Source organism: Triturus cristatus, chromosome 7, assembly GCF_964204655.1.
Source record: "Triturus cristatus chromosome 7, aTriCri1.1, whole genome shotgun sequence".
In the NCBI taxonomy this organism is placed as follows: Eukaryota; Metazoa; Chordata; class Amphibia; order Caudata; family Salamandridae; genus Triturus; species Triturus cristatus.
The window spans coordinates 30,027,042-30,603,757 of NC_140590.1; the positions used below are offsets into that span (position 1 = coordinate 30,027,042).

Sequence of the window (576,716 nt, forward strand, 5' to 3'; positions counted from 1 at the left end):
ACTCATGTAACTTAGATAAAATTCTGACTAACCTGGCTGATGCCTTACCAGTGCCATTACCATTGAGGAGGTGCAACAAAGGTTTGTGATCACTTAGAAGAATGAAGTGCGAACCCCAGATATACGTTTTAAATTTTTCTACTGCCCAAGAGCAAGCTAACGCTTCTCTCTCAATAGTGCTATAATTTCTTTCAGCACTACTCAGAGATCTTGAGACGAACCCAACAGTATGCTCTTTTGAACCTATCCATTGGCAAAGTACCGCGCCCAATCCATGTTGGCTTGCGTCAACAGATATACATTTTGCTCCTGGAGTAAAAGATAACAAAACAGGAGCCTCAATTATGACTTTCTTCACCAGATTGAACGCATATTCAACCTCACTTGACCAAATAAATTTCTCATTTTTCTTGAGAAGGGCGCGCAAAGGCTGAACAATTTGGGAGTAACCCTGGATAAATCGAGAATAATACTCCGTCAATCCTAAAAAAGATTTCAGGGAATCTTTATCAGAGGGAATTGGTACATTTGATATCGCCTGAGTAAGAGAAAATTTTGGTTTTATTCCATTTTCTGACAGTGAGTGTCCCAAATAATCTACTTCTTTTGCAAAAAATGTGCATTTATCTTTCCCTAAAGTCACACCAACCTCCTTGAAGCGGGACAAGACTGCCCTCAAAGTGTGTATATGATCACCCTTGGTATTTGAAAAAATAAGGACATCATCCTGGTATGCTTGTACAGATGGTATATCTCTAAGAAGGTCATCCATAAACTTCTGGAAAACACTGGCTGCAGAAGCCAATCCAAAAGGAAGTCTTAAATATTGATATGCTCCGAAAGGAGTGATAAATGTAGTAAGCTCAGATGACACTGGAGACAAAGGAATTTGATGATAAGCACTCCGCATATCACGCAAAGTAAAGAATTTTGACCCAGATATACCAGTGAGTAAATCTTGGATTTTAGGGAGAGGATGGCAGTCAATAATAATATTCTGATTCAATGAGCAAAGGTCAGCACATAAACGAATACTAGAATTCTTCTTCTTAGCAATAACTATAGGGCTGACCCATTGTGAAGAGGTGGTTGACTCAATTATGCCTTCAGAGACCATTCTATCTAATACTTTTCTAAGATCATCTTTAACATTTAAGGGTATTGTCCTTAATTTGTGCATAACAGGGATTGCACCTGGTTTAAGCCTGATTAAGTGCTCATAGTTTTTAATTTTCCCAACAACTTCTTTGAAGACTTCTGGAAACTCTGAAATAATACTACCAGCTAGATCATTTAAGTCTTCTGACACTAATGAAACGGAGACATCATTAACCTGTACTGGTGAATCAGAACCTGGAACTAGCTTTAGTCCCATTTTTGCAAGATCTTGCCAACCCACAATACATTTTCCCTCGATTGCAACATATATTTTCGTACAAGTGCACCTTCCCAAACATTTCACATCACCCATAAAATAACCCAACATGTCAATGTCTTTACCACCATAACCCTTTGGAACAATATCCAGAGGATGCAACTTCATAGAATGAGATGGCCAATGAAAATGAAATAAAACATCAGAAATGATGGTTACAGGTGCACCAGAGTCTGCCATCATGCTAAAGGAAATGTCATTAATCATCACTTCACACGTAGGTTCTTTTGCACGACTATCTTTTGATGACTCTACATCAGTATCAATTGCAAGAATAATCTTTTTCTCCAAAGACTGTGATGAAATATTAACAGTGTTAATATCCAAGTTTTGTAGAGCTGCATCCACAGAAGCAATATTTGTGTCTGGATATTCCTCCATTGATGAGACAGCACTGACTTGAACAAATCTCTTGCCCCTACATACCGGGTAAAAATGTCCAATCTTTTGGCAATTTGAACATTTCTTTCCAAGAGCCTGGCAAATTGGACTGTTCCCAAGATGCGTTCTTGAACCACATCTATAGCATGAAGAAGTCATTCTCCTTTGAAATGGCTTTACAAACGGTCTAACAAACTTGCTTTTTGCGGAAATGGCATTGACTTGCGATTCATTCTGTGAACTTGCAGTAAAACTCACTTCTTGTGAAATACACTGTGATGACACTATAGATCGCTCAATGCTTTTAGCCATATCTATCACCTCTGGTAATGTTGGATCACGGCAGCTTAATATTCTTTCTTGTATTTTTTTATGATTACATTTGTAAACAAATTGATCCCTGATGACTATATCAAGATATGCACCAAAATTGCATTCTGCTGCTAAATTTCTGAGAGCCGAAATAAACTCTTCCACCGTTTCATTTGGAGCTTGTTTTCTTCTCATGAAATTATATCGTTCAAGCATTACATTTGGTTGTTCCAGAATTTTTTTATTTAGTCTCTGGACTGCATCAGAAAAAACATTCCAACCATCTCCATTACCAGGTGGGGGAATACCGGGAGGAAGATTGTCAAAAATTTCCCGTCCCGCTTTTCCCTAGTGACTATATAAAATTGCCAACTTTCTTTTAGCTGAATAATCATCTGCGTCAATTGCAACCAAGTAACTCTGGAAACTGCGAAACCAGGTTTTCCATATTTCTTTTGGTTTTCCAGATAAAGGCAGAAATTGTTCAAGTAAGACAATTCGTTGATTTGCTGCCATTTTCTATGTATCTTATTTACTCTGCTTTTAATAAACTTGAATTACAAACCAGCGTTATTCACCATATGTATTTTATGTAGCTATGAATGTTATATTCATTTATTTATTATTATATTTTTTTTAATATATATAAATACTTGAAAACGAGGAAAATCAAAAATTCAATAAAGTTAAAAGTACCTTTTTTTAAAAAAAAATTTCTTCCTTCTTGACACACCTTTCTCTCACCAAATGTATGCTTTTTCTCTCGTTTTATTATATTTAGCGTGTATATCGCTGATGAATATACACTCTTTGCAAGCTTGTGCAAAGTAATCTCCTTCCCGTAAGCTCCATTGCCATGGAAACAGACTTGTTGATTTCCTAAAATGGCCGCCGGTTCGGACTGTGCGTGACGAAGCACAACGTTGTATTGTTTCGGAGTGTTGCTATGTTACCACGTTGGAGCGTGTGGCGTCAGAAGAGTGCGTCTTGAAAACTTGTAAATCACTCAAAATTCCTCCGATTGCTCCCACGTGCAGATAATTGATCACCGGCAAGCACAACCAGTACCACGCATCGATGCCAACATCAAATTGAGCTTTTCTTTTAATTGAGGAGAGCGTGCAACTTTGGTGAAATCTTCCTTTCTTTTAAATCGTCGCCAAAATGTGAAGTACAGATCCAAGGAAATGCAAGCAGAAAGTAAGTGAAATGTCCACAAAAGTAATCCTTGGTTTTCATGAAGTTTATTCTTCTTGTTCAAAGGAAGTCACTGGAGCACGTCTGTTGCAGCAGAAATCCAACCGAAGAATCACATTCTTCCGTTTGGAATCCTCGGCCACAACAGAGGCAAGACACGAGCACTACTTGAAAGTAAACCTTCTTTCAAGAAGCGCACGCCACAGAACACAGAACGTACATCAAGAAATGACAACAATGTAAAACAAAATGCAACATATCAACTTACGTACTCTACACTCTCTCAGTACTGAGTACCAGCACTTTTAACTTTGAAATGAATACTGCTGGCATTTCTCAGCACATTTAACTTTCGCGGCCCGGGGGCCAGACTTATGTTTCAGCGCTTGTGTTTGAGCGTTTTTTTCTTCTGTGCCGCCGGTTTCCATAACTACGGGCGAAGGGACGTCTTGTCCCATTTGCCTTGAGACCAGACCACACTTTCCACTCGCTGGTCTCGTGCGGCTCCTTGGAAGCTGGAACTTTCTTTCCTTTCACACCGTGGGATTTAACTACATTTCCCAGCAGCCCTACTCTTTTTCATGCCGTGGGCATTGGAACTACATCTCCCTGCGCTCCTTAGCATGATACCACATTTCCCAGCGTCCTCAGCGGCCTTCCGGTCATTCAAACAATTTAAACACCGGCACCCGGTAGCTTCTTTGCATCTACCGGTCCGGACACCTTCCTCGGGGGACAACGGTCTCCTACTCACGTGGGTACCCACACTTCGGCTATCAGCTCGGGGCTCTCCTCTGCTTCATGCCACCCCCCAGGCCCAGTGTACGTCTCACGTTACTGAGACTTCCAGGTTCCGCCTACCTGCTCAGGGCTCTCCTTCGCCTCATGCCATCAATTCCAGTCCCAGCTGCGCCATCTCACTTATTAAAGACTCCTTTTGACTGGCAGCATTCGAGCTCCGGGTCCCTTGGCCCACGCCACACTCAGGTTGGGTCTTTTTATTCTACCTTCATTTTCTTTCAATTTCACATCAGAACTGTGGCCACCGGGTCTCTTGGCCCTTGCTGCCTATATTTGCGGTCTATATATGCGGCCTATATATGCGGTCAGATGCGGCACTTCAGTGCCAGTAATCTCTCCTGCTCGGTGCATATTTTTTAACTGCTTTTCAGGAAGATTCGACGCAGACTCCCATGTTCTGCATTGACCAGGCTTGCGTTATACCTGTTTCTGGGCCCTCTCATTTCCTTGGCCTAAGATATTTACCAGTAATCACAGCCCATGTGGGTTGTTTCCCATTCCCCCTCCCATGGAAGCACGTTCTTCCTTTTAAAAATATGTCTGGAAGGGCACCACTTCAGTACTGTGATAAAATAACTGAAAATGTCACCAAATGGTTACGCCTCCCTCTGTCCATGGCGGGTAGGATATCCTTAATTAAGATGGTGTTGTTACCAAAGCTTTTGTATCTCTTTGTCAATATTCCATATCATCCAGGGAGATTTTTTTTTAACACACTTAGAACCCAACTCACGAGGCTCATTTGGGGCGGGAAGCAAGCACGCCTCAATCTAAACACGCTCATGCTACCATACCATCAAGGAGGGTTTGAAGTTATAGATTTTGAACTTTATTGCTATTGTGCACAGGCTCACTTCGCCACCTACTGGTTTCATCCACCGCCCTTTATGCCGCATTTGGCGGTTGAGGACGGATATATGGCTCGTACCCCGCCGTCCGGTTATCTGGTCACTGAAGTGACGGAGAGGGCTCGTGATCCATACACTGTGGATTGTACTATACTAGCCTGGCACCGGATAGCCCGCAAGCTAGGGAATCCTATGCTATATTCACCCAGGATGTCTTTGCTGCGCAACCTCCTGATACGAGTCACGTGTGAAGCAATATGTCGCAAGATGCTCGATGGCCTCCAATACTCCACATGGGGTGATCTGTATGTAGCAGGACAGTTCCGCTCAAAGGAGCAGTTTTTTGGAGCGCGCACGCCCACAATTATGGACACGTTTTTATATACCAGACTACCAGACTCCGACAGAGTATTAAGGCGGTGACCCCAGATTTCCCCGCAGAGCCAGCTACACTAGCCCCTTTGCATGCTTTTTTGCAGAAAGAACCCCCCCCAACACGCTATATCTCTACTGTATAAGCATGCTCAGAGGGAGGAGTCTACCCGCCTTCTACGGGCCAGAAGTGAATGGGATAGAGATTTAGATTCCCCGCTGACTGATGACCAGTGGGAACTCAGCTGCACACAGACTGGAGCTATTACCAGTAACAGTCGGCTGCGTCTTATTCAGCTTAAGTTCCTACACCGATTGTATTACTCCCCGGCCAAACTTTATAGACTTCGCCTTAGAGATATTGATCAATGTGTGCGCTGTAGACGGGAGGGGGTGGATTTTTTTCATCTGGCATGGAGCTGCCCTTTGGTGGCGGAATTCTGGGCACAGACATTCAATGGTTTATCGGGTATGATAGGGACCTGGGTGCAACCCTGCCCTCTACTAGGCCTCCTGGGATTGATTCAAGCGGTTAATACAAAACAGAAAAAAATTCTGGCAATGGGACTGCTATTGGCAAAACGGCAAGTTGCATGTCGATGGGGGAGGGGTCGGGCCCCCAAGTTTAAAGATTGGATTCACTCGATGACCACCTGGCAAGAGCATATGCATGAGTATGCCGATCTCCTGCCCACTAAGTCGCGCCCGAGGGATATTTGGGGCCCATTAACCTCTTTCCTGACAGAATTGGCAGCGAGAAATGATGAGTTGGACGGGGAGGGTAGCTCAGGTCCGCTCGTGAGGCCGAACCTGCCTCCAGATGCTTGACCCTGCAGGAGGGACACCCTGGGAGATGAGTCTTTTCATTGCCAGGATGGCTGCACTGGGATTATGGATTATGTAGTTGCCTAGTACCCTGGTTGTATGCGATGGATGTCCTTGCACACTGGGAAGGGGGGGGGGGGGGTTTACGCATGGAAGCCCTGAGTATTTAAGGAGGTTTTGACCTAAGCACGTTCTGTGATAAAGGGAGGAATATGTTAGATGCCAATAGACTGTGCCGATTGCTATTGGACTGCAACATGGGACTATCGAGACTGCATCGTCGTTTGTAAGAAGGGGGGAAAGTTTACTACATGTTTATTTTGGTACCGGAAGGTGTTCTATCCAACTGACCTGATGTGTACTATGCTTTGGTGTTTTCTATCACACTGATGTACCGTACTGATTTCTCAATAAAGGTTTTTCAAACTTAAAACAAAAAAAACAAAATCTTTGTTTATTTCAGTGAATTTCCAATGCTGTTTTACGAAAAACATATATTTATTGAACACACATAACTATAACATTACTTTTATCTTAGGTTTTTTGAAGTTATTTGAATCTAAAAATGTTTAAGGCAAATAAACAATGTCAAAATATTAAAAAACATATTTTTTTAATTGTCTTTGTTTTTTAATGCTTTTAGGATTTGCGAAATTGCCGCAAGCCTAACCCATGCATACTTCCTGCCCTGGGCTCCACGGGGGGACCACTGATCCGGCGTGATTGTTAACATTTAAACACATAAATGTACACTACTAAATTGATGTTCGGGGTTTATTAAAATAACATAGAAACCTATATTCCAATAAGTAAATCTAGCTTAAAAGGTTGTTTTAATACATATTTCAAGTTTTGCAATGAAGTCACAGCAGTGGCATGATGGATCCGTGAATCTCATGTGACAGAGCAGCAAATCCATTTGATTGTTGGGAACATCTGCCATCCTCTTCTACAGGAAGTTCCTTCCCATTTCTTCCCCTTTGGTTGTGTTTCCTTAGTTGTCACACCTCTGCAGCTCAAGTGGAACTCTTTCTTTTTTTATGGACTTTCTTACAAACCATCATGCAAAAGGGCATCAGGAGGAGAAATAGAGAAGACAGAAGAGCAGCAGAAAGAAGAACAGACAAGAAAAAAAGAATCCATCACATAGAACTTTTTCTCCATACCTCATGGGATGAGCAGCACGTTAAAACATCTGCGGACCATCCACCCCAACAATTGCCAGGAGCGTAGATCCAGATGCATCAACACCAAGTCCTGCAGCTCAGCTTGCTGTTGCTGTAACTGCAAACATTCCAGCAGTGGTACCACAGATGCTAAAAATGTAATTTTATTGCACAGTGTGCAATATAATTTATAGTAATGTGATCAGTGATTTCACTGACCATGTCATGAGTGATGTAATATGTGAGGTCATAAGTAGTGCATTGCAAGGGCATTAGTTATAGTCAGCTAAGGTAACTCTAACTTCAATGGTTTTGTAGGAGTGAAAACCGAGCCTAACTATAATGACCCTGTAACCTTTGGTTTTTTAAGAGAATTTCTATGTTTTTTTAAGTAGTAGTTGAGTTTGCTTGGTGGTGGAGAAAGGGTGCTGTTCTCCGACCAGCACTCAGGAATCCCGCTGGAAGGAACTTACTGTATATAGGAGAGCATCTTGGCCCAAAGGTCCGTCAGCAGCCAAGGAGACTTCATCCCCTGACCAGAAGTGCACCAGGAGGCACCTTTTCAGAGAGATGGAGGAAGGGGGCGTGGCCTCCAACAGCCTCTCAGCAATCCTGCAGTGTGAAACTTAATAGAGGTAACAGGAGGACTTTTTGGCCCCCAAGGATCCTCTAGAGAAAAGGGGACTTCATTCCCCAACCAGCTGTACACCAGGAGGTGTGTGTTAAGAGTGGTAGAGAAAAGGGGCTTGGCATCTGAAGTACTCTCAGAAATCCCACTGTGTGGGACTTACTGGACACAGGGACCCTGTGGAGCCAATGGGCTTCATCCCCCAACCAGCACTGCGCCACAAGGTGCATTTTCAGAGTGGTGAAGAAAGAGGCCGTGGCCTCTGAGGTCCTCTCAGCAATCCCGCTCTGTGGGACTTCCTGGAGGTAAAAGGAGGGGTAATTGGCCCCCAAGGACCCTCAACTACTACTAGTGCACCAGGAGGCATGCTTGCAGAGTGGTGGAGAAAGGGGACATGGCCTACAGCAACTTCTCAGCAATCCCACTGTGTGGGACGTACTGCAGGTACCAGGAGAGGTAGTTGGACCCCAAGGACCCTCTGGAGCAAAGGGGACTTCATCCCTCAATTTGTAGTGCACCAAGAGGCGAGTTTGCAAAGTGGTCGTAAAAATGGACGATACCTCGGCGACTTGTCATTTTTTTTAATAAATAGGAGAGGGGTATGTGTGTTTTCAGCTGCGGGGATCCCATTCCCCAGGGCCTGGCCCTTTTAAAAAAAAATCGTATTACATTCAAAGGAATGGGGCCGAGTGGCCACCCTCCCTGGCTGATTTCAGCCCTGAGCCCCATCCCCTGGGGCGCTGCCTTTGCATTTATTATTTTTAGGAAAAAAGATTAAGGGGAGAGGGGCCACTTGGCCCCCCTCTAGGGCCGATTTGAGCCTTGGAAACCCCATCCCCCTGGACCCAGCCTCTGTGGTGGATGTCCTAGTCCCACCCAGGGCAGCAACTCGACAATGATGGAGACCGGGGAGGGGGGCTCAAGGCCCCAGGGGTACCTGCCGGCTCCCTGATGCCTGTGGGAGCTGGCATTGTTTTGACAAAGAGAGAGCTGCTAACATGCATCTCCCTCTCTGTCAAAGCAATTGTGCTAGCTTTCAGCAAGCAAGAGCATTTTAGTGCTCTTGCCTGCTGGAAGCAAGCACAGTTTACTATGGCATGGCAGGAGCGGTAAAGTTCCCACCAAACCATAGCAAACAGCTATGTCCTGGGGAGGGCCGCCCGGGACATAGCAGGAGCCGGCCCTAGAGGATGGCAGTCCCCAGGTTGATCTTTGGCTCTAGGAAGGGGGCTCGGCTGCCCCCTCCAATCTTTACTTTAGCCCCGCAGAGGTAGTGGTCCCCGGCTCAGTTTCATTATTTGAGCTCCGTGGCGATGCCGATCCCTGGGGCTGCAAGACCCCCTGCATTTTTATGTGAATTGCCTCGATTGAGGTGGTGGACTGGGAGGGGTCTGCGCGCCCACCTCATTAATTAAAGTTAAAGTCCTGGGGCTGCAGGAGACTGCGCTGCCACCGTATTAACTTTAGCTAAAGATCCGGGGCGTGGCAGTTTCCGAGGCTGTGGGGAGTCCATGCAGCCCTCCGCATCATCCAAATTTAAAATTCCAGGGAGGTGGGGGGATCTGTGTGCCCAGACTTTGTTCATATATAAAGCCCCGGAGAGGTGGCTGTCCCCAGGGCTGCGGGGGAGGCCATAAGGGCCTCCCCAGCACTAATTTAATCAATAACCCCGGAGAGGTGGCAGTCCCTGGGGCTGTGGGGGGGGGGCTGTGCGGGCCCCCGTATCAGTTTATTATTGTTTGCATGAGCACCTCCTGAAAAATTATAAAACACTGCCCCTGGGATTTGGCCCACCCGGGGCTTCCTATAAAAGATGCGCGGTAGCCTGCACGTCTTTTTTTTCCAATTTTGCCAGGGATCCACGGTTTGACCTGCAAATTTACAGCATCATTGAATAAAAAATATATACTTTTAACTGGGGGGCCCTGCGGGATCCTCCCCCATCACATCTGTGTTGTTCCTACCATGCCCCCTTTTCTTTATTTTTAAGTCGAGCCTACAGCGCTTGGGCTGAAGGATCATCTTTTGTTTGTACTTTTTGGCCTCTGGAGTATTGCCGAAGGACTTGTCTGCTTCCGCTTATTTTGCTTTCCGCTTAGGTACTTTTTTCAGCATTTTCATAGTGGCCACGTGCGACAGGCGGGCCTCCCATTATGCCACAAGCCTGGCTTCCAACCTTCAGTGCTAGAGATGTGACGCGAGGGGTCGCTTGCCATTACCCCTATAGCTGGCATCAGTGCTTGTTTTCAATTTTTTGTTACAGATCCAACTCGGATTGGGAAAGAAAAATAAAAGTTCTTGTCCTGGGCTGGATGAGACGGTGTGCACATAGCGCGCCACTGACATTTATTCTGCTGCAGGAGGACATTGCGTTCGGTAATACGAACACAGGCGGCAGACATTCCCCCAGAGGTGGCCTGTAAATCTGACCTTTTACGACTCTCACTAAAGCAGCAGAGCTCACACACTCCCCGTTTATTTGTTTCTATTTTTTTAACCCACACGTGTATTCAGCAGCACGAGGGAGGGAGGGCAGGGTATAGTAACTTTCTGGACTTGTTTTCTGCTCTGGAATAGTCCTTGTTGTTCCGAGGTTGCTGTCAGAATGCGCTTGGCCTCTACATAAATCAATAAAAGAATGTGCGATGCTGCTTGAAAGGGCACACTTAACTTCCAGTCCTCATCACTGGTCTGTACATTATGTACTGCACTATTGATGTTTGTACACCTCTGTCTTTATATTGTCACTAAGCAGCTTAAATCAGACTTCTGGGCGCTGGTTAAAGAAAAATGCATATGTAAATGTGTAGTCCTTGTATTCAACATTTTTTGTGCTTCTGTCTTAATCTCTTTTTGAATGCTTTTGGCACTGCAAATTCTCCGGAACATGGTCCAGCACTCTGTTTTCAATCTAGGGGCCAAAGTGAGGCTGAGTGGGTTAAAGCATGCGCAGCATAGAATTGAACTTTGCACACGACTTGGAAGACTAGTTCAGGCTCTCATCCTTTTGTGGAAGGGAATAAAGGAGACATGCCCTCTGTCCCATGGTCTGCATTGAGAATCTATACTGTACTTCCTCATGGATAGGAGAGGGCTCTGCTGTTCAGACTTTGCCTGCAAGATGGTATCTGGTTCCTTTGCAACATCCATTACTGAAAGCCCACTGCAAACTGATGTAACAAGACCTGTGTTTTATACAACTGCAAACGGATACGATATGACCAGTGAAATGTACAGCTCCAAATGATATGTTATGTTTTTTAAATGCATTGCGCAGGGGGGGGGCGTGGCTTGAGCCGCTCGAATATGGCGGTGCCTGCTTGAAGATCCATGTCCTGTACGGAGCCTCTTTCCTTATCGGAGCCGTCTTTCCAATGTCAGGAGCTTTGGACGGTTTGCTTTGAGGGGGCGAGGGCGGGGGTGCAGGCAGCTGCTTTCTTTTTCTTTTTGCTGCCTTGTATCGCCCTCTGCCCTTCGCACTCCGTTCCCCTCATGATTGTCGGTGGCGCCCACCATTTTGTCTGCGGTGCTGCCTCAGTCCTCACAGGGATTTCACGATGTCTCCTGAAGTGCGGTGAGGGGACTGAGCAGTATTATTCTATTGTTTGTCTATGGAGCAATTTCCTCATTGTCACAGATTCAGGAGCCTTCGGTTTCCTCTACATTATCATACAGTTCAAGACATATATATCCCTCCTACGCTCATCCTTGCTGAGAAGACCTGCCTTTTGGTCAAACCATATTGTTTGGAACTGCCTTTTGCATAGTTGCCTGAGACTTTTGATGTACTGTGAGTTTATGGTATCAGATAGTTATACATACCTGCGGCCTCATTAATGGAGCTGGTTTTGCCTTCAATTGAAATACCCAGATTGCGTTGGCACAATATGCTTTAAAGGCTCACTCCAGTCTTCTATGTGCCAATTAAGTACTCTTTATGGTATTGGCTTGCTAAGGTGATTTTCAGAGGAACTTTCTTCTTGTTTGTCTCCCTCTCACTGTCGATTTTGGATTCTCTCTGGGCTAACGCAAACTTCACTTATCACCTACTTCCCAGTAGTTGTGTTTCCTCTGAGGGATTTACGTATTGTTGACACAGGTTTTCCAAGATAGCGACTGCATTACAATTTTATTTTGTCGATTTTATGAAGTCTTTTTACTCTCTGGGTCAAACGATTGCCTCAACAGACATGTCGTCTACGCGCAAAGACTCTAACATGGCTGCATCTTCCAAACGTCCCAAAAAAGATCCTAATTCTCCCACTAAATCTCCGCCACCTATAACAATGGAGGACCTTATGGAAGAACTTAAACTTATTAAACCTTTCGGTATTGATACTAATGCTACTATTCAGTGGCTAGAAGAGAAATGGTCTAGTTTGGATGCCAGAGTATCTGCGGTGGAACAGAGGATTAGTGACACTTAGAATGTGTTGCCTCAAGTTGCAGCTATGTCAAAGGATATCGCTCTCCTTAAAATGCAAGCTGAAGATTTAGAAAATCGCAACAGGCGCAACAATCTCAGGATTTGTGGCATTCTGACATGATTGCATTTTTAAAACTACACATTCCTAAAATTGTCGGTCTCAAGGATGGCATCAGTCTCAATCTGCAGCGAGCACACCGTATCGTTCCTAGATCTGGAAGTTCATTCTCCACCTCAATGGTCAACCGCCCTAGAGGGATCATTGTTCTATTCTTGGAGTACACCGAGTTGCTTAAGGTCCTTTCAGCAGCAAAGGAGAGAAAGCAGATATTATGGTCTAAACATAAAGTTTTCTTCTCCCAGGATGTGGACCGCCAATTGCTGCTCGTCGTAAAGAATCTTTGTCTTTTCGCCCAGCTCTTCGATCTATGAACGCTTGTTATGGCCTGTTGCATCCCTGCTTTTTTAAAGTCACCTACAAGGACCGCTCATAATCTTTTGATCGCCCTGAGGATCTACGACAATTTATTGCTTGCCATAAAGGAGATGAGATGGACTTTGGAGGGGCCTGAGAATTGTTTGTTTGGTATGTCTCATTTATTTGAATATTCTTTTTTCACTCCAATGTTTTGATGTTACTGGTTTTATCTGTTCCTTTTAGTTCAGGTTTGGTGTTGAATTGTTGATTATTGTTGTATGTTTATCTTCTTTGGAAGTTTGTTCTTATTTCATCCTCTGTTCTCTCCACAGATGTCTCCCTTCCCATGCAAACTCATTCCCCCGATGCTTCTTCCCTGATATTTCCCCATCCTGCTCCTACTGTTAGCGGTTAATTTCATTGTTTGGTAAGTGTTATCCTTTTTATCGGATACTCATGTTATTGTGTTGGACTATTTCCCTTATATCACCATCATATGTTTTTACTTTTTGTTCCATCTATGTTATTTTTCCTTTCTCCTGTTTTATCTATTACTTGGCTCCCTGCTCCTCATACTTCCTTCCTCTTTGGTTCCTGTTGCTTCCGCTTGTCTTTGCAGGCCCGCCGTCTGTCTTTCCTTTGAGGCTCTCTGCCTCTACATGTTATCCTTTCTCTTTTGGATCTGTATTCCGTCATTCTTGACTGAAGTTTTCCGGCTCCTCCAGCTTCCTGTCAACCTCTCTTCCTCTAACATGTCTCTTTTTCACCTTATCTTCTTTTTTCACCTCTTCCTTTTCTGTTTTTTCTTTTCTGTTCTTTCCTCTTTAAACTCCATTTCTGATTTTTTATATTTTTCTTTCCTTGTATTTCTACAAAGTATCATGCATTTAATAGACACCAGTTTACTTGTGGGTGGGGATTGCAATCAGGTAATTGACCCTTTCACGGATAGGAAGTCTAACGCTAGGTACACTCCCAACAAAATGCAAAAAAACTTCACAACTACAATTCAATTGAAGGGTCTGGTTGACACATGGAGAATATCTCATCCAGACACGTTAGAATACACTTTCTATTCTCCTACTCACAAATCTTCTTCTAGAATAGACTATATTTTTTTGAGTCCCCATCTCCTTCCTAACTTAATCAATGCTGATATTGTGTCAATTCTTATTTCCGATCATGCCCCAGTTTTGATTAGTTTGGATCTCCCATCTGAACCTTCCAAGCCACGCAGATGGCACTTCAATAACTATTTACTCAAGGATCATACGTTTTTGGAGCATTTTAAAGAGTTCTTGCCAGAGTTCTTCCCTGGGAACGCTACTCTGGATTTTCCTTTTCCTACCGTATGGGATGCCTTCAATGCGACAGCCAGAGGATTCATCATTGACTATGTTGCAGCTAAGAAGAAACAGTGTTAGAAAGATTCCGCTTCCTTGTTAGCCTCCATTAAACATCTTGAACACGCCTACTTTACTTCTAATAATGAAGATACAATAAAGAAGTTAATTGAGGCTAAGTTGTCTTTCAATAAGAAATCAACAGATGAGGATTCTGGCACCCTACGTAAAGTTAACTCTAAATTCTATGGTAGTCACAATAGAGCTGGCAAACTACTGGTGAATTATTTGAAGGTTAAATCCCAATGTTCTAGGGTAGTCAAAATTACTGATAACTGTGGTGTTGATCATTTTAAGGACGATTAAATATTAAATTGTTTTACAGCTCTTTATAAGACGCTATATACTCCAGAATCTTCTCCTTCTGAAGAAGCACTGGATTCTTTTTTTGAAGCACTCACTCCACGTCCCTTTTTACTTCCTGATTGCTCCGTATTGGAAAAGGATCCATCCCTTTCTGAGATTAAGTCTGCCCTAGCCCTATTACCAAAAAATAAGTCCCCTGGCCCGGACGGCTTCATTGCCGAGTTTTTTTCTTGTTTTTCCCAGATTTTACTTCCTCACCTTTTAACTTTGTTCCAACATTTTATGTCTCACAAAGAGGCTTGTGGTTCCTTTCTCAAAGCTATGATTTGTCTAATTCCTAAGAAGGGCAAAGATCCCTCCTCTTGTGCTAATTATCCTTATTTTACTCTCCAACGAGGCACTTGTCAAGGTTGCCCTCTGTCTCCTTTGCTTTTTATTCTGTCTCTTGAACCTTTTCTTCACTCTCTTAGGAACTCTCCTGCTTTTCGGGGTTTTACTCATAAATCTATTTAAGTCAAGTTCACGGCCTATGCCGTCGAAATTTCGCTATATATGTCTGATTCTTCTATCTCTTTACCCACTTTTATCGATCTTTTGTCTTCTTATGCTGCTTTGTCTGGCTACAAGTTACATTTTTCTAATTCTGAAATTCTTCCATTAAAAAAACACTGCCTTAAAGTCAGTATGTTTGAAGGGACTGACTTTAAATGGAATACTAATAGTACTACTTGTTTAGGGATAAAATATTCTTCTTCAATTGCTAAGACAGTTCAACTCAACTCAGATGATATTTGATCAAAATTGTCTTACATGGCAGAGAAATGGTCTCCTCTATTTCTGTCTTGGTGGGGCAGGTTGGACACTTCTAAGATGAGGATGCTTCTATTAATTAATGTCTACCTTTCCATGTTACCGGTTCGACTTCCTTTAAAAAATGTTAAGAATCTTAATAGTATCCTGAGTAAATTTCTCTGGAATAACCGGAAAGCTCGCATCTCCCTGTCTGATTTGTCTGCCCCTAAAGATAGAGGTGGGGTTAATTTTCCCAATTTTCACCAATATCATTCCTCCTTCTTAATTCGTCAAGTTTTGCCTTATATTTCTTCTTCAGATGACCCTCCGACATCAGTATGGTATAAATTGGAGGAATCTGTTATTCATCCATTCTCCTGCTCGTCGTTAGCCAATTTTGTTTACCCTCCTTGATCGTTCAAATCCCCTACTATGCCATATCTTATATCGACTCTCAATCCGATTCTTTCCAAATCACGCTCACCACTCCAGCTATTCCTGGATTCCTCTATCTGGCATAATAAATCCATTAAAATTTCTAATCATACTATCTTCTGGAAAGACTGGATTATCAAAGGGATTATACAGGTTAAATACTTAATGCATAATCAGCAGCTTTTATCTTTCCAGGAAACCCAATTTAAAATAATTTGCCTGTCACATCTCTCTCTAAATTTGACTCTTTGAGATTGATTTTAGCTCAACAGCTTTCTCTTTTCTCTGCTACTTCCTCCTCTTCACCTGACCCTTCTTCACAAACGTTACCTACCTCCCTTTCTGTCTGGGCCTCTAATAAATATAAATTCCTCTATTTTTCTCTCCCAACTTGTCCCAAAAGCAAAATTGAACTTTTATGGGAAAAGGATTTACAACTTACTCTTTCTATACACACATTTGGGCTTGGATACACCATACTTCATGCAATGCCCGTACCAATCAAGTGCTCTATTAATTTTATCAGAGATTATTTTTAACCCCATTAACTGTTTCTAAAGTCAGCTCTGACCTATCTCCTAATTGTTGGTCCTGTAAGAATACTCCTGGTACATATATACATTCCTTTTTTCTTGGCCCCAATATCTCTACTTTTTGGACAAAAGTTTGCAAGTCAATTGCCTCTATTTGCTCCACTAATTTTCCTTGCAAAATTCAGTCCATATTTTTGGGTAGTAATTCCATACGCTGGTTGGGTGCTCGTAAACATGGCTCATTTATAGATTTATCCATTGCTATTGCTATTCAAGTTATAACTTCTAATTGGAAGGATGCCTCCAAAGATTCCTTTTCTGCCTGGTGGAATCTTTTATGTCACCATCACAAGCTTGATAGAGTTTATGTTACCACCTCACTAATTATATTTCTTCCTCTGCATTGTAAGCCAAGGACAGTAACTTTGTTTTTCAGCCGCCGTGAAGGCTGCGCTTATTTCCTTTTTTATAATGTTTATATATTATAGAGTATATATTGCTATTTGCGATTCTGTTTTATTTGTTATTGGAAAGTTTTACCCGATTATATGATAGGTTTGCTGATACCTTTTATCTCCTTTCCTCCTTTCCTTTTCTTTCCTCCTCCTTTCTTTCTTTCACCCATTTTATGATTTTTAAAACTCAAAAGCAAAAATGCAAATTTTATTATGGTAGTCTTTGATTTTATTTCAATCTTATTATTGGTTTTTAATCCTGACAATGTATGATGTAACAAGTTTTTCACCATTTGTTTCTCTTTTTTATTCTTCGTTATCCTTTGGATTTGTATTTTATGCTCTTTATTATAATTCTGTACCATGTTTTCTTTATTTGTTTTAATAAATCTTTCTAACAAAAAAAATAAAGAAAATGTATTACGCACACGAATCACCCTGGGAGGGGTATCTCGCCGCGGAAGCCATGGGGACAGCAGAACTAAAGCAGTTGCAATAGATTGCTCTTAAGTACATTTCTAAATTGCCAATGGTCCTTGCAGATTTGCAGTTAAAGAATATACAGTGCGATTAGAAAGCAGAAAGTGAGACAGTACTGTGAAAATAAACCCAAACCTAACAGACACAAGAAAATGGACAGGAATTGTTATGAGCCCCAAGGTACCCCAATATAGGCCTAGGTAGCTGGACAACCTTTTACCTATGTTTATCCTACCTTGCCCTACATAACAGTTCTGGCCCTGACCTTTAACCCTGAAGTTACTTTTCGGGTATAAAAGAACCACATATTCACTGGGCTTGCATCTTAGGAGTACTCATGATTACTGCCTTGGTTAGATATGCCTGCATATATTTACCGTTTTAGCAACATGGTAGGATTCTACCTTGTATTTACTCTGTTGGTGCTTGTAATCTTATATATCTGTTTCTGTCTAATGATTGTCGCAGCAAACACATTTTACACTAGAACGATGCTGGTTCAATAAATACTTTTTGAAGCCATCCCCTTCGTTTGTTCTGTGTATCTCTCAGAGAATAATTGAGCATGAGCGACTGAGCAAAAAGTACTGCACTGTTTCCACGATCTGTGAGGGGTTCGAGAGTTGTCATGTTCAGTAGTTGCCAAAAACTATTCGCTCCTTAGTAAAGGTTGTGGGCTGATAGTGACACTAGGCCCGATTCACAGAACTAACTTAAGACAAAATCCTAAACTTACTACCATTTTGGTATTCACAGAAGGCACTTACTAATTTTGGTATTCACAGAAGGCACTTACTCATTTCGGTATTCACAGAAGTTAGGAGTCCTAACTTTAGGACTCCTAAACTGAGAAAAATCCTAACTTTAAGACTTTCGGTATTCACAGAAGGTATTTAGGAGTCCTAAAGTTAGGAGCCCTAACTTTACTACTCCTAAACTGAAAAAAATCCTAACTTTAAGAATTTCGGTATTCACAGAAGGCATTTAGGAGTCCTAAAGTTAGGACTCCTAACGTCTGTGAATACCGAAATGAGTAAGTGCCTTCTGTGAATACCAAAATTAGTAAGTGCCTTCTGTGAATACCAAAATGGTAGTAAGTTTAGGATTTTGTCTTAAGTTAGTTCTGTGAATCGGGCCCACTGTGAGCTAACTGGTCTAAAGGGTAACATATCCTGCGGGGGGTGTCAGGAAAGAGTCCAGAACCTTGGGGCATATTATCAAGAAACGGCATTAAAATTATCGCCGCTTTAGCAGCAGAAAACTGCCGCTAAAGCGGCGATAATGGGCTTGATAATTTGTCCTTGAGAATTCCAATACAAGCCCATGTTCTAGGTGTTCTATTCTTGCTTTAAATTACCATCTGCGGATTCACATACACTTACGTTTCATTCTTATACTACAAATGAAATACCAGAATAATACTCTCCATACAAGGACATAGACCGCTGACTTTCTCCCCCATGCCACTGAAAAAGTGAGACTCAGTCCGCTCAGCAGAGACGGAGCGACTTGGCCGGTCCTAGCTGCTTACACACCACATCCAGAGATTGATACATTGCCATTGCCAGTTGTGATGTAGATTTATGTCTACATCACAAAGAGATCATGAAACTATACAGAAACCTTACACAGTTCATGATGCGTTCACTTACAATTCAACCTACAAAGATCACTCCTGCGGGTCAGCTACAAGGGACTGCAACAAAAATCACCCCACAAATGCTGAACGTGATCATGGGAAGAATGCCCACTAAGTGTGAGCAAATGCCATTCTGGATAGCATATAAAATAGCACAGCTTGAGGCAGTTTTTCCGCACACAGGCCTGAAAGAAAATCACAGGATACTGACAATTTGCTTGCCAATGGGGATAGATCCCCCAAAAAAGGATTTTACCACTTGGGGTACAGTTGTCGCTGTTGTTTATACCAGAACTCATGGTACCCCCTAAATAGCAGTCATACCTGAAGTATTAAAACAAATACAGAACGAGTACGGGCAGAACCTGCCCTGGACTTAGGGATGAAATTGATAGGCAATTTTACCCAGGTATCAACAATTATGTTTGCTATCATAAAAGGGGAGGCAGTGGCGGTGGCTATATGCCAACGCCTGAGGGAATGCACTTTTGCACAACAGGAGCATGACTTACCTAAAATTATCAAAGGTACCTATGCTTCACTGGGTAGGGATAATATGGGAGCTAGACCGGTGAAGCCACAATTAATTGGTAATCCTTAAAAAGATAACTTGCAGCAAGCCCCCGATTCTTCTACAAAGAAATGGGATAATAAACAATTCCAAAACAAGCAAAATGCATCCAAATCATGTGGTGGGTCTCCTCAACAGGAACCCTCTGACAGGAAATATAATCTTAGGAACCGTGATAATATTAAAAAACCTGACATATATCAGGATCGTTCCTTTCAGGGCTCATCCAAAAACTCTGAGAGGGAAAGATGGTCAGAACACAGATCAGAAGAACGAATCAAGCCAAGGGACATACATTGCTCTTCAGACTACATTATCAAAAAAGAAGATAAACAAAAATCTAAACCTCAATTAAAAAATGAAGAAGGCAGCTGGCATTAAAATAAGAGATGCCCAGGCTGCTGAGGACTCAATTACTGAACGGGGAATGGGCTCTGAAGATACTAGACAGAGCAGCAGAAGTAACAATAGCTCACCAGAACCTGATGGAATTTCCGGTGACAGCAGCATTGAATGAAACTATCACAGTAAAAACACCTGATACAAGGGTAAGCGTCCCACACAAGTTATACAAAATACCATTACAAATGGAGGAGGACATACCCAGAAAGGTGAAGGGTCTCTTTTGGAAGAACCTGACTTTTGGATACAATATCCTTTTGGCTGAAATAGATTGGCCGCCTGAGTTTGTCATAAATGCCCAAAGGGGGAAGAGGTAATTTTTCCGTCTTTCTCCAACTTCGTTCCAGAATCACTAAAACACACGAGCAGGAGTGGGTGATAGCACTAGCTCCTGCATTGTACCATAATCATGAGGGGTGGGATGCTGAGTCACCTCATCATGAAATCCCATTAAAAACTACTCCAATTCCACAGAGGCAGTACCCAATAAAACATGACGCAGGAAACAAGTCAGGGAGATCTTAGATCAACTTGAATACCAGGATGTGATTGAAAATTGCACCTCTTCAATTAATAATTCTTTGTATCGCGCAATGACACCCGACAATTCATCTAGTTTTAGACTACAGGTATTTGTACACATGCACAAAAACATTTGCAGTACAAAATGCACACAGTGTCACATTAATGAATAACATTGGGCGGAACAAAATGCAAAGCAACATTAGATGTCTCAAATTGATTTTTCTGGCAGTTAGCGCCTGGAAGCAGGTATTTGACAGCATTCTCGGCCCTAGGCTCTCAACGCTAATTTTGTAGACTGCCCCCAGGGCATAAGAATAGCACCGAGTTGTTCTCAACAGGAGTCACGGAGTTACTTCAAAATTGTGATGTGGAGGCATTGTCCTACGTAGAATATATTTATTTGATGCACGATGAGTTATTGGATCGCTTGAACAGGGTGAACAGCATAAATCTGAGGTTCACCTCTGAGGGCTACAAATGTAACTTTAAAAAATTGAAAATTGCCTACCTCGATGTCCTATTTTTAGTATATGAGCTCTCAAGTGAAGGCAAAAGCCCAGCAGCTAATTTTGATAAAAATGTGTGCTGCTCCAACCTCCAAAGACTCTGAAAAACTTACAGTCCTTTTTAGGATTCCTAAATTTTGGCAGAACATACATTTTGGATTACACAGAAAAAATAAAACCTTTCTACGAGTTAATTAGACCTTTTTTTCAGTTTGACATTGGACACAGGAACACACAGAAGTTCTACGTTCCTAACAAGCAGACATGATAGCTTCTAAACATTTACACATACATGTCAATACTACAAACTTGGTGATCCGTATTGTTGCAGGTCAATCAGGGTACACTTACCTAACATTTAACGAAGGTGAAATTGTACCCATTGCATACAAATCACATTTGTATACGAACGCTGAAATGCGCTTCACATCAACAGAAAAAATACTGACAGCAGTACAAACCGCTGTAGTGAGAGAAAGAGCACTGGCTCAGGGGAAACAAATAATTGTCATGACTCCAGTACCAACCTTAGAGGCTGTTACCAAGGCATGCATTCCAAATGCAAAAGCATTACATCCACGATGGATACAATGGGCCAATTCTCTCACTGCAACAGATGGAGAAATTTGATTCTACATTAGAAACACAAGCATTCCTACAGTACAAACACAAATATCCTCTCCCAAATGAAATAATGCCTCTAGATCAGTATGAATACATCATTTACACTGATGGGTCTGCCCAGGCTACCGTAGGGAGTAAACAGCAATGCTGAGCTGCATGTGCAATTGTAAAGGGACGTATGCGGGATGGAAAGTTCCGTCCTAGCAATACATAGGCACAGTCTCTGGGAGATTGCATGACACAACTGGCAGAACTAAAAGCCATGTTGCTGGCACTAAAAAATAAGGATCGGGAATTACCCAGTCTCATTGAGTGCTATTCGGTTTACCGTGTCCAGTCATTCAATGAATGTATTCACTATTGGGGCCAAAATGGGTTTAGAGATTCCAAAGTTTGCACAATAAAGCGCAAGATGCTTTAGGAACAAGTGGAAGATCTGAAAAAAGGCTTGCCATGGACTCATTGAGTCATCAGCGTGTTGGCGTGCATGTTGAAGGGAATTCAGTGTCTGATGAAGACGCCAAGGCGACAGTGAGAACTGCTGCCGTTGCTGCAATCACTCCTTCTAGTGTAAGGATAGACAGACAGATAATGATAGTTGTGAACACTATGCACAACAGCTACTCAGTCTTGCCAAAAGGTTTTCCACTCAACTACTCCTACAAGTTAGATGTGCAAAACATTCCGTAAGCTCAAATTCCTGGAGTGGGAGATAGAGTAATACCAAATATGGATTGCAGATTAGGTCTAATCCTAGCTGCACACAAGGGTCTGGGTTCAGCACACGCAGGTATTACTGCAACGGTTTCACTACTGAAACAGCATTATTGGTGGCCGGGTCTTACAAAACAGACTAAAGGCTTTGACCTTAAGTCCAACATCTGTCAGCAGATGAAGAGTTCCACCGTAGCACGTCCACCGCAAACACCATTACTGATATCAGACAGACCACTCGTATTGTCTATTTGGTCCACTGTGGCCCTTTACAATCTGACAGGACTTACAGGTACATCCTGGTGTCAGTTGATTCATGCTCTAGATTCATGTGGGTTTGGCCACAGCGCTCGGCTGATGCTCAAACTTTTATAAAGGATTTGCGAGTCTTTATAGGGACATACGCAATTGGCACATTACATTCTGACCTGGCCCTGCGTTTAGCTCACAGGCTTACAAAGAAGTCATGGGAAGTTTGGCTGTGGTCTTGCGGTACTTCTCTCCATATCATCCCAAGGGAAATTCAGTTGTGGAGAGGATTTAAAGCAATCCTTACCAGCAGGGGTATTAGGCTTGGGTGGCAGTTGGGTCAATCAACTATCTGGGGTCCAGAGGGTACTTAAAAACATGCCAAGAAATTCCCTAGGGGGCTGTATTCCATATGAGGTCCTTTGTGGGATTAGAATGTGGGTACCTGACTTGATTGTGGCAGTGCAGTGGCGGATGAAAAACCTTTTGACATCAATGATCGTTTGGCTGTTTTACAGGAGCTCAATGAATTCCGGGCATTACAAAGCAATGTCCAAGTAAAACACACCACCACTGGGGAAGTGAAAGCAGTACTGGCAAGACCTGCCTGGGTCCCGAAGATTGGGGACCTGGTCAGAGAAAAATTGTGGACAAGAGACAGTTTGGGCCATCTTAGTAGAGCACCTGTACCTGTCCAGACTGTCAAAGGAACAAAAACAGAACCTTTTCCGCCTCTTACCGGCAAGAAAGATAAGAGATTTGTCTCAATTGATCTGACCAAACAATACCGATACTTAATAGTAGGCCGTTTGGGCTCCTGGGTAGCCGCCGATCTCCTCTCACTACCATACAGGAAGTTCAGACAGAAAGATTATTAACATTTGAAAATTCTACTCTACGAAGTGAAGGAGTTACCAACAATGGAATGGAATTTGTGTCTGTTGAAAGTGAACAACAACAAAGTAAAAATGAAACGCAGAACTCAATTTGGCACAATACCGACATCTATGTGAATATGTCTCACAACAAGTCATCTGCCAGTTCTACGAAACCTGCTGAGCTACCAAAGACAGATCGAACTGCGTCTGGCTACTTCTTCGATTTCGATACCTTAACTTCAGCCCGAGAGACCTTTGATCTCCAGGTTGGAAGGTCTTTGGCTGAGATACAGGCGCTAGACCGTACAAACTTCCCTCTCCATTTCAGAGAAATGGTACATCGTATCTTTAACATGTCTGATATGAATGGGGTAGTACAGCTATTTAAGAGCATTGGCTCTGGACTATTGAGCACCTTTCAGACAATCTTCGAAGTTATAACATCATTAATACACTCTGTTTTAGGAAGCGTTTTTGGAGAGCTTCCGCTGGTCCTGCTACTTGTAATGGGTATCCTGGTTTTAATTTTCGTTATACGCAATGGATGGCCCAACTCCTCGAGAGATGGAAAAGGCACTCCTGGTGTGAAGTTGCCGTAATCCCATGGTACTCCATCTGGGCGCACCTTGGCTTCGGGAGCTAAGCGAGCATTGATTCCTCCTATTTAGACCAGTCTGGGAAGACTGCATCTTTCCTGTTCTTTGCTGTCTATTCTGTGGATACGAATGTGTGTTGGACCCATCTGTTGTGCCACTGGACATAGATGTACTACTGGACCTCTTAAGGCCCACTTTTTGCAGTGTCCTCAGCATATTCCCTTGTTGATTAATGCATTCTTAGAGCCTCCACAGGAGACATCAGCTCCAGTCGGATCGGACAACGGCTCTACTACAGGTATATCAGTGCCAAGCGTTTCTTCAGCGACTTCTGGGGGAACCAGAGATCACCTTTGCTCCACTAACCTGATAAAAGAGGTGTTTCATGAGCCGTCGTCTGTGGATGCAAGAAACAGCAATGTAGCGTCTCCCACACAGGACACATAAACATTGGCTCTCCGTGTGATGGGAACAATTCGGCCTTTTTTTCCAAAACAAATTTGAATGCGGCAACATCGTTTTTGTTTTTAAAACTTGCTCTCACTGAGCACCATGGATTTAGAAGTACTAGGTTCGTCTCATGGTATATTAACTATTTCGAGGACTCAGAGTTTTGTTTAACTTTCGCATCATTCTACCACATGCCAGGTTTTTTACTTTTTAGATGTTGTTTTTACTCATAGTTTAGCAATGTTTGTATGCTCTTTTTAAACAGGCATATTTTAGCATTAGTTAATATAGTCGTCCAGTCGGATGAGGAGTGGGTGTTATGAGCCCCAATTTAGGCCTAGGTAGCTGCATGACCATTTACTTACATTTGTCCTAACTTGCCCTACATAACGGTTCTGTCACTGACCTATTACCTAGTTATGGGCCGTATAAATGTTGTGTGGTTTTTTCGATTACCATCTTCTGTATAATAACTTGTTAAAAAAGTCCCAGCTATCGTCATCCTTGCACGAGAGACCCACAGTACCATTTCACATCTAGGTAGAAGCTCCGAGGATACTTTTCAGGTATAAAAGAACCACATCTCACTGTGTAGCCAGAGGAGAAAGCTTCCACGCTGGCATGAGACGCGGAGGTCCTGCACGCAGTTCCAGCACGCAATGGTCTCACATCCCTTGCGGGGTGTCTTACTCGAGACCAAAGACGTGGTCCTTAATTCTCTCCCATTAGGTAATGGGATTGGCTCTTTCCTAGGGGAATCTTGGCTTTACACCCACATACCTGCTAGATACACTTAGATTGGGGTTGCATCTTAGGAATACTCTTGATTACTGTTATGTATCGATATGCCTGCGTATATTTACTGTTTTAGCACCATAGTAGAAGTCTACATTTTACACTAGAATGACACTGGCTCAATAAATACTTATTGAAGACGTCCTCATCATTTGTTCTGTGTATTTCTCTAAGAATAAGTTAGCACGAGTGACTGAGCGAAAATTACTACACTGTTTCCACGATCCCTGAAGGGATTGAGAGTTGTCATAGTCAGTGGTTGCCATAAACTATTCACTCCTTGGTAAGGGTCGGGGGCTTATAGTGGCACTGCGAGCTACCTGGTCTATAGGCTAACATATCCTGGGGGGCGAGGGGTGTCCGGAATCAGTCTAGACACCAATCCCTTAGTTTATGGTACCCAAACAATGCCCAGATCCTGAAGATTTGTAGTAACTACACAACAGAACCACAAGGATACACTGCTGTTCCTCAAAAGCCTGCTCCATTACCGAGTCAGGTTTAAGTTCACATTTTTACAACTTTGACTAATTTACAGCACAACCTATTACATCCTTCAGAACGAACACTTGCATATTTTCATCTGAAATTTCTCAGACCCATTACACAAATTATGCTTCCCTTATAAACTTTCCCCAACATTTGCCATTGATGCATTTTCTCAATATCTGGGCGGACTGACTAAATCGAATGGGTCTCTCCTTAGCCAGGGAGTTCCTGTGCCTTAGTGAGACTGTCCACTCTGTCTGTCACTCTTGGGTGTGTTGTATCTCTAGCATTACCTCTATATCCACGACCAACCATACTTGCCTCCTGCGACAACATCTACTGCATATTAATCAATCCCCCACTCAATCCTCTCCATAACTGCTGCTTCCCCCTGCCGCCAGCAGACTGGCGGTGAATACTTCCAGACCCCTTACACAACAGAATGTCTTCCATTGATGCAAAACCTGTTGTGTTGTGCTCCAACTAAGAAAGCGGCCGGCTTGCCTATGGCACCGCATCCTGTGAGGGTGACCTACTCTCTCTCAGTGAGCCCTTGAGGATTGAGAGGCTGCCCCCTGCAACTCACTCAAGCCACACTTTTGTAGATGCAGTTTTCTGCTTCCCTTGCCCTGGGGGATGCACATGAAGACCAGCAGAGATTTTGGCTTGCACTGTAGACTGTTATTTGCACAGCTACACTTCCCTGATGAGCTCTAGTAGATGCACCGAAGCAAATGTGAGCCAATGCCAACCACCTGAATATAGGAATGGCCATAACTCATTGGGACATGATCATTTGGGCCCTGTGAATACACAACGCACAATGCAATGTGAGATCAGAAAGAAAGGACTACTAAAGGCAAGGTAGATTTAGAAGTAAATAAATAGATTATGCGGCATAGCAATAAAGGGCATACACAAGAACATCATAGAGGGAAACTGCATCAATAAAGGAATGGGGAATTGATGGTCATTACTGACACATCAGCCTACTTTCCCCATAGTCTTTTATGAAAATATTGATATAAGGGGAACCATCGCCTTAATAATTTCTGCTTAATGTGAAATATATGGAGGGGATTGACGTGTTCTTCGAAATGAAATAAAAAACATACATCAGAAGTGCCAGAACAATAGTTTTTTCTAGTTTAGATACTCGTTTTAGTTGCGTATCTAATCCAATTATGTAGCGACCTGTGGCTGTGTCAGGGAGCTAGAAATATTAGTCTAATTTTACACTTTCAAAAGTGTAGGCTTGGATGCAACACTATGGACCAGAGATTCTAGCCAGTGGCATTTGACATGAAGGTAATTTTCTCAGTGACTGTCGCTTCCTTGATGTCTGTGCTGTTTTTGATGAGGTAGAGATTGCAACAATTACGTCCAGTTGGAAGAGATGAGGAGGCTGATGGCATTCACCCCTCTCAGTAAAGTGGGTACAGTTGGACATTGAAAGATGCTGCCCGGAAACCAAACTAATCTAGTTACACTCTGTACAGTTTGACTGCTGGCAAATGTCTTTTATAATACTGTGTCTATTTTCTCTCGCTTCTCTTAATGCTTATGTCTCCATTATTTCAACTTCTCCTTTGTCTATTGCTCTGGTTTCTTTATAGGATAGATCACCGTTTGTTGAATTTACTGCAATTTTAGTTCAATATACCAATAATTATGTTTGTTTGTAATTTTACATATTAGAGTGGATTTGTTACAGGAACTAAACATCCTATTTCCTGTCTTAAAATTAAAAAATAGTCAACTTGATGTTTAATTACAAAGTATAATGATTTCTGTAACAGAATTCATCATTGTCACACATCACAGAAATGAACCGAAATCAGTCTCAATATAAGTGGTCACATTTGCAGCACCTGTAAAACAAAACCATTTAAATCTGAACACATTGTTACCAAAACATTTTCAATTATAAGCTTTGTCTTTCTGTCCATTGATGCAAGAGGGGATCTTCTGGTTCTTAATAGTATTAAAGTTTCTTCTCCAATGCGCAGAGTCCTCTCAGCCGAAGCTTCAGGGCCTAAAACGAGGAAACAATTAAAGATTAACATTTTCAAATGGAATTTCTTTTGTCTTCCATCTCAGGTAAGACCCCCGATGGTGGACACTGTGGTCTATGGTTTCTTTCATTTTTAGGTGTGGCGTCAAAAGCAGCTTTACCGATCCCATAAATACTACTACTACTGCTATTCCTACTACTACTTCTTCTCCTTCTCCTCATCTTCCTCCTAATACTGTAGTGAGGACATGGGATTAACTGCGGACATTGCTAAATTAGCATAAATTAGCATATGCATGGCCGCCATTTTGCCACTTTTGCACAAGTTCCTACATGGCTCTGTTCTCGTAAATATTCTGCTTGTTCTTTTTCACATGAGAACTGTCTGCCTTTCTCACATCTAGCTGTACACTGTGCTCCTCATCTGCACACCGTGTTCAACAATGTGTGCTGTTGATTCACTTTGGTCAATCCCACCCCCATAGACATAACATGGAACACAGCTGCACTCCTGAAACTAGGGCACTTTTAATATGGCATTACATGCATGAAAAGGCACTTTGAGAAAATCATTCCCACAAAGAAGAGCTATGCTTGTTCGGGGATGTAAATCCTTGAATCTAAACTTGGAGGCATGGGGTCCCCCTGACAAAGCCTAGAGTTCTTCTATAATTATAATAAACTAGCTCTTAGCAAGAGGAGGGTGGCAAGGCGAAGCAGTCTTGTTTCCACTGTCATTCTAATATGCTTTCCCCTTTTGTGCTATATGGATTGTGCCAATGTTGATTATATTGTTCTTATGCATTTTGCTGCTAGTATTGGCTCGTGTACTGCATTATAGAGCACGTTAGTTAAAATAAACATTTTAAACTAATCCATGTCTCTGTTTACTCACGTTGTGGACAAGTATAAATGTTTGAACAAAAGAGTGTTCTTATTCCCGAAATTCCTGAGAGGGTCGAAATGACATGTTCTAGGATTTCTAATCATTGGTACCTTCGCTGTAGTATGGAGAACGAATGAGACACTATAGCTAGTTGGATTGGGGTACTGGGCACCATGGTGGTTTTTTTGTTACACCACTACACACTGAGGTCCTGGTTTCCTGCGCATAGTTCTGTGTATGTGCAGAATCCCTACAACATGGCGCACCTAATGTTTGGTCTGGTACTTATTCACGAGGCACTTTAGTAGTACTTGTCCTTGTCCACAATACCCTCGCTTCTGATTTCCGGAAGACAGTTGTGACGGCATTACCTACCTATATTGATGTTTTTGTAGGTTTTTTCAAGCTTGATACAATTAAATGGTTTTATTATTCGTTTGAATTACTACCCTATTGAGCTGCCACGCTTTATGTTGTTATTCTTTCTTAGTACTTATGGCTGATGTCAACATTGCGGCACATAGCCGCGCAGCGCTTCGTCAGCATTTGACTAATTATGGAGTGCCTGACGCGGGTATCGCACTTATCTTTGTGGTTGGAGCTGATCCAGCTTTCCATTTTGAGATGTTTTATTCTTGGGAAACGTTTCAAGCAGTAAATGGAGATGATAACTTGTTCCATGTATACACTCACACTGCAACACCTCATGTATATCGGCCTTATAGAACTCTTGAAGTTCCGATTTCGGCATAGCAACACCGTATTTGGTTAATGGTGCCCTACCCTACCCTACTCAGTGACTTCGATCCGTTTAGGTCCTTTATCAATACCGGGGGCCATTTGGCCAGTTTTGGCCGGTTACACAGCACATCCACGTTATCTAGCAGTCCCAGTAGACGAACTGTGCGTCTTGCACACCTCCTTAATCGAGGTGCATAGGGCTCTAGTACAGTACGTCTCGCGCAATCTCCAGGTGGGAGCACCTGGGATTGCTGCGCAACCAGCTGGACCTACCGGACTGACTGTCAGTCCCATCATGGAAAATTCGGTTATGGGCAAGCGTCCACAGAATAAGGATGATTTACCTTACTGACTTGCTGGGAAATTTGACCAGCTGAAAACGGTATTTCCGAATACCACTCCACTCTTAAACTAATCCGTGTCTCTGTTTACTCACATTATGGACAAGTATTAGTGTTTGAACTAAAGAGTGTTCTTATTCCCGCAATTCCTGAGAGGGTCCAATGTCCTGGCTTCCTGCGCATAGTTCTGTGTATGTGCAGAATCCCTGCAACACTACTACTAAAACTACTACTACTGTTACTCCCATTACTGCTACCACTACAACTACTACAACTACTACTCCTTCTCCTCCTCCTCCGCCTACTACTACTCCCACTAAAACTACTGTTACTCCTACAAGTGGTACTACTACTACTACTACTACTACTAATAATAATAATAATAATAATAATCGTTAGACCTGGTATCCTTGGCGTGCTTTCCCATGACTTTTTGCCTTCAGAGCTCCTATTTTTACTGTTCTTTCTGACTTCCTTTTTACTGAATCTGGGCACTTTACCACTGCTGATCATTGCTAAAGAGCATCTGTGCTATATTCAGAACATGGTAACATTGGTTTATCCACATTCGGTATACTTAATTAACTTATAAGTCCCCAGTAAAGTGCATTACCTGTGCCAAGAGCATCTAAATTAAATGCTACTAGTGGGCCGTCAGCACCGATTTGCCACCAACTTAAGTAGCCCTTTAAACATGTCTGAGGCCTCCAACTGCAGGACCTGTGTGTGCAATTTTAAACTGCCATGTCAACCTGGCAAGGTAATCTACTTGCTAGGCCCCAACCCTACCTTTTATTACATATAGGTCACCCCTAAGGTAGACCCTGGACAGCCCATGGGCAGGGTGCAGTGTATTTGAAAAGTAGGACGTCTACTTTTAAGTTTTAAAAGTCCTGGCAGAAAAATACTGTTAAAGTTGTTTCACTACTGCAAGGCCTATCTCTCCCTTAGGATAACATTGGAATTGCCTTATTACATTTTATAAGTGTAATTTCTCATTGTAAGGAGATTGGACCTCCAAATTTATTGACTCTGGAATCACAATTTAAACACAAAACATATTGCAAAGTTGGATTTTAAATTGTAGTTCTGAAAATGTCACTTTTAGAAAGTTGGCATTTTCTTACTGTAACTTTTTGATGCCTTCTGCCTTTCTCTGAATACATGTCTGAGGTGGGTGGGTGACAGCTGGCTTTGTGTATTCTCAATAGACACAAAGGAAGTTCAGGTGTGACGAATGGGCCATCCACATACTAATGGACTATCCTGGGTAGGATGGGAGGGAGGAGCTATACTGCCTGTGCAAATAACCCAAAAGTGCTAATCGTCACTGAAATAAATAACGCATACATTAAACGCTGGCCTTCCAGTTTTGTATGATGTACAATGTGTAAAATATGAAAATGGCAATAAAAATAAGTTTAAAAAAAAAAATGAAATGCTGGCCTTTCAAGATGTAATACACAGGTACATTGGGTACAAAAATATCCAATTTATTCAATAAATGTCACATAAAAATTGTTTGAAAACAAGATTTATAGTACACAATAAATAAGCCAAGCACATCCTACACCACAAACACACAATCATTCACACAAGCATGTGCATACCCACACATACTCATATGTCCTGCAAAATGGGGGTTCGAAACTCACGTTATGTCAACAGGAAGATAAACCACCCCTTATTTTTGACATGTGGCAATTGATAACTCTGTTAGATCCACAAAGATAGAACAAGTTAGCCAGTTCCAGAATTAATCAATAAATAAGCAAACAGTAGATTATATAATTCATAGTTCAAGCACAATTTAAAATTCACTTGTACATGAATCTTTGGAGGGGAGAAAACAGGTTGACATAGAAGCTCCATCACTGACGCGCGTTTCGGTCGGTGACCCCGGTGTGAGTCTCACCTTCTTCAGGGCAAAATAGTCAAACACAATCAAGGGAGGAAGCGCCTGGTTAAACAACTAGAAAGATTGCAGCCAATGTCACTGGTAACTAGAACGAAAAAGGAGGCTTGTGGCCAGAGCCGCAAAGATGAATGGACAAAACCCTGGAATCAGGTGGAGCTAATGTACTATTCACAGGAGAGAACCACCTAACCCTGCAATGGAGGGTCCAGGGACACAGATGAGCCCAAAATCAAAATAAGAGGCCCTCTACCGGATAGAATACAGCACATGCGATGGCTAAGAATTCATATATAAGATGCTTCCAACACATCTCTGACTTGGGGTGGCTCGCAGCTGACGCATTGCTTCGTCCGGCTCGCATCATTTTCAGCCCAGCTGTTAGATGATGACACATCTCTCTCGTGTTCTACGTATCTTGACTCTTGACACATCCTCGATGGTTCTCAGACATTAACACATCTGAGGTACTTACTAACGGGTCTAGGCTGGTCCCTGTATCCAGCCCACGCTCCATCGCTGTCAGCCTGAACTTTTGAATTTGACCTGGACAATCACAACCAGATTGTCCCGGTTAGCACTATATGTTTTAAGCACTATAAAACATTTTATTCTTTAAAACAAATCATATCCAGACTCCTCATTATTAGATTTTTGTCATTTTGGTCTTGTTTTTCTAAAAAAATATGTTATTTTTATAAACTCATGTGGAGTTAATTGTGGTGTTTTATCTGCGTTACTGTTTGAAGAGTTGCACAAATACTTTACACATTACTTTATAGGTTAAGCCTGCCTGTTCTGTGCCAAGCTACCAGGGGGTGAGTACTGGTTGATTTATGGTGTGTATCTGACTTACCCTGACTTGGATTTTGATTCCTGCTTGGACAGGGTGCATACCTCTGCCAATCAGAAGACCAATTTCAAACAGTGAGGATCAGTGGTGAGGATAGTACTTGTATTTGTGCAGTTCCATACAGTAATTGGTGTACAGTACTATCCATATCAAAGACTAATTCAAATCTTTTTCAATCTTCCCAAAATCATGTCTCTGACTGCAGGAGCAACAGTTGCGCCTGCAAACATTTCTTTTGAGGCTGGCCAAACATTAGAGTTACACTGTAGCCCAGCTCAAGGATTTCTGAAAAGGGACTGCGCTTTCTACTAAAGGCTTCATATGGAAGGTGGAGCTGCAAAGGTGCTGCAGGCCTGGGCAGCCGCTCGTGATGCGGCATCTGTAACACCAGAGGAGGATGACGAACTGGATGATGATGAGGAACTGGACCAGGATCAGGCCCTGCATTCTGACTGACAGCGACCGCTGCATTATCTGAAACTACAGCCCTTTGAATGCACCTTGCTTCAAGAGGAATAAAGAGATGACTCCCAGAAAGCTAAAGGTTAAAAGAGCTCACCTAGACCAACACCACCAACAATCCCAGGCCTGGAGTTCGTCCAGTGGATTTGTAAGGGTTTTGTACAGGTTCAATATGGGACTTGTGGTCCCAACCTTTCTAGGACTATCTTGGAAATTTCAGACCCTTGGATTGTGTTTTGGACACTTTGGACCCTTAAGAGAAACTTCAGGACTAAGTTCCAGTAGTTTGGCGAACTTTAAAGCAACTTAAAAAAAAGACCTCATAAGGGGACCAACTCAATAGCGAGAGCCAAGCCAGCCACCTTCAGCTACGAGCCTGCTTGACCTGCTGCTTTGTCACACTGAAAAGCTCCAGAGGTCCGACTTCCAGAGTTCCATGCATATTTGCCACTACGAATAACCCACTTTGCAACACCTCTTTTGAAAACCATTGATGCCTTCTTTGTAAATTGATGCCTACTTTGTAACCCATTGATGCCTCCTTTGTAAACCATTGATGTCACCTTTGTAAACCATTGAGGGCTCCTTTGTGAACCACTGATGTCTCCTTTGTAAACTATTGATGGCATCTTTGTAAACCAGTGATGCCTCCTTTGTAACCCATTGATACTTCACCATGCAATCAGTCACTTGGGGGCTTGTATAGAACAGCTACTCACCCATGAGGGTCTCAAGGTGCTGGTCATTCTGGGTGCAGGATAATTCAAAGAGCTGGGTCTCGAGGTCCTTCTTGAATTGGGTCGGCGACGCGGATTGTCTGAGGTGGACAGGGTGTTCCAGGTCTTGGCAGTGAGGTAGGAGAATGATCTTCCTCCGGTTCTATTCTTATTGATCTTGGGGATGGAGCAATGGTGAGTTGGGCAGAAAGGAGTGATCTGGAAGGTGTGTGGAATGCAATGTGGTGGTTCAGGTATGCTGGTCCTTCGGCATGGAGAGCTTTGTAGGCTTGTGTGAGGAGCTTGAAAGTGATTCTCTTGTTGACTGGGAGCCAGTGGAATTGTTAGAGGTGTTGCATGATATGGCTGTGGCGGGGATGTCAAGGACCCGTCTGGCTGCGCCGTTCTGGACCTTCTGTGGTTTGAGCTGTTTCGCGGTGATGCCCGCGTAGAGTGTGTTGCCGTAATCGAGTCTGCTGGTGATGAATGTGTGGGTGACCGTCTGTTTCTGGATTCTGTGGGGAGCCATCTGAATGCCTTTTGAAGCAGGCGGAGCATGTGGAAGCAGGCTGAGGAAACTGCATTGATTAGGTGGTTAATTGTGAGCGATGAGCTCAGTATGGAGTCACAGGCCAACAAAACAGCCAGTGTCTATTTTTCACTGTTTCGAATGCTTCGGCAGATCCTTCTGTTACTGCCTAGTGATACTCAACCTCTTGTAGTAAGGAGTATAATTCTGAGCAGACTGGATTACTGCAACTCCCTGTTTTTGGGAGCGCCACAATTCATCTTGCAGGGGTTCCAGAGAGTCCAGTCCATGACAGCAAAACTGGTGTTAAATAGGCAGCGTAGGTCCTCTACAGCATTGGCCTTGAGAGATCTCCATTGGCTGCCTATTAAGGAAAGAGTCTGCTTTAAATCGCTCTGCATTGTGTTCAGAGCAGTACATGGCTTGGGCCCAGTACCACTGCAGGAGAAGTTCACCTGGTACAAGCCCAAGAGGCAGCTCCGTTCCTCTAGTGCAAATCTGGTAATGACTACAAGATTTAAGAAATCCAGGATGGGAGGCAGGGCATTTGGTGTGGCTGCTTCACGTCGATGGCACGAGCTGCCCCAGAATATTAGACAGGCTAACTCCCTGACTTGTTTTAGGAAAAGCTTGAAAACTTGGCTGTTCCCAAGGGCTGAACATTAGGCCCTCCCACTGATAAATTGGTGTATTCTCGTGGTTGGATATCTTCTAAATCAAAGCGTCAGGATACCCATAGGGTGACAGTTCGCGCTATATAAGTTTTATATACAATACAATACAATGAAGCTGAGGTTGCATAGGTGGTCCGACGAGGTGGGAGGGGATCCCAGAGCAGCTGGCCACCAAGAGTCATCCCAGGCTTGTTCGAGTTGAGCTTTAGACAGATATCTTTCATCCTGGTGGCAATGTCCTTTATTCTGTTATGGAATTTGGTTCTGGCAGTTTTCGGGTCGTTGGTGAGGGAGAGAATCAGCTGAGTGTTGTCGGCATAGAGACGATCATGACTCCATTGCTTCTGATGATGGCTATGAGGGGTGCCATGTAGAGGTTGAAAAGGGTGGGGCTCGGGGAGGAACCCTAAGATACTCTGCAGCTGAGTTCTGAGTTTGGCAGGTAAGGAAGAAGAAGATCCAGTCCAGTGCCTTGTCGTGCATGCGGCGTCGTGGAGTCGTGTGATTAGGGTGCGGTGCAAAATGGTGTCGAAGGCGCCGAGAGGTCCAGTAGGATGAGGGATGCCTCCTTTGTAAACCATTGATGCCTCCTTTGTAAATCATTGATGCCTCCTTTGTAAACCATTGATGCCTGCTTTGTAAACCATGTAGGCCTCCTTTGTAAACCATGTATGCCTCCTTTGTAAACCATTGATGCCTCCTTTGTAAACCATTGATGCCTTCTTTGCAAACCATTGATGCCTCATTTGTAATACTTTGATACCTCCTTTGTAAACCATTGATGCCAGCTTCTCTTTGCCTTTGAGGGTCCACCTGCTTCTATCCCAACTTCTTTATCAACTGCATGTGTGCTTTCTTTGATTGGATGGAGAGCAACCAACTGAAATGCAATGTAGAGAAGACTGAAATGCCCTCTTTTGACTCACATGTCCAACTGGTGGGAAGATCATTGGCCCTCTGCATTGCCAGCCCCGCCACCCCCTTCTCCAGTGGTAAAATACTTAGGACTACAAATGGACATTATCTTGTCTACGAAGGCTCAGTTCTCTGCGGTAGTAGGTCAATGATTTGCGATTCTCTGTACTATCACACAATTGTTTCTCCTCCTGCCTCTGGAGGCAAGGAGAGTAGTGATTCATGCCTTGATCAATTCTCATCTCGACTACGCAAATGTCCTGTTTTTGGGGGCTTCCGAAGCCCAAGTGAAGTGCCTGCAGGTGGCTTACAATGCAGCATCCAGGTTACTTCTCTGCCTGCCTAGACATTCCTCAATGACAGCCGCTCTCAAGTTTTTACGTTGGTTGTCCGTTAAGAAATGCATACTGTTCAAAGCACTAGTGATGGTCCAAACATCAGTGTTCTCGTCCAGCCCCCGATATCTGGCCAATAGATTCTCTCAGTATATTCCCTCCAGAGAGCTACACTCCACTTCCACTTCTCTTCTAGTTATTCAATGATTTAAAGGGTCAGTAAGGCCTTTACTTTCTTGGCTGAAAAAGCATGAAAGGAGCTCCACTGTGAGCTCCACTGGGAGCTGCGACTGACTGCTTAAAAAACGGCTTTTTTTCTTGGAAGAAGAAAATCATCTGGTCTGGTATGGGTTGTGCACCTGGTCTCACCTGGTCTCACCTGTTAGTGCCAGGACACTCCCTGGAGTAGCTGTGCACTCTATAAATCTGTCATTCATTCATTCATTCATCCTATGTAAACCATGATGCCTCCTTTGTAATTTATAATTCCATCTTTATAAACCATTGATGCCTCCTTTCCAACCTATTAATGCCTCCTTTGTAAACAATTTATGACTTCTTTACAACCGATTTTGGCCTCCTTTGTAATCCACTGATTGTTCCTGTGTAAACCATTGTTGCCTCCTTTGTAAACCATTAATGCCTCCTTTTTAAATCATTGATGTCTCCTTTATAAACCAATGATGTCCCCTTTATAAACCACTGATGTCTCCTTTATAAACTATTGATGCCTCCATTGTAAACCATTGAAGCCTCCTGTGTAAACAATTGATGCCTCCATTGTAAATCATTTATGCCTCCTTTTTAAATCATTGATGTCTCCTTTATAAACCAATGATGTCTCCTTTATAAACCACTCATGTCTCCTTTATAAACCATTGATGCCTCCTTTGTAAACCAGTGATGCCTCCATTGTAAACCATTGATGCCTCCTGTGAAAACCATTGATGCCTCCTTTGTAAACCATCGATGCCTCCTTTTTAAACCACTGATTTCTCCTTTATAAACCATTGATGTCTCTTTTATAAACCATTAATGCCACCATTGTAAACCATTGATGCCTCCATTGTAAACCATTGATGCCTCCTATGTAAACCATTGATGCGTCCTTTATAAACCACTGATTTCTCCTTTATAAACCATTGATGCCTCCTGTGTAAACCATTGATGCCTCCTTTTTAAATCATTGATGCCTCCTTTGTAAACCATTGATGCCTCCTTTGTAATTTATAATTCCATCTTTATAAACCATTGATGCCTCCTTTCCAACCTATTAATGCCTCCTTTGTAAACAATTTATGACTCCTTTACAACCGGTTTTGGCCTCCTTTGTAATCCACTGCTTGTTCCTGTGTAAACCATTGTTGCCTCCTTTGTAAACCATCAATGCCTCCTTTTTAAATCATTGATGTCTCCTTTATAAACCAATGATGTCCCCTTTATAAACCACTGATGTCTCCTTTATAAACTATTGATGCCTCCATTGTAAACCATTGAAGCCTCCTGTGTAAACAATTGATGCCTCCATTGTAAACCATTGATGCCTCCTGTGAAAACGATTGATGCCCCCTATGTAAACCATTGATGCCTCCTTTTTAAATCATTGATGTCTCCTTTATAAACCATTGATGCCTCCTTTTTAAATCATTGATGTCTCCTTTATAAACCATTGATGCCTCCTTTTTAAATCATTGATGTCTCCTTTATAAACCATTGATGCCTCATTTTGAAATCATTAATTCCTCCTTTGTAAACCATTGATGCCTCCTTTGAATTTCCTGATTCCTTCCTTATAAACCATTGATGCCTCCTTTGTAAACCATTGATATCTCCTTTATAAACCATTGATGCCTCCTTTATAATTCATGATTCCTTCTTTATAAACCATTGATGCCTCCTTTATAAACCATTGATGCCTCCTTTATAATTCATGATTCCTTCCTTATAAACCATTGATGCCTCCTTTATAAACCATTGATGCCTCTTTTATAATTCATGATTCCTTCCTTATAAACCATTGATGCCTCCTTTGTAAACCATTGATGCCTCCTTTGTAAACCATTGATGCCTCCTTTGTAAACCATTGATATCTCCTTTATAAACTATTGATGTCTCCTTAGTAAAGCATTGATGCCTCCTGTGTAATCCATTGATGGCTCCTGTGTAATCCATTGATGCCTCCTTTCCAACCTATTAATGCCTCCTTTGTAAACAATTGATGCCTCCTTTGCAACCGATTGTGTCCTCCTTTGTAATCCATTGATTGTTCCTGTGTAAACCATTGATGCCAGACAATGTCCTGAACCTTTGCCTGAAGTCAGTCTGATGCATCTTTCACACTGATTTACAAATTATGTTTGCTTGCTAGTTGGGCTGATCATATCTGTTAGACCTGGCACCTTGGCGTGAGTTTCCCTTCCACTTTTTGATGGTGTGCCTCGACTGTTTTGCTGGTGTTGTCCGCTCAGGGCACTGCGCCACGGCTAATCCGTGCCGCAGTGCAAGTGCTCCCTAGGTAAAGTGTACCTGTAATTGATGTTCATGATTGGTTTATTGGATTCACTGTCAGTCCCCAGTAAAGTGCACCAGGGGTGCCAGGGCTTGTGAATGCCAATGCTGCTGGTGGGCTTGCAGCGCTGGTTGCGCCACCCACAGAAGGCGGCCTTGTAAAATGTGTCTAGGGTCCGCCACCGCAGACCCTGTGCGCGGTCCGGGACCGTCGCGCTGACTGCGCAAGTGCCCCCACTTGCCAGTCCCTAAACCTTCCCTTACCTACATATTAGCCACCCCTCTGGTAGGCCCAAGGGCAGGGTGCATTGTAGGCATAAGGTAGGACATGCCCTGGTGTGTGTGGCATGTCTTAGTAGTGAACTACAGCCCTTTCCGTTTTTCACTATTGAAGGCTACCTGCTCTCCGTAGGCCAGAATGGGCTGCTGGGATCACGCCAACGCTGTGACCCCAGTGGACTAAGAGAGCATGGTAGAGTGTCAAGTTTAGTATGCCTGAACTCAGAATAATAAAATACTTCTTGTAGTCAAGTTTATTTTAATATCCTGGGTTTGTAAATACTACTTTTAGAAAGTTAGTATTTACTGACCTGACCATCTCAGTCCGCCTCTGGTGTGTGTGTGTGTGTTCTGCCTAGCAACAGTAAGGAGCCGGGTGGGGGGATCCCCAGAGACAGGTTGGCTGCCAGGTGGTGGGCCGGGAGATGACACCAGGATGGGTGGGAGGAGTACACCTTGATTCTTGAAAAGACCCGTGCTCTGCCACCACAAAGCCGGCGCCGCCCCCTGTGGGGCGGCTGATGTCTCTGCCCTGCTGCTGAAAGGAAAGAGCAGAGTCACCACAACAAAGTGCTCCAGAACTGGACTGAGCCAGGCCTAGGCCCCCTGGCGCTAAAGAACAAAAGAATCATGGTATAAAAGTAGGAGACTGGCTCCTAAGAAATGAGAATCCTGTTTTACCACAAAGAACCTCTGCCCGACTAGAAGGAGAAGGAGACGCTGGAGGAGCTGGCCTGCTGCTTGCCTTGCTGAGAAAGGAGAGGAAGAGACTACTGAAAAGACTTTGCTGCTTTGTGCTTGAAACATTCTCCAAGGGCTTGATCTGAGCTTGCCCCCTGAACTGAACCCCAGGACCAGTGGGTTCTCTGTGCTTTTGCTCGTCCTCCGATTCGAGCCGTGTGGGCATCCCGCTGGAAAAGAGACTGCGCCCCTCATCGCCCCTCCTAGGGCCGTGACACTCAGGAGCTCGCCTGCCGCAACCCCGTGAGAGCCCCGCTCCGTCCGGAGCCGCTCTCTGTCCCCGGGCTAGGCCGCCTGCACCCCTGTCACCGCCTGCCACTGGAGCGCGCTGAACGCGCTATCACCCCTCCCGCCGGAAGCCGTCCGACGACTGTGATCTACGCCGGGTCATCCAGCTGCACTGACTGTGCCCTGTGACCCCGCTTCGCTATCCCCGGACATCTCAGGCCGCGCCGCCCCCGCTGTGGAGACCCCCCCGCACCGCCGTGCTGAGGGTCGCTGGCCGTGCCTGCCTACCTGCCCACACCCGCTGATCGAGGACCCAAGACCACTTCTCAAGCTGAGAGTCGCACCGACCTGTGCCGGCTCTCCACATCACGAAAGAAGTTCCAGTATCGGGCTCGGGGCCCGCAACGCCTTATTTCCCCGTTCGCAGGAGCCGATCCCTGTGAGTACTGGAACTACAAGTAACATTTGCGAGAGACTACAAAGTATCCATTTGAAACTACGAACAAAGAACCTTTGCCTGCTTTATAACCTGGTGGCCTAGCGAAAACGTTATTGGTCTTGTGATAAGTCTGCTGAGATATATATACCTATTTTTACATAAAGAAGCGTATTTTTATATATATCCAAGTCTGGTGTCCGTTTCTGGGGGGATTGATGTATTTGCTGTGTGTATGATTGTAGGTGCTTAACCAACAACGCCTGAGGAATCGCCTTGGCTGCTCACGCCACGCACCTAGAGGGTGAGCAAGGGTCATTCGCAAGGGGTTATCCTGCGCCCTGACGTGGAGGAGATGGTTCCTGCTTGACACAAGGGCAACCTTGCGCCAACCAGAGATCCCCGACTCTAACAATATCTGACTGGTCAGAGAATTTAGGTGTACCTCTAAGTTCTCATTGAGCTCTCTTTAGGGCCATATGTATGAAGCTGTTTTGCAATCGCAAACACTGCGAATCGCAAGAAAAGGTGTTTGCGATCGCAAAACAGAGATACCCCATGTATGAGAGCCATAGCAATCGCGAAATAGCTAATCGCAAAATTAGCGATTAGCAAATTTGCGAGAAATCGATTCTGAAAATAAATTTGCAGAATCGCAATCTCAGCCATGTAAATTGCAAAAATCGCAAAAAAGGAATTTCAAATTGTGAATTCGCAAAATTAAATGCATGAAAAAAATCGCAGTTTGCGAATTCCGATTTAAAGAGTCCCACTCCTGAATCCTGCCACCGCTGGGGAGCGGAGGTACAACAGTGCCCACACAACCACCCGCTGTACCATTGAGAGGACCTTTGGAATACTCAAGAGCCGTTTCCGCTGCCTACATAAGAGTGAAGGGGAACTGCAGTACAGCCCCGAGACCTGTTGCAAGATCGTGGTTGCGTGTGCCATGCTGCACAACATCGCCACCAGGAAAGGCACCCCAGTGGAGCCCACAGATTCAGAATCATCAGATAAGGAGGGGCCAGCTCCAAGATGCAGGCCATCCAGTGTGATTGGCACGGCTGCCGGGCGCCAGAGGCGAGATGAGATCACACAGAACTATTTCTCGGTAAGTAATAATGACACAATACTACAGATTGGTGCAAGACTGTGTTTTTATTTCCTTATGCTCAGGAAAGTTACCATCACACATCCTGTGTTGCACACTGTGTTGGTCTAAATGTCCCGCACATGTTGAACACACAGTGCAAAAAAAACTCATAACAAACATGGGGATGTGTGCAATGGGTTAGCTCACCCATTGCCATGTGGTAGTCAGGGAACCTCAACGCCGGCATTGATGGCTCGTAGCCCCTTACTCAGAGTGCACAGTGCCCTCTCCTGAAGCATCAGCAGTCCTACCCTGATGCACACTACAGCGCCTGTCCTGTGGGAGGGGTGGAGTGATGCTGCTCCTGCTTGATTGCCCATCCTCCTCCAGTGAGCGGAGGGCTCCTGTGCCAGCAGTGGCTGCTGCCCGCAGCTGGTCCTGCGCACATGTGACCTATACTAGTCCCCTAGCCATGTCCATGCTGCAGTGTGCCAACTCATGATGCATGCTGATGCAACGACGTGACAGCACTGAGGTGGCAGAAAACAGGCGGTTAACGGCCCTCATATATAAGACCAGGCGTGTGTGGAGTCTCTCCCTGCGCCTGGCTGCATGGTCCTCTCGCATCTCAGCGCACAGTACCCCCAGGGCACCCGTCAGGCCCATGAAGCCCATCCTCATTTGTCGCTGGATTGATTTCATTGTTTTTGCCAGCAGGTGCTGTACCTCAAGCATGTTGCCCTCAAGCCCTCCGAAGACCGTGTCCTCTCCTGCTGCAACTGGGCTTGTGGACAGCCGTGCCCTGTGCCTGGTTGGAATAGCTGGAATGGGACTTGCAGAGGACTGTGCTCTGTGGTGTGCATCAGACTGGCCCTGGACTTGATGCCCATCCTCATCTGTGCCCAGTGTTTCCACCTCCAGTGGTGGCAATGGTGGTACCGCGATACACCGTGGGCGTTTTGCTGGGATCACTGGGCTGCCTTCCTCCTCCTCCCCTTGCCCAGACACATCCACACTGCGGGATTCATCCTCCCCTCCTGCCAATGGTCCCTGAATTTCTGGGTGTGCTGTGGACATAAATGCACACATTAATTTGGTGTCCTGTCTTGTACTTGTCATGCAATAAATTACACTGTTTGGAGTTACATGGGTCCTGATTGTCTTTATTTTGCCTTTCCTGATACACTCATACTGATTGACCCTTGCTGGGTGTCACTGCTCCACTGTTTGGTGCATGTGACTACATCTCCCATAATGCATTGCTGTGTGTGCTAGTATGCATGTACTGGACTTGCATTTCTGTTGGGTGCCTGGGTCTCTCCTGGGTGTGGGGGTGAAGGAGGGGGGTATCAGGGGTGTGATGGCATGCTTCTTAACTGGTCTGGGCTCTGGGGGGTCGGAGCTGTCAAGGTCTGCCACGACACTCACACTCTCTGGCAGCAGGGTCCCCTTGGCCAATTCCTCCAGTGGCGTGGAATCAGTGGCAGTGGACGTCCCAACATTTCCTTAGACCGCTGGCGCATATCATACCAGCGTTTACGCAGGTCTTCTATGCTGCGGTGGGTGACGCCAATGGAGTTGACCTTTTCCTGGATGTCAGCCCAGATTCTGCATTTGCGGGTCTCTGGCACACGCAGGGATTTTTTTCCAAATAGCAGCTCATGGCTCGCCACCATCTCCTGGATGAGCACCTCCAGTTCCCTTTCAGAGAACTTTTTCTTTTTTCTCTTCTTGGTTGTTTCCCCCTGCTGATTATCCTGTGTGGCCATTTCTCCTGTCTCTGTAGCAGTGCACTGGTGCCTCAGCCCTCCTTCCAGCTCTCACTCTGCTTCTGAAACTCAGGTGCAGCATGGGTAGTCACACTTCCTGGTTGTGATGTCATCAAGCTGCACCTGAATTTCAGATTCGCCGATTTGCGATTCCTTATTTGTGAATTAGCAATTAAGGAATCGCAATTTTGGTATTCGCATTAACTTCTACGAATTTTTGGGAACCACTAAATATTAGCAAACTTTTATTTACATCGGGTATTGCGATTCTCAAAATACAATTTGCTAAAAATCGCATATTTGAGAATCGCAAAATTTGAGTTTGGCACATATGGCCCTTACTGTGCTCTCTTTACTTCTCAGCATGCTCTATTTTTTTTTGATAATGCTGTGTCAGCCTTCTCACATACAAAGGTATAGAGGCACACATAGGTAGTCCATACAATAGTGCTGGTTCGTAGCTATGAAAGTTATACAAAATCAGTCCGGAATAATTTTTCTTCTTTTTATTGTCCAGTATTTTCGTACAAAACAAGCACAACGGCAGCCAACACGAGTTTCCTCCTACAGACTTATGAAGGCTGCAAACAACATATACACATATGTAAACAAATAGCTATTAGTCAGACATTCTGTATATATGTGAAGAATTAAAAAGACACATAGGGCCTCATTTATGAAAAGTGACGCATCACTGCGTGAAAACAGTGATGCGCCACTTTTCACTGCGCCCTCCCTGCGACTCCAGTGATGCGTCATATTTACAGTATGACGCATCATGTCGCAAGGAGTCACAGATACGTCAGTATTTCTGACGTATCTGTAGGCGCAAAAGTGACCCATCGCTGGAGTGTGTCACAAAAGTGACGCAACTCCAGCAATGTGTCCTTTCACATGGGGCAAGCCCCATGTGAAAGGGCCTGCGTCAGTCTTACGCCTGCTGTGAGGCAGGCGCAAGAAATTGACGCATTTGCACACTAGAAGTGGCGCAGTGAAATCTCGTAGATTTCACTGCGTCACTTCTACGACCCTTTGTTGCGTCAAAACGCCCCCCTTGCATACATTATACCTGGCGCAGGTATAATGTGGCGCAGGGGTTTACAAAGTGACGCATCTACCTAGATGCGTCACTTTGTAAATATGGCGCAACATGGCGCATGTTTTCTGCCACTGGTGCGTCACAAAAAGTGACGCACCAGCGGCGCAAAAGTGACGCAGGGGCTCATAAATGAGCCCCATAGAGTCTGTGTCCAACTGCAACCTTATTTTCTTATTGAATGCGATTTGATGGAAATAGTGTGATTGACAGAGACAGACACAAAAAAGGTGATGTTGATACCCGGTCCTACCAACGAGACATAGACCTTGCATACCATAATGGAAAGAAACAAAAAACCCAAGTGTTAATTCTGAACCAAATAGTGTAAAAACTTGTGATGCTTCATTGAACGTACCATGAGTGACAAGTGTACCCCCCTCCGTGTCGTCACATCAAATAAAAAAATGCATGCTGGAAAAGACACAAAACAAAGCCTCTAACACATTTTCTTACCAAGCAGTAATGAGATGTGAGTTAAGGCTGGAATGGGTCAGAAGTAACTAGTCCCAGTAAGGTCTGACCTCACACACACGTTCTTATGTGCGTAATGCGATCTGTTCTATAAAACAGAATTGAAAGAGGAATAGTTTTCAACCGTCACTACTGCAGTAAAATAACCAACTAGCACTGTGCATACACTGCACATGCCTCAAGACAACAGAGTTCGAAAGGAATTCATTATGCAAAATTTAAATAGCCAATCATAAAATTGTGCAGCATGAACAAAATATTAATGCACATAATTGGCTCTACAGAGGAGCTTGCTAACCCAAACTAAAGAGTCCAACTTCAAGGTCCATTAGACCCATGCTGTATCTCAACACTGTATGAGCTCACTATCGTGCATCATGACCCGGGAACTTTGATACTCATTAATCAGAATGGGGCATATTTATGTAAAAAACACCTCTGGTATAAACCAAGTATAGAAAATAGACAAAATCATCCATATATTAAACTATTAAAAACAAAGATTATATATACAAGGGTATGGTACCTGTATCACCAGCCAACGGCAAAAAGTAGTAATCTATGACTCCCCATCAATGCAGACCATCAGACGTATGTATAGATAGTTGAATAGCAGGGCACTTCATTGGAAGGCGGTCCAAACCACTAAGTTTGCGGTGGACCTATTTCAGGCTTTGATAAGCCTAAAAGCAAAATATAATGCCCCGTCGTTTCTTCCTGCTCCTGCTTTTCCACCCGCCCACCTTCCAGGAATCCTTATGGAGGCTGAGCGGAGCCTCCAAGGAGTAGCCCTTACCCCTGGTCTTGTGTGCGGCTCCCACTGACCGCTTATTCGCTCCACAAGCTTGTTGATAAAGCCGCGGTTCCTGCCCTCAATGCACTCCTGTTCAGTTGTGCCTGCTGCGGGCTCATTTCCAAGGTTCCTTTATGGCTAATATTATTTTTATTTATCTGGTTTATTTTGGCTAACATTAATTTAATTGTTGTGCATTTACTTTTACTTTGTATCTCAGTCCACTAGGCCCATTTCAGTGCTGGTTTTTGGCCCTGCCCACTTCTGCCATTTCTTCCCACTACTGCTTTCCTGCTGGTTCCCGACCCGGCGCCTCCCTCGCCCACCTCCCAAGACTACCTATGTAGGCCGCTACGCTACTGCGTGTAGGAGGTGCACCGCTGGTGCGCCGAAGGTGCACCAAAAGCAAACCCATCTGCACCTGGACTGCACCCAGTGCCAGGACCCCTGGCCCTCCCACCATCTGCTGCTACCTCGCTGAGGAAATCCTGGCCCTGACCCTAAGACACTGGAACAACAGCTGCTGCGCGTCCTCCCTGCGAATGACCAAAGGACCCTTCAAATTCCACCACTGCCCTTTTTCCTGTATCACGGGACCGTCAGCCCACACTGAAGTTGGCACTGCTCCAGCCCAAAAGACCACAGACAACCTGGAACCACTTCAATGCATTTTGCTCAACGCCCGCTCCATCTGCAAACATGCCATGGAAGTCTGAGACACCATCACCTCCCTCTTCCCGGACGTTGCCTTCATCACTAAAATGTGTCTCAACACCTCCTTGAACCCCGACATCACAACAGCTACTACTGATGGCTACAAGATGATACACCAAGTCTACACCAACAAACAAGGTGGGAGCATCGCTAAAACCATCCATTTCACCACCACCAATGACAACCAAACGCCTCTGATGGAACACCTCAACTTCCGACTACAGACCAGCATCAAGACCACAATAAGAGGAACCCGTGTGTATAGACCCTGGGACCCCGACTAGCTTTCTGCAATGCCATCTCCAACCTCATCGCCTGCCCCTAGGGGTTGACTCCCACCACTATGGCCTACTCAGTGAGCTCAATTTCCATGTTGTTGATCCGCACAACACCAACTCCATCAACCTACTGGAGAACATGAACAACATCGGCCTCACCAGATTGGTCAAAGAACCGATACACAAAGGCGGGCATACACTGAACTCCATTTTTGCCTCCAGCGACAGAATCAAGTCACAGAACCCACCTGGACTGACCACGCCATCATTCACTTTAAAATCTCCGAGGCCAAGCTTGCCATATCCAAGCACCACAGCTCCTCCCACCACAGCTGGGTGAGGTAACTGGGACCCAGTGGACACAGGCCCTCACCACCACCCAAACCAAGGCTTCAGTAGACTTTAACCAGGTCGTCCACAACATCTCTGCCTGGATCATCAAATGCGCCAATAATAGCCCCACTGAAACTAGCAAAAGCCCAATAATATCTCTAAACAAGTCAGCTGGCAGGCCCCAGAGCTTAGAACCATCAAGCGCAACTGTTACAAACTTGAGAAGTGATGGCGCATCACTAAGAACCCCTCCAACAGAACCACACACAAAGCAGGCCTCAGCAACTACCACCTGTGCATCAAGGAAGCTAAGAAAACAGCCATCATTGCCCACATCAACACTGTGGCCAACCACACAAAGAGACTGTTCAAGTTAGTCAAGGAATTCTCAAACCTAACCGCACAAAGAACACCATCCACCCCTCCCAAGACCTCAGCAACACCCTCTGGGACTACTTCCACAGCAAGATCCCCACCATCTTGTTGTGTTTCGATTTATATGCCCGTACATAGGTTTCCTTGAATCATGTCCTTATATAGGCACAATTCGCATTGTCCTTATTTAGGCATAGAATCCAAGTCCTTATTTAGGCATTAGCCATGCTATCCAAATACAGGCATGGCCACCTACATCCGTCCATCCCACGTCACAAAGAGTTCTTAGAAACCAGACCCTTAAGCCATCTGGACTTTCCCTAGCTAGGATTATTGATTTCTCCAAGAACTCATCTATCATGCATGAACTACTATTCCTTAGGGGTTCATTCATGACGTCTTCCTCTGCCCGACTTTACGTCAATGCTAGCATTCCTAAGCACCTTCCAGGTATAAATATACCTTCCCTTACCATGGCAAGCACGGCACGGCTCAGCTCGATACGGCTCACCACGGCACGTTCGGAAGGAATTTGAGTTCCCGCCTGACACACTGACCAGACGCTGTGATCCCTGCTCGCAGATAATCCAGATTCCATTGTTCTGACTCCCTTCGCGGGGTGTTGGAGTTTGAGATTCGGAAAGAGATTCCCACCTCTCTCATTCTAAGGTATGCAGCGGACTAGAACCTAGAGGGACTCTTGGCATATAAACTTAGTATATACCATACTATAGAAAACAGCACCTACTTCTTACCTTGTACTACACTTAGGTTAGGTACACTGGGGTAGAACTATTTAGAAGCGTCAGACGAGTATTCACTTTTTAGCCTGTGTTATTTATGTATGTATATATGAATATATGTCATAGCTAAAAGACAATGCTATTGCAGTATTATTTCTTCTTACTGCTTACGCCGTGCATATTATATCTTGCTTACTGTCTAATGATTGTAACAGCTCATATCTCTTACTCTAGAAACAAGACTGTTCAATAAATCCTTTTATTGAAACGCCCGTCTATCTATTTCTGTGTAACTCTGAAGAAACTAAGCATGCATGATTGACTGAGTGAAACTGTTATCTATTGTTTCCACGATTCTGAGACACATTACGATTCTAAGGGAAACAAAGTTGTCATGTTTATGCGGTTGTCAGAAACTACTCCCTTCTTGTTTATTTGAGAAGTTTCTAGTGACCTCTGAGTTATCTGGTACACAAGTAATTAAGTTTAATGTACTCGATAGAGGCATACTGACCTTGGTCCTATGCAAAAACTATAGTGTATATTATTCCAATGCGCAGAGCCTATTAGATAAATAGGAACTACACTACATGGCGCCCAATGTTTGGTAAGGCACTAATTTAACGCTAGATACTGAAGTAACTCAGTCGTGCTTTTCTCAGAGACCCCTATTCATAATTCTCCATAAGACGTCTGGAGTGGGAAAGATTAGTATCCGCCATAGCTGAGTAGGACGAGAATCCTATGTATTAGCTGTTTGGTTTGTTCAACGTTGAAGGATACAGTGTTCCAAAATATTGTGCACCTTATCTTTGTTTCCTTGAAACTTGTTCTACATTTTCATTAAACAAATGTCTCTTAACGGGGAAACAGAGGCTAAGGCTGATCCAGTCATAACAGCTTTAAATAGTACAGGTTTAAATGTAACCCTGGTCGTAGTTTGCGTAGTATCACTACGTGTAGCTACGGGAAGTGCACTTCGCACTACTAGAGATACACATAGCGCTACGCGAACTGCGTAGTGTGCTGTTCGGAATGATTGCTCCGTGCTGGATGCTTGTCCGCACTGTGCAATCATTGAAAACGGCAGCTTGTTTTCTCAACGCGGACTGGTAGTTTCTCATCGCGAGCGGTCGCAAGCATACGCGACCACTCGCAATGAGAAACCTGACCTCCCCACATTGAGAATCTCGCCGGGAGGTTTATTTTCCACGCTCGCGATTGCCAACTTGATGTTGCTGATTGCGAACGAGGAAAAAGTCTCGCCGGGATGTCTTTTTGCTTGATCGCGGTCGCCAACTTGACGTTGAGGACCGCGAGCGAGCAAAAAATGCCAACTACGCTACGCTACGCGTTATTGCACTGTGCTACGTGCAATTCGCGTAGTGCGAAGTAGCACAAACTACGCGAGCGTAGCGTAGTTGGCCACCCAGGGTTATTTAAATGAAACTGATGAGGGTGTTATAAACATACCTCCAAACTTAAGGAGAGCCATCACTCAAAAATATATAAAACATGGCCTAACACCAAGAGGTGGTAGAGCAGTTTTTGTGATAGAGGCACATGAATCTTTTCAGACAGAGGTATTCTATTCATGGGTTACATTCCCAGAATCACATCCAGTAACACATATGTTTCACTTCTTCAAAGAAGATGAACCACCTGAGGAATACATTCCCTTCGAGGATGTGGAAATTCCACTCACATACCAGGAGCATCAGCTCTGGTTTAAAGGTGCCCTAAAACATTACAATCACATTACCAGGCTCAGTCCACTAGGTAGACCAGGAGCAACATGGCCGATTTTAGGAGGCTACACACCTCATCCTGATATTGAAGAGATGTCAGGCGATGAATTACTCACTCAACTTAAAGAGTTAATAAAAATGTACAGACAATTATTCCAATATGTCATGCAGACTTTTACAGTCCAACCACAAATAACCATTCCAAATCAAACCCCTTATCAGGAGAATACACTAACAATTACTCCACAGACGTTACACGCCGTCATGGGTAAAATGCCCACAAAACGTGAACAAATTCCATTCTGGATAGCTCAAAAAATTACTCAAATTGATGCAGTATTTCCTAATACTAGCCCTTATGAGAAACACAGAATCCTAACAATCTGTCTACCAATGGGGATCACACCACATCTGGAAGACTGCACCACTTGGGGCACAGTCTTTGTTGCCATCTATACTAAAACACATGGGGTTCCGTCTATTGAAGTAATACCTGATGTCCTGCAACAAATTCAAAACGAATACGGGGCAGAGCCTGCTCTGAATTTAGGTATGAAATTACAAAAAAACTTCGACCAGGTCTCAACAGTAATATTATCTAATATTAAAGGGGAGGCAGCGGCAGTGGCGATCCACCAACGATTAAGGGAATTTGATGTAACAGAACATCAACAAGAACTACCCAGAATAATAGAAAAATCCTATGAAGAATTAGGTAGAGACAGTTTAGGTAGAAAAACAGTTAAACCACAACTGTCTGAAGGTCCCGAGTAGGTCTCAATTAAACACAATCCTACATCCTCAAAAAAGAAGTGGTGAAATAACAAACAACATTAAAAAAAGAAACGTTTCTCAATCCCGAGGTAGGTCTCCTCAAAAGGAGCCCTCTGAAAGGAGGTATATACAGGGTAAATACCATTATACTGGGCTATGCCTCTGAGGGCTACAAATTCAGTTTAAAAAAAACAAGTATTGCCCATCTCAATGTCCTTTACTAGGATATGAGCTTTCAAGTGAAGGCAAAAGCCTGGCAGCAAACCTTTTAGAAAAGTGTGCACTACTCCAACCTCCAAAAACACTGAAAAATTTACAGTCGATTCTAGGTTTCCTAAATTTTGGAAGAACTTATATTCTAAATTATGCAGAAAGGGTTAAACCTCTCTACGAATTAATCAAACCTGATTTCAAAAACAAGAATTGGACACAGGAACACACAGACATCCAGCATTCACTACAAGCTGACATGTTAGCAACAAATCACTTACAAACACGCGTAAATACACGCAATTTAGTGATTCGAATAATTTCGAGTCAATGTGGATTCACATACTTAACTTTTAATGAAGGTGAAAAAGTACCAATTGCATACAAATCACATATGTATACACAAGCGGAAATGCGATTCACTTCGACAGAAAAAATTCTGACAGCAGTTCAAACCGCTAAAGCAAAAGAAAGAGCTCTAGCTCATGGGAAACACATTATTGTCATGACTCCAGTACCAGCCTTAGAGGCAGTTACAAAAGCGAGCATTCCAAATGCAAAAGCTTTATATCTAAGATGGATACAATGAGTTAATTCTCTTGCTGCAAGAGATGTTGAATAAGTTTTTGATCCTAATTTAAAAACACAAGCATTCCTGCAATACGAACACAAATGTCCTCTGCCTATTGAGATTCTCCCTTTTGACCAGTATGAATTTCTAATTTATACTGATGGATCAGCACAACCCGCTACGGGGAGTAAGCAAGCTTACAGTGCAGCATGCACGATCGTTAAAGGTCGTATACGCAATGGTTAATTCAGACTGATGGTCACAAAAACACAATCTCTAGGAGATTGTACAGCTCAGCGAGCTGAGCTCCAAGCATTCAAATTGGCACTTGAAAATACGGATCGCGAATTCCCCACACTTATAGTGTGCAATTCTTTTTGCTGTGTTCAATCCTACAATGAATATTTACAGAATTGCCTTCAACATGGTTTCAAAGATGCAAAAGGTGGCACAATCAAGCATAAAATACTTTGAGAAAAAGTAGTTCAGTTGCGAGATGGACTACAAAACACTCACGTGATACACACGCTGAGTCATCAATGTGATGGCGTTCATGTTGCAGGGAATTCATTAGCTGACGAAGCCGCAAAGGGGCTGTGCAAACAGCTTCCCTAGCTGCGATCACACGTTCAAAAACGAGAATAGACAGTGAGATATTGTTGGCTGTCAATGCTTCAAGCAAAGGCAGTGGTGCAGAGTTACCTAAAAAATTTCCACTCAAAAACTCGTATATAATTGACGCGAACAACGTTCCATTTGCTCGAATCCTTAGAGTGGAGGATAGGGTAATTCCAAACATGGAACGTAGATTAGGACTAATCCTAGCAGCACATGAAGGGATAGCCTCTGCCCATGCAGGTGTTTCCACCACTGTATCATTATTAAAACAGAGATATTGGTGGCCCGGCATTAGGAAAAAGGCCAAAACTATGTTTTGGAATGTGAAATATGCCAAAAGATGAAAGTCTCTACAGTGAAACGTCCTGCGCAGACGCCCCTGTTAATTTCAGATAAACCTTTAGCTTGTGTTTACCTGGATGACTTGTGTCCCTTGCAAAGGGATGGTAACTATAAATATATCTTGGTCGCAGTGGATTTGTGCTCAAGGTTCGTATGGATGTGGACTCAGTGCTTGGCTGACGCTCGAACTGTTATAAAAGATTTGCGAGTCTTTATCGGCACATACACAATAGGCATGCTACACTCTGACCAGGGCCCTGAATTTAGCTCTCGGGCTTACAAAGACGCCATGGCCAGTTTGGGCGTTGCATTGCGGTACTCCTCTCCATTCCATCCTGAGGAAAATTCTGTAGTGGAAAGGAAAAACCGGTACATAAAGCGATCTATAACAGCTAGAGTATTAGGTTCAGGTGATGGGTGGGTCAAACATCTTGATGGGGTCCAACCCTCATTAAACAATTTGCCAAGACGTTCTTTAGGGGGGTACTCCATATGAGGTCCTATTTGGGACAAGAATGTGGGTTCCTGATCTCGAATTTAAAGGCACAGTGGTGGAAAATAAAACATTTGAGATCAGCGATCGTTTGGCTGTTTTACAGGACTTAAATGAACTAAGATCGAAACAAAGCAACGTGTTCCTGAAGCCAACCACCACTGGGGAAAATCCAGCCATTTGGACACAGGAAGTAAAACTGTATGAACTTACTTTTGAATCCACACAAATCATCCCATCGTGAAGCAAGAGACTTGTCAGCAGTGAACATCACAGCCGTTCCTATACAAGATGGCATAGTTTGGGACAAAACGGATTATGATATATTCGGCCCTTCGGAACTATTGAAGATTCCACACTTATTTAAAATTTCCTTAAGTGACTTTATTACCTCCAGTACCTATTCTGATGATTGTGACTTTGAGACTGTTAATAACATGATGTCTGATCTAGAAATGTCTGCTGCATTCTCTTACCACGAATACTTAGGGGGTTCAACAGACTATGAAGAGCTTTTTTGTTACAACCACTATGGTCATCATTTCTTGCATAGATCTGCAACACTTAGAATTATATTTATGTATAACCAATGGGTACATTGTCCTACACCTCCAAGGGGTAGCTCGAAAACGTTTGCAATGAAATTTGTATATTTTCAGGGTACAATACATCCAATTTAGAAACGTTTTACTTTATAAATGTGAACAAAACAGGAACGGAAAATATGTTAACCAATACGAAACAGATTTATTCTGCAGCCTTTATTGCCCAACTGTCTAGACAGGGTTTTGAGTTTTGGAAAAACACAATTGACCCAAAATCTGTCTGGGGTAAAAAAGATTGGCAAGTGCAGGGGATAGAAGCTTTGCTTAGACCCTGCATCATCCCACAGCAGATAATGTTTTGAATGACACTGTCCAACAAACATCTTGCCTTGGGTTAGTCAAGATCAGAGTCATGAACACACCTTCTGTACTGCCTCCGGCTAGTAATAGCACTGAACAGGGAGCGGTGACAGTAGACACAATTTTACAAAACAACAGATCAGATTCCGAATGGAAAAAATGGTTGCTCTGGCTCACAGACAAACATCTGTCAAGAAAGATTCCTGAACAAAATACAGGGTTTTACTATCAATAGGCCAGACCCACACTATGTTCAAAGACAGTATTCAGGGGTAGTAACAACATACAGTGTAGGAAAATTATGCCTTGATTGGCTACAGACACCTACACTAGAGGTTGTGAAACAACACATTTCTTTACTTAAAGAAGGCGCAGACCTTAGGGATTTCTTGCTAGGTCCAAGAAAACCGCATCAAAAACGTTTCATATATGCGGGCATCTATGATGCTTATAATGAAATATGGAAGGTTACCCAAGCAGATGCCACAGAAAGAATATGAGAAATTGATTGTATTAATTTAGAGAAATCTCTCGCTGTGGTAGACAATGGGTTAAGGACGCCGCCGTCATCCAGGATATATTCATTGGGCAACATTGTATCCTCTGCTATAGATCTTGTGGAACAAGATTTGGTCCTGCTGCGATAAGACCAGTCTCAATTACGTTCTATTCTGTTATTAGGCTGGGCACTACAAAACTTGTGTGCAGGCTATGTGCCTTGGCGTTTCATCAACACGTCGTCTATGTTTTCAGACTACAATCTCACTGATAAACAGATTGAACTGGCACAAAGGGGAGCAAATTATACAGTGCTAAACATTGAAAAACTGGACAAATTGCCATTTACGGTAGCAGAAAAACTGGCTACAGAATGGATCATTCATGGCAAACTAACTCTGCCTGTTACAACTTTCCATTTTCAGTATTGCCTCAAACACATGCCCGCAGGCAAATATGAAAGGTTGGGTAAAGAACACATCAGGACATCCTGGGATTTACCTTACACACACAGATGTTGGAGTTGGGGGTGTGAAATGTTTCTTAGAGGTACACACTGTAAAAATACACTGAGCGGTTCACTCATATGTCGGGATATTAGTTTACACGGGCCTGTAGCGGTTCCACTACAAATTTATCCTGCCACCTGCAAGGTTCACCGGCCGCTGTGATTAATCCAACGTTTGGACAACTTTCAAATGGGAGTTACCTCATGTTGAATGATCATGGCTGTTTTGGCATGTTAATTCGTTTATTTATCCATCCGGCACTCTTATTAACGTTTTCTGGTAATTTCGTCTTATTTATGGTGTGCTGCTCCCTCTTTTAGTGTTTTGTCTAGGAACACTATTTATGAAACATGAAATCAGGGGAAAGTGACGTCTCTCACTTCCAAGTAGCAGGTGCGCACAATTATCCTTAGACCCGTTAAGGTCTAGTCATATTTAATCTGTTTTATAAAGAAATCCATTTAATCCATTGTGTTTATGTTCATTTCATTTATTATTCTTATTCTTCAAATTGTCACGTTTACTCATTTCTTTAGTAAAGCAACTAAATCTTTTTACATATTCACATGTTCACACTACCCAATGCATTTCGGGTCAATGAAAAAGACCCTTCTTCAGGGGTCTGTAACAGAAAAATAAAGGAAATATAATGAGCAATTCAGTCGTCTAATCATACTCTTTCAGTATTTGACTCTATCTAATGTACAAAAATTGTCAATGTATCTCGTTTATAATAAGGTTTTCATTATTCTGTCAGTTGGCGAAGTCTAAAAATCTTTACAACTCTATACCTTGAAAATCCAGTGCCTGTATTACCCCTGTCAATGTTTAAATAAAACACCTGAAAAGATAATCCTAATGAAATAAAGTTCGTGCTAACTACAATTCATTAACATTCAAATTGCAAAAAATATATCTGAAAAATGAAGACTAAAAGCTAACATATCTAAAAGATGAAGGCTGAAAGCTAGCGTAACTATTCTTTGCAAGTCTGCCGGTTACTTACTTCCATGTGCAACACGAAGTTCCCAACTCTCCTTCAATGCGAGTTCAGTTTACAAAACAGCCCTAGTGTGTGATATTTATACATGACTTAATTGGTTGAAAGCATGATGACACATCGTGCCTACAGCCAATCATATGTAGTGGTTACCAGAACCTATCAGATTCTCTTATTCGTGTAGGTGAAGCTCCCGCCTAATTTCAACCTATCAAAAATCACTTGTCAATTACACAAATGTTGTTGTAACTCGGTAGAGGCGCGCTCATTGGTCGCTCCTTTACGAAGTCAAAAACAAATTATACCTATAGTAATGGTGATTCTACATAAAGAATAAATAAATAAATGTTGTGGAAAACGAACCATTATTATAAAAATTAGAATTTAAACATTCTTCAACAGATAATAATAAATTCGAACTACTGATATCTATAGTAAATGACCAGTTTTGTCAAACATCTTCAAAGGTGTTCTCTATGCAGGATGGCAAACAATATATCCTCACAGGTTTTACAAAAAACACGATAGTTCAATTCTGTCATTAATTCCTTCCGGTTGCATGCTCGCCATTTTTCTGATCCAAAAATATTCTGCTCTTAATCTCTGTTTGTGAGTGTCCATCGATGAGTTTGGTTTGATCACTTCTAATATGGTGAATTGTAATTGCGCAATGTTGTGTCCAGCCTCTATCCAATGCATAGCCAATGTGGACTTGCGGTTTTTATTTCTTATATTGCTTTTATGTTCTGTGATCCTGATTTTTATTTTTCGTTCCGTCTGCCCCACGTATAATTTACCACAGGGGCATTTTATTCCATAAATCACTCCTTTTGTGTCACACGTGCTTGAATGTAAAAGTGGAATCATTTGTCCAGTCATCGGATGTCTGAATTGTTGACCAGTTATCACATTATTGCAATGTGTACAGTTCTCGCATCTTTTCATGCCTTTGTGAATCGTCTTAACATCTTGATTTAATTGTTTCTTGATTAATTCTTTTAGATTTTTTGATCTCTTATATGCAAAAGTGATTTGATTGGCTACTATGGGTTGTAAGTCAGGTTCTTCAGTGATGAGTGACCAGTGTTTTCTCATGATGGTGGTGATCTGTTTTGATTGAGCTGAATATTTAAGTACACATACTGTAAGTTTTTTCTCCAATCTTTCTTTTTGATGAAGTAGCAATTCTCTGTCCATGGACTGAACTTTGTTTTTGGTGTGTTGTAATATACTTTCAGGATATCCTCGTTTTAAGTATTTCATGATCTGATTGTCGATGGTGGAGGATAAGTCATTCGGATCTGATGTTATTCTTTTAAATCGAATGAATTGGGATAGTGGTAGGTGTGTCTTTAATGAGTAGTGATGAAAGCTGTTGAAATGTAAACTACTGTTCCTGTCAGTTTCCTTTATGTGAACATTGGTTGTTATTTTGCCGTCTCTAATTGTTATCTTCACATCCAAAAATGCCAATTCATTGGAGTCAATTTGATAAGTGAACTTGATTCTGTCATGTACCTGGTTTAGTGTGTGAATGTTTTCAATAAGTTGATCTTTGGTGCCTTTCCAGATTACAAAGATGTCATCTATGTAACGTTTGAATATCATGATGCCATCCTTCCATTGTGAATTATTCAGTATGTGATCATGTTCAAATTTTGCCATGAAGGTATTAGCGTAGGACGGTGCCCCCGCAAAACCCATGGAAGTTCCGCTACATTGCTCATAGAAACCATTCTCCCATTCTAGATAGCTGTGGAATAACGCAAAATGTAATAGTTCCATCAAAAAGATTTTATCTGTTCCTATGATGTCATTTTCCAGTAATATCCATTCCATTGCTTCTAAACCCTCATGATGGGGGATAGAGGTGTAAAGTGATGTCACATCAATAGAACATAACCATATTTGCTCATCTTTTGGGATTGTTATTTCATTTAGAAGGTTTAAGAAAGCAGTGGTGTCTTTGATATAGGTGCTCCAATTTTGAACCAATGGTTGTATGAACCAGTCTAAGTATTGACCTAGTGGTTCTGAGATTGATCCACAGGCTGACACAATGGGTCTAAAAGGTGGTATGGTGGCATGTTTATGGATTTTCGGGAGCATATAAAATTGAGGCCTCCGTGGATATTTGATGTTTAAAAAATGAAAAGTCTTTTCGGTTATCCACTTCAACTCTAGTGCTTTTTCCAAAATTGATTTTAATGTTTCTGCGAAGATATCAGTGGGATCCTGTTCAATTTTTCGGTACGTGTTGATGTCTTGTAGATGTGTACGTACACTTTCCATGTAAAAATCAGTGTTCATCACTACTATAGCTCCACCTTTGTCTGCTTTCTGTATTGTGATGTTTGTCATCTCTTTTAAAGATCTCAGAGTGTTCCAATCTTTTTTGGAGAAGTTGCTTTTGTTTCCACTCGAATAGTTAATTTTTTTCATTTCAGTGGTAATTACTCTTTCAAACGCATCAATGGTCTTATGTGATGTAGGTGCACAAAATGTACTCTTGACTTTAAATTCTTTCATCTCGCTTTCAGGCTTATCAATCGATTGAAAATTTGAAAAGAAATTCTTTAATCGCAGATTGCGTAAGAATTTAAAGATTGCAATTTCTGTTTCTTGGGCGTTTGATCTGTAGTGAGGTACGTAAGTGAAACCTTTATTTAGCAGTTTGGTTTGAGCATCTGTTAATTGAATTCCTGAGATATTTATGACAAGGTTGTCTTCTTTTTGGTCGACCGGAGTGCTCTTTCTGTCTCTGTTTCTTTTGTTTTTTCTTTTTCCCCTCCTTGTTTTTGGGGTTCTCCCGTTGTTGTTGAGCCTGAAGGAGCATTGTTGGCGGCCGGGCTGGTCTCTAAAAAAGTCACCTTATTTTGTTGATCTCTACGAGTTGTTTGTAAATTGCTTCCTAAAGGTTTCCTGCTTTGTGCAATTTCGGATTCTGAAATAACACTCTCTTGTGATGAGCTCATTTCTGTTTGTGGTCTCTTCCAATTTCTCTGATGATAAACCTCTGCCCAACTATAGACTTCTTCCAACTTATAATCTATAGTGTCTCTTTTATATTTTTTGATTTTCCTTTCTTCTATTTCTTTAGCATATTTCTCAAGTTTTGTATTGATGTCTTCCAGTGTTTTTGTCAAATCTTCATGAGTGTTTAATTCGCGTTTGATTGTTTCCAATTCTTCTTCCAAAGTCTTTAACTCTTTTGACAATTCCTCCACGATCAGTAAAATCAGATCTAGACTGCATTTGTTAAGTATTTGATACCATTTATTGAGGAAAGTTTTGTTGCTCCTGCATAGCATAGGTTTTAGAGCGATTCTTAGACCTCTGGGGATACGTTGATTTTTATGGTAATGAATTAGGGTTGTAGCATGTAAACGCTGGTTGATCTCTCGTTTACTGACATATTCCAATTGTTTCAGTAATTGACTGATGGTGTTCAACTGTGGGCTGAATGCTCTTGTTTCCTTTATTAATCCATAAATCTGTTCAGCTTCCTCTGTGCTATAAGCCAATGTCTCTGCCTTGTTTTTTGTGATTTGCGCTATTTCTTCAAGATTCATTTTTGATGGTGCTCCGATGGGGGGTAGACAAAAAATAGAATAATTCGTTTATTTATCCATCCGGCACTCTTATTAACGTTTTCTGGTAATTTCGTCTTATTTATGGTGTGCTGCTCCCTCTTTTAGTGTTTTGTCTAGGAACACTATTTATGAAACATGAAATCAGGGGAAAGTGACGTCTCTCACTTCCAAGTAGCAGGTGCGCACAATTATCCTTAGACCCGTTAAGGTCTAGTCATAAACACTGGTCACTCATCACTGAAGAACCTGACTTACAACCCATAGTAGCCAATCAAATCACTTTTGCATATAAGAGATCAAAAAATCTAAAAGAATTAATCAAGAAACAATTAAATCAAGATGTTAAGACGATTCACAAAGGCATGAAAAGATGCGAGAACTGTACACATTGCAATAATGTGATAACTGGTCAACAATTCAGACATCCGATGACTGGACAAATGATTCCACTTTTACATTCAAGCACGTGTGACACAAAAGGAGTGATTTATGGAATAAAATGCCCCTGTGGTAAATTATACGTGGGGCAGACGGAACGAAAAATAAAAATCAGGATCACAGAACATAAAAGCAATATAAGAAATAAAAACCGCAAGTCCACATTGGCTATGCATTGGATAGAGGCTGGACACAACATTGCGCAATTACAATTCACCATATTAGAAGTGATCAAACCAAACTCATCGATGGACACTCACAAACAGAGATTAAGAGCAGAATATTTTTGGACCAGAAAAATGGCGAGCATGCAACCGGAAGGAATTAATGACAGAATTGAACTATCGTGTTTTTTGTAAAACCTGTGAGGATATATTGTTTGCCATCCTGCATAGAGAACACCTTTGAAGATGTTTGACAAAACTGGTCATTTACTATAGATATCAGTAGTTCGAATTTATTATTATCTGTTGAAGAATGTTTAAATTCTAATTTTTATAATAATGGTTCGTTTTCCACAACATTTATTTATTTATTCTTTATGTAGAATCACCATTACTATAGGTATAATTTGTTTTTGACTTCGTAAAGGAGCGACCAATGAGCGCGCCTCTACCGAGTTACAACAACATTTGTGTAATTGACAAGTGATTTTTGATAGGTTGAAATTAGGCGGGAGCTTCACCTACACGAATAAGAGAATCTGATAGGTTCTGGTAACCACTACATATGATTGGCTGTAGGCACGATGTGTCATCATGCTTTCAACCAATTAAGTCATGTATAAATATCACACACTAGGGCTGTTTTGTAAACTGAACTCGCATTGAAGGAGAGTTGGGAACTTCGTGTTGCACATGGAAGTAAGTAACCGGCAGACTTGCAAAGAATAGTTACGCTAGCTTTCAGCCTTCATCTTTTAGATATGTTAGCTTTTAGTCTTCATTTTTCAGATATATTTTTTGCAATTTGAATGTTAATGAATTGTAGTTAGCACGAACTTTATTTCATTAGGATTATCTTTTCAGGTGTTTTATTTAAACATTGACAGGGGTAATACAGGCACTGGATTTTCAAGGTATAGAGTTGTAAAGATTTTTAGACTTCGCCAACTGACAGAATAATGAAAACCTTATTATAAACGAGATACATTGACAATTTTTGTACATTAGATAGAGTCAAATACTGAAAGAGTATGATTAGACGACTGAATTGCTCATTATATTTCCTTTATTTTTCTGTTACAGACCCCTGAAGAAGGGTCTTTTTCATTGACCCGAAATGCATTGGGTAGTGTGAACATGTGAATATGTAAAAAGATTTAGTTGCTTTACTAAAGAAATGAGTAAACGTGACAATTTGAAGAATAAGAATAATAAATGAAATGAACATAAACACAATGGATTAAATGGATTTCTTTATAAAACAGATTAAATATGACTAGACCTTAACGGGTCTAAGGATAATTGTGCGCACCTGCTACTTGGAAGTGAGAGACGTCACTTTCCCCTGATTTCATGTTTTGGCATGTTGCCAGGTATCCCATATATAGTAACGGGTAGTTCCAGGGTCACTTGCTGCATGCAAGTCTTGTTCCCCCAAATAGACACAATCAGGGAGTCACCTTTATGGCCTTCACTGAACATCTCTTCTATACAAATTGATACTTTAAGCAGAATAAAAGCCATTCTTTTACAACAAACCGTGCCTTTGACCTCGGCCAAAGAAACCTATGACCTACAAATTGCAAGGACTTTGGCTGAGATACAGGCTCTGCTAAGGGCAAACTGCCCTACACATTTCACAGAAATGTTGGGACGTATCTTAAACATGTCTAATACGAGCGGTATTGTGCATGTATTTAAGACCATATGTTCAGGACTGTTAACACCTTTTCAAGCAGTCCTCGGAATCATTCCAGACTTGATGGTGTTTGGTGGTCTGCCGCTAATTCTAGCACTCGTTGCAGGAATCCTATTTTTATTCCTACTACTACGCTATGGCATCACTCTCTGTAACTTGGAGAAAGCTCTCCTGGAGAGGAAGTGTCGTGAGCGCATAGGACAGCTATTGGGTTTACCTCGTCTACAAGAACTAAATACCACATGGTTTCTGTCGTTCAGACCAATCTGGCAAGATTGCATCTTACCTGTTCTACGCTGCCTACTTTGCGGTGAAGAATGCGTGCTAGACATCTGTCTAACACTCCCATCAGTCATGCCAACGGATATTGATACTCTCCTGGACCCGATAATGACCCATACTCTGTGTTGTCCCCGGAGGCTACTGATCCTGATGACGGCATTCATTGGGATCTCACAGATGCAACATGCTACTTCACGAGTTGGATCAACAGGCACACAGGTAACATCGGTAACGAACACTGCAACTGATGATGCGCCACATCTATGTGCAGTTAGTCTTCTAAATGACGTAAATGACCTATAATCTACATCGGTAGAAGATTTTTTGTCTACAGGAATAGAAGATTTCATGTTTTCACCAGCATCTTACACTGACTTTTGATTTGGCTCACAGTGTACCAGATAATCTATGAATTTGGCCTTCATTTTTCAACACAAAAGACAAAATCTGGAACCTTTTTCAGTTGATTGACTTTTTCTTTTATGGCTAAAAAAAACTCTGATTACAGTAGAACTATTCATAGAGAACAGACTTCTTTGAACACTTCCAGGGACACATTGTCACCTTTTCTTCGCATTTATGTAATCATGACATGAAATGGCTCTGAACTATTTGTTTCCTTTCTGTAAAAATAGACCATTTCATTATATATGTGTATATTTCTCTGCATTCTTTTAGCATTTAGCATCCATTGTAAACATATGCTTCGGATGAAACATTACTTTAAATATGTACAGCACCTTTGCATTCCATATTTAGCTGAGAGGTTTTAACATGAACTTATTTTTAAGTTTGCTTTTAGAAAAGTTTTTAGTGAACATGTGATACTCAATTTTATGTGTTTAGCATTTTTAGCATTTAGTAATATCGATCATTCGTCAATTGAGTGGGTGTTGTGTTTCAATTTAGATGCTCGTACATAGGTTTCCTTGAATCATGCCTAACCCTGGGCGTAGTTCGCATAGTAGCGCTACGCGTAGCTACAGGAAGTGCACTTCGCACTGCGCAAGTTACGCGAACTGCATAGTGCACTGTGCAAAATGCTGTTCGCACTGATTGCACAGTGCCGGAAGCTTGTCTGCACTGTGCAATCATTGCAAACAGCATCTTGCACAGTGCAAGCGGTCGAGTAGATTTGTACTTGAGCGGCAGCTTTCTCAAGGCGGACTGGTAGTTTCTCATCGGGAGCGGTCATGAGCATACGCGACCACTCGCAATGAGAAACATGTCCTCCCCGTGTTGAGAATCTAGCGGGAGGTTGATTTTCCATGAGGAAAAAGTCTCGTCGGAATGTTATTTTGCTTGACGGTGAGGGCCGCGAGCAAGCAAAACATGCCCGCTATGCTATGCGTTTTAGCACTGTGCTACGTGCAATTCACGTAGCGCATAGTTGCGAAAACTACACAAACTACGCGAGTGTAGCGTAGTCCTACGCCCAGAGTTAATCATGCCCTTATATAGGCACAATTCGCATTGCCCTTATTTAGGCATAGAATCCCAGTCCTTATTTAGGCATTAGCCATGCTATCCAAATACAGGCATGGTCACCTACATTCATCCATCCCACATCACCACGAGTTCTTAGAAACCAGACCCTCAAGCCACCGGGACTTTCCCTAGCGAGGATTATTGATTTCTCCAAGAACTCATCTATTATCCATGAACTGCTATTCCTTAGGAGTTCATTCATAACGTCTTCCTCTGCCCGACTTTACATCAATGCTAGCATTCCTAAGCACCTTCCAGGTATAAATATACCTTTCCTTACCATGGCAAGCACGGCACGGCTCAGCTCGATACGGCTCGCCACAGCAAGTTCGGAAAGAATTCGAGTTCCCGCCTGACGCACTGACCAGACGCTGTGATCCCTGCTCGCAGATAATCCAGATTCCATTGTTCTGACTCCCTTCGCGGGGTGTTGGAGTTTGAGATTCGGAAAGAGATTCCCACCTCTCTCATTCTAAGGTATGCAGCGGACTAGAACCTAGAGGGACTCTTGGCATATAAACTTAGTATATACCATACTATAGAAAACAGCACCTACTTCTTACCTTGTACTACACTTAGGTTAGGTACACTGGGGTAGAACTATTTAGAAGCGTCAGACGAGTATTCACTTTTTAGCCTGTGTTATTTATGTATGTATATATGAATATATGTCATAGCTAAAAGACAATGCTATTGCAGTATTATTTCTTCTTACTGCTTACGCCGTGCATATTATATCTTGCTTACTGTCTAATGATTGTAACAGCTCATATCTCTTACTCTAGAAACAAGACTGTTCAATAAATCCTTTTATTGAAACGCCCGTCTATCTATTTCTGTGTAACTCTGAAGAAACTAAGCATGCATGATTGACTGAGTGAAACTGTTATCTATTGTTTCCACGATTCTGAGACACATTACGATTCTAAGGGAAACAAAGTTGTCATGTTTATGCGGTTGTCAGAAACTACTCCCTTCTTGTTTATTTGAGAAGTTTCTAGTGACCTCTGAGTTATCTGGTACACAAGTAATTAAGTTTAATGTACTCGATAGAGGCATACTGACCTTGGTCCTATGCAAAAACTATAGTGTATATTATTCCAATGCGCAGAGCCTATTAGATAAATAGGAACTACACTACATGGCGCCCAATGTTTGGTAAGGCACTAATTTAACGCTAGATACTGAAGTAACTCAGTCGTGCTTTTCTCAGAGACCCCTATTCATAATTCTCCATAAGACGTCTGGAGTGGGAAAGATTAGTATCCGCCATAGCTGAGTAGGACGAGAATCCTATGTATTAGCTGTTTGGTTTGTTCAACGTTGAAGGATACAGTGTTCCAAAATATTGTGCACCTTATCTTTGTTTCCTTGAAACTTGTTCTACATTTTCATTAAACAAATGTCTCTTAACGGGGAAACAGAGGCTAAGGCTGATCCAGTCATAACAGCTTTAAATAGTACAGGTTTAAATGTAACCCTGGTCGTAGTTTGCGTAGTATCACTACGTGTAGCTACGGGAAGTGCACTTCGCACTACTAGAGATACACATAGCGCTACGCGAACTGCGTAGTGTGCTGTTCGGAATGATTGCTCCGTGCTGGATGCTTGTCCGCACTGTGCAATCATTGAAAACGGCAGCTTGTTTTCTCAACGCGGACTGGTAGTTTCTCATCGCGAGCGGTCGCAAGCATACGCGACCACTCGCAATGAGAAACCTGACCTCCCCACATTGAGAATCTCGCCGGGAGGTTTATTTTCCACGCTCGCGATTGCCAACTTGATGTTGCTGATTGCGAACGAGGAAAAAGTCTCGCCGGGATGTCTTTTTGCTTGATCGCGGTCGCCAACTTGACGTTGAGGACCGCGAGCGAGCAAAAAATGCCAACTACGCTACGCTACGCGTTATTGCACTGTGCTACGTGCAATTCGCGTAGTGCGAAGTAGCACAAACTACGCGAGCGTAGCGTAGTTGGCCACCCAGGGTTATTTAAATGAAACTGATGAGGGTGTTATAAACATACCTCCAAACTTAAGGAGAGCCATCACTCAAAAATATATAAAACATGGCCTAACACCAAGAGGTGGTAGAGCAGTTTTTGTGATAGAGGCACATGAATCTTTTCAGACAGAGGTATTCTATTCATGGGTTACATTCCCAGAATCACATCCAGTAACACATATGTTTCACTTCTTCAAAGAAGATGAACCACCTGAGGAATACATTCCCTTCGAGGATGTGGAAATTCCACTCACATACCAGGAGCATCAGCTCTGGTTTAAAGGTGCCCTAAAACATTACAATCACATTACCAGGCTCAGTCCACTAGGTAGACCAGGAGCAACATGGCCGATTTTAGGAGGCTACACACCTCATCCTGATATTGAAGAGATGTCAGGCGATGAATTACTCACTCAACTTAAAGAGTTAATAAAAATGTACAGACAATTATTCCAATATGTCATGCAGACTTTTACAGTCCAACCACAAATAACCATTCCAAATCAAACCCCTTATCAGGAGAATACACTAACAATTACTCCACAGACGTTACACGCCGTCATGGGTAAAATGCCCACAAAACGTGAACAAATTCCATTCTGGATAGCTCAAAAAATTACTCAAATTGATGCAGTATTTCCTAATACTAGCCCTTATGAGAAACACAGAATCCTAACAATCTGTCTACCAATGGGGATCACACCACATCTGGAAGACTGCACCACTTGGGGCACAGTCTTTGTTGCCATCTATACTAAAACACATGGGGTTCCGTCTATTGAAGTAATACCTGATGTCCTGCAACAAATTCAAAACGAATACGGGGCAGAGCCTGCTCTGAATTTAGGTATGAAATTACAAAAAAACTTCGACCAGGTCTCAACAGTAATATTATCTAATATTAAAGGGGAGGCAGCGGCAGTGGCGATCCACCAACGATTAAGGGAATTTGATGTAACAGAACATCAACAAGAACTACCCAGAATAATAGAAAAATCCTATGAAGAATTAGGTAGAGACAGTTTAGGTAGAAAAACAGTTAAACCACAACTGTCTGAAGGTCCCGAGTAGGTCTCAATTAAACACAATCCTACATCCTCAAAAAAGAAGTGGTGAAATAACAAACAACATTAAAAAAAGAAACGTTTCTCAATCCCGAGGTAGGTCTCCTCAAAAGGAGCCCTCTGAAAGGAGGTATATACAGGGTAAATACCATTATACTGGGCTATGCCTCTGAGGGCTACAAATTCAGTTTAAAAAAAACAAGTATTGCCCATCTCAATGTCCTTTACTAGGATATGAGCTTTCAAGTGAAGGCAAAAGCCTGGCAGCAAACCTTTTAGAAAAGTGTGCACTACTCCAACCTCCAAAAACACTGAAAAATTTACAGTCGATTCTAGGTTTCCTAAATTTTGGAAGAACTTATATTCTAAATTATGCAGAAAGGGTTAAACCTCTCTACGAATTAATCAAACCTGATTTCAAAAACAAGAATTGGACACAGGAACACACAGACATCCAGCATTCACTACAAGCTGACATGTTAGCAACAAATCACTTACAAACACGCGTAAATACACGCAATTTAGTGATTCGAATAATTTCGAGTCAATGTGGATTCACATACTTAACTTTTAATGAAGGTGAAAAAGTACCAATTGCATACAAATCACATATGTATACACAAGCGGAAATGCGATTCACTTCGACAGAAAAAATTCTGACAGCAGTTCAAACCGCTAAAGCAAAAGAAAGAGCTCTAGCTCATGGGAAACACATTATTGTCATGACTCCAGTACCAGCCTTAGAGGCAGTTACAAAAGCGAGCATTCCAAATGCAAAAGCTTTATATCTAAGATGGATACAATGAGTTAATTCTCTTGCTGCAAGAGATGTTGAATAAGTTTTTGATCCTAATTTAAAAACACAAGCATTCCTGCAATACGAACACAAATGTCCTCTGCCTATTGAGATTCTCCCTTTTGACCAGTATGAATTTCTAATTTATACTGATGGATCAGCACAACCCGCTACGGGGAGTAAGCAAGCTTACAGTGCAGCATGCACGATCGTTAAAGGTCGTATACGCAATGGTTAATTCAGACTGATGGTCACAAAAACACAATCTCTAGGAGATTGTACAGCTCAGCGAGCTGAGCTCCAAGCATTCAAATTGGCACTTGAAAATACGGATCGCGAATTCCCCACACTTATAGTGTGCAATTCTTTTTGCTGTGTTCAATCCTACAATGAATATTTACAGAATTGCCTTCAACATGGTTTCAAAGATGCAAAAGGTGGCACAATCAAGCATAAAATACTTTGAGAAAAAGTAGTTCAGTTGCGAGATGGACTACAAAACACTCACGTGATACACACGCTGAGTCATCAATGTGATGGCGTTCATGTTGCAGGGAATTCATTAGCTGACGAAGCCGCAAAGGGGCTGTGCAAACAGCTTCCCTAGCTGCGATCACACGTTCAAAAACGAGAATAGACAGTGAGATATTGTTGGCTGTCAATGCTTCAAGCAAAGGCAGTGGTGCAGAGTTACCTAAAAAATTTCCACTCAAAAACTCGTATATAATTGACGCGAACAACGTTCCATTTGCTCGAATCCTTAGAGTGGAGGATAGGGTAATTCCAAACATGGAACGTAGATTAGGACTAATCCTAGCAGCACATGAAGGGATAGCCTCTGCCCATGCAGGTGTTTCCACCACTGTATCATTATTAAAACAGAGATATTGGTGGCCCGGCATTAGGAAAAAGGCCAAAACTATGTTTTGGAATGTGAAATATGCCAAAAGATGAAAGTCTCTACAGTGAAACGTCCTGCGCAGACGCCCCTGTTAATTTCAGATAAACCTTTAGCTTGTGTTTACCTGGATGACTTGTGTCCCTTGCAAAGGGATGGTAACTATAAATATATCTTGGTCGCAGTGGATTTGTGCTCAAGGTTCGTATGGATGTGGACTCAGTGCTTGGCTGACGCTCGAACTGTTATAAAAGATTTGCGAGTCTTTATCGGCACATACACAATAGGCATGCTACACTCTGACCAGGGCCCTGAATTTAGCTCTCGGGCTTACAAAGACGCCATGGCCAGTTTGGGCGTTGCATTGCGGTACTCCTCTCCATTCCATCCTGAGGAAAATTCTGTAGTGGAAAGGAAAAACCGGTACATAAAGCGATCTATAACAGCTAGAGTATTAGGTTCAGGTGATGGGTGGGTCAAACATCTTGATGGGGTCCAACCCTCATTAAACAATTTGCCAAGACGTTCTTTAGGGGGGTACTCCATATGAGGTCCTATTTGGGACAAGAATGTGGGTTCCTGATCTCGAATTTAAAGGCACAGTGGTGGAAAATAAAACATTTGAGATCAGCGATCGTTTGGCTGTTTTACAGGACTTAAATGAACTAAGATCGAAACAAAGCAACGTGTTCCTGAAGCCAACCACCACTGGGGAAAATCCAGCCATTTGGACACAGGAAGTAAAACTGTATGAACTTACTTTTGAATCCACACAAATCATCCCATCGTGAAGCAAGAGACTTGTCAGCAGTGAACATCACAGCCGTTCCTATACAAGATGGCATAGTTTGGGACAAAACGGATTATGATATATTCGGCCCTTCGGAACTATTGAAGATTCCACACTTATTTAAAATTTCCTTAAGTGACTTTATTACCTCCAGTACCTATTCTGATGATTGTGACTTTGAGACTGTTAATAACATGATGTCTGATCTAGAAATGTCTGCTGCATTCTCTTACCACGAATACTTAGGGGGTTCAACAGACTATGAAGAGCTTTTTTGTTACAACCACTATGGTCATCATTTCTTGCATAGATCTGCAACACTTAGAATTATATTTATGTATAACCAATGGGTACATTGTCCTACACCTCCAAGGGGTAGCTCGAAAACGTTTGCAATGAAATTTGTATATTTTCAGGGTACAATACATCCAATTTAGAAACGTTTTACTTTATAAATGTGAACAAAACAGGAACGGAAAATATGTTAACCAATACGAAACAGATTTATTCTGCAGCCTTTATTGCCCAACTGTCTAGACAGGGTTTTGAGTTTTGGAAAAACACAATTGACCCAAAATCTGTCTGGGGTAAAAAAGATTGGCAAGTGCAGGGGATAGAAGCTTTGCTTAGACCCTGCATCATCCCACAGCAGATAATGTTTTGAATGACACTGTCCAACAAACATCTTGCCTTGGGTTAGTCAAGATCAGAGTCATGAACACACCTTCTGTACTGCCTCCGGCTAGTAATAGCACTGAACAGGGAGCGGTGACAGTAGACACAATTTTACAAAACAACAGATCAGATTCCGAATGGAAAAAATGGTTGCTCTGGCTCACAGACAAACATCTGTCAAGAAAGATTCCTGAACAAAATACAGGGTTTTACTATCAATAGGCCAGACCCACACTATGTTCAAAGACAGTATTCAGGGGTAGTAACAACATACAGTGTAGGAAAATTATGCCTTGATTGGCTACAGACACCTACACTAGAGGTTGTGAAACAACACATTTCTTTACTTAAAGAAGGCGCAGACCTTAGGGATTTCTTGCTAGGTCCAAGAAAACCGCATCAAAAACGTTTCATATATGCGGGCATCTATGATGCTTATAATGAAATATGGAAGGTTACCCAAGCAGATGCCACAGAAAGAATATGAGAAATTGATTGTATTAATTTAGAGAAATCTCTCGCTGTGGTAGACAATGGGTTAAGGACGCCGCCGTCATCCAGGATATATTCATTGGGCAACATTGTATCCTCTGCTATAGATCTTGTGGAACAAGATTTGGTCCTGCTGCGATAAGACCAGTCTCAATTACGTTCTATTCTGTTATTAGGCTGGGCACTACAAAACTTGTGTGCAGGCTATGTGCCTTGGCGTTTCATCAACACGTCGTCTATGTTTTCAGACTACAATCTCACTGATAAACAGATTGAACTGGCACAAAGGGGAGCAAATTATACAGTGCTAAACATTGAAAAACTGGACAAATTGCCATTTACGGTAGCAGAAAAACTGGCTACAGAATGGATCATTCATGGCAAACTAACTCTGCCTGTTACAACTTTCCATTTTCAGTATTGCCTCAAACACATGCCCGCAGGCAAATATGAAAGGTTGGGTAAAGAACACATCAGGACATCCTGGGATTTACCTTACACACACAGATGTTGGAGTTGGGGGTGTGAAATGTTTCTTAGAGGTACACACTGTAAAAATACACTGAGCGGTTCACTCATATGTCGGGATATTAGTTTACACGGGCCTGTAGCGGTTCCACTACAAATTTATCCTGCCACCTGCAAGGTTCACCGGCCGCTGTGATTAATCCAACGTTTGGACAACTTTCAAATGGGAGTTACCTCATGTTGAATGATCATGGCTGTTTTGGCATGTTGCCAGGTATCCCATATATAGTAACGGGTAGTTCCAGGGTCACTTGCTGCATGCAAGTCTTGTTCCCCCAAATAGACACAATCAGGGAGTCACCTTTATGGCCTTCACTGAACATCTCTTCTATACAAATTGATACTTTAAGCAGAATAAAAGCCATTCTTTTACAACAAACCGTGCCTTTGACCTCGGCCAAAGAAACCTATGACCTACAAATTGCAAGGACTTTGGCTGAGATACAGGCTCTGCTAAGGGCAAACTGCCCTACACATTTCACAGAAATGTTGGGACGTATCTTAAACATGTCTAATACGAGCGGTATTGTGCATGTATTTAAGACCATATGTTCAGGACTGTTAACACCTTTTCAAGCAGTCCTCGGAATCATTCCAGACTTGATGGTGTTTGGTGGTCTGCCGCTAATTCTAGCACTCGTTGCAGGAATCCTATTTTTATTCCTACTACTACGCTATGGCATCACTCTCTGTAACTTGGAGAAAGCTCTCCTGGAGAGGAAGTGTCGTGAGCGCATAGGACAGCTATTGGGTTTACCTCGTCTACAAGAACTAAATACCACATGGTTTCTGTCGTTCAGACCAATCTGGCAAGATTGCATCTTACCTGTTCTACGCTGCCTACTTTGCGGTGAAGAATGCGTGCTAGACATCTGTCTAACACTCCCATCAGTCATGCCAACGGATATTGATACTCTCCTGGACCCGATAATGACCCATACTCTGTGTTGTCCCCGGAGGCTACTGATCCTGATGACGGCATTCATTGGGATCTCACAGATGCAACATGCTACTTCACGAGTTGGATCAACAGGCACACAGGTAACATCGGTAACGAACACTGCAACTGATGATGCGCCACATCTATGTGCAGTTAGTCTTCTAAATGACGTAAATGACCTATAATCTACATCGGTAGAAGATTTTTTGTCTACAGGAATAGAAGATTTCATGTTTTCACCAGCATCTTACACTGACTTTTGATTTGGCTCACAGTGTACCAGATAATCTATGAATTTGGCCTTCATTTTTCAACACAAAAGACAAAATCTGGAACCTTTTTCAGTTGATTGACTTTTTCTTTTATGGCTAAAAAAAACTCTGATTACAGTAGAACTATTCATAGAGAACAGACTTCTTTGAACACTTCCAGGGACACATTGTCACCTTTTCTTCGCATTTATGTAATCATGACATGAAATGGCTCTGAACTATTTGTTTCCTTTCTGTAAAAATAGACCATTTCATTATATATGTGTATATTTCTCTGCATTCTTTTAGCATTTAGCATCCATTGTAAACATATGCTTCGGATGAAACATTACTTTAAATATGTACAGCACCTTTGCATTCCATATTTAGCTGAGAGGTTTTAACATGAACTTATTTTTAAGTTTGCTTTTAGAAAAGTTTTTAGTGAACATGTGATACTCAATTTTATGTGTTTAGCATTTTTAGCATTTAGTAATATCGATCATTCGTCAATTGAGTGGGTGTTGTGTTTCAATTTAGATGCTCGTACATAGGTTTCCTTGAATCATGCCTAACCCTGGGCGTAGTTCGCATAGTAGCGCTACGCGTAGCTACAGGAAGTGCACTTCGCACTGCGCAAGTTACGCGAACTGCATAGTGCACTGTGCAAAATGCTGTTCGCACTGATTGCACAGTGCCGGAAGCTTGTCTGCACTGTGCAATCATTGCAAACAGCATCTTGCACAGTGCAAGCGGTCGAGTAGATTTGTACTTGAGCGGCAGCTTTCTCAAGGCGGACTGGTAGTTTCTCATCGGGAGCGGTCATGAGCATACGCGACCACTCGCAATGAGAAACATGTCCTCCCCGTGTTGAGAATCTAGCGGGAGGTTGATTTTCCATGAGGAAAAAGTCTCGTCGGAATGTTATTTTGCTTGACGGTGAGGGCCGCGAGCAAGCAAAACATGCCCGCTATGCTATGCGTTTTAGCACTGTGCTACGTGCAATTCACGTAGCGCATAGTTGCGAAAACTACACAAACTACGCGAGTGTAGCGTAGTCCTACGCCCAGAGTTAATCATGCCCTTATATAGGCACAATTCGCATTGCCCTTATTTAGGCATAGAATCCCAGTCCTTATTTAGGCATTAGCCATGCTATCCAAATACAGGCATGGTCACCTACATTCATCCATCCCACATCACCACGAGTTCTTAGAAACCAGACCCTCAAGCCACCGGGACTTTCCCTAGCGAGGATTATTGATTTCTCCAAGAACTCATCTATTATCCATGAACTGCTATTCCTTAGGAGTTCATTCATAACGTCTTCCTCTGCCCGACTTTACATCAATGCTAGCATTCCTAAGCACCTTCCAGGTATAAATATACCTTTCCTTACCATGGCAAGCACGGCACGGCTCAGCTCGATACGGCTCGCCACAGCAAGTTCGGAAAGAATTCGAGTTCCCGCCTGACGCACTGACAGACGCTGTCATCCCTGCTCGCAGAGAATCCAGCTTCCAGTGTTCTGACTCCCTTCGCGGGGTGTTGGAGTTTGAGATTCGGAAAGAGATTTCCACCATTCTCATTCTAAGGTATGGAGCTGACTATAACCTAGAGGGACTCTTGGCATATCAACTTAGTATATACCATACTATAGAAAACAGCACCTACTTCTTACCTTGCACTACACTTAGGTTAGGTACACTAGGGTAGAACTATTTAGAAGCATCAGACGAGTATTCACTTTTTAGCATGTGTTATTTATGTATGTATATATGAATATATGTCATAGCTAAAAGACAATGCTATTGCAGTATTATTTCTTCTTACTGCTTACGCCGTGCGTATTATATCTTGCTTACTGTCTAATGATTTTAACAGCTCATATCTCTTACACGAGAAACAAGACTGTTCAATAAATCCTTTTATTGAAACGCCCGTCTATCTATTTCTGTGTAACTCTGAAGAAACTAAGCATGCACGATTGACTGAGTGAAACTGTTATCTATTGTTTCCACGATTCTGAGACACGTTCCGATTCTAAGGGAAACAAAGTTGTCATGTTTATGCGGTTGTCAGAAACTACTCCCTTCTTGTTTATTTGAGAAGTTTCTAGTGACCTCTGAGTTAGCTGGTACACAAGTAATTAAGTTTAATGCACTTGATAGAGGCATACTGACCTTAGTCCTATGCAAAAAGTATAGTGTATATTATTCCAATGCGCAGAGCCTATAAGGGAAATAGGAACTACACTACAAGCTACAACAACTTCGACCCCCAACACATAGCTCTCAGCCTTGGTAACCTCAACCAACCAGCCAACACCAGGCGAACAATCACCACCTGGTCTCCACTCACCAATCTCACCACTACAGCCATCATGTCATCAGTTCACTCTGGGGCGCTCACCGGCCCCTGCCCCAACCATCTCTTCAACCTTGGAACCAACCCAATCACTCTGGAACTCACCAGTATCCTCAACACCTCCATCTCCACAGCAAGCTTTCTGGCAGTTGGAAACATGCAGAAGTCAGACCCCTCCCAAAGAAACCCTCGACGAGCCTAGCAATCTCAAACATTACTGACCGATCTCCTTGCTCCCCTTCCCAGCCAAAGTACTCGAGAAAGCCATCAACCAACAGCTCACCTAAATACCTGCAACAAAACCACCTTCCCATGCCTCCCAATCAGGATTCCTTTCCAACCGCAGCACTGATACCGCGCTGATTGATTCCACCGACGACAGCAGATCTCTCCTCGACCATGGAGAAACTGTGGCCCTGATCCTACTAGACCTCTCTTATAAGTTCAACATTGACTCCCACCACACCCTCATCAACAGACTCTACAACATCGTCATACAACAGAATGCCAACAAGTGGGTCGCCTCTTCCCTTACAAGATTAACACAGAGCAACCGACTGCCTCCCTTCATCTCCGCACCATCATGTGCAGTGAACCCCAAGGATTATCCCATATTCACACCCTGTTTAACATCTACATGACCCCCTCACAGACGGCATCAGATCCCACAGACTCAACATAATCTCTTATGCAGATAACATTCAACTGATCCTTTCAATCACAGAGGGCAACTCCAATCCCCAAAGCAACTTCTGCACTGCCATGACCAACTTAGCCAAATAGATGAGAGACAACTACCTCAAACTCAACTCCTATAAAACAGAAGTATTGATCTTCGGAAATAACTCCTCCTTATGGGACCACAGCTGGTGGCCAAGAGAACTCATACCAAAACCCACACCAACAGCCCATGCACACAACCGTGGCATAATTCTCGACAGCCAAATTACCATGAAATGACAAGTCAGCGCAATTGCCTGCTTCTGCTTCCACTACCTAACCTTCACTGAATCTTCATATGGATCCCAATCAACACCAGAAAGACTGTCACACAGGCCCGCGTGACCAGCCGCCTTCACTATGGTAACACTCTCTACATCAGAATTTCTACCCAGCTCTTCAGAAGACTCCAAACCATACAGAACATGGCAGCCAGACTTATCCTGAACCTCCCCAAATGGACCCACATCACACCCCACCTCAGAAATCTCCACTGGCTCCCTATCCAGAAGAGATGCCAGTTCAAGATCCTTACGCACGCCTACAGAGCTCTACACGATCAAGGACCATTGTACATCAACATCGGTTGAACTCCATATGTCTTCAAGACACCTGCCCTCTTCCTCGTTCTCCTTTGCACACACCATCCGCATCCTTTGCTGTAACAGTGGGGGCCGCTCCTTCTCCTACATCACTGCCAAGACCTGGAATCACCTGCCCCTCCACCTTTGAACAGCATCCTTTCTGACGGACTTCAGAAAGAAACTCAAGACCTGCTTTTTGATGGAGACACGGTAACCTCAGTGCCCAGATACCCCTAGGGATGAATTTGCTGCTGTATACAAATGCTGTTTGATTGATTGATGTTCTAGTCAATAACAACTTGTTTTTAACACAGCACCAGCTTTTGCCACTGGGTTGCATTCTACAGTCCTGTACATAACAGATGCTAATGTTATGTTGCTGCTCCAATATAAATTTACCTTAAATAAATGAAAAGGCATGAGGCATTTTGCAAAACAGCAACAATTTGGTTTGATTAAATGCTGCTTCTGGGAGAGCCTCGACAAGAGTGTGTTTGTTGAAAGTCTCTTGGTTTACAAAATTTTGGCCGCTGTTATATACAGTCCATGAGGAACAATAAAGACATTTCTACATTCTAAAAAAGCATCGCAGTTGTAAATCAACAAGTGCTTGCATCTGATAAGGACACAGATGGCTCTTGACCTCAGGAGAGCTAATGTGGGCCAGTGTGTATGTGTTCAGATGTCAGGCATGGGGAGCGTATGATCACTGCATGTGGTGTGCATGTTGTGTCCTGATTGGTTGAGAGTTTATATCTTCATATGGTATACGCTTTATGGTATTTTTTTTAGGCCTGGTCATATAACTCTGTTCCGCTCAAGGAGTTTGTGGAATTCAACAACCCTGCGTTCGATGGAGAATGCGGAGCTACCAACAAATTCCTCACTCTGCAATGGAGCCGAGTTTTTTTTGTTGTGCACTTGAAATGTCATTTTGCACGTGCGGGGGTTCCATGAGAGACTTGCCGGGGGCTCACTACCACCCACGACATTTTCTATCTGCTCGAGAGCTCCAGAGATATTTTGCTGCCGCTAGCGCAATGCGACTTCCACTGGTTCTTTTGTGACACATGCAAGCGCAAATGAGTGTGAGCAACTATGGCTCCAACCTGGGGAAGATTCTCTTCTCTAGAAACAGCTAAATATCCTCAAAAAGACAATTTGGAGTTAAAAACCTTCTCAAATGAACCATTTGCATTGTTTTTTTCTGCAAGGATCCTTTAATTTTTTTTACAATTTTTCCAACAGGAAGGAAGTGCCCCAGAGTCTCAAACTTCCTGTTTCTGTCCAGCAGGATCCTGTAAGTGCTATGTCCATCTTCTGGTCACTTTTCATTTGGATTTGAAGCTGGAAGGATCACTCTCCTTGTCTACTGCATATATACTATTGGAATTAACGACTTTGCATTTGAGATTTCACAAGTAAGTTAAAAAACTGTTGTAAAAGGGTGTTTGTTTAATAGAAGACATGCACCAATAATTATTTGTATTTTTAAAATGTATTAGCAGTGGATGGCCTGCAGTTTCCGTAGGGCTTAGTTGTATTTTGCATGTAATTTTTCTTCTTTTATAAAGGAAAAATGTTGCACAGTTCAGTACATTTTCTCAATGGTTTTTTAAATACATTTTCAGTATTTATTTAATTCACTATGTGGCCTAATCTGCTAATGGGCCTTCCAGCCAGTAGGCCCAGTACAAGTCATGGGTGCATGAAACAACTGTGGTGTCTGTTGAATTGAAGCATTGTTTAGGCTATGGATGGGATTGGATTAAATTGCGAAATGTGTTTTTTTGGGGCATTTCAATGTTTTTTTGCAAACACCGTATATGTGAGGATATACATTTGATACCTTTGGAGGATGTGTATTGTAAAAACGTTTAGTCCATTTAATTTTTGATTTTGGCATTGCTGAATTTATGCTGTTTTCTGCTATGTTAGCAAACCTCCTTTGTCTGGCCAGTATGTGAGTGTGTTTGCCACAGGCCACCATTTGTCTTGGTTCCCCATGCCATGTGGCCATAAGCCATTTTGTATAGTCAGTGTCCATAGGCCTGCATGTGCTCTTTGTTTTTCATGCCTGCTGCTTGTTGTTTGACCATGTGGCTGGCGGCCATTTTGTGTAGGCAGCCAGTGTCCTTTTGCCATAGGCCTGCATGTGTTCTTTGTTGTGGCCATGCCTACTTGCTTGCTGTTTAACCATGTGGTCAGTGTCCACTTTGTGTAGCCAGCGAGTATGTTTTTGCCATCAGCCTGCATGTGTTCTTTGTTTGTGGACCTGCCTCCATGCTGGTTGCCGTTGTTGTGACAATGTGGTTGGTGGCCATTTTGTGCAGGTAGCCAGTGTGTTTTTGCCCTAGGCTTGCATGTGTGCTTTGTTTGTGGCCATGTCTCCTTGCTGGTTGTTGTGGACATGCGGCTGGCAGCCATTTTGTGTAGGCAGACCATATGCTTTTGCCATAGGCATGCATCTGTTCTTTGTTGTGGCTATGCCTCCTGCTTGTTGTTTGACCATGTGGTCGTGGTCATTTTGTGTAGCCAGCCAGCGTGCTTTTGCCATAGGCCTGAATGTGTTGTCTGTTGTGGCCATGCCTCCTGCTTGTTGTTTGACCATGTGTCTGGCGTCCATTGTGTGTGTTATGCTTGAGGCCTAGTAGCTCACCGCTCATACTAAATGCACTGTATGAATAGTGTTTTATATATTATTATATACTTGTTTACATTTTTCATCTGGTCCACACCTTGCCTCCCAAATTTCAAGCGGTTTCAATCCTCATTGTAGTTCTTTCCCTTAGTACATCAGCAATTATATTTCTAGAATTTTTATTTTTTTGACAATTTTTTTCACAAACTTTTTTTATTTGATTTTACTTTTGTCTTGTTAATTTTTCTAATCCATTTTAATCAATTTTTGTGCAAATTTTTTTCAAACATTTTAATTTTCTTTTTCTTAAATTTAAAAAAAACTTTTGTATGACTTAAAAAAAAAATATTATAATGTTTTAACCCCTTCGCTGCTAGGGCATTTCCCCTCCTGTGCTAAGCCTTTATTTGGCTATTTGTGTGGGGTGGTGGCGCTTAGGCCCCTGTAACTTTTTGACCACAGAAGGTATCCATGCCAAATTTGCGACCTTTTCTTTCAACATCCTGGGGATTCTAAAGATACCCAGGGTTTGTGGATTCCCCTGGAGGGACCCAGAAAATAGCCAAAATACAGCAAAATTTTGTGTTTTTGGGATAATCGGGAAAAAAGTGATGCAAATGAAAGCGTCTGGGTATTTCCCTACAAATGGTATCAAAAAAGGGTTTGTGGGTCTGAAATCACCATTTTCCCAGCTTTTAGGGAATGTCAGACTTTTGTCAGAAAATCAAAAGAATTTACACAGTTTTGGCATTTTTCTGGGACACAGCCTATTTTTGCTATTTTTGTGCTTTCAACCTCCTTCCAGTTAATGGTAGACATGGGTGTGAAAGCAATAGTGGATCCTGGAAAGCTATACATTTTTGAAAAGTAGACAATATTTTTAATTCAGCAAGGGGTCATTTGTGTAGATCCTTCAATGTTTCTTTACAGAAACTAACAGTTAAATATAGGAAAAATTGAAAATTAGTTGAAAAAACAGCCTTTTGTGTCAACATTTTTACCTGTAACTTCTTCTAATTATGACAGCTCTTTGAAAGCAATATATTGTTACATCCGCTGGACCTTACTGGTTGTGGGGATATATAGGACTTGTAGGTTCACCAAGAACCCTACAAACCCAGAGCCAAAAACTGAGCAGCGACTTGCAATGGTTTTTTATTATGTAACAGGTATATAGCAATTATTCTGGGAAAAGGTAGACATGGAAAAATCGGTATGAAAGACACCTATGTATTTCTGAAATGGGAACAAAATATAGAGTTTAGAAACAGTAGATATTTGCACATTTCCGAAATTGGGTATACTCATACTAGCATGAGAATTATCGATCATTTTTCAAAATGTATTCTTTTTTACACATTGTCTTTCATTTGGAAGGCAGAAATGCATCAAAAGTCAATAGGTAATAACAGTTGCTTTACAATTCAGAATTAGCTTAAGTCTCCCGATAAAAATGGTACCTCACTTGTGTGGGTAGGCATAGTGCCCACGACAGGAAACGGCTCAAAACGCGATGTGAACACACCACATTTTCACAATGAAAAATTACCTTTTTTCTGCAAAGTGCCTAGCTGTAGTTTTTGAGCCCTAGCTCTGTCGGCATCTAGGGAAACCCATACATTTTTTAAAACTAGACACCCAGGGGAATTAAGGATGGGGTGACTTGACTGCCTCCCATCAGGTTCTGTTACCCAAAATCCCTTCCAAACCTTACAAAATGTAAATAAAACACATTTTCCTCACATTTCTGTGGTAGAAAGTTCTGGAATCTGCATAGATCCACACATTTCCACCCACCGCACGTTCCCCAAAGTCTTCTGAGAAAAATGGTACCTCACTTGTGTGGGTAGGCCTAGTGCCCGCGACAGGAAATGGCGCACAACACAACGTGGACACACCACAATTTCACAGTGAAAAATGACCCTTTTTTGACAAAGTGCCTAGCTGTACATTTTTAACCCTAGCTCTGCCGGCACCTAGGGAAACCTAGCAAAGATATACATTTTTGAAAACTAGACACCCAGGGAAATCCATGATGGGGTGACTTGACTGCCTGTCACCAGGTTCTGTTACCCAGAATCCCTTGCAAACCTAATTAAAAAAAAATTAAAACACATATTTTCCTCACATTTCTGTGGTAGAAAGTTCTGGAATCTGCGTGGATCCACAAATTTCCACCCACCCCGCGTTTCCCGAAGTCTTCCAAAATAAATGGTACCTCAATTGTGTGGGTAGGCGTAATGCCCGCGACAGGAAACGGTGCAAAAACGCAACGTGGACACACTACAATTTCATAGTGAAAAATGACCCATTTTTGACAAAGTGCCTAGCTGTAGTTTTTGAACCCTAACTCTGCCGGCACCCAGGGAAACCTAGCAAACCTATAAATTTTTGAAAATAAGACATCCAGGGGAATCCAGGATGGGGTGACTTGACTGGCTCTCACCAGGGTCTGTTACCCAGAATCCCTTGCAACCCTAATAAATTGTAAAAACAAAACACATTTTCCTCACATTTCTGTGGTGGAAAATTCTGGAATCTGCGTGGATCTGCAAATTTCTACCGACTCCGCATTCCCCAAAGTCTTCCGATAAAAATGGTACCTCACTTGTGTGGGTAGGCCTAGTGCTCGCGACAGGAAATGGCGCAAAACGTAACGTGGACACACCACAATTTCACAGTGAAAAATGACCCTTTTTTGGCAAAGTGCCTAGCTGTAGTTTTTTATCCCTAGCTCTGTCAGCACCTAGTGAAACCTAGCAAACCTATACATTTTTTAAAACTAGACACCCAGGGGAATCCAGGATGGGGTGACTTGACTGGCTCTCACCAGGTTCTGTTACACAGAATCCCTTGCAAACCTAAAAAAGTGTAAAAAAAACCCACATTTTCCTCACATTTCTGTGGTGGAAAGTTCTGGAATCTGCGTGGATCCACAAATTTCGACCCACGCCGAGTTCCCCAAAGTCTTTCGAGAAAAATGGTACCTTACTTGCTTGGGTGGGTCAAGTACCCGCGACAGGCAAGGACCCACTATTGATGCGACATCAAAATTACCTATCACAAACCAACCTGGTTTTGCAAGGGGGGTCCCATGACTTTTTAGCCTGGGGCTCGGCGGCCACCTAGGGAAACCTACCAAACCCACAGAATTTTGATAACTAGACACCTGGGGGATTCCAGGGAGGTATGGCTTGCAGGGATCCCCCAACGTTTTCTTACCCAGAATCCCCTGCAAACCTGAAACTGAACTGAAAAAAATCACTTTTTTCACACATTTTTGTGTGGGAAAGTTGTGGCATCACCGGGCCGACACAAATTTCCTACCACCCAGAGTTCCCCTAGGTCTCCCAATAAAAATGGTGCCTCACTCGTGTGGGAGGCCCATGTACCCACGACAGGCAAAGGCCCAAAACCTCTATAAACCCCACCACCCACCCGACATCCACCCGCCTGCTAGCTGCAACTAGCCGGGTCGTTTCGCTTACCCCAAAGAAGATCGTCCAGCGCCCCGTCCTGCCTCGACGAGTGTACGTGGGATCCTCGCTGGAAACGCTGGAAGTGCTGGAGCGTTATGGAACCTGTGGTGTCGCCACAGCGCTGTGGTTGTCGCCAGGGAGCCAGGAACAGGATTGTCCCATCTGCGAGGAATGGAAGGCATCGCCGCAGCACTGTGATTGTCGCCAGGGAGCAATGAACAGGATTGTCCTGTCTGCGAGGAATGGAAAGCGAGTCCCTATGAGCCGAGTCGCACTCATTGACCGCGAGTGGCATTGACGTTTGGGACCCCACTGATCACGTCGCACACCCGCTGTTGGAACTTTCTCGGGCCCCAGCGCCCTCCTGCAGGGTCTTGCGTCTCGACTCGGTGATTGCCTTTATTCAATCTTATCCCAGCTGAGACCCCGCTGGTAGCGCCAGACATTCTCCGATGCGTGGGGATTCTCTCACTCTATCTCCGCTGATCGGATGCCCCCAGGAGCCATGGAACTGATATTTTTTGGTGAGTGCATTTGATCTCCCCATAAGGTGGCAGCGCACCACGTTGCTGGCTGCGGCTGCTGACCTAAAAACGATGTGAGGCAAACACAAGGCAGACAATGCACAGCAATCATCATCTACCTTGATACACAAGTACGCAAGTGGTGCTTGCTTCCTTTTTCCACCGACTCCCTCTTTATATACGTGAATTGCCTTCTTTTTGCTACATACTGCCCTGGCCAACTTGAGTGAAGGTCTACTCCCCCCCTTAATGCTCAATCTCCAAAATGGCAGCAACCTGGATAGGGCAACAAAAAGAGGACTGGGTGTAGAAATAGAAAAGGACCTTCGGCGGCCAGACTTGGAATGACTAAGTATAACTCCAATAATTACAAATGGGGTTGTGAAATATCATAGAATAATACGTTCTCCTTACGCCCTAACCTATTCCAGAGAAGGATAATTTCCAAACGATCACAATTAAAAGCACGACCCAGGGGCGAGAGGATACATCATTTTGGGAAACAAGGAAACAAAGGAGAGGAAAGACATCTACCTACAGGAACAACAATAGACCCGCAAACAACGAGAGACTGGTAAAGACATCATAGTGAGACAACCAATGCAGGAACACACAGAAGAAGTATTTAACATTACTCAGTAAATATGAACGAATGTACATTTAAATTTAGCAGGCATAAACTCCTATGTCATGAAATACCCAACAAACCTATCTAAGAATGCAGCCACAAAATTCAAACACAACCTAATTAGAAAATACCCAGACATGCTGATCTCCGACCCCTACTTCAATCTAAACAAAGGCATAATTGTTAATGACTTGATATTTTACACCAGAAAAGTGGCTAAATGGCGCATGGCCATTACGAAGATGTTCAACATAAAAAATATAATTAACATCCCACATGGAACAAAACTTATGATCGCTCCATCACCAAGATTAAGATTAAGAGCGAAGCTATGCATAACTATCTACAAGAACGGAATTGTACTCATACAAGCAAATAACGAAGAGCTAGAAAAGTTTGACAACCTGTTTTCAACGTTAAAAGAGTGTGTAGATAACTCAACGTTATCTAATCAACACCAAACCACACAAATAACCACCCAACTCACCACAGACACTACCACCACAGAGTTCACAACACTAAGAGACCCTCTAGAACCTCAACCTACAATGATACCAGGAGACACAACATTAATATGAGACACATGGGACGGAAGTGATACAGAGACAGGAGATAATTCTATTCCATATGCCATTTCCGCCCGACGCCACTACAGCGGGAAGACTCAGTTCCTTTACCTCAAGATGTGACCTCTCCAACATGCAGGCCAGTCAACAGGAACCTCCAGACAGAAATAAAGAAACAACCTTACAAATTACATCTATGACTTTACGAAAATCATATCCTACTAGCGTAGGATCAAGATCTCAGAACATAAGGAGCGCATCCCACTCCACAAATAGAGAAGTTCTAAAGCAACAGCACTCAAACAAAACCCTAAATAGGCAGATGCGTACTCCTAAGACATCACTTCAGACTCAGAGAGAAATCGAAGCTCTCCAAACACAAGTGAGAAATATGTCACAGGACATATTAAACACACTACAAACTATGGAAAAAAAATACTACAAATCACGATAAGCACCCACTCCAAAATCGAACACGTCCAAAAATTAATGTATAATATTCAATAAAGGAGTGGAGAGACAACCATGACATTATTAAACAGGCAAAATCAACCAAACAGAAATCTTAAATACTTATCAGACGATGAAACCCTAACCATACTACGGTCGTATGAGAATAAAGTTAGCAGCAGAGGTGAGGAAATTAAATCAGTTCCGATCGATGCAAATCGAACATGCTGTCCTAAGAACAGGAAACCCAACCTTAACAACCTACAACAAGTCCAGCTAACCGCCAATACTCAAGAGATGAACTCTAGTATCTCAGGGAAACCGCTACTATCCCTACTGCTCAACTGTCGATCTGCAGCAAAACATGCCTCTGACATAGCTGCCCTCATTGTAAACCAGGAAATAGACATAACAATCCTAACAGAAACATGGCTCACGGAATCCTCTTTCCCTCTCATGGATCTACTGGTGCCCCCTCGTTATAACATTGTGAGATTAGACCGACAAAAAAGGACAGGTGGCGGGATAGCCTGCATACATCGATCGGAGATAGAGGTCAACCAAATACAATCAGACCCTCTCGAATCATGTGAATACCTAGGTCTCAATATAAGAACTGCAGACAATCAAAAGTGCAACCTGCATGCGCTTTACCCTCCACCAGGCAATAATGCTACTTTCATAGATCAGTTAATGGAGATCATCACGACGAACTCTAACAGTCACGCCAATAACATATTCCTAGGCGACTTCAATTTACACTGGGACGACAATAATGACAAACAGGTTAATGCACTTAAAGGCTTTTTAACAGAGCTAGACCTTACTCAAGCCTGCACACAGCCAACTCACTTGAAAGGGGCAACCTTAGATTGGGTAATTTCGAAGAGTAAAGATATTACAGTCCACTAAATTGTTCCTTGCGACTGGTCAGATCACCATGCCATAACCTTCCTGATACCAACCATAAAAAGAGCAAGACCGCGCAGCCTGTCAAACCTAAAAAGTGGATTTGGGACACCAAAGACCCTAATATTCAGCTACTAGTAGAAAGATGTGAGAAGGAACTACATCCGCCCAACAACTTGCTGAACATTAATGAACTCACTGAGCACTACAATAAGTCAATGAGGAATATAGTCAACGCCACCATGCCACTAAAACTGAAAAGAATAGCAGAGAAAGATAAAAATCCATGGTTCAACGAAACACTGAATGAAGATAGGCGGAAACTGAGACTTGTAGAAAGAAAATGGAGACAGCACCCATCATCCCCCCAGCTTAACACTCTCAGAAAAATCAGAAACCAGTACAACAAAAGGGTACTCAACTCCAAAAAAGATTTTTTTAGATCGGAACTGGACAATGCTAAAAACAGACCGTGGAAACTATTAGAGATGTTAAAGCAACAATCAAATAAGTTGGCCAAATCTGCCCAAGAAACGGCTAAACCCCAACTGAGCTGCGAAGAATTCTCTACATTCTTTACTGACAAGGATAACTCGCTAGAAAAAGAGCTCAGGATGGCAGCCGACAACCTAACCAGCCAACTACCACCACAGAACATTGATACCATGACAAACATTCACGATAGATTGAAAAACAATGCACAATGGGCAACCTTCAAGTTATATGATCAGAATACCATTGACAAAACTCTATCGGATATAAAACCTAATAATCACTACAATGACCCCCTCCCCTCGAAATGCCTAAAAAGAATCAATCATATCGTCGTCCTAATATGGACAGAAATAATAAATGCCTCACTATCTCAAGGGATCCTTCCAGAGTGCCTAAAAACAGGTCAAGTCCTCCCCATCCTCAAAAAACCTACCGCCGACCCGGCAGAGCCAAATAACTTTCGCCAAGTAACCAATATTCCAGTACTTGCCAAACTAATTGAGAAATGTGTTCAAAATCAGCTGAGCAATCACATCGCCAATTTCAAGCTGCTGGACGACTGCCAATCCGGATTCAGACCAGGCCACAGTATGGAAACAGCAATCCTACATATAGTGGCCGATGAGCTAAAGGCCCTAGATTACAATCAAACATGCTTACTTGTCCTTCTTGACCTGTCATCTGCGTTTGATACGGTAAATCATGAAAAATTGCTAGCCAGACTTCAAGACAGGATGGGACTATCTGGAATTGTTCTGATATGGTTTGAATCCTTCCTTCAGAACAGAACACAAAGATTCCTGGTCAACCAGACGCTATCAACATCATGCCCAAATTCGATTGGAGTCCCTCAAGGATAAACACTATCTCCGTCACTATGCAACCTTTACGTCGAACCCCTTACAGAAATTCTCTGAAACGCAAACATATCTTATCACATGTACGCGGATGACACTCAGATCTACATCAAGATCACGTCACTGGAAGACATCAAGATAATGAATGAGGCCTTAAAAGTGTCAATACACTGGTTAACTAGCAATCACCTGAAACTAAATGCACAAAAAACGGAATTCCTATATCACCACCTAAGAACCCCACAGAAGCGAAGGAGTGGACCAAACGGATCACAGCGCTAAACTGCGCCCCTACTCTAGTTGAATCTACAAAATCACTGGGAATCACGCTTGATAAGAACCTAGACATGAAAGCCCACATCAAATCATTGGCAAAGAGTGCCCGGTTTCACCTGAACTATATTAGAAAATTGAAACCACTCCTTTCTACGGTGGACCTCAAAATGGCAGTCCAGTCCTTAGTTATTTCAAGGATTGAACATGGATGTACTACTCTAGCAGGTCTATCAAAAACTTCCACTGCACCACTAAAAGCATGTCTCAATGCGGCCGCAAGATTCATTACGGGATCAAGAAAATACGACCACTTCTCCCCTCACCTGAAAGCATTAAACTGGATACTTAATGAAGCCAGAATTCAACTAAAACTGGCATGTACTACCCACAAAGTGCTCTACTACAAAACACCAAGGTACCTAGCTAAGAAAATTAAGCTATCTGGAGGAAGCAGACCAGCTAGGAGTGCCAGAGAGCTGTTGCTGAAACCTCCCATCTTTCGGGAGAAGAAAACGCGCCTTCTCTGGAGCAGCCCCCAGAATCTGGAACTCACTCCCTCCAAACATCAGAAAAATTCCAAATACAGCAACATTCAAGAAGGAAGCGAAGCTTTTCCTAATGAGCAAATTCCTTCCTTAGGCTAGACTGTTCATCATTAGCATCATGATTAACCATTGTGATTAGTTAATGTGATTAGTGATTAGTACCTAAACGTGGATCATGAATAGGGCTCCCGGTTTTATGGTATTTCTTTTTTTGCCATTTCCGTCTGTATTTATCCATATTTATTTTTCGGGCATTTTTTCTGTATTTATCCACATTTATTTTTGCCACAAGCAAAAGACGACGCTACAGCTAGTATTTTTCCACATTTATTTAAATGGACAATGCACACATGCGCTCAGTTTTTATTGGTCAACACTATATATTCACCTGAAAACTTTGCCATTTGCAAAATGTCCCAAATATGCTTAAAAGTGCTATCACAAGCCATTTGTCTCAGAGCCTTACAGTTTCTGTCATACTCCCCACAGAGAGAAACTCACACGGACTTCAACTGCAACCCAATTGTGCCCCACTAGCGCTAAAAGCTGTCCCTGGCCAGGTGTAACTAGAAACACCTAAATGGTGCTATTAGAAGTGCTGTATCCATAGCGGAGGATGTCCAACGTGAGTTTAAGAGGGCCGCACTGCGCCAGACGGCTGCCTCTCTGTGTCAGAACACAGCGCTCCTGTTTTGAGTTCCCTCCCAGCTCACAGCCCGGTCTGCTGCCTGCATTCCCACACCCCCCTCCCCTCTCGAGATATCCACGTGTCAAGCACCGGCTCTGCATCCCCAGAGGCAGCTGCTGCCTCCCAGACCTGCTAATTCCATCAGGGAGAAGAGTCCCACCCAGTGGCGTCACTAGGGGGGTGCGGACCGCACCGGGTGACACCATCGCATGGGGTGACACCAAAGCAAGCAGACGCAGTGACAGTTCCACAGGCCCACACTAGGAGACACTTGCAGAAAGACAGTGCCCTGTGTGACACAAGGCTTCGGCACTCATCACGTGTTCTCTCGGGCCGGTGAGAACCGTGTGACACATGGTTAACTGTGGGGTGAGCTGGAACCACCGCGCATTGTAGGTTCCCAGCTCGTTCGTGAGCGCGTGCTCCGAGCTGCACTAACCCATTTACACATACCAAACAGCCTAGGCAAGATAGGCAGCTGCAGAGCACTTCTTAATCAGAGGTGCGGAGTTTCGATTAGTTATGGCTATCTGTGGGTAGAAAGGCGCACCCCTCATCATCGCCCTACCCCTTCAAAGCACTATTTCCTCGTTCTCCCTACCGTCACATAGAGGAAATGATTTCAAAGTTGACAGGCTCGCACCTCTTTTCACCCACACGATGCGCTGGCTCGGGCATGTGCCACCTTCGTGGGCACCGTATTCCACCAGCTGCATGTTGTAGGATTACTTAGCGCCAACAATCTTATCGGAAGAGAGCGATAATTCACTTTATATGCAAGCACTCAATCTCTGCTCTGTAAACTGCATTGCGCTCCTGCAGAGAAATGTCTTCCCTGGCTTATTACATTAAGTACAACTGTTGACGTTTTCTAATTAAAGCTATTATGACACTGCATCCACACGCCCTACGGCACTATATGCACTTTACCGCCTTGACATTACAAAGCGCTTCAATGCCTCGTCGAAGCTCATAAGCGCTAAATGAATACATTTACATTTTACAATTACAGGATGGTAAACACTGGTACGGTTCTGTCAACAGACTTGGGGGCATATTTACAATAAACCAGTGGCGTCACAAGGAGGGTGGGGGGGGGGGTGCAGACCGCACGTCACCATCAATTACCGCACTGGGTGACACCAATCCTAGTGACGCCGCTGGTCCTGTCACCAAATGCTCCATTGCTGTAATCGTCACAGCATGGTGCAAGAGCCACAACAATGCTGTGAATAGAGGCTCCTAATCTGACTCTGGCAGGGGCTCTAAAAGAGGTGAAATAAAACCAACGCCTCATTAACCTTTCAAAGACATGTGAAGTACTCGGGTGCGGCCGGCAGCTCTGTGTGTGCCTGGGAAGCTTTCTCAGCCCGGGCTGTCACCTCTTACCCCTTTAAGGAGGGGGAGACACCAGACGGCAGCACAGCAACATTTACTAGTATTTTCCCGTTTTTTATATATAAATACAGATAAAGGAAAACTTGTTTTCCGTCTGTATTTATATGTAAAAATCCGTAAAAACGGAAAACCGGGAGCCCTAATCATGAACTATCTATGATGTAGAACCCGCGGAAAGAACAACTTTTATAGAAATACTGTTTACACCTTGTTCCTGAGGAGGTTCCTAGAAGAAAAAATATATATATATATCTATATATATATATGTTTTTTTTTTTCTCGAAACAGCTAGGAGAATTATGTACCGTATTTTTAAAAATATTTTTTTTTATATATGTTAATGCTGCTATACCCGCTATAGTCCAAATGTACCTCATGGTACATTGTATATTGTATATAATTGTATAATTGTTTTGCCGTAACTGCTAGGATAATTCTGTACCGGATTTTATATATATTAATGCCGCTATACCCGCTATATTCCAAATGTACCTCAGTATACATTGTATATTGTATATAACTGTATATAGCTATACCCGCTATATTCCAAATGTAACCCATGTAACTGTGAAGCGCTCTGATACCCAAGGGTCACGTTCGGGTTATATAAAACTCTATAAGTAAATAAATAAAATATTGAGGCGACATCAAAATTGCCTATCACAAAACGACCTGGTTTTGCAAGGGGGGTCCCATGTCTTTTTGGCCCGGGGCTCGGCGGCCACCTAGGGAAACCTACCAAACCCACACATTTTGATGTTGCCTCACTACGGGCCGATTCACAGAACTAACTTAAGACAAAATCCTAAACTTACTACCATTTTGGTATTCACAGAATGCACTTACTGCTTTTGGTATTCACAGAATGCACTTACTACTTTTGGTATTCACAGAATGGATTTACGACTACTAACTTTACGTCCGCACTCGTGCCGGAAATTCCGGCCCGGAGGCGGAGCTTCCGGCCCAGAGGTGGAGATTTTGGCCATGGCTAAATTTTCACCACTGGCCGGAATCCCCACCTCCGGGCCGGAAGCTCCGCCTCCGGCCCGGAAGCCCCGCCTCTGGCCCCGAAGCTCCGCCTCTGAGCCGGAAGCTCCGGCCCGAGTGCAGACGTAAAGTTAGTAGTCGTAAATCCATTCTGTGAATACCAAAAGTAGTAAGTGCATTCTGTGAATACCAAAAGTAGTAAGTGCAGTCTGTGAATACCAAAAGTAGTAAGTTTAGGATTTTGTCTTAAGTTAATTCTGTGAATCGGGCCCTACGTTTTGGACCCTTGCCTGTCGTGGGTACTTGGGCCTCCCACACAAGTGAGGCACCATTTTTATCGGGAGACCTGGTGGAACACTGGGTGCTAAATTTCAGGTTTGCAGGAGATTCTGGGTAAGAAAATGTTGAGGGATCCAAGCAAGCCATGCCTCCCTGGAATTCCCTGGGTCTCTAGTTTTCAGAAATGTGTGGGTTTGGTAGGTTTCCCTAGTTGGCCGCCGAGCCCTGGGCCAAAAAGTCATGGGACTTGCAAAACGAGGTCGTTTTGTGACAGGGAATTTTGATGTCGCCTCAATACGTTTTGGCCCCTTGCCTGTCGCAGGTACTCGGGCCTCCCACACAAGTGAGGCACCATTTTTATCGGGAGACCTGGGGGAACACTAGTGGGCGTTTTGCTCCCCCGGGGGTGCAGATTGGGGGCTAATGCCCCCATCTGCCCCCCGGGGAGGCGGAAAGCCTACTAGATGCCAGGCATTTCTTTTGGGCAAATTTTAATTAGGGTGGGGGCTGCCCAAAATGGGCATGCCTATGCCCCGACCCTAATTAAAAATTGACCAAAAAAATCCCTGGCGTCTAGTGGGCTTTTTGCCCCCCCGGGGCAGCAGATTGGGGCTACTACCCTATTTGCCCCCCAGGGGGGGCTGAAAGGCTGTAATTTGTGAGGGGAGGGGGTGGGGGCATGGGCATGCCCATGTTGGGCAGCCCCCACCCTAATTAAAATGTTCCCAAAAGAAATGCCTGGCGACTAGTAGGCTTTTTGCCCCACAGAGGGCAAAAAGCCCACTAATCGCCAGGCATTTCTTTTGGGCAAATTTTAATTAGGGTGGGGGCTGCCCAAAATGGGCATGCCCATGCCCCCACCCTAATTAAAATTTGCCCCAAAAAAATCCCTGGCATCTAGTGGGCTGTTTGCCCCCCCGGGGAGCAGATTGGGGCTACTGCCGTGTTGAATGTAAGAGAGGTGAGAGAGAGAAGAATTGATTTACTTTCTGAAGAGCGCCTGGATAAGGGCTCCGCCACTTCCTTGCACTGTTGGGTGTTCGAGGGAGCGCCTGGTAAAGGGCTCCCATCACTCAGAAAATATCACTTGCCAACTGTTTAATCACCTGTTATATTTTAAAATTGCACTGAAACTATGATTGTTTTTTAAAACAAACACGACCTTGCACCATATTTTACATACCGCTACAGCCGCACACAATCCCCGGTCCACCACCGATCATTCGGGTTGAGTGGAGGGATATACGTGCAACAGGAAGGGACTGGCACTTCCGGTAAGCCCTCCAGTCAGCGGCTTGCAATAACATTCAAAAGATCGACGCCACTCGCTTCGCGCAGCGGACGCGCGCAGCGGGCGCGCCGTTAGCGCGCTGAAGGCGCGCTAAAGGCAAGCCCGTCAGCGCCCGTCCGCGCCTGGACCGCGCCCAGGGCCCCCCCCCTGATCCATGTAACCCAGTTAAACTACCATGTTTTCGTAGTTACACCAGGACACATTTATGCCATATTGCTGCCACCTCTAAAGAGTCACAATCATGTCCCTGCTTTACTTCAGCTGCAACAAGAACCCATATTGTAATACCATGCAAAAATTTTAACCACATGTCTAGCTCTAGTAAACAGCCTGCTTCCACTAGTGCGCATTCATCTACTCATAAAAAAAACATCGCCACGACCGCACTTATCAATGTCCGCTCTTTACCTAAGCATAAATACGAAACACTCGCTTTCATTGAAAATTACAATCTCGACCTTCTATTTCTGACTGAGACTTGGGCCGATCCTTCCTCGGGGCCTGATTTTGCCACCGCAACCCCGGATGATTTCTCTGCCAAAAGACTAGATAGAAACAACAAAAGAGGCGGTGGTCTAGCTATCATTTATCGTAACCACTACACTGTTAAAACAGAAAGTATCCCTAGCAAAGGTTGCAAAGCTTTTTCTTTTTCTATATCACTTACCAAATCATATACATTTAAAGGCATTCTTCTATATCGTCCTCCCGGACCCCGGACAGACTTTCTGTCTTCCCTATCTCTCCTAGCAGAACCATCAGCAGGAGAAGCTAACTTTACTATCCTGGGAGATTTCAATTTAACATCAACACTGAACATAATATACACAACCAGGTCAACTCCCCTGCACCCTCCCAATTGAAAGCTTGGAATAGCATTTCCCCCGAAGACATAAAATTACATCTGAAATCTACTCATCAAAACCTCCCAGACAATCCCGAACTAGCAGCCATGCACTACACACAATGGCTCCACTCAGCATTTGATACCCTAGTGCCAATAAAAAATACCTCTAAAAATAGAATGACACCATCTGCTCCCTGGTTTTCAGAGGAATTAAGACTGGAAAGGCAGAAATGCAGAAACTTAGAACGTCATTGGCGACGAAACTACGACTACAGTATAAGGAAGCTCTTTCCAAATATAAAACCTCTTAATAAATGAAATTAGCATATTTTACACAAACCAAATTGAATCCTCTCAGGACTCTATAAAACAACTATAGAGAGCCGTCACCAAACACTCAGGACCTGACACTACACCAGCGATAACACCTACACAAACCCTCTGTGATGATCTTGCCAGTTTCTTTCAAAATAAAGTTATGCACATTTACTCTAATTTCTCTGCACAACCCACCACCTCCAACACAGACTCCTTGTCTAGCAATTGTGCAACATCACAAATTAAAACCCAAGATCCCTCCCCCTCCTTCCCAGAATTTACAAAGATCACAACAGAACACATAATTGATCTTATCTCCACCTCCAAATCCGGATCCCCTAACGACCCCTGCTCGCCTAACATAATAAAATTTTTACCAGAAATCATAGGTCCCGAAATCACTAACACCTGTAACTCGATGTTCTCAACAGGAATTTACCCTTCCATCTGGAAAGAGACAGTGATCAAACCTCTACTAAAAAAACACAATCTCAATCCCACAGACTCTAACAACTACAGACCCATAGCAGGTCTGCCTCTCCCCGCAAAAATCATAGAAAAGGTGATGAATACTCAGCTGGCTGACTACATAGAAAACAACAACTTCTTAGACGACATCCAATTTGGTTTCCGAAAGGGGCATGGGACAGAGGCAGCTCTTATTAAAACAGCTGACGAAATACGAACTATCATGGATAAGGGAGGAACCGCAGTCTTGGTGCTGCTGGATCTTTCAGCAGCATTTGATATGGTCGTGATGAATACAGGCCCCAGCTAGGCCCGCAGGACACAAGGGTTCGCTCTCCTGCAATGAAATCTGTAAGGAAGTTGGCACGGAAACTGCAAAGTACAAAGACAAGATTTATTAACCCTTAAGGGTGGTCCTACAATCCATACAACACTCTTCAGTATTGCATAGAGTAGCACAAAGAACTTGCATACATGGTCCCCTTTTATACACAATAGAGGGGCTCATAAGTGGGTGGATACAACATGAGGGAGAGAATATTGCCTTTTATGGTCATTTTCGATACTGAATCAATATATGGGCGGAGCTGACATACTCCTTGAGCCCGCGAAAACATGGTCAAGCAAGGCTAACTGATAACAGATGTGATCAAGTCTGGGCATGCGCCAGATGGACAAAGGAGCTATTTATAGACTGTTACTAGGCAGATTACAAGAGCAACTAACACAGAGGTCGGACTCTTCGCGTGGTGAGCACGTGGAGACATGATAATACAAAATGGAGTCCGAACTTCAGTCAACATAACAGAAGAAACATACTCTAAGGTAGAGAATTCATGTCTTTAGTAAATGCTTAATCACATCGTTGTTTCAATTTACAACAGACGACCCTTTCAGCATTTACTGAAGACATCCGGTTTGTTAGGGTAATCATCATATATGTCAATTGTCATCATTTCTTCGACTTCTTTAGCTAAACGCTTCTGTTGAGCGACATCGGCAATAGCTTTCTTATCGGGAATACAGAATGATACACATAAGGAACAGAGCAAGGGACCACATTGAACACAGATACAACAAGAAAACAGAACTGCCACAATGATACAGAGACCAGTTAAGACCTTCCACCCCAAGGCAGTGATCAATGCCCAAAACCATCCAGAAAAGGACCAAGTGCCGTTTTCTGTATGGATTTCAGCTGCAATTTTATGTAATTTATTAATGGCATTATAAACTGACGGCGTATGATCAGGAATGAACACACAGCAACTACTTCCGATAATTTTACATGCTCCACCTCTGTCAGCTAGCATAACATCTAATACCATACGATTCTGCAATGCAACAATTCTAGTAATTTGCAATTCTTCCGTAAGATTCCCAAGAGCAGCAGCAGTTTGATTCGTCACGGCCTCTACAACTCTTGTTAATCTTCGAACTTTCCTACTATTTAAGGCAACTCCAACAAAGAAAAACAATCCTAAATTAAAATCAATATACTGTTGCAGACTGGTATCAGTCTGATCTACATCATCAATTGATAGAGTACGTTTATACCTATTTACAGTCACATTATTCAATAATTTCAGATCTTTATGATAAGATGCTGGTGCTAGGAATACAGGAGGTAATAGGAATGCCACATAGCATACCCCAGACCAACCAGCCGGCAAACGGTAATAACCTTTATTTCCACACACAAAGTATGTATTATGAGACGCAAGAAAGGTACTATTGTTCAACCCATCAATGTTCAGAACGGTGACACAATCACTAACGCCAACAGGAATAAAACCCACACTCTGGACACACAGGTCCGCTTGAGCTTGTGCCACTTGAATCACAAATTTGTCCTTTCCCACAGTGTCTCTAGTGTTCGTGAAGATGTAGGGAATGGATTCATTGTCCGGTCGGTACTCTTCCCATTCCCAAATTGTCCCATTCGCTTGCGGATACCCATTCTTATCCTGGTGACACTCTTTGTTGAGCCTAAAGAGTAATCGTCCCACTGTCGGTTTCCGAGTAGCAAAAAGCAAAGTGTACCAGGCTCTACAAGAGCCATTGTGAGAGAAAGGAAGTGGTATGAATGGCGTTCCTCCTTTCTTCTGATGGGCTGGCATCATCCCACATATCCAACAGTTCGTAGCGTTCGTAGCAACGTGGGTATGATGCAGCATCTGGATGAAAGTGTTATTCAAGTAAGACTGTCGATGCTTCAACTCTTGATACGGTAATGTATAAAAGTAGTGCTCCTCAGGCACCGGAGTTGTCAACACAAGTAGTTTTCGAGCGGGAGTCACATCCTCCACAAACCATGTGGTTATCCCAACAATAGCTACTGTCAGCATGAACCCTGATGCACAAAGAATCTTTTTCCTCTCCATGATAGAATAAAAGAAAACCCAGTATCTTCCTGAAACTAAAGATTTTGTCAGAACTCTTCTCCTTGGGCAGCGGTCGATTTCTTCACCAACGGGCCAAGACGGGTGTCGCTACACTAATGCAGGGCTGATCCCCCCCCCTTGCCTCATTGGCTCTCCGTTTCACTAACCCAAGGGCCGTTCTGACAATATGTCCCGGTACTGAAGAACTCACTTCCTTGGTCTAAGATGATATCGCCTTCCTCCAGGAGTCGCGTGGTCCGGAATGAGCTCCTCAGTGGCGCTTGGCTCCGCAGCACGGCCTGTCTCGGCAGCCAGGATTTCTCGTTGATCGGTCAGCACAGCAGGTTCCACCAATCCAGGCGGCACCTTCCGACAATGCAGGGAATGGATCCAATTCTTTCTGTTGGAAACTCGCACAGCCGTCCTCGTTGCAAGGAGGACCTGCTCAGGACCCACCCATCTTGGTTCCAAGCTGCTTGTCCTGTCGAAGATTTTTACCATCACATGGTCACCAGGTCGGAGACCATGTCCTTCACCGGTAGACCGATCAGGGAGCGCCTCTCGGACCTGTTGATGAATAGAAACCAAGTTATCCGTTAACTGTGCCAGATAATCGCTCATCATTACACAAGGTACATCGTACACAGCCTTAGGTTTCGGTGGACCCCAAATATTCATTGGGCGTCCAAAGACAATCTCATACGGTGTAAGACCGGTTCGAGAGTGTGGTACCGACCTAATTGACAATAACGCCAGCGGTAAAGCATCTGGCCAAGTCAAAGACGTCGAAGCTTGAATTTTAGCGATCTTGAGCTTCAGTGTACCATTATACTTCTCAACTAGTCCTGCAGACTGAGGGTGGAATACTGCGTGGAACTTCTGGGTGATGCCCAGGCCCTTCAAGACGTACTTTATAACATCCGCTACAAAGTGGGGCCCATTATCACTCCACAGAAGTCTACAAACGCCATATCGAGGGAAGAACTCCTTCAACAGCAGCTTCGCAGTAGTCATTGCAGTATTATCTTTCGTAGGGTACGCTCCAACCCATTTACTGAAGGCGCAAACCACTACTAGAACATACTTCAAATTGTTACAGCGCTCAAGCTGGATGTAATCCATCTGCAAAACCTCGAAGGGTGCAGTAGGTGTCACAAATCCTCCTGCTGGAGTTCGAGTACCCTTTCCTGGGTTGTACCTCAGGCAGATCATACAGGTCTGCACCACCCTCTTTGCCGTGCTAGCAATCTCTGGATGCTCCCAAACTTGAGTAAGCAATTTCACAATTGCGGAAGCCCCAACATGTGCTAGCCCATGTGCCATCTGAACCATAGGCTGTACAAAAGCCGTGGGTAATTTCCATCTATCCATCTGCTTATTCCTCCAGCAGCCTTCATCATCCAATTCTCCCTCGCTAGCCCATTGCTCCCGCTCTTTATCAGAAGCGGTCCTTTGCATTTATCGCACTTCCTCCTTCGCATCATGCCATCTTTCCACCTGTGACTTTACTACATACATGGCAGTAGCACCGGGCTGCATCGCAGTCTCCCGTGCCACTCGGTCCGCTAACGCATTCCCTTCTCCAACTTTATCAACTACTTTCCTATGGGCGCTACATTTAACGATGGCAATTTTCTTCGGATATGTCAATGCAGTTAAAAGGTTATGAACTAACTCTCCATGCATTATCTGTACTCCATGTGACGTTAAAAACCCTCTCTCCTTCCAGAGCAGGCCAAAGTCATGCGCTACTCCAAAGGCATAGCGGCTATCTGTATAAACATTCACACACAATCCTGTACTGAGCTCACATGCTCGTGTTAATGCTATCAGTTCCGCTGCTTGAGCTGATTTCTGCGGTATGCGTGCTGTCTCCACTATCGTTTGTAACGTGGTAATTGCATACGCTGCTGAAGTCGTACCATCCGGTAGCTTCAGGCATGATCCGTCCACCCACAGTTCTCCATCTACATCTGGAAAGGGTGTATCCTGGAGATCAATACGACCCTTTGTTTGTTCCTCAGTCACAAGAATACAATCATGTGCTTTCCGTGCTTCAGACTGAGTCTCGGGGTATGGCAACAATGTGGCCGGGTTTAACGTTACGCACCTTTTCAACGTAATATGAGGAGCCAAAAGCGTCAACTCATATCCCGTTAAACGGGCACTGGTCAAATGCTGCGTCTTTGTTTGATTAAGCAGGGCATCAACAGCGTGGGGGACTAATACCAACAACTTATGAGATAACACAATTCCCTCGCTTTGGCGTATTGACACAGCTGTCGCCGCGACCGAGCGAAAACACCCTGGTAATGCTCGGGCGACAGGATCAAGTACAGCCGAAAAATATGCACAAGGGCGCTGCTTATCGCCGTGCATCTGTACTAAAACTGATAATGCACATCCATCTTTCTCATGCACATACAACGAAAAGGGTTTCGCATAATCAGGGGTCCCTAACACTGGCGCTGAACAGAGGGCCTGTCATAATTGCTGAAAAGCAGCGTCACACTCATCTGACCAAGGGATCGGGATAGGCGTGTCTTTTGTCAAAAGGGCTAACAATGGCTTAGCTATATGTGAAAACCCCAATATCCACTGCCTACAGAAGGAAACAAGACCCAAAAATGCACGCACGTCCTTCTGCGTGGACGGTGTTGGTGTGTCCAAAATTACTTGAATACGATCCGGTGTGAGTGCACGTCCCTCCTTAGACAAAAGGTGACCCAGATAAGTCACCTTTGGTCTACAGAACTGCAATTTCTTCCTAGATACCTTATGATTGTGGGATGCCAAAAAGGAAAGTAAGGATAACGTACTCTTCTCACACAACTCCAAGGTGTCAGCCGCCAGCAAGATGTCATCGACATATTGAATGAGGGCGACCCCCTCGAGCAGAACAAAGGAATCCAATTGTCTTTTCAAAGCCTGACTGTAAATGCTAGGGCTCTCTGTGTAGCCCTGAGGGATCCTACAAAAACTGTAAGATCTATTATTTAAAGTAAACCCAAAAAGATATCGGCTATCGGGGTGAATGGGAATGGAAAAGAAGGCATTTTTCAAATCGATAACTGAGAACATGGTCGCCGTAGGCGGGACCAAAGTAAGCAATGTCGTGATATCAGAAACCACTGGGTACTGAGGTATCACGATCTTGTTTACTTCTCTCAAATCAATTATAAACCGATAAACTCTGGCGTCCGTATCCTTTTTCAAAATGGGGAGAATCGGGCTATTACAGATGTTATAGGGAACTTCTTCCACTACCCCCACTGTAATCAAATCCTGCACAATCTGTATGAGAGCCTCCTCCCCCTCCTGGGAAATGCGATACTGTGGGAGGCGTGGTAACACCGCCCCCTCCTGGACACTAATGTGGACCGGCGGGATCACCATTTGTCCCACATCAGTATCCGAAGTGGCCCACAAAGCACGTGGGAGGGTAGCTAACAAAGCATCCTCTGAGACCACACACATCCGTTCAGACCGGGGGTAATTGTCATTCAATATTACCCGCACACCAGCAGGGGAGCAGCGGATCGTAGCCCTAAAATGCTTTAACATATCAAGGCCCATAATGTTGTCCGGTGTGTACGGGGCAAGCAGAAACGGGCAGGGTGCAGAAAAAGAATCAACCTGAAATGTGAGGGGCTGCGAAAGAGGGCTTCGGGAGAGTGTACCGTCAAACCCTACCGATGTAACCATTAAGCCAGATGGGGGAGCCCTCGGAACCAATTGCTTAGACAGCGCACTACGTGTCGCTCCTGTATCCACTAGGAACTGATCAGTAGAGCCCAAAACTTCAGCCAATACATAAGGACCCTTCTGATCAACCGGCACCTCAACTGATTCTAACCCCCATCCAACGCATTCCTATGCATGCTGAGAATCATGGTACCCCGAACGGTCAATCCCCGATACTTGATACTGATGCTGGCGATCGAAAAATTTGATCTATCTCGTTGCTGCCCAGCAGAGTCAAAACGAGCGTGATCGTTAGAATTCCCTCTAAAGTTCGAGAAACCCCCTCTACCTCTCGGGCCACCCTGACTATGCCCCTGCCGCGGAGCGTGCAACGCCGGGCAATCTCTAGCCCAATGTCCCGATTGCTTACAATACGCACATTGATTCCTATTCAAATCAGATCGGCCCGAGGGAGGACCATAAAATCCACCCCTACCTCTATTAACACCCCGTCGGGGCGGGCCATATACCTGTGCCAACATCACCTTTGTTTTTAGATCTTTCGATTTCTTTTCCTCCTGGCCTTTTGCTTCTTGCTCCTGACGCTCGTAATACTGAGCTATAGTCAGGAGGGCCGTTGGTGTCGCGGAGGACCAAGAACTCTCACTCGCTTTTAGACGGGCCGCAACTGCCGGCAGCAGATTAGCCACATATTTATCAGCGAAAAGGTGTCGACCCGTATCATCCGTAAGCGACTGGCCACTAAAGTCATGAAACGTCTCCTCAAAGCGCGTAAAGAAGTCTGCAACTGACTCGTCAACTTTCTGCTTACATGAAGCTAACATATTCCAGTCAATCTTTTTAGGGGGGATAATTGTCTTCAGCTTAGTCAGAATAGCGGTGGGGAGATCTAAGATGCTCTGGGGTGGTTTCTGCGCGGGCTTCCGTTCCTTATCCTCATCCTCAAGGTCAGACCACCGAGCCTTAAAAGCAGCTATTTCATCCACTTTTCGGACAGATCGCCACATATCCGGTGGTAGAATAAGACCAAAGAACAGGTCTATATCCGCTAAGGTCATAACGCAAGAATTCAAGGCCCCCTCGACTTCTTCGTAAAAGGCCGCTGGATTCTTGCGGGGGTCAGGCAATGCATTCTTCAATGCCATAACATCAGCTCTATGCCAAGGAGTATAAACCCAATTATACACAAAATATCCCTTAGCATCAGCGGAAGTAATGTCCGAGCTAGTCCCCGCTCCTTTAGGAGGAACATACAAAGGCGCCGCCTCTCGCATTGGTTTAGCATGCACTATGACATTCTTATCTGACTGGGAGGTGGATGAGTGGCCCTCTGCTGTACACGAATCCGACTGCTGCTCCTCCCCCGTTTGTTGGCGCGCTTTGTCTTTAAGGCTCAGCACCGCGTCCCGTAATGCGAACAGCCGCCGAGCCGTATCAGGAGCCTTGGAGGAAGGAAAAACACCGTTACGCAATGCTTTAGCATCCGACACCACATCGTCAGGCTCAAAGACACTGGAAACTTTCCTGAAAGCAGCAATCACTTCATCAGCGAAATGGCCCAAAAAATAAAATTTCTCTCTATCCTGCCACAGCCCCCAAGTATGGAACAATTCATCCAGGGACACCTTGCCCTTCAGTGCACGGAAAGAAACGTGCCGAAGCTCACCCATTCGCTCAGCCGATAGCATGGACCGCGTATCTACCTTACCCGGAGCCGGGTCAGAATCTTGTGGCCTCGGGGCAGATGCGCCAACATAAGGGGGCGGAGAGCGATTTAGTAAATAAAAATCATCATCAAGATTATTAAGGACAGGATAAAGTGGCTGACGAACAGCGTATTGACCCGAGACTTGCAGCCTACGCTCTTTCTCTTGTCTCTCCGTCTGTTCTCTGTCCTCCCGACGCCTCGCTTCCTGTGCTCGCACATGATCATTCTTCCGTTGTTCTTTATCAAACAGCGCTTTCTCACGCTTCTCTCGCTCACGCACTTCCTTCACCCACAACCGCACACACTCAAACATATCCTGACGAGCACGCCGTTTACACATACACTGTTCCACATACTCAATCTTACGTATATCAAACGATCCATACAAAGGCCATCGCAACTCAGGATCCTTCTTAGTATATTTCCTCCATACTGTGCTGTACATTATGGAGGAAAGACCATGCTTCACATACATATCCCTATTAGGAGTCCCCTCTGGGGGAGCCGGAGCAGATTCCTCGAGGTTCAACCGGTTTCCAAAACAGCAGCACCACTTACGGAGTGCGCTAAAAGCAGGCATGCTCAAAAATAATGCAAAATATGCAATATTATAAAAAAAATGGCACTTAATCGTTGCGCCGTTCAAAGTTACACAGCTCCGGAGAAATCTCTCCACATTACCTGCCTATATGTGTTGCAACGCATATATTTTCACAATAACCAATACAAAATATGACCAGTCATCACAAATCAAACTCAAATAGCCAAACCAGGCTTCAAAAACTCGGAGCAAGTACCGTACAACGGTTCTTACCAATCAAGAGTCCAGATTCCAACTGCCAAGCTCCAAAATCGCCCAAACGGCTTTTCACGGCAGGACCGACAGAAGAGGTCTCAGTCGAGGACCGGCGCCACCCAGACGGTCAGCTCGGAAGGGAAGGAAGAAAAACCTCGGGATGCCAGGGCTAAACCGCCGCTGGCAGTGATCACATCCCCGGCCAAATTCCTCACCTTCGTCGCGACCAGTCCTTCGAGCATCCGAGTCGCCGATGAGCCCCACGTGACGGGCGCCAATTGATGAATACAGGCCCCAGCTAGGCCCGCAGGACACAAGGGTTCGCTCTCCTGCAATGAAATCTGTAAGGAAGTTGGCACGGAAACTGCAAAGTACAAAGACAAGATTTATTAACCCTTAAGGGTGGTCCTACAATCCATACAACACTCTTCAGTATTGCATAGAGTAGCACAAAGAACTTGCATACATGGTCCCCTTTTATACACAATAGAGGGGCTCATAAGTGGGTGGATACAACATGAGGGAGAGAATATTGCCTTTTATGGTCATTTTCGATACTGAATCAATATATGGGCGGAGCTGACATACTCCTTGAGCCCGCGAAAACATGGTCAAGCAAGGCTAACTGATAACAGATGTGATCAAGTCTGGGCATGCGCCAGATGGACAAAGGAGCTATTTATAGACTGTTACTAGGCAGATTACAAGAGCAACTAACACAGAGGTCGGACTCTTCGCGTGGTGAGCACGTGGAGACATGATAATACAAAATGGAGTCCGAACTTCAGTCAACATAACAGAAGAAACGTACTCTAAGGTAGAGAATTCATGTCTTTAGTAAATGCTTAATCACATCGTTGTTTAAATTTACAACAGTCGACCATTCCATCTTAATCGATCGTCTCTCAGCAATAGGGATCAAAGACAAAGCCAAGGCCCTACTAACATCCTTTCTGGCCAACCGTTCCCAACAGGTAAAACTGGGCAGCTTTCTCTCCCCTCCTTTTTCCCAACCGTGTGGTGTCCCTCAGGGATCCTCACTAAGCCCAACGTTATTTAATCTATATGTTGCAGACCAGGCCAATATCATCAAGACTCATGATATGCGGCTCACATCTTATGCCGAGGACACCCAGATTGTGCTAGAAATACATAAGAATGTCAATTCGGTCGCCAACAACTTTAAGAAGGGAATGTCTACCATCAGTTCCTGGATGACAAACAATTGTTTGAAATTGAATTCCGAGAAAACGGAAGTAATGATTTTTGGTAACCTAACACCAAGTTGGTCCACTTCCTAGTGGCCAGAGGAACTGCCCCCCCCCCCCCCCCCCGGTCCCCGTCACGAAGGTCAGAAACCTCGGAATCGTCTTTGACAATAAGTTATCATTCATTCCGCATGTCAACTCTGTTACCTCATCCTCATTCTACACGATTAGAATGATAAAGAAACTTCTACCCTACCTTCCGTCTAATTCAGGAAAAACCCTCATCAGCACCCTTGTTATGACAAATATAGATTATTGTAATGGCCTACTCATCAATGCACAAGAAAAAGTCTCACACAAACTACAGATGGTACAAAATGCCGCAGCTAGAATTCTTTCAGGCACACCCAAATTCAAATCCATCTCGGGAGTCATTCGACAATTACATTGGCTACCCATTAAAAGCCGAAAAAAATTTAAGGCATTGTGTATAACCTACAAAGCAATTCACAACTCAGGCCCAGCATTCTTTAAAAAGAACCTTTGCTTCTACAGACCAAATAGGACCTTACGGTCCAGCTCAGATCAGCTGCTAATAGTTCCTAGAACTAAGAAAGTCACTTGGGGTGACAGAAGATTTATTGTAGCTACAACTAAACTCTGGAACACTCTCCCGATACACATCAAAAACTCCCCCACCTTATTATCTTTCCGAAAAAATATAAAAACATGGCTATTTCAGTAAATGATTCCCTCCTCTCTTTTCTGCATCAACAGCAGTCCTCAAAGCGCCGAGACACCTCAGGGTATTTGTGCGCTCAATAAATTGCTTAAATAAATAAATCTGCCCTCCGGGGGGCAGGAAGGCTGTAATTTTTGCGGGGGAGGGGGTGGGGGCATGGCCATGCCCGTTTTGGGCAGCCCCCACCCTAATTCAAATTTTCCCCAAAAAGATCCCTGGCGACAAGTGGGGTTTCTGCCCCTCCAAAGGCAGAAAGGCTGTAATGGAGGTGGGAGGTGGGGTCATTAGCGTGGCCGTTTTGGGCAGCCCCCATGCAAACAAAATGGTGCAAAAAAATCCCTGGCATTTAGTGGGCTTTCTGCCCCTCCTGGGGGGCAGATTGGGGGCTACTGCCCTATCTCCCCCCAGGGGGGCAGAAAGACTGAATTGTGCCCAATAAATTATGGGGGAAGCTATGGCACTTGCCCATGGGGCCGCTCCCCCCTCCCTGGTGTCTAGCGGGTGGATCCCTGCTTGGGGATCGCCCTCCTGGGGGGATCCCCAAGTAGGGATCCACTGGGGAGGGGTACCATTGGAAAGGGGAGATTCTCCCCTTTCCAATGATACCTCTCCCGTCTTTCTATGTGCTCAGGGGGCTGAGATAGCCCCCTGAGCACGTAGAAAGTGAAACTGAAATGAGTTTTAAGGGTCATTTCAGTTTCGGTTACTGTGCAATGACAGCGCGACGTGCGCGCTGATCGTCATTGCACAGAAACCAGGGAGGCGGCCTCGAGAGCTGGGGAAGCACACAGGGGAGTAATAGAACTTGCCTCATGACGAAATGGTTCGGTCATGAGCAGAAGGGCACCGATGCTCATGACGGAACCATTCTGTCATGAGCATCGAAGGGGTTAAAAAAAACCTTTTGTATTCATTTTTTTTATTTTCTAATTTCTTTTTCCTATTTTTCTAACATCTGACATCAACCCCATGTCTGTGAAAGGGGCACAGCCGCACAACAGCACAACAGCATTCATTTTTGATGGATAATTCCATTGGCACCCGCACTTCCCTGAGTGCCACATCCCAACTTGATGCGCATAAAGCAAACAATTACATCTGCTCCTTCTTATCCTTTATATGTGTCCATGAAAGTTTATGTTGGTGTGGTTTTATGAATTGATAAACCGTATTGTTCATTATTTATAACTTAAGTAATCACATTAAATGATATTGTCTCTTTGTACTTCTAATTCAATTGCAACAAAGCCATGTTTCACTGATGATCTTCCTGCTTGTTTCCTTTTAGGTGCACATGAGACAACATCACCTGCAGTACTGCTAGACAGAAGGCCTGTGCATGACGCGACGCGTGGCCACACAACACAGACATCTCTTCAGCTTGTGAAGCTAAGTACCACTGACAAATGTCAGCTTCAAGATAGCCCTAAAGAAAGCTGCTGTCAAGAAAGTGGCCAATGTAGAGGAAAAGAAGAAGACAATTTACACCACTGGCGTGCCGACCAGAGCCTTTTTTGGCAAACTTGTGCCTGCCGCACCGGCCTTTGGTGTGCAAGCTGGGAGCAGCACTCTCGCATCAGCGGCCCAACCCCAAACTAGGCCCAAGCCCATGTATGGCACAGAGGCAGCCACTCTAATCATGGCAATGCTGAAGAGTAGTGACGTTAAATTGGACTTATCTCTTTCGCAAAGTAGTACCAAATTGTTGGCAGAAACACAGCTAAGCAGTCAACAACAGCCGCTGCCAACAATACTCATTCCTCCTGAAGTAGGAACAGTTTAGGAGATTGAGCTTAATGCTGAGGAAGATAAAGAAGGCCCTTTTTCATAAGATCCATTGTCTTCCAGGTCTCTAGCAACTTCTTTTCCAAGCCCCCTGTCTGATGATCAAGACTCCACATGGATGCTACCTCAGTCTGGGACACGCCAGGTGAGGCTAGGCAAAAGGAAGGTTCCTGAAAATGTTAGAGTTATTGTGAAGATGAGGAAGATGATGACGAGTTTGTCATCATGAATGTTAGCCCAGCTCCAGTAAAGACCAATGTTACTCAACCTGCTCTGAGGGACGTGGCACAGATACCACCACCAACGCCAGCTTCCATATTTGCAAGGCCCCGGCAGCGACCTAAATCCACAGCCACCTCAGTAGAAGTAGGCACTGCAGAGAGGCAAACATTGAAACGCCCACCTACCGCCACTTCCTTCAGCATTGGCAGTGACACCAGTGTCAGAAAGTGGACCAGCCCAATTTGGGACTTCATTATTGTTAACAATAAGGAGCTGAGAATTGCTATATGCTCCATGGAGCAAGTGTTAGTCGGGGTAAGCTTAAACAAACTATTGTACTGGAGGCCGAACAACCAATTTGAGAAAACACCATACAATCTACTTGGAGGAGCATGTTATTGTCCTAAAAACTGCAAGCGGTGTTGGTGAAAGGGGTAAGAGCAGGAAATATGGTCTGATCACGGTGGAAGGTGAAGGTGAAGAAGCGAGCGCCATTTTTGTTATGCAAACCAGCCCTGTCCACAGCAATGCAGTAGTAACGCCCACATCAGCAACATCACAATGGCAGAAAGACGCAGGTCGCGACACCAAGGTAAGAGCATACAGTGACTGCCCCACTAAGACGCACATTGAGCCTACCACCTTCTGCTCTCAAGACGTCACATGCATCATGGCAGAAGGAAAGAAAAAAATCCAGGCTACTATTCCTGGCATGTTTAGGCAGGAGGGGCAGTACGAACGCAACCACTCAATGGCACGTTTGTACAAAGCAAAGCTGGATTAAAATATTAGCGCTGGACCTCCTCCCTTTTTCTTTTGTGAAGGGAGTGGGTTTTCTAGAATTTGTGGCAACCATCTGCCTGGTTCCCAGCCTGAAATATTTGCCAGAGTTGCTGTTCCAGTGCTACATCATGATGTGCTAGAATTGGTTGGAAACATTTTGCAGAAGAGTGCTGTTCACACTGTCTGCCTGACAACAGACATGTGGACCAGTTGCCAAGCCACTGATTGCATGTGAATCACTGCACACTGGATCACTTTTGTGAGGGCTGGAGAAATGATATCTGCGGGTGTTTACACTGCTGACATTTTTTATGGTGCTCGGAAACATGCAACAGTGACAATGTTCTTCATGGAGAGATCCCATACTCCTGTCAACATCTCGGATGATTTTAACAACAAGGTCTTTGAATGGCTACGACAAAAAGGGCTTAACATTGGATTTGTTGCCAAGCACAAGGGCAGTAATATAGTTGAGGCCATGGCAGATGGTGGGTATTGCAGGGCCCTTTGTTTGGCACACTGCATCGCCATCATTGTACAGGACTTTCTCATAAAAGAAGACAGCAATTTACTGTCCACCCGCAGAAGAATCTGTACTCATTTCAGCCTTTATTTTAAAGCTTCGAAGCAGTTGAGGATCATTCAGAAAGATAACAGAATGCCAGTTAAAGCACTCATACAGGAGGTGCCAACACACAGGAACCAGACTTATTACATCTTGCAATGTCTGTTTGAGCAGTCCAGACCAATCAATGAATATGACATGTAAAGAGGGGATGCAACTTTGAAAGGCATGATCATTGAGATAGACAAATGAGGCCCAGTCAAACGCCTGACAGAGATGCTGCTTCCTTTTGAGGTTTTTACACGGGAGGTCAGCAAGGAGGACAGTACCATGGGCCAAGCTATTCCGTTGTTGGATATAGAACAGCTAAAGGAGGTGTCTCAAATGTACTCTGGATTTGTACAAAAAAATAGATGTGCATGAGTTTGTGGAGGGCTTAATCCTTTGCTTATATGTTAATAGAAAGGTGCAAAGGGACATGGTATCCACAGTACAAATAATTACTGGACACTTTTATTCATTTTTCAGACAGGAATGTTTCAAACTACAAAACGTGGATTGCTGAGCAAGCAAGGGACCTAGATATTGAACATCTGGGTATTTGAGGCTCATTCCAGGGCACAAGTTCTGTGGTGCAGCCTTCAACTTCAGTGCCTCGGGCACTGCTGTTGGCTCACAGCAGCCAAAACCAACAATAAGAAAACCATAAACAACAGGAACAGGAGCATTGGCCCCAATATCTGCATTTGATTGCTTTCTAGATGGCAGGACTTCAGTCCAGTGCAGAGGTGAAGGCAAAAAAGGTCAAGCAGGTTGGGGCAGCAGTGACTATTGAGTCACTATATCTTGCTTGAAGCCACATTTGTAGGTCTTAGTAAGGGAACATAATTAATATGTGACCGTAAAGAGAAAGAAAGATTTCAAGACAGAGGGGGCATGAAAATCAGAAGTCACCTATTCCCTCTTTCTTGAATCTAGGGACAGCCAGCAGAGACCCAGATGAAGAATGAGGCTACCGCTCTTGACAGTACTTAGGGCCAGATTATGGGTTTGGTGGTCCTGGAGTGGGCTGCCAAGCCAGCACCCCACTCAGGGACTGCCAAACTTGACCGCTGCCCGGCCACCAGATTACAAGTACGAACATATTGGAGACTCTGATCGTCGCACTACCACCAGGAATCGCGGATCCCTGTTGGCTGCGGTTGTCCTATGGCCATCTGACAGCCGTAGTTGTAATACAGAGGTCGAAACAACGGTTCGGCGGTCCCCGACTGCCACTGCACCTCCACCAAATATTTGGCGGTCCGGTGGACTGCCAAACTTGTAATTACTTCCTTCTTCTTCACCAATGGACTGTAACTTATCAACAGTGCACTTACCCAGATACTGAATTACTTTCTCACTCAACTAAGCAGGTGACTCCAAACCTACAGAGAGCAGCAGGCAGCCTAATCCCTCAACCTCCTACCATGCACACATCCTGCACCTCAAAGTTTCACTGGCTCCACATCCAGAACTCATTTCAAACTCCTGACACATTCAAAGCATTACACAGTACTGGCTTAGCATACCCCAAAACCGCTGCAGATTTCAGAATCCATCCAGACACCTTTGCTCAGCCAGATTTGTGTTCGCACACATCCCGGGCATATGCAGAACCAGAACAGGGAGAAGTGATGTCTCCTAATTTGCTCAGAAAGGGCAGAATAAGCTGCGCCAACATATTTGCGTCGTCTCTCAAATAATTGCACTTAGCTCTTCAACTGGGTAAATCCATGGATCAGACTTGACTGCTCTTGGCTCGGCACGAGGATACCCTTTCAGGTGATACTGCGCTTTACAAACACAAAGTACATTTTAGAGAATTATGCACCAAAACTGCATCTATGGGTGACATATGTGTCCTGCTTGCCATTTCCATCCTCTGTCAGAACATAGTGGATGTTCAGTTCGCTGTATGATAAGTGCATTACAGTCACAGCACTACACATAACGGCGGACAGGACATATGCCACATGCTGACTGCCCCGTATGTCATAAACGTTCTTCATAGGTTAGTTTAGTGCTCCTTAGGGAATTTAGGCAGTCTTCCGCAGCATGTTTGCCTTAGCTTCAAAGGTAGATATGCTCACTGAGGACTGTGGGCCTTGCATGGAAGTCTCAGACACCCCCAACATGTACCCATAAACTGGAAGGAGTTAGATTTAGCTTAGAGAGTGCACTAATGGTTCCTGATAGACACATATTCCTGAGCCTCATGTGGCTGTCATGGGAGCTGGTATTAAAGGTTCACTCCGCACGTGTTTGGTGATGTTCAGTATGTCGACAGAAGCAGATAGTTGACAGTAAAAAAGTGGTCAAACCTTTTATTCAATTGTGAAGGTTGCGGAGGCACCAACTGTCACAGTCAACATGTCTGGACATATGTGTTTATAGAGGTTTGTTTGTGGTATGTTTGTGTGCAGGATTGTTGATGATTGGTTGAGGAGTGCTTTGAATGAGAATTCCGTTGTGTGGGGTATGAATGTGATGGGTCCTTGAGTCGTGGCGGTATGCTGATGTGAGAGCACTGATCGGTAAGGTTGGGCCTGTGACTGGCTTGTGTGAGGTGCATGAATGGCATTTGAATGGATGGCGCTTTGACACAGCTTTATTGCTGACCTTCAGTTGGCTTGGGCTCAATATTCTGATACTGTGATTAGTAACTGTTCTTTGAAGCTAGGACTTCTGGAAGTTTCCAAAACAGCCAGTGGTGGGTTAAGTTTAGAAAGTCAGAGTGTCCTTACCTTAGTATTCTTACTGGCAAGATAATGGTCTGCCTACTTGATTTATATGCGGACAGACCATTTCTGTAACCATGGCAAAGAGCACTCTTTCTCTGGCATGGCCTGACTGAGTAGAAGCTGTGTGAGGTTGAGATCTATGTCCGTCCACCTACTTTAGTTGGGTAGACATACCGGTGAATTTTTCGCTGCCTACCACCACCTGGAAACCTGTTTGCGGTACGGGGCAGTGAGAAGTGTCTAATGCCCCCCTCTCCATGGGAAATAACTCCCATGGCTAGAGCGGCATTTTTGGGTTTTTTTTCTCCAAAAAGTAAATCAGGATTTGGAATTTTATTTCTAAAAATTAAAAAAAAGTTTGATTGACAGCTCCATCATGTTGATGGAGCCGTGTGTGAAAAATAAAAAAGCATTGACAGGAACCGCCGTGACGGTGGCTCCTGCCAATGTTTTGAAGGAGTAGTCACAGCATGGCGGACTTTAAGTCCTCTGCCAGGTCAAAAAAGTTTTCTCTGTTTGCCAAAATGCATATCTCGCCCATAGTAAGAACTCCTCTTTTTTGTAAACTAAACACTCAGCAGTGTCCATTGTTGTGTAACTTGAATTGATTATGTTGACTTTCCCATAATGCCCTACAAAACTTGAAAGTGCATATTTGGCTTGAAGTACTATGTTATTTACATTTTGTTTTGGAAATGTCTTTAACCCCTTCGATGCTGCGCAGATTCCGCCGCTGTGCTGACGGAATCTTGCGCGGGCGTGGTCATGACGGAATGGTTCCGTCATGAGCACAGCTCAACCGTGGGTCATGACGGAACCATTCCGTCATGAGCACCGAAGGGGTTAATTTGTTGAGATCCACAAATTGACAACAAACTAGCATTGCCATGTGTCCTCACATACAAACTGAACCCAGCTTTTGTGGGTGGCCCTAGTGTTCCAGATTGGAAAATGCTAAAAAAGCACAAAAAACACAGTTTTCACAATCTGGATAACTGTGAATTGTGTTACTTGTCTGTAGCACCAACTAGAGAAAACTACCAATTCCACACATTTCTGAAAACTAGACAACTGGGGTATTCAAGGAGTGTGTGACATGCATGGCTCTCACTAAGTCATTTTACCCAGAACATCCTGCAAACCTTGGTTTGGTTAAAGCACATACTTTTCTCAAATTTCTGTGACAGAAGTTCTAGAATTGCCATGTAGAACATAGGATCTGCGCGTTTAAACAACATAAACTAAGGGATTGGTGGCCAGACTGATTCCAGACACCCCCAAATGTTATGTCAACCTTTAGACCACCTAACTCACAGTGCCACCATAAGCCCCCTAACCTTACCATGGAGTGAATAGTTTCTATTGAACATGACAAACCATGATCCTTCAGGGATCGGGGAAACAGTACAGTACTTTTCGCTCAGTCACTCATACTCACTTTGTCTCAGAGCGATACACAGGATAAACGATGGGGACGTTTTCAATACATATTTATTGAACCAGTGTCATTCCAGTATAAAACATGTGTGCTGCGCCAACCATTTGACAGAAAGAGTTGTATAAGATTACAAGCACCAACAGACTAAATAAAAGGTAGACTTCTACCATGTTGCTAAAACAGTGACTATATGCAGGCATATAGATACATGACAGTAATCAAGCGTACTAATAAGATGCAAAGTGTACCTAAGTATACCTAGAAGGTATGTGGGTGTAAAGCCAATAATCCCCTAGGATAGAGTCAACCCCATCTTAATCTTTAATTGGACACCCCGAGGGATGTCAGAACGCTGCAAATTGTAGCTTCTGCAGGCCGTGACCTCAGTGTCTAGTGTCAGTGTGGAAGCTTCTCCTCTGCCTATCTAGTCTTGGTATGGTTCTCTTAATACCATAAAGATAGCCTCAGGGTTCCTTACATAATCAACGTGTTGCGAATATGATTATACAAATGAGCCTAGAACAGTACCTGCAATCATGCAAAGTAGTTCTTTCACCCTAGGATGAAGATGACCATGACTTATATGCAGAGTATGTTCGTGCTGTCATGTACGTCATGCACAAGGACTTTTCTAAGGATCCTCATGCATAATAAAAGAGGCTATTTTCCAAGAAACTGATCGACATTTATTCAGCACATAACTGGGTAAAGGTCAGATCTAGAACTGTTATGCAGGACAAAGGTAAGACAAATGTAGGTAAAATGTATTGCGGCTACCTACATCTATTGGGGTACATTGTGGAACATAACAGAATGAGTAGAGAGCCACTAATTTCTGACCACCCAGCAATACCTGAGCCTACAAATACAATTAGTACCTCACGTTTGTAGGTAGGCTTAGTGCATGCAACAAGAAAGGTCACCAAATGTAACAGAGACAAATCACACATTTGCACAGAAACCAGACCTTTTTGCAATGTGTTTAGCAGTGGATTTTGGGTCCTTGCTCAGGCAGCACCTAGGGAAACCCCAAGTAAACCTGCACATTTTTGATAAATAGACAATCGAGGCAGTCTAGGGGTGTGTGAAGTGCGTGGCTCTCACTAGGTTTACTCAGAAGCCCTTGCAAATGTCAGACTATGGTGAGGAACACACATTTTCCTCAAATTTCTTTGATAGACGGTTCTGGAATCTGTGGAGAGCCACACATTTCCTACCACCCTTAGTGCTCAACATAATAATAATATTAATAATAATAATAATAATAATAATAATAATAATACACATTTTATAGAGCCCACACCTACTCCTGTGAGGAGTGTCCCATCTCCCGAATAAAATGATACCCTACTTCTAATAAGCTATATATCCCTACAACCAGAACAGTTTAGCAGAAGTAATGGGATATTGCTTTTGCCGATTAGCCATTGTGACGAAATGTTACAGGTAAAAACATTGTCACAATTGGCAGTTCATTTTTTACTCATTTTCAATATGTCTCTATTTTAACAGTTAGTTTATTTGGTAAAAACTTGAAGGATCCACACGTGACCCCTTGCTGAAGTCAGAAGTTTGTCTACTTTTTAGAAGTCTGTAGCTTTCCTGGATCACTCAGGAGTTACTCACTGGTTTCCCCCGAAACTTGAAGTTGATTGAAAACACCAAAAACAGGAAAAATGGGCTATCCCTTTGAAAAATGCCAAAACTGTGGTAAAAAATATTCTTTTTGATTCAGTTCTGCATGTTTCTCAAAGCTGGAAATATTGCACCGCAAATTATTCATTGATGCAATTTTTATGGGAAGAAAATAAACACTTTTATCTGGGCACTTCTTTCCTATTTTTCCTACAAAACTCAAAATTAGATATAGTTTGCCTATTCTCTCAGTCCCCTTCAAGGGACTCCACAAACCCTGGATACCTTTAGAACCCTCAGGATGTATGAAAATTTAAGCCAAAGTGCAAAATATCTCAAAGCCAAAAAAGTACTAATGACTGGGAGAGGCAGGTAGGAAGACTTGCAGTTAACAGGTTAAGGTAAAGAAACTATAATTCATCTAAATAAAATATTTCAGCATTTACCTTTTTATCTGCTCGTAAGTTGCTCGATCTCCATGTTTCAACTCCTAGAAATCAAAGAATAAATTATTAGAAACAAAAATATTTTAGTATATTCCCTTTGTTCTAGGCCACAACAGCAATTTAAATGGCTGATTTATTGCAGAGGGCACCATCTGCCATTAGCATTCCACATTTTGGAGAAGCTGTATCCACCAACATGTGGTTCGTAGCTCGATCACCTTCTTCATGTCTCCGTGTCTCATGCAGAGGTGTGAACGCATTAACATCAGTCGGCTCAGCTCTCAGAACCCAGAGAGCTACACATTGGATTAAGGTGAGGCAATGTCCCCTACACCAGGAGCATATCAAGGATGCCAGGGCCCAGGTGCAAGCAAGGAAAATGCCCCCTTAGACTTCTGACAGCATTGTCAGGAACCAATGGTCCTCTCAGAGCTCTGGGTCCTGGTGCCACTGCACCTGCTCTGTCATTGGTAGCTATGCTCCCTGCCCAATGCATTTGGAAGAAACTCCCCAGTGAGTCAGGAACATTCAACCTTTTATTTTATTTAAAACTTAAAAAGAAATACCTGCCACAATGACAGGACGGACAGGTCCACATTGAGCAGTGACTATGGTGCTTACTAGCCTTCCGTCAGGTGGATAAACATTCTATCAGCATTCAGTAGGTCTGATGACTAAGAATTATTGGGGTTCACCAAAAATCAACTGCTGAACTCTGCAGATCATGATTCTGAATTCAACAAATGTTGCCATTTATTCTACCCACCTGCACACACAAATCAAGTATGGATAATGATGACATCTGCTATGAAATGGAAGAAGTGTACTATGAAGAATTCCATTAACATAAATATGTATTATTAATATTATTATTACAAATAGGTTCTCCCTAGCTCAGCGTATGTTCTTCACTGATACTCCTCATCTCCCTCAGGAACCTTCAAAGTTGAGGACCAAGCACATCTGCCCTGCCTCTGTTTCCTGTTTCTTTGTCCCCACAGTAAAGACATCTCCACTTCCTGTACCAGGGATCTGCTTCCTGTCTCTAAGGTGAAATGCAATAATAACTCTAAGGTAAAAGTCTTGTGATGTCACATGGTCATATCCTTGTACTGTTTCATGTACTTACCATGTACACTGTGGCGGCAGATGAGCCTTGATTCTGCAGGAGAGAGAAGGAAAAGACTTAGCATATTGGATTTTTTATGTATGTAACAGGAAGAGAGGCTTTGACATCAATAGAGCATCCCGCCCTGGAGGTCCCATGGCTCGAAGGATAGCACAAGAATGAACTGACGTCGGCGTCATCAATTATAGCTCACTGAGGGGGAGAAGCTCTGGCTTTTGGTCAGATACCATCAAAACCTATTTGAGAAACCTTCGTTGCTTCCTGTTGTTTCCAATCCCTGTCCACCTCCACCCTCTCAGCACCTTTTTATTTGCTTTCGTTCTCCTCTCACGTATCCAGGCAATTGGGGAAGAAGGGAAAGTAAAAGACCACAGTGGAAACTGCCATTTCCATTTGGTATAGGCCACAGCAGCAGTCTCTCCTTAAATCTTGTTCAGCAGGACCGTATCATTTAGGATTTAGCAATAGGAGCTCTGGTATGAGATTGCCTAGTACCCAGCCAAGTGGCGACTGTGAGAAGTTGGCCTGGCATATGCTGGTCACTAGTTATAGTGGCCACCTTGCACCAGTCCAATTCGACTCTTATGGTAGATAGGTTTAAAGACAACCTTTTAAAGAAAGCTATCCTATTGGTAGCTGTGGAGAGCAGCCTTCAGGCTAAGTCTCTGAGGAATGTAAAGCAGCTTGTTTTACCTTAAAATCTCTTGAATTACCAAATGGAAAGACACCACACAGGTATATATATCAAATATATATGTATTTATTACTAAATATACTCTACTAATCTCTTTATGAGATTAGAGCCAGGTAAACATTCAAAAGATCAACAGTTCTCAATAAATTAAGCACAAATATGGCTGTAGCCCTAGGGGCGTACCAGACCATATACTAAAATAGTGGGTTAACAAACTCGACTTGCAAAAGTAAGAGGCCTAGGGCCTTTGGAGTCGCTGGGGCTTCACTGCTGCAGTGTTTACAGGTAAGTAATCAGCCCACAGGAGACGCGTGCAGTGTCTAAACACACACGCGGGATTCTCATTGATTTCAATGGCAAAATGTCGCGGTTTGTAACTTACAGTTCTAGGGCACTTCGGAGTGGACAACAAGCAAACAACTTACAGGGTGTGTACTTCGATAGCCAATGCACACTTGGGCACCGTAATGCCAGAGTTACCTCACCCAGGGAAGCCGGGTGCATAGGTGTCCTTTGGTGTCGGGTCGCGATGCTGTTTTCAATGGAGATCGGGGAAGTCTTGCTGCTTGTGTCGTCGAGAGAAGTGTCCGCTTGAATCTGACAATGGATTGGAGTTGCAGGAGACCTAGAAATTGAGGGGACAGAGTTCAAAGTCATTTGCCAGTGACCGGTGGCCAGCAGGATAGATGACCACAGCTGTCGCGTCTCTTCAGGTCGCTGATGTCATTTTGTCTCTTCGCTCACGGGGTCCATGAGGGATCGATGAAGACCAGCAGCTGGATTCCGGAGGTCCCACGACGTCTGTAGCTGTTGGCGGTGTCGGCACTCGGATTGTAGTCAACAAACCTTGGCAACTGCAAGTCTTGTGTGGATGGAAGATTGTCGATGGATTTAACAACAGCCCACGGTCACTCGGGACGGGGTAGGCCGCTGAAGCTCGGTACCAGACCTCTTCAGGACTAGGACAACAAGTGGTCCAAAGCACAACTTCGTTGGACGTAGTTTAGGGCTTGGACTCGAAATCAGTGCACGGTTCCCTGGTATTGCCTTTCCTCGTCACTCGTGGGGTCCAGATGCCACAGCTTCGCTGGGGAGTCAAAATGGCCATCGAGAGGTCAGGAAATCCGCTTCAGGGGATGCAGGGACTTCGGGCTCCGGCGGGAGCGGTAAAGTTTGCAACCGTAGTTCAGTAGTTTTGGTGCCTGCCAAGCAGGGGAGTCACTCCTTGACTCCAAGGGAGATCCTTTGGTCTTCTAAAGGTAGTAGAACGTTGAAGGGCCAGGATTCTTCTTCGTAGAGCGTTGTCCAGGTGTAATCTAAATTGCATTGGAAAGCTGTGGTAACTTATAGTGAAAAGATGGGAGGGACTAGCTCTATGACCACTCCTCTAGGAGGGTCAGGGTAGTGGGTGGTTACACCCACTTCCCTTTGTCCAGTTTCGTGCCAGGACAGGGGCAGGCAGCCCCTGAACCGGTTTGAGCTGGCATATGCACAGAGGAGCTTACTGCTCCCCCTTTGCAGGACTTCAAAGCACTCTAAGAGTGCACCCACCCAGCTCCAATACACTAAATCCTGTCTGGGAGGTGGTGACACCTCCCTGTGACAGGAAACCCTTTGTTGGGCTCCCTCCACTGCGAGTTTCGGTCAGCAGCAGGAGGGCAGCCCGGTGTCTGTGCTGGTGGCATCCATTTTGTGATGCCAGGGCTCTGACAGATTTCTACCGGGTAGTACAGTGTGTACATGTCGTCCCCTCTAGAAGGGTGGGATCCTCCTCCCACACCAGTTACTGGTGTGGGGGTAGGATTCCAAGTTGTTTGACACCAAACACGACATGTTTTGATGCAGTCATTCCAAAGTTAGCATTTACCGCGAGGTTATTATGCACTTAAGAGTATATGGTTTAACCGCATCCACAAACAGCAGCAGAGAATAGACTCTGCCAGCTGCAGAGGGGTCCTGCTCAGGCAGAAGCACCCCCTCACATAGTAAACCAAGCACCCTGCCCTCAGGATTGTTAGGGCCTGATAGAGGGGTGACTGATAGGTTTATATGTGTGTGTATGGTGAGATATAGGAACCTATACCTCAGTGAGGAGTGCTAACACTACCTCACACAGGCTGCAGTAGCAGGCCTGTGGTGTCAGATTGTGAATGCTTCCCAGGGGTGGCATAATACATGCTGCAGCCCCTGGTAGGCCTGTGAAGTACCAATGCCCTAGGTACCTAAGGTACCATATACTAGGGGCTCACAAGGCACCACAGTATCCAATCACTAGTGCATCTAATATGCACACCAATCATTTAAGGGAGTAAGCAGATAGGTTGGGGTCCTGGATAGCAGGATCCCAGCCAGACTAGTCAAAAACCATTCAAACACCAGGAAAAAAGTGGGGGCAACCATATAGTCAGATTCCACCTTCCTACAGCGACCACATTCTCTCACTATCCTCTCAGGCCCCTAAAGACCTTTCCTGTGTGGCAGGAGTGCAAAACATTAAGTTCGTTTATCGCATTGTAGTCAATAGGAGAGTACCATTGAGCAATGGTGAAGGGGATTATTAAACAGTGAAACAACGTAATGTATTGCTTGTAATTTACCTACACATTAACACATGACCTTTGTGACTTTATACATAGATATAATCTCAAGCAGGAAAATATACACTCAGTGGTCTAAGTACAAATGCTGAGAGGACAACCCAGGTCTTCAGGTTCCAGTTTCAACAACTTAGGTACAAAAGGCCCGAGTTAGAGTTTGGCGGGCAAGGTACTCCATTGCAAAGGCCACCGAGTACAGAGTACCCTCTCTGCAAACTCTTGGTCCACTCACCCACCTTTGAGTCAGGCAGGGCACCAGGTCTATTGTGACAGAGTAAAATTGCCTTCATGGCTATAAACCTTTCTTAGATGCAAGCCATCTGATCTTCCACCCTATTTAGAGTGGATTGACAGATAGTTTTTTTTTACTGTTCCTCATCACCAGGAATATCCTTGCAGGGAGGGATAGTAAAAAATATAAACCCCACACCACTGGAGAAAACTACAAAGGTGTTGGTGCCATTACTTTTCAAAAACAAACTCCCACTTTGGGAGTGTGATTTTGGAAAACAAAATGGGGGGAAAAAAGTGGGAAGCGTCCATCATTGAGGACACATCAACCGTTCACATGGCTTTGTGTACACTGCATTAACACCAGTTCATACAAAGCCATAGACTGGCAGGAATGTCGGTGATTTCTCAACTTTCCTACAGTCTCCCCTAATTTTGGTGACAGGGAGGAGGACAGAAAGGAGCAAATGCATCATTGTAAATACCAGTCGCAAAGCGGCAGATTTGCACAATCTGCCCCTTTGCGACCAGTATTTTTGCATTTGTGATGCATCAACCCAAATTTAATTTTGCAATTTATGTAATTGCAAATGTGTGATTACCTAACTTGGAAATGCATTTAGGAAAATGCAATGCATGATGCACTTCAAAATTGCGATTTCACAATTTAGGATCGCAAATTACCATCAATTTACAGTCCCCCTATTGGTGTACCTATTTGGCACTCGCAAATTGCGCATGCAATTCCCATTCATTCCTATGGGCCTCTAACAACCAAGGAATGAATGGGAAGCTATTCCTTAATTGCGAATCGCAATTTGCAATTCACAATCAAGGAATATGTGGGCATCGCTAATATTTTTGCCTACATGTATAGGCAATTGCAACTCCATAATTGCGATTCCTTAATAATTGCAATTAAGGAATCGCAATTGCCTACAATGATGCATGTGCCCCAAAGACCTTATAGTATCCAGGCTGCTTTTACTCTCCATCAAATACTAAATAAGGCCCTAAATAATCTCTGTTCTGATTACATTCTCAATTCACTTTAAAGAGTGCTGTTCTCCCTTGGTGCACACATATTTCCATAAATAACTATACATATGACCATACATATGACCAGATATGTGATTGCTATGTACATACAAGATCGCTGTTTTACTCTGCATCAGCCAGGACAGGGCCACCCCATCAGAGAATCTAAAGACTGCGAGGAGTCTTTCCAGATCACTATCACACACATCAGTAGTATTTCAAACTATGAGCTCTGGTCAGGAGGTGGAGGAGAAGTTCTTGAGATTCCGAGGTAAGGCTGATGCCTCTCGATCCCAACACTATCACACGTTAAAGGACTGAATGTCTTTATAGAAGGTACATTGTCTTCTGGAGAAAATGCCAATTGGCATCACAATCTCCACTAGAGTGTAAAATGTGCGAGTTCCTACATGAGTGGCTATATAGATTTCCTAATGTGTGCCCCATCTGTGGATACTAGTACCCAAAGGGACATGAAGCCTGAGTGGATCTAAAACTTTGATTGACCCTCCACTCCTTTCCTCTCTTCCTCTCCTCCCCTCACCTCTCCATCCTCTTCCCCCCTTCCCTCCCTTATCCTCCCATCCTCTCTCCTGTTTTGGACTGCTAAATGCTTTTCATAAATTTCACTGAGTATACCCTGGCTTCTCTGAACCTTTGCTACCAGGAGGTGAGCTCAGACGTATTTAGTTAACTTTGTGTTTGACCAGACAGAACTGTGGACATATTACTTACATAGGATTCAAATCCCCCCAACCAATCACCGATTTCCTTATAATATACATCCAATTTGGAGCTGTCTTACATGGAGGATGTTTAGCTGGCGGAGACCCCTTTTATTCCCAGGATTGTTTTGCTAGCAAACAGTGCTAACTTAATCGATGGTGGAGGCATCTCCACCAACCCATTTTCAGTATACAATCTGCCGATATTTGCAGCAGACCTTCCTCCACCATTAAAGCAGGGACAGAATTTAAAGCGAGTGTGTGTTCCTTCCATAAATTGATAGGAAAGACCCTCCCCAACACACATTATATGATGGAGACTATGCATGTGGCCACTGACAACGTATGCAGAGATGCATATTGTCAGCGTCATGTAGACTCAAGAGCCAGGTAGGGACCGGGGTCATACCCTGAGGCCCAGTGCTGAGCACTCATCTTTATTACTGAATTAAAATTTAGTAAAGAGTGAGGAAAGGCTACCCTAAGGAAGGAAGATTCGCTGCATGATCTTCAGCAGATAGTAGTCACTCCCAGACTGTTAGCTTAGGGGCTCGCTCTAGAAAGTTGGTGGTAGTTTATCTACGTAGTATGTGTCAGGGCTCTGAACAACTCCCCAAGCTATGCTCTTCCTGCACAGTGCACCTATGCACTTTCTTCCAAATATTATGAAAATTAGCAAAAACATTATGAATTTTGGGGATTTGTTAATGTGAGGCATTATTTACATCTTTACTTGAAACATGACTTCATCCGTGCCTGCTACTCACCTCTGACTGGCCCTCGCGCCTATTCCTTACATTCTCATCTTGGGTATCGTGGTTGTTGATAACTCTGGGATTCTGGTGCACATTTTCATCTAAGGCAAAGAGTGATTAAAGCATTACTGTTGTGTTCATATAATACAGAGCGAGATCAAATGAGAGCTTTATTATGGACTTTTACCTTTATTTGTGCCCTTGCGGTTCAAGCGTCTCTCATAATGAACCGCCATCCCAGCCACAATGACTGCAGCTACGAGGAGAACTCCACAGGCCACGCCCAGGGTGGTCTGCCAGCAGGAGCAGGGGGTGGAAGAAGGGCTGCCTGTGGGAGGGAGGTCCACCTCTGCAGAAGGAAGGCAGTCAGTGAGTGTCTGGATTATGTAGACTTTTATCTGAGCACATGTGAGTTTGTGTCACTTTCAAAACATACATAAAAAGGAGAATATGGAAAGATATTTTTTCCAAATCCTTTCACCTCCCTGATGATTTTCATGCTCATCTTGATCAGCATTCTCTGCTCTCCATGGATATGAATGAGACTGATGCTTGAATATTTTGTTCTAATTCTTACTTGTAGTTAGACTTTTCTCCAATTTTCTCTTCTAGAGCATTGTCTATGCAGGTCACTCTTGCACATGAGCATGTGTGATTTTGGATTATTATTTATGTTTCTCTGTTTGTCTTTCATTTTCCCCTTTTCATCTATTTCCAGGGCCACCTTTTTTCTTGCAGATTATTATTTTTTTTTTTTCCTACTGTTTTTCTCTTTTATGAATATGGATCACTTTAATAGACTTAAAATTGTTTCTTTTAATGTTAAAGGTTTATGGCACCCTGTTAAACGTATTAAAGTTTAAGATTATTTAGCAAGACATAAAGCTGACATTTGTCCACTTCAGGAGACTCATATAGATGATACAGTTTTATCATATATGAATAAAAAATGTTGTAAAAGAATACATTTCCAAATACTAAACAAATGTTCTGATTCAGATGGCTATTTTCTTATAGTAAAAATCAAAATTTATAATACAATTTTTCACCTGATTAATGTGTATGGCCCAACAAATGATGACCCGAATTTTTGTTATCGCTTTACCTCTGAAGTGCTCAAATTAGGTAATGTTCCACTTGTTATAGGAGGTGACTTCAACCTAATATATGACCCTTATTGGCTAGAACCTTTCAAGCTAAATATCACCCTCCCAAATCCATTTTCACTCTTAAATCCTTTTTTAAGACCTACCAAATCGGTAGATATTTGGCACTTGCATCACCCAACGGAGAAGCCTTTTACATTTTTTCTAATCCTCATAATTCCTAATCTCCAATAGTTTATTTATTAATATTCCATCAATTCATTTATTCAATTTCTGATCCTATTATTCATAAAATTTATATTTCTAATCATGCTCTTATTCTATATGTTTACATCACAACTCCACTCAATAATCTCAATGTTGATGGCATATGAATACAAAAGTTGTCCTTAACGAAAAAAATAAACCAAAACTTTTGTCAGCAATACTTGATCATTTTTCTTTTAATCCATAAGGCTTTACTTCAAATGTAAACCATTGAGATGCATTTAAGCATACGTCAGAGGAAAAACTATATCTATTATGGCACATGAAAACAAATTATTGAACTCTAAAATTAAGTACTTAGATAAACAAACTGCAAAGCATGAATGCCTCTTTATCACAGCTAATGATATAAAGTCCAAATTACACTTACAAAAACATTATGAATTACACTCCCTATTGAGCAAAAGAGGTGCCATACACATTTCTAATAATAAGGCTACATTTTGTTTCAGTGCTAATAGGTCTGGAAGACATCTGGCAAGTTATCTTTGTATTAAAAAAAGATAAAATTCTAATTAATGCAATTCTTGGTCCAAGTGGTAAAATTGCACTCTCTCATAAGGAAATCGTTAATGAATTTTCAAATTAATATTCAACTTTGTACAGTAATCCAATGATACTTCTCATAGTGATAATTTTTGGGAGTTATGTGGATTACCTATAATTGCCCAATTTGTTAGGGATAAATTAGATATACCGATTTCTTTAGAAGAAATTGAATCTGCCATGAAATCCTCTAAAATGGCTCAAATCTTCTGGCCCAGATGGTATCCCGATGAATTTCTCTCCTCAGATATTTCCTCATTTCCTCATGCTATTTACCCATTTTAGAACTTCAGGATGAACTTCTGGGTCCTTTACTGAAGCTTTGATTATAGTTCTTCCAAAATCTGACAAAGATCCCATTATTGTTTCAAATTATGGCCACATATATTTGATTAATGAGGACTGCAACTTGTACGCAAAAATTATTGCAACCAGATTGACCTCTGTACTAGACACTCTCATTCATATGGATCAATCTGGTTTCATGAAACACAGAAATTCTGTTAACAACACTTGAATATTATTTCATGTGATCGAATCCGGGTCATCCTTGCCTCTACCCTCCGGAGTCCTGGCATTAGATGCTGAAAAAGCTTCCGACAAGGTCCATTGCTAATTTGTACCTTGTCTGCATTTAATTTTAGCAGTTCATTTATTCACATGATATCAGCACTTTATTCTGGTCCATCCGCCAGACTTTTCATTAACAATCAAATATCTACTATTGATTTCCTTTTCAGAGACACTAGGCAAGGGCGTACTTTACTACCTTTACTTTTTCCCCTTTGTTATTGAACGTTTACTCATTGCCATCAAAAACAGTGTGGGAATTGAAGGCCTTCTCGTTAATGATGTTACTATAAAAACCTCAGCGCAATGTGATGAAAAAATACTTCATATCAATAATCCTGAATCTTCCATCCCCCCCTCTACTGAATCTGATTCAAACATACTCTCAGATTTTATGTTACTCCAAACACTAATAAACAGAATTTTTCCTTTGAATGTTCATTGTACCTCCGATTTCCTCTCGAACAAAGAGATAATACGGCACAAGGAAAAACTTAGGGGCCCATTACGATGGGAGCCAGGGACCGACCACTGAAGGTGCGGCGGTCCCACCAGTGGCATCGGATTCCCGCATTGTTTGCACCCACCGCAATGTGAAAAATGCATGTTGTGCATTTGAATGCACAACGTGACAGGTACCATGCGGTTCCTGCCATCTGGTGCATTCAAATGTAGAGGGGTACCATCGGTACCCCCCGAGTGCACCTCCAATCCCTGAACACCCTTTTGATATGTGTAGTTGCCCTGAAAACCATCTTCTTCCCATCATTGCTGAAGCTTTACACACAATTTATAAATGTGTGCAAATCCATCTGTATAACTGCTAGATATGGTGTTCTTAATTTTATGTGATTCTTATGTATGTAGAATATTATAATAGTCTAAACGATAATGCTTATTCAATGAATGCTTTAATGTTACACGTATACACTTTCAAATGTAGATCCTAGTTATACTTACTATCATGCAGTTTCATTGCTTACTAAATGATCTGTGCAATATGAACTAAGGTACTAAAGAATTGCCACATTTGTGTATATTTAGACATGCACATTTATTTTAAATGTGCATTATTGTTTTACTATCCAAAGATAGCAAGGTTTCGCTTCAATGGCCTGAAACTTTGTCCCATGGGAACCTATGATTTCAGAATTTCTACTGACTCACTCTCTTTGCATGTGTTCTCACACATTGTTAGTTCAGATTAGATGCATTTCTTGTAACAAGCAGTAGATAATTGGCTGGGAACAGATGTCTACAACTAGCACACGAGAACCCTATAAATGAACAAAGGGCTGTTGCACTCAGTTCTGAGCGTGTGACCAAGATGGTGTTCTCATGTCCAGTGTGGGATTATTCTCCAATGTCTTTGTGCAACCTGTGAAACTATACATGCTTTGAAACAAATACAATGGAATTCTATTGGCGAAGCAACCAAAGGGGATTTGCCAATGGACAATTCTAATTTATCGTTTGCCTTGGTTGGAGAAAGCAGAGGACTTTGGAAATTCTCGCAGGCCACATGCTGGCTGCTTTGCTGACCCCTTTCTGTATATTCTATCCAGAACCTTCCTTGGACTATGACCTGAACCATTTCCCAAATCCCATTGCCCTTTGAATGGACTTTAAGAGACATTTCCCTATGGCTGTTAATTGCTCTAGGTGTGGTTTAGACTGACTCATTCCCGACCTATTGAAGTCTTCTCACCGAGCTTCCACAATGCTATTGCTAATACTACTTGTACTCTTTTTTCAGATTCCTATCATCTTTTTTAGATTTGTACTATGAGCTTTTAACTGCCTTAATTTGTATATGAGAGATTTAAATTGCTAGTGCTAGTTTGAATTGCTAGGACCAAGCTAAACTGCATTCTGAGTATCAAATCCTTATGTTGGTGTTCTGCATAGCAGCGACAGAACTGCTCATATGTTTGATTCTTGTTCACCTAAACATTTTTAGGATGCTTGGCCTTGGCTTCGCAATATTTTACTTATATGATCTGATTTTAAGAGTTACATACCTGAATTTGATCACCAATTTGTAATAAACAACCTTAAACTTGGCTACTGATTCCCGTTCCTCATTGTGTAGCCAAATTGGTTGCACTGTAAACTGAATTTGATTACACAAGATATGCTAACTCTCTTTCCCGTCAGTGCAATGGAAAAGGTCCATAGGAGGACAAGTTGGCAAGTAAGTAAGTGGTAGTAAATGATCCGGTAAAGGAGGTATATCCTTAGGTATCAAGTTGGGCCCAGAATGCAAGATCAAATCTGCTGGATTACTGCTGTTGCCCTTCACTCAAGTTCAAGCTCGACTGTTTCCATGGGGAGCAGGGCCAAGACTGATTTGCATATGGTAAGGTTTAAACTGGAATGGCATGGGGGGCAAAAAAAGTATAGATTTAGACCCAGATCTCTGTACTGGGGTGAATGTTTGACATTGTTCAGTAGTCTGTCCATCAATTGCTCTTTTTGCAATTGTAATTCACTCAGGCACTGCTCAAGGATACTTTGGCATGTGCTCAGGCAAAGGAACAGAGAAGCTGTCATATTGAGACAGGAAAATACTTGTAAGTTTTCGAAAGAAAGGTAAGAGATGGAGCGTGTTTTTTCCAGCTTTTGCCTCTGTCCAGTTCCCAGAAGCCCGAGTTAACAGGATAAAGCTGGCTCAGTATGAGATGCTCTTTGACTATACAGAATTGAATGCAGTCATGGGTTCAAGTATAGTTTAAGACATCTATACACAACAGGCAGCAGCAAGCTACATATATCATTGCCTACTCTGTAATATCCCCCACGTTCGAGGTGCTCGGAAAATGACCAGATTCTAAAATTAAGGTTAGCAAGAAGCACCTTACCTACTATGTTCTCTTAGCTAATTATTGGACATCGTTGGCATGTGTACTAGTCGGCCAGAATCACAGTTACTGCACCCTAATTCTAAAGGTCATGCATGTCTCAAATGATGACACCCAGACTTCATATGGGGCAAGCATATATCCACACATTCTTCCATGCAGCCATCTCAGCATTAATGCCATATCAAACTCATTCTTTTCCTTTCCTGTGCCCATCTATCCCTTCCTAAATTGTGCTCAACAGTGCCCCATTCCCTTACTGCTTGCTACTTGCCTCATAGCCATAATGTGGCTAGTCTAGATATGGCCCTCAAAGGGCTTTTTTACTTGTGCTATGGGGACATTCTTGTATCCTTCATATTTTTGTCTGCACTGACTCAAAGGTGAGAGGCGCTACTGACTGTCTTACATTTTTCTAGTTCTGAATCCTGCCAATAAGTTGCCTAGAAATGATCAGCTCCTGGATGCCTGTAAGCAATCGGGTTGTTAGATCAGGGGTGATTGCCCACCTTAAGTAACAAACCCAATCCTTGCCAGGGTGAACAACTGCATTCATTAAACTGACTTGAGCTCAACCCTCTGGGGTAGCTATGTAACAAAGTAGACAGGCTTAAACTAGAGACAATGTGTACAGTACTTATGCAGTAGCAAAGCAGTAATCAAGTCAAGACACAAAAAAGGAAACATAGCAATCCAAAATAATTAAAATCCAGGATGGGAAACTGGAGATATACATTTTCAGATTGTCCAATAAAAATATTGCTTAAAAGCGATAAACACAAACCACGGTCAAGTGCATGTGGTAGATCAGGGCCTAGGAGGGATTTGAGATCAACTGCGGTTGAGTGCGTATCGGATACAGGGACCAGGTTTGACCAGAGTGGAGGATTTACCTTGAGACATAGACTTAAAAGTGAAAGTCTGTAGACTTTAGCGGGGCAAAGAAGCAGGCTGTACCTGATCAGGGCTCCACAACGTCGAATATCTGTCAGGTGAAGTCTCAATGAAGCTGTTGGTCTTTGGTGGGAAAGCTCCTAGCAGGATAATTTCAAATTTCACGCTAGGGACTTGTCCCTCGGTGGTCAAATACTTTTGCTGGCTTCGCCCAGTCAGGATCTCTTCATTCACACTTAGTTACTTTTTGGAGCTCTCATTGCTCCAGTGGGGCAAGGCTGCAGGCTGTACCGCAAAAGGACTCCAGTTGGTCGGATACTGTCTCTGTGAGGTCCCAGTGAATTAAATTTGCTGCTGGGGAAAAGACCAGAGCAGGAGAAACATGAATCTCCAGCCTAGTGGAAACACACCTTGGTCAAATCAGCTTGGCAGTGTTATACTGGCCTTCTGGAAGTCTTTGAAGCCATAATGTTTCTAACTCTCGGGTGTTCAGGGGTGGTAAGAGAAGTCCAGCTGTATCAGCCAAGGGTTCCAGGACCTCAGGAACAGCACTTGGGGGTCAGGACTCTCTCCAACAGAGGCCACCAGCAGGGTCCAGTGCAGGGAATATTTCATTTCAAAGATATAGCAAATAAAAGTAATAGCTGGAGAATCCAGCAATTTACATTTGTTTTTATCACCACTGCTCATACATTTTCAAGGTCTGCAGCTCTGCTTAATGTCATTTAAAGAATGACATTTGTTACACTGAGGATGCGAAACAAGTTCACAATGGTTTTATCTACTGAATAAGTTTCAGAACAAGGGCGTTCTTTAATCTAACTGAATGAGTTCCTCAGGTGACTAACACAAACGTATTTTGGATTTGTGCCTACCTATGGAGTAGGGTGAACAGCACCATTCCAAATAGTCTGATGTCGGCGTGTCTTTGGGCCAGCTGATGCTCCTGTTGGCTTATTATCTCAGAACCCAGAGATCTTAATATATCTCCAAACCTCATCTGCTTAGCTTTGTCTTTTAGGCCGCCCACATTTACTAAACTTATGGATATTTTACCCATTTGAATAAAAGGGAAAATGTAACATTCTGCTGACTACCCAAGTTTTCTAATAAAAGCCTTCCTTGTGTCTTCTCTAGGTTTTTCCCCTCCCCATTTGTGTCTCCCACACAAACTCCCACCCAATCCCCACTTCTCCTCTCCAATCCCAGCCTCGAGCTCCTCCCTCCATCCCCTGCCCCCAACATTGCAAAATAGCATACAGGGTGGGAGGTATTAATTTATGAGCATCTTGTAGCACAGTGATCGAAGTACTGATAAACTGCTCCGTTGGGGAATAATCCCACTTAAGATCTATTCCCCCACTCATGTTCTGTCAACCTTGCTTTGTCGCCACTTTCCATGCTGTTGCAACTGAATCCACACCACTAGTATCAGGTAAGCTTTCATTTTCACTTGATACCGTGATTGACCCTGATCCATCTGCAGACCATGTCTCGTCTGACAAAGAAAATAAACTGTAATTTGCCTCGGGATCATGATCATTAGCCTCATTCGCTAACCCTATGGAGCGTGCCAATGACTGTCGACTTTTTCTAGATCTCTGATAGGGTTTAATGATGTTTAGAGGAGAGCCTTCCCACACCTCCACTGCCACAAGTTGGCCCATTTTAACATTGTCGAGCATACACCCTCTCGATCTGCGATAGCCTCAGGACCTGCTTTTGTGCGATATCTTTTGCTGTTTCCTTCGCTCTGACTCCCATGTAATTCTCAGATGACAGCAAACAAGTAGCAGTATTTACCTTATCTGCATCGAACAGTATGGGGGTATTTGTATTCCTCCTGGGGGCAGTGGCACACTCGCACTTGTGGGCAGAGTCTCCTTGCCTCCGTGAGATGCCTCACCACTGTATGGGTCCTCTGTAGCCTTCTCACAACAAGGGTGGGATGCGTCGGCCCCCACTGTAGATCCACAGAGTAACTCCAACACGGTTGAGCCAGGTGGATGCTGCTGGGGTGCAGTCCCGTCTTTCCCCTTCTCCTCTCCCAAGGTCTCCCTACGGGTCGCCATCTGCAGTCGGCGACTGGACTGTTGCCAGTGAGGAAGCAGCCACAGCCTCCGCTCCTGGCCCCCGCGGTTCCCGAGATGTGTGCCGACCCGCTCGGCAAGTTAGTATAGGCTGTTTTCCCTCTGTGATTGCCACCAGCAGTCTTAGGACACATCTGAAGGCCGGATACAGAGCGGCATAGCAATCAGCATCGTCCACCGCCGAGTCTTTTACAGGCAAGTAGCAGTTCTCCCTGTCTTAAGGCAATCTTGCAGCGAGCAACTCGAGCAGGATACAAAGCTATGTGAAGTCAAAGTCTGCAAAGTTGTGACAGTTTCTCGCAGCATTTCTTCCTGATTGCCAGTTGACTCCTGGTTAACGTCTCTGGTCAGAGAGCTGCAGAGCGGCCATCTCAAGCTTTGGTTGCTTGGGTCATTTTCACAGCTGCTGTACATGTTTGGCTTCTGAGGAGCAGATGTGCTAAAGTTGGTGGACTAGATATTTGTTTCTCAGATAGCTATAAATATGTGTAGATAATCGTTAACCTATGTATGAGGTATGCTCGATACTTTTAAGCTGTACTATAGGCATATCCCGTGCTACAGAGGCTGCACTGATACCTCCTGCCACAAACTGAATCAGACTCTATTCTTCAACTCTGAAAGTGTGACATGACCAGAGAGCATGGAAACACCCAACTAGAGGAACATGGAAACCATTCCTGCAGGACCAGTAGAGATGAGAAGAAACTCTGAATGTTGGCGGATTTATCTTCAAAATCTGATTTCTTTTTTCAGGTCAAAATATTTTATTGGTTTTTCAAAGTTAAAAGACAACACAAAAAACTATACATTAATGGTATATATAGTAGAAATATGCATGACAATAAAATTCACTTATTTTATAGTAAATATGACTAGATATGTAATTATGTAATTGTTGTTAATGTCATAAAAAATAAATGTTGAATAAGGAACAAATAAGAGCTACTTCTAATTTGATACGTTTCAAACTATGTCTATAAGATACAGCAAATTTAATCAATAGATACCTTACATTTGTGTAGCTATATAATCATTTATTGGGCTCCAGAGCTTTTGAAATAAAGGAGTATTTTTACGGTAACTAGACATAATATCGAAAAAAAAATATCGAGTAGCAAGAATATCGAGTTTTTAATATCGAATGGACAGAATATCGACTTGCAAAAATATAGTGGTGAAGAATATCGAAAAACAGGTAAGAAATATTGATTGCAATAATATAGAAGTAAGTAATATCGACAGTCATAATATAGTTGTTAAAAATATCGAATTTTTTATAGTGTTTTAAGTGTTAGTATATGTGTTAAAAGTATGTATTAATATTGGAATGTATGTTAGAATATTTTTAAATTAATGAATTTCATGTTTTTTTATTTTTTTGTAATTTAATTCCGTAGCGGGTTGTGGGTTTATAGGGGAGTAGGGTGGGAAGTAATTTAATTATAGCACATTAAATAATAATTTATAGGAATTATTAATTATTTTTAATTTAATTTTGCGTTTTACTTCTGTAGCGGGTTGTGGGTTTATAGGGGAATAGGGTGGGAAGTAATTTAATTATAGATTATTAAATAATAATTTATAGGAATTATTAATTATTTTTAATTTAATTTTGCGTTTTACTTCTGTAACGGGTTGTGGGGTTATAAGGGAATAGGGTGGGAAGTAATTTAATTGTTATTAGTTAATTATTAATTGGTATTGCAAATTAATTGGTTGTTGATTAATTATTAATTGGTAAATAATTAGTATTAATTGGTAATAAATTTTTATTAATTGTTTAATTGATAATTATGTTAATTGTATTTATTTAATATTTGTAGCGGGCAGTGTGTTTATAGGGGAATATGGTGGCAAGTAATATAATTGTAAATAAATAATTATTTAATTTATTTGTGTATATTGTTAATTAATATATCTTTAATTTAATTTTGCATTTTACTTCTGTAGCGGGTTGTGGGTTTATAGGGGAATAGGGTGGGAAGTAATTTAATTTTTATTAGTTAATTAATAATTGGTATTGCAAATTAATTGGTTGTTGATTAATTATTAATTGGTAAATAATTAGTATTAATTGGTAATTAATTAGTATTAATAGGTAAATTGATAATTATGTTAATTGTATTCAATTAATATTTGTAGCGGGTATTGTGTTTATACGGGAATATGGTGGGAAGTAATATAATTGGAAAAAAATAATTATTTAAATAATTTGTGTATATCCTTAATTAATATATTATAAATTAATTATTAATTGGTATTATTTGCATTTATTAATGTTTGTTATTGAAAAACAATTGTTTGTTAATTAATAATTAATTGTTAATTAATTAAACAAAAATGTATTGGTATTTATAAATAATCAATTCTTGTGTGATTGGTAATTAATTGTAATACTTGTTTTTGTATTAATAATTAATTAATTTAAAAATAAAAATACATTTATTATTTTCTCTACTATTGCACTTACTTGAGTGGGAATAGTAATTTTTACCCCTACGCTATCCAATGCTTTCCCTATTATTGCACTCTCTGGAGTGTGAATAGTAATTTTTACCCTCCCGCTATCCAACGCTTTCCCTACTGTTGCACTGACTGGAGTGGGAATAGTAATTTTTACCCTCCCGCTATCCAACGCTTTCCCTACTGTTGCACTCTCTGGAGTGGGAATAGTAATTTTTACCCCTACGCTATCCAACGCTTTCCCTACTGTTGCACTCACTGGAGTGGGAATAGTAAATGTTACCCTCCCGCTATCCAACGCTTTCCCTACTGTTGCACTCTCTGGAGTGGGAATAGTAATTTTTACCCCTACGCTATCCAACGCTTTCCCTACTGTTGCACTCACTGGAGTGGGAATAGTAATTTTTACCCTCCCGCTATCCAACGCTTTCCCTACTGTTGCACTCTCTGGAGTGGGAATAGTCATTTTTACCCCTACGCTATCCAACGCTTTCCCTACTGTTGCACTCACTGGAGTGGGAATAGTAAATGTTACCCTCCCGCTATCCAACGCTTTCCCTACTGTTGCACTCTCTGGAGTGGGAATAGTAATTTTTACCCCTACGCTATCCAACGCTTTCCCTACTGTTGCACTCACTGGAGTGGGAATAGTAAATGTTACCCTCCCGCTATCCAATGCTTTCCCTACTGTTGCACTCTCTGGAGTGGGAATAGTAATTTTTACCCCTACGCTATCCAATGTTTTCCCTATTATTGCACTCTCTGGAGTGGGAATAGTCATTTTTACCCTCCCGCTATCCAACGCTTTCCCTACTGTTGCATTCTCTGGAGTGGGAATAGCAATTTTTAAATACACAGAAAATATTGAATATTTTTAATTAATATCACGTTAAGATATATGTATTATTTTTTTTTTTTAATTATTCATTAAGTTTACTGTTATTTAAGTATTTTTAAGTATGTGTCAGTTAATTATATGTATTATTTCATTTATTTAACATTACTTTTAAAACATTTAAAAAATTCGATATTTTGACTAACTATATTATTTACAACGATATTTTGGATTCGATATTTTTGTAATTTCCTGTTTGGAGATAGGACTTCGATATTTTGGCATTCTATATTTTGGCATCGATATTTTTGTAAGTCTATATTTTTGTAGTCGATATTATGTCAGTGATCCTATTTTTACTTGTTCCCTTAAAGGACAGTTGGGCTCCAGATCTAATAAATTTAACATAGCCTGGATCGACAATGCTTTAGTAGATTTCCAATTAGACGTGATTTGATGGTTATAGAAATCAGGAAATCAAACATTTTAATTTGGGGATCTGATAATGGAATTTGGGCTTTGGAGATTAGGTGTAGCTTGTGCTTGGCCGAGGAGGGCCTGTGGTTGTCAAGTTGTTCCCTGTTTCTGCATAAATTGTTGTTATCTTTTTCCCTGAGCTGATTTTGACAGACTATCGGGCTCACTTATTCATGTGTACCGCGCAAAGCCTCCCCAGGTCATCGGGCAGCATGCGCTAAGGAGTGGGCTAAGGTATTTTTTTGACAATTCTTTTTCTCTTTTTCTTCATTGTGGTTATTAATTGATGCATTCTTGTTAATGACTTAATGTGCTTATGAAGGCGCCGCTAATTCTTACAATAGTTTGTCCATACCTGTTATTTTTCTGCTGAAATTACATGTTTTGAACTAACAATTGCACTTTCTTTCAATGTCTATTCTGATGCATCTATAGTGTGGATCTCGTAGAAGTAGTTGTAACCAGTAATACCCATGTATTTATTTCCCCAACAATCATTGCAGAATCTAATATTTACTGATACCGAGAAGCTAGAGCTTATCAGTCCCTTTAAAGGTTCCCAGTCAACATGGAGTGGCTGCTAAAAACATGCAAACTAAGGTACACGCGGTCCCCTGGCCAGAGGGGAGAGCCTTCAACACTAACATAATCAAACACACGAGCACACACATTCGGATCAAATATATAGGGCAAAAGAGGACCAGAATAGATGCATTGTTAGATATATGCCCCATGTTTGAGGAGGACCAAACTGACAATCCTATCCTAGAACCCGCAAGTAAGGCTGCACTAGGAATGTAGGAATGAAGGTGTCCTCTCTAATGCCTGCCATCGCCCCATTAAGTTATACCAATCCACCAGTCGCGAGATCCAGAGGGCCCCCCACGAGCAACAAACTACTGGATCTAGACAAGGGAGGCCAACAGGCCACCCGGCCCAGGCAATCCCAGCATCACCCCAGACTAGTGCCCTAACTCCCCAAAGCTCAACCACCAGTCCGTTGCATTCAACTCACCAAACCCCAACAGATCAGAGAATATGCACTTCCACCGTCCGAGTGAACACACTCGGGTGGATGGGAGATTCCTAGCAGTGCTGGACAGTGATACAACTAGTGGGGGTTCCAGTCTTCCGGGATCAGATGATGAGGGCGGAGCAACAGGGTTTGCTCAGACAGTTGAAGGGACAACGGAAAGTGAGTCTGAGCCACATTCCTACCCAGAAGAACAGCGCCTAGCTCAGAAAGAATTAGGCAACCCAGGGGGAGTTAGAGAGAGAGTTCTCACCCTGGAAATGCCACACGAGAACAGAGCAGCATGCCCTCCAACTGAGGAGGGCGGGGTAGGTATAGAGCTTCGCTCTGACAGAAATCCAAGGCAGAACTAGAAAGGAGGCTTCTGCCTGGGGCCCAAACCTCACCAGATCGTCAGCATAGGAGAGTGGCCGACCAGCTGATAAGGGATCAAGATAGCACTGGTACAGACTAAATTAAGAAGCAGGAAAACAAACATGGCACCTATACGTGTGCACAAGGAGAGCAGTGATGAAGATATCCGCTGTGCCCCCCAAACGCACGGTGTAGACAATCTGACCACACAGGAGATAGTGACAAGAAAGTTTCATGCATTAAGAACACAGTCCCCAAATTGAGTAGAATGCAAGAATCTAGGAAAGTAGTAATAGTTAAAACAAACAAGACAAGCCCTTAATAATGATACTGTCATGAAGTATGGGGTAAATGATGTTAAAAATTCAACAGGAGGGGGAAAGTTTGATATAGATGTTGATGTGGATGTATGCAATGATACATGTCTGCATAAAATGAAATTGATTCACTGTTGTCAAAATCACCCGAGATGACCTTTCCATCAACCCTAAGTAAGAAACACGTGGTTAGGCAGGCCCTGGAACCTAGGCCTGAGGCAACTGATTGGCAGATCCCGTGTGAGATGGCATATAACCTTCAGAACAAGCACACAAGCATGAAAAACCCAGATTAGTCCAATAGATAGGCAGCGACACCACAATTGTCCGGGGAGATTGTCCTCAATAAAATGCACATGGCCAAAGGAGAGTGCATTCCCAAAACATCATAAAGTTAGATGCCATGTGAAGTTAGTAACACTCAGCCAATCAGGATACAGCACACACAGCACATGCTGTGATCACACGCTCCCTCCCCATGCCAGACATCTGGACATATTATCCACTAACCCTCATTGTGTCCATGCAAGGTCAAGACCAACCTGCATTTGTCATAAGGTGGGAGTAATTTATGGCTCCATGACTAGGCCCACATCCCTCTCCCTAAACAGGATATACAAATTGTTTGATGATGCACCAAGAAATGCATATAAAGACGCTCAAAACTAGTGGACTTTGAGACAGTCCTCAGCCCCGACTCTGTAACTGTGCTCCCGGCCGAAGTGTTTGATTAAACCATCTTTTCCTGGTTTGCTAAACAACGCTTGTCTTTGATTTTTCAAGGTAAATTCATTTTTGGGCAACAACCTCTCAACACTGGCCATGCAGAGTCCTCCAAAAGGTAGTTTGGACATAGATCAGTTTGATGCACACGTTACCTGTGGTGCAATAACCTTTAAAGTATTCACCTTAGCGGGCAGCACATCTGAGGCCCTACAAGTGGAAGACTAGTCAAGCAGTAGCACTTTTAGAAACCTTTACTTTGTCATATTAGTTGAGGTGCAAGGAGTTCCACATGCATAAAAATTAGTATCTCTGGCTAGAAGTTAACTCTGCATTTACCCTTACCAGGCAGGAAGTCATAATGTTAGGAAAAAGACAGAAGTTTATTGTTTCCACTTTTCATATTTTTGTCTATTTTGTTCTCATATTCAGCTGCTTTCTCTTAGGTTCACCCCACCTAGAGTTCATGTATCTGAGCTTCCCACCTCTAAATTGCTCATTTCAGTGCTGACTTGTTAATCATCACTGTGTTCATCTCTTATGTTTACATCGCAGCAAGAAAGAAGGTGGAACTTTGATGGTGTCTTTAGATTGGAGTCTGAAGGCCTTTGTGGTGTCATCTCTTTTAACACTGAGATTATCTTTGTGGCTGGTGTTGCTTCTACTTGAGTCATATTAAATAGATGCATAAATTAGGGATTAATGTAACATGCAATCTTTTATGTTTATAATAAACTTTCATCGACATAGATTTTTCAAATGTTTAATTAATTGATTGTCAAAATATATTTGTATGAAAACAAGAATTAGAATGAATGATTTGGTAAAAATATATATACTGCCAATTTTGATTTATATGCACACTAATTGTAAAGGGTGCATTGCTACCACCGAGCAGGACACCACTGTTGTGTAAAGTATACATTACTAGCACTGGTAAGACACTACTGTTGTGTACAGGATAATTTACTACCACTGAGTAGGACACAACTGTTGTTCAAAGGATATATTACTAGCACTGAGTAAGACACTACTGGTGTGTACAGGATGCATTACTACCACTGACACAACTGTTGTGAAAGGATACATCATTACCACTGAGTAGGACACAACTGTCGTACAAAGTATAAATGCTATTACTGACTAGGACATTCTGTTGTGTACAGCAAACATCAGAATAAGCAGGACAAAAGTGTTGTGTAAAGGACACATCACTACTACTAAGTAGAACACTACTGTTGTGTAAAGGATGCATTGCTACCATTGAATTGGATGCAGATGTTGTGTAAAAGAAACGTTATTACCACCGAGCACAAGACAACTGTTGTGTAAAGGATACATTACTACCACTATGTACGACACTTCTGTTTTGCAAAGGATAGATTACTACCACTGAGTAGGATACAAACTTTGTGTACAGGATACATTATTACCAATGAGTAGAACACTGCTATTGCAAAAGGATACATTACTAACACCGAGTTGGATCATACTGTTGTGTACAGGATACATGAGTTCCACTGAGCAGGACACAACTGTTGCTACAAATATCTATTATATATTCTAACTAGGTTATTTAATTCATGAGCTCAATATTTTGTTTAGTCTGAGCAGCGGTGCTAACACACACTAGAGAGCGTGCTTTGACCAAAGGTCTTGTATATTTATTTATTCTCAAAAAGCTTTTTGACATCTGTTTAGCCAGTGGATTACCAAAGTACTTTTAGAAATTACCTCTCAAAATACGGCACTCACACCTTTTTAAATGTTTTAAATAGTTTGCATTATCTCCATGAGCATGTTAAAGACATTACTTGAGTAGCAGACAACTGAAACAAGCATTTGCAATGCAATCGGTCTCGCCTTTGGGAAACTATATGTATTTAGCTATATAGCACATTAGCCTGGGTGCTGAAACATCTACTGTTCTTTAAAATGGAGGGAGAGTAAGCACCAACTGTGTGACATGCCAGGTATGGGAACACATGGAGAGAAATATTGCCTTTCAGCTGGAAATGGTATAGTCCAAAGCTCTGTTTTTAATATGAAATCAGGGCCTTCGTTAGTCATATCACTGAAAATACAAGATTTGAAAAAAATACTTTTGTCTATGGGTGCTCGTGGACGATAATTTCTATGGACTGGAATCTAGAGCATGCTAAAGTGATTCTGGTATTTTACTGAATTCTGCTGGTCGTTTTATATCAAGACAAATAGAGGCAGTTGAACAGAAAAAAAAAGTCCTTAAAACGGAAGCAGACAACTCCTAGGGCTGATCTCCAGAGCCCACATAGTACATACACATAGAAGTATATAATAAGTATATACTAAAGTATATACAGGAGGTCTCGAATGCTCGACCTAAACAAACGAAGGGGAAAGAAGGAGGATAAGAAAGACTTCAGTACCATCACAAAGGGAGACAGCAGGAACCAGCAAGAGGAATAAATGAGCCAAGGGTGTCAGGTACTGGAATAAAGAGGCTTGGGGTGGTTTCAATTCCAGAGAGTCCTGGTATTCGGCCCGCCGACATTTATTTAATAGGGCTTCTGAGCAGAGCTTTGGGCACCGGAAATCATTATTTGACAAATTAAGCACTGACGCATCTGAAAAATACTTTTCCTTCAACGATGCACACAGCACTCATCCCACTGTGGCGCAGTGCTTCTCTTTTAACATTCCACTCACAGGTTCCAGCACCCCACATGTGGAAGTGCTTCGGGCTTGTGCCCTGACCTACTTGCTCCTTTAATGGACTGTAATGGAAGTGAAGTTCCTTGTGTGCTGCAGGGCTCGGGGTTTACTGCTCCGGTGTCCCGGTGGGAGAAACACCGAGTAGCTGAAGCACGAGGCAGGAAACGCGGAAATTACCCGAGAGCATAGCTGCCGAGGTTTTAGATTGGTATGTGTGACATTTTCATAATTTCTGTGTAATTATGAGTGCCATTAGAACCACTATGAGTGACACTTTTCTCGCCAGCAAAAACAACCAATAAAAGAGGAGGGAAACATTAATATCAGAAATCTGACCCATTTGAGCAACGAGAAACTGTAAGATCTTAATACTGCTGCAAATTCATGAGGTGGCGGAGTCATAATTACAATGAAATTATCAAAATGTCATACATAGCAATCTGAACCTTGGCGGATATGAAAGAGGGCGGGCATCACTTCACATGACATAGCATTGAAGGCCATGCCCATACTCCTGTTCTTGACACTGAGTCTTGTTTACTTAAATATTTCATAAAAGTGATAGGAAGTATGTGTTTGATTCTATTGCTATTTTATTGCTTATCTTGTACAATGCTGATCATATAATAAACTTGTGAATTTTGGTTGGCATAATGTATTGACTAATAATAATAAAAAGGCAGAAGCAATGTCGAATAGGCAAAAAGAAAAGAAAAGGAGCATGGTAAAACAAGGAGAATAAAACAAATCACTTTTACCAGGTGGTGTTTGTTGTCCAAGACGAGGCCACGCAAAAATGAATGTGATGGGAAAAGGTTTTTCACTTGGAGTGGGGTGCACTAAGTCGGTAAAGCTGTCACTGCAGCGGCCACCTTATTCAATAGCGATTGCTGTGAGCAGGAAAGTGTGAAGTAACTACTCAGATGTCACCACTAGGAAAAGAAAAAAAAACAGACAGCTAGAAAGCAGGTCACATGGCTCCGCTAAGAATGAAAACTAAAAGGAGCAAGGTCTTGCGTTTATACTGCAGAACCACCTAACAGCTTGTGAGAGGCCCTAACACAGAGCCCATCTGCCTCGGGCATATAGCATACATTAATTAGAGTCAGTTGACTCACGCCTTCCGGCTGGCGCAGTTGACAGTGTCATGGCAGCATGGTGCTGGGCAAGCCTCAGGAGAGGCTGGGAGATACACACAGCTGTCACAGCAGGCTGTATTATTTCAAAATGTAACACCAGTGACTTGAGCAGTCCAGGGGTCTGGCGCACCACAGCTACACAATTCACTTACTTGAACAAGTCAATAAACTAAGAGAACTGCATGTACTCAGTAGCAAAGAGAAACCTTTTAAGTCATTTTTAAAACATATTTACTGCATATTTGCTATGCCGTGGGTTTTAGAACAAGCTGCGCACGGTTCACCCTGCAGCAGAGCCTCTCTTCCTCCGAGACGACATCTTCTTGCCCCCGCTGTGACCTGGGAAATGTCTGGGAGCCCCAAGAGATTGTGACATACAGGAGACTGATCGGGCCAGGAGAGGTAGGGGACACATTTGTACTCAGCAAAGAATGTTCAAGTACTTAAATCTCAGATATTTTTTTATTAAATCCCAGATGTTTTTTTCCAGTGTAAAAAAAATTTAAGCCGCTATTTTTAACGAATGGATAAACCTTTTGAAGCAATATCGTGATCGGAACAAGAGGACAATACTCCCTGGGGCGCACAATTGAAAATGTCTGAAATCAGTTCTTAAGTGTGTTGGATTGCTGAATTTTACTTAGCCCACATGTATGAAAAGAGAGAATTTTCATATTCTGCAGCGTACATTGAAATTATGGTTCTGAGATGGACAGTTTGATTGTCTTGAAAATAAATTGCGACAAAGTCATTTTGTTTGGAGCTCTACTGCCCTCTTGTGGGCTCTGACGGCACTGACATTGGTGCAGCGAATAAGGGAAGCCGGAGAGCATAAATTTTCTTTCGTCTAATTGCTGAACCGCAGATATTGTCTCATTTACAGAGTAGGTCATATAATGTCGTGACCCTAAAGCACTGCGTGAAAAAGATTAGAGTAATACCAACAAGCATTGGCATGAAATAGGACTCGCATTTATGCAAGACCTATTGCATTACAAATAGCAATGCATGCGGGCAATGAGGTACGAGGGGGCGGCGGTGAGAAGGCATCGGACTGCAGGAGGGCGCCACAGGAAGAAAATAGTCTGTGCTGTGAAGGGGCCAGTAGCCGTGGAGGGACACAAATGACTGACATGGCTGTTATGAGGAGGGACTAACAAGCTTAAAACCAATCGGAAGGCAGCATTTAGAACCTAAGCCAATGAAGAAGATGAGTGGGTGGAGCTTTTACAAAGCTTCCACACTATAGTGTATACTGCATGCCTCGCAAAGCGATGGCAGCGCATTCGCGCTGCAACGCTAGGCGAGACCTAAAAAGAGGAGTTCTACCAACTGAAAGGCAACTGGTGAAGAGGTGAGTACACACTGTACAGCACAGAAATTGTACTGGAAGCATACCCTTCATGTGAAAATGCCTATGGCTAGACACACTCAGAAGCATTTTATGCATTTGTTGTGTGCTTCATTCTGTTGCCCACATGCAATGCATTTGTTTTTAGCATTTGTTTTTAGCAATAAGCACATATCTCCAGTTTTACACCTGCTTCACGGAGCTGTTAATCAATCAATCAATCAATCAATCAATCAATCAGGGGTTTGTAAAGCGCGCTACTCACCCGTGAGGGTCTCAAGGCACTCGGGGGGGTTGCCCTTTCCACTAGTTTTAGGTTAGATGATACACTTTTGTAGGCTTTAGTCCAATTTTTAATAAAAACACCCTACATTCACATGATTTAAACACGCTTGTTCTGTGCATGGGTGTGCGCCACTGCTGCTTTCAACTGATTTGATATCCGTGATTACCTGTTTGTGACTGCTGTGCTGAGTGATCGCCGTGGGTGTTAGTCAGACAGAAAACAGTCAAACAAAATTGCGCACGAAGCAGAAAAATTAGTTGTCAATTCACTGTAAAACTCACATCACAACACCAGAAAGTGAACAAGCATTTGCAATGCAATAGGTCTCTCATTAGCGAGAGTTTATGCTATTGGCATTGTAAATGACAATACCTTTTATTTATGTTTTGAAAACCAAACTATAAATAAAAGGCATTGTCATTTACAATGCCAGTAGCTCAATTTCTCGCGTAAATGCGAGACCGATTGCATTGCAGATGCTTGTTTAAATATATATCTTTGGGAGGGCCTGCTGCTGTTGGTTAAAGAAAGGGTGTTATGGAAACACACCAACAGGGCGGTGTGTAGAAGGAGGGCCACTCACTCTGGGATGCCTCACGGCTGGGTGAGTATGCCTGACAAAAAATTGGGGTAGCAAACGGAGACGGTTGCCAGATGGCAGGGCGCAGGAGAAACTAGCAAGGTAGCGAGTTTGGGCCTAACTCCGGGGAAAGGCTACCCCCCACTCGCAAAGGGGCGTGGAAAACAACACAGAACAATCTACGAGCTATCCGGTGATTTACGACCCTAGGAGATGCAAATGAGCAAAAGACAAACCAGTGATTTATGGCCAGCCGATGACTTATGGCTAATGATTTATGATGCTCATGCAGAATGATTTATGACAACAAAATGATGAGTTGTGACAGAATTATTTATGATACCCGATGATTTATGACCATGATTTATGGCAGCTGATTTATGACGATCAGGCAGAGCGATTTATGACAACAAAATGATGACAGATTTGTGACAGAATGATTTATGATACCCGATGATTTATGATGTCCAAATGACACTGAGTGACACCCAATTGTGATAATGTATGATAATGATTTATGACCCCGGCCCGAGAAGATGTCCAGGGGAGTTGTACAAATATGACGTATGTAATGAGTAATAAAACTGCGGCCAACGACCACCACAAAAACCATGCCTGTTGGCTGTGTGTAGTAATACAGATACACAGGTATGGTACGGTTCCGGGAATGGGCGCAGTGCGGCTGTTAACAGTATGAACCTTTTAACTGTAAAGACCGCATGAATGCCACCTTGCACTCTACATGGCAAACATTCTGAATGCCTCTTTAGTGTGCAGGGAAGAACTCTAATGAAGCCGGAGTGCATTATAGTGTAATGCTGAGAGGGGCAACAAAGTCCGCTGCGGGGCTCTGCTTCCACCTGCTGCAATAATGGGGGGGGGGGGGGGCGGGGGCAGGCAGGCAATGAGGCAAGTTAGTTTGTATTGAACATAACTGCTAGCCACCAGAGTGGCACTGTGAGGCCGCGACCTGCAGCCACAGTTTACAGCATTTCAGCCAGTGCGCTCACTGCCCATGTGCCCAGGAACTCTGGCCAAAGATGCCCTCTGCCTCAGTCTGGCACTGCAGGGAGAGCTTACCTGTGGTGGCACAGGTGAGTCCACACTCACTGAAGATACCTGCAGCACTGTCTGTGAGTTTGGGGGAGGAGTCAAGATTCTTTTTGAAGTGCATTGCTCCAAAGGGTCTGATTTCCATTATTAATCTCTTTCCGTGCACTTCATGGCTTGTTTTTACTTGCGAGAAAGTGTCACTCATAGTCCCTGAATGTCACCCATCATTGCACTGAAATTATGAACATATCACACAAAAACAACCTGAAACGTTGGCAGCTATGAAGAGAGCATTGACACATGTCCATCCCATCGACTGGAGTCCGCATCGAAACCTCCTCCTGGTGCAGCGTTATGAGCCTAACTGTTTCTGAGGTGTAAGAAACGTCCAAAAGTGGAAGCTCTTCTGCACCTTTAGACTCATGGCTGTGATTCGTGCTCTGTATGTGAGAGTAAAGATACCCCGCCCACTGGTCCCAACGCGGGGGTTGTGAGAGATTGTTGGTCCACAGTGGGGTCGAGCAGCCCTACCCCCGAGGCCTCGCCACACACGGAGGCGCACTCTGCCCGCCCCCGGGATGAGGAGGAAGAACAGCAAATACCCCGTCCAGTGATGCACTCACCGTAGACGCGCAGCTGTCTGTAGGCAGTTGTAGGTAATCCAATGTTGGCTATCACATTCACCGTGTAGTTCCCGGCGTCGCTCCTCCGCAGGTCCCGGATGGTCAGGGTCCCGTCGGGGGTCGTGCTCTCCCGGCCCGTGGACAGGGGGCCAGCGGTCTGTACGGAGCCAGGCACCACGTGACTCATGAGCTGTTGTGAAAAATCCACCCCCGTCCCTCTGTACCAGACGAAGACAACTATGCCCGTAGTGACCGGGGCAGTGAGGGCGGCCGTCTCTCCCGCCGCAGCTGTGACCACCTCCGCCCCGGGCCGCTGCCCCGCCGTCCGCTGGGTCCAGACCCCGAGCCAGGCTGGAAGGGAGGAGAGAAGGAGAGAGATGAACCTGCTGGACGGCCCTCGCTTCTAGTTATTTACAAAAAGGTGGGCGATAGAGAGAGGGAAAGACTGCAGAGAAGGAAGGGAGCACTGCAAAGGACCGAGAGCTGGGAGAGACACACCTGGAGAACAGAGGGGAAGGAGATGAGACAGCAGGGATGAACCGAGGGGTCGCAGAGGGGAAATGGCAGAGAGAGTTAACATTACTAGGGAAAGGAAAGAGCATGGAGAAACTAAACAGGTGGAGGGAGAATGGAAGACAGCAGAGAAGCAGTGGAGGAACCGAGGAGAGAGAGCAGGGAGAAGCTACAAGAGCAACGACAGCAAAGAAGGACTGCTGGATGAGAGTGCGGAGGAAATGAACCAAGAGGACCAGCAATGTTGGGAGGGAAAGGAGAGTCAAAGGGCAGAAAAGTGGGGCGAGAAAAACTGGCTGCGCTACACAAATCAACATGACATACTAATGTGCAACAACATTACATAATGTTCATAACATAGCAGCATAGCATAAACAGCACAACATGGCACAAAATAACAACTTTAGGAAGCAAGGTGGGTAAAGGAAGCAAGAGAGAGTAGGGGCCCAAAACCGGTCCTAGGATGCTTGTTTCCAGTCCAGGGAGGACCTGGCCTAGCAGTTCGGGCTGCACTGTTCCCATTCGGCACAGGGTCAAGACTGATTTGCATATGGCTGAGTCCAAACTGGAATGGCATGGTGAGCAAAACAACAATGGATTTAGGCCCAGATCTCTGTACTGGGGTAAATGTATGACATTGTTCTGCATTCTGTCCATAAATTGTTCTTTTTGTATTTATGGTTGTGTTATGGTCAGTATTGGCATTTGTGTTATGGTATGGTTATTTGAAATATGGTTATGGCCTAGCCTTACTGTTTATGGGCCTAATCCTATATAGTTTAGGACATATTCTGAATACAGCATGTCTCTATGAGACAGCGCAAACGCTGCCTAGGCGAGACCTAAAAAGGGCCGGATTCAGCAACTCTCCTCCTTTGTCTGCTTCTCTGCTGCAGCGGACACGTGGTCATTGTATCTCTGGACTGATTGGCAGAGTTTATAATGTACCCATCACACTTAAGTTTCCCCACAATGATCTTAAGTATGGCCTGGCCAATCAGCTCAGTCCTGAAGGTCATAGGTTATCTGTAGAGTCCAACAAACCCTCATGGGTGATAAGCCGTGCTATATGAATACTGATAGATTGATTGAACATCCGGGACAATGACCCTAAAGTTGAACTGTGAACTGAAAGCCCCCGAGACAGACCTGTCCAGAGCAGCCCACCCCCTTTCCATTCTTACTCGTTCTCTCTCTTTTGGTGTCCCAAGCTGTCTCTCACAGGCTCACTGGGCCCGATTCACAGAACTAATTTAAGACAAAATCCTAAACTTACTACTTTTGGTATTCACAGAAGGCATTTAGTAGTAGTAAAGTTAGGATTTTGTCTTAAGTCTGTCTTATGTCTGTCCTAAGTCTGTCTTAAGTCTGTCTTAAGACAAAATCCTAACTTTACTACTACTAAATGCCTTCTGTGAATACCAAAAGTAGTAGGACAGACTTAAGACAGACTTAAGACAGACTTAAGACAGACTTAAGACAGACTTAAGACAGACTTAAGACAGACTTAAGACAGACTTAAGACAAACTTAAGACAAATTTAGGACAGACTTAAGACAGACTTAAGGCAAAATCCTAACTTTACTACTACTAAATGCCTTCTGTGAATACCAAAAGTAGTAAGTTTAGGATTTTGTCTTAAGTTAGTTCTGTGAATCACTGTCCTTGTCTCACTCTGTCTCTGTCACTCTCTGTCTTTCACTCGGGCTCTCCATCTTTCTCACTATCTCAGTCTGTATCTGCCTCTCTCTATATCTCTCTCCCTGTCTTTCTTTTTCTTTTCCTGTCTCTGTTTGCTCTTTCCTCCTTCTTTCTCTGTTTGTCTCTGCCTCTGTCTTGTGCTCCCTCTCTGTCTGTCTCTCTCTCTCTCTCCTTCTGTGTGTGTGTGTGTCTCTCTCTCCCCCAATCTTGTGCCTCTCTCTGTCTTTCACCTGCTCTCTCTATCTTTCTCACTATGTCAGTCTTTGTCTCTCTCAATCTCTCTCCCCCTGTCTCTCTTTCTCTCACTTTCTCTTTTGCTGTCTCTGTCTATTCTCTCTCTTCATTCTCTCTGTTTGTCTCTCCCTCTGTCTTGTGCTCGCTCTGTCTCTCTATCTCTTGCTCTGTGTCTCTCTCTCTATTTGACTCTCTCTTTCTCCTCTGTCTCTCACAATCTTCTGCCTCTTTCTGTCTCTCTCTCTGTCTCTCTCTCTGTCTCTGTCTCTCTCTCTCCAAGTCTTGTGCCCCTCTCTCTCTCTATCTCTCGCTCTATCTTCCTCTCTCTCTCTCTCTGTCTCCCTGTCTGTCTGGCTTCCACCTTCCCTCTCTGTGCATGTCTCTCTCTCCCAATCTTGTACTCTCTCTATCTCTCGCCCTGTCTCTCTTTCAATGACTCCCTCTTTCTATCTTCTCTCTCTCTCCCAATATTGTGCCTCTCTTTCTCTCTGTCACTGTTTCTCTCTGTTTCTCTCTCTCGCTCTCAGTCTTGTACCCCTCTCTGTCTCTCCATCTCTCACTCTCTCTCTGTGCTAGTCTCTCCACCAATCTTGTACCCCTCTCTGTCTCTCTCACCCAGTCTTGTGCCCCTCTCTCTCGCGCGTCCCTCTTGCCCCCACCCTTCCTGTCTGCTCTTCAGTCCAATCCATGTGACCTGCACTGCCCATGATTATTCTCCCCTCATGGTCAGACTGATTTAAAGGGCCATTGGGTGAGCTTTGCCTTTTCTGTTCAGGTTACAAGGATGGGGATGGGATGTCCCAACTGTCTCGACAGATGGGTATGGGAAGGGGTGGCTGGCGTAAGCATTTAACAGCTATGCAGTGGATCTTCAAAGGTATGCAATTTAACATTGCCAGGCAGAGTTTTGATATTACACTGTCAGCCACTGCAGTAATGTCACACCGGCAGCCAGTGTAGTGATGTTACACCAGTAGCCAGTGTAGTGATGTCACACTGGCAGCCATTGTAGTGATGTCACACTGGCAGCCATTGAAGTGATGTCATACTGTCAACCAGTGTAGTGATGTGACACCAGCAGCCAGCGCAGTGATGTCACACCAGTAGCCAGTGTAGTGATGTAACATAGGCAGTCACTGCAGTGATGTCATACCGTCAACCAGTGTGTTGATGTCACACTGGCAACCAGTAAAGTGATGTCACATTGTTACATTTTCTTCTCTTCAATGATTTCTCCCTCTCTCTCTCTTTTCACTATTTCTACTACTCTTTCACTCTATGCCTGTCCACTATGGCATGAGCTATGTTTACCCTTAAATGACATTTTAGATTCTGTAGGGCCGTGTTATCCTGATGATTCTGTTTGGCTGCCAGTTGCATCTGGAGCTGGAACTGTATAGACTTGTTTGCCGTGCTGAAATAAACCTACTTTAAATTTACCCTTTGGATTTGGATATAATTTTAATTTTTGCGACGAGCGGAAGAAGAATCACTCTTGTCATCATCAGACAGCACGGGTGCAGAGTGTTTTCTTGGACCCATGGATTGAATTTCAAATTGCCTATTAATTGGAAATATCTTCAGGTATTTTTTTTTATTCACTTTATTCACCTACGTCTATTCATCGCAACCATTCAGGTTCCTGTTCCCAATTACTGTTATTAACTGTTAGACCTGGCACCATTGGCATGGGTCGCCCTTCCATTTTTCGCTTTTGTCTCCTCTGTGTTTGTTGGTGTTAGATTCTCTGGGCGCTGTGCCACTGCCATTCAGTGCCACAGCACGAATGCTCCCTATTGTAAAATGACTGTATGAATTGGTATAATCCTAATTGACCCAAGGAACATGATAGGAAAGTCAAATTTAGTATGCCTGAGCTCCAAATATTAAAGTGTATACTTTAGCGACGATTATTTTTACATTCTGTGTTTAAAACTACCACTTTTGGGAAGGAGGTATTTTCTTGCCTAAGCCTTCCCGTGTGCTCTGCTGTTATATGTATTGGCTGTCTGGTTTTGGAGGGTCAGGGCAGGCTGAGACCGACCTGGATTAAATAGAGAGATCTGTAGTTGGAGTATGGGGAGGGGTAACCCTTTGATCTGAGCAGGGCTGTGCCGGGCAAGGTGAATGATGTCTCCTCCTCCCACTGTGCGTCTGATGGCAGACCCCCTCTTCCTGAAAGGCAGGATGTAGCCTCGTAGATAAAGTGCTCCAGGACGACACCAAATTGGTTCTGGCTGGGTTCAGTTATTTGTGACTCTTTGAGAACGAAGACTTTTGGGGTATAAAGATCTGTGCAAAAACCCCTACACGGTGTGTTACTTCTGGATGTCAAGATGAACCTCTGTCCGTGTAACGAAAGGGAAAGGACTTTGAAACTTTCATCCATCTTTCTGAAGCAACTACCCAAGGGCCTGATTTGAGCTTACCTCCTGCTGAAGTCTCAGGGACATTAGACTTCACCCATCAGCCGTCCGGATTCTTATTTGAGAGGGATTCTACTCGCAGTTGAGGCCTCTGTTGAGCATTCCAGAGCCTCTGGTTCTACTGCGGGGAATGCGGGCTGAAAGTCATCGCACCGCTATTGTGGGCTGCCGCAGCTGAGGAGCTGTTGCCCCTGAGAGCCCCCATTTGCCTGTGATACCAAAGTCATCGTGATCGCTATTGTGGGCTGCCGAAGCTGAGGAGCTGTTGCCGCTGAGAGCCCGCATTTGCCTGTGTTACCAAAGTCATCGTGATCGCTATTGTGGGCCGCCGCAGCTGAGGAGCTGTTGCTGCTGAGTGTCCGCATTTGCTGTCCTATGAGAATCATTGCTATCGCTATTGTGGGCTGCTGCAGCTGAAGAGCTGTGCCACTGAGTGCCCGTGCTGGAGCAGAGTTTTCAGTTTGAAAATTCAGAGGCTTTTGAAGCTCTAGCATGTCTATGCGTTTTATTAATTTATTAATAATTAACAATTAATTATTCGTCTTGTGCAAGTGTGTTTATATTAATCAATCCGTTTGTCTTAACATAAGAGAGAGTTACACGAGGGTGAGCATAATCGTGCTGTTTTAAAAAAATAATGTGCGTGTTTTCATGTTTAAACGTTGCTGTGTGCTGTCTATTTTTGAGCACAAAACGCTTTCCGAATTAATACTTTTCTATGTCGCAAGAGCTAGATAAATACATACACATAAGGGTATTAGTGGGGTTAACACTGTTTAATCACTATGCTGTAGTAACGATTGTTTTTGTTTCTTTAATTAAGATGGTCAATTATGGCCTATGGTGGCCTAAGCCGAGTTGGCTGATTTATGAGCCTGCCTGTGATTTATAATATGAAAACTGTGACGAGGGAGACCCCTGCTGGAAATGGTCCTGAAGTCAACTGACCATAGTCCTTGCTAGAGAAACTTTCCATGAGGACAGCAGCAGTTTGGAGGATCTCCAAAAGAAATGGAACGTCCTTGGCAGCCTTGGGAAACAAAGGAGCCTTAGAGAAAGACTGTGAACTATGGCTCGATTGCTGAGGAGAAGTTGAACTAACTAGATACTTTTTTGGTTTCTTGGTTCCTGTTCCGTAGTCTTCATTTTGTGAACTTTTCCTGAGCGGAGATTTTCAAATGTAGCAATGTTACATTCCTTCCTTCTCGCTCTGCTCAGTGATTCAGCGGACATTACTGTTTTTTTTATATGTTTCCAATGTATCTTTCTATTGTCTATTACACTATAAAAAATGTTAGCCTAGGGAGGGTTTTTGCCACTTGCCACTTGCCATTTGCCTTTGCCGCGTACCGAATCTGCGTTGCTGAGGATCGATGCTGAAAGGACTTCGTCTTGAGAGACTTTTACCGAGAGACTTGTCCTGACCCGTTCTGACATTTAGCTAGAATAGGTAACTATGAGAAAAATGATTTACTCTGATTGATTTCTTTGACTAATTTTAGATAAAGCAATATCATTTTAAACATGGTGTTGGATATTCTTTCTTGTCAATTATTGGGTTTACATTTTTGATCATTATTGTATATGTTGTATAGATTATGTTTATTGATTAAGGACAGTCACAAAAACCAGATCTTATCGACCCTGATATAGATGCAGGGTGTTTAGGTGTTTCTTTCCACAGGTTTATTGCCGGTAGAGTATTTGAGCGTGTGTTAGTGAAATGGGCCCTAGCGTATGATGAATGTATGTGCGTGTAACTGTGGGATTACTCTATCTGTGATAGTGGGCATATTATAGATACCCTGATCTCTATCAATTTCCTGGTAGCAGAGTAGGATGGTTTTTGATGGTTGTCTTGATCTGATAAGATTGCTTGTACATTAGCTTATTGATTATTGATTTTTGGTCGATATTGGTATATGTACTAATACTATATGTTGGAGTCATCATGTTGAGTTATATGTAGTGCTTCTGGAACTTGGAAGCTGGTAGCAGTTCCGTAGTAGGGCAGAGGAAAGTATATGCTGCTCTCGGGAAAGACGGAATTGTAAGGAATAACGTGTGACAATTGAAGTTGCGCGTCACATTGTCTGGGTTCGGAATCAGTGACATTATTGTATGTTACTATTAGAATATATCTCTGGTATATAAGGAGTGTGTATGGTAGTGAAGGTTATCTGTGAAACTCTGGTCTTAAGTCCCAGGGATCCGTAAGGATTTCCGTTAAAGCTTATTGCGGGAGGAGTAATAGGTATTCTCTGAGCTTGTTTGAGGAACTGGGCAGAGGTAAGCTGCTTGGTTTTGTTAATGTATGTTATAATTCTGTAGAAGGACGGATTGTGCGCTGTTCTCGGGAAGCAGGATTCTGTGTGCATGTACTATTTTTCCTTGTATGAATGTGCGTGGATGCATATACATTTATTGATTGTAAGACTCTTTGGACAAGTCCTAGAGGAAACAGTTATGAGATGTATGAAAGTTTGTTGACTCTTGAGAAATAGACTCTCTTTTACTATTCTGTGGTTAGCGAAGCAGACAATGGAGATGTTTTTATGTTGTAACTAATAGATTTTGTAGAAATTTCGACACGAAGTCTACTGAGAGATTTGTAAAGGAGGGGTAGACGAGTGACAGAAGACAGGAGACAAGCGACTGCAGCGACTGTTGACGTCAGAAAGACCGCGCTCTGATTGGATAGTGGATCAGAATAGGGTTCGCGCTAGGTTTGGTGCGTTAGTGTGAGTCGCGCAGGGATTGGAAGAGCTGTTTAGTGACGTAGACGCTCCAGGATTGGTGCGTTAGTGTGAGTCGCGCTGCTATTGGTTGAAAGGCTCGTATTGTATATTTATAATACGGAAAGAGTAGGGAGTTTTGGTAAGCGCTAAAATGTATTACCAAGAAGAGAAAAAGAAGAAAACATTCTTTGGAAAAATTAAACAGTGGTTTAGCAAGGATAAAGAGGTTAAGACGAGAGAGGGTGAGTTGCTACCTCCAGCGAAAACACCTGCATCCTTCATGGCTGCGAAATATGGGTATCATACCTGTATATGGTTGGAGAACTGGGTTAGGTATACTAAAGAAGATGGTGTTCTAGCATTTCCAGAACATGGTTCATTTAATCTGGCCGTGTTGAGAAATTTACGGGAAAAGATGTTATGTTTAGACCCGAAGCCAAGACCTACACAGTTTGAGGCTTTAGTGGAATGGGAAGAGGAAGTTCATGAGCGAGAAAAACAGTGATCTGGAGGTTATTACAGGTACATGTTTGGGAGGAGACATGATCGTGAGACTCATCATGATCGAATGAAAAGATGGCGAGATGCTAGTATGTCAGAGGGATTATATCCAATGAGAACAGTTGAAGGGGGAGCAGAAAGGGTTCTTGAGTCAGAGATGAGAAGATATGGAGAGTATGAGGATGAGGTCTTGAATGACATGATTTACAAGAGACCACCTCCATATAGACCAGAACCAGATGGGAGTACACCAGTTGTTTCTCCGATAAGAGATACAGTTTGTAATATTGAGACAGAAAAAGTGACTCCTGAATCAAGAGGTAGTAATTCTTTCAGGGAGAGAGAGAATCGAGGTAATGATGAAAATGCCAGACAATTAGCCAGAACCACAACAGAGCTGACTGAGAAAATTAGGAAGTTAACGAAGAATCTGGAAGCTGTTACGGTGCCTGTAACTATAGGTCCGGTTATTCCTGTGTTTGACAAACAGAGGACAGGTGAAAATGGACTGGTGGTTCCATATGTTGGGAATAATTTGATAAATTCAGTTGGTCCTTCAGGAGATTCGAGTAAAAGAACAGAAAGAAGTGACCTGAGACAAAACAGACATGACACATGTAGTGAAATATTGGATGCTAGTGAACCTAGTTGTTCAGGGATGCCAATTTTAGAACCGCAGAAAAGAGTGGTTCCAGTGAGAAAAACTGCTGAAATAACAGTTGAAGATTTGAATGATTGGATGAAGGTTCTTCAGAAAAAGGATAAAGATTCACAAGTGATTGATGTGGCTAGGTTACGTATAGAATTAGAAGAGCTTGTTACAGGGACAGTTCCAACAGAAATTCTGAAGAGTCATCATGATGGGGAATTAATGTTTATGTGTAAAAACATCAACTGGAGAGCAAGGAATACACATGATAGGCTAAGAGCGATAGCGAATGAACAGGGAGTTGACATTGATAAAGTGAAGGCTTTACAAAAAACCTACAGGATGGATTTTACAGAAAAGGATATAGAAAATTTGAATGCTACTGGTAGAACAGGACAGATCAAGGAAATGGTAGCATTATTGCGAAGATGGGGTGATGTAGAAAAGTGGAAGGATAGGTGGTACAAGAAAAGAGAGGAATCTGATGATAGAATAACTTATTCAGCATTTCCAGTGAGAGAGAAGGGGAAACCAGTGGATAATTATCCTATGAGAGAAATACCTGGAGGAGGATATGTACATGTTCCATGGACCAGACAGGATATTTTATCATTTACGAATGATTTCCCTCGATTGAGAGAAAAGCCCGTCGAGTGGTATAGGCAGGTAGATAGGTTTGTGAAATTGTCAAAAGTGCTGTGGGTTGACCTGAATAGTCTGTTTGATATAATTGTTCCAGCAGACTTGTGGACTGAGTGTAAAATAGTTGTGAGTTGGCCTACTGAGGAATATCCAAGAGATCCAAGAACAGGGGCACCAGATCCAGAAGTAATGAGAAAGTATGATCAGGTGATGGTATACCTGAAGAGCAAAGTTCCTCCAAAAGAGACAGACTGGGTTAAAATAGATCGAACACAACAGGAAGCAAAATAATCAGTTCATGCTTTTTACGAGAGGCTGATACTGGCATTTAAACAATTCAGTGGAGATGAACACCTGGGTGACAAAGATTTGAGTCATTTTCTATACAGATTTGTATATGGCCTTAGACCTGAAATTGGTGAGAGAATTCGTGAGCATACAGTGGATTGGCAGAGTAAGAAAGTAGATGAGATTCTGAGACATGCAAAATACTTCAGTGATGAAATTGAAGCAAAACAAAGAAAGCTGAAAGAGAAAGCAATGTGGGCACAAGTGAAAGTTGCGGAAAGACAGGAAGCGCAGTTAGTGGAACAAGCGAATAATCCAGGAAATAATGCAGGGAATAGACCTAGATATGCAGGAAAAGGAAAGGGAAGTCTGGAGGAAGCTAAGAAAAAGTTTCCTTGTCACAACTGTGGCCAATTGGGGCATTGGAGGTCGGAATGTCCTAATCCACCATTAGTGAGTAATGAGAACAAATCCTTAAATCAACAGGTGCAGAACGAAGGAAACAATCAACAGCAACAACAACAGAAAGTTGTGAGACAGCAGAGTCAAGAGCCAAAACCGCCCTTGCCGCAGAATAGAGGGTTACAAAAGTATAATCAGGATTCAGGATTCTACAATGATGAGCAGGTAAACAAACCAAGACGTTCTAACAAGGTACAACAGTACTTGTTAAAGAGTGAAGGGAGTGAGTCTGAGGGTGATTATTGACGGTGCCGAAGAGAGGAGGAAGAGTGCATACTTGGTGCAACTCTAGAAATAGACCAGGCAGGACCATTTGTGGATGGGAAAATAAATGAGGAGAGTGTTACTTTTTTGGTAGACACAGGTGCGACAAGATCAACTGTCAGGTCAACAGATGTTAGAAATCTTCCTCTCTCGGATTAAGCAATCCAAGTAGTTGGTGTAGCCAATACACAAATCAGAACACGTCTTACTGAACCAGTAAGAGTACAGATAGGGACATTTTCAGATATGCACAGATTTATTGTCTGTGATACGAGTCCAGTGAATCTGCTAGGTAGAGACTTGTTGTGTAAGATGAACTGCACAATTTTTTGTACACCGGATGGAATAGCTTTTGAGACACCAGATGACGATGTTTTGTACCAAATGACTCTAGAAAATAGAGAAAGTGAGTTAATTGGTGCATTTGCTCTGTTTAATCCGGAGGATTTGCCTCGAGAGCTGAGAGACACAGTGAAAAGGGCAGTTTGGGATTTTACTGGAGAGGATGTGGGATTGATGAATAATGTAGATCTAGTGAAAATTGCAGTAAAAGAGGGAATTACATATCCTAACATTCCTCAGTACAAAATGACACCAGAAATAATTGAAGGGATAACTCCTATAATTGAGAAAATGATTCAGCAAGGAGTCCTGAGAGAACTACTGAGTAGTCCGTGTAATTCACCGATAATGGGACTAAAAAAGCCTAATGGGAAATTTAGGATCGTGCAGGATCTGAGAAAAGTTAATCAAATTGTGGTGGCATGTTGTCCTATTGTGCCAAATCCATCAGTGATCTTGTATCAAATACCACATGATGCTGAGTGGTATACAGTGATTGATTTGTGTCATGCGTTCTTTTCAATTCCATTACATCATGACAGCCAGCCGATTTTTGCATTTAGGTTTGGCCAGCGTATTTTAGCATGGTGTCGTATCCCACAGGGGTATACGGAGAGTCCTTCGATATTCAATCAGTTATTGAAAAGATCGTTGGAAAGTCTGATCATGCCCGAGAGTTCAGTGCTAGTACAATATATTGATGACCTACTTGTGGCATCAAAGACACGTGAAGCTTGTGAAGTAGATACCATAGCTTTACTGAATCATCTGGCAGATGGAGGGTTAAAGGTATCTCCAGCCAAATTGCAATTTTGCAAGAAAGAGGTGCATTATCTTGGACACAATATTGAAAAAGGTCTGAGAAAAGTGACTGATGACAGGATCAGAATAATCAGAGAAATGAAAGCTCCAAAAACCTAGGCTGCCGTTATATTCACGACACAGATAAACCCTTCACAAGCTGTACGCGCTGTTATCCAACCATCCAGCCCACAGCCAATCCTAGATTACAGCTAGGTCTTCTCAACTGTCGTTCCCTCCCCAAGCACGCACTCGAAATCAACGAGATGATCCAAGACCAAGGCTTGGATGCACTATTTCTTACAGAAACTTGGCTTTCTGACAGCTCCGACGCGGACGCTGTATCCGCCCTTCCCCCAGGCTACCTCATCCAAACCCTCCATAGACCAAGAGGTAGAGGAGGTGGGCTGGCCATAATCTACCGGGAAAATCTCACCTGCAGAACGAGTGACGCCCAAATTGATAATTCTGAAAGCTGCCACTTTTCTCTTCAGCCTTCCCCGACGCACTCCCTTTCGGGACTCCTGATCTATCGGCCTCCAGGTACTCTTGGGAAATTTCTCAATGCAGTCACCGAAACGGCTTCTCAACTAGCCGCTTCCGTTTCCAACTTCCTCATTTTGGGCGACCTGAACCTTCACTTTACAGATCCCACTGACCGGTCTGCCTCGGACCTACTAGCGGACCTTCTGTCATTTAATATCAGGTTAGTCAACAAGGAGCCCACCCACGACAAGGGACACTTGTTAGACCCCGTCCTTACCAATGCCAATATCACCACCAGTCCACCTTTGCCACTTCCATGGACTGATCATCTCTTAGTCCCCATTTCATGGGAGGCCCCTATCGTGACCACCCAGCCCGGGAAAATTAAAGTCAGTGACAGACGATGGCACAAACTCATCCCATCGGAATGGTCGGACATCCTCTCTAACACCACCCCAGTGCTCTCCTCAGACGCCATAACGGCCGATGAACAGTTTTGCTCCTGGATCACCTCCTCCCTCGACACCCTTATCCCCAAAACTCCCATCCTCAGACACAATAAACGTATACCCTCAGCCCCATGGTATACCCCAGAGCTCAAGCTGCTGCGACAGAACTGCAAGAGAGCTGAACGGTCATGGAGGAAGGAGAAATCCAACGCCAATAAGGACGCCTACTCCACCTCCTTATCAGCTTACAAATCTATGATCGACAAAACAAAGAGTCGATTCTTTCAGGAACGAATCGAAAAAGCGGCCTGTTCAAGTAAAGAAACATATACCATCCTCAAAGAACTCCTTAAGGTTCCAGACACAGCCCCTAGAAACCCCCCAGATCCAAAGGCAGATCAGGAAAAATGTAATCAGCTAGCCAGCTTTTTCCAAGGAAAAATCCAAAAAATCCTGGACTCCATCCCTCCGACTAATTCGAGCGAAACGGACGACCCCCCCGATACTTTGATCACCCCTCGTCTAACTTCCTGGGGACAAATAACCAACGAAGAGGTAGAGACTACGCTCACATCCATCAAAAGCGGATCCCCTAGGGACCCCGCCCCGCTACGAACCCTTAAAGAAGTCGCTCCCATAATCATCCCCCCCCTCACCCAGCTGATCAACGCTTCTTTTCAACAGGGAGTCGTCCCCCCTAGCTGGAAAGCGGCAGTCGTTAAGGCGCTGCTAAAAAAACCCTCCTTAGACGCAGCTGAACTGGTCAACTACCGACCTATATCCCTCCTCCCCGGGACAAGCAAGGTTGCAGAGAAACTGGTGAATAAGAAACTCTCCCAGTTTCTTGAATCTAATAAACTGCTAAAAAACTCGCAGACAGGTTTTCGCCCAGGACAGGGCACTGACATCGCCCTCCTGGCTGCAGTGGAGGAGGCCAGAGCACTCTTAGACGAGGGAGGATCAGTGGCAGTGATCCTCCTCGACCTGAGCGCGGCCTTCGACACCGTCAACCACCAACTCCTGGTTAAACGGCTTAAGAAGGTAGGAGTAGAAGGCACCGCTCTATCCTGGCTTTCCTCCTTTCTGGCCCAACGTTCCTTCCAGATCTGGGAAAATAACACCCGCTCCTCCGATACTCCCCTCCAATGTGGGGTGCCTCAGGGCTCCTCCCTGAGCCCCACATTGTTTAACATCTATATGTCCCCATTGGAGGAGGTCGTCATCCCGTTCGGAGTGAGCATTGTCAGCTACGCGGATGACACACAGCTAGTTGTCTCCCTCTCCCACCCTAGTCAACAGCCAGCGGATCTATTCAACTGCTTAACACAGATCCAAGGGTGGATGAATAACTCAGCCTTAAAGCTGAATGGTTCTAAAACTGACATTCTCCTTCTGGGTCAGAAAGGATGCACCTTCCCTCTGAACACCTGGCCACCCTGTCTGGGCCCCCCCCCTGCTCCCAAACAGGAAGTAAAAAGCCTGGGAGTATGGATTGAAACAGATCTCTCTTTCACTACGCAGGCCAAAAGAGTAGCAGGCACCTGCTTCGGCCTACTCAAAGCGATGAGAAAGATTCTGCCCCTCCTTCCACCCACATCGCAAAGACTTCTCATCCAAGGCCTTATTCTGTCCAGGCTTGACTATAGCAATGCTATATACTTGGGCGCACCCGAAGCAACCTTAAATAAACTGCAGAAAATTCAAAATGCTGCCGCCCGGATCCTCACACATACTCCTGCCAGAGCTTCAGCCAAACCTGCTCTGAAGCTCCTTCACTGGCTTCCAGTGAGAGTACGAATAACATTCAAAGCCTTAAGCCTGGCTCATAGGCTAGTGCAGAATCAGGGCCCCCCCATTCTGAGGAAATTCATACAACCCTATAAAGCCCCTAGATCTCTCCGATCGGACAGGGAGTCCCTCATCACCGTGCCCAGATTCAAAAAAGCCCGCACGGGTGGAAGACGTTTCTCGATCCACACAGCGCGCCTATGGAACGCCCTTCCTCGAGACCTGAGGAAAGAATCAAACTATTTACGATTCAGGAAACGACTCAAAACCCACTTGTTTCCTTAAAACAGCTTTTAACCACTTCTTTTTTGCTCTGTTTAAAATTGCTTTTGTCTAAAATTGCTGTACCCCCCTTTCCCCCCCCCCCACTGGTGTAGGGATTTTATTAGCGCTGGGATACCTCCGGGTGACTACACGCTCTATAAAAATTTTTAATAATAATAATTTACTAATAAGTAAGAATGTTCCTGGGTATGGTGGGATATTGTCGTCAGTGGATAATTAATTTTTCGCTGATAGCAAAGCCACTGATTAAATTGACAAAAAGTGAAATGACAGATCCATTGGATCTAGATGCAGAACAATTGGCAGCATTTGAAGAGCTCAAAAGTAAAATGTGTGAAGCTCCAGCTTTGGGTATGCCTGACTATGAGAAAGAGTTTGAATTGTACTGCAGTGAGAGAAATGGATGTGCACTGTCAGTGTTAATTCAGAAGCATGGATTACTGAGAAGGCCTATTGCGTACTTCTCATCGACACTTGACCCTGTAGCTGTGGGTTTACCAGGTTGTCTAAAATCTGTGGCTGCAACATGCAGAAGCTTAGAACAGAGTGAGGGAATAATAATGGGATATCCTGTAAGGGTATTCGTACCTCACAATGTGGCAATTCTTTTGACAAGAAGCAGAACCCAGTACATGTCACATAGTCGATTGACTAAGTATGAAAAAGTGATTCTGGGAGCATCAAATGTGACTCTTGAGAGATGTGTGAATGTGAATCCAGTGACACTCTTGCCGGATATTGAAAATGTGGGTGTGAGGATGGAAGATGATCATGATTGTTTGGATGTGCTTGCATACTGTACAAAACCGAGACCAGACATAAGGGATCTTCCCTTATCTGAGAATGACCATGTGTTGTTTGTGGATGGATCATGTCTGAGAAATGATAATGGTGTGCTATGTGCAGCATATGCGGTGTGCAAAGTTTCAGAAGTTATGGAAGCATCACCATTGAAAGGAGTGAAATCTGCGCAAGTTGCTGAATTGGTGGCATTGACAAAAGCTTGCGAAATTGGGAAAGATTTGAGGACAACTGTGATGACTGATAGTCAGTATGGATTTGGAGTGGTGCATGATTTTGGCCAGCTTTGGCTACAAAGAGGTTTCTTGACATCGAGTGGAACTCCAATAAAGAATGCTGAAATGATTGGTAAATTGCTTGAGGCGATACAGCTGCCTAAGGAATTAGCAGTTGTAAAATGTGCTGCCCATGGACAAGGGGAGGATTTTATAACGGTCGGAAACAGATATGCAAATGATGTTGCGCAATATTGCGCAAAGACAAATCAGTCAATTAATCGGGACCGAGAGGGTGAAATGTCTTTTCTCTCTGTGATGTTTACTAATGTCTTAGAGACATGAGATGAAGTGAAGCAGTTGCAGGTTGAGGCAGGAGAGGAAGAGAAAAAAGATTGGATTAAGGCAGGATGTGCTCCAAGAGAAACAGACCATGTTTGGGTCTACAGAGATGGCAGACCAGTAATGCCCAACTCCATCTTGTCGTCAATGGCAAGGATGTATCATGGCCAGGGACATTTGGGGAGGGATGCGATGGTCAGGTCGTTCAAGCAGACCTGGTACAATGCAAAGTTCAGGACAATTGCAGAAAGCATCTGTCAAAGGTGTTTAGTTTGTCAGCAATTTAACACTGGGAAAAAGACAGTGCTGAGTTTGGGAACAATTGGCAGAGAAGGAGGTCCTTTTACAAGAATGCAGATTGATTTCATTGAAATGCCCCAAGTGAACAGACTGAGGTATGTTCTAGTGGTAGTCTGTTTGTTTTCAAGGTGGGTGGAAGCTTACCCGACTAGAAGAAATGATGGATTAACAGTGGCAAAGTTACTGTTAAGGGAGTTGATTCCTAGGTACGGATTTCCAGTTACGGTTGAATCTGATAGAGGTAGACACTTTCAAAATGAACTCATAGGTTTAATTTGTGAAGCATTGAAAATACAGCAGAAGCTACATTGTGCATACCGACCAGAGGCTTCTGGTGTGGTTGAGCAGATTAATGGCACAATCAAGAATAGGATTGGAAAAATGTGCTTAGCCACTGGCATGAAATGGCCAGACGTATTACCTCTAGTTCTGATGACTATGAGATCTACTCCAGATAGAACTACTGGTTTGAGTCCGCACGAGATAATCATGGGACGTGCAATGCGCCATGCATTCGTGCCTGTAAATAAGTTGGTGACAATAACTGATGACATGATTTTGGATTACTGTAAAGGCCTGGCTGACGCAGTTCATTCTGTGTTTCACCAGGTTGGAGAAGAAGCTACCACACTTGAGAAGAAGCAAGCCGATGATCTGAGTCCAGGAGACTGGGTGAGGATTAAGGTGCACAGAAGAAGAAATTGCTTGATTCCAAGGTGGGGAAGGCCGAGACAAGTTATTCTGACTACAACGACTGCAGTAAAGTGTGCTGGAGTGAAACACTGGGTACATGCAAGTCATACTCTGAGAGTTCCAAACCCAAAAGAAGGGACTGGTAAAGAGTATTTTGAAGAGTCAGATTCCAGTGATGATGAAGATACAGAATCAGTGAGAAAAGAAGCAGAAAAAGCTTCAAGTGAACCACTGCGAGTATCAGAGAAAAGATCAGATTCTGTGAAAGAGCCTGAAGTTTCAAAAAGCAGTGAAGGAAAAAGAAAAGAAAAGAGAAATAACACAGAGACTACTCCTGAATCAGAAGAGGAGGAGATTGAAGAACCACTTGAGATTATACTTGAAGAAGCAGGGTCAGAAGAAGATAGAGAGGGACAGATTGCGGAAGACCCCCGAGGAGGTGTAGGGAACATTCATGACGAGCTAGGTGAAGGGACGAGTAGACAGCAAGAAGATTGCGTGTCGGAGACTCGAGGAGGGACAGAAGTAGGGAAGTCTCAAATAGTGGTGAAAGAATCTGTGGAAGAAAAGAAAACTGCTAGAAAACGAAAACAGAAGGCACTTGAAACAGAATTGGATGATGAAAATGAACAAACAGAGGGTCGAGTTCTGAGAAAGAGAACTTGGATTGGAGAAAGGAGTGATAAAGAATTAAAGCCGAAAAAGGTTGTGAAAGGAGATCGTTGGCCTAACAACAGAGTTAAGAGGCTGAGATACAGAATAATAAGAGCAAATTCATCAAAAGCTGAACAAGTAAATGAAATATCGAGTCAAAGTTCAAAGGCTGAAGGAAAAGAATCAAAAGAATCAAAAGAACCAGAAGAGGTCAAAAGAGTAAGAAAACCCAACCAAAAGTATAGGTCGCCGGAATGGATGTATGTGACACTGCCTGAAAGTGAAGAGGTGGAAAGTCAAGGAAATCCAGAGGAGACCGTACGAGGAGTGGTTGAAGAAGATACTGATGAAATCCTGAAAGTACTCTTGACTGACATTGGAGAAGAGTCGGATACTGAGGATTTTGATGTTGGAGATCTAATACAATTTGATGTTGAAGAAAGTGAAGTGAAGAATGACAAGTATCCAAACTGAATAAAAGGAAGGATTCGCTTGGATTAAGTGATCATTTGAAGAAACTGGAAAGAAAAGAATTTGAAAGAGTTGTTGAAGAATTTTTTAAAATTCAAATTTCAGTAGTGGAGTAGTAGTGGTTAAGTCAAGGTAGTAAAATGGCTAACATAGAGGATAATCAAAATAGATGTGCCTTCTTTAAAAGGTGGTGTAGGATGTGCTGCTGCTGTACTGGATTATTAATGCTTCTATGGGGTGTTTTAGTTTTATTAGTGACTTTTAAAGTTGAATTTGGGATGCATACAGAGAATGTGACAAATATAGAGAAGAATTCACAAAAAGTAGTTCCAATTAGAAGTAGTAATACTTACATACACAAAGATAGGTCAATTAATAATTTTTCTAGTAATGTTTTTTCTAAACTGTTATATGAATATGTGAAAACAATGGAAGTGAGGGATTGCTAGGTTTGTATGCAATTACCTGCATCCGTTTCAGAGGGTGTTACTTATCACCATTTACCAGCTACATATGGTATTTCTTGTAGTATTTTAAGTAGTGTTTTTTATTTGTTAGGGAAAATAGATTATAAGATGTCTAACAGAGATAGTATTTTTGGGCACTTGCCAATGAACAAAGAGCTGAATCCAGCTAAAGAAGCTAACACTTTGGGTGAGATTTTTATTGAAGAAAGAGGATTAACATTAGATTACATTTTTAAGAATAATTTAACTTGCAGTCTGAAAGAAGAGGAGAAAGCTTTCCTGGACATGGTAGAGGAAAGGAGATTGAACATGCATGAGAAAGCAGAGAAATATGAAGTGAGTGAGACAATTTGGGACATTGAGATGGGAAAAGAGTTGAAAAATGGGGCTAGTCCAACTTTAGCTCTAGATGCACCGCAGAAGGGTAAACTATGCATTACCAGAAGGAAATCCCAATATGATACATATTTTGTGGGGACTAGTGAGTGCCATGATACATACTTCGTTGCAACAGGTTGGGGTTTCAGAGGTGGAGAAGATACAATTTTTCCAGGAGTGTACTATGTTTGTGGGAACAAGGCTTATTACAAGTTGCCTGACCATTGGTATGGCACGTGTTATGTGGGCCTGGTTTTTCCTAAGATTTTTCATATAGATAAAATAGAAGATGTAGAGAATATTAATTCATTAACACGTTTTAATGAGAGAAACTTGGTCTGAAATTGTGGGTGATATTTTTGGGGTTTTGATTCCAGCAGTGGGAATTTCTTTAAATGCTTATGGAATTCGGAAACTGTCCACAGTGGTTGATCGCTTATCGACAAATACCGCAGGAGGGTTTCTTTTGGTGAATACGGAATTAAGTGCTGTATGTGCCATGTCTATGCAAAATCGACTTGCCCTTGATATTCTATTGGCCAAGGAGGGTGGAGTCTGTGGAATGCTGAAAGTTCAACATTGTTGCACTTACATTCCTGACGAAAGTAAAGACCTGAAGGTCTATATCAAAAATATTACTGATTTGCATGAAGAATTAGTACCACTTGAAGCTGAAGGGTTATGGACTAAAATAGCTAATAAGATGATAGCTGTTAAGGATTTTATTGCAAAAATAGGTAGTACTATTATAGGTAGAATATTGTTTCCCTTAACTTGTATAATTGTTGCTCTACTGATACTGAAATTAGTGTGTGTGTGTTATAAAAACAGGAGAGGGAAAAAGAAATTGAATAAAGAAAAGAAAGTCAAGAGGTTGAAAAGAGAACCACAAGAGATTGAATTAGAAGAATTGAGGGAGAGTGTTTACTTAGAGACAAAGAAGGATGATGAAAGAGTGACTGGTGTGTAATGTTGTGTAAGGAGAAAAAGACATTTCCGATTTCTCCTAAAATGGGATTACATTTTCACTAATTTTTTTTTTGGGTTTATTTGGTGATAAAATCACCAAAGGGGGATTGCTGGAGCAGAGTTTTCAGTTTGGAAATTCAGAGGCTTTTGAAGCTCTAGCATGTCTATGCGTTTTATTAATTTATTAATAATTAACAATTAATTATTCGTCTTGTGCAAGTGTGTTTATATTAATCAATCCGTTTGTCTTAACATAAGAGAGAGTTACACGAGGGTGAGCATAATCGTGCTGTTTTAAAAAAATATTGTGCGTGTTTTCATGTTTAAACGTTGCTGTGTGCTGTCTATTTTTGAGCACAAAACGCTTTCCGAATTAATGCTTTTCTATGTCGCAAGAGCTAGATAAATACATACACATAAGGGTATTAGTGGGGTTAACACTGTTTAATCACTATGCTGTAGTAACAATTGTTTTTGTTTCTTTAATTAAGATGGTCAATTATGGCCTATGGTGGCCTAAGCCGAGTTGGCTGATTTATGAGCCTGCCTGTGATTTATAATATGAAAACTGTGACGAGGGAGACCCCTGCTGGAAATGGTCCTGAAGTCAACTGACCATAGTCCTTGCTAGAGAAACTTTCCATGAGGACAGCAGCAGTTTGGAGGATCTCCAAAAGAAATGGAACGTCCTTGGCAGCCTTGGGAAACAAAGGAGCCTTAGAGAAAGACTGTGAACTATGGCTCGATTGCTGAGGAGAAGTTGAACTAACTAGATACTTTTTTGGTTTCTTGGTTCCTGTTCCGTAGTCTTCATTTTGTGAACTTTTCCTGAGCGGAGATTTTCAAATGTAGCGATGTTACATCTTTTCCTTCTCACTCTGCTCAGTGATTCAGCGGACATTACTATTTTTTTTATATGTTTCCAATGTATCTTTCTATTGTCTATTACACTATAAAAAATGTTAGCCTAGGGAGGGTTTTTGCCACTTGCCACTTGCCATTTGCCTTTGCCGCGTACCGAATCTGCGTTGCTGAGGATCGATGCTGAAAGGACTTCGTCTTGAGAGACTTTTACCGAGAGACTTGTCCTGACCCGTTCTGACATTTAGCTAGAATAGGTAACTATGAGAAAAATGATTTACTCTGATTGATTTCTTTGACTAATTTTAGATAAAGCAATATAATTTTAAACATGGTGTTGGATATTCTTTCTTGTCAATTATTGGGTTTACATTTTTGATCATTATTGTATATGTTGTATAGATTATGTTTATTGATTAAGGACAGTCACAAAAACCAGATCTTATCGACCCCGATATAGATGCAGGGTGTTTAGGTGTTTCTTTCCACAGGTTTATTGCCGGTAGAGTATTTGAGCGTGTGTTATTGAAATGGGCCCTAGCGTATGATGAATGTATGTGCGTGTAACTGTGGGATTACTCTATCTGTGGTAGTGGGCATATTATAGATACCCTGATCTCTATCACCCGCATTTGGCGTCCTATGAGAATCATAGCTACTGTGGGCCGCTGCAGCTGAGGAGCTGTGCCGTTGAGTGCCTGCATTTGCCGTCCTACGAGAATCATCGCTATCGCTATTGTGGGCCGCTGCAGCTGAAGAGCTGTGTTGCTGAGAGCCCGCATTTGCCGTCCTACGAGAATCATCGCTATCGCTATTGTGGGCCGCTGCAGCTGAGGAGCTGTGCCGCTGAGTGCCCGCATTTGCCATTGATAGAAATGGAGGTCTCTAGTTGGCAATGTCTGTCCGCTGTCCAAGTAGAGACCCTTCTTCCTAAGTCATAGTAAGCGGGCTACACACTTTGACAACCCCTGCTCAACCCTGTGATAACGTAGCACGAGCAGCAAGGCTTATCTCAGAGGCAGTGTGTGAAGCATTTATGACCATACACAGTAACACAGTGAGGAACACTACAAAGGGACACCACACAAGTAGTTATAAAAATAAGTATCTTTATATATAGACTTAACACAAGACCAATAACAGTAAAAATCCACAATACTAGGAAAATAGGGTTACTCTTAAAATGCTGCAAAAATAGTTCAAAGTGTGCAAAGAGGAGTTCAGTTCAAGGCAGTGGTCTCTTGCACCCTTTTACTCACAAAATACCTGGATTCTGTAGCAAAGCAACCAAAATGTCGCTAAGGAGCTGCAGTGATGATTTTCCTCACACATGACCAGCGATGCGTTGAATCCTTGCAGCGATGGAGGATGATGCACCGAGCTTGTTACGTGTGCGATCTTGTTGCAATGAAAAGAAATGGCGCTCCGCAAGGGAGCGACGATCCTGATGCGATGCGATGAAAATGGCGGTCGCTCTGCGTCCACGCTGCGATGTCGTGAAGCGATGAACTCGATGCGATGATCTCTGGTTAGCGAGCCTTTGGCAGCCCGCAAACAGGTAATGCGATAATCTTGAGGTCAGCGAGCATTTGACAGCCCGCAAACATGTGATGCGATGATCTCCGGTAGCGAGCACTCAGCGGCAGCAGTGCGATGATTTTTTGTACGCGCTTCAGCTGCGGCGGCTCGCAAACGGGCGTTAGAGACGATTTTCAGCACTCTCTTCTCCACAGTAGAACTAGAGGCTCTGGAACTCACAGGAGCCTCACCTGCAGATAGAAATCCTCGCTGGGAGGAAACAGGAGGCTGGTGGTGGAGTCTGCTGTGCCTGAAACTCCAGCAGGACGCTAGATCTCTTCTAGCCCTTGGGTGATTGCTGTGGCAAAAATAAAAGTTCCTTCAAAGTGCTTTTCCTCTTCTTCCAAGTCCAGTAGTAACCACTGCAGGCCAGTCCAAGAAACAGCACGCAAGCACAAGGACAGTCCTCTCCTGCAGATTCCTTCAGTTACACGGACAGAGGTTCTTCTTGTTGTCCAGGAGCAATACAAATTGTAGGGGTTTCAGCACAGATATTTATACCCCAAAAGTCTTTGTTGTCAGAAGCTACATGTCACTGAACCCAGCCAGAACCAGTTCTGCCCAGTCCTGGAGCACTTTGTTTACCAGGCTACATCCTTCCTTTCAGAAAGAGGGGGTCTGACATCAGACACACAGTGGGAGGTGGAGCCAGCATTCACCTTGCCAGGCACAGCCCTATTCTGGTCCAGGAGCTACCCCTCCCCATACTCCAATGCAGATCTCTCTATTCAACCCAGGTCTGACTCAGCCTGCTCTGTCCCTCCAAAACCAGACAGCCAATACACATAACAGCAGAGCACACTGAAAGGCTTAGGCAAGAAAATACCTACTTTCTAAAAGTGTTATTTTCAAACACAGAATATAAAAATAAACTTCACTAAAAGATATATTTTAAAATTCTGAGCTCAGGCATACTAAATTCGTTTTTCTACCATGTTCTGTGGGTCAGTTAGGACTATAGAATGTAATAGTCAAACTGCCCATTCTGGCCTATGGAGAGCAGGTAGTCTTACAGTAGTGAAAAATACAATTGGGTGCAATTCACTACCAGGACATGCTACACACATCAGAGCATGTCCTACCTTACACATACAATGCACCCTACCATAGGGGTGACTCACATGATGCCAAGGGAAGGTTCAGGGGCTGGGAAGTGGGTGCACTTCACAGCCAAGATGGCAGTTCTGGACTACACGCAGACTCTGCAGTGGCAGGTCTGAGACACACTTTACAAGCCGCTTCTGTGGGTGGTGCAAACCAGTGCTGCAGGCCCACCAGCAGCATTTGGTTTACCAGCCCTGGGCACACACAAGCCACGCTACTAGGGACTAACAGGTGACCCAAATAAGCCAATCATGGATATACCAATTCATATGTCATATTTACACAGGGAGCATTCGCGCATCTAATACCAGCAAAAACAGAAGAGATAACAACGAAAAATGGAAGGGAGACCCACGCCAATGGTGCCAGGTCTAACAGCCATCCTACGAGAATCATCGCTATCACTTACTGTGGGCCACTGCAGTTGAGGAGCTGTGCCGCTGAGTGCCCACGCTACTCACCACTTCGAGGATCTTGCTATCACCTGTGGGTGCCCGCCTTTAAGCTGTGTCCCAGGATTATCGACTAAGTTTGTTCCACACGCTTTTTGAGTGCCTCTATTGCTTTGAAGTGAATCTGTACATATGTGCATTGTGGTTTCTTGATCGCTTTTGAGCCTTGTGTTAAGCCTATATAAAGATACTTATTTTTCTATAGCTTCTTGTGTGGTGTCCCTTTGTAGTGTCTTCACTGCATTATTGTGTATGGTCATAAATGCTTCACACACTGCCTCTGAGATAGGCCTGTCTGCTCGTGCTACATTACCACAGGGTTGAGCAGGGGTTGTCAAAGGGTGTTGCCCCCTTACTCTGACTTAGGAAGAAGGATCCCTATTTGGACTGCGGCGCCAGCCGCTGCCAACTAGAGATCCCCATTTCATTGCTGGTCAGCGGTGAGGATCAGGACTTGCATTTATGATCCACATACAATAACTGGTGTACGCTACTAGTGAGTGTAGGCCTAGGCGCATCACAGACGGTCTGATTTTGTTCTATTGTTGATTGTAATTGCCAGTTATGTCTACAATGGGTAGGCCAATGTCCAACGCTTTGGAGGATCTCATCTTTGAGGAAGACAGGTTAGAAACCTACACTGCCAAACAGCTAAAGTCTTTTTGCAAGCGATTCACAATCCCTGTTGCAGGTCTCTCTAGGAAGGAGGAGTATCAGAAGGCCCTTAAGGCCTGCTTAGAAGCGAGAGAGTCCGCTAGGAATGAGGGAGAGAATGCTGGAGGGCAGCAGGGTGACAAAGTGGATTTAGTGGGAGGTAAAGCACTTTCCAATTCAGGTAGTAGTGCGTCCTCATAGGGTCTGTCTCCAGAAGAGATGGAGGACAGGGAGAGAGATAGGAGGCATAGTTTGGAGATGGACAAATTGGAAGGTCAGAAGGACCTAGAGAGTAGAAAGTTGGACATTGAGATTAACAGGTTGGCATTTGAACTTGAGAAAATTAAACTTGAGCTTCAGAGAGTATTGAGGGAGTTGGAGATCAAGGCTAAGCGTTTAGAGATCTCCCCCTCTGGTGGCAGCATACCTTTAGTACCTACCGAGAATAAGAGTGAGGATATTGGGCAATGGTTTGCCACATATGAATTAGCCATGGTGTCCCACCGGGTCCCTAAGAAGGACTGGGGAGCAGGGCTGTAAGAAGTTAGAGGGTACCACTTGGGTTGAATATGTCTATTTTTTGCAGAGCAATGGATCTCTGGGTAAAGGGTAGCAAAGTGGAGACTTTTGAGCAATTGTATGATTTGTGTGCATGGGAGCATTTATCTAGTAACTGTTTTCCAGAGCTACACCAGCACCTTATTGATAGTAAGCTAACTCACCCTAGGAAGCTGCTGATGAGGCAGACCGCTGGGTGAGCACCTGGGTTCGCAAGGGTCCGGTGGGAGACTTCGCCAAAGTCTGCAGGGTCTCCAGCAGAGAAGTGGGGGGGACAGGGGTAAACAGAGGGAGTTCCAGAGAGGGTCCCAAAGTAATTACCAAGGGAACCATGGAGTGGTGTTCCACCCTCCCCCTGAGAAGACGCCAGTGCCCCTGACAGGTAGGCCTGTTGAGAGGGGGCCTCTTACTTTTTTTACGTGAGGTCAAGTGGGCCACCGGTATTACGATCCCCAGTGTCCGCAGAGGGACTCCAGTGCACCACCCTGTGCGCCCCCCCACCAGATTGCTAGTGTAGTCCTGGGAGGGGAGGAGATGGGTGCCCAAGGTGGGAGGGATCCTGTAGAATTGTCATGCTAGGAGATTTTGAGAAGGTGTCGTGACCCCACAAGGCTTACCTTCTGCCTGTGAAGCGATCCCGCAGGGACGACGTGGACAACCACTACCGGCTCCCTCCTTCTCCCAGAGAGAACTAAATACTGACCAGGCTGAAGATGGGACGGGAGAGGCAGCCAAACAGAGGTAAAGACAGCGTAGAAGGAGGCTTGATGGATTTGCCCTCGGGTGTTCTTAGGGCCTCGTGGAACACACTGCCTGGGGGATGGAGCAAACAGGTAACACTCACGCCATTTACAGAAAGCACGCACAACAGACAAAGGACACAAGAATGATGTAGTAACCAGTAGTTTCCAGAGCTACGCCAGTACCTTATTGATAGCAAGCTAACTCACCCTAGGAAGCTGCTGAGGAGGCAGACCGCTCGGTGAGCACCCGGGTTTGCAAGGGTCCGGTGGGAGACTTCGCCAAAGTCGGCAGGATCCCCAGCAGAGAAGTGGGGGGGACAGGGGTAAACAGAGAGAGTTCCAGAGAGGGTCCCAACGTAATTCCCAAGGAAACCAAGGAGTGGTGTCCCAGCCTCCCCCTGAGAAGACACCAGTGCCCCTAACAAGTAGGCCTGCTTAGAGGGGGCCTCTTACTTTCTTTAAGTGTGGTCAAGTGGCCCACCGGTATTACGATCCCCAATGTCCCCAGAGGGACTCCAGTGCACCACCCCGTGCACCCCCTGCCAGATTGCTAGTGTAGTCCTGGGAGGGGAGGAGATGGGTGCCCAAGGTGGTGGGATCCTGTAGAATTGACCCTAATCTCGCTAGGAGATTTTGAGAAGGTGTTGTGACCCCACAAGGCTTACCTTCTGCCTGTGAAGCGATCCCGCAGGGACGACGTGGACAACCACCACCGGCTCCCTCTTTCTCTCAGAAAGAACTAAATACTGACCTGGCTGAAGAGGGGACATGGGGAGGCAGCCAAACAGAGGTGAAGACAGCATAGAAGGATGCTTGATGGATCTGCCCTCAGGTGTTCTTAGGGTCTCGTGAAACACACTGCCTGGTGGATGGAGCAAACAGGTAACACTCACGCCATTTACAGAAAGCACGCACAACAGACAAAGGACACAAGAATGATGTAGTCACCTGGGGTGTAGCGCCTAGGAGGTGGAGATGTACTGTCGGTTCTAGGGCTGACCAACAAGGTAAGTGCTCCTTCGACGTCCAGGAATCAAGGAAATGCAACACGGTGCATCCGCATGAGTTGCTGTAGCAGGGGGGAGAGGTAAGCGCTCCTGCGCTGTCCGAAGTTATAAGGGAAGCGACTCCGTGCACCTGCATGAGTCGCGGAAGAAGAGGAGTTCATGCACTCCTACGCTGGTTTGCAAAACAAAGGAAAAGCGACTCCGTGCCTCAGCACGAGTTGCAGAAGAAGAGGAGTTAATGTGCTCCTGCGCTGGTTAGCAAAACAAATGAAAAGCGACTCCGTGCCCCAGCACGAGTCGTGGAAGAAGAGGAGTTAATGCGCTCCTGCGCTGGTTAGCACAACAAAGGAAAAGCGACTCCGTGCCCCAGCACGAGTCGCTGTGTCAAGGAACTGTGGGTGCCCTTGTGCGGTCCGGATATGTTCTCCGGTTGCTGACAGAGCTTTCGCTAGCACTCCAGCGCTCCTGCGAAGCTCAGGACTTTAATACAAAGCGCCGTTTTCGGGCGGCTTCTCATCGGATATGCGGTCCTCCCCGGAAGTGCCGGTCAGCTGGTGGATCAGCTGCTTCCGTCACAGGAAGGCTAGACTGCCAACCTACCCGACGTGGTCCAGCAGTCAGGAAGCTGGTGCACACGCCACACACCGCGCACCAGCCATACCGTGAGCGAGGGAACTTGACAGAAGGTCCCTAACCCTGCACTGCCTGCTAACACTAAGAAGTACAGGCAGTGGGTGACCATCAATGGCCATAGGGTGGAGGCTCTGAGGGACACAGGAGCTAGTGTGACTGCTGTAAGCTCCCAGTTGGTGTCCAAAGAGCAGGTTGTCCCCCATGCATTCTGTCCAGTAGTGTCAGCCACCAACTCTGAGAACCAATGTGAGGTGGCTCAAGTTCCCTTTGAGTGGGGGTTCTCAGGAACTCTTCAAGTAGCTGTGAGGCCAGCCATGCCGGTAGACTGTCTGTTGGGCAACGATTTGGAGAACTCCCCGTGGGCTACGGTGGAGAGGAAATCTCACTTGGAAATGTTGGGTCTGCCTGAGTGGGCGTGTGTGACCACTCGGTCCATGGCAGCCAGTCAGGATGCTCAGAATGACCTGGAGCTTGAAAGAATGGCCCAGGCCCCTGCCTTAAAGAGAAGGGGTAGGGGGCTTAGGAAATCGAGACCCCCATAGTTCCCATGGTCCAGGAGGGAGCAGACCTTGAGGGGGATGCCCTGGAGCCTACAGGGGAACAAGTAGCCAAACTGGGGGACCTGCCTGAGCTGACCCAATGGCAGCAGGAAGGAGGGCCCACCAGGGAGGAATTTTGTGAACAGCAGAGAATGTGCCCTTCTCTTGAGGGGCTGTGGCGACAGGCTGCAGCCCAGGCAGCAGGTGATCAATCAGGGTCACATTTGATCTATTGGGAGAATGACCTTCTTTACAGCGAGCCTAAGGTTGCTGAGCCTGGGTCAGCCCATGTGCTGGTGGTACCCCAGCGCTTCAGAGCCTTCCTACTGGGGTTGGCTCATGATGTGCCATTGGCTGGACATCTGGGGCAGACCAAGACCTTTGAGAGGCTTGTCACTCACTTTTATTGGTCCCAGATGCGCAGGAGCTCCGATGCTCACTGCAGGACATAGAAACTTGCCAGGTAAGTGGGAAGAGTGGGGGGCAGATCAAGGCCTCACTCCAGCCCTTTCCAGTTGTCAGTACCCCATTCGAGCGAGTGGGCATTGACATTGTGGGGCCTCTGGACCCCAAGACAGCCATGGGCAACAGGTTCATCCTGGTCTTGGTGGACTATGCCACCCGGTACTCTGAAACCATCCGACTCAGGACAGTGATGGCCCCCGTGGTGAGACGTGCACTGATGGGGATTTTCTCCCGTGTGGGATTCCCCAGAGAGGTGGTGTCTGATAGGGGAACTAACTTAATTTCCAAATACATGAAGTCTCTGTGGGAGGAGTGTGGGGTGACTTACAAGTTTACGACTCCTTACCACCCCCAAGGTAATGGACTGGTTGAGAGATTCAACCAGACCCTTAAGGGCATGATTATGGGCCTAGAGAAGCCCATTAGGCGTAAGTGGGACTTTCCCATGCCATGCCTGCTGTTTGCTTACCGTGAGGTGCCACAGAAGTCCTTAGGGTTCATTTTAGACACTGTTTATTTTCAGTTTATTTACATCTCCTATTATTTATCCAAGCTTATTTATTGTGTGTGAGAAGTTGGCCTGATATATGCTGTCCACTAGTTATAGTGGGCACCTTGTATCAGTCCAAACAACCCCTTATTTTTTATAGGTTAAAGACAACCTTTATTGAAAGTTATCCTAGTGGTAGCTATGGAGAGCAGCCTTCAGGCTAAGTCTTGAAGGAATGTAAAGCAGCTTGTTTTAGCAGTCTATAATCTCTTGAGTCACTAAATGAAAGATAGCCACACCAGTTATATATATAAAATATATGTATGTATTACTAAACACACCCTCCTAGTCTCTTTATGAGACTAGAGGTCAAAACACATAAGTTACACTTCAAGAATCACAGTAAAATAGCACACATACACGTCAGGCCATAGGGGCGAGCCAAACCATATACTAAAATAGTGGTATAAGAACCACGACTTAACTAGACACAAGGCCTAGAGCCTGTAGAATCGCTGGGACCCCAAGGAACCACCCAAGGTAGTGACACAGGGGACCAACGGGGACCGTGTGCAGTGTGTGAACACAGCCGCGAGTTCCCGTTAGCTTCTATGGGGAAAGTCGCGGTTAGATTTTTAAAGATTAGGGACACTTAGAAATGAGTCAGGAAAAAACCCTTTTGGACTTAGGAAGTTCTAGGGCTAGCACCCACAGGAGCACCGGAGTACTCGTGTTACCTCACCCAGGGAAGCCGGGTGCATAGGTGTCTTTTGGTGTCGGGTCGTGTCGTCCATTTCAATGGGAGCTGGCGAAGAAGTGCTGCTGCCGTGAAGATGTGAAGTGTTCGAAGAGATCCAAGCCTGGATCGAGGATGAGAAGAACCTGAAAGCAGAGGGGACAGAGTCTGGGTCACTAGCCAGTGACCAGGAAGGCGATGAGCAGATGCCCACCGATGTCGGGTGATTTCAGGTGAAAGAGGTGAAGCTTGACTCTTCAGCCACGAGGACCAGGAGGCGTCAAGGACAACCAGGAGCTGGATTCGAACTGCCCCGCAAAGGATGTTGAGTGCTGCAACGTCAGTGCCCGGATTAGACACAACAAGCCTTGGCAACAGCAGCCCATGCAGAAACAAGAAAGATGCTTCGGTGCGGACCAGCAAGGTCAGGGGGACTCACCACTTGGTTGGGAGTCAGGGCACGAGCGGAGCAACCAGGGAAGCCCAAGGAAATACAAAGTTACACCCTTAGGGACCCACCAGTCAATGGACCAGGGACCGTGAAGGGACCTCGAGACGAAACACAAAATGGTGGCCCACGGGTCACTCGGAATGACCAAGCTGACAATCTTCGGAGGATTCAGTGCTCGAGGTGGGGGCTACAAGTCAGCCCAAGCACGACTTCAAGAGACGTTGAGAAGTCAATGCACTTGCAAAAATGCACAGAGACCAGGAGTTCTGGTTCCATGCTACTGACGAGGGCTGCGGGTCTCCGCTTTACTGGGGACTCGGGTCGGCGTCTGAGATGTCTGGAAATCCTCTTCCAGGGCTGCAAATACTTCGGAGTCCGGCAGGAGCTTCGATAATGCAGACTGGTAAATTGCTTCATTGGTGCCTGCCAAGCAGGGGAGTCACTCCTTGACCCCAATGGAGATTCCTTCAGTCCTCTGGTCTTGAGCAAAGCTTCGAGGGTCCAGGATTCGGCTTCAGAGTTTCGTCCAGGGTAATCTAAAGTCCTAAGGACTGGGGTCCCATACTTATACTAAGGTAGGGGGTTGGACATACTCTGGAGACCCACCTCTGGGAGGGTTTTGAAAGAGGGGTGGCTACACCCATTTCCTTTGTCCAGTTTCACGCCAGAGCAGGGGCTGGAATCCCCTGAACCGGTTTGAGCTGGACTATGCACAGGGACACCAAATGTGCCCCCAGTGCAGGACTTCAAAGCACTCTGAGAGTGCTCCCACCCAGCCCCAATACACATAATCCTGTCTGGGAGGTGGTCACACCTCTCTGTGACAGGAAACCTATTGTCCAGGCCTCCCCTGCCGGAGTTTTGGTCAGCAGTAGGAGGCCAGACTTGTGTCTCTGGCTGCAGCATCCATTTTGTAATGCCAGGTCTCTATTAAGTTTCTACCGGGTATACCAGTGCTGTCATGTCTCTCCCTCTAGTAGGGTGGGATCATACTCCCACACCAGTTACTGGTGTGGGGGTATGATTCCAAGGTGTTTGTCACCAAACACAACATGTTTCCCTGCAGCCAGTCCAAAGTTAGCATTTACCGTTTGGTTATAATGCACGTAAGATAATATGGTCAGGCTGCACTACTGACAACCCCGGAGAAGAGATTCAGAAGGCTGCAGAGGGGCTCAGATCATGCCTGGGCACCCCCTCACATATAACTAAGCACCCTACCTTCAGGATTGATAAGGCCTGCCATAGAGGTGACTGACAGGTTTGTATGTGCAGTATATGGTGAGATATAGTGAACCTATATCTCAGTAAGGGGTGCGTGCACCACCGTACTCAGGCTGCAGTAGCAGACCTGTGGTGACATTTTGGGTGGCTTTCCAGGGGTGGCATAATATATGCTACAGCCCCTGGTAGGCCTCTGGGGTACCTATGCCCTGGGTACATAGTATACCATATACTAGGGACTTATATGGGCACCTCAGATCCAATCTGAACTGTACCTAAAGTACATGGAATAATTTAGAGAGGAAGCAGCTAGGCTGGGGCTCAGAATAGCAGGGTCCCAGCCAGACTAAAGTCGACAAATAGTGAAACACCAGCAAAAAGTAGGGGTAAACATGTGAAGCAGATCCTGCTCTCCTACATTGTGTACTTCATCATCATTCTACTGTCAGTCAAAGTTTAAACTGCAGCCACAACAATGCAGTTTGACCCACCAGCGAAATTTCTTCAATTAAAAGGGGATCCACCTATGCCGTGGTCAAGGTGGAAAGAAGAATTTATTACATACATGAAAGCTATAGATGGGGAAAGCATGGGAGCAGAAAGAAAAAAATATATTTTCTTGCACTGTTTCGGCTCTGAGGGACAAGTCATCTTCAGAACTTTACCCCAAATTGTTGCACCTAATGATGGAGGTGGAGATAGCATCAATGTATATACAGAGGCTTTGATGAGGATAGAGAAAAGGTTTAAACCAGCCATGAGCATTGCGTTGAATAGATTCAAGTTCTACACTAGAGCACAAAAAGAGGAGGAATCTTTTGATGACTTTTTGACTGCTTTAAGACCATTATCGCGCTACACTGGAACTTTGGTGCGATTACGGATGAATTGATAAGGGACCAAATAATCGTACATGTCAAAAATAAGAAGATACAAGAGAAGTTATGGGTTATGGGTGATCCCAATTTAACTGAAGCTATTACAGAAGCTAAAGCCTTAGAACAATCCGAGAAGTGGATGAAAGTTGTCAACCAAAATTCTAGCAAAACCTCCATGGAAGAAGAGATGTGTTGTTAAATCTAACAAGCATTGGCATAGCCAATAGGTCTCACTTTTGGGACCTTATACGTATTTAGTTTTGCAGCCCAATATCCTTGGTGCAACAACATCAGCTGTTGCATGGCTAAACCTTGTACCTTATAAGTGTTTAGCCATGCAAAAGTTGATGTTGCACCAAGGATATTGTGCTGCATAACTAAATACTTATAAGGTCCCAAAAGCGAGACCTATTGGCTATACAATGAATAGGATTATGACAAGGACCCTTAACTTCAACACCTTCAAATTGAGCAATAAGTGAACCTTAAACTCATGCGAGCTAAAGAAAAGATTTCAAAGTAGGGCAGGGTAAGAACAACCAGGATTATAGCAATATGTTAAACCTGAGGTGCAAGAGCAGTTAGACTGAAATAGTCTGAACCCAAAGTCCTTAGGCTAACAGTCTTACAAGGTGCCCTCAAATTTCTACTGAAAACATCAGGAAATTCAAATTCTGAAAAATTTTAAGAAATTTATTTCAGAACGTTTACAGCTCTGTTGTACCAATGCTGAATTAATGATTTTATATTAATTACATATGCCTACACAGTTTCACTTAAACATTAGCATTGAAAGATATGCCACGGTAAGAAAAAATGGTAACAATATAAGGTAGGCTACATGTCACTGTACTGTAGTACAACAGCACGTGTAATTACCATGAGCAATATACGTGCCAAGATTTTCGAGATCCGTGGGTACTGCTGATCTCTGCTACTAACAAAGGTTCGATCAAATGCCCACAAAAATAAGTTTATTGCTGCGGTAAAACGACAGTGTTTATCCTACTTTTCACTTCGTGTACCACGGTTCTAACAGTAAACAGACAGAGGGCGCCCAAATTTTACTGAAATCAAGGATACAAGCTAGCTTTAGATAGAAGGTAGTATCTCTGATGCCTACAGCCTAACAGTTTAAACAGGTCTCTGCAAGATAGAAAGGTCTTTAGGGATGATAGGGAATGCTGTGGCCTAAGTAAATACAGAGCTATAATCACTGCTTTCCTGTAGTGTGACCCTAGGCAAAGGATTAAAATTAGGCTCTTTAAAACCTTGGGTGAACCAAGATGCAGGCTTCAACCACACAATGTACACTAGCAAACAACTCACCTGTTTCACAAATAAGAGAAACCCTTCCGAATTACAGTTTCCAAAAAGACTAAATAAATTATGTTCATGTCTGTGCATGTCAACAGGATAACAAGGACTGGATAGAGAGGAATGCAGCTAATCTATCTTCTATCCGCAGAATACTTAACCAAGGTTGACGGCACCCACTAATAGCACTGATCTATTTGGTTCTGCCCTAAAAAGTGTGGGACGGCATATACCAGTACATCCATTCTACATTACTAGCTTGTCTAGCTGGTCCTCCTTGCTAGGTAAAGCGTAAACATGCTACGTGACAGGAGAGAAAAGGAGTTGTTATATTAAAAATAAATATTGCCTTTTTAGGTTTCTATGGAGAGACATCAAGGCTTACCATCATGAAAAATAAGCGTTACTGCATGTACGTAGTTCGATTCTCAAAAGAATAATTCTCAGTGAACACAACAGAATTGAAAAAGACCAGCATGATCTGCCTGAGTGTGAGGACTTTTTTATACAATCAACAAGAGATGAAGTTTGATTAATCAAGACTAAGCCTATGCTGAACGACACATTAAGAACGCCAAAAGGTTTTGAGGCTGATGTGTTCCCAAATAGTGTATGTCGATGTTGGACCTGGCCTCGTGGCGTGGTCCTTAACCCCCTGGATTGTGGCCGTTCCCCGCCCCGGCCGTCACGGGCCACCCGTCTGGACTGCACCAAGGCCCTTCACCCGGAGCTACACGTGGTCGCATACTCCTCGTGGCTCCGCCATCTTGTTGGCATCCACGTCACACCGTGCCCCAGCCGGCGCGACCCCGCTCAACCCAGCCTCGCCCCCAACGAAGCCCCGACATCGAGGCACCACGAGCTGGCCAGGGGGTGCCGCAGGAACCATCCATCGCCCCGGCGGAGGACAGTATCGATGGGACCCCCAACTGTCCTCCCCTCTCGAGGTGTGATCACCCTGCAACCTCCCATGGGCCTGGCGCCTCTCCTGCTGGGCGTCTGGCCACCTCCACCCGGCCACTCCGCCCCCTCGGGCGCATAGGTCCGGACATCAAAGGGCTCCAGACCTATATCTGGGGCAACCCCACCACAGCTCGGCAGTTGTATCCCGGAGTCGAGAGCCCTGCTGATTGAATCGCGGCTGACCTACGGAGAAGAACCCTTGTCGGAACCATCACGAGCCCTGCTGACTGCGTCGCGGCTTCTTCTTGTGAACCCTTTAAAGCCACCTGGAACATCGGAGCCCTGCTGACGCTGTCGCGGCCCAACCTCGCTGGAACCTTCCTCGGAGCCCTGCTGACGACGTCGCGGCTCGAGCTGAACAGAGACCATCTTGAGAGCCCCTGCTGATTGAATCGCGGCTCCCCACGAACTGTACGCCAGAGCCCTGCTGACGCCGTCGCGGCTCGACCCCTCCGAGATCGGAGGTCCTCCAGCGTGAGGATAAGAACTGGGCCCCAGGTACCCTCGTACCACATTCCTGCCAAAGACTGTCCCGCTACCCCTACCCTTCCAAAGAGACATTGAGACTTTTGGTGGATCCCTCGATCCCTTCGTGTAAATATTGAGCTCGTAACCTTTTATTGATGATAAAGAATTGCTTGTCTTGAGACAACCCCCCTTGAGTCCGGTGTGGTGGTGTTACTGTGCTAGTACGGGATAGGAGAAGGATCTCTCAGGGGACTTCTCGGCAGCGCTCGGCTACTTCGTGCAGTGAGAGGGCCCCCCCCTTGGTGGTCTCGCCGACTCCTCGGGGTGCGCCTTCCAACATTTGGTGGCCAGCGACGGGATCCGAGCCGAACGCAGTACGTACCAGCCAGTACCCACTAGCTACCCATCCAAACGAATAGCATCATGAGCAGCCAGGAAAACAACGCGACAATGGAGTTCCAGCCCGAACGGCTGGAAGAATATACGCACAAAGAATTAAAACAGTTCTGCAGAGACAAAGGCATTGCAACCACCAGCCTCGGTACCAAGGAAGAGATGCAGAAAGCTCTGAGGGCATGGTTGGAGGCTGGGGCAGGCCCCTCCCAGGAAGAAGGGCCCTTGCCCCTGACGGAGACCACAGCAACCGCACTGACCTCGGCAACCGGAGGAAGAAAGAGCCTAGAAACCGGCCTCTCCGAGGAAGAAATACGAGAGCGGGAAAAGGTCCGGAGCCACGAACTAGAGCTCGCCCGACTGCGGCTGGACGGCGAACTCCAGCTGGCAGAAAAGAAACTGGCCCTCGAGCAGCTACGCCTTCAAGAAGAAATAGAAGAGAAGAGACGACACCGGGAGTTGGAGGAAAAGAAACTAACTCTTGAGCACGAGCGCAGTCTCAAGGAGCTCGAGATCAAGGCCAAGAACGGAGGGACCAACACCCCCAGTACTAGAGACACTCTACCGCCCCCCGAGACCAAGGTGCATATCCCGAAGGAGGTCGTCAAGGAGTATTACAAGAATGACGATATCCAACAATGGTTCAAGGCCTACGAGGTGGCCATGACCTCCCATCGGGTGCCCCGAAAAGACTGGGGCGCAGGCCTGTGGGGGCGATTCCTGAGTGAAGGGCGGGACACGCTGCTCCAGCTACCGGAGGAGGTGATGACCTCCTACGATCACATGAAGGAGGCCCTGCTCACCCGATACGGGCTAACAGCGGAGATGTACCGCCAGCGGTTCCGAGACTGCAAGAAAATCCCGGGTACCACATGGGTGGAATATGTGGACTTTTTCAGTCGGGCCCTAGAAGGGTGGATCAAAGGCAGCAAAGTAACCACCTACGGACAACTGGTCGACCTCATCGTCTGGGAACACCTTTCCAATAATTGCTTCGTGGAACTGAGACAGCACCTCCTCGACAGCAAAATGACCGACCCGCGAAAACTTGCCGTCGAGGCCGATCGATGGGTCAACTCCCGGGTCCCCCGGAGCTCAATGGGGGAGTACCAGCGGAACCCCAACGGACCCCCACGCCAGCGCGGTGGGGGGGGAGGGCCGAACAGGAACCGAGACCCTCCCGCTGGGGCCCCCAGGAGCCCCCCTCGAGGGCCACCGCAGCCACCTCTCTCCCCGAGCCTAGCGCGAAGGATGGGCCCGGCCCGACCCGGACCACGGCCACCCGTGACCTGCTATGGCTGCCAACAAACCGGACACTTTGCCAGCGACCCGGCCTGCCCCCTGAACCGAAGAAACAGGGCCGGCGGGCCTCCGCCCCGGCAGCTGACAGCCGCCGCCTTGGGGGGAGAGGAGGAAGAAGAGGCCCTCGACCGAGAAAACACTGAGTGGGAGCCGGCAGCCATGTCCCTGGTCTGCCTGGGTAGCCGAGAGATGGTACCCTGCACCCCCATCCCAACCAACACCCAGAAGTACCGGCAGCAGGTCACGGTCAACGGACAACGGGCCGAAGCCCTTCGAGACACCGGCGCCAGTATCACCGCTGTCCGCTGCCACCTGGTGACCCCTGAACAGATTCTACCGAATGTGCTGTGCCCTGTGCGGACGGCCGACAACAGTGAAAGCCTATGCCAGATGGCCCTGGTCCCCTTCGAGTGGGGAGGGGTGACGGGCCTGCTGAAGGTGACGGTGCGCGACGACGCCCCGGTCGACTGCCTCCTGGGGAACGACTTGGAGAGTTCCCCCTGGGCTCAAGTAGAACGACGAGAGCACCTCCGAATGTTGGGACTGGCTGATTGGGCCTGCGCCATCACCCGGTCCATGACCGCCCAGGCCCCCCGCTCCTCCTCGACCTCCGGGACGGCCCGACCCGAGGGGCTCACACCCCCTCCCGCCAGCAGCGAGGAGGAGGCGGACACCGACCCCGGGCCCAGCGAATCCTCCCCCGAAGAGATGACTTCTCCGAGCGCCCTGCCAGAACTGACGCAATGGCAACATGAAGGGGGCCCCGCCCGAGAGCAGTTCCAGCAAGAGCAACAGTCCTGTCCCTCTCTCGAAGGGGTCCGACAGCAGGCGACCGCGCAAGCCAACGGTGACCAGACCGGCACCCACTGGATCTACTGGGCCGAGGGCCTGTTATACAGTGAACAGAAAGTGGCAGAACTCGGGGCCGGCCGCGTGTTGGTGGTCCCCCTCCGCTTCCGGGAGTTCCTTCTCAACCTGGCCCATGATGTGCCCCTCGCCGGACACTTGGGGCAAGACAAAACGTACAGTCGTCTGGTGACCCACTTCTACTGGCCTCGGATGCGGAGAGATGTGGACAACCACTGCCGGTCCTGCCAGACCTGCCAAGCCAGCGGAAAGACGGGGGGTCGGGTCAAGGCCCCCCTCCAGCCCTTTCCCGCCGTCAGCACCCCGTTTGAACGAGTCGGAATCGACATTGTGGGACCCCTGGACCCCCAAACCGCCCTGGGCCACCGCTTCATCCTGGTCCTCGTGGACCACGCCACCAGGTACCCGGAGGCGGTCCCGCTCAGAACTATAACGGCCCCTGTGGTAGGCCGGGCCTTGATGGGGATCTTCTCCCGAGTGGGATTCCCCAGCGAAGTGGTGAGCGACCGTGGCACTAACTTTATCTCCAGGTACATGCGGTCCCTGTGGCAACAATGCGGGGTCACATACAAGTTCACGACCCCATATCACCCTCAGGGGAACGGGCTGGTTGAGCGGTTCAACCGAACATTGAAAGGGATGATCCAGGGCCTGGAAGAACCCCTCCGGCGGAAATGGGATGTCCTGCTGCCCTGCCTCCTGTTTGCCTATCGGGAGGTCCCGCAGAAGTCCCTGGGGTTCAGCCCGTTTGAACTATTGTATGGGCACCCGGTCCGCGGACCACTCAGCCTGGTCAAGGAGGGCTGGGAGATGAAGCCCCGAGGCGCCCCTCCTGACGTCTACCGATACCTCCTGACCCTCCGAAACCAGACCCGCAAGTTCCGAGCCATAGCCGAAGCCAACCTCGAGGCCAGCCAGGAGGACATGAAGCGGTGGTACGATCGCAACACTTCTACGGTAGAATTCGAGCCAGGTCAGAAAGTATGGGTCATGGCCCCGGTCGAACCCGGCGCCCTCCAGGACAAGTGGACCGGGCCCTTCAAGGTGGTGGAGAAGAAAAGTCCCGTCACCTACCTGGTCGATCTGGAGTCCCCCCGGAACTCCCTCCGGGTCCTACATGCGAACAGGCTAAAACCCCACTTCGCCCGGACCGAACTGAGCCTGCTGCTGGCGACCGACGAGGGGAGCGAGGACGACTCCGAGCCCTTGCCCGACCTCTTGCAATCCGACAGTCACGATGGATCGATCGAAGGGGTCCAACTCGCCTCGTCCCTGACCCCGGAGCAGCGCAACGACTGCCAGCGAGTACTGCGGGACTACGCAGCCCTCTTCTCTCTCACCCCGGGGGTGACCCACTGGTGCGTCCACGACGTCGACACCGGGGAGAGCCCCCCCATACGACACAGAGCCTACCGGGTGCCTGACCGAGTGCGGGCCTGCATCCAGGCCGAAGTAGCGAAGATGCTGGCCCTGGGGGTCATCGAGCCTTCCGACAGCCCGTGGGCCAGCCCTGTCGTCCTGGTGCCCAAGGCCGCGGCTCCCGGTCACCCCCCGGAGTTGCGATTCTGCGTGGACTACCGAGCCCTGAATGTAGTAACCAAGACAGACGCACACCCGATACCCCGGGCCGACGAACTGATCGACCGCCTAGGGGCCGCTCACTACTTGAGCACGCTGGACCTCACCGCCGGGTACTGGCAAATCCAGCTCACCCCCAGTGCCCAAGAAAGATCCGCCTTTTCGACTCCGGATGGGCATTACCACTTTCGGGTGATGCCCTTCGGAATGAAGAACGCCCCGGCCACCTTCCAAAGACTGGTGAACAAGGTTTTGGCCGGGCTTGAGGCCTTCAGCGCGGCCTACTTAGATGACATTGCCGTGTACAGCAACCACTGGGCCGAGCACCTCCTCCACCTGGAGGCCGTCCTGGCCGCCCTCCAGCGGGCCGGGCTCACAATCAAGGCCAGCAAATGCCAAATCGGCCACGGATCCGTGACCTACCTGGGCCATCAAGTGGGGAGCGGGCAGGTGGCCCCCCTCCAAGCGAAGATAGATGCCATCCAGACCTGGCAACCCCCCACTACCCAGACCGCCGTCCGGGCCTTCCTGGGCCTCACCGGATACTACCGGCGGTTTATCCGGGACTATGGGAGCATTGTTGGCCCCCTCACAGAGTTAACGTCCAAAAAACAGCCCAAGAAGGTACACTGGACACCCCGCTGCCAAACAGCCTTCGACACCCTCAAAACGGCCATGTGTACTGCTCCGGTGCTGCAAGCCCCGGACTACCAGAAGGAGTTCGTGGTACAGACGGACGCCTCCGAGTATGGGATCGGGGCCGTCCTCTCCCAAACTGACGAAAGGGGGCTCGACAGACCAGTGGCCTTCATCAGCCGGCGACTACTGCCCCGGGAGCAACGCTGGAGCACTATTGAGCGCGAGGCCTTCGCTGTGGTGTGGGCCCTCAAGAAGCTCCGGCCCTACCTCTTTGGCGCCCACTTCCGGGTCCAGACCGACCACCGGCCCTTGCAATGGTTAATGCGAATGCGGGGCGAGAACCCCAAGCTGCTGCGATGGTCCATCTCGCTACAAGGGATGGACTTTGACGTCGAACACCGGCCCGGCAATGACCACGCCAACGCCGACGGCCTGTCCCGCTTCTTCCGCCTTGACGAGGAGAATCCCCAAGGAGATGGGTGACTCTCCATGCCTTCGGCTGGGGGGGACGCCTGTTGGACCTGGCCTCGTGGCGTGGTCCTTAACCCCCTGGATTGTGGCCGTTCCCCGCCCCGGCCGTCACGGGCCACCCGTCTGGACTGCACCAAGGCCCTTCACCCGGAGCTACACGTGGTCGCATACTCCTCGTGGCTCTGCCATCTTGTTGGCATCCACGTCACACCGTGCCCCAGCCGGCGCGACCCCGCTCAACCCAGCCTCGCCCCCAACGAAGCCCCGACATCGAGGCACCACGAGCTGGCCAGGGGGTGCCGCAGGAACCATCCATCGCCCCGGCGGAGGACAGTATCGATGGGACCCCCAACTGTCCTCCCCTCTCGAGGTGTGATCACCCTGCAACCTCCCATGGGCCTGGCGCCTCTCCTGCTGGGCGTCTGGCCACCTCCACCCGGCCACTCCGCCCCCTCGGGCGCATAGGTCCGGACATCAAAGGGCTCCAGACCTATATCTGGGGCAACCCCACCACAGCTCGGCAGTTGTATCCCGGAGTCGAGAGCCCTGCTGATTGAATCGCGGCTGACCTACGGAGAAGAACCCTTGTCGGAACCATCACGAGCCCTGCTGACTGCGTCGCGGCTTCTTCTTGTGAACCCTTTAAAGCCACCTGGAACATCGGAGCCCTGCTGACGCTGTCGCGGCCCAACCTCGCTGGAACCTTCCTCGGAGCCCTGCTGACGACGTCGCGGCTCGAGCTGAACAGAGACCATCTTGAGAGCCCCTGCTGATTGAATCGCGGCTCCCCACGAACTGTACGCCAGAGCCCTGCTGACGCCGTCGCGGCTCGACCCCTCCGAGATCGGAGGTCCTCCAGCGTGAGGATAAGAACTGGGCCCCAGGTACCCTCGTACCACATTCCTGCCAAAGACTGTCCCGCTACCCCTACCCTTCCAAAGAGACATTGAGACTTTTGGTGGATCCCTCGATCCCTTCGTGTAAATATTGAGCTCGTAACCTTTTATTGATGATAAAGAATTGCTTGTCTTGAGACAACCCCCCTTGAGTCCGGTGTGGTGGTGTTACTGTGCTAGTACGGGATAGGAGAAGGATCTCTCAGGGGACTTCTCGGCAGCGCTCGGCTACTTCGTGCAGTGAGAGGGCCCCCCCCTTGGTGGTCTCGCCGACTCCTCGGGGTGCGCCTTCCAACAGTCGAGAATAAGAGTGAAAGATAATAGAATTTGAAACGTTAACTGGCTAAAGGTTTACAATTATCTTTGAGTAAAAAGTTAACACACACCGTTAGAAAATAGTTACAATTGTTGTGTTCCCAATCCCTAGTAAAGAATAAGTGAATTAGTTTAGACGGATAGTCGAGACCTCACACTCTATAGTCTATTTTAATAGCTAACGTCGGTCATGCCAAACAAGCACAAAAAGGAAAAAAATAAGTGACGCGGCCGCTATTGGTGCGAAAGCTGGCGAAAGTGAAAGCTCCAGATGGTGCCTCGGGCGCTGAAAGCTGCCGGCTGCGTGCGTGCACGCTTGCGTGAACGCAAGCGCTAGGCCGTGTGGCAGCACTTTGAAAAGCCGTACACTAAGGGGCCAGTTCCGATCTTGTATTTTTTTTTCCCGTACGACTCGTATCCGTATTTTTTTACGTACGAATCGTACAGGTACCGTACAAACGGTGAAGTACGATTCGTACGGGAAAAATACATACGAATCGCTTTGGGAAAAGTCTACGAGACGTCCCCGGACAGTTTTACGTACGAGTCGTAAAACTGAAGTCCGAGCACACAAGTCTGATCCGTACCTGCGTTCCGAATGCACAAGCGTATGGAAAAAGTCCCGTACGGAGCGAACTGTGTACGACCCCTACCCCGGGTACACTTGTGCCCGGGGTACGAGTTGTACGACCCCCCCACCCCAGCCCCGTATGTACGTGCCGTACCCCCAGCCCCGTACGTACGTGCCGTACCCCCACCCCAGCCCCGTATGTACGTGCCATACCCCCACCCCAGCCCCATATGTACGTGCCGTACCCCCAGCGCATAGCGCTGGGGGTACGGTGCGTACATACGGGGCTGGGGTGGGGGTACGGCGCGTACATACTGGGCTGGGGTGGGTGGGGGTACGGCGCGTACATACGGGGCTGGGGTGGGTGGGTGTACGGCAAGTACATACGGGGCTGGGGTGGGGGTACGGTGCGTATATATGGGGCTGGGGTGGGGCTACGGCACGCACATACGGGTCTGGGGTGGGTGGGTGTACGGCGCGTACATACGGGGCTGGGGGGGTATGGCGCATTCATACGGGGCTGGGGTGGGGGTACGGCGCGTACATACGGGGCTGGGGTGGGTGGGGGTACAGTGCGTACATACGGGGCTGGGGTGGGGGGGGCCTGTACGATTCGTACCCCTGGGGAATCAGCTTTTACGGCAGTTTTTGGCTCCCGTAAAAAAAGAGCCCTACGGAGTACCGTAGGGACGGATCGTACTTGCTGGTCCATAAAACGCTGCTTACATTCATACGGACGGCGCGTACAAGCTGTTCCGGAGATGATTCGTAGGGTAATTTCCCCTGTACGGTCTTTTCTACGATTCGTATGGAAATCGCCTTTCTGTACGAATCGTACTTCCTGGGTTGTAATGCAGGTTTACCGGGTACGCGTCGTATGGACAAAACGCTCCGTACGACGATTCGTAGGGCCTTTTTACCGGATCGGAATCGGCACCTAAAGGTCTCGGCCAGACCAGCGCATGCGCTGGATCAGCTGAGACCTAAAAATGAGGTTAAGAATGAACATCATTAATTATTACCTCAGTCAACACAAGATTTTATTATAACAGATTCAATGCATCTCATGTTCGTAAGAGAAATGATAATGTTCCTAATCATAATATATGTTATAGATGTGAAAATAGATCTCACTTGGCTTCTTTTCCAGGGTGCCAAGCCATTAATAGAGAATGCAAAAATTGTGGCAGAGTTGGACATTTTAGTAGTGTATTCAGGGACAATAGGCGTTATTCCACACAAACACGTGGTGCAGTATCCTATGTGGCTAATAGCAGCAATACCAGTGAAGTTAATGAGATTTTTTAATAGAACAAGGGTTTTGTTGTGTCTATTGCTGATGGTGTACCAAATAATCAAATGAAATCCCCAAAGTGTGATTTTTCAAATTTTAGGAAAGAATTTAATGCTCATGGTGGATTCTGGTTCACCGAGGACGATCATCACACACCAATACTAGGAAGAGAAATTAAGCAATGTTATTGGATATGATAATTTATTACCCTCTGATATAATTGCAGAGAGTTTTGATGGAACAAAAATTGATATTGATGGTTTCTTCCAGGTGGAGTTACATATCAAGAGTAGGTGTGCACATGTGAATGTATGTATGTGTGTATGTGTCTTGTAAAGCGCACTGCTACCCTGAGGCCTCGTGGCGCTGTAGACCGCTGGGGAACCCGTCCTGGCTATCCCTGTGAGATGGTCCCTCCTGGGTATCTCCAAGGTGAAACCAGGCATCCCCGGCGAATGTGGGGGGCTGTTGTGGAGATGAGGCAAGCTAATGCCCAGAGCTGCCGAGTGTGTTCCTGGTTAGAGTAGGTACCGAGGCGAGAATTATCGAGTCAGTTTTGACCCTGGTCCACGACCCTGGCGCGTCGGGAATTGAACCCTGGTCCCTGGCCGATTCTCTGCTTGCGGATCTGCCGCCTCTAACCAGTGAGCCACACCTCTATGAAGTTATATATAACTCAAAAAGGAGTGAACGTGTTAGGCTGGTGAGATCAGTGGAAACTGGGCTTGACACTAAATCCCCAGTCTACTGAAGCAGTGTCTTTAAGTGAAGAACATTTTATGAGCAACATTGCAGTGGTGATTACTGACAACTACAACTTGAGTAACAGAGAAACCAAACTAATTAACACGTTTGACAAAGTTTTTTGTAACAAGTTAGGTAAATTAAAAAAAATTCACACAAAATGGTGTTGAAAGAGAACGTCATCCTAGTAAAACAAAAAATCTGAGGTGTACCAATCAACATTAGGGAAGAATTGAAGAAAATGTTAAAGGAATTATCCGATGAGGGAATAATTGAAGCCATGGAATCCTCTGAATGGGTATCTCCCATTGTTCTTGTTCGTAACCCTGACCAAAAACTTAGAGTCTGTGTGGACTAGAGGGCACTCAATTCAAAGATTGTAATTGAGTGTCACCCTCTGCCGAGCATTAATGAGGTCATTTGCATGTTGGAGGGTGTCAAATATTTTCCATGCTAGATATGCATTCGGCCTATCACCAAATAGAATTGATGAAGGAATCTAAAAAATATACAGCGTTTATCACACCATTTGGGTTGTACCAATATACTAGAATGCCTTTTGGCCTGGCGTCAGCCGCGTCAGTGTTTCAGATGGTCAAGTTCTATATCTTTAGAGATGTGGATGTCTATGTGAAATGTTTCCAAGACGATATTTTGATATTTTCAAAAAGGGAATCAGAACATGTATTACTCTTAAATGAGGTTTGCAAAAGGTTAGAGAGTCATGGACTCACACTCAAGGCACACAAATGTAAATTATTTAAACGATCTGTCGAGTATCTAGGACATACATTGTCTGGAGATGGCGTTATCCCTAAAAAGTCTAACATTGATGCCATTGTCATCACCAATTAACAAGAAACAGCTCCAATCCTTCGCAGGTATGCGCGAATATTATAGTAAATTTGTGGAAGGGTTTGCGACTAAAATGGAACCATTAAGAAAATTGTTGAGATAGAATGTAAGATATGAATGGGAGGAAGAACAACAAAGAGCTTTTGAGTGCATTAAAAGAAATATTGTAAATGCTCCCACATTGAAACCATTCCGCATGAAAAAAGAATGTATTATCACGGTAGATGCGAGGTTATATGGACTTGGGGGGGTTCTTTCACAAAGAGAAGGTAAAGAGGAATGGAATGTGGCTTTTGCGTCTCGTACATTAAACAAGTGTGAACGTAAACATGCTGTAATAGAAAAATAACTTCTTGCATGTGTGTGGGCTGTTGAGCATTGTGAGAAGGTGGCCTGATATATGCTGTCCACTAGTTCTAGTGGGCACCTTGTATCAGTCCAAACAACCCCTTATGGTGATAGGTAAAAGACAACCTTATGTGAAAGCTATCCTAGTGGTAGCTATGGAGAGCAGCCTTCAGGCTAAGTCTTGAAGGAATGTAAAGCAGCTTGTTTTACCTGTCTATAACCTCTTGAATGATCAAATGAAAAGACAACCACACCAGGTATATATTCAAAATATATGTATTTAAGATAAATCACACATCTCTAGTCTCTTAATGAGACTAGTGTTCAAAGTACTTCAGTTACAAGTGTTTAAGCATCAGTAAAAGCACAAATACACATTTAGGCCCTAGGGGCATACCAAACCATATACTAAAATAGTGGTATAAGAACCATGACTGAGATAGGCAAGGTGCCTATCACCTCTAGAATCGCTGGGACCCGAAGGAACCACCCAAAGTAGGGACATCAGGGACCCACGGGAGCCGTATGCTGTGTGGAAACACAACCGTGGGTTCCTATTACTTTCTATCGGGAATGTCACAGTTGGAATTTTAAAGATTAGGGACACTTCAAATCGAACTAGGACCAAACACTTTTGGACTAAGACAGTTCTAGGGCTAGCACCCTCGAGAGTACCGGAGTACTGGAGTTACCTCACCCAGGGAAGCCGGGGGCATAGGTGCCTTTTGGTGTCGGGTAGCGTCGGCGATTCCAATGGAAGCCTGCAAAGAACTGCTGCTGCCGAGGAGAGGAGAAGTGTCCGGAGAGATCCAAGCCTGGAACTGTGATGTAAGGAGCCTGAAAGCAGAGGGGACTGAGTCTGGGTCACTTGCCAGTGACCTAGGGCAGGATGGACCAATGCCCACAGATGTCTGGTGCTTCAGATGAGTTGTCGAGTGTCTTGACTCTTCAGCCACGAGGACCAGGAGGCATTGACGAAGTCCACGAGCCGGATTCGAGCTGTCCCACGAAGTCTGTCGAGTGCTGCGGTGACCAGAAAGGACCCAACAAGCCTTGGCAACGGCAAGTCTCAGGAAATCAGAGAAAGGGCTGCTGGACTCACCCAGCAAGGGTAAGTAAGTACAAGTCTGGAGCAAACACAAAAGCACAAGTAGAAGGGGAATTGCCTTCATGGGGACCTGCTAGCCTACGGGCTAGTGATCGCGAAGGAGCCTCAAGCGGTCACACTTTGAGCTGGCCCACGGGTCATTCGTGGAGTGGAGGCCAACAATCTTCAGTGCAGGAAGTGCTCAAGGCTGGGGCTACTCGGAGCCCAAAGCACAACTTCGAGGATGACCAGGAAGGTGTTGTTGCTGCAAAAGTTCACGGTGTCCAGGGGTCACGGTTCCACATTACCCACGATAGCCACGGGCCTCAGCTTTGCTGTGGACTCAGGGTAGCCTTGGGGAAGTCTGGAAATCCACCTCTGGTGATGCAGAGACTTCGGCGTCCGGCGGGAGCTTCAGCAATGCAGACCGGTCAGTTGCTTCTTTGGTGCCTGCCAAGCAGGGGAGTCACTCCTTGACCCCAAGGGAGATTTCTTCCGTCTTCTAGTCGTGATAGAAAGTCGAAGGTCCAGGATATATGTTTCAGAGGTTCGTCCAGGGTAATCTAAAGTCCTAGGGACTGGGTTCCTCTATTTATACTAAGTTTAGGGGATGGACTACCTCTAAGGCCCCACCTATGGGTGGGCCTGGGGTGGGGGTCGTTACACCCCTTCCCCTTTGTCCAGTTTCACGCCAGAGCAGGGGCTGAGTGCCCCTGCAACCAGTTTGAACTGGGCTTTGCACAGGGACACCAAGTGTGCCCCAGGCAGTGTCTCAAAAGCATTCTGTGAATGCCCCCACCCTGCCCCAATACACATCTGCCTGTCTGGGGAGGTGGTTACACCTCCTTGTGACAGGAAACCTATTGTCCAGGCCTCCCCTGCCAGAGTTTCGGTCAGCAGCAGGAGGCCAGACCTGTGTCTGTGGCAGTGGCATCCATTTTGTGATGCCAGGGCTTTGAAAGGATTTAACCGGGTTTAGCCAGTGTGAACATGTCTCTCCCTCTAGAAGGGTGGAATGCTACCCCCGCCGCCAGAACTGGCAGGGGGGGGGGGGTAGTATTCCAAATTGTTTGACACCAAACACGACATGTTTTGATGCAGCCATTCCAAAGTTAGCATTTACCGCGAGGTTATAATGCACTTAAGGGTATATGGTATGGCTGTATCACAGAACAGGCATAAGGAAGGGTTTCCGAATGCTGCAGAGGGGCTCAGCTCATGCTTGGGCACCCTCTCACATAAAACCAAGACCTCTGCCTTCAGGATTGTCAAGGCCTGCCATAGGAGTGACTTATAGGTTTATATGTGTCTGTATAAGGTGGTGATATAGGTAGCCTATACCACAGTAAGGGGTGCAAGCACACCCATACCCAGGTTGCAGTAGCAGACCTGTGGTGTCATTTTGGAGTGCTTCCCAGGGGTGGCATAATACATGCTGCAGCCCCTGGCAGGCCTCTGGGGTACCTATGCCCTAGGTACATAGTATACCATATACTAGGGGCTTATAAGGCACTCCATAATCCAATTAGATATGTACCTACTGTACATGGAAACCATTTTAGAGAGGAAGCAGCTATGCTGAGGTCCTGATTAGCAGGGCAACAGCCAGACTAAAGTCGAAAAACAGTGAAACATCAGCAAAAATTGGGGGTACCCATGTGAAGCAGATCCTACTCTCCTACACAACCCCCCCCCACCCCCCAAACGTCAGGACATTAAACTAACCTTGACCAGTTGAGTCTTCATGTTCTAAGTGGAAATACCTAGAGAGTCCATCTGCATTGGCATGGTTACTCCCAGGTCTATGTTCCACTGTAAAGTCCATCCCCTGTAGGGAAATGGACCACCTAAGCAGTTTGGGATTTTCACCCTTCATCTGTTTTAGCCATAAGAGGGGCTTATGGTCTGTCTGAAGAAGGAAGTGAGTACCAAACAAGTATGGCCTCAACTTCTTCAGAGCCCAAACCACAGCAAAGGCTTCCCTCTCAATGGCTGACCAACGTTTCTCTCTAGGGGTCAGCCTTCTGCTTATGAAAGCTACTGGCTGATCCTGACCTTCTTCATTCAATTGTGACAGTACAGCCCCAACCCCCAATTCAGATGCATCAGTTTGAACAATGAACTTTTTGGAGTAGTCAGGACTCTGCAGAATGGGAGCAGTGCACATGGCCTGCTTCAAGTCATCAAATGCCTTTTGACAGCTAGCTGTCCACTGAACCTTTTTGGGCATTTTCTTAGAAGTTAGTCATTCAAGGGTGTCACTATTGATCCATACCCTTTGACAAATCTCCTATAGTACCCAGCCCAGTCAGGCCTACGAAGGCTCTCACCTGAGTCTGGGTAGTTGGAGCAGTCCATTCAATTATGGTCTGGATTTTGCTCTGTAATTGTTGAACCTGGCCTCCACGTACAAGGTGGCCCAGGTATACCACCTGACTCTGCCCTATCTGGCACTTAGTAGCCTTGATAGTTAGGCCTGCTTTTTGCAGGGCCTCCAAAACATTCCTTAGGTGGACCAGGTAATCCTCCCAGGTGGAGCTAAAGACAGCAATATCCTCTAGCTATGCTGCACTAAAGGCTTCCAGGCCTGTGAGAACTGTATTCACCAACCTTTGGAAAGTGGCAGGTGCATTCTTCAAACCAAAGGGCATTACCACAAATTGATAATGCCCACTAGGGGTAGAAAATGCTGTTTTGGGCTTTGCATCATCAGCTAGTCTGATCTGCCAGTAGCCAGCTGTCAAATCAAATGTGCTAAGGTACTTGGCTGAGGCCAAAGTATCTATAAGTTCATCTGCCCTTGGTATTGGATGGGCATCAGTCCTAGTGACTGCATTGAGGGCTCTGTAGTCCACACAAAACCTCATCTCTCTTTTTTCATCACTGGTGTGAGGTTTTGGTACAAGGACCACTGGACTAGCCCAAGGGCTATCTGAGGGCTCAATCACACCCAGATCCAACATTTTCTGTACTTCTGTCCTGATACAGTTCCTGACATGGTCAGGTTTCCTATAAATCTTATTTTTAATAGGCAGACTGTCCCCAGTGTCCACTTCATGAGTGCACCAGGTAGTCTGACTTGGAGTCAGTGAAAACATGTGTCTGTACTGGTTGAGAACATGTCTGCAATCAGTTTGCTGCTGGGTAGTGAGGCTGCCTGCCAAGGCTACACCATCAACTGACCCATCATCAGGGTTCTGTGAGAGGAGGTAAGGGAGTGGGTCACTCTCTTCCTCCTGTCCCTCATCAGTTGCCATGAGCAAGCCCATGTCAGTCCTGTCCACATATGGCCTCAGCCTGTTGACATGGAGAACCCTATGGGGACTCCTAGGGATTCCAAGGAGTACCAAGTAGGTAACCTCTCCTTTCTGTTCAACAATAGTGTGGGGCCACAGGCTCCAACACCCACACTTTCTGTCCTGGCTGATACACAGTCAGTACAGCCTTTTGGTCATGCCAGGCTTTTTGCAGATCCTGGCTAGCCTCAAGGTTTTTGTTTGCCTTTTTCATATACTCAGCCATCCGGGAGCGGAGACCAAGTACATAATCCACTATGTCTTGCTTTGGGGGCTTGAGAGGTAACTCCCATCCTTCCTTCACCAAACACAATGGACCCCTGACAGGGTGACCAAACAGAAGTTCAAAAGGGCTGTAGCCATCCCCCTTCTGAGGCACCTCCCTGTTTGCAAATAAAAGGCAGGGCAAGAGAAGGTCCCTTTTTCGCCTAAGCTTCTCTGGGAGTCCTTTAATCATGCCCTTTAAGGTTTTGTTGAACCTTTCAACTAAACCATTGCATTGTGGGTGATAGGGTGTGGTGAATTTGTAGTTCACTCCACACTCCTTCCACATAGCAGTTAAGTAACTTGACATAACGTTTCCACCTCTGTCAGATACAACCTCCTTTGGAAAACCTACTCTTGAGAACACACTCAAGAGAGCTCTTGCCACTACAGGTGCTTTAGTGGTCCTTAGGGGTATAGCTTCTGGATACCTGGTGGCATGATCCACTACCACCAATATAAACCTGTGCCCAGATGCTGTTTGAGGATCCATGGGACCAACAATGTCAATCCCCACCCTCTCAAAGGAAACGCCCACCACAGGTAGTGGTATCAGAGGGGCCTTTGTAGTGCCACCTGCTTTGCCACTGGCTTGGCAGGTTACACAGGAGCGACAAAACTCCTTTGTGTCTTCAGACATGTGGGGCCAGTGAAGGTGAGGAACAATTCGGTCCCAAGTCTTGTTCTGGCCTAAGTGTCCTGCTAGGGGAATATCATGGGCTAGTGTCAATAGGAAACATCTAAACCTCAGAGGTATAACCAACCTCCTGGATGCACCAGGCTTGGGGTCTCTACTCTCTGAGTAAAGGAGTCCATCATCCCAATAAACTTTATGGGTGCCACTGGCATTCCCTGCAGCCTCATCGGCAGCTTGCTGTCTGAGGGTTTCAAGAGAGGGGCAGGTTTTCTGCTCCTGGCTCAGATCAGACCTGGAAGGGCCCCCTGTCCCCAAGAACTCAACCAGGTCAGGTTCAAGCTCCTCTGGGACAGTTCCTTCTGCAGGCTCAAGATCATCTCCCTAAGGAGACTGGTCAGTTTCCTGAGACAGGTGGGAAGGCTCTGCCTTGACCCTACTGCTCCTCCTCTTGTGAGGCACCTGGTCCATTATTCCAGAATCCAGGGCCTGTCCAGCTTTTGACATTTTAGCCTGTGACCTAGTCACAGCAAAGACATGTGCAGGGATCCCTAACATTTCTGCATGAGTCCTGAGTTCCACTTCAGCCCAAGCTGAAATTTCCAGATCATTTCCAAGCAAGCGCTGTACTGGTAGGTCTGCACTTACCACAACCTTCTTAAGGCCAGTTACCCCTCCCCAGGAGAAGTTAACAACTGCCAGAGAATGGTCTGTTCTGACATTGCTAGCATTGGTCACTTGGTACATTTCACCAAGTATAATCTGCCCAAGATCCACAAGATGCCCAAGCTTCTACTCCATTAATTAATAGCTGCTGTCTGTATTTGCCCAGGTTACTGGGGCTCACAAAGGGGGACATATAAATGCCCCCATCACTGACAAACACAGCCTGAGTTGGTACTCTGACTAAGCCAGAGTCCATCTCAGAAACCGGGGTCAACCCTACTACACCCTTATTCTGTTTATTACCACCACCAATTGTAACTGTACTAGGGGGAACAGGTGGTTGGAGTATTTTCTTTAGCCTTGGTGCAGTCACTAGTCCAGTGAGTTTTCTGCTTACAGATTTTGCACCAGGGCTTCTTTTGGCCTTTTCCCTTTCCTGACTGGGAATCACCCCCTTGAAGAAGATTTTTGGGGCCCTTGTGAAGACTTCTGGTCCTTACCCTTGTCCCCACCCTTATCAGAGTTTTTAGAATCTGTCTTCTTAGGGTCACCACCTTGGTTCTGTACTTTCTGCCTCACCCTGGTTCTGACCCATTTGTCTGCCTTCTTTCCCAGTATGTGCGCCGAAGGTGCGCCAAAGGTAAGCCAGTCTGTGCCCGTCCGCGCCTGGACCGCGCCCAGCGCCAGACCCCCTGTTCATCGCCGTCGCCAGCGCACCCGACTCACCTACGACGCCTCAACCCTCCACGCACTCAACGCCGAAACACCGCCTGCTACCGAGCCACCCCAAGACGCACTCACGGACCCTTCACCTGCCAAGCCTGCCGCTTCACCTGCCTCCGTACCTGCCCCACCCCAGCCAAACCGAGCAGGTCCAGCAACAATCATCTGAAGTGCATCCTGCTCAACACCCGCTCCGTCCACAGGCATGCCATCGAACTCTGGAACCTCCTCGACTCGACATCACCAGACATCGCCTTCCTGACGGAAACCTGGATGAACGCCTCCTCAGCGCCGACGTCGCCATCGCCATCCCAGACGACTACAAGATCACCAGGAGGGACCGCGTCAACCAGACGGGAGGAGGCATCGCCATCATCCACAAGAACACCATCCGCATCATGACCAACTCCGATGACATCCTCACCTCCGCCGAACACCTCCACTTCCAGATACACATCGACCCCAAGACCACGCTCAGAGGCACCCTCATCTACAGACCACCGGGACCACGCACACAATTCAGCGAAGACATCACAGACTTCATCAGCCCGCACGCCATCAACTCCACCGACTACATCCTCCTAGGAGACCTCAACTTCCACCTGGAAAACAGCAAGGACCGCAACATCGCCACCCTGCTGGACAAACTTGCCAACCTAGGACTCAAGCAACTGGTTACCACCCCCACCCACTACGCAGGCCACACGCTGGACCCAATCTTCTCATCCAGCAAGTACGTCGCCTTCAACCACTCCACCAATCTCCAATGGACTGACCACAGCTGCGTTCACTTCACAGCTTCAGACGAACAACGACCCACCACCGCCCACAACAGGCCACTCGCAGGAGCTGGAACAAGATCACCAACGACCAGCTCTCCGCCTCCCTCAGCCAGAACCCCCCCGCCAGCTCAACGGACCCCAACATAGCCGCCAACAACCTCACACAGTGGATCACCAACTGCGCAGACGCCCTCGCACCACTGAAGAACCCTCCCAGCAGACACGGCAGCAAGAAAGCATCTTGGTTCACCGACGAACTCAACACCTCCAAGAATAACTGCCGCTCCCTGGAAGCTACCTGGCGCACCAACCAGACCACAGATAACATGACTGCCCTCAAGCACGCCACCCGCAAACACCACCAACTAATCCGCGCCACGAAGAAGACAGCCTACAAGGAACGTCTGGACAACAACACCCACAACAGCAAGGAACTCTTCAGCATCGTCAAAGAGCTCCCCAACCCCGACGCCGGAAACAACGACATCACTCCATCGCAAGACCTCTGCGACTCACTCGCCGCCTTCTTCCACGACAAGATCGCCAACATACACAGCAGCTTCGTCCCACCAACCACGAACCCCACCACCGAATCGACGCCCACCACCACCACCCCCCGCACCTGGACCCGGTCAGCACCGAAGACACCACCGGCACTATGAACACTATCCACTCCGGATCCCCCACCGACCCCTGCCCACACCACATTTTCAACAAGGCTGACTGCATCATCGCACCCCACCTCCGCGACATCATCAACGCCTCCTTCGACACCGCTACCTTCCCGGAGTGCTGGAAACACGCCGAGATCAGCGCCCTGCTGAAGAAACCAACAGCAGACCCCACCGACCTCAAGAACTTCCGCCCCATCTCGCTCCTCCCGTTTCCTGCCAAAGTCATCGAGAAGACCGTCAAGAAACAGCTGGCCGACTTCCTCGAGACAAACGGATCCCTCGACCACTCGCAGTCCGGCTTCCGAGCCAACCATAGCACTGAGACCGCCCTCATCGCCGCCACAGACGACATCAGATCCCTTCTGGACAACGGGGAAACAGCGGCCCTCATCCTCCTGGACCTCTCCTCAGCGTTCGACACTGTCTGCCACCGCACCCTAGTGCAATGCCTGAAGAGCACCGGAATCCAGGACAAGGCCCTGAAGTGGATCAACTCGTTCCTCGCCGGAAGAACCCAAAGAGTCCGCCTCCCCCCGTTCCGGTCAGCGGCCACCGAAGTCATCTGCGGCGTTCCACAGGGATCATCACTTAGCCCCACCCTCTTCAACGTCTACATGCGCCCCCTCGCAGCCATCGCATGCCAACAAAACCTCAAGATCATCACATACGCCGACGACACCCAGCTGATCCTCTCCCTCACCAACGACCCGGACACCGCCAGAGCCAGCCTACACGAAGGGATGAAAGACGTCGCCGAATGGATGAAGAACAGCTGCCTGAAACTGAACTCAGACAAAACAGAGGTCCTCATCCTGGGATCATCACCCTCCGCCTGGGACGACTCTTGGTGGCCCCCTGCCCTGGACACCACCCCCAAGCCAACAGACCACGCACGCAACCTAGGCTTCATCCTGGACTCCTCCCTCTCGATGACCAGACAAGTCAACGCCGTCTCGTCTTCATGCTTCAACACCCTGCGCATGCTTCGAAAGATCTTTCGATGGATCCCCACAGAGACCAGGAAGACGGTCACCCAGGCACTCGTCACCAGCCGGCTGGACTACGGGAACACCCTCTACGCCGGTACCACCGCCAAACTCCAGAGGAAATTCCAACTAATCCAGAACGCCTCAGCACGACTCATCCTGGACATCCCCCACCACAACCACATCTCCGCACACCTGAGAGACCTGCACTGGCTCCCCATCAGCAAGAGGATCACGTTTAGACTCCTCACCCACGCACACAAGGCCCTCCACGACCTGGGACTCGAGCTCCTCAACACCCGCCTGACCTTCCACACACCCACCCGCCAGCTCCGCTCCGCCAGACTCGCTCTCGCCGCCGTTCCACGCATCCGCAGAGCCACCGCCGGAGGAAGATCCTTCTCCCACCTGGCAGCCAAGACCTGGAACTCCCTCCCCATCCACCTCCGGACTACCCAGGACCACCTCGCATTCAGGAAGCAACTCAAGACCTGGCTGTTGAGCAGTAACGTCCCCCCCCCTCCCCAGCGCCTTGAGACCCTACGGGTGAGTAGTGCGCTATACAAATGACACTGATTGATTGATTGATTGATTGGGGAGAGGTCAGATCAGAGTCTACCAGGTACTGGTGCAACAGCAGATTTTGACAGTTATTAAGAATCTGCTCCCTCATTATCAGATTATACAATCCTTTGAAGTCACACACTTTACTGCCCAATAACCAACCTTCCAGAGCCTTAGCAGCACAGTCAACAAAGTCAACCCAGTCCTGATTCTGTACCTTTTGGGTATCTCTGAACTTTAACCTGTATTGTTCAGTGGTTAGGCCAAACCAATCTATCAGAGCACTTTTCAAGAATTTGTAATAATCAGCATCCTCTTCTCTGACAGTTAGGAGCTTGTCTCTACCTTTGCCTGCAAAGGAGAGCCATAAGATTGCTGCCCACTGACCTTGAGGGACCTTCTGTACTTTACAGGCCCTCTCGAAGGTAGTTATCCATTTGTGGATGTCATCCCCACTGGTAGGGAGGGACAATCTTACTTAGGTTTCTATGGTCATAAGACCTCTCCCTATCTCTAGGGAAATTGCTGCCACCAAGGGACTCTAGTCCCTCCTTTTTAGTAGCTCTGTAGAGCTCCAGGGCTTCCCTATCTAAGGCCATCTGCTGCTTTCTGAGGTTGAACTTGTCTTGCCTATACTTCAGCAGTCTCTCTCTCCTCTCCTGGGAGTTTTCTCTCCCTCTATGAGAAGAAATAGAGGTTCCAATAGACGAGTTAGACTGAATAGATCCCCTTGAAAGAGATCTATCCCTTCTAGCCCTGTGTTCAGGCCTACTAGGAGGAATGAAGGAAGGAGCATTATTGTCCTCAACCTCACACTGATAGTCTGTGTCCACAAGAGTCTGGTCATTGTCACCAGTCTGGTCAGCATCAAAGTTAGGCTCAGGGGAGTTTCCACCCCTAGACCCAGCCTCAAGTGCTGCCCCACCCATACTGTCTCCATCTACAGGCCCACTAGGACTTGTAATGTCATCCAGTTTCAGTATCTCTATAAGATGCTGTGTGGATGGACTTTTGCCTGTCTTCAGCTTCCTAATGGTGCATAAGGCCCTAAGTCTAGCAAAGGAGAGATCCTCATACTTGTAGGGAAGGAGCCCACTGGTCCCTGGTAGGGAATCAGTGGTTCCTGGCTGGTTAAACATTACTAATGTGGTGTGGTTTATTGCACTACCTACACTAGTGTGGCCTACTAAACTTTCTTGAGTTGTAGAAAGGGTGTGCTATCCCTTGACACACAACTCTAAGTTCAGTAGAACTTACTTTAGCTAGACTTGATATTATATGTACCTCAGGTACCTTTAGTGGTTTTCAGTTGATCAATTCAATTGAGTTTATCTGGTAAAACAATAGCAAGCTGGAATCCCACACGCTGCACACCAACGTGAGAAGGTGGCCTGATATATGCTGTCCACTAGTTCTAGTGGGCACCTTGTATCAGTCCAAACAACCCCTTAAGGTGATAGGTAAAAGACAACCTTATATGAAAGCTATCCTAGTGGTAGCTATGGAGAGCAGCCTTTAGGCTAAGTCTTGAAGGAATGTAAAGCAGCTTGTTTTACCAGTCTATAACCTCTTGAATGATCAAATGAAAGACAACCACACCAGATATATATTCAAAATATATGTATTTAAGATAAATCACACCCCTCTAGTCTCTTTATGAGACTGGAGTTCGAAGTACTTCAGTTACAAGTGTTTAAGCATTAGTAAAAGCACAAATACACGTTTGGGCCCTAGGGGCATACCAAACCATATACTAAAATAGGGGTATAAGAACCATGACTGAGATAGGCATGGTGCCTATCACCTCTAGAATCGCTGGGACCCCAAGGAACCACCCAAAGTAGGGACATTGGTGACCCACGGGATCCGTATGCAGTGTGGAAACACAACCGCGGGTTCCTATTACTTTCTATGGAGAATGTCGCGGTTGGAATTTTAAAGATTAGGGACACTTCAAATCGAACTAGGACCAAACCCTTTTGGACTAAGACAGTTCTAGGGCTAGCACCCTCGAGAGTTCCAGAGTACTGGAGTTACCTCACCCAGAGAAGCCGGGTGCATAGGTGCCTTTTGGTGTCGGGTCGCGTCGTCGATTCCAATGGAAGCCTGCAAAGAACTGCTGCTGCCGAGGAGAGGAGAAGTGTCCGGAGAGATCCAAGCCTGGATCTGTGATGTTAGGAATCTGAAAGAAGAGGGGACTGAGTCTGGGTCACTTGCCAGTGACCTAGGGCAGGATGGACCAATGCCCACAGATGTCGGGTGTTTCAGGTGAGTTGTCGAGTGTCTTGACTCTTCAGCCACGAGGTCCAGGAGGTGTCGACGAAGTCCACGAGCCGGATTCGAGCTGTCCCACGAAGTCTGTCGAGTGCTGTGGTGTCGGCGACCAGAAAGGACCCAACACGCCTTGGCAACGGCAAGTCTCAGGAAATCAGAGAAAGGACTGCGGTGCAGACCAGCAAGGTCTGATGGACTCACCCAGCGAGGGTAAGTAACCTCCCTGAGCACCATACCCTAAAAAGTCAAGTACTGTGAAAAACAGACCGTTACTAGAGAGCTCCACTACCACATAGGGCATAATCATCCCACATAGTATCTAGCCATTGCAGTGATGTCACACCAGCAGCCAGTGTAGTGATGTCACACTAGCGGCTAGTGTAATGATGTCACACCGAGAACCAGGGTAGTGATCTGACACCAGCAGCAAGTGTGATGATGTGACACCAGTAGGCAGTGCAGTGATCAGCACCAGCAGCCAATGCAGTGCCTGAGACATATGGGCCGACTTATTTGCTTACAGAGAATGAAAACCATTGCCACAGCGACAGAGTTCCCTTTCCGCCAACACATTGGTCTGCCTGTCCAATATATATACAGGTGGACCATAGGACCAGTACTGTAGTTGGTATGACTGGGACGGTACGTAACCCCCATTCCCATAGAGAGCAGGTGTTTGAGGCTGGAAGATCTGTTCGGGCCGGTAAGGTGCTTTCTTTAGGGCCAGATCAACTCCCTGCAGATACTTTACTGTTCGGGAGATTACTCAACCGTCTCTGGCTTTTAACGCAAGCTATGTGACTTGTCTGCAGAAGTGCACCCTTGCCTGGTTCTAAAAGGGCTGAAGCCAACGACGGCACAGGGTTAAGGTGGACCTGTGGAGACAGATGGTATGAATTGAATCCTCCTTTGGTTGACCACACAACCTGCACATAATCTCTCCTTCAGCCCTTATCCATGGTGCTGTGTGTGTGTTAGAAGGGAGACTCCCTATGCATTGTTTTAAAAAGTTACCCTTAATCCCGCTACTAAAAACCTCACCCAAGTATTGCTGTGGGTTTAGGGAGGTGCAACTGTTTAACACCATTTCTCGAGAGATGCAATGTCTTCCAGAGATGAAATTAATTTTTTATTTTTTGTTCATAGTACGTTTCAAGGTTAAAAGAAATGGATCACAATTGTTCTAGCCCAAGGAAGTCAATTAATGTTTTAGGATATTCTCCAGCCGCTAAAACCAATTTATTTATTTCAAGCCAAGGTTTGTGATTTATTGTGTTCTTGTTGGCGGACTTGAGCCTGTAGCACATGATGGTAAACGTGGGGTATCTTGCTATTGACTGTTTGGCTAGACCAAATTCTAACCTGATTTGGGTGGGTGAGGTGTATCTAGGAAGCTGGAAGATTTCCCTATATTTTCTTGCTAACGTGTTGTCCAGAGTTTTTGAGACCCTTCTCTGAAGAGCTTCACTTCCATATGACATGGTGGGCAACACCTTAGCCCTTGCTATTTCTGTGATAGGGTCGTTCAGCAGACCATTCAAGTTCCTGAATAGCGCCCTAAGACCTGCTGCAAGTGCAGGCCCTCTCCTTTTATTTCCACCCTTTGAGGCTTAAAGGTTCCTTTACTGTCAAATTTAAGCCTGAGATATTTTTACTCGTCGACTCCATCAACCTTGGTGGAGTCAAGACACCAGCTGATTTTGCCGCCTGTTTTTCAAGAATTCATGATTTTGGTTTCCTTGGTTTTGATTGTCAAGCCATTTGTTGGAAGCCAGCTCTATATATACTATAATAAAAAGAGGTATAATGTGCACAGAGTCCAGTAAGTTCCCAAAGGTATGGCAGAGGTTAAAGTAGATAATTTCTTACTCTCAATTTAGTTACTTTTATTTTAGGAACGAAGTTGAACTCAGATACAGGCAGGTAATACATTAGTATTGTCGAACTGGAGCCATAGCATTTAGTACCAGAACAAGATAGTAATTTGTATGTAAAAGTCAAAATGAAATGCATTATACTAAGGAAGAAAAACAGGTTTATGCATCAGCGTGTAAGTACTCAACTTCGTTGCCAGTCTTAGGGGTTTAGACCGGCCCGGAACAACGGTCGGTTTAAGGTAGGTGTTGGAAGGCGGACCCCGAGGAGTCGGCGAGACCACTCAGGGGGGGCCCCCACACTGTACGAAGTAGCCGAGCGCTGCAGAGAAGCCTCCTGAGAGAGATCCTTCTCCTATTATGTACTAGCACAGTAACACCACCACACCGGACTCAAGGAGGTTGTCTCAAGATGAGCAATTCTTTATCAGCACTTTAAAAGGTTACGGGTTCAATATTATACAAAAAGGGGATCAAGGGATCCGCAAAAGTCTCTGTGTCTCTTTAGAAGGGAAGGGGTAGCGGGACAGTCTTTGGCAGGAGCTTGGTACGAGGGTACCTGGGGCCCAGTTCTTATCCTCAAGCTGGAGGACCTCCGGATCTCGGAGGGGTCGAGCCGCGACGGCGTCAGCAGGGCTCTGGCGTTCAGTTCGTGGAGAGCCGCGATCAGGTCAGCAGGGCTCTCAAGATGGTTTCTGCTCAGCTCGAGCCGCGACGTCGTCAGCAGGGCTCCGAGGGAGGTTTCTGCGAGGTTGGGCCGCGACAGCGTCAGCAGGGCCCCGATGTCCCGGGGGGCTTCAAGGTTTCAGCAAGAAGGAGCCACGACGCAGTCTGCAGTGCTCGTGGTGGTTTCAAGCAAGAGTTCTTCTCCGTAGGGTCGGCCGCGATTCAATCAGCAGGGCTCTCGACTCCGGGATACAACTGCCGGTCTGTGGCGGGGTCGCCCCAGATATAGGTCTGGAGCCCTTTGATGTCCGGACCCTTGCGCCCGGGGGGCGGAGAGGCCGGGTTGGGAGCGGCCAGACGCCCAGCAGGAGAGGCACCCGGCCCAGGAGAGATGGAGGCCGATCGCACCTTGGTGTGTGGGGACGGTTGGGGGTCCCATCGCTACCGCCCTCCGCCAGGGCGATGAGGTGTTCACGTGTGTCAGGTGCGTCTTTTTTTGCAAACCACACAGGAGTAGAATGACACAAGCTCCCAATGCCCTTCTCGGAACTTTCCCCACCAGGTTTCTTGGGTTACACCTTAGTAAGTGAGTACCGAGGGGGTAAAGGGGATGGGACAGAGAAGAGACAACTCCAACACTGCTGTTCAGCACGAACCTCCTCCCTCACCGGTAGTGACAGCTGCAGACAAATCATGAAATCAAGTGGCGAAACATTTATAACTTATTTGCATTTAAAAACTAAGATAACTTATCTTACCAGGAAGTGTTTTGAGTTTTGCCCCTCTTCTACTTCTCTTTTGCGTTGCATGTATTTGAAGAGAAGTCTTAACTCTTATTGTTCTATCGTCGCAGGAATGCTACTTATTCTCTACTCTAGAAAATTGGGAAAAACAAGGTAAGTGTACATCCAATTAATTTATTAAAATCTGAAAATTGCGTTTTTTCCCTCTCACTGAGTATACTCACTGGATAGTTAAGAGTTGTTTTTATTAAATGGAGTCTATTGGATTTATTGTTCCAGATTATTGAACTTGGAGTCTTTAAGGAAACAATTCTTGATTTGGTCTTTATTTTTCTGGTGGTAAAAGACTCCCAACGTTATTCAGGACTAACCCAATTGAGAAGGTTATTTTAATGTCAAACGGACTGGCAAACGTCCACTGACTATATTGGATAATTAATTAACCTTGAAGCGAAGGAAGTATGATTATTCCTTTCACTCGACTTGCTTCATATTTATTTATCTCTAGCACAGGTCCTTTTATTACCAGCTGGAGATTCTTTAAATGAAAGTCGAGGGTTTATTTTAGCCTGCTCATTTCGTTTACTTTAAGTTTGCATTTCAAGGTTACACACGAAGGCTAATGTGAGAATAATTTCACTCGAGTGAGCCTTGTGTAGAAAGCTGTTGATTTATTTGAGCATGAAGAGCATTTATAGTAACTTGCTCTTGACCTTGAAATTAACCAGCCTTTCAGTGCGCACAGAAAACGAAAATGAAATAACTCTTGTGCTTCTAAATAGCTTCCTTCAATTAACAGCTTGGAACCTCTGTGCCAGAATGCTTAGGTTTCAGCTAATTAAACCACTGAATGAATTTATTTATAAACGCTGCGAAAAGTGACTGAGGCTCACGTTTCTTCTCTACAGTTTCCACTACAGTTTTTACTCTATATTAATTCTGAACCTCTTCAGTAAAAGGATTAACTTTGGTTGTAGTTTCTTCACACGTAAATTTCTGCTGACATTGGTTTTTTAAACATGCTGGCTTTTCTCATTAACATTAGAATTTTAAGGCTTATTTCTCAAACGTGAATTACACTAGACAGTTCAACTAACCTGAGGTTTTAAACCGACGAACTAACCCCGAGTTTAACGCCACTACCCTGACTGACTTTCACGACGCAGAAACAGGTGCTCCTTCTGAAGAATCTTCGGTGAAGTGCACCATGGAATGTTGGAGCACACCTCACCAACTGTCATTCACTGCAAGACTAGACTGCTAACAGCAATATGCTATTGCAGCAAGTTGGCAGCCATGTTGGAATTTCTGCGATGCCAACAAGCACTCCAACTCAAAGGATTGACTGCTTTCTGAGTTTGCGATGAGAGCATAGAAGCCACGGAAGCAGAAGGAGGAGGAAACCTTCCGTGATTCCTGACAACGTGACACCCCCTGGCCAGTTCTTGGTGCCTCAATGTCTGGGCCTTGCTGGGGCCGAGGCCGGGTTGAGCGGAGTCAGGAGGACTGGTGTGCAGGGTCACGTGGCAGGCAACAAAATGGTGGAGCCCCGAGGTGTATGTGACCTCGTGCGGCCCGAACGGGTAGCTCGTGGAGGCTAGGGCGGGGAACGGGCCCAACCCCCGGGAAGTCAGGACCACGCCACGAGGCCGGGTCCAAGAGGCGTCCCCCCCAGCCGAAGGCGGAGGGAGTCACCCATCTTCTTGGGGATTCTCCTCGTCAAGGCGGAAGAAGCGGGACAGGCCGTCCGCGTTGGCGTGGTCATTGCCGGGTCGGTGCTCAACCGAAAAGTCCATCCCTTGCAGGGCAATGGACTACCGCAGCAGCTTGGGATTCTCGCCTCTCATTTGCATTAACCACCGCAAGGGCCGGTGGTCGGTCTGGACCCGAAAGTGGGTACCGAAGAGATAGGGCCGGAGCTTCTTAAGGGCCCACACTACGACGAAGGCCTCGCGCTCGATGGTGCTCCATCGTTGCTCCCGGGGCAGCAGCCGTCGGCTGATGAAGGCCACCGGGCGGTCGAGTCCCTTCTCATCAACCTGAGACAGGACGGCCCCGATCCCATATTCGGAGGCGTCTGTCTGTACGATGAACTCTTTACTGTAGTCAGGGGCCTGGAGTACAGGGGCAGTGCACATCGCTGCCTTGAGAGTCTCGAAAGCGGACTGGCAGCGGGGAGTCCAGTGCACCTTCTTGGGTTGTTTCTTCGAGGTGAGCTCTGTGAGAGGCCCAACAATGCTCCGATAGTCCCGGATGAACCGCCGGTAGTATCCAGTGAGGCCCAGGAAGGCCCGCACAGCGGTCTGGGTAGTGGGGGGCTCCCATGCCTGGATGGCATCGACTTTTGGCTGGAGAGGGGCCACCTGCCCGCTCCCCACCTGATGGCCCAGGTAGGTCACTGATCCTTGGCCGATCTGGCATTTGCTGGCCTTGATCATGAGCCCGGCCCTTTGGAGGGCGGCCAGGACGGCTTTGAGGTGAATTAGGTGCTCAGCCCAGTGGTTGCTGTACACGGCAATGTCATCCAAATAGGCCGCGCTGAAGGCCTCGAGCCCGGCCAGAACCTTGTTTACAAGTCTCTGAAAAGTGGCCGGGGCGTTCTTCATGCCGAAGGGCATCACCCGAAAGTGGTAATGCCCATCAGGGGTAGAAAAGGCGGATCTTTCTCGGGCGCCGGGGGTGAGCTGGATCTGCCAGTAACCGGCGGTGAGGTCCAGCGTGCTCAGGTAGCGGGCGGACCCCAAGCGGTCGATGAGTTTGTCGGCCCGGGGTATAGGATGGGCGTCCGTCTTGGTCACAGCATTCAGGGCTCGTTAGTCTACGCAAAATCGTAACTCCGGGGGATGGCCGGGGACTGCGGCCTTTGGTACCAGGACGACAGGGCTGGCCCACGGGCTGTCGGAGGGCTCGATGACCCCCAGGGCCAACATTTTCGCTACTTCGGCCTGGATGCATGCCCGTACTCGGTCGGGTACCCTGTAGGCTCGGTGTCGCACGGGGGGGCTGTCCCCGGTGTCGACGTCGTGGACGCACCAGTGGGTCACCCCCGGGGTGAGGGAGAAGAGGGCTGCGTAGTCCTGCAGCAGTTGTTGACAGTCGATACGCTGTTCCGGGGTCAGGGAAGCGGCGAGTTGGACACCTTTGATGGATCCGTCGTGGACGTTGTTCTGCAAGAGGTCGGGTAGGGTCTCGGAGTCGTCCTCGCCCCCCTCGTCGGTCGCCAGCAGCAGGCTCAGTTCGGTCCGGGCAAAGTGGGGTTTGAGCCTGTTAGCATGTAGAACCCGGAGGGGGTTCCAGGGGCACTCTAGGTCGACTAGGTAGGGGACGGGGCTTTTCTTCTCCACCACCTTGAAGGGCCCGGTCCACTTGTCCTGGAGGGCGCATGGCTCAACAGGGGCCATGACCCAGACTCTCTGGCCTGGCTCGAACTCGATGGTAGAGGTGTTCCGATCGTACCACCGCTTCATGTCCTCCTGGCTGGCTTCGAGGTTGGCTTAGGCCATGGCTCGGAACTTGCGGGTCTGGTTTCGTAGGGTCAGGAGGTATCGGTAGACGTCAGGAGGGGCGCCTTGGAGCTTCGTCTCCCAGCCCTCCTTGACCAGGCTGAGCGGTCCGCGGACCGGATGTCCGTACAATAGTTCAAACGGGCTGAACCCCAGGGACTTCTGCGGGACCTCCCGATAGGCGAACAGGAGGCATGGTAGTAGGACATCCCATCTCCGCCGGAGGGGCTCTTCCAAGCCCTGAATCATCCCCTTCAGGGTTCTGTTAAAGCGCTCGACCAGCCCGTTCCCCTGAGGGTGATAGGGGGTTGTGAATTTGTACGTGACCCCGCACTGCTGCCACAGGGACCGCATGTGCTTGGAGATGAAGTTTGTGCCCCTGTCGCTCACCACTTCGCGGGGAAATCCCACTCGGGAGAAGATCCCCATCAAGGCCCGGCCTACCACGGGGGCCGTTACAGTTCTTAGCGGGACCGCCTCCGGGTACCTGGTGGCGTGGTCCACGAGGACCAGGATGAAGCGGTGGCCCAGGGCGGTCCGGGGGTCCAGGGGCCCCACAATGTCGATCCCGACCCGTTCGAACGGGGTGCTGACGGCTGGAAAGGGCTGGAGGGGGGCCTTGACCCGACCCCCCGTCTTCCCGCTGGCTTGGCAGGTCTGGCAGGACCGGCAGTGGTTGTCCACATCTCTCCGCATCCGGGGCCAGTAGAAGTGGGTCACCAGATGGCTGTAAGTTTTGTCTTGCCCTAGGTGTCCGGCGACGGGCACGTCATGTGTCAGGTTGAGAACGAACTCCCGGAAGCGGAGGGGGACCACCAACACGCCGCTGGCCCCGAGTTCTGCCACTTTCTGTTCACTGTACAACAGGCCCTCGGCCCAGTAGACCCAGTGGGTGCCGGTCTGGTCCCCGTTGGCTTGTGCGGATGCTTGTTGTCGGACCCCTTCGAGAGAGGGACAGGACTGCTGTTCTTGCTGGAACTGCTCACGGGTGGGGCCCCCTTCGTGGCGCCATTGTGCAAGTTCTGGTAGGGCGCCGAGGGCAGCAATCTCTTCGGAGGAGGGTTCAGTAGGTCCAGTGTCGGTGTCCGCCTCCCCCTCGCTGCCGGCGGGGGGTGGTGCGAGCCCCTTGGGCGGGGCGGCACCGGGGGCCAAGGACGAGCGGGGGGCCTGGGCGGTCATGGACCGGGTGATGGCGCAGGCCCATTCGGATAGTCCCAGCATTCGGAGTTGCTCTCGTCGCTCCACTTGAGCCCAGGGGGAACTCTCCAGGTCGTTCCCCAGGAGGCAGTCTACTGGTGCGTCGTCGCGGACAGTCACTTTTAGTAGGCCTGTCACCCCTCCCCACTCGAAGGGGACCAGGGCCATCTGGCACAGGCTTTCGCTGTTGTCGGCCGTCCGGACGGGGCACAGCACATTGGGTAGGATCTGTTCGGGGGTCACCAGGTGGCAGCGGACAGCGGTGACACTGGCGCCGGTGTCACGAAGGGCTTCGGCCCGTTGTCCATTGACGGTGACTTGCTGCCGGTACTTCTGTGTGTTGCTTGGGATGGGGGTGCGGGGCACCATTTCTCGGCTGCCCAGGCAGACCAGGGACATGGCCGCTGGCTCCCATTTGGTGGTTCCTCGGTCGAGGGTTTCTTCTTCTTCTTCCCCTTCCCCCAGGGCGGCGGCCGCCAGCTGTCGGGGCGGGGTCCCGCCGGCCCTGCTTCTTCGGTTCGGGTGGCAGACCGGATCGCTGGCATAGTGTCCGGTTTGTTGGCAGCCGTAGCATGTTACTGGGGGCCGTGGTCCGGTTCTGGCTGGGGTCGCACCTCTTCGGGCTAGGCTCGGGGAGAGGGGTTGCTGCGGTGGCCCTCGAGGTGGGCTCCTGGGGGCACCGGCGGGGGGGTCGCGGTTCCTGTTCGGCCCTCCCCCTCCACCGCGTTGGCGGGGAGGTCCGGTGGGGTTCCTCTGGTACTCCCCCATCGAGTTCCGGGGTACTCGGGTGTTGACCCATCGATCGGCCTCGACGGCGAGTTTTCGTGGGTCGGTCATCTTGCTGTCGAGGAGGTGTTGCCTCAGCTCCACGAAGCAATTGTTGGAGAGATGTTCCCAAACAATGAGGTCGACTAGTTTCCCGTAGGTGGTGACCTTGCTACCCTTGATCCGCCCTTCTAGGGCCCGGCTGAAAAAGTCCACATATTCCACCCAGGTGGTATCCGGGATCTTCTTGCAGTCTCTGAACCGCTGGCGGTACATTTCCGTGGTTAGCCCGTAGCGGGTGAGCAGGGCCTCCTTCATGTGGTCGTAGGAGGTCATCACCTCCTCTGGCAGCTGGAGCAGGGTGTCTCGACCTTCACTCAGGAACCGACCCCACAGGCCGGCGCCCCAGTCCTTTCGGGGCACCCGATGGGAGGTCATGGCCACCTCGTATGCCTTGAACCATTGTTGGATGTCGTCATTCTTATAGTACTCCTTGACGACATCTTTCGGGATATGTACCTTGGCCTCGGTAGGCGGTAGGGTGTCTCTATTGCTGGGGGTGTCGGTCCCCCCGTTCTTTGCCTTGATTTCGAGCTCTTTGAGACTTCGCTCGTGCTCAAGGGTCAGTTTTTTTTCCTCCAACTCTCGGTGCCGTCTCTTCTCTTCTATCTCCTCTTGTAGCCGTAGCTGCTCTAGGGCCAGTTTCTTTTCCGCCAGCTGGAGTTCGCCGTCCAACCGCAGTCGTGCGAGCTCTAGTTTGTGGTTCCGGACCTTCTCCCGCTCTCGTATCTCCTCTTCAGAGAGGCCGGTTTCTAGGCTCTTTCCTCCTCCGGTTGCCGGAGTCGGTGCGGTTGATGTGGCCACAGTCAGGGGCAGGGGACCTTCTTCCTGGGAGTGGCCTGCCTCGGCCTCCAGCCAGGTTCTCAGGGCTTTCTGCATCTCCTCTTGGTACCTAGGCCGGTGGTTGCAATGCCTTTGTCCTTGCAGAACTGTTTCAAGTCTTTGTGCGTATATTCCTCCAACCGTTCGGGCTGGAACTCCGTGGTCGCATTATTTTCTTGGTTGCTCATGACTTCTGTTTGTCTGGATGCGTAGCAAGTGGGTTACTGGCTGGTACGTACTGCGTTCGGCTCGGATCCCGTCGCTGGCCACCAAATGTTGGAAGTCGGACCCCGAGGAGTCGGCGAGACCACTCAGGGGGGGCCCCCACACTGTACGAAGTAGCCGAGCGCTGCAGAGAAGCCTCCTGAGAGATCCTTCTCCTATTATGTACTAGCACAGTAACACCACCACACCGGACTCAAGGAGGTTGTCTCAAGATGAGCAATTCTTTATCAGCACTTTAAAAGGTTACGGGTTCAATATTATACAAAAAGGGGATCGAGGGATCCGCAAAAGTCTCAGTGTCTCTTTAGAAGGGAAGGGGTAGCGGGACAGTCTTTGGCAGGAGCTTGGTACGAGGGTACCTGGGGCCCCGTTCTTATCCTCAAGCTGGAGGACCTCCGGATCTCGGAGGGGTCGAGCCGCGACGGCGTCAGCAGGGCTCTGGCGTTCAGTTCGTGGAGAGCCGCGATCAGGTCAGCAGGGCTCTCAAGATGGTTTCTGCTCAGCTCGAGCCGCGACGTCGTCAGCAGGGCTCCGAGGGAGGTTTCAGCGAGGTTGGGCCGCGACAGCGTCAGCAGGGCCCCGATGTCCCGGGGGGCTTAAAGGTTTCAGCAAGAAGGAGCCGCGACGCAGTCTGCAGGGCTCGTGGTGGTTTCAAGCAAGAGTTCTTCTCCGTAGGGTCGGCCGCGATTCAATCAGCAGGGCTCTCGACTCCGGGATACAACTGCCGGTCTGTGGCGGGGTCGCCCCAGATATAGGTCTGGAGCCCTTTGATGTCCGGACCCTTGCGCCCGGGGGGCGGAGAGGCCGGGTTGGGAGCGGCCAGACGCCCAGCAGGAGAGGCGCCCGGCCCAGGAGAGATGGAGGCCGATCGCACCTTGGTGTGTGGGGACGGTTGGGGGTCCCATCGATACCGCCCTCCGCCAGGGCGATGAGGTGTTCACGTGACACCCCCTGGCCAGTTCTTGGTGCCTCAATGTCTCGGCCTTGCTGGGGCCGAGGCCGGGTTGAGCGGAGTCAGGAGGACTGGTGTGCAGGGTCACATGGCAGGCAACAAAATGGTGGAGCCCCGAGGTGTATGTGACCTTGTGCGGCCCGAACGGGTAGCTCGTGGAGGCTAGGGCGGGGAACGGGCCCAACCCCCGGGAAGTCAGGACCACGCCACGAGGCCGGGTCCAACAGTAGGTCTTTGCATCACCAGCGGCACTGGGGCGGCTGGGTGTAGAGTTCAGTATCCTATGCCGTGATGGTCGTTACCGGCAATGATGTTGCTCTCGCTGACAGCGTGAGGTAATGGGGATGAATGGGAGTCAGTAGCCCGTCAATGGCAGCACTGTCGCGTTGTCATCAGCGAGTCGCTGTAGGTTGAAGAGAGGCACCAACAGCCCAGCAGTCGCAGTCACCGTCGTGGTGTCTTGCTTCGCCCTCCCAGATAATACAGAATACCACATGGTGGCTCAAACACGATGAAGCAATAGGCACAACACCACACCCACTAGAGAGGGATTTCACTTTATGAAATTAAGCATATCAAAGACTCTCTTTTCAGAATAAGGCTAGGAGTTTTATTTATGCAATGCTCTCTAACAGAAAGGCTTTCCCAGAGTGTCAAATGAACAACACTCAAATGGATATGTATACATATTTATGCAAACAATGATAATACACTTGGCAAAATGCATGGATAATAATAAACACAAGTAGCAGATAATACTGGACATCCTGTAAGAAATGAGAAAGATATAAACACTCAAATGATTACTGTGGATGTGCACACAGAGCCAGTCACACATCACAAAGTCAATCCTCAAAGAAAACACCTCAGTTGATTAAAGTCACTGGAAACTGAAGGGGCACACTGCCAGTCACACATCACAATGACTGTTATAGCCACTGGAAACTGAATATGCGCACAAACAGCCACTTATCACAATTGTAACAATAGAAAACAAACACTTTACCTAATGCAATCTTCATCCTGACCCACACGGGACACTCAGCCGAAGTCAGGAGACTCAGCAACCACATGCCTGCATTTACGATGCATCCACCGTTCAGGCTCACAAATCCTGGTTTCTAAGTCAACAACCCTTAGCTTTATAGTCTCAAAACACACTAGAAGGTTTGAGCGGCATTCCTTCTGCGCCAAGGAAACTTACTGGAATTGACCCCTTTTCATTCAAGAATTCCAAAGGCAAAAGGAGTTCTCACGTTCCCTCTACATTCACATATGGTCCAGCCTTTATCTTAACAAAGCTTACGAAACCCTACGAGGGTACATTAAAAAATCTCCTCTCCAAAAACAAAGCAACCTTGAACGTGAATAACCCAAACAATTTGAGCACTCTGGGGGGCCTGCCTGTGCGAGCAAAAAGCTCTAGCAAGACAGAGTCAGAATTCAAGATGACATGAGGGTATGTCAAAGCAATAGTAAGCGCTTCATAATACTTCCCAATGTACAACACAAAGCACATTTGTGCACCACTACCTATAGCATCACACACTTTATCCGTCAATGTACAACATAATAATGCACATTTGAGCACCACTACTCATAACACTGCAATTCGAGACCAAGAAGTATATTCCACACATCTCTCTCTCTCATGCTTTCAAATGCACATCCCACACGTTCTGTTCTTTGCAAGCTGTTCTACTCTGTGACAGCTGCCACTTTAAGACTGCAAGATTACACAGAAGAAAATTTCATGGGAAACCAGGCATATGTAGGATGTAGTTTCAGGCTAGGGTAAAATGAAGCACCAAAAGTCAATTAAAAGACATCCACAACAGCTTCAACACCGTCACCACCCCGGCAACCACTGAGACCCCCGCTCCCACGACCACCCCCCGCACCAACCGCCTGATCTCCTGGACCAACATCAACGATGAGACACCATCAAGATCATGAACACCGTCCACTCCAGATCCCCAGACAACCCCTGCCCACACCACATCTTCAACAAAGCCAGCAGCACCATCGCACCCCATCTCCAGAAAACCATCAACATCTCCTTCGAGACAGCGACCTTCCCAGGGAGCTGGAAGCACGCAGAGATCAACGCCTTACTCAAGAAACCCAAGGCGGACCCCAAGGACCTCAAAAACGTCGACCCATCTCCCTGGTCCCGTTCCCTGCGAAGATCATCGAAAAGGCCGTCAACAAACAACTGACCAGCTTCCTTGAGGAGAACAGCATCCTGGACCCGTCCTAGTCTGGGTTCCGCAGCAACCACAGCACCGAAACTGCCCTCATCGCTGCCACTGATGACATCAGGTCCCTGCTAGACAACGGAGAAACCGCGGCCCTCATCCTCCTGGACCTGTCAGCTGTCTTTGACACGGTCTACGACGCCAGAATCCAAGAGAAAGTCCTGGACTGGACCTCCTCCTTCCTCTCCGGCAAAACACAGAGCATCCGCCTCCCCCCTTCCGCTCCGAAGCCACCGAGATCATCTGCAGCGTACCCCAAGGCTCATCCCTCAGCCCAATGTTGTTCAACGTCTACATGACACCGCTTAGCCACATCGCACGACAGCATGACCTCAACATCATCTCCTACACCGACGACACCCAGCTGATCCTCTCCCTCCCCAAGGACCCCCACACTGCCAAAACCAACCTCCACGAAGGAATGAAGGCCGTCGCCGACTGGAAGAGGAACAGCCGTCTGAAGCTGAACTTGGACACGACGGAGGTCCTCATCCTTGGATCCACCCCCTCGGCCTGAGACGACTCCTGGTGGCCAACTGCACTAGGAACACCCCCAACACCCACCGACCATGCACGCAACCTAGGGGTCATCCTCAACTCTACCCTCTCCATGACGAATCATGTCAACGCGTCTCCTCCTCCTGCTTCAACACCCTCTGCATGCTTCGCAGGATCTTCAAGTGGCTCCCCACTGAAACAAGAAGGACGGTCACCCAGGCCCTCATCAGCAGTAGACTGGACTAAGGAAATGCACTCTTTGCAGGAGCCCCGACCAAACTCCTGAAATGGCTTCAATGCATCCAGAACGCCTCCTCACACCTGATCCTCGACATCCCTCGCCGCCGCCACATCACACCCCACCTGAGAGACCTACACTGGCTCCCTGTCAACAAGAGGATAACCTTCAAACTCCTCACCCATGCACACAAGGCACTCCACAACACCGGACCAGCGTACCTCAACAGCCGACTCAGCCTCTACAACCCCACCCGCCAGCTCCGCTCCGCAGACTTCACCCTCGCCACCGTCCCCCGCATCCGAAGAGTGACCACCGGTGGCAGATCATTCTCCCACCTCGCCTCCAAGACTTGAAACACCCTCCCCATACACCTGTGGCAGACCGAAGACCTTCTGACATTCAGAAGACTTCTCAAGACCTGGCTATACGAACAGTAGCAGTTCCCCCCCCCCGCCCCCCCCCAGCGCCTTGAGACCCTCGTGGGTATGTAGTGCGCTTTACAAATGCCATGATTGATGGATTGATCATGGTAGTCAAAGGTCATCACGTGATTTCAAACCAAAGTAGGGCCTCTAGCACTACACGTGGTCATGGAGATGCACAGGGGATGGAGCAGTTCTGGCAATGTGGTGACATCTTGGTGAGGCCACAGTCCAACAGAAGGGGCAGGAGGAGGCCAACAGGGCCACTTGGAGGAGGGTATAGGCTCTCATGAATGGTGCTGCAGACAGCTCGGGTCGTAGGGCCGAGAGGATCCCTCTGATGTCATGGAAGCAATCCAGCTGCGGGGTTTTCTTGCACATCCTTGTTCCTATTAGGCCTAATTATCCTATTCAAGATGAAGAATTTCTAAGAGAGGGGCTTACCTCAGCTCCAGCTGAACCTAGGGGTGTGGCAGGCTGAGTTTGACACTCCTTCTCTGCTTACTAATTTTCCCACCAGTCCTGCCACCAAAAGTGGGACCGGGATGGGGGGTGGGCATCTCTACAAGTTGGAGTTGCCCGAATCAGCACATCACAAGGTGAGAGCCTTTAAGGGTCACTGCCAAGTGTTGCTGTACCTGCCAGGGGGACTGTGAAGCACCTCTAACCAGAGCAGGCTTTGTTTCTGACATCCGAGAGCACAAAGGCTCTCACCCAATGAGGTCAGAAACCTGTTTGGTGGTGGCTGGCTGGCTGGCAGGGACCAGTCAGCCAATCCACTAAAAGTTGTTAATTTTTAAGGGGGCATCTCTAAGATGGCCTCTGATTGCGTTTTATAATACATCCAACACTGGCATCAGTGTGGGTTTATCACACTGAGAAGTTTGGTACCAAACTTCCCAGTTGTCAGTAAAGCCATCATGGAACTGGGGAGTTTGTAATTACAACCTCCGAGCCCATATACTAAAAAGTGGCTTCACTGCACTTACAATGTCTGTGAATGGCACAGACACTGTAGGGGAATATTTCTCATGCAGCTATGCCCTTGCCTGTAGTATGGTGCACCATGCCTTAGGGCTGTGAGGCCTGCTAGAGGGGTGACTTAACCATGCCACAGGCAGTGTTGATGGGCATGGCACACAGGGATGTGTGCCATGTTGACACTTCAGTTTCGTCTGAACAAAACACACAGCCTGCAAAGGCAGTGTGCGGGTTAAGGTGAGGGGTCTCTGAGGATGGCATAATACATGCTGCTGCCTCAGAGGCCCTCTCTGGTCACAAGGCTCTTGGTACCAGGGGTGCCTTTTACAAGGGACTTACTTGAAGTCCAGAGGTGTGCCAATTGTGGAAACAATGGTGCAGTTGTTGGGGAAGAACACAGGTTTTGGGGCCTGGTTAGCAGGGTCACAACACAAACTCAGTCAATTAGTTATCTGGCAAAAGGTTAGAGGGGTAACCATGCAAATAGGTGCACTTTCCTACAAACCCCTCTCCACCAATGAAAGAGGATGAGACTAACCTTTCCCAGAAGAGTCTTAATTGTATAACTGGAAGAAGCTGGAAGGTCTATCTGCATTGGCATGGGCATTCCAGGTATGTGTTCTACTGTAAAGTCCATTCCTTGTAGGGAAATGGACAGGTTCAACATTTTGGGATTTCACCTTTCATTCTTTTTTTTTATTCTTTTTTTTTTACAGTTTTATATAGCGCGAACTTGACCTGAATCGGGTATCAGAGAGTTTTACATAGCACCTGTTGCATTACATGAGGACGCATTCATTGTTATTAGGCGTGGGGAGATTAAGTGATTTCCGCAGAATCACAGGATTGTCAGCGTCATTGCCGAGACTCGAACCCGGTTCCCCAGATTCGAGGTCAGCCGCCTTAGCCGTTAGGCCAACTCCTCTCATTTGTATTAGCCACCTGAGAGGTCTGAGATCAGTTTGGATTAGGAAGAGAGTACCAAACAGGTAGGGTACCAGCTTCGTCAGGGACCAAACCACAGCAAAGGCCTCCCTCTCAATGGCACTCCAACGCTGTTCCCTGGGGAGAAGCCTTCTGATTATAAAAGCAACAGGTTGGTCCTGGCCCTAATCATTGGTCTGGGATAGGAACGTTCCTATCCCTAGCTCAGAGGCATCCGTCTGCACTATGAACTGCTTGGAATAGTATGGAGCTTTGACAATAGGTGCTGAGCACATTGCCTCTTTCAGGGTGCCAAAAGCCTTTTGACAACTAACTGTCCAGTTCACTTTCTTTGGCATTTTGTTGGAGGTAGGTTCCGTGAGGGTGTCACAATGGATCCATACCCCTTCACAAACCTCCTGTAATAACCAAGGAATGCCCTAACTTGGGTCTGAGTTGTTGGACCTTCCCAGTTCAGAATTGTCTGGATATTGGGGTTTAAAAGTTGCACTTGGCCTCCACCTACAAGGTGGCCCAATTATATAAAAGTACCCTACCCTATCTGGCACTTGGATGCCTTGATAGTCCGGCCTGAAGACTACAGATCCTGTAAAACCTTCCCTAGGTTGACCAGGTGATCCTACCAGGAGGAGCTGTAGACAGCAATATCATCAAGATATACTGCATTAATAGTCTCCTACCCAGCAAGGACTTGATTCACCAATCTTTGAAAGGTGGCAGTGGTATTCTTTAAACCAAAAGGCATAACAGTAAACTGATAATGCCCATCAGGTGTGGAGAAAGCTGTTTTCTCTTTGGCTTCTGGGGCCATGCCAATCTGCCAGGACCCAGTCAAAGTGGTGAGACATGTGGCTGCCCCTAACTTGTCTATCACCTCATCAGCACTGGGTATGGGGTGAGCATCTGTCTTAGTGACAGTGTTGAGGCCTCTATAATCCACACAGAGCCTCATCTCTCTTTTTCCACCCCAGGGGTAAGGTTTGGGGACTAAGACCAGTGGGCTAGCCCAGTGACTTTTAGAGGACTCAGTAACCCCTAGCTCCAGCATCTTGCAGAGGGTAAAGGCCACTCCACTTATCCTGGAGGGCCCTTGGAGCCACAGGCTCCAAAACCCACGCATGTTGCCCTGGCGGGAACGCCACCAGTGCAGCCTTTAGGCCATACCACAGCTTGTGGAGCTGTTAGCTGGCCTCAAGATTTTGGATGCCTTTTCCATGTACTCTGCCATTCTGGAGTAAAGGTCTAGTACATATGCCACCAAATCTTGTTTAGGTTCCTGGGGAGGCCTCTCCCAACCTTCTTTTACAAGAGCAAGTGGTCCCCTCACAGGATGGCCAAACAGAAGTTCAAAGAGGGAAACCCTACTCCCTTCTGAAGTACTTCTCTGTAAACAAAGCATGGCAAGAGGACATCACATCTCCTTTTGAGTTTTTCAGCAAGCCCCGTGAACATGCCTTTCAATTTCTTATTGAATCTCTCAACAAGGCCATTGGTTTGTGGGTGGTTTAGGTGTAGCACATTTGTAGTTCACTCCACACTTATCCCACATGTGTTTCAGGTATGCAGTCATGAACTTGGTTCCTCTTTCTGACACCACCTCCTTTGGAAACCTTACCCTGGTGAAGATACCAATGAGGACCTTGTCTACTGCAAGAGCTATAGTATTCACCAGGATTATGTTGTGTGAAAACCCCTGGATTACGATTGGTTCTTGGACTCACGTCTCCTAGAGGGCAACCACTGAAAAGGTTTGTAGGAAGGTAAGTAGGTCTGGTCTTCAAGCTTGATTGCTAGGCTGTGGATATTCCATGAGTAGAGAAGGAGGGCAGGTGTTATAGATTCTGTGGTGGCTGCTTGTACTGCCCCAGGTTACCTTGCAAGCTGTGACTTTTTTAGTGACATTGTAATTGTTAGACCTGGCACCATTGGTGTGAGTCTCCCTTCCATTTTTCGCTGTGTCTCCTCTGTTTTTGCTAGTAATAGATGCTCTGGGCACTGTGCCACTGCCATTCAGTGCCACAGCGCGAATGCCCCCTGTGTAAAGATGACATGTAAATTGGTATATCCATGATTGGCTTATTTGGTTTTCCTGTTAGTCCCTAGTAGCGTGGCCTGTGTGTGCCCAGGGCTGGTAAACCAAATGCTGCTGGTGGGCCTGCAGCGCTGGTTTGCGCCACCCACAGAAGCAGCTTGTAAAGTGTGTCTCAGACCTGCCACTGCATTGTCTGTGTGCAGTCCAGAACTGCCATCTTGGCTGTGAAATGCACCCACTTCCCAACCCCTGAACCTTCCCTTGGCATAATGTAAGCCACCCCTATGGTTGGCTGCATTGTATGTGTAAGGTAGGGCATGCTTTAATGTGTGTAGCATGTCCTGGTAGTGAATTACACCCAATTTCGTTTTTCACTACTGTAAGGCTACCTGTTCTCCATAGGCCAGAATGGGAGGTTTGGCTATTACATTCTATAGTCCTAACTGACCCATAGAACATGGTAGAAAAACGAATTTAGAATGCCTGAGCTCAGAATATTAAAATACATCTTTTAGTGAAGTTTATTTTTATATTCTGTGTTTGAAAATACCACTTTTAGAAAGTAGGTATTTTCTTGCCTAAGCCTTCCAGTGTGCTCTGGTGTTATGTGTATTGGCTATCTGGTTTTGGAGGGACTTGGCAGGCTGAGTCAGACCTGGGCTGAAGAGAAAGATCTACATTGGAATATGGGGAGGGGTAGCTCCTGGACCTGAATAGGGCTGTGCCTGGCAAGGTGAATGCTGGCTCCACCTCCCACTGTGCGTCTGATGGCAGACCCCCTCTTTCTGAAAGGAAGGATGCAGACTGGTAAACAAAGTGCTCCAGGGCTTGGTAGAACTGGTTCTGGCCGGGTTCAGTGACTTGTAGCTTCTGAGAACAAAGACTTTTGGGGTATAAATATCTGTGCTGAAACCCCTACAATTTGTATTGCTCCTGGACAACAAGAAGAACCTCTGTCAGTGTAACTGAAGGAATCTGCAGGAGGTGACTGTCCCTGTGCTTGTGCTGTTTCTTGGACTGGCCTGCAGTGGTTACTACTGGACTTGGAAGAAGAGGAAAAGGACTTTGAAGGAACTTTTATTTTTGCTACAGCAATCACCCAAGGGCTAGAAGAGAGCTAGCCTCCGGCTGGAGTCTCAGGCACATCAGACTCCACCACCAGCCTCCTGTTTCCTCTCAGCGAGGATTTCTATCTGCAGGTGAGGCTCCTATGAGTTCCAGGGCCTCTAGTTCTACTGTGGAGAAGAGAGCGCTGAAAATCGTCTCTAATGCCCGTTAGTGAGCCGCTGCAGCTGAAGAGCGTAAGGAAAATTGTCACGCTGCTGCCGCCGAGTGCTCGCTACCGGAGATCATAGCATCACCTGTCTGCGGGCTGCCAAATGCTCGCTAACCCGAAGATTATCGCATTGCATGTTTGAGGGCCTCAAAGCGCTCGCTAACCAAAGATCATCGCATCGACTTCATCGCCTCACGACATCGCAGAGCGGACACCGAGCATTCGCCATTTTCATCGCATCGCATCAGGATCGTCGCTCCCTCGCGGAGCACCATTTTCTTTCATCGCAACAAGATCGGACACGCAACAGGTTCGGCTCATCATCCTCCCTTCGCGGCAAGGATTTTATCGCATCGCCGGCTTAGCATGCAGAAGTTTGTCGCTTTGTCCTGCACACAAATCAACGCATGAGCCTCCCTTGCGGCAAGGATTCAACGCATCGCTGGTTAGCGTGAGGAAAATCATCGCTACAACTCCTTAGCGACATTTTGGTTGCTTTGCTACAGAATCCAGGTACCTTGTGAGTAAAAGGGTCGCAGAGACCACTGCCTTGAACTGAACTCCTCTTTGCACACCTTGAACTACTTTTGCAGCATTTTAAGAGTAACCCTATTTTTCTAGTATTGTGAATTTTTACTGTTATTGGTCTTGTGTTAAGTCTATATATAAAGATACTTATTTTTTATAACTACTTGTGTGGCGTCCCTTTGTAGTGTTCTTCACTGTGTTACTGTGTATGGTCATAAATGCTTCACACACTGCCTCTGAGATAAGCCTAGCTGCTTGTGCTACGTTACCACAGAGTTGAGCAGGGGTTGTCAAAGGGTGTAGTCCGCTTACTCTGACTTAGGAAGAAGGGTCCCTGTTAGAAATGGGGGTCTCTAGTTGGCAATGGCTGGCCACTGTCCAAGTAGGGACCCTTCTTCCTAAGTCAGAGTAAGCAGCCTACACCCTTTGACAACCCCTGCTCAACCCTGTGGTAACGTAGCACGAGCAGCTAGGCTTATCTCAGAGGCAGTGTGTGAAGCATTTATGACCATACACAGTAATATAATGAGGAACACTACAAATGGACACCACTCAAGTAGTTATGAAAAATAGGTATTTTTATATAGACTTAATCACAAGACCAATGACAGTAAAAATCCACGATACTATAAAAATATAATTACTTTAGAAATGCTTGCAAGGAAAAATAGTTCCGGATGCACAAAAAGGTGGTTTAGTTCAAGGCAGTGGTCTCTGCGACCCTTTTACTCACAAAGTATCTGGTTCCTGGGGCAAAGCAACAAAAATGTCACTAAGGCGTTGTAGCGTTAAACTTCCTCACGCTAACCAGCGATGCGTTGAATCCTTACCGCAAGGGAGGATGATGCGCTGGGTTGCGGGCAGGACAAAGCGACAAACTTCCTCACGCTAAGCCGGTGATGCGATGAAATCCTTGCCGCGAAGGGAGGATGATGCACCGAGCCTGTTGCGTGTGCGATCTTGCTGCGTTGACAAAGATGGCGCTCCGCGAGGAAGCGACGATCCGGATTCGATGCGGGGAAAATGGCGAACGCTCGGCGTCCGCGCTGCGATGATCCTGTTGCGATGATTCTCAGATAGCGGGCGTTTTCAGGCCCGCTGACAGGAGCTGCGATGATTTTCAGATAGCGGGCGTTTTCAGGCCCGCTGACAAATGATGCGATCTTCTTCGGGGATAGCGAGCGCTCGGCGACAGCGGAGCGGCGATTTTTCTCACGCTCACCAGCTGCAGCGGCTCGCTAACAGAGGTTAGCGACGAGTTTCAGCGCTCTCTTCTCAGCAGTAGAACTAGAGGCCCTGGAACACACAGGAGCCTCACCTGCAGATAGTAATCCTCGCTGGGAGGAAACAGGAGGCTGATGATGGAGTCTGATGTGCCTGAGACTCCCGCAGGAGGCTAGCTCTCTCCTAGCCCTTGGGTGATTGCTGTAGCACAAAAATAAAAGTCCAATCAAAGTTCTTTTCCTCTTCTTGAAGTCCAGTAGTAACAGCTGCAGGCCAGTCCCAGAAACAGCACACAAGCACAAGGACAGTCCTTCTCCTGCAGATTCTTGTAGTCCCACAGACAGAGGTTCTTCTTGTTATCCAGGAGCAATACCAATTGTAGGGGTTTGTGCACAAATATTTATACCCCCAAAGTCTTTGTTGTTAGGGGTCCCAAGTCTCTGAACCCAGCCAGAACCAGTTCTGCCCAGCCCTGGAGCACTTTGTTGATCAGGCTGCATCCTTCCTTTCAGAAAGAGGGGGTCTGCCTCAGACGCACAGTGGGAGGTGGAGCCAGCGTTCACCTTGCCAGGCACAGTCCTATTCAAGTGCAGGAGCTACCCCTCCCCTCACACCAAGTCAGGTCGCTCTATTCAACCCAGGTCTGACTCAGCCTGCCCTGTCCCTCCAAAACCAGACAGCCAATACACATCATAGCAGAGCAAACTGGAAGGCTTAGGCAAGAAAGTACCTATACTCTAAAAGTGGTAGTTTCAAACACAGAATATAAAAATAACCTCCACTAAAAGATGTATTTTAATATTCTGAGCTCAGGCATACTAGATTCGTTTTTCTACCATGTTCTGTGGGTCAGTTAGGACTATAGAATGTAATAGCCCAGACCTCCCATTCTGGCCTATGGAGAACAGGTAGCCTTACAGTAGTGAAAAACGAAATGGGGTGTAATTCACTACTAGGACATGCTACATACATCAGGGCATGTCCTACCTTACACATACAATGCGCCCTATTATAAGGGGGGCTTACAAGATGCCAAGGGAAGGTTTAGGGGCTGGGAAGTGGGCGCACTTCACAGCCAAGATGGCAGTCCTGGACTGCACGCAGACACTGCAGTGGCAGGTCTGAGACACACTTTACAAGCTGCTTCTGTGGGTGGCACAAACCCGTGCTGCAGGCCCACCAGCAGCATTCGGTTTACCAGCCCTGGGCACACACAGGCCACGCTACTAGGGACTAACAGGTAAACCAAATAAGCCAATCAGGGATGTACCAATTCATATGTCATCTTTACAAAGGGAGCATTCGCGCTGTGGCACTGAATGGCAGTGGCACAGCGCCCAGAGCATCTATAACCAGCAAAAACAGAGGAGACACAGCGAAAAAATGGAAGGGAGACTCACGCCAATGGTGCCAGGTCTAACAGTCCCTAATTGGACAGTGGCCAGCCATTGCCAACTAGAGACCCCCATTTCTAACAGTAATCAATCCCCATTCATTCAACATAGACCCTCTCCTGTTTTGAATCACAGGGTGGGAAATAGGGTATAATCCAGTCACTTGCTTGTTTGGTTTGCACCTAGTGTTTTTTTATAGCACTGAGTATGGTTTTAGTGGTAGTCTACCTTTTCCTGATTCACTGCCTTCGGTCCTCTTTAGCGGATGCGGATAACCTGATTATAAGTCTCTTTCGACAATTATGACCCTTGCCAGAAAGCAGTTGCTTTTGCACTGTATCTTGTCTACCATGTCCAGTGAGCCCCAGAAGACCTTTGTTGAGTATCCTCGGTGCCCTTGATTTGTATTTAAAAATTGAATGTATTCAGTATTGTTAGAGATTACCATGGTAAGTTCTGGAATCGATTGAGGATGTCATCATTTCCTGTTGAGCGGTAAAGTGGATGAAACAGTTTTGCACTGTGTCCCCTTGCTTGAGAGCACTTGCATGGTGCCAGTGTATTCTTGTCCAACATCTGAGGGTTGGTTGTAACTGTGCTCTCATGGCCCCTGTGTGGTGCCAGGGGCCACTCTGATCTGTTTTGGATGATTCTTTTTAAAACCAAGTTACTGTTGTAAGGTGTGTTTCCAAGGCGAGTGCTGTGTGTAATCGTTACCGGAAATGGCCATCCCATACAAGTTTTTTTCGGTGGAGAGTAGAAGGTGGCCCTTTCCTTAAATCGAGGGAAGCTGAAATGGAAGGTGAGCTGATCTTGGGGTTCAAGTTCCTGAGCTGTTCTAGGTACTGGGGCTTGGGCGTGAACTCCGCTCCGTCGGCGCAGTTCACTGAGTTTTCGCAACTCCGCGCTCCGCTTGGAGCATGGAGTTTGGCAAAAAAACTCTGCACTCCACTGCGGTGCGGATTTTACCAGCATGCCTAGAGTTCACTCTATTGTTGGCGTACTTGTGTTTTGGTTCTCACAGGAAATAGTTCTTCTGACCTGCCCACCAAAGTGTTTCTGGCTAGTGTACATGTGAAATAGTTTTTTTTGTCACTCTGCAAACTCTGCCTAGTCCTGCTCCTTGCCTGGCATGGACTAAAACTGAGCTGGGAGAGCCGACAAGTGCCTAAACTTGTGAATACCCACTTTTGATTGGAGACGAGACTGGTGCACGCCCACACCGATGAGACGGGCTCTTGGACAGAACTCGGAGGGAGAGATGGGGTAAGTTACAGTGTGTGCTCTAGGGAAGGTGAAGTCCAGAGAGTTTGGGGCTGCGAATTAATTTGTACAAATTCACGGTTAGCAAGTTGTGGTTGGTTTGGGCATGCAGCATACATAGCGTGTTTACTGATGGCCTATAAGATGTGAAGCCTAGTGATAGAGATCAGGGTATGTAAATTATTCCCACTACCACGGATAGAGTAATTGCACAGTTGCACGCACATACATTCATCATACGCTAGGGCCCATTTCACTAACACACGCTCAAATACTCTACTGGCAATAAACCTGTGGGAAGAAAATACCTAAACACCCTGCATCTATATCGAGGACGATAGGACCTAATTATAGTGATTGTCCTTAAACATACTCTATATAATCTATACAATAATGATCAAAAATGTACACAATAATTGACAAGAAAGAAGAATATTCAACACCATGTTTAAAAGTTATATTGCTTTATCTAAATTAGTCAAAGTAAATCAATCAGAATAAATCAGTTCTCATAGTTACCTATTCTAACTAAGTGTCAGAACGGGTCAGGACAAGTCTCTCGGTAATGTCTCTCAAGACGAAGTCCCTCAGCATCAATCCTCAGCAACGCAAGTTCACGCGGCAAAGGCAAAATGACAAGTGGCAAGAGAGTGGGGAGAGCCCTCCCTAAGCTAACATTCTTATAGTGAAAATTACAATGGAAACACACATAAAGTTTGCAAAATAAACTGTATCACTGAGCAGAGCGAGAAGGAAGGGATGTAACATTGCTACATCTGAAAATCTTCGCTCAGGAAAAGTCACAAGACGTGAACTACGGAACAGGAACCAAGAAACTATTAAAGTATCCAGTTTGTTCAACTTCCCTCGGCAGCCGAGCCACAGTTCATTGTTCATTTCTAAAACTCCTTTGTTTGCCAAGGACGTTCCATTTCTTTGGAGATCCTCCAAAACTGCTGCTGTCCTCATGGAAAGTTTTTCTTACAAGGACTATGGTCAGTCAACTTCAGGACCATTTCCAGCAGGGGTCTCCCTCGTCACGTCTTTCATTTTACAAACCACGGGCAGGCTTCAAAATTCAGCCATCTTTACACAGGCCTCCATAGGCCACAATAGACCATCTTAATTAAAGAGACAAAATAAACGTTACTACAGCATAGTGATTAAACAGTGTTAACCCCACTAATACCCTTATGTGTATGTATTTATCTAGCATTTGCAACATAAAAAAGCATTAATTCAGACAGCGTTTTGTGCTAAAAAATAAACAGCACACAGCTACATTTAAACATGAAAACTTGCACGTTATTTTTTAGGAAACAGAAACAGCACACACAAGCCAACCCTCGTGTAACTTTCTCTCATGTTAAGACAAACGGATTGGTCAATAAAACACACTCGCACAAGACAAATAATTAATTGTTAATTATTAATTGTTAATAAAACGCATAGACATGCTAGAGCTTCAAAAGCCCCTGAATTTTCTAAATGAAAACTCTGCTCCAGCAATCCCCCCTTTGGTGATTTTATCACCAAATAAACCCAAAAAAAAAAAATTAGAGAAAATGTAATCCCATTTTAGGAGAAATCAGAAATGTCTTTTCCCCTTACACAACATTACACACCAGTCACTCTTTCATCATCTCTCTTTGTCTCTAAATAAACACTCTCCCTCAATTCTTCTAATTCAATCTCTTGTGGTTCTCTTTTCAACTTCTTGATTTTCTTTTCTTTATTCAATTTCTTTTTCCCTCTCCTGTTTTTACAACACACACACACTAATCTTAGTATCAGTAGAGCCACAATTATACAAGACAAAGGAAACAATATTCTACCTATAATAGTACTACCTCTTTTTGTAATAAAATCCTTAACAGCTATCATCTTATTAGCTATTTTAGTCCACAAACTCCCAGCTTCAAGTGGTACTAAATCTTCATGCAAATCAGTAATATTTCTGATATAGACCTTCAGGTCTTTACTTTCGTCAGGAATGTAAGTGCAACAATGTTGAACTTTCAAAATTCCACAGACTCCACCCTCCTTGGCCAATAAAATATCAAGGGCAAGTCGATTTTGCATAGACATGGCACGTACGGCACTTAATTCCGTATTCACCAAAAGAAACCCTCCTGCGGTATTTGTCGATAAGCGATCAACCACTGTGGACAGTTTCCGAATTCCATAAGCATTCAAAGAAATTCCCACTGCTGAAATCAAAACCCCAAAAATATCACCCACAATCTCAGACCAAGTTTCTCTCTTAAAACGTGTTAATAAGTTAATATCTTCTACATCTCTTATTTTATCTGTATGAAAAATCTTAGGAAAAACCAGGCCCACATAACATGTGCCATACCAATGGTCAGGCAACTTGTAATAAGCCTTATTCCCACACACATAGTACACTCCTGGAAAAATTGTATCCTCTCCACCTCTGAAACCCCAACCTGTCGCAACGAAGTATGTATCATGGCACTCACTAGTCCCCACAAAGTATGTATCATATTGGGATTTCCTTCTGGTAATGCATAATTTACCCTTCTGCGGTGCATCTAGAGCTAAAGTTGGACTAGCCCCATTTTTCAACTCTTTTCCCATCTCAATGTCCCAAATTGTCTCACTCACTTCATATTTTCCCGCTTTCTCATGCATGTTCACTCTCCTTTCCTCTACCATATCCAGGAAAGCTTTCTCCTCTTCTTTCAGACTGCAAGTTAAATTATTCTTAAAAATGTAATCTAATGTTAATCCTTTTTCTTCAATAAAAATCTCACCAAAAGTTTTAGCTTCTTTAGCTGGATTCAGCTCTTTGTTCATTGGCAAGTGCCCAAAAATACTATCTCTGTTAGACATCTTATAATCTATTTTCCCTAACAAATAAAAAACACTACTTAAAATACTACAAGAAATACCATATGTAGCTGGTAAATGGTGATAAGTAACACCCTCTGAAACGGATGCAGGTAACTGCATACAGACATAGCAATCCCTGACTTCCATTGTCTTCACATATTCATATAACAATTTAGAAAACACGTTACTAGAAAAATTATTAATTGACCTATCTTTGTGTATGTAACTACTACTAATTGGAACTAATTTTTGTGAACTCTTCTGTATATTTGTCACATTTTCTGTATTCATCCCAAATTCAACCTTAAAAGTCACTAATAAAACTAAAATACCCCATAGAAGCATTAATAATCCAGTACAGCAGCAGCACATCCTACACCACCTTTTAAAGAAGGCACATCTATTTTGATTATCCTCTATGTTAGCCATTTTACTACTTTGACTTAACTACTGAAATTTGAAACTTTAAAATCTTCAGCAATTCTTTTCAAATTCTTTTCTCTCTTTCCAGTTTCTTCAAATGATCTTTTCCATTCACTTAATCCAAGTGAATCCTCCTTTTATTCAGTTTGGATACTTGTCACTCTTTACTTCACTTTCTTCAACATCAAATTGTATCAGATCTCCAACACTCAAATCCAAATCCTCAGTATCTGACTCTTCTCCAATGTCAGTCAAGAGTACTTTCAGGATTTCACCAGTATCTTCCTCAACCACTCCTCGTACGGTCTCCTCTGGATTTCCTTGACTTTCCACCTCTTCACCTTCAGGCAGTGTCACATACATCCATTCCGGTGACCTATACTTTTGGTTAGGTTTTCTCACTCTTTTGACTTCTTCTGGTTCTCTCGATTCTTTTGATTCTTTCCCTTCAGCCTTTGAACTTTGACTCAATATTTCATTCACTTGTTCAGCTTTTGATGAATTTGCTCTTATTACTCTGTATCTCAGCCTTTTAACTCGGTTGTTAGGCCAACGATCTCCTCTCACAACCCTTTTCGGCCTTAATTCTTTATCATTCCTTTCTCCAATCCAAGTTCTCTTTCTCAGAACTTGACCCTCTGTTTGTTCATTTTCATCATCCGATTCTATTTCAAGTGCTTTCTGTTTTCGTTTCTTGGCAGTTTTCTTTTCTTCCACAGATTCTTTCACCACTATTTGAGACTTCCCTACTTCTGTCCCTCCTCGAGTCTCCGACACGCAATCTTCTTGCTTTCTACTTGTCCCTTCACCTAGCTCGTCATGAATGTTCCCTACACCTCCTCGGGGGTCTTCCGCAATCTGTCCCTTTCTATCTTTTCCTGACCCTGTTTCTTCAAGTATAATCTCAAGTGGTTCTTCAATCTCCTCCTCTTCTGATTCAGGAGTAGTCTCTGTGTGATTTTTCTTTTCTTTTCTTTTTCCTCCACTGCTACTTGAAACTTCAGGCTCTTTTACAGAATCCGATCTTCTCTCTGATACTCGCAGTGATTCTCTTGAAGCTCTCTCTGCTTCTTTTCTCACTGATTCCGTATCTTCAGTATCTTCACCATCACTAGAATCTGATTCTTCAAAATACTCTTTACCAGTCCCTTCTTTTGGGTTTGGAACTCTCAGAGTATGACTTGCATGTACCCAGTGCTTCACTCCAGCACACTTTACTGCAGTCGTTGTAGTCAGAATAACTTGTCTCGGCCTTCCCCACCTTGGAATCAAGCAATTTCTTCTTCTGTGCACCTTAATCCTCACCCAGTCTCCTGGACTCAGGTCATGGGCTTGCTTCTTCTCAAGTGTGGTAGCTTCTTCTCCAACCTGGTGAAACACAGAATGAACTGCGTCAGCCAGGCCTTTACAGTAATCCAAAATCATGTCATCAGTTATTGTCACCAACTTATTTACAGGCACGTATGCATGGCGCATTGCACGTCCCATAATTATCTCATGCGGGCTCAAACCAGTAGTTCTATCTGGAGTAGATCTCATAGTCATCAGAACTAGAGGTAACACATCTGGCCATTTCATGCCAGTGGCTAAACACATCTTTCCAATCCTATTCTTGATTGTGCCATTGATCTGCTCAACCACACCAGAAGCCTCTGGTCGGTATGCACAATGTAGCTTCTGCTGTATTTTCAATGCTTCACAAATCAAACTTATGAGCTCATTTTGAAAGTGTCTACCTCTATCAGACTCAACTGTAACTGGAAACCCGTACCTAGGAATCAACTCTCTCAGCAGTAATTTTGCCACTGTTAATCCATCATTTCTTCTAGTTGGGTAAGCTTCCACCCACCTTGAAAACAAACAGACTACCACTAGAACATACCTCAGTCTGTTCACTTGGGGCATTTCAATGAAATCAATTTGCATTCTAGTAAAAGGACCTCCTTCTCTGCCAATTGTCCCTAGACTCACCACTGTCTTTTTCCCAGTGTTAAATTGCTGACAAATTAAACACCTTTGACAGATGCTCTCTGCAATTGTCCTGAACTTTGCATTGTACCAGGTTTGTTTGAACGACCGGACCATTGAGTCCCTCCCCAAATGTCCCTGGCCATGATACATCCTTGCCATTGACGACAAGATTGAGTTTGGCATCACTGGTCTGCCATCTCTGTAGACCCAAACATGGTCTGTTTCTCTTGGAGCACATCCTGCCTTAATCCAATCTTGTTTCTCTTCTTCTCCTGCCTCATCTTGTAACTGCTTCACTTCATCCCATGTCTCTAGGACATTAGTAAACATCACAGAAAGAAAAGACATTTCCCCCTCTCTTTCCCGATTAATGGACTGATTTGTCTTGGCGCAGTATTGCGCAACATCATTGGCGTACCTATTTCCAATCGTTATAAAATCCTCCCCCTGACCATGGGCAGCACATTTTACAACTGCTAACTCCTTAGGCAGCTGTATCGCCTCAAGCAATTTACCAATCAATTCAGCATTCTTTATTGGAGTTCCACCTGACGTCAAAAAACCTCTTTGTAGCCAAAGTTGGCCAAAATCATGCACCACTCCAAATCCATATTGACTATCAGTCATCACAGTTGTCCTCAAATCTTTCCCAATCTCACAAGCTTTCGTCAATGCCACCAATTCAGCAACTTGCGCAGATTTCACTCCTTTCAATGGCGATGCTTCCATGACCTCTGAAACTTTGCACACCACATATGCTGCACATAGCACACCATTATCATTTCTCAGGCATGATCCATCCACAAACAACACATGGTCATTCTCAGGTAAGGGAAGATCCCTTATGTCTGGTCTCGTTTTCGTACAGTACTCAAGCACATCCACCCAATCATGATCATCTTCCATCTTTATACCCACATTTTCAATATCCGGCAAGAGTGTCGCTGGATTCACATTCACACATCTTTCAAGAGTCACATTTGATGCTCCCAGAATCACCTTTTCGTACTTAGTCAACCGACTATGTGACATGTACTGAGTCCTGCTTCTCGTCAAAAGAATTGCCACATTGTGAGGTACGAATACCCTTACAGGATACCCCATTATGATTCCCTCACTCTGTTCCAGGCTTCTGCATGTTGCAGCCACAGATTTTAGACAACCTGGTAAACCCACAGCTACAGGGTCAAGTGTCGATGAGAAGTATGCAATAGGCCTCCTCAGCTGTCCATGTTTCTGGATTAACACTGAAAGTGCACATCCATTTCTCTCACTGCAGTACAGCTCGAATTCTTTTTCGTAGTCAGGCATACCCAAAGCTGGAGCTTCACACATTTTACTTTTGAGCTCCTCAAATGCTGCCAATTGTTCTGCATCCAGATCCAATGGGTCTGACATCTCACTTTTTGTCAATTTAATCAGCGGCTTTGCTATCATCGAAAAATTAATTATCCACTGACGACAATATCCCACCATACCCAGGAACATTCTTACTTCTCTCTGGGTTTTTGGAGCTTTCATTTCTTTGATTATTCTGATCCTGTCAGTAGTCACTTTTCTCAGACCTTTTTCAATATTGTGTCCAAGATAATGCACCTCTTTTTTGCAAAACTGCAATTTGGCTGGAGATACCTTTAACCCTCCATCTCCCAGATGATTCAGTAAAGCTATGGTATCTACTTCACAAGCTTCACGTGTCTTTGATGCCACAAGTAGGTCATCAATATATTGAACTAGTACTGAGTTCTCAGGCATGATTAAACTTTCCAATGATTTTTTCAATAGCTGATTGAATATCGAAGGACTCTCCGTATAACCTTGTGGGATACGACACCATGCTAAAATACGCTGGCCAAACCTAAATGCAAAAATCGGCTGGCTGTCATGATGCAATGGAATTGAAAAGAACGCATGACACAAATCAATCACTGTATACCACTCAGCATCATGTGGAATTTGATACAGAATCACTGATGGATTTGGCACAATGGGACAACATGCCACCACAATTTGATTAACTTTTCTCAGATCTTGCACGATCCTAAATTTGCCATTGGGCTTTTTCAGTCCCATTATCGGTGAATTACACGGACTACTCAGTAGTTCTCTCAGAACTCCCTGCTGAATCATTTTCTCAATTATAGGAGTTATCCCTTCAATTATTTCTGGTGTCATTTTGTACTGAGGAATGTTAGGATATGTAATTCCCTCTTTTACTGCAATTTTCACTGGATCTACATTATTCATCAATCCCACATCCTCTCCAGTAAAATCCCAAACTACTCTTTTCACTGTGTCTCTCAGCTCTTGAGGCAAATCCTACGGATTAAATACTGCAAATGCACCAATTAACTCACTTTCTCTATTTTCTAGAGTCATTCGGTACAAAACATCATCATCTGGTGTCTCAAAAGCTATTCCATCCGGTGTACAGAAAATTGTGCAGTTCATCTTGCACAACAAGTCCCTACCTAACAGATTCACTGGACTCGTGTCACAGACAATAAATCTGTGCATGTCTGAAAATTTCCCTTTCTGTACTCTTACTGGTTCAGTAAGACGTGTTCTGATTTGCGTATTGGCTACACCAACTACTTGGATTGTTTCATCCGAGAGAGGAAGATTTCTAACATCTGTTGACCTGACAGTTGATCTTGTCGCACCTGTGTCTACTAAAAAAGTAACACTCTCCTCATTTATTTTCCCATCCACAAATGGTCCTGCCTGGTCTATTTCTAGAGTTGCACCAAGTATGCACTCTTCCTCCTCTCTTCGGCACCGTCAATAATCACCCTCAGACTCACTCCCTTCACTCTTTAACAAGTACTGTTGTACCTGGTTAGAACATCTTGGTTTGTTTACCTGTTCATCATTGTAGAATCCTGAATCCTGATTATACTTTTGTACCCCTCTATTCTGCGGCAAGGGCGGTTTTGGCTCTTGACTCTGCTGTCTCACAACTTTCTGTTGTTGTTGCTGTTGGTTATTTCCTTCATTCTGCACCTGTTGATTTAAGGATTTACCCTCATTATTCACTAATGGTGGATTAGGACATTCAGATCTCCAATGTCCCAGTTGGCCACAGTTGTGACACGGGAACTTTTTCTTTGCTTCCTCAAGACTTCCCTTTCCTTTTCCTGCATATCTAGGTCTATTCCCCGTATTATTTCCTGGATTATTTGCCTGTTCCACCAACTGTGCTTCCTGTCTTTCTGCAACTTTCACTTGTGCCCACATTGCTTTCTCTTTCAGCTTTCTTTGTTTTGCTTCAATTTCATCACTGAAGTATTTTGCATGTCTCAGAATCTCATCTACTTTCTTACTCTGCCAATCCACTGTGTGCTCACGAATTCTCTCACCAATTTCAGGTCTTAGACCATATACAAATCTGTATACAAAATGACTCAAATCTTTGTCACCCAGGTGTTCATCTCCACTGAATTGTTTAAAAGCCAGTATCAGCCTCTCGTAAAAAGCATGAACTGATTCTTTTGCTTCCTGTTGTGTTCGATCTATCTTAACCCAGTCTGTCTCTTTTGGAGGAACTTTACTCTTCAGGTATACCATCACCTGATCCTACTTTCTCATTACTTCTGGATCTGGTGCCCCTGTTCTTGGATCTCTTGGATACTCCTCAGTAGGCCAACTCACAACTATTTTACACTCAGTCCACAAGTCTGCTGGAACAATTATATCAAACAGACTATTCAGGTCAACCCACAGCACTTTTGACAATTTCACAAACCTGTCTACCTGCCTATACCACTCGACGGGCTTTTCTCTCAATCGAGGGAAATCATTCGTAAATGATAAAATATCCTGTCTGGTCCATGGAACATGTACATATCCTCCTCCAGGTATTTCTCTCATGGGATAATGCTCCACTGGTTTCTCCTTTTCTCTCACTGGAAATGCTGAATAAGTTGTTCTATCTTCAGATTCATCTCTTTTCTTATACCACCTATCCTTCCACTTTTCCACATCGCCCCATCTTCGCAATAATGCTATCATTTCCTTGATCTGTCCTGTTCTACCAGTAGCATTCAAATTTTCTATGTCTTTCTCTGTAAAATCCATCCTGTAGGTTTTCTGTAAAGCCTTCACTTTATCAATGTCAATTCCCTGCTCATTTGCTATCGCTCTTAGTCTATCATGTGTATTTCTTGCTCTCCAGGTGATACTCTTGCACATAAACATCAGCTCACCATCATGATGACTCTTCAGGATTTCTGTTGGAACTGTTCCTGTAACAAGCTCTTCTAATTCTATCCGTAACTTAACCACATCAATAACTTGTGAATCTTTATCCTTTTTCTGAAGAACTTTCATCCAATCATTTAAATCATCAACTGTTATTTCAGCAGTTTTTCTCACTGGAACCACTCTTTTCTGCGGTTCTAAAATTGGCATCCCTGAACAACTAGGTTCACTAGCATCCAGTATTTCACTACATGTGTCATGTCTGGTTTGTCTCAGGTCACTTCTCCCTGTTCTTTTATCCGAATCTCCTGAAGGACCAACTGAATTTGTCAAATCATTCGCAACATATGGAACTACCAGTCCATTTTCACCTGTCCTCTGTCTGTCAAACATAGGAATAACCGGACCTATAGTTACAGGCACCGTAACAGCTTCCAGATTCTTCGTTAACTCCCTAATTTTCTCAGTCAGTTCTGTTGTCGTTTTGGGTAATTGTCTGGCATTTTCGTCACTACCTCGATTCTCTCTCTCCCTGAAAGAATTACTACCTCTTGATTCAGGTGTCACTTTTTCTTTCTCAATGATACAGACTGTATCTCTTATCGGAGAAACAACTGGTGTACTCTCGTCTGGTTCTGGTCTATACGGAGGTGGTCTCTTGTAAATCATGTCATTCAAGACCTCATCCTCATACTCTCCATATCTTCTCATTTCTGACTCAGGAACCCTTTCTGCTCCCCCTTCAACGGTTCTCATCGGATATAATCCCTCTGACATATTAGCATCTCTCCATCTCTTCATTCGATCATGATGTGTCTCACGATCATGTCTCCTCCCAAACATATGCCTGTAGTACCCTCCAGATCTTTGCTTTTCTCGCTCATGAACTTCCTCTTCCCATTCCACTAAAGCCTCGAACTGTGTAGGTCTTGGCTTCGGGTCCAAGCATGCCATCTTTTCCCGTAAATTTCTCAACACGGCCAAATTAAATGAACCATGTTCTGGAAATGCTAGAACACCATCTTCTTTAGTATACCTAACCCAATTCTGCAACCATATACAGGTATGTAATCCATATTTCGCAGCCATGAAGGATGCAGGTGTTTTCGCTGGAGGTAGCAACTCACCCTCTCTCGTTTTAACCTCTTTATCCTTGCTAAACCACTTTTTAACCTTTCCAAAGAAGGTTTTTTTCTTTTTCTCTTCTTGGTAATACATTTTAGCGCTTACCAAAACTCTCTACTCTTTCCGTATTATAAATATACAATACGAGGTTGAAAAGCTCGACTTCACACTAACGCACCAATCCTGGAGCGTCTACGTCACTAAACAGCTCTTCCAATCGCTGCGCGACTCACACTAACGCACCAATCCTAGCGCGAACCCTATTCTGATCACTATCCAATCAGAGCGCGGACTTTCTATGACGTCAGCAGCCGCTGCAGTCTCTGTCTCCTGTCTCTGTCACTCGTCTACCCCTCCTTTACAAAATCTCTCAGTAGACTTTGTGTCAAAATTTTTACAAAATCTATTAGTTACAACATAAAAACATCTCCATTGTCTGCTTCGCTAACCACAGAATAGTAAAAGAGAGTCTATTTCTCAAGAGTCAACAAACTTTCATACATCTCATAACTGTTTCCTCTAGGACTTATCCAAAGAGTCTTACAATCAATAAATGTATATGCATTCACGCACATTCATACAAGAAAAATATAGTACATGCACACAGAATCCTGCTTCCCGAGAACAGCGTACAATCTGTCCCACTACAGAATTATAACATACATTAACTAAGCAACTTTGCCCAGTCCTCAAACAAGCTCAGAGAATACCTATTACTCCTCCCGCAATAAGCTTTAACGGAAATCCTTTGCGGATCCCTGGGACTTAAGACCAGAGTTTCACAGATAACCTTCACTACGATACACACTCCTTATATACTAGAAATATTCTAATAGTAACATACAATAATGTCACTGATTCCGAACCCAGACAATGTGAACGCGCAACTTCAATTGTCACACGTTATTCCTTACAATTCCGTCTTTCCCGAGGGCAGCATATACTTTCCTCTGCCCTACTACGGAACTGCTACCAGCTTCCAAATTCCAGAAGCACTACATATAACTTAACAAGACGACTTCAACATATAGTATTAGTACATATATCAACATCAACCAAATAAATCAATAAGCTAATGTACAAGCAATCTTATCTTATCAGATCAAGACAACCATCTATAACCATCCTCTGCTACCAGAGAAATTGATAGAGATCAGGGTATGTAAATTATTCCCACTACCACGCGGCAAAGGCAAAATGGCAAGTGGCAAGAGAGTGGGGAGAGCCCTCCCTAAGCTAACATTCTTATAGTGAAAATTACAATGGAAACACACATAAAGTTTGCAAAATAAACTGTATCACTGAGCAGAGCGAGAAGGAAGGGATGTAACATTGCTACATCTGAAAATCTTCGCTCAGGAAAAGTCACAAGACGTGAACTACGGAACAGGAACCAAGAAACTATTAAAGTATCCAGTTTGTTCAACTTCCCTCGGCAGCCGAGCCACAGTTCATTGTTCATTTCTAAAACTCCTTTGTTTGCCAAGGACGTTCCATTTCTTTGGAGATCCTCCAAAACTGCTGCTGTCCTCATGGAAAGTTTTTCTTACAAGGACTATGGTCAGTCAACTTCAGGACCATTTCCAGCAGGGGTCTCCCTCGTCACGTCTTTCATTTTACAAACCACGGGCAGGCTTCAAAATTCAGCCATCTTTACACAGGCCTCCATAGGCCACAATAGACCATCTTAATTAAAGAGACAAAATAAACGTTACTACAGCATAGTGATTAAACAGTGTTAACCCCACTAATACCCTTATGTGTATGTATTTATCTAGCTTTTGCAACATAAAGAAGCATTAATTCAGACAGCGTTTTGTGCTCAAAAATAAACAGCACACAGCTACATTTAAACATGAAAACTTGCACGTTATTTTTTAGGAAACAGAAACAGCACACACAAGCCAACCCTCGTGTAACTTTCTCTCATGTTAAGACAAACGGATTGGTCAATAAAACACACTCGCACAAGACAAATAATTAATTGTTAATTATTAATTGTTAATAAAACGCATAGACATGCTAGAGCTTCAAAAGCCCCTGAATTTTCTAAATGAAAACTCTGCTCCAGCACTAGTCTCTTTGATCCATGTGCAGAGCGAGTTGGGTGAGGGGTGGATCTGTTGGAGAGGTGATTGGCTGTGAAAGATAGGAGCATGGGTTCAAGCAGCCCTCCTCAGTGTGACAGTGCCTGACATTCATTGGGAATGGCTTGTTGACTTGTTGACTTGCATTAAAAGTGAGCACCCAGCAGCAGGTGCTGGTGATTCACAATGACATGCTACACTCATAACCATTGCCATGGGTCCCTCACACTGTCACTTTGAATGTATGCATTAAGATGCACTTTAGGGCTTTCACACATTGACATAGCATGTCTCCTTATACCATGAATGCCTGACTCATAACGTGATGCGAGGGTGCATTCCTAAGTGGCGGGGAGAGACTCCTGCGCCATGAAATGAATCACCGTGTGTTGCTCACCATCTCTGCTGAAAAGAATACACCAAGCTGTAAGTGTGAGAGAAGGCAGCGATCATGGAAGGTATCAATCCAGTAGTCCGGCATCTCTGCTGATAACTCCTGCAGTGCCTGTGTATGACCACTTATTTTATTCGCTACCGCCTCCAAGCATCTAATGTGCTCCTTTTAAAACTGCACTATGTGGGTGCCAGACGTCATCCCGGTGCACTATCAGACACTGCACTGCAATATATGTCTGGTGAGAGCAGCTCCAGACTGTTAGGAGATAGACAGAAAGGGAAAGAAAAGTCCCACGTTTAACACTGAAATCAAAATCTAAGGTTATTCCTCCCAAATGGAGCAGGGCTGCTGCGGAGCTGCTTGCAGTCTCCTCGTAGCTGTCCCTGCGCAATACCCACTTACCTTACTTATGAGGTCTCCATGCACTTGGAGTGCACCTGGGCTGTCACCCGGACTCCGCCTTCTTTACCAGAGTCTTTTCCACATGTTTTTGTTGGAACAGGATTGCTTGCTCCATCTAGATCAGAGCAATACTTGAGGTCTTGCCTGTTGGTTCATTTGATGCTGCTGAGTCCAGGGAGATAACTACTTGATGTGAATTATGGACTGTGGTGTCATTCTCTTCATCAGGATTGATAACTACCGTGGGGGCTGTGCTTGATTGGGTTGGTTAGCGACACCCTGGCTGTTTGGGTTGGAGGCTAGGTCAATGATCTCCTCCAGTTCTAGGATCCAACTAGCTGGGCACAGGGAGCCCACTTCTGCTTTGTCAGTAACGCCTTGGGGACCCAAAAGTGGAAATTGGGTGTCTCAACTGAAGTGGGATCAGGTATGTACACCATGCCCGGGGGTGAGCCTTGGGGTGTAGCCCGGATGCGTACTACTATTATTGGTGTTACAAGGGCTGGTAGGCCTTTGTTGTAAGTTGTGTCTCCGCTGCGTCAGCTCACATAACCATAACAAGTGGCAGCCTTATAACATTATAGCCCACTGCAAAGGGCTATACTGATTGTTAAAGGCTCTGAACTAAGTTATAGTCCTAATCCGCAGGCAAGGGCTTATAATGAGGAAAATAATATTTACCAGCCTCTTGAGTGAAAAGCAGAAAGACTATATCCTATTGAAACATTTCACCCACACTGCCATGAATACCCCTGTGTATAGTTAGTAGGTGTGTACCTCTGCCTTGAATTCCCCTGTGCGTGGTTAGTAGGTGTGTACCTCTGCCATGAATGCCCCGTGTACGGTTAGTAGGTGTGCACCTCTGCCATGAATGCCCGACTGTGTGTATCTCATATCCTGATGTTTTGCTTGGCTTTGTGATCACGCTAATTTAGCATACAAACAGAGACCATGGTTGTCTTGTCCCTGGTAATTCAAGGCCAGAACGTATTCTGTGACTTGAAAGGCTACACCGATTGTGCCCATACAATGGAAGAAACTACTGTCCTTAACCTGGTAGAATCGCACAAAGTGGTGTTGGTACTGTGCTTTGTAAACATTTCATGCGATCAGATGTTTTTTGCTATGTCAAAGAAAGTGAGGTCTACTGACCTCTCATGTACATTTCTGATGTATTGTGAATCCACAGAACTTTGCGTTGACACTCAATATACATCTAAAGTGCCTGTGTACAGTGAATTTATTGCACATGTATGGTAGTAGGGCTCTGTGTGTAGTATCATTATGAGTACTGGGGCCAGCAGGATCCATTTTGGATTCCCCTGATTTAACATGGCACAGGATGGAGGATGAGAACAGCTTCCTCTGGAACTGCAGTGCCTGCATTCTTGCACCTGGAGAGTGGAGACTCAGACACTGAATTGAAGAAAGATGGAAACAGAACTCTCTTTAGTAATTAGGAGGCACATTTATGAGTGGGATTGCATCACACTTGCACTACGCAACATGGTGCATGAGGGATGCAAGCCCAAAGTGTGATATATAAATCGCTGTGTTGCGTTACTCTGTCCTGGGAAGGCGTTCCATGGGCGCTGCATGAGTGTTCCCCTCCCTGAGCCCTGTTAGGCCCTAGGGACCCAATCCCCAGGGCCATTTCTCAAAATTAAGGGGATGGAGGCCACGCAACTCCTTGTCCGAGCCTTGTAAGGCTCTGGGGTCCCAAGGGCGTTTTGTAATGAAAGGGGAATGGGGCTGCGGAGGTCCTCCATGTGGGAGCCACCTGGGGCTGCGGAGGTCCTGGTGCTTTCCCCACAGCTCCCACATTAAGCTTTGTGAGTGCCACAGGGAGGAACCTGGCATCCACTTATATTGAATTAGGCCCCAGGGATGGGGTACTTGGGACCTCTTAAGGCTGGTGGATAGGCACCATGGCAGTGGGTACTTTATCCGGTATGTATATCTTTGCATAGATAGAAAGATAGACGGACAGACAGACGGACAGACAGACAGACAGGCAGGCAGATTGACAGATAGACAATAGATAGATAGATAGATAGATAGATAGATAGATAGATAGATAGATAGATAGATAGATAGATAGATAGATAGATAGATAGATAGATAGATAGATAGATAGATAGAACCTCACCCACACCAAAAGACCCATCCCAAACCACCACAACACCCGAACTCAGCACACAACATACACACTCGCCCGCACACCACCACACACAACCATCCCAAAGAACCATGACCATCCAAGCACCAAGCTCCTCCCAAATACCCACTTCACCAACCCAATCTCTCCTTACATCTCACTCCTACTCTCCAAACCTTCAAAAAGGACACCCACCATTCTGCATGATTCTTTTAGATGCTAGAGCTAGAACTGCTCATAAAGAATAAGAGGCCCCCTTAGGAGGCAGGATTATTTGCAGTGCTAATATCTTACCTATTATGTTATATTAATAAACACCTATTTTGCTATATTAAAAACCAAAAACGGATATTGGATTCTGTTTATGGGTAAATATTATATGAAGAAATAAACAATTTTATAACCACATGGTCTCTTATCATTTTAACACACTGTGTAGTAGCCCGCATTATATATATCAAGTATGAAGGGCTCTTGTTGGCTATTTAAAGTTTACTGAAGTGCAACATCTGTTACTTCATGATATGGTAGAATCATGTAAAAGATGTGACTGCAATGTTGTACTCATAGATGTATAACATACAACTATTCATGTAAGTTTACAAATTATACAAATAGAATGATAAATTGAAACATTTTAGCAGTAAGTTAAATGTATATAGTAAACATTGCATGCTTGGTGGGCGCTTCAATCATGTGGGAAAACAACAAGGATAGAGGCGGGTGTTAAACATCATTTCATTGTAAAGTCAATTGGTCATTATTTAAAAGCGAACAAAGCACAAAATAAATATATTTACTAAAAAAGTCTTTAAAATCACATAACGAGTTAATTTTTTTCGAGAGGAAACCATAATGATACTTTGAGTTGTGTGACCATTACATTATATTTTTATTAAAAACAACAACATTTCAAAAACAGGCAAGTTTAAGAACAAAAACTCAACAGACCCTTGATTCATGTTGAAAGATAGATTTGGTAGTCTGTGTGAGCTGTGTTGTACCCTTTTATTAGGTATAAGACCGCCAAGTCCGGTGAGGTTTAACCTCCATGGATATGGTGAGGCTAAGCAAAGGGCCTTATTTAGATCTTGGCGGATGGGATACTCAGTCACAAACATGACCAATATCCCATAACAAGTGTGTTATATCCTATAGCACTTCTAATACGGCGGGCGGGATATCTTGGTGGATAGGATACTCAGTCACAAACATGACCAATATCCCGTAACAAGTGTGTTATATCCTATAGCACTTCTAATACGGCGGGCGGGATATCTTGGTGGATAGGATACTCCGTCACAAACATGACGAGTATTCTGTAACAAATGCATTATATCCAATGGTACATCTAATACGGCGGGCGGAATATCTTGGTGGATGGGATACTCAGTCACAAACATGATGAATATCCCATCCACCGTATTACAAGTGCATTATATCCCATGACACTTGTAATATGTCGGGGGGATATCTTGGTAAATGGGATACTCAGTCACAAACTTGACGAATATCCAGTCTGTCGTATTACAAGTGCATTCTATTCTATGGCACTTGTAATACGGAGGGCGGGATATCTTGGTGGATGGGATACTCCGTCACAAACATGATGTATATCCTGTTACAAGTGCATTATATCCTATGGCACTTCTAATACAGCGGGTGGGATATCCGTCACATTTGTGACGGAGTAACTGGCTGTAATTCCTCCGTCAGCAACTTTTAGGCAAATACCTAGTCAGAGTAGTCTGAGAGCAATGGAGATGGAGGAGGTATGATGGAGCTTTGTCAGTATTACCGCTAGCATATACATTGGGTGGGCAGACAGTCACGAGAGCAGACAGACGAACCATCTATTTGCAACGGTCCACACGTATCCAACAAGATATAAATAGGGCCCTATGTTTGGAGCTAGATGCCAGGACGGGTGAGGAAGATGAGTGACGCCAGTAGAGGACACGCTGCTGAAATGCGTGGATACCTGTAAGGCATGTGAATTGACCACCATGTGCTGTGGAAGAAGAGTGGTGCACTCACTCTCTATGATCCATGTCCAGAGTTTCCTCCAGTACTACGCAAAGACACCACCCTAGTCCCATGGCTGTCAAGTGTACAGTTTACCTATGTGTGGCATTTCCATGTTGTCTGTGTGCTAATGTACAACATTTTCCTTCCTATGTGTGATGCTTTGAGTGACGCATTATCAAAAAGTGTCAGAGAGGTTATGTCCATGAAATGAGAAAAATATCAGAAAATGCCCTGTTTGTGTAATAAAATGTATTAGAAGTGGTTTTAAAACAGCCTGGAATGCAAAGGATCTTGGATAAAATTCAGGCGAGACCAAGGGAGTCAGTGACCCACTACATGGGACAGCTTGGCAGCACGTTAGGGGCTGTCTCCATCCCCCTCCTGGAAATGCATGCCCACATACAAACACAGGCACACAGAATTTCAAATAATACGAATGGATTATTTTTAGGTTTGGTCTTGCAAAATGATGGGGCTGTAAGCATACATTTAGTATCAGAAAAACATTGTAATCCAGTGGGATAATAGCTCAGATATAGAGAACAAAAAATTACAATTCCCAGAATGCACTATGGAGTTCAACGACTACTACAACAAACTGGGCCATGCATTTTGCAGATGTAGGAGCTGTGAACTCATAATCAACTGAGTCTGTCATCTTTCCATCTGGGTCTCATCTGGCACACAGACTGTTCATGCACCAATGAACTCGTAAACACTTTCCCAGGGAAAAAATGCCAGGTCTTTGTTTACGGTTTTGTAGCACACTGTTTTTGGAGAGAGAATGTTCCCAAGGCCTCATCTATTAGGTGATAGAATAATATGATTTTATAAATGTATTGATATGTTCTTAACCGGAGTGTGAGGCCTCGTCACAAATGTTTTGAATTATAGTTCTCTCTGTGTTTTGCATTATATAAGAAGCCATTTTTGAACTTATTGGGCTCACAATCCATGATCTTTAGGAGGCAAAACTCCATCAGTCTGACCTCTGATTTGTGACATATTATTTCAGCTGAAGCATTCTGTTATGTCATGGTATGTTATTTGTATTTGTAATGTTCACTATCACCCGCATGAGTATCCTTGAGATGAGCAGGTGTGTGTGCCTAGCCCTGCCCATTGTAGGTTCAGCTTCTTGCGAAATTAAAGAGAGGAGGAGGCTCTAATGTGGAGTGAAAGGCTGTTCCATGCTTTAGTACCAGTGTAAGAGAATGCCCATCCTCTTGACCTGGTTCTGTGTATGCATGGAATGTGAGCAAATAGGAGGCCTGAGGAGCAGGAGGTGTCTTTGTGGTTGGTGGAAGGAGAGGTTTCAGTTCAGGTAGGTGGAGCACAGGTTTTGTTTTGCCTTGAATGTGTGTGTGACGAGTTTGAAAAGAGCTCGTTTTTGTATCAGGAGCCAGTAGGTCTACCTGAGGTATGGTGTGATGTGAGTTCTCTTTGGGAGGTTGGCCAGCGTGTTCTGGATGGTTTGTAGTCTTCTAGTTAGCTGCTTGGTGATCCTGGTGTACAGGTTGTTTCTGTATTCCAACATCTGAGTGACTAGGGCTAGTGTTTGAAGATTTCTTCACCATTTTGAGGGTGTGGAAGCAGGATACAGTGACAGTATTGACTTGTGCGGTCATGCCCATTTTCCCTTCAATGATTATTAGGAGGTGTGGATGTGGGTCTGAGTTCCGCCGTCCACCAGTTGGAGTCTCATATGAAGTGTCCTGGCAAAATATTAATACTTTTGTTTTGTTGGTGTTGTGCTTGAGACAGTTGGATTTCATCCAGTTAGCGACTTTGGTCATACAGTTGGGGAAATGTTAGGGGTCTTGTCTGAAATGGAGAGTATGAGTTGTGTTTTGTCATCATAGGAGAGTTTGTTGATGTTATGTGTAAGGGTGACTTTGGCTATTGTGATCACGTATACTCTGAAGAGGGTGGGAGCTGAATGAAGATCCTTGAGGCACTCTGAAGATGAGTTTGCGGGTTTCAGAGGTGTTAGATGCCAGGCTGACAGCATGTGTTCTATTGTTGGACCTGGCCCTTTTGGCAGATTCACCCCTAAACTTTTTGCATTTATCCTGGCCTTTTTCCCTATGTAGTGTTAGTGGTTTTAGGCCCCTAGGCACTTTAGCACTGTGTCCCAGAGTAAAGTGTGTGCACTCTGTGTTACATTTAGTGAGATAGTGAGACTGGCCTGCCCTCCCATAGGAATGCATGGGGGATATGTGTGTCCATGGTAGTTCCTGGTGTGAGAGGAGTGCCAGGGCGAGTTTGGTATGTGCGAACTCGTGAGAATAAATGTGGTGTGTGCAGATTTATTGTGACTGGTGGAGAAGTGCCACTTCTAGAAGTTGGCATTTCTGTGTGCTGTGTGATGTGAATTGCATGTCTGACTTGTGATTGACAGGAGCTGAGAGGGCTGGGGAATTCCAGGAGCCAGGGTGAGTCTGCCCGGTGGTGAATGGAGAGATCTGCATGTAGATGGGAGGGAGCAGTTGCACCTGGGACCTGAATGGGTCTGGGCCTTCCCTTCACAATGCTGGCTCCACCTCCTGTGGTGAGTCTGATGTCCCTGGCCTGTCCCGTGAATAGAGAGGAGAGCTGGGCAAAACAAAGTGCTCCAGAACCAGTTGTATCTGGTTCTCCCCTCGCCCTACAGTTTTAGACAAAGGATTTAGCTGTATAAATAAGGGGCTGAGACCCCAAGTAAATGTTCTTGTTTGTGGTCTTGAATCTACCAGGGGCGTGCTGCTGCTGGGGCTCAGGGGAAGTCTTGCCTCCCTGGGCCCTGTCCTGCCCTGGATGCCTGGAGGACTTCTTTTTGGGACCCTTCTGCCTTGCTTTTATTCCAGGACCCTGCAGAGACTTTGGCAGCCCCTTTTGCGCCCTGGGAGTGCTGTGCTGTATTTTTTTTATTTTCCTCCAGAAAAGTGTGTTGGCTGCGCAGCGATGTGCTGTAGCCCTTTTGGAGGGAATCCCCAGTGTAGGGATTCCCCCTCCTTGTGAGTGCGGGTGCCCACCCGGCTTATTTTCATTTAATTAAGCAAGTGCCCACCCTGCGTCTGCGCTGTTAATTTTTTAACTCGCGGGTGCCCACCCCGCATTCATGGTAAGCTTTCCGGGTGCCCACACAGCGTTCTTACGTACATTTAATCACCACCGCGGCCGAGCCCAAACCAGAAGTCAGGCGCCCCTTGACCGGGACGTGGGCGGGGCCTGAGATCCGGCCGGAAGAGGCGCCAGAGTTGCTGACAACGCGGAGCTTCCGTGAGCCGTGGAGAGCCCCCGCGCCGGATGAGGAGTGCGGAAGGAACCCCGCGGGTTCCCTGGAGAAGTCCCGGGTCCCGAGAGGGGGCCCGGGTGAAGAGCGGTGCAGCGGATCACCCGCGAGGCTCTCTGGAGCGAGAGAGCCCCGCCTGCTGCCACTACCGAGAGGTGACCGCTGCCTGCACCAGCGAAGAGCCCAGGTGAGTGGGGCTCGCAGTAAATGGTGCCTGGCAGAGGCACCCGGTCAGAGCGGCCCCGTTTGTGCAGCAGGCTGCTCCAACATAGCGATATTTGTTTTAATGGGCCCCCGGAGGGGGTCCCGGTGTCCCGAGGTCCTGTGCCGCCCCTGTGTGGCATTACTCTCCAGCTGCCCCACTTTGCAGGGGTCAGCTGCAACAATGGGACATGTTTATTTTCAGAGCCAGATGGATCCAACGCTTGTGGCCATGTTTTACTTCCAGAGCCTAGGTGGCTCCATCGTTTGGCATCATTTCTCTACAGAGCCCCGTGTGGCTCTCAGGTGGGGCATAATGTGTTCTAAGGGCCATTGAGAGCCCATGCCCATGCCTCAGTTTCCTATTTCCAGCTGCCCAGCAAGTAGTAGGCAGCTGCACCGTTTAGGCGCACAGTTGTTTGGGGGCATGTCTGGTGAAGTTAGGAGCGAGATGTACTCCTTTGCCCCATACTTACACAGCTGCTCAGCACTTAGTGCCAGCTGCTACGTTTAGGTTTGCGCAGTGGCGCACCCTTGACCTTCGCCGCATTGGCAGCGCGCCCTGACTCTGTGAACGCCCCTTTGGGATGGCCAGTTGGCCAGGGGGATTGTTAGGTTTATAGGGCGCCAGGCCCTACTGTGATTTTGGGTGCTAGGAAATGTGATTCATGTAGAATGATTTACGCACCTGTGTTCTATACCTCTAAATATGGTTCCTATGATTATGAGGTTGTTTTGCCGCTAATGTGTTTATGCTAGTGAAGATTATGTCCCACTGTGTGATTTACGCCCCTAATGTAGTTATAATTAGGGGGTCAGGGTCTAATGCATTTAGACTTGGGAGATGATGGCCTCATGTGTTTATGATGGTGAGGTTGGCGCTGAATGTAATGTGCGCCTGATGTGATACTGAGCCTAATGTAGTTGATGTTACGGGCTGATACTAAGTACAGTAAATAATCCCTTGTAAATATGACCTAGTGCCAGGTGGCACCATGTATAATATGTGTTTACTATTCTAATGTGTTATGATAATACAAAGGCTATTTTTATATATAACCTTGTGTGGAGTTCCTTTTGTGGTGTGTCTGGGATGTTGTTGCTGTGTACGTGCGCAAATGCTTTACACATTGCCTCCAGGATAAGCCTGACTGCTCGTGCCAAGCTACCAAGGGGGTGAGCAGGGGTTATCTTTGGCGTGTAACTTCCTTGCACTGACTAGAGTGGTGGTTTCTACCTGGCTTTGGCGCAAGCCTTAGCCAGACAGAAATCCCATTTCTAACATCTATCCATTAGGAAGGAGTGGATGCCATGGAGAGTGGGTCTTTGGGTGCCAATCTCATGCAGGTACCTGATAAATATGGGGTGGGACACACTGTCAAATGTTGCGGAGAGGTCTATGAGAATGAGGTTTGCCGTCTCTTCTTTGTGAAGGAACATGTTGATAATGTCTGTGGCTGCTTGAATCTGGACTGCGTGATGTAGGGCTGCTGGTGGTTGCTCAGGTGTTCGGTGAGGATTCTGGTTGATTAGTTTCTCAAAGACCGTTGCTACGTATGGTAAGAGGGAAATGAGTCTGTAGTTGGAAAGTGTGACTAGGTCAGACTTCCTTGTTGCTGTTAATGATGGCATTGATTCAATCTGCAAGAGCTGTGCGCTTGGTGTTCCATGGTGGTGTACGTGGAGGTGGTGCAGTGGATAGTATGTTTCAATATGATGGTAATTCCACCTCCGGGGTTGTGCTGATGGTCTTGAGCTGCAGGGAATAACTGTAGCAATGTCTGGTGCAGAGGTTAGGTTTAGCCATGTTTTTGTGAGGAAGCACAGGTCTGGAGTGTGGTTGTGCAATAGGTCCCATATCTCCGTGGCGTGCTTGGTTTGCAGGGGCACAGCAAACATCTCCTGCATGCTACCTGCACCTCAGTCCAAGTCAAGCAGTCGGCGGTTGGCGTATGTGTAGTCAAAGCACCACTACAGCCAGTGCAAAGCTTTCAAAGAAGGAGAAGGCTTTACAGAAAGCTCAATCACAGTCAGCCCAGAACCTGCGGGTAAGGCCAAAAGATGAGGTACTGTGCCACCACATAACACATAGCTGTCAAGCATACAGAACGAGAAACACAGAAGGCAGCGATACCCAGGTGCAAACGCGCGCCATAAACAGAAACGTTCAGGTGCCAATAAATGCTAAAGACAGTGAATACCAGCTGTAACGCAAAATATTGAGAACAGTGACGACCACGTACAATAAATAAAACTGCTACTCACTGCCAAAGATGAAAAAGAGACCATATGGCATCAGATCGGCCGCTACGACATTATGCAAGCACGCGGCCGGGGTTTAGAGATGGTATGAATGGAGCCGTTCCAAGCGGGCATCAGACAGCGCTGGAGACGGTCCTACTCTCACCATCAATGAGGTCCACAACTGGCTATGACGCTGCAGTTTTCCTGAAACCAACACTTCCATTTGATATCTCCAAAAAGCACAATATTGGCACAAGATGGACAGCACGGATCAAAAATTGAATGATTTCATCGACATGCTAGAAGAAGCAGATGTGAAAAAGATAATCAAATAAGTAAAGAACTTTGCAGGTGATGGAGTGAAAGAAGCGATAAAGAAAATAACACAAGCTGATGTAACATCTTACAGTCAGATTAACTAGGCATTAGAAATCAAGTTCATTCCAATGCTGAATGGCGACTATGAAAGGTATATCTTCAACCAAGGCGAGATAGCAAGCTGGAGAAACGATAGACAGGTTTACCAAAAGAATTGAGGCCCTCATCAAGTATTGCAAGTTCAATGATTTTTTTGATGAAGAAGCCATCCACCTATGAGTCAGCAAAGGCTGCCTTTCTAACTCATTGAGACAACATATGTTGTACGAGAAACTCATTCTGGAGAAAGTGATCATGACTGCAAGAGCAAAAGAACGGGTAGATTAACAAGCCGCTGATATTTAGGCTGTAGTAACCCAGAGTGAATCAGCATTGAACATGGAAAGTAACCAGAGACACAAGGTCGAGGGCCATGAAGTGATGTCTCTGAAGACAAAGAAATTGTTTTTCCGATGCAGATTTGCCTTTCCTCATGAAAGTAAATGTCCCGCCATTGGACAAACATACAAAAGCTGCAGGAAAGAAAACCATTCCATAACTGTTTACAAAGCGAAAGAGAAACCAACTGCGTCACATCAAGAAGAGAAAATGGATGCCAGCAAGTTCCAGAAACCATCTAGCCTCACCCATAAGACCAGACAGTGACACCAATTAAGGGAAGTGAAAACTAAATGAGGTTGATAATCATCAAATTAATCTTCCAAAGGTTCTTCAACATCAATGTTGAACGATAGTGAAGAAGTTAGCTGTGGAATGATGTTGTTGACTGGTGAAAGACATGAGCATGTGGGTTTGGCTTCTTGCAGATAAGAGTCCAAGCGAGATCGCCACACAAATCAACCACATTCCTTTGGACAGTGCCCCAAGATCACACTGAAGGCAAATGGTTGTCCCATACCTTTTCTCATTGACAGTAGTGGATCAATAAACATCATGCCGGCAAAGAAGTACAATGAACTGTCTCCGGTGCCCATCTCACACATTTGAAAACAAAGGTACACATGTGGGCTGCCTCCATGCCCCTGCAAAGTCAAAGATCAGCAACCATGAGACACAAGAATACATAAGTATGAGCATCGATTCATGTTCAAGGTATTTCGTCGAGTGCACGTATGCTCAGTTTCAGTTCTGCTGCTAACATGGGTCTGATTTCCATCAACTTGAACGTCATTGTTTCATGGACTAGGAAAGCTTAAGACCATGAAAGTGCAACTTCATATGAATGAGGACATTTGTCCTGTTCTCAACATCGTCAAATTACTGTTCACTTACAGGAAGCTGCTGAGAAAGAACTGGAAATGCTGTTAAAACATGAGATCATTGAACGCTCCACCGACACCATGAGTTTACCCATAGTGGTAGAGCCCAAAAAGGACCGCGGAGGTGCTGTGCGCATCTGTACTGGCATGCACCAAGCTAACGAGTCAACTGAGAGAGAATGACATCCAGGTCCTCTCACTGAAGACGTGATTACACAGCTGAATGTGTCCAAAGTCTTTTCGCATCTTGATCTAAACAAGAGATATTATCAACTCGAACTAGAGGAAAATTACAGGTACATTACTACCTTTTTGAAACATATTGGTTTATTCAGATAGTAAAGACTAGGTTTTGGGGTATAGTCAGCTGCAGAACTCTTTCAGGATGTCATTTGCTGCATAATACAGCATGTCACACATGCTTTTCATTATAGTGATTAAAAAAGCGGTATCTGGGGGCCACTCGAAAGGAACATGACAAACCCTTACACAAGTATGCCTTTTGCTGGCTGTAGGAGGCTGGCTTGGTATGTGGTGCACACTTATTCAAGTGTAGCACCCTTCACCAATTCAGATGAACCTTATTGTGTTTCTAGTGGTTTAGACAACCTTAGAAAGCTCTCTAAGTGGTAGCTATGGAGAGCAGCCTTCAGGCTTAGCCTAGGAGGAGTGTAAAGCAGCTTATTTCACTAGTATCTAACATTATAGAGGAAGATTAAATGAAAAAGAACCACCCAGTGTAGTTATGAAAATAGTTATTTATTACAGTCACTCACTAACTCAATGCAATATCTCCTACCCAGAGATATAGTTACAATACATACAATACTTTGGTAATACGACAGGTAAATAGCGCCAAAATACAGTGGGCTCCGGGGGAGACCAAACCATACACAAAAACAGTGGAATGCAACTAACAACCAAAGTCGAGAGTGGACCCAGAAGACTTAGAAATGCTGGGGAACCAAGGAATCACCCAGGAACCCCACGGAGGGCATGTGCTAAGTGAGTACACGACCACGTGCTCAAAGTAAGTCAATGGGGAAGACGTGTTTGCAATTCTTAGGAAAAAGGACCCTTTCCAGAGGACTTGCAAGACACCCCGTGTATTATGGATGGTTCGAGAGTCACCCCACCAGTGGATACCCAGGAGACCAGGTTACCTGCCCCAGGGAAGCTGGGTGCATAGGTACGAAGTGACATCGGGTACCGCTGTAGACCCTAATGGAGGACTTCAAGCAAGAAGCTGCTGGCTAAGAAGCTGGAAGAGTCTGGTGGAATCCAAGCCTGGATTCAAGAAGAGTAGAACTTGCAAGCACAGGGGACAGAGTCTAGGTCACTCAGGAGTGACCAGGGGGCACGGAGTTGTGTGCCCACCATTGCCGGCTGTTGCAGGGGAGTTGATGGTGCCTTTGTTTCTGCAGCTACATGGACCAGGTGACACTGAGGACGACCAGGAATGGATGGTGTAGGAGCTATCCTACGTCGGATGTTGATATCCAGGGGGTCTGTGTCTGACGGGTGCACCAACAAGCCATTGCAACGGCAACACATGGAAGAAGACAAAAAGGTACATTGTTGGGACCAGCAAGGTCACAGAGACTCACCACGTTCAAGTAAGTCAGGATAGACCCCGAGCAAGCAGGGGAGACTACTGGAATCAAAGAAGGCTCTTGACAGGGCCCCAAGATCTCTGAGGACAAGAGTTGTCCAGCCTTAACAACTGCCAGGTGACGTGGTGCACAGGGACTCGGTTCTGCCGGTGTCGACGAGGGAGCCAGGCTTCAGACTCGGTCTGAAGACAGTGCAGGCCTTGAAGAAGTTGCAAAACCACCTCCTGTGTTACTGAACCTGTTGGAGTCAGTAGGAGCCCAGGATCAGCAAAGCGGTCACCTACGTTGCGGTGCCTGCGGATGAAGGGGACTAACTCCTTCACTCCAAGGGAGATTCCTTCGGGTGTGTTTGGAGGTCCACGGGCCCTAGATGGGACCTGTATGGAGCGCGGACACTGACGGTGCGGCGGTCTTGCAGAACAAAGAGTTCAGGAGCAGACGTAGTCTTCCCGGTTGCAGTCTCGGTTCCAAGTCAGATGCGGTCAGTATGACACAGTCAGAATATCCAGGCAGTTGAAGAGGGCCCGGAGTTAGATCTGAATCGAATCCCAGGACAAATCTAAGGACCCACCCGCAGGTACGCCCTTAATTAACCTAAGGAAAGGGTGGGCATGCTTCAGGGGTCCCTCCCAGTGGAGGGGCTGGACAGTGGGAAGGATACTCCCATGTCCCACATAATGTGCCCCTCAAGCAGTCTGAGTGGCGCTGGCAAGCGCCCCCACCCTGTCCCAATACACTAAACCCTGTCAGGGAAGGTGGTAACACCTCTCTGTACCAGTATACCTATTGTTCTGCTTTCCCCTGCTCGAGCTTGGCTCAGCAGCAGGAGGGCAGAATAGTGTCTCAGGTCAGCAGGAGCCCTAGCTTGCTCTCCGGTTCTGGAAGACTGGTACCAGGAGCACTGAGGGCCTCCCAGAGGAGATTGTCCGTGCATGGAATCATACCTCCAACACTATTTGCGATGTGGGGGTATGATTCTAACAAGTTTGGCACCAAACAAAACATTATTAGTTACAGCTAGTTTAGAGATGGTCATCCCGTAATGACACACGGCCCCTCTATGTATCGTAATGGCTAATACACTTACACCCTTGGAGAATGGACTCCAAAGGTTGTAGGGGTGTCATGCTGATGCAGGGGCGCCCTTACATTTAGAACCAAGCAACCTTCCTTTGGGACTGAAAGGCCTACTACAGGGGAGACTTAAAACCTTTAAGTGTAGTGATGTTTGATATAAGGAACCTTATATCTTTCGGAGAGGTGCAAGCACCACCTCACACAGGCTGCAATGGCAGGCATGTAGTCAGGGTTTGGAAGGTCCCTTATGGATGGCATAATACATGCTGCAGCACGTGGGGGACCCCTGGTGTACCTAGTCCCTAGGTACCTTAGTACCATATACAAGGTACTTACTAGGGTACACCAGCAGCCAATTAGGAATGTACCAAGGTACTCACCATAGTCAACTTAGGGAGGAAGCACAGTGACTTAGGACCTGATTAGCAGGATCCCAGTCAGACTAGTCAGAAAAACAGTGCGATGCCAGCAAAAAAGTGGGGGTAATCATGAAGGCAGATCCGACTTTCCTACACAACCCCCCCCCCCCAAACGTAAGGCGATGAGTTTAACCTTGCCCAGTTGAGTCTTCATTTTCTAAGAGGACGTATCTAGAGAGTCCATCTGCGTTAGCATTGTTACTCCCAGGTCTATGCTCCATTGTATAGTCCATCCCTTGTAGGGAAATGGACCACCTCAAAAGTTTGGGATTTTCACCCTTTATCTGTTCAAGCCACAGGAGGGGCTTATGGTCTGTCTGAACAATGAAGTAAGTGCTAAACAGGTATGGCCTCAGCTTCTTCAGGGCCCAGACCAAAACAAAGGCCTCCCTCTCTATATCTGACCGACGTTTCTCCCTGGGGGTGAACCGTCTGCTTATAAAAGCTACTGATTGGCCCTGGCCCTCTCCATTAAGTTGTGATAACACAGCCCCTACCCCCAACTCAGATTCATCTGTCAGGACAATAAAGGTTTTGGAGTAATCAGGACTCGGCAGGATGAGAGCAGTGCACAGGGCCTGCTTCAGGTCATCAAATGCCTATTGAAAGTTTGCTATCCACAGAACATTCTTTGGCATTCTCTTTGATGTAAGATTGTTGGAGGAGTCACAATGTACCCATATCACTTAATAAATCTTCTGTAGTACCCAGTCAAGCCCAAGAAAGCTCTGACCTGAGTCTGGGTAGTGGGAGCAACCCAGTCCATGATGGTCTGGATTTTGCTCTCCAATGGTTGAACCTGGCCTCAACTTACCAGGTGGCCCAAGTACACAACCTTGCTCTGCCCTATCTGGCGCTTAGTGGCCTTGATAGTAACGCCTGACCTTTGCAAGGCCTCTAGGACACTTCTGAGGTGGACCTGGTGATCCCCCCAAGTGGAACTAAATACAGCAATATCATCAAGATAGACTGCACTATAGGTTTCCAGACCTGTGTAAAATGTGTTCACCAACTTCTGAAATGTGGCAGGTGCTTTTTTCAAGCCAATGGGCATCACAGTAAACTGATAATGCCCACTGGGGTCAAGAATGCTGTTTTTGGCTTGGCATCCTCAGAGAGTCTGATTTGCCAATAGCTAGCAGTTAGGTTAAATGTGCTCAAGGACTTGGCTGAGGACAAAGAGTCTATGAGTTCATCTGCCCTAGGAATGGGATGGGCACCAGTCCTAGTGACTACATTGACGCCTCTGTAATCTACACAAAACCTAATCTCTTTCTTGCCATCTTTGGTGTGAGGTTTTGGCACAAGGACTACTGGACTAGCCAATGGGCTATATGAAGGTTCAATGACCCCCAATTGCAACATTTTCTGGACCTCCGTCCTGATACAATCACTGACATGGTCAGGTTGTCTCTAAATGTTGTTCTTTACAGACAGACTGTTACCTGTGTCCACTTCATTGATACACCAGATGGTTTGACTGGGTGACAGGGAAAACTTGCCTTTGAAATGATTGAGGACTTTCCAGCAAACAGCTTTCTGCTGGGTATTGAGTCTGCCTGCCAAGGGTACTCCTTTAACTGGCCCATAAACAGGGTTCTGAGAGAGGAGATCAGGGAGAGGGTCACTCTCTTCTTCTTGTCACTCATCAGTTGCCATGAACAAGCTCATGCCAGCCCTATCCACAAAAGGTTTTAGGTGGTTCACATGAAGTACCCTGTGGGGACTTCTGGGAGTGCCTAGGTCCACCAAGTAGGTGACCTCACCTTTCTGTTCAAGGACAGTGTGGGGGCCACTACATTTGTCTTGGAGAGTTGCTGGGGCCACAGGCTCCAACCTAACACTTTCTGCCCTGACTGGTAAATAGGCAGTACAGCTTTTTGGTCATGCCAGGCTTTCTGAAGCTCCTGGTTGGCCCCCCGGTTTTTACTTGCCTTCTTCATGTAGTCAGCCATATACAGACGCAGGCCAAGGACATAGTCCACAATATCTTGTTTAGGAGGTTTGAGAGGTTGCCCCCACCCTTCCTTAACAAGACACAAGGGACCCCTAACTGGATGCCCAAACAAAAGTTCAAATGGGAGGCATCCAACCCCCTTCTGTGGGACCGCTCTGTGGGCAAAGAGATGGCAGGGTAACAAGACATCCCATTTTCACCTGAGCTTTTCTGGGAGTCCCATCGATCATACGCTCAAGGGTCTTGTTGAACCTTTCAACAAGCTCATTACATTGTAGATCGTAGGGTGTGGTAAACTTATAGTTTACTCCGCACTCTTTACACATTGCAGCGATGTAACTTGACATGAAGTTGGTACCTGTTAGACCTGGTACCATTGGTGTGAGTCTCCCTTCCATTTGTTTGCTGTTGTCTCCTCTACTTTTTATCTGTTTTTGCTGTTTTAGATGCTTAGGGCACTGTGCCACTGCTATTCAGTGCCACAGTGTAAGTGCTCCCTATAGTAAATTCATGCATTAATTAGTGACTCCATGATTGGGACCCTTCCTGCAAAGAAGCTCTGTTCCTGTGTTGTTGCTCTCTGGCCACCTTGCCACGCCTCGCGGCCCCCGCTTCGCGGGAGCCGCTCGTAGGCTTAGACTCTCTCTGGGGAACATCCTTTCTGCCTCCCTTCATGTGCTTTGAGCACCAACGCGCCCCTTGCAAGCTGTCATTTGGTCAACAGGGGTAGAGGCGGGACTGCGAGGGCCAGCATTCCTAGCGGCGTGGATCGGCCGCAGCTGGTCCTCTTCCCGCCCCCTCCTCCTCCTCTTCAAAAACTGTGTGGAGTGAGTGAGCCTTGGGACCCTTCCTGCAAAGAAGCTCTGTTCCTGTGTTGTTGCTCTCTGGCCACCTTGCCACGCCTCGCGGCCCCCGCTTCGCGGGAGCCGCTCGTAGGCTTAGACTCTCTCTGGGGAACACCCTTTCTGCCTCCCTTCATGTGCTTTGAGCACCAACGCGCCCCTTGCAAGCTGTCATTTGGTCAACAGGGGTAGAGGCGGGACTGCGAGGACCAGCATTCCTAGCGGCGTGGATCGGCCGCAGCTGGTCCTCTTCCCGCCCCCTCCTCCTCCTCTTCAAAAACTGTGTGGAGTGAGTGAGCCTTGGGACCCTTCCTGCAAAGAAGCTCTGTTCCTGTGTTGTTGCTCTCTGGCCACCTTGCCACGCCTCGCGGCCCCCGCTTCGCGGGAGCCGCTCGTAGGCTTAGACTCTCTCTGGGGAACATCCTTTCTGCCTCCCTTCATGTGCTTTGAGCACCAACGCGCCCCTTGCAAGTTGTCATTTGGTCAACAGGGGTAGAGGCGGGACTGCGAGGACCAGCATTCCTAGCGGCGTGGATCGGCCGCAGCTGGTCCTCTTCCCGCCCCCTCCTCTTGTTTTTTCCTTCATAGCATTTGTGGACAACGCGCACGCGGGACGCGCGCGGGGCAACGGCCGGGGCGAAGACCGGGCAAAGAGCGGGCCGTTTGAGGCCGTTCGAGTACGGCAGAGTCCGGCCCAGGCCCACTCCCTCTGGACGTTCTGAAGACCACCCAAAAATGCCATTAAGATCAGGGAAGGTACGTACTGTACAAATTAATACATCTAATGGCGTCGTTTCTGGCCCCTTGGACGCTTTTATCACCCGGGCAACTGGCATCTTAGAAAAGGAAATTGCCATGGTTGAGAAAAGGCTCTCAATTGATCTGATTAGTGGAAAACGATCCTCGCTGGGGGCTTTAGCTACATCTGTCTCCCCTGTACCATCTGTACCCCATGCTGCCTTTAATTGTGTCCATACCATCTCCACGGACGCAATAGTTCATATAGAAAATATTGGGGATAGCCTGTCCACAAGAGACAAAATAATGGAAAAAAGGCTTAGTATTAACGACTCTAAAGATACGCAGGAGATTGGGATGGAGGACAATGACTCTGTGATTAATGAGGAGCAGGATTTTAGTCAATTATCCGGAACTCCTCTTCTTAATCAATCCAATATCTCTAATCCTGTTGTAAAGGCATATTCACCTATATCCAACTCTGCCCCCAATACTAAAAAGAGAAAACGGGATTCTAGAATGTCAGGGGAAAGAAATATGACATCCAATAAAGCAAATACAGTTCAAGGGGAATGGCGCCAGGGGCCCGAGCCCCAATTAAGTTTGCTAAAACCTTCGGTGCCTAACAATAATAATATGCTATGCCCCTCACTTTTGGCTTTGGGTTCCTCCACCACATGTCCCATGTGCCTTAATAGTGATGAGGCTTTGCTGGCAAAAATGGAGGCCATGTTTAAAACACTACTTTTACCAGTCTTGGAGCAGACTAGGCTCATGACCTCAAAGATCGATAGTATGGAGGGTCTGATCCAATCAAACCACGCGATGCTGCAAGCATTGTGTGGCTTAAATAATAATGTACCAGCACCAAGTAAGGCACCTAATAAGATTACTAGTAAAAATATGGAAAACGGCAAAAATTCCCTCAATAAAATGACAGGAATAAATAACACCATAGCTAAAGGGGGTCAAAAAACCAATACCTCTTCTACCATCTCTTTTAAACCAGGTGTTAGTTCTCAGACTCAGACATTAAAGCCCCAAACGAAAATAGAGGCTAAACAAAATATGGTTGGGCGTCAACACATGGGTCCTCAAACACAATCTAATATAAATTGTCCTTCACCAATCTCTTCAAGAACTCAAAATATTGCTTCTACCAGTCGCAGGGAGGGGGGGCGTAAAAGGCCGAACATCCCCAGTGTTGATCTTCCACCTGAAGCGGCTCTACACACCATCGTCTTGACAGGCGTAGTACCATTAAAACCAGGATTTAGGGAATCATATGGTGACCTTCGTAATAAAGTCACCTTTTGGCTGAACAAAAATCGTCCGCTACCCCCCTCCACCCCTACAGAGATATTGTATGTGAGGAGAGTTGATTGGGTGGGGCCTGAGGCTAAAGATCTAGAAGGAGACTGTATCCTTATATCGTTCAAAGACTCATGGGTAGTAGAAGCTATTAAACGAGTACCCAGATTTGCAAGGCAGGGGGATGTACAAACATTAGATTTATCCTACTTCTACCCGCGCAGGCATATACCCTTCCAATCTTATCCTCTGTTCCGTAAAGGTCCTGCTGCAAGACATCCCATGGCATTGACCCCGATTGACTGCCAGCGTCCCTTTCTCTTTAATCATTTTGGCCCCCTTTCTGACTTGGAAGCTATAGATTGACTTAACAAACCCTCTAGCGAGTCTCCGACTGGTAGTGTGATAGCCCAAGTCTCCAGTGATTACAATGTGGTATGCCTAATTATACCGACCAATCTAGTTGACGGGGAGGGAGGACGAACATATCTGCCAAACAGCCCTAGACCACACGTAGTTATCCAGGGGTCCCAGATCGAGGAGAAAATCATTGCCCCGGTAGACTGTGTTGAGCATCTAGTGGATAATGATAGTACAGGGGCTGCTCATGGATCTGTACAGCACTTACACTATTTGTTGCCAGGCAATTTGAATGACCATCTAAAAATTTTGTCCTGGAATATAGCGGGTATTAAGGCACGCCTTGTGTCTGCGGATTGGTCAAGTTTTATGGACAACTACGATATTATCCTGCTGCAGGAAACATGGGCAACGGAACCTGTCCATAAGCTGGGCTATTCTAACTTTTTCAAACCCGCAATTAAAGGAGGTAAAGGGCGGGCCGCAGGTGGCCTGTTAATCTGGGTGAAACATTCCCTGGGCTTTTATCCAACAGAGTTCCCAGTGGAGAATCAGGATCTGTTATCCATTGTTTTGAACAAAGGGAACAAGCAAGTTATGAATATCATTAACATCTATGTTAGAGGCCTTTCTGGCGGTCGATGCCCACCCCTGCTGAACCTTGTTGATCACATGATAACGAAAATGGTCGGAGGTATTACTACCATCATTGCTGGGGACTTAAATTGTACTATAGAACCTGTGCTAGATATGGGAGACACATGGACTATGGCAGATGATTCTCCTTGGGGTATTCCAGACTTACAAGTGGAGAAGATGGCTAAAGCTACAGAGGCTGCAGTGTCTTGGACGGCCTTTTGCTTACAAAATGGGTTTAGGGCATGTAATGGCCGCTCTGCCTCTGATGCGAAGGGAAAAAGCACTTTTGATAATGGCCATAGGCAAAGCTGCATTGATTATATTTTACTGGACATGGAGCATTGGGCTCTCTTAATTGATATGGTAGTTTTAGAGCGCCCGGAAAGCGATCATAACCCACTGTCCCTATCGATGAAGACACCGGATTTAAGTAGAAGGGAGGAACCATCTGTAACTTATACAGGGGATGTCCTACTTACTAATGATAGGAGGAGATTGAAGTGGTCACAGGTTATAGAAGATGAATGCTTATTAAATAATAATAATGCTGTAGTAGGAAATGCACTTAATGAAATGTTGCAAATAGATATGTCGGGGTGGAGATTGGAGCTGCAAATAGTGTGATGGGTGTTCATATTAAGTGCTTTGACAGCTTAAAATCAATGCTATCCAAACCATATAGGAAAGTTGTTACTAAAACTAATCCCTTGCCCCAAAAATGGTATAACAAGGACTGTAGAGAGGCACATACAGCTCTCATCTCTGCCATTAAATTTCGGGACATGGTCAAAGTGAGAACTGCTAGACTCCATTATAAAAAAACCCTTAGCAAAGCCAAAAGGGAGTGGGAGGATGAGTTCTGGTCAGATCTTTTAGAGGCATCATCCTCTAATAACCAGAAAAGGTTTTGGGAGTTGGTTAAATGGGGCAAAAACATTGACTCTTCCACACCCGGAAATAATGTGCCACTCGAGGATTGGGTATCATTTTACTCGGCCCAATTTAGAGCTAGGGACGATGATACTTTAAATCCCTCAGGCAAACCATTCACGCAGACCCCAGAAAGCGGGAAACTCATTTTTACGGTTGCTGAGGTTGAGTTGGCATTGGCACTTACTCTCCGAGGCAAAGCCCCAGGTATGGACCTAATCCCGGCGGATCTTTTTAAATCTAATCCCACTTTGTGGCTTCCGTATATCACTAGAATAGCTAATACTCTGGCACTTGGAGCTACAGTCCCGAAATCCTGGAAAGGGGCAGAAAAAGTTCCAGTCTATAAAAAGGGTGATAAATCTATACCAGCAAACTACCGCCCTATCAGTTTAATCGACTCGATCCAAAAGATAGTGGCGCGTATGGTTTTGGGAAGGGTCCTGGGTTGGATAGAAATGGAGAACATCCTGTCCCCCATGCAGGTGGGCTTCAGATCGGGAATGAGCACCATAGATCAGGTTTTTAGATTCTGCCTGATCTATTGGAAGGAGGTTTGGTTAGGTGGTGGTAACATCTATGCTGCATTCATTGATCTGAAGTCCGCCTTCGATCTGGTGCCCAGGGACAGGTTGTGGGGTGTGCTGATAACCTTGGGATGCCCACCCGAATTATTGGACCTTATCATAAGACTCCACGAGGACAACTTTGCGAGGGTGAGGTGGGGGGGTCAGGGACAAGTCACAGAAACTTTCCCCGTAACCCGAGGCGTCCGCCAAGGGTGTGTCCTGGCCCCTACCCTGTTTCTTTTTTTTATCAACCAAGTTGTTAAATTTTTCTTGGATACTCCCACTGATGCCCCAATGTTGGCAGGGATGAGGTTCCCGCTACTCATCTTTGCAGATGACACTCTAATCCTCTCTAAAACACGCAGCGGACCTCAGCGGGCTTTGGACCGCTTTGAGGAGTTTTGTGCCATGAACAATCTGGTAGTCAACGTGGGGAAAACAAAATTTATGGTCTTTACAAAAAACCACCCATTCCGAAGTTCAGTGAAGATGAATGGAGTAAACCTTGAACAGGTTGATACCATGACCTATCTAGGGGTCACCCTTGATAGTCGTCTGAGATGGAAGGATCAGATCAATATGCAACAACTCAAACTTGCCAGGCTTACTGGCTGTCTCGTTAAAGAGCAGAAGGAATCAATCACTAGACGGGTCCTGCCGGCCCTTAAGATCTATGATGTTAAAATTTCTACAGCCATCTTATATGGCGCAGATCTATGGGGTCATATGGACTTGTCTAATCTGTATAAAACTCAATGTAGATTCCTCCGAAATCTAGTGGGCCTTCCACAGTCTACACCCTCGCTCCCTCTCTGCTTAGATCTCGGCACCGCCCCCATAAATGAAATGGCAAGATTTAGGTTAGTGGCAATGTGGAGACGAATATGGACATCCCCAGACTTATTCCTTTTTGCAAAGGAATTGTCAGAAGTTAGGTCCATCAGGGGTTCAGGGAAAATACCATGGCTCATTGCTGTAAAAACAATTCTGATAGACATGGGCTTGGAACATCTTTGGTCATCCCCACAATCTAATCCCTTCCCACCTAAAGATGAATTCAAATCTCTATATTGGGCCACTACCCGCCTAAAAAGAGTGATGCTGTCCAATAAAAATGACCTTACCGGCAGGTTTCTAACATTCAAAATTGACCTATTGAGAGAGCCATACTGGGATGTTATTTCCCGACCGCTAGATAAGAAACTGTACCATCAGTTTAGAGTGGGCGCTTTGCCATTAAACATCTTTCTGAACAAATGGTCCACAGGGATATCACCTTATTGTATGTGCTGCTTAGGTCATATTGAGTCAGAAGGTCACTTCCTTTTTGCCTGTCCTAGGTATGGAGCACCTCGGAAAAAATGGTTAAAACCTCTGTTCCAAAATTTACCATATAAAACAGTAATGGAAGCTATACAGGTGCTCAGGACTAACACCTCAGAGGTTTTTGTGGTAGCCTTGGCAAAGTACTTGGGCTGGGCTTGGCTCCTTAGGTTAAAAAAGCGCTCGTCTTAGCGCTAAGTGCAAAAGTTGTTCTGCTATTTGCCATAATCTGTTTAGTTTAAGTATACACCTGCTAAACCACCCTACGACCCTACGACTATGTCTTATTAACTGTATTCATTGTTCGCAATCTAGAATTGTAATCCTAAATTTTTAAATATTTTTAAATATTTATTTATTTATTTATTTATTTATTTTTTTTGCTTTTCTGTATTTTTGTGAGTGTCTAAATAATAATTATGTTTATTGATTCCCTTTGGATATTTTAAATGAACCAGTTATATATATTTTTTTTTTTTATGTCTTTTATGATTGCTAATAATCGAAATAAAGACTTTGAAACCTGACTCCATGATTGGATTATTTGATTTACTTGTCAGACCTTAGTATAGTGCACCATGTGTTCCCAGGACCTGTAAATCAAATGCTGCTGGTGGGCTTGCAGCACTGATTGTGCCACCCACAGAAGCAGCCTGTAAAGTGTAACTCAGGCCTGCTATTGCAGAGCCTGTGTGCAGTCTGGGACTGCCATGTCGACTTGGCAAGTGCACCCACTTGCCAGTCCCTAAACCTTCCCTTTTACTACATATCAGACACCCCTAACGTAGGCCCTAGGGCAAGGTGCATAGTGAATTACCGCCTATTTCGTTTTTCACTATTGCAAGGCTACCTGTTCCCATAGGCCAGAATGGGCAGTTTGATTATAACATCTTATAACCCTAACTGACCCAGGGAACATGGTAGAAAGAAGAGTTTAGTATGCCTGAACTCAGAATGATAAAATACATCTTTTAGTGAAGTTGGTTTTAACATTCTGTGTTTGAAAATACCACTTTTAGAAAGTGGGTATTTTCTTGCCTAACTATCCAGCCTGCCTCTGCTAGGTTGTGTATTGCTTGTCTGGTTTGTGAGTGATATGGGCTGGGGGTGCTCCAGGAGACAGGGTGATTCAGCACTAGGCTGAATAGGCCTATCTGCATGAGGAGTGGTGGGAGGAGTAGAACCTGGGCCAGAATAGGGCTGTGCCTGCGTTCGACAATGCTGGCTCCACCTCCTGGGGTGCGTCTGATGACCCTGGCCCACAATGACAAAGGAAGAAGGTGTGCACTGGCAGAATGCACCCAGAACCAGTTTGGACTAGGTACAGACACTCTCTGCCTTCAGAGACAAAGGATTTGCTAGTATAAATACTGGAGCCCAAACCCCAATACTTTAGATCACTTCTGTCAAACCAAGACAAGCCTTTGACAAGGAGAAGAACCAAGGAAGCTGCAGGAGTTTGGATTGCCCCTCTGCCAGTGTGCTGTTTTGCTGGGCTAGCCTGCAGTGGTTTCTTTATTGCCAAGAAAAGGAGAAGGAACTTTTAAGGAACTTTCATCATCTTGCAGAATATTTTTCCAAGGGCTTGAACTTGTGCTTGCCTCCTGCAGAAGTCTCAGGGCTACAAGACTTCACCACCAGCTCCCCCCTGAATTTCCTTGCTGGATATTCTGTCTGCAGAAGCCTGCGTGTCGCTGGGAGCTAGAAGCGCGACTCAATGAGAAGAAGCGCGTCACCTTCGCAGCTGTTGCCGTTGCATCACCGGAAAAGCGTGTCGCCGCAGAGCAGAGGCCGCCACCGTATCACCAGAGAAGCATGTCTCTGTCGCAGCGGTTTGCCATTGCATCACCGGAGAAGCATCTCACCACCGCAAGGGTCGCCATCGCATCACCGGAGAGCCGTGTCGCAGGGCCTTTCGTGGCTCAGAAGTTGTTGTGGGTTTTGAGCCAGGCCTCAATGAGGAAGACGATGTCGGGTGAAAGAGTGGTGACGAGGTCTCATAATTCAGTGGAGTGCTTGCATAATGAGTGTGTGTTGAGAAAGACACATACGAGTTGGTGTTTTTGTTCGGGTGGTGTGTTCAGGGTGGGGCTGGTGTGTGTGCAGTGGCAGGTGGAGTGGCAGTGGGCGCAGGTGAAGGGTCCTACCGTGGAGTAAGGGTTGGAGTGGTGGCAATGTTTGTTGCAGCGTCTGGGTTTGTAAATGTAGAGCTCGACAATTGTGTATCTTCAAGGGGCCAGGGGTTAAGGCACAGAGGGGCACAGATGGGCATGCCTTTGGCGCACCAGCGGTGTGCATCCGCTGCGTGGTCAAGCTGCTGCCTGCATTATGTAGGTCCTGGGGTGGGCGGGGCTTCTGTTGGTGGGAAGAACAATGAGTGGGAAAACCCAGACTGGAAAGCCCCAGTGGTAAAACCTGGGCAGCTGCGGTGTCACTGGAGCAGTCTGGAACAGGCAGGAACTGGAGGGCACAGACAAGTGGGAAGCTAGATGTCTAGGGGCTTACTGATGTGGTCACAATGCAGCCTGCATTAAGTAGGTCCTGGGGTAGCCAGAGCTTCTGTTGGTGGGAAGAACCCCGAGTGGGAAAACCCAGTCAGGAAAACCCCAACGGGAAAACCCGGGCAGCTGCAGTGACACTGGATCAGTCTGGAACAGGCAGGAACTGGAGGCCACAGGCAAGTAGCAAGCTAGATGTCCAGGTGCCTACATGGGTCTTCTGTTGTTACATCTTGTATAGGTAGGGGCATTGTGATTATGGGGTACAAAACACACTACAGACAAACAGTGATCCAATGGTGTCACCAAAGGTATTTTCATCCACCCGATGTATATATTTGTTAATTAAAGTGTATGATTTAGTAGTGTGTGTGTAATACATGTACTTTCACTTTTTCAAACAAAAGGCACTGACTGGAAAATCATTTATTAATGCTGTTGCATACACGTGAATGGAGACTACTAGCCCAAACTACCTCCCTGGAGTAGGCCTTGGACAACTTTGCTTCGCTACCCGAGAGTCAAGTGCTTCAACAGGGTACTTGGTTTCCAGTAAGAAGACCATTGTGGAAATTTTAAGTGCACAGGACTCACATCTTGCACAATTAATAACCCAAATTCTTACATTGTTGTTCAGTGCTGGGATCAATAGTATGCAGTAGCGGTGCGCACTGGCAATATTTGATAAGTTCACTTTCACCACACATTTCCTATCAATAAATGTGCACATATCAGAGCGCAAGGCTCTGACAAAGGGTTCAAAGTGTGTTTGTGTGAACTCAAGATGTGAGAATGGAAAGCCCCTGCACACATATATGCCATGTGAAGACATTGATGCTTGATGTATTAACTGTGTTTGTTATGAACATCTCTTATTTTTGGCAGGGTGGGCTTTTGTAGAACTGTTTCCATTAAAGTGTTCCAGGCCATGGTGTCCTTGGAACCCCAACACTACAGACACTAGACCTGTATGAGGAAGATTTAAGGACTGCAACAGGAACCCACACCACTTATTTAGGTGAAGAGATGAGCCCTGCTTCTTCTGCTGTAGGAGGTGACTGGGGGGTGGGGGTTCAAAAAGTTCTTGTATTTGTTATGGGCTAGGCAAATTTCCTGCAAGGGGGCTCACACTAAATAATTCTTTTGGTAGAGATTTTCTGACCATAGGGTCAGTGCAGAACAACTGTAAGTGCTGTCCTTCCATTTGTGTAACCACTCTGCCGGTCTTACCCCCAGATTTACTGGGAAAGAACACCTTTTTTTCCCCTTATCCTTACCTGTGAAATTGGATGTCACTCTGCTGGGGCCGGAGAGTACTCGGTTGTTAGAGGCAACCCCTATGAGTTCCCACCATGGGGATATGGTGGTCCCTGAGAAATTCTCACATGGTGGAGGGTGATGCAAGAAAAAGTTTTGGTTTCCATTGTCTCCATAGGTTATCTGTTGGGGAGGGGGAGATGTCCAAATATGGCCAAAGTTGGCCACTAGTTTAACCTGAGGAGATGCGAGAGAGGTGGAAGACTCACTATAGTCCCCGGATGAGTTAGTGGTGGATCCTAAATTGTCAGGGTAGTGTTGGCGACTGCCCAAGTGCAGTAAAGGATGTTAACCTAGAGACAGTTTTTACCCAAAACGTGAAGTGGTGGCTGTGGCAATGCCTAGCCTGGTGTCCAATCAGGTAGATGCTGTGAGATCAGACCACAGGACAGGGCACAGAGGCCCTGTAGATGGAGGGCGTGCAAGTGGCCTACCAAAACCTAGCAAGGTGGGCGGGTGCTGCTGTGGGCGGGTGGTGCTGAGTTTTATAGCGGACTCTGAAAATCAATCTGGAGGGAGAGAAGCAAGTCTGTTGGAGGTTGTCACTCTGAGCTGTCAGAAGGACAAGCTGCAGAGGGTCTGGTTAGGTTTTCTAGTCTTAATGTGCATCACTGAGGCCCCTTAAAGTCCTGGCTTGCCAGACATTGGTTTGGCTGGTGGATACAGCCATCGGCGTGATGGTACAGATGGCAAGTGTGCCCACAGTAGCACAACCAGGTGGCTGGGTGGTGCCATTCTGAGTGAAGGGACCCTATTTACAGAGGCAGCATAAATAGGAGGCAGCGCCAAAATTAAGACCAGGGAAAACCTGGTCTTAAGTTGGCAAAATTAGGAGAAATGCATTATTTCTCCTCTTTTTTGCTTTTTCCATTTGTGCTGGAAGGGTCACCCTATCTGGGACAGGTATGCCGAGATGTGGGTGCCATGCGCACTGTCACTTGAACCAAGCTACCTGGGACTTTGGTATGTCATCCTCAGTGGGACAGGTATGCCGAGATGTGGGTGCCGTGCCGTGCCCACTTTCACTCGAACCAAGCTATCCCCGGCTGATGAGCTGATAACAAGGGCAAAACTGGTCCTGGGTGCTTGTGTCCTGGTACAGGGAGGACCTGGTTTGGCAGTTTGGGTAGAACTTTTCCCATTGGAGCAGGTTCAAGACTGATTTGCATACAGCTGGGTCCGAACTGAGGTGACATGGTGTGCAAAATAACAATTGATTAGGATGCCACCCAGAATAATTACCAGTGGCTGAGATTAATTGAAGCATTTCATCCATCACTTTTTTGTATACTTTAGATTTTCAGAAAGCTGTCATTTTTTTGTCCTAACCATTTGGTGTCTGCATGCTGTATCCTGGGTCACATGACTAGGTGTAGATGTCAGTGGCCTTTGTGTTCATTCTCCCAGACCATGAGACGTAAAAGGACTAGAAGTTGTCAGGATGGGCCATCCTGCCAGGATGCGAGGGGCGTAGCTGTTCTATGCCCCAGTTACATTTCAAAGGAGTTGCCTCAGCGCATTTACAAAGCACTTGACACCAGGCTATTGTCACAGCAAATCGCTAGGATCCTGAGAAGGGGAGGGAAGGAAATTCCAGAACCAGCTGTGGTGGGGATGTCTAGACGTTTCTCCCACTTCAAAGCTGGCTCCAGGTATACATAATGGACCCTCAGGCCAATGATTCATGAAGATTGTAAAGATGCTTTCAGCATACCATCTAACAAGTGGTAAGATTCTCTTACAGGGAAGCACTTCAGCTCAGGTATCGATTTTGGCTTTTTCATATACGTAGCAGAATCACTGCAAATACAAACAAAATCACTCCAATCTTTGTTGAACTTGGTAAGAACTTTTTGTAGCAGCATTCCAAGTGACAGTGCGTTCCATGTTTTCCAAAAGTCTGGTGTCATGTTTTCACCAGTATCAGAAGCTTTGTGAGTGCACTCTTTTCACATATACCTGTATTGTAATCTTGGTTTGCTCTGCCCCCCCCCCCATTTCCCTTCCACTTGGTTTCTCCCCCCCTCTTGTTGTCAACGTTCTAATGTAGCCTCCTCTGGCACTGTTGGTCAGAAAGGCTTGGGACATAGTTGGTGATGTCGTAATAAACTTGTGTCTTGCCTGACACGTTTCAATCTTTTCAACACTGGCGACGAATACTGCGTGGGGGCAGTGCATCACCATCCCCAGCTGTCAGCAATTCCCTGTCCATCCTTTCTTGGGTTTCCGCCATAAAGGATTCCTTCTTCACCGACGGTCACGGACCCTGGGTTCTGTGTTCCTGTTCCAGTCAAGTGAGTGCGTTCACTCTGATTCAAGGTGTTCGTCTGCATTGGTTGGTCAACTGCCTGCTGTCTTGCTGTTTTGTGATGGCGTAGCATCACTGGGGTCCTTGTCATAGTGTGACTCTCTGTTGGCTTTCCTGCCTTGTGGTGCTGTTCTGGATCGTGTTCCTGTCACCAGCTCTGTCTGTCAGCTGCTGTTGCCCGGCTGTGTGTGACTGTGGATATTCCCCACGAGTCTTGGGCCTCACCGCAGTTTCGGTCAGTGTGGTACTCTTTGCTGGCCTCCCTGCTTTGTTGGCGCTTCTACGCTTCGTGCACCTCGTCCTTCAGCCGCGTTGTGCAGCTCACCCGTTCCGGTTCTTCAGCGGGTCTCTGTGATTCCTGGGTTCTACCGTTTGGGAGCCTGTGGAAATGTGGATTTTCCTGATCAGTTATGTCCCCTATCTTGGACCCCAACGGTTCTATATGCATGTTACAAGTACATGTATGTTCCCTCCAGTTCCAGTTTCTAAGACGCAAACATATGTGTGTCTACCGTCGACATGTTCTCTGTCAGATCCGCCATCACAGGGCTGGATATTCGATTCCTAAGTATGAAAGGCCACCGACTTTATATGGCTAAGTTACTTCATTTTTACAGTTCAGGCAAGTAGGCCCGATTCTGTCCTCAAGCCTTTCCCTGCTCTCTGTCTCTGACAGCTTCAGCTTGAGCTCGCATCTGTATCCATGAACTTTGTCCTACTCCCTGTGCAGCTAACGGTGCCTGCCTCGGCCAGTTTTCGCCTGTCTGCCAAGAAGTTGTATTTCACCTTCGAATTATCTATTTTGCTCTTCAGCCGATGCATTCCTGTCTAGTGATTTAGGTAAACATTTCCTTTAGCTCACAAGCAAAGGACTCAGCCTTTCCGTCCTCCTGCAAGTGATTCATAGCCCTGTTGCCATGGAAAGTTTTCTATCCCTCGCATCTCATATAGACACTTAGACGCTTGTACACGCACACAGTCAGTATAGAATAGATTCTGTCCGAGAGTCTCTTCCTTGTGGATAACATAGTTCTTTAAACATAGGATGTTAGATATGATTTGGGATTAGGTTGACTTGACCCCCAGACTTCTCGTCTCCACATGTAGAGCTAAATGTCAAGTCCCCTTCACCCCCTAGTTGCACGTCAATTACACGTCATGCTGCCGCGCGCGCATCTATGCCAAGTATTATCTTATAGATCCACCTATGTCTGATAATTCTAACCAATCATGTTTCTTTTATTCCTTATTACGCCTAGTTTCGATTACGTACCTGTTTTGTCACTTTTCTTATCAAATGTTACGCCTTCTACATTCGTTTCATTGTAATGTACTTATTATAAAAATACATGTCTGTTAATAAATTATTGTACTTCACTTCCTGAACCCTCGTGGTGACGGAACCTGAAGGCCGCGACTCGAGTCGGCCATTTTGAATGGAATAAAGCCCATTAGAAAACCTCTTATACCACGGATTCTGCCTCTTGTTATTTTGAGCTATTTTACTTTATTTAAGATCCCGTATGAAATTCAGTCCGGTATTTTTATTTACCACATAATGGCGCCCGAATAGGGACACTTTCTCATCTCACGCGCCGGCGGTGCGTTGCAGGCCCGGTCTCCTGCCACAGCTGGACGGACCATAAACGCGTACCAGCAGGATTTCCTGTAAGCTCCCTCCGGTCAAGCGGGGGCGACTGAGGCTGCGATCAACCCAGACGAGGCGGTGAGAAGTGCGAAGTATCCCGACCAGAGCCTAGCTGAGAGAGCAAGATCCGAGGTATACTGAGGCCCACCAGGTTTTCCGAAATCCCGACGTCCAGAGGGTCCGCTGTCCGCAGTTATCGAGTCCTGTCCATTCTCTGAGGCCTTCCGTTTCAAGGAGCTACTCGGTGAGTACCATCGCCGGGGAGGCGTGTTGACGCGCACATAGGTTGTGCCGGTCAAGACGGATTTGGGTACACAAATCCGGTCTGCACTGTTTAGCAGTGTATATGTACTGTTTAGCAGTATATCAAGTATTCCGAAGTATTCAGTTATTGTCAAGAATTCAGCGTGGTGATTAGTTAGGCAGACTGTCATCATTGTCGATCATTGTTATAATGTTTAATGTTTAATGTTTAAAGTATTCAGAAAATGTCTTGCATATTGTGGTATGAATGACTGTTCATTGTTCACTGTTCATTTATTGTGTTTTTCGTATTAAGAAAATTCAAGAGTAAGTATCAGATCAGTTGTAAATATGCCGCTCTTCTCGAAGTTAAGACAGATTACTACCAGAAAAAGGGGTGCTTGAAGAAGCAGTTCCTATTCCTCCTAGGGACACTCCAGGGCATTTTATGTACCATAAACATGGCTTAGATGCCATATTGTTTCTTGATCTATGGGTAGATTATACCAAGGGATTGCCGGAAAGTCAAAGGTGGCCCGTAGCGGGAACCTGGGATGCAGAGTGCATCATGAAAGTGGAGGAAGAGTTATGGAAAAGAAAGGTCAGACAGTCACAGAAAGACGCTGTTGAGTTATGGCGTAAAGAATCTCATAGACGTACAGAAAAAGCACGTAGACAAGAAGAGAGGAGTAAAGAAAGTTCAAATAAAGTTCAAGAAAATCTATTAATTAAGGAAGGTATCCGAGTGAAATCAGAACAAGTAAATAGACAAAGAAATGCTCTTATGAATGGTATGTATCCCCTTCTAGCCGAAGGACTACCTAAGGCTGCTCCAGAGATGCCAAAAGACTTGCCACCCCCATTATTTCCAATTAAGGTACATCCAAAAGGGCATCCCAGAACCGCAGAAGATGTCTTTCTTTCCTCATATCTAGACGACGCAGCTCCCGAGTATGCTAACGCCACACCACATAGACCGTCTGGTGGAGGGGTTCAACGTCAGGATCAGGTATCTGTCCCCGTGCAACAGCAAGTCCCGATACAAGCTTCGGCAAGCACATCTGTTTCCGCATCTGTCTCCGCAGTCGATCCTATAGGGGTATCGACACCCATAGTTGCTGTGTCACGTTCAACGAATCCATTCACACCCGACGCCCCAGATGGGGCCACGGGAGGTGCTAGCAGTACCTTTACACCACCCAGAATAAATAAACTTGTTTTTCAAGAGTCAGCGCATTCACGTACACCTAAATTCGTAAGTGAACGTACGCTTAAGGAACTCCTTGTAAATTGTAGATATGACCCAGTGGTTGGTAAAGGGGACGAAATGGTCCTGGCATCATTACGTATCAGGCGAGCCGCAGAGTATTTAGCAAGGTTACCAGGAATGACTACGCATCTAGATAACATATATCATTTTGTTCAAACAGGACGAGATCCAGGATGTATTAACAGAGCTATGGAATTCCAGAAAGTAGAGATACAGGGGGAACTGTTACGTTTCCTCATAAACTGTGTAATCAGAAATCAAGATCGTCCGGGGGTAGACCCGAATGCAATGCTTATTCTTACAAGATGGAGTCAGAATATATCAGAAGGGAGACACGATAAGCAAAATTGTATAATAGCCATGTGCCGAAAAATACGTAAAGAAATAGAGCGTATTCATGAAGAGAGATTGGGAACAGACGAGTTTGAGCCAGATGAAGTGTCCGAATCAGGGAATTCCGCAAGACAGTCAGAGACCATAGCCTATGTAGGCAGAGGAAGATCCTGTGAAAATACTAGATGTTTTTCTGATCCCATACACTCTGTATGTCCAAATAATAGCAGAACGTATCCGACGCCTGTAATAAATCTGAAATCTCCTGAACATTCGTTTCAAGCCGCAGACAAGATACTACGAGAACGAAGGGGTTACCACCTCCTCGATTCCATGGATGAGCAAGAATTAGCCAGATCAGCCGTTCACTGGATTGACAGTCCTGAAAAATACGGTGATGAGACCGTAGCACACACGTTTTTTAATCTCAGTACAGATGAACAACGTTTAGCTGGAATCTATATGATTCAGCAACTCCTCATATTATATAAGGGCCAACATGCTGACCCTGGTCCTTTACCTGATATATTAACGGAACTACTCACGAACAGATGGAGAGGTTCTAGTAACAAGCTAATTAAAGAGATATTAGTGTCACGTAAACAGTATGTCCTTTTTGTAAGTCCGGATCCTCTCTCGCTGCCCCGCAGAGAAAGAGCGCTGTACTATATGGATAGACAAAATCCTTTACGGGAAGTGCACCCAATAAAAGGCGAAGACAATGAGTTTCACCGTGTATTTGTTTACACACCCATATCAAAAATGGAATTATTAGAAATGAAGAAAGTAGTACCTAGTCACGACAAGGACCCAGCGGGTTTCCACCGAGAAATTAAAGACATGTTACTGATGGGAGAGTACACCTTTCCTGATATTATGACGATATTAAAGGTGCTTTTGCCTGCTGGCATTTATGAAAAACTGAAAGAAAAAGAGTGGGAAGTAGGAGACCAAAAGATAGACTGGACAGCATTAGCAGAGGAAGAAAGGGGCCGAGCTGCAGGTTCAGGGCTCGGGGATAAAGTTAAACTATTACCAGGTTTACTAGTACAGGTACTGCCACGTTTATTAACTACAAAAAAGGAAGATTGGGGTGCAATCACAGCCTGCAAACAAAAGCAAGATGAAGACACAAGCGATTATTATGCTCGATTTGAAAAATGTTTTGGTATAAATAGTGGTATAAAAGCAAGTAGTGATTCATATCCACATTTATTTGTGACAAAATTAGTGGAAAATGCATTGCCTCCAGTGAAGAATAGAATATTGAAATTCGAGAGTACCTGGCAAAGTAACACTCCGTCGCAAATGCTACAAATGTTACAGTATCATCACAATAGAATTAGGGATGAACAAGAACACGAGCATAGACGCATGAAGGATACAAAAATGAAAATGCTAGTTTCTCAGACAGTACCAGCAGATGGTCACAAAAAGGGTGTGACACATTCTGGTGATTCTGCAGTTCCTGTAAAAGGAACATGCAATTACTGTAAACAACTAGGCCATTATGTACATGATTGTCCAGTCCTGAAACGTAATATAGCTACAGGTATTGCAAAAGAGAGACCACGATTAGTTAGACAAGATCAGAATGAACAAGGAGCTATGCAGCATGGACAGTCCATGCCAGTTCAGCAACAGTCCATGCCAGCCTCACAGCAACACATACAGTTTGTGCCAGCTGCACCACCGTTGCCTGCTACTGCCACACAAACCACAACACGACAAATGTATCAGACTGCACAGTATGAATACCCTGAGTATCAGCGTTACGCATGAACCAGCCTAGAGAGGGAAGTTGACTTACCGCTTATCGAGATTCCTGTAGATCAAGAAGGACCTTATGTACATAGTGAATTATTAGGTCAAGATAGAAAATTCTTACTCGATACAGGGGCAAGTCGAACAACCATAAAACGTAGTGAAGTTCCAGGGGCACCCCTCTCAGGCTCTCAAAATGTTTCCCTTGGTTTTTCGGGAAAACCTATTGTTAATGAAGTATCACAGCCTCTACCACTTACGATAGGACCTTTGACACGAACTACAGATTTATTGCTTACTAAATCATGCCCAGAAAATCTGTTAGGAATTAAGACTCTGAAAGCACTAGGAGCCATAATATGTTGTTCTCCGGAAGGAGTAAGGTTGTTTTTGCGTGATTTTAAAGGTCACTATGTGTCTAGAGACATGGATCCCCGACTACAGACTTTACCAGTACATCTATGGGCACAAGGCCCTACGGATGTTGGCTGCATGAACATTACACCCTATCGAGTTACATTGAAAGCAGGAGTGGTACTACCACGAATGCGACAATACAAGTTACCGCATGATGCTGTAGTGGCTTTGCTGAAAATCATTGATGAGCTGATTGCCCAGGGAGTAGTTGTAGAAACAGACTCCAATGTATGTAATTCACCGATAATTCCGATTCTTAAACGAACTGATCCTACTGCCCCACCAGTATACCGATTGGTTATTGATTTGCGTGAACTAAACAAGTGTATTGTACCACAATTCCCTGTGGTCCCTGATATATCATCATTGTTGACAGCAATTGATTCCGAAGCAACATTCTTTACTGTAATTGATCTCAAGAATGCCTTTTTCAGCGTCCCAATAGATCCGGAAAGCCAATACTTGTTCGGATTCAGTTTAAATGGGCGCAGTTTTAAATTCTCACGCGCTCCCCAAGGATTCACAGAAAGCCCCAGCATCTACAGCCAAGCACTGAAACGAGAACTTGACAGTATCCACATGCCAGTCAATACTGCACTGCTTCAATATGTCGATGATCTGCTGATCACCGCGAGAAGCGAGTCAGAATGTGAAAAAGCTTCTCTGACAGTTTTACATTTCCTAGCCGACAAGGGGCACAAGGTGTCCCCTTCTAAGCTGCAATTCTGTGTTCAGCGAGTTATTTATCTTGGTCACTCGCTGTCCAAGGAGGGAAGGCAGCTTACACCAGATCGCATCCAGTTAATTGCTAACATGTCAATACCCCAGACACAAAAGGAGGTGCGAGCTTTCATAGGCCTCACTTCATATTGTAGGCAGTGGATCCCTCAGTACGCATTTCTAGCAAAACCACTCATTCAGTTAACCACACAGGAGGCAGCCACATCGACTGTTCTCCCTTGGACTCAGGAACATACACAAGCTTTTGAAAGCCTAAAGGAAGCTTTATGTCAAGCACCTGTTTTAGCAACACCATGTTATAGCAAACATTTTACACTCTTTGTTACAGAACGCGAAGGTACTGCCTTGTCAGTACTCACTCAGGATCAAGCAGGATCACGCAAGCCATGTGCTTATTTTTCCAGTACATTAGATCCCGTAGCTCAGGCTTTGCCTGCATGCCTGAAATCAGTGGCAGCGACAGCTTTAGCAATCAGACAAAGCGATGCCATAGTATTAGGACACCCATTGACAGTTCAAGTACCACATGCAGTAGAGGTTCTTGTGAACCGAACACAAACACAACACTTGACCATAGCAAGACTTACCGGTTATGAACTGACATTGTTTCAACCACACATAGAGATCCGACGGTGTAATACATTGAATCCTGCTACACTATTACCTGTAATTGGAACAGACCCACTAGCTCATGATTGTGTTGAAATTATTGAAATAAAGACGAAACCTAGACAAGACTTGACAGACGTTCCATTGTTAGATCCAGACCTAACGTTGTATGTAGACGGATCATGCATGAGAGCAAGTACAGGAGATTTAGTGGCCGCGTATGCAGTCACAACAGACACTGAAGTTATTGAGACAAATTGTATAGATACTTTGTCAGCCCAAGCAGCAGAACTTATTGCCCTAACACAAGCCTGTATTCAAGCCACATATAAGAAAGTTAATATATACACTGACTCACGTTATGCATTCGGAGTTGTACACGACTTCGGCGTGCTGTGGCGAGAGAGAGGTTATTTAACTTCCCATGGTGCCCACATTCAGCACGGACCCCTCATTCATGCCTTGTTAGACGCAATACATCTACCCACTGCTATATCGATTATGAAATGTAAAGCACACACGAAGGTTACTGATACCATTTCTCAAGGCAATGATTTAGCTGACAGAACAGCTAAACAGACTGCTCAGAATCGCACATTAGACATGACAAAGCCAATAGTTCAGACACCAACACAGTGTATGACAATTAAGGATCCCACACTTGACGTAATTGACATACAGACACATGCCACAGCAGAAGAAATAAAGAAGTGGACTGAACTAGGAGGGATCCAGACAGATCAAGGATGGATGACGAAGGAGAAATCTGTATGGTTTCTCCCTGATTCCATGGTTCAAGCCATTATAGCTACAGTTCACAGTCCAGCACATTTAGGAGAGAAGGCTATGCTAGACAGCATTCAGCACATTTGGTTCAACAAACATTTACGAGCAGCAGCTAAACAAAAGGTTCGTACCTGTATGATATGTTGTCAGTTTAATCCAGGAAAGAGTGTTCCCGTAGAGCAGGGTGGATTTCAGCCTCCTGACCATCCTTTTGAAGTCCTCCAGATGGATTATATTCAGATGGAACGTTGTCGAGGATTCAAATATGTTCTCGTAGTTGTCTGCGCTCTCTCCCGTTGGACAGAGGCGTATCCCGTATCAGATTACACTGCCCCGACTACTGCCAAGCAGCTAGTTCGAGAATTCTTCCCACGGTACGGTTTACCACGTGTTGTATATTCAGATAACGGTCAGCCTTTCTCATCCGAATTAATGAAACATGTCTCACTCTTGTTGGGATATCAGTGGAAATTCCACTGTGTCCGACACCCCGAGGCAGCAGGTCTCGTAGAAAGACATAACCAGACACTGAAAATCAGACTGTCCAAAATATGTAGAGAGAAAGGTGTCGACTGGATAGTAGCATTACCAGTTGCACTCTTTTACATGAGAATGGTAGCACACTCTAGAACAGGGCTATCCCCGTATGAGGTGATCTTCGGTAGACCGCCGAATATGTGGGGGACGCCTATACCACGCAAAATAACTGACATTGACTGTAACATGCTGACAGATTACTTGGCTTCCTTGATGTCTGCACTACAATCTTCTCGTTCACAGGTAGCTGCAGCCTTTCCCGACACCACTGAGGCGAAACCCCATGACGTTGTTCCGGGTAATCTTGTCTTTGTGAGAAATTTCGACAGGAAAAATCAACTGGAGCCCAGGTGGAAAGCACCCAAGTTGGTCCTGTTGACCACAAGAACAGCCGTGAAGATCGAGGGACGCAAAGGGTGGATTCATTCAAGTCACATCAAAAAATTTCATGGACTACCTTCAGATATAGACACTGTGCCCTGCACTCCCTCACAGACTGATTCAAAACTTCCTTTTGTTGAACAGAATGACTCTCAGTGCTATAAATTAAAGCTTAGGCCCAAACAGTCGAGCAATTTGATTGTTTAAGTCCTCTCCAAGGTGAAGCGGTTGAATTGTCTCCGACATGTATCCCTTGGACCTGAGTAGAGAAAATACCCGAGAAATGTTGAAACGACAGGAGTATTGTAAATCACTGCGTAGCTACTGTATGAGGACATTATTAATTTTGTTTTTATTGAGTATTTTAGTAATTATTACGAGTGTGATTTTGCACATATATCATCCTATCTCTAGACATGTTTATAATGTTGCTGCAGAACATTCTTTTAGTGACCTACCGCCACATGAATTATCTTATAGACTTGCGCTGCGCAATAACACCTTCATTAGTATGTTACATCATTCCCATCAGACTAGTAATGCGACCAATTGTTGGGTGTGTGGCCGACTTCCTCCCTATCAGAATAACAAAGGAGTTCTGCCTTTCTTTCCACATCCATTCACACACAATGGCTCCTGTGGAGCATGGTTTAGTTTATTAAATTCCATAGACCCAGACACAGCAGTTTATCAACAACATTGGATATGGGGAAATCTGAATCTAGTTTTATTCAAAGTCTGTCACCCTAATAAGGAGGGTCACCCCAGTAGAACAGGAACTGATTTAGAAAATGAAGTGTATAAATTAGGTAATTTTACGCCTAATCTTATGATTTTGAATGTCAAATCCGAAGTTGAACTAATTCTGCCCACTATGTCAGTATTTCCAGTTAAGGGTGAATTATGTGTGAGAAAAGTTGGTTCCATACATATGGGCCATAGTAAATGTGTTACTACAGTAGAATATAGTGATCAAGGTAAATCTTCATTTAGAGCTTCTCGCCATTCTTACTTCATATGTGGTCAGACGGCATATATGCGTCTGCCTCTAGATTGGGATGGTACCTGTTACATAGCATTCCTTTTGCCACCTGTTTTCCTAGCTCCCCCTGATTATTATCGAAATGTTCATTTAGTACACAATAGAGAGCGAAGAGATCTCCCAGTTGTCGATTATACTGAGACAGCATGGGACAAGTATGTAGATTTCAATAAAGGTATCTTTCCCTATATAGGTACAATATCAAATAGTAAGCTGATACGCAGACTCACCAAGACTCTTGAAGCTGTAGTAAACGAGACTATAGCCGCCCTAGGCAATCTGACAGAGGAACAATCAGTGATGAGAATTGTTGTTCTCCAGAATCGTCTTGTCCTTGACGTCATCCTGGCCGATAGGGGCGGAGCTTGCAGGGTCATCGGATCCAGCTGCTGCATATTCATACCAGAAAAATTCGCCATCTGTATATAAAGCTATAACACGCCTTCATAAGATTGTAAGCCAGATACACGAAAATCCAGGCACTTGGACGTGGTCCGGGTGGTTTTGGAGTGTGATATCGGCCTGGGGATGGAGAGTTTTATCCTTCCTAGGTATTGGCCTTCTTATGCTCTTCAGTTGTTGTTTATGCCTACAAAGTGGACCAGCGATTTGTGGTCTGTGTGCCACATCATGCATTCCATATCACAGGTCTCGTTCAGAATGCCGGAAGGAAGAAGAAATGATGCTCCATGAGCAAATCAATGGAATGATGAAGATTGATGTCTCGTGAAGGGCAAGAAGGGGACAAGGAGGGAATGTGGAAATGTGGATTTTCCTGATCAGTTATGTCCCCTATCTTGGACCCCAACGGTTCTATATGCATGTTACAAGTACATGTATGTTCCCTCCAGTTCCAGTTTCTAAGACGCAAACATATGTGTGTCTACCGTCGACATGTTCTCTGTCAGATCCGCCATCACAGGGCTGGATATTCGATTCCTAAGTATGAAAGGCCACCGACTTTATATGGCTAAGTTACTTCATTTTTACAGTTCAGGCAAGTAGGCCCGATTCTGTCCTCAAGCCTTTCCCTGCTCTCTGTCTCTGACAGCTTCAGCTTGAGCTCGCATCTGTATCCATGAACTTTGTCCTACTCCCTGTGCAGCTAACGGTGCCTGCCTCGGCCAGTTTTCGCCTGTCTGCCAAGAAGTTGTATTTCACCTTCGAATTATCTATTTTGCTCTTCAGCCGATGCATTCCTGTCTAGTGATTTAGGTAAACATTTCCTTTAGCTCACAAGCAAAGGACTCAGCCTTTCCGTCCTCCTGCAAGTGATTCATAGCCCTGTTGCCATGGAAAGTTTTCTATCCCTCGCATCTCATATAGACACTTAGACGCTTGTACACGCACACAGTCAGTATAGAATAGATTCTGTCCGAGAGTCTCTTCCTTGTGGATAACATAGTTCTTTAAACATAGGATGTTAGATATGATTTGGGATTAGGTTGACTTGACCCCCAGACTTCTCGTCTCCACATGTAGAGCTAAATGTCAAGTCCCCTTCACCCCCTAGTTGCACGTCAATTACACGTCATGCTGCCGCGCGCGCATCTATGCCAAGTATTATCTTATAGATCCACCTATGTCTGATAATTCTAACCAATCATGTTTCTTTTATTCCTTATTACGCCTAGTTTCGATTACGTACCTGTTTTGTCACTTTTCTTATCAAATGTTACGCCTTCTACATTCGTTTCATTGTAATGTACTTATTATAAAAATACATGTCTGTTAATAAATTATTGTACTTCACTTCCTGAACCCTCGTGGTGACGGAACCTGAAGGCCGCGACTCGAGTCGGCCATTTTGAATGGAATAAAGCCCATTAGAAAACCTCTTATACCACGGATTCTGCCTCTTGTTATTTTGAGCTATTTTACTTTATTTAAGATCCCGTATGAAATTCAGTCCGGTATTTTTATTTACCACAAGCCGATAGTTGGGAGTGATTCTGGGTGTTTCTGCCTCCCGCTACACAACCAGTTTCTTCCGTGTTCTGAGGAGATTTCGTCAGTAGAGCGCCCCTGGTGGTTTTATTTTCTCTTCAGCAGATTCCTCGTGTCAGTCAGAAGCTATTTTGAAGGAAAAAATAGTTTAATTCTGTTCCTCAGTTTCCACAAAAATCTTCAACGCTGATGGGCGCAGCCTCTTCGCCTGTCATTGTGGAAATTCGCATTCTCTGGTTGGTTTGTGACATTGTTCTACACGCTGATAGGCACAGTTTGTTTTTGCCTATTATTCCTATGAGGTATATATATATAAGAGTATTGGTTGTTCAATCTCATTGTATATTTTCAGAAACTACATTTTATCACATGGTTAGTACCTTTGAAGTCATTTTTCCGCTTTAGTAAGTGGTTGTCCCTTCTTTGTGAAAATTTTCATTATCATTCTTTTTCTCATTTCTTTGTTGCCTTCCATTTTGTCATTATATTCACTACTTATTGTGGTGTTTTTTTTTTCCAGTCAGGGTTTCCAGTATGGCTGCATTAAATATGGCGTTACCTCCGTCTTTCCTCAATGAAGAGGGGGATCCAGCCATATGTTGGAAAAATTGGAGAGTCATATTTGAATCATATTTGGTTGCGATAGGAGGAGAAAAATTTTCTAATTTCAGGAAACAACATATTTTGCTACATAATCTAGGAATAGAGGGTAGGAAAATGTATAATAATTTGGAAGGACCTGATACAGAGGATGAAGGAGGTAGTGAAGGGGATTTCAATGTGTATTTGGCTACAATGAATAAGTTAGAGAAACAATTTGGTAAAGCGATAAATGTTGTATTGGAGAGACATAAATTTTTCTCAAGGGTTCAAGGCAAGAGTGAAAAAGTCAAATCATACATTGCAGCTCTTAAGGGGTTATCTAATACTTGTGATTTCGAGGGGTTAACTGATTCTCTCATCAGAGACCAGTTGGTCAGGTGTACGAACAACCATAAAATTCAAGAGAAACTGTTAACAGGAAATCCTGATCTTAAACAAGCAGTGGACATAGCGTTAAGTGTTGAACACACAGCGGAGTGCATAAAAGAGATTAATGTGGGGGATGATACTAAATGTCATGAAGTTAATGCTATTGTCAAGCAAGATAGAACAAAGGAAAAGGAGGTTAAACTAAAAAATGTGAGCACTTCAAGTGTCAAAATTAAATGTTACAGATGTGGTAATCCTGCACATTTGGCTAATAGTCCTTCTTGCCCGGCTAGGAGTGCTACATGCCATAATTGTGGCAAGAAAGGACACATAACCAGGGTATGTAATAATAATTCTATGACAGTTTCCTTGGTTAATTCAGAAAATGTACCAGGTGAAAATAAGTTGATTTTTCAGGTCGAAGACAAGGACAGTACTGTTAAGTTTCCGGAATGCACCATCACGGTAGACAACAAGTTGATAACAGTCTTCGCTGATTCATGCTCCCCATACACTTTGTTAGATGGCAAAGTATTTGAAGGGTTATTTCCTAACAAATTAGGAACTCTTGAAGAAGCTGATATAAAACCCAGAGGGTATGGGGGTGATCCTATCTCGTTGTTGGGGATGACTACCATGAGAATTGAGTATAAAGGCAGAAGCACAGTTGGGAAAATCTATGTGTCAGAGAAAGGATCAAATTTAATTGGTTGGAGACATCAAAAAGATCTGGGTATGAAGCTAGATCCTAACAGCACTGACCAAGTTCTTTTGGTGGATAGATCAGTGTGTGGTCAAACCATCTGTGAAGAATTCCCGGAGGTTTTCACAAATAAATTGGGCCTACTTAAAAACTACCAACATTGCATAAAACTTAAAGACAAGGCTAAAGCCATCGCACATAAAGTGAGGCCTATTCCACATTTAATGCGTGAACCGTTACAAAAAGAACTAGACAGACTGCTTGAGCTAGGGGTCATAGAGCCCATTGAATGTTCCCAATGGTTGTCTCCAATTGTTATCACGTCCAAGGCTGCCAGCAAGGATATTAGGCTTTGCATTGATCTTAGGGACTTAAACAAAGAAATTTGGGTAGATAGGCACCCGCTACCCAGAATACATGAAATTCTAACTTTAATCAAAGATGCCAGTCATTTTAGTGTCCTTGATTTATCATCAGCCTACCACCAAGTAGAGTTACATCCGGAGAGCAGACATCTAACCTCTTTTGTTACTCTGCTAGGGGCGTTTCAGTACCTCCGTATGCCTTTTGGGCTAGCCTCGGCGGCAGCTGCATTTCAAAGAATCATGCAGCATGTACTCAAGGATTCTCCAGGCACGATGTGCTTTCAGGACGATATTTTGATATTTGGAAAAAATGAGCTTGAACACAATGACAGGTTGAGAAGTACCCTGAAAAAATTGAGTGAAGCAGGTCTTACCTTAAAAAGAGACAAATGCCAAATAGGTGTAAAGTCTGTAGAATATTTAGGACACACCATCTCCAGTGAAGGTATCAAACCCAAAATGAACCTTGTGGAGGCAATACTGGAAGCAGCTGCTCCCACTAATGTAGAGGAATTAAAATCCTTTTTAGGGTTATCCGAATATTACTCTAAGTTTATTCAAAATTATGCCAGCAGAGTAGAACCGTTAAGAAATCTTCTCAAAAATAAAATACCTTTTGTATGGAATGAAAACTGCAAGGGAGCTTTTGCAGACATAAAAAATTGCATTACCCAAGCTCCTTTCCTGGGTAGGTTTGATCCCACTAAAACTACTTACCTTTCCACGGATGCCAGTAATAAAGGGTTGGGAGCCAGCCTTACACAAAAAGTAGGAAATACTGAGCAAGTGATAGCATTTGCATCCAGAACTCTAAAAGGTGCGGAACAAAACTAATCGGTCATCGAGAAGGAAGCGTTAGCTTGTTTTTGGGCTGCTAACCATTTTAAGTTTTTTCTTTGGGGGATACCGTTTACTATCAAAACGGATCACAAACCACTCACATATGTATTCACAACCAAGGGGTCTATTAGGCTAACCCCAAGGATAGCTAAATGGATGATAGGTTTAGAAGGGTTCAATTTCAGAGTAGAGTATGTACCTGGGAGAACGAATGTAATTGCTGACTTCCTTTCTCGCTCCCCTTTAAAAGTCATCGATGATGTGAAGGAGGAGGGGAGTGATGTGATTGTACTAGAAGTAACAGGTTTAACTAAGGAAGAATGGGAAGAACAACAAGAACTAGACAACACATTGAAAACGGTAAAAGAATGCATCCACAAGGGTTGGCCAGAGCAAAAGAGCATGTTAACTGACCTGGTGGGAAGATTCTGGGAAGTTAGACACGAAATGGTTGAAATCAAAGGAACTATACATAGGGGGGAGAAAAGTGTACCCCCTGAAGGTATGAGGAACAAAATCATTACTCTAGCACATGTGGGTCATCTAGGGCGGAGTTTAACAAAAAACAAAGTAAGAGAAAGTTACTGGTGGCCTAGCATGGACAAAGAAGTAGAGGAAGTAGTAAAGAACTGTGAGAACTGTGCCAAGAGTGACAAGACTCTGTCTACTAGTAAGCCTCATTTATCACCCGTTGAAGTTCCTGACCGTCCATGGTCCAAACTGGCATTGGACATTATTGGGCCGTTAAACCTAAGACAAGCCTCAGACCGCTTTATCCTGGTCCTTATAGACTATCACTCAAGATGGGTAGTAACCAAATGGGTGAATTTGATTGATACCAAGGTCTTGATCCAGTTCTTAAGAGAAACTTTTTATGAAGAGGGTATTCCTGATGCCATTGTGACGGACAATGGAGTCCAGTTTACTTCAGAGTTGATGAAGGAATTTTTGTCTGACCTACGCATCAACCATTTGAAAACAGCGTTGTATTGTCTGAGAGCCAATGGTCTTGTGGAACGTATGTACAGGGTCATTAAAGAATGCATACAAAGAGCAGAGGCCACCGGCATTCCGGCCAAACAAGCACTACAAGAAATGATATGGTCGTACCGAACGGCACCCAACACGGTCACTCATATTTCTCCTTTTGTGTCTTTGAAAGGAAGGAAACCAAAAACTATTCTCACAGCAGGGTGGTTGGGCAATACCTACAACTGCAACATAGACAGGTTGAACATTGCGAGAAAAATTGGAAAGCAACAGGAGAAGTATAAGTTGAGGTATGACCAGAAAAAGAGTGTCAAAGTACCTTCAATGGAATCAGGTGATTGGGTCCGTATAGACTTACCACCTGCCAGAAGGAGGAATTCTTCTAGGTTTTCGGAGCCTATCAAGATAGCAAGTGTTGGAAGAAATGTGGTCCATTTGGATAATGGACAAACTTGGGGTATGGACAGAGTGGTAAAATGTAACCCTCCAAAAAGTGATGGTGGTACTTATGCACCTTTGTCTAGAAACCACGACAGTGTTCGCAGTTCTACAAGGAACGCTACAAGTCCTGTTTGGCACAAAGACTATGTTATTACTTAAATTGCAGTTATGTTATTATCATGTTTCTGCTTTTTGATATCCCTTTGCCCAGGGAGATGTGTTGTAATCTTGGTTTGCTCTGTCCCCCCCCCCCATTTCCCTTCCACTTGGTTTCTTCCCCCTCCTGTTGTCAACGTTCTAATGTAGCCTCCTCTGGCACTGTTGGTCAGAAAGGCTTGGGACATAGTTGGTGATGTCGTAATAAACTTGTGTCTTACCTGACAAGTTTCAATCTTTTCAACAACCTGTCACTATACCTTGCATTGAAAGTTTAAAGCCTGGGATGTTTGGCAATTCACCTATCAATATTGACTCACTGGAAAAAGGGGGCTGATTTATCAATGGGTTTTACCCATTCTCTGTGGGTAAATGTGATGGTACATATTGGGAAAGATTCTTATGAAACCTATATTTTTCCTATCAGTGAAAGACTCAAACGTAGCCAAAAAATCCAATATGATCTTGATATTTCCTGATTCTCTACAGTTTATAAAATAAATAAACCACACCTAAAACATGCTTCTAACCCCTGTATCTTTAGACCAAAGACCACAAAACTGGAAAAAGGAAGAAGAAACACTATTTTAGTGACATCCCTAAACAACAAAACTCAAGCAGAATAATGTTAGGTCAGTCTTTCTTACTGCTACCTTATATAACAAAGCTACATTGTATTGGCCCCTTCAGGAAAAAATAAAAATGACTCTTTCACAATCCATTTCCTTTCTTTGATGGCATTTAGTTTGTGGTTGTGCAGGTTTTTTTTCAGTGTTTACATGTTTACACTGGTGAGGGCTATTTCCCTTCCGGTGGGGTTTTATCGGTTATTACAGGTTTACCCCTAAAACCGGACAGCCTAATCATGACCCTGCAATGAGGTGACTTTAATTCTCTACCTTGTTATCTTTACAGAAATCAATAGTATGAACGAAACAGGTTGTATAAGTATATGCACCTTTCCTATTAGCAGGCAAATCTAACATCTTGTCAATTGTACAATATCAGGAGTGGAAACAGGTGTTATAAAATATAAATAATTAAATACGCTAGGTCCTGAAGAATAGCCAATAGGCATAGGCTAGAAACATGTCAAACATTAGGAGATAGGAACATTGTTTTCTCTTTTTCCTAATATTTTCCCTGTTTTTTAACCATACTGACTAGGGGTAGGAATAAAATAGTCATAACCCACTAGCCAGGTATTTTTAAATATTCTCTCTTCCCCTTTTTCCCACTCCTTCCTCACTGACCATCAAGTCTCTCACAGTCAACAAAAGTGCTCTTGTGTAACTCTTAACTCGTAGGTCGCAGCAGGCCCCATTCCGTAGCGGAATGGGAAGGACCCTATGATGAAGCATCTTCAAAATATCGAGAGTAACCCTTCAAAACAAAGGGAACTGGGTTGATACCAATAATAGTAAATTATTTCCTTTGATGTTTCGAGACAAGTCCCTATTTTTATTCAGTCATACTAACATTTGTACCCCCTAATAGAGATAAGAAGATAATAAAATAAGGAAATAAGAATGAATTGCCTTGCCAGTACTGTAAAAATATCTTGTTTATTAAAAATGTATAGTACGATTCAAAATTACTGTTCTTCACAATCTGATGCACAATACGATTAAATTAAAAACATGATTGTTTCATGGGTACATATCTTTTATGTCATAAATCATGTTGAATGGTACACCACATTTCGTGAAATGCCAATTCTTTTATCATATGTCCACTACTATATCATGTACACACATTTCATAAAAATCACAGTTAAAACAAAAATTATTTTCCTTATTTTATTATCTTCTTATCTCTATTAGGGGGTACAAATGTTGGTATGACTGTATAAAAGTAGGGACTTGTCTAGAAACATCAAAGGGAATAGTTTCCTATGATGAAGCATGCCACCACGGGGCAACCCTGGTAGGTGAGGGTTTCACAGAAAACTTAGTGTTTTCTCTTAAACAGGAACTAGACTTTCCTTAGATACTTGTTGGGTGCCTTTTTTTTCTGTGTCATGGATCATGTTTGGAGGGTGGCTCCAGCTTTTTTCCTCTAACTCCCTCTTCATTTATGTTTTCGTTTTTATCTAATTCCTCAACACATGCATATTTACAAATAATAATGTGAACTATTTCTTAATTCTCAGTTATCCCCAACGATGTATGATTGCTACAGGTACAACTAGTAGCACTGTTGCGCTGTATTACTGGTAGAACAGGTAGCACCAGGGTGTTATAGTCACATAAACTATCTCTTACCTTGCATGCAGATATTGCTAATCTGTAGCATTATCAGTTTCTCTTACCTATGAGCATCCATCCGCGGAGGCTTTGTTTACACCTCGGAGAGACCTTGGATGAGAAGATGCCCAACATCTCTGATGGAATTTCACCGTCCTTCACTGATGCAAGCTGTCTTCTTTGGGTGAGGATGAAGTGATGCACTCAAAGCAGGGCCAGGTGGGGCACAGACAAGGTAAACAGTGTCCTTCTGGGTGCCTGGAGATGCACAATATAGTTGGATTAGAGAGAATTATACACTATAGGGATATTGCAAGTCAAAGAGGAGTTCACTGTTGATGCAGAGATTCAAGGGCCAGAGAAATGAGAGGTAACATTCAGAATCATTTCATGTACTGTTGTGGTGATTCACATCTTTGTAATTTTCAACACTGCTGCTTCAGCTGCTGCCCTTTTGTTCCGTTTATTGCATAGTTAAACCACTGCAGCCTGGGGTTAAATAATCCAAAATAGGCACTGTGAGAAGGTGGCCTGATATATGCAGTCCACCAGTTCTAGTGGGCACCTTGTATCAGTCAAAACAACCCCCTAATGGTGAATTGGTAAAAGACAACCTTTATTGAAAGCTATCCTAGTGGAAGCTATGGAGAGCAGCCTTCAGGCTAAGTCTTGAAGGAATGTAAAGCAGCTTGTTTTATTAGTCTATAATTTCTTGAATGATCAAATGAAAAGACAACCACACCAGGTATATATTTAAAATATATGTATTTAAGATGAAACACACCCCTCTAGTCTGATTATAAGACTGGAGTTCGAATTACTTAAGTTACAAGATAGCAATCATCAGTAATAGCACAAATACACGTTTGGGCCCTAGGGGCGTACCAAACCATATTCCAAAAAAGTATAAGAACCACAAATGGGATAGACACTAGGCCTATAGCCTCTAGAATCGCTGGGACCCCAAGGAACCACCCAAGGTATTGACACAGGGGACCCACGGGGACTGTATGCAGTGTGTAAACACAACCGCGGGTTCCCGTTATCTTCTATGGGCAATGTTGCGGTTGGAAATTTAAAGATTAGGGACACTTCTAATCGTGTCAGGAACAAACCCTTTTGGGCTTAAGAAGTTCTAGGGCTAGCACCCACGTGAGCAACGGAGTACTCGAGTTACCTCACCCAGGGAAGCCGGGTGCATAGGTGTCTTTTGGTGCCGGGTTGCGTCATCGATTTCAATGGGAGCCTGCAAAGAACTGCTGCTGCCGTGAAGAGGAGAAGTGTCTGGAGAGATCCAAGCCTGGATCTAGGATGTAAGGAACCTTAAAGCAGAGGGGACAGAGTCTGGGTCACTAGCCAGTGACCAAGGGCAGGATGGACCAATGCCCACAGATGTCGGGTGCTTCAGGTGAGTTGATGGGTGTCTTGACTCTTCAGCCATGAGGTTCAGGAGGCGTCAACGAAGTCCATGAGCTGGATTCAAGCTGCGCCACGAAGTCTGTCGAGTGTTGCAGTGTCGGCGACCAGAGAGGACCCAACAAGCCTTGGCAACAGCAAGTCACTGGAATTTAGAGAAAGGACTGCGGTACAGACCAGTAAGGTCTGAGGGACTCACCCAGCGAAGGTAAGTCAGGGCACGTCTGCAGCAACCAGGAACACCCAATCAGAAAAGGAGTTGCCTTTGTGGGGACCTGCTAGCCAATGGGCTTGTGATCGCGAAGGAACCTCAAGCGGTCACACTTGAAGCTGGCCCACGGGTCACTTGTGGAGTGGAGGCCAACAATCTTCGGTGCAGGAGGGGCTCAAGGCTGGGGCTACTCGGAGCCCAAAGCACAACTTCAAGAAGGACCAGGAAGATAGTGTTGTTGCAAAAGTTCACGGTGTCCAGGGGTCACGGTTCCACGACACCCACGATAGCCACGGGCCTCAGCTTTGCTGTGGACTCAGGGTAGCCTCGGGGAAGTCTGGAAATCCACCTCTGGTGATGCAAAGAGTTTGGTGTCCGGCGGAAGCTTCAGCGATGCAGACTGGTCAGTTGCTTCTTTGGTGCCTGCCAAGCAGGGGAGCCACTCCTTGACCCCAAAGGAGATCTCTTCAGTCTTCTAGTCAGCATAAAAGGTCAAAAGTTCCAGGATGTACGTTGCAGAGTTTCGTGCAGGGTAATCTAAAGTCCTAGGGACTGGATTCCTATACTTATAGTAAGTTTAGGGGATGGACTAACTCTAAGGCCCCACCTATGGTTGGGCCTGTAAAGAGGAGTGGTTACACCCATTTCCTTTGTCCAGGTTCGCACCAGAGCAGGGGCGGGTATCCCCTGCAACCGGTTTGAACTGGGCTATGCACAGGGACAGCAAACGTGCCCCCAGTGCAGAACTTCAAAGCACCAGAGAGTGCTCCCACCCAGCCCCAATACACATCACCCTGTCTGGGGAGGTGGTCACACCTCCCTTCGACAGGAAACCTGTTGTCCAGGCCTCCCCTGCCGGAGTTTCGGTCAGCAGCAGGAGGCCAGACCCGTGTCTGTGGCAGAGGCATCCATTTTGTGATGCCAGGGCTCAGGAAAGTCCTACCGGGTTTAGCCAATGTGAACATGTCTCTCCCTCTAGAAGGGTGGAATTCCAAAGCGTTTGACACCAAACACGACATGTTTTGATGCAGCCATCCCTAAGTTAGCATTTACCGCGAGGTTATAATGCACTTAAGAGTATATGGTATGGCTGTATCACAGAACAAACAAACTTCTGGTGAACTGTCACCAGTGTACTGAGTGCACAGCTGGACAGCATGAAATACACTCTTAATGTAATCGCTTGATCAAGATACTTGAGTTAAATCACAAGAACAATTATTGAACGAAAAATATAGGACTAATGAATCCCAAAGTTATATCAAAATTTTTTTTTTTTATAATCCAATCATAACGATGCAAATAATACACAGCATCAATGAATGCGATAATCAAATTGAAAATCAAAGTACATCAATGTATTTGAACATGAGGCTAGCAGCGTGAATGTACGTCAGTTCATGAACAAGTGCCCAATGCATTTCGGGATAAGAAGACATCCCTTCTTCAGGGGCCGCTGTGAACAAAAAATACATTTTTAGAGGCATGTTATAAGAGAATACATCGTTGTCTCAGTAAAAGAAAGTATAATAAACCAGATACAAGATGCAAAGTCCAAAGTGACAAAATGAGAACTTCTAGTCAGTTTCAAAACCTGAGCAATGAGGAAACAAAGTGCGTAAAAATAAGTGTGCTCGTAAAGGGAGAAAGGCTTCATGTTGAATATGCCACAGAACTCAAGAAAAGGATAAGTGCGGGATACCAGACGACCAACGTGTTTGAAACAGACTCGGTGAAAGAACAAGAAAAAATACATGCAAAGCTGGGTGAAACTCCCATGTGTAATATAAGAAAACTCAAGCTTACTGAAAATAGAAAAACGTAAAGAGTAACTCCTATGAGCTGGAAGCCAAGATTTCTAATGGGATTGACGCAAGCCTCGGACACGTACTCTGAAAGAAGTACATAAACAATTAGAGGAGAAGTGCAAAGAAGGACTGGAAAAAGTGAATAATAGCTAAAAAAAGGAACTTACTAATGCAGTCACAAGTGGAAAACAGCACATGCATTAATGAAGGAGATGTGAACAGTCGTGGTGTGGTGCACCACTGCAATGGAAACGAGTGAATGAATATCGATGTAGTGTCCATAGAAAAAAAATAATAAAAATGTGACCTAAGCGAAGACGCTGGAGTAAATACCTGCGCTAACTTACCTAAATATTTTTGTATCACAGAACAGCCATAAGGAAGTATTTCCGAAAGCTGCAGAGGGGCTCAGCTCATGCTTGGGCACCCTCTCACATAAAATCAACACACTGCCTTCAGGATTGTCAAGGCCTGCCATAGGAGTGGCTTATAGGTTTATATGTGTCTGTATATGGTAGTGATATAGGTAGCCTATACCACAGTAAGGGGTGCAAGCACACCCTTACCAAGGCTGCAGTAGCAGACCTGTGGTGTCATTTTGGAGTGCTTCCCAGGGGTGGAATAATATATCCTTCAGCCCCTGGAAGGCCTCTGAGGTACCTATGCCCTAGGTACCTAGTGTAACATATACTAGGGGCTTATAAGGCACTCCAGAATCCAATTAGACATGTACCTAATGTACATGGAAACCATTTTAGAGAGGAAGCAGCTAGGCTGTGGTGGTCCTGATTAGCAGGGCCACAGCCAGACTAAGGTCGAAAAAGAGTGAAACACCAGCAAAAAGTGGGGGTACACATATGAAGCAGACCCTACTCTCCTACAGCCACTGTATGCTCACATGTGCACATTGCTTGTGTCATGACTCACTGGTGGCTATTTTGTCTATTTATTTATTTATTGTTGTGTTAGAAATGGAATTTCTGGTTGGCTAGGGCTTGCGCCTAAGCCAGGCAGGAACCACCACTCTAGTCAGGGCAAGGGAGTTATACACTGAAGATAACCCCTGCTCGCCCCCTTGGTAGCTTGACACGATCAGTCAGGCTTATCCCAGAGGCAATGTGTAAAGCGTTTGCGCAACACACACACACAGCAGCAACACACTAGGCACACCACAAAAGGAACTCCACACCAGGTTATATCAAAAATAGCCTTTGTCTTATCATAAGCACATTAGAAACATAATCACAAATTTACACTGTGCCAACTGGCACGGGCAATATTCACAGGGGATTATATAGAGTTCCAGGCCAATCAGGCCACGGTCAGAACCATCAAAATGCCAGTCAATATAGAGTCAATATAAGACACAACCATTAACTAATGGGACTATAAGGTACTCAGCATCATCACATGCAACATAAACACAATGGGGCAGATTTACAAGCCCCGTATGCCACATTTGCGCTGCCGTTGCGTCACTTTTGTGACGCAGCGGTGGCGCAAAGCCAGCGCCATGCTGCGGGGTATTTACAATGCGACGCATCTAGGGAGATGCGTCACGTTGTAAAGCCCTGCGCCACATGTGGGCGATCCGGCGCGGGAGGGGGGCGTTCTGGCGCAGTCACTTTTACGGCCATGCTGCGTCAAAACCCTGCGCCTGCTTGAAGCAGGCGTAAGGATTGATGCAGCATGTTAGGCATAGGGGCACCCCTAGCCTTACTGGAGCTGCGTTGCGCTTGCGACGCGACTCCAGCAATGCGTCACCTTTAAGGCAGCAGATGCGTCACGCATCTGTCTCTTCTTGCCCCATGGTGCGCCGCATTGTAAATGCGGTGCATCCATGGTGGCGCAAGAGGTGTCTGCCATGACACAAAATAACTGGCGCGTCCCTGCTGATATGCAGGGATGCACCAGTTATTGTAAATGTGCCCCATTATGTCTGCATCACGTTAGGCCTAAACCTCATTAGCATAAACACATTACGCACTAGGCCTCACCAGCATAAACACAGTATGCAATAACCTCCTAAGGATAAATCACATTTAGGGGCATAAATCAGGGCACATAGATCACATTTGGCAAATACCTCACATAAATCACAATATACAATCACCATCTACAATGACCCCAGGCCATCTAGCCATATACTGGGGCTCAAAGGCCTTTGCCCAAAATGTCAGGACTGTTTGCCAATGCAGCAGACAAAGTGCGCAATTGAGCTGGGGTGTGGGGTGCAACTCACCTCTATCTCCCAAAATGCCCCCCAAAGTGATATTGACTCTAGCACTCCTGTGCCCTGGGTCCCCACTGGGACTTTCTAACCAATGGCCCCCAACGTTACGCCTGCCCACTGTCCGGTGGGGCAGCTGTGACAAAATGAGCCTGGCACCACTGTGCCACCTGAGCCTCCACTCTCCAGCTCTCAAACATCCGCTTGCCCCCACGGTGTAGAGAAAACACCGGCACTCTCCTTGCCTGAGGGGTCCCACTTTCGGGCTCCAGAACCAAGATGCTCCCCAACAATGCAGCTGCCCTCTGTCTGGCGGGGCAGCTGTAGCATCACCCTGGGCACCGCAGTGCCTTTTGAGCCCCACTCACCGGGGCTCTTGGTGAACTTCTCCGGCCTCTCTTCCATGCCGGTATGCGGGGACTTCTCCTTCTGGCGGGGCGGACTCGCTTCTGGTGAAAACCCGCGTCGCTTCCTCTGACCAAGGGAGCCCCGTCTGGGATCCCGCAGCCTTACGTTGCTGCTCCTGGAGACGGGGTAGGCTCCTGCCAACTACCACACTTTGCGCACTTCACCCGGTCCCCCCTTTCGGGACCGGGACTTCGAAGTGGAGCCCGCGAGGCTCTGGACGTTCAAGAGGCCTTAGCCCCATCCGCAGTCAGTCGAACTCTGCCTTGCTTCCGGGTCGGTGGCTCTTCTAGATCGGGCTGTGGCGGTGATTCCTTTCTTGGTGCTGCAGTGCGGGGTGGGCACCCGCCTTAGAATAAAGCACAATGCGGGGTGGGCACCCACGAAAGGCACCACAATACGGGGTGGGCACCCGCCGCATCAAATAACTCGTAAAGCGGGGTGGGCACCCGCTCGGTTTGCCAAATACGGGGTGGGCTACCACTGATGAGAGCTAAAAATGCAGGGGAATCCTCACGTCGGGATTCCCTCTCAGAGGGCGGCAGCTCTGCGCTGCGAAGCCCACGCTCTCCTTAGACAGGGAGAAAAGCAGAGCGCTCTCAAGGCGCTATAGTCCAAAAAGAAAAAGTCCTTAGAGGGGAAGGGGGCAAAGCTGGGCCCAGGTAGGCCAGCACACAGGGCCCTCCAGCAGGGAGGCAGTCCCTTGTGGCGGTTGCTCCTGAATCCCAGCAGCAGCAAGCCCCCCAGCACAGGAATAACTCCACTTCATGCGGTCACAGCCCCTATATTTATATTGTAAATTGGCTATGTCTGCCCTGGCACAGGGCTTGGGGGAACCAGCAATAACTGGTTCAGGGGGGAATTGGAGCACTCTGTTTACCAGGCTCCCCTTCCCCTTTTTCAGGTGGGGGCTCGTCATCAGACACACCTCAGGGGGCGGAGCCAGCATTGTACAGGCTAGGCACAGACCTATCCAGGTACCAGGGACTTCTCCTCCCACTACTCCAAATGCAGATGTCCCATTCAACCTAGTGCTGACTTACCCTGCCCCTCCTAGAGCCACACACACCCCACCAGCCCCTGTCACTCGAAAGCCAGACATGCAATTCACATCAGTGAGGCAGACACATAGCACACAGAAATGCAAACTTCTAAAGTGGCATTTCTAAAATAGTTATAATAACTCTGCACACACCATTGCACAGCGCTTATTATCACTATTCCAAATATACCAATCATGACCACGTTGTGCCTCTCATATCAGGAATTACCACTGAAACACTTATCAGGGAATCCCCAATGCATTCCTATTTGAGGGCAACCCCACAGTAGTGAGAAACCAAAATGGCTGTTTGTCACTACCAGGACATGTCACACACTTACGGTACATGTCCTATCTTTTACCTACAATGCACCCTGCCCATAGGGCTAGCTAGGGCCTACCTTAGGGGGGACTGACATGCAGTAAACGGGGGGTTACAGACATGGCACACACTTTAGGTGCCACGTCACAGCAGCAGTAACACTGCGCGCACAGGCCCTGCAATGGCAGAGGCCTGGGATAGGTTTGAAAGGCTACTTTGGTGCGTGGCGCAATCAGCGCAGCAAGCCCACCAGTGGCATTTAATTCACCAGCCCTGGGTATATGAGATACCACTTTACAAGGGACTGACAGGTAAATTAAATAGGCCAAACAGGTGTAGAACAATCTTACCATATTTATCACAGAAAGCACACACACTTTACACTGGACAGCAGTGCTAAAGTGCCCAGAGTCCTAAAACCACCAACACCATGTCAGAAAAAAGTCTAGGAGAAAGGTCAAAAGTTTAGGGATGACCCTGCAAAAAGGGCCAAGTCTAACATGTTGCAACATGAATGATGGCCTTTTTAGAACAGTAAAAGAAAGAAAGTAAGTGTGCAGGACCAAAAAAGGAAGAAAGTGGCTCCATAGCGCTTAAAAGCTGTTAGGACAGAGAAATAAACCCAGGGAGCAGGACAGAGAAGGTTGTGAGAAAACCAGGGAGCGACAGACGAACATGGTGGTAGGGAGAAGGAAGGTAAGTGCTGGGGATGAAGCCCTTTGGGTAAAAAAACTAAAATAAAAAAGGAATTAATACCAATGTGTGTGTTCACATCTACCAAATGCCATGCTGAAATATAGCTGAACCACAGTCGCCTGTGGCTGAAAATATGTGTCCAAAATCCCATTTGTGTATCTGTATGATTGTGCATGTTACGTGTTGTTTGCATGCATTGTGTAAAGACATTGTCTCATGCCAGACAGTGAAGGATGTAGGATAGAACTAAAAATGAAGCATTTGGAAATATACAGAAACATTACTTTGTGCAACTGTTATTTGCAACGTGAATCAGGAAATGTAGGAAATCTGCCTCTTCTGTCTCATCAACCCAGATATGTTTCCTTTTTCTGGGACTTATTTTTGCTGGCTTAAGATCCCTGTGCACTTTACCCCTGGTAACCAGGAGTAAAGTGCCTGTGCTCCCCCTTTAAAGATGGTTAAATTGGTCAAACTAACCCTTTTTGACAGAGGACGACTTCCCTTTTGAATATTAATAAGTCACCTAGGGGCATATGTATCAAACTCTCCTTTAGCGAATCCTAATTTGCAAGATTTTGCGATTCGCAAATGCAGATTCGCTAAACGGGATGTATAAAATAAATCGCTAATCATTTGCGATTACTTAAAAATCGCAAATAATTCGCAGAATCCCGTATTGCGATTTCTTAATAGCGAAATTCGCTAATTAAGAAATCGCAAAAACGGGAATCTGCAAGCCTGGTGCAGGCTGATGACATCACAAACAGGAAACTGTAGTGATTGCCTGCACCTGCTCACCTGAGCCACACCCAGAGGCTGCTTGTGGAGTGTGAGGAGGCTTTCCTGGAGACAGCAACCAGCAATGGATCCCAAACAAAACCAGCAGGGCAAGGATGCAGAAAAAAGAAAGAGAAAACACAAGTTTTCAGAAAAGGAGCAGGAGGTCCTCATTGAGGAGATGGTCTGCAGCCATGAGCTCCTCTTTGGGAAGAAGGCACTCAATGTCCCAGAGGCCAGGAAGAGGAAAATCTGGCTGGAAATACAGAGCAAGGTGAATGCTGTTGGAGTCACCACACGCACCATCGAGGAGCTGCGCAAGCGGTGGTATGATATGCGCCAGAGGTCCAAGGAGAGGGTGGCAGCCAGACTCAAGGATGCCAATCAGACTGGAGGAGGACCATCCACTGCAGAGCAGCCAACCCCCCATGAGGAGCTTGTGGAGTCTACCCTCCTGCCTGAGAGCGTTGGTGGATTGGCTGCAATAGACAGCTCCGACCCCTCATCCAGCAGACAAGGTAAGATGCATGCCAAATCACCCTGCACTCCTCCCCATCCCTTGCACACTCCCCCAAATGCGCATAGTAAACTCCCAACATGCCAATCCAGCCCAGGTCTTACAGCACACCCAGCAATGCATCATGGGACTCGTAGTACTGTGTCTGACTGTGTGTCCATGACACCATCACAATTAAATGCAACATATGTGTTTTGGGGATCATTGAATGGAAATGTGTCAGAGGTTAGCCGTCAAAGAATAGTAACTTTATTGAGTGCCACATGCAGACAGTAACACAAACTCATGTAGTCCCCTTTACATCCACAGCACACGGCATGCCACAAGAAGACAGCGCAGAGGGAGAGGAGCCTGCAGACCCTGCGGACTCCAGCGATGACACAGAGCAGCAGCCAATTCAGCGCAGGAAGCGCGCACATGTGCGCCCACTGCCTCCATTTGAGGACGAAGTCCCAGCAACAGGCGATGACACCGACAGGAGAGAGGGGAGTCAGGGTGTGACAGACATGCCCCGTCATGACGCACCAACACCAAGGCAAAGGGAACAAGCCACATCCAGGTCAAGGCCCAGGAGCAGCACTGCAACAGAAGGAGAAGGCACCGTGTTGTCCGGCTTGGAACAGTGCATGCTGCAGGAACAGCGCCTGCAAAGCAAGGCAATGCGGTCAATAAATCGCCAGCTAGGCCGCATACATCAGGACAATCGCAACATGGTAGCGGCAATACATGAGCTCTGTGCCACTTTGAGGGACACCCAAGCTGCCAATGACAGGGCTGGACGACGTGCCAATGCACGGCTACACAATTATACAAAGGCAGTCAACCGCCTCTGCACCACCACCAGCGCACTCACACGCAGAAGAGTAACCATGCAGGTGGACATGGCACATTGCTGCCAGGACATTGCACGAGGGCTAGAGCAGTTAACCACTGCTGTGGAACAGCTGCAGACAGCCAATGCTGGTGGCAGCGCACTAATGGCCTCTGCTGAGAGTGAGGACACATCGAGTCGCAGCAGCATCACTCCAACCTTGCCAGGTGAAAGACGCCGCAGTGGCCGACAGGTAGCAGGCCAAGGGCGCACCATGGGGGGCACTCACCCTGGACGGCACCGACGGAGGTGATCATCTGCGGGGACACTGACTGCAACACGGGTGCATTTACCCGAAAAGGCTGTTTGCCCTATTACTTGTGCCTTCTCTGCACTGTGTGTACAACATGTGCTGGGGACAATTACAATTTCTTTCATGTGAAGTGTGATTAAACACTTGACACATCATCAGGCTTTGTAGTCTCATTTCCTCAATACTCACCTAAAAGTAGTTTCGTGTGATCTCAGTCCGTCTCTGGCGTCCAGCAGCTGCCCCAACTCCTGGTGCTGGTCTGGCAGGGGGAGCAGGGCGCTCGTCATCCGATGTGTCTGTATCGGTCACATCAATTGTGGTGCCTTCCCTCATTGCCATGTTATGTAGCATTGCACAGCTTGCCACGATTTTACAGCAGGTCTCAGAGCTGTATTGCAGTGCGCCTCCACTTTTATGCAGGCACCTGAAGCAGCTCTTCAGGATTCAGAAGGTTCGCTCAATGACACAGCGTGTAGATCTGTGTGCCCTGTTGTAGCTCCTCTCACTTGCATTTGCAGGATCCAGGTATGGGGTCAGGATGAAGTCGCGCACTGCATAGGCACTGTCACCTGCATGGAAAAAAACACAATAGGTGAGTCAATATCCCCCCCTCAAGTGATGTAGTGGATGTATTGATGTGTGCAATGTATTTACCGAGCAGGTACCCCTCCCCAAACTCTCCAGCACTCAGACGTCTGTGTATTCCACTGTGTCGGAAGATGAAAGAGTCATGTGTACTGCCGGGGTATTTGGCTACGATGTCTGTGATGAGATACTTAGCGTTGCACACAATCTGTATGTTGAGGGAATGGTAGCATTTCCGATTCCTGTAGACATATTCAGTTTCTGCTGGGGGTGTGATGGCCACATGGGTCCTGTCAATGCAGCCAATGACGTGGGGGAAACGTGCAATCTGGTAGAAGTCCAGTATCGTTTGCTGTAATGCCTGTTGGGTGGTGGGGAAGTAAATGTGATGTGAGAGCCTCAGTAGCATTGCATCTAGGAAGGCATGGAAGAAGCGCGAAAGTGCACTCTGTGACACCCCACCAACCTCCGCTATGACCCGTTGAAAACTCCCTGACGCCAGGAGGTGCAGGGAGCACAGGACCTGCACATGTGTGGGAATTGTTTGTGTCCTGCGAGTAGGGTGCTCCAAGTGGGGTTTCAGCTCCTCAATCAGGTCCATTATGGTCTGTGGGTGCAGTCTGTACTTGTCATAGATGTCCTCTTCAGTGTTCTGGAACAGGGTGATGCGCAGCCTGAAGATACGTTCCTGTCTCATTCTCCTGTGAGCAAGGGCCCGAATACGCAGCCTCCTGGCTATCACGTACATTGCAGCCATTGTGGGTGTGTTTGTTGCATTGTGGGCTGGTTTTTGTACCTTGCACCAGTTTACCACCTGCAAGCAATTGGTGTTAATAGCGATTTCTTAAATTGCGATTTTTGCGAATTCGCAATTTGCGACAATTTCATACATGTGTTTGCGATTTCTTAGCTAGCGATTTCTTGTTAGCGATATTCGCAACGCTAAGGAATCGCAAATTAAGTATTCACTAGGAAATTCGCTGTTTTCTTGTTTCGCAGCCTAAGAAATCGGTAATTTAGCGATTTCTTATTTTTCTGTTTGGAAGTGTGTCATACATATGAAATAGCGAAAAATCAGTCGCAAAAGCTGTGTTTTGCGATTCACAGCGTTTGCGACTAATTTTTCCTTTCATACATATGCCTACAAATGTAGGCCTTGAAGCCCACAAGACAGGGTGCACAGTATGTCAATGTGGGACAGGTAGAACTTTATTATGCTCTACAGTAACAAAGCTCAAAAAGCAATTTCCACTGTGACAGGCCTAGCTGTCCTTGGTAGAGAAATCAGAGTGTAGAATAAAAATCAAATACTGTTAACACTGGGATGGGACCAGCTACAAAAATTATAAAACCTTGATTTTTTTATGGGTATTAACAATCAAATTCAATGGTGGGGTTGGATTTTAATAAGTATTAAGGAAAAGTAACTTTTAGAAAGTTACCCTTTTACCTGCCTGAGACGGCTGATTCGTACTAGCCTCTGCCAACTACAAGCACGTCCTCAGCCCTGAATAAGGTGTGAACGAGTAGTGAAATTCCTCCCAGAAACTATACAATGGGTTTCCCCTAGTGGGTTGATATCACAGTGACAAATCCTGCCTGACCAATCTGTATGAGCCACGTGTAACATTTTATTGTATTTAAAGAGGGAAAACAAGATGCCAGAACAATTCTTGTGGTATTTCTTATCTTGGTGTATTAGGACCCTGCCTTTGTTCTACCAGACTTCTCTGACACTAGTTTGTTATGGGTACACAGTCTGCTACCAACTGAATTTTAGTGTAGTAATGGGGAGAAACTTAGGGTCAGCACAGTGCACTCTCCTGCCCATTCACAACCCTCAGGGTCCAGGATTAGTGCGGCGAAAATCTTTCACCATCTTAAATATGTTCTGATACATGGCATTTTTGGCCTGTTTGCTGTAAGGCAGCTGGAACTACTGAAAAATGGGTAGAGGTGAGGCCCCCCTGTAATATCGCGAGAGACCTTGGTATGGTCCACGTCACTCGCAGCGATAGGGGTGGTGATACAGTTCATCACCCCCTCAAAGTGCACCACATAAGGTGGGCTCGACGGATGTGTCGAGACCACGTGTCAATAAAAAGCCCAGGGCGCTGGGCATGGCTCAGTTTCTAGCTGGCCACCACCGTAACCTGTGTGTCAGCAGTGCCATTATTCTAAGAGAGGCCCAGCAGTTAAGCAACACTACACTGGCGACGAGGTGGTGTCAGCAAGCCTGTCCAACCTCTTACCCGCCGTGCTGTCCCTGGCTGCCTCCGCGAGCCCGCCTCTGCCGTGCGGCCCCCGCCGGTGTCCCGGTGTGCCCCGCGGAGCGCTGGTGTCGGCCTGTGTCCCCGCCTGCAGCGGCAGTATCCCGAGCACCCCGCCGGACCGTCGGTGCTCGCCTGGAGCATAAAGCGAGGAAAAGTGCGTGGGCGCGCACACCCGTCTGCCCCACATGTGTCCCTGAAGCGTCTGGTGCCACAGAAGACTCGCAACAGTGCGGTAAGCGTTTACCGCCTCTCTGCTGCCCCCTCTGGCCCCTCAGCAGTACCGCACCATACCAACACCATCGGCAACGTTATGTGGCCCTACCCTGGGATCCACGTGTAGCGTATATAGATGTGTGCCTCTCTGCTGCTTCTTTCAGCCTGCAAATCTGCCTTGGTTGTACCAGGGGGATACCGCCAGACATGTCAGAGGGACCTATCTTTCTGGGTAACCCTACCTAAACGCTCCACCTCTCAAAGTGCTCTGCTGCCTCACCAAAGCATTGTCTCTCTGCGCGCTGGCCCAAGAACTGGTGAAGGCCATAGCTGCACGACCCCCTGCTGTGGAGTGGTCCTGGAAGATCACAGCGCGCACGCCCATCATGCGTACCCCCTGTCTGGGCCCTAGTCGCCGCCTCCTGCTTTACCGACGCCAGCCAGCGCTCTATCACGCCACCATGTGGTCCCACACCACTGGTTCAGCCTGCAGTAGACGCTCCTGTGCCCTGCCACTGTAGTTGAGTGAACCTCCTGCGTCCCGTCGGCCGTCCGTCGCTGCGCCAGCATGACCTCCGTCCCGCCACTGGAGCCATTCACCATTACTGGCCCACCGCCCTCCCAGGCTGCGCGATTAAAAGAGTGGGTGGAGCGGTTGGATACATTCTTCGAGGCTGTGAAAATACAGGCCCCACGGCAACGGTCCATGCTCCTCCACCTTGGCGGTGCGGACATTCACAATATCGCGAAGACTGTCACCCGAAGACCTATGTCATGATGCGCGACGCCATCACAGCGCATTTTGAGCCGTATGCCAACCCAGACTACGAGCGTTTCCTCCTCCGCCAGGTGAAACAGCTCCCGGAGGAATCTGTCGACGTATTCTAGGCCCGCCTCAAAGAGTTGGCAAGCACGTGCACCCTACCCGATGAGGACGATGAGATCCGAGCACAGTTCATTCAGGGTTGCACTTCTTCAAAACTACGCGAGCGCGTTCTCGAGGAACACAACATGCCAATGAAGGACATCCTGACCCTGGGGCGCTCCAAAGAACTGTTCAAGGCCAGGGCGGCCCATATGGAGCTCAAGGCCACGGTAGCCATCAAAGAAGAACCTGTCTGCGCTGTCCGTTCCAACACAGGAGGCCCGCGACAAAGACCCAGGAAACCCTCGGCTCAAAGCTCTAGACAAAACTCCAAGGTCCGCCTCTGTGGATGGTGTGGAGGCCCGCTCCCACATGACGGCGCCTGTCCAGCTCAAGGGAAAACTTGCAGCGCGTGTGGAAAGGTCAACCATTTCTAAAAGGTCTGTCGCTCGAAATCTTCACGACAGTCGCAAGGCCCACCACGACAAGTGCGGACGCTTGAGCCTCTCCCGGATGACTCCTCGAGCGGTGACATGGACGAAGATGATGCCGCAACTGTGCATGTGGTGCACATGCTACACGCTCTCTCCGCCTCCCCGCAAGCAGCGCCCATGTGCACGGTCAACGTACAGGGTCACCCAATGGCGACACTCATCGACATGGGAGCAACGATCAACCTCATGGCTGTCAGTGCCTACAGGCTACTACCCAATCCACCAGCTCTCCGCAGCACCAACGTCCAGGTGTATGCCTTCGGGACCCACACCCCACTCCGAATGTGCAGAGTATTCCAAGCTGAGCTCTTGTCATTTGTCAGCCGTCCAAGATCTATGTCTCCAGAGAAGTGTCAGGCTTCTTGCTCGGCTGCCGCACCGCACAGGAACTGCGCCTCATCCACTTTGCCTTCACAGTGTGAGCGCACGATCTAGACCGCCTAATATCCGAGTTTGCACCTCTGTTCGATGGGATCGGATGCCTCAAAGTCCCAGCAGTCCGCCTGCACATCGACAAATCTGTAGCCCCAGTTGCCCTCAGGCACAGGAGGATTGCCTTCCACCTCTGCCCAAAAGCTGAGACAGAACTCCGTCTTTTAGAAGCAGCCGGAACTATTGAACAGGTGTGAGGCCCCACCCCGTGGGTGTCCCCCATCGTAGTCGCGAAGAAACCGAAGCAGCCGGACGCTGTCCGCATCTGTATCGACATGCGGACTCCGAACCTCACCATCAAACGGGAACACCACCTGACGCCCACTGTCGACGACATCATAGGCGAACTTGCAGGGTCGAAGTGGTTCTCGAAAATGGACCTCCGATCAGGGTACCATCAAGTCCCTCTCCACCCGGACTCTCGCCCGATTACGACCTTCTCCACCCATGCAGGTCTCTGGCGCTACAAACCCCTCAACTTTGGAATCTCCAGCGCAGTCGAAGTTTTCCAAAACATCATCAAGACCATCCTGCAGGGGCTGGAAGGAGTGCTCAATGTGAGCGATGATATTTTGGTACACGCCCCCTCTCTGGGAGATCACCTCCTCCGCCTCAACGCAGTGTTCACATGCCTCAGAGACTGCGGATTGACCCTACACAGGGAGAAGTGCGAGTTCCTACGCCGAGACATCTGCTTTTTTGGATACCGTTTCTCAGACAAAGGCATCGGGCCAGATCCAGCCAAAGTGAAGGATGTCCAGGAGGCGCCAGCCCCCACGTCAGTATCAGGTGTCCGCAGCGTCTTGGGTATGGTCACATACTGTGGCCGGTTCATCAAGAACTTATCAGATCTGACTGGCCCACTGCGAGATCTCACGAAGGCCACCACCCATTGGACCTGGGGTCCGGAACAAGAACAGGTGTTCCAGCAGACAAAAGCCGCTTTGTCCGCGGATACCACGCTTGCTTATTTTGATCTACGCCATGACTCCCAGCTAGTGGTCGACGCCAGTCCCACAGGCCTGGCGCTGTCCTGGCGCAATGTCAAGACTGTGGTGAATGGGCCCCAGTTGCCTATGCGAGCCGGACCCTCACACCTACTGAGCAGCGTTATTCGCAAATTGAAATAGAGGCCATAGCCATTCTCTGGGGATGCCGCCATTTCCACATCTACTTATATGGCCATCCGTTCACGGTCATTACCGACCACAAGACACTGGTTCCGCTCTTACAAGGCTCCTCATCTCGCCCTCCCCCACGAATTGAGAAGTGGATACTGCAGCTACAGGAGTTCCAGCTGAAGACAGAATACAGACCGGGCACCCGGAACCCAGCTGATTTCTTGTTACGGCACACCCGGCCAGCCACCCTTTCGTAGGCTGCAGAAGCTGCCGCCACTGAAGACTACGTGCGGATGGTAATCGAGCGGTCCTGGCCACTCCCGATATCGCTGCAAGAAGTCGTAGCTGCCACACGAGACGACGACTGCATCCAAATAGCGATACAAGCTGTCTCCTCAGGAGACTGGCGGCCTCTACAAAATCCTTCACCCCTGCGGACGGCAGCAGCCCAAGCAACGCTGAAATCACTACACCAAGTCCGTCACGAACTATCGGTGTCAGCTGATGGCTGTCTCCTGCGTGGCCCACGCCTTGTCCTACCAGCAAGCCTCACCAGACAAGCGGCTCTTCTCGCCCATGGTGCACACCAAGGGATTGTCAAATCAAAGAACCAGCTTTGGCGCAAAGTCTGGTTCCCTGGCCTGGACCACCAAATAGATTCACTAGTACAGCATTGTCCCGTGTCCCTCGCCACGAGCCTACCAAGCAAACTGGCACCGGTAAGCACTGAAGCAGCCCCAAGCAGCCCATGGGAAAGAGTAAGTGCAGACTTTGGCAGCTTACCAAGGGGAAAACACACGCTTGTGATTGTCAATGATTTTTCCAGGTATCCAGAAGTGGAGTTCGTAGCCTCAATGTCCGCCGCAGAAGTCATCCAAAAATTGGAAAAAGTAATAGCCACCCATGGACTGTTCGGTGAACTCCGCACTGACAATGGTCCGCCGTTCACCAGTGCCGAGATAGCCGAGTACCTAGCTTCCCACAAAATAAAGCACTGGAAAATAACACCGAGGTGGCCCCAAGCCAATGGCAAAGTAAAACGGCTGATGTGAACGCTGAACAAAATGATCCAGATTGCGCTAGCCGAAGGACTCAACTTAGAACGGGCGGTGTACCAATTTCTCAGGGAGTACCGGCTCACCCCTCACTGCACCACCGGCATTTCCCCAAGTCGGCTGTGTTTCGGCCGAGCTGTTACAGACACCATCCCCCACCATCCCACATGGGCGGAAGCAGGGAATCCCCCGAATCTGTCGGACCTCAAGCGGGGAAATACTAACGAAGCGGCGTCCCGGAAGAGACATGCCAGAGAGAGCCCTATTGCTGTGGGTGATCAGGTGCTCGTGCAGGACCGGCACCCAGGTGGGAAATTCCGTACACCGTTCGAGCTTCACCCGTGGACTGTCACCGCCATAAAGGGCACCATGATGACTGCCCAGCGAGGATCAGAGACAGTTACCCGCAATGTATCTTACTTCAAAAGAGTCCCGCACACTGATGAGGGCAAAGCCTCTGAGCCTTCAGAGCGTAACGGGAGGCCCCGAAATGGACCCGCAACTCCTAGCAGTGGAGCGACTTGACCTGGGCGATCAGACACCGTGGACATTTCCACCGACCAACCACCCCCGTCACTCCCGGACCAAGGGAGCCCAACCTCCATCCGCGATCCAGTTGACCAGCCACCAGACTCGCAGCTGCGGAGCAGTCAGGGCAGATATCACATCCGACCCTGTCCTAAGCCATCCCAGAAGTATAAGGACTATGTGACCAGCGGCTAGTCAGCGACCGTGGGTCGGGTCGCAGCCATGGTGAGCAGCTGTAAAGAGCGTCCAAGTAAGACTGTTCCATTTTTGTTATATTTCGACCGATCTTTAGGGGTCTGGATTGAAAGTTTATGTTCTCGAGACTGTGTTCATCTCATTTGTGTCTCCTGGTAAAGGAGGAATGTAATATCGCGAGAGACCGTGGGATGGCCCACGTCTCTCGCAGTGGTAGGGGTGGTGATACAGATCATCACCCCCCCTCAAAGTGCACCACATAAGGTGGGCTCGACGGATGTCGAGACCACGTGTCATGATTAATAAAAAGCTCAGGGCGCTGGGCGTGGCTCCGTTTCGAATTGGCCACCACCGTAACCTGTGTGTCGGCAGTGCCATTATTCTAAGATAGGCCCAGCAGTTAAGCAACACTACACCCCCTGACCCGGGAGGACGGAGGCAGTGTTGAAAAGGAGTGCGGCATCGAGCAGTGGAAGCCTGGGCGGCACAGGAGCAGATGGGCAAGCACTGGGTGGATGGTGAGTGAACCCGGCTGCAACGGGCGGTAATCAGTCATCGGCGGTCACGGTGGACTCCAAGTCATCGACTGTGAGGCTGCGCCAGGAACGAGGTCTGGAGGTGGCGCCGGGAGTGTCCCGCTCGGCATCAAGGGCTGATCGGGCCTTGATCGGCGGTCCAAATAGGGCAGACATCAGCACTAAGCCAACCCCCTTAAGCGTAACGAGGAACAGCAACTGAGGCGACCCCCAGGTCATTTTGGGACACAGGAGCCATGACGGATAGGCTGGTTAGTATTGGCATAAAGAGAGCGGCGGGTGGGATCAAAGGGAGCGGCAGGAGAAACGATCACGACTCTGGGTTTAGGAGGTCAAAGGAAGGGCAGGAATCCTCCCCTCCCCCCCAACTCATATCAGTTCACCGGGCTGTGACATTTTGGGCTATCCACATAGCGGACGGAGGGAAACAGCCATACCCGGCGCCAACAAAGTAAGCCACAAAGCACAATGCTTGGAGTGCAGAGCCCAGGAAGGCCCCAACCACTAGAGAAACTGCTCCACAGGCCACAGCTATGGCAGGGAGACACAGGGCTGAATGGAGAGAGAGGAGCGCACGGGCACGCTTTAGGGAACTACCTGTCTGTAGGTAACAAAGTCACATAGCCACGCCGTAAGGAGCTGAGGAGGCCGGCGATGTGGACGTCCTGTTAGACAAAGCAAGGGCCTTGGTGGCCCTGAAAGGAAAGAAATGAATTGATGAGCACATCGGGGTGTGACAAGTTGGCCTGGTATACGCTGTCCACTAGTTGTAGTGGGCACCTTGCGCCAGTCCAAACAACCCTTATTGATGATTAGGTTTAAGAAAACCTTTGTTGAAAGCTATCCTAGTGGTAGCTATGGAGAGCAGCCTTCAGGCTAAGTCTCGAAGGAATGTAAAGCAGCTTGTTTTACCAGATTTTAACCTCTTGAATGACCAAATGAAAGGACAACCACACAAGGTATGTATATAAAATATATGTATTTATTACTAAACACTCTCTACTAACCTCTATATGAGATTAGAGAGCAAGATACACAATATTACAGTTCTAAAACAATAGTAAATAGCACAATATACAATGGGCCCTAGGGGCGGACCAAACCATATATTAAGAAAGTGGTATAAGAACCTCGACTTGACTAGACACAAGGCTTAGAGCACGTAGAATCGCTGGGACCCCAAGGAACCACCCAAGGTAGTGACACGGGGACCCACGGGGGCCGTGTGCAGTGTGAGAACACAGCCGCGAGCTCTGTACAATACTATGGGAAAGTCACGGTTGGAATTTTAAAGTTTAAGGACACTTAGGAGAGGACTTTGAGCAAACCCTTTCAGGCTTAGAGGGTTCTAGAGCCAGCACCCACGCGAGCTCTGGAGTACACGTGATACCTCACCGAGGGAGCCACATCATAATTGGAACATTTTTAGGCCCCAAACCAATGGCACCGCCAACAATGCATTTGCAGTTAATTTTGTCTTTTTTCCTTTTTTTCATTACACTTCTTTTTGCTCCTTATGACTCCTTTGATTATCCATTCTCTCACTTAACACGGTTCAAATCCTCATGCAAGGCGGAACATCTTCGTTCAGGAAGCATGTTTATTTTGTGGCGTCAGAAGAATGCTGAATGTATTTTAAGCAATGCACATCGAACAGACTATAATGTTTATAATTATGCCAGAGGTTTTGAATAGTTTATGGTCAAACCTTTAAACTCATAAACACGCATATTTGATTTGTGCCGGATAATGGTGTTGAGGGAAAGAATGCATTATGGGAGTTGTAGTGTTCTAGGTTGACTCGGGTGCTTTAAAATGGCACAGGCACAGGTGGTAATCACGTGGGAATGAATGGGTGGGCACCGGATAGGAGGGGCGACAGCTAGGTTTAAAGTTAGGTGATTGAACAGGCAAGGATAATCTTCTTGCGAGTGAGGGAGGAGGATGTCTGCTCGGTAGCAGGTATGTTGGGAACATGACAGGAAATGGGGAAGGGAATGTATAACTAAGGAGGGTCAATCACGGGAGCATGGTGACGGGTATGGATGGTCTTAGTTGAAAGGGAACGGAAGGACTGTGCGGACGGATGGGATGGCAGGAGGTGAGATCAGGGTGAGTGGCAAGATGGAGGAGGGTGTGGTTCACAACAGGGGAATGCAGTATGATGCATGAACGTAGGGTGTTGAGAAGAGGGAGGTTTGGATTTGGGGTGAAAGGAGGGATGGAGGTTAAGTTGTATATACATGTTGGGGTAACAAGTGGGGTTTAAGGTTTAGGGGTGCGACTCATGGAATTCTAAACGCAGTAATTACTGACCACGCGAAGGAGATTTAGATAGAACAAAGTAAAGTGATGAGACTGTGTCGGTCATGCAGCCAAAACGGAGGCCCCAGCGAAGACAGGCAAAGGAGGGCCGAAGAAATCACCGCAGCCTTTCCCTCTGACCTCAGGTCATGGTGCAATGGGACCCAAGGCAAGGAAGGAAGGGAGGGGCAGGAGCACAGCAACCATACCACGGAGGAGGGCAGCAGTGGTGAGGCGGGGTCTGTAGCCAGTACGGCGGCCCCCCAGGAAGTACAAAGCATGCCAAGATCCAGCACAGACAATGTATATGGTGAGCACCACGCGCTAAGCAAAAAAGGCAGGCAGCGCAAAAAGCGAAGGGGCGATCAGGAACCAGTGATGGGCGAACCTGGCCAAATTACAAATTATGGAACACAACTAGGGGTAAGCAATTACGCAGCAAGTGGGCCTTTGGCCCTTCAGCCCCCCTGACTAGCAAACCCGAGGGGGGGCCAACAGGAATTCGATGGGAAAGCATGGGGTCCAATGCACCCACACCCAGCAGCGTTGGTGCCTTGGTGGCATTGGCCTGGGCCAGGAGCCCCCTATGGGTTGGGGGCAAACAATTACAGGGCGCTTTGGTGAGGCCCAGGGCCCGACCAAAGAAGGGGATGAGAAGAAGGCCTGACGGAGACAACAAGCATCAGGCAGGATAGCCCACATAGAGAGACGAATAAGGAGGGCACAGACACAGAAAGGGTTACACAGATGAGACAGGATGGGACAGCAGTGCCTGACGGAGATCACCCGGCCAAGGCCGGCACAGGGGAAGGGCAGGAACCGGGAGGAAGCCTGCAAGCAAGTGAATATGACCCTCCCCGGATGACCCGATCACCATCACAAAACTCCAGGGGTTGGCAAACCTTATCCCCCTAACAGTGAATAAGAGAATTTGACAGTAGGAGTATATGAATATATTCTCTTTGCTGGAGGTGCACCAAGCAGGCTTAGACGTCACAGTTCAAGCCAAAAATGACGAGGACAGAAGGGATAGACGCAGGCCCAGAGTAGAAAAAACAATAGAGAACTGGCTAAGGGCCTTCAGGACCCGGGCATGCGTGTTCATAGAGAAGTGTCCCCAGAGTGCGGCAGCCCTAATCTTATATGAGCAGAAGACACATGAAGCACAACAGAAGTATCAGGGAGAAGCACGGCTGAGGTACGATGAAGGATTCAGGGAAAAGATGCAGACTTGGCCAATATTGGAGTGGAACTGCTAGGTCATTTAGGGCTTCATGAACCACATAGTGGAGGCATGGGTAGGGGTAGGCACACGGGAACCCACTTTTCATCCCGCAGGGTTCAAAGGGAAATATGAGGGCCAAGGACAGGGGTTCAGAGGCAAAGGCCAGACTGGTGGTAAAACAGGGAAAACCCGAGCGGCAACAAGTTGGAAGTATGATAAAGATCAATGTAAATGGGGAACGGCATGCAGGTTTAAACACAGCTGTGGGACCTGCAGAAGCAACCAATCTGCTGTCCAATGCAGACAGTCACAAGGGACAAGCAACAACAGAGACAAGGGCAACTCAAAGAAGTAGCGGCAGGGAGATACAGCGCAAGGAGGGAAGGCGGGAGTGGGTAAGGGGCTACCATTGCCAACTCCTATAAAGACAAAAAGACTGATATCATTACTAAGTAACTACCCGAGAGTGGAAGACAGACAATTGGCAGAAGGGTTCACGGCTGGGTTCCCCTTCCCTTACAAAGGACTGGTGGCCCCGCGGCTCAGCCGCAATTTAAAATCTGTGCAGGACAATCCTGAGGCAGCTAGACACAAGGTGGACATGGAGGTTCAGCTGGATAAAGTGGCTGGCCCATTCACTTCCCCCACTACCAAACCTGATAGTCTCACCATTAGGCATGGTACCTAAGAAAGAAGCTGGTAAATACCAGCTCATACACCACCTTTCACACCTACACTGGGAGTCCATCGATTACTGGTTGGAGCAGAGCAGCTGCTCAGTAGCTTACGCCTCCCTGGATGATGCTGTAGAACTAATCAAACAGGCAGGGAAGGGGGCTATTGATATTGAGTCAGCGTGTCACCTCGACAGTTACCACCTCCTAGGCTTTCAACTGCACGGGAACTATTACTATGACAAGTGCTTACCCATGGGCTGCTCCATATCCTGCACTTACTTTGAGTCATTTAGTAGTTTTCTGGAATGGGAGCTTGGAAAGTGCCACCCTGAAGGGGAGCGGGACCACTACTTGGATGACTTCCTGTTCCTTGGCAAAGCAGCAACGGAGGAGTGTGCGAACCTCCTCCACTTCTTTGTGTGCTTGACAGAAGAGTTAGGAGTCCCGCTAGCACAGGACAAGACAGAAGGCCCAACCACCAAGCTGTCCTTCCACGGGATAGAGCTAGACTCAGTAGCTGTGATGGGGTAGCAACCACCAGCAACCAGTCTGCTCTGAAGAAGCCAATGAACCACAGCTCACGGAGGTGGAGGGTACACTGCAGGGGGCACAAGGTAAGACATTCTCAGCTGCCTTTCAATGAGGACCATCAGAGAATTGTGCGGTTAACTCATATGATATTTAAAAGCAAGCGACATTTAAGCGCGGCGTCCCCACATTCCCGAGCCTTTAACGGGCAACTCAGGAGCGTTGTCGCAACGGTCCATGGGTAGGGCCAACCACTCGCCAAGCACCTCAGGCAAGGGGCCAGGCAAGAATGCTAACCCGGCAGGACAGGCACTGCACCCGAGCCAGAGGAGTGAGGGGAGTGCAAACGCAGGCCTGGACAGGCACTGCACCTGAGTCGGAGCAGAGAGGGGAGTGCAAACGCAGGGCAGGACAGGCACTGCACCCGAGCCAGAGGAGTGAGAAAGTGCAAACACAGGCCTGGCCGGAGCTGGAGCAGTAAGGGGAGTGCAAACACAGGACAGGCACTGCACTCGAGCTAGAGGAGTGAGGGGAGTGAAACACAGGGCAGGTCAGGCACTCACCAAAGCCAGAGCAGTGTAGGGAGTGCAAACGAAGGGCAGGACAGGCTCTGCATCCGAGCCAGAAGACTGAGGGGAGTGCAAACACAGGGCAGGACAGATACTGTACTGGAGCAGGAGGAGTGAGGGGATTGCAAACACAGGGCTAGACAGGCACTGCACCGAGCCAGAGCAGGGAGGGGAGTGCAAACACAGAGCAGGACAGGCACTGCAGCCGACCCAGAGGCGTGTGGGCAGTGCAAATACAGGACAGGTACTGCACGGGTTCCAAAGGAGTGAGGGGAGTGCAAACACAGGGCAGGATAGGAACTGCACCCACAGGGCAGGACATGCACTGCACAGAGCCAGAGGAGTGAGGGGATTGCAAACACAGGGCAGGACATGCAATGCACCGAGCCAGCGCAAAGAGGGGAGTGCAAACACAGATCAGGACAGGCACTGCACCTGAGCCAGAGGCATGAGTGTAGTGCAAACTGGGGCAAGACAGGCACTGCACTAGAGCCGGATGAGCGAGGGGAGTACGAACACAGGGCAGGACAGGAACTGCACCCAGAGGGCAGGACATGCACTGCACAGAGCCAGAGGAGTGAGGGGATTGCAAACACAGGGCAGGGCATGCAATGCACCGAGCCAGAAGACTGAGGGCAGTACAAACACAGGGCAGGACAGGCACTGCACCTGAGCCAGAGTAGTGAGGTGAGTGCAAACACAGGACAGGCACTGTCGAAGGTCCAGGATATATGTTGCAGAGTTTCGTCCAGGGTAATCTAAAGTCCCAGGGACTGGATTCCCTACTTATACTAAGTTTAGGGGATGGACTAACTCTAAGGCCCCACCTATGGTAGGGCTTGGAAAGAGGGGTGGTTACACCCATTTCCTTTGTCCAGTTTTGGGCCAGAGCAGGGTCAGGTAGCCCCTGCAACCGGTTTGAACTGGACTATGCACAGGGACACCAAGTGTGCCCCCAGTGCAAGAATTCAAAGCACCAGAGAGTGCTCCCGCCCAGCCCCAATACACATCTGCCTATCTGGGGAGGTGGTTACATCTCCCTTCGACAGGAAACCTATTGTCCAGTCCTCCCCTGCTGGAGTTTCGGTCAGCAGCAGGAGGCCAGACCTGTGTCTGTGGCAGAGGCATCCATTTTGTGATGCCAGGGTCAGGAAAGTCCTACTGGGTTTGACCAGTGTGAACATGTCTCTCCCTCTAGAAGGGTGGAATGCTACCCCCGCCGCCAGAATTGGCAGGGGGGGGGGGTAGTATTCCAAAGCGTTTGACACCAAACACAACATGTTTTGATGCAGCCATCCCAAAGTTAGCATTTACCGCGAGGTTATAATGCACTTAAGAGTATCTGGTATGGCTGTATCACAGAACAGGCATAAGGAAGGATTTCCGAAAGCTGCAGGGGGGCTCAGCTCATGCTTGGGCACCCTCTCACACAAAACCAAGCACTCTGCGTTCAGGATTGTTAAGGCCTGCCATAGGAGTGACTTATAGGTTTATATGTGTCTGTATATATATGTGAATATAGGTAGCCTATACCACTGTAAGGGGTGCAAGCACATCCTTACCCAGGCTGCAGTAGCAGACCTGTAGTGCCATTTTGGAGTGCTTCTCAGGGGTGGCATAATACATGTTTCAGCCCCTGGTAGCCTCTGAGTACATAGTATACCATATACTAGGGGCTTATAAGGCACTCCAGAATCCAATTAGATTACCTAATGTACATGCAAACCATTTTAGAGAGGAAGCAGCTAGGCTGTGGTCCTGATTAGCGGGGCCACAGCCAGACTAAGGTCGAAAAACAGTGAAACGCCAGCAAAAAGTGGGAGTACCCATGTGAAGCAGATCCTACTCTCCTACAGGGAATGTAAACACAGGGCATGAAAGGTACTGCACCTGAGCGGGAGGAGGGAGGGGAGTTAAACACAGAGCAGAACAGGCACTGCAACCGAGCTGGAGGAGAAAGGGAGGGAAACACAGGGTAGGCCAGGCACTGCACACGATCCGGAGGAGTGAGGGGAGTGCAAACACAGGGAAGGACAGGCACTGCACTTAAGCCGGAGGAGTGTTGGGACTACACACACAGGGCAGGACAAGCACTGAACCTGAGCGGGAGAAGTGAGGGGAGTACAAACTTTAGTCACAACAGGCACTGCACCAAAGTGGGAGGAGTGATGGGAGTACAAACACAGGGCAGGACAGTTACTGCACCCGAGTGGGAAGAGTGAGGGGAGTACAAACACAGGACAGGCACTGCACCTGAGTCAGAGCAGTAAGGGGAGTGCAAACACAGGGCAGGATAAGCACTGCTCCCGAGCGGGAGGAGTGAGGGGAGTGAAACACAGGGCAGGACAGGCATGCACCAGAGGCTAAGTAATGAGGGGAGGGCAAATGCAGAGAAGGATAGGCACTGCACTAGAGCCGGAGGAGTGAGGGGAGTGCAAACACTGTGCAGGACAGGAATTGCACCGAGCCGGAATATTGAGGGGATGCAAACACAGAGCAGGACAGGCACTGCACTCGAGCCGGATGTGTGTGCGGAGTGCAAACACAGGGCAGGAGAGGCACTGCACCTGAGCCAGAGAAGTGAGGGGAGTTCAAACACAGGGAAGGACAGGAACTGCACTTAAGCCCGAGGAGTGAGGAGAGTGCAAACAGAGGGCAGGGCAGGCACTTCACCGGAGTAGTGAGGAGTGCAAACACAGGGCGGAACAGGCACTGCACCTGAGCCAGATTAGTGAGGGAGTGCAAACACAGGGCAGGACAGGCACTTCACCCGAGCCGGAGGAGTGAGGAGAGTGCCAACACAGGGCAGGACAGGCACTACACCGGAGCAGGAGGTGTGTAGGCAGTGTAAACACAGGGCAGGACAGGCACTGCACTGGAGCCGGAGGAGTGAAGGCAGTGCAAACACGGGGCATGACAGGCCCTGCACTGGAGCCAGAGGAGTGAGGGGAGTGCAAACATACTGCAGGACAGGAACTGCACCGAAGGAGTGAGGGAAGTGCAAACACAGGGCAGGACAGGCACTGAACCTGAGCTGAAGGTGTGTATGTTATGTTATGTTATAACAATTTATAGAGCGCAACAGCTGCCCCAACAAAAGGGCGTCCCGGCGCTCCTGACAAGGAATAAGCCCTCAAGACACCTTCCAACACAGATTAGACTTTGGGGAAGAGATAAGTCTTAAGGGCCTTCCTGAAAGGCAGATAATCCCTTAGACCAAGAATAAATGCTGGGAGAGAATTCCACAGCCTGGCTGCCTTATACCTAAAAGATCTACCGCCTGCCCTGGTTTTCTTAACCCGTGGCACCTTCAACAGGTTTTGGCTAGAAGATCGAAGTTGGCGCGTGGGCACATAAGGCTGAATCAAGTCTGTTAATATCTGTGGAGAAGCCAGCTTCCATGCCTTGAAGACCACACAAAGTGCCTTGAACTCTATACGTCTTTCCATAGGCAACCAGTGTAGTCTTCGAATTGCATCCGAGGCAGCGCTAGATCTACGTAGACCCAGCAACATTCTAGCCGCAGCGGTCTGGACTCTCTGTAACCTATGGACCTCAACCTTATTGGCCCCCAAATAGAGAGTCGAAGCATAGTCTAGCCGTGACAGGATTGTGGCTTGAATAATCAGCCGTCTAGTGGGAGCATCAAAGAACTTAAAAATAGACTTAAAGCTCCTAAGCAGCCCAAAACATGTGCCAGCCACCTTCCTAGTCTGGGTTTGGTAGTTAAGATTGCTATCTACCCAAACACCGAGGTTTTTCACCACCGTCTTTGGAGGGGGTGCATGTCCAAGGCTTTGGGGCCACCAATCATTACTCCAAAGACCCTGGTCTTTCCCCGTCAGCAGAATTTCCGTTTTCTCTGCGTTTAGCTGCAAACAGTTGATGGTAAGCCAATCCGCCACTGCTGCCAAATTGGTGCATAAGCGGGCGGCGTCTAGGCTATTACCCCTAACGGTATTGCTAGACAGGGCTACCACCAACTGTGTATCGTCAGCATAAGAGACAAGGGTCAAACTACGGCTCTTCGCGAGAAGAGCCAGTGGCAGCACGTAGATATTAAAAAGCAAAGGGCTCAAAGATGAGCCCTGAGGTACACCTTGTCTCACCCTGAAAGTCCCTGAGGAAAACAGGGGCACAGAAACCTCGAAAGTCCTATCCTCTATATAGGATGCCAGCCAACGTAAGGCCAAGCCATTGATCCCAACCTCCTCTAAACGTCTCCGCAAAATGGCATGGGACACGGTGTCAAATGCGGCACTCAAGTCTAGCAGGATTAATGCCGCAGTGTGCCCATTATCCAAAGATGCCCAAAGATGTTCTGTCATGGCTAACAGTGCTGACTCAGTGCTGTGACCGGGGCGAAAGCCATTTTGCGAGGGATCCAAGATGTTATTAGAGGACAGGAAGTTGGAGAGCGTGGCATTGACATATGTCTCCAGAATCTTCGATGCCCAAGGTAGGCGGGAGACATTTAGCCTTATTCCCACTGCCTGCAAGTTGTGACGCATAGAAAGTGGCTCGGACCACCTGGATCCTTTTTTGATAGTTCTTAATGGCCAAACGATATTTTTCTTTAGCCATCAAGTCATAGTCCCTTCTCCAAGTGTGTTCAAGTTTTTTACAGTCCTTTCGCAGTACGGCAAGTTCTTCGTTATACAAGGGCTGTAGCTCGATTTGCGGGATGGTTGCCATTTTTCCGGGACTAGCTCGTCCAAGGGCTGTCTGATCCAGGTAGAAAAGGCAGTATAAGCCATGTTAGGGTCCGCATTAGTACGTGTGTAGGCAGTGCAAACACAGGGCAGGATAGGCCCTGCACTGGAGCCAGTGGAGTGAGGGGAGTGCAAACACAGTGCAGGACAGGAACTGCACCGAGCTGGAAAAGTGAGGGGAGTCCAAATACAGGGCAGGACAGGCACTGCACCGGAGCGGGAGTAGTGAGGGGAGTGCAAACACAGGGAAGGACAGGAACTGCACCGAGCCAGAAGAGTGAGGGGAGTGCAAACAAAGGGCAGGACAGGCACTGTACCTGAGCGGGGGGAGTGATGGGAGTGCAAACACAGGTCAGGATAGTCACTGCTCTTGAGCCAGAGGTGTGTGAGCAGTGCAAACACAGGGCAGGAAAGGCACTGCTCTTGAGCCAGAGGTGTGTGAGCAGTGCAAACACAGTGCAGGACAGGCCCTGCACCAGAGCTGTGTTGGACTTGGCCCTTCTGGCAAGGTCACCCCTAAAACTTTTTGCATTTATCCTAGCCTTGTTCCTATGTTGTATTAGTGGTTTTAGGCCTTTAGGCGCTTTTACACTGTGTCCCAGTGAAAAGTGCGTGCGCTCTGTGTATGTTTTAGTGAGACTGACATGCCCTCCCATAGGAATGCATGGGGGATCGGAGTGACCGTGTTAAGTCCTGATGTGATAGGAGTGCAGGGTCGAGTTTGGTATGTGCGAACTCGTGAGATTGAATGCTGCGCGATGATGTGTGCGGCGTTACTGTGTCTAGTGTTGAAGTACAAATTCTAGAAGCTGGCATGTCTGTGTAATAAATGTGAAGTGACTGTCTGGCTTGTGATTGGCTGGTGTGCCTGGCTCCAGGAGTCATGATGGGTCTGCCCCGGTGGTGAATGGAGGGATCTGCATGTGATGGCAGGGAGGAGTACACCTGGGACCTGAATAGGGCTGGGCTTTCCCTCCACAATGCTGGCTCCACCCCCTGTGGTGCGTCTGATGTCCCTGGCCTGTCCTGTGAATAGGGAGAGGGGCTGAGCAAAACAAAGTGCTCAGGAACCAGTTGCATCTTGTTTGCCCCTTCTCTGCACCTTTGGAGACAAAGGATTTTGTGTATAAAAGAGGGGCTGTCACCCCATGAAAATGTTCTTGTTTTGTGTACTTGAATCTACCAGGGGCGTGCTGCTGCTGGGCTTTGGGGAAGGCTTGCCTCCCTGGGCCCTGCCCAGCCCCTGGATGCCTGATGGACTTCTGGGACCTTTGGGGATTTATTTTCTTTGCCCCAGGACCTTTTGCTGTACTGGCGTCTTGTGAGCGCTTTTATTTTAATTTGACCAAGCTAAAAGGAACTTGTGCTCACAGCGATCTCCAAGGGCCTGGAAGCTAACTGGCCCCCTGACCTGAGTCCCAGGAACATTGGACTCTGCCTTCCTGCATCTGAGCCGTGAAAAAATTTCTGAACTCTTCCCCTGCTGCTGGAGCCGCCCCAAGTGCGTCCTGTATCTCTGGACTTCTGCGAAGCCGTCCTGTGCCTGCCCGCCAGTGTGATCCGCTCTGATTACGAGCCGTACTCGCACTGTGTCGCTGGGCTGCCCACACCCGCTTCGCCCTCCTCTGAAGGGCGCACTATTCTGCCTGCCGCATCCCCACTGGGGGGAGAAACCTTAAAAGGTCAGCGCATCGCCCCCGGAGATGCCTCGTACGCCGAAGCGTACCCTCTCCCCGACGTCGCGCTACAAAAAGAAGAAGCATTTCCCCACTCAGATGGGCATCTCCTGAGGTACGTGTCTTACCCCTGGCGCATACCATTTAGCACTGCACCTTGTCCCCGAGGCCGCGCCGCACAAAGGGAGCCGCGCTGTATGCTGAGTACAGGCCACCCTGTGCCGCATTGCCGCCTCTGGGGGAAATTGGTTCGCCACAAGGACGCCTACGGTTGCCTCATCGCGTTCCCTCAGCCGCATAACCAAAGGTACTGTACCAACTGAACTCTGCCCTGTGCGCACCGGACCCAAGGGTCCGTCCTTGGCGTAGCCCCTTCTTTTGCTGCCATTTAATCCCGCCACGTCCCGCACATTCAATATGACGCGCTTGAGCGCAAAAGAGCCTCTTTTGCTATTAAGAAGAAGAAACGCATATCCTTGCATAAAACGAGCTGTGTGCATTTAAAAACGATATTTATGATCTAGAGAGACTTTTAAGTAAAGGCCCATATCCCCGCATAAGAAAGTATTGTGTACATCAAAGATAACACATTATTTATGGTCTTGTAATTAAGTAATGTGTTTATGCCCCTGTGATGTATACAGGATAGGTTTTATACCTGATTCTATTGTGATAATGCTGAGGTCATTATTGCGCCAGTAGTTGCTGGTTGGGGCTCTACAGTTATAATTTGTGTTACAAATGGTATATGTTCTACATTTACAATTGGTGATTGGCGCAAATTCTGACAGTGGTCCAGGAGGCCCTGTCTTATGTAAATAGTCCCCTGTAAAATTCTGCCCAGTGCCAGGTGGCACAGTGTAAATTATGTGATTATCATCTAATGTGTTTATTATTATACAAAGGCTATTTTTTATATATAACCTTGTGTGTAGTTTCCTTTGTGGTGGGCCTAGGGTGTTGTTGCTGTGTGCGCGCTCATACGCTTTACACATTGCCTCTGGGATAAGCCTGACTGCTCGTGCCAAGCTACCAAGGGGGTGAGCAGGGGTTATCTTCGGCGTGTAACTCCCCAGCCCTGACATAGAGTGGTGGTCTCTGCTTGGCTTTGGCGGAAGCCTTAGCCAACCAGAGATCCCATTTCTAACACGCTGGAGACGTGAGGGTAGTGTAAACACAGGGAAGGACAGGCCCTGCTCCCGAGCCGGAGGATCAGAGAGAGTGCAAACAGGGCAGGACAGGCACTAGACCCAAGCCGGAGGAGTGAGAGGAGTGCAAACACAGGGCAGGACAGGCACTGCACCTGAGCCGGTGGAGTGAGGGGAGTGCAAACACAGGGAAGGACAGGCATAGCACTCAAGCCGGAGGAGTGAGGGCAGTACAAACACTGGGCAGGACAGGCACTGTACTGGAGCTAGAGGATTGAGGGGAGTGCAAAAACAGGGCAGGACAGGCACTTAACCCGAACCGGGGGAGTGAGGACAGTGCAAACACAGGGCAGGACAGGCACTGCAGTGAAGTGAGGGCAGTGCAAACACGGGGCAGGACAGGCAGTGCACCTGGAGCTGGAGGAGTGAGGGGAGTGCAAACACAGGGCAGGACAGGCACTGCACCTGAGCCAGAGGAGTGAGGGGAGTGCAAACACAGGGCAGGACAGGCAGTTCACCCGAGCCGGAGGAGTGAGGAGAGTGCAAACACAGGGCAGGACAGGCACTGCAGTGGAGTGAGGGCAGTGCAAACACGGGGCAGGACAGGCAGTGCACTGGAGCCAGAGGGGTGAGGGGAGTGCAAACACAGTGCAGGACAGGAACTACAGCTTGCTGGAAAAGTGAGGGGAGTGCAAATACAGGGCAGGACAGGAACTGCACCTGAGCCGGAGGAGTGAGGGGAGTGCAAACGAGGGAAGGACAGGCACTGCACTCGAGCAGGAGGTGTGTGGGCAGTGCAAACACAGGGCAGGACAGGCACTGCACTGGAGCCAAAGGAGTGAGGGGAGTGCAAACACAGGCAGGATAGGCACTGCACCTGAGCGGGAGGAGTTAGGGGAGTGCAAACACAGAGCAGGACAGGCACTGCACCCAAACCGTAGGAGTGAGGGAAGTGAAACACAGGGCAGGACGGACATGCACCGGAACGTAGCAGTGAGGGGAATGCAAACGCAGGGCAGTACAGGCACTGCACCCAAGCCTGGAGGAGTGAAGGGAGTGCAAACACAGGGCAGGACAGGTACTGCAACCGAGCTGGAGCAGTGAGAGAAGGGCAAACACAGGGCAGGACAAACACTGCACCAAATCCGGAGGATTGCGGGAAGTGTATAGGCAGGTCAGGACAGGAACTGCTCTCCCGAGCCAGAGGAGTGATGCAAGTGCAAACACAGGCAGGACAGGTACTGCACATGAGCTGCAGCAGTGAGGGGAATGCATACACAGGACAGGCACTGCACCCGAGCCGGAGGAGTGAGGGGAGTACAAACACAGGGCAGGACAAGCACTGCACCTGAGCGGGAGGAGTGAGGGGAGTGCAAACACAGGGCAGGACAGGCACTGCACCCGAGTGGGAGGAGTGAGGGGAGTACAAACACAGGACAGGCACAGCACCTGAGCCAAAGCAGTGAGGGGAGTGCAAACACAGGGCAGGATAGGCACTGCTCCTGAGTGGGAGGAGTGAGGGGAGTAAAACACAGGGTAGTACAGGCACGTACCAGAGCCGGAGCAATGAGGGGAGGTCAATTGCAGGGAAGTATAGGCACTGCAGCTGAGCCGGAGGTGTGTGGGGAGTACAAACACAGGGCAGGAGAGGCACTGCACCAGAGCCGGAGCAGTGAGGGGAGTGCAAACACAGTGCAGGACAGGAACTGCACTGAACCGGAGGAACAAGGGGAGTGCAAACACAGGGCAAGCGCTGCACCCAAGCGGGAGGAGTGAGGAGAGTGTAAACACAGGGCAGGACAGGCACTGCACCTGAGCCGGAGGAGTGAAGGGAGTGCAAACACAGGGCAAGACAGGCACTGCACCTAAGCCAGAGGAGTGAGGGGAGTGCAAACGCAGGACAGGCACTTCACCTGAGCCGGAGCAGTGAGGAGAGTGAAAACACAGAGCAGGACACGCACTGCACCTGAGCCAGAGGAGTGAGGGGAGTGCAAACACAGGGCAGGACAGGCAGTTCACCCGAGCCGGAGGAGTGAGGAGAGTGCAAACACAGGGCAGGACAGGCACTGCAGGGGAGTGAGGGCAGTGCACACACGGGGCAGGACAGGCAGTGTACTGGAGCCAGAGGGGTGAGGGGAGTGCAAACACAGTGCAGGACAGGAACTACAGCTTGCTGGAAAAGGGAGGGGAGTGCAAATACAGGGCAGGACAGGAACTGCACCCGAGCCGGAGGAGTGAGGGGAGTGCAAACGAGGGAAGTACAGGCACTGCACTCAGGCAGGAGGTGTGTGGGCAGTGCAAACACAGGGCAGGACAGGCACTGCACTGGAGCCAAAGGAGTGAGGGGAGTGCAAACACAGGCAGGATAGGCACTGCACCTGAGCCGGAGGAGTGAGGGCAGTGCAAGCACAGGGCAAGACAGGCACTGCACCTAAGCCAGAGGAGTGAGGGGAGTGCAAATGCAGGACAGGCACATCACCCGAGCCGGAGCAGTGAGGAGAGTGAAAACACAGAGCAGGACAGGCACTGCACCGGAGCCAGAGGTGTTTAGGCAGTGCAAACACAGGGCAGGACTGGAACTGCACTGGAGCCGGAGGAGTGAGGGCAGTGCAAACACGGGGCAGGACAGGCCCTGCACTGGAGCCAGAGGGGTGAGGGGAGTGCAAACACAGTGCAGGACAGGAACTGCACCGGAGGAGTGAGGGGAGTGCAAACACAGGGCAGGCACAGCACCTGAGCCAGAGGAGTGAGGGTAGTGCAAACACAGGACAGGACAGGCACTGCACCTGAGCCGGTGGAGTGAGGGGAGTGCAAACACAGGGAAGGACAGGCACTGCAGTGGAGTGAGGGCAGTGCAAACACGGGGCAGGACAGGCAGTGCACTGGAGCCAGAGTGGTGAAGGGAGTGCAAACACAGTGCAGGACACGAACTACAGCTTGCTGGAAAAGTGAGGGGAGTGCAAATACAGGGCAGGACAGGAACTGTACCCGAGCCGGAGGAGTGAGGGGAGTGCAAACGAGGGAAGGACAGGCACTGCACTCGAGCAGGAGGTGTGTGGGCAGTGCAAACACAGGGCAGAACAGGCACTGCACTGGAGCCAAAGGAGTGAGGGGAGTGCAAACACAGGCAGGATAGGCACTGCACCTGAGCGGGAGGAGTGAGGGGAGTGCAAACACAGAGCAGGACAGGCACTCCACCCAAACCGTAGGAGTGAGGGAAGTGAAACACAGGGCAGGACCGGCATGCCCCGGAACGTAGCAGTGAGGGGAATGCAAACGCAGGGCAGTACAGGCACTGCACCCAAGCCTGGAAGAGTGAAGGGTGTGCAAACACAGGGCAGGACAGGTACTGCACCCGAGCTGGAGCAGTGAGAGAAGGGCAAACACAGGGCAGGACAAACACTGCACCAAATCCGGAGGAGTGAGGGAAGTGTATAGGCAGGTCAGTACAGGAACTGCTCTCCCGAGCTGGAGGAGTGATGCAAGTGCAAATACAGGCAGGACAGGTACTGCACATGAGCTGCAGCAGTGAGGGGAATGCATACACAGGACAGGCACTGCACCTAAGCCAGAGGAGTAAGGGGAGTTAAACACAGAGCGGAACAGGCACTGCACCCGAGCCGGAGGAGTGAGGGGAGTACAAACACAGGGCACGACAGGCACTGCACCCAGGCTGGAGGAGTGATGGGAGTACAAACACAGGGCAGGACAAGCACTGCACCTGAGCGGGAGGAGTGAGGGGAGTGCAAACACAGGGTAGGACAGGCACTGCTCCTGAGCAGGAGGAGTGAGGGGAGTAAAACACAGGGCAGTACAGGCACGTACCACAGCCAGAGCAATGAGGGGAGGTCAATTGCAGGGAAGCATAGGCACTGCACCCGAGCCGGAGGTGTGTGGGGAGTACAAACACAGGGCAGGAGAGGCACTGGACCAGAGCCGGAGCAGTGACTGGAGTGCAAACACAGTGCAGGACAGGAACTGCACTGAACCGGAGGAACAAGGGGAGTGCAAACAGAGGGCAAGCGCTGCACCCAAGCTGGAGGAGTGAGGAGAGTGTAAACACAGGGCAGGACAGGCACCGCATACAAGTGGGAGAAATGAGGGGAGTGCAAACACAGGGCAGGACAGGCACTGCACCTGAGCCGGAGGAGTGAGGGCAGTGCAAGCACAGGGCAAGACAGGCACTGCACCTAAGCCAGAGGAGTGAGGGGAGTGCAAACGCAGGACAGGCACTTCACCCGAGCCGGAGCAGTGAGGAGAGTGAAAACACAGAGCAGGATAGGCACTGCACCGGAGCCAGAGGTGTTTAGGCAGTGCAAACACAGGGCAGGACAGGAACTGCACTGGAGCCGGAGGAGTGAGGGCAGTGCAAACACGGGGCAGGACAGGCCCTGCACTGGAGCCAGAGGGGTGAGGGGAGTGCAAACACAGTGCAGGACAGGAACTGCACCGGAGGAGTGAGGGGAGTGCAAACACAGGGCAGGCACAGCACCTGAGCCAGAGGAGTGAGGGGAGTGCAAACACAGGGCAGGACAGGCACTGCACCTGTGCCGGTGGAGTGAGGGGAGTGCAAACACAGGGAAGGACAGGCACTGCAGTGGAGTGAGGGCAGTGCAAACACGGGGCAGGACAGGCAGTGCACTGGAGCCAGAGTGGTGAAGGGAGTGCAAACACAGTGCAGGACACGAACTACAGCTTGCTGGAAAAGTGAGGGGAGCGCAAATACAGGGCAGGACAGGAACTGCACCCGAGCCGGAGGAGTGAGGGGAGTGCAAACGAGGGAAGGACAGGCACTGCACTCGAGCAGGAGGTGTGTGGGCAGTGCAAACACAGGGCAGAACAGGCACTGCACTGGAGCCAAAGGAGTGAGGGGAGTGCAAACACAGGCAGGATAGGCACTGCACCTGAGCGGGAGGAGTGAGGGGAGTGCAAACACAGAGCAGGACAGGCACTGCACCCAAACCGTAGGAGTGAGGGACGTGAAACACAGGGCAGGACCGGCATGCCCCGGAACGTAGCAGTGAGGGGAATGCAAACGCAGGGCAGTACAGGCACTGCACCCAAGCCTGGAAGAGTGAAGGGTGTGCAAACACAGGGCAGGACAGGTACTGCACCCGAGCTGGAGCAGTGAGAGAAGGGCAAACACAGGGCAGGACAAACACTGCACCAAATCCGGAGGAGTGAAGGAAGTGTATAGGCAGGTCAGGACAGGAACTGCTCTCCCGAGCTGGAGGAGTGATGCAAGTGCAAATACAGGCAGGACAGGTACTGCACATGAGATGCAGCAGTGAGGGGAATGCATACACAGGACAGGCACTGCACCTGAGCCAGAGGAGTAAGGGGAGTTAAACACAGAGCGGAACAGGCACTGCACCCAAGCTGGAGGAGTGATGGGACTACAAACACAGGGCAGGACAAGCACTGCACCTGAGCGGGAGGAGTGAGGGGAGTGCAAACTCAGGGCAGGACAGGCACTGCTCCTGAGCGGGAGGAGTGAGGGGAGTAAAACACAGGGCAGTACAGGCACGTACCACAGCCAGAGCAATGAGGGGAGGTCAATTGCAGGGAAGTATAGGCACTGCACCCGAGCCGGAGGTGTGTGGGGAGTACAAACACAGGGCAGGAGAGGCACTGCACCAGAGCCGGAGCAGTGAGGGGGGTGCAAACACAGTGCAGGACAGGAACTGCACTGAACCGGAGGAACAAGGGGAGTGCAAACAGAGGGCAAGCGCTGTACCTAAGCTGGAGGAGTGAGGAGAGTGTAAACACAGGGCAGGACAGGCACCGCATACAAGTGGGAGGAATGAGGGGAGTGCAAACACAGGGCAGGACAGGTACTGCACCTGAGCCGGAGGAGTGAGGGCAGTGCAAGCACAGGGCAAGACAGGCACTGCACCTAAGCCAGAGGAGTGAGGGGAGTGCAAACGCAGGACAGGCACTTCACCCGAGCCGGAGCAGTGAGGAGAGTGAAAACACAGAGTAGGACAGGCACTGCACCGGAGCCAGAGGTGTTTAGGCAGTGCAAACACAGGGCAGGACAGGACCTGCACTGGAGCCAGAGGAGTGAGGGCAGTGCAAACACGGGGCAGGACAGGCCCTGCACTGGAGCCAGAGGGGTGAGGGGAGTGCAAACACAGTGCAGGACAGGAACTGCACCGGAGGAGTGAGGGGAGTGCAAACACAGGGCAGGCACAGCACCTGAGCCAGAGGAGTGAGGGGAGTGCAAACACAGGGCAGGACAGGCACTGCACCTGAGCCGGTGGAGTGAGGGGAGTGCAAACACAGGGAAGGACAGGCACTGCAGTGGAGTGAGGGCAGTGCAAACACGGGACAGGACAGTCAGTGCTCTGGAGCCAGAGGGGTGAAGGGAGTGCAAACACAGTGCAGGACAGGAACTACAGCTTGCTGGAAAAGTGAGGGGAGTGCAAATACAGGGCAGGACAGGAACTGCACCCGAGCCGGAGGAGTGAGGGGAGTGCAAACGAGGGACGGACAGGCACTGCACTCGAGCAGGAGGTGTGTGGGCAGTGCAAACACAGGGCAGGACAGGCACTGCAGTGGAGTGAGGACAGTGCAAACACGGGGCAGGACAGGCAGTGCACCTGGAGCTGGAGGAGTGAGGGGAGTGCAAACACAGGGCAGGACAGGCACTGCACCTGAACCAGAGGAGTGAGGGGAGTGCAAACACAGGGCAGGACAGGCAGTTCACCCGAGCCGGAGGAGTGAGGGGAGTGCAAACGAGGGACGGACAGGCACTGCACTCGAGCAGGAGGTGTGTGGGCAGTGCAAACACAGGGCAGGACAGGCACTGCAGTGGAGTGAGGGCAGTGCAAACACGGGACAGGACAGTCAGTGCTCTGGAGCTAGAGTGGTGAAGGGAGTGCAAACACAGTGCAGGACAGGAACTACAGCTTGCTGGAAAAGTGAGGGGAGTGCAAATACAGGGCAGGACAGGAACTGCACCCGAGCCGGAGGAGTGAGGGGAGTGCAAACGAGGGAAGTACAGGCACTGCACTCAGGCAGGAGGTGTGTGGGCAGTGCAAACACAGGGCAGGACAGGCACTGCACTAGAGCCAAAGGAGTGAGGGGAGTGCAAACACAGGCAGGATAGGCACTGCACCTGAGTGGGAGGAGTGAGGGGAGTGCAAGCACAGGGCAGGACAGGCACTGCACTGGAGACAAAGGAGTGAGGGGAGTGCAAACACAGGCAGGATAGGCACTGCATCTGAGCAGGAGGAGTGAGGGGAGTGCAAACACAGAGCGGGACAGGCACTGCATCCAAACCGTAGGAGTGAGGGAAGTGAAACACAGGGCAGGACAGGCATGCCCCGGAACGTAGCAGTGAGGGGAATGCAAACGCAGGGCAGTACAGGCACTGCACCCAAGCCTGGAAGAGTGAAGGGAGTGCAAACACAGGGCAGGACAGGTACTGCACCCGAGCTGGAGCAGTGAGAGAAGGGCAAACACAGGGCAGGACAAACACTGCACCAAATCCGGAGGAGTGAGGGAAGTGTATAGGCAGGTCAGGACAGGAACTGCTCTCCCGAGCAGGAGGAGTGATGCAAGTGCAAATACAGGCAGGAGAGGTACTGCACATGAGCTGCAGCAGTGAGGGGAATGCATACACAGGACAGGCACTGCACCTGAGCCAGAGGAGTAAGGGGAGTTAAACAAAGAGCGGAACAGGCACTGCACCCAAGCGGGAGGAGTGATGGGATTACAAACACAGGGCAGGGCATGCACTGCACCTGAGCGGGAGGAGTGAGGGAAGTGCAAACACAGGGCAGGACAGGCACCGCACTTGAGTGAGGGGAGTACAAACACAGGACAGGCACAGCACCTGAGCCAGAGCAGTGAGGGGAGTGCAAACACAGGGCAGGATAGGTACTGCTCCAGAGCGGGAGGAGTGAGGGGAGTGAAACACAGGGCAGTACAGGCACATAACAGAGCCGGAGCAATGAGGGGAGGTCAATTGCAGGGAAGTATAGGCACTGCACCCGAGCCGGAGGTGTGTGGGGAGTACAAACACAGTGCAGGACAGGAACTGCACTGAACCGGAGGAACAAGGGGAGTGCAAACACAGGGCAAGCACTGCACCCAAGCTGGAGGAGTGAGGAGAGTGTAAATACAGGGCAGGACAGGCACTGCACACAAGTGGGAGGAATGAGGGAAGTGCAAACACAGGGCAGGACAGGCACTGTACCTGAGCCGGAGGCGTGAGGGCAGTGCAAACACAGGGCAGGACAGGCACTGCACCTAAGCCAGAGGAGTGAGGGGAGTGCAAACACAGGACAGGCACTTCACCCGAGCCGGAGCAGTGAGGAGAGTGAAAACACAGAGCAGGACAGGCACTGCACCGGAGCCAGAGGTGTTTAGGCAGTGCAAACACAGGGCAGGACAGGCACTGTACTGGAGCCGGAGGAGTGAGGGCAGTGCAAACACGGGGCAGGAAAGGCCCTGCACTGGAGCCAAAGAAGTGAGGGGAGTGCAAACACAGTGCAGGACAGGAACTGCACCGGAGGAGTGAGGGGAGTGCAAACACAGAGCAGGGCAGGCACTGCACCTGAGCCGGTGGAGTGAGGGGAGTGCAAACACAGGGAAGGACAGGCATAACACTCAAGCCGGAGGAGTGAGGGCAGTGTAAACACTGGGTAGGACAGGCACTGTACTGGAGCTAGAGGATTGAGGGGAGTGCAAAAACAGGGCAGGACAGGCACTTCACCCAAGCCGGGGAAGTGAGGACAGTGCAAACACAGGGCAGACACGCACTGCACCTGGAGCCGGAGGAGTGAGGGGAGTGCAAACACAGGGCAGGACAGGCACTGCACCTGAGCCAGAGGAGTGAGGGGAGTGCCAACACAGGGCAGGACAGGCAGTTTCACCCGAGCCGGAGGAGTGAGGAGAGTGCAAACATAGGGCAGGACAGGCACTGCAGTGGAGTGAGGGCAGTGCAAACACGGGGCAGGACAGGCAGTGCACTGGAGCCAGAGGGGTGAGGGGAGTGCAAACACAGTGCAGGACAGGCACTACAGCTTGCTGGAAAAGTGAGGGGAGTACAAATACAGGGCAGGATAGGAACTGCACCCGAGCGGGAGGAGTGAGGGGAGTGCAAACGAGGGAAGGACAGGCACTGCACTCGAGCAGGAGGTGTTTGTGTGTATTGCTTTTTCCTACAACTGGACTTTTCTTTCTGAGAAAGTTTGGAAACTCCATGGAATGAACCATGGAGCGGGTAGCACAAGTATCAATTACAAATGACACAGGGAGGCCATGCACCACACGATTTATATATGTCCTACTCTGGTCTACCTCAGGGATAAACCAAGTTTGCAATCTTCCTTCCATCAGGCACCGCACATTTGTTGCATCTTGTGAAAACAGATGAAAATCATTGTGCAGAATCACTACATTCTGTTGCTATCTTGGTCTATAGTCATTTTGTTTCTCATGTTTTGCTGTAATAGCGGAGCTAAAGGCATATTTGTGAGCAACTGTCCCTGATTTTGCACATTAATTGGAGTCTGTTGGGCTTGGGAAGCAAACAAAGTCCACATCTGGTTTGCATTCTGCTGCAATTTTTAAAAAAACAATATCAACTCAGCTGAAGCATCGACACGGAAGCATGGATGCAATTTTTACAAATACACATATACTTCCGTGTTCAAGGGAATGGAGCACACAGCTGCCACTTGCAAGGTCCTCTTTGCATTGCATTTCAACTCAGCTAGTTGTTTATCCCTCTGCGAGGAGGGATGTTCAACCTGTGACCAAGATGGGGACCTACATACCTTGCCTTCAGGTAATGGGGAGTTAGATCATCCAAAAGGGAATTCTTGGCAGAGCACACACACCCTAGACAACTAAGTTAGAGAACGCATAGTAGGAGTCCGCTGCACTGAGTACTTGTATTCCAGCATATCTACACTGTTTCAGCATGATGGTGGAAATGTGCGTTCTTTTCATTGTCCTTACATTATTAATCACAGTCATATGCTTCCTCAACATGTTTGCCTTAGTTTCAAAGGAAGATATGCTCATTCATTTTGAGGATTGTGGGCCATGCAAGTCACTCTTGGATTCCCACAACTGGCATCCACACACATGAAGGAGTTGGATCTAGCACAGTGAGTGTGATAAAGGTGCATGAAAGACACATCTTCTTGAGCTTTAGTTAGCTAGCAATGGAATGGTATCCTGGTGGATCTTCCATTCATCTTCATTTGATCCGTTCCTGTTGAGTGCACTAGGCCCAGTCATACAAGTCATGCACTATTCTTTTGGCACTAGTGGGGTAACTCTAGGTGGTAGGAATTTTGTGGATTCCTGTAGATTACAGAAGTTTCCATCACAGAACTGAAAGGAAAATATGTAACTTCGGGCAAACTTTGTGCTTTGCAGGGCATTGGAAGTAAGAAAACCTCATGGGATTCACACAAAGCACGTCATCTGGGAATCCCCTGGTTGTCTAGTTTTCAAATGCGTCTGTAGTTCATAAGTTTGCATGTGTGGTGCCACAGCATGGCCCCAAATACCGCAGCTACTTACACAAAATGGCCCCAGAACTTTATGTTGGGAGATAAGCAAAAGGAATTGCTTATCTCCCAACACAGAGTTGTAGGGTCTTTTTGTGTTGTGGTTTCACACAAATTTAGTCCCATCTTATTGGGAGATATGAGGGAACTCAGCTTAGTAGGAAAATTGTGGCTCTCCAAAAATTCCAGAACTTTCCGTCACAGACATGTGCGAAAAATTTGTTTTTTTTTAACCAGGATTTCTTTGTAAAAAAAAAAGGCTTCTTTGTAAAATTACTTAGTGAGAGCCATGCAAGCCACACGTCCCTGGACTCTCCTAGTTGTTTAGTTTCACAAAATGTGCAGGTTTGGTAGATTTACTGAGATGTCGGCTGAGCTAGGGACCAAAATCCACAGCTACCCTTATTGTACATAAAAATTCAATTTTCAATGCAAAAAGGAGATATGTCTATGTTGCATTTTGGGTCCTTTCCTGTCGCTGGCACTAGGCCTACCCAAACAACTGAGGTAACAGTTTTATCTGGAGACTCAATGAAATGATGGGAGGTAGAAAATATGTGGCTGCCCACAGATTCCAGATGTTTTCCTCACAGAAATGTGAGGAAAATGTGTGTTCTTAGTCAATGTTTGACGCTTGTAAGGTCTTTTGGGTAAAATTACCTGGTGAGAGCCATGCAATTTATGCACACCAGGGCCCCTCTAGTTGTCAAGGTTTAAAAAATGTGCACGTTTGCTCAGGTTCCCTAGGTTCCAGCTGAGCGAGGCCCCTAAATCCACAGCTACCCAAATCCACAGCTACCTCATAAATGTGTGGAAATGTGTGTTTTTAGTCAACATTTGGGGTTTGCAAGGGATTCTAGGTAGGAAACCCTGGTGAGAAAAAGCCTTGGTTCCTCCACGTGACTAGCTTTTAAAAATGTGCAGGCTTCCTATGTTTACCTAGGTGCTGGGGGACCTCTGGTCCGAAATCTACAGCTACTCGCTTTGCAAAAAAAGGGGGTGTTTTACGTGGAAAAATGTGATATGTCTGCTTCATTTCTCATTAGAGGTTTGCTAAATGTGAAGGGTTTGATACAGGCTAATGGCTGTCCGAAGTAGGGCATTAGTTATGTAGTTATGTTATGAGCTATTGGGCCCATTCACAAAGGTAAAGTTAGGTCAAACGTTTAACTTTACTGCTTTTTTATGTATTCACGATGGTAAGTTACTACTAGTAACTTCACTACTAGGGAACTTGCAAGAAGTAAAGTTACTACTAGTAAAATTGCAGGTAGTATACTTATCAGTAGTAATTTACCTTTGTGAATACCAATAAGTAGGTATTCTCAAAGGTAAGTTACTACTAGTAACTTTGCTATCAGTAAACTTACAAGAAGTAAAGTTACTAGTAGTAAAGTTGCTACTAGTAAAATTTCAAGTAGCATAGTTATTAGTGTAACATACCTTCGTGAATACCAAAAAGGTAAGTTAATACTAGTAACTTTACTAAGAGTAAACTTACTACTAGTAAAATACCATAGTAAAGTTACTTGGAGTTACTTACCTTTGTGAATGCTGAAAAAGAGTCAACTTAGACTTTTGGCCTAACTTTACCTTTGTGAATCGGGCCCTAGGTGTCTGGATGAAGTTGATTTTCTTTGAACAGTTGTTTACAGATTGAACACCATTGTTACATATTGAACACTTGTATGCAGTAGGGGTTACCCACCTATGAGTGACTGATTGTCAAGATGAGCTCGACTACCCATGAAGCGTGTGGTATAGGTTCAATGTTGCTCATAACAGGAGCCGGCTTCACCTAAAGGGGTTGTATGTCTGATGGCATTAATGATGCTCCCTAGCATTCTGAGGTATTTGATACTTACTTTCATACCTCTACTGCCATACTCCTTTACAGAGCAATGTGTACAAAAATAGCTTGGATTATGTCATCGGTGATGTCATCAATGATGTCCTTTGACATGTCATCAGTGATGGCATAAGTGATGTCATAGAACATTTCATGAGTGATATGTGAGGTCATAAGCAGTGCATGGGGGAGTTAATATTAGCTCAGCTAACTATAAATGTTGAATTTCTGTGTTCTTTCGAGTCCAAAACGTGACTGACATTCTCAACTGTTGCTTCACTTCAACCTTTGTTTTTCTTAGTGAATTCGTAGGTTTTTGAAAAATAGGAACTGATTTATTTTCACCATACCTAACTATAACATTAGTTTAGCCTTCAATGGTTTCAGTTTTCAATGTTTTTCTAACATAAAGTAAGATGTTAGGGAGGGAGACCTTTAACAACTGGTGTAGGCCAAGGCAGAAAGACCATAAGGTTATTAGATTGTTACAACCACCAAGGGTAGAATATTTTCTTTTAAAAAGAAATCTGAAAGTCATAAATTGGAATGTTGGAGCAGAATGCCTATACCATCCATTATAGGTCATGAGCTACTTTATTGTCTTCAACGTAGTTCCCATCATTCCAATGTTCTAATTGTATTTACATCTAAAATTGTGTAAAAAAAAAAAAAAACTATTAATTTTTGAGTTATGTTTTAGTGGAACAAAATATTCTGAGGGCACAGACTAGTAGACAATGCAACATATATTCACACACAACACAAACAACTTAAAATTGTATCTGTCTTTTAACCAGAATAGGAGGCTCTGAAAAAAGGCCTTTTTTTGTTTTGAAGAACCATCTAATGATAATTTTGGGTGTTTTTGCTGTTTGTAGTAGAAAACAGAAGTAAAAAGCTTCAGAAAAAACTAGGAACTCCAAACTGGGAGAAAAATTATAACAAAACATATGACTGCCTAGTAGGCATTTGTTGTCCTGTATCAACCTGTCACAGGCTGCTGTAATCAGTTCAGATGAAAAATGATGGTTTTACAAAGGCAGCAAAATAGAGCCTTATTTGAATAGGCTGGGTTGTTCTTGGCCTGTGGCCTGCCTTGACGCCACCTCTGATGTCACTGGTTGCCTCTGAGGAATTCACGTGGAGGCACGTGATGAGGAAACTAGCTCTGCACAAGCTAGATGTTGGGAATGCATTGCCTTTAAACAGCATAACATTCCATTTGTCCCAGTGGCGTAGCTAGCCCTATGGCTGCCCGTCCCTGCATTTGGCACCTTTTGGCGGCCGCTTGAAAAGCAGGGGGGGTGCTGGTGAGATTCGGTGGCAAATGCTGCCCCATAAGGGGGGAGAGGGCGATAGCCGCCCCCATGATGGCAGGTAATAGCGGGAGGAGCCTGCCGCCCCCAATACATGTGCTGTCCAGGGCGAACCAACCCGCCCGCACCACTTGCTATGCCACTGATTTGTCCCCATACTATTTGTTGCCTAGTGCCCCATCGAAATTCCTGATGGCACAGTTTGCATTTCACAGGCTTGGCAGACGTTTTCTTCCCACCAGGTGCCATCTCAAACAACTGCCACACAATCGTCTCCTTGGATGGTTTAGGAGTTTCAGGTGGGGTAGCTTGTCCCTGTTCATCACTGTCAGATAAAGACATGTTCTCAGCAATTGACTACAGAAACAGAAGAAAACACCCTCCCTGGCTTCTGTAGATGTTTCCAAATCAATGGCTGATCCTAAATGTTTTTTGGAGTGTGGGTACTCCCATTAATAATGCATGGCATTAGTATTGACCAATAAAATGTCTTTTATAGGCGTGTCTTACTCTCATGAGAATTGCATGCGACTCTCACAAGACGCTCAAGAGATTGTATATATATCACATTAATGTGTAAATTTGATACACATTTTCAATGAAAGTGCCATTTAAATGTCTTCATTATACTTATCTTCATTTTATTACAATATATAATTCTCATGAGATGCTCACGAGAACCAGTCGCACAATCCCCCAAGTGCAAGCAGAGGGGACAGATCTTCCTGTTTCACTCTCGCAGAACACTCACAAGACTGCATGTTGGAAAATGACTTAATAGTATGTATAGTAAGTTTGAAGGAATGCTAACCTTATTGGCCATCTGAAACAGACCAAAAATAAGAATAAATGACAATGCTACAAGCCTGAATTTTTTTTCTGTGCTAGGAATGGGTGGAACTCGTGGAGTTTTGTTACCTAAAAACTTTGCATGCTTCTGTGGAGTTCTGCAAGCTGTGGAGTTCGGTATGTTGTGCTGCTCGCGCTGGTTTTTGCGCCTGGAGCTTGTCCAGCACTGTAAACTCAGAGTGAACTACACCACGCAGTAGGCAGGGCATGCAGTTTCTTCCTGCCACTTGAGTAGATTTTCTACTTGAGCTGCAGCTTTCTCAGCGCGTACGTTAGCTTTATCAGCGCAAGTGGTAGCGACCAGTCGTAACCGTCCGCGTTGATAAATCTTGCTGGAAGGCAGTCTAGTGCTTGATTTTCTCGCTCGCACTGGGCAGCTTACTGGTGGTGAACCGCATGCAAGAAAAACTCTTCCACCCACAGTTGGCAGAGTTTTTCCAGAACTTCGCTGGAGGAGTGGAGTTTAACACCCACCCACAAGCCCCTCACAAGAGTGAAGACACACTCCTCAGAGAGATTAACATTGGTTAACTTCAATGTGATCACTTGCAAAATAAAGAATTCACCCTACTTCCCTCATTTGTGATTTGGATTTTGATGTGGCGAGAGCTATTCCGCATCTTTACCATTTCCTTCCGCTTTCTCACACGTTTTAGAAATCTTTTTAAAATGTCTTCATCAGACTCTGATTAACAGCAGCCAGCAGTTACACAACCTCAAGCTGCTAAAACAGGCAAAGAATCTATGTTATGAATTTTTGGGGTATGAGACCTGGAGGAAAGAAGATATCTGCAAAGTGTGCAACTTGCAAACTTTGTAAAAACGAATCCAGAAGAGGGACAGAAATGCCAGTACAGCATGGGCACAACAGGCCTCTTGTTCCACTTAAATTCAATGCATCCTGTTAGAAAATGGGTTTTTGATTGACGGAGGTATGCGCCCTGTACACGCAGGAACCACAATTCTAGTCAGGGCTAGTAAGATAAATACACTAAATTAACCTGTGCTCACCCTCTGGTATCTTGGCACAGAGCAGTCAGGCTTAACTTAAGAGGCAATGTGTAAAGTATTAGTGCAACACTTAATACAGTAAAACAGTAAAAAAAAAACAGCACAAAAATGCCTCAACACAGAAGAGAATGCATCGGTTTCGACCGGCGCAAAGCTGGCACTGCATGGTTTTTAGTGATGCATCACAGGAAATCCAATTTCCAAGGGCCCAGTACTGGATTGGCACCACTTGGCAGGGTAGACCTCACAGATGGCAGAGTATAGGTGCTTGTTGAAGAGTTGCAGGCAGTCTTTGATGTCCCTGAGAATGCAGAACAGGAAGCAAGCAGAGACACCCTTGGATTCACTCCGGGTTCAAATGATGTAGGTCCAGTCCTTCTCTCCCAGGAAGAGAGGGCAGAAGGCAGCAGGCAGATCAGCACAGAAGGAAAACAGTTCTTCCAGAGCAGTAGTCCAGCAGAGTAGCACTGTTTCAGCAGCACAGCAGGCCTTCTTCCTGGCAGAGTAACCACAGGTCCAGAAGTGTACTGATTTGTTACGGTTAGAAGCCCAGTTAGACAAGCATACCACCTTTCCATGCTTTAGGCACGTCCAATCGTGGTTCTCAATACAGGTCTTGGGAATTTTTGGTTTGATCCCAGAACATTAAATGTGTCCTCGGAAAAGCAACTAAAATTTGGCTTTTGGGCCTTTATTATGAAAACCTGCACCGAAGTAGCACTCTAGGGAGACTGAGAGCTCAATTCTTGGCCTGTAAGCCCAGTCCCCACTTTGAAATTCCATTCTGCAACACTCAAACTTGAGTCATTTATGTCAAAATAGAACAAGGGTTTAGCGGATTATGATGAGGGTCGTTGCCTGATGTGCCAGTTGCATACTAAAGATATGTTGCCCATCTTTTGTTTTTCTGCACTGCTTATATGTGGCCTAGTAGTAAATGGATTCTCCCCGTATGCATTCGGCTGGGCTTCAGGAACCATCTTGAGTCTCTAAGGGTACCGAAGGGTGATACCACCCCTTACATAATAATTACTGCGGCTAATTACCTACTCGCCATAGGCCTTGTTAGGGGTATAGAGTCATAATATCGATGTTTAAATATCGATATGCCATAATATCTATGTTTAAAAATCGATGTGACACAATATCGACCTGCAAGAATATCGTCGACCAGAATATCGAAATGCAGTTCAAAAATATCGTTTTTGTTAATATCGAAGTCAGTAATATTGTTAGTCAACATATTGTTGTTAATAATATCGACATTTATTTTAGTGTTCTGTATTTTTGTATATGTGTTGAAAGTATAGTTTATTTTTCTAATTTATGTTTGAATTTCTTTTAACTAATTAATTTTATGTTAAGTAATTTTTGCGTATTTTAGTTCCGTAGCGGTTTCTGGGTTTATAGGGGAATAGGGTGGGAAGTAATTTAAGTATAATTAATTAATAATTATAATTAATTATAATTTTTGTATTTATATTGTTAATTAATTTGTTAATAATTAGTTGTTGGTTATTAATTATTCATTATCAATTGGTAAATATGTTAATTGTGTCATTTTTTTAGGAGCGGATAGTGGGTTTATAGGGGAGTAGGGTGGGAAGTAATTTAAATATAATTAATACATAAATATTATTTATTAAATTAATTAATTAACTATTTTATTTTGTTGATTGTGTAATTTGTTATTAATTAGATAATAATTGGATATTAATTATTAATTATTAATGTTAATTGTCTTATTTTTTAGGAGTGGGTTGTGGGTTTATTAGGGAGTAGGGTGGCAAGTAATTTAATTATTTAATAGTTTTATTAACTATTTGTGTATTTAATATTTTATATTGTTAATTGTGTTAAGTAATTTATCACTAATTAATTATCATTTGGTTATTAATTATTAATAATTAATAGGTAAATATGTAAATTATGTCATGTTTTAGGCGTAGGCTGTGGATTTATAGAGTAGTGTGGGAAGTAATTAAAATGTAATATATTTTTTATATAATATTTAGTTGTTGCTTTTTTATAGTCTTAATAGTGTGAATTAATGTATTACTTATTGTTTTCAATTTGATTGTTCATTGTTATTAGTTAATTCATTAATTGTTAAGCAGATATGTTAATTGTGTCATGTTTTACAATATTGGTGGAGTTATTTATAGAGGGATTTGGTGGGATTTTGTTTTATTATTTAAATATTTGTTAATTAATGTTTATTATTTTGCTGGAGTGGGAATAGTAAATTATTCTACTCCGCTATCCAACACTTTCCATACTGTTGCACTTGCTGGAGTGAGAATAGTAAATTATTCCTCTCTGCTATCCAACACTTTCCCTACTGTTGCCCTCCCTAGAGTGGGAATAGTAGATTTATCCCCTCCGCTATCCATCACTTTCCCTACTCTTGCACTCCCTGGGGTGGGAATAGTAATTTTATCCCCTCTGCTATCCAACACTTTTCTTACTGTTGCGTTTTTTGGAGTGGAAATAGTCATTTTATCCCCTCCGCTATCTAACACTTTCCCTACTCTTGCACTCTCTGGAGTGGGAATAGTAATTTTATGTTATGTTATGTTACATAAATTTGTAATGCACACAGATACTCGGAGTGTCCCGGCGCGGTGCCTAGTGAGGTATGGAAAATGAAAATCAGGCAAAATAGTGTGTTTTTAATTTCTTTTTAAAATTTGCAGGGTCCTGAATGATACGCAGGGCAAGAGGAAGGGAATTCCAAGCAACAGCAGCCTTCACAGCAAAGGAACTGCCCCCTAGCCTCTGATACTTGAAGCGGGGAATCTGGGCAAAGCGTAGAGACATGGATCGCAGATCTCGCGAAGGAACGTAAAAAGAGAAACGTCTCTGCAGATAGAGAGGACCTCACCCATGAAGAGCACGATGGGCCAAAACCAGTGATTTCAATTTAACTCCGTCCACCACAGGAAGCCAATGGAGAGATCGCCGTTGATGGTGGGCACTGTTCCTAGCCGAGATGCCCAGTAACAGTCTAGCTGCCGTATTCTGAACCACCTTTAGCTTTTTCAACAGGTAGCCCAGAATTCCAACATAAAGGGTGTTGGCATAATCACGTCACAACAGAATCAGTGCACACGTAACCGTTTCCCTCGCCACACGAGGTAGTAGAGGAAAGAATTTTCTGAGAGTTTTAAGAATGCCAAAACAGCAGCTAGCCAACTTCTTAATGTGTGTCGAGAAAGAGAGACTCTCATCACACCATACCCCCAGGTTTTTAACGGGTTTCCCTGTGGTGGTGGGCATTGGAAGCTTGGGAGGCCAAAGCTGCTCTCGGAAATTGGGGGGGAATTTACCAAAAAGCAAGATCTCGGACTTCTCTTCATTACTCTTGAGCTGTGCATCCACCAGCCAATTAAAAATAGAAGCTAAATAATGTTGAACCAAGAAAACAGAGTCTGCATCTTTGTCCCAGGTAAAAAGCAGCTGGGTATCGTCCGCATAGGCCATTACCTTAGCCCCTAGCTCCTCTGCCAGATATATCAGAGGAGTGACATAGATATTAAAAAGAAGGGGGCTAAGGGAGGATCCCTGAGGGACTCCAGTTGTCACTGATTGAGGGAAAGAGGACAGTGGAAGCCAGATCAGCTCGACCCGCCCCTCCAAGAAGAACCTAAGCCAGCCCCAAACAGCCCCCGACAGGCCTGGGGCCATTTGCGCTAAAAGAAGTGCATGCGGGACCGTGTTGAACGCCGCCGAGAGGTCCAGAAGAATTAATGCGGCTCTCACGCCGGCATCCAGACACTCCCGGATGACCTCTGACACCTCTACCAGAACTGACTCTGTACTATGAGACGCCCGAAACCCTGATTGAGCTGGGTACAAGAGCGCCTCTCTTTCCACGAAATCGGTAAGCTGTTTATTAACCACCTTCTCACACACCTTGGCCAAAGCCAGAAGGAGGGAGATAGGCCGGTAATTCCATGGGTTAAGGGGGTACAAAGAGGGCTTTTTCAGGAGTGGCAGGATCTTAGCCGGCTTCCAAACCTGTGGTACAACAGCTTTCTGGAGAGACATGTTAATAATGATGTTCACTTCTATATTCGTGCTCTCTGACACTGCTGCCAGAAGCCTGGAAGGACAGGGGTCCGAGGGCGATCCAGACTTGAGACCCTTAAGAATTTTGAGAGATTCCAAAGGATCGACCGGCCAGAATACAGACAGTGAATGAGCAGGATCGGCAGATTGAGACCCCAGAAGTTCCCCAATGCTGATGTCATAGGATGTGAACGCCGCCTGAATAATCCAAATCTTATCCCTAAAGAAGCAGGAAAGAGTGTTACACCAGGCAGGTGAAGATATCCACTCCGCTATCCAACACTTTCTCTACTGTTGCACTCCGTGGAGTGGGAATAGCACATTTTTCCCCTTCGCTATCAAACACTTTCCCTACTGTTGCACTTGCTGGAATGGGAATAGTAATTTTATCCCCTCCGCTATCCAATACTTTCCCTACTGTTGCACTCCGTGGAGTGGGAATAGTAAATTTTTCCGCTTCGCTATCCAACACTTTCCCTACTGTTGCACTTGCTGGAGTAGGAATAGTAATTTTTACCCACCCGCTATCCAACACTTTCCCTATTGTTGCACTTACTGCGGTGGGAATAGTAATTTTTTCCCCCTCCGCTATCCAACACTTTCCCTACTGTTGCAATTGCTGGAGTGGGAACAGTAAATTATTCCCCTCCGCTATCCAACACTTTTTCCTAGTGTTGCAATCCCTGGAGTAGGATTAGTAAATTATTCTACTCCGCTATACAACATTTTTTCTACTGTTGCACTCGCTGGAGTGGGAATAGTAATTTTATCCCCTCTGCTTTCCAACACTTTCCCTACTGTTGCACTTGCTGGAGTGGGAATAGTAAATGTTTCCCCTCCTCTATCCAACACTTTCCAGACTGTTGCACTTGCTGGAGTGGGAATAGTAAACTATTCCCCTCCGCTATCCAACACTTTCCCTACTGTTGCACTCCCTGGAGTGGGAATAGTAAATTATTCTACTCCGCTATCCAACACTTTTCCTACTGTTGCACTCGCTGAAGTGGGAATAGTAATTTTATCCCCTCTGCTTTCCAACACTTTCCCTACTGTTTAAGTTAATGTAGTGTAAAATGTTTTTTTTAAATTAGATTATTATTTTATTATTTTAATCTATTATATATATATATTTTATTTTTATATTTACGGTACAGGTGTTAGTATATATATGTTATTATAATTTTTATTATGTTTCTAGCATGTTTTAATTTAATAAAATAGTTATTTATTAATTTTACTAAGTAAATATAAATATAATATTTTTTATATATGTATGTTAAATTGTTTTTATATTATATTTATTATTTATAACTTTTAACATTTTTAATAATTCTAACTATGTTTTTATTAATTATATTTATTATTTAATGTATTTTATATTCTTTTTAAGAAATTTTTAGAAAAACGATATTTTGAACAACGATATTTTAAACAACGATATTTTGGTTTCGATATTTTTGTACTTACCTTTGTAGAGATAGTATGTCGATATTCTTGACATCGATATTCTGTACACGATATTTGTGTACCTCGATATTCCTGTCGTCGATATTCTGTCAGTGATCCTTTATGAGGAAGGGAAAGGTCTCAAAACTCTAATCATGGCTCAGGCTCCATAAGACGGGTTCATGGTTATGCACCAGCACTTAAGCTTAAGTCCAGCTTGGTTGATTGTATAAGTGGTGACTGACATTATTCAGCTCCTTGCACTTGCACTTTAAGTTTGTGCAGCAGCATGCTGGCTGCCCAGTCACAATTGATGTTAATTGATCCATATGACCTCCGAGGGCACAACTGATCACAAAACTGTTATGCGCAGATTCTATTTTTTATTAGATCTTAGGATCATATTGTGAAATATAAGTCCTCGTAATATATTTTATGATTATTGTTTTTAGCTTTTTAAGAAGATTTTACTATAATGTACTGATTGAAGGAAATGTGTACAGATGTATGTTTTTAAGAAATGTTATTTCTGAAATAAACTATTATGATGATGAACATTCTATTATATTTATAGAGCACATTTGTTGACCACCCAAAACCTTGAAGAAAAAATTGGTAAGTTATGACTGAGTTTCAGGTAGTTTTAACCAAGTATCTGGAAAACATGGCGGCCGCGGGCTAGCGCGGCGAGCACGTCTCTCTCGGAGCTCCTGCTCCTGCTCACCACGTTTTTCCCTTTCAGGATGGTGATGAGTCGGGTGTAAGTTGAGCCGCTTCTGGCCGGGTTCTGCACCTCAGATTTTAGACTTCCGGACCCCGGAGTCCCGCGAAAAGACTTGGGAGTTCCCAGGTGACGCATTATTGGACGCATTATTGGACTTTTCAGCGGTGGTAGTGACTTTCTTGGCGGCCCTGCCTTTGCTCGTTCTGCAGGTGGAGACGGGGGAAGGAGGGCTGTCTTCGCGGGGTCCGGTGTTTGGTGTCGGGCGGTTCGGTGCCGGCGCCGGAGCCCAGGACTTCGGTTGATCTTTGTGAAAGTTCTTCACCCCACCCGGCGGACCCCACTGCTAGGCAGAACCGATGTGTTTGGCTCCGGCGGGAGGACTCCACCCCCCCTCCTGCATTCAAAAGTGGAGAGAAGCAGCCATGGAGCTAAGGAGAGGGAGTAGAGCGGCGGCTCGTGGGCTCCTGCTTAGATGTTTGGTGAGGTGTGTGGGAGGGGGGGTGACTGCCACATTGGATGCCCAAGAAAACGCAGGGGGCCGTACAGTCCCTGCTCAAGGGGTGTGTGACTTCGAAAAAAAGAGGGGGGGTGGGGGTGGGGGAAAGACCGAGGAGGTAGGGGCAGGCATTAAAGAATATAATCTAAGGAAAACACCTGGGGAATCTCCCATAAAAAGCAAGAGGAAAAGACAGGGAAGAGGGAAAAGTATACGAGGCTCAAAAGCAGGCACCAAAGAAGGCCTGGGTAATTTAGTGGTGGAGAACCCCTCTATAAAACCCGGCTTTGTGAGAGATCAAGTTGAAGGTGGTCGGAGCCCTGATTACTCTAGTGAAAAGAACAGGGGGGGCTATCTGAGTAAGGAGTCTGGAAAAAGAAGAAAGGGCAAAGATAATTGCAGATTGAACAGCGCAGTGCGGGTTACTCCCTCCCTTCGCCCCTTCTTCAAAGTACTCCCCCAGGTCCTGACCATCAACTCTGAGGGATCTGGTAATTCATTAAAAAGGGCAAGTATGGCTGAGGCTAACTTGCCTGAGTTATGTGATGGCCCGGAAAAGGAAGTACACATAGGTAGGCCTCCCCCCTCCACAACACCTCCGCCTCTACAGGCGCCAATTTTTGGGAGTTCAGCGCTCCCCTGCTCCTCCCCTCCCCTTTCAACCTCTTTTACTACCCTCAAGCACACCTCTACCTCTACCGCTAACTCTATCGCTGCATCTACCGGCGCTCCCCCCGACAGTATTGATATAATTCAAGCGCATGCACAAGACAACGGGGCGCAGGCCTCACGTCGGATACCTGCATGGGGAATGAAGGTGGGAGAGGGGAAAGGGAGTCAAACAACTCTTTCGAAACTATTATGACCGCCATGTCAGCTATGAGGGAGTAGATTCGGAGTGACTTCGCTACATCTAAGGTAAATCAGATGGAAATAAGAGCAGTTTGCTCTGTGACAGGACAGAATATCTGGAGGGAGAGGTGGGGGCCCTAAAAGCGAAGTTTGAGCTAGCTGAGGGTGAGATTCAAGCTTTGCGGAGGGAAGGGGAAGTCATGAAGGACAGGGTTGAGTCACTTGAGAATTTTTCGAGGAGGAATAATCTGCGGATCTTGAAAGTTCCTGAGGGAAGAGAGGAGGAGAACCTAAAAGCGTTTGTGGTGTCACTCCAGAGAGATTCGCTTAAAATGGATGAAACTGCAGAGGTATTAGAAAGGGACATACAGCGGATCCATCGTGACCCCTTCCGCCTCAATCCCGGCAGAACCAAACCCCGCAAGATCCTGGTAAACTTCCAGACATACTCCTTGAAAGAAAATTTTTTGAATCTTGCCTTAAAATCAAAGACACTCAAAGGCCCCGATTTTCTTTGCGAAATTAGGTAAGACCTTTCTAAAGTGACATTGGATCGGCAATCGGAACTGGGCCAGCGGATTGAAAAGCTTAGGGCGGTAGGGGCCGCTGTCCAGATGCGATTCCCCGCATTTTTGCGGGTTATGTACAACAATAAGATGCACAACTTTCGATCTCCCATCGAAGTAGACGAATTCCTAGGAAAGACGGGAGAGAGTTAAAGAGGGGGATGTTAAAAGACTGAATCAACTGGATCAACGGGATCTTTTTCTGCCTTTTTTGTTCTTGTTGCTTTTGTAGTTTTTAGGTCTCGCGAGCCAAAGGCTCGAAGAGACATTTTATATGTGGGATTTTCAAAGTGCTACCCACAGTCTTTTGGCTGGCCTAAACCTTGAGTGCACGAGATCACATGCACGTGCACAGCTGCTCCTCTGCTCATTGCATTCCCCCCTCCCTTCTCACCCAGCCCTTTGATGCTCTGCTTGATTACTTTCACTTTCGCCCGCTTTGACCCTTGCATTCCCCCCTCCCTTCTCACCCAGCCCTTTGATGCTCTGCTCCCATCTCCCTCCTCCCTGGGCGTGAAGGGAGACAGAGCCATCCTGCTTGATTAATGGCTTTTTTATTTTACTGCTTCAACAGAACCAGCAGGCCACCAGTCACCCACTTCAGCTCTGTCAGTGCCCCACGGACTTTCGGTTTATGCTGCTGAAAGAGCATACAGTGAAAAGACTATGTGCCAGCTGATTAAGAGCGTCTCACTCCGGGGCTCTGTTCAGTAATGATGTAGCTTTAAATTAATGTCTGCCTCAATGAGTACTTAATAATGATGAAATACAAGTCAGATAAAAAAACTTCCGCATTTCGGTAGCAACATTATCTAAGAACACAGAGGATCGTATGGCCTGTGGAACAAAGAGTTGTTTTTGTGCGACTTCCTTGTTTAAAGCACATAGTCATGGGCTCTCAATCACATGCATGATCAAACAGGGACGTGCAGCTGAAATGTGATAAAAAGTTCCACACAAATTTCACAAAAGAAAACCACAAGGCTTGCGTGCAGATCAAAGACAGTTTATATGCAGCCAAAAAGGATAGTGCTGATCTCAAGGCATATGACTAACTAATTGACTCACTCTCACTGACTCACTCTCTCTCTCATGACTCACTCTCACTGACTCACTCTCACTAATTGACTCACTCTCACAGACTCACTAATTGACTCACTCTCACAAACTCACTAATTGACTCACTCTCACTGACTCACTCTCTCTCACTAATTGACTCACTCTCACTGGCTCACTTGCTCACAAATTGACTCACTCTCACTGAGTCACTCTCTCACTAATTGACTCACTCTCACTGACTCTCTCTCTCTCTCATGACTCACTCTCACTGACTCTCTCTCTCTCATGACTCACTCTCACTGACTCAATCTCACTAATTAACTCGCTCTCACTGACTCACTCACTAATTGACTCACTCTCAATGACTCACTAATTGACTCACTCTCACTGACTCACTCACTCTCTCACTAATTGACTCACTCACTGGCTCACTCTCACTGACTTACTCTCACGGACTCACTAATTGACTCACTGAGTCACTCTCTCACTAATTGACTCACTCTCACTAATTGACTCACTCTCTCACTAATTGACTCACTCTCTCACTAATTGACTCACTCTCACTGACTTACTCTCACGGACTCACTAATTGACTCACTCTCACTGACACACTCACTAATTGACTCACTCTCAATGACTCACTAATTGACTCACTCTCACTGACACTCTCACTAATTGACTCACTCTCACTGACTCACTCACTAATTGACTCACTCACTAATTGACTCACTCTCTCACTAATTGACTCACTCTCACTAATTGACTCACTCTCACTGACTTACTCTCACGGACTCACTAATTGACTCACTCTCACTGACACACTCACTAATTGACTCACTCTCAATGACTCACTAATTGACTCACTCTCACTGACACTCCCACTAATTGACTCACTCTCACTGACTCACTCACTAATTGACTCACTCACTAATTGACTCACTCTCACTGACTCACTCTCTCTCACTAATTGACTCACTCTCACTGGCTCACTAATTTACTCACTCTCACTGAGTCACTCTCTCACTAATTGACTCACACTCACTGACTCACTCTCTCTCTCATAACTCACTCTCACTGACTCACTCTCACTAATTGACTCACTCTCACTGACTCACTCGCTGATTGACTCACTCACTGAGTCACTCTCACTAATTGACTCACTCACACCGACTCACTCTCTCTCTCATGACTCACTCTCACTGACTCACTCACTAATTGACTCACTCACTGAGTCACTCTCTCACTAATTGACTCACTCTCTCACTAATTTCCACACTCTCACAGACTCACTCTCACACACTCACTCATTGGCTCACTCTCACTGGCTCACTCACACTGACTCACTCTCTCTCTCATAACTCACTCTCACTGACTCACTATCACTAATTGACTCACTCCCACTGACTCACTCACTGAGTCACTCTCTCACTAATTGACTCACTCTCTCAATAATTTCCACACTCTCACAGACTCACTCTCACAGACTCACTCTCACTCACTCATTGGCTCACTCTCACTGGCTCACTCTCACTGGCTCACTAATTGACTCACTCTCACTGGCTCACTCTCACTAATTGACTCAGTCTCACTGACTCACTCACTAATTGACTCACTCTCAATGGCTCACTAATTGACTCACTGTCACTGAGTCACTCTCTCTTATGACTCACTCTCACTGACTCACTCTCACTAATTGACTTAGTCTCACTGACTCACTCACTAATTGACTCACTGTCAATGACTCACTAATTGACTCACTCACTGAGTCACTCTCTCTCACTAATTGACTCACTCTCACTGGCTCACTTGCTCACTAATTAACTCACTCTCACTGAGTCACTCTCTCACTAATTGACTCACCCTCACTGACTCACTCACTAATTGACTCACTCTTACTGATTGACTCACTCTTACTGATTGACTCACTCACTAATTGACTCACTCTCACTGACTCACTCTCTCACTCATTGACTCACTCTCACTGACTAACTCTCACTCACTCATTGACTCACTCTCACTGGCTCACCATACCACAGGAATGTTCCACAGGCAAATATAAACTTTCTTTACAGTATTCTTGTTGCATCTTTTTGTAGTGTGATCGAAGTATACTACAGTTACACATATAAAGGAATCAAGGCCGAAAGCAAGTACATTAAAATGAAGTAAATATTGCCTACTTGACACTAGAGATGTGGGAAATAGTAACTGTGGTTAATTTATATAATCTATTCACATTAAGTGGCGATTAATGGTTACTTTAGTTACTCTTTTCCCTTGCTCTGTGCCATAAGCAGTGACTTGAAAAAAGACCACTTATGCCATAGGTTGACTCACTCACACTGACTCACTATCACTGATTCACTATCACTAATTGACTCACTCACTGACTCACTCACTAATTGACTCACTCAGTCACTCTCTCACTAATTGACTCACTCTCTCTAATTGCCACACTCTCACTGACTCTCTCACAGACTCACTAATTGACTCACTCACTAATTGACTCACTCACTAATTGACTCACTCACAGACTCACTAATTGACTCACTCACTAATTGACTCACTCACTAATTGACTCACTCTCAATGACTCACTAATTGACTCACTCTCACTGACACTCACTAATTGACTCACTCTCACTGACTCACTCACTAATTGACTCACTAATTGACTCACTCTCACTGACTCACTCACTAATTGACTCACTCTCACTGACTCACTCTCACTAATTGACTCACTCTCACTGACCCACTCTCACTAATTGACTCACTCTCACTGACTCACTCGCTGATTGACTCACTCACTGAGTCACTCTCTCACTAATTGACTCACTCACACTGACTCACTCTCTCTCTCATGACTCACTCACTCTCACTGACTCACTCACTAATTGACTCACTCACTGAGTCACTCTCTCACTAATTGACTCACTCTCTCACTAATTTCCACACTCTCACAGACTCACTCTCACTCACTCATTGGCTCACTCTCACTGGCTCACTCTCACTGGCTCACTAATTGACTCACTCACACTGACTCACTCTCTCTCTCATGACTCACTCTCACTGACTCACTATCACTAATTGACTCACTCTCACTGACTCACTCACTAATTGACTCACTCACTGAGTCACTCTCTCACTAATTGACTCACTCTCTCACTAATTTCCACACTCTCACAGACTCACTCTCACAGACTCACTCTCACTCACTCATTGGCTCACTCTCACTGGCTCACTCTCACTGGCTCACTAATTGACTCACTCTCACTGGCTCACTCTCACTAATTGACTCAGTCTCACTGACTCACTCACTAATTGACTCACTCTCAATGACTCACTAATTGACTCACTCACTGAGTCACTCTCTCTCACTAATTGACTCACTCTCACTGGCTCACTTGCTCACTAATTAACTCACTCTCACTGAGTCACTCTCTCACTAATTGACTCACTCTCACTGACTCACTCTCACTAATTGACTCACTCTCACTGACTCACTCTCACTGACTCACTCTCACTAATTGACTCACTCTCACTGACTCACTCTCACTGACTCACTAATTGACTCACTCTCACTGGCTCACTCTCACTAATTGACTCACTAATTGACTCTCTCACTGACTCACTCTCACTAATTGACTCACTCTCACTGAGTCACTCTCTCACTAATTGACTCACTCTCACTGACTCACTCTCTCTCTCATAACTCACTCTCACTGACTCACTCTCACTAATTGACTCACTCTCACTGACTCACTCGCTGATTGACTCACTCACTGAGTCACTCTCTCACTAATTGACTCACTCACACTGACTCACTCTCTCTCTCATGACTCACTCTCACTGACTCACTCACTAATTGACTCACTCACTGAGTCACTCTCTCACTAATTGACTCACTCTCTCACTAATTTCCACACTCACAGACTCACTCTCACTCACTCATTGGCTCACTCTCACTGGCTCACTCTCACTGGCTCACTAATTGACTCACTCTCACTGGCTCACTCTCACTAATTGACTCAGTCTCACTGACTCACTCACTAATTGACTCACTCTCAATGATTCACTAATTGACTCACTGTGACTGAGTCACTCTCTCTTATGACTCACTCTCACTGACTCACTCTCACTAATTGACTTAGTCTCACTGACTCACTCACTAATTGACTCACTGTCAATGACTCACTAATTGACTCACTCACAGAGTCACTCTCTCACTAATTGACTCACTCTCACTGGCTCACTTGCTCGCTAATTAACTCACTCTCACTGACTCACTCTCACTAATTGACTCCCTCTCACTGAGTCACTCTCTCACTAATTGACTCACTCTCACTGACTCACTCTCACTAATTGACTCACTCTCACTGAGTCACTCTCTCACTAATTGACTCACTCTCACTGACTCACTCACTAATTGACTCACTCTTACTGATTGACTCACTCTTACTGATTGACTCACTCACTAATTGACTCACTCACTAATTGACTCACTCTCACTGACTCACTCTCTCACTCATTGACTCACTCTCACTGACTCACTCTCACTCACTCATTGACTCACTCTCACTGGCTCACCATACCACAGGAATGTTCCACAGGCAAATATAAACTTTCTTTACAGTATTCTTGTTGCATCCTTTTGTAGTGTGATCGAAGTATACTACAGTTACACATATAAAGGAATCAAGGCCGAAAGCAAGTACATTAAAATGAAGTAAATATTGCCTACTTGACACTAGAGATGTGGGAAATAGTAACTGTGGTTAATTTATATAATCTATTCACATTAAGTGGCGATTAATGGTTACTTTAGTTACTCTTTTCCCTTGCTCCGTGCCATAAGCAGTGACTTGAAAAAAAGACCACTTATGCCATAGGTTGACTCACTCACACTGACTCACTATCACTGACTCACTATCACTAATTGACTCACTCACTGACTCACTCACTAATTGACTCACTCAGTCACTCTCTCAATAATTGACTCACTCTCTCACTAATTGCCACACTCTCACTGACTCACTCTCACAGACTCACTAATTGACTCACTCACTAATTGACTCACTCACTAATTGACTCACTCACAGACTCACTAAATGACTCACTCACTAATTGCCTCATTCTCACTGACACTCACTAATTACCTCACTCTCACTGACTCACTCACTAATTGACTCACTAATTGACTCACTCTCACTGACTCACTCTCACTAATTGACTCACTTTCACTGACTCACTCTCACTAATTGACTCACTAATTGTCTCACTCTCACTAATTGACTCACTCTCACAGACTCACTAATTGACTCACTCACTAATTGACTCACTCACTAATTGACTCACTCTCAATGACTCACTAATTGCCTCACTCTCACTGACACTCACTAATTGCCTCACTCTCACTGACACTCACTAATTGACTCACTCTCACTGACACTCACTAATTGACTCACTCTCACTGACTCACTCTCACTAATTGACTCACTAATTGACTCACTCTCACTGACTCACTCTCACTAATTGACTCACTCTCACTGACTCACTCTCACTAATTGACTCACTAATTGACTCACTCTCACTGACTCACTAATTGACTCACTCACACTGACTCACTAATTGACTCACTCTCACTGACTCACTAATTGACTCACTCTCACTGGCTCACTTGCTCACAAATTGACTCACTCTCACTGAGTCACTCTCTCACTAATTGACTCACTCTCACTGACTCTCTCTCTCTCTCATGACTCACTCTCACTGACTCTCTCTCTCTCATGACTCACTCTCACTGACTCAATCTCACTAATTAACTCGCTCTCACTGACTCACTCACTAATTGACTCACTCTCAATGACTCACTAATTGACTCACTCTCACTGACTCACTCACTCTCTCACTAATTGACTCACTCACTGGCTCACTCTCACTGACTTACTCTCACGGACTCACTAATTGACTCACTGAGTCACTCTCTCACTAATTGACTCACTCTCACTAATTGACTCACTCTCTCACTAATTGACTCACTCTCTCACTAATTGACTCACTCTCACTGACTTACTCTCACGGACTCACTAATTGACTCACTCTCACTGACACACTCACTAATTGACTCACTCTCAATGACTCACTAATTGACTCACTCTCACTGACACTCTCACTAATTGACTCACTCTCACTGACTCACTCACTAATTGACTCACTCACTAATTGACTCACTCTCTCACTAATTGACTCACTCTCACTAATTGACTCACTCTCACTGACTTACTCTCACGGACTCACTAATTGACTCACTCTCACTGACACACTCACTAATTGACTCACTCTCAATGACTCACTAATTGACTCACTCTCACTGACACTCCCACTAATTGACTCACTCTCACTGACTCACTCACTAATTGACTCACTCACTAATTGACTCACTCTCACTGACTCACTCTCTCTCACTAATTGACTCACTCTCACTGGCTCACTAATTTACTCACTCTCACTGAGTCACTCTCTCACTAATTGACTCACACTCACTGACTCACTCTCTCTCTCATAACTCACTCTCACTGACTCACTCTCACTAATTGACTCACTCTCACTGACTCACTCGCTGATTGACTCACTCACTGAGTCACTCTCACTAATTGACTCACTCACACCGACTCACTCTCTCTCTCATGACTCACTCTCACTGACTCACTCACTAATTGACTCACTCACTGAGTCACTCTCTCACTAATTGACTCACTCTCTCACTAATTTCCACACTCTCACAGACTCACTCTCACACACTCACTCATTGGCTCACTCTCACTGGCTCACTCACACTGACTCACTCTCTCTCTCATAACTCACTCTCACTGACTCACTATCACTAATTGACTCACTCCCACTGACTCACTCACTGAGTCACTCTCTCACTAATTGACTCACTCTCTCAATAATTTCCACACTCTCACAGACTCACTCTCACAGACTCACTCTCACTCACTCATTGGCTCACTCTCACTGGCTCACTCTCACTGGCTCACTAATTGACTCACTCTCACTGGCTCACTCTCACTAATTGACTCAGTCTCACTGACTCACTCACTAATTGACTCACTCTCAATGGCTCACTAATTGACTCACTGTCACTGAGTCACTCTCTCTTATGACTCACTCTCACTGACTCACTCTCACTAATTGACTTAGTCTCACTGACTCACTCACTAATTGACTCACTGTCAATGACTCACTAATTGACTCACTCACTGAGTCACTCTCTCTCACTAATTGACTCACTCTCACTGGCTCACTTGCTCACTAATTAACTCACTCTCACTGAGTCACTCTCTCACTAATTGACTCACCCTCACTGACTCACTCACTAATTGACTCACTCTTACTGATTGACTCACTCTTACTGATTGACTCACTCACTAATTGACTCACTCTCACTGACTCACTCTCTCACTCATTGACTCACTCTCACTGACTCACTCTCACTCACTCATTGACTCACTCTCACTGGCTCACCATACCACAGGAATGTTCCACAGGCAAATATAAACTTTCTTTACAGTATTCTTGTTGCATCTTTTTGTAGTGTGATCGAAGTATACTACAGTTACACATATAAAGGAATCAAGGCCGAAAGCAAGTACATTAAAATGAAGTAAATATTGCCTACTTGACACTAGAGATGTGGGAAATAGTAACTGTGGTTAATTTATATAATCTATTCACATTAAGTGGCGATTAATGGTTACTTTAGTTACTCTTTTCCCTTGCTCTGTGCCATAAGCAGTGACTTGAAAAAAGACCACTTATGCCATAGGTTGACTCACTCACACTGACTCACTATCACTGATTCACTATCACTAATTGACTCACTCACTGACTCACTCACTAATTGACTCACTCAGTCACTCTCTCACTAATTGACTCACTCTCTCTAATTGCCACACTCTCACTGACTCTCTCACAGACTCACTAATTGACTCACTCACTAATTGACTCACTCACTAATTGACTCACTCACAGACTCACTAATTGACTCACTCACTAATTGACTCACTCACTAATTGACTCACTCTCAATGACTCACTAATTGCCTCACTCTCACTGACACTCACTAATTGACTCACTCTCACTGACTCACTCACTAATTGACTCACTAATTGACTCACTCTCACTGACTCACTCACTAATTGACTCACTCTCACTGACTCACTCTCACTAATTGACTCACTCTCACTGACCCACTCTCACTAATTGACTCACTCTCACTGACTCACTCGCTGATTGACTCACTCACTGAGTCACTCTCTCACTAATTGACTCACTCACACTGACTCACTCTCTCTCTCATGACTCACTCACTCTCACTGACTCACTCACTAATTGACTCACTCACTGAGTCACTCTCTCACTAATTGACTCACTCTCTCACTAATTTCCACACTCTCACAGACTCACTCTCACAGACTCACTCTCACTCACTCATTGGCTCACTCTCACTGGCTCACTCTCACTGGCTCACTAATTGACTCACTCACACTGACTCACTCTCTCTCTCATGACTCACTCTCACTGACTCACTATCACTAATTGACTCACTCTCACTGACTCACTCACTAATTGACTCACTCACTGAGTCACTCTCTCACTAATTGACTCACTCTCTCACTAATTTCCACACTCTCACAGACTCACTCTCACAGACTCACTCTCACTCACTCATTGGCTCACTCTCACTGGCTCACTCTCACTGGCTCACTAATTGACTCACTCTCACTGGCTCACTCTCACTAATTGACTCAGTCTCACTGACTCACTCACTAATTGACTCACTCTCAATGACTCACTAATTGACTCACTCACTGAGTCACTCTCTCTCACTAATTGACTCACTCTCACTGGCTCACTTGCTCACTAATTAACTCACTCTCACTGAGTCACTCTCTCACTAATTGACTCACTCTCACTGACTCACTCTCACTAATTGACTCACTCTCACTGACTCACTCTCACTGACTCACTCTCACTAATTGACTCACTCTCACTGACTCACTCTCACTGACTCACTAATTGACTCACTCTCACTGGCTCACTCTCACTAATTGACTCACTAATTGACTCTCTCACTGACTCACTCTCACTAATTGACTCACTCTCACTGAGTCACTCTCTCACTAATTGACTCACTCTCACTGACTCACTCTCTCTCTCATAACTCACTCTCACTGACTCACTCTCACTAATTGACTCACTCTCACTGACTCACTCGCTGATTGACTCACTCACTGAGTCACTCTCTCACTAATTGACTCACTCACACTGACTCACTCTCTCTCTCATGACTCACTCTCACTGACTCACTCACTAATTGACTCACTCACTGAGTCACTCTCTCACTAATTGACTCACTCTCTCACTAATTTCCACACTCACAGACTCACTCTCACTCACTCATTGGCTCACTCTCACTGGCTCACTCTCACTGGCTCACTAATTGACTCACTCTCACTGGCTCACTCTCACTAATTGACTCAGTCTCACTGACTCACTCACTAATTGACTCACTCTCAATGATTCACTAATTGACTCACTGTGACTGAGTCACTCTCTCTTATGACTCACTCTCACTGACTCACTCTCACTAATTGACTTAGTCTCACTGACTCACTCACTAATTGACTCACTGTCAATGACTCACTAATTGACTCACTCACAGAGTCACTCTCTCACTAATTGACTCACTCTCACTGGCTCACTTGCTCGCTAATTAACTCACTCTCACTGACTCACTCTCACTAATTGACTCCCTCTCACTGAGTCACTCTCACTAATTGACTCACTCTCACTAATTGACTCACTCTCACTGAGTCACTCTCTCACTAATTGACTCACTCTCACTGACTCACTCACTAATTGACTCACTCTTACTGATTGACTCACTCTTACTGATTGACTCACTCACTAATTGACTCACTCACTAATTGACTCACTCTCACTGACTCACTCTCTCACTCATTGACTCACTCTCACTGACTCACTCTCACTCACTCATTGACTCACTCTCACTGGCTCACCATACCACAGGAATGTTCCACAGGCAAATATAAACTTTCTTTACAGTATTCTTGTTGCATCCTTTTGTAGTGTGATCGAAGTATACTACAGTTACACATATAAAGGAATCAAGGCCGAAAGCAAGTACATTAAAATGAAGTAAATATTGCCTACTTGACACTAGAGATGTGGGAAATAGTAACTGTGGTTAATTTATATAATCTATTCACATTAAGTGGCGATTAATGGTTACTTTAGTTACTCTTTTCCCTTGCTCCGTGCCATAAGCAGTGACTTGAAAAAAAGACCACTTATGCCATAGGTTGACTCACTCACACTGACTCACTATCACTGACTCACTATCACTAATTGACTCACTCACTGACTCACTCACTAATTGACTCACTCAGTCACTCTCTCAATAATTGACTCACTCTCTCACTAATTGCCACACTCTCACTGACTCACTCTCACAGACTCACTAATTGACTCACTCACTAATTGACTCACTCACTAATTGACTCACTCACAGACTCACTAAATGACTCACTCACTAATTGCCTCATTCTCACTGACACTCACTAATTACCTCACTCTCACTGACTCACTCACTAATTGACTCACTAATTGACTCACTCTCACTGACTCACTCTCACTAATTGACTCACTCTCACTGACTCACTCTCACTAATTGACTCACTAATTGTCTCACTCTCACTAATTGACTCACTCTCACAGACTCACTAATTGACTCACTCACTAATTGACTCACTCACTAATTGACTCACTCTCAATGACTCACTAATTGCCTCACTCTCACTGACACTCACTAATTGCCTCACTCTCACTGACACTCACTAATTGACTCACTCTCACTGACACTCACTAATTGACTCACTCTCACTGACTCACTCTCACTAATTGACTCACTAATTGACTCACTCTCACTGACTCACTCTCACTAATTGACTCACTCTCACTGACTCACTCTCACTAATTGACTCACTAATTGACTCACTCTCACTGACTCACTAATTGACTCACTCACACTGACTCACTAATTGACTCACTCTCACTGACTCACTAATTGACTCACTCTCACTGACTCACTCACTAATTGACTCACTAATTGACTCACTCTCACTGACTCACTCTCACTAATTGACTCACTCTCACTGACTCACTAATTGACTCACTCTCACTGACTCACTAATTGACTCACTCTCACTGACTCACTAATTGACTCACTCTCACTGACTCACTCACTAATTGACTCACTAATTGACTCTCTCACTGACTCACTCTCACTGACTCACTCACTAATTGACTCACTCTCACAGACTCACTCTCACAGACTCACTAATTGCCTCACTCTCACTGACACTCACTAATTGCCTCACTCTCACTGACACTCACTAATTGACTCACTCTCACTGACACTCACTAATTGACTCACTCTCACTGACTCACTCTCACTAATTGACTCACTAATTGACTCACTCTCACTGACTCACTCTCACTAATTGACTCACTCTCACGGACTCACTCTCACTAATTGACTCACTAATTGACTCACTCTCACTGACTCACTCTCACTAATTGACTCACTCTCACTGACTCACTAATTGACTCACTCACACTGACTCACTAATTGACTCACTCTCACTGACTCACTAATTGACTCACTCTCACTGACTCACTCACTAATTGACTCACTCTCACTGACTCACTCTCACTAATTGACTCACTCTCACTGACTCACTAATTGACTCACTCTCACTGACTCACTAATTGACTCACTCTCACTGACTCACTAATTGACTCACTCTCACTGACTCACTCACTAATTGACTCACTAATTGACTCTCTCACTGACTCACTCTCACTGACTCACTCACTAATTGACTCACTCTCACAGACTCACTCTCACAGACTCACTCTCACAGACTCCCTCTCACAGGCTCACTCTCACAGGCTCACTCTCACTGGCTCACTCTCACTGGCTCACTCTCACTGGCTCACTCTCACAGACTCACTCTCACAGACTCACTCTCACAGACTCACTCTCACAGACTCACTAATTGACTCACTCTCACTGACTCACTCTCACTAATTGACTCACTGACTCACTCTCACTAATTGACTCACTCTCAATGACTCACTAATTGACTCACTCTCTATGACTCACTAATTGACTCACTCTGACTCACTCTCTCTCATGACTCACTCTCACTGACTCTCTCACTAATTGACCAACTCTCACAGACTCACTAATTGACTCACTCACTAATTGACTCACTCTCGCAGACTGACTAATTGACTCACTCACTAATTGACTCACTCACTAATTGACTCACTCTCACAGACTCACTAATTGACTCACTCACTAATTGACTCACTAATTGACTCACTCTCACTGACTCACTCACTAATTGACTCACTAATTGACTCTCTCACTGACTCACTCTCACTAATTGACTCACTCTCACTGACTCACTCTCACTGACTCACTCACTAATTGATTCACTCTCACTGACTCACTCTCACTAATTGACTCACTCTCACTGACTCACTCACTAATTGACTCACTCTCACTGACTCACTCACTAATTGACTCACTCTCACTGACTCACTCACTAATTGACTCACTCTCACAGACTCACTCTCACAGACTCACTCTCACAGACTCACTCTCACAGGCTCACTCTCACAGGCTCACTCTCACAGACTCACTCTCACAGACTCATTCTCACAGACTCACTCTCACAGACTCACTAATTGACTCACTCTCACTGACTCACTCTCACTAATTGACTCACTGACTCACTCACTAATTGACTCACTCTCAATGACTCACTAATTGACTCACTCTGACTCACTCTCTCTCATGACTCACTCTCACTGACTCTCTCACTAATTGACTCACTCACACAGACTCACTTACTAATTGACTCACTCTCAATGACTCACTAATTGACTCACTCTCACTGACTCCCTCTCTCCCTCTCACTAATTGACTCACTCTCACTGGCTCACTTGCTCACAAATTTACTCACTCTCACTGAGTCACTCTCTCACTAATTGACTCACTCTCACTGACTCACTCTCTCTCATGACTCACTCTCACTGACTCAATCTCACTAATGAACTCGCTCTCACTGATTCACTCACTAATTGACTCGCTCTCAATGACTCAAAAATGGACTCACTCTCACTGACACACTCTCTCACTAATTGACTCACTCACTAGCTCACTGACTTACTCTCACGGACTCACTAATTGACTTACTCTCACGGACTCACTAATTGACTCACTCTCACTGACACACTCACTAATTGACTCACTCTCACTGACACACTCACTAAGTGACACTCTCAATGACTCACTAATTGACTCACTCTCACTGACTCACTCTCTCTCATGACTCACTTTCACTGACTCACTATCACTAATTGACTCACTCACTGAGTCACTCTCTCACTAATTGACTCACTCTCTCCATAATTGCCACTCTCACTGACACACTCTCACTGACACACTCTCACTGACACACTCTCACTGACACACTCTCACTGACACACTCACTGACACACTCTCACTAATTGACACACTCTCACTAATTGACTCACTCTCACTGACTCACTAATTGACTCACTCACTGACTCTCTCTCTCAATCTCACTAATTGACTCGCTCTCACTGACTCACTCACTAATTGACTCACTCTCAATGACTCACTCTCTCATGACTCACTCTCACTAATTGACTCAGTCTCACTGACTCACACTAATTGACTCACTCTCAATGACTCACTAATTGACTCACTCTCACTGACTCACTCTCTCTCACTAATTGACTCACTCTCACTGGCTCACTAATTTACTCACTCTCACTGACTCACTCTCACTCACTCATTGACTCACTCTCACTGGCTCACCATACCACAGGAATGTTCCACAGGCAAATATAAACTTTCTTTACAGTATTCTTGTTGCATCCTTTTGTAGTGTGATCGAAGTATACTACAGTTACACATATAAAGGAATCAAGGCCGAAAGCAAGTACATTAAAATGAAGTAAATATTGCCTACTTGACACTAGAGATGTGGGAAATAGTAACTGTGGCCCAATTTTTCACAAACAAAATAAATAAGATCCATGACGACATTACAAACTCAAATCTATCGAATAGCGGAGATACATCAGCTGTTCTGGGAAAGGAACCAGAGAGGGGAAATATGTCTTTATCTTCCTTCTCTCCTATCTCCCTGATAGATACTGAGGGCTATCTTGGCCAGATAAAAAGCGGCAGTCCCTCAGACATAATCCCTGCTAGAATTATTTTGAAAGTAGGGAAAAGTCTGAGTCCGCAAATTCAAAAGCTTATCAATCTCTCCCTAACTGAGGGCCAAGTCCCTGGGGAATGGAAGAAAGCGCTGGTGAGGCCCATTAGGAAAAACTCTTCCATCCCCTGGACTGACTTATCTAATTTAAGGCCCATCTCACTACTCCCTTTTTTGGGGAAGGTGATAGAGAAACATGTGAATAAACAGATCTCTCATTACATTGAACAATTTGGTCTGCTAGATGGTTCGCAGTTTGGCTTTAGACCTAAACACAGCACTGAATCTGCCCTGCTATCTGTGACTGATGACCTTCACATGTACCAGGACCGGGGATACTCGGTGATCCTGGTACTGTTGGATTTATCGGCAGCGTTCGATACTATATCTCACAAAATCTTAATCGAACGTCTGGCCGCTACTGGGATTGAGAGCTTAGCGTTAACCTGGTTAAAGAGTTTTCTATCTGACCGCACCCAAACTGTCAGCATGGGCCCATTTCGGTCAAAGGAAACTTATATTACCAAGGGGGTGCCACAGGGCTCCTGTCTAAGCCCCACTCTTTTTAACATCTATGTGGCACCCCTGGCCAGCATATTGAGAAACTTCGGGTTTGTCCCCGTCTCATATGCTGATGATACGCAGCTCATTTTCCCATTTAAACATCTTACCAACGAAGTGAGGACAGCCTTCTCAGGTGGCATGAAAGCTGTTGCGAGTTGGATGAGGTCCAACTACCTTCAATGCAACGTGAATAAAACAGAAGTAATGCTATTTGGGGAGGCTAAAAATCTGTGGACTCCTGAATGGTGGCCAAGTGAACTCGGTAAGGCACCTGAACCCAAGCTGGTTGTAAAGAACCTAGGGGTTCGTCTTGACCGGGAGCTCACTCTTAAACAACATGGTAATTGGGTGATCAAACAATGTCTGCATGCCATTGGATTACTACGCAAAGTGTTCCCACTATTGCCTGATCACACTAAGAAAACCTTGGTACAGGCTTTAGTGCTGAGTCGCCTGGATTACTGCAATGGGCTCCTTTTGTCAGCTACCCAAGGAGTCTTAGAGAAACTCCAGGTGATTCAGAACACTGCGGCAAGACTTGTGTTGAATGCCCCTCCTAGAACACGCTCTCAACCACTTCTCGACAGTCTGCACTGGCTCCCTATCCATAAGAGGGTTACTTTTAAGACATGCTGCCTTATTCACAGAACTCTACATGGATCCGGACCCTCCTATTGGAGAGACAAATTCATTCCCTACAACCCCACTCGAACTCTCAGGTCCAGTAACCAACTCTTACTCAAAGTACCCACCATTAAGAGGAGCAGACAGGGCGGGAAAGCCCTATCAGTGGTAGGTCCAACATTATGGAACAATTTACCGTTGGAGCTCAGGCAATGCTCAGAATTCCTGATCTTTAGGAAAAAGCTGAAAACGTTTTTGTTCTAGTAATCATCTAATCATCCATTCACTATCTATCATTTTGAGGGTATATGACTAAGTTGAGCTGAACTGTACCTTGCGTTTCCTGTAGCGGTAAAGATCTTTTCCTTCCATGCGCAGAGATACTCTCGAAGAGTCGATTCTAGCGCAATATAAATCCATAAATAAAATAAATAAAATTTATATAATCTATTCACATTAAGTGGCGATTAATGGTTACTTTAGTTACTGTTTTCCCTTGCTCTGTGCCATAAGCAGTGACTTGAAAAAAGACCACTTATGCCATAGGTTGACTCACTCACACTGACTCACTATCACTGACTCACTATCACTAATTGACTCACTCACTGACTCACTCACTAATTGACTCACTCAGTCACTCTCTCACTAATTGACTCACTCTCTCTAATTGCCACACTCTCACTGACTCTCTCACAGACTCACTAATTGACTCACTCACTAATTGACTCACTCACTAACTGACTCACTCACAGACTCACTAATTGACTCACTCACTAATTGACTCACTCACTAATTGACTCACTCTCAATGACTCACTAATTGCCTCACTCTCACTGACACTCACTAATTGACTCACTCTCACTGACTCACTCACTAATTGACTCACTAATTGACTCACTCTCACTGACTCACTCACTAATTGACTCACTCTCACTGACTCACTCTCACTAATTGACTCACTCTCACTGACCCACTCTCACTAATTGACTCACTCTCACTGACTCACTCGCTGATTGACTCACTCACTGAGTCACTCTCTCACTAATTGACTCACTCACACTGACTTACTCTCTCTCTCATGACTCACTCTCACTGACTCACTCATTAATTGACTCACTCACTGAGTCACTCTCTCACTAATTGACTCACTCTCTCACTAATTTCCACACTCTCACAGACTCACTCTCACAGACTCACTCTCACTCACTCATTGGCTCACTCTCACTGGCTCACTCTCACTGGCTCACTAATTGACTCACTCTCTCTCTCATGACTCACTCTCACTGACTCACTATCACTAATTGACTCACTCTCACTGACTCACTCACTAATTGACTCACTCACTGAGTCACTCTCTCACTAATTGACTCACTCTCTCACTAATTTCCGCACTCTCACAGACTCACTCTCACAGACTCACTCTCACTCACTCATTGGCTCACTCTCACTGGCTCACTCTCACTGGCTCACTAATTGACTCACTCTCACTGGCTCACTCTCACTAATTGACTCAGTCTCACTGACTCACTCACTAATTGACTCACTCTCAATGACTCACTAATTGACTCACTCACTGAGTCACTCTCTCTCACTAATTGACTCACTCTCACTGGCTCACTTGCTCACTAATTAACTCACTCTCACTGAGTCACTCTCTCACTAATTGACTCACTCTCACTGACTCACTCTCACTAATTGACTCACTCTCACTGACTCACTCTCACTGACTCACTCTCACTAATTGACTCACTCTCACTGACTCACTCTCACTGACTCACTAATTGACTCACTCTCACTGGCTCACTCTCACTAATTGACTCAGTCTCACTGACTCACTCACTAATTGACTCACTAATTGACTCTCTCACTGACTCACTCTCACTAATTGACTCACTCTCACTGAGTCACTCTCTCACTAATTGACTCACTCTTACTGACTCACTCTCTCTCTCATAACTCACTCTCACTGACTCACTCTCACTAATTGACTCACTCTCACTGACTCACTCGCTGATTGACTCACTCACTGAGTCACTCTCTCACTAATTGACTCACTCACACTGACTCACTCTCTCTCTCATGACTCACTCTCACTGACTCACTCACTAATTGACTCACTCACTGAGTCACTCTCTCACTAATTGACTCACTCTCTCACTAATTTCCACACTCACAGACTCACTCTCACTCACTCATTGGCTCACTCTCACTGGCTCACTCTCACTGGCTCACTAATTGACTCACTCTCACTGGCTCACTCTCACTAATTGACTAAGTCTCACTGACTCACTCACTAATTGACTCACTCTCAATGACTCACTAATTGACTCACTGTCACTGAGTCACTCTCTCTTATGACTCACTCTCACTGACTCACTCTCACTAATTGACTTAGTCTCACTGACTCACTCACTAATTGACTCACTGTCAATGACTCACTAATTGACTCACTCACAGAGTCACTCTCTCTCACTAATTGACTCACTCTCACTGGCTCACTTGCTCACTAATTAACTCACTCTCACTGACTCACTCTCACTAATTGACTCCCTCTCACTGAGTCACTCTCTCACTAATTGACTCACTCTCACTGACTCACTCTCACTAATTGACTCACTCTCACTGAGTCACTCTCTCACTAATTGACTCACTCTCACTGACTCACTCACTAATTGACTCACTCTTACTGATTGACTCACTCTTACTGATTGACTCACTCACTAATTGACTCACTCACTAATTGACTCACTCTCACTGACTCACTCTCTCACTCATTGACTCACTCTCACTGACTCACTCTCACTCACTCATTGACTCACTCTCACTGGCTCACCATACCACAGGAATGTTTCACAGGCAAATATAAACTTTCTTTACAGTATTCTTGTTGCATCCTTTTGTAGTGTGATCGAAGTATACTACAGTTACACATAGAAAGGAATCAAGGCCGAAAGCAAGTACATTAAAATGAAGTAAATATTGCCTACTTGACACTAGAGATGTGGGAAATAGTAACTGTGGTTAATTTATATAATCTATTCACATTAAGTGGCGATTAATGGTTACTTTAGTTACTCTTTTCCCTTGCTCCGTGCCATAAGCAGTGACTTGAAAAAAAGACCACTTATGCCATAGGTTGACTCACTCACACTGACTCACTATCACTGACTCACTATCACTAATTGACTCACTCACTGACTCACTCACTAATTGACTCACTCAGTCACTCTCTCACTAATTGACTCACTCTCTCACTAATTGCCACACTCTCACTGACTCACTCTCACAGACTCACTAATTGACTCACTCACTAATTGACTCACTCACTAATTGACTCTCTCTCTCATGACTCACTCTCACTGACTCAATCTCACTAATTAACTCGCTCTCACTGACTCACTCACTAATTGACTCGCTCTCAATGACTCAAAAATGGACTCACTCTCACTGACACACTCTCTCACTAATTGACTCACTCACTAGCTCACTGACTTACTCTCACGGACTCACTAATTGACTTACTCTCACGGACTCACTAATTGACTCACTCTCACTGACACACTCACTAATTGACTCACTCTCACTGACACACTCACTAAGTGACACTCTCAATGACTCACTAATTGACTCACTCTCACTGACTCACTCTCTCTCATGACTCACTTTCACTGACTCGCTATCTCTAATTGACTCACTCACTGAGTCACTCTCTCACTAATTGACTCACTCTCTCCCTAATTGCCACTCTCACTGACACACTCTCACTGACACACTCTCACTGACACACTCTCACTGACACACTCTCACTGACACACTCACTGACACACTCTCACTAATTGACTCACTCTCACTAATTGACTCACTCTCACTGACTCACTAATTGACTCACTCACTGACTCTCTCTCAATCTCACTAATTGACTCGCTCTCACTGACTCACTCACTAATTGACTCACTCTCAATGACTCACTCTCTCATGACTCACTCTCACTAATTGACTCAGTCTCACTGACTCACACTAATTGACTCACTCTCAATGACTCACTAATTGACTCAATCTCACTGACTCACTCTCTCTCACTAATTGACTCACTCTCACTGGCTCACTAATTTACTCACTCTCACTGAGTCACTCTTACTAATTGACTCACTCACACTGACTCACTCTCTCTCTCTCATAACTCACTAACTGACTCACTCTCACTAATTGACTCACTCTCACTGACTCACTCGCTGATTGACTCACTCACTGAGTAACTCTCTCACTAATTGACTCACTCACACTGACTCACTCTCTCTCTCATGACTCACTCTCACTGACTCACTATCACTAATTGACTCACTCTCACTGACACACTCACTAATTGACTCACTCACTGAGTCACTCTCTCACTAATTGACTCACTCTCTCACTAATTTCCACACTCACTCTCACTAATTGACTCACTGACTCACTCACTAATTGACTCACTCTCAATGACTCACTAATTGACTCACTCTGACTCACTCTCACTCATGACTCACTCTCACTGACTCTCTCACTAATTGACTCACTCACACAGACTCACTTACTAATTGACTCACTCTCAATGACTCACTAATTGACTCACTCTCACTGACTCCCTCTCTCCCTCTCACTAATTGACTCACTCTCACTGGCTCACTTGCTCACAAATTTACTCACTCTCACTGAGTCACTCTCTCACTAATTGACTCACTCTCACTGACTCACTCTCTCTCTCATGACTCACTCTCACTGACTCAATCTCACTAATTAACTCGCTCTCACTGACTCACTCACTAATTGACTCGCTCTCAATGACTCAAAAATGGACTCACTCTCACTGACACACTCTCTCACTAATTGACTCACTCACTAGCTCACTGACTTACTCTCACGGACTCACTAATTGACTTACTCTCACGGACTCACTAATTGACTCACTCTCACTGACACACTCACTAATTGACTCACTCTCACTGACACACTCACTAAGTGACTCACTCTCAATGACTCACTAATTGACTCACTCTCACTGACTCACTCTCTCTCATGACTCACTTTCACTGACTCACTATCACTAATTGACTCACTCACTGAGTCACTCTCTCACTAATTGACTCACTCTCTCCCTAATTGCCACTCTCACTGACACACTCTCACTGACACACTCTCACTGACACACTCTCACTGACACACTCTCACTAATTGACTCACTCTCACTAATTGACTCACTCTCACTGACTCACTAATTGACTCACTCACTGACTCTCTCTCTCAATCTCACTAATTGACTCGCTCTCACTGACTCACTCACTAATTGACTCACTCTCAATGACTCACTCTCTCATGGCTCACTCTCACTAATTGACTCAGTCTCACTGACTCACACTAATTGACTCACTCTCAATGACTCACTAATTGACTCACTCTCACTGACTCACTCTCTCTCACTAATTGACTCACTCTCACTGGCTCACTAATTTACTCACTCTCACTGAGTCACTCTTACTAATTGACTCACTCACACTGACTCACTCTCTCTCTCTCATAACTCACTAACTGACTCACTCTCACTAATTGACTCACTCTCACTGACTCACTCGCTGATTGACTCACTCACTGAGTCACTCTCTCACTAATTGACTCACTCACACTGACTCACTCTCTCTCTCATGACTCACTCTCACTGACTCACTATCACTAATTGACTCACTCTCACTGACACACTCACTAATTGACTCACTCACTGAGTCACTCTCTCACTAATTGACTCACTCTCTCACTAATTTCCACACTCACAGACTCACTCTCACAAACTCACTCTCACTCCCTAACTCATTGGCTCACTCTCACTGGCACACTCTCACTGGCTTACTCTCACTGACTCACTAATTGACTCACTCTCACTGGCTCACTCTCACTAATTGACTCAGTCTCACTGACTCACTCACTAATTGACTCACTCAATGACTCACTAAATGACTCACTGTCACTGAGTCACTCTCTCTCTTATGACTCACTCTCACTAATTGACTCACTCTCACAGACTCACTTACTAATTGACTCACTCTCAATGACTCACTAATTGACTCACACTCTCTCTCACTAATTGACTCACTCTCACTGGCTCACTTGCTCACTAATTAACTCACTCTCACTGACTCACTCTCACTAATTGACTCACTCACTGACTCACTCACTAATTGACTCACTCTCAATGACTCACTAATTGACTCACTCTCACTGACTCACTCTCTCTCTCATGACTCACTCTCACTGACTCAATCTCACTAATGAACTCGCTCTCACTGATTCACTCACTAATTGACTCGCTCTCAATGACTCAAAAATGGACTCACTCTCACTGACACACTCTCTCACTAATTGACTCACTCACTAGCTCACTGACTTACTCTCACGGACTCACTAATTGACTTACTCTCACGGACTCACTAATTGACTCACTCTCACTGACACACTCACTAATTGACTCACTCTCACTGACACACTCACTAAGTGACACTCTCAATGACTCACTAATTGACTCACTCTCACTGACTCACTCTCTCTCATGACTCACTTTCACTGACTCACTATCACTAATTGACTCACTCACTGAGTCACTCTCTCACTAATTGACTCACTCTCTCCATAATTGCCACTCTCACTGACACACTCTCACTGACACACTCTCACTGACACACTCTCACTGACACACTCTCACTGACACACTCACTGACACACTCTCACTAATTGACACACTCTCACTAATTGACTCACTCTCACTGACTCACTAATTGACTCACTCACTGACTCTCTCTCTCAATCTCACTAATTGACTCGCTCTCACTGACTCACTCACTAATTGACTCACTCTCAATGACTCACTCTCTCATGACTCACTCTCACTAATTGACTCAGTCTCACTGACTCACACTAATTGACTCACTCTCAATGACTCACTAATTGACTCACTCTCACTGACTCACTCTCTCTCACTAATTGACTCACTCTCACTGGCTCACTAATTTACTCACTCTCACTGACTCACTCTCACTCACTCATTGACTCACTCTCACTGGCTCACCATACCACAGGAATGTTCCACAGGCAAATATAAACTTTCTTTACAGTATTCTTGTTGCATCCTTTTGTAGTGTGATCGAAGTATACTACAGTTACACATATAAAGGAATCAAGGCCGAAAGCAAGTACATTAAAATGAAGTAAATATTGCCTACTTGACACTAGAGATGTGGGAAATAGTAACTGTGGTTAATTTATATAATCTATTCACATTAAGTGGCGATTAATGGTTACTTTAGTTACTCTTTTCCCTTGCTCTGTGCCATAAGCAGTGACTTGAAAAAAGACCACTTATGCCATAGGTTGACTCACTCACACTGACTCACTATCACTGACTCACTATCACTAATTGACTCACTCACTGACTCACTCACTAATTGACTCACTCAGTCACTCTCTCACTAATTGACTCACTCTCTCTAATTGCCACACTCTCACTGACTCTCTCACAGACTCACTAATTGACTCACTCACTAATTGACTCACTCACTAACTGACTCACTCACAGACTCACTAATTGACTCACTCACTAATTGACTCACTCACTAATTGACTCACTCTCAATGACTCACTAATTGCCTCACTCTCACTGACACTCACTAATTGACTCACTCTCACTGACTCACTCACTAATTGACTCACTAATTGACTCACTCTCACTGACTCACTCACTAATTGACTCACTCTCACTGACTCACTCTCACTAATTGACTCACTCTCACTGACCCACTCTCACTAATTGACTCACTCTCACTGACTCACTCGCTGATTGACTCACTCACTGAGTCACTCTCTCACTAATTGACTCACTCACACTGACTTACTCTCTCTCTCATGACTCACTCTCACTGACTCACTCATTAATTGACTCACTCACTGAGTCACTCTCTCACTAATTGACTCACTCTCTCACTAATTTCCACACTCTCACAGACTCACTCTCACAGACTCACTCTCACTCACTCATTGGCTCACTCTCACTGGCTCACTCTCACTGGCTCACTAATTGACTCACTCTCTCTCTCATGACTCACTCTCACTGACTCACTATCACTAATTGACTCACTCTCACTGACTCACTCACTAATTGACTCACTCACTGAGTCACTCTCTCACTAATTGACTCACTCTCTCACTAATTTCCGCACTCTCACAGACTCACTCTCACAGACTCACTCTCACTCACTCATTGGCTCACTCTCACTGGCTCACTCTCACTGGCTCACTAATTGACTCACTCTCACTGGCTCACTCTCACTAATTGACTCAGTCTCACTGACTCACTCACTAATTGACTCACTCTCAATGACTCACTAATTGACTCACTCACTGAGTCACTCTCTCTCACTAATTGACTCACTCTCACTGGCTCACTTGCTCACTAATTAACTCACTCTCACTGAGTCACTCTCTCACTAATTGACTCACTCTCACTGACTCACTCTCACTAATTGACTCACTCTCACTGACTCACTCTCACTGACTCACTCTCACTAATTGACTCACTCTCACTGACTCACTCTCACTGACTCACTAATTGACTCACTCTCACTGGCTCACTCTCACTAATTGACTCAGTCTCACTGACTCACTCACTAATTGACTCACTAATTGACTCTCTCACTGACTCACTCTCACTAATTGACTCACTCTCACTGAGTCACTCTCTCACTAATTGACTCACTCTTACTGACTCACTCTCTCTCTCATAACTCACTCTCACTGACTCACTCTCACTAATTGACTCACTCTCACTGACTCACTCGCTGATTGACTCACTCACTGAGTCACTCTCTCACTAATTGACTCACTCACACTGACTCACTCTCTCTCTCATGACTCACTCTCACTGACTCACTCACTAATTGACTCACTCACTGAGTCACTCTCTCACTAATTGACTCACTCTCTCACTAATTTCCACACTCACAGACTCACTCTCACTCACTCATTGGCTCACTCTCACTGGCTCACTCTCACTGGCTCACTAATTGACTCACTCTCACTGGCTCACTCTCACTAATTGACTAAGTCTCACTGACTCACTCACTAATTGACTCACTCTCAATGACTCACTAATTGACTCACTGTCACTGAGTCACTCTCTCTTATGACTCACTCTCACTGACTCACTCTCACTAATTGACTTAGTCTCACTGACTCACTCACTAATTGACTCACTGTCAATGACTCACTAATTGACTCACTCACAGAGTCACTCTCTCTCACTAATTGACTCACTCTCACTGGCTCACTTGCTCACTAATTAACTCACTCTCACTGACTCACTCTCACTAATTGACTCCCTCTCACTGAGTCACTCTCTCACTAATTGACTCACTCTCACTGACTCACTCTCACTAATTGACTCACTCTCACTGAGTCACTCTCTCACTAATTGACTCACTCTCACTGACTCACTCACTAATTGACTCACTCTTACTGATTGACTCACTCTTACTGATTGACTCACTCACTAATTGACTCACTCACTAATTGACTCACTCTCACTGACTCACTCTCTCACTCATTGACTCACTCTCACTGACTCACTCTCACTCACTCATTGACTCACTCTCACTGGCTCACCATACCACAGGAATGTTTCACAGGCAAATATAAACTTTCTTTACAGTATTCTTGTTGCATCCTTTTGTAGTGTGATCGAAGTATACTACAGTTACACATAGAAAGGAATCAAGGCCGAAAGCAAGTACATTAAAATGAAGTAAATATTGCCTACTTGACACTAGAGATGTGGGAAATAGTAACTGTGGTTAATTTATATAATCTATTCACATTAAGTGGCGATTAATGGTTACTTTAGTTACTCTTTTCCCTTGCTCCGTGCCATAAGCAGTGACTTGAAAAAAAGACCACTTATGCCATAGGTTGACTCACTCACACTGACTCACTATCACTGACTCACTATCACTAATTGACTCACTCACTGACTCACTCACTAATTGACTCACTCAGTCACTCTCTCACTAATTGACTCACTCTCTCACTAATTGCCACACTCTCACTGACTCACTCTCACAGACTCACTAATTGACTCACTCACTAATTGACTCACTCACTAATTGACTCTCTCTCTCATGACTCACTCTCACTGACTCAATCTCACTAATTAACTCGCTCTCACTGACTCACTCACTAATTGACTCGCTCTCAATGACTCAAAAATGGACTCACTCTCACTGACACACTCTCTCACTAATTGACTCACTCACTAGCTCACTGACTTACTCTCACGGACTCACTAATTGACTTACTCTCACGGACTCACTAATTGACTCACTCTCACTGACACACTCACTAATTGACTCACTCTCACTGACACACTCACTAAGTGACACTCTCAATGACTCACTAATTGACTCACTCTCACTGACTCACTCTCTCTCATGACTCACTTTCACTGACTCGCTATCTCTAATTGACTCACTCACTGAGTCACTCTCTCACTAATTGACTCACTCTCTCCCTAATTGCCACTCTCACTGACACACTCTCACTGACACACTCTCACTGACACACTCTCACTGACACACTCTCACTGACACACTCACTGACACACTCTCACTAATTGACTCACTCTCACTAATTGACTCATCTCACTGACTCACTAATTGACTCACTCACTGACTCTCTCTCAATCTCACTAATTGACTCGCTCTCACTGACTCACTCACTAATTGACTCACTCTCAATGACTCACTCTCTCATGACTCACTCTCACTAATTGACTCAGTCTCACTGACTCACACTAATTGACTCACTCTCAATGACTCACTAATTGACTCAATCTCACTGACTCACTCTCTCTCACTAATTGACTCACTCTCACTGGCTCACTAATTTACTCACTCTCACTGAGTCACTCTTACTAATTGACTCACTCACACTGACTCACTCTCTCTCTCTCATAACTCACTAACTGACTCACTCTCACTAATTGACTCACTCTCACTGACTCACTCGCTGATTGACTCACTCACTGAGTAACTCTCTCACTAATTGACTCACTCACACTGACTCACTCTCTCTCTCATGACTCACTCTCACTGACTCACTATCACTAATTGACTCACTCTCACTGACACACTCACTAATTGACTCACTCACTGAGTCACTCTCTCACTAATTGACTCACTCTCTCACTAATTTCCACACTCACTCTCACTAATTGACTCACTGACTCACTCACTAATTGACTCACTCTCAATGACTCACTAATTGACTCACTCTGACTCACTCTCACTCATGACTCACTCTCACTGACTCTCTCACTAATTGACTCACTCACACAGACTCACTTACTAATTGACTCACTCTCAATGACTCACTAATTGACTCACTCTCACTGACTCCCTCTCTCCCTCTCACTAATTGACTCACTCTCACTGGCTCACTTGCTCACAAATTTACTCACTCTCACTGAGTCACTCTCTCACTAATTGACTCACTCTCACTGACTCACTCTCTCTCTCATGACTCACTCTCACTGACTCAATCTCACTAATTAACTCGCTCTCACTGACTCACTCACTAATTGACTCGCTCTCAATGACTCAAAAATGGACTCACTCTCACTGACACACTCTCTCACTAATTGACTCACTCACTAGCTCACTGACTTACTCTCACGGACTCACTAATTGACTTACTCTCACGGACTCACTAATTGACTCACTCTCACTGACACACTCACTAATTGACTCACTCTCACTGACACACTCACTAAGTGACTCACTCTCAATGACTCACTAATTGACTCACTCTCACTGACTCACTCTCTCTCATGACTCACTTTCACTGACTCACTATCACTAATTGACTCACTCACTGAGTCACTCTCTCACTAATTGACTCACTCTCTCCCTAATTGCCACTCTCACTGACACACTCTCACTGACACACTCTCACTGACACACTCTCACTGACACACTCTCACTAATTGACTCACTCTCACTAATTGACTCACTCTCACTGACTCACTAATTGACTCACTCACTGACTCTCTCTCTCAATCTCACTAATTGACTCGCTCTCACTGACTCACTCACTAATTGACTCACTCTCAATGACTCACTCTCTCATGGCTCACTCTCACTAATTGACTCAGTCTCACTGACTCACACTAATTGACTCACTCTCAATGACTCACTAATTGACTCACTCTCACTGACTCACTCTCTCTCACTAATTGACTCACTCTCACTGGCTCACTAATTTACTCACTCTCACTGAGTCACTCTTACTAATTGACTCACTCACACTGACTCACTCTCTCTCTCTCATAACTCACTAACTGACTCACTCTCACTAATTGACTCACTCTCACTGACTCACTCGCTGATTGACTCACTCACTGAGTCACTCTCTCACTAATTGACTCACTCACACTGACTCACTCTCTCTCTCATGACTCACTCTCACTGACTCACTATCACTAATTGACTCACTCTCACTGACACACTCACTAATTGACTCACTCACTGAGTCACTCTCTCACTAATTGACTCACTCTCTCACTAATTTCCACACTCACAGACTCACTCTCACAAACTCACTCTCACTCCCTAACTCATTGGCTCACTCTCACTGGCACACTCTCACTGGCTTACTCTCACTGACTCACTAATTGACTCACTCTCACTGGCTCACTCTCACTAATTGACTCAGTCTCACTGACTCACTCACTAATTGACTCACTCAATGACTCACTAAATGACTCACTGTCACTGAGTCACTCTCTCTCTTATGACTCACTCTCACTAATTGACTCACTCTCACAGACTCACTTACTAATTGACTCACTCTCAATGACTCACTAATTGACTCACACTCTCTCTCACTAATTGACTCACTCTCACTGGCTCACTTGCTCACTAATTAACTCACTCTCACTGACTCACTCTCACTAATTGACTCACTCACTGACTCACTCACTAATTGACTCACTCTCAATGACTCACTAATTGACTCACTCTGACTTACTGTCTCATGACTCACTCTCACTGACTCTCTCACTAATTGACTCACTCACACAGACTCTCTCACTAATTGACTCACTCACACAGACTCACTTACTAATTGACTTACTCTCAATGACTCACTAATTGACTCACTCTCACTGATTCACTCTCTCCCTCTCACTACTTGACTCACTCTCACTGGCTCACTTGCTCACAAATTTACTCACTCTCACTGAGTCACTCGCTCACTAATTGACTCACTCTCACTGACTCACTCTCTCTCTCATGACTCACTCTCACCGACTCAATCTCACTAATTAACTCGCTCTCACTGACTCACTCAATAATTGACTCACTCTCAATGACTCAAAAATGGACTCACTCTCACTGACACACTCACTCTCTCACTAATTGACTCACTCACTAACTCACTGACTTACTCTCACGGACTCACTAATTGACTCACTCACTGACACTCTCTCTAATTGACACTCACTGACACACTCTCACTAATTGACTCACTCTCAATGACTCACTAATTGACTCACTCTCACTGACTCACTCTCTCTCATGACTCACTAATTGACTCACTCTCAATGACTCACTAATTGACTCACTCTCACTGACTCACTCTCTCTCATGACTCACTTTCACTGACTCACTATCACTAATTGACTCACTTTCACTGACTCACTATCACTAATTGACTCACTCTCACTGACTCACTCACTAATTGACTCACTCATTGAGTCACTCTCTCCCTAATTCACTCACTCTCTCCCTAATTGCCACTCTCACTGACACACTCTCACTGACACACTCTCACTGACACACTCTCACTGACACACTCTCACTAATTGACTCACTCTCACTGACACACTCACTAATTGACTCATTCTCAATGACTCACTAATTGACTCACTCTCACTCTCTCAATCTCACTAATTGACTCGCTCTCACTGACTCACTCACTAATTGACTCACTCTCAATGACTCACTCTCTCATGACTCACTCTCACTAATTGACTCAGTCTCACTGACTCACACTAATTGACTCACTCTCAATGACTCACTAATTGACTCACTCTCACTGACTCACTCAATCTCACTAATCGACTCACTCTCACTGGCTCATTAATTTACTCACTCTCACTGAGTCACTCTCTTACTAATTGACTCACTCACACTGACTCACTCTCTCTCATAACTCACTAACTGACTCACTCTCACTAATTGACTCACTTTCACTGACTCACTCTCTCTCTCATGACTCACTCTGACTGACTCAATCTCACTAATTAACTCGCTCTCACTGACTCACTCACTAATTGACTCACTCTCAATGACTCACTAATTGACTCACTGAGTCACTCTCTCACTAATTGACTCACTCTCTCACTAATTTCCACACTCTCACAGACTCACTCTCACAGACTCACTCTCACTCCCTGACTCATTGGCTCACTCTCACTGGCACACTCTCACTGGCTTACTCTCACTGACTCACTAATTGACTCACTCTCACTGGCTTACTCTCACTAATTGACTCAGTCTCACTGACTCACTCACTAATTGACTCACTCAATGACTCACTAATTGACTCACTGTCACTGAGTCAATCTCTCTCTTATGACTCACTCTCACTGACTCACTCTCACTAATTGACTTAGTCTCACTGACTCACTCACTAATTGACTCACTGTCAATGACTCACTAATTGACTCACTAAATGACTCACTGTCACTGAGTCACTCTCTCTCTCTTATGACTCACTCTCACTGACTCACTCTCACTAATTGACTCACTCTCACAGACTCACTTACTAATTGACTCACTCTCAATGACTCACTAATTGACTCACACTCTCTCTCACTAATTGACTCACTCTCACTGGCTCACTTGCTCACTAATTAACTCACTCTCACTGAGTCACTCTCACTAATTGACTCACTCTCACTGACTCACTCTCACTAATTGACTCACTCTCACTGATTGACTGACTCTCACTGATTGACTCACTCTCACTGATTGACTCACTCACTAATTGACTCACTCACTAATTGACTCACTCACTAATTGACTCACTCACTAATTGACTCACTCTCACTCACTCATTGACTCACTCTCACTGGCTCACCATACCACAGGAATGTTCCACAGGCAAATATAAACTTTCTTTACAGTATCCTTGTTGCATCCTTTTGTAGTGTGATCGAAGTATACTACAGTTATACATATAAAGGAATCAAGGCCGAAAGCAAGTACATTAAAATGAAGTAAATATTGCCTTCTTGACACTAGAGATATGGGAAATAGTAACTGTGGTTCAAGCATGCAGACAGCGGGCTTCTTTGCAATTACATTAGAAATGCTAAATTAACAAGTGTCAGCAGGAAACAGACCAGAGGCGCCACTAGGGCAGAAGCCAGACAGAACCATCCTCCTTGATTGCTGTTTCCCCTCAGCGGTGTCCGTGCTGCATATACTTAAGGAGCCTGCGAGGTTAATAAGGTCACATTTAAAATTCTGCTTTGGCTTACAGCGCTTCATATTTTACTGCTCCCACACGCAGGGGGCCAGAAGCAACGGATATGGTGTGATACATAGAAGTAAGAGGGAACAACTGTCAAAATTGAAATGACAAAAAAAAGTTTTAATAAAGGCGCGTTGTTAGAAACCTGCATGCCACTGTACAACATAAACGTTACATAAATATACTAAGAAATATACAATTTTCTATGTACAATATTTCTATAGTGGATTAAAAACTTTAAAGTTTGGTGAATGGGAGCCCCACCATAAATCAGTGTGACTCTGGCCACACCTAACACATGGCTACCCTGCCTCGTCTAACATATAGGAAAACATCTACAAAAAATGCTTTCATTTATTCCAAATTATAAACACTTAATTCTGATAACAGAAATCTACACATTTTTTTCATACGGTACCATACGAAAATGCACCTCCTTATAAACCTTCCGTTTTCCTTCTGCCTACATGGAATGGTCTTTTCCCTGCTCCTATGGGACAGAACAGCAACTTCTCAAGGAGATAGCAATCAAGTGCCAGGACACATGTCTTTTATTATGCTGCCACAGTCTAAACAATTGGAACTTTTGACACCACGCCAGACTTCTTGGGGCAGGGAGGAACTGATAACAGTCAACAGTTGTACACTGGCTCAGTTACTGCTCACACATTAAGCCACGGGTCACGACAAAGGAACATGCAGCTTTGTTATACCCTACATCCTTATATCCCAACTTTTAAGTGTGCTGCCGCAGTCTATAACAGAAGTACATTTAAGAAACAATTGCAACATTTCACACCACGCCACACTGCTTGGCACATCTTTCTTTCTTGAAGCACAAGGTGTGAATACATTTAAAACAGACTGAACTGATAGAATAGCCTAAAGGCAGCATTACGTTTTTAGCCAATTACAACGCAGCTTTCTAAAACAAGCATTTGCAAAGCAATATGTATCGCATTTGCGAGAGTTTAAGCTTTTAGCATTGTAAATGGCAATGCTTTTATTTATGTTTTAAATACCAAAAATAAATAAGAGGCATTTTCATATACAATGCCAAGAGCTCAAACTTGCGTAAGTGCGAGACCTATTGCATTGCAAATGCTTGTTTCTTTTTTTTTTCTTCCTGTTATAGTAATGTGGTAAAGCACCGTGTTAGATAAGGGGGTAGGAGGTTTAAGTACTATTTTCAAAAAGTATAAAGGAAGAGGAAGAAAGAAAAAAAGAAAAAAAAAAAGGGGGGAAAAGAGAGGAGAAGAAAAATGGGGAAGAAGGATAAAAAAAGGAAAAAAAAGGAAAAAAGAGAAGGGAAAAGGAAAAAAAAAGGAAAAAAAAAACTTTTCTTTTTTTTATTCGGTGGAGGTACCTGCCCTTAATTTCCCACTGTTTGTTATTTCTTCTTTTTAGACTCTAAAGTAAGAGGGGGACCAAAGAAAGGAGAACTTGGACCCGCAGAAACTATTTTTTTTTTTTTACAAATCACCAGCATTTTTCTAAAAAAGGAGCAGGAACGGGGGGGGAGCCGTAAACCTTGCCACACATCTGGCAAGAGTCAGTTAGGAAGGGTTTTCCAGGGGAGGGGGAGGGTTGTGGGGGGGGCACAGGGGGAAGTGGGGAAAAGTAACAACATTTCTCAAGAGTCAGACCTCACAAAGGTTACAAATTTAGTCTGTTTTATAAGCTTTCCATCACTAGAGAAATGGTCTATCCTAGCTTATGGTAATACTTGTGACAATATAGTCTCCATGGCAGTGGAAAATAATATTGGGAGACGACCTAAAATTAGCAAAAAAGGAGAAAAAGAGGGAGATAAAAAGAAAGAGGAAAAAAAAAACCTATATAGATGACCTCTATTAGGTTTTTATGGTGGAATGTCAATGGCCTGCGTGTAAAGAGCCGTAGACATAAAATTCTTCAATATCTGAGAGATTCTCCTGCGCAGGCCATCGTCATCCAGGAAACCCATTTATTAAAGCTAAAGGTATCTGAGATACTATGAAAACAAAGTGGGGTAGAAACGTTCCTATGCACGGACCAATCTGCTAATATAAGAGGGATACTAATAATTTTTAAAAAATCAGTCAAAGTTCAAGTTTTGGATTGCAAGGAAGACTGTAGCGGGAGATGGTTAATTTTGAGAATTGTATTAGAGGGTACAGTGTTAACATTGGTCGGACTTTACGGGCCGAATGAAGATGACCCTTCCTACCTGAAAATAATTCAGAACCATCTCATACTCTCACAGGATCCAGTTATATGGGTTGGTGACTTTAACATTGTGCTTAACCATTTGTTAGATAAGTCCTCTAAGTCAAGAGCACTCGTCCCATCTAAATCAAGGTTGGCTCTGTTGGATATAATGGAAAACCTCGGTTTAGCAGATGTATGGAGGGAAAGGTCAGGTAACAAGTTGGGGGTTTATTTTCAAAATCTTAAATATAAACATAAAGAATCGATTATGCCCTTTTCAGCTACATCTTAAAAGAATCGCTAAAAGGGCTTAACTACCTTCCTTCACATATGTCAGATCATATGGCCATTATTTTTGATCTTCAAGGGGCCACCCATAAGAAAGAATCCTCCTGGTCTGGACCGCACGATATTATTAGAAGAGGAGGAGATTAATTTTTTGGCATCGGAGGTAAAGTCTTTTTTAGATATAAATTTGGGCTCGGTAGACATTTATATAGTTTGGGATGCCATGAAGGCTTTTATAAGGGGCTGCATAACTAACAGAGCTACTTATAGAAGGAAAGTTTATCGGGAGAGAATACAAAATATTGAGTTGGAGTTGGCTAGAATAGATCAGCAGCTGGGTTCCAACATGGCATCCTTCGGGGTGGCAGAAAAACAGGCTAATCTGAGATGTCAGCTTGAAAGTATATTACAAGCGAGGCTAACTAAAAGATGGGAAGCAAGCAAAATTTCCCACTTTGAATTTGGGGAAGCAGCTGGAAAGGTCCTGGCATGGAAAGTTAAAGCAGAACAGGTTAGAATGTATATTAAAGAGATTAAACGAGATGGAGAGACCACTATTAGGACTTCGGATCGGGAAATAGGGACTGCTTTTCAAGAATTCTTCCAAGAAATATACAAGGAAGAGGTCAGGGATGACCCAGAAGCCAGGGAGAGGTGGCTAAATAATATTGATTTACCAACTTTGCAAGCACCACAAAGGGCTTATTTAGAGAAGGAGATTTCAGAAGAGGAGGTGGGAAAAGTGATCGGCCATCTGAAGAAGGGCAAAGCGGCGGGTCCGGATGGTCTACCCGGAGAACTATATCGTGTGATAAGCCCCGTTTTCACCCCAATACTGTCGAGCCTTTTTAATGGCATTCTTTTGAGAGGGGAGAATCCCCCTGAATCATGGAAGGATGCCACGATTGTTCTTATCCCAAAGCCTGGAAAAAATATTTTGGAATATGGGTCTTATAGGCCGATTTCCCTTCTAAACAATGATTACAAAATTTTTACATCTATCTTGGCATTAAGATTGGGGGAGGTAATTGGATCAATAATTCACCAAGATCAAAGGGGTTTTATAAGGGGACGCCAGTTGGCTGACCACACCCGAGACTTGGTAGGGGCGATTGACATCGCAACAACCTTTTCTCTTCCACTTGCTACCCTGACCCTAGATGCCACAAAAGCCTTCGATAGGGTCAATTGGCCCTATCTGGTAGAGGTTATGAGAAGGTTCGGGTTGGGGGAGGTCTTTTGTCGGGTAATCGAGACATTGTACAGGGCCCCTACAGCTAGACTACTAGTCAATGGCACCTTAACAGACCCGATAAAAATTCCCAGAGGCACTAGACAGGTCTGCCCGCTATCCCCGCTTTTATTCAATTTTTATATAGAGCCGTTCGCTCATGTTCTGAGAGAGGAAGTGGACATTCCCCCCTTTGTATTTGGTGAATGGGAGAAGCGGACAGCGCTTTACGCGGATGATATTCTGGTGTATACGTCAGATCCGCAGAGAGCTTTTCCGATGGTAATTAAAAAGGCAGGAGAATTTGGGCAAATCTCTGGTTATGACATCAATGCCAGCAAAACAGAGATTATGTGTTGGAACATTACAAATATACAGTTTACAATTGTATTATCCATGAGATACCTGGGAATACGTATTACCCAAGATATAGGTAGTTTGGCACAGATTAATCTAGACCGGGTTGCCATGGAATGTAGGAAACTTTTGAAATCTTGGTCGTCCCTGCCACTCTCGATTTTTGGGAGAATAAATCTAGTTAAAATGTCCATTCTTCCAAAATGTACCTTTATTTTTAACTCAATTCCCCTGTCTTTCGAACGGAAAAAAGTGGAAAAAATTCAGCGAGAAATAAATTTGTTCATCTGGAATTTTAAAACAGCTAGGCTGACCTGGAAGAAGTTGAGAAGGAGGAGGGAAAAGGGAGGGATGGCTTTGCCAGATCTGTTATATTATGCGTGGGCATTTCAGCTAACTTATTCTAGGATGCTTCTGAAAACTCCCGCAATATCATCTTTGGGGGTAATGTTCAGGGCTATGTTAGGGGGAGTAGACATCCCACCGGATGGATTTCTATTTAAGTTTGGAGACTTGAAAAACTTCAAAAAAGTCAGATTAAAGATCTTGCAGTCAGCCATATTAAACTGGGTTCTGATTAGAAAAAATGTCAGGCTACACTATTATTCCAATTTCGCCCCGGTTTGGGACTCTCCTGGGCTTCCACCCTGTATGCAGGATAGCCTAGCAATTCCGTTAAAAGACGCTGGGATTCTAAGATGGGGAGAGTTATTGGTGGAGGGAAGGGTACAAGACTGGGAGGTGCTGAGTGACAAGGTGGGTAAGGCTTTCTCTAGGTTTAAATATATACAGTTGGATAGTTGGGCACGTGCAGAAAACAGGAAAGGACCTCAAGTGGGGAAATATAGCCAGTTCGAACAACAACTGGTAGAAAAGCAAGAAGGGGGTAAAGAAGTGGCAATCTGGTACTGGTGTATGGTAGAGGAGGCGGATGGGGACTGCGCCTTGCCAGACAAGTTATGGGGAAATGAGTTGGCCCTTCAGTGTGAGGACCTATGGATGAGATCCTTCTCTTTTCTTTACAAAATAGTGAAACCAGCCTGGCTAAGACGTAATCACTTGTTCACCCTGCACCGGGCCTATCTCTCACCCCTAAGGCTTTCCAAGTTTCTTTCAGGGAAGAATTGTAATAAGTGTAATTTGGTGGCAGCTTCGGATACACACATGTTCATGGAATGCCCGGCTATTAGGCTGTTCTGGGAGGAAGTAAAAGTCACCTTGGACTCAATTTTAAGTATATCACTGAATATTACTCTCCCGTTAATAATTTTTGGACTGGAGGAAAATATAAACGGACAGGCAAAGTCCTTTCTTTTTTACTCCATTATCTTGGCAAGACGACAAATATGTAAATTTTGTGTGGAAGCCAAAGCCCCATCACACGCAGCTTGGCTAACATCATTGTATGAAACTTCTAAGACTGACTTGGCTAGGTCATGTTCTAAAAAAAATCTGTCCTTCTGGGTTTTGTTAATAAACTGGAGATAGGATACCGGGGTTTTTTTTGTTTTTTTTCCCCCGGGTCCGATGATTATGTCAACTAGGCTCCAGAAGATTTTGGGAAGTTGTCTCTTCCGTACACAATTCCCTGGTCAGTCACTATTGACTGGAGTTTCTCCGTTTTCTACTTAAAGAGGTAGTCTCCCGCCTATTAAACAAATTCTGCCTGGAAAAGGATACGAAGGTGGATAGATCGACAAAATATTCCAAGGCAGACACGTGTGGTGGTTGGCTTCTCTTTAGTGGATGGAGGTAATGGCAAATGAGGACAAAAAAAAAGAAAAAAAAATTATAATAATAAAAAAAAGTTTTAACCAAGTATCAATCGTAATTTAGAATGTTTTCTTCCAAAATGCACCATGAACCATGCTTGTCTCAGTACATTATATATGAGATAAAGTCCTCCCTGACGTATTGTAGGGATAAAAGTCGCCAAGAAGCTCCATGACCATAGGATGAGGCGGAAGGCCGAGTTATTTTATAAGATCATAAAACTCTAAGGCTACTTGCAATATCCTTAAAATGTACAGCAGGGAATGATTTATTTCATATAATACTTGTTCATACCATCATTCTTCCCATATACCATATAAATTCATGGTGTGTAGAATTTTGATATGAAAGAGGCAGTATGGTTGGAAACATAGAGAATAAAAGCACAATCTGGTGTGAAAATAAACTCATCAAAAACTAGCTACTAATTAAGATATTAGAATTAGTTTGATGTAGATCAGATTAAAAGTTATGAGGCTCGAAATATGCAGAAAAAGGCAGATCGATTGAATTATTCCTGTAATCACTTTTAGTGTGCAAAAATGAAGGTTGCAATAAAGATCTCCTTTCTGCTCATCACTGCTTCATTTAGGAAAACAAATCATAGGAATTAATAGTCAGTTTTCAGGCATTGTTTAAACTGCAGCTGTAATTATGTTCTGTGACCTGTCTTTCACATCAGCTGCTGGCTCTGGTTGAAGGCATTGTGATGCCAGAACTCCACTGTAATAGCCTATTACAGATCTGTGGCTATGTCATTTCTTTCTTACAGGTGACTGGGGACATAGCAACTCGACTCTAATAAGGAAATTAGTGACAGGTTTCCATACGGAGATTACAGGCTCCCATATATTGTATATGGGATAAAGTAACCCCTGCCATACATTACCAGGATATTTAAAGTCATTGAGGAGTTCTGTGAGCTTAGAGAGGAATGAGGCCACAGGTCTAGTTACTTTATAAGGCCATGGAACTCTAAGGAGACTTACAATATCCTTATAATGTGCGTCAAGGGTACTTTATTCCTTACAATACATGGCCACACCATCACCCTTTCCACAAACTTTTTGCATCCTTGTTGTGCAGCTGTTCTATTTGAAAGGGATAGGGTGGTTGTAGACATGAAGAATAACAGTAGAAGCTCTGGCACGAAATTAAACACAAATAGCAGTTTCAGATTACATTCAGTTGAATAAAAGTCAGATAAAAATCACTCTAGTTCAGAATGTGTAGGAACATGCAGAGAGATTTTACCGTTCCACATGCTGTTATAAATGTCTTCTTTCTGCTTATCACTGCTCATCCATTAAAACAGAGCAGAAGAAACAGCCATGCTCCTTTTTTCTGTCCAAACTGCAGCTTTAATTATGTTCAGTGTCCTGCTTTTCACCTTAGCTGCTGGCTCAGGCAGCAGGACTTGTGAGGTCAGAACTCGACTTACAATAAGCGTCAGAATATTATATATGGCAGATTGAATCTGTCTGTCACTTACCAGGTCTCCTGTCCCTTCTGGCTGGAAGTGCCTCTGCTCCTTCTGGCTGGCAGTGCCTCTATCTCTTCTGACTAGAAGTGCCTCTGCTCCTTCTGGCTGGCAGTGCCTCTATCTCTTCTGACTAGAAGTGCCTCTGCTCCTTCTGGCTGGCAGTGCCTCTGCTCCTTCTGGCTGGAAGTGCCTCTGTCTCTTCTGACTGGAAGTGCCTCTGTCTCCTCTGAGTAGAAGTGCCTCTGCTCCTTCTGGCTGGAAGTGCCTCTATCTCTTCGGACTGGAAGTGCCTCTGTCTCTTCTGAGTAGAAGTGCCTCTGATCCTTCTGGCTGGGAGTGCCTCTATCTCTTTTGACTGGAAGTGCCTCTGTCTCTTCTGACTAGAAGTGCGTCTGCTCCTTCTGGCTGGCAGTGTCTCTGTCTCTTCTGACTGGAAGTGCCTCTGTCTCTTCTGACTAGAAGTGCCTCTGCTCCTTCTGGCTGGAAGTGCCTCTATCTCTTCTGACTAGAAGTGCCTCTGCTCCTTCTGGCTGGCAGTGCCTCTATGTCTTCTTACTGGAAGTGCCTGTCTCTTCTGAGTAGAAGTGCCTCTGATCCTTGTGGCTGGAAGTGCCTCTATCTCTTCTGACTAGAAGTGCCTCTGCTCCTTCTGGCTGGCAGTGCCTCTATGTCTTCTGACTGGCAGTGCCTCTATCTCTTCTGACTGGAAGTGCCTCTGTCTCCTCTCAGTAGAAGTGCCTCTGCTCCTTCTGACTGGCAGTGCCTCTATCTCTTCTGACTGGAAGTGCCTCTGTCTCTCCTGAGTAGAAGTGCCTCTGCTCCTTCTGGCTGGGAGTGGCTGTGTCCCTTCTACCTGGGAGGGCTCTGTTCCATGTGGCAGGGAGTGTCTCTGTCCCTTCTAGCTGGGAGTAGCTCTGTCCCTCCTGGCAGGGAGTGACTCTGTCCCTTCTGACTGGAAGTGCCTCTGTCTCTTCTGAGTCGAAGTGCCTCTGCTCCTTCTGGCTGGGAGTGGCTGTGTCCCTTCTACCTGGGAGGGCTCTGTTCCATGTGGCAGGGAGTGTCTCTGTCCCTTCTAGCTGGGAGTAGCTCTGTCCCTCCTGGCAGGGAGTGACTCTGTCCCTTCTGACTGGAAGTGCCTCTGTCTCTTCTGAGTCGAAGTGCCTCTGCTCCTTCTGGCTGGGAGTGGCTGTGTCCCTTCTACCTGGGAGGGCTCTGTTCCATATGGCAGGGAGTGGCTCTGTGGTTGATAGAAACTCTGTCCCTTCTAGCTGGGAGTGGCTCTGTCCCTCTTGGCAGGGAGTTGCTCTGTCCCTCCTTGCAGGGAGTGACTCTGTCCCTTCAGGTTGATGGAAGCTCTGTGCCTTGTGTCTTGGAGCGTCTGTGTCCCTCCTGAAGCCCCTCAGACGGAGTCGCCTCTCCTGGTGGCAAACCTGGTGGGACTATGTATGAGGGCGCGAGCCTGTGACGATTGAGGATAAATAAAGTGAACTCTCAGAACATGGAGAGAACCCTTCTTGCTTCGGACAGAAGCAAAGGCCGCTTCCTGTGGCGCAATCCAGTCGCGTCTGCGGCCGGGCGCCTTCCTCCCCCCTCCATCTTCCTCTTTTCAGTGGAAGTAAGCCACACCAAGCGTCGGCAAACACAACACGTCCCGGCCCGCAAAGGCCCCGCAAGTGCCGGACTCCTGCATTAAAACAGTAAAGCAAAGGAACGCTCGTTGTGACACATTATAAAAAGTGCTTCATTCGGCTGTTTCTAGGCGCCGTAAATAACAGATGCTTTATTTTTTTTTACATCGTTTTTTCCGAATATAATATGAAAGGAATCACTGCCCGAAAAATTTCTGGGGCAATGACTAGAACGAGTGAAGTGTGTTCAGGCCCTTCAGCTTTGCTGGCAGCTTCCTCTTTTCCGCCACACGCCCCGGAAGTGAACGTTTCTGGATTATGAAGCTTTCTTTGCACACCCGTCACTTCAAAAGAGGAGGGTCACTCCCAGACAAAGCCCCAATAATGACCAGGCTGTTGTCAGCACGAGACGCGCCATTTAAATAAACAAATAAAATGCCGCATAAAGCAAATGTGCATACAGCCCATGCATAAACCACCTCTAAAGAACAGACATGAAGAGAGGTGGGCGAGCCAACACAATAACACCGCGAGCCGAGCCAGAGCCCAGCACTCAATCTCTGCCTTGGCTCCTAGAGCCTGTGCACGAGCCGAGCCCTGGAAATGTTGCCTTGTAAATCATACAACAAATACCTCGTACAATATGCTAAAGTCTCTTGAAAATGTACAAAATATCCACTTTTTTAACACGTGAAAGCCTCGATAATAAAACATTATAGTCTATTTATTCAAACGTAATAGGTTTTTGTGGCGCTGGTATTCGGAACGGGCGTATTTGAAGGGGCTTTCATATGCGAGGAGCATCGCTAAAATAAAATATTTGCCTAAGATCACACAGTTTGGTTGAGTGTAGAAGCTGCGATTAATCCATGTTTTGGGGCTCCACATTGCACAAATCAGGCACTAAAGAGCCGTGGTACTCATAGTACCGCCCAGCGGCCGGCCGGCCTTAGGTAATGTCCTATTACTTACCGGTAATCTTCATTACAACGGGTCCCGTAGTCCTCTACACCGTCATGGACAAGTGAGATGTAACTATCTCACTGACAGAAAAAAGAACGCAGGAATGCTGGACCTATCCTCCCCCCTCCCACTGGGAGTACTTAAGGAGTACCGGTCCCAGCATTCCTGCTGAAATACCAAGCCCCAATGAAGGCTGGCAGACAGGGTGGGAGGGAGGGAAGTCATGACGGTGTCGAGGACTACGGGACCCGGAGTAATGAAGATTACCGGTAAGTAATAGGACATTACCCCCAGGGCCCTCCGTCCTCGACACCGTCATGGACAAGTGAGAAATACCAAAGCCAACACCGGCATTCATGCCAGAAAACACAACAAACCACCAGGACAGCAAACAAACCCGGAGATTTATTGGAAATAAAGAAGAAAAAAACATCAGGAGCGAACAGAGCTCAACACCCCCAATGCAAAACCTCCATCATCCCCCAACAGATTGAGGAGCCGATAACGCCTGATGAAAGTATTAGAAGAGGCCCACGTGGTAGCCCTACAAATCTCAGAGAGAGGAACACCCTGAACCTCCGCCCAAGAAGCAGCCACCCCTCTTGTAGAACGACCTTGAACCCCCAAAGGAGGAGGAGACCCAGACAGAGAGTAGGCCAAGGAAATGACTTGCTTCAACCAACGGCCGATCGACACAGAAGAAGCCTTATCCCAAAGCGAAGCCGCCCCAAAGGAGACAAAAAGGGAGTCCGACTTGCGAAACACCGCCGTGCGGGCAAGATAAATGAGCAAAGCCCGGCAAACATCCAACAAGGACCACTGGGGACCACCAGGAGAATCCAAAACAGATCCCAGGGCAGGCAACACCAACTCCTGGCACCTGTGAAACTGCGAAGAAACCTTCGGCACAAAAGAAGAATCAAGGCGGAGCACCACCCCACCCTCCGTGAAGGACAGAAAAGGAGCCCGCGCCATCAAGGCCCCCATCTCCCCAAGACGACGAGCAGAGGTGACAGCCACCAGAAACACCACCGTGAGAGTGAAAAATTTCAAATCCACCTCATCCAAAGGCTCAAAAGGAGGACCTATCAAAACCCGAAGGACTAAAGGCAAATCCCACAGGGGAGAAGAAGGATGAGGCACAGGCCGAGAAACAGTAAAACTGCGGAGAAGACGAGAGACCAAGTCCTCAATATCCGAAAGATTCCCCCACGGGGAACGAAAAGCCCGAACAGCGGCCCACTGGGCACGCAGAGTAGACACAGCCAAACCTTTCTCGAAACCCTCCCACAAAAATTGAAGGACAACCTGCAAGGAACAGAACAAAGGGGAGACGCCCAACGCCGAACACCAACGATCAAAATTACCCCAATGCCGATCATAAGCCTTGAGGGTAGAAGGCCGCCGGGAACGCTGAAGAGCCACCGCTAAATGCTCCGGGAAACCGCGCCGTCTCCAACCCTGCCTCTCAACCTCCACACCGACAACCGCAACCGGAGAAGAGACCGGGATGGGGAAGACCGCAGGGGAGATGGAGACAGGGGAAGAAACCAGGGACCCTGAACCGCCAAAAGACGCACCGTCGGAAACCAGGACCTCCGAGGCCAAAACGGAAGGACCGCCACCACCTCCCGATCTTCCTGACACAGACGGGCCAGAAACCTGGGAACCAGAGCCAGAGGGGGAAAGGCATAGAGGAGACGCGACGGCAAAGGCAGTGACAGCGCGTCCACCCACCAGCAACCGTCCTGCAGAAACCGGGAGCAGAAACGGGGGAGCTGAGCATTGTGCCGGGAGGCAAAGAGGTCCCGAAAGGGACGCCCAAACCTCCCGCACACAAGCCGAAACGCAACCGGGGTGAGAGACAACTCCAGAGAATCCGAAAAGCACCGACTCAGGACATCCGCCACACAGTTGTCCACTCCCAGAAGATGAACCGTCGTCAGAGACAGCAGATGGCCCTCCGCCCAACAAAACAGGGGGACCACCACCGTATTCAAAGAGGCCGAACGAATCCCACCTTGATGATTCAGATAAGCCACCGTCACCATATTGTCGGACCACACCAACACATTCCGATCGAGCAACAGTCCCCGAAAACCCATCACAGCCCGGGACACCGCCGTGAGCTCTCTCCAGTTGGATGACCTGCGACTCTCCAGGAGGGACCAACGACCCTGAAGGGAGTGAAACCCCAAGGTCGCACCCCAACCCAAGGCGCTGGCATCGTTGTCAAGACCAGAGAAGGAGAAGACTGCAGGGGCAGACCCAATGACAAATGACCCCTCACAGACCACCAAAGGAGACCCGGGAGGACCACCAGAGACACAGGAACCAGAACATCCAAATCGCGGGACAGGGGATCCCAGAGAGACAGGAGGTACACCCAAAGGGGGCGCAGATGAAAACGCGCCCAGGCCACCGTAAAAACAGTCGCCGCCATCAGACCCATAAGACGCAACCAAAGGCGCACTGGAAAGGCACCCCCTACCCTGAAACATCTGGCAAGGGACACCAACGTTACAACCCGAGCCTCGGGGAGGAACACTCGGTTCAGATCCGAACGGAAGCGGGCCTCAATGAACACCATGTCCTGAGACGGCGTCAGCTGACATTTGGGCAAGTTGATCAGGAAACCATGGGCCCGCAACGCCGAGCACACCACCTCCCTGGCCTCCAGCAACAGGACCCGAGATGGAGCATGGATCAACCAGTCGTCCAAGTAAGTATACACCATCACCCCTTGGAGATGAAGCCACGCGACCAAAGGCGCCACCACCTTCGTAAATACCCTCGGTGCCGACCGGAGACCGAACGGCAACACCATGAACTGATAATGACGCCCCAGAACACAAAACCACAGAAACCTGCGGGACCGAGGATGGATCGGAACATGGTAATACGCATCCTGAAGATCCAGGGTTCACATGAAGTGACCCGGCAGCACCAAAGGAATCACCCTTTGCAAAGTCTCCATGCGAAAAGGAATCCTCGTTACCCATTTGTTCATAACCCGCAGATCCAAAACCAAGCGGAAACCCCCCGTGTTTTTGGGAACCAGAAAGATAAGGGAATAAAAGCCCACCCCTATTTCTGAAGGAGGAACCTCCTGAACGGCACCCTTCCGAAGAAGGTCCAGAATTCCGTGAGAAAGATGAGCCCGCTTCACACGACTCGAAGGCCAAGGAGTCGGTCGAACACCGGAGTCCAGAGGTGGAACCGTAAACTCCAGAACATAACCCTGGCGTATGATCTCCAACACCCAGACGTCAGAACAAGACTGAACCCAGGCATCCAGGAAGAAGCGCAGCCGCCCTCCAACCAACAACCCTGGAACCACCGCCAAAGAGTCAGGAACGCGGCTTGGCAGGCGGAGGGGACTTAGCCTTACGGTCCCGACCACGGCCAGAAGCAAACCTACCCTGGCCCCTCACAAACTGTCTACGAGATGCAGGGCGAAAGAAAGATTTAGACTTAGAAGGGACAGGAGCAGAAGCAGAGACTTTAAAAGAAGAAGAATGCTTTTTCTCCTTAAATAGCTTGTGCAATTTGTTCTCCAACTCCCCCCCCCAAACAACATAGTACCCTGAAAAGGCAACCGCAACGCGCATGCCTTCTGCGCAGAGTCAGTTTTCCAGTCCTTAAGGACAAGACTGCGACGTGCAGCCACACAAGCCCCTCCGGACAGAGTAGAAGCACACACAACGTCAAAGGAGACATCAGACAGAAGCTCCATCTGACGCTCAATCTGCTCAAGTAAACCCGAACAGTCCGTGGAATTGTCCATAGATTGAAAGAGGGACTTCAGGTCAGACAGCAGGGACTGCGAAACATAAGTCCCATAGATGCCAGCCCGCAAGGCCAAGTGGGAACCAGAATACACCTTTCGGAGCGCAACATCCGCCTTCTTGTCAACAGGATCCTTCAGCACAGCGTCCTCAGCAAGGGAAGAGCGCCCCACCAAACTAGCCACAAAGGAGTCTATTGGAATAGAATCCGGAAGATCAGAAGCCATATCCTGCAGAGAATAAAGCCGAGCCATGAATCGCGGAATCAAAATGCGATCAGGATCAGCCCACTCGCGCTTCAAAACATCCTTAATGAAAGGATGAACAGGAACATCGACTGTGGCAGCACTCTGAAATTGCCTCAACAAAGGGCCCCTAGAGGTACTAGGTGCGTCCTCGTCAGGGAACCCCATGTTCTCTTTAACATGCTTCAGAATACCGGGCATAGCGTCTTTGTCCACATATTTGCCCTTCAAATCGCTGTCCCCCAACCACGCAGACTCATCGCCACTAGAGTCCGAAGAAACAGGAGCAGGGCACTTGCGACGGGACCCAACATCACCCATCTCCTTCAAAGTTTCCCTGATCAAGCGCTTAATATGCGCATCACCACCAGTATCGCGGCGCCTGGACCTGGCAGGGGAGGGAGACCTGGAAGCAGTAGAGGAAGAGGAAGATGAAGACCTCTCCCGGTGATGACGTTTTCGTGAACGCTACCCCATCGCAGAGTAATACACCAAACACAGCCAAAACTCAAGGGAAAAACAACCGCTATGCGGTACTCACCCATTCGGCTCGTTTTAACGAGCCTCCCACAGCCGGGAACCTCGAGGCGCCTGACTTCGGTCCCCACGCTCAAAAACCGGAAGTCAGGTATGACGAAACCCGGAAGGGGAAGTAGCCACAACCAATCGCGAGGAGCAGCTCGGCCGCGCCCCCTAGCAAGCCCGGCAGGCCAGGAGGGGCAGCCATCGGGCCAAGACATAGCCAACGCGGTATTACACCGCCGCGCGGCTGAAAGAAACGAAGAAGCCCGCGCCACTCCCCCCAAGCCCGGCAGGGAGGGAGAGGCCATCCACGAAGGGCCGCCGGCACCAGGAAAGAACCAGCAGCCCCCAAGTAAGTCCAGATACAAGGCAGGAGCGCCCCCGCTCCTGCCGCGTCCACACACTGTCAGGATGACAGAAAAAAGAACAGGAGGAATGCTGGGACCGGTACTCCTTAAGTACTCCCAGTGGGAGGGGGAAGGGTAGGTCCAGCATTCCTTCGTTCTTTTTTCTGTCAGTGAGATAGTTACATCTCACTTGTCCATGACGGTGTCGAGGACTGAGGGCCCTGGGGGTAATGTATCCATGGCCCTACCCCTCTCACCCGCAGAGAGAGAGAGAGAGAGAGTGGAGAGAGGGCAGAGAGAGAGAGAGTGGAGAGAGAGAGATAGAGAGTGGGGAGAGAGAGTGGAGAGAGAGGGTGGAGAGAGGGATAGAGGCAAAAGATTGGAGAGAGAGTGGAGAGAGTAGAGAGAGAGACTGACTGAGCGAGAGAGACTGACCAACTGACAGAGAGAGAGAGAGACTGACTGACAGAGAGAGAGAGAGAGAGACTGACTGACTGACTGAGAGAGAGAGACTGGCTGACTAAGAGAGAGACTGACTGACAGAGAGAGAGAGACTGACTGACTGAGAGAGGCTGACTGACAGAGAGAGAGAGACTGACTGACTGACTGAGAGAGACTGACTGAAAGAGAGAGAGACTGACTGACTGAGAGAGAGACTAACAGAGAGAAAGAGAGAGAGAGACCGACAGAGGGGGAGAAAGACAGAGAGAGAGACTGACTGGCAGAGAGAGAAAGACTGACTGAGAGAGAGAGAGAGACTGACTGACTGAGAGAGAATGAGAGAGAGAGACTGGATTGGAATTGGGGTCAAAGTGTGTATGAAGCTGTGCAATGCCTCTTAAAACTGCTATTGTCTGCTACTAAAAATGTATTATCAAAATGTGCTCTTTGTAGTTACATCTGCTTTCTTTTTAAGTTTAAAAAGCTTTATTGAAAATTAACAAAATATATAAGAAACCAACAATACAGAATAAATATAACCACTAGAGATATAACGGAAGAATTGGTTAACAAAATTAAAAAATCAAAGTTATTTTAAGTCTTATGGGAAATGAAGGGGAGAAAAGGGGGGATAGAGAGAAGGGGAAAATGAGAGGAAAACATTTTATACATTGGTAACTTAGGGTAGTGCATATTACAAAGGAATGCGAAAGACTATCTAATTAATGAATTCTATACAATAAACCAACAAGGGTCACTTTTGAGCTGGATCCTCCGGATGGGACTATAGACCGCGCCTAACCTGACACTGCTGGCGATGTGCGGGTTCGCAGGACCAAGAGGGGGAATAGGGGTAGGGGGAGTGATGCTCCTTCCAGGCGCCTTTGATATTGCATGTGCAGGGTGAGATCTCAGCATGGAGGGTTTAAGGAACGACCCTGTCTTATGATGTTGATGGTAGAGGGATATCGATGCAACAGAATTTGTTCGGGAGGCCTTGACAGGAGCTCTAGAGAACGTGCCTTATTTAGGCACGGCCCATCTCGCATTAGTCATTGTTGTGCTTACTGTCATGTCATAATAAAACTGCAATAAAGTTTGTTTAAAAACAATAAACCAACAAGGGTTATAAAATAGAAGAACAGAGAAAACATACATTCAAGGAGGTTTAAAATGTTCAGAATGTAAATGAGTCTTATCTGTTAAGACTAGTTGATCTAAATAATTAGCAAGAGGTAACCAAAAAAGATCTCTATTAATTCTTGACTTGCAGGCGGAGGCAAAAGCAGTGTCAAGTCGATGAAATTGGCAAAGGCTATTCCACCAATGTAGTATAGATAATTTTGTGAGTGTTTTCCAGTTGAGGGAAATATGTTAGAAAGCTAAAGCAAGCATAAGATCGTAAAGGCCATGACAAGAGGAAGGGATATCGATAGAGTCAGAGAGACTTCCAGAAAATAGAAGAGGAATAGAATAGGGGATGGAAATATGAAACAGACGAGAGACATAGGACCAGACTTTCCCCAAAAGATAGAAACTGAAGGGCAAAGAAAGAGAAGGTGCATGAAGCTAGCGTTAGAAGAACCACAGGTCCAACAACTAGAATCAGAAGAAAGAGAAAAGCGCGCAATGGATACAGGTGTGAGATAAAGTTTATGATAAAGGAAAAAGAGAGATTGAGTAAGTGAGGCGGAACGAAATATTTTAAAAGAGCGGGACCACAGTCTGTCCCAAAAGACTACATTCCATTCACATCCCAGATCAGATTCCCAAGAGAGTTCCAATTTTATTTTACACGGTCTGGAATAGGGACTGAGAAGTACTTATAAATAAGGGAAGCATTAGGCAGAGAGAGGAGTATTTGAAGAAGAGAATTTTGAATAATAGGAGGAGACGAAGAGGGAAGGGAATAATACGCATCAAGAATAACTGTCATTAAATTAGTGAATTTCTGTAAAAAAAGATCAAGGGCAGTGAAATAAAGATTGAAAATGGGGAAATGAGCATGGAGACAATCCGTCAAAAAGATGTTTGACCCAAATTATACCCTTTGACCTCCAGGCTTTCCAAAAAAATGGGTCTGTTATTAATGAGAATAAGAGAGTTGTGCCAAATTGGAGATTCTAAAAAGGATTCTCTAGAGAAGGGATCAGGATGTATTAAATGTTTCAAAAGGGAACAAGTATGCTTAAACAAAGGAAGAGTGGTATGGGGGTTTTAGCAGAGAAGGCTATAACTTCCTTTAAAGAGAAGGGTAGTGATAATATTTGTTCAATATATAGCAAGAGAGGAGTAAAGGGAGAGGGGTCGGGAGTAGCCATTTCGATGCCTGTCGAAGGGAAAACGACCTATGGTAGAGACGAAAGTCAGGAAAGTTCACACCTCCATTAGATTTTGGCCTACGAAGAGAAGATAACGAGATCCTGGCCGTTTTATCCTTCCAAAGAAATTTAGAAAGATACGAGTAGATCCGCTTACAATAAAAAAGCAGGAATATGAACAGGAAGCATGGATAGTGTATAAATCAAATTAGGGGTAATCATCATTTTGAATGAGTCTAGACGACCCCACCAGGAAAGAAAAAGGGGGTTCCAAGAGGAAAATAATTTATCAATTCTGGATAAGGCTGCATACATATTTAACGTAATAGAGGAAGCAATGGAATTGGAAAACCACATACCTAAATATTACATTTTTGAATTATTCAAGGCAAAGCCAGTCGCAGAAAAATCATGGGGGGGATTTCTGTGAGTGGGAGGATTTCTGTTCTGTCTGAATTCATTTTATAACTGGAAACAAGGGAGAAAGAAGCAAATTCATCTAATAAAGGAGGAATAGAAGTTTCGGGAGCAGAAATAAAGAGTAAAATATCATCTGCGTAGGCAGAAAGTTTTAATTGATGATCCCCATAAGCAAACCCAGAAATGGATTCATTATTACGAATGGAAGAAAGAAAGGGTTCAAGAGCTAAAATAAAAAGGAGAGGGGAAAGAGGGCAGCCTTGATGAACACCACGTTGAAGACGAAAATAAGATGAAACACACCCATTGACTAATACTGAGGCTCTAGGGGCAGAGTACAGTAAGGCGATAAGAAATTTCAATTTGGGACCAAGACCATGCCATTTTAATGAAGCAAATAGAAAGGACCAATCCACTCTATTAAACACTTTTTCTGCATCAACAGAAATGGCCGCTAAGGATGTGCAAAGGGAAGGGAGTTTATTTAAAACATTGAGAAAGAGACCAGAATTATCAGAAGTAAGTCTACCTTTGACGAAACCACACTGCTCTTTACCAATTAAATGGGACATCAGAGGGTCTAGGCACAACGCAAGTGATTTGACATATAGTTTATAATCAACATTGACCAGGGAGATCGGACGATAATTCCTGCAAAACATGGGGTCACAAACTGCTTTATGTATGAGGCAAATTGTAGCTTCCTGAAAGGTACCTTCTGTCTTACCAGTTATAAAGAATGCCTTGAAGAGATTTAAGAGTTTAGGGAGTAGTAATTTGGAGAAGTGTAGATAGAATTCGACCGAGAAACCATCCTGGCCGGAAGTCTTCCCTTTGGTCAAGGTATTTAAGGCAGTAGATAATTCAGTAAGGGATAGATCTATTTCAAGATCAGAAAGATTAAGATGAGAGTTGGAAGGAGTCGGAAGTTTATTTAAATAGTCTTGGATACGAGTAGAAGAAGGGGGGGATTCAGGAGTGTAAAGATCTTTATAAAAGTGTTTGAATTCATTGAGGATGTCTTGATCTTTATGCAAGAGGGAACCATTAGGAGAATAGATAGTCAATTAAAGTACGGTCTTTGCGTGTTTTTAGATAATTTGCCAAGAACTTACCCACTTTATTTCAGCCACCGTAGTAGCGAGCGCTACTACGGAGGAGTATTGAGGAAGCATTATCAGTAGTAGTTTTATTAAAGGCTAATTTAGCGCGTATCAACTCTGGAGAGATCAAATCCATTGAAGAGGTATAACATTTATGTTCTAAGAATTTAATATTTGCCAAGACAGCCTCTCGTTGTTTAAGGAAACGTTTCTTCTTCTTTGAAACAAAATCTTTAATGAATCCTCTCGCAGTTGCTTTAAAAGAGTCCCATAGGATATGGGGTGAGGAATCGGGGTCATTATTAAGGTAAAAAAATTCAGATGCAAAAGAGTGAAAGGAAGAGGAGAAAAGAGGATCTAGAAGAAGAGAGTTATTAAAGCGCCATCGGGAAGACATGGGATGTGGAGGGAGCAAATCAATATCAGTTACAATTGGAGCATGGTCTGAGATAACTATAGGCTCAATAGAGGAAGATAATAGGTTTTGAGACAAAGATTGAGAGAGAAAGATATAATCAAGGCGAGAGCCGGAGGAGTGAGGAGGAGAAAAAAAAAGAAAAATCAAGAGTATCTGGATGGGAAAGTCACCAGGAATGCACAAGGTGTGCTTGAGAAAGAGTGTTAAGAAAATGTCTGTGAGACTTATGAGGAACAAAACGAACTTGTGACTGACGGTCAAGGAATGGATCTATGACTTGGTTACATTCGTCTCCTAAAATGAAGAGATCTTCTCTAAATTGAATACGTTTCTGCGTAATCAATGGCCAAAAGGAACAATCAGGGTGTGTAGGTCCATAAACATTAAAAACAGTTAAAGAAAAATTATTAACTAACAACTTCGCTAATAACCTAATCTACCGTCTGTGTCAATTTCTTGCGAAATAACTTTACAATTCAATTTTTTGTGACATAAGATTATAAAACTATTTTTCTTATTGACAGACGGGGAGAATATAACTGAACCCACCCAGCCTCTTTTTAATTTTCTCGCTTCAATTTCTGTAAAGGTGGGTTTCTTGTAAGAGAACCAAATCAGGGTTAAAGGAGGCAAGATCGGAAAGGATTCTCTGCCTTTTAATCAGATTAATGAAACCCTTCACATTCCAGGATATGACTCTGAATGTAAATCCATTAAAATTATATATAAAGCAAAATATGCAATAGTGAATAAATGAGAGAAGAACAGGAATTGATCAAGGAAAGAGAAAAGAAGAAAAGAGAAGAGGAAAAAAGAGAGAGCAATAGAAGAAGACAGTACATGTCAATAATAAATACAAATTAAATTGATAAACAAAGGGAAAGATTGACAACTGTAATACGTACCTTTAAAGGGGAATGAATAAAGGAAGCAGGTGGGAAGTAGCGACACAGAGAAGAAGATGACACAACCAACCGGGGAGGAAGTACCACAATGGAGAACCAAATGGAATGATTGGGAAACGAAGAGAGAGAAACATCAAGGGAAACATCTGCAAAAGAGCAAGAAGAATACAATCACATGAAGAGTTAAAGATAATGCATTATTAAATAGTCACTGTCAACACCTGTAAGAAAAAAATATAAGAACAGCGAGTAACCATACTTGGTAATAAATGAGAGAATCATGTTATGGGGGGCATTGAGGAGGAATGAGGTCCGGAAGTTTCCATAGAAGAGGAGGAATGTGAGTGGATACATTTCTTCAAGTCAGCTGGATCATCAAAAGAGGAAGTATTGTTCTGGAAAGTAACCTTGAACATGCAGGGGTGGAAAAGTCCGTAATGTGCCCCAAGAGACCGCAAAGTTGGACGAAGATCAAGCAACTCTTTCCGTCGTTTAGCTGTTGCCTGTGAGACATCCTGCAAAATGTAAAGCTTAGAGCCTAGCCAAACTAGCTGCTTTTTGTGCTTGGCGGCGTTTAAGACTAGTAAAGATATATACATTTCAAAAATAAAAAGATCACACCCCTTGGCTTCGAGGGTGCAGCAGATGAGGATAAATGAGGACCTAACCTATGGGCAGATTGAATGCTGAGTGTTGTAGAAGGAGGAAGGTCCAGAAGATTTATAAAAAAGTTATTGAAGAACTGGACAGGGTCAGTCCCCTCCAGACCTTCAGGAAGGCTATACAGGCGTAAATTATTGAGTCTGTTTCTGTTTTCAAGGGCCTCTGACGACCTCTTGAGCAAAGAGACTAAAGAAGCTAATTTAGTAGAAAAATTCTTCTCTAAAGAAGATATTTTAGTAGAAAATTCTGTAAGTCACCAACTTGATGATACGGGATTCCATCAATGCCTATTTGGTGTTCAACAGCTGGAGACTTGAGTTAGTCTCTTCAGTGAAAGGTTGCAAGGCGCAAATTTCATCAAAAACCATATTTAAGGAAACAGGAGAAGCCGATTTCGGTGGAGAGGGAGGGTCTTGCTTGAGACGTTTGACGGTAGAAGCCGGGGACTGCATTTTGGTAGAAGGTACAGATGAACCTGAAGATTTTGAAGAACCAGAATGGGCCATTTCAGAAACACAACTAAGCGCAGAGTCCAAATGAGAGGGATTCAAAATAGGGGTGCGGGCCGGGAATCTCCTGCTGGTAGTAAGTGACCTCTTACTCCTACCCATAAAATGGAGGAGCAACTCACTTCAGTAATACACAGGAGAAACCACCAGCCACAACCACAGCAAGTGAGATAACTGCGCAGTACAGAATATTGAAATTAGTGAAGCACTGAGGCACTGTTGAAAATAGGAAAAAATACAATTGCACTTAGGAGATCAGGTACCTCGTAAATATATAAAAAATTAAAGCCAAAGTGTGGAAATATGGATTTTTCTGATCAAGTTATGTCCCCTATCTTGGACCCCAACGGTTCTATGTGCATGTTACAAGTACATGTATGTTCCCTCCAGTTCCAGTTATGAAGACGCAAATACATGTGCGTCCACCGTCAACATGTCCTCTTTCAGATCCGCCATGAATGGGCTGGATATTCGATTCCTAAGTATGAAAGGCCACCGACTTTATATGGCTCAGTTACTCCATTTTTGCAGTTCAGGCGAGTAGGCCCTGATTCTGCCATCAAGCCTTTCCATGCTCTCTACCTCTGACAGCTTCAGCTTGAGCTCGCATCTGTATCCCTGAACTTTGTCCTACTCCCTGTGCGGCTAACGGTGCCTGCCTCGGCCGGTCTGCCTGCCTGCCAAAAACTGTATTTTACCTTCAAGTTATCTGCTTCGCTCCTCAGCCGATGCATTCCTGTCTAGTAGTTTAAGTAAACATTTCCTTCAGCTACCGAGCAAAGGGCCCGGCTTCTCTGTCTTCATGCAAGTAATTCATAGTCCTGTCACTAACGAAGAATTCTGCCCCTTACATCTCATCTAGACACTTAGACGCTTGTACACGCACACACAGTCAGTATAGAATAGATTTTGTCCAAGAGTCCTTCCCTTGTGGATAGCATAGTTCTTTAAACATAGGATGTTAGATATGATTTGGGATTAGGTTGACTTGACCCCCCAGACTTCTTGTCTCCACACGTAGAGCTAAATGTCAAGTCCCCTTCACCCCCTAGTTGCACGTCAATTACACGTCATGCTGCTGCGCGCGCATCTCTGCCAAGTATTTCTGCTGACATTGCGAAATTATTTCATAGATCCACCCATATGTGACGTCACAACCAATGACGTTTCTTTGTTACACCCCATTACGCCTCTTTTCATTACGCATGTATAATGTCATCTTTCTTATCAATTGTTACGCCTCTTACATTGATTCCATTGTAATGTATGTTCTATAAAAACGATTACTTATCAATAAAGTGTTGTACTTCACTTCCTGAACCTTCGTGGTGATGGAACTTGAGGTCGACAATTCGAATTGTACATTGGAATAAAGCCCATTCCGAACCTCTTATACCACGGATTCTGCCTCTTATTTTTCTGAGCTATGTTATTAAGATTCTGTATCAAATTCAGTTCCGGTAATTAAATTATTTACCACATGATTGGCGCCCGAACAGGGACACATTCTCATCTCACGCGCCGGTGGTGCGTTGCAGGCCCGGTCTCCTGCCACAGCTGGACGGACAACAACGCGTACCAACAGGATTTCCTGTAGCTCCCTCCGGTCAAGCGGGGGCGACTGAGGCTGCGATCAACCCAGACGAGGCGGTGAGAAGTGCGAAGTATCCCGACCAGAGCCTAGCTGAGAGAGCAAGATCCGAGGTATACAGAGGCCCACCAAGTCCCGAAGTCCCGACGCTCAGAGGGTCCGATGTGCCGCAGTGCCGAAGTTTTCGAGTCGAGTCCAGTCAAGTTCAGTTCAGTTCCGTTTCGAGGCCTTCCGTTCCGAGCTACCCGGTGAGTACCATTGCTGGGGAGGCGTTCTGACGTGCACATAGTTTGTGCCGGTCAAGACGGGTTTGGGTACACAAATCCGGTCTGCACTATTACAGCAGTGTATCTGTACTGTTTAGCAGTATATCAAGTATTCAGAAGTATCTAGTTATTGCCGAGTATTTTGCTTAGTGACTAGTTTTTCTTAGATCATCATCGTCATTTTTTTGTTCATTTAAATGCTAAATGTTAAATGTGTCAATACGTCTTGCATATTGTGGTATGAATGACTGTTCATTATTGTGCTTTTGTATTAAGTGTGTTCAAGATTAAGTATCAGATCAGTTGTCAGTATGCCGCTCTTTTCGAAATTAAGACAGATCACAACTAGAAAAGGGGTACTCGAAGAAGCTGTTCCTATTCCTCCTAGGGACACTCCAGGGCACTTCATGTATCACAAGCATGGCTTAGACGCCATATTATTTCTTGATTTATGGGTGGACTACACCAAAGAATTACCAGAAAGTCAAAGGTGGCCCGCAGCTGGGACCTGGGATGCAGAGTGCATCATGAAAGTGGAAGAAGAGTTATGGAAAAGGAAAGCTAGACAGTCACAGAAAGACGCCGTTGAGTTATGGCGTAAAGAATCCCATAGACGTATAGAAAAGGCACTAAGACAGGAAGAGAAGAGTAAGGAAAATAAAGTCCGAGAAAATCTATTGATTGAGGAAGGTACACGAGTAAAATCAGAACAAGTAGATAGACAAAGAAATGCCCTCATGAAAGGCATGTATCCCCTTCTGGCCGAAGGATTACCTAAGGCTGCTCCGGAGATACCAAAAGACTTGCCACCCCCTTTGTTCCCGATAAAGGTACACCCCAAAGGGCATCCCAGAACCGCAGAAGATGTTTTTCTTTCCTCATATTTAGATGACGCAGCTCCCGAGTATGCTAACCCCGCACCACATAGACCGTCCGCTGGGGGGGTTCAACATCAAGACCTTGTGTCTGTACCTGTACAACAACAAACCCCGACACAAGTTCCGGCAAGCACATCTGTTTCCACACCTGTTCTTACAGCTGCTTCCACAGCTTTGCCCACACCCATAGTTGCTGTATCACGTTCAACAAATCCTTTCGCGCCCAGTACCCCAGAGGGGGCGGCCAGAGGTGCTACCAGCGTGTATTCTACGCCACCCAGAGTAAATAAACGTACTTTTCAAGAATCAGCACATTCACGTACGCCCAAACTTATAAATACTCGCACGCTTAAGGAACTTCTAGTAGATTGTAGATATGACCCTGTGCCCTGCAAAGAGGACGAAATGGTCCTGGCATCATTACGTATCAGACGAGCTGCGGTGTTTTTAGGGAAGCTACCAGGAATGACTATGCATCTAGATAATATCTATCATTTTGTCCAAACAGGGCGAGATTCTGAATGTATTAACAGAGCTATGGAATACCAGAAAGTGGAAATACAGGGGGAATTGTTACGTTTCCTCGTAAATTGTGTGATCAGAAATCAAGACCGACCGGGGGTGGACCCGGAAGTAATGCAAACCCTTACGAGATGGAGTCAGAATATATCAGACGGGAAACATGATAAACAAGCATGTATAGTAGCTATGTGCCGAAAGATCCGTAAGGAAATAGAACGAATACATGAAGAGAGATTGGAGGTAGACGAGTTTGAACAAAACGAAGAGGGAGAAGTAGAATTTCCCGCAAGAAAGTCAGAAACTATAGCCTATGTAGGTAGAGGAAGACCTTGTAATAATACTAGATGTTTTTCTGAATCGATACATCCGATATGTCCAGATAATAACAGAACTTATCCAACACCTATAATAAATATAAGGTCTCCCGAACATTCGTTCCAAGCCGTTGACAAGGTACTCCGAGAACGAAGAGGTTACCACCTACTCGATTCTATGGATGAACAAGAATTAGCTAGGTCAGCCGTTCACTGGATTGACAGTCCCGGAAAATATGGTGATGACACAGTAGCACACACGTTTTTGAACCTCAGCCCAGATGAACAGCGTTTAGCTGGAATTTATATGATTCAGCAACTTCTTATATTATATAAGAACCAACATTCCGATCCTGGTCCCTTACCTGATATATTAACTGAATTACTCACAAATAGATGGAGAGGTTCAGGTAATAAGTTAATTAAAGAAATACTAGTATCCAGAAAGCAGTACATTCTTTTTGTAAGCCCAGACCCTTTCTCACTGCCCAACAAGGAAAGAACGCCGTATTACATGGATAGACAGAATCCTTTACGAGAAGTGCACCCAATAAAAGACGAGAACAATGAGTTTAAACGAGTATTTGTATATACGCCCATATCTAAAATGGAATTGTTAGAAATGAAGAAAGTGGTACCCAGTCATGACAAAGACCCAGCGGGTTTTCACCGAGAAATTAAAGACATGTTACTCATGGGGGAGTACACCTATCCTGACATTATGACAATATTAAAGGTATTAATGCCTGCTGGCATTTATGAAAAACTTAAGGAAAAAGAGTGGGAAGTGGGAGACCAAAAGATAGACTGGACAGCATTAGAAACGGAAGAAAAGGACCGAGTTGCAGGAGCAGGGCTCGGGGATAAAGTTAAAGCACTACCAGGTTTACTAGTACAGGTACTGCCACGTTTATTAACTACGAAAAAGGAAGACTGGGGTGCAATTTCAGCCTGTAAACAAAAACAAGATGAAGATACCAGTGATTTCTATGCCCGATTTGAAAAATGTTTTGGTATAAATAGCGGCATAAAAGCAAATAGTGAGTCATACCCACATCTGTTTGTGACAAAATTAGTGGAAAATTCCTTGCCCCAAGTGAAGAATAGAGTATTGAAATTCGAGAGTACATGGCAAGGTAACACCCCGTCACAAATGTTACAAATGTTACAGTATCATCACAATAGAATTAGGGATGAACAAGAACACGAACAAAGACGTATGAAAGACACGAAAATGAAAATGTTAGTCTCCCAGACAGTTCCAACTGACGGTCACAAAAAGGGTGTGACACATTCCGGAGATTCAGCAGTTCCTGTAAAAGGGACATGCAATTATTGTAAACAGCCAGGTCATTATGTACACGATTGTCCAGTCCTGAAGCGTAATATCGCTGTGGGTATTGCAAAGGAAAGACCACGGCCACTCAGACAGGATCAGAATGAACAAGGAGCTCCGCAGCATGCACAGTCCATGCCAGCTCCGCAGCAGTCCATGCCAGCCTCACAACAGTCTATACAGTTTGTGCCAGCTGCACCAGCGCTGCCTGTTGCTGCCACACAAACCACGACACGACAAATGTATCAGACCGCACAGTATGAATATCCTGAGTATCAACGTTACGCATGAACCAGCCTAGAGAGGGAAGTTGACTTACCCCTTATTGAGATCCCTGTAGATCAAGAAGGACCTTATGTGCACAGTGAATTATTAGGTCAAGACAGAAAATTTTTACTTGATACAGGGGCAAGTCGAACAACAATAAAACGTAGTGAAGTTCCAGGGGCACCCCTCTCAGGCTCACAAAATGTTTCCCTTGGTTTTTCAGGAAAACCTATTGTTAATGAAGTATCACAGCCTCTTCCACTTACGATTGGTCCCTTGACACGAACTACAGATTTACTGCTTACTAAATCATGTCCAGAAAACTTGTTAGGTATAAAAACATTGAAAGCTCTAGGAGCGATAATATGTTGTTCTCCAGAAGGAGTAAGGTTGTTTTTACGAGATTTCAAAGGTCACTATGTATCCCGAGACATGGATCCCCGACTGCCGACTTTACCCACACATTTATGGGCACAAGGCCCTACTGACGTTGGTTGCATGAACATTACACCATATCGAGTCACACTGAAGGCAGGAGTGGTGCTACCACGAATGCGACAATACAAGTTACCACCAGATGCTGCAGTGGCTTTACTGCAAATCATTGACGAGCTTATTGCCCAAGGAGTGGTTGTGGAAACCGACTCCAATGTATGTAATTCCCCGATAATTCCGATTCTTAAACAAACTGATCCAAAGGCCCCGCCAGTATATCGATTGGTTATTGATTTACGCGAATTAAACAAATGCATTGTGCCACAATTTCCTGTGGTCCCAGACATCTCGTCATTATTGACAGCCATTGATTCTCACGCATCATTCTTTACAGTAATTGATCTCAAGAATGCCTTTTTCAGCGTCCCAATAGATCCGGAGAGCCAATACCTGTTCGGATTTAGTTTAAATGGACGAAGTTTTAAATTCACACGCGCACCTCAAGGATTTACAGAAAGCCCCAGCATCTATAGCCAAGCACTGAAACGAGAACTTGACAGTATACACATGCCAGTTAACACTGCATTGCTTCAATATGTCGATGATCTGCTGATCACCGCCCGAAGCGAACCAGAATGTGAAAAAGCATCTCTGACAGTTTTACAATTTCTGGCCGAAAAGGGGCACAAGGTGTCCCCTTCTAAGCTGCAATTCTGTGTCCAGCGAGTTGTTTACCTTGGTCACTCGCTGTCCAAGGAGGGAAGGCAGCTTACACCCGACCGCATTCAGTTAATAGCTAACATGCCAATACCCAAGACACAAAAGGAGGTGCAGGGTTTTATAGGCCTCACTTCATATTGTAGGCAGTGGATCCCTCAATATGCATTTCTAGCAAAACCACTCATTCAGTTGACAACACAGGAGGCGGCCACATCGACTGTCCTCCCTTGGACTCAGGAACACACACTAGCTTTTGAAAGCTTAAAGAAAGCTCTATGTCAAGCACCTGTTTTAGCGACACCATGTTACTATAAACATTTTACACTCTTTGTTACAGAACGCGAAGGTACTGCCTTGTCAGTACTCACACAGGAACAAGCAGGATCACGCAAACCATGTGCCTATTTCTCTAGTACATTAGATCCTGTAGCCCAGGCTTTGCCCGCGTGCCTGAAATCAGTGGCAGCAACAGCTTTAGCAATCAGACAAAGCGATGCCATAGTATTAGGACATCCGTTGACAGTACAAGTACCGCATGCAGTAGAGGTTCTTGTGAACCGAACGCAAACACAACACTTGACCATAGCAAGACTTACAGGGTACGAATTAACATTGTTTCAGCCACATATAGAAATCAGACGCTGTAATACATTGAATCCTGCCACACTTTTACCTGTAATCGGAACAGACCCACTAGCTCACGATTGTGTTGAAGTTATTACAATAACGACGAAACCCAGACAAGACTTGACAGATGTCCCATTGTTAGATCCAGACCTGACATTGTATGTAGATGGGTCATGTATGAGAACAAGTACAGGAGATTTAGTGGCCGCATATGCAGTAACCACAGATACTGAAGTCATTGAAACAAACTGTATAAATACCTTGTCAGCTCAAGCAGCAGAGCTTACTGCTCTGACACAAGCCTGTATCCAAGCCACAGATAAGAAAGTCAACATATACACAGATTCACGTTATGCATTCGGAGTTGTACATGACTTCGGAGTGCTGTGGCGAGAGAGAGGTTACTTAACTTCTCACGGTACCCACATTCAGCACGGATCTCTCATTCATGCTCTGTTAGACGCAATTCATTTACCCACTGCAATATCGATTATGAAATGTAAAGCTCATACGAAAGTTACTGATATCATTTCTCAAGGCAATGATTTAGCTGACAGAACAGCTAAACAGACTGCTCAAACTCGCAAATCCGACATGACAAAGACAATAGTCCAGACACCAACACAGTGTATGACGATTAAGGATCCCGCTCTTGACGTAATTGACATACAGACACATGCTACACCAGACGAAATAAAGAAATGGACTGAATTAGGAGGGATCCAAACGGACCAGGGATGGATGACAAAGGAGAAATCTGTATGGTTTCTTCCTGACTCTATGGTCCAAGCTATCATAAACACAATACACAGTCCAGCACATCTAGGAGAGAAAGCTATGCTAGACAGCATTCAGCACCTTTGGTTCAACAAACATTTACGAGCAGCAGCTAAGCAAAAAGTCCGTACCTGTATGATATGTTGTCAGTTTAACCCAGGTAAAAGCATCCCCGTAGAGCAGGGTGGATTTCAGCCTCCTGATCACCCTTTTGAAGTCCTCCAGATGGATTATATCCAGATGGAACGATGTCGAGGATTCAAATATGTTCTCGTAGTTGTCTGTGCTCTTTCCCGTTGGACCGAAGCATATCCAGTATCAGATTACACTGCCCCGACCACTGCCAAGCAGCTAGTTCGAGAATTCTTCCCACGGTTCGGCTTACCACGTGTTGTCTATTCAGATAACGGCCAGCCGTTCTCATCCGAACTGATGAAACATGTTTCACTTTTGCTAGGATATCAGTGGAAGTTTCATTGTGTCCGACACCCCGAGGCAGCAGGTCTCGTGGAACGACATAATCAAACTTTGAAAATCAGATTGTCCAAAATATGTAGAGAGAAAGGTGTTGATTGGGTAGTAGCTTTACCAGTTGCACTCTTTTACATGAGAATGGTAGCACACTCTCGAACAGGGCTATCCCCTTATGAGGTGATCTTTGGAAGACCACCGAATATGTGGGGGACGCCTATACCCCGTAAAATAACTGATGTTGACTGTAATATGCTGACAGATTACCTGGCTTCCTTGATGTCTGCACTACAATCTTGTCGTTCACAGGTAGCTGCAGCCTTTCCTGACAACACTGAGGTGAAACCCCATGACGTAGTTCCGGGGGATCTCGTTTTGGTGAGGAACTTTGACCGAAAGACTCAGCTGGAGCCTAGGTGGAAGTCGCCTCAACTGGTGCTGCTCACCACAAGAACAGCCGTGAAGATCGAAGGCAGAAAAGGCTGGGTGCATTCAAGTCATATCAAGAAATTTCATGGACTGCCATCAGATGTAAATATCACACCTCGTGTGTCTTCACCCATTGACTCTAAGCTCCCTTTGGTTGAACTCAGTAGCCAAGAACAATACAAATCAAAGTTGAGGTCTACAAAATCGGACAATTTGATTGTTTAAGTCCTCTCCAAGGTGAAGCGGTTGAATTTGTCCCTGACATGTATCCCTTAGACCTGAACAGAGAAAGAACTCGAAAAATGTTGAAACGACATGCGTACTGTAAATCACTGCGTAGTCATTGTATGGTGACGTTATTAATTTTGTTTTTCTTGAGTGTTATAATAATTACTGCAAGTATATTGTTGCACATATATTATCCTATTTCTAAACATGCTTATAATGTTACTGCTGAACATTCTTTTAGTGAACTACCCCCGCATGAATTGTCCTATAGATTTGCGCTGCGCAATAACACTTTCATTAGTATGTTACATCATTCCCATCAGACTAGTAATGCTACCAATTGCTGGGTATGTGGCCGACTCCCTCCCTATCAGAATTATAAAGGAGTTTTGCCCCTCTTTCCCTATCCGTTCACACACAATGGCTCCTGTGGAGCATGGTTTAGTTTAATAAATTCCTTAGATTCAGACACAGCAGTTTATCAAGACCATTGGGTATGGGGAAATTTGAACTTAGTTTTACTGAAAGTCTGCTACCCTGACAAGGAGGGTCGTCCCAAGAGAACAGGAACTGATCTAGAAAATGAAGTATATGGATTAGGTAATTTTACACTTAATCTCATGATTCTGAATGTCGAATCCGAAGTTGCGCCAATTTTGCCTGACATGTCAGTGTTCCCAGCTAAGGGTGAATTGTGTGTAAGAAAGAATGGTTCCATACATATGGGCCATAGTAAATGCACCACTGTAATAGAATTCAGTGATCAAGGCAAGTCTTCATTTAGAGCTTCTCGCCATTCCTACTTCATATGTGGTCAGACGGCATATATGCGTCTGCCTCTAGATTGGGATGGTACCTGTTACATTGGATTCCTTTTGCCACCTGTTTTCCTAGCTCCTCCAGATTATCACAGAAATATTCATTTAGTACACAACAGAGAACGGAGAGATCTCCCAATTGTCGATTATACTGAGACGGCATGGGAAAAGTATGTAGATTTTAATAAAGGCCTCTTTCCCTATATAGGTACAGTTACCAATAGCAAGCTGATACGTAGATTAACTAGGACTCTTGAAGCTGTAGTGAATGAAACTATTGCCGCCCTAGGCAACTTGACAGAGGAGCAGTCTGCGATGAGGATTGTTGTTCTTCAAAATCGTCTTGTCCTTGACGTCATCCTGGCCGATAGGGGCGGAGCTTGTAGGGTCATCGGATCAAGTTGCTGCGTATTCATACCAGAAAATTCGCCATCTGTATATAAAGCTATAACCCGCCTTCATAAGATTGTGAGCCAGATACACCAGAATCCAGGCACTTGGACTTGGTCCGGGTGGTTTTGGAGCGTGATATCAGCCTGGGGATGGAGAGTTCTATCCTTCCTAGGTATTGGCCTTCTTATACTATTCAGTTGCTGCTTATGCCTGCAATGTGGACCAGCGATTTGTGGTCTGTGTGCCACATCGTGTATTCCACATCAAAGTTTTCGTTCAAGATCCCGGAAGAAGAAAGAAGAACAAATGGTGCTACATGAACAGATCAATGGATTAATGAAGATTGATGTCTCTTGACGGGCAAGTAGGGGACAAGGAGGGAATGTGGAAATATGGATATTTCTGATCAAGTTATGTCCCCTATCTTGGACCCCAACGGTTCTATGTGCATGTTACAAGTACATGTATGTTCCCTCCAGTTCCAGTTATGAAGACGCAAATACATGTGCGTCCACCGTCAACATGTCCTCTTTCAGATCCGCCATGAATGGGCTGGATATTCGATTCCTAAGTATGAAAGGCCACCGACTTTATATGGCTCAGTTACTCCATTTTTGCAGTTCAGGCGAGTAGGCCCTGATTCTGCCATCAAGCCTTTCCATGCTCTCTACCTCTGACAGCTTCAGCTTGAGCTCGCATCTGTATCCCTGAACTTTGTCCTACTCCCTGTGCGGCTAACGGTGCCTGCCTCGGCCGGTCTGCCTGCCTGCCAAAAACTGTATTTTACCTTCAAGTTATCTGCTTCGCTCCTCAGCCGATGCATTCCTGTCTAGTAGTTTAAGTAAACATTTCCTTCAGCTACCGAGCAAAGGGCCCGGCTTCTCTGTCTTCATGCAAGTAATTCATAGTCCTGTCACTAAGGAAGAATTCTGCCCCTTACATCTCATCTAGACACTTAGACGCTTGTACACGCACACACAGTCAGTATAGAATAGATTTTGTCCAAGAGTCCTTCCCTTGTGGATAGCATAGTTCTTTAAACATAGGATGTTAGATATGATTTGGGATTAGGTTGACTTGACCCCCCAGACTTCTTGTCTCCACACGTAGAGCTAAATGTCAAGTCCCCTTCACCCCCTAGTTGCACGTCAATTACACGTCATGCTGCTGCGCGCGCATCTCTGCCAAGTATTTCTGCTGACATTGCGAAATTATTTCATAGATCCACCCATATGTGACGTCACAACCAATGACGTTTCTTTGTTACACCCCATTACGCCTCTTTTCATTACGCATGTATAATGTCATCTTTCTTATCAATTGTTACGCCTCTTACATTGATTCCATTGTAATGTATGTTCTATAAAAACGATTACTTATCAATAAAGTGTTGTACTTCACTTCCTGAACCTTCGTGGTGATGGAACTTGAGGTCGACAATTCGAATTGTACATTGGAATAAAGCCCATTCCGAACCTCTTATACCACGGATTCTGCCTCTTATTTTTCTGAGCTATGTTATTAAGATTCTGTATCAAATTCAGTTCCGGTAATTAAATTATTTACCACAAAAGGGTGAATATAAGGCACATGAAGGCGAGCATTATAGCTAAGGTAAAGTCATAGGTTAAGGTAAAATCCAGGAATTGGTGCAGAATGCAGCACAAGTATGAAAGTGTACTCCTGGTCACACAAAGGAGTAGTTATTCCAAAGCAGCAGGTATTATAATGGAAGAAGTCATTGTGCGCGCAAAATACCTGAGAGGGTTGAAATCTCCGTCATAGAAAAAAAAACAATATGGCGTCCGGAGCCGATTTTCCAGGATATTATGCCATTTTAGGAAGCAGGAACGCTGGGGGTGCGTGAAAAAGGAAGAGAAATCTGCAGGAGCTCTTCCGTCTTGATTATCTCCCTGTTTCACCAAGAAAAGATTACTGGAGCCGCGATAATTAACGTGGCATTCCCCGCTGCAGTACGGAGCTCCGGGGGTTAGGCGGCCATCTTCATCGGTGCCGCGTGCGCTCCCCCGTTACATCTGCTTTTGAAATACAGTATTGTCGCATTGTCTAATGTTTTGAAACGGTTTAGATTTTTTTACTCTAGCCCCGACTCCCCACTGACCCTGCCCCCACTGACCGCACCCCTACCAGTGCGGCCCTCTGCCACAAACCACCCTGTAATTTTGGCCCCCGTCAGAAAGTTTGTGAGTACCCATGCTCTAGAGGGATATCTATTTGTCTCTGTTTTGTTTTACCTCAAATTTTAATACCTATTTTTCTACTGTTTGTGCATGAGGGTAGAGCCTGGGTGTCAGGCAGAAGACACTAGAAAGCTCGGCTCGATATGGGCACAAAGCGCCAACGGGACCCAGAGCTGAGCCAAAGTCAGGCTTAGGCCTAGCTCAAGCTTTCAGCAGCCAGCCCACCTCTAAAAACATCTCAAACTCACATTTCCAACATTTACCACATCCGCAGGAGGCAAATACAACAAAACAAACACTGGCAATGGCAATGGGTCTGGCTCTAATGCTCACCCTGAGCTCACACAGCTAAACTCACATTTTGCCCGGTATATTTTTGCAATGGAATGTAAGGGGGTGTGGTCTGCGCCTGGCAAGATGGCCGCCTGAGTACTGAGCTCCTCCACTGTGCGCACAACAAACTGTGAATGCAGCTTCCTGTGCTCATTTGCTGAGCCGTGCACACAAGTAGTTCAATGGGGGGACTGTGTTGACCCTGGAGAGGCGCTTATTTGTACTTTCGATATCCTCTGGATCAGAGCTTTCCAAAGTATGTGTCGTGACACGTTACTGTGTCGCCTGACCTTCGTGGGTGTGTCGCGCAACAGGAGCCTTGGCCCTCGCAGTGAGGGCTTGAAGGCAGGGGTGCAACGGAATTGAGCTCAAAGAGCTGTCTGTGTGTGCGCGCGCCCAGGCTGAGACAGTTTCCCACACAGACAGCTTTGAGATTATCGCAGCTGCACCCGGGTACTTCACAGGTCTTTACAAGACCATTAACGAGGCTTTGTTTTTTTTTTTCACCCCTCCATCTCCACATGGCGAAAGGGACAAATCCTTTGTTTGTCACCGGTAACCTTTGCCGACTGTCCTGCTGCGTGGATATTTCCTTTTCTATGCAGTGCAGGAGAAAATAAGTTTGTTTATTCCTGTCACCTTTCCCGACCCCTGCAGCAGTTTATCACACCAGGCTGTGACACAGTTTGACTAATAAAGTAGGTAAGAGAATTTGTCACTATTTGTTTTTCGATTTAAAATGTGCACAGGACCAGCAGGACACATACTTTGTGCGTGCTTCATTTAAACAATTTTTTTATCATTATCATGACCGATGCAGGATAAAATAAGACAACACAACATGCCCAGATAACGCTGGTGATTAATGATCCTGCTGGAGGGCAATCGTTTGTCTGTCCGTAGTTTTTAAATGCAGATCAACTGTATTTTATGTGGAAGCTCAGTGGGTTACTGCCTTTGTCACAGGGATCCTTGTGCTACTTGCAGTTCAGAAGTTACAATCCTAACATAGGACAGTGACCAATGAACTGTCACCAAAGAGCTGCATACAAACATGAATGGTGTAGTTAGAACTTCGCTTATTTTTGTTTTGTGATATAGTTAGAACTTCCTCAGTCTTTCATTATTCTAATGTTGCTGAAATGAGTATGTTTGGGCAGATATACATTTTTATCAGTAAAGCTGACCCCCATGTAATACTCTTTAAATCCTAAAGTTGTTTCCCCACACCAAACCCTCTTAAAATATATTGCCCACCAGTATGTATGACGTGATTCATACACCTTGTAATCCTCATTGGCTTATGTGACATTCCCTGTAGACTGATTTACATACTTGTATGACTCATTGTCTCTGTATAATGTGTGCGTGGTGTAAAGTACTGACACACACTACACTGACATGAGTAGCGCTGTACAACAAATGAAATGCATATGAGAGAGGGGCTACGTAAAGATATGGGGCACTGTTGGAGGGTGGCAGCGAGGGAATCTGAGGAGGAGGTGGTGGTGGGAGGGGCTATGGAGCAATGAGGGGCACTGTTGGAGGGCGGCAGTGAGGGAATCCGAGGAAGAGGTCATGGGGTGGAGGGGGGGGAGCTAGAGAGAGACGAGGAGCACTGGTGGAGGGTGGTAGAGAGGGAGTCTGAGGAGGAGGTCATGAGGGGGAGGGGCTACAGAGAGATGAGGGGCACTGGTGGAGGGTGACAGTGAGGGAATCCGAGGAGGAGGTCACGAGGGGGAGGGGCTATGGGGAGATCAGGGGCACTTGTGGAGTGTGGCAGTGAGGGAATCCGAGGAAGAGGTCAATAGGGGGGCCATGGAGGGATGAGGGGCACTGTTGGAAGGTGGTAGTAAAGGTATTTACGGAGAAAGAGGTTAGTGTGGCGCCAAAAAAGACTTTCGCATCAGCGCTAAACCCGGCCCTGTCATGGCCTTTCTGTTTTTGTTTAATTAGCAGTCTGGTCATACAGGCTACTGTGGAACATACTTTAAAGTGCGTGCTAATTATATTTACTGCTTTATTCAATGTTTTAAGTTTGAAGGTGATTTTACTATTGTTTTTACCGGGAAAAATGAAAGTGGAGCCCGATGGTGCCTGATATGGGGCTAGGGCCCAAGGTCAGCTGTGAGATAAGGTGCACTGGAGAGGAGTAGTGGATAATCAAGCCTGTAAGGGAGTGCGTTGCAGAGTCCGGGGTCAGGTGGAGGTAGTAATGAAGAGGGATTCTCCCTGAAGGCTCGCTCAGAGGGAGCCCGAGTAGTGTCAGTTGCCTGATACTACCACCTCAGGAACCTCCTTTTCCCATCAAAGGAACATTTCATAGAAAAAACTCTTTTTGAGAGTGATAATCTTTAGAAAGAGATTTGGAAAAGAGTGCGTTTTACTGGGCCTTGTAAGACTAAGAAGAGATAAAGGAGGGCACTGAAGCAGGCCTGCCTAGACATATATGCGACAAATCGATCCCGCAGTGGCCCCCCCAAATGCACCCTTGGCCCACCCAAATAAAAATTCCTGGAGCCGGCCTGATCAGGATAATTAAATAAGAGTTCGCAGGCCATGGGGCCATTTTTACCAGCCCTTTTCTACCTTATTCCATGTCCCTCTCTCACTTACACACACCCAACACCCCAACCCTTTTGGTTAAGACATGTCATTAAACAATCCCTAACGCATGGCTAATGCAACATGTTCACTGCTCTTTAGCAGTTACTGCTTCAAGCTGTTTCAGGCAATACTCTCACCCCTGCACACTGCTGTTTACAAAAAGCTGAACTAAACAACAGGCTTTTCCCACTGAACGATGAGTTGAACAACTGTATTACTTTTACCAGGTAATAACCCGACAAAGCAAAATGACAACTATCAATTATTTAACAAATCCTCTCAATTATCTCACAGCTTTAATGACTGCCGCTGAAAACAAAAACTAAAAATCAATATTAGTCACTGCCAGTAGCACAAGAAACCAAACATGAAAGTTATATGTTTGTTTAGCAGGTCTATCGTAAGTACATTTGAGCTCATTACAATATTTAACAAATTAGATTTTGCTTCGGGGTTGTGCAAAAAAATTATGCAACCCCGATGCAAAATCAGGGCCTTAACATGTATTTATTTTTTTAAATCCTGCCACAAAGAAACTGGCAACAAGGAGAAATGCGGCAGTAAATCTGTTCTACTCAACTGGTTGCAAAGTCTGTATTTTAAAATATCATGGGGTTAAGGCACCTGTGGCAGAGATCTTTGTGTGCTCAGTAAAGCTCAGGGAATAACAATAATGGTAAAATAACTATTTGCTGGAGAGGTTTGTGTTTTGTCTAGTCCCAGTTTTGGATCAAAGTAGCATTGAGGGTTAATAGGTCTCCTGGAAAGCACATTATGTAATGCGCAGATGACAGATTTTTATTGTATGTAAATGAGCAAGTGAGTTAGCGCTTTGAACACAGAGATCCTTTTGTTACTTGCAGTTCATACATTGTAATTCTTCTAATATAGCACAGTGAGCCAAGAAGGACATGTGGCTCCTACACCTTGTAACTCTCCCCATCTTATGTAACACTCCCTTGATTTACACACATCATTTATTGTCAATGTATAATGTGTATGTATAAAGCACTCTGACACTACAATGGGATTAGTAGCACTATAGCGCTGTAAAAGAAACAAAACAAAATAGTGGCATTTAAATTGTTTGTGTAAATACTGGGACAGACTAACAAATCTGACATTCCTACACACATGCATATCTCTTATATAAAAGGACTGAACAAAGTCAAAAGCATGCCTGCCTCTTGTGTGATGTGATGTGCTATGTGCCTTTGTTTCTCCTCCATTTCATTTAGATTTGAGGCTCCTGATAGCTCCCAGCCTGGATACTCCAAGTAAAGGAGACCTGATGGCCCCTTAACTTCGACCTTTGTTATAGGCCCAGCTGGAATCTGATAAGCCCCTTCCCCGTCTGTACATTGCTGCTTGGAACAAAAGCAAACAATGTGCAGGCACTGTTGAATGTGTCCCGGTGTCTAAAAATTGCACCAAGACAAGTTTACCATATTTCTGTGGGGCCCAATCTCATAGCAGGGTAGACTGCGATCCCCCTGTGAAAAGAGTGGATAGACTCAGTCTACCCTCAACTTGTGCCCGGTCTACTACATAGTGCCAAGAGATGCATGTGCATCTCTTGACGCTATGTAGCAGCTATTGCTCATTTTAGTAATGATGAAGTTCACCTGTGTGCCCTAATACTGAAAAGCGAGGGCAAGAGATCTTTGCAGTGTAAGTTAGTAGATAGGTACATAGTACATTTCCTTTACAACGAACCATAAAGCGGTGTTTAGGAAATTATTAATATGCTAGTTAAAACAGGTGCATTTAGAAAACTGAGGCCCAAGCTCCTAACTAGCAGGAAGGCCATTTATTTTCTTGATCTGTGCGTAAGTGGATGAGCTCAAAGGGGTAAGTACACATCACTTATCATTTTGCTGGCTCGGTGAGTGAGGTGAATAATAAAGCCGATCTACAAAGAAAACGAATCAACAGGGTTGGGGCGGGCGGGAGGAGATGGAGTGAGTGAAAACACCAGCACTCGTGTGGAGTGCTCAAAGACAAAGAAAATAATAGCTCCTATAACGGGAGTAGTGGAAGGACGCAAGCACTTGGTCCATGTTCAGGGGGAGGGTCAAACACAGGAAGAAGCATGACGCTTTTATGCTATGGACTAACGGGAACGACGGATATGAGAGCACGATGGAGCAAACAAGTGGTAAGGCAATGGGCGGGCTAAAGCCCACAGATTGAAAACATGCTGTTCGAGACAGCACATGCGCAGCCTAGACGGGACCTAAAAAAAAAAGGACAGAATATAACAAACAAGGCCAACATGCTTAAAGTTGATTATTATATAATAGCTCACCAGCAACTTAATATTTGGCCCAATACAGGAAATAGGTTTTCTTTTGATAACGTGGCGAAACAAAAACTCCACAACCCAACCGACAGTTGATCTAATGTACTGCCTTGTTTTTTTTAACTGGGAATTATTCTAAATTTGATTCACATGTTTCTTTTTAGTATTTAAGAAGGAAGAAACGTTTGCCAAAACCAACACTCCATATGCTGTGGGGGTGCCCTTTTTGTGCTGTAAATCACTGGGGCATGTGTCGATGTGTGCACGATTATATTCTTGTTTCAGGCACAAACCTAACCTTACTCCCTGTTTTGCCAGTCACTGTCTTTGTTAAAAACAGATTCACAATTGCTTTATTAAACCTTCTTGCTTTCTCCAATTTGATTGAAAATGCACCATTTGCCCACTATTTTTTAAACCCCCCGAACACCTCTGTGGTGATTCCGGCTCACTCGCTACGCTCGCTCGCATTACCGTGTCACTAAAGCAGGAATGTCAAAAAAGTGTGTCACCAGCATGAAAAGTTTGGAAACCTGTGCTCTGGATGATAAGAAATTCGACCATGTAAGGATGTTAGTCGCCCTCGTGCAAGCCTTTCAGTCAGATCTACGACTTCAAATGGCTTCTAAAATCTAGCGAAAGGCAATGCAGTGCAAATGGCTTCATTACCTTACTCTGTGCAAGGGAGGCGTTCCATCGGTGTTGCAATGGGTGTTCCCACGCAGCTCCTATGGTTTTTTACTTATTCCCAGATTTACAAGGACGTGTAAACCTGGCAATGAGCCAAAAGCTTATGCCTCCCAAAGAGAGGCGTAAAAAGGAGAAATATCTTTATTATTCCTTGTTTTTTCCTCTTTCTACATGTGCTGCATTCTGCACCACACATAAAAAGAGGAAAAGCCACTCAGGACAGTTTTTTGTGCAGGCAGGTGCCCTTTCCTGCAATCCTGTATGCAACTGAGGCACCCTTGCACCATTGGCAAAAAGGGTGCCTGGATTGGCCCTAGGCTGCTTAATTAGCGCAAGGGGAAAGGGCATGAATGGATAAATACAGTGCATGCTTGCCCTTTTCCAGTGACGTAGGTGACTTACTTAGTTGCCCTGCACCATTAATTCATAAATAATGCCCTGAGTGCTCACATAACCTTCCAAAAGTACCGTTACTCAACCACGAGCAAGTCATTTATTAGGTCGAGCAACAATGCACAAGCGCTGTCTGCAAGACCTGCTGTAATCATTTTACAGAGTGTAATCCACCCTGCTGCTTGCAATTGGTTCACTCCCGCATCACTTTAATATCCTGGCTCCTTATTGGTTAAAGCTCCGATACATCATTTCCAGTTTTACGCGAGGAGCACCGGCCAATTACAGTTTCCTTACACTCCTGAATGTTATGTGTTTGCTACTTGTTTATTTAATTTCATACAAGTGTGTGGCAGGGCACGCTTTCACGTCAATATAGCTGCCACCCGCTTTTGTTTGCCGGCCGCAGTTGTTTATGTACCCTTTAACTATCACATTGGTGCCTATAATGCTGTGGGGCCAAAGCCCCCATGCATAAATAACTACAACACAGACACGGGTAGTTTGTGGGTAGAACTGGCCCATGGCATGTGCACCCATCCCATTTTATTATCAGGGTCAAATGTCCTGTGGTGCCTGTGTTGGATGGGTGTGAGATGGGGTGTAAACCAGCCCTCGGGGAGTGGCTGGTACAATTGCAAGACTAGAACAGTGACCAGCAGGACACTGCATCCCTCCCAAACTTTATTCAAACTGAAGCAACAATGTTCACCCTGTGGGAGAGAATAAAAACATAATCAGAAACCTCCACTGAGTCTGTTCAGCTGCTTGCAGAAACAAGACAATGGTACAACTGCAGCTAGGATCACCAGTTCTGCTCGGCACAGTTCAGTGGTGCCCTGCAAGTCTGGTCCTCCTGTGATCCAGCGCGGCTATAACAAAACCTTTACAAACGTCACCAATCCCAGAAAAGCCCTTACACCATTTATTCATTGGCGGGGCCCATAACACCGAAAACACACATTCGCTCAGTTTTTCTAGACCAGTGGTAGGCTGACGAGCTACAAGACATACGGGGTACCTTAATACTATTTATCCCTAAATAATAACTATATACATTATATACATTTAACTGTAAACATTTTCGGTTTTAAACATCAAGGTACTCCGCTATTTTGGGTCGATGGACCAACTTGCAGGAATCAGTTGATGGCGATTAAGTCTGGTTCAATCACAATTTAAACCTTAATCTTTTATAGATCATAACTTTGATTTTAATAACCACAAACTCATTTTTGAGTTAACATGAAATTGTATCTAGATTCATTGAATAAATTGAATAAGTAAAGTTTATTAGACAAAATTAAAACATTAACTTTATAAACATTCAAGTAAAGTTTGAAATAGAAAACAGAAAATACTCATTACCCTTGGCCTTGGGGCGATGACGAGAATGGTTCCCCAGAACATGAACCGCAGATCACAGGATACACAGGATAGGTTCCCAAACTGACTGACTGTCCCTCTAACCTCCTCGGACGTATTCCCTCCCAGGATAGAATCCCGCGACTGTCTCATTCCTTTTCCCCATCAAAATTCGAAGTTCAAATTTGTTAAAGTCTTTTCAGCATCAGGAAGAAAAATCGTCTCAACAGACAGTAAGTCGTGTTGAATAGAAGAATAAGCAAGTGACGCAACGTCATCCTAAGGACCACTTTTTATACCCTTCCACTAACTTGCTATAACCAAAATTGAAACTTTTTAGGGGCTGTATTCATCCTCATTGGTATATTGGAGGGGTGGTGATGTTCAGCTCATTGTCCTCCTTGCCTAAACCGGTTTCTGTAAGTAATACGTTTTTGCATCACTCTCGTGACTGAAACTTCCATTCTGCTCATGCGCGGGCCATCTTTGTTACACGTAATCACATCTCTCGGCAGCGGCCATTTTCTCAGCGAGACCTAGCAGGCCTGAATGGAACTAATATGAAAACAACATAGCAGGAATTAGACATAGAAAATAAGCCCTTCTGTTTACCACCCACCATTCTAATGACCCGTGTTAGGTGTTACCTAGCATAAGCGGCATTTAAAGCCATTTTACCTACCATCTGCATTCTTTTTGGCACAATATTTTACTACAACGAAATACATGCAATTTACTTCTGTATTCTACACAATTCACAAACCTATGTTAATTTAATTTCACATTGGTAAATAAATTAGATTTTTGCAAAAGCCAGTTAGTTTTTCCACAAGTAGTGTCTAATTGAAGGTGTATTGATTGATTAATACATGCATTCAAACAGTTGGTATTTTTAAGGTTATGAGATCATTAACTTTGAAGGGTGTACACATTTTTTTTATATTTTCCCCTGCTCCATCAATTCCCCCCTTTGGTGATTTTAATATCACCACAAAACCCATTTCTACCAATTTATCAGAAATCATGTTTCTTGTCCTTTATACTTTGTTAGTTCAAACAATTGTATTCTTCACATTCTGTCTTTTAGTCTTGTTGTACATTTTCTCTTTAAATTCTTCTAATTCAATCTCTCCCATTTCTCGTTCTCTTTGTTTATTTTTCTCATTTTGTCTTTTTACCCAATTCTCTATTTTTCTTTTTCTAATATATATACATGCTAACCTCAATATTAATGTCATTAATATCACTATTGTCACTGGTATTAATATGTTCCCAACTAATGAGCTACCTATTTCTGTGAACCATTTCTTTACTGAGGAAAAACTCTTACCTAGTTTCTCCCAAGCACCATCAACCTCCAGTGGGGTAATTTCTTTATGCAATTCAGTAATATTGTTTATATACTTTTGTATATTCTGACTTTTATCAGGAATGTAAGTGCAACAATGTTGTACCTTCAGCCTTCCACAGACTCCTCTTTGCAGAAAGAATATCAAGGGCAAGCCGATTTTGCATCACCATAGCTCTCATAGCAACCATCTCGGTATTTACCATCAAAAACACCCCAGCAGTATTAGTTGATAAACGATCTATTATTGTTGACAATTTCCTAATCTTAAATGCATTAAAAGATACACCCACTGCTGGTATCAATGCTTCAAAAATGTCACCTATTATCTCAGAGAAACTTTCCCTTCTTCTATGTGTTACTGGCTTACCTATTTCGTGAGTTCCTTTTGTTCCCCTATCTACATGAAATATCTTTGGAAAGACCAGGCCTAGATATCATGTTCCGTACCAATGGTCCGGTAACCTATAATAAGCTTTGTTCCCACAAACAAAATAGATCCCTGGGAATACTGGATCTTTTCCTCCTTTGAATCCCCATCCCCCTATAATTCTGTGTGTATCTCTGCATGCACTAGCACCCACAAAATAGTTATCATACATAGGGGCCCATTAGGATGTCGGGTGGTGGCACCACTGCGGTGCGACTGTGCGGTAAAAAGCTATTTTCCGCCCGCGAGCAGCGGCCCACAAGTCCGCCATATTAGTATGGCCAAACATAGGCCATTTCCCAACCCCGCCCGCCACTGTGGCGGTGGGAGCCAATGGAGACTCCTCCGTGCAGAATGACGTCCGCCCGCTCCACAAATTAGGATGACTCAAACAAGCAGACGCACCGCAGCGGAGACACCGCCCAACCAGAGACAGCGGAAGCTCGACAGCGGAGCGCGAAACCAGAGTCCCGGTCACAACCGCCATGGACCCAGCTCTACACATCTTTCTGGTGCTGTACCTGCTACATCACCATGAACTCATGGACCGCCGCGGACACCGCCGCAGGTACGCAACAACACAAACACAACACACAACACATGGGCTGACACAGGGTCCAAATCCACATCAGACACCCTGGGGGGGACAGGGACACATCCACAAGGGCACCCGCACATCACCCACCTGCCACAAAGTCACCCCTCTGTATCCTGGATACACAGCTACCGCCACCATGCAGCAATGTCCCGGTCACATCACCGCAGCGGTGAACACAAGGAAATACATGCGCACAATGCAGAAGGCAGGGCCAGTGCCAGGCATGGGCAGGGCACAAAGACCACTGGGCTACATCCCCTCCCACCACAAACTAGCACACCCCATGAAGGCACATGCCATGTGCTCCTCCTGTGCACCCTGTGCACAACAACAAGCCAGTTCAATACACACCCTGCACCACACAACAAACAGTCATGGAGACAGACATTGCAGGAGTGGCTGCACAGGAACACACAACACACAGCACAGTAGCACAGGGCGAGGGAAACACACACACCACCACAACACCACACTCAGGGAAATAAAAATGAGGACAAGCAACAAATGAACACATACAAGGAATTAACATCCAAATGGACACACAGCCTGCACAGTCACACATACATACCACAGGCGGACACACACACACATACACACCCCACATGCCAACAGCAATGGAGCACAACCAATAGGGAAACCAAAGTGTGCTGCACACAAATGGAAGGACATGGAGACACACAACAAGCATGTGCACATCACATCAACACAAGGAACAGAGAACAACACCCTCACACCATCAAAGCACACATGGCTGGCACAGTGAATCAGCTCAAACCACAGACAGCTCAGTGCAACAACACAGGGAGACAGCAAGGTAAACCACGTATAGGCACAAGGATGAAAGGAAGGCCCTGAAGTCAAACTGTTAACAGCCACACATCCATACAACTACTTCACAGGAGAACACCAGCAGCACTGCACACAGGGCCCATCTACACACCTCAGGACTGACAAACACCAGTAAGAATCTACACACATACCCCCCTCACACCAGCAGCACACACCAGTGCCAAACACACTGAAGGCTGGCAATACTTGACAGTCAATACACACACAAACAACCACACACCCTGGGGTCAGCCACAAACATCACACACACACACACACACACACACAGGGATGTCACCACAAATGTGGAAACAAATACAACAGACAAACACATAACCCAACAGAAACCCACACAGAGCCACAACAACAACAACAGACATGCCCTGTGCAGCTAAACTGGGGAAAGGCAATGGGAGCACAGACACAACAGGAGTGCACAACCTCATCACTCAGTAACAATGCACAGACAACATACCACAACAAACACAAGAAGTGCACCATCACAGAACAACCCACCACAGCAAACAAACAACAGATGCACAGGTAGAACAATCACATAGCAAACACAGCAGGACATCAGGGGATGCACACCAGGCAACCACAAGGCAACATACACACACAGCACTGCATGCACAATAAGTTGTGTGTGCACACCAGGCATACAAGCCACACACAGACATCAGTGACAGAACAGCAACCCACACAACACCATACAACACAGCACAAAGACAACAGCACACCCAGGATGTGAAGCAAAAACACAAACAACACACATACATCCAACACAACACCCAATAGATGCACAAGTCTGGGACACACAGGTGGAAACAACTTGACCAGAGGACTGGGCAGCACACACAGTTGAACTGCATAGGAGCAACCATGACTGACAAACAGCACCAGAACATCACACATGACCCATTGGAGAAATGCCCTGAGTGACACATTGACCCTGGCCAAAGAACTGCACCACAAAGCACAGTGTCACAAATGAAGTCATGGGGAGGCACACAAACATATAAACCAAGGGGACAGCTGACACCAAAGTGAAGTGTATTGTATGTCAGTAGGGGACATGGCAGGAGTGTACCATACACAACGAGAGGGAGTGCAGACCCACAATGGGTAGGCAGCCGAAGCACAGATAGGGGATGAAATGACAACACACACACCATGCCACACTGGAGGCAAGCAGACACCATGTGACAGCAATGCATGAGAAAACACAACCACAGTGGCAGTGCAGAGCAGCAGGTCTGCACAGTCCCCACAAACAGCCACCAGACACATGGATGTGAAACATAACACAACACTAACTCTCCAGTAACACTCACAAGTCACAAAAACAACAAGTAGGAGTCAGACAGAACTGCAAGGGCACACCAACACACTGCACAGTGCACAACATACAACTCACACATGGGCATACAACCACATTCACAGGGATGAACAATCAAAACGACAGGCACACAACTTCTGGGTGGCATATGTGTGTAGTTGACAGTGCAAAGGCATGTACACATCAACACTCTCCACAAACTCACCCCTTCACACTGCACACTACCTGGCCATTAAAGAGCACAAACGGAAAGTAAGCCATTGGACTAGTATGACTGGCCATCACAAGATGACCACACACATTCACCACTGGGCACACATAAAGGAAGAACACACACATGATGACCCTGGCCAGCCTGCCTGGAATACTGTGTGCAGAAACCCACTTTGTGATGGCAGTGACCCCCCGACATGTGTACAATAGAGCCAACGTGAACTAATCAAGTAAATGACTAATGCTAAACATTCAAAATTGACACCATTGCCACCACAAGTATCTGGGCCAAGAAGAACTGAAGACCCTGTCACCCCTGAAAAAAAAGAGAATAAGTGAGCCCACAAATTGACTATGTTGATGTGCCACACATACCATGTGACACAGTAAACCATTTACACACAGCAAAATAACTTTATTCAGTAAGGACACTGACAAAGTAGACAACAGGAGCAACTGTCTTTATTCACATATTGCACAGATAGGTACCATGAGAAGAGAAGAGCAAGGCACAAGATGCAGAGCATGTCCATGAGAAGCTGCACAGGCAGGGGGCACACATCAGTGAACGACAAGGCTGTAGGTGGATGGGGAGGGTGTTCCATGTCTTGGTGGTGAGGTGGGAGAATGATCTGCAGCCGGCGGTCACTGTTCGGATGCGGGGGACGGTGGCGAGGGCGCGGTCTGCGGAGCGGAGCTGGCGGGTGGAGGTGTACAGGCTGAGTCAGCTGTTGAGGTACGCTGTTCCAGTGTTGTGGAGTGCCTTGTGTGCGTGGGTGAGGAGTTTGAAGGTTATCCTCTTGTTGACAGGGAGCCAGTGCAGGTCTCTCAGGTGGGGTGTGAGGTGGCTGCAGCGAGGGATGTCGAGGATCAGGAGTGCTGAGGTGATCTGGATGCGTTGGAGCCGTTTCAGGAGTTTGGCCGAGGCTCCTGCATAGAGGGCATTTCTGCAGTCCAGTCTACTGCTGACGAGGGCCTGGGTGACAGTCCTTCTTGTTTTGGTGGGGATCCACTTGAAGATCCTGCGAAGCATGCGGAGGGTGTTGAAGCAGGAGGAGGAGACGGCGTTGACCTGCTTCGTCATGGAGAGGGAAGAGTCGAGGATGACCCCTAGGTTGCGTGCATGGTAGGTGGGTGTTGGGGGTGTTTCTAGTGCAGTCTGCAACCAGGAGTTGTCCCAGGCCGAGGGGGTGGGTCCGAGGATGAGGACCTGTTAGACCTGGCACCTTGGCGTGAGTCTCCCTTCCACTTTTTGTCGCTGTGCCTCATGTGTTTTGCTGGTGTTAGCTGCTCAGAGCACTGTGCCACTGCCAACTAGTGCCACAGTGCAAGTGCTCCCTATTTAAAATGTATATGTTGGTTGGATTCCATTATTGGCTTATTTGGTTTACTGTCAGACCCCAGTAAAGTGCACCAGGAGTGCCCAGAGCTTGTAAATACAAATGCTGCTGGTGGGCTTGCAGCACTGTTTGTGCCACCCACAGAAGCGGCCTAGTAAAATGTGTCTAAGGTCTGCCATTGCAGAACCTGCGTGCAGTCTTGTACTGTCATGCTGACTGGGCAAGTGCACCCACTTCCCAGTCCCTAAACCTTCCCTTAACTTCATATTAGTCACCCCTATGGTAGGCCCAAGGGCAGGGTGCATTGTAAGCATAAGGTAGGACAAGCCCTGATGTGTGTGGCATGTCCTAATAGTGAATTACAGCCATTTTCGTTTTTCACTATTGCAATGCTACCTGTTCCCATAGGCCAGAATGGGCTGTTAGAATTGTTACATCCTATGATCCTAACAGACCCAGGGAACATAGTAGAAAATCGAGTTTAGTATGCCTGAACTCAGAATAATAAAATACAGTTTTAGTAAAGTTTATTTTAATATTCTGTGTTTGGAAATTCCACTTTTAGAAAGTTGGTATTTGCTTGCCTAACCATTTCAGCCCGCCTCCGCTATGATGTGTATCTGCCTGTCTGGTTTGAGTGAGTGACAGGGCTGGGGAAACCCAGAGGGGCAGGGCTAGGTAGCCTGGTGGTGAATAGAGAGATTGACATCCAGATGGGTGGGAGGAGTGCACCTGGACTCTGAATAGGGCTGTGCTCTGCCACCACAATGCTGGCTCCACCTCCTGTGGAGCGGCTGATGTCTCTGCCCTGCACCCTGAATAGAAAGTCAGAGTCATGTCAACAAAGTGCTCAGGAACTGGTTTGGACTGGGCAAAGGCCCCTCTACCCCAGAGGAACAAAGGAATTAGGGGTATAAGTATTGGGACCCTGCTCCCAAGAAATTAGATCCTGCTTTACAAGAAGAACCTCTGCCTGAGGAGAAGGAACTGGGAAAGCTGTAAGGTGGAGTACTGTCCCTGACCTGGGGGATTGGCCTGCAGTGGTTGCCTTGCTGCTGAAGGAGAGGAGAAAGACTACAAAAGACTTTATTTCAACTTGTGTTTAAAAAGATCTCCAAGGTCCTGAGTAGAGCTGGCCTCCTGTTAAGAAGTCCCAGGAACAAAAGGACTTCACCCCCAGCTTCCCCCTGAACTCTGCTGTGTTTCTCTGGCTTCGTGTGGACAATGACCCCTCCTGTCTTGAAGTGCGGGGACAGCTGTGCACATACAATGCGCTCACTTCTCATTCCGCATACTGTGAAAACCTCCCAGACATAGGTACAAAAATATAAACCGTGTACAGGACCTCAGTATCTCATGTTAACGCCCCTTTGCTATACCCCCTTCACACACACCTTATCTCTGATCGTGACAACCTCCCATGTTGTTGCAATAAATACTTGCAGCGCTCTGGACTCCATGCAGAGAGAAGCCGCCAGCGTGTTTGGCCTATTTGGTAACCTCGTGGCGCTATGAAAAAAATGATTCCGCAGTGAACATGCAGACTGTTTAGGCCTCTAGTGAAAGAACGAGGCTTAATTGTTAGGAAACATGCGGGCGGCCACAGAGAGCACGTAGGCCAGAGTAATTATGAATATATACATCAAAGAAATTGTTAACGCAGATATATAGTGTATATTCAATTTACATCTTTAAAAAAAAGATATAACCACCATGCATATTATACAAAAAATATACGTGTACATTACATACTCTGTCCATGGGTTTACTCTGTCATTTTAGCTCAAATGGGGTGTGACGACACCGAAGGTGGGTGGCAGTGGGGGGGACGATGACACAGTCATGCATGGAGCAGTGAGCACTGACACAAGCATTAATTAACAAAGAGTTCTCTGAATAACAATTACGCTGTGTAAGCGTAACGAGACTGTAGTTAGGCGGTGCTGCTTCCGGAACAAACGGAAGTTAGGTATGGGATCAACGGCCAATAATAAGCCCAATAACAAATTAAATGCCTGAGTTAACTAATGCCAAGCAGCAGGACAAATTACCCGGCAATAGGCGGAGTTTCACCCCTCATATAGATTACTTAATGTCTCGGAGAGACAGCGCATGTGCGCTGCCTAGGCGAGAACTAACAAGTAACATTTCATCTTAATACCAAGCCTTCATAGTATTGCAGGTATCTGATAAATTGCTGAAACATTTAGAATTTTCCCTAGGATGGCATCAATGATAACAGATATAGTGCATGTGCATAGAAGAAGGTTGTGTGTTTGGGCAAGCAGACTTAGGGTCATCACACGTGTTTGTCACAGCCTCACTCAAACTAAGGCTGTGCCACTCTTGAAAGGACCTTCCACGTGATAAGCCAAGCCTGGCCAAGAAACTTTGCTATGCAACAAGCAAAGAGGGGTCTGGAATCGGACCTAAGGATGCTCAGAGCTATATGGTAATCTCTTGTGCCCAGTTGCTGACAAATCAATCGTAGCCATTTTGCCTGCGAGTTGTTGCAGGCGAACATTACATGGGCAATGCTTTCTATCGGGACACTGCAGCATGGGCAGGCTTTTGATGTCTCGTTGCATGAGTGCCACTTCGCAGTCACCTTGTGAACCGGTAGAGTTCCAAACCTAAAATGTACATGCTACATCCTGTCCCTAGGGACCTGGATTATGTAAAGAAAGGGCTCAAGGTATCTATTTTGTTTGTGTGTGTGAGAGGAACTACATTGTTAGTTTGCCCCTGTTAGGTTTGCTGTTCTCCTGTTGGTCCACCCATTCCCACTAGAGCCGTTTAAGCTCGTCTCTCCTTAGGGATTCCTGGCTATCCCAATAAGCTTGGAGGCCAATAGATTTTTTAACTTTGGAAATCCAGCCTATTTTACCACCAGTGTCTAGACGGATGATCTCAGTAAGGGCTTCAGCGTAGAGGAGAAGCTCTGGGGTCTGCCTGATGTGAGCCCAAAAGAGTAGGGGGAGTAACCTGGCTATGTCTCCGATCTACCGCCTGCCCATGTCCAGCAGTAGGGGGGTGAGAGGGACGTTTTTAGATAGCATCACCAGTTCTCTTAAATATTTGTGCTTGGATCTACAGAGGTCGTCGAGCTTGTCAAATTGCCAAACTTCTGCTCCATAGAGAGCAAAGCTGACTGCCTTAGCAATGTAAACTTGGAGGACAGGGGCTACCGGCCTTGTGTGTGAAAGGCGGTGTTTTTCCCCTATTGCTCCAGCCACCCGTTTATGTCCCAGCAGCATCTTTTGCTAAGTGGGGCTTCCAAGACATCTTATCAGAGAGTCTGACATCTAAGTAGTCAAAGGTGTCTACTTTTTCCAAGGTTGTCCCACCCAGCAGAGGGCTGCTCCTATATGACATGTGACAAATAAAGGCCATAAATTTAGTATTCATGCTATTTATGACTAGCCCCCGATTATCACAAAAAAGTTGCCCTCATGCAGTGGGATCAGCAGTTTGAGGACAAAGTGGGGAATACCCATCTCTGTGAGTGTAGTCCACAGCTTGGATCTAGGGACCAGGTCAAAGGCAGTCTTCAGATTGATGAATGCAAGGTAAAGACTGTCTTTGCCTATCACCACTACCTTCCAGTAGATAAGGAAGAGTCTGAACTAAGGGTGGGCGTAGTGGGCCTACGTGAAGCAGCACGTAGTGTGCCCAAATCTACGCACACTACGCGCTTCGCGTAGCCCCACTACGCGCCACCCGCCACCCACCCACCCTACTTTTAAAAGATTAAATTAATTTGTAATAAAGCAAATTAAAGGCACTTACCTGACGCGCGGCGTCTCCCGGGGCTCCCTCTTCCTGTTTTTCAATTTTCCTGACAAATGCGCATGCGCGGGCGCCCGCGCATGCGCATTTCTTGCGAGAAATGCGCATGCGCGGGCGTCCGCGCATGCGCATTTGTCAGGAAAATTGAAAAACAGAAAGAGGGAGCCCCGGGAGACGCCGCGCGTCAGGTAAGTGCCTAATTTCCTTTATTACAAATTTATTTTTTCTTTTAAAAGTACGGCGGGCGGGAGGCGGGTGGTGGGCGGCAGGCAGCTACGCTTCGCCCACGTAGTGTGCGTAGGCGCTGCCTGCTTCGCCTACTTCGAAAACTGCGAAGCAGGCAGCGCTACGTACACTACGTGGGCGAAGCGTAGTGTCGCGCCCAGGGTTAGTCTGAACACCTGGTCCATCGTCCCAGTCTTGGATCTAAATGCGGCCTGATACTGGGAGAAGATCGCTTCCTCCTCAGTCCATGACTGTATCCTGTGCACTTGGCCGAAGACCTCTGGCATAGCATCAATCAGGCTAATTGGCCTATATTTGGAAGGGTTGCGCCTAGCACCCTTTTTATAGATTGGGACCACCTCAGCATCCCTCCATGACTCTGGGACAGGAGCTCCATTGGCTATTATGTTTCCTAGGAGTAAGATGTAGCGTGCCCAGTTGGCAGGTTCGGCCTGGAAGAGATTAAAGCACTCATCTTCTACAAGAGGCTCATTCAGATAGTCTGGTTCCGTAAGTAAGGTGGCCGCAGGCATTGAGTAGAGCTGTCTAAAGTGATCATACCATGCGTGACCAGTGATATGGTTTATGGGTGGACTTGCACCTGATCTGCTTCCCCAGGTGGCTAATTTCCAGAACAGGTTAGTATCTTTAGGTGAACATGCTGTTTTAAGCTGTTGCCAGCGCGATTCATCCCATTCTATCTTTGCCTCTATCTTTGCCTCAAGCTGGGTTGCCCTGTAGGATTTTCTAGCAGTTATTATAAGCAACTGATTTTTCTCTTTAATTGCTGCAACTAAGGTCGACCTTTTTTGCCACAACTTTTAGTGAACCACAAATATGGCTCCTTGATGTTGTTGCTGGGTTTTTTGGCCAAGCTGGGAACTTGGAAATGTGCACCAATTTGGTTGACAGTGTGAAAATGGGCCCTAGGAACGTCCACCAATCTGGTTGCACTATGGGTAGTGACCTGGAGCTTGAGTGTTTCTGCAGCTAGATCGCTTTTAATATCAGCAATCTTTGTGTCATGCCATTTCAATTTTTTTTTACAGTTTGAGGGGACTACCTTCCTGGTGGTTATCAGTGGTAGTTTGCTCAGCTGGTACTAAGGTGCCTCCCACAGAGGTTTTAGAGTTAGACACAGGAGGTTATGATCACTCTCTATGGTGGTACCCACGATCATGTTGACCAGGTCCCCCCACAATTTCAAGTCAAGGAGAATATAATCAATCCGAGACGGACAAGTGACTCTATTATAGGTGCTGGCACCCTGTTTGTCTGATGGTGACCTGCCATTGACTGCCCTCAAACCCTACTCCATCGCAATGGCATTAAGTTGGAGTGCCTGTTGTGTCCATCTCTTGACTGGGGGAAGGTCTAGTTGGGGAACTGCCCATCTATTATCATGTTCTTCTGTTCCCGTTAGGTCTTCTTTAGCCAGGGGCTCAAAAGTGCTGTTAAAATCTCCTGCAACCACCACTCTGGCATGGGGTGGACGATTGACTAGGCAATCCACCATTGCTGAGATGGTGGGTGAAGGCCTAATTCCTTGTGTCCCTCGCACATTGACATTAAATAGTTCAATTGTAGCTCCACCCCTTGGCCCACAAATGTTTAAACACAAGATTACTGGGCTCAAACTTGATCGGAAGGTGATTTGGCAATCGAGAGCGATGCTTACCCAAATAATCAAACCCCCAGACGGTCAACCCCTCTCATTGGAGATTGCGGGTAAAAGAAAACAAGTGAAACCGGCTTTGTGCAGTGGAACCAGACTCCACGTCTCTTGAAAAATACTGACGTCGAATCCTTCCAGTGGGGAAGTGAGATCTTACTATTGATTCCTTCAACGTTCTGTGATAAAATCTTTAGTTGTTGGTGGGGTGTGGGGCCAAGAGCGGTACTTTCAGCAGGAATAAAGTTATTGTTTGGTGAGTTAGTTGATGTTTGCAAAATTGGATGCATAGAAGTAACACTGCTCATCTCATCTTGAATTAAGATAGAGAATCTAATTGCGCTTGCACAATATTGGAGGCTATTCTCTTTATGATATGAGGCGTTGCGAGGGAGCAAGATGACAGAGAGGCTGTCTATGATGTTGGGACTAGGGGTAGTAGTAAATGGGTCAGGGCGTTGTGGAGCTGGATTCTGCAGTCAGTCATTGTCCTCAAGCGTGGAGGCACCTACTGAGCGAGCTGATTGTTGTAAGATTGGCGTCTTGTCAAACTTGTGTATTGGAGTGTGCCTAAATTGGATAGAGGACCCATCAGGGGGGTAGGTGCGAAATTCCAGGGCGAGGAGGTTTTCCGCCAGCTCCGTTCTCTTGAGGTTGACCTCAATACAATCTAATAGGCTTGTTGGCGAGGTACGCCTCTATGCCCTGGAAATGTCATCGCTGATTACAGATCGACAGCCCCTGACATGGCGGATCCAGTGGATCACGTTATTGATCAGAGTCTTCACTTTCAAGAGCATTTTTTATGTTGATTTTTGGAACATTAGTCAAATATATTTTCTTGGCTTGCAATGGGCGTGTGATACCTGACGTGTCTAAACAGGGCAACAGGTTTTGGCCGCCGTGAGAAGGAGGCTGGGCACTACATAGGGGTGTGGCCCTATGATCACTTGGGGGGTCTTGTATGACAGCTAAGTTCCTATGCCTATATTGTGCGATTTTAATGGGATTGCTTGTTCTCCTTTCTACGGGGTCGGATGAAAATTGACTTCGTACGTGGTTAGCAGGGGTAGGAAAGTAATGCGTGATAGTGTAGTGTAGTTCCTATTTCCCTTATAGGCTCTGCACATTAGAATAATATACACTATAGTTTTTGCATAGGACTAAGGTCAGTCTGCCCCTATCGAGTACATTAACCTTAATTACTTGTGTATGCCAGCTAACTCAGAGGTCACTAGAAACTTCTCGAATAAACAAGAAGGGAAACTGACAACTGCATAAACATGACAACTTCTCAGAATCGTGGAAACAATAGATAACAATTTCACTCAGTCAATCATGCATGCTTAGTTTCTCCAGAGTTACACAGTAATAGATAGACTGGCGTTTCAATAAAAGGGGTTTATTGAACAGTCTTGTTTCTTGTGTAAGAGATATGAGCTGTTACAATCATTAGACAGTAAGCAAGATATAATACGCACAGCGTAAGCAGTAAGAAGAAATAATACTGCAATAGCATTGTCTTTTAGCTATGACATATAATCATATATACATACATAAATACCACAGGCTAAAACGTGAATACTCATCTGATGCTTCTAAATAGTTCTACCCCATTGTACCTAACCTAAGTGTAGTACGAGGTAGGAAGTAGGTGCTGTTTTCTATAGTATGGTATATACTAAGCTTAGTATGCCAAGAGTCCCTCTAGGTTCTAGTCAGCTCCATACCTTAGAATGAGAGAGGTGGAAATCTCTATCCGGGTCTCAAACTCTAACACCCCGCAAAAGAAGTCAGAACACTGGAAGCTTGATTCTCTGCGAGCAGGGATGACAGCGTCTGGTTTGTGCATCAGGCCGGGGTATGGTCTCTTCCGAACTTGTCGTAGTGAACCGTGCAGTCAAGTCGTGCTGAGTCGTGCCGTGGTTTGCCATGGTAAGGGAAGGTAAATTTATACCTGGAAGGTGCTTAGGAATGCTAGCATAGACGAAAAGTCGGGCAGAGGAAGACGTCATGGATGAAGCCCTAAGGAATAGTAGTTCATGCATAATGCAGTGAATGCTAAGAGAATGAACAGAAATATATATACACATATGTAATGAAATGGACCAGTTTTACAGAAAGGAAAACAAATTCCAGAGCTATTTCAGGACATGATTACATAAATGTGAAAAAAGGTGACAATGTGTCCCTGGAAGCGTTTCAAAGAAGTGTGTTCTCTATGAATAGTTCTACTGTAAGCAGAGCTTTTAGCCATAAAAGAAAAAAGTCAATATTCACAAAAGTGCAATCTTAGGAAAGTTCCAATTTTAGTCTTTTTGTTCTGAAAAAATGAAGGCCGAATTCATAGATTATATGATACACTGTGAGCCAAATCAAAAGTTATTTGAAGATGCTGGGGAAAACATGAAATCCTCTAATCCTGTAGACAAAAAGTCGTCTATTGTTGTCGGTGATAGGTCGATTACCTTGTTTTGAAGACTAACTGCACATAGATGTGATGCATTGTCAGTAGCAGTGTTCGTTGATACCTGTGTGCCTGTTGACCCATCTCGTACCTCAGCAGTAGCATGTTGCATCTGTGAGATCTCAATGAATGCTGTCATCAGGTTTGATAGCCTCTGGGGACAACACAGAGCATGGGCCGTTATCGGGTCCAGCAGAGTATCGATATCCTTTGGCACGACTGATGGGATTGTTAGATAGATGTCTAGCATCCATTCTTCACCACAAGGCAGGCAGCGTAGAACAGGTAAGATGGAATCTTGCCAGATTGGTCTGAACGACAGAAACCATGTGGTATTTAGTTCTTGTAGACGAGGTAAACCCAATAGTTGCACTATGCACTCACAACACTTCCTTTCCAGGAGAGCATTCTCCACGGTGCTGGGAGTGACGCTGGTGGATTGGCTTGCCATAGCGTAGCAGAAGGAATAAAAACAGGATTTTTGCAATGAGTGCTAGAATTAGCGGCAGACCACCAAACACCGAGTGCATGAAGTTTGGAATGAATCCGAGGACTGCTTGAAAAGGTATTAACAGTCCCGAACATAGGGTCTTAAATACATGCACAATACCGCTCGTATAAGACATGTTTAAGATACGTCCCAACATTTCTGTGAAATGTGTAGGGCAATTTGTCCTTAACAGAGCCTGTATCTCAGCCCAAGTCCTTGCAACTTGTAGATCATAGGTTTCTTTGGCCGAGGTCAAAGGCACGGTTTGTTGTAAAAGAATGGCTTTTATTCTGCTTAAAGTATCAATTTGTATAGAAGAGATGTTCAGTGAGGGCCATAAAGGCAACTCCCTGACTGTGTCTACTTGGGGGAACAAGACTTGCATATAGCAAGTGACCCTGGAAGTAGCCGTTACTAGATATTGGATACCTGGCAACATGCCACAACAGCTCTGATCATTCAACATGAGGTAACTCCCATTTGAAAGTTGGCCAAACGTTGGAATAATCACAGCGGCCGGTGAACCTTGCAGGTGGCAGGATAAATTTGCAGTGGAACCGCTATAGGCCCTTTGTAAACTAATATCCCGACATATGAATGAACCGCTCAGTGCATTTCCATAGTGTGTACCGCTAATAAACACTTCACGCCCCCCACTCCAATATCTGTGTGTGTAAGGTAAATCCCAGGATGTACTGATGTATTCTTTACCCAACCTTTCATATTTGCCTACTGGCATTTGTTTAAGGAAATACTGAAAATTGAAAGTTGTAACAGGCAGAGTTATTTGACCATGTGTGATTCATTCGGTAGCTGGTTTTTCTGCTACTTAAATGGCAATTTTTCAAGTTTTTCAATGCTCAGCACTGTATACTTCGCTCCCCTTTGTGCCAACTCGATCTGTTTATCAGTGAGCTTGTAATCAGAAAACAGAGAAGACGTGTTGATGAAACGCCAAAAAACACATAGCCTGCATGCATGTTTTGTAGTGTCCAGCCTAATGACAGTATAGAACGTAATTGAGACTGGCCTTGACGCAGAAGGACCAAATCTTGTTCCACAACGTCTATAGCAGAGGATACAATGTTGCCTAAAGAATATATCTTGGGTGACAGAGTCGTTAACCCATTGTCAACCACAGCGCGAGATTTCTCTAAATTAATACGATCAATTTCTCGTATTCTTTCTGCAGCATCTACTTGGGTAACCATCCATATTTCATTATAAGCAGCATAGATGCCGGCATATGTGAAATGTTTTTGACGCAGTTTTCTTGGACCTAGCAAGAATTCCCTAAGGTCGGCGTCTTCTTTAGTAAAGATAAGTGTTATTTCACATCCTCTAGTGTAGATGTCTTTAGCCAATCTAGGCATAATTTTCCTACACTATATATTGTTACTACCCCCGGATGCTGTCTTTGAACATAGCATGGGCTTGGCCTATTGATTGTTAAACCTTGTGTTTTGTTCAGGAATCTTTCTTGACAGATATTTGTGTCTGTGGGCCAGAGCAACCATTTTTTCCATTCGGAATCTGATCTGTTGGTTTGTAACATAGTATGTACGTCGACCACCCCCTGTGTAGTGTTATTACTTGCAGGTGTAGGTATGGACGGTCTGTTCATGTCTTCGATCTTGGCTAACCCAAGGCAAGACGTTTGTTGGACAGTGCAATTCAAAAACATTATCTGTTGTGGGAAGATGCAGGCTCTAAACAAAGCTTCTATCCCCTGCACTTGCCAATCTTTTGTACCACAGACAGATTTTGTGTCAATTGTGTCTTTCCAAAAGTCAAAATCCTGTCTAGACAGTTGGGCAATAAAGGCTGCAGAATAAATCTGTTTCGTATTAGTTAACATATTTTTCGTTCCTGTTTTATTCACATTTTTAAAGTAAAACATTTCTGGATTGGATATATTATACCCTGAAAAATATGGAAACTTCCTTTCAAACGTTTTTGAGCTACCCCTTGGTGGTGTAGGACAATGTTCCAATTGGTTTTACATAAATACATTTCTAGGTGTTGCAGATTTATGCAAGAAATGATGACTATAGTGGTTGTAACAAAAAAGCTGTTCATAGTCTGTTGAACCCTCTAAGTATTTGTGGTTAGAGAATGCAGCAGACCTTTCTAGATCAGACATCATGTTGTTAACAGTCTCAAAGTCCCAATCATCAGAATAGGTACTGGAGGTAATAAAGTAACTTAATGATATTTTGAATAATGTGTGGAATCTTCAAAAGTTCAGACGGACCGAATATGTCATAATCCGTTTTGTCCCAAACTATACCATCTTGTATAGGAACGGCTGTGATGTTCACTGTTGACAAGTCTCTTGCTTCACGATGGGATGATTTGTGTGGTTTCAAAAGTATGTTCACATTTTTACTTCCTGTGTCCAAATGAATATATCTTCCATCTATCAACATGCTCAGAGTTATTACTAAAGCTAGCCAAAGCAGAAAGAAAAATATTACAGAAATAATCCATAGTTCAATCCTTGGTGAAACCAGATAAGTCTTTTTCACGTGTTGAAAAAAGTCTTGTGTTTGTTCTTTGAAAGTTTTTTTCGCTGGCGTCATTTCAGGCTCGCTGGGATCCTCCGAAAACGTATCAAAGTTAATGAATTAGCCAGAAGCAGTTCTGTCAATGGTTGGAATTGAATACGGATTTGTTGAAATCGCTGGAACCAGTGGATCACTTTTTATGTTGGTGTAGACAGGTGTATCAGGACAAACTGTTATTTGGGTTTCAAGAGGAAGGAGTTCCATAGCATTGTGGCTTCTTTTAGTCTTTCAGTTTGAACCTCTTGGATAGTAGCTAGAGGAGTGTGTCTGCTACTTGGTCGGAGTCCACATGGCCTACTGCTTAGTATCGGCCACATAGTGTGGTTTGATGTGGTCGATTGACACAAATCTTTTCTCCTTTTTACCAGCAAGGGGCGGCAGAAGTACTGTTCTTGATCCGTGGATTCCTAGGACAGGTACTGGTTGTCTGTAAGAAGGCCCAAATTCCTTCTTGTCCGTGATCTTCTCTCTGACTAGATCCCCGAGCTTTGGGATCCAGACAGGCCTTGCTGGGACGGCTGAATTATCCCCAGTGGTGGTTGGCTTCAGGAACACGTTGCTTTGTTTCGATCTTAGTTCATTTAAGTCCTGTAAAACAGCCAAACGATCTTTGATATCAAATGGTTTATTTTCCACCACTGTGCCTTTACATTCGAGATCATGAACCCACATTCTTGTCCCACATAGGAGCTCATCTGGAGTGACCCTCCTAGGGAACTTCTTGGCAAATTGTTTAATGAGCGTTGGACCCCATAAAGATGTTTAACCCACCCATTATCCGTACCTAATGCCCTAGCTGTTATAGACCACTTTATGCCTGGTTTTACCTTTCCACAACCAAATTTCCCTCAGGATGGAATGGAGAGGAGTACCGCAATGCAACGCCCAAACTGGCTATGGCTTCTTTGCAAGCCCGAGAGCTAAACGCAGGTCCCTGGTCAGAGTGTATCGTGCCTATCGTGTATGTCCCGATAAGGACACGCAAATCTTTTATAACAGTTCGAGCGTCAGCCGAGCGCTGAGGCCACATCCATAGGAACCTTGACTTAGTGTTTGTGGGATTGCATTCGTCCAAGAGGGCGCCTGCACGTAGATAGTCTAATGCTGTCTAACAATGGTGTCTGTACTTGGCAGGCTACTTCGTAGTCTGGTGTCTGGTGGCGTTCTGTACTGCGATCTCTATTGCAGTCTATGCAATTATTGATGAAGATGTGAATAATTGTATTCATTCCAGGCCACCAGTACATCTCTTCTAATGTCAAGATTGTTTTAGAGATCCCCTGATTTGACAGACCCTCTCCAAGATGTGCTTCATAAATCAAAGCGGCTCTACGTTCCATGTTTGGAATTACCCTATCCCCCACTCCAGGGATTCGAGCAAATGGAATGTTGTTCGCATCAATTATATAAGAGTATTTGAGTGGAAATGTTTTAGGTAACGCTGTACCACTGCCTTTGCTTGAAGCATTGACAGCCAACAATATCTCACTGTCTATTTTTGAACAAGTGATCGCAGCTACGGAAGCCGTTTGCACAGCCCCCTTCGCGGCTTCGTCAGCCAATGAATTCCCTGCAATATGAACGCCATCACGTTGATGACTCAGCGTGTCTATCACATGAGTGTTTTGTAGTCCATTTCGCAACTGAACTACTTGTTCCCAAAGTGTTTTATGCTTGATTGTGTCACCTTTTGCATCTTTGAAACCATTTTGAAGCCAATTCTGTAAATATTCATTGTATGATTGTACACAGTAAAAAGAATCGCACACTATAAGTGTGTGGAATTCACGATCCGTATTTTCAAGTGCCAATTTGAATGCTTGTAGTTCAGCTCGCTGAGTTGTACAATCTCGTAGAGATTGTGTTTTAGTGACCATCGGTCGGAATTTACCATTGCGCATACGGCCTTTAACGATCGCGCAGGCTGCACTGTAAGCTTGCTTACTCCCTGTATCGGGTTGTGCTGATCCGTCAGTATAAATTATGAATTCATACTGGTCAAGAGGGAGAATCTCAATAGGCAGAGGACACTCGTTTTCGTATTGCAGGAATGCTTGTGTTTTTAAATAAGGATCAAAAACATATTCAACATCTGTTGCAGCAAGAGAATTAACCCATTGTATCCATCTTGGATGTAAAGCTTTTGCATTCGGAATGCTTGCTTTTGTAACTGCCTCTAAGGCTGGCACCAGAGTCACGACAATAATGCGTTTCCCCTGAGCTAGAGCTCTTTCTTTTGCTACAGCGGTTTGAACTGCTGTCAGAATTTTTTCTGTCGAAGTGAATCGCATTTCCGCTTGTGTATACAAATGTGATTTGTATGCAATTGGTACTTTTTCACCTTCATTAAAAGTTAAGTAGGTTAATCCGCATTGACCTGAAATTATTCGGCTCACTAAATTACGTGTATTTACGCGTGTTTGTAAGTGATTTGTTGCTATCAAGTCAGCTTGTAGTGAACGCAAGATTTCTGTGTGTTCCTGTGTCCAATCTTTGATTTTGAAATCAGGTTTGATTAGTTCGTAGAGAGGTTTAACCCTTTCTGCGTAATTTAGAATATAAGTTCTTCCAAAATTCAGGAAACCTAGAATCGACTGTAAGCTTTTCAGCGTTTTTGGAGATTGGAGCAGCGCATACTTTTCTAAAAAGTTTGCTGCCAGGCTTTTGCCTTCACTTGAAAGTTCATATCCTAGGAAAAGGACATTGAGGTGGGCAATTCTTGATTTCTTAAAGTTGAATTTATTGCCCTCAGAGGCGAAGCCCAGCATAATGGTGTTCACCCTGTTCAAGTGCCTATCCAGGTCATCGTCTGTCAGATAGATATCATCGACATATGACAATGCCTCGTCATCATAATTTGTAGTAACTCTGTTACTCTTGCTAAGAATAACCCCGGGCTGTTCTAGAACCCTTGTGGGGGTCGACAGAATTGATGCTGGGTCCCCATTATTGAGAAAGCTGTCAAGTACCTACTTTCAGGTGCTATGTTTTGACAAAAGAAACCATTTGAAATATCCAATGTGGTTTTATATTTTTTACGCACAATGTTATTCATTAATGCTGTACTGTGTGCATTTTGCACGGCAAATGTTTTAGAACAAGTGTTTAGGTGTCTGTAATACAAAACTAGACAATATGTGTTGTCTGGTTTGGAGACAGGAAACAAAAGGATTTTTTATTGATGAGGTGCATGTTTCAATCACCCCTTGGTATTCAAGTTGATCTAGGATCTTCCTGACCTTTTTTTTTAGCTTCTTGCTTAATTGGGTACTGCCTTTGTGCAGTAGGTTGACATTTTAATTGGATTTTATGGTTAGATGAGTCCTCATCCCATCCTACATGATTTTTGTATAATGCTGGGGCCTGGGCTACTGCCCATTTCCTGGCATAAGTATATTTTAAATGTATAGGAATATGGTTGGAGTAGGCTGGTATAATGATGTCTTCGCCATGTGGGCACTCCCTGACATATTCTGGGGGCCAGTCTTTTTCTGCTAGAAGTATGTCATAACCCCTTGAAAGTTTTCCCAAAAGAGTGCTTTCACTTTTCTTGGTATGTCTCCCTCCATCCGGACTGTTATCTCATATAACTTTTGTGGAGAACTAACCCTGGTGTCTACAATTTCAACTGTTATGTTCTCATTCAAGTCCACTGTCTCCAGAAGTTCCTTCAGGTTCTGGCGAGCTATTGTTACTTCTGCTGCACTGTCCATCATTGTCTGAGTCCATTCTCCGTTCTTGATTTGTGTCCTCAGGATTTTCGGCATGTCTGAACTTCAGACCTGCTACCTTTTTCTTGTGGAATTGAGGTTTTGGTTTGTTTTTCTGAACGTGTTGATCGTCTCTGGACTTCACACGTTCTTCTTTGTGATCTGACCGTCCTCTTCTTTCGGATGTCTGTGAAGTTTTCTGAAAGGTACGAGAGGAACGTGTATCAGTATCTTGATACCTCTCAGGTTTTTTCACATTATCCCTATTCCTGAGGTTATACCTGCTATCAGAGTGCTCCTTTTGAGGAGATCTACCTCGGGATTGAGAACGTTTCTCTTTTGAATGTTGTTTTTGTTTTCCCACTTGTTTTTAGAAGATGTAGGATTGTGATAATAGAGTCTTTTTCAGGATGCTCTGACAGTTGTGGTTTCATGTTGATGTTCTTTTACATCAAATTCCCTTAATATTTGGCAGATCGCCACAGATGCTGCCTCCCCTTTACTATTAGATAATATTATTGTTGAGACCTGGTCGAAGTTTTTCAGTAATTTCATACCTAAGTTCAGAGCAGGTTCTGCCCCGTATTCATTTTGAATTTGTTTCAAGACATCCGGTATTATCGCAATAGACGGAACACCATGTGTTTTAGTATAGATGGCAGCATAGACTGTGCCCCAAGAGGTGCAGTCTTCCAGATGTGGTGTGATCCCCATTGGTAAACAGATTGTTAGGATTCTGTGTTTCTCATAAGGGCTAGTATTAGGAAATACTGCTTCGATTTGAGTAATTTTTTGAGCTATCCAGAATGGAATTTGTTCACGTTCTGTGGGCATTTTAGCCATGACTACGTGTAACATCAGTGGAGTAATTTTTAGTGTATTCCCCTGATGAGGGGTTTGATTTGGAATGGTTAATGGTGGTTGGACTGTTAAAGTCCGCATGATATAATGTACTAACTGTCTGTACATTTTTATCAACTCTTTGATTTGAGTGAGTAATTCATCGCCTGACATTCCTTCAATGTCAGGATGTGGTGTGTAGCCGGCTAAAAATCGGCCATGTTGCTCCTGGTCTACGTAGTGGATCGAGCCTGGTAATGTGATTGTAATATTTTAGGGCGCCTTTAAACCAGAGCTCATGCTCCCAGTACGTGAGTGGAAATTCAACATCCTCGAAGGGAATGTACTCCTCAGGTGGTTCATCTTCTTTGAAGAAGTGAAACATTTTGTTACTGGATTTGATTCTGGGAATGTAATCCACACATAGAATACCTCTGTCTGAAAAGATCCATGTGCCTCTATCACAAAAACGGCTCTACCACTGCTTGGTGTTAGGCCATGTTTTATAAGTTTTAGAGTGATGGCTCTCCTTAAATTTGGATGGATGTTTATAACACCCTCATCGGTTTCATTTAAACCTGTAGTATTAAAACGTGTTGCGACTTGGTCAGATGCAGTCTCTGTATCAGACATTTTTGTTTAATGAAAATTGTTGAACAAGTTTCAAGGGAACAAAGATAAGGTGCACAATATTTTGGAACACTGTATCCTTCAACGTTGAACAAACCAAACAGCTAATACATAGGATTGTCATCCTACTCAGCTATGGCGGATATTATCCCTACCCACTCCAGACGTCTTATGGAGTATTATGAGTAGGGGTCTCTGAGAAAAGCATGACTGAGTTACTTCAGTATCAAGCGTTATATTAGTGCCTTACCAAACCGTTGGGCGCCATGCAGTGTAGGTCCTATTTGTCATATCGACTCTGCGCATTAGATTAATATACACTGAGGGCCCGATTCACAGAACTAATTTAAGACAAAATCTTAAACTTACTACTCTTGGAATTCGCAGAAGGCATTTAGTAGTAGTAAAGTTAGGATTTTGTCTTAAGCCTGTCTTAAGTCTGTTTTAAGTCTGTCTTAAGTCTGTCTTAAGTCTGTCCTAAGTTTGTCTGAAGTTTGTCTTAAGACTGTCTTAAGTCTGTCTTAAGTCTGTCTTAATACAAACTCCTAACTTTACTACTACTAAATGCCATCTGTGAATACCAAAAGTAGTAGGACAGACTTAAGACAGACTTAAGACAAACTTTAGACAGACTTAAAACAGACTTAAGAGAAACTTAAGACAAACTTAGGACAGACTTAAGACAGACTTAAGACAAAATTCTTAGATGTCAACACTCAGAACTTACCATAGATGATGATAAAGATCAAGTTGGACACTTGGCATAGAGCTAAGATCCGAAAAATTGCAGGACTATGCCATAGAGACGGTAACACGGAGTAAAGGTTGTGCGTCCCTGAGAGCTGAATTGAAATCACTAAACAGTCCGTTTTCCTTTGCTGGTCCTTCTAAAACAGAGGTCTTCAAACTTTTGGATGCCGAGACCCCCCCTGTCAACATTTTGAGGCGTAAGGACCCCCTCTTGACAAAAATGTCTAAACCTGTTGACTAAATTGCGTGGGATGAAAATGTAAATAAGGTTATGTGATGCCGCGTATTTTGTGATAGCATTGCTTCATTATTTTGATATTTGTTACACACAGTAACACTGAGGAAAGATTTCACCTAATCAGTACCCATTTATAACTAAAATACAGCAATTATCATCAGAAAGATTTCAAGTCAACCTTTGTGAAGGGCCTTCCACTCTGCAGCAATACGTGCTGCCACATTAGAAGCTCACTAGGCCCTGACCGGAAGAGTTTTGTGTAGAGTTAAGCATTTTACCCATGCAGCTTTCCTCTCACCCCCTCCCTTCCATCCCTCTCTCCTCTCCTAACACCGGATCCCTCTCTCACTTTGCAGGTCATTTTCTTTCACCCCTTTTTACAACTTCTGAACTCTCCCCATTCAACCTCTCACTTCACCTTTAATCACCTCTTGCCATTCTGTCCTTTCACTGCCCTCATCTCTAACAGTCTCCAACATTTATCTCATGGCCTCTTTGGCCCTGTCACCTCCCGTGCCCCTCAGCACTTCTCATTCACCTCGTCTCTTCATTCAAATTTTTGTCTATTTGTATCTTACACCTCTCCAGTCCCCCCATTCCTCTTTCACATCTCCCCTTTGTTCTAACAGAAGCCCTCACCTTTGGATCACACTCACTTCTTGCGTGTCCACACTTCTCTTCGGCAATTCACATTTCTCCTCATCCCTGACCTCTTCAATCAAATTCTCTCACTCCCTTGCTGTCCTCTCTCATTTTGGGTGCGGATGCAAGTTCAGAATGGGATGAACGAATGTATGATTACTGATGGGCTTGTTTGAGTGAGTTGCATATTGAGTAGTGAGGGGGACAGGTGAGTGAAGTGTCACATGAGTGCAGGATGAGTAGTGTACTCGTGTGACTGCAGGTTGAGGTTTAGTGTGAGCAGGACAAGTGCATTTTGAGAGCAGAGTGATCACTGTGAGTGCAGGGTGAGCGGGTGAATGGTGCAAGTGCATGGTGATCAGTGTGAGTGCATTGTGATCGCTGTGAGTTCAAGGTGAGCGGGTGAATGGTGCAAGTGCATGGTGATCAGTGTGAGTGCATTGTGATCACTGTGAGTGCAAGGTGAGCGGGTGAATGGTGCAAGTGCATGGTGATCAGTGTGAGTGCATTGTGATCACTGTGAGTGCAGGGTGAGCGGGTGAATGGTGCAAGTGCATGGTGATCAGTGTGAGTGCATTGTGATCACTGTGAGTGCAAGGTGAGCGGGTGAATGGTGCAAGTGCATGGTGATCAGTGTGAGTGCATTGTGATCGCTGTGAGTGCAAGGTGAGCGGGTGAATGGTGCAAGTGCATTGTGATCACTGTGAGTGCAGGGTGAGCGGGTGAATGGTGCAAGTGCATGGTGATCAGTGTGAGTGCATTGTGATCACTGTGAGTGCAGGGTGAGCGGGTGAATGGTGCAAGTGCATGGTGATCAGTGTGAGTGCATTGTGATCGCTGTGAGTGCAAGGTGAGCGGGTGAATGGTGCAAGTGCATGGTGATCAGTGTGAGTGCATTGTGATCACTGTGAGTGCAGGGTGAGCGTGACAATGAAGGGCGAGAATGAGGAAGGAGTTGTCTGAATGCAGGGTGCATTCCCAGACCCATGAAGTAACTCAGCATGTTATTGACGGGGCGTAGACTTTAAGATCTAAGTTAAACTATTGCGGCATTAATCGGGGATCGAGGGTGAAGGAAATAAATAATGTGCTGATCCTGCAACAAACTTCCAGTCCTATGGTTAGGGTTGCCAGCAGATTATTTTGGTGGCCCAGTCGGTACAAAAAAAACCAGTCACCTAAAGCGGTATTTTCAGCGCTTATCTGTGCATACTTCCCAGGGCCGGCTTTAGTGCTGGTGGTGCCCTGTGCGACCATGTTTGTTGGTGCCCCCCACAATGACCACCCCCACCACGGATTCTCTCACTAGCACCCTTTAACAGTGACCAAGTCTCCATAACCCCACACTCTCAGATGCATTGAATTAGTTATATAGTGCCACTCATACCAGTGTAGGGTGTCCGAGCACTTTGCATCACACACACATTACACAGAGACAATCAATCATGTGTGTAAATCAGTGTATAGGAAATGTTACATAAGCCAAAGGACTGAAAGTGTAGGAGTCACATGTCATCCATACTGGTAGGCAGTATAGTTCAAGAGTGCTTGGTGTGGAGAAGCACAAACTCAGAGTCGAAAAAGAAACAGCATAGTTGGGAGTTTCCTTTAATAATAAGAATTGATTTCTAGCCAAATTAACCCTTTTTGCAACATTAATCAATGGTCTAATAATGTATTCTTTGTAGTGTGCATGCTGTTCTAGGATGAAAGTTAATAGCTCACTATTCTCTATTAGGACTTTAAGTTATAAATTGCAAGTAACAAAAGGATGCCTCTTTTGAAAGCAGTAGCCTGCTGATCTGTTTACATCGTACCCACTCTGTAATCTACTTGGTGCACGTTCTTTGCAGCAGGCATATTAACCCTCTGCACTAACATCACCCAAGTCAAAACCTCAACTATACAACATTCTGATCTCTCTCCAGGAAGATAATTAATCACACAAGTTCTCTTGACATTTATGTGAGGCCTGGTAATTGCCGGGGAAAGAAACGGCAGTGAATGTAAAATCCAAATTTAAGGAATAGACACAGTGGGGACCCAGGGGGTACTGGAACCAGCAAAAAAACCTAAGCCTCTGTAAGCAGTTTACAAAGGCATGTTAAATGGTCTTTAAAGACCTGTGAAAAAACACGGGGGTGCCGGAGATAGGACTCCAGACACTGCCCAGCTGAGCCCCCAGCAGCTCAAGTTTCACTGCAGCAGCCCGGGCTGAGATACAGGCCGGGGGAAGGGGGGGGGGGGGGGGCTGAAGCCCTTGGGCCTCGGCAGAAGTGTGACTGGGAAGGCGCGACCCCCTTTGCATCACTCCACGGCCCCCCTGGGGGTCGCGCCCCACAGTTTGAAGACCCCTGTTCTAAAATGAGAATTGTGAAAGAAGGGAATGGTGTTACCTTTCTATTAACTTGGAGAACTTAATTCATTTCTTAAAAACTTTCATGAGAGTATTATGGTGCCCTAACTATATAGCGCATCGGCTGTCTCTCTACTCTGTTTTATATGCTTTAACTTCATTGACCAATGGTATAATATTAGTAAGATCAGTTTCTTTTACCTCAAATTTATTCTAATACTGTTTACGAGGCTATGATTATTATTATTACAGGGTTGTTGTGATGGTTCAATGATCAATTGGAGCTTACTGTTTACTATGTGCAAGGTAACCTAATGTATGCACGGGTTATACTCAAGCTTTACATTGCAATTTTACTACTGTCTTATTGATCTGTTCTAAGTGCACTGCAGCAGATGTTTGCATTCAGAGTGGGAGGATTCTTGGTTATTTAGGATTGAAGGGAAAATGTCCGCCAAAGTAGGAGCTGCTTCTTGCTAGCTCCGAGGCTCGGGATCCCATTTTTTGGAATATCCCTGCATCAGCCCGGCTTCGCGTGCCCGTAACTGATCTACTCTTGAAGGTGGTTGCGGGGCTTCTGCTGTGACTTACCTCCCCGATCCTCAGGTGCTTCTTTGGTGAGCTGTTCCTGATCTCGGCTGGGACCCCAACTTTTTTCCTGAGCCAGTTTCAGGTAGGAGCGTCTGAAGCTCCGTTATCGATCTGCTGTCACTCCGGGTCAGAGGCTGCGCCTGGGCTCTTCGCGACCCGGATCGTCTCTCACCGCAGACTTCCCTTGTTCTTCAGGAGCTGCTGGAGTACTCCCGGTGCACCTTGTGCATCTCGACATGCGCGTTTACCGAGGCCAGCCGGGAGAGAATCCAACATGGAGCAAACCTCTCATGGGGAACCCAGAGAAGCAAGTGGCACCCAACCGCACAGTGAGTGCAATCAGCGAGAAGCAGGAGACACGACAGCCACCATTTCCCTCCGGCGCAGCACAGCATGGGGAGAAGTGCAGACTACCCAGGAGAGTCCTGTTAAGGCTGTCTCGTGGCTAATATAGCTGCAGCAATACCCGAAACTTGCAAGAGAAATATTTTTAAACTCCAATACTAGACCCTGACGAGATTGAGGAATCCGGCGGTGCCTGACCTTAAAATGGTGCCCGCGGAGGACGCACTTCCTCGGGGTAACTCTGGGCCTTCACTTCAGTTAGCTCTTCCACATTAGCGACGAAACACTTCTGCGGAGCTGCACTGCAGTCTACTGGCAATTTTGAGCATTTACTGTGAAAAGGCTGGATCTGCTGTTTATGGGAACATTTCTGCACGAAAATTGATCTTCTCAGCTGGCCGATCCCACTCAGTGCGGTGCCTGACCCTTAGATGGCACCCGGGACTTAGACCGCGGCAAAATAAAACCAGCAATACAACCATCTGAAATTGCTACAACGTTAAGCTCAATTCATACATTCCCTTTATAATAAACTGGGGGGCTATCTGCCAATTCTCTCAGCCTGAGAACGGCTTATCTTGCAATGTGCCAGTACCAGTTGTAAACTTCATGATGTTCAGCATTAAAGCCCTTAGCGACGACATCCGGACCGGGGCTCCACAAAACTGTCGGTTCCCTCATCCCCCTGCTCTGCCTCTAACAGACAATAATGGGGACCATCTGAATTCGAACTTCCAGGACTCATCCCTCTTGCCTAACCTCAAGATGGACTCCTCAGTGAGACCCTCCTTAATGCTCTTTCTCTCCTGGTCTATAATCATTGGTCATCGTCCTGATCTTGACCTGCCCTCACTCGACCCTGTTCCTACTCACCCACCAGGACATTTTCTCTGAGAATCTGTCCCTAGTCAGTTGAGACCTAGACATTTTGACTGATGTCCGGTGGAGCTACCTCACGAGCTGGACTATGGATTCCCTCCGTGGACATCACCTACCCAGCCGGTCTTTGGACAAACTGTCATGCGTCTCTCCTGACCTTATCCCCCTCCTCCCCCTTCACCCTACCCCTTTCCGCTCTACTCTTCACAGCTTTCCAGCTGTTGACCTTTGCCCTCAACCGCCCTTGCTCATAGTTCCCACCCTGTTTATCCACTGGACTTTCTTCTGTGAATTTTCCCTCGTCAGTTGAGACCTAGCCATTTGACTGATGCCCGATGGAGCTACTTTGTTTAGCTAAAGGGGAGACGGGCTGTGGATTCCCTCCTCGGACGTCACCTACCCAGTTGGTCTTTGGACAGACTTCCTTTCGTCTCTCCTGCCGTCTATTTGTCTCACCTTTTCTTTCCTCTCTCAATGTGTTGCTTATTTTTTGATGTAATGTGTAATTGTTATCATTTTCTGTAACAGTGTGTAACCTAATGTAAAGCGCTCTGATACCTACGGGTCTAGCCATCGCTATATAAAACTCATTAAATACTTATGGTCATTTGCGTGTTCAGGTTTAAATGGAATTGTTGAAGCATACCTTCAGGAGTAGATAGCATGAGAATACAGTTGTAGATTTTTCTAAGCAAACGTTTTCTGTTTTTGACTCTAACTAGCAATGACGAACAGTTCTAATTAGATCCAGCTATTATATTTAATGTCATAGTAATGCTTTATATAATAACTTTAGCACTCTTTAGCTTCAGATTTTGGTCTATGTATGTATTTATATGTAATTAATTCAAGTCTAATTGTTGATCAATTATATGGAGTATACCTGATTGATTCAATATGTCTGGCTAACATGATGCATATCCTTTCTAGTGCTTAGAAAGGCATTACCGCCACAGAAAGGCATGCGGGAATTGCTTGTGGGGCTTGTTGCGGGCCCCCAGGGACTCTGGGGGGTGTGGGGTGCACATGGGGGTACCTATGGTACCCCCCTGCATTTGAATAGACAACGTGGCAGGCACCGTGCAGTGTCATGTTGTGCATTGGAATGTGCGACATGCATTTTTAGCATTGCGGTGGGCGGTGCTTTTAAAACCGCCTGCCGCAATGTTAAATATGCGGGATGCGCATGCCACTGTGGCGGGCGCATCCTAATTGCCCACAAGGGACCCCCGCCCTTATGGTGGGCGGTCCCCCCGCCATCCTAATGATGCTCTTTGTGTGAAGACCTCACAGTCTCTAAATATCTTCGAATCCAGTCCAAACCCATACAGATCTTGGATCGTAACTATCCCAATAGTTTAAAAGGTTGCGTACTATCATCTTTATGGCTCAATCCCAAAGTTAGAATAATGGGGAAAAAACGTTTAGGAGACAATAGGGATAAGCTTGGTATAAACACTATTCAGGATATAACGCAGCAAGATGGATATCCTCATTCCTTCACAACTTTAAAAGACACCCATAGCTTACCAAATTCATATTTTTATTGCCTCTCAAAACTTAGAGCAGCATTAAACTTTGTAAACTGCTTAAAAGATCCAGAGAGTTTTCCTACAGCTAGATTAGCACATATGGGCTAGTAAATTCTAAAATGCTCTTGAAAAAATATGATGAAAAAAACAAAGATTATAGGGATGTTATAGTTAGGTTCAGATTCTACAAACACAACACCATAGAAAGTCAGCAGTTATAGTAAAAAGAGCGACCGATAACTTACACAGGGAGATGTGCTTCAGATAATATCAGAATATTTGCCCATGTTTTCAAGAAAGCATCCATTTTAAAACTTTCCATCATGGCTCTAAAAGCGAGAAAGCCTTTGACAAGATTTCATGTATCTTCCTGCATTCAGTTTTGAGATCTTTTAGCATGGGACATCCAAAAGCCCATATAAAAGTCAGTACCATTAAATCTCTAACTTCAGTCTAACTAGAGGTACCAGAAAAGTCTTCCCTCTATTCTCCCCACTTATTCATACTAGCCATAGAACAACTGGTAATTGATATGCTAAAACTATCAAATCAATGGCATACCTTTTGCTACTTCCACACACAAACTTGCAGCATATGCAGATGATGTCTTAATATTCACAAGAGTGGCCAAATTAGCGATTCCTGTGATTTCATCTTCCATACAATCATATGCTACTGTCTCAGATTGATCACTAAATAAGGACAAAACCCAAAAATGTTCTATCAATGTTTTATGTCAACCTGACGTGATTGGATTGTCCAGTCTTAAATAGCAGGCTAAGCACCTGAAATATCTGGAAATAGAATTAAAAAAAAGCCCAGCTTTAACCAAAGCACACCTAGAAGAAAATAATAAAAACAAAATTAAATCATTAGGAAAACGTGGTACCCAAAATTAATTACGGGTGGGGGGTGTGGAATAGAATGCTTCAAAATAGATAGAATAGTGTCTAAAATGATTTTAAAGAACATCAAAAAGCTAGGATAACCTAAGCTAAACTGAAAATTTGCAATGCTTTTACAACTGCCAAACTACTTTTTTTGTTGAAACAAGCTTGTTAGTGGTTTTGCCCTCCCTCAGACTCTTTACCACAATGGGTGAAATAGAGAAATCTATTATTTACCCATTGTCAGTCCTCATATTACTACCATATTAAGGGGCCCATTAAGATCTCGGGCAGATTGCCAGCGCCCGCATGGCGGTGGTGATCCGCCTGAGATCTGTCCCCGCCCGCCACCCATTCCTCCCACCATATTACTATGGTGGGGGGACCGCGGCGGACGGACAGACCGTCCATCGCTTTTCCACCCGGTCAACAAGTTAACCGGGTGGAAAAGAGTTTAATATCGTGGCGGTGTCTGTGAGACACCGCTAGCCATATTACTATGGGCACGGAAAAATGCCTTTCCGTGACGGCATTGCCGCCACAGAAAGGCATGTGGGAATTGCTTGCAGGCCCCCAGGGACTCTGGGGGGTGTGGGTGCACATGGGGGTACCTATGTACCTTTTCCAGAGGGCCAACAAAAAATACTCTCATGGAATGAGCAGCATGTTAAAACATCTGCGGACCATCCAACCCGACAACTGGCAAGAGCGTAGATCAATAGGGATTTACCAGATGCATCAACATCAAGTGTTGCTGCTCAGCTTGCTCCTGGAGACCCGTTTCCTGCTGCTGTAACTGCAAACATTCTTGTAATGGTACCTCAGATGCTAGCCATTGCATTTTATTGCACAATCTGCAATATAATCATTAGTATAGGAGAACAGTTCATGCCAGCATTTGTGGAGGCTGTCATTCACCACAATGTTAATTATTTGTTTTTTAAAAACACTTTTTGCACAAGTTCTGTGCATTTATCCCATTTATTTTTTATAGTTATAGTTTGTTGTAAAAAAAAAGAAAACAGCAAAAAAAAGGTAACTAGTTCCTGTAACTCACAAAAATGGGTATTTTTAGAACTTCATATTTGGTTTAAAGAAAGAAAAACAATGTGTTATATGTTTGTTTGTCAATGTATGAATAACTGCTACTGTATGTCCACATATATGTCACTGTGAGTGGGCGTGTGAGTTTTTGTATGGGCATGTGAGTGTTTGTGTGAGTGACTGTGAGTCTGTGAGTGGGTGCGATAATAGTTTTGTGGGTCTGTGAATGGCTGTGTGGGTCTGTGAGGCTGTATGGTAGTAGTTTTGTGGGTCTGTGAGTGGGTGTGTGAGTATGTGAATGGGCGGGTGACTGGGTGTTTGAATGGACGTTTAAGTGGGTGTGTCAATGTGTGGATGTGTGTGTGAGTAGGTGTGTGAGTTGCTGTGTGGGACTGAGAAGGTGTAATAGTTGTTTTGTATGAGTGGGTGTTTGAGGCTGTCATTGTGTGTGAATGGGTTTGTGAGTATGTGAATGTGTGTGTGAGTGTGAGTGGCTGTATCGTTCTGTGAGTCAGTGTGGTAGTAGTTTTATGACTGGGTGTGTGAGTGTGTGAATGGGTGTGTGAGTGGGTGTATGAGTGGCTGTGTGGGTCTGTGAAGAAGTGCAGTAGTGGTTTTGTGGGGGTATGAGTGGATGTGTAAGAATAGGCGTATTTATATGTATATATTCACTGAAAAAAACAAAAGTTACAGGGATGTTAAAGTTAGGAAATGTAAAGCAGTTATAGTTAGCTGAGCTAATTATAAAGTGGCCCCGCAATGCACCAATTATGACCTCACATATTACATCACTTATGACATGGTCAGTGACATGTGATATGTGGGTTCATAAGTAGTGCATTGCGGGGGTTCAAGTTATATTTAGCTCAGCTAACAATAACTGCTGAATTTCACAGGTATTGTATGAGGGCATCTAACCGGACTAGCGGCGGACTCACCAGGCACAGGCACACCAATTGGGGGCAGACCACTGGACCACCAGGACGCTTGCGGGTTGCTGACGCTGTTGTTCCCCTCGCCGCCACTTCCTCGTTGGCCGCAGTGGGGGGGAACTACAGCTCCCGTCATACCCTGCTCCCTACCTGCCTTCCTTCCGGGCAGCAGCGCGCCCGGAGGCGCTACAAAAACAGAGGCTCCCTCGGTGGAGCGGAGGGCATCTAACCGGACTAGCGGCGGACTCACCAGGCACAGGCACACCAATTGGGGGCAGACCACTGGACCACCAGGACGCTTGCGGGTTGCTGACGCTGTTGTTCCCCTCGCCACCACTTCCTCGTTGGCCGCAGTGGGGGGGAACTACAGCTCCCGTCATACCCTGCTCCCTACCTGCCTTCCTTCCGGGCAGCAGCGCGCCCGGAGGCGCTACAAAAACAGAGGCTCCCTCCGCGTCGCGGGACGCGCGCGGGCAGCGCCGGGCTGAGCCCGGGCAGAGGGCGGGCCGTCTGTGGCCGTCAGGGGCAGGAGGAGGCAGGACGGGGCCATCGCCCTGACATCGGACATCAGATCTCCTGCCGCTTTACAGGTATTGCTGTTGTACGCTATACTTACTGTTGCGCCCCTTGTGCACTGTTGTGGTGTTGTTTAGTAGAGACGGACTTGTGGCTATTGTCCGGATCCTGTCGCGGGGACTGCCAATTCCATGATGTCAGGTCCCAAGAAAAATAAGGTAGTCTCGGGGGCGGGCTTAATGAACAATTTTCTAGTGAAGAGGGTAACCAAGATTAACGAGGATAGAAGAGCTTCCTTGGGTAAAATAGACGATATGGATCATGCCCCCTCTCTAGCAAAAACGGCTACATTGGAGGACTTCTCAGATGGCGATAGAATCACGGACTGTTTTCCACAAGATCATAACGTTACCGAACTAACTTGTAACACAGTAGCGCCTATTGTCCAGGAGCAGGATAACGCAGCAATGGTCTCCATATTCAATGATACGTTACGCCCTGACTCTGAGGAAGACTCAGAAACAGTGGAAGAAACTAGGGGCAAGAGACCAGTTAGATCATGCAGAAGGCTTCAAAGTAAGAGGGGGGGTAAGACCACCCAGAGGAGAAGGGTGGAAACTCATCGGCCAGATAGACACAGTTCCCCCAAAACCAACCTAAATGTAGAGCCTATGAAGGATCCCAAGACTACTTTGAGCCTAGAACAGTTTGATCTGTTAATCGAACGTTTTGAGGCTGCGGTAGACCTAAAACTTAAAGCTTGTATCGACTGTCTTACAGCCAAACTGGACACTGCAAATGCGGAAATTAAAAGACTTGGAGATTTACTGGATCGACAACTGGTTAAATCTTCTCAGGCTAATCCCTTACCCTCTCATAATAGTTTAGCTAACCTCGAGGAGACGGGATGTAGTGTTACAAAAGCTCCCAACTCTTTATCTATGATTCGTCCTGTTGTTAGTTCAGGCCATAATCTTACTGTCCCCGTAGTAATTCATCCCCCATCAACAGATGTGGATTCCGATCAGGCGAGGGGTCTGCAGAGACCTGGCAATAACATTAATGCTGCACAAAGTAGACGCGCCAATACTATTAATTTGCCCCCGGAATGCGCTCCATACGTCATCGTACTTGCAGACGTCCCACTACTCGACCCAGGCAACTCAGAACCGCAAGTGGAAGCGCATGAATCCTTCAAAAACAAAGTGGTGGCCTGGTTAGGCGCTAAATGCGATTTTCCTCCCAAACTTGCTGGAGATATAATCACGACAAGGAGAGTGAACTGGATTGGCCCATCAAGGAAATTTTGTAGAGGGGACTGCGTGGTTGTGAATTTTAAATATCCACAACACGTGGCCACTGTCCTCCTGCGGGCAGCATCTTTGCTGGAGGAGAGCAACAGCATCCGTGTTCGCCCATTGGGGTATTTTTACAATAAGGCCAATTTTCCCTCCGCGTCGAGACCAAGACTTTATCCATTTACCCCGGTGGGGCCTAATCGGGCGCAGCAACTTTCTTTGCAGTGCCGTGAAAATGCCAGCTCATGGGGTCCCCCCATCTCAACGCATAACAGGTTTGATGTGCTCTCAGGTCTCGACCTCTGTGATTGACGGGAAGAGGGAGAGGGTACAGAGGTCGCCGCAGTTGCGGCCCGAACATCTATGGTCCACGTACCCTCTTCTGTGGTGGTCGAGAACAATTTACCTGAGATCGTTATTAGTGACTTTGGGGGAACGGTTAGGCTGCTATCTTGGAACATTGCTGGTTTGCGGGCCAAGAAGGGAGACCCCAGCTGGGAAAGCTTTGTCAAGAGTTATGATGTTATTGCCTTGCAAGAGACTTGGGACCTGGAATGTGACTACTGGATAGATGGCTTTACATCTTTTTTTGTCCCTGCCTTGCCTTCCCCAGCTGGTCGGAACAAAGGCGGCCTTATGATGTTGGTTTCAGTGAATATAAAAGGCAAACTGATTATGTTAGACTGTGCTTCCAAAAATTTTATTATTCTGGAGTTAACCGTTGAGGATGGTGGTAAATTGTTGTTGGTTAACTGTTACAATGCTCCCAATAGTAATCCAGAATCCTCGCATTTTAACTGGTTATTAGATTTTTTAACTCTCTATGGAGACAAGCAATCCACTTTGTTTCGAATTATTTTAATGGGTGATCTTAATGTCCATTTGTGTTCTAAATGTGTTATGGTTGATATGGAGGGGCCAGGCAGTGTGTCACCTCCTCATTTAGAACACACACTGAATGGTCGAGCACTTGAAAATGTATTGCTGCTAAACGAGTTATTCGAATCTGAATTTCCTGATACTACCACACGGGTTGCCACTTACACGGGCAGGGCTAGCGACTCGATTATTGATTTTATCTTTATTTCAAGATTCTTTCTTAATTATGTGATTACTTATAATGCTATTGATATGCCCATGAGTGATCACAACCCTGTCGGACTGGTGCTAATAAATAGTGCCTTACTGTCAAAATTGGTTGTCCTCCAGCAGACTATTTTGCCTTTAAAAGTAAAGGATCAGGGGAGAAGACTCAAATGGGAGGCGGTTGTACCAGAAATTTTTTTTGTAACTCTATCTAATTCGGTCGCAGATGAGTTAAGGGTGTGTGCTACTCCTCTAGCCGGGCACAATGATGTTATATCTTCATTTGAAGGTATTTGCAGGTTTGTGTCTAGCAGTCTTCTAGCCAAAGGGCAGGGGGACAAACAATATCAGGCAAAAGGCTGGTTTGATAAAAACTGTAGTAAAGCCCATAACCGCCTCAAAAAAGCCCTTAGTGCCCGCCCAAGGAACAAGGAGCTTGTGGCACGACTGAGGAAGGATTATAATACGGTCATTTCTCTACGTAAAAAAGAATTAAAAAGTAAAGCTTGGGAGGACCTAAGGGACAAAGCTACCCTAAAAAATAGTGCTGAATTCTGGACAATAATAAATTCTCCATTTCTTACAGGTGCCCAAAACTCAGTACAGGAATTAAACATCTCAGAAGTTGAGTGGCTGTCTCACTTTGAAAAAATATATGACAGTCACAGAGAGCTGGACCCTTTTATAATCCCTGTAACTGGTAGTCCAATGGAACCTGTGAGTTTTGAAACCTGTGAGGTACTTAGAGCCATAGAGGAGACAGCTGGGCGTAAGGCACCCGGTCCAGATGGAGTACCTGCAGATATGTACAGGGCAAATCCACTGTTTTGGGCAAATATCTTAACTAGAGTTTTTAACGCTGCCGCAATAGTGGGTTTCCCTGAGTCCTGGTCCCTCGCCACAATCGTCCCTATTTTTAAAAAAGGGCAGAGAGGAGACCCAAAATGTTATCGACCCATATCGCTCCTGGACTCCTCGGTCAAAATTTTAGGCAAGGTTGTCTTGGCGAGGATCTCCGCGTGGGCCAGGGGAAAGAATATCTTATCCGAGGCTCAATTTGGCTTTAGGTCAGGGAGGAGTACTGAGGACCAATGCCTCAACCTCCACCTTATATTGTCCAAATACACTAAAGCAAAAGGGGGCAGCTTATTCATGGGTTTTATGGATCTGTCCACAGCTTTTGATCTTGTTAATAGATCAAAACTGTGGGCAATGTTGTTGGAGATGGGCCTCGATAGCTCCCTGGTGCACTTTCTAGCGGAGCTTCACAAAGATCTGAGGGCCCGCATTAGAATGACCACCGATGGAAAGTGCACCGAGAGCTTTAGATCCACTAGAGGGGTCCGCCAGGGGTGTATCCTGGCTCCAATGTTGTTCACGCTCTATGTGAACTCTTTGGAGGGTTACCTAACGTCTGCTACAAAAGATTTTCCGTGCATGGGGGGTGCACCAATCTCGGTGCTCCTCTACGCCGATGACGCGGTACTCATAGCTAGGACCCCAGTTGCCCTACAAACGTTATTAGATGCCTTTTGTAATTTTATGAGTAGTCTCGATCTGGTGATTAATAAAAGTAAATCGCATACCATGTCTGTCGGACGTGGCATGCGTAAAGAAAAATCCTTTTTCTGTGACGGAGAGGTGATTACTAGTGTTAAGGTCTTCACCTACCTGGGTGTGATCTTTGATCAGAGGGGATCTTGGACACCGCAGGTAACATCCAAAATTAATGCGGTAAGAAGTTCGTATGGTGCTATTTTGGGTTTTGCGAAAAGATTGGGGGGGAAACCTATGGAGGCCATTATGGCCATCTATAAAGCAAAGACAATTGCTATTGCTAGATATGGTGCAGCGGTCTGGGGTTACGTTAATGTCATAGATATCCAGACAGAGGAAAATAAATTTTTTCGCTCATTGCTGGGGTTACCCCAGTCAACTGCTACCTTCTCAGTACATTTAGAGCTGGGAATGGGTTACATCTTAGACATTTTAAATCTAGCTCCACTTTTGATGTGGATAAAGCTTTGGCTAAACCCAAACCTTAGCCTAAATCACCGGATCATCAAAGATTGCCTCCAACTTGATCACAGAAGGGATATTCAGTGGCTGTCATACATCGAAACTATGACAGCTCTTTTGGGTCGCCCTGAAATTTTTAGTTGCCCTGAAGCCTTGTGTAGAGCTGACTTAGAATGGGTGAAAATAAATTTTCTGAGAATTCGCACGGCTGAGCGTGAAGCACGCGATTTGTGCAAACCCTCTGTGAGGGCTCACGTTCTGATATCCCCATCTTGTGTGCTGGCCCCTTATTTAACCATGGTAATTAATCCTTTCCATAGATGGCTTTTATCCAAATTTCGGTTTAACCAAATTTATACAGTGCTGTGGGATGTGAAAAACTGGTGCAAGCTGGAGGAATCGGCCCCATGCAAATGTGATGGTTTCTCTATTCAGGATAACGCCCACTTTTTGTTTTTTTGTTCCTTCTATCATGAACCGCGTACAAAATACCTAAAATCTATTCTGAAGGACTTGGGATTTATCCAGTACAAGCCTGCACTGTTTTATTTACAAATGTTGCTCTCTCCTCTTATTATGTATTGCACTGCTAGTTTTTTAGCCGCATCTGTGCGATGCAAGAGACCAAGGCTTAGTTTGGAAGAACAATAGGAATTTGGACCTAGCTATATCGCCCAGTCGAGTGCTTTTTAATCTATTTTATGTATCTATCGCCCTTTTAATCAGCTTTTTAACCTATAAACTGTTTAATATTGTGTTAAATTTATCAATTGTTTTATAGATGAACTTTTGATGTTTGCTGTAGTATGCTTTTATGATTTTAATTAATCGAATAAAGTGGAATTTGACTTGACTTGACTTGTATGAGGGAAACCTAAATCTAACTATAACATCCCTGTAAATTTGTTTTTTTGTCAGGGAATTTCTAAGGTTATTTTTATTCCATTTCCTAATTATAACGTCCCTGTAACCTTTGATGTTTTCAGTGAATTTCAAAGATTTTTAAATGCTAATCCCTCACTATAGCATTCCTGTAACCTCTGTTTTTTCAGTGAATTTCCATGGTTTTTTAAGCAGTAATGGCGTTTGCAGTGTAGTGGAGAAAGGGGTTGAGACCTCTGACCAGCTCTCAGGAATCCCGCTATGTAGGTCTTACAGAAAGTACAAGGATGGCTATTTGACCACAAGGTCCCTCAGCATCCAAGAGGACTTCATTCCCCAAACAGTAGTGCACCAGGAGATGCATTTGCAGAGTGGTGGAGAAAGGGGGCGTGGCCTCTGAATACCTCTTAGAAATCCCACTGTGAGGAAATTACTGGAGGTAATGGGGGGTTGTTTCCCCCTAAGGACCCTCAGCAGCCAAGGGGACTTCATCCCCAAATTAGTAGTGCACCAGGAGGCAGAGTGGCCTCTGAGGTGTTCAGAGGCCACACACCCTTTCTCCATTACTCTGCAAATACGCCTCCTGGCGCACTGATGGTTGGGGGATGAAGTCCCCTCGGCTCCGGAGGGTCCATGGGGGCCAACAAACCTTCCTGTTAGCTCCAGTGAGGACGACACAGTGGGATTGCTGAAAGGTCTTCAGAGGCCCTAAAGGAAACTCTGGAACCAAGGGGACTTCATCCCCCAACTGGCAGTGCACCAGGAGGCACGTTTGCAGAGTGGTGGAGAGGGGGCATGGCCTCCGGTGACTTGCAGAGGTTTTTTTTTTACTTTATTTTTTTTTAAGGGAGGGGGGCTGCGTGTCCCCATGCCCTGAGCCATTTTTGGCCCTGGTATTCCCATGACCCGGGACCAATATTTTCACATTCTTTTTTCTTTATTGAATGGGAGGGGACCGAAGTGCCCCACTCCCTGGCCAATTTCGGCCAAAGGAACCCTATACCCAGGGCCCGGGCTGTAGTGTAGGTACCCTGATCACACCCAGGGCACCACGGAGCAGTGGGGCAGGCCCCTTGCATTAATATTTTTAAGAAGCCCTGGGGAGGTGGTGGTCCCTGGGGCATATTAAACCCCAGAGGATCACCTATAATGCTCCCGGGACCTGGCGCACCCAGGGGCCGATAATGAAAGAAGCGTGGGAGCCCGTGCTTTGCTTTATTTTAACATTTTCAGCCAAACCTGCGGATCCTGCCACATTAAAAAAAAAATGCTTTTCTTGGACCTGGAGAGTCCCTGTGGGAACCCCCAAGAAGCCTAGGGTGTCAGGGTGTTTCTACCTTGCCCCCTTTTCTTTTTTGTTTACAGTTTTTGTGGGACTCGGTTCAACTGTGTCCCAAGATGACTGCCAAGACTTCCTAGTTTAATTGTTGGCAGCCAATAACATTTCAGTAGGATTTCAGTAGAATTTTGGGATCCCAGATACCTATATATTTTTTAAACTAAAATATCGCTGAAATTACTGTAGGAATTTACACCAAATTACAAAAAACATGCTTTCTGGACCAACATCTACCTTTCACTCAGTGGTTCAGGCTGATGGAAAATCTGCATAGACATAACATTGGGAAAATGTGTTTCGGGACCTTCCTTTTTGCTCGGACCCCGCTTGACGGATCACCCAGAAACTTTCAACACAACAGCTGAACCAAAAGATGACATTTTATGAAAAATTCTTGAAGATTCTTCAAGTGGCGCCACAGTTATTGGCAAAACAAAAAATGCTTTTCCTATGGAGACTTTGGTCCTTACTGTAATACTTACTGGCATCCGCCAATAGGCAATATAAACATATCTGGACAGCTGTTGGCACAGAAATATAGAAATAGGACTAAATTGTGACACTTCAGGTACCAGTGGTAACATTTAGTCCTATTTCTATATCAATTCCTGTCCTGTTTTTTTTTTCTGAAAATCTGGTCACCCTAATGATGGTAGACCTTTGCACTCACACAATCGCTGTAGCAATTACAGTTTTGAAGTGCAGAATTTACAGAAGGTACTTCACTCTTTCTTTTGTTATCCATCTTCATTTTGTGACTGCATTGCTAACTGCCCTCCAGCGGTCTCTGCTGCCCCTTCTAATGCTGCCTGTTTTCTGTTCATTCTATGCCTTCCATGCCTGTCACTGCCCCTGCGCCCGCGCCCGTACATACCCTTGCATGTTTCTACCAACGTACAGCTTCTGGCACCTCACAGCAAACACCTGTGCAGGACTTGAAACAATAGCCCAGATTTTCACCACATTTAGTGACAAAGCCTTATATGTTTCAAGTTGAAATCTGAGGGAGTGGTCAAGGGAGGGAGCTAGTGGCTGGAAGAGAGCATAAAGGCATACTGGATCACCTTAAAAAGAGGACCTACTATGAGGCAGGCCTGGTTCCATGACATGCCAATAATACACAGCCATCCAGGGTGCTCCTAATAGAAGGGTTTCACAACACAGGTTGCTTCATAAGGAGAAGTATCATCAGCACATCTTAATTTGGAAGGGTTTCAGTACACAGGTTGCTTCATAAGGAGAAGTATCATCAGAACATCTTAATTTGGAAGGGTTTCAGAACACAGGTTACTTCATAAGGAGGAGAAGTATCAGCAGAACATGTTAATTTGGAAGGGTTTCAGAACACAGGTTGCTTCATAAGGAGAAGTATCATCAGCACATCTTAATTTGGAAGGGTTTCAGTACACAGGTTGCTTCATAAGGAGAAGTATCATCAGAACATCTTAATTTGGAAGGGTTTCAGAACACAGGTTACTTCATAAGGAGGAGAAGTATCAGCAGAACATGTTAATTTGGAAGGGTTTCAGAACACAGGTTGCTTCATAAGGAGAAGTATCATCAGCACATCTTAATTTGGAAGGGTTTCAGAACACAGGTTACTTCATAAGGAGGTGAAGCATCAGCAGCACATGTTAATTTGGAATTAGAACAGCATGGAGGATATCCCAGGTTGAGTGGATTTGTTTTTATTTCTAGTTTATGGAACTCTATCATTGTGACTAACTTTTGACTCTAACATCTAGCTTCACTGAAACACTGATCAACGGGACATTCCTAGACTACCACACTCTGCTATCATGAACCTGCTTTGTCTCTCTGGCAGCCTGCGCCCTGGGTCTCACGGTCATTGCTGGTGGTCCTTCGTGGAGTTTTTTAGCTCTTCAGTAAGTAATACTGGTTCCTCGCTTTCCCATGGCTGTCAAGACTTTCAGAATGCCATATCATTTTTAAGATAGCTATTAGGCATCATATCTCTGCATTATGTTTTCAAACTGAAAAGTAATATTTCTGCTCCATTCACTAATAAATAAAACTAACACAAATAATATCTGCTGGACTTTTATATGCAGAGTATGAAAATAGGGAGCCCCTGATAACAAGCTCATAAAATGCATTAGTTTTAGAAAAGACCATTTCCCCCTAAAAAATCCTTTGCAGACTGTTTAAGAATTTGTACAACACAGGATTCAATTCCCTTCTATGAGGCCACACCCTTCATTACAGAGGCCACGCCTCTTTAAACAAGTTCTAGTTGTTTTATGGGCATGTCCCTACGTTTCTCATCCCACCATTGATAAGAAGACAAGTGAAGGGCACGCCTTATGCCTTATGCCTTCTACTGGCCATCGAGTGGCGCTACTCCCGCTCCAAATACAGTTCAGGTGATTACCAGAGGATGGGTGGGCCCTGTTTGATGACCCATCCAACAGCAGTAGTCTGATCTAGCATCTACTAAAATGGGTGTGCTCAGAGGTCCACACAGGCGTTGATCAGGAACTCTGTATGCTTAAAACAAGGCACACGCAGCATTATCAAGGGTTTCCCTTGCACGTTTCTGACATCACGTTTTAACACAGGATGAAGTTAGTGGAAACTCTCCAACAGCAAATAGAAGTTCAGTACAATCACTCTTTTTATTTCCCTAATCAAATTGTGTAAACATAGATCACATGTGGAGCCAAAGCCCCTCTCCTAGCAATTCTCACATAACTTTCTGTCAAGTTAGACCAAAAAAAGGTGGCAGTAAAGAAGCTGATGGTCTTGTTGCTGGACATGATCACTGAGGCTTTTTAAAACTGTGCAGTGAGTTAAAAGATAGATCCTGGACGACAGGTCTATTCTTTATCAACAGGATGGATGTGGGGCTGGATGCAGCACGATGGAGCAGGGATTCTACCCTGTGGCATTTGGCATGAAGGTCATTATCTTAATGGCTGTCGCTTCCTTGATTTCTGTGCTGTTTTTGATGAGGTTGAGATGGCACCGCTTGCGTCCAGTTGGAAGAGATGAGTAGGCCGATGGCATTTACTCCACTCAGAAATGTGGGTACAATTGGACATAGAAAGATTATGCCCTGTAACCAAGCTAATCTAGTTATACTCTGTACAATTTAATTGCTAGCTAGTGTCTTTTATAATACTGTTTCTATTTTCTCCCGCTTCTTATAATGCTAATGTCTCCATTATTTAATCTTCTCCTTTATGTCCTGCCCTGATTTATTTAAAGGATAAATCATCATTTGTTAAAATAGTTGCAATTTTATTTCAATATACCAATAATTGTGCTTGTTTTATTTTTACATATTAGAATGATTTGTTACATGAACTAAACATAATATTTCCATTTTTAAAAGTAAAAGATAATCAACTCATGGAGCAAGATTATTTGAGAATGATTTTGCTTGATCAAATCTGCTCATCAAGTGTGAAATAATATTATTTTAATGAATCAAACTAAACAGTGTGATCTGCTTCAAGGCCAGCACTCTCCCCAGCAGCCTTGCTTGTCTGTCGGTCTCCTGCATGTGTCCCCGCTCAGGGTTCGAGCCAGCAGTCCGTCCCGGCGCCGCTGCTCCACCCTGCTGTTCGCCTGCTGTGCTCAAAGGGCCCCCTACGTGACTGTACTCCGTAATTGTTTTCCTTTTATTCTTCTGTACTCCGTAATTGTTTCCCATTATTTCTTCTGTTCCTTAGATTCTGCTATATTTTCTGCGCTGCTCTTGGCTCCTGTGTTTTGCCTTTTTTCCCGCCTATCCTGCCCCTGCGGCCTCGCACACTGATCCAGCCTGCTCCCACCCCCTATCTCTGCTCCCGCCCCCCTCCCTTTCTTATGGCAACCACTGTGCGGTCGCACGTAGCAGACGCGCAGCGGGCACGCCGCTGGCACGTTGAAGACGTGCCTAAAGCAAGACCGTCTGCGCCCATCCGCACCTGGACCGCACCCAATGCCAGACCTACTGGCCCCGCAACCACCACAACACCCAACGCAGCTACGTCGCCAACACCCTCCATGTACTAAACGCCGGGACGAATCTCCAGCTACTTCCAGGCCACCCCGAAGCTCACCCATGGACCTTTCACCTGCCGAAAGTGCAGCTAGACCAGCCAGCGCACACCTGCATGCCCTGCCCATCCCACCACTGCAGACCAAAACAATCTCAGCTGCATACTACTCAACACCCGCTCAGTCCACAAGCACGCCATCAAACTCTGGGACCTGCTTGACTCCTCATACCAGGAAGTCACCTTCCTGATGGAGACCTGGATGAACACCTCCTCGGTGCCTGACATAGCCATAGCCATCCCGGACGGCTACAAGATATCCCGCAGGGACCATAACAACAAACCAAGAGGAGGAATCGTCATCGTCCACAGGAACACCATCAGAATCTCAACCAACACCAAAGACTCCCTCTGCATGGCCGAGCACCTACACTTCCCGATCCACGTCCACCACACAACCACCCTCAGAGGAACCCTCGTCTACTCACCCCTGGAACCCCGATCTCAGTTCAGCTAACCCATCGCCGAACTCATCAGCATGCACGCCCTAGCCTCCGCGGACTACATCCTCCTTGGAGACCTGAACTTCCACCTTGAGAACTCCAACGACAGCAACTCCACAATGCTGATCGACAACCTTGCCAACCTCGGACTCAAACAGCTCTTCAAGACATCCACCCACTCCGCCGGACACACGCTCGACCCCATCTTTGGCAGCGACAACGTCACCTTCAGCCACACCACCGAACTTCACTAGACCGACCACCACTGCATCCACTTCTCCTTCAAGAAACACACCGCGCACAACCAACCACAATGGCTCCCACACCGCAGCCGGAACAAAGTCTCCGTAGACCAGCTCATAACCACCCTCGCCCGAGACCCCCCACCACCGATGCAGCGGCCCACAACTTCAGACAATGGATCGACGACTGCGCCAACACCCTCGCCCCAATCAGGAAACACTCAAAGAGGCACATCGACACGAGAGCCATCTGGTTCAACGCCGACCTCCAGAACTCCAAGCACACCTGCCGAAGACTCGAGAAGCAGTGGCGCAATGACCAGACACCAGACAACCACACAGCCCTCCTGAACACCAGACACAAGCACCACCAACTCATCTAAACCGCCAAAAGAGCCTCCTTCAAAGAACGCATCAATAACAACGCACACAATAGCAAAGAGCTCTTCATCATGATGAAAGAAGTCGCTGCCCCCAGCTCCAACGACATCCCGCCTAGTACTAAGGCTGCCCAGGAGGTCATCTGCCTCAGCAGCACTTAGAACCCTACACTGGCTGCCCATTCATAAGAGAGTACTATTTAAAATCCTGCTCATCACCTTCAGAGCCTACCACCAGTCGGGTCCCTCCTACCTGTCCCAAAGGTTTGGAAAATACACCCCCTCTCGATCACTCAGGTCTTCCAACCTGAACCTACTGGTGGTCCCTAGATTCAGGCTCGCAACCAAAGGTGGCAAATCGCTAGGTTTTCTGGGAGCTAGAGCCTGGAACAAACTCCCCTCCCAGATGCGTCAGATCCCCTCTGAAATCCTATTTCGCAAGGCCCTCAAAACCTGGATTTTTAATGCGCCTGACACGTTAGTCCTAAAACTAATCTAACCTAACTCTCCTTAGTTCTTTCTGTCAGCACTTTCCCTTTTCTTTTTCCAATGACACTCTCACCACTAGCGCCAAGATGCTCCTTGGAGTGTAAGCCGCGCTTTACAAAAACTACATCATATCATATCATATCATATCACTGTCACAAGAACTCTGCGACTCCCTGGCCACCTTCTTCCACAGCAAGATCACAGACATCCACAACAGCTTTGACACCCAGACGCCAACGACAGACACCAACAACCCCCACTCAACACCCACAAAACACACCAACCCTCTGCTCTCCTGGCAAAACGTCAATGACGAAGACACCATCAAAATCATGAACACCATCCACTCCGGCTCACCATCCGACCCGTGCCCCCACCACATCTTCAACAAAGCAAGCTTCATTATCGCACCCCAACTCTGAAAGATCATCAAGAGCTTCTTCGAGACCGCCACCTTCCTGGAGAGCAGGAAACACGCCAAGATCAACGCCCTACTCAAGAAACCCAAGGCGGACCCAAAGGACCTCAAGAACTTCCGACCCATCTCCCTGCTCCCGTTCCTGGCGAAAGTCATCGAGAAGACCGCCAACAGACAACTGACCCACTTCGTGGAGGAGAACAACTTTCTAGACTCCTCCCAATCTGGATTCCGCAGCAATCACAGCACCAAAACTGTCCTCATCACCACCACTGACAACATCAGGACCCTACCGGACAACGGTGACACCGCGGCCCTCATCCTCCTGGACCTCTCGGCCGCCTTCGACACCGTCTGCCACCACACCCTGTGCACCCGCCTCCACGATGCTGAGATCTGAGGCAAAACCCTGGACTGGATCACCTCCCTCCTCACTGACAGAGCCCAGAGAGTCCACCTCCCCCCTTTCCGATCCGATGCCACCACGATCACCTGCAGCGTGCCCCAAGGATCATCCCTCAGCCCGACCCTCTTCAACATCTACATGGCACCGCTCGCCAACATCGTCCGAGCACACCATCTCAACATCATCTCTAACGCCAACGACACCCAGCTGATTCTCTCTCTCACCAAGGACCCGGCCATCGCCAAATCCAACCTCCATGAGAGAATGAAGGCCGTCGCAGACTGGATGAAGACTAGCTGGCTGAAACTGAACTCATCCTTGGCTCCACCCCCTCAGCATGGGATGACTCCGGGTGGCCTGCCACGCTGGGAGCTGCCCCTACACCCACCGCCCATGCACGCAATCTGGGGTTCATTCTGGACTCAACGCTCTCTATGACCCAACAAGTCAATGCTGTCTCCTCCTGTTGCTTCAACACCCTCCGCATGCTGCGTAAGATCTACAGATGGATCCCCACTGAAACCAGAAGGACGGTCACCCAAGCACTCGTCAGCAGCAGCATGGACTATGGCAACGCCCTCTACGCGGGAACCTCGGCCACACTCCAGAAAAGACTTCAACGCATACAAAACACCTCCACAGCCACATCACTCCCCACCTGAGAGACCTGCACTGGCTTCAAGCTCCTCACCCACGCTCACAAAGCGCTCCACGACACCGGACCAGCATACCTCAATGAACGACTGTCCTTCTACACCTGAACCGACAGCTTTGCTCCGCTGACCTTGCTGACCTCGCCCTCGCCACCGTCCCACGCATCCACCGAACGACCACCGGCGGCAGATCATTCTCCCACCTCGCCGCCAAGACATGGAACACCCTCCCCGTCCACCTGCGAAAGGCCCAGGACCTGCTAGCCTTCAGGAGACTCATTAAGACCTGGCTGTTCGATCAGTAGCTGCTGCTCCCCCAACCCCCTCAGCGCCTTGAAACCCTCACGGGTGACATAACGTGAAAGATTTAAAACTTATGTTTTCTTTAACATGCTAATTTAAGAAGAAAATGCTCACACGTTTATTTTTAATGAAATGAAAACAAAATATTGTTTATATGTTTAATGAAAATCGATGTTTCTCATGCATCTTTATTTCTCTCTTTCTATTTTTTATATTAGTGTGTTTAGTCGATCAGAAAATGATGATTTAGTAATTTTCCAAGTAGACCTCAAACCCTGCCAGTGGATTTTTTTCTAAATGTAGGTCTCAGAATATTGTGTCTTGTCCTTCATTATTTCTAAAAATGCTGATCTAATTGTTTTGGTTTTTAATGTTTATCACTAGGATTTCCTTCCTATAATTAGAGTATTCTTTCTATGAATAATTTTGATAACTCTGCTGCAAACTAACTCGGAAGCGAGCGCGTGGATGTGAAAGACTACAAGTATGCTTCCTTTTTCTGAGATGATTAGATATTATATATCCTTGGAGAAACTGTGGACAAAGAACAAAAGTATTACGTTAAAGTTCCGGATGACTTTGGACTGGAGAATGATCATTCCATGATCACACCATTGGTCTCAAACCAATAGAATCATGTAAAACTGAGAAGAAGTTGCATTTGGTGGCTGGAGTTCTGAACATGTTGAGGTATAATTACTCCGTGGTAAAAAAATGACTGCTGGCTGTTTTTCCTGCAAACCTTGGGCGTGACATGCGGTTGGTCCGAACTCTGATCTTTCCTGAACTGAACTTTCTTGATTTTCAATTGCACTTCATTGGCTGGTGAAGTTTGCATATGCTAATACCTTACAGCTCAAGGGTTAGCTAACCTTTTTACTATTGCACGTTGTGTTTTAAGGGCCATATGTATCAGTGTTAGGTTTTGCGATTCTGAAATAATGAATTTTTGAGAATCGCAAATTGAAAATCGCAAAATGCTATGTATGTAGGATTTCCAATAAATTTTGCGAATCCTACATATTCGATTCGCGATTAAGGAATACCTCCCCATTCATTCCTATGGGAAGACATTCTCAATTTGCGATTCCCAATTAGAGAATCGCAAATTCAGAAGGCAATTTCAAGTGTGCCAGGGTGTCAAGAGGACACCCTGTTGCACCCCTGAAATGAGCATGGGTGCACATGTGGTGCACATGCTGCAGATCGGCGCATATAAATTCTCCCTACTTCCACGGACAGAGTAAACCTACAGTCACGCGCACATGCACACATCATACGCTAGGGCCCATCACACTAAAATCACACTATTACTCTATCCACACTGTGTATAGGAGAGAAAACCTAAACCAATCTGCATCTACAATGTGGTCAATGCGACCTTAAAGACATTGTCCTGAGTCATGATTTTAAACATAAGAAATACATTTGGAAACTCAATAAACGACAAAGAAATAACCACCCAACACTGGAATTCAAATGAATGCTTATTTATCTAAATTAGTTCAAATGAAAGTCAATCATTAGCAAAATCATTATTCTCATAGTTACCTATTCTAGCTAAAAGGGTCAGGACAGGTCTCTCGGTAAAGTCTCTCGAGCTGCCGTCCTCAGCATAGGTTCAGGAAGAAGTCCAAAACGCGATGACCGCAAGGAACGCAATGAATGTAATGAGCGCAATGGACACGGACCCTCTCTAGTCTAGCATATTTATAAGAAAAATGACAAATAAAAGTTACAAACAAACTTTGAATATCCGTTGAGCCGCTGAGCAGAGCGAGCAGGAAAGGATGTCACTTGGTTACATTTAGAAAAACCTCCGCTCAGGAAAAATCACAAAAATAAAAAACACGGAAGAAGGAAACTCGAGTTTGCAAATGTTACTTTCGTGAATGCTCTTCCTTGGTATCATAGCAGAGCCACTGCAGACTGGTCATTGTTCATTGTGGCTTTATCCTTCTCCAAGGACAACTGGAATCATGCCCAGAGCTACTGTCCTCACGGAAACTTTCTACTCAGGCAGAGGCTGTGGTCAGGTTACTTTCAACCATGTTCAGCAAGGCCTCTCATCAAAATTCAATCACTCGAGCGCAGGCTGTAAATGGCAGCCATCTTTGTTTAGGCCAAAACGGACCATCTTAATTAAAAGAAACACAAAACAACGTTACCACATCATAATGATTGTACAGTGTTAATCCCCACTAATACCCTGATGTGTATGTAATTATCTAGCCTTCTGCAACACAATAAAGCATTAGCACATGTTATTTTAAAAACACAAACACAAAACAAATAGCACTTTTGCAACACTTATTTAATAAAACCGCACATTATTATTAAGCAACATATATGCATCCCACGTGTAGTTTCTCTCATTAGTAATGTTGGTTAATCCGGACTTTTAACAAAACAAACTATTAATTAATGTTTTCAAATTAGTAATTTTAATCATAACATATAGACAAAACTGGAGCTTAAAACTCGATAAATTTTCAACAGAAAACTCTGCTCCAGCAATCCCCCCTTTGGTGATATCCTATCACCACAAAAACCAACCCCAAAAAAAATGTAGTCCCAATTTTTAGGAGAAATTGAAAATGTCTTTTATGACACAACATTAAACACCAGACTCTCTCACATCATCCCTCTTTGACTCCAAGTACACACTCTCCCTCAATTCTTCTAATTCTATTTCTTGTGGGTCTCTCCTTGACCTCTTTTGATTCTTTTCAGCATTTCCTCTAATTATTCTCTTTTTCCCTCCCCTGTTTTTACAACACAAACACCCCAATCTTAGTATCAATAAAGCAACAATTACGCATGTCAATAGAAATAATGGTACTACCTATCTTAGCAATAAAACTCTTAACAGCAACTATCTTATTAGCTATTTTAGTCCAATACTTTCAGCTTCCAGTGGTACTAATTCTTCATGCAAATCAGTAATATTCTTGATATAGACCTTTAGATCTTTGCTTTCGTCAGGAATGTAAGTGCAACAATGTTAAACCTTCAGCATTCCGCAGACTCCACCCTCCTTGGCTAATAGAATATCAAGGGCAAGTCGATTTTGCATAGACATGGCACGTACGGCAATCATCTCCGTATTCACCAAAAGAAACCCTCCAGCGGTACTTGTCGATAAGCGATCCACCACTGTTGACAGTTTCCGAATCCCATATGCATTCAAAGAAATTCCCACTGCTGGAATTAAAGCACCAAAAATATCACCTACAATTTCTGACCAAGTTTCTCTCTTAAAACGTGTTAGTAAAATAATGTGTTCTACATCTTCTATCCTATCTATATGAAAAATCTTTGGAAAAACCAGGCCCACATAACACGTGCCATACCAATGGTCAGGCAACTTGTAATAAGCCTTGTTCCCACAAACATAATACACTCCTGGGAAAACTGGATCTTCACCACCTTTAAAACCCCATCCAGTTGCAATGAAGTATGTATCATGGCACTCACTAGTCCCAACAAAATATGTATCATATTGGGATTTCTTTCTGGTAATGCATAGTTTACCCTTCTGTGGTGCATCTAAAGCCAAAGTCGGACTGGCCCCATTCCTCAATTCCTTTCCCATCTCAATATCCCAAATTGTCTCACTCACTTTATATTTCCCTGCCTTCTCATACATGCTCATTCTCCTTTCCTCTACCATGTTTAGGAAAGCTTTCTCCTCTTCTTTCAAACTGCAAGTTAAATTGTTTCTAAAAATATAATCTAATGTTAATTCTTCTTTCTCAATAAAAATCTCACCAAAAATGTTAGCTTCTTTAGCTGGATTCAACTTTTTATTCATAGGCAATTGCCCAAATATATTATCTTTGTTAGACATCTCATAATCTATTTTCCCTAACAAATAAAAAACACTACTTAACACACTACATGAAATTCCATACGTAGCTGGTAAATGGTGATAAGTAACATCCTCTGAAACGGATGCAGGTAACTGCATACATACGTAGCAATCCCTAACTTCCATTGTCTTTACGTATTCGTACAACAACTTTGAAAAAACATTACTAGAAAAATCATTAATTGACCTATCTTTATGTATGTAAATGTTACTAATTCTAGTCGGAACTACTTTCTGTGAATTCTTCTCTACATTGGTCACATTCTCAGTATGTATTCCAAAAGTGTCTATTGTAACTCTAAAAGTAACTAGTAAAGCTAGTACACCCGATAATAGCATTAATAATCCAGTACAGCAGCAGCACATTCTACACCATCTTTTCAAGAAGGCACATCTACTTTGATTATTCTCTGTGTTAGCCATATTACTACTTTGGCAGTGTCTTTTGACTTAGCCTCTTCTACTCCACTACTGAAACACTAGAACACTAGATTATTTCAAACAGCTAATTTCAGATCTTCTTCTTTTCACTTTTCTCCAAGTGACTCCTTTAGTTTACTCAATTTGGATTTTCATCACCTTTCACTTCTTCTTCAGCAACATCAAATTGTATCAAATCATCAACAACATCCTGTGCATCCGACTCTTCTCCAATATCAGTCAGGATTACTTTCAGGATTCCAACAGTTTTCTCCTCAACCACTTCACGTATGGTCCCCTCTGGATTTCCTTGACTCTCTGCCTCTTCACCTTCAGACAGTGCCACGTACGTCCATTCCGGTGACCTATACTTCTGGTTAGGTTTTCTGATTCTCTTGATCTCCTCTGGTTCTTTTGTGACCTTTTGTTTATCACTCTTTGCTTGATTCTGACTAGACACCTCGTTCACTTGTTCAGCTTTCAATGAATTTGCTCGTGTCAGTCTGTACCTCAATCTCTTTATTCTGTTAGGCCAAAGATCTCCTCTTACAACCCTTTTTGGTCTCACTTCTTTATTATTCCTTTCTCCGATCCAAGTTCTCTTTCTCAGAACTCGACCCTCTGATTTCTGATTTTCACTCTCATCTGATTCTGTCTTATTTCCCTTTTGTTCTTCAACAATTTTCTTTCGCTCCACAGTCTTTTCCACCACTGATTGAGACTTCCCTATTTCTGTCCCTCCTCGGGTCTCCGACACGCAATCTTCTTGCTGTCTACTTGTCCCTTCACCTAGCTTATCAGGAATGTTCCCTACACCTCCTCGGGGGTCTTCCGCAATCTGTCCCTCTCTATCTTCTTCTGACCCTGCTTCTTCAGGCGTAATCTCAAGTGGATTCTCAACCTCCTCATCTGATTCAGGTGAAATTTCTGTGGAACTGCTCTCTTCTCTCCTTTCTCCTCCACCACTTGTTGGAACTTCAGGCACGCTTACAGAATCCGATCTCTCCTCTGAGACTCTCAATGTTTCTCTTGAAGCCTCTCTTGGAAAGAAAAAAGAATCACCTGACTCTCTTTCTCCTTCACCCCTTTCAGGGTTCTTTCTCCTTCTCACTGGTTCAGTTTCTGCATCATCACTGGAATCTGACTCTTCAAAATACTCCTTACCAGTCCCATCCTTTGGAGTTGGAACTCTCAGATTATGACTCGCATGCACCCAGTTTTTCACACCAGCACACTTTACTGCAGTTGTCGTAGTCAGAATAGCTTGTCTTGGCCTTCCCCACCTTGGAACCAAGCAATTTCTTCTTCTGTGCACCTTAATCCTCACCCAGTACCCTGGACTCAGATCATGGGCTTGCTTCTTCTCAAGTGTGGTAGCGTCTTCTCCAACCTGGTGAAACACAGAATGAACTGTGTCAGCCAGGCCTTTACAGTAATCCAAAATCATGTCATCAGTTATTGTCATCAACTTGTTGACAGGCACAAATGCATGTCTCATCGCACGTCCCATTAAGATTTCGTGCGGACTCAAACCTGTGGTTCTATCTGGAGTAGACCTAATAGTCATCAGCACTAGAGGCAAGACATCAGGCCATTTCATTCCAGTGGCTAAACACATCTTACCAATTCGGTTTTTTATTGTGCCATTCATCTGTTCAACGACTCCAGAAGCCTCTGGTCTGTATGCACAATGTAGCTTCTGCTGTATACTCAATGCTTCACAAATTAAACCCATGAGCTCATTGTAGAAGTGTCCACCTCTGTCAGACTCAATTGTCACTGGGAACCCGTACCTAGGAATCAATTCTCTTAACAGTAACTTTGCAACCGTTATCCCATCATTTCTCCTAGTCGGATAGGCCTCCACCCATCTTGAGAACAAACAGACTACCACTAGAACATACCTCAATCTGTTCACTTGGGGCATTTCAATGAAATCTATTTGCATTCTGGTAAAAGGACCTCCTTCTCTGCCTATTCTTTCCAGTATTGAACTGCTGACAAATTAAACATCTTTGACAGATGCTCTCTGCAATCAACCTGAACTTTGCATTGTACCAGGTCTGTTTAAAAGATCTAATCATTGCATCCCTTCCCAAATGTCCCTGGCCATGATACATTCTTGCCATTGTCGACAGCATAGAGTTAGGCATGACTGGTCTACCATCTCTATAGATCCAAACATGATCTGTCTCTCTTGGGGCACAGCCTGCCTTGATCCAATCTCTCATTTCCTCATCTCCTGCCTCATCCTGCAACTGTTTCACTTCATCCCACGTTTCTAGGACATTAGTAAACATCACAGAACAAAAAGACATCTCCCTTTCTCGTGCCCTATTAATCGAATGATTATTCTTTGCACAATACTGTGCTATGTCATTGGCAAAACGATTACCAAGAGTAACAAAATCATCTCCTTGTCCATGAGCAGCACACTTCACAACTGCTAGTTCTTTAGGCAGCTGTATCGCCTCAAGCAACTTTCCAATCACTTCAGCATTCTTTATTGGAGTCCCACTCGACGTCAAGAAACCCCTCTGAAGCCAAAGCTGGCCAAAGTCATGAACGACTCCAAATCCGTACTGACTATCAGTCATCACAGTCACTCTCAGATTCTTCCCAATCTTGCAAGCTTTCGTCAATGCCACCAATTCAGCCACTTGAGCAGATCTCACTCCTTTCAAAGGTGAAGCTTCCATAACTTCTAAAACTTTGCACACCGCATATGCTGCACTTAGCACACCATCATCAGTTCTCAAACATGATCCATCCACAAACAGCACATTATCACTCTCTGGCAATGGCAAATCTCTTATGTCTGGTCTGGGTTTTGTGCAGTAATCAAGCACATCCAAACAATCATGATCAACATCATCTCCAACATTCACATTATCAGCATCTGGTAACAATGTTGCTGGATTCACATTCACACATCTCTCAAGAGTCACATTTCATGCTCCCAGAATGATTTTCTCATATTTAGTCAACCGACTATGTGACATGTACTGAGTTCTGCTTCTTGTCAAAAGAATTGCCACATCATGAGGTACGAATACCCTTACAGGATATCCCATTATTATGCCCTCACTCTGTTCCAAGCTTCTGCATGTAGCAGCTACTGCTTTCAGGCAACCTGGCAAACCCACAGCTACGGGGTCAAGTGTCGATGAGAAGTACGCAATCGGCCTTCTCAGTTGTCCATGCTTCTGAATTAACACTGAAAGTGCACATCCATTTCTCTCACTGCAATACAACTCAAACTCCTTCTCATAGTCTGGCATTCCCAAAGCAGGGGCTTCACACATTCTGCTCTTTAACTCTTCAAATGCTGCCATTTGTTCTCCATCTAGTTCCAATGGGTCTCTCACCTCACTTTTAGTCAATTTAATCAGTGGCTTTGCTATCAGGGAGAAATTACTTATCCACTGACGACAATATCCCACCATCCCCAGAAACATTCTCACTTCTCTCTGGGTCATTGGGGCTCTCATTCCTCTGATAATTTTGATTCTGTCATCGGTCACCTTTCTCAGACCCTTTTCAATATTGTGTCCAAGATAATGCACCTCTTTCTTGCAAAATTGCAATTTGGCTGGAGACACCTTTAACCCTCCATCTGCCAGATGATTCAGTAAAGCTATGGTATCTACTTCACAAGCTTCACGTGTCTTCGATGCCACAAGTAAGTCATCGATATACTGCACTAGTACTGAGCTTTTAGGCATGATCAAACTCTCCAATGATTTCTTCAATAACTGATTGAATATTGAAGGACTCTCTGTATACCCCTGTGGGATACGACACCATGCTAAAATACGCTGGCCAAACCGAAATGCAAAAATCGGCTGGCTGTCATGATGCAATGGAATTGAAAAGAAAGCATGACACAAATCAATCACTGTGTACCACTCAGCATCATGTGGAATCTGATACAAAATCACTGAAGGATTTGGCACAATGGGACAACATGCCACCACAATTTTGTTAACTTTTCTCAAATCCTGTACAATCCTGAACTTTCCATTAGGTTTCTTTAGTCCCATTATCGGTGAATTACACGGGCTACTTAGTAACTCTCTCAAAACACCCTGTTGAATCATCTTGTCAATTATAGGAGTTATTCCCTCAATTATCTCTGGTGTCAATCTGTACTGAGGAATATTAGGATTAACAATCCCCTCTTTCACTGAAATCTTCACTGGATCTACATTATTCATCAATCCCACATCTTCTCCAGTAAAATCCCAAACTGCTGTTTTCACTGTATGTCTCAACTCCTGAGGCAAATCATCTGGATTAAACACAGCATATGTACCAACAATCTCACTCTCTCTATTATCTAGAGTCATCCGGTACAAAACATCCTCATCTGGTGTCTCAAAAGCTATTCCATCCGGAGTACAGAAAATTGTACAGTTCATCTTGCACAATAGGTCCCTACCTAACAAGTTCACTGGACTGGTGTCACAGACAACAAATCTGTGCATTTCTGAGAATTTTCCTATTCTTACCCTTACTGGTTCGGTAAGACGAGTCTTAATCTGTGTATTGGCTACACCAACCACTTGGATTGCTTCATCCGAGAGAGGAAGATTTCTAATATCTGCTGACCTGACAGTTGATCTCGTCGCTCCTGTGTCTACCAAAAAAGTAACACTTTCCCCATTTATTTTCCCATCTACAAATGGTCCTGCCTGGTCTATTTCTAGAGTTGCACCAAGTATGCACTCTTCCTCCACTCTTCGGCACCGTCAATAATCCCCTTCAGACTCACTCCCCTCATTCTTTAACCAGTACTGCTGTACCAGGTTAGAACGTCTTGGTTTGTTTACCTGCTCATCATTGTAGAATCCTGAGTCCTGGTTATACTTTTGGGACCCTCTATTCTGCGGCAAGGGCGGTTTTGGCTCTTGGCTCTGCTGTCTGACAACCTTCTGTTGTTGCTGCTGTTGATTACACCCCTCGTTCTGCACCTGTTGATTTAAGGGTTTATTTTCATTACTCACTAATGATGGATTGGTACACTCGGATCTCCAATGCCCCAATTGTCCACAGTTATTACAAGGGAACTTCTTTTTGGCCTCCTCTAAATTCCCATTTCCTTTTCCCGCATATCTGGGTCTATTTCCTGGATTATTTGCCTGTTCCATCAACTGTGCTTCTTGTCTCTCAGCAACTTTCACCTGTGCCCACATTGCTTTTTCTTTCAGCTTTCTCTGTTTTGCTTCAATCTCATCACTGAAGTACTTTGCATGTCTCAAGATTTCATCAATCTTTTTACTCTGCCAATCAACTGTATGCTCACGAATTCTTTCACTGATTTCTGGTCTCAGGCCATATACAAATCTGTATACAAAATGACTCAAATCCTTGTCACCCAGATGTTCATCTCCACTGAACTGTTTAAAAGCCAGTATCAGCCTTTCGTAAAAAGCATGAACTGATTCCTTTGCTTCCTGATGTGTTCGATCTATCTTAACCCAGTCTGTCTCTTTTGGGGGTACTTTATTTTTCAGGAACACAATAACCTGATCATACTTCTTCATAACCTCTGGATCTGGTGCTCCTGTTTTCTGATCTCTTGGATACTCCTTTGCAGGCCAATCCATAACTATTTTACACTCTGCCCACAAGTCTGCTGGAACAATTATATCAAACAGACTATTCAGGTCAATCCACAGCACTTTTGACAATTTCACAAACCTGTCTACCTGCCTATACCACTCGACGGGCTTTTCTCTCAGTCGAGGGAAATCATTCGTAAATGATAAAATATCCTGTCTATTCCATGGGACATGTACATATCCTCCTCCAGGAATCTCTCTCATAGGATAAGCATCCACTGTTTTCTCTTTTTCTCTCATGGGAAAAGCTGAATAAGTCCTGTCCATTGAATCTTCCCTTTTCTTGTACCACCTATCCTTCCATTTTTCCACATCACCCCATTTTCGCAATAAGGCAATCATTTCTTTAATCTGCCCTGTTCTGCCAGCACCATTTAGATTTTCAATATCTTTATCAGAGAAATCCACCCTGTAAGGCTTCTGCAAAGCTTTCACCTTATCCATGTCAACTCCTTGTTCACTCGCTATTGCTTTTAACCTGTCATGTGTACTCTTAGCCCTCCAGGTGATACTTTTACACATAAATAACAACTCTCCATCATGATGGTTTTTCAGTATATCTGTAGGAATTGTTCCTGCAATAAGCTCCTCCAATTCTATGCGCAACCTGGCTACATCAATTGCCTGTGAATCTTTATCCTTCTTTTGAAGAACTTTCAACCAATCATTCAAATCTTCAGCTGTTATTTCAGTAGACTTTTTCACTGCACCCACTTGTTCTGCCATCCTCTGTGGTTCCAAAATCGTTCCTCCCAAACAACCAGTATTCAATCCTGAATTAGGCTGCACATCTGATCCTCCACTACAGGTGTCATGTCTCGACTGCCTCAAATTATTTTCACCCCGTCCTCATTCTTGATTCCTCCAAAGTGCAAGAACCAACCAAACCATTTCCAACATAAGGAACTGTCAAACTATTTTCACCCATTCTTTGTTTATCAAAAATAGGCACAACCGGACCTATGGTTACAGGCACTGTAACAGCTTCAAGATTTTTCGTCAGCTCTCTAATTTTCTCAGTAAGCTCAGATGTGGTTCTGGCTAACTCTCTTGTTCTCTCGTCACTGACTCGATTCTCTCCCTCTCGCCCTCTCTCGCTCTCCCTTTCTGTGAAAGAGCTACCACTTTTCAGATCAGGTGTCACAACCTCAGTTTTAATAATTCGCAATGTATCTCTTACAGGAGTAGCAACCAGCGTGCTCTCTTCTGGTTCTGGTCTATACGGAGGTGGTCTCTTATAAATCATGTCATCCAAAACCTTATCCTCGTAATCATTAGGCCCATACCTTCTCACTTCTGTATCAGGCACCTTCGCTGTACCCTTCCTCCCTTCCGCTTCCTCAACAGTTCTCATAGGATATAATCCCTCTGACATACTAGCATCACGCCATCTCATCATTCGATCATGATGAGTTTCACGATCATATTTCCTCCCAAAAAAGTATCTATAGTTGCCTCCACTCCTCTACTTTTCTCGCTCATGCACCTCATCTTCCCATTCCACCAACGCCTCGAACTGTGTTGGCCTTGGTCTAGGCTCTAGACACATCATCTTCTCCCGTAAATTTCTCAACACGGCCAGATTAAATGAACCATGTTCCGGGAACGCTAAGACACCATCTTCCTTAGTATACTTAGCCCAGTTATCTAACCAAATACAGGTATGATACCCATATTTCGCAACCATGAAGGATGCAGGAGTCCTCGTCGGAGGTAGGAATTCACCATCTCTAGTTATTATGTTTTTATCCTTGTCGAACCACCTTTTTATTTTACCGAACAAGGATTTTTTCTTCTTTTCCTCTGGTTGGTAATACATTTTAACGTTTACCAATATTCTCTAGTCCCTTCCGCAACTGTACGATCCTTTGTCCAATAACAGCGCGACTCACACTAACGCACCAATCCTGGAGCGTCTACGTCACCCTGTACTCCTTCCAATCCCTGCGCGGCTCACACCAACGCACCAATCCCAGCGCGAGCACTGTTCTGATCCACTACCCAATCACAGCGCGGTCTGTGTGACGTCAGTGGTCGCTGCAGACGCTTCTGCTCTGTCTCCTGTCACTCGTCTACCCCTCCTTTACAAAGCCTTCTTGGTAGACTTTGTTTCAGATTCTACAAAATCTATTAGTTACAACATATAAACATCTCCATTGTCTGCTTCGCTAACCATAGAATAGTAAAGAAAATTCACACAAGAATCCCGCTTCTCTCTAGAACAGCGCTTGCCTCTGCTCTACCACGGAATTATTACTTTCGTTGACACAGTAGCACATCCCTCTACTCTGCCCTTCTAACATGCATTCATTAACTGTTTCCTCTAGGACTGCTCCAAAGACTCTTACAATCAATTAAATGCTCATACATTCACGCACTTTCACACCAGGAAAATTTAGCACATGCACACAGAATCCTGCCTTTCCCGAGAACAGCGAACAGTCTATCCCGCTACAGAATTTTAACACTCGCTAACCAAGCAGCGCTTACCTCTGCCCAGTCCTTCAGACAAGCTCAGAGAATACCTATTACTCCTCCCGCGATAAGCTTTAACGGCGAACCTTACGGATCCCTGGGACTTAAGACCAGAGTTTCACAGATAACCTTCGCTACCATACGCACTCCTTTTATACTGAAAATATGTCCCTAATAGTAACACACGACGATGTCACTGATTCCGAACCCAGACAATGTGACGCGCAACTTCAATTGTCACACGTTTTTTCCTGCATATATACAGGTAATTTCAACAATCCCGTTTTTCCCGAGAGCAGCACTCACTTCCCTCTGCCCTACTACGGAACCGTCACCAGCTCCCAAGTTCCAGAAGCCGTACACACTACATAGAACTCAATACAACGACCTCAACATATAGTATTAGTACATATACCAACATCAATCAATAAATCAATGAATCAAAAAGCCTATGTACAAGCAATCTAATCAGATCAAGACAATAATCTTAACCATCATACTGCTACCAGGAAACTGCTGCAGATCGGCGCATATAAATTCTCCCTACTTCCACGGACAGAGTAAACCTACAGTCACGCGCACATGCACACATCATACGCTAGCGCCCATCACACTAAAATCACACTATTACTCTATCCACACTGTGTATAGGAGAGAAAACCTAAACCAATCTGCATCTACAATGTGGTCAATGCGAACTTAAAGACATTGTCCTGAGTCATGATTTTAAACATAGGAAATACATTTGGAAACTCAATAAACGACAAATAAATAACCACCCAACACTGGAATTCAAATGAATGCTTATTTATCTAAATTAGTTCAAATGAAAGTCAATCATTAGCAAAATCATTATTATCATAGTTACCTATTCTAGCTAAAAGGGTCAGGACAGGTCTCTCGGTAAAGTCTCTCGAGCTGCCATCCTCAGCATAGGTTCAGGAAGAAGTCCAAAACGCGATGACCGCAAGGAACGCAATGAATGTAATGAGCGCAATGGACACGGACCCTCTCTAGTCTAGCATATTTATAAGAAAAATGACAAATAAAAGTTACAAACAAACTTTGAATATCCGTTGAGCCGCTGAGCAGAGCGAGCAGGAAAGGATGTCACTTGGTTACATTTAGAAAAACCTCCGCTCAGGAAAAATCACAAAAATAAAAAACACGGAAGAAGGAAACTCGAGTTTGCAAATGTTACTTTCGTGAATGCTCTTCCTTGGTATCATAGCAGAGCCACTGCAGACTGGTCATTGTTCATTGTGGCTTTATCCTTCTCCAAGGACAACTGGAATCATGCCCAGAGCTACTGTCCTCACGGAAACTTTCTACTCAGGCAGAGGCTGTGGTCAGGTGACTTTCAACCATGTTCAGCAAGGCCTCTCGTCAAAATTCAATCACTCGAGCGCAGGCTGTAAATGGCAGCCATCTTTGTTTATGCCAAAACGGACCATCTTAATTAAAAGAAACACAAAACAACGTTACCACATCATAATGATTGTACAGTGTTAATCCCCACTAATACCCTTATGTGTATGTAATTATCTAGCCTTCTGCAACACAATAAAGTATTAACACATGTTATTTTAAAACCACAAACACAAAACAAATAGCACTTTTGCAACACTTAATTAATAAAACCGCACATTATTATTAAGCAACATATATGCATCCCACGTGTAGTTTCTCTCATTAGTAATGTTGGTTAATCCGGACTTTTAACAAAACAAACTATTAATTAATGTTTTCAAATTAGTAATTTTAATCATAACATATAGACAAAACTGGAGCTTAAAACTCGATAAATTTTCAACAGAAAACTCTGCTCCAGCACACACACATGCCCTAAGGGCATGTGTGTGCGCCATATGCCACTTTTAAAAATGCAAAAATGTGCATTTTTAAAGTAATCACAAATTACCACCAACCTGAAGTTGGTGGTAATTTGTGATTCCTTATGCCATATTCGCACAACTTGGGTGTTTCATACATTCCATTTAAGGAATTGCAATTTGCGATTCCTTAAATGCATTCGCAAAATAAGGAATCGCAAATTGTGCGATTCCTTAGTTTGCAAGACAGTTGTGCTTTCATACATAGCACCAGGCCAAATTGCGATCACAAACGCTGAAATTCTGTGAATTTCAGCGTTTGCGATCGCAATTCGGCTTGATACATATGGCCCTAAGTTACTTAAATTCTAGGTTCATATGAAATCTCAACTTGCATACTGAAATTGCAATGTATATCTTTTCTCTCTCTCATTCTCTCTCTGTCTCTTTCTCTCTCTCTCTCTCTCTCCTCATGCCAGTTATTGATTTATGATGTATATTTGCTTTGTACTGTGAATTTATTGTGATTATAGCTGTATTAATATGAAATAACCAAAGTATTTAGAATTCTAATGTGTTTTGGTGCATAGACCACTCATCTTAAAGTTTACATAAAAGTACCTTGATAAATATACTGAGTTTTGCTTTCTTTATCTGAAGTAAATATTACATGATACAGTTTGACTATTGTTATTAGACAGGCATTTCTTAACTATAGGTCCCCATGAAGGAAATGTTCCCCATCTCTAATTATCTGAGTCCCTATTAGCTCTAAGCTCTTACAAAGATCTATTGGAGGACCTCATTAATTGCATAGGGTTGTAGAGTTTCTATCGGTCCAAACTCCTGGTTATTGTAAATGATTTGTGTTCATGATACATTGGATTTTTTTGTGAAGGATTACAAAATTACCAAAATTAAGCACCCCTCCCGCTGGATCAGGTTTTTTTGGAAGCGTTATTGGATAGGTAAAGTGACTAAATATACTAGGTAATGAAAAGACTGAATTAAGAGACATTGACTGAAATTTGTACCTTTATGTTCTATGTTGTAGTCCGTCGCTTGCGTTAATGGAAGTAACGTTCCCGTCGTTGACCTAATATCTTGGGATAAAGCCTAAGGGCAGTCTTAGCGTGGCATATACTAAGGACCCGATTCCGATGTTGTGCGGAAGGCCCTCCCAGATGCGTCCGGAGGCGAACTGTACAACCGATTCGTATTGGGAGCCGGTCAAACCAAACAACGCAGTATGATTCCAAAAACCCTTTACTCACCAAACGACAGGGTCACTCTGTCCTCATTGTCCAAATGAAAAGACTCCGGAAACGTAGAAACGAGTCGTCCGGAGGCTTTTCCAAGTCCTATTACAAACGCCTAAGTACGATGCGTACTTCCCATGCGCCTAATCGGTCGCTTCAACCAACACGTCAGAGCAGCCGGAAGGGGAGTATTTCAGCACAGATTCGTGCCACAACACGATTCCTGTGAAAGAGACGGTGCAGCCATGAATCCTATTGTGCATGTAATCCCCATACTCTACCACTTCGAGCACTACTGCAACCGCAACCAACGCTTTTGTCGAAGAAGGTAACACACCAACACCTACCCATACAGATTAACATAAAAACCACAAGAAAGACAATACAACAGAAAGCCGGGTCGCAAATACAGCCAAAGGGGGGGGATATTACTTGCATTGTGGTGTAAAATTGGTGGTTGGGGGGGCAAATGTGGGTTGGTCAAATGCCCACATCAGTGTTGAGTCAATATGGGGGGTGGCAATTACCGACAGCAAAGTACTGTTAATATGGGGGGTGGCAAATGCCCACAGCAATGTTGAGTCAATAGGGGGGCTGGCAAATAGCCACATCAATGTTGAGTCAATGTGGGGGGTCGAAAATACACACAGAAATGTAGAAGCAAATATGTGGTTTGGTGGGGGATACACCATATCTGGTTTTGGGTGAAAAGTCTGCCATACATGAAGATGCTTATCTGGGGTTTTGGTCGAAATACCCCATACATGAAGATGCATATCTGGGGTTGGGGGAAATACCCCTATACATGAAGACCATTATAACATAATGGGGTAACCCAGGAAAATATCCACTGGACCTAGGTAATTATTGGTATAGAGAACAGATGGTCCTGGACTGATTAGATTTATAGATGAGTTATATACTATTCATGATTCGAAAAACACATTGAAGATGCAATTGATTAGCATGCAAACATAAACATATATACAGTTTATACAAAAAACGTAATAGATGTATAAGAACATTATTCAAAAAACCAACCACAAGGACACCCAATAGGATATCAACTGTATTTATTACTATATATTCAAATATTCATGAGATAAACAAATCAGTAAATTTGGGTTGCAGAAATTGAGTGGTTGCACCAAAGAGAAGGAGGGGGGAAAGGAGGGGGGTTTGGTGCTTATGTGTGAAAATAGATCAAGGAAAAGAAAAGATCCTAAAAACATCCAAGGTAAAATCAATTTTCTTCATTGCACAATAATGAAAAACTGGCTCTGGTTTACAAATGTAACCAATTTCTCATCTGGGCCTGCCCCTAGTTAATTCTGTAGTTATTTGCAAATGTTCATATCAAGATGCACAGAGAATCATCATCTGTGGGTCGGACAGGGTAGGGGTGGTACGGGGTGCAAGCCCACTGAGGGAGAAATCGTTGACAGTTCGACCCAGGCGAATAGAGGGTAATTTATATCCGCAGCTTACGGGTCTTAATAACCTTACAATCAGACGGGTGCCTCATTACTTCATGAGTATTGCGTGAAACAGAAATAGAATCCAAGTACCGACCTATGTGCCGGTGAGGAGCAATAAATCCGGTCACTGCCTTCAAGTGGTGGGTGGTCTGTAAGGAGAGGTGCACAACATAAGTCTGTGGTCCCTAGAGTGAGATGTCCTGAGGAAGACCCGTAAGCTGTAGATCCCATCTGTCAAGTTACTGCGCGTGATCTTGTTCTTGACATGATGGCAGACTCTGGAGCGCCTGTCACCATAGTATCAGATCTCTTGTTTGAAAAGCATTGGTCTTCTGACAAATCTCTGGAGGTTCTAGACATCATTCCCAAGGCTTATGGAGACCACACAATTGACATGTTAGGTTATTTCTTTGAATCTGTAACCTGTTTGGGATGGAAAATTGTTACAAACGTTTATGTCGCTATTAAAGGTAAGAACATTGTTGGTTGGCAGGATTTGGCCATCATGGGTCTCAAGCTGGTTCCTGGCTCTGATAATCCGGTTCAAATAAATGATGTTTGTGTTTCTTCAATATCACAATGCTCAGATAATGACCCTACTAAAATCATTTCTGAATTCCCTTAAGTTTTTTCTTCCACAATAGGAAAATCTTCTAAATTTGAACATGTAATCAAATTAAAAGCAAATGGAATCCCTATTTCACACAAGCCAAGGGCCATTTTATTTTTGAGTTTAAGGGATGACCTTAAAGTTTTGTTAGACAAATTAGTTGCTGAAGGTATTATCAAAACAACTGACTCATCTGAGTGGGTGAGTCCCATTGTCATAGTTAGGAAAAAGGATCAATGTATTTGCTTGTGTGCTGATCTACGCTCACTCTCTTCGATCTGAGATCAGTGTACCACCAAATTCCACTCTCTAACTCCTCTACAGACCTTACTACATTTGTTACTCCTTTTGGGCCACATAAATGTTTAAGGTTACCATTTGGTTTAGCCTCTGCGGCTAGTGTTTTCCAAAGATTTATGGATCACATTTTGAAAGATATTGACTCAGTCCAAGCATACCAAAATGATGTCATTATTTTTTCGAAGAACAAGTCAGATCACTTAGTAACACTAAGAAAAGTTCTAAACAAATTCAGAGAGATTGGTGTCACTTTAGGTACTGAGAAATGTAAATTCATGACCGAGTATTATTCCAGGGTTATTTCAGGTTACACACATGTTGTTCTACCACTACGCATTCTACTCAAGAAAAACACAAGTTTTACCTAGAGTCAGGTAACACAGGAGGCATCTGATCTTGTGATCTTGTGAAAAGGCAAATTCTTGAGGCACCTGCACTTACTGATTTTGCTCCTGGTCATAAGTGCACTATTTCAGTAAATGCAAGTGAACGTGGTCTTGGAGCCGTTTTCTGTCAATGAATTAATGGTAGAGAAAATACCATTGGTTTCTCGTCCAGGTCGTTAACAACTGCAGAAAGTAACTACATTACCATTGAGAGAGAGGCTCTCGCCTGTTCCTGGGCTGTAGAGAAATTCAGGACATTAATTTGGGGTACTCATTTTGAAATTTGCTCAGATCATAAACCATTAATTCATTTGCTTAATGGTAATGGCACGGGCAAAGCTTCAGCTATACTAGTAGGCATACTTTCATGCTTACATGAGTATAATTTTCACATAAAATACATTCCTGATGGATGCAATCTCAGGGCTGATAGTCTGTCCAGACTACCTTTACAGGACTATTCATCTTGCTCGAGGTTTGATGATGTTGAATGTGTGGTTGCGAGCGTTGAAGATGTCATTGGTTGCATGGCTGGTATTTCTCAAGAAGACTGGCTAAAAGCTTCATAAGAAGACAATATTCTCTTGGCGGTCAAAAATATGATTATTTCTGGATGGCCAAGAGAACGCTCCTTACCTGCTCTGTTGAAGACTTTCGCACAAGTTTCTGATGAACTTTCTGTTGTTGAAAATGTACTCATGCGAGGGGATCTGGCTGCACCCCCTGTTTCTCTTCGTTGTAAGATTTTCTAGTTAGCACATGAAGGGCATTTAGGTGTGGGTGCAGCTTCTAGAAGATTAAAGGAAAAATGTTGGTGACCTGGCATGGAAAGAGATGTTTCTAACTGGATAAATTCCTATCAAACCTGCCTTGTTTCAGATAAGCATTGGAAAACCTTGAAGTCTCCTTTGCATAATGTGCCTGTTCCAGTGGAAGCTTGGTCCAAACTAGCCACGATTTTTCTGGACCTTTTGAAGTTTTGCCTAGTGATAAAAAGTACATTATTGTATTAATTGATTACTTCTCAAAGTGGGTGGAATTTGAGTTTTGCTCCTCACCCAATATGTGGTAAATATTTAATTACCTGTACTATTTTTGATGCGGTAAATCTAGTAAGAATAACTCAGTAAAATAAGAGGCAGAATCCGTGGTATTAGAGGTTCTGAAAGGGCTTTATTCCTCTATAAAGGAATTACAGTTCGAACTGCAGGCATCATATTCCATCACCACGGGGGTTCAGGAAGGGAAGGCAATACATTATTGACAGGTAATCATATTTATAAGAAAAGAATTACATTAAGACAGATGCAGGAGGCGTAACAGCTGATAATACAGATAAAAGTATACATACGTAATAAAAAAGGCGTACATTTGGGCGTAACTAGAAACGTCATTATACATGATGTCACAAATGGGTGGATCCATAAGAGAATCCTGCAATGTCAGCAGAAATAATTGGCAGAGATGCGTGCGCAGCCGCATGACGTGTGATTGACGTGCAACTAGAGGGTGAAGGGGAATTGACATTTAGCTCTACATGTGGAGACAGAAGTCTGGGGGGTCAAGTCAACCTAATCCCAAATCATATCTAACATCCTATGTTTAAAGAACTGTGTTATCCAAAAGAAAAGGTCTCTCGGAAGAAATCTATTCTATACTGACTGTTAGTGCGTGTACAAGCGTCTAAGTGTCTACATGAAATGCGAGGGGGCAGAAATCTTCCATGGTAACGGGGCTATGAATTACTTGCATAAAGACAGAGAAGCCGGGCCCCTTGCTCGGTAGCTGGAAGAATGTTTACCTAAACTACTAGACAGGAATGCATTGGATGAGGAGCGGAGCAGATAATCTTGAAGGTGAAATACAGTTTTTGGCAGGCAAACAGGCCGAGTCAGACACCGTTAGCCGCGCAGGGAGTAGGACAAAGTTCATGGATATAGATGCGAGCTCAGACTGGGGCTGTCAAAGGTAGAAGGCAGGAAAAGGCTTGATGGCAGAATTCAGGGCCTACTCGCCTGAACTGCAAAATAGAGTAAATGAGCCATATAAAGTCGGTGGCCTTTCATACTTAGGAACGGAATATCCGGCCCATTCATGGCGGATCTGAAAGAGGACATGTTGACGGTGGACGCACATGTGTTTGCGTCTTCATAACTGGAACTGGAGGGAACATACATGTACTTGTAGCATATACATGGAGCCGTTGGGGTCTAAGATAGGGGACATAACTGATCACAAAATTCATATTTCCTCATTCCCTCCTTGTCCCCTACGGACCCTCAGGAGATATCAATCTTCATCAATCCATCGATCTGTTCATATAGCATCATTTGTTCTTCTTTCTTCTTCCGAGATCTTGAGTGAAAACTTGGATGTGGAATACACGATGTGGCACACAGACCACAAATCGCTGGCCCACATTGTAGACATAAGCAGCAACTGAATAGAATGAGAAAGCCAATACCTAGGAAGGATAGGATCCTCCATCCCCAGGCTGACAACACACTCCAGAACCAACCGGACCAAGTCCAGGTGCCTGGACTCTGGTGTATCTGGCTTACAATCTTATGAAGGCGAGTTATGGCTTTATATACTGACGGCGAGTTTTCTGGTATGAAAACACAGCAACTTGATCCGATGACCCTACAAGCTCCGCCCCTATCGGCCAGGATGACGTCAAGGACAAGACGATTTTGAAGAACAACAATCCGCATCGCAGACTGCTCCTCTGTTAAGTTGCCTAAGGCGGAAGTAGTTTCATTTACTACGGCTTCAAGGGTTCTAGTTAATCTACGTATCAGCTTACTATTAGTGACTGTACCTATATAGGGAAAGTAACCTTTATTGAAATCTGTATATTTTTCCCATGCCGTTTCAGTATAATCGACAATTGGGAGATCTCTCCGTTCTCTATTGTGTACTAAATGGGTATTTCTGTGATAATCAGGAGGGGCTAGAAAAACAGGTGGCAGTAGGAATGCGATGTAACAGGTACCATCCCAATCTAGAGGCAAACGTATATATGCAGTCTGACCACATACAAAGTAGGAATGACGGGAAGCTCTAAATGTAGACTTGCCTTGATCACTGAATTCTATTACAGTGGTGCATTTACTATGGCCCATATGTATTGAACCATTCTTTCTTACACATAATTCACCTTTAACTGGGAATACTGACATAGCGGGCAAAATTGGTGTGGCTTCGGATTCAACATTCAGGATCATGAGGTTAAGTGTAAAATTACCTAATCCATATACTTCATTTTCTAGATCAGTTCCTGTTCTTTGGGGAAGTCCCTCCTTGTTAGGGTAGCAGACTTTAAGTAAAACTAGGTTCAGGTTTCCCCATACCCAATTGTCTTGATAAACTACTGAATTTGAATCTAAGGAATTAATCAAACTAAACCATGCTCCACAGGAGCCATTGTGTGTAAACGGATATGGAAAGAGAGGCAGAACTCCCTTATAATTCTGATAGGGAGGGAGTCGGCCACATATCCAACAATTGGTAGCATTGCTGGTCTGATGGGAATGATGTAACATACTAATGAAAGTGTTATTGCGCAGCGCAAATCTATAGGACAACTCATGCTGGGGTAATTCGCTAAAAGAATGTTCAGCAGTAACATTGTAAACACGTTTAGAAATAGGGTAATACATATGAAGCAATATACTGGTCATGATAATCAGAAGACTTAGAAAAAACAAAATTAATAATGTTACTGTGCAATGACTACGCAGGGATTTACAATACGCATGCTTTTTAAGCTGCATCTGTCGATTTCTTTCTCTATTCAGGTCCAGAGGATACATGTCAGAGACAAATTCAACCGATTCACCTTGGAGAGGACTTAAACAATCAAATTGTCTGACTTGCTAGACCTTAATTTCAGTTTGTAAAGTTCAGCTTTCGTTTGTTCAACCAAGGGGAGCTTTGAATCAGTCTGTGAAGAAATGCAAGGTTGAGTGTTCACATCGGACGGTAGTCCATAAAATTTCTTGATATGACTCGAGTGTAACCACCCTTTACGTCCCTCGATCTTCACGGCTGTCCTTGTTGTTAGCAGAACGAGTTTAGGCGATTTCCACCTAGGCTCCAGTTGGGTCTTCCGGTCGAAATTCCGCACCAGAACCAGGTCACCTGGAACCACGTCATGGGGCTTCACCTCAGTGTTATCAGGGAAAGCTGCAGCTACCTGTGAACGACAAGATTGTAGTGCAGACATCAAGGAAGCCAGGTAATCTGTCAGCATATTACAGTCAACATCAGTTATTTTACGGGGTATAGGCGTCCCCCACATATTTGGTGGTCTACCGAAGATCACTTCATATGGGGATAGCTCTGTTCGAGAATGTGCTACCATTCTCATGTAAAAGAGTGCAACTGGTAAAGCTACTACCCAATCAACACCTTTTTCTCTACATATTTTGGACAATCTAATTTTCAGAGTTTGATTATGGCGTTCCACGAGACCTGCTGCCTCAGGATGTCGGACACAGTGGAATTTCCATTGGTAACCTAACAAAAGGGAAACGTGTTTCATCAGTTCGGATGAGAACGGCTGGCCGTTATCTGAGTAGACAACACGTGGTAAACCGTATCGTGGGAAGAATTCTCGAACTAACTGTTTGGCAGTAGTCGGGGCAGTGTAATCTGAAACCGGGTAGGCTTCTGTCCAACGGGAAAGAGCACAAACAACTACGAGAACATATTTAAATCCTCGACATCGTTCCATCTGGATATAATCCATCTGGAGGACTTCAAAAGGGTGATCAGGAGGTTGAAATCCACCCTGTTCTACGGGGATGCTTTTACCTGGGTTAAACTGACAACAGATCATACAGGTACGAACTTTTTGTTTAGCTGCTGCTCGCAAATGTTTGTTGAACCAGATGTGTTGAATGCTGTCTAGCATAGCTTTTTCTCCTAGGTGCGCTGGACTATGTATTGTGTTAATGATGACTTGAACCATAGAGTCAGGAAGAAACCATATAGATTTTTCCTTCGTCATCCATCCTTGATCCGTTTGGATCCCTCCTAATTCAGTCGATTTCTTCATTTCTTCTGGTGTAGCATGTGTCTGTATGTCAATTATATCAAGTGCAGGATCTTGAACCGTCATGCAATGTGTAGGTGTCGGAACTATTGTCTTTGTCGTGTCAGTTGTGTGAGTTTGAGCAGTCTGTTTAGCTGTTCTGTCAGCTAGGTCATTACCTTGAGAAATGATATCGGTAACTTTCGTATGGGCTTTGCATTTCATAATCGATATTGCAATGGGTAGATGAATTGCATCTAATAAAGCTTGAAAGAGGGGTCCGTGCTGGATGTGGGCACCGTGAGAAGTTAAATAACCTCTCTCTCGCCACAGCACGCCGAAGTCATGAACAACTCCGAATGCATAACGTGAATCTGTGTATATGTTGACTTTCTTATTTGTGGCTTGAATACAGGCTTGTGTCAGAGCGATGAGCTCTGCTGCTTGAGCTGACAAAATGTTAATACAATTTGTTTCAATGACTTCAGAGTCCGTTGTGACTGCATACGCGGCCACTAACTCTCCTGTACTTGTTCTCATGCATGAACCATCTACATACAACGTCAGGTCTGGATCTGACAATGGGATATCTGTCAAGTCTTGTCTGGGTTTTGTCGTGATAGTAATGACTTCAATACAATCATGTGCTAGTGGGTCTGTTCCATTTACTGGTAAAAGTGTGGCAGGATTTAATGTATTACAACGTCTGATCTCAATGTGTGGCTGAAACAATGTCAATTCGTAACCAGTAAGTCTTGCTATAGTCAAATGTTGTGTTTGCGTTCGGTTCAAGAGAACCTCTACTGCGTGTGGTACTTGTACTGTCAACTGATGTCCTAACACTATGGCATCACTTTGTCTGATCGCTAAAGCTGTTGCTGCCACTGATTTCAGGCACGCAGGAAGAGCCTGAGCTACGGGATCTAATGTACTAGAGAAATAAGCACATGGTTTGTATGATCCTGCTTGTTCCTGAGTGAGTACTGACAAAGCAGTACCTTCGCGTTCTGTAACAAAAAGTGTAAAATGTTTACTGTAACATGGTGTTGCTAAAACAGGTGCTTGACATAAAGCTTTCTTTAAGCTTTCAAAGGCTTGTGTATGTTCTTGAGTCCAAGGGAGGACAGTCGATGTGGCTGCCTCCTGTGTTGTCAACTGAATGAGTGGTTTTGCTAGAAATGCGTATTGAGGGATCCACTGCCTACAGTATGAAGTGAGGCCTATAAAAGCCCGCACCTCCTTTTGTGTCTTGGGTGTTGGCATGTTAGCAATTAACTGGATGCGATCGGGTGTAAGCTGTCTTCCCTCCTTGGACAGCGAGTGCCCAAGATAAACAACTTGCTGGACACAAAATTTCAGCTTAGAAGGGGACACCTTGTGCCCCTTTTCGGCCAGAAACTGTAAAACCGTTAGTGATGCTTTTTCACATTCAGGTTCGCTTCGAGCGGTGATCAGCAGATCATCGACATATTGAAGCAGGGCAGTGTTTACTGGCATGTGGATACTGTCAAGTTCTCGTTTCAGTGCTTGGCTATAGATGCTGGGGCTTTCTGTGAATCCTTGAGGTGCGCGTGTGAATTTAAAACTTCGTCCATTTAAACTGAATCCGAACAAGTATTGGCTTTCCGGATCGATTGGGACGCTAAAGAAGGCGTTCTTGAGATCAATTACAGTAAAGAACGTTGCTTTGGAATCAATGGCTGTTAATAATGAAGAGATATCTGGGACCACAGGGTATTGTGGTACAATGCATTTATTTAATTCACGCAGATCAATAACTAATCGATATACTGGCGGAGCTTTTGGATCCGTTCTTTTAAGAATCGGAATTATCGGGGAATTACATACATTTGAGTCGGTTTCCACAACCACTCCTTGTGCTATGAGCTCGTCAATGATTTGCAGTAAAGCCACTACAGCATCTGGTGGTAATTTGTATTGTCGCATTCGTGGTAGTACCACTCCTGCTTTTAGTGTAACTCGATATGGTGTAATGTTCATGCAACCAACATCAGTGGGGCCTTGTGCCCATAAATGTGTGGGTAAATTCTGCAGCCGGTGATCCATGTCTCTGGACACGTAGTGACCTTTAAAGTCACGTAGAAATAATCTTACTCCTTCCGGAGAACAACATATTATGGCTCCTAGAGCTTTCAAAGTTTTTATACCTAACAAGTTTTCTGGACATGATTTAGTAAGCAATAAATCTGTAGTTCGTGTTAATGGACCAACCGTGAGTGGAAGCGGTTGCGATACTTCATTAATGATAGGCTTTCCTGAGAATCCAAGGGAAATATTCTGTGAGCCTGAGAGGGGTGCCCCTGGAACTTCACTGCGTCGTATAGTTGTTCTGCTTGCCCCTGTATCAAGTAAAAACTTTCTGTCTTGGCCTAATAGTTCACTATGTACATAAGGTCCCTCTTGATCTACAGGAACCTCGATAAGGGGTAAGCCAACTTCCCTCTCTAGGCTATTTCATACGTATCGCTGATAATCGGGATAATCTGCTTGTGCATACTGATACATCTGTTGCGTTGTTGCTTGTGTGGCAGCAATAGGCTGCTGCTGTGATGTAACTACGATCTGTTGTGGAGCTGCCTGTTGCGGAGCTGGCCTGGACTGTTGTGGGGCTGGCATGGACTGTGCATGCTGAGGTGCTCGTTGTTGGTTCTGATCCTGTCTAGGTGGACGTGGTCTTTCCTGTGTTTTACCTGTGGCGATATTATGTTTTAGAACTGCACAATCGTGTATATAATGACCTGGCTGTTTACAATAGTTGCATGTCCCTTTTACAGGACCTGCGGAATCACCCTTTTTATGACCGTCAACTGGAACTGACTGAGCCACAAGCATTTTCATTTTCGTGTCTTTCATACGTCTTTGTTCATGTTCTTGTTCCTCTCTAATTCTATTGTGGTGGTATTGTAACATTTGTAACATCTGTGACGGGGTGTTACCTTGCCAGGTACTCTCGAATTTCAATACTCTATTCTTGACTTGGGGCAGGGAATTTTCAACTAATTTTGTCACAAACAGATGTGGATATGACTCGCTACTTGCTTTTATACCACTGTTAATACCAAAACATTTTTCAAATCGTGAATAGAAATCACTAGTGTCTTCATCTTGTTTCTGTTTACAGGCTGAGATTGCACCCCAGTCTTCCTTTTTCGTACTTAATAAACGTGGCAGTACCTGCACTAGTAATCCTGGTAATGCTGTAGTCTTGTCCCCAAGCCCTGATCCTGCAGTTCGGGCCTTTTCTTCATTTTCTAACGCTGTCCAATCTATCTTTTGGTCTCCCACCTCCCAATCTTTTTCTTTGAGTTTTTCGTAAATGCCAGCAGGCATTAATACTTTCAAAATTTTCATAATGTCAGGGTAGGTATATTCTCCCATGAGTAACATGTCTTTGATCTCACGGTGGAAACCCGCTGGGTCTTTGTCATGGCTAGGTACTACTTTCTTCATTTCTAATAATTCAATTTTAGTTATGGGTGTGTATACAAACACGCGTTTAAACTCATTATCATTGCCTTTAATTGGGTGTACTTCGCGTAAGGGATTCTGTCTGTCCATGTAATACGTCGTTCTTTCCTTGATGGGAATTGAGACATGTTCTGGGCATACGAAGACAATGTACTGGTTTCTGAATTCTAGAATTTCTTTAATTAAATCAGTACCTGAACCTCTCCATCTATTCGTGAGTAATTCAGTCAATATGTCCGGTAAGGGACCAGGATCAGAGTGTTGGCTTTTATATAATATAAGGAGTTGTTGAATCATGTATATACCAGCTAAACGCTGCTCGTCTGGGGTAAGGTTCAAAAACGTGTGTGCTAGCGCATCATCACTGTATTTTCCGGCACTGTCAGCCCATAGGACTGCTGACCTGGCTAATTCTTGTTCGTCCATAGAATCAAGCATATGATACCCCCTTCGTTCTCGGAGAAATTTATCAGCGGCTTGGAATAAGTGTTCAGGAGACCTTATATTTATTATAGGGGTCTGGAAATTTCTGTTACATTCTGGGCGTATTGGACGTATCGGATCATTAAAGCCTCTAGTATTATTATGAGGTCTTCCTCTACCTACATAAGCCATTGTTTCTAATTGTCCTGCGGCTATTTCTGATTCTTGCTCCTCCTCTCCCTCTGATTCAATTCTGTCTGCGTCTCGTCTTTCTTTATGTATTCGTTCTACTTCCTTGCGGATCTTTCGATACATGGCGATTATACACGCCTGTTAATCATGTTTCTCGTCTGATATGTTCTGACCCCATTTGGCAAGTTTTTGCATAGTATCATGATCTGCCCCGGGCCTGTCTTCGTTCCTAATCACGCAGTTTATGAAAAAACGTAGTAGTTGCCTTTGTACATCCACTTTCTGGTATTCCATAGCTTCGTTAATACTTTCTGGGCCTCGCCCTGTTTGGACAAAGTGATATATATTGTCTAGGTGTTCGACCATTCCTGGTATCGTCATTAAATATAATGTAGCTCGTCGTATACGTAGTGATGACAGTAGCAGTCTGTCCTGCTTACCTGGCACTGGATCATATCTACAATCCACAAGATGCTCTTTAAACATGTCGAAAGTCGCTAGTTGGGGTGTACGTTGGAGTGCTAAATCTCTAAGGGTCTGTTTATTTCGCGGCGGTGTGGCAAACATGTCGGTCGTACCTCCTGTAGCACCACCTGAGGTGCTGGGCAAGAAAGGATTTGTTGGATGTAAAATAGAAATTGTAGATGCGGGAAAAGCGGTAGAAACGGACGGACCTGTTGGAACCTGTGTAGGAGTTTGTTGTTGCGGAGATACAGACGGATGATCTTGGCGTTGAACACCATCGTCATGCGGTGTGTGTGGTGTGGCATTAGCATACTCGGGAGCTACGTCATCTAAATAGGAGGAAAGGAAAACATCTTTTGCTGTTTTGGGATGTGCTTTGGGATGTGCTTTTATCGGGAGCAATGGAGGTGGCAAATCTTTCGGTATTTCCGGGGTAGCCTTAGGTAACCCTTCGGCCAGAAGAGGATACATACCATTCATAAGGGTGTTTCTTTGTCTATCTACTTGTTCTGACTTTACTCGGGTACCTTCCTCAATTAATAGATTTTCTCGAACTTTATTTGAATTCTCCTTGCTTTTCTCTTCCTGTCTGAGTGCTTTTTCTGTACGTCTATATGATTCATTACGCCATAATTCAATGGCATCTTTCTGTGACTGTCTGGCTTTCTTTTTCCATAATTCTTCTTCTACTCTCATGATGCAATCTGCATCCCAGGTCCCAGCTGCGGGCCACCTTTGACTTTCTGGTAAATCCTTGGTGTAGTCCACCCATAAATCAAGAAATAATACGGCGTCTAGGCCATGTTTATGATACATGAAGTACCCTGGAGTGTCCCTAGGTGGGATGGGAACAGCTTCTTCGAGTACCCCTTTTCTCGTTTTGATCTGTCTTAATTTTGAAAAGAGCGGCATTTTTAGATCTGTTTACTTAATCTTGAACACACTTAATACAATAAACACAATAATGAACATTCATTCACACCACAATATGTAGAACGTATTTAAAAACATTTAACATTTAACATTTAACGAACAATGATAACTAATAGGAAACTAGTTACTGGCATAATACTTGACACTAGATGATACTGAATTATGTACAAGACATACTAGATATACTGCTAAACAGTACAGATACACTGCTGAAACAGTGCAGACCGGATTTGTGTACCCAAACCCGTCTTGACCGGCACAGACTATGTGCACGTTTAAATGCCTCCCCGGCAATGGTACTCACCGGGTAGCTCAGAACGGAAGGCCTCGGAACTGAACTGGACTGGACCGGACTGGACTCGACTCGACGCGGAACTTCGGAACCTGGTGGGCCTCTGTATACCTCGGATCTTGCTCTCTCAGCTAGGCTCTGGTCGGGATACTTCCCACTTCTCACCGCCTCGTCTGGGTGTTGATCGCAGCCTCAGTCACCCCCGCTTGGCAGGAGGGAGATACAGGAAATCCTGCGGGTACGCGTTTGTTGTCCGTCCAGCTGTGGCAGGAGACCGGGCCTGCAACGCACCTCCGGCGCGTGAGATGAGAAAGTGTCCCTGTTCGGGCGCCAATTTATGTGGTAAATATTTAATTACCTGTACTATTTTTGATGCGGTAAATCTAGTAAGAATAACTCAGTAAAATAAGAGGCAGAATCCGTGGTATTAGAGGTTCTGAAAGGGCTTTATTCCTCTATAAAGGAATTACAGTTCGAACTGCAGGCATCATATTCCATCACCACGGGGGTTCAGGAAGGGAAGGCAATACATTATTGACAGGTAATCATATTTATAAGAAAAGAATTACATTAAGACAGATGCAGGAGGCGTAACAGCTGATAATACAGATAAAAGTATACATACGTAATAAAAAAGGCGTACATTTGGGCGTAACTAGAAACGTCATTATACATGATGTCACAAATGGGTGGATCCATAAGAGAATCCTGCAATGTCAGCAGAAATAATTGGCAGAGATGCGTGCGCAGCCGCATGACGTGTGATTGACGTGCAACTAGAGGGTGAAGGGGAATTGACATTTAGCTCTACATGTGGAGACAGAAGTCTGGGGGGTCAAGTCAACCTAATCCCAAATCATATCTAACATCCTATGTTTAAAGAACTGTGTTATCCAAAAGGAAAGGTCTCTCGGACGAAATCTATTCTATACTGACTGTTAGTGCGTGTACAAGCGTCTAAGTGTCTACATGAAATGCGAGGGGGCAGAAATCTTCCATGGTAACGGGGCTATGAATTACTTGCATAAAGAAAGAGAAGCCGGGCCCCTTGCTCGGTAGCTGGAAGAATGTTTACCTAAACTACTAGACAGGAATGCATTGGATGAGGAGCGGAGCAGATAATCTTGAAGGTGAAATACAGTTTTTGGCAGGCAAACAGGCCGAGTCAGACACCGTTAGCCGCGCAGGGAGTAGGACAAAGTTCATGGATATAGATGCGAGCTCAGACTGGAGCTGTCAAAGGTAGAAGGCAGGAAAAGGCTTGATGGCAGAATTCAGGGCCTACTCGCCTGAACTGCAAAATGGAGTAAATGAGCCATATAAAGTCGGTGGCCTTTCAAACTTAGGAACGGAATATCCGGCCCATTCATGGCGGATCTGAAAGAGGACATGTTGACGGTGGACGCACATGTGTTTGCGTCTTCATAACTGGAACTGGAGGGAACATACATGTACTTGTAGCATATACATGGAGCCGTTGGGGTCTAAGATAGGGGACATAACTGATCACAAAATTCATATTTCCTCAAATACCTCGTCTGAGATTAGATTTCTCTCAATAAGTTTTCTAAATAACTAGTCACAGACAATGGTTCTCATTTCACTTCAATTTCTATGGCTGATTTCTTAACTGCTCATGACATTAAACATTTAAGAGTTGCATGCTATTCTCCTTCATCTAATGGCTTGGTAGAATGAATTATTGGTTCATCAAGGAAGGTATTCACTCTGCTCTAGCATGTAACTTTCCTGTAGACCGTTTTCTTAAAAAGAAAATTTGGTCTTATCTCACCACACCTCACTCTTCAACAGGTATCTCTCCTTTCAGACTTCTTAAGAAGAAAGATCCTAATGGTACCTTGTGCCCTAACTGGTTAAACGTTTTAAGAAAAGAACCTTTCTAGGACTAACTTCAACCAGCATAGACCTATCCCTTAATGAAAAAAACAATAAATTAGATAAAAAAACTGATTAGGACTAGACTACATGGACATGTTATAGCCAAATACTTACAGTCAAATTGTTACAGATTACAGGGATCTGTTAGCATGAGCTGAAAGCCATTTTGTACTTGGCAGCCATTTTAGTTAGCTATGTGCTAGCCATTTACTTTCTCCCTCTTCCAGAGCATTGCACATGCTCAGAAGGGCCTAGCTAGTAGAATGCACCTGCTCCTAGTATAGAACTGTCAGGCTCTTCTAACTGATGTCAGCAACTTATTACTCCTCCTACTAGTTAACTGTGCATTTTCTGTATGACCATCTATGTGTGTAACTCTTCTCATGTGTACTTGTACCGCCTTCTTTTGAGCCCCTGTGTGGGTATATAAGGCCCCTGTTCTCTGTACTCCTTAGAAGGCCTCCTACAGTGACTTGAGATTACTGTGTGACACAATCTCCCTCATCTGAGGTTAATAAAAAAGATGACTTTTATATTACAGCTTCTGTGCCAATCTCTTCTTTGTTGGTTTAAAAGGACCAGGTGTATCAGTGAAACCCCTGAGAGGGTTTTGATTTCTTCAAAATGTGTTTCCTCTGGGCCTACAAGTACGCAACTAGCCCGCTATCTCTGTCAATAATCCTAAATTTAAGAACTTCATTTTTTTGTGGTTTTTTTTGTCCTCATTCGCCATTAATCTCACTTCAAATCGCTCTTTAGGTGTCTGTACTCTCTCTCAAAAACTGAGGAATATAGGCTGTTGGAAGTGGGGCCCCTCCTACTGGTACCAGAAACACCTTAGGGATCAATAAAGAAACCACTGAGATACCTCTGCTGCCAAGCTCTAAGAGCCAGATGACTTTCGCCGATAAATCGCCACGATACCTGGCACTTCACGACTTAGCCCGAAGAGTTTAATGACATAATCATAGGACTCAGAAGGGAAAAGAAAAAGAAAAAAACCCACCTGAGATTTCCACGATTTTACTTCATCATCTGAGACAACCATCTAAGTTGTAAAGGCTTCCAAAATGCCTTCTTCTTGTCACTTCCTTGTCTGGCCAGGTCCAATTTAGAGACTGCCAAAACTGAAGACTGTCAATCCGCAAAGGTGGGAGGGTTTGATTCCGTCCATTTTATACAAATTTGCCTCCTAGCTAGTAGAATAGAGTAGAAAAGGAGCACTCCAGCGAAGCCAGTGACTTTTTCTGCAAGGCCAAATATTATTAGGGGTAGGTCCATATTGATAGTGCAGCCCAAAACACTTGTTAGAAAATCACCGACCTCTCCCCAGAGAGTGGCAAGAGAAGGACATTCCATGAACATATGTATATCTGAGGCAGAACCTGGCCACATTTTTTACAGCAAACCGGTGGCCCATTGGAAATTATTTTCAATTTGTAAGGAGTAAAGTAGGCCCTATTGATGGTAAACAGGTGGTGTATTTTTAACCAAGCTGGTTTCACAACTTCGTGTAAAATCTTACATGATTTCTGCCATAATTTGGCACAGTCCTGTGTGAGTAAGGAGCCCCCCCCACAGTTCCTTGGCTAGCTTGAATTCGCCATCTACTTTTCCAACAAGGTTTGATACCAGAAGGAGACTGAACCCCTGGAGCAGTGCTCGACAAATGTAATTCCTCCTATGGCATCAGTACCTTCCTCGGGCACAACCCCTATGAACATGATGGAGGCAACATTAGAACCAGTAACCGTTTTGGTCCCCCAGCAAAGTGATCTAGGGGAGCCCTCAGAGGGTAGAAGTGCTCCGAGTGGTGACCTTTCGGTCGGCGCTCTGAGTCAACCATAACTGCAGGCACCGACAATGCTCAACAGTAGTACGAGGGAGGAACGAGAAAGGGATACCCTACCGGCGTTGTCATCTTTATCCTCACCCATAGGTTTGGAGGGCCTCTTTGCTACACTATCAGAGGATATAAAGAGAGGATTTGCAGTATCCACAGTGAACCAAGGGGAAATCAGGAATTTCTGCGAATCCCTGGAAAAAAAGTAGACCTCATAAATTCCAGGACCGTAGCCCTTGAGAATACAGTGGGCGAATTGAAAGAAGATCTGGGTCACGCAAAGTCGGACATCCAACTTCTAAAGTCTGAACATTGGGACCTCAGAGATAGAGTGGAGAAGTTAGAGAACAATGCACGCAGAAACAACTTGCGTTTATTGAATGTACCTGAAGGTAGCAAAGGATACAATATTCGCTCTTACATTGTTTCTCTACTTAAGACCTCGTTACAGCTTGAAGACTCGGAGGAAGAACTTATTCAGGATATACAGAGGGTACATAGGGATCCTTTTTGTAGGAACCCAAACAGGCCCAAACCCAAGAAAATTCTCATCAATTTCCTTACATTTGCCTTAAAGGATAAGATTCTTCATTTGGCACTGAAATTGAAATCAGTGCGGGCAAAGGAATTCTCGTTTGAGATACGGTCGGATCTCTCAAGGTGTACTTTGGAGAGACAATGGGAATTGGGCAAGAGGCTGGAAGAGTTTAAAAAGCTAGGGGCAGTAGCCCAACTGATATTCCTGGCCTTTTTAAAGGTGATGCATAACAACAAAATGCACAATATAAGATCGGTGCAGGAAGTGGACGAGCTGCTTAATAACATCCGTAAAGGGGGGGCTATAGTAGGTTTACAAGTAGGTTAACATAGCTTAACATAGGAGGTATGTAGTTGGGGAAGTTGTATTTTCCACACTCTCCTGTTTAGGGAAATTAAAATAACTTTAGATTTTAGGCGAGAGAGGTTAAGTTGTGAAGACGAGCGGGGAGGAGACCATAACTACCTAAGTCCTATGCTTCTTCTAATCGATCACGTCTGCTTTGAAGTGTAGTGTAGTTAGGGCTTCTCTGCATTTTATCATCTTTATTTTTTTCCTCTTTCTCTCACTGTGGGTTTCTTTTTCGTTTTTTACTAGGGTGGTGACTGGGTGGATTTCTCCAGGATGCAATTGCCTGGACTCCATCTGTCCAGATAATTGGGGTATGGGTTTCCAGAGGTGGACGGAGGGCACTGGGTAGGGGTTGGGTTGGGGTGTAGCAGGAAAAAAAAACCAACAAAAATTCTCTTTCTCCGTTTTCTGACGTTGATTTTGTTGATTATGTTGCTTGTACTTATGTTACTTTTAGGATGAGAGTTTTGGAGCCGGGCTGGATTGTATGCTGGTATTGGTTGTCTCGAATTCAAACTTCTGTCTTTATGCTGAGCTTCTCAGATGATCTAACATGAGTCTCATACAGATTTTGTCCTGGAACATTAATGGTCTGCGAACCAGACCGAGAAGGGATAGGATAATACAGTATCTCCAAGATTCACCGGCTCAGGTTTTGATCCTTCAGGAAACACATCTCCTGAAAGAAGAGATATTTTCTCCTCTTAAAAATAAAAGATGGGTGGGTTCATATGTATGCACAAACCAGACAGCTAACATCAGAGGAGTCCTTATAATTTTTAAGAAATCAGCCAAAGCGCATGTTTTACAGCAATTGGTGGACCCAAGTGGCAGATGGGTGATTGTTAAAGTCAGGATAAGGGAGACTCTGTATACTCTGGTCGGCTACTATGGACCGAATTCTGATGACCCCTCTAGTCTTAAAATAATTTTTTCTCATCTATTAGATTTTCCTGAGCCAATAATTCTAGCTGGGGACATCAATATAGTTCTGAACCCTGTGCTGGACAAAACTCCTAATAGTAGAGCTGTGGCCCCTTTAAAATCCCGGGACTTCCTTCTGGAGGCTATGGAACAATTTGCGATATTAGATATATGGAGAGAAAGATCAGGCTTGCAGCCAGGTGTATCGTTTGGAAATCATAAATATCGGCACCAATCTAGAATTGATTACGCACTGCTAAGTAACTCATTGAGAGATAGAGTTAACGATATTTCATACCTGGCCAATCATCTTTCGGATCTTTCAGGGGTCTTGCTATATTTGGATGGCCCAGCAGTAGGGCCCGCTCGCACATGGTCATTTGACAGCTCTTTACTCTTGATCGAAGAAGAAAAGGCTTTTTTATTGCAGGAAACTGAATGGTTTTTTAAAATAAATGTGGGGTCAACATCAATAACTAATGTATGGGACTCTTTTAAGGCCTCCCTATGTGGCCAAATCACCAGTAGGGTGAGCTTTAGAAATGAAAGATATAAGGAAGAGATATCTTCTATTGAGGGAAAGTTGAAAGATGTAGAGGCTGAATTATCCTTTCTAGCCTCTCCTGAAATCCAGCAAGAACGGAAAGCCAAATGGGATAGTTTAAAAGGGCAGTTGGAAAACATCCTTCATTCCAGGCTTATCCGTAGATGGGAGGCTAGTAAAATCGCCCATTTTGAATATGAGGAGGGTGCAGGCAAGCTTCTTGCCTGGAAATCAAAATCTGATTGGGCAAGAAATTATATTAATGAGATCATCAGCGGAAATGAAACCTTCTGCTCAGATGGGGAAATCAGCCAGGCCTTTCAGACCTACTTTCAGGAGATCTATTGTGAGGACAAAAGGCTAGATGCAGCTAGTGTTCAGAATTGGTTGGGGGATATTCCCCTTCCCTCCTTTGGGCCGGACCAACAACAATATTTGGACCAAGCTTTTACCCAAGCTGAGGTTAGAGAAGCCATTCAACGCTGTAAGACCGGGAAAGCGGCAGGCCCTGATGGCCTTCCGGCGCAGATCTATAAGATTCTGGGAGATAAGATAAGATCGTCCCCGCACTAACGCAGTTGTTTAATTATGTGCTGGAAGCTGGTTTAGGGCTCCCAGATTCATGGAACGACGCTTTAATAATTCTGGTATTGAATCCCGGGAAACCTCCATCAAGGTGTGGGTCATATAGACCCATCTCGCTTTTAAATGTAGACTATAAAATCTTTACCTCCATTTTGGCAGCGAGATTGGATCTTACGTTGGGAGATGTTCTCCACTTAGATTAGAAGGGTTTTGTTAGGAACAGGCAGCTTTCAGATCTCACGTATGATCTCATTGGTCCTTCTAACCTTCCCTCTACATATTCCCTCCTATTGGCAGCCATGACATTGGACGCTACTAAGGCCTTCGTCGGAGGCCTTGTGGAAGTTCAACTTGAGGGAAAGATTCTTTCACATGGTCCAGTTGATTTATCAGAACACCACGGCTAGGCTATTGGTTAATGGGAATATCACAGATTCGTTCAGAATTACAAGAGGGACCAGACAGGGCTGCCCACTCTCCCCGCTTCTATTCGATCTTTAGATCGAGCAATTTGGTCAACGCCTTAGGGCAGATTCTAATATCCAGCCATTTAAGTATGGGGAGTGGGAGAGGAAGGTAGCCCTGTACGCTGATGATATCTTGGTTTTCTCTGCTGATTACAGTCAGCCTTCCCAGCAGTCATCAGTTTGGCCCAGGAGTTTGGTTCTGTCTCTGGATATGAGATTAATGCTGCAAAAACGGAAATCCTGACTTGGAATCTAACAGAGACGCAGCAGTATCACCAGCCCAGCTCCAAAATGAGATATTTGGGAGTCTATGTGGTTCAGGATATCACAAAAATTGCCGAGATCAACCTAGATATAGTGGTAAAGGAATGTAAAAGGCTAATGAAATCTTGGGCAATACTTCCTTTGTCTATCTTGGGAAGAATTAATCTGATCAAGATGACGATACTCCCAAAGATCACATTTCTTTTTAATTGTATCCCTCATTATTTTGAAAAATCCACGATTGACAATCTTCAGAGTGAAATTAATTCATTTGTATGGGCATCTAAATCATCTAGGATTGCATGGAAAAAGCTGAGGCAGAGAAGAGAAAAGGGGGTCTGGAGCTCCCGGACCTTCAGTTGTATGCCTGGGCTTTCCAACTCTCACACTCACGCATGTTACTGAGAATGCCTGTGAATACTGGTGCCAGAGGGATGTTCTTGGCTATGCTCAGGGGTGCTAAACTGTCAGAGGAGGGCTTTTTGTTTAAATTCGGGGATCCGAAGTTGAAAAAAAAAAGTTACGCTGAAGGGGCCCGATTCACAGAACCAACTTAAGACAAAATCCTAAATTTACTACCATTTTCGTATTTACAGAAGGCACTTACTCATTTTGGTATTCACAGAAGAGACTTACTCACTTCGGTATTCACAGAAGTTAGGAGTCCTAACTTTAGGACTCCTAAATGCCTTCTGTGAATACCGAAAGTCTTAAAATTAGGATTTTTCTCAGTTTAGGAGTCCTAAAGTTAGAACTCCTAACTTTACTACTACTAAACTGAGAAAAATCCTAATTTTAAGGCTTTGGGTATTCACAGAAGGCATTTAGGAGTCCTAAAGTTAGGAGTCCTAACTTTACTACTACTAAATTGAGAACAATCCTAATTTTAAGACTTTCGTTATTCACAGAAGGCATTTAGGAGTCCTAAAGTTAGGAGTCCTAACTATACTACTACTAAACTGAGAAAAATCCTGATTTTAAGGCTTTCGGTATTCACAGAAGGCATTTAGGAGTCCTAAAGTTAGGAGTCCTAACTTTACTACTACTAAATTGAGAAAAATCCTAATTTTAAGACTTTTGGTATTCACACAAGGCATTTAGGAGTCCTAAAGTTAGGAGTCCTAACTATACTACTACTAAACTGAGAAAAATCCTAATTTTAAAACTTTTGGTATTCACAGAAGGCATTTAGGAGTCCTAAAGTTAGGACTCCTAACTTCTGTGAATACCGAAATGAGTAAGTGACTTCTGTGAATACCAAAATGAGTAAGTGACTTCTGTGAATACCAAAATGAGTAAGTGCCTTCTGTGAATACCAAAATGGTAGTAAGTTTGGGATTTTGTCTTAAGTTAGTTCTGTGAATCGGGCCTAAGGTTCTTCAGGGGGTAGCCAAAACTTGGTCTAAGGTGAGAGGGGCAGTGGGGCTCGATTATTTTTCCAGCTTGTCTCCCCTTTGGGATTCCCCTGGTACCCCAGAGTGCCTAAAGGATAGACTGGCAAAACCTTTGAGGGACGTGGGGTTGGCGGTTTGGGGGGACCTCCTCCTTGGAGGCACCCTTATTCCCTGGGAACATCTCCATGATAGGGTTGGGGAAAGGACTCTCCCGGTTCAAACATTATCAACTGGCAAGCTGGGTTCTATCTCGCCCACGAAAAAATGCTGTGGGTAGCGGTAGCATTTTAGAACACCAGCTTGTGACCAAGCCCCCAGGGAGGAAAGGAGAACTTCAATTTTGTCACTAACAATTGTTCCAGGCACTGGATGGTGCTTGGAAAAGAGACAGCTCTAGAGGAAGTGCAACACTTAATGAAAGAAATAGCTGATCTTCAAAAAGAAATAACTGATGACAAGGCCTTGATTAACGCCAAGGATGCCTTGGAGCGTTTAGAAAGAACCATCAGAGACTTTGAAGCATACACTCAAATGAGCAAGCTTGACAAATCAGCGAAGGATATAAAGTTTTATGACAAAAGGTCACCTACCCGTATGTCTCAGAAGGGTATTACAAACAAGAGAAACAAGGAAGGTACTCCACTAGCGGCCGAGAAGGGTACAGGAGATACACCACCTTCTCAGACTCCTATGCAGCCAGTGGCTCGGACGGAGAAACAGAGAGACCAGGAACCAGCACAGCAGACCACTCATGCCCAGAGTACCCACCATCTTTTTTAGGAGAGGGACAATGGTAAGAATACCGAGGGAGGGGCCGACCCTGGGAATGACCCAGGGGACTGAGAGAACCCACATGGAACAGAGGCAGGGGTCTGGCGAAGAAACAGGTACACTTCCCACAGGAGACGCATGGAGAGATCCAGACCAGACAACAGCACTACAGGTGGTGAATCTAACACCGAGTAGGCCTGATCAATCTATCTAATTATGTCCTCAAACCTGTGGAGAAAAAAGTTTTAGAGAAAGGTCTATCATTCGTGCCTACAACGTTACCCTACACATTCAACCTGAAGATTGAGTTACACCAGTTTTTCAGGAAGGTACGGCTTAAACACTACTTTAACAAGGTGCCTTTCAAACCCACTTTTTCCAGCACGGGACTACGACCACCCTCTACCTTCACACCTCCATCCCAACTTATGTCACATAGGATCCTAGCCTATGAACAGGTGGTCATGAGAGACGTTAGCAAGGCTCTAACAGAAAGGCAGAATATTAAGTACAACACCTCCAGACAAGAAAGTCCAGCGTTAGAATTCCTGAAGAACAATGTGGAAATAGTAATCAAACCAACCAACATGGGTGAGGTTATTGTCCTCCAGAGCATGGATGACAACAAGACCGAGATCATGACACAGTTAGGAGTGGAAGACAATTACACCAAACTCATGTCTGACCTCACCAAGTAAAATGCAGGCATGATAAGAGTGATCACTGACAAAGGGTTGGAGGAGGGTTTCCTCACTAAACATGAATATGAGTATTTGAACAGCCCAAGATGTCCACAATTTATATACTTCCCAAAGTACATAAACGTTTAACTAATCCTCCTGGGAGGCCAATCATCTCTGGGTGTGGTTCAGTTCTGGAACCTTTATGTAAGTACAAAGATGTATTTCTGAAACCGCTTGCTAAAAAGATGAAGGCATACTTGAGGGACACTATGCAGACTATCAAACTGGTGGACAGCCGCCCTTTTAATCCTAATGATCACATTCTAGTCACCATGGACAGAACATCCTTTTACACTAATATCCCTCAGAAAGCAGCAATTGACATCATCAGGATAGTACTTGAGGGCCGTCCTAGACCATTCCAGGTGCCCACAGTCTTTATAGTGACCCTTTTAGAGATCGCAATGACAAGGAATGTTCTCTTTTTTCAAGGGGACTTTTATATCCAGACAAGAGGCGTGGCAATGGGGGCTAGTTTTGCGCCAGACCTGGCCATAATCTTCCTGGATAATTATGAACACACATATGCCCTCAATGACCTCAATCCTTACAGAGGCTGCATTGAGCTGTGGAGTTGCTACATAGACGATGTCATGGGGATATGGCATGGCAATGAACACCAGTTGTCTGAGTTCCACACCTGGCTTAATGAACGCTCACATGACATCCAGTTTTCTCTCGACTTTAGTAACAAAGTTATTAACTTCTTTGACATTTCAATCAGAGAGGAGATGGGGAAACTACATACCACATTATTTAGGAAAAGCAGTGAAAGGAATACCCTCCTGCGATACTCAAGTCATCACCCACGTAACCTCAGGGACAACTTACCTTTTGGTCAGTTCCTGAGGGTGCTGTGGAATTGCACTAGAAAGCAAGATTTCTTTGAGGAATCAGCAGACCTCAAGATACCTCTCTTGGAGAAGGAATACCCTAGAAGCCTCCTCAAAAACGCACGTGAAAGGGCATGGTTTTGCCATAGGGAGTTTTTACTTGAACCCAACACCAAAAACTCCACACAGGAACGCTTGGTATGTGCAACTACATTTTTTACTAGAAGTAACAAGGTTCAATTACCCATGACGACACCCTGATTCGGGAGGAGGCAAGGTTGTATATGCAAAATTTATATAAAGACGATCTGTGCCCCTCCACTCAGAACATCGAATATTGGTTAAATCAGACAGAGATTCCACAATTAACTGAAATAGATAGAACTGTTCTGGCCGCGAGCATCAGGGAAGAAGAAGTTCTAGAACAGATAAAAAAGATGGCCAGAGGTAAGGCAGCTGGTCCGGACGGGCTCCCAATAGAAATATACCAGATAGAATCAGGGGAAGCTGTCTCTGCCTTGACGGTCCTATTTAATAACATTTACTTACAGGGAGATATTATACCAGAATCCTGGTCTGAAGCCACTGTAGCTCTGATTTTGAAGCCCAACAAAGACCCCCTTAAAATTGAGTCATATAGACCTATTTCACTGTTGAATTCTGACTACAAAATCTTTGCGGGGGTTCTGGCAGCAAGATTGGCTAAAGTAATAAAAACAATTGTACATCAGGACCAAAAGGGTTTTATTCCTGGTAGACAGTTAAACGAGTTAACCTTTAAAGCCATAGCGGCAATAGATGTAGCTATATCTAAGAAACTCCCGCTGACCCTTACGGCTATTGATGCCGCTAAGGCTTTTGATCAAGTACACTGGCCATATTTATGGTCGGTACTCTCTAGGTTCGGATTTCCCATGAACTTTGTTGTAGCCGTTCGGTCCCTATATAAGAGTCCACGGGCAAAAGTATTGGTAAATGGTTTACTCTCAGACTGGTTTACAATTACGCGTGGAACAAGGCAGGGGTGTCCTTAATCACCCCTGCTATTTAATCTTTATATTGAACCTTTTGTTTGCTTGCTGAGGGCGGACCCAGTGATACACCCTTTTAGAATTGCAGATCTCGAGTTAAAATTCGCCATGTATGCGGATGACCTTTTAATGTTCTCCTCTAATCCCGAGGAGGCTATTCCGAGATTGCTTGAACAAGCAGAATTGTTTGGAGTAATCTCGGGATATAAGGTAAACAGAGAAAAAACAGAGATTATGCATTGGAATCAGGTCGGCGGAACTGCTGTAGCTAAGACGCGCATGAGGTACTTGGGCATAATCTTGTCTCATAATATTCTTGAAATAGCCAAAGTAAATATTACAAGAATTTATAAGGATATTTGTGATCTATTACAAAGATGGTCTGGGCTTTCTCTGAGCATTTATGGTAGAGTAAATTTAGTAAAGATGATTATCCTCCCAAAAATCACATTTTTGTTTAATTCCATCCCGTTGACATTTCCTGTATCTGACATCGCCAAAATGCAGGGGAGAATTGGTTCCTTTATCTGGAACGCTAAGACACCAAGGATCTCCTGGAAAAAATTAAGAAGAAACTTAAAAATGGGAGGTTTAGCTCTCCCGGATATATCTATTTACTGCCATTCATTTCATTTTAAGAATTTTAGAATGTTAGCTGGAAAGACAGATGCTTCCCCTCAGGGTCTCTTGTTTCAAGCACTACTATATGGCATACCTAAAGGGCAAGAATATTTTTTATTTAAGTACGGCGATCCTAGGTTCTTTAAGAGGGTACGATTAAAGGTATTGGAAACAGCCCTTAAGAACTGGGTATATCTCAGGAAAAGCCTAAAAATCCCGTATTATGCACCCCAAGCTCCGATCTGGCACTCCCCGGGTACCCCAGAATGCCTTAATGATCAATTGTCTCGCCCTCTTAAAATGGCTGGCTTGTTTTATTGGCAGGATTTAGAGAAAGACTCCCAGTTGTTGAATTGGGAGACGCTTTCTGGCCTGACAAACGGTACCCTATCTAGATATAAGTACTATCACCTGGCAGGGTGGTGGGCAACTAAATCTTGGGACTTTGAGGCACTGAATTCTAAGTTTGATTTTGTATCCAGAAGAGGTGTATTGAATCAGGAGGTGTCTTTCTGGTATTCGGCTATTCTTGAGCCAGAAGGGATATCAGAATCGGAACTTCATACTCTCTGGGGTAATGTTATTAGTACCGATTTAAACAACTTGATGAAATTATGGGGAGATTCTTACGTTATGTTACATGCTGTGGTAAAATCGGCTCTTCTTAAAAGAAACCATTTATACACTACTTATAGAGTATATTTATCCCCAAAAAAGTTAACTAAGATTACAGGTTTACATTATCAGTGTCCAAGATGTAAATTACCATCGGCAGATGACTATCATATGTTCATGAGTTGCCCAGAAATAGTAGCTTTTTGGGCAAAGGTACAAACCTTTCTAGCTGAGGTACTTGATAAACAGATCGAAATTACCACAGGTCTGATTATGTTCGGATTACATATTGATTACCATCTTAACGATCCGGGATCTAAACTTATTTTTTATGTAATTATTCTGGCAAGACGTGAGATATGTAGAGCATGGAAAAACATAAATGCCCCTACTTTTTCAGATTGCTTGAAACATATAATTTATACTTGTGAATCTGATATGGCATGTGACTGTAAAAGTTATGGTAATGTTTGGGCACCGTTGGTTGCATGGCGGAACAGATAGGGAATATTCCAATGATTTCACCTGGGCACTACATGGCTGGTCCCTTCAATTCGATGTTGGTTTATATCACGTCGCGAAGAGAAGTGGACTGTAGAAGTAGTGATGGCTTGAGGGATTGAGCCTTTCCTTTTCTCCATATCGGTCTTAAACATCAGGGTCGGGATAGGTTGACCATGGAGGAGAGGTTATGGCCGCCCATCAAGATCGCCCTTATTTCTTGGTATATGAGGAATAAAGAAAAATAAAAAAAAAAAAAAAAAAAAAGAAGTAACAAGGTGAAGAAGATTGTGAATCGCCATTGGCATCTAGTGGCCGATGATATAGGTATCATGAAAATCCCCTTTCATGCCATCAAGAAAGGTAGAAATATAAGGAATTAAGTGCTCAAATCCCTTCTGCTTGCCAAACTCAGAGACACTCAACAGACACTATGGAATATCCCACCGGTCAAAGGTCATTACAAATACGGCCAATGCAAAGCATGCCCCTTGACCAAGGAAACTAAACAGTGTACTTACAACAACTATACACATATTCTACAGGAACACACCAACTGCAACTCCATGGGTGTCATTTTTGCTATAGTCTGCCCATGCGACTTTATGTATATTGGCCAGACTATACAAAAAGTAAAAGCCCGTAATACTCATCACTGTAGCAGAATACGCTGCAACGTACAAGGAGCACCCCTTGTTGAACATTTGAATACATTCAAACACCCAGCTGAAAGTTTGAGGTGGTGGGTGGTTAAGAAAGGTATGGATTAACCCAAGGGGTGGCAATTCCGCCAACATTTTGAGTATTCGTGAGTGCAAATGGATATATATCTTTGACACTGTAGCCAAGGGTCTCAATGAATACGAGGAGATTTCAAAACAGATTGCAACATTAAACAATGGCTAGGCACTATACCCTGGAACCCTCATCCATCTACATATAGACATAATCTGTCATTCACCCAAGGAAGGATTTTTACACTGATATTGACAGCGCCTTTGATCCATCAGCACGTGCTATACCGCAACTACAGTGCGGGTAAGTCACAGCTTTATTCTGTTGAATTCAACTGAGTTATCTCACTCTAGGGACCACAGACCTATGTTGTGCACCTCTCCTTACAGACCACTCACTACTTAGGGGCAGTGACCGGATTTATTACTCCTCACCGGCACATAGGTCAGTACTTGGATTCTATTTCTGTTTCACGCAAGACTCATGAAGTAATGAGGCACCAATCTGATTGTATGGTTATTATTTTTAGGTTGCCTCCCCCTCCCCTGTCCTGAGGAAGACCCATAAAATGAGGACATGAATTACCCTCTAAGTGCCTGGGTCGAAACGTCGTCAATTTCTCCCCCAGTGGGCTTGCACCGGAACCACCCCTACCCTGCCCGACCCACAGATAATGATTCTCTGTGCATCTTGATATAAACATTTGCAAATAACTACAGAATTAACTAGGGGCAGGCCCAGACGAGAAACTGGTTCCATTTGTAATCCAGAGCCAGTTTTTCATTATTGTGGAATGAGGAAAATTGATTCTACCTTGGATGTTTTTAGGATCTTATCTTTTCCTTGTTCTACTTTCACATATGAGCACCAAACCCTCCTCCTTTCCCCCCTCCTTCTCTTTGGAACAACTACTCCACTTCTGCAACCTGAATTTACTGATTTGTTTATGTCATGAATATTTGAATATATAGGAATAAATACAGTTGACATCCTATTGGGTGACCTTGCGGTTGTTTTTTTTTTTAATAATGTTCTTATACATCTAATAAGTTTTTTGTATACACCGTATATACATTTATGTTCACATGGAAATCAATTGCATCTTCAATGTGTTTTTCGAACTGTGAATAGTATATAACTCATCTATAAATCTAATCATCCCAGGACCATCTGTTCCCCATACATGAAGAGGCATATCTGGGGTTGGGGGAAATACCCGATACATGAAGATGCATACCTTGGGTAGGTGGGAAATACCCCCATACACAAAGATGCATATCTGGGGTTGGGGAAATACCCTCATACATGAAGATGCATATCCGGAGTAGGAGGAAATACCCCTGTACTTGAAGATGCATATCTGGGGTTGGGTGGAAATACCCTCATACATGACGATGCATATTTGGGGTTAGGGTGGAAATTAAAGCAAGAAACTGTACATGAATAATGTAACCTATGATCCAACCAAATTCCGATATCAGTTCATGTGATACATGCTGCAGGAATGTCCACATAAACAATTTCACAGGTTATTTTCAATGAAAGGCATTCACACACTGTTGCAGCAAAAGTAACTGTCAACTTTGGGGATGCAGGTGCACCAGGGTCACCTGTGGTCCATGGTTAGGTAGGTCTGCCTAGACCACACCAATGGACTTACACACTTACACAGTCCCCACCAGGCCACTGCAACATTAGGTCACAATTTCCATGGATCACCAGCTGTTCTTTGAATAGAGGGTAGGGGCCAGTCTTTGGGGCAGAACCACCATGGTGCACTGCCTTACATGCCTAGACAGAGGCATGTCGAACACATGAACATCACTTTCAGGTCATATCAGGTGCAGGGATTTGGTGATCAATGTAGGGTCCTTGCAGGGAGGCAAGTCACAACTGGACAGTTTGACCTACATACCACAAACTTGACCTGCACCATTGTTCATTTCACTACAAAACCTTTGTCCAGTAAAAGCACAGAGGCCAGGTTCATGAGATGATCACAGATCGTGTGCTAAGTACTTTCAGAGGGCCTGAGCATCATTGTGATCCCAACCCGAACATGGATCCATAGCATGTTGTGTATGTATAATGAGGGAATTTCATCATCAGGTAGTTACAGTCAGCACGCTAAATTCTAGGGGAATAGCACATTTGACGCTGGACCACGAATTAGAATAAACACATGTATGTGTGTACCACACAGTGAATGCTTAAATCCACCACAATACACACAGAAACATCACAGGACAACACCAGTCCAATGTATTAACAAAAGTAAGACATTGTGATGCATCTGTGTACAGTAAAACACAGAGGATATCAGCACAGACAACACACATGTCCACAGACACAGCCACTCAGGACTGCATTCAGTGTTTCCAACAACAACAACAACACAGAACTGGTTGTGTCACAGTTGTCATTGAAATATCTATAGTCATATACAATATTGTTTATGATAGAAGCATGGGCCAACATAAATGTAGGGTACTGTCCCCATGTGTGGACTGGTACCGCTGAACTCAAATACCAATCTGCATGTGTCTACGGGCCTCTTTTGCTAATGTCTTTCACAGCCAATCTCCATCTAGCCCCTCAATCTGTAGTGTATGCCGGAAATTAATAATCACATTTTGAATGTGCAGATTGCGTATTGCATAGTAATATGAGTATACATGAGTCACAGGAGGTAGGATCCACAAACAGTGTTAGTGTGGCTAGGGCACAGCTCATTGAGTAAGATAAGCTGTGACATAGTCATCCTAAAGGTAGGAAGTATGTGTACCTATTATGAGGATAAAAGACAGGTGCCAAATTATGTCCGCTTTGTTCACATTTAGCACTGAAACAATGCCCCTTTGAAACATCAAGGAGACTCTCAACAAACACATATTTCCATCAAGCCATAAGTCGGTATTAAATGTGCACAATGTGAGGCCTCATGGACACACACAAGGGCGACCCTTGCTAAACCAGATCAGAGGTAACAAAAGTTGTGAGAATGATAAATATAATGGAAATGGGTGTACTGTTCCAGTGTCAAATGTGTGATTGTTCACAGTGCAATGTGTTTTCCTTAGCACAACCACAGAAATAATCACAATGAGCATCTCCCTTGGTGTCACCATACCTCAGACATTCAAAGTCAGAATGCCAGCAATAACCATGCATGTGTAGTGTACTGGCAAGTCTTGGCATGCGTACCCGAGCTACTCTTAACCCAGGTAGAACAATAACACACATTCATTACTTGGACATTGATGGAGCGGTGCCCCTCTAAGGAATGGTTTGCCATCCATTTTTAATGCTTCATGACTTTGCAAATGTAGCAATCACCACATCCATCCCTCTTTCAAAGGCCAATAATGACCAATTAAGGAGTACAAATGCGTACAAAGGGTGAAATGCCACATATGCCAACACACAACTCACACAAGGCAAGGTTGGGTTGAGGAAACCTTTCCACTGATGACAATTGGTTTTGCATATGACAGTGTACTCGAAGTGGACATTCACACAATCAGAAATGAAAATCCATTGGCCGACATCCAGCCGCAGACAACACATTCCACATCTACATATTCACTTTGACAACTGTATTTGACTACAAACATACACAAAATCTAACAATATGTACCCATCAACATTACCTCATGGTCTGCATGAAAGATAATTGTGCAGGTATGACCCCTCTCACATCCATCACAAAGTACATGCTCAACTTTAAACACTAGCAAACACACAAGCATGTCATAAGCCACATATGCTGCAGCTAGTTGGAAAAACATGTTTGCTCCGCAAGCTACAGCCTTGTACTCCAACTGTTCAAACACAGTTGTCACAAGCTCACCGATGTGCTCCCCTACTCACAAACACACATATATACACAGCACCACTCATCATCACTATGTACACAACTCGCACATACATGACATGCACACTATGTACTGTTCTCTTATTTACATGTAAAAATGGCTACGCTCATCACCATAAGCACCCTCTCCAATGTATCAGGAATGCACTCATATCACAACGTGTAGCATCACTGCCCACTCTGACATGCAAACTTAATACATCACCACTTCTGACAAACAAAATGTACATTGCTCAATGGAAATGGCCAAAGTAGGTCACACATCATCACACACACACCCTACTCTGCTTAAGTACCCAGATTGTCATTTCTACAACACATGCAGACACAGATGCTAGAACAACATACATTAACTAGATGACACTACACATTTCAACATTCTACAGACTCCAGTACACAACTGGCGTATACCCTTCACATATACATAAATCCTTTGTCACAAAGGACAAGTTGAATGTTGTCTCACTGTGCCACTGTCACATCCACATGTTACTCACATGCCCAAAACCACCATTGACTATTGCAAATCAACAAATATCATCACTCATTTGAAGATGCCTGGTCACAGTCATCCCTCACTGTAGACACACAGACTACAGATCACCACCTGTCCAAATACAATCTTGTGTAAGTGCATCAACACCTATCTCATCTACCCATTCATCTCATACCTTGCACAAGATTCAAACTGTTGCAAACTTGGAATCGCATAATTGTATCTGCAAACACTCCCCTGGGGTGAATGAGGATACCTCACGTCCACTACACAAACTCTGCCTATGCATCCAAATCATACCTCACTCCCTCTGACAACCACTAAATTTGTCCTGCCACCATGACCTCTGTATCTCCACTCACACCAATACCTTAAATACTAGACACTCTCATCTTAAACCTTGTGCGAGTAAGCTCAGCACATGCAACATGAACCCCTGACTATACATCTGCAGTCAAAACGCATATTTCCATCAACACATCCTCACATGTGTGGCCACTACGAGCATGGTGGAGACTCAAAATCTGGGAGCATCTGCACACATCCTTTCTGTGCACTCACTGTACACTTTCCTCACATCATATGCCACCTGGTAAGTGAACAAACATCACAGCACTCATAATACAGCTTGGTGTGACATGAAACAGCATCAATGTAGCTCATCTCAACACCCTTGTCAGTCATTCTCAAAATACATATGACACACAATTCATATGCTCAACTATGACTTGTGTGTCGCAAAATGCAATCCAAGCTGGGATAATGCCTAAACAACATACTTGGAATGTCACCTACCAAAAGCAGGATGGCAAGAAACATCAGCTAATAGAGTGCTCAATAGACCATAACGAAAACATACCCCTTGCCTAACAAAAACTCTATACAATTATTTGAATCCAGTAGAAGCAGATGGTTAGAAGACTCTGAGAATACTGCTCAGCTTACACTCACCATGTGCTTAAGTAAATGCACAAGATGTGTTCACAGCCATGAATGCTTTTTGACCACAGTGGCATCACACATGAAGCAAGGTTGGCCATGCCGCTATTCTACAAGATCTGCAGAAGACACAGACATTGATTCACCGCTTGAAAGTCACATACAATTCTAGTGAAATCAATTTGTGTACATGCTTGTGTGCTAAGTCCCAGCCATGCCGTCAACAGCTATATGTATCCAGCTGAATAGATGATACAGGTACCTATATGCACATCACAAACATATTCAGAATGCTTTGCCTACACTGATGCACATTGAGACACTCGCAATATGTTGACAACTGAAAGCATGACCTATGTGTAAGTGTGCTTTAAAAATGAGAATGTTTGTAATTTCATGTCACACTCTGATCCAAAACTTAAGTTGGTAATGACACCCATGAAATGCAGACCCAACATTTTAAAATACATTCTGTTAAAGTGCCCAAACTCCATGTAACATATTCAATCCATGCAATACTAACATCATTGTACATATAAACAACCAATTCCACAACATTTTAAAATACATTCTATCAAAGTGCCCAAACTCCATGTAACATATGCAATCCATGCCACACTAACATCATTGTACATATAAACAACCAATTCCACATGTTATACAGTTGACTCTGAAACAAGTTGTTGGCCACAAAATTTAAAAACAAAAATAAAACATGCTTTATTCAGCCTCCAAAAAAAAGATTAACAAATCTATTAATAGCAAAAGGCCATTGCCCAGCCATCAATGTTCATTGTGTAGATGCGCTTGGAACATCATGCCATCTAGTCTCACCAGCACAATTCCTGCAAGGGGACACCCCCCCTGGGAGGGGCATCTTGGGGGCATGCCAGGCACCAAAGGAGACCCACTATTGGGGACTGGGTTGTGGTTTGGGAGTGATGGGATCAGGAGGGGTGTCAGAGTCCACTGCAGTGGCAGGGTCTGATGGTGGGGGGTGGGACTCTACTGCAGTGGTTGGCTCTGATTGTGAGGGGATTGCAGCTGTAGTGGGATGGTCAGCTGGGGATGGGTGACCTTAACTAATTTAGGGATCTTACATTTTTGGAGGGGTGAGTCTGAAATGGGGAGGGGAGATGTCTGTTTTGTGGGGACTTTAGTCAATTTAGATGTACTGGGCTTGTCTGGGGATCTATGGGGTGTAGGAGTGGATTTTTTGGATTGGGACCATAAGGGTTTTCTGCTGGAAGTTGTTTCCTTCTGGTCCTTCTTGGGGGGGGGGGTTTGCAGATGCTACTGGTGTGTCATCCTGGAGGTACTTCCTCTTCTTAGGCGAAGGGCTGTATGTTTGTGGAGGGAAGAATTCAACGGGAACAAGGTGAGGAGTCTGGGCTGAGGGGGCTCCAGAAGAGGAAAGGGTAGTGGTTGTGGAGGCAGAGGGTTATGAGGTATGCAGAGTGTCAGTGGATTCATGTGTGTCAGATGCTGTCAGTTCCTTTGGTGAGAGTGTGCTGTCTGAAGCATGAGTGTGCATGTGTGTGGTTTGCAAATTCTGTCCGTGTGTTTGTGTGCTGCGTGTGGATGTTGTAGTATGTGAATGTGTGTGTTTTCATGTGCTTGGGTCTGAGAGGGTAGTTGGGAAGGTGGGTGAGGAAGAGGCAGGAGGGGGAGGTACTGCTGGAGTAGAGATAGTGCTTCCATCAGTGTTGAGGTCACAGCCTGATTTGATCTCTGTAGAGCAGATATGTTTGAGTGAATGCCCTCCATGTACGATGACATGTCTGTCAAAAGAGTTGTGTGTGCATGGAGGACACTCACTATCGATGTCTGCCACACAGAGATCTACCTCAGGAGGTCATTGGTCTCAACACGGAGGGCAGCAGGGGAGACAGGTGCAGGGGTGAGGTGCCTGGCCCAAAGGAGAGTTTTCCCCTGCCACGGGAGCGCCCACGGACACTGAAACTGGGAGCAGCTGGGAGGGTGGAGATGATAGTGGTAGTGACAGTGGACTCTGATGTTGTTGATGTAGTCTCTGTGTCCCCCACCACCACATGGGAGTCCTCACCCGAGCTGTGATCAGATTCTGAAGCTGCAGATGGTGTTGCAGATCCGCTCCCAATGAGACTCCCCTCACCCTCTTCATCACTGGGTACACCCTCCGATGAATCCTCATTGCACCCAGTTTGACATTCTGCGCCCACAACATCCATGGTACTGTCTCCTCCTGTGACCGCTAATGATGCTGTAACCAAGAAAGACAAAGATTTCCATGAATCATCCGTATCCAGTTGACACATAGTTAACATCATAGATGTTCAGAGATATATGACATCACATTAAGTTGTGCCATTAGTGCATGCTGCATTAACAGACATAGTACATGTTACTCTGCTACTTTCATATTGCTCAATCACACATGATGTGATCAGAAACATTGCGTGTATCAACACCAAATTACAGAACCAGCAGATTGACTAATGGAGTTTGTGTCAGGGAATGTTTTGTCTTGTGCCCATGATGGACTTGTGTACCGACATTACTGTCTCTTATTCTGCAAGTGAGTGTAGCCATCAAAATGGGAATAGGAATCTCATATTTCATTTAGACATGGTACACATTCTGAAATCCTAGTCATCAAACGTGGAACCATTGGCTCATATGTCACGGCTCACATGTCTACCCTTTCAAACATGCACAATGCATACTCATTGCATGAGTCATGTTATACAGTTCACAGTGACTGATAACGTGTTCATTAGCTTTGCTTATCCAACGTCAGCTCACACATATGGGTGTCATCCTGGAGACACCAAGGCAGTATACATAGCTGGGCTGTCAGGAATGAGCACACAGTCCTGTGCCATTTATGCACGGTGGCATGCAGCAGGATCATTTAAATTTAAATATTTTTAAAAAAATCAAGTTTCATAGATGTAATAAATAGTCTACCAATGTCCACGTCTGATAATATCAGCTTCACAATACCTCAGGTGGAACACCATTCCACTGGCACATCTGGGTGCAATGACTGTAGGGACTCTAGTAACTGAACCCATTTCCAGCATGAGTACAGTCAACGCTGTTGAACAATCTTGGCTACACTGAACAAGTCCACCTTTGTATGGACAAAGTCTGACTGTCCCTCCCTTTGATTACACAGTATGCACACTTTGTCCTGTTGATATTGCTCATGTCTAACGTATCATGTGGGTAACAAACTTACATTTGGTGCATATGTGACATCTCAGAATCAGACAGTGATGCCAAAAAAATCTGGTTCACCAAGCCATCAAGTTAGAGTATTCAAGAGCATTCACACACGTCATTAGTTGTGACTGTGTACTTCACATCATACCTCACAAATGCTGCTGTGTTGCGATCAGTGACAACCTGTGTTTGACACTGAATGCTTGTGATTTCACCATCACAAACTCCTACACATGGACTCACTCTTCCGTATGTTGTTTTTGGATTTTTACAAAACATCATGGTTCAGATTGGGGGTTGGGAGCACACTACCTCATAGTCCCAGCACAGTTTGCCCCTTTGCATCCTGGTAAATGCAGTACACACTTCAAACTTACTTCAAAATTAGCTGGAGTTTTTCACCAAAGTTGGTGCAGACATTGCTGTAAATCTCTACACCCGTGTTTCTGGGTTGAGCCTGTCATCAGTAGAGAGCAGCAGTATTAGAGAGCAAAGAAATTTAATCTGGGATTGCTGGAAATGCTGCCAAGTTCCTCTCAGGTCACAGTACCGCTCACAGGCACACAGGTGCATCTCAAAAGCTCGTCAGCTTGCTGGCTCAAGGGAACCTTTTTAAACAGAATGGGGGTGGGGAGCACACTGCCTCACAGTTCCAGCACAGTTCCCCCCTTTGCATCCTGGTAAATGCAGTACACAATTCAAACTTACTTCAAAATTAGCTGAAGTTGTTCACCAAAGTTGGTGCAGACATTGCTGTATATCTCTAGACACATGTTTCTGGGTTGAGCCCATAATCAGTAGAGAGCAGCAGTATTAGAGAGCAAAGAAAAATCATCTGGGGTTGTTGGAAATGCTGCTAAGTTCCTCTCTGGTCACAGCTCGTGGAGATGCACCTGTGCGTCTGTGAGAGGTACTGAGAGCTGTAAGAATTGTGGCAGCCTGCTCAGTAACCCCAGAAGAAAATAATTTTTTGATCTCTACTGATGATGGATAAAATCCAGAAACACATGTGTCTCGAGATGACAGCACCAATCTGCACCAACTTTGGTGGAACACTCCAGCAAAATACCAAGTAAGCGTGCACTACAAACTGCATTTACCATAATGCAAAGGGGCGAACTGTGCTGGGAGGTCAGCAGTGTGATCCCACTCCTTCCTATCATGGGTCAGGTCATTGTGACATGTGACCAGAGTTACCCTAGCTGTGACTGTCCCATGGGATACATGTGATCACAATTAGCTGAACGTACGGAAAAAAACATTTGGACACGGACCAAGCCAAACCAATCTAGGCCTCAACATTGACAAAACATTCTGCCCAAATGTTTAGCATGTGAATTCCACAATTGAAATCTCCTATCACAACATCAAGTCAAAGAATTTTATTCGTTTATTATAAACATATAACCATAAAAGCACAGTTCATAGGTCACACAAAAAATTCCACAATGATACCAGATACTATTAACATAAGCTAAAAACATATGAGAATCATGTCACAATTGATTTACGAGATGTAAAAACATTTTTTAAAAAGGCAATGACAGAGGCAATAATGAATTAATTGTCCAAAAATTGAAGTGCCAGGAATGCAGGGCGGCTTTGTCTCAGTTCCAGTCTTTTTAGCACAGGGATGATCTTTTTCTAGGTATAGAATAAAATTTGCAGAAAAGCAATATATGTATAGACGACAGAGCAGAAACGTCATCACACAGGCTGTTTCATCGTGTTCTAGACCAATCGTTTGCTTCAGGGAATCTTGGGGATCTGTGCAAAATCTTCAGTCTAAAACGTGTTAGCAAAAATCTGTCATAGTCTCTAGTGATTAACAAAATGTATGGTTGTGTGGTTGCAGAGGTCAGAGTAAGATGGTGTGCTATGACCGTTGTATTTTCCATTTCAGTCATAGTTCTAAATTTCACTCAAGAATTGCATACAGCTGCCTTTAAGATCCTTCCTGGACACATCACACATAGTGTAGGGGTCCTTAGAGTATTCTGGATGGCCTATTTGAAATACAAATGTTTTAACATATTCTAGCCATCTTATGTGTTTGACCCCATCAGTTCCCAAGGCAACCTTCAATATATGACAATTAAAAGCGAACTCATCAGTAGTCCAGACCCTATGCCTAGGAGGACAGGCTGTGTTTTAATCACATTCTCTAGGTATAGCATACCCAGTTTTGTGTGACAGAGAAATGTTGACGTACTGTCCAGTATTGCCAGGAGAAACTTGAGAAATATATTTTCTGCCGTCTGAAGTGAATTTACATTGGCATATCCCCAGATTCCAGCTCCATAGGTGGCAATCGCACCACATTTTGCCCTGTAAATGTGCAGCAATTCCTCCGGAGAACGTCTACCTAGTATTCTACTAAAATTTCTTAATGCCATTAACGATTTACTAAATACCAGCCTTCTGGCTTTAACTGCCCGACTACAAGTTCTTGATTGATAAAATAAAATCCCTAAATAGGAAAAAGTGTTAGTGCACTCTATTGCCTCAGTATTAATAAAAATTGGTGTTTTTCTTTTTGTTGGAACCATTCCCGCAGTTCATTAAAAACGTTTTTGAACAATTAATTGTGAGGCCCATGTTAGTCATAAAATTTGTGAAGGACGTAACTACCCTTTGGAGACAGAGCGGCGTGCAGGCCATAAGGACTGCATCGTCTGCATACAGGAGTGCAGGGATAGGGCGAGTCGCTACTAATGGTAAGTCACTGCACTCCTTGACCAAGGTGGATTCTAGGTCGTTTATATATAACGTGAATAGAAATGGGGCAAGGACACAGCCTTGCCTCACTCCTCTCGACACTCTAAAATTCTTGGTGCAGTCCCCCCCCTGTCCAAAACGCACCCTCCCCCTTGCCACTGAGTAAAGCTGCCTTAAAAAGGAAATGATAGAATTATCCACCTGCAGCCCCCCTAAAATCGACGATAGCTTTTCACAGTCAAATGCTGCCGTTAAGTCAACAAATGTTAAAAAACAGCCTTTCCCTTTTCGCTTTTGTATATTTATCTAATAAAATATGTCAATTTAGGCCCTGATCAATTGTGCCCAGGCCCTTGCGAAAGCCATATTGTAGGCCACTTAAAATTGCTTGTTCCCCCGCCCACACCTGTAATTTTTCTAAAATCACTCGCCCTATAATCTTAACTGTGGAATCCAGTAATGAAATTGGGCGGTAACAATCTGGGTTTGTCCTGTCTCCCTTTTTCAAAATGGGGACAATTGTAGATTCATACCAAGTCGATAAAACCCCCCTTAAACAGCATGCATTAAAAACTTGCGTTAGAAGTGGTCCCCACAGTGCTATGTTTTAAATAGGTCATCCGCAATGCCGTCAGGCCCCGGGGGCCTTACCACCCATACTAGCATTTATGGCTGAGTTAACCTCACTCAAAGTAAATTCCAATGTTAATTTTTGGAAAGTGAGGGAAGACTCAAGGTCGGCCTCATTCTCCAATATTCCATGGTCATCTGACAGTGGATTAGTCAGATGATATATGTTATAGTGATCTCTATAGTGACTTTATCTTTCTCGGACAGAAATGGCGCATTAACCGCCTTCCAAAATGCAGCTGAGTCACGAATAATTGATGCCTTATGTAGGGCACTCCTGGCTTCATCTTTCAGCGTTTTCTTCCTTTCTTTTAATGCCCTCTTGTAATTTCTTCTGGCTTCCCTAATATAATCCTTATCCTTCTCTCTGGCATTTGATGCATGTTTAAATTTAGTGTAGGCCTTTGTGCATTGAGAGTCGAACCGCCCTTCATTATGGGAATCATTCCTTTTTGCATTTACCCACAGTATTTCCTTAATTTGGTTGGAGATAGTTAAAAAGCTCTCTATGATTACTAGGTGAGATGACCTTTCATCAAAGCATGCGAGAAACAAATGTTTACACTTCGTTGCTATTATTGTGGCGAATTTCTCTGAGTCCAATTTTGCCCATTTCAGTGCATACCCATTTTGCCTACTCAAAGTGATATTCTTCAAGAGCTGTGTGGAATTACCTTTCGTGTTAAAGTCTTGTTCGTACACCATTACGTCAATGCTTAATGGAAAATGATCACTCAAGGCAACATCATGGGTAGTAAAATCCTTAACACGTGGGGAATACCTACTCAAAATCAATATAAAATCTATGATAGAAAAGGTACGTCGTCCATTAACGGTCGGAGAAAAAGGGACCACAGGTGAGCACAGTTTGTTTGCAAAGCCCATATCAAGTGAAAACATGATGTCATTCAGGAGATCTCCGTACATTGTGTGTGGAATATGGGGGAAACTGGTGCCTTTTTTATAGGTTAATCCACAGACCCCCTTGTCACCATTTTGGCACAGAGAACAATTGAAATCCCCCCCATATAACAAAAACATCTTTAATTGAATGAGACTGCAAAACTATTTACATCTCTATTTAGGTTTCTCAATGTACCCTTCAACATTTCCGGTGGAGCATTATTGTAAAGATTCAATATTATCACACAACAAATCTGGTCTATTTATAGAATAATCATTTGGTAATACCGGTTGTTGGCAACTAATTCAACTTTCCTCCTATTTAAGTGATTAGAAATATAGGTGCAAAGACCCCCTTTTGCTCTACCATGAGACAAGCTTACTGCTGAGGTGTGGAATGTTTTATACCCGCTCATATAAATTGGCTCCTCTACCCAAGTTTCTTGTAAACTAAAGATCTTGTAGTTACTCACATAGTTGATCCACACTTTGTTAGTCATTTTGAATTTTAAACCGGCCACATTCCAAAACATAATCTGGCATTTATCTTTCCTGCCTTTGCAACTGATCCCTCCCCGCCTCCTTCCACCTGCAAGGGTGACAGTCCAGTTTGAGACATAGAAGTTTGAGTCGAGGCAACCTCAATGTCTAGGGTTGTATTATTAAGTGCCTCTGCGGTTTCCACAATTACTTGGACTTGTGGGCTAGCTTTTTCGTTGCTAGGTCTAATTATTAGTTATCCCACATAAGGAGAGACATCAATGCTGCTAAAGTTTACAACTTGAATAAGGTCCTCTAGTCTCAGTCAATCGACTGCTTCGAGATTATTAAGTATGTCGAAGCGATTTTGAGTTGGAATGTTAGACTGTCTCCTGTAAAAAGGGGTATGAAGTTCCCAGTTTGTCCTAACATTATTGCTATGTGTAGGTTGATACAAATTGCCTAAGGGAAATACGTTGACACCATGTCCAAACGTGAGATTATTTCCCACTTGCTCAGTATCAATTTTAATAAGTTAGGTGTTTTAAATGTCAGCACAAGTCCAGGCACTTGTAACATCTAGAGTGGACTATGGAAATATTCTTTATGTGGTAGCAAATAGGGACATGTTACGGAAGCTTCAGGTGGCTTAGAACTCTGCTGCCAGACTACTTTGTAAAATCCCAAGAATGTCTTCTACCGCTAGTGCCTTGAGAGACTTGCACTGGCTTAGAATTGAAAATCGTGCCAAGTTTAAAACCTTGAACTATATGTTCAAGATCAATGCAGGCACTGCTCCTCAATACTTGCAATATCTAGTCCATCCATACCAGCCCTCTCGCCTGTTGCGCTCTTCGACTCAAGAAAAATGTGTGGTTCCCGGGATTAAACTCACAAGAATGGGCAGCCGCTCCTTTCCATATCTGGGTCCATCCTCGTGGAATTCTCTCCCCATAGCGATTCGCAAAGAAACACTTCACATGAACTTCTGTAAATGTTTAAAAACGTGGTTGTTTATTCAATAATCTTTTCTCCTCTTTCTGCTCCCTCAGGTCTGCGCTAGGAAACCCTTGTTGGGTAGCTGTGCGCATTATAAAATTATTTTAACATAACATAACACTGCGCAGTCCCCTCGGAGTTTTTTTCGCCCTCTACCTATCCATCCCACTCTCCTTACCATCTTAAACTCATCAAATAGCTTCTCAGTTAGGCCCGTCCTAGTACCAAGCCAATGTAGGGATTTGTTCCTTAAAATCTCCCATGGTTCTACCGTCCCGTTTTCTAATATCGGAATATTGGCTAACACCACTATGTAAGGCGTGGCAGCTGGCGGTAAATCCAGATATGTGCAGTTCCCTCTTGTTTTCATGCGCATAGTTAAAATTCATAGCTGATGGGATACATGTGGGCATGGTCAAAGCTGGTGGAATAATAGGTGCATGTACCTCAGTATTAGCAGGAGAAGTTTGTTGGGTTGTGTTAGATGATGCATGTCTTATTATGTTAAACGTTACTGCCAAAATGTTTAGCATGTGTATTCTGCAATTGGAATCTCCTTTAACAACATACTTTAATGATTTGTTCAGACCACTCTGAGAACAGGATCACACAGAAGTGAATGTGCAGACACTTGTCAATCTATAGGATTCATGGTAAAACTCATACACACGTCTTGAGAAAATTAGAAAGCACATGTGCATGTCACTACTGTTACAATTATAACAAAGTTAGTATGCAGTTCCTAAAGTTTCATTAGGAACTGCATACTAACTCTGTTATAGCTCTATCAACGGACCTGTATGCTGGACCTGGGTAAATAATCGTCCGCTTTCCCCTTTTTTGAATTGCTACTGTTACAATCCCTGAACATAACTCACTCACATGTCCCTGATGAATGGGGCATTACCTGTCAGCTATTGAAAATGATTGCACGTTTGGCAGACTTATGACCTGTAAAAGTGCCATCTAGCTCAGATCTCAAAACCTGCCGGAATAAAGATTGAAGTGCAACATGTAATAGACTCACCCCCTCCTTGCGGCTGTCGGGCCTTCAACTGCCCATCCAGCTCAGGGAAGACCACGGCTATGATGTGGAGCATGTGTGGGGTCAATGTTCACCTGCCGCCTAGCTTGCCCGGTTGTGACAGGCCCAGCTGGACCTCAGAAATCCTCTTGGCCCAGCCCCAAAGATCCTGCCACCTCTTGCAGCAATGACAGACCAGATATGCGACCCCCCCACGTTACGCACCTTCTTAATGATGGTCAGCCACATTCTTGCCTTCTCATGGAAGTTGACCTGTAAGGGTGACATGGTGATAGTCGCTTAGTTTACATGCGTCTAAATCATACACTACTATACATAGTTCATGGTAATGTGTTCACAAATAACTAAGGGTAATGCATGTGGCATCATGTGCATCAGTCCTGTGTTCAATCTCTATTCCATGTTGAACAGTGATGACATGTTTGCCCCAGTGCACACACTTGTACAGCAGTGTGCCTGGCCAAATCAGTTCCTTACATCCAGTGAAACTTTCAAAAAACATAAAGGAATGACTGTGATAGAGATTCCTACTGCCAGTAATGCACAGTTATCACACATGTCCAAGGGCAATGCACTGTTATTCTCACTCACCTTCTCCTCTGGTTTGCCATACATCTGGCTGTGTAGTGGCAGGAGTGTGTCCAGCAGGGTCTGGCTCTCCTCCTCACTGAAAGCTGGGGCCCTGGGGTGTGTCCTTGTCATTGTGAATACCAGAGGATGTTGTCACAGCAGCAGAGAGGTGGGGAGGTGCTGGAATGAAGCAGGTAGTGCAGGCAAGGGAAGTCTCTAGGGAACAGACAGACTTATATCTAAACAGCAGAGGCGGTCTCAAATCCATGCATCAAAAGTGATAGGTTTGCGTCTGTCGCATTGTACGAATCGGTCCGATGCAAAACTTTGCTTGCAAACGACACGCTTACTGCGAAGTTCACTCTTCATGTGATCTCGGTTGAAATTGATACATCGGTAATGGGAGATAACTGAGTCGTTTTCCATGCATTGAAGACATGAGTCCAAACACACGTCGCTCACCATAGCAACTGACATCCAATGGCTGCCACTGAATCGTTTCGGATGCGGAGAACGCATCCTTTGAATACTCACCCACGTCTTTCACCATGACAACCAATGGCTGTCACCAAATCGTTTCGAATGCAGAGAACGCATCCTTTGAATACTTACCCACGTCTTTCACCATGACAACCAATGGCTGTCACCGAATTGTTTCGGATGCAGACACTGCGTCCTTTGAAGAATCAGTTGTCAGAGCACACACTGCTGTGAATGATGTATTATTGTACAGTACATGTGTGTATGCACTTTATAAATGATAAAAGTGAGCTTTACATGAATAAGACACACTCCCACGAGGAGCTAACCTTAAGGGGCACATCACACATTGTATAATTTGCATGTAAAGCATGTCAGGCTTAAAATCCTGTTATCTGCATTGTATTGATCCCAGTGCATATTATTGTATCTGTGGATGTACATGTGCAATCTTGTCTTGTCAGCTGTCTGTTGTAGATGTCTGTTGTGTAAGTAATGGCTGAGGCTTTTACCATTGGATGAGTGGACAGTGAAATCTTTATGCATCTTCATCTTGTTTGTGCAATGTGAATTACTAGTCTATCTGTGTGACCCAGACTGCACTGTATGGTTTTGTTACATATTTCAAAATTCACAACATTGAAAATAGTCTGTGTATGTGATTGTATGTGTACTGTAGACATAACTACGGGACAGTGTCCAACCTGCGAGAGTGGTGGGCATGGCTGAGTATGTGAGATGATGTGTATATCAAGTGTAACACATCTCTTGCATTACATGTTCCTATTTTGTCTACCTATTGCACATGTAATTGTTTTTAGAAACATTAAAGTACCATATTTTTACTGGGGATCCTTGGAATATGTGCTGTTTGCCGACATTCATGATGTCAGACACTAGTGAGTTTTACATTATCCATAACTATAATGTGTCACTATACATTGATGAAATGTCTGTGTAGGGTACTGATGCTGTGAGAGGTATCTAAAGGCATATTTAAAAACTGAAATCTGGATTTGAAATGATCTGTAGCTTCAGTTGTGTTCACATTTCATCTTCTGTTTGTCTCTAAGCATGTTGCTTGGTACATTGTGACCTGACACTATCTGTGTTTACACTCTACACATAGGTATTGCAGACGACCTGCAGTCCACAGGCCCTTTCCAGACCTAGCAACCATGGAAGAACGTGACACCATCAGGGTGTACCGCTTCACAAGGCCAAATATTGAAAACTTGACTGCACAGTTGTCACCTCATCTACAGCCTGGTCGGCCATATTCAACTGCACTGATGCCCAAAGTGAAGGTTATGGGAGCTTTAAATTTTTTTGCCACCGGTACATTTCAATATACAGTGGAAAAATCTGGTGGGTGTCATAAACCATGTTTAGCCGTGTTCTGCAAGATGTTTTGGGGGCATTGCTGTGTTACCTGTGCCAATACATTAAGTTCCCAACACCTGGAGAATTTGATTTATTTGGGACAGGTACTCCTTATAATTGGCTCCATTGATGGCACCCACATTTTATTGGTGCCACCACAGGCTAATGAGGTAGTGTATCGCAACCGCAAACATTACCACTCAATTAATGTCCAGGTGGTATGTTTGGCGGACTTGTCCATCTCGCACTTCTGTGCACGTTTCCCTGGATCTGCACATGATGTGTAAATCATGAGGAACAGTGCCATCCCCCGTTTGATGTCACAGCCACAACCTGACCGTGCCTGCCTGTTAAATGTGTGTGCTGTGTTTTGTGTAGATTGTATGTCAGATTATGCTCTTTCAACCAACAACTGAATCTATTTTTCCCTTTTCGATATAGGTGACTCTGGGTACCCCAACCAACTTTGGTTTCAGAGTGCTGACACCACTCCGTAACCCAGTCACCCTTGCTGAAATGCGTTATAATGAGGCCCATGGCAGGAACCGAAGAGTCATTGAGCAGTGTTTTGGCCTCCATAAAACAAGATTCAGCTGTCTCAATCAGCTGGTAGGAGCCCTAAAATATGCACCAGTGAAGGTGTGCAACAGTATCACTGCTCGCTGCATGCTCCACACCCTGGCTATACGGAGAGAAATTCCAATTATCCAGGACGATGGAGACCAGCATCCGCCAGCGAGGGAGGATCCTGGACTGGAACATGAGGATGATGGCGTGGATTTGAGATGACAGCTTATCAACAACTTCTTCACATGAGTGTAGGTATGCAATAAAAGTAGGAAACTAGCCCCAAGAGTTTGTTTGTGTTGCTGGTGCACAATGTGTATGTATGTTTGTGTGTGTTTGAAAACTGACATGCTCTTAGTTGTTTTTGAGATGGAAAAGTTGAGATGTCCAGTGTTACTGTGAATCATATGTAGTGTCCACACTGAAAATCTTGGGCATCAGCTGACATTGTTGTCAAAATTGTGGAGGCTTAGTCCAGTGTGCCTAACTCTGTTGTGTCAACCATGGAAGTTGTGACCTCAGCAGACACCTGAGGCTGTGAATTATTCCAACATTGGACTTGTTTGTAAATCCATGGCACACATTTTTCTTCATTTTACAGCATTTTCTTACTGTGTGCTGTCCATTCAAACTGGGTTATTGGACCAGGTTGTGTCAGGGAAATAAACCTAGGATACACAATGATTCGTGCCTTGTGTGTTTTTACACATCCCAAGGCTTTTTTTTTAACTGGACATGCTCCATGATGCACTGGTTTACAAAAAATGTTTGTTCATTGTGTTTGAAAATGGTGCTAGTATTTTAAGCAATGTACTTACATTGCATCTGTAACATGTCTTACAGGTTGCGCCATGAACTGGTTGTGTCTATCTATCATGCTGTGACAATGTACATATACTCACCAAGATGTGACCGCCACGGTGGCGGTCGCATCGTGATTCTACGTGTGGGACCGCCGCCATACAGGCAGGCGGTCCTAAGTATCACCACGATGGCGGGGGGACTCAAATACGCCCGCCATCGTAATGACCCCCTATGTTTTTGGGACAAGAGGGGGATTGATGGACATGTGCATGGGCCTGTTGTGTTTAGTTCACATGGCATGTCGGAAGAAATTGACTGGTTATTGACACCCTATGAATGACACAGGTGTGTTTAGGTTGTCCACATCTTTACTTTTACAGGGAGATACATGCACTTTCTCTCCCCTCTCCCTACTGGTCTTAGTGCATGCCTTTAGCAATCACATTGGTGTGGCTGGCTACACACTCACATTCTATTTACTTAGCCATGAAGTTGTGGGAATGGCGTATTTCAGGTGCTTCTTGTTTTCATCTCATTTACACATGTGAATGTCTGTGAGTAGGAAAGTTGTGTGACTGATTAACTCTGCTATCCCTGATGGTGAATGGAAATGTACTATCAAGATGGCTGACATGGGGGACTGGTGTGAGGAGCACAAGGTCATGATCGGCTTTGTGTTCAACTCAGACATCATGCATAAGTGTCAGACAGCCTGTAAGTACATGTCCACTCATTGTCAGGACACCACTCTTTTTTAAAGTCCTCATTCACCGCAGAAAACGAGAAAGATGTCAATTTTTTCTGCCCTTGTTAATGGAAGAGATACCGACCGCTACCGGGCATACTACAATAGGCACCAACCTTTCTGCGGCTGTCTCTCTCACGCGGTATAACACCGATACTACTTAGAGTTCCGAAGTACATAGGGGCCCTGTAGCAGTCCAGGAGTGTTAGCCGGTGTACTCATTAGACATAATTATACATTAGTATCAGCAATTTATACTGAAAGATTTTTTTCACAAACCTCCTGGGCTCTCCAACCATGCTAATAGGGGGTTCCAGAAGGCTTTCTTCTTAGACTTTTTCCCTGCAAGATCCACCTTGGACATATATAAGAATGATTCCAACCATTGTGAGTGTTGTGGAGGTATGCTGCTCACCCATTTGCGACAAACTTCCCTTCTGGCCAGTAATATTGCATAAAACAACAAATCTCTGATGTTACCTACAAGTTCTTCAATCACCCCAAAGATAAACAAAGAAAGGCTTACCTTTATTTGTTGACCCAAAATACCTGTCATTGTTGTTTGTACTTTTTCCCAGAACTCGTTGATTGTGGGGCATTGGAAGAACATTTGATGCCTGTCGCCTTTTCCAACCAACATTTAGCTGGTTCCGCTTCCTTTCCCCATCTTAGATAGTTTTTCGGGTGCTAGATATGCCCTATGGAGTGAAAAAAAGCAGGTTTAACTGTGATGTAAAATGTGCGCATAGATACTTGCCAAATATTCTGCAACTGCTCCCGAGGCAAGTAATTTCCCCAAAGCTCATCCGTCAAAGTGAATTCTACATCCATGATGTCTTGAAGATGCCATTACCAGAGTGCTACTTCTCTGTTTCCTGGTGGTTTAGTTACCAATTGATCTTCTAAGATATTACCAATACCCAAAGTCGATTCCCTGCTTTGTGGCCAACTTTTTAGTTGTAGAAATTTAAACTTTGAGAGGTTACCCTTCATCAGGCCATTTAAATCGTACCAGGGTAATAAGTTTCCTTCTCTAATTAAATCCCCCCAGACTTTTAGGTCAGCGTCTCTGATTGGTAGCGCCAACTTGTCTTTGAGACACTCTGGGATTCCTGGGGAACCCCACATCGGGGCAAAGTGGGAGTAATAATCTAATTTCGAAAGACATCTGATGTGGTACCACATTATTGCCATTGAATGTAGCACCTTCAGTTTAACTTTTTTTATTTTTATTTGGGATCTCCAAATTTAAAGAGGAAGCCATCTGGATTTACTTTACATTCTTTTAGCATGGCTGAATACATTAAACCTATTATGGATCCAAGGGAATCTTTACAAGCATTCTGGAATTCTGTAGTAGGAAAGCCCACGCATAATATTGTATGTCAGGTAAAGATAGACCTCCCTTCTCCCTTCTTCTTCCAAGTTTCTTCCAAGAGATCCTCATCCCTTTATTAGCCCAAATAAAATAATTTATTGCTTGCTGTATGCTGTATATAGTGGCTTTGTTGAAGCGTAGTGGTAATGAGTTAAATATGAAAGTAATCTTTCGCAGGATGCTCATTTTGACCAAGCTAACTCTCCCTAGAATCGTTAATGGAAGGTGTACCCAATTCTTCATTAGTTTGATGATCTCTCTAAACACCCTTCTTAAGTTTGTTTCAGCAATTAAATTGATATCTTGGACTATTCTTCCACGAAGATTTCGCATCTCCTTTTTAATTAATGGGTTTCTGCTTACTTGGTTCCATATCATTTCTTCAGTCTTGAGCTCATTCATTGCGTACCCAGACACTTCTCCAAATTCTTTTTGCTATACGTAAAATTATTGGTAGTACAATGTCCAAATTGGTGGAATATATCTTGAGGTCGTCTGCATATAATGCAACCTTTTTAACCCAATTACCTTGATGAAAAGATAGAATGTCAGTTGAGTGTCGAAGTCTAATGTCGATGTCGTCAGCGGAGGGGAGGGCGTGCGGGCTGACGAAGTCAGCGATGTCTTCGCTGAATTGTGTGCGTGGTCCCGGGGGGTCTGTAGATGAGTGTGCCTCTGAGGGTCGTCTTGGGGTCGGTGTGTATCTGGAAGTGAAGGTGTTCGGCGGCGGTGAAGGTGTCGTTGGAGTTGGTCGTGATGCGGATGGTGTTCTTGTGTATGATGGCGATGCCTCCTCCAGTCCAGTTGACTCGGTCCCTCCGGGAGATCTTGTATCCGTCCGGGATGGCTGTGGCGATGTCGGGCGCTGAGGAGGCGTTCAACCAGGTCTCTGTGAGGAAGGCGACATCTGGCGATGCTGTGTCGAGGAGGTTCCAGAGCTCGACGGCATGTCTGTGGATGGAGCGGGCGTTGAGCAGGATGCACTTGAGGTGGTTGTGGCTAGTTTGCATCGGCTTGGTGGGTGTGGTGCAGGTCCGGAGGCAGGTGAAGTTGCAGGCTTGGCAGGCGAAGGGTCCGTGGGTGCGTTTTGGGGCGGCCTGGTAGCAGACGGGGTTCCGGCCGGGTTTGAGTGCGTTGAGGGTTGCGGCGTCGTAGGTCCGTCGTGTGGGCTGGCTTCGACGCGGTCCGGTCGCGGACGGGCGCAGCCTCCATATAAGTGGGCGTGGGAGGGAGGAGCAGGGTGGCGAATGGGAACGGCGGGGGGGGGGCGAGTCCGCAGGGAGCAGTGGCGGGAAGCAGAGGTCAAGGCGGGAACCGGGGGTGCACAGAAAGCAGCGGGGAGCGGGGGAAAACAGTTACGGGATACAAAATGCAAAGGGGGAACGGGGGAAAAACAGATGCGGGATACAAAATGCAAAGGGGGAACGGGGGAAAACAGATGCGGAATACAGTTGTTTCCTCTAAGAAGGCTCAAAAGCAAAACCTGGCTAGCTGTAAAAAGTCTTTAGATTTGAAAGATCAATGGCGCTCTCAAAACCCAGGAAAACAGGATTTCTTTTTGACCTCACATGGCCTCAGGGTTAATACATACGATCATATCCCAAATGCATTCTCCGACCATGCTTTAATTAAGATGGGAATAGAGGGAGCAGGTTCACAGCCTAAAACGCCCATGAGATTTTAATCAATTGATCTTGGAAAATGAGAGGTGGTGTATGGAAATAGAAAATGAGATTAATATTTTCTTTTTTAACAACACAGTCTCAGCACCAATAAATATAGTATGGGATGCATTTAAGTGTACTTTACGTGGATAGTTACATCAAAAGAAATCCCGCAACCAAAGGCTAAAAAGGAAGAAAGATAAAAAATTGAGGCGCGCCATGCACAGGCAAATAATGATCATGTGAAACATAGGAATTTTAAAACAAAACAGGAGTTGCTACAAGCAAAATCGCAGAGGCAGGATTACTATTATCAACTGGGGGATCTAGTAATTAGGACATATCTTCAAAAGTCAAATGAGGAGAGTTAGTACACTGGGAAGCTTCTTGCATGGCAGGGAAAGGAGAAGCAGGTAAAAAATAGAATTGAAAGTGTTCAGAATGAGATATCTAAAACACAATTAATAGACACTAAAGATATTGGAGATGCCTTTCTGACACACTACAGGGGAATTTATCAGTAAGACAGACAAATGTCGCCTGAACTTATTTTAGGTTTCTTTAATAAACTCCCGATCCCTTCACTGCATGATGATATTAGAAAATCATTACTCAAGGAATTTTCTATTGAGGAAGTTGAATTAGTGATTGGTTTGTTAACCAACTGTAAAGCGACCGGGGAGGATGGTTTACCAGCACAATTATATAAAAGATTAGCCCCAACTCTTAATATATAAATCCTAAAACTAGCTAATCATCTATTGAAAGGGGGAGAACCTCCAGTCTCTTTCCACACAGCGGTAGTAGTCAGCGTTTTGAAGAAAGATAGAGAAAACGTCAACTCTTATGAACCTATTAGCCTGCTTAACGTTGAATATAAGGGCCCGATTCACAGAATTAACTTAAGACAAAATCCTAAACTTACTACTTTTGGTAGTCACAGAATGCACTTATTACTTTTGGTATTCACAGAATGGATTTATGACTACTAACTTTACATCCGCACTTGGGCCGGAGAATCTGGCCCGGAGGCGGAGCTTCAGGCCCAGAGGCAGAGCTTCCGGACCAGAGGCGGAGCTTCCGGCCCGGAGGTGGAGATTTCGGCCATGGCTAAATCTCTGCCACCAGCCGGAATCCCTACCTCCGGGCCGGAAGCTCCGCCTTGTCGTAGTAGTAGTTAGTGGTCGTAAATCCATTCTGTGAATACCAAAAGTAGTAAGTGCATTCTGTGAATACCAAAAGTAGTAAGTGCATTCTGTGAATACCAAAAGTAGTAAGTGCATTCTGTGAATACCAAAAGTAGTAAGTTTAGGATTTTGTCTTAAGTTAATTCTGTGAATCGGGCCCTAAGATTTTTACAAAACTTCTCACAAATAGGCTTAATAAGATTATAGGTCCTCTTATCCACGCAGATCAATGTGGATTTGTAGCAGGGAGACAGCTTTTGACAAATACGAAATTTTTAACAGAATCCCTGCAATATTTTCATAAGAACAGTATTGAAGCTCAGGTGTGGTTTTTAGATGCTGAGAAAGCCTTCGATTTAGTATCCTGTGTCTGTCTTTTTATTATTCTTCAAAAGTTTGGTTTCCCAGAAGGTTTTAAACAATTGATAAGAAAATTCTATGAAGGCTCTCAGGCGCAAATCTTGATCAATTTGATAATAATAGGATCTTGTTGAATAAATCGGGGTACGAGACAAGGCTGCCCCCTCTCCCCTATTCTATTCGCCCTCTTTATTGAACATCTGGCAATAGCTATTTGACAAAAAATGCTACATACCACACCTCTGCCAGGAGTGAAAAATATAAAACTGTATGCTGACGATATTGTTCTTTTTTTAAACTCCAGGGATCAAACCCAAGAGGAGATCCTAGGGATTTTTTCAGAATTTCAACCAATAAGTGGATACAAAATTAATAAGGCCAAGACTGAAATTATTTTATGTAACTGCTCAGTGGATACTTTACTCCCCAATTTCAGGCCAACGTACAACTCACGCCCGAAGAGATATCTAGGGATACATGTGACAGAGAAAATAGAGGAGTTGTTCCAGTTGAATTATATTCCCCTGATACAAAAGGTTAAGCATCTTTTAGCACGGTGGAATCAATTACCCTTATCAATTTTAGGACGAGTGGCACCTATTCGAATGTCTGTTTTACCACTGTTCAACTTTTTATTCGCAACAGCTCTGTGTGCACTACAAATGTCTTTCTTTAAGGAGATAGACAGTCTGTTTTTATCCTTTCTGTGGGCTAATAAGATGCCAAGACTAGCACTAGGCACTGTCTTGTCCGACTAGGCTTGTCCCTCCCAAACATAAAAGAATACTATTTTGCAAACTGTGCGCACAGCAAACACTGATTTTTTGCCCAATCTGACACTTTGGAAATAGATTATTTTTTCATGAATAAAATCTTAATAAAATAAAAATCAAGGACCCAACAAGAATACTTAAGGATCCGAAGAAAGTGCAGTACAAAGTCATCTAATGGATACTCAAACAAAGAGCTCAACTGTTAGCTTTTTATAGAATTCCAAGAACAAATGGTACAACGAGTCTGTCTGTTCGCTATTCGGGGAAGTTAAAATTATTGGAGCCCGGTGTATTGAGAAAGTGGGAGGAAAATGGATACGTGCAAGTAAAAGATTTCCTTAACCTAGACTCCTGGAAAAAATGGCCTGAGATAGAGGTCGGGCTCCTCCATTCCAAGGATATGCTCAAATAGTCATACATTAAAATAATGCAATTTCTAGTAAATATAGATGTAGGAACTTTAAAAGCAAGCTTGGGAATAACTGGAGCTCTAGAAAAGCGTCCAGTAAGTGCTTGGATAAAAATCCAAGGATGCAACCAAGGATGTAGGAACTTTAAAAGCAATCTTGGGAATAACTGAAGCTCTAGAAAAGCGTCCAGTAAGTGCTTGGATAAAAATCTTTAAGGATAGCACGTCGATTACTATCTATGAGAAAATGCAAGATAAATGGCCTAAAAAAGAGGATATGCAGATCCCAAGAACAACCTGGAGGAGAATTAAGAGACTCAACGCCACAGCAATTAGAGGAGCTAATTTTAAACACATGCAATTTTATTCAAAATGGTTACTCTATAGGACAGAAGTTTCAAAAACAGGAGGAGGCACATGGTCACATATCGTTTGGGATTGCCCCAAAATTGAGAATCTATGGGGAGAAATTGAAAAAAAACCTTAGAAGTACCATGGGCCAATCTATAGCTATTGAAAATTGTATTTCAGTTTTGGGATGTTCCCCAAATTTAACACGGAATAATATGCAAAAAGAATGCTTATATATATCTGCCCTAGTAGCAAGATCTTTAATTTTACAAAATTGGCAAAGTAAAAATGTAGCTTCGTTTTATGCATGGAAAAAAAAATTGGGTAAAATTAAAGAGTTAAAAAGACGGTATGTACTAATAACAGGATCTCTTAGGAAATTTGAGAAACGTTGAGGACCGACAGGAAATGATTAATAAAAAAGATTTGGGTAATAGTAATGTTCGTTTTAGTAACCGTATTACATTTGGTCCGAAAAGCGGTCTGATACAGATGTATGTGTCTAGTTGTTCAAATATCAGTCCATATTTAATATACGCACACGTCACTTTATATTTGTTTGTTGTATAATGGTAAACTGTGCACTATCCGACGACGTATATATAAAAATATGTGTCTTTTTAAGTATAATAAGTTTATTGTCAATAAAAGGATGTACTTTAGTATTCTCGATGTGTTGATAAATATAATCTATATTGAGCACGTATGCACATTGCACTTTAGCTTGTTTATATGCACATGTATCTATATTGTATCATGATCTGAACTCTCAATAAAAAATATTTTCTTTTTAAATTGTTATCGTTTGTTGCATTTTCAATATAATTTGAGGTATTTTTGTTAACAATCCAACATACACATCACAGCTCTTAGAATCTAGTACTTTTTATATATATATACTGGCATTTGTTTAACTGTATCATTTACAGTGATGTCTCTAGGGTATGATTAATGACTTTATTTGAATGTGGATTGTGTACTCACCAGACTCTTGTGATCCTGGAATTCCATAGACACCCTCCGGCGGAAGGATGTCATGCACCTTCTCCTCCCAGGAGGTGAAGTGGACACTTTGTGCACGAGGGCCACTGCCAGTCTTCTGGCTTTGGAAGTGTTCCCGGGCCATCAGCTTCATGACCCTTCTTCGCACATCATAGTACCCGGTCCTGATATCTTCCGTTGTGCGCAGGCAAGGTGCTTGAGCATTCACCTTGTTAACTATCCTCTCCCACATCCTATTTCTGTGGGACAGGGCGGTCTGTTGGACTAGGTTCCCAAATAACTGTGGCTCTACTCTGACAATCTCATCTACAAGCGCTTCTGACTCCTTATCTGTAAAATGTGGATGCTTCCTTTTAGACATGATGAGGGTGAGTGTGAAGGTGAGGGTGAGTTTGGATGTGAGTGTAAGTGTGAATCTGAAAAAAAGTGTGCATTTATGTGTTTTTGTATGAAATGAAATGTGTGCAGGGTGTGTGGTGTGCAAGTGTGTGAGGCAGAAAGCAGGGAATGTCTGGTGGAAGCTCCTTGGGAGTATAGGCAGTTGTGGCAAAGGATCAAGGTCATGGTGTTGGCGCTTTATATAGGTGGATTTGAGGGTGTGTTTTTGTTGGTGGGGAGTTACCAATGCTTTTTTTGACTGTTTTTGAGTCCCCTCATTGACATTTAATACACGGACCGACACGGTTCCATAACAGATTCTCCTGCAACATCATCTCATCGCGTGTTGATACGAGTCAGAATCGTGACCAGGATGCGATTTGTGAACGTTTACAAACGTGTCATTTGCATCAGTGCAGTTTCCAGAGCCTTCGTTCAAAACAATAGAATTCCGTATGATTTGTTTGTGTTTCACATAGGATGCATCCTACTCCATCGAACAAAGGGCTTGCAGTCGAGTCATATGGAAAGCACTGCCGATCCGATTCGGGATGCTTTCCCCGCGACATTGGAATAGGGCTCTAAGTGTGTTGTCTGCTGGTGATGCAACACTTAGCAATGGTCTTCTCGGTATTTGCATAGGGAATTTTGAAGTGTAAAAAAGTGAGAAATTTTGAGGCTTCTTCAGGAAGTGCCTCTGGAGGGATTTTGAGAATTTTGTATTCGAGTGAGGGTTAAATTGCGCTGGTCGAGATTTTGCTGGAAGTAAAAGCAAACTCTCAGAGAGATTGGTTCTATTGTTTTCATTTAGTTTATCAGACACTTTGTTTTCATGTTGATTTAACTGCTAACAAATGTCCTTTAAAAATACTGTTTCTAACACAACTTGTTAGACACCATTGGCGTGGGTCTCCCTTCCATTTTTCGCTGTTATCTCCTCTGTTTTTGCTGGTATTAGATGCTCTGGGCGCTGTGCCACTGCCATTCAGTGCCACAGCACGAATGCTCCCTGTGTAAATATGACATGTGAACTGGTAAATTCATGATTGGCTTATTTGGTTTACCTGTTAGTCCCTAGTAGCGTGGACTGTGTGTGCCCAGGGCTGGTAAACCAAATGCTGCTGGTGGGCCTGCAGCGCTGGTTTGCGCCAGCCACAGAAGCATCTTGTAAAGTGTGTCTCAGACCTGCCACTGCAGAGTCTGTGTGCAGTCTAGGACTGCTATCTTGGCTGTGAAGTGCACCCCCTTTCCAGCCCCTGAACCTTCCCTTGGCATCATGTGAGTCACCCCTATGGTAGGGTGCATTGTATGTGTAAGGTAGGACATGCCCTGATGTGTGTAGCATGTCCTGGTAGTGAATTACACCCAATTTCGTTTTTCACTACTGTAAGGCTACCTGTTCTCAATAGGCCAGAATGGGAGGTTTGACCATTACATTCTATAGTCCTACCTGACCCAAAGAACATGGGTAGAAAAACGAATTTAGTATGCCTGAGCTCAGAATATTAAAATACATCTTTTAGTAAAGTTTATTTTTATATTCTGTGTTTGAAAATACCACTTTTAGAAAGTAGGTATTTTCTTGCCTAAGCCTTCCAATGTGCTCTGCTGTTATGTGTATTGGCTGTCTGGTTTTGGAGGGACAGGGCAGGCTGAGTCAGACCTGGGTTGAATAGAGAGATCTGCATTGGAGTATGGGGAGGGGTAGCTCCTTGACCTGAAAAGGGCTGTGCCTGGCAAGGTGAATGCTGGCTCCACCTCCCACTGTGCGTCTGATGGCAGACCCCCTCTTTCTGAAAGGAAGGATGCAGCCTGGTAAACAAAGTGCTCCAGGACTGGGCAGAACTGGTTCTGGCTGGGTTCAGTGACTTGTTGCTTCTGAGAACAAAGACTTTTGGGGTATAAATATCTGTGCTGAAACCCCTACAATTTGTATTGTTCCTGGACAGCAAGGGGAACCTCTGTCCGTGTAACTGAAGGAATGTGCAGGAGATGACTGTCCTTGTGCTTGTTTGCTGTTTCTTGGATTGGCCTGCAGTAGTTTTCACTGGACTTGGAAGAAGAGGGAAAAGGACTTTGAAAATAACTTTTATTTCAACTTGCTAAAGCAATCACCCAAGGACTAGAAGAGAGCTAGCCTCCTGCTGGAGTCTCAGGCACATCAGACTCCACCACCAGCCTCCTGATTCCTCCCAGTGAGGATGTCTATCTGCAGGTGAGGCTCCTGTGAGTTACATTAGTGTGACCTTGCTAATTAGGCGATAAAATTATTGCCGCTTTTCGGCCGAAAACGGCCGCAAAAGTGGAGATAAATTTCTATCTCTGCCTTGTAAATATGCCCCTTGGTAAGTAAAAGGGTCGCAGAGACCACTGCTTTGAACTGAACTCCTCTTTGCACACTTTGAACTATTTTTGCAGCATTTCAAGAATGTTGGACTTGGCCCTTCTGGCAGGTTCACCCCTGAACTTTTTGCTTTGTATTGGTGACTTGGTGTGGTGATTTGTTTGGTTCCTGCGCACTTTCCCTGTGTCCCAGGGTAAAGTGCGTGCGTGCTCTGAGTGCATGTGGTGAGATAGGCCTGCCCTCCCATAGGAATGCATGGGGAATGTATGTGTCCCTAGTAGTTCCTGATGCGTGGGGTGTGCAGGCCCGAGTTTGGTATGTGCGGACTCGTGGGAGTGAATGCTGCGCGATGATGTGTGCGGCGTGCATGTACCTAGTGTGGAAGTGCCACTTCTAGAAGTGGGCACTTCTGTGTGCAGTGTGTCTGTCGTGTGATTGGCTGGTCGTGTCATGTGACGGGCGAGGGATTCCCCAGGGTCGGGATGAGTCACCCAGTGGTGAATGGGGAGATCAGCAGCTAGATGGGTGGGAGGAGTACACCTGGGTCCTGAATAGGACAGGGTTTTCCACACACAATGCTGGCCCCGCCCCCTGCGGTGCGACTGACGACCCTAGCCCTGCCAATGAATAGAGTGAGGGGCTGAGCACATCAAGGGTGCTCCCCAACCAGCTGCGACTGGTTTTCCCCCTCACCCTGAACCCAGAACAAAGGGATTTGGTGTATAAAAAGGGGCTGTGTCCCCTTACAAAATGTTCTTGTTCTGCACTTGAATCTACCAGGGGCGTGCTGCTGCTGGGGCCCAGGGGAAGGCTTGCCTCTCTGGGCCCTGCCCAGCCCCTGGATGCCCTGGGCGCTGGAGGACTTCTTGGACCATTCTTGCTATTGCCCCTTCCTTTCTGAAGACCTCTTTGCTGGGAGCTTTTTGCTCCATTTCTTTATGCCTCCAGGACTTTATTGACCTAGCGCCTGGAAAGCGCTAGCTTTTCCCCCAGGAAGGAGGAACTTGTGGGCCTTGGCAGCGCTGGGCTGCGATCTCCGCTGCGGGAATCCCGACGTAGGGATTCCCCCGTAATGCTGGTCTCGCGGGTGCCCACCCCGCTGCCTTTGCGTTAATTCTATGCAGGTGTCCACCCTGCGTCTTCGTGCTTAAGGAGTAATACGGGTGCCTACCCCGCGTATTTAATGATTTCAAATTGCGGGTGCCCACCCCGCACTTTGCCCGCAAAAGAAATCACCGCCGCGGCCCGAGCCGCATTCAAAACTCGCCGCCGCGGCCCGCCTGGTTGTGGGCGGGGCCGCGTGACGGAAGCGGAAGTGCCGCCATTCTCCCTCGATGTGAAAGTCAGAGCCTCGCAGGCTCCTTCAGAGAAATCCCGGTCCCGAGATGGGGGACCGGGTAAAGACCGTGGCGCGTCTAGAGGACGGGCTCTCCCGAGGTGAGAGAGCCCCGCCATGATCACCGCTGAAGAGTTCGCCCCGCAAAGAGAAGCGAAGGAGTCGGCCTGCAATAGCCCGGTGAGTAGGGCTGTGTGGAGTGTCCGGGGAGGGGTGAGAGCGCGCCTTCCCCCCCCCCAGGCCGCCGAAGTCCCGAGAGTGCCAGTGAAGGCACAGTGTTCCGGTTTCCTGGGCGGCCCCGTCTGGCAGCGGGTCGCCCCCTCGATGGGACATGGCCATTCTAGAGCCAGAGAAGGCTCCAACGGTTGGGACAGTGGTTGTGTTTAGAGCACTAGTGCGCTCGGCTTCGGGGGCATTTCCTGGGTTTTCTGAGCCCACGAGGCTCCAACGCTTGGGCATGATGGGTTCTTGAGCCTGCCTGGCTCCCACGAGCCTAATTGTTCTAGAGCCCAGAGAGGCTCCAACTTGGGGACATGGTGTGTGTCGAGCCTAGGTGGCTCCAACGTTCCGGATATTGTTTCAGGGGCTAGTGAGAGCCCATGCCTACTATGTGCCTTCCCCAGCTGCGCAGCACTTAGTGCCAGCTGCAGCGTTTAGGCCCTGTGCTTGTCCCCAGCTGCCCAGCAAGTAGTGGGCAGCTGCTACGTTTAGGTTCTGGCGCAACCTGGACTCTAATATGCTTTTGGGTGCTAGGAAATGTACGGTGTATAGTATGTTTTGCGCACCCTGTGTTGTGTACCTCTAAATGTGGTTAGTTCTGCCTAGGAGGTTGTTTTACCTTGTTTAGGTTGATGGTAGGGAGAATGTACTTCCCTGTGTTATGTACGCCCCTAGTGTAAGTATACTTAGGTGGCTAGGTCTAAGGCGTTAGACTTGCGAGAATTGCATAATGTGATTTATGCCCCTGTGATAGATACAGGATAGGTTTTATACCTGATGCTAGTGTGATGACGCTGAGGTCATTATTGCGCCAGTAGATACTGGTTATGTTCTACGTTTACACTTGGTAATTTGTGTTATGTTCTAAGAGTGCTAATTCCGGACAGTGGTCCATGTGGCCCTGTCCCCTGTACATATAATCCCTTGTAAATTCTGCCCGTGCCTGGTGGCACATTGTAGAGTGTGTGTTTTTATCTAATGTGTTGTGTATAATACAAAGGCTATTTTTATAGAATACCTTGTGTGGAGTTTCCTTTGTGGTGGGCCTTGGGTGTTGTTGCTGGGTGCGCGCGCAAACGCTTTACACATCGCCTCAGGGATAAGCCTGTCTGCTCGTGCCAAGCTACCAAGGGGGTGAGCAGGGGTTATCTTTGGCGTGTAACTTCCTTGCCCTGACTAGAGTGGTGGTTTCTGCCTGGCTTTGGCGCAAGCCTCAGCCAACCAGAAATCGCCATTTCTAACATTGGTGATCAGCGGTGGGATTTGGACTTGCGTTTGCGCTGTACCGCAGCAGCAACTGGCCGCACTACAAAACTCTGCATTTAGATAAATCACATGGTATAGGGATTATGGTTTGAAAGTTTACTTTTAAATGTCATTTCTTTGGAAATGTGTTTCTTGTGCACTGTGAGTTAGGTGTCCCTAGCTCGGGAGGGTAGATCATCCCCCTTAGTGCATTGTGTTTCTGGATTCACCAGAGGGTGGGATCCAGTGGTGGCAGCAGATGTGTGTCCAGTGCATGTATTCCCATTCCCAGTTCCCGGGGTAGTGGTACCTGTGTCACGTGGTGGTCAGGTTGAGAAATCAGGGGCGGTAGAAACTGTCTTACCAGTCTTGGGAGGTGTTTGGGGATGAATGTGTAATGCGCTGGATGAATGTGAATGTCCCATTCCCAGTTCCCAGAGTGATAGTACCTGTGTCACGTGGTGGTCAGGTTGAGAAATCAGGGGCGGTAGAAACTGTCTTACTAGTCTGGGGGGTGTGTGAGTGTGGATGAATGGTGTGAGTTCTCTGAAATAAGGAGCTTGCTGGTTGATTGGGTGTGAGTTCTCTGGGATAGGGAACTTGCATTGGGGAGTGATTCCAAAAGTAGTGGCTGAGGTGTCTTCCAGCCCAGCGTGGTGGAAGAGGTTCAGAGTAGCCCAGCTATTTCTCAGTGTAGGGGCTCACGGCCTGTCTCTGCGGAGAAGGAGTGGGTGGGACTGCGTGTCTCCAGGTGCCCGAAACCCAGTGTCAGGGCCTTGATGGTTTCTTTAGGGAACATCAGGTCGGGGGCCTAGGCTGTACCAATAGGTCATTTGAGGAGGATCTCCCAGTGTCTAGAGGACGTGGAGCGTCTGTAATCAGAGCTCCAGTAGTCCTGGTGTCTGGCGGTACCGCTCCAGTTGGGAGGGTGCAGAAGTCCAGAGGGAGGGGTGAGAGGGGGAGGGATTCCCCAGTGGGAACCAGTAGGTCAGGGACCAGCCAGGAGGGCTGTGTCGCCACTGAGTGACCGTGGTGTCGCCACTTCTGTCCTGGGGGGTCTGCACGCACTGTCAGATGGACAGGAGGTAGTGAGATCAGCGCCAGGCAGACTGTCACATGACCCATTAGGTATGTGTAACCCTCGTTAAGTCCTGGTTCGCCAGGCATCTGACCAAAGGGTACGTCCCTCGGTTGGGGAGCCAGTAGTCAGTGTTTCCGGATCTGGACGTAAGGGCAGCTGTAGTCCTGAGGGCAGGTGGGGCTCATCTTAGGTGAAGAGACCCTGCTACACTGTGGAAGGGGGTGCAGAGGGAGGGAGTCCTCGCCTCTGACCCCTTGGATCCCAGGTGGTAGACCAGTTGGTGGAGAGAGGTCCTGAACTGGTGGGAGAGTTGTGTTCTGGTGGGTGCTTCCCTGGGAGGGTGCGGAACCCCAGAAGTAGAGGTAGGGTGGGGCATTCTTGCCCGTGACCTCTGGTCAGCCTGAGGGTGCGGACCCTAGGTTGAAGGATCAGTGGTAGTTAGGAACTACACTGAGAGGGAGAGTGGAGAATGGCTTGTATGCCAGGGGTTACTACCCCCCACTCTGGGTTTGGCAAGGACCAGTGGTATCTGGGTGGCCTAGGGCCTGGTCCTGGCCGTGGACAACTAGGTAGTACCAGTGGGGTAGCCTAGTTGGGCCTGAGTTCTTTGCGGTTGTTTTTTTTCAGATGGAACCATGTTGATTGAGAATGGCGTAGAACCGGAGAGTGTCCCTGCAGTGCGGGCCTGCGTCCGTGTTCTATCGCCCCAAGCAGGGAAGACCATCACGGTGGTGATTGGTCTGCCCTGCGTTTTGGCTGGAAGGGAGTTGTGTTGGACTTGGCCCTTCTGGCAGGTTCACCCCTGAACTTTTTGCTTTGTATTGGTGACTTGGTGTGGTGATTTGTTTGGTTCCTGCGCACTTTCCCTGTGTCCCAGGGTAAAGTGCGTGCGTGCTCTGAGTGCATGTGGTGAGATAGGCCTGCCCTCCCATAGGAATGCATGGGGAATGTATGTGTCCCTAGTAGTTCCTGATGCGTGGGGTGTGCAGGCCCGAGTTTGGTATGTGCGGACTCGTGGGAGTGAATGCTGCGCGATGATGTGTGCGGCGTGCATGTACCTAGTGTGGAAGTGCCACTTCTAGAAGTGGGCACTTCTGTGTGCAGTGTGTCTGTCGTGTGATTGGCTGGTCGTGTCATGTGACGGGCGAGGGATTCCCCAGGGTCAGGATGAGTCACCCAGTGGTGAATGGGGAGATCAGCAGCTAGATGGGTGGGAGGAGTACACCTGGGTCCTGAATAGGACAGGGTTTTCCACACACAATGCTGGCCCCGCCCCCTGCGGTGCGACTGACGACCCTAGCCCTGCCAATGAATAGAGTGAGGGGCTGAGCACATCAAGGGTGCTCCCCAACCAGCTGCGACTGGTTTTCCCCCTCACCCTGAACCCAGAACAAAGGGATTTGGTGTATAAAAAGGGGCTGTGTCCCCTTACAAAATGTTCTTGTTCTGCACTTGAATCTACCAGGGGCGTGCTGCTGCTGGGGCCCAGGGGAAGGCTTGCCTCTCTGGGCCCTGCCCAGCCCCTGGATGCCCTGGGCGCTGGAGGACTTCTTGGACCATTCTTGCTATTGCCCCTTCCTTTCTGAAGACCTCTTTGCTGGGAGCTTTTTGCTCCATTTCTTTATGCCTCCAGGACTTTATTGACCTAGCGCCTGGAAAGCGCTAGCTTTTCCCCCAGGAAGGAGGAACTTGTGGGCCTTGGCAGCGCTGGGCTGCGATCTCCGCTGCGGGAATCCCGACGTAGGGATTCCCCCGTAATGCTGGTCTCGCGGGTGCCCACCCCGCTGCCTTTGCGTTAATTCTATGCAGGTGTCCACCCTGCGTCTTCGTGCTTAAGGAGTAATACGGGTGCCTACCCCGCGTATTTAATGATTTCAAATTGCGGGTGCCCACCCCGCACTTTGCCCGCAAAAGAAATCACCGCCGCGGCCCGAGCCGCATTCAAAACTCGCCGCCGCGGCCCGCCTGGTTGTGGGCGGGGCCGCGTGACGGAAGCGGAAGTGCCGCCATTCTCCCTCGATGTGAAAGTCAGAGCCTCGCAGGCTCCTTCAGAGAAATCCCGGTCCCGAGATGGGGGACCGGGTAAAGACCGTGGCGCGTCTAGAGGACGGGCTCTCCCGAGGTGAGAGAGCCCCGCCATGATCACCGCTGAAGAGTTCGCCCCGCAAAGAGAAGCGAAGGAGTCTGCCTGCAATAGCCCGGTGAGTAGGGCTGTGTGGAGTGTCCGGGGAGGGGTGAGAGCGCGCCTTCCCCCCCCCCCAGGCCGCCGAAGTCCCGAGAGTGCCAGTGAAGGCACAGTGTTCCGGTTTCCTGGGCGGCCCCGTCTGGCAGCGGGTCGCCCCCTCGATGGGACATGGCCATTCTAGAGCCAGAGAAGGCTCCAACGGTTGGGACAGTGGTTGTGTTTAGAGCACTAGTGCGCTCGGCTTCGGGGGCATTTCCTGGGTTTTCTGAGCCCACGAGGCTCCAACGCTTGGGCATGATGGGTTCTTGAGCCTGCCTGGCTCCCACAAGCCTAATTGTTCTAGAGCCCAGAGAGGCTCCAACTTGGGGACATGGTGTGTGTCGAGCCTAGGTGGCTCCAACGTTCCGGATATTGTTTCAGGGGCTAGTGAGAGCCCATGCCTACTATGTGCCTTCCCCAGCTGCGCAGCACTTAGTGCCAGCTGCAGCGTTTAGGCCCTGTGCTTGTCCCCAGCTGCCCAGCAAGTAGTGGGCAGCTGCTACGTTTAGGTTCTGGCGCAACCTGGACTCTAATATGCTTTTGGGTGCTAGGAAATGTACGGTGTATAGTATGTTTTGCGCACCCTGTGTTGTGTACCTCTAAATGTGGTTAGTTCTGCCTAGGAGGTTGTTTTACCTTGTTTAGGTTGATGGTAGGGAGAATGTACTTCCCTGTGTTATGTACGCCCCTAGTGTAAGTATACTTAGGTGGCTAGGTCTAAGGCGTTAGACTTGCGAGAATTGCATAATGTGATTTATGCCCCTGTGATAGATACAGGATAGGTTTTATACCTGATGCTAGTGTGATGACGCTGAGGTCATTATTGCGCCAGTAGATACTGGTTATGTTCTACGTTTACACTTGGTAATTTGTGTTATGTTCTAAGAGTGCTAATTCCGGACAGTGGTCCATGTGGCCCTGTCCCCTGTACATATAATCCTTTGTAAATTCTGCCCGTGCCTGGTGGCACATTGTAGAGTGTGTGTTTTTATCTAATGTGTTGTGTATAATACAAAGGCTATTTTTATAGAATACCTTGTGTGGAGTTTCCTTTGTGGTGGGCCTTGGGTGTTGTTGCTGGGTGCGCGCGCAAACGCTTTACACATCGCCTCAGGGATAAGCCTGTCTTCTCGTGCCAAGCTACCAAGGGGGTGAGCAGGGGTTATCTTTGGCGTGTAACTTCCTTGCCCTGACTAGAGTGGTGGTTTCTGCCTGGCTTTGGCGCAAGCCTCAGCCAACCAGAAATCCCATTTCTAACAAAGAATAATCCTATTTTGCAGTATTGTGGCTATTTACTGTTATTTGTCTTGTGATAAGTCTATATATAAATATACTTATTTTTCTATAATTACTTGTGTGGTGTCCCTTTGTAGTGTCCTTCACTGTGTTACTGTGCATGGTCATAAATGCTTCACACCCTGCCTCTGAGATAAGCCTAGCTGCTCGTGCTACGTTACCACAGGGTTGAGCAGGGGTTATCAAAGGGTATAGCCCTCTTACTCTGACTTAGGAAGAAGGGTCCCTACTTGGACAGTGGCCAGTCATTGCCAACTAGAGACCCCCATTTCTAACACTACTCAAGGGATTTTTAGACCCGAACATCAGATCCCGCAACAACAGTCTATTAATCGGTGCACTTCTTACTGCTGTCTGCAAATCCATTTTAACTAACTGGAAAAACACAGCCTCCACCTCCTTCCATGCCTGGATAAACTGGATCTCCTTTTTGAGAGAGGCAGATAACACCTCATTATAAAACTCCTCATGTATTATCAATCAATCAATCAATCAATCAAGCATTTGTAGAGTGCATTACTCAGCCGTGAGGGTCTCAAGGCGCAGAGGGGGGGACTGCTACTGCTCGAACAGCCAGGTCTTGAGGAGACTTCTGAAGGTCAGCGGGTCCTGGGTCTGTCGCAGGTGGATGGGGAAGGTGTTCCATGTCTTTGCGGCGAGGTGGGACAAGGATCTGCTGCCGGTGGTCGTTCAGTGTGTGCGTGGAACTGTGGCGAGGGCAAAGTCAGCAGAGTGCAGCTGGAGGTTGGGAGTGTAGAAGATGAGTTGTTTGTTGAGGTATGTGGGTCCGGCGTCATGGAGTGCTTTGTGAGCATGGGTGAGGAGCTTGAAGGTGATCCTCTTGTTGACAGGGAGCCAGTAAAGGTCTCTCAGGTGGGCAGTGATGTGGCTGTTGCGGGGGATGTCGAGAACGAGGCGTGCGGAGGCGTTCTGTATGCAATGGAGTCTTTTCTGGAGTTTGGCTGTGGTTCCTGCGTAGAAGGTGTTGCCGTAGTCCAGCCTGCTGGTGAGGAGGGCCTGGGTGACCATCTTTCTGGTTCCTGTGGGGATCCATCTGTAGATCTTGCGAAGCATGCGGAGGGTGTTGAAGCAGGAGGAGGAGACGGTGTTGACTTGCTGGGTCATTGACAGTGATGAGTCCAGGATGAACCCCAGGTTGCATGCGTAGTCGGTGGGTGTCGGCGCAGCTCCCAGCGTGGCTGGCCACCAGGAGTCGTCCCAGGCGGAGGGGGAGCGGCCAAGGATGAGGACCTCCGTCTTGTCCGAGTTCAGCTTCAGGCGACTGTTCCTCATCCATTCGGCGACGGTCTTCATTCCTTCGTGGAAGTTGGTTTTGGCAGTGGCGGGGTGCTTGGTGAGGGAAAGGATCAGCTGGGTGCGATCGGACGATGTTGGTGAGCGGTGCGATGTAGAGGTTGAAAAGGGTCGGGCTGAGGGATGATCCTTGGAGTACGCCGCAGGTGATCTTGGTGGCTGTGGATCGGAATGGAGGGAGGCGGACCCTCTGGGTTCTGTCGGTGAGGAAGGAGGTGATCCAGTCCAGGGCTTTGTCGCAGATTCCTGTGTTGTGGAGGCGTGTGCGTAGGGTGTGGTGGCAGATGGTGTCGAGAGGTCTAGGAGGATGAGGGCTGCTGTTTCGCGTGGTCCAGCAGGGTCCTGATGTCTTCAGTGGCGGCAATGAGGGCGGTTTTGGTGCTGTGGTAGCTGTGGAATCTGGATTGGGATGGGTCCAGGGTGTTGTTCTCTTCGAGAAAGCGGGTCAGTTGTCTGCTGACGATCTTCTCGATGACTTTAGCCGGGAACGGGAGCAGGGAGATGGGCCGGAAATTCTTGAGGTCCTTTGGGTCTGCCTTGGGTTTCTTGAGTAGGGCGTTGATCTCTGCGTGTTTCCAGCTCTCTGGGAATGTGGCAGTGTCGAAGGAGCTGTTGAAGATCTTCCGTAGTTGGGGTGCGGTGATGGAGCTTGCTTTGTTGAAGATGTGGTGAGGGCCGGGGTCTGACGGTGAGCTGGAGTGGATGGTGTTTTTAGTTTTGATGGTGTCTTCATCATTGACCTGGTTCCAGGAGAGCAGGGAGCCGGTGTGGCTGGGGGGCGGTGGGTCAGGCCTGTTGGCGGTTTTCGGGGGGGTCTGTGTGTTGAAGCTGTCGTGGATGTCTCTGATCTTGCTGTGGAAGAAGGTGGCATGAGAGTCACACAGGTCTTGTGACGGAGGGATGTTGTTAGTGCTGGAGCTGGGGTTGGCGAGTTCCTTCACGATGTTGAAGAGCTCTTTGCTGTTGTGTGTGTTGTTGTTGATACGTTGCTTGAAGGAGGTCCTTTTGGCGGTTCGAATGAGTTGGTGGTGCCTGCGACTGGCGTTCTTGAGGACCATATGGTTGTCCGGTGTCTGTTCATGGCACCACTTCTTCTCGAGTCTGCGGCAGGTCTGCTTGGATGCCTGGAGTTCAGAGGTGAACCAGATGCCCCTTCTGTCAGTGCGTCTGTTTGAGGGTTTCTTGATCAGGGCGAGCGTGTTGGTGCAGTCGTTGATCCATTGCCTGAGGTTACGGTTGGCTGTGCTGGTGTCGGTGTGGTCGGTAGGTGGGTCTCGGTGAGGGTGGTGACCTTGTTCCATCTGCGATGGGGGATTCATTGTGGGTGGTTGTGTGAGGTGTTCTTTGCGAAGGAGAAATGGATGCAGCCGTGGTCGGTCCAGTGGAGTTCGATGGTGTGGTTAAAGATGACGTGGTTACTGGCGGAAAAGATGGGGTTGAGTGTGTGTCTGGCGGAGTGGGTGGGTGTCGTGACGAGCTGTTTGAGCCCGAGGTTGGTGAGGTTGTCGAGCAGGGTGGTGGAGTTGCTGTCGTTGGCGTACTCGAGGTGGAAATTCAGGTCTCCAATGAGGATGTAGTCTGTGGAGGCCAAGGCTTGCGAGCTGATGATGTCAGTGATGGAGTTGCTGAACTGTGGCCGGGGACCAGGGGGTCTATAAACGAGGGTTCCTCTGAGGGTGGTGTTGGGATTGATGTGGATTTGGAAGTGTAGGTGTTCAGCAGTGCTGAGGGTGTCTTCGATGCTGGTCGAGATTCTGAGGGTATTCTTGTGGACGATGGCGATTCCTCCTTCCGGTCTGTTGGTGCGGTCCCTGCGGGTGATCTTGTAGCCTTCCGGGATGGCTATGGCAACGTCAGGTGCCGATGAGGAGCTCAGCCAGGTTTCCGTCAGGAAGGCGACATCCGGGGAGGATGAGTCAAGAAGGTCCCAGAGTTCAACGGCATGTTTGTGGACTGGGTGGGTATTGTTTTCAATGCATCTGAGGTGCTTGTGTCCGGTCCTGGTAGAAGGGTCAGGTTGTGCTGGTGTGCGCTGGATGGTGAAGCTGCAGTTTCGGCAGGTGAAGGGTCCATGGGTGATCCTCGGGGTGGCCTGGAAGCAGGTGGTAGATCGTCTGGCGTTGAGTGCGTGGAGGAGGGTGGTGTCGTAGCGGCATCTGGTGTCGTGGCACTTGCGGGGACCAGTGGGTCTGGCGCTGGAGCGGTCCAGTTGTGGAGGGGTGCAGATGGGCTTGCCTTAGGCACGCCTTTGGCGCACAGCGGCTGCCGTTAAGAAGGGGAGGAGGAAGGGAGGAGCAGCTAGGAGGCGGGTGGGAAGGGAGAATGGGCAAGCAGGGGAGGCGGGGCCGCAGGTGACACAGCGGCGGGAAAAAACAGACTGAGTGGGGGAAAAGGAAACCAGGGGGCTTACAGGACCAAAATCAAAACAACAGAACAAAACACAGCAGAGCAGGGTAAACAAAATACAGCAGAGCAGGAGGAGGCAATACAGTAGCCCAGAAGTGCGGGCAAAATGCAAAAATACAGCTGGAAACGAGAGCGGCCACAGGTGGCTTGAACTCGCGGCAGCAGTGAGAGGAAGGATGTGGGCACAGTCAGGTGGAGCAAGCTGTGCGGCGTGGGGAGCAACCTGCCTGAACAATGGGTCAAGGGTCGCTCGCACTACATCTAAATGGAGCTCCCTTGATAACTATTTTGCCACTTCCAAACCACCGTGGTTCTTTACTCCCCTTCCCCTACTCCCATGTACATCTGCCCTCTCTTTCATTGGTACAAAGAACAGTGATATTCAGAACTGATTTCACTCCCAAAACACTGAACTGAATTTGTAGATTGAGTGGAGTGTATGACCTGGAATACACCTGCACCTATATGCAATAGAACCCTAGGCACACAGGGAATGAGGTATGAGGCAATTCTATCTGCACCTATTATTGAGTTTGGTCAAAAGTTTTTTTAGACTTGTTTAGGGTGCTGAGGATCTAAGATTCAATACCTCTAAATCTCCAATGGAACCATAAACAAAGATAAGTTGATCCAGCACACCATAGAAGTTATATACAGTACAATTGAGTAAATTCCAACAAAGGTAAGTCCAATCAGCAGGTTCCGTTTAAAAAATCCTTTATTCACTTTTCTTCTTTAAAATCTGCATAGCCAACGCGTTTCGTCCTTATGGACTTCTGCAGGGCAAAATTCTTATTTCATCGAGTTCTTCTTTATGTGTTCTCACAAGTCTTTAGTCAAAGTGCGTTCTTTCTTATATGGACCAAAGTGGTTTATGATCGTAGTATGTGCCCTTTAGCGATATTCTCAATATGATCCATTAATCCATTGGTTAGTTTTGATATCAAAATAGAGTGTACCGTGTTGAGTGTCCTTTTGTGGAATTCTCAATATGACATATCCCATGTAGGGACAGACCCAATATTTTCTAAATTCCCAGTTTCAAGAGTAGTCCTTCCAGGCCAAGGGACGCTCGCACTACATCTGGAGCTCCCTTGATAACTATTTTGCCACTTCCAAACCACCGTGGTTCTTTACTCCACTCCCCCTACTCCCATGTACATCTGCCCTCTCTTTCATTGGTACAAAGAACAGTGATATTCAGAACTGATTTCACTCCCAAAACACTGAACTTAATTTGTAGATTGAGTGGAGTGTATGACCTGGAATACACCTGCACCTATATGCAATAAAACCCTCTCGGACTTTTACATGCTGATACAGGAGTTTGGTCTGATTTAAAGTTCTGAGGCCCTAGGATCCCAGGTCCTGGAGAGTATTGCTCAATTTGAATGAAATATATTCTCGAGGGAATAGACTCAAGGCACTGGACCTCTATGGCCTTAAAAATTCATAAGTCTTTGTAGTAGTGAGTCAAATACCCTCTCTCTTGTAATGAACCATATTCAGGCTTTTGGTAGATACAGAGAGTTCTTTTTATTCGTGATTTGAATGAACATGAAAAATCAAATGAACATGGACAGCCAACACGTGTTTCGCCCCCTAGGCTCAGTTGAGGCCGGGGCTTTCTCAAGGCTGAGGATGTGCTTTCAAATTACTTTCGATATATAACATCTCAAACAGGTCATGAACCTGTTTGAGATGTTATATATCGAAAGTAATTTGAAAGCACATCCTCAGCCTTGAGAAAGCCCCGGCCTCAACTGAGCCTAGGGGGCGAAACACGTGTTGGCTGTCCATGTTCATTTGATTTTTCATGTTCATTCAAATCACGAATAAAAAGAACTCTCTGTATCTACCAAAAGCCTGAATATGGTTCATTACAAGAGAGAGGGTATTTGACTCACTACTACAAAGACATGAGTTTGGTCTGTATACCTACTAGTGCCCCTTCTTACCCCCTTTTATCTATCTTCTTTTGCTTTTCTTCTATCGCTTAATTTTATGCCATATCACACACCCTATGGGTTTATCTAATCTTCATATGTGATTTTGCTCTTACTTACAGTCTGCCACCTGGATTTTGCTCTGTATTCTGGACCCTCAGGTGACGATCAACCCTCCAGGACTTTACGCACCTGAAATGTATACCTTAAATTAGACCGTTGTATCCTCTGATTGTCCTTTTTTCTCTGTTCATTTGTTTTAGAAAAATGTGCTCAATAAAAATGTGTCTGAAATTAAAAATACTGTTTCTATTTTCTCCCACTTCTTTTAATGCTTACGTTTCCATTATTTCATCTTCTCCTTTATGTACTGCCCTGATTTCTTACAAAGGATAAATCATCATTTGTTAAAATTGTTGCAATTTTATTTCAATATACCAATCATTATGTTTGTTTGTATTTTTACATATTAGAATAGATTTGTTACATGAACTAAACATAACATTTCCAGTCTTAAAAGTAAAAGATAATAAACTTGAGGTTTAATTACAAAATCTAATTGCTTTTGTAGCAGAATTCATAATTGTCAAATGTCACAGAAATGAACTAAATTCAGTCAAAATATAAAATGTCACATTTGCAGCACTTATAAAACAAAATATTTTAAAGCTGAACACATTGCTACCAAAACACTTTCAATTATAAGCTTTGTCTTTCTTTCCATTTATGCAAGAGATGATCTTCTGGTTCTTAAAAGCATTAACGTTTCTTCTCCGCACAGAGTCCTCTCAGCCAAAGCATCAGGGCCTGAAACGAGGAAACAATTAGAGATTAACATTTTCATGCAGAAATCTTGTCTTCTTCAATCTCGGGTAAGACTCCCGAAGATGGAAACTGTGGTCTATACCGTCTTTCATTTTTAGTTCTGGCGTAAAATGCAGCTTTACCGGTCTCATAAATACTACAACTACTACTCCTCCTCCTCCTACTGGTACTTCTACTACTACTACTAAGAAGAAGAATAATAATAATCATCATACTCATAACCAATATCATAATCATAACAATTCCTAGCAAGGGTTGGTGCCTGAAGCTCCATTCACCTTCTGAATCAGCTTGGAATCAGCATACATACAGTGTTCAAAGGGTCGGCCTCCTTCAGCCATTAGCCTTGGTGCCAATGTCATTCACATCTGTATCGATACTTTGGAGTGTCAGGGACCGTGTGTAAATCAACATTTTCCTGCTTACGGTAGCGCAGAGCTTGACTGCTCTGCAATTTTTGGAGCTCTCAGAGAGTCACCTAAAGCAGACCTCCACAACGATAAATTCCTTGAATTGGCAATCTAACAAAATGGAGATTCAACTAGATATGATCAATACCCTGGACAGTGCTTAATTTGTAAAAAAGTAAGTCCAAAGGCCCATGTTGGGATGGTACTACAGCTTGCACTACCCATTGGCCATGCCAGCACTGCCAATGACAGTGCCTGCACGACTTCAAACCATCACACTGCTACAAGTCTGACAATTCAGACTATTTGAGGCCAGCAAAGCAATAAGAATGGCTTGGGTGGCAGCAATTAGTTTGATTTAATGTACATTGAATTAATAAACAGCTGTTGTTCTGCTCATCTCTAAATTATACAAACAGTGCCCCATGTGGCAGCTGTCATAAGAGTCGGTGTTGACAAATAGGTGCCGGTGCCAGGCGCCGGAAACCACCGGCTCAAACTAAGCACTGCCCTGGCAACGTCTATAACTAAGTTGGAGTGCAAATTGGACTCGCTGGACCTAGGTGAACAACATACCAGATCACTTAGGAAGGGTTAACATATCTGTCCTTGCCTCCTACTAGTAGAAAAACTGGGTATGTTGCCTGAGGTCCTTAGCACCATGATTTCGGCATGGAAACAGTCCTTCCATCAGCCAGTCAAGTCAGGTACTGAACCTTTACATCTAGAGTTGGATGACTCTACAACCATGTTAGTCACAGCCGTGTCACCAAGTCGAGGCAAATCCAACATCAAAGAGCTACCTAACCTACTGGGTTGCGAAGGCCCATCCCCCTCTACATCGGTTTTAGACATTCAAACAATCAGCGTAGACATTCCCAGTGCAAATCTATTGGACTCCAACCACCTTGTAAAGGAAATTAGTGGTGGCCAATCTCGGAGTGGTACTTAAGGCACCGTAATAGAGTAGCCTGCCTCATCACACTTGCTATATCAACCTGGTCTAACTCCAACTACTGTAATCTAGGATACTCCAACAAGCTCGGAACACACTTCAACAAGGAACTTAACTAATCCCAACCATCACACAACGGTAATTAATGGCAGTGAATCCTCATGTGGCACACAAGACCTGGTAGAACAACTTAAGTAAGTATTTTAGAGTTTATTTGTAAATTACTTACAGTTCAAGTCATCATCAGCATTCTTTGTAGAGTTATTTTTTTTTTAAGAGAGAAAGTCACTCAGTAATTTGTTTTCCATCCAGGTCCTGTGCAGTCCATGTGATTCTTGTAATTATATAATTCAGCTTGTAGCACTCTGAAATCTCCAAACTGCCAACAGTCAGCTGCAATCAGTTTAAAACTCCTATAGCACATTTCCTTTAGGAGAGAAATCTTCACTCTTCATTTGTGTCTTTATCCCATCCTCGTCGCCAATGTAAAAGAGTCTTCCAGACACAATTAGTATAATTTAGTAATATCTTTTAATGGCGCTTGTAAGTCAGCTTCCACATTCATCCCAGTATGTCAATTGAATGCCCCTTGAGCATTCCTCAAGTCTTAACATTCTTTTAGAACTAATGACATCATAATGTCATTTACACATTACTACAAACAGGAGCACAAATGGTCCAGACCTCTCTCTAAAAAATCAAGGATTGAGATGTCATCAGTGATGTCATCAGTGATGTCACTGACCATGTCCTGAGTGATGTAATATGTGATGTCATCAGCATTGCATTGAAGGCGCGCGAGTTATAGTTAGCTCAACTAACTATAACAGGCGAATTTCTCTGGTTTTATATGAGTCAAATGTCCAACTAACTATAACGTCCCTGAAACCTATGGTTTTTTTCAGTGATTTTCTAAGGTTTTTTTAAATGCTAATTTCTAACTATAACGTCTGTGAAACTATGTTTTTTTCAGTGAATTTCAAAGGTTTTTTAAATGTTAATTGCATGTTTTAATATTTAAAAAACCTATATTTTTTCAATCTGCTCTTTAATATTTTGCAACTTTATCATCCTTGTTCTAAACTTTACAAATTATGTAATCTTTTATATCTTCCCCACAAAATATGTATATGTTTTTTTTTTTTTTAGTAAACTACAGTCCCGTACCAGTAGTCTACCAAGCTCGATCAACATGCGAATCCTATCCAGCACATTTAAATGATGCGCATTTCGTATCTAACGGGTTTGTTGCACCTCGTCCCGCGTAACCACATGTACATATGAGGTTGCTCCAGCTGCTACTGTGGTATGCGACGGGTACGCACTACCAAGCAAGGCGTTACGTCATGTACGTAGAGGGTCGCGCCCACTGCGTGTTGCGTATGTGACGCGTGCATGCTGCCATGCCCCGTGTTACGTCATAGATGTACGATGCCGCGCCGCATACGCTATTCCCTCTTTTTTTTTGTCTCAAAACTATATCTAAAAAACTTTAAACTGTATAAGAGAGCAAGCGATCATTAAAAATATTTTAACAGTTATATATTTCTAACTCTAATAAACTTATATTATAATAAATATATTTTCTCAAAATCACATCGGGTGCGGTCTCATTGCGCACTGGCTGCGCAATTGCCATGTAACCATAAAATAAAGCATTTCATTAGTTCATAACATTTCCCATTGTAACAGTTCGAAAACGCCACCCATTTTAGTCAATATCTGTACTGCATTTCATGAGACACACCTCTTCTGCTTAGAGAGCTTTGTTCAAAACTTTTTGCAATATACACATATCTTACACTACACACAACATGCAACCATCATTTTCATCAATATTCATGCTCTGTAAAGTAGCCTTCCACCTATGATACCTATACACCTAAAAGTTACATTACCTACATTTTCTCCAATACCACAGGTAACATGGTTGCATACGCTGTCCACAACACAACATAATATAGTACGGCCCAGAGACAGTATCATGCATAGATAATGAACACACGGACACAGATAGATAGTGGAAGTGGATACGGGCACGTACGCTTGACTCCTTTTTATTACCATGGTGACATATCCAGTGACCTCTGTGCTGGATGTGTGTGCGGTAAGTCTAAACCAGCCTTCAGACAATGGTTACTGCTAGCATCAACTACAACAGTAATCATTGGATCACACACAGAGATTCAATATTAAAAGAATCAATAAGTTATGCTGCAGTAAGGTAGGGACAGTAGATGTGAAATAATACAGAAATAATTCCATCGTAAAAGAACAACAACTTGTGGTATACTGACACACAATCAATAGATCTGAAATAATACACAAAAAGATTATATCATAAACGCTTCAACAGTTCTAGTGCATTCACATAACCGCATCAAAAGCATTCAGCATGTGCACAGCCACCGATAATGCGTGCAGTAGACAGGCCGCACTAGGAGCAGTATCTGTTGCCATCAACACTGCATCATCTGCAATACCGACTCAATCTGAACGATGAACACTGCTGTCTGCAGAGTAGGCCATAGAGAGCGGTTACAAAGGACCCACAGATACGTAAAGTGACTTCACCTACCCAGTTTGTCATCAGCGAAGCAACAAAAAAGAGTGTGCAAAGCCTGCAAATATACATATGCATGGAGCAGACAGTACACACTGGAGCAATGTCTTTTCCTACAGGACTACCTCATCTACAATAGCGACTCAATCTCAATTGTGAACACTGCTGTCTGCAGTGTAGGCCAGAGTGAGCGGTCACAAGGGCCCACAGCCATATGGCATTCACTTGAGCTCTACAATTTGCGATACACAAACCAAACAAAACGTGTGCAGATCCTGCAATGATACGTATGCATGGTGCAGACAGAGCGCACTGGAGCAATATCTTTTCCTACAGGACTGCATCATCTACAATACCGACTCAATGTCAAATGTGGACACAGAAGTCTGCAGTATAGGCCAGAGAGAGCGTTCAGCAAGGGCCCACAGCCACGTGGCATTCACTTGACCTTTACAGTTTGCAATACACAAAGCAAAAAAACATGTACAGAGCCTACAATGATGCACATGAGTGCTGCAGACAGAGCACACTGGAGCAATGTCTTTTCCGACAGAACTACCTAATCTACAATAGCGACTCCATCTGAATTGTGAACACTGCTGTCTGCAGTTTAGGCCACAAAGAGCAGTCAGCAAGAGCCCACAGCCACCTGGCATTCATGTTGCATTCTACAGTTTGCAATACACGTAGAAAAAAACCATGTGCAGATCCTGCAATGATGCATATCAGTGGTGCAGACAGAGCGCACTGGAGCAATGTCTTTTCCTACAGAACTGTATCATCTATAATACTGACTCAATGTCAAATGTGGACACTGAAGTTTGCAGTATAGGCCAGAGAGAGCGGTCAGCAAGGGCCCACAGCCACGTGGCATTGACTTGAGCTCTACGGTTTGCAATACACAAAGCAAAAAAAAGTGTGCAGTGCCCGCAATGATGCGTATGAGTAGTGCAGACAAAGCACACTGGAGCGATGTCTTTTCCTACATGACTGCATAATCTACAATAACGACTCAATGTCAAATGTGAACACTGAAGTCTGCAGTATAGGCCGAGAGAGCGTTCAGCAAGAGCCCACAGTCACGTAGCATTGACTTGAGCTCTACAGTTTGCAATACACGAAGCTCAGAAAACGTGTGCGGAGCCTGCAATGATGCGAATGAGCGGTTCAGACAAAGCACACTACAGCAATCTCTTCTCTTACAGGACTACATCATCTACAATAGCAACTCGATCTGAATTGTGAACACTACTGTCTGCATTGTTAATTAAAAGCAGTATTCACACACACAACCATCAGTACTTTTTCTCACTCCCTCTTTACAAAATAAAACAACATAAATTACAGAGAACTCTACAATGAATAAATCAAAACAATTCGAATTGGGATTTTGTCTCTCCACAGTCTACACTATTCACTGTTCCTTTGGACTTCCAAGAAAAAAATTGGTAATTTCACTAAACCTATCACTGATATAAAAAAACTTCTTGAAGCAAGTACACTAAAACAATAGTATACTCCACCGACTACTGTCAACCAAGCCCAATAATCATGTGCAGCAGTTAGCTATGGAATCACAGACTGTGATGCACCTCAACACACAAACTTCTGAAAAAAGCAAGCAGCAGGTAATATCGGACATCATCCATTGTGGGATCAAGACACCGTTCCACAGTTGGGACCTAAAGTTGGATGAACCTGATCGAAGAGAGTACCTTCATCTCCACTCTCAAATGCAGTTCTAATATCGTCCATTGTGGAGTCAACACACCGTTCTACTTTTGGAACCTAGAGTTGGTTGCAGCTGGTAGAAGGAAATACCTCCATCTCCACTCTCAGATACAGTTCTAACATCATCCATTGTGGAATCAACACACCATTCCACTGTTGGGACCTAGAGTTGCTTGTACTTCATCGGAGGGGGTACACAGAAATCATCACAATCTGTAACATCTAACATCCTCAATCATATAATTAAGACCCCATTTCACTGTTTGGACCTGCTCTACCGCGGTGTATTCCAGCAATAGCAGTCAACTAAGCCCGATAACCATGTGCGGCACTTAACTACAGAAGCACAGAATCTGATGCACCTCGACAGACAGAGTTCTGTGAAAAACCAGCAACAGGTAATATCGGACATCGTCCATTGTGTGATCAAGACACCATTCCACTGTTGGTACCTAGAGTTGGTTGCACCTCATCAGAAGCTATACACAAAAATAATCACACACTTTAACTTCTGACATCCTCAATCATAGAATTAAGACCTCGTTTCACTGTTCGAACATGCTGTACCGCTGTGTACTCCAGCAACTGCAATAAACCATGCCTAATAATCATGTGCAGCAGTTAACTACAGAAGCACAGGGCCCGATTCACAGAATTAACTTAAGACTAAATCCTAAACTTACTACTTTGTGGTATTCACAGAATGCACTTACTACTTTTGGTATTCACAGACTGCACTTACTACTTTTGGTATTCACAGAATGGATTTACGACTACTAACTTTACGTCCGCACTCGGGCCGGAAATTCCGGCCTGGAGGCGGAGCTTCCGGCCCGGAGGCGGAACTTCTGGCCCGGAGGTGGGGCTTCCGGGCCGGAGGCGGAGCTTCCGGGCCGGAGGTGGAGATTTCGGCCATGGCTAAATCTCGGCCACCGGCCGGAATCCCCGCCTCCGGGCTGGAAGCTCCGCCTCCAGCCAGGTAGCCCCGCCTCCGGGCCGGAAGCTCCGCCTCCGGGCCGGAAGCTCCGCCTCTGGGCCAGAATTTCCGGCCCGAGTGCGTACGTAAAGTTAGTAGTCGTAAATCCATTCTGTGGATACCAAAAGTAGTAAGTGCAGTCGGTGAATACCAAAAGTAGTAGGTGCATTCTGTGAATACAACAAAGTTGTAAGTTTAGGATTTAGTCTTAAGTTAATTCTGTAAATCGGGCCCATAGAGTCTAATCCACCTCAACAGAAGGAGGTCTGTAAAAATTAAGCAGAATTTAATATCAGACATCTTCTATTGTGGAATCAAGACAACGTTCCACTGTTGCAACCTATAGTTTGTTCCACCTGGTCAAAGGGAGTACCTTCATCTCCACTCTCAGATGCAGTTCTAACATCGTCCACTATGGTATCAAAACACAGTTCCACTGTTGGTACCTGTCGGACTACTGTGTTACTATTATACAGAGCACTCCACGCTCCTGGGCCTCAGGCTGGGCTCTGTGTGCCTGTGTCGCGGTAGCCAGTGTTAATCTCAGGAGCCTTCCGAGCTCGCAGACCTCGGCCCAGGACCTTCCGCTGGTATGTGGTCGGCCCTCTTTCACATACAGCGGTGTCAAAAGTTGAACTGTGGGGCATATATGTGTCACAGCAGCTATGACTGTTTCTGAGTACCAGCAGGCTGAGAGCATCATTCACGCACCCACCTTTGCTCACAGCTTCAGCCTCGTGGCGGTGGAAGCTGCGCAGACTTGGCAGACACGTTTGCCAATCCGGAAGAGAACCACACCCAAAGAAACATGCCTTTTATTCATACCCCTACGCTAGCCTTGCGTACGGCGAGCCAGCCCACTTACCTAAACATTTGGGGCGGGGGAGGCACGTACGCGCTACCATTCCGTAATCTACCCTACTGACTGTACTATCATGGTTGCCTCCACTGTCCACTTCACTCAATAGACCATCAGTGTATGTTGACATCTACATGTCTGTACACTGCATACTCAAGTCTGTCCGGCACATCCCCTCAAGACTTTGAATTGTATACTTTTATAATCGAGAATTACTTGCCACCTTTGCACATACTTTGCTCTCATCTCTCCCCGCATTCTGCTTAGTGGGGCAGAGGTGCCATGCCATGTTTAGTTTGTATACATGGCTAGCCACGGTTCCCACAGTATGTAGTGTCATTGAGTCTGCTACGTGCACATGTTGTTTGTCATGTTGAATGTCATTATAAGGTAGCGCGTTTATTCACGAGCAGTGGCTTATTCCATTTACATATTGCTGTCTTAAAGAGCATACAAAAGATTTCTCACAGGTGAATAGTGCGACCACAATGGCAGTCATTCATTACTATCCAAGAATGTCCAACTACACGGCACGTCTAAGCTTACAGCCACCAATCTTGCGCCCTTTCTTAAAAGGACGCCAACTCCCACAATCACACCAACATTCACACAGCTTTCTAACAACAGTTATCTGCTTCTCAATAACACATACTCCTACGGAATATGAGCTGGCATACTGCATGTCATTACTGTTTCAAACACAGTAACTTCCTGTGGCAATATCTATTCCCACCCACACAAACTGATTCCCAAACTTCAACTTGGCCTTCAATTCCTAGTTTGAAAACACATTTCAAGAAACAAACCAAACTAAAAGCACCTTTGTTCAGAACAGAAGTCTACCTCACTTCAGCAAAAGAAATTTATCGACTGCAGATACCACGAACTTCAAATAAAATACACTCCCTTTTAAATACGAACCGCCAATTACACTTTGTGAATTGTTACACAATTTTCAACACATGTCACACTCAAGATCTGGCACACCTTTTTTAACACGGTCTCCTACAGCCTTCTAACATGCTTTCAAACTGTTCTTCTTTTAATACCAGACTACATTCAGACATTCTTTCGATCATCTCTGGAATGACAGGAACAGTGCCCATAATTCTCACCCTCGTTGCGGCCATCCTACTACTAATTCTACTTATAGAAATGGCTACGCTCTCTATGGTAACAACTATGTCCGACAGAAAACGCCTCTACGCCAAGCTACATCAAAACAGAAAAACTTTTCAGCTGCCTGCCTCTATCTATTATCGGAGCTAGCTACAACATAACATTTATCTACACTTACGCAATATGTGTACAACCATCGTTTGATTGTAAAACTTGCCCATTCGACTGGCGAATGGATGTATGCCTTGCCAACATCTCAACAATCGCTCCAGATATCCAGCAGGTAATGCAGTATCTTGAAAACCATGAACGTGATTGTTCTGGCAGCAGAGCAATGGAGAATGCAATGCAAAAAGGAATTGTAGCACAATGGGATTTCTGCGCAGCCGCGAAAGATCTCCTGCAACGTGCGACCTTTCACAACATCGCAGATTGCCTGCCCATTCAAATTACCGCTCCAACATTCGAGGAACATTACTGTCCCTTTGAGGATATGAACTGGATCACTTCGCTTTTCTCATGCGATGGCAACAATAGCCTCTTGGAACATTATGCATCTCAAGCAGCTGAAGAACTTCTGGACTGAAATCTCCAAGACTTGTAAGAAACTCACATTATTCTTGAATGGATTTTTTTCAATCTTTTTTGACTTTGTCTTTTAAATTTTCAATCCTACTACTTTGATATAATAACTTTCTAAGTATACTCAGACATTTGAACTCTATCCTCATTATTCCCCCTTACGTCTCCAGTCTAACCAGGAATCGTTGATGTATGGCCTATGCAAATACGCCGTTTACTTCCAAAATTAACCTAAACCCGACACCCATTTAGAAACCACATCTATTCTTTGTGCACACACCTCTCTGCCTTCCTGTTATTCACAAAGCCCTTTCGCACAATTTTACTCAAAGTCAGCCTCTGCTCAGAACCTCATGATAAAAATGTAAAAAGACGACTTTGTTTAGGAACTGGTTGGCACAGTGTGGTAATCGTAAACTACCTTTATTTTCATTATACAATGTATTTATTCATGTCTAATAGCTATTCTGTAGGTCACATAGAACTGTAACATATAATGTGCAATTCGATGATGCAGGAGCTTCGATTTGACTACAGCAGAAGCAATTGGAGTTTGTCTAAGCTCGATGCCTTAGCTCTCTACACAAGAATGTTTTTTTGAAACAGCTGAAGACAATAATGTACGGTTTGCCTACAAAGGTACTGAATGTTCTTCTTAGAAGCAAAATGTTTGTATTCATCCACAAAGTTCCAATGTGGGTAGAACTAGTACACGCACCACATTGAATCTACTGTACAACAGATCGCAAACTATTCTACTGTTGTTAATTTTCTGTTACAAAAAAGCACTGCCAAGGTACATAAAAAGTTTGATGACTACATTTTGCAATTTCTTTTTTATTTCTTTTCTTAAACGATACATGTGGTAATCGTATCCTACCTTTATTTTCTTTATAGAATGTAGAGTCATTCAAGTGTAATAGCTATTGTTTATTTCACATGCAACTGTAACATGTAATATACAATTCACCGATGCGGGAGCTTACGTTTGAATACAGCAGCAGAAGTGGTTCAACTTTGCATCAACTGGATACCCTAGCTCTTGCACCAGTGGGTCCAATTATGGCACTTAAATAAAGACACTTTCTATAGAATTTTCAAACTCCATCCCTTTATTATACACAATCACTTTCTTAGACACAACTCATTTTATCATTTTCCTTCTCTGGCATTGCTACATTCTGCATTATATTCTTCACGATTATTCCTTTATTCCTGCTTCCTAAAACACTACATTCGACTCTTAAGACCAATAGGGATGAGTAGTTCATTTCACACTTCCTGTATAGAATAAACGCACACTAACACTACTTACACAGGTATGCTACAGCGGCCAGTATCCTACAGCGTCCACAGCACATCACTTCACAGCAATAAACTCATGACTTACACTCACAGTTTCATCCCCGAGTCTTCATACCGATACCACTAAGTACTTTGCTTCCCACTCCTGCTATATTCTAAATGCATACTAACACCACCTGCACAGATATGCTACAGCGCCCACTATGCTACAGCGCCCAGAGCACATCACTTTATAGCACCTCAGCTCACAGTTTAGACGCACGGTGTCATATATATATATATGTTTGTAAATTTTATATCATTTTATATAATTTTAAAATTTTAAAATAATTTAAAAATAATAGTTTCTTAATTATTTTAAAGTAAATATATATGCATTATTATGTTTGTGAGTTTAACTTTTTGAATTAAGTTTATTTATTATATATTTTTTAAATTGATATTAAATCTACTTTATTTTTTTATATTAATTTTATTATTTAACATATTTAATATTTGTTTTATTATATATCTATGTATAAAATTGGATATATTTCTTACAACGATATGTTTTTTCCGATATTGTTGTACTTAACTGTTGAAGTATGGGGAGTTGATATTTTTGCAATCTATATGTTTGTATCAATATTTTTTGCCTCTATATTTTTAACATCGATATTTTGTCATTGAATCTTTGGAAATAATCCCCCTTCTTACAGATCTTCTGCCAACATCTCACAGAAAATAAAAAAGCCACATTTAACTGCCAGTAAACTGAAGATTCGCAGACATCAAAAAGCCTGTCAAAAAGAACAGGAAAAAACAACAAGGAATGAGATTAACGGTCAATTGCGCATCCTAAATAAACCACATAAGCAGATGGTATTGGGAGCAAAACGGGAGCAGTGGAAACATGAATGAATGCAAGTACATACACTGATGGGTAAACAGGGGCAGGCCAAGCTATAGAGTTATCTCAAGAGCAAAACGAGCCCCCCAAACAGCCAGAACCAATGTCATCACAGAACAGCAGTGGACTCTGCATGTACAAAATCTATATGTGTTAACAACTTCTACTGACACTGATTTAGAGGCATCAAATACCTGTCTGGAGGTACAAGACTCAGGGATGGTTATCACCAAAAACTGACGCAATGAAAAGTGACGCATCACTGCGTGAAAACAGGGTTGCGTCATTTTTCATTACGCCCTCCTTGCGACATATTTACAGTATGACGCATCATGTCACAAGGAGTTACAGATAAATCAGTATTTCTGACGTATCTGTAGACGCAAAAAGGACGCATTGCTGGAGTGTGTCACAAAAGTGACGCAACGTCAGCAATGGGTCATTTCACATGGGCAAGTCCCATTTCAAATGTGCCTGCATCAGTCTTATGCCTGCTGTGAGGTAGGCGTGAATTATTGACGCATTTGCGTCCTAGAAGTTGCACAGTGAAATCTCATAGATTTCACTGCGTCACTTCTACGAGGCTTACTTACGTCGGAACGCCCACCCTGCATACATTATACCTGGCGAAGGTATAATGTGGCACAGGGGTTTACAAAGTGACGCATCTACCTAGATGTGTGACTTTGTAACTATTACGCAACACGGTGCATTATTACGCCACTGGTGCATTACAAAAAGAGATGCACCGGCGGCGCAAAAGTGACGCAAGGGCTCATAAATAAGCCCCTTTGTTTCCAAAATACTGAGGAAGACCAGAGCGCCAAGGCCTTCAAGGGAGATCCAGACCTCTGGTCTGCCATCTTAACCTCGCTCTATCAATCTTGATAAGTGACCAAGCAAGTCCTGAAAAGCTGGAGGGGCTGAAGGGTGAAAGGAGCAATCCACCTAATTATCACCTCATCACTCTCCTGGATAGCGAAGCCAAGGCCTACGCCTCTGTCTTACTGAAAGGCCTGTAACGCTTGGCCGAAGCCACTTAGTCAAATGGGATTCAGAGCATATTCCTCCACCCTGGATAAAGCAGTGTCCCTATCTTACCTAATCCACTTAAGAAACAACTCCAGCTCTTTGTCTGCTTTTTGGATAATTCATCAGCTTTCGACATGGTTGACAAGAATAGGCTAAAAAGAAACAACCTGCTCTAGGCCATCATATTTCTATGCACCTCCATCTGGGTTCGGGTCAAGCTTACACCGATAGCAGTTAGCAGGAAAATACAGACAGACAACAGCCTTATACAAGACATCTTGTTAGAACTGTGGCTATTTAACCTTTACACTGCAGAGATGGGCGCAGCTTTTAAATATGGACATTTTATCTTGCTCAAAACTGGAAGTACTAAGGTCCCACTGCTTCAATATGCTGAAGACAATATCCCTTTGGACCACTTAAGAGTTGGCCTACAGAGGGCCCTTAATGCCTTGCGCAAGAACAGTCAGGATAAGAAAATCGTGGCTAATGGTAATTCAAACAAAAAAACAAATTTGATCTGGAGCATGGGTTTACTAAAAATCAAAACAGCTGATAGCTACAACTTCCTAAATGTTTGGGTTTTAACCAAAGGAGGAGTCTAATAGCATCTAACACACACTGCAACAAACGCAGCGGTAATTATAATCGGAATGTGCAAACTAAACAATGCCTTAGCTAATTCGGACAAAATACTGAGCTAAAAATATCAAGTTGAAAAAATATTGGGCTCGATTCACAAAAGTAATATGAGACAAAATCCTAACTTTATGACTTTTGGTATTCACAGAAGGCATTTAGGAGTACTAAAGTCAGGATTTTGTCTCAGTTCAACTTAAGTTTTGGTCTTAAGTTGAACTTATGACAAACTTAAGTTTAACTGAGACAAAATCCTAGTCATAAAGTTATGATTTTGTCTCAGTTAAACTTAAGTTTGTCTTACGTTTAACTTAAGACCAAAACTTAAGTTTAACTGAGACAAAATCCTGACTTTAGTACTCCTAAATGCCTTCTGTGAATACCGAAAGTCGAAAAGTTAGCATTTTGTCTCAGATTTCTTTTGTGAATTGGGCCCATTGAGTTTTTAATATGGTGGCACAGAAATATCATGTGCAAGAATATTGTTGACAAAATATTGATTTTTTAAGGTAATAAACATTGCTTTTTACGGTTCTTTATGTGTTTAAATAATATTTTAAATATATGTTTTATATTGTATGTGTAATTGTTGGTAATGTTTTTAAATATAGTTTGTAATTTTAAGTTATTAATATTTTTTATTTCATTGTAAAATAATAATGTATAGTGTTGTAGCGGGTTGTGAGGTTTGCAGGTCTACAGGGTGAGAAGTTAAATAATTTATATATTTTCTTAATTATTAATAATTATCACTTTGATTATTAAATATGTAAATTGAGTCAATACTATTTATTTAAGTTATATTTTAGGTGTGGTTTGTCAGTTTTGTAGGGGTAGAGGATGGGAAGTTAATTAAAAGTTTATTAATTATTGATACATTATTATTTTAATTGTTAACTAATTGTGTAATTATTATATTTTTTATTTGCTTTTTAGGTGTGGGTTGTTGGGTTTGTACGGTTATAGGGTGGGAAGGTAATTAAATGATAATTGATTAATTATCTGACTGGAGTGGTATTAGTACATTTTACCCCTCCCGAGTCCAGCGCTTTCCCTCCTGTTGCACAACTGGAGTGAGAATAGTGAATTGAACTGCTCCTGAGTCCAACGCTTTCCCTACTGTTGCACTGACTGGTGTGGGAATAGTAAATTTCACCCCACCTGAGTCCAACGCTTTCCCTACTGTTGCACAGACAGGAGTGGTAATAGTGAATGTTACTCCTCCTGAGTCCAAAGTTTTCCCTACTGTTGCACAGACCGACGTGGGAATAGGATATGTATTAATACTAGAAATGTATAGTTTTGTTTATATTGTTTCAAATTATATTATTATAATGTTTCTGTATTTTTAATTTATATTATTTAAATTAGTAATGTTTGTAATATATAAAATATTTTAGTAAACTCCATTTTTATGTTGTTTATTTTTTATGTGTAATTAAATTAGTTTTTTTAAATTTTTCGGCAGTTTGTAATTGTTTCATATATATATATATCAACTCCTGTCCGCCCTGGGGTCCGGCTGAGCAAAGGCTTCTACCTATGGTAGTTCGTGATTTCACGAGGATTCGAGCGTATTTCCATCTCGTCTCAGAGCCCGGCGAAATTCCTGCACCCAAGGCTAGAACGTCAAGGGGACCCAAGGGAGCCTGACAACATCGGCGCTGGATGTCCCGTCCTTTCATAATTCACCTTTTTCCTGCCGCATTTCCCCTCGCAACATTGAGCCAGAAACAGTGATTTCTGGGTAATGGAGTCCACCGAGGATTGCAGTGGCAGTGTGACCAGGTGATCAGGGGTCATTAACTTTCCTCCAATGAGGTAGTTGCAGGACATTCAAAGGTGGGGGCGGAGCAACATCCAAGAAACAGCCGCATCTGAAGAAGGCCATTTTAGCCGAAATGCATTATGCACATGCTGTTTTAATAAAGGACTCCCTGATTTCCCCGAAGTGGCCTCTTCTCCTTGCTTACCTGAAGGGGGTTCGATCATGAATTCTGAGCGTCTGCCAGTGGCGCTTCAAGAGGCACCGTTCCTGAAGTGGCGGGAGTAGTGCTGGCACCAGCTGTTTCAGCTTCAACTGCTTTTCCGAGGTATCGGATCAACTCCTGTCCGCCCTGGGGTCCGGCTGAGCAAAGGCTTCTACCTATGGTGGTTCGTGATTTCACGAGGATTCGAGCGTATTTCCATCTCGTCTCAGAGCCCGGCGAAATTCCTGCACCCAAGGCTAGAACGTCAAGGGGACCCAAGGGAGCCTGACAACATCGGCGCTGGATGTCCCGTCCTTTCATAATTCACCTTTTTCCTGCCGCATTTCCCCTCGCAACATTGAGCCAGAAACAGTGATTTCTGGGTAATGGAGTCCACCGAGGATTGCAGTGGCAGTGTGACCAGGTGATCAGGGGTCATTAACTTTCCTCCAATGAGGTAGTTGCAGGACATTCAAAGGTGGGGGCGGAGCAACATCCAAGAAACAGCCGCATCTGAAGAAGGCCATTTTAGCCGAAATGCATTATGCACATGCTGTTTTAATAAAGGACTCCCTGATTTCCCCGAAGTGGCCTCTTCTCCTTGCTTACCTGAAGGGGGTTCGATCATATATATTTTATATATACGTGTTATATTTTTAAAACTGAAAAAACAGTAAATTATATTATAAATTAAAATTATTATTTTAATAATAATTTTACAATATATTTGTGTATATAAACATACATATAGGTGTGTTCATCTAAATAAGTACATATATATATATATCTGACGTGATTGACAAGGCCATGCTACGAGCCAATGCACTTGGCAGAGCACAGGTATTAAAGGTTAAGACTGGAGTGTCTCTAAGTCAGACATCTGACAATCTTGAATCTCCGAGATTAATTCTAACCTACAATACCCAAAACAAAACCATTCGTAGAATGGTCAACAAAAATTGGTCTTTGGTGAAGAATGACCCAGTCCACTCTTAGGTGCCACAGTAACTAAATCCCCCAATATAACATTCAGGAGATCACGATCCATGAAGGACAAGTTAGTAAGAAGCAGTCCTGAAATAGGAAACATGACTACAGCTCCCAGAGTTCCCGGTGCCACTTCCTGGTTCCAACGAGCTGCGCGCCCGGAGGCGCATAAATTGCTGAGGCTCCCTCAGTGGAGCGGGGGATTGGAAAAGCACTTACCTGACGCCGCGGACACCGGACACCTCCTGTTGCATTCTTCCTGGGGTGGTCACGCTGTTGGTCTCTCCCGCCGCCACCGTTACCGCTGGCCGCTGTGGGGGGAGACTACAGCTCCCAGAGTTCCCGGTGCCACTTCCTGGTTCCAACGAGCTGCACGCCCGGAGGCGCATAAATTGCTGAGGCTCCCTCCGCGTCGCGGGACACGCGCGGGCGACGCCGGGCTGAGCCCGGGCAGAGGGCGGGCCGTCTGTGGCCGTCCGGGGTCGACCAGAGTCGGGTCGGCCAAGTCTCTGACATCGCGTACCCAGGACTCTAAGGTACTGCTATTGTGTTTATGTTTTAAGCCATGGGTAAGAGGAAAACTCCGGAGGGTGGGTCCGAGTCATCAAGATCTCTGCCCGCTAAAACTAAGTTGAGGAGGACTAAATCAAAGAAGACTCATCACCATGCGGGGAGTAATTGTGTGATGGACCGCATAGATATCATCATTGATGAATGCGGGGACCTACTTAATCCCACCCCTCCAACTGGCGCAGGTGGGAGGAGGGAGATTGTCAGAGGTGTTGTTATGGTTCCGGACATGTTTCTCTTGAAAAAGGGTGGGGAGGATATATCAAATAAGGAATTTGACAAAGTATTGGCTCCTATTACTCCTACTGCGTCATTGACTGTGGGGCAAGCTCATTCTCCCAAGCCTCCTCTTGCCTCCAATGAATTACCTGGTATTGTTTGTTGCAATAGGTTTTCTGTATTGAGTGAAATTGACATCGATTCTTGTACCCCTGTCTTGCCTTCCATTGAACCCTTGCTCTCTAATCCGGGTGCCTCTGCATCTGGAGAAAGTTTTACCATGAATTTAACAGAGGTTCTTCTGGGGACTGAACCTAGTAATCAGGATGTGAAATCTCTAGTGGTGATAGTGAAAAATCTTTGCTCTTTGATTGAAACCATGCAAAATAAGATTGAGTTGTTAACGGTTGCTGTCAAAAAACTAGAAGAGTCTAACTTGGGCTCTGGCACCCATCTTGAACATGATTCTATCTCAGCTGGAGGGGTTCTGCCTATGGCCCCTCCTGAAGCGGTAGATGGTTCACATCAGTCTCTTAACATACGTAGTAAGACTCTGTCTCATGTCCCTTGCCCTCCGAGCAATCAGTCCCGTTCTCTAGCTCAATCTAGGGCTGATCATCACCCAGTTTGCACTCCATCTCTTGCTAGACACCCTGTTAGAGTTCCCCCTGGTCCCCCTGGTATGTGTCAGAATACCTTGTATGCTGGAGGACCCTCACGGGTTGACGAAAGATCTGATATCAACCCTATGGGTAACTTCCCCCATCAAATACAAAATCTTGGGCTACATACTCGTGATCCGCACCCTCGGAAAATCTATATGGTGAATGTCCCTAGGTTGTCCTCTGGGTCTGATTATGAAACCAGTGAATCCCTGACCAACAAGGTTATCCATTGGATTAGGCACGTAAGGGGTTGTTGCTCTGTAATTAGAGCCGACATAGCCAGAGTAAGTAGGATCTCCCAGGCTGGTAGAGGGATGGACTTTATTGAGGTTACTTTTGCCGACCCTATTATAGCAGACAACTTAATTAACCTCGAGTTTAGAAGCTGTTCCCCGGATTACTCTGCAATCCAAATGAGGTCTACTCCTACTTGTTCTTCTCGCCTAGATGGTGCCCCTAGATTGCCCCCGGGAGAGTCGTACCTTGAACAAAATGACTGACTGCGTAAAGAGTGTAGCCCAGCAGCTTTTCCTGTTTGCTCTTTGCTGTCTGATAAAGCCCCAAATGTTGAGCCAGGTACCCTGGCTAGTGGAGGAATGGAAGGCCTCCCCATAGACCCGGTAAGGGTAAATCAAGTGAGTATTATTTCGGAGACTCAAGAGGTGGACAGTGCACCCCACGCAGAGTATTGTATGCTTTTGTCCTGGAATATTGCAGGGCTAAAATCTAAATTGGAAGATCCAAATTCGGTATCATTTATTAATTCTTATGATATCTGCTTATTCCAGGAGACCTGGATACTTGAGGCCCAGTTTTTGTTGGGTTTCCTGAACTTCAATGTTTTGGCGGTCAAGGGTAAAAAGGGTCGCCCCTCTGGTGGTCTCACCATTTGGATTAGGCAGGATCTTGGTGTCATTGTTAAGGAGCTCCCTACCTCACACCCAGATATCCAGTTGCTTAACCTCAAGTTTAAAGATGGAAAGTTCCTGGATATCTATAATGTCTACATTAGAAGCACAGGTGGAAAGAAGTCTGATACCATAGGCCGATTGGATGAACTTATGCTTTTTTATTCCCAACACTCCCATGTTATTTTAGCTGGTGATTTTAACACAACCTTCGAACCCCTTCTTGGTGTTGATCGGAGTATTTCAGAAGTAGAGGATGACTTATGGGGTGTCCCAAGTCTAGACATTGAACCTAAAGTATGTGCACAGCGGACGGAACCCATCGGAGGGTCTAAATGGGCGTCATTGCAACTACAGATCCCAGCATGCAGTATAATAATGAGAACTTTTGAGGAGGCACACCAGTGACCAATAATGACTCTAAACACGCAGGGGAGGCGTGGTTTTAGCCTTTAATTTCCTTCCGCTGTTCACGGCCTCTGAAGAGAAGCGACAACGGCTTTGAAACGCGTCAGGCCAAGGATTTGAAAAGGGGATGTGAAGCTGTCAGCATGTTCGTAATAAAAAGGTGGATACCTTACCTGCTACGTGTGCGGCCTCAAGCTTCTGAGCAAATTTTGGGTGATATGTAATGCGGCAATGCCAGGCCGTAGAGGGATCGCACCACTCTGAACCAAGGAGTGTCCGTGAGGGGGGCAACATCCCCTCTCATATGAACGCAGCGGGGTTTTCAATCAATGCTGACGGAATCTCATCCGGGCTTAATGGAGGGCCTTAGAACTGTATCCTAAAGGATGTGCACAGCGGACGGAACCCACCGGAGGGTCTAAATGGGCGTCATTGGAACTACAGATCCCAGCGTGCAGTATAATAATGAGAACTTTTGAGGAGGAACACCAGTAACCAATAATGACTCTAAACACGCAGGGGACGTGTGGTTTTAGCCTTTAATTTCCTTCCGCTGTTCACGGCCTCTGAAGAGAAGCGTCAACGGCTTTGAAACGCGCCAGGCCAAGGATTTGAAAAGGGGATGTGAAGCTGTCAGCATGTTCGTAATAAAAAGGTGGATACCTTACCTGCTACGTGTGCGGCCTCAAGCTTCTGAGCAAATTTTGGGTGATATATATATATATATATATATATATATATATATATATATTACCTACTGGCGGTCGCCAGTAGGTAGTTATAGTTAGGACCCTGTTTCCATAGGAAAACCGCAACATTCTATTTGGAATAACTTTGGCGCCGGTCGACGAATCCTCGCGAAATTTTCAAAATAGGTGGGGCTCTACGCTCCGCTCCTACCCTGAAAGTCTCGGGGGGATTCGTCAAGCGGGTGATGAGATAAAAGGGGGGTCCCAAAACGCGTTTTTCCCATGCATTTTTCCATAGGACCTTTAGACACAGCTACAGCCCGAACGGCTGAACAGAGTTCCTTGAAATTTGGCAGAGCGGTAGTCTACAGGTCAAGGAAGTGCCTTTAGTAGGTTTGGTGTAAATCTGTTCAGTAGATTCTGAGAAAATAGCCTTTAAATCAATATATATATCTGAGCCAGCTTACGGTGCGCTTACGGTGCGCTTACCGTACGCGTACGGTGACGTGCGCGAGCGCGATTCTGATTGGCTGTTAGATCTTAGTAAACATTCGAATCGGTCGAAACCAGGAAGCGGCGGCCGCCATTTTCTCTCTCGCACTCTTAAGCGGAGAGGAAAAACAAAGGCAAAAAACATGTAAAAGGACTGTTTAGACAGCTCCTTACCACCTAGCCGTGCTTAATGGGTCCCCACAGTTCCCCCAAGGTCAAAAATTTCAGTTTATTTTTTTTACGAAAAATCGCCGATTACGCTTACCGTACGCGTACGGTAAATAAATAAAAATAAAAAAAAATAATTATCCATAATCTCCCCACCCCGTGTGCAAATGGTGACCGTAGGGCACTATTTGTGCATGGGCCATCACACATTCGTAGAAAATGTAAAAACTTAAATTTCACAGCGAAGCGCATAATATGTCCTGCATGTGCGCACGGTGCGGGATGCGCATCGTGCGTACATGGCCCATCCATGCGCGCACGGAACGAACTGCGTTAAGTGGGCGCGCACACCACGAATGGCGTAAAGTAACTTAGCATTTAAAAAACCGTACAAATTCACTGAAAAAACCATAGGTTTCACACACGTTATAGTTAGGAATTAGCATTTAAAAAACCTTGCAAATTCAATGAAAAAACCATAGGTTTCACACATGTTATAGTTAGCTGGACATTTTACTGATAAAAAACCAATGAAATTCCCCCGTTATAGTTAGTGCAGGCAACTATAACTTACGTGACCGCAATCCTCTGCTGATGACATATGTGTCTTTATGAAAAAAAAATATTTGTAATATATGTATAGCTAAAATTTAATGGAAGAAGACATGGGCAAATAATTGTCTAAATACAGTATTAGCATCAGCAGAGGATTGCGGTCACGTGAGTTATAGTTGCCTGCACTAACTATAACGGGGGAATTTCATTGGTTTTTTATCAGTAAAATGTCCAGCTAACTATAACATGTGTGAAACCTATGGTTTTTTCATTGAATTTGCAAGGTTTTTTAAATGCTAATTCCTAACTATAACGTGTGTGAAACCTATGGTTTTTTCAGTGAATATATATATATATATATATATTCTGTTATTTATAGATGTTTAATTTGCTTTATATTCATGTTAATATATTTGATGTTTACTATTTTCAACTATATATATCTTAAAAAACTATATTAGTGCTTGATATTTCCGACACAATATTTTTGTATCACAATATTTTGAGTTTCAATATTTTTCAGTGAACCAAGCTTTGGAAACCCTTTCCTCTATTCCAATGAGACGGGTAATAGCAGAAACCCTTCTACCAACAATCAGGTATGGCCACAAAGCCTATGCCGGAAATTAGTTAACGTCATGGAAAAGTATCAGCTCAATGCATTTAAAATGGTCTCTCGATGTCTTACATATCTCCAGAGTTGCTTAAACGGGCTGGAATTTGGCCTGGAGGGCCAAACATGGGCAAGCATGGCGTCCTTTGTAAATTATTACTCTAGGAACAAAAAGGTCCCATCTAATAATATGAAACCGTCCTTCAGAACATCTTTGACTAAGAAGGTAATCCACAGTTGATATATCTTCATAGATCTATTTCCATACTTAAAACTGACCTGTCAGCATTGGACAGTCTGCTGCTCTCATGTGCCGCCATTAAAGCAACATTGAAAAAACAAATGAAAACAATGTCCAAAGGAAGTGACATGGATAAACTCAGAATATCCAGACTATTGTTAGAAGTGAGGCAATCCTACGCTAATGCTCAATCAGACTGCCGCATACTGACCCTTATCTCAGTTGCACCCTTTGGAAAGCGAGCCTGAAACAAATAATGTTTGCTAGGCTAATGGGTCTACAATCTAGAGAAGTAAACTCAAAGAGGAAGTTACTCATTGAAACTCCCAACTGCAGCCTTTGTGCCTACAAGTATGTATCTTTTAACCACCTGTTATGTGGCTGCTCTGCACTCCTGTACTTATGCTGTAAACTACTAAAACCACTCTTCCTGGCGTGTGGAATAAGACCATGCAATGAGGCCACAAGCCTGGTATTCAACCTCATGGAGCCTATGGAACTGTCGAAATTTGGGAAATACGTCAGCCTCACTCAACAATGCATAAAAGAGGCCCCAAAGGGACAACTCTCCGTGAGAACTGGTTGATTACATCTGTGTATGTAACTACAGCAGGTGGGGCAGCTGAGTATTCAGCCCCACTGTAAGCATGAACACCTTTAGCTCCGTTTAGTCTGACAGCAGAATATCCTATGCTGTGAGGCAGTATAATATCCTGTGCTGGCGGCTTCCCACTACTACTTGGGAGCCAACCCCATTGTGTTGTCCCAAAAGTACTTTCTCAACTAGCATAGCTCTGCAAGCACGTTCCACTTTTGTCTGCATCTGCTTCATAACGCACTTTACACCCTCTATGCAGAAATCAACAAGTCTCTGCTCCGCAAACTCCAGACAATACAAAACACCGCAGCTAGAATCGTCCGCAGCATCCCTCGACAAGGACACATCACCCAACACCTGCGAGACCTTCACTGGCTCCCGGTCAAGAAGAAAGTAACATTCAAGATACTCACCCACGCCTTCAAATGCCTCCACAACACCGGACCCCAGTACCTCAACGAGAGAATCTCCTTCCACATACCAAGGAGAATCCTCCGATCCACCAACCTCATCCTCGCTGAAACCCTGCGTATCCACAGAGCCAGAAAGGGTGGAAGAGCCTTCTCCTACATCGCAGCCAAGACCTGGAATGAGCTCCCGATCAACATCAGACATGCCACCCTCTCTGAATCTCTTCAGGAAGACCCACAGGACCTGGTTCTTCGACTGAACAGAGCCGCTTACTCCCACCCCCGGCATCTAGAGACCTTCACAGGTGAGTAGGGCGCTTTACAAATTCTCTGATTGATCGATTGATTTATTGATTGACTGCTTAGTTTGCATTTTTCTTCTTTTGCTCTTACTGAAAGCTATTTTATCTGCTTCACTTATTTGGTCTTCCATTTCAATGTACCCTTAAAGAGTTTTTTGCAATGCTGTGTTATTCTCCAATAAATCATACTAATATTGTTTTTTGTACAATGTAATTTATTGGATTATTAGTCACCATGTTTTTTAAAATTGTAAAGATTCTAATCATACAATAAACTACTTTGAATTACTGATACCTCCTTTGTGAGCCATTGATGTCTTCTTTCTAAACCCATTGATATCTTCTTGGTAACCTGTTCATTCCTCCTGTGTAAACCATTCATGCCTTCTCTAAAAACCATATTTGTAAGAAAAGGTACCCCCTACATGTTTTTGAGTCATATAGGAGGGGTAAATTAACTAAACCTGAAAAAGGACCTCTAAGCTAACCCACTTTGTTTTACTGATGGTTAAAAGCTCATCTTGTAGACATATCCTCAAATGAACTTCCTACAACATAATTAGTTCAGAGAACTGTTTTTTTTTTGTTTATAAAAATATTTCTTAATCTTTTTTCAAACCAACTTTGCAAGACTTGCCGGAAAACGCTGACGGAGGCAGCGGTTAGAGAGTATAGCATCATTTTAGCCACACCGGTGATAATTTGAACAAATTGGAATATAAGCCAAGATGGCTTCCATTTGTAAAGGCTTGACCATGATGAGAACTAAGCTATAACCGACCAGATAAATTGGGGAGAGAACCCATATACCAATTACAGACGCAATACAGAAACGTCCAATCAGGAAATTTGATAACCAGTCTACAGCTCAAGGGATAATAAATACATGGCCCTATATGCACTGTAAACTGCACACTGTGCAGTTGTATCTGCCAGATGTGAGCAATTCAGAATCGCTCAGATAATCCCCTGTCCACGTGTCAGTTGACATTTATTTAGTATATATTTGGTTCTGATGAAGGTGGTTTGATGTGATGTCCACCGAAACATGCGTAGACCATTTCTAGACACAAGGGAATCCTACCACAGACGTAAACAAGAGAAGAATCTGATGGGACGCAACTATAGATTGAAATTCAATTTTCAATTGTCTCTACAAGAATTATATAGGATCCCACACATGTTATTGAATCCCTTCATAATGTTTGTGTTGTGTGAATGCTAGTATGACTGTATAATTTTGAGAGGTGAGAATGATGGATGTTTTTGTGGGGTAACAGACATCTTATAAATTTTATTTCAAGTTTGTATTATGACAAGTTTTATAATATATTGTAAATACATGAATTTTCATTTCTGATGCTAAATATATATATACATATGTGACAAAAGAATAACAAATATTTTTATAAACAATAAAATACAGTTCTATGAACTAATTATGTTGTATGAAGTTGTTTTGGGGATATGTCTACAAGATTAACTTTTATCCATCAGTAAAACAAACTGGGTTAGCTTAGAGATCCTTTTGCAGGTTTTGTTTATTTCCTCTAATAAACCATTCATGCCTCCCTTGTAAACCATTCATGACTCCTTTGCAGCATTTATGCCTCCTTTGTGAACCATTGATGGCTCCTCTGTAAACCATTGATGTCTTATTCATAAACCATTGATGCCTCCTTTGTAAACCATTCATGCCTCTTTTGTAAACCATTCATACCTCCTTTGCAAACCATTTATGAATTCTTTGTAAACCAGTGATGCCTCCTTTGTAAACCACTGATGCCTTCTTTGTAAATCATTGATGTCTCCTCTGTAAACTATCGATGTCTCCTTTGTAAACTATTGATATCTCCTTAGTAAACCCATTGATGCCTTCTGTGTAATCCATTGATGCTTCATTTGTAACCCAGTCATGCCTCATTTGTAAACCATTGATGCCTCTTTTGTAACTCATTGATGCTTCAGGTGTAAACCATTGATGCTTTAGGTGTAAACCATTGATAACTACTTTGTAAATCATTGATGACTCCTGTGTAAACCATTGATGCCTCCTGTGTAAACCACTGATGCCTCCTTTGTAAACATTTGATACCTCCATTGTAAACCATTGGTCTGCCTTTGTAAACCATTGATGCCTCCTTTGTAAAACATTGATGCCTCCTTTGTAAACCATTGATGCCTCCTCTGTAAACCATTGATGTCTCCTTTGTAAACCACTGATGCCTTCGTTGTAAACCATTGATGTCTCTTTTGTAAACTATTGATATCTCCTTTGTAACCCATTGATATCTCCTTAGTAAACCCATGGATGCCTTCTGTGTAACCCATTGATGCCTCATTTGTAACCCAGTCATGCCTCATTTGCAAACCATTGATACCTCTTGTGTAAACCATTGATGCCTCTTTTGTAACTCATCGATGCTTCAGGTGTAAATCATTGATATTTTAGGTGTAAACCATTGATAACTACTTTGTAAACTATTGATGCCTCCTTTGTAAACTATTGATACCTTCTTTGTAAACTTTGATGCCTCCTTTGTAAACTATTGATACCTTCATTGTAAAGCATTGATGCCTCCTTTGTAAACCATTGGTATGCAAAGTGGTACAAATACATCATGAATACATTCCCCAGCAAACGTAATATTAAGTAACAACAGTTTCAGATGTTATTCACATATGATAATGAGCAAAACAAATAGGTCATAATTGTTTCTTTGGTCTTTTATTCTTTCTTCAAGCGTTAGTAAGTGAACTGTTCCCAAGCCATCACGTGTTTCATCGCCTCAGTATAGTTGTACATGCGACTTGTTCATGGCTTTCTAAATTCACTAAGACACAGTATCAAATGTGGCGATAATTCCAGGCCACACTTATCCTGTGGCGCGAGGTAATACCAAATCTGCTGGGCTAATTTAGATTGTCACGATTCTCCGGTGTTCTTAAAACCAAATCTTAATATGAGTCGCCGATCCGCGTCCTCGCTCCTCACGCCGCGTATCCTCTACGTTACATTTAAATTTGGTAACAGTCATACCTCTATTTTCAAGTCTGTTCAAAACCTTGTTCAAAATGTCGATTTTTTCTTCTACACTCTTACCATGAATCATAATGTAATCTTAAAAGGTTTGAACATCTTGCATGCCCTCAAAAGATGGCCCATTAACTTTTGGAACACACTGGCAGCAGATGCCAGACCAAAAGGTAGACAGACATAGCGATACGCTACAAAAGTTGTAATAAATGTAGTTACATCTTTTGAACTTTCAGATAACTTCATACACAGATTTTAAATCAGTAATTGAAAAGTATTTTGAACCACTGAATGAGTTAAGAATCTACTGTATTTTTTAAGTGAATGACAATGTTTTTATTTAGCGATATTAAATCTGCTCAAAGTCTAAGCTCACTATTTTTCTTCTTAGTAATAACTATTGCTGAAATCCATTCTGATGAGTCATTAGGTTCTATTACACCATCTTTACTGTGTACTTAGTAGATCTTTCAGTTTTTTCTTGACTGAAAGTGGTGCATGTTGTAGTGTATGTCCTAGTTTATGAGTTAATGGTATGGCATGTTCTTTTAACTTGATATGAAACTTAAAACCGGTTATCGAACCAATGTGTGGATAATACCTCATTATGGGCCATATGTATCATGTAAAATTGCGATCGCAAACGCCGAAATTCGCAAAATTTTGGCGTTTGCGATCGCAATTAGGTTTAATGGTATGTATAAAAGAAAAACTGCCTCGCAAAATAAGGATTCACAAAATTTGCGATTCCTTATTTTGTGAATGCCTTTAAGTAATCGCAAATTGCGATTCCTTAAATGGAATGTATGAGGCACCCAAGTTGTGCGAATATGGCATAAGGAATCGCAAATTACCACCAACTACAGGTTTGTGGTAATTTGCGCTTTCTTTCAAAAATGCAAATTGTTGCATTTTTAAAAGTGGCATTTGGCGCACACACATGCCCTTACGGCATGTATGTGCGCCACATGTGCACCCATGCTCATTTCAGGGGTGCAACAGGGTGTCCTTTTGACACCCTGGCACACTTGACATTGCATTCTCAATTTGCGATTCTCTAATTGAGAATCGCAAATTGAGAATGTCTTCCCATTCATTCCTATGGGCCTCTAGGCCCATAGGAATGAATGGGGAGGTATTCCTTAATTGTGAATTGCGAATTGCAATTTGTGATTCACAAATAAGGAACATGTAGGATTCACAATATTTATTGCAAATCCTACATACATAGCGTTTTGCGATTCTCAAATAGCGATTCCCAAAAATTCGCTATTTGAGAATCGCAAAACTTAACATTGATATATATGGCCCTAAGATTTTCCAACATCTCTTCAAGTACCAAATCCTGGTCTTTCTGCTTTACACTGAGAATAGACCTATTTCCTAACAGTATGGGATCCTCCGAACCAAGTTTGAACAAAAAACAAAGTTTACCAAGATATTGCCATCCTGCTACATCTTTTCATGTTACTGGCATATAAGCTTTCATTTTTATGGAACTTCCTTTGAAATCTAAAATGTAATTAAAGTATTCTAGCATTTCAATATCAAATTCTCCAAATGCTTTTGGATTGGCATCTGACTCCATCAAATTCACATTCTTCCACATTCTATAAAATATATGATCGGCCAAAGTTGAAATTGGGGAACCTGTATTAGCCATTATAGATAATTTTACTTAACTATGGGCCATATGTAGGTAGCTAAATACCGGTCGGTACCGGCCGAAATTCGGTAAATATCCCGTTACCGACCATCATTTAGGCAATTGAGATGTAGGAGTCCAAAAAGAAGGATTCGGTAATTATGAATCGGTAAATACCGATTCATCTTTACCGAATTCTAAATTACCGATTCATATTTACCAAATTCATATTTACCGATTCGGTAAATATGAAATGGTAAAACGAGAAAGGAGATGTAGGTAAATTCGGTATAACCAAATTCCATGAAATTCGGTATTTAAGAGTCGGTAATTAACACTGAGTGAAAGCAGGTGGTAATCAGCCACAGTGCATATAAGCAATCCCAAAATGCAACAG

At 45.1% G+C, this 576,716-nt stretch overlaps 2 protein-coding genes and 1 non-coding gene across 5 annotated transcripts; all 3 read right to left on the reverse strand.

The window, feature by feature from the left end:
• Window positions 1-27,417: 27,417 nt before the first annotated feature.
• Window positions 27,418-443,088, reverse strand: LOC146808733 (uncharacterized). 3 transcript variants are annotated; one of them, XM_085615545.1, is made up of 9 exons: window positions 441,302-443,088; window positions 393,104-393,249; window positions 285,087-285,279; window positions 142,615-142,965; window positions 120,537-120,698; window positions 120,362-120,450; window positions 114,310-114,342; window positions 113,181-113,224; window positions 27,418-27,686 (listed from the first exon to the last, which is right to left on the reverse strand). In XM_085615545.1, the coding sequence occupies exons 3-9, from the start codon at window positions 285,154-285,156 to the stop codon at window positions 27,680-27,682; spliced, it is 756 nt and encodes a 251-aa protein (XP_085471671.1). In that variant the 5' UTR covers window positions 285,157-285,279; window positions 393,104-393,249; window positions 441,302-443,088; the 3' UTR covers window positions 27,418-27,679. The 3 variants fall into 3 exon arrangements, with proteins under 3 accessions (XP_085471671.1, XP_085471673.1, XP_085471672.1); XM_085615547.1 differs by lacking the exons at window positions 393,104-393,249; window positions 441,302-443,088 and adding an exon at window positions 380,012-381,486; XM_085615546.1 differs by lacking the exons at window positions 393,104-393,249; window positions 441,302-443,088 and adding an exon at window positions 295,762-295,778.
• LOC146808734 (small nucleolar RNA SNORA69) lies at window positions 90,787-90,936 on the reverse strand. The gene has a single exon (XR_014967154.1). It is a non-coding gene; the product is annotated as a small nucleolar RNA SNORA69 (small nucleolar RNA).
• Window positions 443,089-532,103: 89,015 nt separating the features above from the next.
• On the reverse strand, window positions 532,104-532,529 carry LOC146808735 (myb-related transcription factor, partner of profilin-like). The gene has a single exon (XM_085614784.1). It carries the CDS (start codon window positions 532,527-532,529, stop codon window positions 532,104-532,106), a length of 426 nt encoding a protein of 141 aa, XP_085470910.1.
• Window positions 532,530-576,716: the final 44,187 nt, after the last annotated feature.

Coding starts and splice junctions, on each gene's coding strand:
- LOC146808733 (XM_085615545.1), bottom strand. CDS start 285,156: ATGTTGGGCATCTTCTCATCCAAGGTCTCTCCGAGGTGTAAACAAAGC. Junction 114,343..120,361: donor GGCGCGAGGGCCAGTCAGAG/GTGAGTAGCAGG, acceptor TCTCTCCTGCAG/AATCAAGGCTCATCTGCCGC. Junction 113,225..114,309: donor CTGCCGCCACAGTGTACATG/GTAAGTACATGA, acceptor TTTGATTTCTAG/GAGTTGAAACATGGAGATCG.
- LOC146808735 (XM_085614784.1), bottom strand. CDS start 532,529: ATGTCTAAAAGGAAGCATCCACATTTTACAGATAAGGAGTCAGAAGCG.